The sequence below is a fragment of the Macrotis lagotis genome, chromosome 6 (assembly GCF_037893015.1).
Source record: "Macrotis lagotis isolate mMagLag1 chromosome 6, bilby.v1.9.chrom.fasta, whole genome shotgun sequence".
In the NCBI taxonomy this organism is placed as follows: Eukaryota; Metazoa; Chordata; class Mammalia; order Peramelemorphia; family Peramelidae; genus Macrotis; species Macrotis lagotis.
Genome location: NC_133663.1, coordinates 223,804,894 through 224,381,609, shown reverse-complemented (window position 1 = coordinate 224,381,609; position 576,716 = coordinate 223,804,894). Strand labels below are relative to the sequence as shown.

Genomic DNA, 576,716 nt, shown 5'->3' with positions numbered 1-576,716 from the left:
AAAGGCATGAGTACCAAGCTATGAAACATAAGCATGTAGGAGAAAGAGCCACAATGTCGTCACAACTGTCCAATCAAAATAAACACACATTCATTATCACAGATGAAGAGAGAATTTCCCTTGAGAAGATGAATGTAGAAGTTGAATACAGATGAAGGTATTGGGAGTAGTTAACTAGTCCTTTCCAGAGAAGATGCTTTGCCATTTCCTAGTCTTCCTAGGGAAGATACATTTCAGTTTCCTTAGGAGAAGTTAGGAAGGGATTGGTTGGAAAAGGATATTCCATATTACCTACACAGCTAAAAAGATGTCAAGACTCCTGGTATGCTGCCCCCAACCTAGTTTCTTTGATTAAGTTTTAGTAAATCATTTCAAAGGCAGCTAGTGGATAGTTTGCTGGGATCGAAATCAGAAAGACTCATCCTTCTCAGTTCAATTCTAGCTTCAGACACTTAGTATCTGAGTGACCCTAACTAATCATTTAATCCTGTTTGCCTTAATTTCTTCATCTGCAAAATAAGTTAGAGAAGGAAATGGTAAACTACTCTATTATCTCTGCCAAGAAAACCCCAAATGGGATCACAAAGAACTGGAAATAACTGAAATGGCTCAACAACCACCAAATCATTATCCATACAGAATTTCAGTCACTTGATACTACTACACTGGTAATCAAATCCTTTTTGAAGGAAAGGTTCAGGATCCATCAACCTTCCCCAGAGACAACTGAGAAAGAGCACGTGGAGCAAAGTATGAGGGGAGAGGAATGGCATATAAAGTTTCATAAAAAGACAGTTCCCCTGGCTCATCAAACACAGCACTAGTCTTGGAGTCAAGAAGAACTGATTTCAATTTCAGGCTCGGATACCTACTAGCTGTGTGACCTTGGGTTAGTCACTTAGCCTCAGTTTGTCTGTCTCCTCATCTGTAAAATGAATTGTGATGGTAAAGTGAAATAGTATTTGTAAAATTACTATATAAATGCTAGCTCTTATTTTATTGTAATGCACATTTGCAATAGGTTTTTCCAGTCATGATGTTAACATACTTAGTGAATCAATGACTGTTCTATACAATATTTCCTGAAATTGCTATCTATCTACACGTGAGGGGATAGTTTAGGTTAGCTTCCTTCAACACTGACTGGAGTTGGGGAAGACTGTGCACAAGACTGCATAGAAAAGAAGAAAGATTATTTAAAGTTATAAGACATCGAAATATTTTTCATTAGGCTTGTATAGACAATAAACACTTGTATCCAAATAATTTCATTAATAAGAATCATTAACATTTACAGAGAGTTTTAAGGTTTACAAAGCACTTGACACAAACATTATTCATTTGATCTTCACAACAACCCTGGGAGATTGGTGCTATTATTATCTCTATAGTACAGAAAAGGAAACTGAGGCAGGCATGCTAAATGACTTGCCCAGGTTCATACAGCTAGCAAGTGTCTGAGGCCATATTTGAAATAAAGTCTTCCTAATTCCAGGTACCAATTAAAACCACTAGACATCACTTACACATTAAAAGTCTATGTTAGGGGGCGGCTAGTTGGCACAGTGGATAAAGCACCGGCCCTGGAGTCAAGAGTACCTGGGTTCAAATCCGGTCTCAGATACTTAATAATTACCTAGCTGTGTGGCCTTGGGCAAGCCACTCAACCCCATTTGCCTTGCAGAAACATAAAAAAAAAAAAAAGTCTATGTTAGAGGCAACTAGATGGCGCAGTAGATAGAGTACCAGCACTGGAGTCAGGAGGACCTGAGTTCAAATCCAGACTCAGACACTTGATAATTCCCTAGCTGTGTGACCTTCCACAAGTCACTTAACCCCACTGCCTTGCAAAAAACAAAAAACAAAAAAAAAGTCTATGTTCAGGCAAGGCACCAAAGAAACATAGAAGCAAAGCATATCATGGAAGCCAGTATAAACAAATCCCATACTTGCCTCTATGACACATATTTGGGGTTCTTCCTTGTGACCATCCACTGGAACTTTGGCCTGATTCATCACCCACTCCTGAACAGCATCAGTAATATGAGGAACAACTAGAAAAGATAATAAATGTAAAATTATTCATTACAGCTCCTGAGTGTCTTTTTCAGCTGGCCAAAAAACATAGATGTGAGGGCTTCTTAATAAGTTAAGGTTCTGAAGCTAGTACTTCCTTTTACTAATGAAGGATGAAAAGATGTTTTTCTTATACAAAACAAATTAGATGTTAATTATAGTCACTTTTTAAAACTAATAGTTAAAATTAACATTATAATTGTTCTATTACATATGAATGAAATTAAGATGTGCTCATCATGATTTATTTCCTTCAATGCCTCTTATCTAATAAATATACTCACCAGAGATTCAATTCTAAATATTCAAACTAGTCAAGAAATACCTTTTGATCATTTGAATTCATATTCAGGTTACATTATCTTACGATATCAATACTTTTTTTAAGTAGAAATGACAAAGTTTAATAAGAGGAAAATATAGTGACTATTTCCTATAGGCATGCTATTTTATATAAAAAATGTGTATATATATATATATATATATATATATATATATATATATATATATATATATAAAAGCAAAATCAAAGTCTTCATTTTTAAAAACTGAAACAGTTCTAAAAGATTCATGGGCATACCTTGAACTGTTTTCCCCAAGTAATCACCATGCCTCTCTTTATTGATGACATGCTGATAGATCTTCCCAGTAGTGATATTGTTGTCTTTATAAAGGTTAATGTCCAAGAACCTTTCATAATTTCCCAAGTCTAGATCAACTTCTCCACCATCATTTAAGACAAATACTTCACCTAGGAAAAAAAAGATTAAAATAATGATTGGGGTGTTTTTTTTTTAAGTTTGGGGCAGCTAGATACCAAACCTGGAATTCAAATCTGGCCACAAGCTCTAATTAGCAAGTTACTTCACCCTGCTTGCCTTAGTTTGCTTATCTGTAAAATGAGCTGGAGAAAGAAATGGCAAACCACTCCAGTATTTTTGTCAAGAAAATTTCAAATAATCAGTCACAACTGAAAAAGGATTCAACAACAAAAAATATTTTTAGCATCCTAATAGATATGAAAACTCTTTATCTTACTTCAATAGGAGTAAGAATAAGGATGGGACCTGTGACTTCATTGATATAGGGAACTCTGACAGTCAATCAGTAAATATTTATTAAATGTTTGCTTTTGTGCCAGAAACTATTACAGTCAAAAGATAAACCCTGACTTCAAAAAGCTTATAGTCTAATGGGAGAGATAACAAGAAAACAACTATGTACAAACCAGCTAAAGAGAAAGAGAGATTTAGATATACATATATACATACATACATACACATTCCTATATATGATAAAATGGATATAATTATCAGAGGAAAAGAAAAACCACTAGAGATCAAGAAAAAAATTTGTAGGAGACAAGATTTTCCTTTTTCCAACATAGAGACTAATGAGAAATACTGGCTGTGGTCCACTTGTTTCAGTCCTGTCTGACCCCGTGTGACCTTATTCAGGGTTTTCTTGGCAATGAACTGGAGTGGTTTTGCCATTTCCTTCTCCAGCTCATTTTACTGATGAGAAAACTGAGGCAAACATATTTGTGACTTCCCAGGGTCAGCACAGCTAGTATCTGAGTTTGGAATTGAACTCATGAAGATGAGTGTTCTACACTCCAGGTCTGGTGCTCTATCCATTGCACCACCTAGCTGCTCAATAATGATTGTTTCAACTTAGCCTGGTCATGGGATTGCCGATATTACTAGGATATCTACTATGCAATGAAGCATAAAAGTAGGGTTTTCATGTATATTTATGTACATTTTATTTCGCTATGTACATATGTACATTTTATTTCACTAAAAACAACCTAGAGACAAAAAACATTTTAAAGAATTTCTGTAATTGTCAATTTATTTGACTACAATCTCTAGCAATAATCTCTTATTAGTAAAAAGGGAAATGACTGTTTTTTTCATAGAAGTCAAAAATAGAAATGAAGAGGATATATACCATCTTTGGTGGGACTAGATAAACAAATGACATATGAATTTAATGGAATATAATTGTGCAATAAGAAATGAATTCTTTCTTTTTTATTTTATTTTCCCAATTATACCTAAAAAAACAATTTTAACATTCTTTCTTCAAATTTTGAGTTTCAAATTTTCCCCTCTTCTCATTGAGAAAGCAAGCAAATTGACATAAATTATAAATATGTAGTCATGCAAAACAAGAAATGAACAATTTCAAGAAGAAACCAGAAAGAATTCTAGAAAGTGATTTCAAGTGACAAGTACAGAACTAAAAGAAGAAGGTATAGTATAGAGAGACTTTGGAACATTGATCAATGCCATGATAAAGTACCATCATCAGAAGATTGATGATTGAATATTCAACCCTTGCCAAAAAGTTAAGGGACTTAAAATGTAAAATATATCACACATTTTTTAAACATGACTAGTATGTATGTTTGTTTTCCTGGACTATGAATATATGTTATAAAGGTTTTCTTAGTTCTTTTTTAAAAGTTGTTCAATGTTGGGGGTGGGAAAGTAAAAGATAAATGTAAAATTAATTTTTTTAATAAAATGGAGAAGATAGCTTTTTGGATTTTTTTTTTGTTTTTTAAGGAAAATGCCTTATTATGGTCCTTTTGATGAAACCTATTATTGTCTTCTGAATCTGTTTATGTAAAATTCCTTTTCCTTAGGATTTTACTCTTCCAAACTCGTCACATTTCTTTTTTTTTCTTTTTTTTTTTTTAGGTTTTTGGCAAGGCAAATGGGGTTAAGTGGCTTGCCCAAGGCCACACAGCTAAGTAATTATTAAGTGTCTGAGACCGGATTTGAACCCAGGTACGCCTGACTCCAAGGCCGGTGCTTTACCCACTACGCCACCTAGCCACCCCTAAACTCGTCACATTTCACAGAAGACTTTTAAAGGGTAATAATTTCCTTCAGAGTCCCAGCATCTTCTGCTTTGAAATTGCTAGGACCAAATTTTGAATTAGGCTATCCTGAATAAAGCTTCAATTTTTAGAAAGATAATGGGAAAAAAAATAGAGAAATTTCTTTTAGCACAACTGGAAGCATTCCCATTAATTGAGAAGAAATGTCTCTAGGTCTCCATTATACTTGCTAAACATGGACCATTCTCATTATGGGTGAACTTTAGAAGAATTAAACATCTCACTGACAAACTCAATAAAAAACCTCAACTGTCAGTGCTGGAAATCATAGTGGAAAAATATCCAATTGCATGGAGAATTCAATTCAGACTCCCTCTTATATATCTCACGATAATTCTCATAAGTGTTCTTTCTGTCTGACAGCCATCTCTTATTCTGAAGCTGCAAAAAAAAGGAGAAACATTGAAAGAACTCATGATTATAATTGTCTGTGCTTAACATGCAATTGATTCACTTCCTGCTTAAAAATTCATTTTAATCCATTAACCCAGGATTGCAGAAAGAAGCCAAGAAGCCATCTTGAACACCTCCTTTGGCAGCAATTGTCTTGTGTCTAAGTTCTCAAGCTAGGCCATGTGCCCTAATCCTGTAACATCCCAATGCAACTTCAATTACATTGGGCAGCTAGCTGTTGCAGTGGGTACAGAATCAGCCCCGAAGTCAGGAGGAGCTCAGACATTTACCAGTTGTGTGACCTTGGGCAAATCATTTAATGTGAGTGCCTCACATTCAGAGCCATCTCCAGTCATCCTCATCCAAATCTGGCCACTGGACCCAGATGGCTCCAGAGGAGAAAGTGAGGCAATGTCCCTTATGTCACAGCCTCTACAAGAATGAAGGGCATATGCATGTGGATGAATGTTGAAAAACTTTCATTAACATGTAATTGATTCAAAGTAACCTCAGACAATATAAAATATTTGGGAGTCTATTTGCCAAGACAGACTCAGAATCTTTTTGAAAACAATTATAAAACACTTCTCACACAAATTAAATTAGATTTAAATAACTGGGCAAATATCAACTGCTCATGGATAGGTAGAGCTAATATAATAAAAATGACAATTCTACCAAAACTAAACTGTTTAGTGCCCTACCAATCAAAATTCCAAAAAATTACTTTAACGAGTTAGAAAAAATTGTAAGTAAATTCATATGGAGAAATAAAAAGTCGAGAATTTCTAGGAGCTTAATGAAAAAAAGTGCAAAAGAAGGTGACTTAACCCTACCAGATCTAAAATTATATTATAAAGAAAGCATCAGTCATCAAAACTGTTTGGTATTGGCTAAGAAATAGAGTGGTGGACCAGTGGAATGGACTAGGCGTAAAAGCATGAGATGATTATAGTAATCTGCTGTTTGATAAACCCAAAGAGTTCGGCCATTGGCATAAAAACTCCCTCTTTGATAAAAACTGCTGGGATAGTTGAAATTTAGATTAGACCAACACATCACACCCTTTACCAAGATAAGATCCAAATGGTTACAGGACATAGACATAAAAAACAATACCATAAGCGAATTAGAAAATCAAGAACTAGTCTACCTGTCAGATCTATGGAAAGGGGAAGAGTTTATGACTAAGGAAGAGTTGGAGAACATCACCAAAAACCAATTAGATGATTTCGATTACATTAAATTAAAAAGTTTTTGCACAGATAAAACCAATGTAACCAAGATCTTTACAACTAACGATTCTGACAAAGGACTCATTTCTAAAATATACAGAGAACAGAGTCATATTTTTAAAACAAAAAGCCATTCCCCAATTGACAAATGGTCAAAGGATATGCAAAGGCAATTTACAGATGAGGAGATCAAAGTAATCCATAGCCATGTGAAAAAATGCTCTAAATCATTAATTATTAGAGAAATGCAAATTAAAGCTTCCCTGAGGTACCACCTCACACCTCTCAGATTGGCCAGTATGACCAGGAAGGATAATGATCATTGTTGGAAGGGATGTGGGAAATCTGGACACTATTACACTGTTGGTGGAGCTGTGAACTCAACCAACCCTTCTGGAGAGCTATTTGGAACTATGCCCAAAGGGCAACAAAAATGTGCATACCCTTTGACCCAGCAATACCACTACTGGGGTCTATACCCTGAAGAGATGAGGAAAAAGGGTAAAAACATTACTTGTACAAAAATATTTATAGCAGCCCTGTTTGTGGTGGCAAAGAATTGGAAATCCAGTAAATGTCCTTCAATTGGGGAATGGCTTAGCAAACTGTGGTGTATGTATGTCATGGAACACTACTGTTCTATTAGAAACCAGGAGGGATGGGATTTCAGGGAAACCTGGAGGGATTTGCATGAACTGATGCTGAGTGAGATGAGCAGAACCAAAAAAACACTGTACACCCTAACAGCAACATGGGAGTGATGTTCAAGCTTGAAGGACTTGCTCATTCCATCAGTGCAACAATCGGGAACAATTTTGGACTGTCTGCAAAGGAGAGTACCATCTGTATCCAGATAAGGAACTGTGGAGTTTGAACAAAGTACAAGGACTATTCCCTTTAATTTAGAAAAAAACAGATAGCTTATTGTCTGATCTTGTTATCTCTTAGACTTCTCTTCTCTTTAAGGATATGATTTCTCTTTCATCACACCCAATTTGGATCAAGGTACAACATGGAACAAAGTAAAGACTGACAAGAGTGCATTCTGCGGGGGGGGGAGCAAGATTGGGGGAAAAATGTAAAACTCAAATAATATCTTTAATAAAAAAAAATTTTAAATAAAAAAACATGTAATTGAAAAAAAAATATCAATTAAAAAAAGAATGAAGGACAAACATTATTACTTTGGGAAAACAGTGAAATTAGCAGGTTTTCTTTGAATTCATTTCATTTTGAAAAGTGAATTTTCAGGGGCAGAGAGGTGGTATAGTAGATAAAGCACTATCCTTGGAATCAGGAGGAGCTAAATTCAAATCCAATCTCAGGTACTTCTAGTTGTGTGATTCTGGGCAAGTCACTTAACCCTGAGTGCCTCCAAAAAAAAAAAAAAGTGAATTTTCAAATCACCAAGCATTTCTGGACTTGGTGAAAGTAGTTGTGACATCAAAACTAACTCCAAAAAGTATAAGAACAATTGCTTTTGTGATTAATATTAACATTATTTTAAAAGCATGATAAAAGAAATTTTTTTTAAAACCTATACTAAAATAATCTGTCATCTCTACAGGACTGAGTCTAATATTATTTCCTTTCTCCAAACTTTTCTTGTTCCTTCTTTGCTGACTGCAAACATACCAAAAATCTCTCCAATCCCTAAAAAATACAAAAACAAAAACAAAAACACACAAACTCATGTTAGTCAAATTCTTTGAAAAGACTATCTACTTCAATGCTTCCATTTATCTTCCTCTTCATCTTTTAAGCATTCCAAAATCCTGGCTCCCAGCTTACTGCTGAATTGAAATGCTTTTAGCAATGCTCTCTTAGTTGTTAAATTTAATGGCTTCTTCTCAAACCTCATGTTTCTTGATAGCATTTAACATCATCTTCTCAGTCTCCTTTGCTGGCTCATTCATCATCAACATGGCTAACGGTGGCCTAGAGCCTCTCTTCTTTTTCTTTAACATGGCCCCTTCATGCCCCAGAGGTTAGGTCCATAAATCAATCAGTATGTAAAAGATCACCAGATCTCTATCTGCAGCCCATGACTCTCCCTTGAGCTTCATTTTCACATTCCCAACTACTTATTAGATTTTTTTTCTTGGTTTTTGCAAGGCAGTGGGGTTAAGTGACTTGCCTAAGGTCACACAGCTAGGTAAGTATGTATCTGAGGACAAATTTGAACTCAGTCCTCTTGACTCCAGGGCCAGTACTCAATCCACTGTACCACCTGGCTGCCCCCCATTATTAGATATTTTGAACAGATCTAAAGCAGAACTCATCTTTCTCTCAAAACTCACTACTGGGGGCGGCTAAGTGGTGCAGTGGATAAAGCATCAACCCTGGAGAATCAGGAGTACCTAGGTTCAAATCCAGTCTCAGACACTTAATAATTACCACTTAACCCCATTTGCCTTGCAAAAAAAAAACTCACTCCTTTTCCAAATTTCTCTATTATTAACAAGTGAATCACCAACTCTCAAGAGAATCAAATTCACAATCTTAGTTTCATCACTTACTTCTCACATATCTAATCAACTGCCAAATCTTGTCATTTCTATCTCTATAACATCTCTCACACATCTCCTCTATTCACCTCACTATGGAGTTCAGGTCCTCCTAACTTCTTGCCTAGATTATTGTAATAGACTTTTGGTCTCCTTGCCTCAATTCTCTCCCTATTTCAATCTATCCTCCATATATCTGCCAAAGTGATTTTCCTAAAATATAGGTCCGACCGTGTGTGTGTGCGTGTCTCTCTCTCTCTCTCTCTCTCAAAATAAAATTCAATGGATATATCTCTACGACTAAATATAAACTCTTCTTTGTCATTTATATCAGTTTACAACCTAGCCCCTTTCTAACTTTCCAGACTTTAAATACTTTTCTACTTAATGTGAAGTGGAATTAAGTGATTCAGTGCTAGAACTCTAGGCCAGAAGTCAAGAAGATCTGAGTTCAGATCCAGTCGCAGACACATAAGAGCTGTGTGGCCCTGAGCAAGTCACTTAACCTGTTTCCCTTAATCCAATGGAGAAGGAAATAGAAAACCATTCAAGTATCTTTGCCAAGAAAACTCCATGGACAACATAATCCAAGGGATCACAAAGAGTAAGACGCAACTGAACAACCCTAACATCTCCCATATACTCCAGCAACAATGGCCCACTGGTTGTTCTGAATATATTAATTCAATATTTATCTCCCAACTACCCCAAATTGCCCATTCTCCAGGTTCCCCCTGGAGCTCATCCAACACTGCTCATTTATGATTTTCAATTCTAAATTATTCAAGCAACTTTTCTATGCTAAAAAAATAGTAGGGATAAAGTTACCTGATTTTAGAATAAACTTAGATCTCTCTTAACTGAATCTGAATTGGACTATAAGTAAAATTGGTTTGAATTGGCCTCAGATCTGACAAGTGAACCCAATAAGATGTTTAAAGAAAAACACAAGAGAGTAATTCAAGACTTTTAATTTACAGTTTAAAAGTCTCTTTACAGCCAACTTTAGGCACCAAATTCGGAAATTTTAAATCAAATCAAAAAGCATTTATTAAGTATCTTCTATGTGCTAGGTGATAGAGAAACAAATACAACAAATGAAGGAGGCCCTACTCACAAGGTCAAGGGGATAGAGGATGAACCTTAGAGTCAAGATAATCTGGATTCAAATCTTGCTTTTGATACATACTAGCTGTGTGATCATAGACTCCAACTTCTCATTGTGCCAAGTTTTTTTCAGTTTACAGGGTATTTGCTGACCTTCAAGTGGTTAGAAGGAAGTGTCCCATACTGATAATATCAGAGATCTAATTTTTTTTGACTTCCAAATTAAGAGCCACTTTCTAAGGACAAAGAGTTGCAGGCTACAGGTCAATTCTGTTTTCTTAACTAACTCACTATGGTCACAATATAAGCATAGGAAATTTCTAGAAGCTAGGAAACTGAGCAACCCTGATCCAAAAGAACAGGGAACTGTTCCAGAGAACTGGGCCTAAAATCTGAAAACTGAATCTTCCCAAGTTCAAATCTGGTCTCAGATACTTCCTATCTGTGTGACCCTGGGCAAGTCACTTAACCCTATTTGCCTCTGTTTCCTCATCTATAAAAGGAGCTGGAAAAGGAAGTGGCAAACTTCATCAGTATCTTGGCCAAAGGAAAACTTCAAAAAGGGGTCAGGAAGAATCAGACATTACTAAAAATTACTAAACCACAAGAAAATCAAAAGAAAAGGTGCTAGGCTATCCTAATACAGCTCATTCTCATTCCAATTTTTAATGTTCTTCAGAAAGATACACCAACATTCCTAAAAAAAAAAAAATATGGCAACAAAACCATATTTTCTACCATACCATGCTCATAGGGTGAAAAGGTTCCAGCATCAATGTTAATATAAGGATCGATTTTGATAGCAGTTACTCGAAGACCACATGATTTTAAGATAGTACCGATGCTGCTTGCAATGATCCCTTTTCCAATGCCAGAGATGACCCCACCAGTGACCAGAATATACTTCATTGGAGCCCAATGGCCTGAGGCCAGTTCCCAAATCAGGAATCTGAAAGAAAAAGCAGTTTCACAGCACAGGAAGAATGCCATTTGTCTGTTTATTTTCATTAAAAGGATACTTTGAGTCAAATTTAAAAAATACAGCCTATCCCTGAATTTCAAAAAAACTCACTTCTATCAGAGTTTAAAAAAAAAAACCTCCTAGTTTCCAGGCTCCCTACTAACTGTTGCTTTAACAGCAGAAAATGATAAGTATTCTATACTGGTAAAGATGAGTTATCTATTTTCTTGGAGAAATTCTATTCATCTCTACTCATAATATAACCATGCTTTGATAAGCAAAAAAAAAAAATCAGAAAATTAAAGAACCTGCCCTCTTTTATTCAGGATACTTCATTTAGACCTATCATATTTAGGAAGCCATCCAGAAGATTTGGGGGTATGATAAATATGGGGAAAGTATTATTTTCTCTTCCTGTTCCCCACCCTCACCCCTTTATTTTGGAAAGCTTCTGGGAAGACTTAGCTCTGCCCAATTTCCCATCTGAGATTCTTATTACTAATTATCCAAAACTGGGTATCAACATATCCAATATGTTTCCTTCTTTTGCTTTCCAAGCCAAGTTTTAATTTAAAGATACCTGTCTATTACACCCTCATAAAATATACATGGTGTAGAGGGACAGTAAATGTTTTCTTATTGAAATAGAATTAGAAGTTAGAAGAAATGGGTGCTTTTGAAATTCTGATGTAGTAAGTTCTTTTGAATTTTCTAGTTTGAGTCCAAGGTTTACATACTTTTTTGGGGGAGGGAAGTCATTGTAGAAAGATGATTTTTTTTTAAAGTTTCAACAAAACATTTCATTTTTTAAAAAGTAAGTCACTTAGCTCTCTAAATCTTTTTTGGGGGGAGGGGGTTATCAAATGGATGATAATATTTGTCATCTATTTCCCAATGAGGAAAATGCTTTAGAAAGCATTTTATGAATGTGAGCTTTCATTATGAATGCTGTTTCTAGAGTCTTAAGCTTGGGGTGTGCCCATTATGATGACAGTTTCTTCATCCTGCCCCACTGCCCATTCCACCATGGATCTATTCTCTTGTTGATACTGCTAGTGTCTCTCTCTCTCTCTCTCTCTCACTAATATAAGCCTAAGAGAGAATCGATCCTTTTGTACTTTATAGACCCTGGAATGATTATGACACCAAGCTCTGAATTAATCTCATTCCCAAATCAACCTGTCCCAATAGTTAATAACTAATAAATCAAAACTGATCTTTAAAATATATACTTGAACAAGGATGCCTGTGAAGTGTAAGTCATTTATAGATACAAATACAACTTCTTCCTACTTTTCACAAGTTTCTCTCAGACAAGTATTTTTGAAACATTAAAGCATTTTATGACCGTGAACTTTGTTATCATGGGTAAGGAAATAATTTTGAAATGAAGTCTGGTCCCAAATAAAACTGTGCTTGAAGTTCAGTTGCACACAAACACACACCACAGTTCTGAGAAGTTTTGCCTTAATCAGGTTTTACAACCCTAAAATTTCTCCCATAGTTCTAGTTTAAGAGAGAGTAAGAGTGTCTGAGACTTCATCTATTGGAAAACTTCCTCCAACATAATAATGATGTCAATCATTATTTAAATGATTTTATTACTTTTAGAATTCTAAAACATTCCAAACTAACTAAATGAACCCAAGTCTCATTCCTTATGGGTTCTGTTTAAAAACAACAAACTTTTCTCTGGGCAGAGGGAGGAGGAAGAGCACAACTTAAACCAAGCCAGCCATTCCTTCCATTCCCTGATGCATGGGGGGAGTAGTCCTCAAGAGGGTAGATGGTCTTGGGGCTTTTTTTGGTGGGGGGAGGAAAAGAAGAGGGAGAAAACAAAGGCAAAGGAGGTCACTGACCTTTCTCCTTTGCTTACTGCCGGGAAGCAGGTGCAAGTGGCCAAAGGAGCTGATCAATCTTCCCCCCCAACCCAGCCAGCCCCCCCCCAGGCTGGACCTCTCTACCTGAGTTCATTTCCTATTCCCCACCCCCACCCTCTTTTTAAATTATTTTAAGAGAAGCTTGCAAAACCGGGGTCAGGGATTCCCGGCTCCCAAGGGAGGGAGGAAGGAGGGAGGAGAGCCTTGGAGGACTTAACTCTGGCCGAAAAGCGGGGAGGAGCGGCGCTAGCGGGGCTGGGGGGAGGCCAGGGGGCCGGACAAAGGAGGCCGTCCCGGGGGAGGGTCCCCGGCGCCCAGTCCGGAGTCCGGGCCCCGCGGCCGGGCCCCGCAGCGGCCGGGGACCTGCACCTCCGCTCCTCGTCCTAGCGTCTCCTCTCGGGCGCTGCAGAGGAGGAAGGGGGTGCGGAGCGCTAATGCAAAGGCCCAGGGCTGCGGGGAGGAGGGGGTCCTGCCCGGGCCCCAAGGCATGCATGCGTGCCCAGGAGCCTGGAGCCTGGACGGGGAGCCCGGGGGCCCGCGTGGCTCCGGAGGGGGGCCCCGGGCCACGCGCCTTCCGGAAAAGTATTACCTGAGCCCGGAGTCGCGGAGGTGGAGCGGAGAGGGAGGGGCGGCGGCCGCAAGCCCCGCCCCCGCCGCGCCCCGCCCCCAGGCCGCTTCCGCGCTCACCTGGCAGCGGCGCCGCCGCCGGGCTCTGGCCCCGGGGCCTCGGGGGGCCTCGGGGGGCCTCGGGGGCGCCATCCGGAGCCCGCCCTCCCCGCCTCCCCCCGTCCCGGCTTGCTGACTTTGCTATCACGCCCTCCTTTCCCACCCAACTCGGCTTGCAGATGAACCTTACTTATTGCACAGCCCCAGGACTTCGCAGGACTGTGTCTGGCTTTTAGTAAAGCTTGTGCATGGATTAAAAAAGTAGCGAATCCACGCATGACCTGTGTTGCATTCCTTTATTTGACTGGCCTTAGATAACTGGCTGCAAGGGCTTTGTTGCTACAGTGTTGGAGAAAGGAAGTTAGCAATAATAATGTCCCCTTCCAACTTCCTAGAGGAAAAAATAAAAGGGACCGTCGTAACTTTTTTTTAATTCACCAAAGAGAACAGAAGAAAATTCACTAGGGAGCTCCTCTATGTGGTTCAATTTTGAAAGTAAGGTATGGATTGTATTAGGGGAATGTGTGTGTTTATGTTGGCATTGATATGTATCGATATATCACCACATACATACCATATGTCAATATATAGCTATATAGAATACACATATATTTGTATATTGATATATCCATATGGATACTATGAAGTACAGACATACCTAAATGAAATCTACAATACAGATCTATATGTGTGTGTATATTGATACAGTGTCCATCTTGTATATGAATACATGCACTAGTCTCTAACCTAGGCGTGACAAAGCAAACCAGAGTCAGAGAGCAGGGGTATCAGGTATCATGTGATTAATCACTTTCTTTGTAAGGAACCCATTTGCAAGTCATGGTATAACTTCATTCTAGGAGCTCCTTCTTGCTTTTCTTTTATCTTGAGTGGAAGGGTGTTTCTCAGAACTATCAGATTTGGAACTTGAGGGATCTCCCAGAACAAGTCATTCAGGACAAAATAATGATTTTATCACTTATGGCCATCCAAGGAGGAGTCCTGCAGAAATGATTGGGTTGATTCTATAGTTTTGGGGGTATAATGTATTTTATACCACTTCACTTCACTTAGCACAGTTTAGGCCAGGACCTACTATGATTAAAATGAAATACTTTATTTTCATTGTTTTCTAGACTTATAAAAAATATCTATAGAAACCAAATTATTATTAAATTCATTATACATATATTAATCAATATAAAAATCATAATTTTTTTTTTGGTTTTTGCAAGGTAATGTGTTTAAATGACTTGCCCAAAGTCACACAGTTAGGTAATTATGAAGTGTCTAAGGGCAGATTTGAACTCAGGTCCTCCTGACTCCAGGACCAGTGCTCTATCCACTGCACCTATCTACCCCCTAAGAAAATCATAACTCTTGACAATATGCACTATATATCAAAATAAACATTCATCAGATCATGGGAGAGGGTAAATTAGATACAACACACTTCCAAGGAGGAACAGGGTGAAAGGAGAGAAAGAATAGAATAAATGGGATTGGGGAGGAATAGAATGGAGGGAAATACAGTTAATAGCAAATATAGGAAAAAATATTGAGGCAATTTCTCTGATGGACTTATGGTAAAGAATGCGATCCATCCCAGAGACAGAGCCGATGGTATCTGAACACAGACTGAAGTACCCTTCCTTTTTTTTTTCCTCTCACTTCATTTCTCCTGAGGTTTCTCTATCTTTGGGGGAGGGGGGATTTATGTTTATTTTCACAACAAGATTATTTTAATAATATGAAAATAAATCATTAAAAAATGAAAAAATAAACATTCATCAATATTGTTTGTAGATACCATTGAAAACAACTGAGCAACAACAGATATATCTATATAGATTGACATGAACACCTTGTATATATCTGTATATATTAATAGATTTACACATACTATATATGAATTTATGCAAAATACATACTATATATCAGCATACATACATATGGGTAAATTATATATGCAACATACATTTATTTATATATTTATATATTAGTGCCTATATAACTATATGTTGATATATCAATAAATATATGCTATATAGTAATACATACAATAGTACAATTAAAAAACCACTATCAATATACAACCAAACATATATGTATGTATGTATGTAATACATATAAAAGTTTGTGAAGTTCTAAACTTCACAGCTTAAATTACACTAAACTTAAATAGCTTAAAACTACCTTAAGACTTTTTGGAATATTCTGTATTTTACTAGAAAGAATAGAGTTTAAGAATACCTTCAAGGACCAAATTTCCCCATCAACTAGTAACCTGTTCCTTCTAGTTTCAAAAGCAAACATTATGAAATGGAGGTTCACAATTTCATATAGAATCTTCTTTTTAGGTTCTGCTTGTCTGAGAGTAATTTTTTATTTATAATTCATAATTTTAAGAAATTAATAAATTGAATTGAGAAAGGAGGCCTCCTTTGATGAGGTGGACAGTTGTATAGTTATGGAATGTAGATTCTCCTGTCAGAAGGGGGTCACTGTGCTTATTAATTATGGTGAACTAGTTATTCTTTTAATATTTTATTCTATTTTAAGTCTTGTTACAAGGACAAGTTAGATGAAATGGGGAGGAGGGAAGGATATATTCAGAATCAAATGTGACATAAAAACAGAAGGTACCAATAAAACTAAAAAAATGGCCTTTGTATCTCCTCTCCTTGTTATGTTTCCTATTTTTTTACCTAAAATTCTTCGTAAGAGTAAATTAAGTCATTCATTGGTTTAAAGATTGAGAACTAAAAAAACAAAAACAAAAGAACCTAAAAAAAAATAAAGATTGAGAACTGAAGACCAAATCATATTATTTTCACCTTTTTCCTCATAATTTTCCCCCCTTTAGTTCTAATTCTTCTTTCACAAAACAACTAATTTGAAAATATGTTAAACCTGATTGTACCATGTATAACCTATGTTAGATTGCTTGATGTCATGGGGAGGGGAGACAGAGGTGAAGGAGGTAGAAAAATGTTGAACTCAAAAGTTTACAATAAAGATGAATGCAGGGGTGGCTAGGTGGCGTAGTGGATAAAGCACCGGCCTTGGAGTCAGGAGTACCTGGGTTCAAATCCAGTCTCAGACACTTAACAACTACCTAGCTGTGTGGCCTTGGGCAAGCCACTTAACCCCATTTGCCTTGCAAAAACCTAAAAAGAAAAAATGAATGCAGAAAACTACCTTGGCATATATTGGAAAAATCAAATAACATTCAGGAAAAAAAAAAAAGATTGAGAGCTAAAAGGAACCTCCAAGGTCACCTCTTCTTAAAGATGAGAAATCTAAGCCCCAACTAACTTGCCCCAGGTTCTACAAGTTAAATGGTAAAGCTGTGATATGAACTTAGTCTTCTGAATTGCTCTTTCAAATTAGCACTAAAGATTCAGAAAACTCTATGGCTCCAAATATAAAATTAGTTCTTCTATAAAATAAACATTATAGAATTCTAAATTGGAACTATAAAAAGATCATTAGTCCCATCCACTAATTTTGAAAAATAAGAAACAGAAGTCCAAAGTTTTGAATTTGAAGAGTCACACAGATCCTGTAATTTTTCATTCATTTCATTGGACTTCTGTTGAAGACTGGTGAGTTGGATACTTGTGAAAGTAATTTGAAATTGTCAGATGGAAGGTATTTTGTCTATTCAACAAAAATTTGTTGACTTCCTCCTTTTTTCTGCAAGGTATTAGGATCAGGTGCAGGTACACAGGTGAAAAAACATACAGATCCTATCCCCAAAGTATAATCAATTTGAAGAAATGGTGGAATGATTATTGTTGTTCATCCTACATTCTTGAAGAGGACCTATGATATCTCTTGAATTGGATTTAAGTGAGATAGAGCTATGTAAAGTCATCAGCCTTATTCTCTTCCCCAGAGTCATTGAAGTTCAATGGGCGACCTTGACCATTTGACCTCTAAATTTACATCTTTCCCTGGTCTCTGTCTGAGGCCATATTTATTCAATAATTAGAGGTTAAGAAAGAACTGAGGCAAAAGAACGCCTAGCTCTAGGTATTAATTTGGGAGGGGAAGTAGCTCTGGTGTTTCTAGTCAGAATAGAAACAAGTTCAATTTACATTCAGTCTGAGCCATCAAAACCTAAACAATGAGCCACTGAGGCTTGAGTTTAGGTTTATAGTTATCCATTTTGAATGGAAAGTCCCAGTGATTTGTGTTTAGTCTTAGTCCAATAGAAAATTTGATGGATATGAGGAAAGAAATTCTTTCCCTTTCTTCACCCAACAAAAGTTTACCATAAAGGGGTTATCTATCCTCTTAGTCAATCATAAATTCCTTGGACCCCATTGATAGCTTTAACTTTTTAATGATTAACCGAGAAATTTATTTAGTTTAAGGAGAAACAAAAAATAAACCTCTCTTATATTATCAGGTTTTTAAAGAGTATCAAATTCTGTTGTTTTTTTGTTTTTGTAAAATTCCCCAATTTAGTCAGGGACTTCCCCAATCTACTTTTTTTCTTTTTTTAAGTTTTTGCAAGGCAAATGGGGTTAAGTGGCTTGCCCAAGGCCACACAGCTAGGTAGTTGTTAAGTGTCTGAGACTGGATTTGAACCCAGGTCCTCCTGACTCCAAGGGTGGTGCTTTATCCACTACGCCACCTAGCCGCCCTAAATCTACTTCTTTTTGCAAAAAGAATGGATCCTGGGGGGCAGCTAGGTGGCACAGTGGATAGAGCACTGGCTCTGGAGTCAGGAGGACCTGAGTTCAAATTCATTTTCAGATACTTAATAATTATCTAACTGTGAGACTTGGGCAAGTCATTAAACCCCATTGCCTTGCAAAAAAAAAAAAAGAATGATTTTAGATTTTTACAAAGGTGGATATTTCAAGGAGTCTGAACCTGTACTCCATGAATTTCTAAGGAACCCATGCAATGATTTCAGGATGTCCATAAATTTTGATAGGGGGGAAAGATTACATCCTTTTTTTTGGTGTAATTGGTTTCCTATATATTTATTTTGGGCATTTAAAAACATTATTCCAAAAATAGGGTCCAGGGGTTCCTTAGAATGCCAGAGGATTCTATGACACACAAAAAGATTAAGAACAACCTCATCTCTCATCTTTTCATCCAGGAGGCTAGGTGGCACAGTGGATTGAGCACTGGCCTTGGAGTCAGGAGGAGAGGAGCTCAAATCTGGCCTCAGACATTTGACCCTTATTATCTATGTGACCTTGAGCAAGTCACTTACCCTCTGACTGCCTGGTATTCAGGGCCATTTCCAGTAGTACTGATTCATTCATTCTGGCCACTGGACTCAGATGATTCTGGGGGAAAAAGTGAGGCTGATGATTAGTACAGCTCAATTTTACTCATATTCAATTCATGCGCTTGTCATGGCATAGAATGAAGGACAAAAACATGATCATCCAAAAGGATGATGTTAAGTGTGTTCTGATAGAACATAGGCTATCTGTTGATATTCATTGCTTTTGCTACATAATTGACCTCCTTTTCTACCTTGCTGAAGGAAGTAGGTGGTACAATGGATACAACACTGCCCACTCCTACCCCACCCCGGTCAAGAAGACCCGAGTTCAAATTTAACTGCACCTCACTAGCTATGTGATCCTGGGGAAATCACTCCTATATGCCTTAGTTCCATCATCTGTCAAATGGGGATAATAATAATAATAATAATAATTATTATTATTATTATTATTAATAGCACCTGGTTTGTTGTGAGGATGAAATAAGATAATAAACGTAAAGTGCTTAGACCATAGGAAGGACTACACAAGTGTTAGACTGTGCCTAGTGCATAGTAAGTGCTGTATGATATTAATGTTGTGATCATTATTATCATCCCGGGGAAGAGCCTGTAGAAGCACGTGGCAGCTGCCCCAATTGAGTATTTTTTTTTCTCTAAGGATCTCTACATGTTGTCCCATCTGCCACCAGTTGAGTATTACATTTCTAAAGGGTTAGGTATTTTGGTTTCCTACAGCGCCCGTAGCTGCGCGGTGACTAGAGCGAGGGCGTGGCCAACGACGCGGTTACCAGAGGTCGTCGCTGCGTCCGTGCCTACATGCTAGTATAACGTGCATCGACATCCACCAATCCTCAAATCGACCTAAGGTCAACGCCCACCACGCCGCCCACGCCGGAAGTGACGCAGCAAGCTTTGGCCACGGAGGAGTGAGGCCGGGTAGAGCGGCCGTTCACGTGATCTGCATCTGAGCAGCTTCCGGCGGCTTCCCAGAGACTGCGAGTTGAGCCCGGAGGCATCGAGAACGGCGGTTGGAGCCGGACTCTGGGCACCGGTCTGGCAGGCGGCCGCCCGGGGCCAGGCGGGCGGGATGTTACGAGGTCTGGGCAGCTGGTTTGGCTTGGAACAGACGTCGGCAGGGGCTGATCCTCCGGCCCAGGCTAGCCCCGAAGAGGCGGCGGCAGGGAGTGAGCCGGAGCGGCAGCCGGGGGACCCGCGGGAAGGGGACGAAGAGCCTCTTCTCCATCAGGCCAAAGGCCTCGGCAGTGAGCATCCCCGAGTGGGGCGGGGTGGGGGCTGGGGAAAGGAGGGGAACGGAGCCGTAGGGGCGGCGCCGCTCCCCCTTCCCGGGCCCGGGCCACGGCCTGGACCACGGCCCGGGCCAGAGCGGAAGGGAGGGAGGGAGGGAGGGAAAAAGCCAGCAAAGAAAGCAAGAAGAGAGAGGAGGAGAAAGGCAGGACGAAGATAAGACTTAATTAAAACACCTGCCATGGCCCGGGTGGGCCCCCGGACCCTGGCGGGGACGACCTCTGGTCTGGCTGCCTCCGGGGCCTACTTTGTTTAGAAGATATTTAACGTTGGAGAGTCGTTTGACGCTCCACCTGGAGCAGGCAAGGAATTCACGAACGTCTCTGACATTGTTGAGGGCTAAACGTGGCACTGAGCCTTCGAGAGGTGGCGAGTTGGAAAGGTCAGCGGATGACCCGGAACTGTGCCAGAAAGTGTATGTTTTTCCAAGTGGGGGAAGGGGGACCAACTAAGATGGGGAAACATGACAGGGGAAATCACCCAGGACAGGTGAGAATCTTGTTATTGTTTTTTTTTTTTTAGCAGAAGACCAAGAGGAGATGGATCTGACTTGAACAGAGATTTTTGGGTTGGATAGGTGTAGAAAAGGATATTGGGAAACGTATAGGACAGGTAAAAATACAGTATTATATTTTTGAGGACATCGGGAGGACATGAATCTGACACAATCAGAGAGTTTAGGTTGTGTAGCAGTAGAATATGAAGTTAGATGGGGGAGTAGAACTTTTAAAAGAGTCTTAAAAAACCAGGCAGGCTTTATTCAGTAGGCTGAACAGTCATTAAAAATACTTTGATTGGGGCGGCTAGGTGGCACAGTGGATAAAGCACCGGCCTTGGAGTCAGGAGTACCTGGGTTCAAATCCGGTCTCAGACACTTAATGAGTGGCAAGCCACTTAACCCCATTTGCCTTGCAGAAACCTAAAAAAAAATACCTTGAAATCCACTTCTAAAAACCATCTGCTTAAATGCAGTCTTCTCTTTCAGGCAGGTGTTTATTTCTTTTTCTTTATTTTTTTTTAAGTTTTTGCAAGGCAGTGGGGTTAAAGTGGCTTGCCAAGGCCACACAGCTGGGTAATTATTAAGTGTCTGATGCCGAATTTGAACTCAGGTACTCCTGACTCCAAGGCCGGTGCTCTATCCATTGTGCCACCTAGCCACCCCTAGGTGTTTATTTCTGTAAAATATTAAAAGCCTTCTTTGTTACTGGCAAACGTATGGCCAATGTTTTTATACTTTGGTAATAATTTCCTACATTCTAGATTTTGTTTTATAACAGACCTTTTTATGTTGTAAATGCTGCAAAATAAGAATTGGGTACTGTTGGTGAAATTTAATGGGTTTTTCCATAAAGATATGTTGACAAGAACTTTGTAGAATAGATAGTAGTGTCAGATTCTGGTTATTTATTGATAGCTTTTGCTTCAGTTAATCATATTTTCTCACAATATTTACTTCAGCTAGGAAAAAAAGTTATATCAAGTCTTCTTATCTTTTCCATACCTAAACATTGCTGATGAGACGAAATGATAAAATAATAAGACAGTGGTTTGACTGGACATCAATCTGCTGTTTGTTCCTGACCATCTACCTTATTTTTGGTTATTCTTTTGTCCTAGTTATGCTAAAGTTCATATTTTAAATGACAGAATGACCTTTTTCTTTGTTGATTAAGATGAATAGAACTTGCTGCTGTTGTATGAAGATATAACAGATGAATTAAAGGAACTATTAGTTACAGACTTAACTTTTAAAATTACTAGTTCTAATGGGCTTTATTCCTTTAATATTTCATGTATTATAAAGATTCTTTCAGCAAATACTTCTCAAACACCTTATCCTTAAGTAACCTGGAGACCTGCAAAAGATAACACAAGATATTAATACCCTTGGGGAGCACTTCAAATTTTTTGGAGTAACAAATGATCTGCCAGTCAGATGTTTAATATTAATAATATTTTAAGCAAAATATTTTTATATGAGAAATAAAAATGGGTTCCTCATAAAATGTTTTATACATAATGCTTTAAAAGTCTGTGTATTTTAACATATAGTAGGTTTTGTATCAATTTGTAATTTTATTGGTATACATTTGCCCCTAATTGTTATTTTGTCAGACAATCTCATGAGTAATGCTTAGCACTGGAAAAGGAGTTATCTGCACTCTGCCAATTCAAGTTAACATTTTATCTGCAAATTATAATCTTCTCAGAGCTGTTTTAGAGATTGACTTATCCAGGGCCACAATCAGTGTATGTGGGAGATCCTTATAAGTTAAATAAAAAGTTCTTTACCAGTTTTGTCACCCCATTAGGTATTAACTTTGATTTCTATTTGTAGTATTTGAGAATTTGATTCCATCAGTGTTTAAGCCCTTATTTGTTAGACATTGTGCAAAGAGCTAGGGATACAAAGAAAGGATAAAAAAAAAAGTTACTGCTACCAAGGAGTCAGAATTTAATGGAGAAGACATGTGGATAACTAGATACATCCAAGATCTGTACAGAGTGGAGGAATGAAGGTTGTTTGAGATGGAAAGCACTGGCACTTTGGTGCATGAAGAAAAGCTCCCTGCAGGCCCCTGAGCCGAATTTTGCCAAACTTTCCCTGGGGATAGTGAGTGCAGAAGCAGAAAGGCAGGAGGTAGAGTGTTGTGTTAGAGGAACAAGCAGTCCAGGACAGCTACATCCCAGAATCCAAGGAAGAAAACAGCTTATACTCTAAGAAACATGAAGAGGCCTGAAGGGCTGGATTATTACAAGTTTTAAATGCCACCAGAGCTCCTTGGGCAGAAGGGCAGCACGGTCAGATCTGTGCTTTAGAAAACAGCCTGGCAGCTGAGTAGAAGTTGGGTTGGAAGAGGAGGGGCCTCAGGGCAGGCAAACCAGTGCAAAGGCAATGAGGGCCTGGACCAGAGCTGGTACTCGTCTAAGTAGAGAGAAGGGAAAACATGTATGGGAGTGAAATGCTACACTACAGACTAAAAGTGCTGCGTAGCCTACAAGTCAGGGAAACTTGGGTTCAAGTCTTGCCATTAACCACTTGATGTCTCAGTGCCCTATGCAACTTCCAGTCTATATTAATAATAGGCGAGAGTTTCCTTACTGGGAGCAACTGACTTTCTAGAAGTCCAAGTCTAGCCCCATAATTAGATAGAATGAACACCAACTATAAGTACTAATCTAAAATACACATGATATTAAAAGACTAGAAACCATCAAGGCTAATAAAAAATATATAACAACTTCTTTAATTCATTTTCTATGTATTAACACTATTCAATGAAGAAAATACCATGGATCGTTTTAAGTGGGAATTTAATTAGCCAATTTTGTGAGGTTGGATTGCAAAAAGCGTAAGTGGAGGAATCTCCTATACAGAGTACACAAGGATAATCCCAACAAAAGTAGTTATTCACAAATGTTCACAAATGAATCCTTGATCTGTGTCTACGTGGACACTCCCTCCAATGGTACAGATCAAAGTTTATCCATGCCTTTTTGTCCTATATAATTAATTGTAGTCCAGCCCCCTCAGTCATCTTACAGGGAAACAATTCAGCAACTACTGAGAAGTGACCTGACAATTCCTTCTGTAGATGCTGTAGCCCCCAGGACCCTCTCAGCAACCATTAAGGAACTATAAAGGAAGATTCTTGCCTTCAAAGTGTTTGGTCATAGAAATGGATAAGATTTTATCAGTGCAGTTCACATTAAAGAGGTTACATTACTATCCTACAGATCCTAAGAACTATACCCTAAGGACCATAGAACCTTCCTATCTAACTTGTGACAGAAAGCTTTCTATATAGTCTTCTTTCATTAGATTTCCTGAGATCAGGAACTATGTGCTTTTCTGTTTTGCACCTAGTAAGTATTTGATAAATACTTACTTGCCTTGCCCACACTCACACTTGCTCAAAGCCTGGACCATACTACAGCCCCCAGTGCCTTCTCTTCTATCTTCTCTCCCTCCCCTCTCCCTCATCTCCAATTCTTAGTATTCTTGAAATGATCGGTTTACCTTTTATTTACTAATCTGTGTATCCTCTATAGAATGAAAATTCCTTGAAGAAAGTAATTTTTTGGTCACTTAGATGTTTGTATTGAACTAGATTAAGTGAAGGTTTTGTGAAGAAACAGGGTGCTATCAGAGGAGAGATTGAATATGCTAAAGAGGGGACAATTTGAGGGAGCAAAAAGACATGAGATTAGAGAAGGGACATCACCTCTTGATGAAATGGGAGGTAAAGAAGAGGGGCTAAAAAAGAGAAAATGAAAGAATTCATGCCACATGATAAAGTGAAGGGAATAAGTTATGGATAAGAGTTTAGGAAAGTTTGTAATAGCTGCTGTTAGAAGTTTACTTGGAAATCAAAAGGAAATCTAGTCAGCAGTTGTATTTGTCTGCTATGTGTGCTGTGAAAGCCTGTCTAAAGGCAAACAATTTGTTGGATTTCTTTTAAACCCATCTTGAATTTTTGTTCTTAGGATTGAATGTTTAATGAGGTATGAATTAAGATAATACCTCATGGGGGTGGCTAGGTGGCATAGTGGATAAAGCATCGGCCCTGGAGTCAGGAGTACCTGGGTTCAAATCCGGTCTCAGACACTTAATAATTACCTAGTCTTGTGGTCTTGGGCAAACCACTTAACCCCATTTGCCTTGCAAAAAAAAAAACCTAAAAACCAAAACAAAAATAAAAGATAATACTGCATGGTTACAAGTCATGGAATGCCATGATCCAAATGACAAAGATTTGGAAAGGTCTGTGGTAAGGAAGCTGCATCTACATAGCAAAGCAGCACAGCTTGGTTAAGATTTCAGGACAGCTCTGGTGCTCCTTTGCTGTGGGGTCTATTTTCTTTGGAGGACATGGATAGGAATATGTCAAAGTGAACAGGACTGGATGGTTTGCATTCTACATAGATGGAGAGCGTAAATCTATGAGATCACAAACTAGCAGAATGGAAGTAATGCATGCAGATAAACATATGTGAAAGAGGCACATTTCTCCTCTCCCTCCTCATCTTAGCAAAAAATAACTGAACTGTAGCGAGTTTCTTTGTTCCCTTTTGTTTGATTATGTAGTTTCTGCGTAGTTCTGTGCTCAGCATGTCTTAGTTGGATTTTTTCAGTAGCCTCCTAGTTGGCTTCCCTGCCTACAATCTCTTTACTCTCCATTTCATCCTATACACACCATTGTCAAGTTAATGCTCCTAAAACACAGATGTTACAGCATCACATACACATCCTCAAAAATCTTTAGTGTTCTTTTGCCTTAAGAAAAAAAGATAGAAGTTCCTCCGCCTGACTAAAGCCTATCTTAAAATGCCCTTCCTTCTCCTCTCAGGCTTCAGGAAGTCTTAATCTTGCTTCAGAGCACAACTTAGTTGCCTTCCTAGATAAGACCTATGCTCATGTAGGTATAATGCACTCTCTTTTTCTTGAAATATGTACATTTTTATATATACAGATGTATATAAATATATATATCTGTATATGTATGTTTGTGTGTATATGTGTGCGCGCGTGTGCTTGCATGTATATTAGTTTGTATTTACTTAATTGTGCACAATTTTCCTTACTGGAGAATGTTTCCTGAGGGGAAGGACCTTAATTTTTATCTTCGTGTTCTCAGTAGTTAGTGCAGTGTCTACGTCCCATGAATAATAAAAATATTCTGTTTGTTGACCTTATATGGAAATTTCTTCCCTAATTAGCAATAATGTTTCAGAATTTGAGCTACCTGCAGAGTTGTTTTTTTTTTTTTTTGAAAGGAAAAATCATTAATCTAGTAAGTACTTGAATGAAGGGCAGATTAAAACTTACTTATTTTTTATCATTGGCAGATTATCTATTTAACTTTGCCACTGCTGCTACAAAAAAGATAACTGAATCAGTTGCTGAAACAGCACAAACAATAAAGAAGTCAGTAGAAGAAGGGAAAATAGATGATATCATTGATAAGGTACTATTAAAATATCTATTGGAATGTTGAACCCCATGAAATTAATCAGTATCTGAATTATTCTAACTATATAATTGGGGGGGGGTTAAGTCCAAAATAAAATATATTACGTATTCTGATATTTTTCTTTAATGCTAAGATTCTTGGGGAGGGGGTTGCTTCATTTATGTAAAAGTCTTTAAAATACAAATTAGCCACTTTAATAATTTCAACCATCATTTTACAATGTTCAGATTTTTATAATTTAGTTATTTAATGTTATTTCGGATTCCAAACCATGCTGTCATCCCTTTGCATAATCAAATAACATTTCTTATGTATTTGAAGTCAGAGTCCAATGTAATCAATTCCAAAATGGAAATTTGTTTGCATTGATTTGAAACAAATAGGATATTGTAAGGCTTAGGAATCTTGTTTTATCCTGAGATTTCCCTCCCCCACCCCCTCTAATATTAGATGTGAATCAGTGAGTTGTAGTGGAAATCATAGAATTTGAAATTGGAAGACCTATATTTGAGGTTACTAAGTACATATAGTCACTTTTCTTATTTAGAACTCTAGTTTCAGCATCTGTAAAATGGTAATTGTATAGCCTACCTCAGAAGGATATCATAAGAAAAATGGTTTTTAATTAGGTTGTATAAATAGATGACATTTTAAATAAAAATGAAATACTAAGCTAATTTTATTTATACATAGAGGAAGAAAAATCCTCAAAGTATGATTCTGAAGGTTAAAAAAATACTGTGTACTTTTTAATTCTAATTTTGGGAGGAAAGGACTTATTTTTCCCCCCACTACTTTCTCAATTGAAAAAAAATTGTCATATGTGCTTTTTATCTTTTTAAGTTTAGTTTGACTATTTCAAGGTAATGTGGCTTTATATTTTTTATAGACAATTATAGGAGATTTTCAGAAGGAACAAAAAAAATTTGTGCAAGAACAACATACAAAAAAGTCAGGTATGATATTTCTCATATATGTCTTTTTAGTATATTAACTTTCTGTTTTAAAAAGTATTTTCTAGTTAAAATAAGATTATTTAAAAGTTAATTTAGTTTTCTTTTTTTTTCTCTTAGCATGTATAATTTGAATGCAAAAGATTTTAGACCTATTCCTACCTAAAAGTAACTTTATTTTGGCTAGATTATGATGATATTCCTATATAATCTCATACTATAGTAAATATTGTTTACATTCTTATATTACTTTAAAGTGACTTAGTGCACAATTTTACCACTTGGTGGTGCTATATCAAAACTAGTTTATTTTTGCATCAAGGAAAGATAGCATAAAATAGCGACACTTTATCAGTACCAAAATTTAAAAAAAATCCATTGGTATAGATAATTTTGACCTATGGTTAACATTTTGGGCAACTGCCATTAAGTGGACAACTGCTACGATGAGATTGAAATTAATTAATTAAATTCTACCTCTTCTTGGTTACCCTGAGTGAAGAGATTGTTTATTGCAGGAAATGAGATCATCCTCTAAGAGGTGCATGTTGGGGGAGGTTGGTCATTCATAAGTTGGGTATGCTTGGGATCTTTCTGTATCCTTCACAGGGAGCTGGATCTCTAATACTCTTATAGTCCAGGACAATATATAACCAAAAAAGATACCTTTAATACTTTTTAGCTCAGGGCAGAGTTTTCTCTTTGGCTTTCTCTTTGTTTAGTTGTTGATATTCTCAAATATTAGTTATAGTTATAGTCATAGTTAGTGCTCTTTCAGCTTCTTCACTGCTGTTTTCTGTAAGTCAGGTATAGTCCCTTCTCTTCAGATGCGAATACAGCCAATTTTAAGTTGTTTATTATTAGAACAAAATAAGTAGATTTTTACTGGGTGTATTGAAATTTTCTTATTCTGTATTTTGTGTAATCAATATAATTCATGTAATTCACTTATCATGACCATTTTTATAGGGCTTTTTTTTAACTTACAGAAGCAGCAGTGCCTCCGTGGGTTGACAGTAATGAAGAAGAAACAATTCAGCAACAAATACTGGCCTTATCTGCAGTAAGTTTCTTGTTGAGTCAGACATTACCTGCCATGCCATATGTGTGGTCATATACAGTTTTCACTCAACATTTTCTTCTTCATACATTGAATATTCCATACTATAGACAATAATGTTAGATATATAAGATTTCTCTGAAGTATTATTTGAAGACTGAAACACATCAGTATAATGGATCTGACACTTAGGAGTTGACCCGACTCTGATCCCTAAACAGATCATGTCACCTGTCGGTGCCTTAAGTAATTTTTAAGACAATCATTTGAAGGACAGGTGCAAATTTTCGGTAGTATCAGAAGTTTCTTCACCTGTAAATTTCTGTATCAAAGAAATCATAAGTGTGGTTCCCCTAATTTACCCTTACCCCCACTATTGTATTTTAAATTAAAATGGTGTAGTGGATAAAGCACTGGCCCTGGAGTCAGGAGTACTGGGTTCAAATCCGGTCTCAGACACTTAACAATTACCTAGCTGTGTGGCCTTGGGCAAGCCACTTAACCCCATTTGCCTTGCAAAAACCTAAAAAAAAATGGTTAGAATCCAAGGGGAAGTGAGGTATAAGGTTGCAAGATAGAACTGTAACATGAGTAAGTGTAACAGAACTCCAGGAATACAAAATTACAAAAGAATTCTTTATCTTTCAAGGTACAATATAATATAAAATAAATATCTTAATATAGTTCTCAAATGTAAAACTACATCTTGATTTTACAATTTAATTATTTTCTAACCCTGTTTACCTATTAGACTTTGAGTTGAACATTTTCAGAATATTTTGAACTTCCATCTTATATTTGTTTTTTTAATTGAGCAGTTTACAATAAACATTCTATTACATATTTTGATTTTAGTATTATTTACATAAGTAGATACAGTTGACTCATTAATTCATAAAATCTATTAACTTACCCCAAAGTATAATCCTTAAATGATCAAAATAAATATCAGCTTTTTTAATAATTTTTTTTATTTTTTCCAATTACATGTTAGGAAAGTTTTTCACCATTCATCCACATTCATATTATAAATTACCCATTTTCCTACTACCTTTCCTTCATGCCCCCTCCCCTCAGTGGCAAATAATCTGGTAAAAGTTGTGCAAGTGCATTTGTGTTTAACGTGTTATTTGTGTATGAGGAATGAGGACTAAGGGAAAAGAAAGAAACCATGGGACAGGAAGGAAAAACATTAGAGTAGTTTTTAAAAAAGTGAACATAGAATTCATTCAGATTCTGGGAGTTTGGGGGGGGGGAAGGTCCCTGGATGACTTTGTCTATAATAGTCTCCCAGGATTTTCCTTGCTTTCTGAACTGCTGAGAGGAACTACATCCATCATAGTTGAATATCTGCTTTCTTAAAAAGATGTAAAATGTACTTTTAATAATTTTATCCATTTGTAAGTCAACCTTAATTTTATCAGGGACTGCCCATCTAATTTCATTAGACCTCAGTACTAAATTATCTCTAAATAACAAAATCTTTGTAGATTAGTTGTTTTCAAACTTTTTTGTTCATGTCCCTTCATTGCTTAAACAAATTGAGACTACACGTGTGTGTGTATGTGTGTGTTTGTGTGTGTACATATATGTGTGTGTGTGTGTATATTTGCTTATTTGTAGATTATATACAAATATTACTATACTAATAATTATGGGCTAATAAAGCTATAGACTTTGAAATGATGCAACAATATTTGATTTAAACATCACTTGTGAGCCACTGAAATTTATTGAGTAAAGTAGTACTTCAGGAAAATCACTTTGGCAACTGTATGAGACTAGATCAAAGAAGAGTCTTTAAGAGAGTATCAGGTTCAAATCCGGCCTCAGACACTTAATAATTACCTAGCTGTGTGGCCTTGGGCAAGCCATTTAACCCCACTGCCTTGAAAAATCTAAAAAAGAGAGAGAGAGTATCAGGGTAGAGTTTTGTAATCATGTTCTATCATTGACAATAAATTAAGGCAAAGTAATATGCATTACACAAATCCAGACAGGGCATCCTAGAATAATTTTAAGAGGAAGAAGGCATTCAGCTGGGAGAATTAGGAAATGCTTTACAGAAATGGTCAGTACCTGAGCTGAATCTTGAAGTCAAGAAGGAGATTGGTAGGCCAAGGGAGAGAAGAAAAAGGTACTTTAGTCTTTTGAAATAGTCCATGAAAAGGCTCAGAGGTAAGAGATGTCATAAAAGTTAGTCATCTACTTTACCTGAAATGTAGATTTTGGGAAGTTAAAAAAAAAAACCACCGGCTACATACCAGGATCTGTGCTGAGAGCTTTACAAAAATAGCTCATTTTATCCACACAACAACTCTGGGAGGTAGTTGATAGTATTATTCCCCATCTTGAGGAAACTGAGGCAAACAGAGGATAAGTGACTTGTTAGAGTCACACAAGTAGTAAGTGTCTGGGTCTTACTGATTCAGACTCAGTACTCTTATCTATCTACAGTGACACATAACTACCACAGAGAAAGGAAATCATATGAAAAAATGCTGGAGAGGCAAGTTGGAGCCATGTTGTAGAAGACCTTAAGTATAGATTGAGGAAATTTTATTTTAGTGTGGAGACAGGGAATCATTAAAGGTTTTTGAAAAAGGGGAATTGACAACATCATACCCGTGTTTTAGAACATTTTTTTGGCCACTTTTCTCATCAAGAGAAACAAGTCACAGAAAACCCAACTAAGATAAGGCAGTGATGGCCTATACTAGGGTGTAACCATGTTTCTAGCAGAAAAGAAAAGTTTTTCAAAGTAGAATCAACAGGACTTGACAGCTGATTGGCTATAGGAGGTGAAAGAAGAAAGAGACAAAGATAATTGCAAAGTTACAAATCTGGGTAACTGGGAGAATGGTGGCACTTAACAAAATTAGGGAAGTTTAATGAAGGGAAAGATTTAGGGAGAAAGTTAATGTCTTTAGTTTAGGTACCAGCAAGCTATTCAGGTGAGACATCTAAAAAGACTGGAACTGGACATATAAATTTGGAAGTATCTGCATAAAGAAGTTAATTCAACCCTAGAAAATAATGGGAATGTGAAAAGGGAGAATGCCAAAAGAGGAGTGTCCAGAGCAAAAGCACCTTACTACAGCTGGAAAAGAAGACCTTGAACAAGACTGGTGAGTCAGAGGTTAGATCATTAGGGAAGAGCAGTTTTTGTGGAATGATAAGATCAGAAGAGGGAAAGAAGAGAAAGTAGAGGTACTTATTGCAAATGGTCTTTTCAAGGAGTTTAGTCACAAAAGGCAGAAGAACTCTGGGTCAACAATGGGATAGAAGGAAAAGTGAGGATTTTTAAGGATGAGAGAAATGAGTACATGTAGAGAATGAGGCAGTAGGCAATGGAGAAATTGAAAATAAGTGCTAGAGCAAACAAAACCACTAACCAAGATCAAAAGAAATGTAATAAATTGGGAAACAATTTTTACAACTAGTGTTTCTGACAAATGACTCATTTATAAAATATACAGAGGGGGCGGCTAGGTGGCGCAGTGGGTAAAGCACCGGTACTGGAGTCAGGAGTACCTGGGTTCAAATCCGGTCTCAGACACTTAATAATTACCTAGCTGTGTGGCCTTGGGCAAGCCACTTAACCCCATTGCCTTGCAAAAAAACCTAAAAAAAAATAAAATATACAGAGAACTGAGTCAAATTTATTTTTTAAAAAAAGCCTTCCCCCAATGACAAATGTTCAAAGGAAATGCAAAAGCAATTTCTCTGTTAAGGAAATCAAAACTATAGTTATATGAAAAATTGCTCTAAATCATTATTGATTAGAGAAATGCAAATTAAAATATCTCTGAGGTACCACCTCACACCTTTCAGATTGATCATTATCCTTTCTGGTCATATTGGCCAATGTTGAAGGGGATGTGGGAAATTTGGGACACTAATGCATTGTTGGAGGAGCTGAGAATTGATCCAGCCTTACAGGAGAAAAATTTAGAATTGCGCCCAAAGGGCAGTAAAAATGTGTATACCAGGGGCAGCTAGGTAGGTAGTGAATAGAGCACTGACCCTGGAGTCAGAAGGACCTGAGTTCAAATGTGGCCACAGACACTTAATACCTAGCTGTGTAGACCTGGGCAAGTTACTTAACTCCATTGCCTTGCCAAAAAAACCCTAAAAAATGTGTATACCCTTTGATCCAGCAATACCTGGATCTGTCTCCTGAAGAGATTATGAAAAGGGGTAAAAACCCCGCATATACAAAAATTATTCATAGCAGCTGTTTGTAGTGACAAAGAATTGGAAATTGAGAGGGTGTCATCATTTGGGGGATGACTGAACAAATTGTGGTATATGTATGTGATGGAACACTATTGTTCTGTAAGAAATTAGGGATGGGAATTCAGAAAAGCCTGGGAAAACTTGTATGAATTGATACTGAGTGAAATGAGCAGAACCAGAAGAACACTATAAACCTTAACAATAACATGGGGTGATGATCAACCTTGACAGACTTGCTCACTCCATCAGTGCAATAATCAGAGACAATTTTAGGGACTCTGTAATAGAGAATACCATCTATATCCAAAGAAGGAACTGTGGAGTTCAAATGAGGACTAAAGATTATTATCTTCAAGTTTTTGGCAAGTGTTAAGTGGCTTGCCCAAGGCCACACAGCTAGGTAATTATTAAGTGTCTGAGGCCGCATTTGAACTAAGGTACTCCTGACTCCAGGGCTGGTGCTCTATCCTCTGCACCACCTAGCCACCCCCATCTTCAATTTTTAAAAAGTTGACTTATGAATTGCACAGTTACTATCTCTATTATTTTCTTTCTTACTTATGGATTTTTTTTTTGTCTCAAGACATTCAATTTTGATCTATGCATATCATGGAAACAAATGTAAAGACTATATCAGATTGCCTTCTGTTGGAGGGAGGGGGGGAATTGTAAAATTCAAAACCTTGCAAAAATGAATAGTAGAAGCTACTATTGTATATAATTGGAAAACAAAACATTTATATGATTAAAAAAAGAAAATTAGTGCTAGAGGATGACAGAGGAGGCAGTCTGTTGAAAGATGGAGGAATAAGATATCCTCAGTACGTCAGACAAGGGTGAAAGAAGAAATAGTGGCAAAAGTCATAGGAATGATATGAGAGAAGTGGAAGTTTACAGTTAATCTGTAGTTTTCTATAAAATGAGGCAAGATGGAGGTTTGAGAAGAGAAGAAAGAAAAAGTTTTGAATATTTACTTATTGAGCAATGACTCTTATTCCTACATATTTATTTTTTAAAATTTATTTTTATTAAAGATATCATTTGAGTTTTACAATTTTCCCCCAATCTTGCTCCCCCCCCCCCCCAGAAAGCACTCTGTCAGTCTTTACTTTGTTTCTGTGTTGTACCTTGATCCAAATTGGGTGTGATGAGAGAGAAATCATATCCTTAAAGAGAAGAGAAGTCTAAGAGGTAACAAGATCAGACAATAAGCTATCTTATCTGTTTTTTTTTTTTCTGAATTAAAGGGAATAGTCCTTGCACTTTGTTCAAACTCCACAGCTCCTTATCTGGATACAGATGGTACTCTCCTTTGCAGACAGCCCAAAATTGTTCCCGATTGTTGCACTGATGGAATGAGCAAGTCCTTCAAGGTTGAACATCACTACCATGTTGCTGTTAGGATGTACAGTGTTTTTCTGGTTCTGCTTATCTCACTCAGCATCAGTTCAATTCCTATATATTTATATTAGTTCCTTATATATCTTCTATATCAGACTATCAGAAATTGGCTGCAGACTTCCAAGTTAACTATCATTTTGACTTCATTGATCTTGTTTATTCATGTAAAAGTTTTTCAGTTTTATATAATCAAAATTGTCCAGTTTGCCTGCTGAGATGCTCTCTATCCCATTTTCCAGTCCCTAATTTTGAAGGTAATATTGCCCTCCCTTCTAATTTGTTTATGATAGGACATTTTATATCTAGATCATGTAGTGAATTGAAACTTATTATGGAAATTATATGTGAAATGTCATCATTTCCCCCAGATTGCTTTCAGATTCTCCCAGGGAATGATTTCTAAGCAGTGTGGAGACTTGAAGATTTTTATCAGTAGAACAGAAAGATGGAGAATGACTGGGGAGAGAAGAATACTCAATAGAGAAATTTCCTGGTGGAGACCTGGGATTAAGGGCACAAATAGAGAGAGATAGCACTGATAAAATAGAAGTGCAGCTTTATCCTCTGAGACTACAGGCAAGGACATAAGGACCAGAGGTTTTGAAGTGTGAAAGACCAGAGATAAGGGAGCTTGTGGTAGATAGCTTCAGTTTTCTTGGAAGAGGAGGAGACTATCCTAGCTGCAGACATGAGTGTTAGGGCATTGTTGGGATACTGCTGGAAAGCTTTGAATAAGCTGCTTTAGGAAATGTAATGGAAAGTGGATGGGAATCAAAAGAAAGAGTATAAGCATATAATCACATTTGATTTTCTCAACATCTCTGAGACTTAGATGCCCTTTTTACCTCCATTTTACTTTAATAGCTTGTTTAAAATTACACGAAGATGTTGGGAACACTGTATAGCTAAAGTGAGACAAATAGCTTTAACTTAATCAACTTTAATGCAGTAAAAATGTTTTTAAGACATTCTGAAAGTAAGTGATATAATAGTTTACATGTATAAGTTGTGAAACATGGAAGGATATCATATTTGACAAAAATTTGTTTTCCCTTTTTTATTTTTTAAGATTTCCTCCTTTTACTAAGAATTAATTTTCTAACAGAATTTAGTGCTTTTTATATTAATTTTTTCTTTACACAATTAGCTTAAGCAAAGTCTGATATTCTTATGACTTAAATATTTGAGTTAATTTCTGATTCCATGGCCAGTGCTCTGTCCACTTGGTTGCCTCACAACACACTTTTGAGGAGGGATAAAGTGAAAGAGAGAGAAAATGGAATAGATGGAGGGAAATACAGTTAGCAATAGCAACTGTGGGGAAAAAATATTGAAGCAACTTCTCTGATGGACTTCTCTATCTTTGGGGGGGGTTATGTTTACTTTTATCACAAGTCTATTGTAATGTGTAAATAAATAAAAGTATTTGGGTTAGTTATTTATATTAATTTTATCATATGTATTTCTTTATCTTCCTATTAATTAAAGGACAAAAGAAATTTCTTGCGTGATCCTCCAGTGGGTGTTCAGTTTAATTTTGATTTTGATCAAATGTATCCTGTTGCTATGGTAATGCTTCAAGAAGATGAATTGCTGAACAGAATGAGATTTGACCTTGTTCCTAAACAGTAAGCACTGTGTACTTTATTTTTTTTATCTTTTTTTCACTATGTACTTTAACTAAAATTTCATAACTTGTTTATTTTTTAGGTATCCTTGAAAGCCTCTTGTTTAGTACTATCTGTTATTGGAAAATATGTTTATTTGAATGTGACAAATCAGAATTTTTGTGCTTCAGTGACCTTTAGGGATTATCTAGTTTTAAGATATTATTTTATAAATTTAAAATGGAACTGCTTAAGATTCTGTCGATACTGAGTGGCAAAGGTGAGATTATTTTCCCTTTTTTGTCATGTGTTCAAGCAAACCACTCTTAGTTCCTTGCATTGTTGTTGGTACTCAGTAATGAATATTGAATTGAATTATTAAATGTGCTTCATATATTGTGGTTATCAAGTACTTTCTTCTCTGTACAAGTTTCCCTGGAGACATTTTTGTTTCCTATTATCCCTCTTATAATATGGTGCCAAGAACTGAAGAAAATATCCTTGAAGTGGTCTCCATAAGGACAGGAACCATGTCTAAATTGTTGTCCATATAAGGTATAAGGGACACTGCTAAAGAAATTTACTTTTTTAATGGGGGAGAATACAACAGAGTCTCTGCAGAGGGCAGCTAAGTGGTACAGTGGATGGAACACTAGCCCTGGGTTCGGAACCTGAGTTTAAACTTGACTTCAGACATTTGACATTTACCAGCTTAACTCTGATAGCCTCATACCCAGACCATCTCTAGTCATTCATTCTGGCCACTGTACCCAGATGGCTCTGAAAGAGAAAATGAGGCTAGTGACTTAGCATAGAAACCCCCTTACTCAAATCCAAGTCATGTACTTGTCATGGCATCCACCTCCCTGATGCCATAGTCTTCTTTGAGAACAAAAAGGCAAACATCATGCAAAGTACTTTCAAGAGGAAAAGAGCAGTATCAGCTGTGGGCATTGGGGAGGAATTTGTGTTGGAGTAATCCCTGAAATGCTTTGAAAAGAGCTGGAGGTGAGGAATAAGGAGTATAGTCCAGATACCAGGGGTAAGGGGATGGGGGTGGAGAACCTATGCAAAGGCACGAAAGAAGGGCAGGCAGTTTTGCTTGAGATCAGCTGGTTGGTCAGTTTGTGTGGAACAGACATTATGTAAAGGGAAGTGACAGCAAGTGAGGCTAGAAAGGCAAATGGAAGTTTAGATTGTGAAGGGCTTCATTGTTGACCCAGTGTTTTTCTTGGTTCTTCAGCCATAATAGGTGCTGTATCAGCAGCACCTTTTAAAAGGTTTATGATTTATATAGACACTATATTTCTTCTAATGCATCCTTAAAATAGCATTCACTTTTCTGGCAATCATCTCATTCCATCTCAGAAATCTTAACTCTGATTCCTTATCATGATGTGGAAATGACCCCCAAGTTCTTAAAGGGTGGACCTGCATATTTTTTACCTCTTGTCATGGATGTATAGTATGCACAGTGAAAATGTTTTCCATGCCCTATTGTCAGGTAATCTCTAGCATATGATTGCTATTATCATTTCTCTCTATGTTTTTTCCCCATTTTTAACACCTTGTAACATAAAAATAATGAACTTCAGTTTATTCATATCTAAAGTAGAAATAATAATACCTCTAAGTTCTTGAAGGATTAAGAATCCTACAGTAATATACATAAGCATTTTGCAAAGTTTAGTAAAGACTCTGTCATGAATTCATCTTTGATATCCTATATTGCTCTTCCTGCTTCAAATCTTCACTTTTCAGTCCTTTCCAGTCTACTCCCAACTACTTCAGTGACATATAACTAAATCACAGATCTGCTTCATTCCTCTTCTGATCTACAGACTTCCTCTGTTGGGTATTGAAAGCTCCTCACTGTCTTAACTCCAATTTAACCTCTCCAGATTTATTACTTTTATTCTGGCACTCTTTGGTCCAGCCAGTCTGCCCTCATAAATGATATCTCCTTTACTATCTTTGCACCTTTTCACAGAATCCACCATCCCTGAGCACTTCTAGCTCATATACTTCTCTTGATGTGTAGATCTTCCCTTAAAAGAGGCAAAATCCTTGAGAGCAGACATTGTTCAATTTTTCAGTCAGGAAATATCTACCATATTCTAAGCACTGTGCCAAATGCTAGGGATACAAATACAAGGAATAAAACAATTCATTCTCTCCATTAAAATAATGTATCCAGTAATTACCTATATAAGTATAAATAGAATAAATGTAAAAAGTAGACAAATCTAGATTGGAGGAAAGGTGATACTTGAGCTTTATGTTGAAGAAAGTGAGGTGGGACACAGCCCATTCCAGGTATGAGAGACAGTAAGTATACCAAGATTCAGAGGCAGGAGATGGATTGTAATGCATGAGGAACTGCAATTGCAGAGTGAAGGAAGAGAGTTATATCCAGTGGATCTGGAAAGATAGGGTGGGACCAGGTTCTAAGGAACTTTAAAAGCTAGAGGAGTGACATGATCAGATGGGTACTTAAGGGAAATTACCTCAGTAGTAGTCTGTTGGATAGACTGAGGCAGGAAGATCAATTAATCTGTTGCAATAGCCTAGGGTAAAGGTGATAAAGGGATGAACTAATTTAATTTAGGTCATCTATGAGAAGAGGTAAGGGATCAGATGTGAGAGAGATTGTGGAGGTAAAAACAGTAAAATTTGGCAACTAGTTGGATATCAGATGAAAGAACGTGAGTCCAGTATTAATACATAAGTTATAAAGTTGAAAGACTGGAAGAATTTTTGTGTCTTGGACAAAAATAATGAAGTTTAAAAGAGGGAATGGTGTTGAGAAAAAAGATAATGAGGTAAATATGAGATGTCTCTCACATTTCCTGTTTGAAATATCAAATAGGCGCAATTAGTGATCAGGTGCTGAAACTCAGGAACAAGACTAGGGCTGAATATGTACATTTGTGAATGGTCTGCATAGAGGTGATAGTTAAACTCCTAGAAACTTACATGGTAACCCAAAGAAAGAAGAGAAAAGGACAAGTAAAGAAAGAATCTTGCTATAAACACTCATAGTTACAGGATCTGACATGGATGAAAAGCCAAGATAAGAGATAGAAAAGGAACGGTCAGTTGGATGAGATAAGAAACAGGAAAAAGAATATTGTCATAAAATTCAGGGAAGAGATTGTATTCTGAAGATCAAGGTAATCAGCAGTATCAAATGTATCAACTATGTTGAGAGAGTTGGGGACAGAGAAGAAATTAGGTCTGACAATTAAGAGACCATGGATGGGTTAAAGAGAGCAGTTGAGTGATAAAATTAAAAAATTTAAAGAGTTAAAGAAAAAGAGAAACTGCAAGAAATGAGGCTAAGTTGATTTTTCAAGATTGCAATCAGGATAATGTCCCATTTAGCCCGATCTCATCCCCTTGCTAAACCATGGCCCATGAACAGTAGGGTTTCAATGCTGAATGTTTTTCTACAGCTTGGTGGTAAATAAATAAATAAATATTGACTAAATATTGTATTCCTGGAATGTTTACCTTACTCTAAACAGTACTCTGGAAATTTCTAGGATATATACATATACTTTAATTTATTGACCTCTGGTCTCCATTCAATTCAATAAACATGTATTAAGTTCCTGCTAAATGCCAGGCACTGTGTTTAGTCCCTGGATTACCTGCCCTCAAGGAGCTTATAGTTTTCTTGGTGTTAGGACTTCAGAGATGGAGCTCAGATTATTATTAAATCTCATAACCTACAGGGGTATTCTTTCTCCTATGTTTTCTACTGTAATATTTTTTATTTGCTACCATAGAAAGATCACTGTTCAATTTTTGCTATTTTGTTCCTTTTTTATTCCAAAAAATGAAAAGAATGTCTTTAATATCTTTATTCATGTTTGTCTTCAGTGTAAAAGAGGAAGTGTTTTGGAGGAATTATTTTTATCGTGTCTCCCTGATTAAACAGTCTGCACAGCTGACTGCGCTGGCAGCCCAGCAGCAAGCCGTGGGAAAGGAAGAAAAGAATAGTGGCAGAGAAAGTGACTCACAACTCTCAGGTACTTAACTTCATGAAAATAATTTTTGCTATTTTCTTAAAACAAATAATGTTGAGACTTCTAACATGTTACCTTTATAAAACTCAAATGATAGGATTTTAATTTTTCCTAGAAGTAGAAGTCACTTTTTACCTGCCCTACCCCCTCAGCCCCCATATCTTGCCCATTAACTGTTGATTCTTCAAATTTTTCTCTTTACTCTTCCAGTTTCCCAGTTTCTTCATGCTTAGGACATGTCTCCATTATTCCTCCAAACATCCTGCCCCAGTCTACCTTTTTTCTTCCTATCCTCTTAACTTTTGTTTTATCTTCTTTCTTTTTTTTAAATACTTTTTCTCCTCCACAGTGACTCTTTCTCCTTTCTTTTTTTTTAATTTATTTTTTTATTCTCATTTTGTACAAATTTTTTTTTACATTAATAAAATAAGCTTGTTTACAAGTAAACAAATTACCCCTCCCCCATAAATATAGATAGATTTGCTTGGACGAAAAAAGTAAAGGGGAGAGAGAAAAAATTAAAATTAAAAAAAATAATAGTAATAATTGTAGGTATGGCCAGGTGGCGCAATGGACAAAGCACCAGCCCTGGAGCCACGAGCACCCGAGTCCATATGCAGCCTCATAAACCTAATAATCACCCAGCCATGTGACATGCAAGCTACCCAATCCCCACTGCCCTGCAAAAACCAAAAAGAAGAAAAAAATAACAAAAAAAACGACCCAAAATAAAATAGTAATAATAGTAGGGGTGGCTGGGTGGCAGACAGAATTGGCCCTTGAGCCAGGAGCACCTGGATTTGAATCTGGCCCCAGACACCCAAAGATCACCCTGCTATGTGGCCCCAGGCAGGCCACCCAGCCTCACTTGCCCTGCACCCTTCCCAAAATAGTAATAACAAAAGATGTGCTTCAGTCTTTGTTCCAACACCATCAACTCTGTGGGTGGATCACATTATTTATGATAAGTCCATCACAAAAGTTACTTCCATATTTTTCACCATTGCCATTGCTGATTGCAACTCCCTCCTTTCTTATTTCTCCACTACCTTGTACTATATTTTCTCTCTCCTTTCACTCTGACTCTGCTGTAGGGTCTCTGAGTTGTGCAGCAGACAGATCCCTGGTCCTGGGGCCAAGAAGCCCTGAGCCCCCATACCACCTCTTAGGCCCAGAATCTACCTGGCCCTGTGGTCCTGGGCAGGCCATCAAATCCCAGCCCCTTGCAAGAAGTAAAAAAGAAAATGTGCTATATCTGACCACTCTCCCCCCATGGTCCATCCTCTCCTCCTTTATTCACATCCCCTCCCCTTCCCCCTGCTCCCCCCCTCCTTCTTACTCCAGTTGTCTATACCCCATTGAATATATTTGCTGTTTGCTCTCCTAGCCATCTCTGATGAGAACAAAGGTTCCCTCATTCCCCCTTGCCTTCCCCTCTTCCATATCATTGCAATAGCTCATTGTAATAAAGAAAAAACTTATTATATGAGATATCTTGGCCTATTCCTCCTCTCCTTTTTCTTTCTCACATTACATTTCACTTTTTTTCTATTGACTCCATTTTTACACCATATTTTATCTTCGAATTCAGCTTTCTCCTGTGCTTCAACTATAAAAGCTCCCTCTACCTGCTCTATTAACTGAGATGGTTCATATGAATATTATCATTATCATTTTTCTATACATGCAGTTCATCCTCATTAAGTCCCTCATATTTCCCCCCTCTCCTCCAATCTCCATGCTTCACCTGAGTCCTGTATCTGAAGATCAAACCTTCTGTTCAGCTCTGGCCATTCCAAAAGGAACCTTTGAAATTCCCCTGGTTCATTGAAAGTCCATCTTTTTCCCTGGAAGAGGACATTCAGCCTTGCTGGGTAGTTCATTCTTGGCTGCATTCTAAGCTCTTTTGCCTTCCGGTATATTGTATTCCAAGCCCTACGAGCTTCCAGTGTAGTTGCTGCTAAGTCCTGTGTGATCCTGACTGCAGCTCCACGATATTTGAACTGTGTCCTTCTGGCTGCTTGTAATATTTTCTCTTTGACTTGGGAGTTCTGGAACTTGGCTATAATATTCCTGGGGGTTGGTTTTTTTGGGATCTCTTTCTCTGGGGGATCGGTGGATTCTCTCCATTTCTATTTTGCCCTCTGCTTCTAGAATATCAGGGCAATTTTCCTGTAGTAATTCTTTGAAAATGATGTCAAGGCTCTTCCTGATCATGACTTTCAGGTATTCCAATAATTTTCAAATTATCTTTCCTAAGTCTGTTTTCCATATCAGTTGTTTTTGCAATGAGATATTTCACATTTTCTTCTAATTTTTCATTTTTTTTGGTTTTGAAGTATTGATTCCTGATTTCTGGTAAATTCATCAATCTCCCTGAATTCTATTCTTTGTCTGAAGGATTTGTTCTCCTCAGAGAGTTTTCTTATCTCTTTTTCCATCTGGCCAATTTTTGTTTTTAAAGCATTCTTCTCCTCAATAACTTTTTGAACTGTTTTATCCATTTGACCTAAGCTGGTTTTTAGCATGCTAATTTCTTCAGCATTTTTTTTGGATTTCCTTGACTAAGCTGCTGACTTCATTTTCATGTTTTTCCTGCATCTCTCTCTTTTCTTTTCCCAGTTTTTCTTCCAACTCCTTCATTTGATTTTCAAAGTCTTTTTTGAGCTCTGTCATAGCCTGAGCCCAATTTCTTTTTTTCTTGGAGTCTTTAGATGCAGGAGCTTGTGCTTCCTCATCTTCAGACTGAGTATTTTGATCCTTCTTGGGCTCATTTGCAAAATATTTCTCAATGGTCTTCCTCTTGTTTCTTTGCTTGTTCATTTTCCCAGCCTAAGCATGTTTTTTAGGGTGCTTCCTGAGCTTTTGGGACACTCCCACAAGGATCTCAGTGTGTGAGGTTCTGTCCTCCCTCCTGGTCTGTGAATGACCATAAGTGCCCCCCTCTGCCACAGGGCCGAGGTGGGGGGGACCCTGTTGTTCTATGGGGGGACCTAGATTGCAATTAGGATCTGAATGTGGTCAGAGCCCCAGAGTCCTGTTCCAGGGGCAGAGGACAGAGCTTGGCAGTCTCTCTCTTCACTCCCCTCCCTCAGCTCAATGGGCTCATGCCCTGGGGGCTTCTGTTTCTGGGTCTGGGCTGCTGAAAGACCAAGGTGCTGGCTGTGTGCCCTGAGGGCTGGGCTCCACGTGCTTGCTCTGGCAGAGGTCCCCCGCTGTTCCCTCACTTTGTGCCTGGTGCTCCCCGGGGTGCAGCTCAGGAGACTCCCCCGCTGCTGTGAGCTGCGGCTCCCAGTGCCCTGGGGCTGCCTCCAGGAGGCTGAAGTTCTTTGGATCTGGCCGGCCTCCCCTCCGACCCCCGGGAGCAGAGGCTTTCTGCTCTTTTCCAGGTTACCTTGAGTAGGAGAACTGCCTCACTGGGTCCCCTTGTGGGTTCTGTCTCTGGAAAGTTTAGTTAGAGTCCTTAGTTTATGAGTTTTTATCAGAGAGCTCCTAAGACTAGATCCCTTCATGTCGCCATCTTGGCTCCGCCCCCTTCTCCTTTCTTTATACCTAAGTCCCACAGCAAATTTCTCCAAGTTTGCTAATTGTTATGATCAAAATCTATTCTCTGACACAAATTTTATTTTGATTCAATTCCAATTATTTGTTGTAGTTAGAATAAAATTTAGCAACTTAATCTTTCACTTCATGATATTATTAGTCTTAGTTATTATTAAGAAAAATATCCTCATAAGTGAAATATATATATATATGCTGCATGCATGACTCAGGCATTTTATTTTAACTACAATCACAACTTTATATGTTAACTTTTGAAGTTTAGTGATTTATTATCGATAATGAAAAGATATTTCATTAGGTGATCTCATCAGGTCCCTTGGATTCATTTATCATTTCTATGTAGTTGATTCCCAGATGTCTAGATTCAAACCCACTTCTCTCTTCTGAACCACTGTCCCACATTATTTGTCTACCTTTTGAACATTTTTGAAATGGATATTCAATAAGTCTCTCAAATGCAGTGTATTGGAAAAAATAACTTGTCTTTCTCTCTAAATCTCACCTCAGTCTTCCGCTCTGTTGCTATATTTTGCTGTTGCTACATTCACATGATCTCTTCTATATGTCACTTTATTCCCACACTCATAACCAATATCCTCACCATCTTTCCCCAGAATTAGTGTAGTAACTTCTCATTGGTCCAAACTAATCTACACTCCTTCATTACCCCTTCAGCAAACTCATTTCACCCCATTACCTCCAGGAATCAAATGTCCTTTGTTTGGCATTAAAACTTTTCATTACCTGGTCATTTTCTCCCTCTCCATTCTTCTTATACTTGACTTCTTCCTAGACATAACATGATCCAGTACTTCTTGCTTTTTTGTATCTTCCATGCTATACTCCATCTCCTTTTTTTTTTTTTTTTTAGGTTTTTTTTTGGTAAGGCAAACGGGGTTAAGTGGCTTCCCCAAGGCCACGCAGCTAGGCAATTATTAAGTGTCTGAGACAAGATTTGAACAGAGGTACTCCTGACTCCAGGGCCGGTGCTTTATCCACTACGCCACCTAGCTGCCCCTATCTTCTTTCTTTCTGCTTTTGTGCCGCTTTGTACAGAGTAAGAGTAAGATTGTTTTCCTAATATCAAACATTGGTCTTGGAAACAAACTTTTATTTAATAAGTTGGAAAATAACTTGACTTTACAGATGATGGACAATGAGATTGAATTGTCTTAAGAATCTTTTTAATTATAGTTTGAGAAATAAAATAACATTTATCTTTAAGGAAGAGAATTAACCTGAAATCTAGCTTTTTAAGTAGCATTTTTTATTTATAAGTTGTTTTGGATGAGAGATAAATATAGGAATTAAACTTATTACTTAAAGTTCAAGAAGTTTGTGATGCAACAAACTATTCGTAGAAATTTTAGTTAGAATTGCTTAAAATTAATTCAGCAATTATTATCTTTTTTGCATTCTCACTTTATAGAGGCAGTTCGACCTAAAACACCACCTGTTGCAATTAAATCTCAACTTAAACCTCAAGAGGTAAGGCAATTTTATATTGTATTTAGGAGTTGGAGTATGGAATTAAAGTGAATTTTTGTACTAACTCAGATACTGTTTATAAGATAGTCTTCTATCTCTGTTTAAAATGGAGGAATTCAGTGCTTAAGGAATCAAAGACCTTATAGTTGAAGCACAGGACAGTTTACTACCATTACTAATGCAAGATTTGAGAGAGAGAGGAGAGAAAGAATATGTGTGTGTAACTGATAAAAATTTTGTGCTAGGAAGGATAAACATTATCAATGTCTTTTGCAGTAAGCAGGGTAAAAAAAGTAGAATAAATATATTACAGTGGTAACTGATTAAAGAAAAATCAGAATATTCACAGTTACTTTTGAAAAATTTACAAAAACTCTATAATTGAATATTTCAGGATGAGGAAGAGATATCAACTAGTCCTGGTGTATCTGAATTTGTTAGTGATGCCTTTGATGCTTGTACCTTTAATCAGGAAGATTTAAGAAAGGAAATGAAACAGTTGGTACTTGATAAAAAGGAAGAAGAAATAACTATACTGGAAGGTAAGAATAATTAGTTTGTATAATAAATTGCTATTTGATATTCTTTCATATTGTCAGATGGATTATAAAAATATTTAAAATGAGTTAAAGCCATTTGAAAAAATTTTAAATAACATCAAAGTTATTTTTTCAGCCTGAACTATAAGGTGGATTGTAATTAAGACTTATTAAGTGTTTAGTATATGTCCTAATAAGTTCTCTAGGTTTACAAATATAACCACAAAGGAAGTCTGTACTCTCAAGGAACTTACATCTTAGATGGAAGAAGTGGGGAATGGGGGGGGGTAGGGCATTGAAGGAATTTATATGAGGAATCAGGGGCAAAACCAGGTTTGAGGAGACAGTATGGTTGGTGTAGGTGCTTCCTCAGATGGAGGTTCAACAGAGATACTCCCAAACTGGAACAAGAGGTTGTAGTGGGGGAGATATTGTCAGCTCTTGAAGTAAGAATGGAAAAATTGTCTTGGGAGTCACATTAAACCAAATATAATTGATTTTCTTAGTATCTTTCTCATAAGTCTTGCTGTCATTAGCAAGATAGTTTAACCCTGGTTTATAGTAGGAAATGTGGATAAGAAGACAAGAAAGCACCTTTATAATTTTAGAAGATAAACTTATTAACTTTTCTCTACCCTTGAACCTAAGCTTTTTTTAAAAAAAGAAAATGTACAAAGCTTTTTGTGCCTGTTGAACTAGACATTAAATAATACAGGTAAAGCTCTGAATCAAAAAATGGCAAGTTTTTCTCCTTCTACTTAAAGAAATATAAAAGAGAAAAGAAGATTTATTTCCTACCATGCCAGGAGGAAGTGGCATTGGCAAGTACTGACATCCCTACTTCCTTCGTGAGACTCTCCCATTTCGACAGAAATGTTACTTTGTTTATATTTTGTAGGCATCTTGCTTTCCACTTACATATGCTAATAGTGTGGGGTTTTTTCCCCCAGGAGAATGTAAACTTCCAGGAGGGGCAGAACTAGTTTTATTTTTGTGTTTGTATCCACAATGCCTAGCACATAGTTGGTGCCTAATAAGTATTAGTTAAACAAATATATTGTTATTTAGGAAGCTAAATAATTAGGTTTTTAAAAGCACAATTCAATTGATATTTGAGACAAAAAAGTTTGATTCTGTCAAACAGTAACTTATATAAAACATCTGATTTTTTCTCCAAAATGTTTTTCATAAATTACTTTATTAATTCTATTAAAAGTTAATCATTATACTTTAACAAAATATTGAGAAATATGAAAATAAAAATTCATATTTTTATTTGTTCTGAAATAATTGTTATCTGCTAAAAAAAACTAAATTATCTAAATTCATTTTAGCAAATTTATGTTCACAAACTTGTCGTGCCTCCCCCAGCACACATTTTGACATGTATACTATTACTTTAACTTTTCCCCCATCTCTCCCACACTGCATACAATTAATTTTCTTAGAACTTATCCTCTGAGACTCCAACTGTCTCTTTTTTGTTGATAGTTGTTACCTGCTTGGAAAAGTCAGACCTTCTAATACAGATTTTGCTTGACTATAAATATTTGTTACAAGGTGGGGGGGGGGGGGTTGGGGGGGGGGAAGAAGGAGAAGTTAGTTTTGTTTTCATTTGGAAATTGGGTTGTCAGAGAGAAAGAGCTAGGGAAAGGTAGCCCAAAAAGAAGTGTATTTAAAGCATTTTTTTAAAAACACAGAAAATTAAAAAGTTTTGTTCTCTTCTATGTCTTTTAAAAATAATTTTTTATGTTCTTTTATAAAATGTCTTTCAAGTAACTACCCTTATAACAAATTTCTATAAACACACACACACATGTGTTAAAAGCAACAAATCAATATCTTGGCCATGTCTAAGAATACTTGCCTCATTCTTATACCTTTAGTCTAGCTCCTGTCTTCCAGGATATGAGAAGTTTGTTTTATCATCAGTTTTTTGCTACTTGGTCAGAGTTCTGAGGTCTTTCACAAGTTTTCCTTCACCACTTAGTACACTATAATTTGTTTAAGCATTACTCAATTGATGACACTTACTTTGTTTCTAGTTCTTCACTACCAAAAAAAACTAAAAACATTGTCTTACAACCACTGTTTTTCTTTTTTGTCATCTTTGTTAGGGTTTTTTTTGTTTGTTTGTTTGTTTGTTTGTTTTTTGCAAGGCAGATGGGGTTAGGTGGCTTGCCCAAGGCCACACAGCTAGGTAATTATTAAGTGTCTGAGGCCGGATTTGAACTCAGGTACTTCTGACTCCAGGGCTGGTGCTCTATTCACTGTGCCACCTAGCTGCCCTTCTTTTTGTCATCTTTACCTAGCAATCTGATGGAAATGAAGTGAACATTTAGACTTGTTTTTATTTTCCTTACTATTAATAATTTGAAGCTTTTTGGTTATTGATTGCTCGTATTTCTTCATTTGAAAATTCTCTGCTTCTATATTTTGACCTTTATTTTATTTCTGACAGAAGAACCTGCCGATTGGGAAAAAGAACTACAGCAGGAACTTCAGGAATATGAAGTAGTGACAGAATCAGAGAAAAAGGATGACAATTGGGACAAGGAAATTGAAGAAATGCTTCAGGAAGGAAATTAACTGCTTCTTAAAATACAGTGTGATCTTAAATATTCCACACTCTGACATGAAATTCTGTTAGCAGTCTGGACTCCCCCAAGGAAGGAGAAAATGAAGAGTGTATAATGGTGTGTATCAGTATATAGAAAGCAACCAATATGATTTCTTTGTTTAAAATTGAATATAGTTTATCCCTAATAATCACAAATATATGTTTCAAATAACAATAGCTTATTTGAATATAACTTTAGGAGTTCTATTTGTAGGCAATATTGATGTAAATGTAGAAGAAAATGAAGATTTTAAAGTACCACATTCTCTGAGGTTAAAAGTGGGACATCATTAATTTATTCTTTATGCAGAGTTTTTATAAAATTTCTTCATATTTGTACTTTTATCACTGAAAGTCCTCTGTACATATTCATTAAAATACTTAATTCTCTTTAATTATTATCTCCTAAATGACCAAACATGCCAAAGAACTTAAAACATTGCAGAATTACTATTATGGTGGTAGCTTCTTTTGGTAAGTACTATCTGAAAACCTACCTAGAAGCCATAATATTTACTTCATGTTGATTTTTAATTGTTTAATCTTGGCATTGTTTCTAGTTTGTAATTAGAAAAACATTATTATAGAATGGATTTCTTTTTTTTTTTAATGGGAAGAGGTTCACTTTTTTAACCATATAATTTTAATGATTTTCTTTTTGAATTACATGCACTATCATTTCTGATATTGTGGACTTTCAAGCCTTTTTGTATTAATGATACTCAGAAGATATTTAAATTTGCATTTATTTTTTCTTGTTTAAGTAGAGCTGATGTTTAAATACTTTAGATTCATTCATAATAATTAAACAGTTTTGTATTTATAAAATGTTTTTATGTTCCTCTGGGTAGAAACATACTAGAATATTGCTAACCATTGCTGACTGCATCCTATTGAATAGTACTAGTAAAGACATTTTTTTAAGAGACAGTGTTAATTTCATATAACAGATGACTGCCAGAGCATTTGGTATGCTCTAAAGCCTTTGCATTTCATTGAAGGCCTTTATTTCCCAAGATGGGAGTGGTATTGATGGTCAGCAGTTTTATTTTGTTTTTTAATAAACAAAATTGGACTCAGGGCCAGTAGACATTATTAACAAATATTGGTATTTAAAAAAAAATTCATGGTGGGTTGTCATGTTACCTCTCTTCTGGTATGCAGTATATTACCAGTCAAGACCTCAGGATCTAAATTTTCTAAAGATATGCATGAATTACATGGAAGATAGTTTTTCAAGACCATTTAGCCTATGGTGGGATTCATTTTGAAATTATGAAGGTTCAGAGAAAGGGAATTTCCTCCTGAAGACCTTTCTATTGATGGAAAATTTGGGGGATGGGAGTGAAGACTCAGAAAAGCAAAGAAAGGTAAGAAATGTTTGCCTATTGATAGTACTGTGGAGTTTCTAATGGGAGGGAAAGAGAAACAATGAGTAGGGTGTGAAAAATCATCATAAAAATGTTAAGAATGAACCAGTGTGTTTAGATCAAGAGAAAAGAAAGACCTAAAATAGCAATAAAATCATTTCATGGTTTCAATAAAATATTTTATGCACGACATGGTTGGTTATTGAATTTAAAAACAAACTTGGTTATGTGAATTGTCCTGTAAAGGTCTTTATAAATATAAAAGAAAACAATTGAATTTAAAGAGCAATCTATTAATGCCACAGTGACTCTTTTTTTTTGTTATTGTCAGGAAATGATAGTTTGTGCATGGGTAAATTTGCTTGTTAACTGAATTTTACTACTTAAAGCTTGAGAGGGGGAAATTAATGTTAAAGTTATTGTGGATATAGAAGCCATTATATTCCTGTCCTCAAAAAGCCTTAGGTTTCATTGCTTTTTTTTGTTTACTTTTTTGGTGGTATCTTTCCTTCACTTTGAAAATTTACATTGTTAATTCCAGTCTTCATCAATAGGTTCTTCTCTGCACCTTCTTGACTCATCAATTATAATATAGAAAGAATTGTAGGTTTCCAAAAAAGGAACAGATAATCAATTGTTAAATGAGTAAATTTTATTTTCTGCACAATTCCAAGTCAGTAGGCTTTAAGAATATCAGCATACTTATAGAAATAAAGATGTAGCTATTTTTTCAGTGACATTAAACATTTTTCCTACTTGGTTTCTGGTTGCCACCTATGATCCGATTTGAGATTATCCAAAATCTGACTGCTAAAGTGACTTTTTTCCATTCAATGTGAATACATATGAATAAGGATAAATACCAGCAAAGGGAGCAGCAGCTATTTAATATTTTTAAGATGTATAAAAATTATTTAAGATGGTTTTGGCAAGTATATTCAGTTACTAAAATGTTGATAGTATCTCTTTGTCATCGCAGCATGGAATAAATCTACTTAGGACTGCCACTTTTGGCAAAAAAGAATTTTCTTGTAAGTTAAACTTGGATGTGATGTCATATTTTCTCTCTTAATTCCAAAATGGAAGCTCTTAACTACAATATTTGAATTTTTTTTAACTCTCAGTAATTCTACGATGGAAGTGAAACATTTTTCATTGCAGCCAATATGTTTATATTTAATTTTCTTTTTTTTTTTGATTCTCTCTTGTAAGTGAATATTTTCTTGAACAACAATTCTCAAGTTTAAAGGAGTTTGTAAAAAAAAGTAATGTCATGAGTTCTTATTTGCATAATTGTATATGGAATTAATTTGGCCATTTTTAGTTATAAAATTGGCATAATTTCTCATATTTAGATATGAATTTTCTGACATGAATTTGTACAAGGTGTTTTTTTTAGGTTTTGCTTTTAGTAATAGAAATGTCTTAAAATAATTAAGAAATTATTTATTATAACTAGATATTATAGTTTCTTTTTGGCAGGTTTTTCCATTTAAAATATTAATAAAGTTTAATCACTTCCAGGGTAATTTTAGGATATGGAAGAAGGTAAGTTAAAATAATCTTTAATTTGTTTCCAAGAACAGCATACTGGGCTAAAGTTTGTTTTAAGTTCAACATAATATGACAGCAGCTGAAATATATTTAATTAATGAAAACTTTTAAAACATATTATATTTATTTAAAAATCTGTTACTTTCTCATAAAGCCATTATAAATCATTAATTCTGACTCAGGGATTCATTCAAGTATTGCTATTTGTAATTTTTCTTTTTAAAAAAATACTCAGCATGGAATTCACTCAATACACTTTTTCCTCAATAAATCCTAATTTTAGTGGGAAGAGTTGAGTTGTGGTTTTTTTTATTTCTAAATGCTGTTTTTCAGAAATATTGTCTCAATATTTCAAAGTTGTAAAATGTATATTCACAAAATTGGAAGATTCTGATGATACAAAATGATTTAGATTGAATAGTTAATGAATTGAAGTGTGTCCTTGACATATAATTTATCAAAATGTATATCTTAAGCACCTCCTTGGTGCCAGATACAAATACAAAGAATTAAACAATCCTCTTCTTAATAAGTTACATTTTAACAATATTCATACAGAGATGAAAGTGATCCATTATTAAGACCAAATTCAGTGATTACCATAAAAGTCATTAATTCATTCTCGAACTCTTGACATGATAAAAAAAATACCCATGAGTAGGGAATGAATTTTTTCCATAAAAATTTTTTTCACATTTTACAAGGGTAATATAACTTCTGTATGCGAAACTCTGGCAAGGTTTTTTTGGGAAACTTGAGCTAGACCACCTATGTTTTAAGAGATTCCCTTGCTGCCCTTTGTGCAGAATGGAATCACACAATCATCCTCTGGTTTCGCTGCAAATGTATTTACCTAATTACAACTGATTCCTTCATTTTTTTTAGGTTTTTGCAAGGCAAATGGGGTTAAGTGTCTTGCCCAAGGCCACACAGCTAGGTAATTATTAAGTGTCTGAGGCTGGATTTGAACTCTGACTTCAGGGGACCTGGGTTTAAATTCGACCTCAGACACTTAATAATTACCTAACTGTGAAGGCAAAAAGCCAAAAAAAAAAAAGAAAATATATATCATTCAGTACTTCCCTGTGAGCACACCCACCACCTCTCTGTTATGAGGTGTAAGCATACTTTAATCAGTTTTTTGAAATCACTGTTAGTCAAAGTTATTTTTCTTTGTTTTGATGTTATTGTATAAGTTAATCTCACTTTTCATTGCATCAGTTCACAGAAGTCTTACAAAGTTTTTCTGAGTCTACACTTTAATGATTTCTTAATATTCCATTATATTTTTAATCAGTCTCTAATTTGGCTAATTTTGGCTTCCCTAATTTTACAGTTCCTTGCCTCAACAAAAAGTGCTACTACAAATATTTTGTCCATTATGGTTCTTCTTTGATCTCTTTGGGGATATATACTTAGTAGTATTATCACTAGGTCAAAAGATTATGCACAGGTTAATAACTTTTGCAGTATAATTAAAAATTGTTTTCCAGAATGACTGTACCTTTTACCAACTCAGCTCCACCTGTGTGCCTGTCTTCCTGCAATCCCTTAGACAAAGTAATTTTTTATCTTTTCCAATCTATTGAGCTTAATGTGAAATTTTAGTCATTTTAATTTGCATTTCTTTTACTAACACTTGAAGTATTTTTTTTAATATGGCTATTGATTAGTTGGATTTCTCCCTTAGAGAACATATCTTTTCACAATTTTAACTTTTAGGAAATGACTTCTAATTTGTATCAATTCCTTACATATCTTGACTAGGAGAACAGAAAAACTTGCTGAAAAAAATTTTCCAGTTGATACCCTTTTCATTTTGACTGTATTGGCATTGTGCTAAAATTTTCAACTTTGTCAAAATTTTCCAATTTCTTGTGTGATCCTCTTTCCCCCTTATTTGGTCAGGAGCTCTTCCATTATTCATAGTCACTATTTTTGATTTTCTTGTTCCTTTGTTTATGAGGTACCATGAATACTGCTTTGTAATATAGTTTTAGATCTGGTACTCCTAGGCATCCTTATTTCTCACTTGAAAAAAATTTTTCTACTATATAAAATGTTTTGTTAACAAAATATTTTTAACCATACATTTTGTGAGTGCAAAGATTTGGAAACAAGATGTGCATTGATAGTGGAATGGAAAAGCAAATTATGATACATGCATATAATGGAATATTATCGTGCTTTAAGAAAAGATGAATGTGATGAATACAAGTTAACTTAAGATCTGTGTGAATTGTCAAAAAGTGAAGTCAACAGAAGCAAGAAGACAATATGTACAATGTAAATGGAAAGAACAAACAAAAAAATTCAAAAGAGAATGTTGGAAAATTATAAAGAGCAATCATTACTTGAAAGAATTGAGAAGATGCTTCCACTGCTTTTCAGAGTTGGGAGATCCATGAATGTTGTGCATTACGTATATTTTAGTCTTTAAATATATGTGGTAAGTTATGGTGATTTTTTTTTCTTATTCAGTTTTTTTTTTAGGTTTTTGCAAGGCAAATGAGGTTAAATGACTTGCCCAAGGCCACACAGCTACATAATTATTAAGTGTCTGAGACTGGATTTGAACTCAGGTACTCCTGACTCCAGAGCCAGTGCTCTATCCACTGCGCCACCTAGCCACCCCTCACCCCTCTTATTCAGTTTTTAAAAACTGTAACAACTATAAAATGCTCCAAACCAAACTTTAATGGGGAAGTCTAGAAAAAGTCTTTTGTCCAGCCCAGAGTAGCACAGGGTTGGAACAAGAATACCCAGTGGACCAAGGGAGAGACTGACTGCACAATAGGAGGTCCCAGACCCATACTGGGACATTGCAGTGGAGACAGATGCCAACTGGCATCTTTGTCTCCTACCAACCAGAACTGGATGAAAGATCAGAGAGGAGACCTATGCAACCTTTCTTAGGTTGGGCTGGAGGGGAGACATGGAGAAAGAAATTCAGATGCCATCAGCAGCAGTGGTGTGGTTTAGACTTCAAACTTGGTGCATCTAACCCAGCTTGCAAAGGAATACCAAGGCAGAAAACCCAGATGAAGTTGGAGCCTACAGTTCTGCCACTTTGCACCAATAAAACTTAAGTTGACAGGGCAGAATCTAGCAACATTAAGCCTGTTAGACCCAAACCCAGGTCAAGAGCTTGCAAAGTTCAGACCAGGGAGACAGCAATCCCAGCCCAGACCCCAGACCCCTTTGGGAACACTGGAAGCTTGCAAGTCCTCGGACTATAAACTCCTGCAATAACATAACAGTAATTGTCCTTAAGAGAAAAAAAAGCTAACAGTACTAGTGTAGACCTTCCCTCCAGAAATGTTGCAGGACCCTGCCCTAACATCAAGTTCAGATTCAGGAAGTTGGCTAGAAAAATGGGAAAATGAAAATCTCAGCATACTGAGCAATTGTGTCAGGGATGTTCAAGACACAGATCCAGAAGAGCAAGACTTAAAAAGACATCTATGAGCATAGTCTCGAGTAAAACCCAACTTGGGCATAAACTCAAATAGAATTCCTAGAAGAGATAAAAAATTAAAACAATTTTAAAACATTTTCATAAATGAAATGAAAGTGCTTGAGGAAAAATTGGGGGGGGGGGATGAGTGCTATAACGAAAGTAACTGATCTAGAGAAAAGATTGAGGAGAAAAAATTTAAGAATCCTTGATCTATCTGAATATAATGACCAAAAAAAAGAACTAGATATCCTCTTTCAAGAAATCTTAAAAGTGCCCAGCTCTCTTAGAACCAGAGAGTAAAGTAGACAGAATCCACTGGTCGTCCTTTTTTTTTAAGGTTTTTGCAAGGCAAATGGGGTTAAGTTGCTTGCCCAAGGCCACACAGCTAGGTAATTATTAAGTGTCTGAGACCCCATTTGAACCCAGGTACTCCTGACACCCAAGGCTAGTGCTTTATCCACTACGCCACCTAGCTGCCCCCCACTGGTCATTCTTACAAGAAACTCCAAAATGACAATTTCTGGAAACATCATAGCCAAAATCCAGAAGTTCCAGGTCAACGAAATTATACTGCAAACATCCAGACAGAAAGACAGAATTCAAATACAAGGAGCCAATAGGCAAAATCACAGACAATTTAGCAGCTACTACTATAAAACAGAGAACTTGGAATCAGTATTCCAGAAGACAGAGAATGGGCTTACAGCCAAGAGTTAACACCCAGCAAAAGAGATTAATGCTATAGGAGGAAAAAAATGGATTTTTAATGAAACAGAGGACTTTGAAGCATTCCAGAGCTGTGAAGAAACTTAGAAATTCATATACAAAAGTGAAAAAAGATATAAAGTAAACATTAATAAACAATGATAAGGACTGAACATTCAAATGTGGGGAAATGATATATGTGTTCCCTCTAGACCCTATCATCAGGGATTCAATTAGGTGGTCTGGGGGTAGTTCTGGTATGTCTTGATGGTCTTAAAAGAATGGAAAAAAAGGTAAAGAGGAATCATTTTAAAGGAAGGAAAGATTGAAGAAGATGACCTCACATAGGGTACATACTACAGATACCTAAACAAGAAGGAGAAGGGAGAATTGAAGGGATAGATATGGCCAATGTAGAAATTTGTTTTGACTCACTATACATGTTAATGTTTTTTCCTTGTGTTCTTAGTTGTGAGGGGGAAAGGGTAAGAAAAATACTATTATGTCAGATAATTTTTGGAAGGGGAAGCTGGTGATGTAAAATAAAGCAAAGTGTATTTTAAAAAAAAATTTTTAAATAATGCTTTGTAATTGGATTCTTGTAATTCCTATATGTCTTTGAAGGTGAGTTTTCATACATTCTGTAATTGAGTGTTCTCTTTTTTTGCTGGATTTTGTTGGTAGTATACAAAAACACTAATGAGATGTGAGTTTGGTTTAGACAGAGAACCACTCATTTTTTTTATTGATTTTTAGTTAAATCTATTAGATGTACAAAAAGAAATAATTTCTTTGCTTCAATTAATTTTCTTTGTAATCTAGAACTATTAGCAAACTGTAGCTGAAATAGTGAATATCCTTACTATGGTTTGTTTGTTTTTAAGATTTTTGCTAGGCAAATGGGGTTAAGTGGCTTGCCCAAGGCCCCACAGCTAGGTAATTATTAAGTGTCTGAGGCCGTATTTGAACCCAGGTACTACTGACTCCAGGGCCGGTGCTCTATCCACTGCGCCACCTAGCTGCCCCTATCTATGATTTGTTACAAAAACCTCTGTTTCTCTAGTAGAGTTAGATACTATTTACATTCTAAAAGTTCATTTATATACTCATGTTTTTAATGATTTTAACAGAAATTTTATGTTGTGTTTTATTATTAACACTTTAATTATAGTTATAGTTTCTAAAAATTAAACTGACCTTATATCCCTAGTATGAAATCAATTTGGTCACAATGTATAATCTTTATGATGTCTTCTTATATTCTCTTTGCTATTATTCCATTAATATTTATAAGGGCTATTAACCAATAGTTTTCTTTCTCTACTTAGGTTGTCTTCCTGATTTAGATATCATGACTGTATTTGTTCCATAGAAGTAATTTGATTGGATTCCCTTTTCCCTGTTATTGCAAACTGTTTATTTAGAATTAGAAGTAATTTTTCTTGAAAATAATTGGTATGGGGCTGCTAGGTGGCGCAGTGGATAGAGCACCGGCCCTGGAGTCAGGAATACCTGGGTTCAAATACGGCCTCAGACACTTAATAATTACCTAGCTGTGTGCCATAGGCCTTGCAAAAACCTAAAAATAATAATAATAATAATAATAATTGGTAAAATTGACTTTTAAACTAATGTGGTCCTGGATTTTTTTGTAATTTCATTTGACTTATTTATTTTTACTCTTATATATGATAAGTTTATTATTTTGTTTTCTATTTCTTATTCTGTTCACCTGGATATTTTTATTTTTGTAAATTCACATTTTATTTAATCTAACTGGCATAAAATTTAGTTAGCTTGTCAATTTCCATTATCTTCACTTACTGTAAATTTTTTTCTTTTTTTTTTTTTTGTAAGGCAGTAAGGTTAAGTGACTTGCCTAAGGTCAGACAGCTAGGTGAGTATTATGTGTCTGAGGCCAGATTTAAATTCAGGTCCCCCTGATTCCAGGGCTGGTGTTCTGTTTACTGTGCTACTACCTAGCTACCCGTTTTTTCATTTTTTTACATCAGCAATTTCCTTATCCTCACTTAAAGGAAATCAAGCTACAAAATGTGTCTTACTAGTTTTTAAAAACCAGATCCCAGCTTTATCGATGTGATTTTTTTTAATTCCAGTTTTCTTAATGATTCTTAAATTATCTTTGCTTAAGCTGTTTTCTAAGTTCATTATAATTAGATAACTTTTTTTCAGATACGTTTTTTTCAGGCTTTTTATTTTAATTTTCCTTTTTTCTCCTGGAATCCTGTTTCCCATCCTTAATTCCTAGTTTGGAATTTTGTATAAGGACCACCAGGCTCCACCATTTCCCATGATCTTGGATGAGGTTGTTATACCTTGTTTGGTCCTGACATTTACTTCCCGGGTTCTTGCTGCTGGCTTTCCCTTCTCTTAGTGAATCTTTGGGATTCTGTTGAACTTTAGACTTTCCCTTAATCATTCCAGGTCAGAGTTCTGTGTTCTATAGTCTCCTGGTTTATTAAGAGTTAGAGGAGTGTTGGCTTATGAAACTCCAGTAGATCTTCTATTGGAGAGCTACAAGTTTGATGTTCCCTTGTTAGAGGATTAGCAGACTTCTGCCCTCTTTACCTGTGCTGGTGCCAACTATTTCAAGGCCAGTCATGCCAGATTAACCTTATTTCCTTTTTGACAGGATGTTAAACTAGTAAATAAGGAAAATGCAGTGACTGTAGTTGCCAAAAGATTTTGCAAAGCTTTTTATTATCGCATATTATTCTTGTGGAGAAGATGGGGAGATATAGATTAGATTTAATTAGATTGTATTCATAATTAGTTTGTTGGCCAGAATCAAATTGTAATTAAGAGCAGGAACTTTCTAATGGAGATCTGAGATCTATGTCTAGGTTTATGATGTTTGACATTTTCATCAATGATTTGAATGAGGCATAGGTGGTATGCTTATAAAATATGGGCAGATAATACAAAATTGGAAGAGATAAAGTATTATTGATAGAATCCTCAGTTTCTTCATCTGTAAAATCAGCTGGAAAACTCCAGGATCTTTGCCAAGAAAACCGTAAGTGGGGACACTGAGTCAGACACAAGTGAAATGACAGAACAACACCACCAAGAACCAAATGACAATCTTAAAGGATCTTTACTGGACAGAATATAAAAAGATGCAAAAGTCTTAAGATCCCTGGGTACCAAAAAACCCAAATATTAAAACGATTTAGGCGATCTTAAAAAGAAGTTCTGTAAAAGATCTGTGAATTTATTGAACTATGGGTTTATTATTAATCATTAATTTGCTGTGGCAAACATCTTGCTCTGCATTGAGTGCTTTACCTTACTGAGGGGATAGTTACTCTGTACTGTGATCTTATCAGTCTACATTTGGGGTACACATTATTCAGTTTTAGTGTCATAATTGAGGAACGATATTGACAAGAAGGCACAAAATGGTGAAGGACCTTGAGTCCATGTCATGAGCATCATTTGAAAGAACAAGATGTATTTAGCCTAGAGAAATGAACTCTCAGGATAAATATACTAGTGCAAGAATTTGAAAGTAGATAAAGGATAGGTCTTTATTTTTCAGCTGAGGGTTACAAATTGTAAACTTACAGCATCAGAAAGTGCAAGTTATAAAAAGAATTTCCTAAAAATGTCAGTTGTTGGAATTGTTGAATCTAGAGGCCATAGCTCTCCCCTTCTTGGAGGACTTTATGAATAGGCTAGAGAACTGCTTCTTCAGGATGTTACCGTGGAGATACCATTCACATGAGTTGGACTAGATTTTTGCTGAAGTTCTTTCTGAATCATTTTTTTTTTAATCCATGACCCCCTTGTCAATGTTAGAAGAATTTTGCCTGGCTGATAATTTGAGTCCCTGAGTAGATGAAAGTATTTACTGTAGTCTCTCTTTGCCTCAGTAGATTGAGTGTGAAACATGGAAACAAGAAAAACTTAGTATGATTCCTGTCTTAGACACTTAGCAAGTTGGGTGATTCTGGATAAGACATTTAACATCCTCTAGCCTCAACTTCCTATTCTATAAAATGGGTTATAATAGAACTTATTTTTCAGGTTAGGTATGAGGATAAAATTATAATATATGAAAAGTACTTTATAAACCTTAGATAAAGTGCTGTAAAAATCTGATAGTTTTTATCTGTTTCCCTTTTTTGGATAATTTTGAAAGTATATGTGGAAGAGCTGGGTTCCTATGACTTTTCCCATTGCCATCCATGCTAAAATAGAAATTTTTTTTTTGGCAAGGATGCCCATTTATCAATTTAAAAAAATCAAAAGTTATTTACAATGGCAGTGAATGTCCTGCCACAAAAATATACAAGATGTGCATAAAACTGAACAGAAGGGGTGGAGAAACCACTCCAGAAATCCATCCAGGAAATTGATAACTATTATTATTGGAATTTAAGGAATCTCAAGTCCCTCCCCCTTCAGGCAATCTTCCACTCAGCTGTCAAATTATTTTCCTAAAAGTACAGGTTTGATCGTGATACCATTGCTATTCAGTAACCTTCAGTGACTCCCTATTAACTCTAGGTTCTTTTTGGCTTCTAAAGAATCTTACAAGCCTTTGCTTTATAAGCCATTTTTAATCATTGTTATTCCAATAGTTTCATATCTTCATGATCCCATTTTGGAATTTCCTTGGCAAGGATATTGAGTAGTTTGCTCTCTTCCAACTTATTTTACAGGTGAAGAACTGAGACAAACAGGGCTGGGTGATTTGCCCAGGATCATGCAACTACAGTATGTTCCTAAAGCTGAATTTGAATTCATGAAGATGAGTCTTTGATTACAGACCCATCATTCTATCCTTCCAGGAGTTTATTCCTCTCCACGTACTCCAAAGATAGAACCTCCTTGCTGTTATTTCCATAAGATTTTCACCAGTTGTCCCCCCATGCATGAAACCTTCCCAATTTTTCTACCTCCTGGCTTCAAGTCTCAGTTTCTACAAGGAAACTTTCCCCATTCCCATAAATTCTAGAACTGGGTGTTCTGTTTCAGATGTACAAAACTTTTGCAAAACATCATTATCCCCTAAACATTACCTTCTTCCTAACTTCCCTGTTACTTCTAAGGGTACTCCTAGAGGTAAACAGCTGGTAGTATAATAGATAAGGAGATGAACCTAAAGTCAGGAAGTTCTGAATTCAGATTCAGCCTCAGACAGCAGTTGTATAACCTTGGACAAGTCACTTAACCTCATTTTCCTAAATTTCTTCAACTATAAAGTGAGGATAGTCATAGCACCTGCTGTATATAAATGTTTATTCCCTTCTCGCCTTTCCCCACCACCATCTTCATGGGCTCCCAAACTAGATATCCTCAATTCCTCACTCACCACCTAACCCCTCCACCCTTATTCAATCTGTGGCCAAAGTCTGTCAGTTTTACCTTTGTAACATCTCTCCAACATGCTCCTTTCTCTCTGACACTACCATTACTCAGGTACAGTCTCTCTCATCACTTCACACCTAATCTACTACAGTAGCCTAGTGGTGGTTCTGCCTGCTAAAATTGATCTTCATAATGCACAGATTTGACCATGTCACTCTTTCCTACCCTTATGTCCAGTAAAATCCAGTGACTCCCTATCACCTCTAGATTAAATTTAAATTTCTCTAACATGCAGAGATCTTCATAACTTTCTTTTCCTCCACCTTTTTTCTTATACTATATCCCCTTCCATGTGTTGTACAATCTAGTGACACTGACCTCCTTGCTCTTCCTCCCTCAAGACATGGCAGTTCCTGATTCTGGAATACTTAAGTATCTCCTTTGCCTGACATTCCTCTAGTCATTTTTGCCTCCTGACTTCAAGTTCCAACTAAAATCTCACCTTCTACAGGAAGTTTTTCCAATTTCCCCTTAATTCTAATCCCTTTTCTCTGTTGATTATCTCCATTCATCCTCTGTGTGTGTGTGTGTGTGTGTATGCACATATATATGTATGTGATTTATATATACACATATCTATAATATATTATATATATATATATATATATATATATATATATATATATATATATATATATATATATAAAATGTGTGTGTACCCAGTGGTTTAAGTTTTCTCTCCTATTAGATTGAACTCCTTGCATGTAGAGACTACCTTTTCCTTTGTATCCTCAGTGCTTTAAAAGTTTGTTTGGGTGGAGACAGATATACTGAAATGAGCCAAAATATGCCATTCCCTGAGCAGAGGGCAAAATATCCAAGGTGAAGGACAACAGCAAAAATCTCTTCTTGTGATTTGACAAGGGAGGGAAGGATTGGATTTCTCACTTGGTGGTGCTAACTCTGATGACCTATCCCCAGGCATGGGACATCATACCATTTTCTTTTTTTTTTATTTATTTTTATTAAAGAGATTTGAGTTTTACAATTTCCCCCCATCTTGCTTCCCTCCCCTCACCCCACCCCCACGGAAAGCACTCTTTCAGTCTGTACTTTGTTTCCATGTTGTACCTTGATCCAAATTGGGTGTGATGAGAGAGAAATATCCTTAAAGAAGAGAAGTCTAAGAGGTAACAAGATCAGACAATAAGATATGTTTTTTTCTAAATTAAAGGGAATAGTCCTTGCAGTTCGTTCAAACTCCACAACTGGATCTGGATACAGATGGCACTCTCCTTTGCAGACAGCCCAAAATTGTTCCTGATCGTTGCACTGATGGAACATCATACCATTTTCAACAAAATTGATTGGCATTGGACCCATTGTATTTTGAGCCACCTTTTTTTTTTTTTTTTTTTAGTTTTTGCTAGGCAATGGGGTTAGGTGGCTTGCCCAAGGCCACATGGCTAGGTAATTATTAAGTGTCTGAGGCCGGATTTGAACTCAGATACTCCTGACTCCAGGGCCGGTGCTCTATCCACTGCACCACTTAGCTGCCCTGAGCCACTTCTGAAGAGGGTCTTCATCATTTTTCTTTTCAGCACTAGGAAACTATGTGGTCTAAGGCCACATGGATCTTTTTGAAACCCCTTCCAAGTTCTCCATGGGCTTCTTTCCCCATATTTTCATCCATAAAGTCTTAGTGCTGTTATTAAGAGAGTTATTCCTTTTTATCACAAAGCAGCCATGGCATTAACTGCAGCTTCCAAAATCTTTTATCCATATTTCTGTCAATTGATGGTTAGCAGAAAGGGAAGATGTCCACTTCAACTTTAAACAATTTCAACCATTCATTGAAAAAAGATCGGTAAAAGAATTGTGTGTCTATCAATTTAATTCAGTACAAAATTGTAAAGAATTGTTTCCTATATTTATATATTAATAAAGTTGCAAATTATTTTCAAATTTTTGCATATAGTAGATCAAGAGGCCTATATTATAGTAAATAGAAAACTACTCTGTGTAACTGTTGCTGTTCATCCTTCATTCTTGAAGAGAACCAATGACATCAGGAAGGTGATGTCCTGACTTGCAAGTGAATTCGATTTAAGTGAAGTAAGGTTGTGTGTGGAGACTTTCCTTTTACTCTCTCCTCCAGAGTCATAGGAGTCCAGTGGCAAGAGATATCAAAATCACTGGAAATGGCCCAAGATACAGTGTGAAACCTTAGCCTTTTTAAAGTCAAATCTCAGGTCTCAGTTTGTCTGAAGCAACATCTATTCAATAATTAAATGTTAAATGAGAATTGAGGCAAAAGATGGTCTACTTTGCCTTCATGAAATGATCAGTCTGGGAGGGGAAGATCCTCAGAGTTTCTCTGAGCAAATCACTTAACTTCTCAAGTGACTCAACTCTCTAAGATTCTAAATCCTAGAGAATGTGCACCTCTGCATTTTAAGAGCAAGTTGCTTATCTGGAACCCCTTAAACCAATGAAATTGTGGATCCAATCCAGAAAGAAAAAAAGACAAGTAATTAGATAAAGAGATTTGGGTTCTAATCAAGCTGTGTCATTAGGAAGGATTTTTTTAACTTTTTTTTCTTCAGTTACCTCTTCTATAAAAAAGGAATTGGATTCCTCAAGGACCCATCTTTGCCCAAAGAATGGGAAAGGGGAGCAGAAAACACCAAAGAATTGCTTTTGAATGAACCTGCATTTCCTGCCTTACTTTAACATTTAACATTTACTACTTTTATGGACTTGGTCACCTGACCTGGGATTGAGTTCCTCCTTAATAAAAATTAGGACATTTGGAGTATACTCTCTTTAAATTTCTTCTAGCTCTGAACTTTTTATTGGTTTTTAATAAAAATTGCCAATTCTTTCAGCATTTAGTAAATAGTTCGATAAGTTACCTTAGTGACTTTTTAACCTTCTTAATACGGACATTTATTCAGTTAAAGGATTAAATTATTTTAGAGATCATCTAAAAGAGGGTTTAAGAGGTTATTTACCCAAGCCATACAAATCTACTCTTTCCCACTATACCACACTGCCTCTCAGGTTTGTTGGTTAAATTGATCCGACGCTGTTGATTTTCACAGCTAGAGTTTCTGATAAAGTACTCATTTCTAAACTATATAGTGAACTAAGTCAAAATTTATAAGAATACAAGTCATTCTCCAAGTGATAAATGGTCAAAGGATATGAATGCCTGTTAGAAGAAATTAAAACTATAGTCATGTAAAAAAATGCTCCAGGGGTGGCTAGATGGTGGAGTGGATAAAGCACCAGCCTTGGAGTCAGGAGTACCTGGGTTCAAATCCGGTCTCAGACACTTGATAATTACCTAGCTGTGTGGCCTTGGGTAAGCCACTTAACCCCATTTGCCTTGCAAAAACCTAAAAAAAAAAAATGCTCCAACTCATCGACTAGAGAAATGAAAATTAAAACAACTGTGATGTACCACTTCATACCCATCAGAATGGCTAAGATGATAAAAAAGGAAAATGATCAATGTTGAAGAGGATGTGGGGAAACTGGAACAATAATGCATGGTTAGTGGAGCTGTGAAATGATCCAACCATTCTGGAAAGCAGTTTGGACCTAAGTCCAAAGGGCAATAAAACTGCATACCCTTTGATCGAGCAATACATCTACTAGTTCCTTGTCCCTAACAGATCATTAAAAGGGGGTGGGGAGATATTTAGAGAAGTTCTTTTTGCAGTAGCAGAGTTGGAAATTGAAGGGAAGCCCATCAGTAAAGGAATGGTTAAACAAATTATGGATTAAGAATGTTATAGAGTTCTGTTAGAAATCATGAATGGCCAGATGAGAAAAGCTTGAAGATACTTGTATGAACTGATGATGAATGGGGTGAGCAGAACCAGGATAACATTGTACTCCTGACTCCAGGAGTGGTGCTCTATCCATTGCGCCACCTAGCTGCCCCCAGGAGAACATTGTAAACATTAATGGCAATATTGTAAGATGATCTACTGATAGATGCACCTCCTCTCAAGTCAATTATCAAGGACAATCCCAAAAGACTTGGAGTATGATGTCCACATCAAGAGAAGTTATGTATTCTACATGCAGAGAAAAGTAAACTATGTTCACTTTCAAAAACTTTGTTTATCATGATTTTTTTCCATTTTAGTTCTAATTCTTCACAATGACTAGTATGAAAACACGTTATATGTGATTATATACATACAACCTATATCAGGTTGTTTGCTGCCATGGGGAAGGAAGAAGGGAGAGTGATGGAAAGAAGTGGAGCTCAAGGACTTGCAGGCAACATGGGGGGTAATGATCAACCTTGAGGGATTTGCTCTTTCCATCAGTGCAACAATCAGGGACAATTTGGGGCTGTCTGCAATGGAGAATACCATCTGTATCCAGAGAAAGAACTGTGGAGTTGGAACAAAAACCAAGAACTATTACCTTTAATTTAGGAAAAAACTTATTGCCTGATCTTGCTATCTCTTGTACTTTATGTTTCTTCCTTAAGGATATGATTTCTCTCTCATCACATTCAATTTGGATCAATGTATGCCATGGAAACAATGTAAAGACTGGCAAATTTCCTTCTTTGGGGTGGGGGGAGGGAAGTAAGATTAGGGGAAGAATTATGAAACTCAAAATAAATAAAATCTTTTATAAAAATGTGGTTCCCAAAGTGGATGCTTTGAGGAACTTACTGCTCCAGATGCTTAAGTATCTTTCAGTCTGGTCATCCCTGGGGGGGGGGGGGGGGCAAAATTGCCACAGAAACCTAAGAAATGCCTTGATTTCAAAGGCCAAGGTCATGCAGTTTAATTAAATTAGAAATTTAATGCCAGTCATCTTGATTTTCTCTTGCCTCTAGACTCTGATTGACTCTGGAGCAGAGGTGAGACCCAGGATTATTCACAGCTCTGCCTCACTTAAATGCAATTTATGAGTGTTATAAATGAATGAAAGGAAACACCTGCTAGAAAATGGTACATTTTATTCACGAACCTTGCAAGATGCAGGTACCTCACTCCTAGGAGTCAGGTAATTTATTGTCCTCAGAAACCCCCCTCCCTCTTGGATGTTCATAGAGTTTGAGTTACAATCTAAAAGGTCTTCCCATTCCATGATATGCACCTAATATGAACCCCCCCCACATCATCCAAAGTATGACATGCTAAAGAACCCCAATTGTCACAGGGGGTGTGTGGGTTAATATTCAATTACCTAATTGCACAAACTCAGTAGCATTAGGTCAAGATCTCTAGGTCACTCGACCTTTGGGGTTTGGTATCCCTGGAATGGGATTAGGAAAACTCTTCCAGTCTTGTGATTGGCTGAGCCATTCCCCCTTTGTAATGGATTCCCTAAGGCTCACTTCCACATCCTGTGAAGACCATCACCCTATATTTCTCACAATTTCCCCTTCTGTGATGGATTCCCTAAGGCTCCCCTCCATACCCTGTGAAGACCAACACCCTACATTTCTCACAATGACTATGTCAAGACATCACACTTCACAGAGTGTGATTCTTAAAGAATGAATTATCTTCAGTTCTTATTTTCACTTTCACATTCCTACTATTCCCTTTTTGTCCTTATGTCCATGCTATTTAAAATATTTTCCAGAAACCTACAAAAATCATTAGACCTTTTGTATATTAAGAACAAAACTCAGAAAAAAAAATATAGAAAAACACTTTCCACTCAGTTACTATAGACTAGACATTCTAGAAAGCACTGTGGAACTGCCCTATTAAGCAGTCCTTAGTCATATACTCTAAAGAAATCAAATAGAGGAAAAGGACCTATAGCTACAAAAATTTTTAAAGCAACTCTTTTTATAGTAGTGAAAAACTTGAAACTATGAAAGTGTGTTCCTATTGAGGAAAGACTAATAAAACGGAAAAATTCTGTGAAGTGATCTAGAGTGAAGTGAGCAGAACAAAAGGAACAATTTATACAATGGCAACAGGGTTATGAAGAAAAAGACTTTAGAATTCTGATAAGTGTAATAATGACAATTCACAATTCAAGAGGACCTAAGAAAAAACAAGCTATCTACTTCTTGACAGGTGACAGCCCTAAAATGTTTAATGAGACATATATTTTTGGACGTAGATAATGGGGGAATTTGCTTGATTTTAAAAATATCTGTTATGAGGGTTTTTCCTTTTTTTGATGCTTTTTATTGTGAGAGTTGGGGAGGTAAAGAGAAAGCAGACGATTAATTGGAAAAATAATAAAATAATAGTGAAACCAAAATAATTTTAAATTACAGAAGAATATATAAAAGTGAATACAACTATAAAAAACTTTATAGGAACAAAGGAAGATTTCTGGAAAGGAACCAATTACATATAGCTGTGCTGTAACAATTTAATAAAAATTTTAACACTCCCTAACTTATTTACAGATTCAATGTCATATCAATCATCTATTAAATGATTATTTTATAGAACTAGGGGAAAAAACAAGACTCATTTGAAGAAACAATTTAATAATCTTAAGGAAGGGAGCCTATAATACCAGATCCCAAGTTATACCACAAAGCAGTAATTGTTAAAGAAAAAAAAAAACAAAAAAAAACCCAATTTGATACTAGTTTAAAAGTAAAAAGTAAACTTGATAAAAGGGGCAGATTTGGAACACAAGAACCAGAAGAACTAAACATAGTAGCACAATGTTACACAAATTCAAGGACACCAACTATGATATAAAAATTCACTCATCTGAAAAATGCTGCTGGGAAAATGGGAGTCTAGGAAAACTTATTCTTAGATCAAAATTTCCCAAACTTCAAATGAACACAAGGTTTAGATATAAAAGATCATATTGTAAATAAAGTAAGAAGAGAATAGAAGGAAATAGCTTTCATAACTATTGATAGGGAAGAGACTTCCAGCCAAAATGGCAGAGAAGACAGGCACAGTTCTAAAGTCTCTTGATTAGGGGCGGCTAGGTGGCATAGTGGATAAAGCACTGGCCCTGGAGTCAGGAAAACCTGGGTTCAAATCCGGTCTCAGACAATAATTACCTAGCTGTGTGGCCTTGGGCAAGCCACTTAACCCCATCTGCCTTGCAAAAACCTAAAAAAAATAATAATCTAAGGCAGATGAACTGGAACATTTTGGGGCAGCTAGGTGGCGCAGTGAATAGAGCACCGGCCTTGGAGTCAGTAGTACCTGGGTTCAAATCCAACCTCAGAAGCTTGATAATTACCTAGCCCTGTGGCCTTGGGCAAGACACTTCATCCCATCACCTTGAAAAATCTAAACAAACAAACAAACTAAAGTCTCCTGATCTTTCCCCATCTATCATATGAAAAAAAAACCTCTTAACAGAAATCTCACCCACAAAACCCAGAAAGAAAAACCAGGAGAAAGAACATCTACCTCAGGATTTGTCTCACACAGCAGCATTGGGCAAATTTGGGCGGGTGAGTCTGGGCTCAGAGGACAGTTCAGCCCTGGATCAACCAGATTAGCAGCTGAAGTGGAGCCAGGAGTCTGAGGGCCCAAGAGCCAGACCTGCTGAATCAGCAGTGGGGCTACACGGCAGGGGCTTGAGCCAACTAAGGAGCAGAGGCACTGGTGTTGGTGTTGTCCCTCTGGAGCTTGCTGACAGGTATGGGAGAAGAGTTCCGGTGCAGGAGAACTGGGGACACCATCCCTGGGCTCCTCTGGTCTGAGGAACTCTTGAGTCCTCGCCTCCATTACAGCTGAGGCCTCTTCCCAGAACAAACATTTGCAGACTAATTCTGCCTCAGGCTCATGTGTGTCAGCAGAAGAATCAGCCCAACTGACAATCTCGAGGAATGACTTCAGGCTAGAGTAAAGCCCACCATTGATTGAAGGCAAAAGAATTCAATAGCTCCAACTCCTCCCTTCAAGCAAAGGGAGAAGGCCTCAATCAAGGTCACAAACACTCCAGAGAAAGCAACCAGAACCTCCTACAGGCCAGCCAGAGAAATTGCACTCAGTAAGTAAAGCCTTTAGCAATCCCAAGCCCCTATGAACCAGCCCCTCCCCAACTCAAGGTCTTAGCAAAATAAAGACCAGTTGGCAGAAAGGTGGATCCATAGAAAAATTATTGGAAAGGAAAGACCCTAACTCAGAAAGACCTGGAATATCTGAGGAGAATACGATCTGGTCTTCAGCAGAGAAAGACTTCCTTGAAGAAATAAGGAAGGAGCTTAAAAATCAACTGGAAACTTTAGGAGAAACAATACCTTGCAGCAAGAAAAATCCTTGGAAAATACAATTGGACAAATACAAAAGGAGAATTAATCTCTCTAATCCTCAATTGGACAATTACAAAATGAGAATAAATCTCTCACATCATCAATTGGACAAATGCAAAATGAGAATAATTCTCTCAGATCCTCAATTAGGCAAATGCAAAAAAGAAAATAATTCTCTCAAAACCTCAATTGAGCAAATGGAAAGCACTTTCAAAAGTATAATTGACCAATTGGAAAAGGAGTTGCAAAAGGTTAATGAAGAAAACTCCTCCCTTAAAAAAAGAATGGAGTCCACAGAAACTAATGACTCCATGCGACAGCAAGAGTCAGTTAAGCAAAATCAAAAATTAGAAAAAATAGAAGAAAATGTAAAATACCTCATCAGCAAAACCACTGACCTCGAGAATAGATCGAGGAGGGCAACCTGAGACTTATAGGACTTCCTGAAAACATTGAAGATAAAAAAATCCTGGACTTAATATTACAAGATCTAGTGATGGAAAAATGGCCCTGATATCATGGAACCAGAGGGCAAAGTAGTTACTGAAAAACTGCATTGATCCCCTCCAGAAAAAGATCCTAAAATGAAAACACCAAGGAATGGTGTGGCCAAATTCCAGAACTATCAGATAAAAGAGAAAATACTACAAGCAGCCAGAAAGAAACAATTTAAATATCAAGGAGCCACAGTAAGGATCACACAGGACCTGGCTGCATCAACGTTAAGGGATCGAAGGGCCTGGAACGAGATTTTTCGAAGAGTAAGAGAGCTTGGAATTCAACCAAGAATCCACTATCCCACAAACCTGAGCCTTTTCTTCCAGGGAAAAAGATGGACATTTAATGAAATGGAAGAATTCCAAAAATTCCTAATGAAAAGAACAGAGCTAAATAGAAAATTTGGACATCAAACAGGAGGTTCAAGACACACATGAAAAGGTAAAAAAAAATGGGGAGGGCAGTAAAAGGGGAAAAAAAACTGCTATCCAGTAAGTTGAAACTGGCTATACCCCAGCATGGGGAAAAAGATTCTCATAAATCTTGAGAATTGTAACTCTAACAGACAGAATATACCTATCCAGAAGTGATGGACATTCCTGATCTATCCATGAGACTGCTATCTAATGGGATATAACTGGCTTTAACCCCACTTGGGAGAAAGACTCTAATAACTCTCAAGAATTTTAACTCTATTAGATAGAATATATTTAACTAGAAGTGACAGATACTCAGAATTTTCTATGACTCAGGTAGAATGATCTAGAAAAAACACTACCTCCTTAAAAAGGGGGACAGGAAAGAGAAGGGAGGAGGGAGGGGATTGAATGGGGTAAATCTCATTGCATTAAGAGGTACAAAAAACCTATGGTAATAGAGGGGAAGAAGGGAGCAGATGAGAAACACCTGAATCTTCTCATCAGCTTTGCTTAAAGTCAACCTGCACATACTAAGTTAACTTATAAAACATCTAATCTTTCAAGTATTAAAAGGGGAAAAGGGGAGGGAGGGACGGAGAAAGGGAAGGGGAGTGGGGAAAAAAGGGTAACCAACAAAAGGAAGGGAAGGGAAAGGGGAAAGAAAGGGGAGGGGGTGATATAGGAGGGCAAACACACTGAAGGGGGTGGTATTCAGAAAAAAAAATACTGGGTAATATGGATGGGGGGAAGGGGCAAAAAATACAAACACAGGGAAGATAGCATGGAGGGCAATAAAGAATTAGTAATAACTTTGTGAATGGCATGAACTCTCCCTTAAAATATAAGTGAATAGCAAAGTGGATTAAAAACCAGAATCCTACCATATGCTGCTTTCAAGAAACTCATTTGAAGCAGAGAGATACATATAGAGTAAAGGTAAAAGGTTGGAACAAAATATATTTTGCTTCAGCTGAAGTAAAAAAAAGCAGGGGTAGCATTCCTTATCTCAGACAAAGCAGCCGCAAAAATAGATAGCCTTAAAAGAGATATGGAAGGAAATTTTATCCTCCTAAAAGGTACCATAGACAATAAAGTTATTTCAATATTGAATATATATATGCACCCAGTGGGATAGCATACAAATTCTTAGAGGAGAAGCTGAAAGAACTGCAGGAAGACATAGACCGCAAAACTCTACTAGTGGGAGACCTCAGCCTCCTGCATCCTGATCTATATAAATTGAATCATAAAATAAAAAAGAAAGAAGTTAAGGAGGCAAATAGATTGTTAGAAAAATTAGATATGGTAGACTTATGGAGGAAACTGATAGGGGATAGAAAGGAATATACCATTTTCTCTGCAGTACATGGAACTTATACAAAAACTGACCGTGTACTAGGACATAAAAACCTAATGATCAACTGCAGAAAGGCAGAAATAAAGCGACTCTCAGGGGATATATTATAGCTTTAAATGCTTACATGAATAAATTGGAGAAAGAGGAAATCAATGAACTAAACATGGAACTAAAAAAATTAGAGAAAGAACAAATCAAAAATCCCTAATTAAATACCAAATTAGAAATTCTGAAAATTAATGGAGAAATTAATAAAAGCAAAAATCTATTGAATTACTAAATAAAACCAAAAGTTGGTATTATGAAAAAATCAATAAAATTGATAAACTTCTGCTCAATTTGATTAAAAAAAAGAAAAACCAAATTGCTAGTATCATAAATGAAAAAGGTGAACTCGCCACCAATGAGGAGGAAATTAAAGTAATAATTCAAAATTATTTTGCCCAACTCTATGCCAATAAATTTGATAATCTAAGTGAAATGGATGAATATTTACAAAAATTTAAGTTGCCCAGGTTGAATGAAGAGGAGATTAAATACCTAAACAACCCTATCTCAAAAAAAGAAATTCAACAAGCCATCATTGAACTCCCTAAGAAAAAATCTCCAGGGCCTGATGGATTCACAAGCGAATTCTACCAAACATTTAAGGAACAATTGGTTTCAATTCTATATAAACTCTTTGGGAAAATAGGGAAAGATGGAACTCTGCCTAACTCTTTCTATGAAACCAATATGGTGCTGTTACCTAAGCCAGGAAGAGTTAAAACAGAGAAAGAAAATTATAGACCTATCTCCTTGATGAATATAGATGCAAAATTCTTAAATAAAATCTTAACAAAATGATTACAACAAGTTATCACTAGGATAATATATTATGATCAAGTAGGATTTATTCCAGGAATTCAGGGTTGGTTCAATATTAGGAAAACTGTTAGTATACTCAATTATATCAACAACAAATATATCAGAAATTATATGATCATATCAATAGAGGCTGAAAAAGCTTTTGACAAAATAAAGCATCCATTCCTACTAAAAATACTAGAGAGTGTAGGAATAAATGGACTGTTCCTTAGAATAATTAGCAGTATCTATCTGAAACCATCAACAAGCATTATATTCAATGGGGAGAGGCTAGAGGCATTCCCAATAAGATCAGGGGTGAAACAAGCGTGCCCATTACCACCACTACTATTCAATATTGTATTAGAAATGTTAGCTTCAGGAATTAGAGAAGAAAAAAAATTGAAGGAATTAGAATTGGGAAGGAAGAGACAAAACTCACTCCTTGCAGATGACATGATGGTCTACCTAGAGAATCCTAAGAAATCATCCAAAAAACTACTGGAAACAATTAGCAATTTTTAGCAAAGTTGCAGGTTATAAAATAAACCCTCATAAATCCTCGATTTTTCTATATATGTCTAGCAAGATACAGTAGGAAGAGCTAGAAAGAAAATCCCATTCAAAGTAACCTCAGACAATATAAAATCCTTGGGAGTCTATTTACCCAGACAGACTCAGAATCTTTTTGAAAATAATTATAAAACACTTCACACACAAATTAAATCAGACTTAAATAACTGGGCAAATATCAACTGCTCATGGATGGGTAGAGCTAATATAATAAAAATGACAATTCTACCAAAACTAAACTATCTGTTTAGTGCCCTACCAATCAAAATTCCAAAAAATTACTTTAATGGGGGGCATCTAGGTGGTACAGTGGATAGAGCACCGGCCCTGGAGTCAGGAGTACCTGAGTTCAAATCAGGCTCAGACATATAATAATTACCTAGCTGTGTGGCCTTGGGCAAGCCACTTAACCCCATTGCCTTGCAAAAAAAAAATCCAGAAAAAAAATGAGTTAGAAAAAATTGTAAGTAAATTCATATGGAGAAATAAAAAGTCAAGAATTTCCAGGAGCTTAATGAACATAAGTGCAAAAGAAGGTGACTTAGCCCTACCTGATCTAAAATTATATTATAAAGCATCAGTCATCAAAACTGGTATTGGCTCAGAAATAGAGTGGTGGACCAGTGGAATAGACTAAGTGTAAAAGCAGGAGATGATTATAGTAAGCTGCTGTTTGATAAACCCAAAGCATCCAGCTATTGGGATAAAAAGTCCCTCTTTGATAAAAAACTTCTGGGATAATTGGAAGTTAATATGGAAGAAACTTAGATTAGACCAACACCTAACACCCTTTACGAAGATCAGATCCAAATGGTTACAGGACTTAGACATAAAAAACAATACTATAAGCAAATTAGAAGATCAAGGACTAGTCTACCTGTCAGATCTATGGAAAGGGGAACAGTTTATGACTAAGGAAGAGTTGGAGAACATCACCCAAAACCAATTAGATGATTTCGATTACATTAAATTAAAAAGGTTTTGCACAGATAAAACCACTGTAACCAAGATCAAAAGAAGTGTAGTAACTTGGGAAACAATCTTTACAACTAATGATTCTGACAAAGGACTCATTTCTAAAATACACAGAGAACTGAGTCACATTTTTAAAACAAAAAGCCATTCCCCAATTGACAAATGGTCAAAGGATATGCAAAGGCAATTTACAGATAAGGAGATCAAAGCAATCCATACCCATATGAAAAATTGCTCTAAATCATTAATTATTAGAGAAATGCATATTAAAGCTTCTCTAAGGTACCACCTCACACCTCTCAGATTGGCCAATATGACCAGAAAGGATAATGATCATTGTTGGAAGGGATGTGGGAAATCTGGGACACTATTACATTGTTGGTGGAGCTATGAATTCATCCAACCTTTCTGGAGAGCTATTTGGAACTACGCCCAAAGGGCAACAAAAATGTGCATACCCTTTAACCCAGCAATACCACTACTGGGTCTATATCCTGAAGAGATGATGAAAAAGGGTAAAAACATCATTGGACAAAAATATTTATAGCAGCCCTGTTTGTGGTGGCAAAGAATTGGAAATCAAGTAAATGTCCTTCAATTGGGGAATGGCTTAGCAAACTGTGGTATATGTATGTCATGGAACACTATTTTTCTATTAGAAACCAGGAGGGATGGGATTTCAGGGAAGCCTGGAGGGATTTGCATGAACTGATACTGAGTGAGATGAGAAAAACCAGACAAACACTGTATACCCTAATAGCAACATGGGAGTGATGATCAACCTTGAAGGACTCTCTCATTCCATCAGTGCAACAATCAGGAACAATTTGGGGATGTATGTAAAGGAGAGTGCCATCTGTTTCCAGATAAGGAGATGTGGAGTTTGAACAAAGTTCAAGGACTATTCCCTTTAAGTTAGGAAAAAAAACCAGATATCTTATTGTCTGATCTTGTTACCTCTTAGACTTCTTGTCTCTTCTTGAAGGATATGATTTCTCTCTCATCACACTCAATTTGGATCAAGGTACAACATGGAAACAAAGTAAAGACTGACAGATTGCTTTCCATGGGGGGGGGGGGTTGGGGGAGGGAAGTAAGATTGGGGGAAAATTGTAAAACTAAAAATAAATAAAATCTTTAAAATGAAAAAAAAATTTGATAGGGAAAAAAAGTCCTATATAAGGAATAAGGAGGCTCGAAGGAGAGAAACTGTTTATTTCATAAAATCAAATAGCTTCTGCATAAAATTAATATAATTCAAACGATAAATGGTTAACTGGGGTAATTTTTTTACAGCTATTTTTTCTTTTTTAGGTATATTTTTAGGTTGGTTTTTTTTTTTTTTGCAAAGCAAATGGAGTTAAGTGGCTTGCCCAAGGCCACACAGCTAGATAATTTTTAAGTGTCTGAGGCCAGATTTGAACCCAGGTATTCCTGACTCCAGGGCAGGTGCTTTATCCACTGTGCTACTTATTTGCCCCCAGCTAGCTGATTATAATCTAATATCCAAGGTCAAGAAGGAATTCATATAAAGATATTAAAAAAAAGTCATTCTCTAGTGATAAATGGTTAAATACTCTTGATAGGGTTTTGGGTTTCCTTTTTTTTTCTCCCATGTTTCTGCAAGGCAGTGGGGCTAAGTGGCTTGCCCAAGGCCACACACCTAGGTAACTATTAAGTGTATGAGGTCATATTTGAACTCAAGTATTCCTGATTCCAGGGCTGGTGCTCTATCCAGTGCACCATCTAGCCACCCCCATAGATAGTTCTTAAGTGAAGAAATTCAAGTTTTAAACAACAAGGTGGAAAAAATTGCTTCAAAAATAAGAGAATTATAAATTAAAACAACTTTGAATCTCTTTCTCACATTCTACTATCTGGCAAAAATGACAGGAAAGGAAAATTGTTATTAATATTAGAGTGGATATTGGAGGACATGCAAATTAATATTGGTGGATCAATGAATCAATTCAACAATTCTGAAAAGCAATTTTGAATTATATTCCAAAAATTACTAAACTATATATATATATATACATATATATATATTTATACCCTTTGTTATTATTGGCATATATCTCAAAGGCATTAAACAAAATGAAGAAAAAGGCCCATACTGACAAAAATATTTATAATGGGATGAGAGCTAAGCATTTATTAATTGTACCCTTGGTGCCAGATACTGTGTCAAATGTTTACATATATTACAAACATTATTTCATTTGCTCTTTACTACACCCCAGAGAGATGGGTATAATTTTTATAGTGGCAAAGAAACCAAGTTGATGCCACCACTTCGGGAATGACTGGACAAATTATGTTTTGAGAAAAATGGAATAGGTGACATAAGAAATCATAAGTATGAATTCAGAAAGATATGATATGACATGTGCATTGATGAATAATGAGGTAAGCAGAAGAATTATTGACATTATGATCACATTATAAAGAAAACCAATTTTTAGTCTTAAGAATTCAGAGCAATACAATGATCAACTAGGACTCAAGAAACCTGATGATGAAACATGTCTTCCACCTGTTGGCAGAGAGATGATGGACTGTGGATGCAGAATGGGTAGTATAAAATGTTTTGTTTGATCATACTTGTTTCCTGTAAAGAAAAGGTTTTTTGGGTTTCTTTTTCCTTTGGCTCATTTTTAAAAATTTATTTTGAAATTTACAGTTTTTCCCCCTAATCTTGCTTCCCTCCCCCCCCTCCCCACAGAAAGCACTCTGTTAGTCTTTGCATTGTTTCCATGGTATACATTGATCTAATTTGAATGTGATGAGAGAGAAATCATATTCTTAAGAAAAAAATAAAGTATAAGAGATGGCAAAATTTCATAATAAGATAGCAAAATTTTATAATAAGATAATTATTTTTTTAAAAAAATTAAAGGTAATAGTCTTTGGTCTTTGTTCAAACTCCACAATTCTTCTGGACACAGATGGTAGTCTCCATCACAGATACCCCAAAATTGTGCCTGATGGAATGAGCAAATCTATTGAGACTGATCAAAATCCCCATGTTGTTGTTAGGGAATACAATCAGTTATGCAAATCCCTCCAGGCTTCCCTGAATTCCCATCCCTCCTAGTTTCTAATATAGAACAATAGTGTTCCATCACATACATATACCACAGTTTATTAAGCCATTCTCCAATTGATGGACATTCACTCAATTTCCAATTCTTTGCCACCACAAACAGGGCTGCTGTGAATATTTTTGTACAAGTGATGTTTTATTCTTTTTCACAATCTCTTTACAGAAGAGTTTTTATTTGAAGAAAGGAATAAGAATGGTGAAGAGCACTGATAGTGATACAAAAAATAAAAATAAGAAAAGAATTTCATGTAACTTTCGAAAATACAGACTTTTAGGGCAATGTTGGTAAATATAGACATATATACACGAAGGTACATGTATATATCTGTATATACCCATATATTTATGTAAACCTCATGCAATTAGTAGATTAATATGTCATCTCTTTTATGGTCTTTGTATATGGAAATGTTCATGTTTGTTGATTTTCTTATTCATGTTTTTAAAAAAATTAAAGGAATTCAAATAAATAATCACAAATATTTATCAAGCTCCTATTATCTGCCAAGCTTAGGGTAAGGTAATCAAGATTCAAAAATGAAATTCTCTACTTTCAAGGAACTTGTCTTTTAAGAGGAGAAGGCAACAAATATATATATAGACACAGAATACAAATAATTTTAAAAGTAATTAAATACAAGGAATCTGGGAGGGATAGTTGTCAAGCTGATAAAGGCAACCTAAAGAAAGAAGCAGTGCTTGAGTTTTGACTTGAAGAGGATTCTTCTCTATCTAGTTTATTAGGCAAAATTGAGAAAGAAGTGCATTCCAGGCTCTAGGGATATTCAGTAGGAAGATATATAAAATTGAATGCTGTATGTGAGCTCCAAAAAAAGGTCAATTTCACTAGCTTGTACAGTGTAGGAAGAGCAGCAAAGTCGAATTGAGCTAGAATGATTGGTTGGGTTCAGGTTGGGAAGGGATTTGAAAGCAAAAGAGGAGCTTATATTTGATTCTAAAGACAATTTGAGTCTCTGGAGTTTAGAAAGGGAGCCACCTGGCTAGTTCTGTGCTCCATGCAAAGCATTTTGAGTTGAGGCAAGGAAAGCAACTACAGAGGCTGCTGAAATAATCAGAGGTAATGAAAGTTTGAATTGAGGCTATATATATGAGTAGAAGAGATTAAATATGAAAAATAGTGTGAAGATAGAAATAAGATTTGATAGGTGATTGGACATGTGGGGTGAGGAAAAGTAAGGCTTAAGAATGACACAAGGTTAAGAATTTGAGAACGAGGAAGAATGGCAGTTTTCAACAAACAAGGAAGTTTGGAGGAAAGAATGTTTTCTTTTGAACATATTGAATTTGAGATTACTTTGAATCATCCATTTTGATTTATCTACTAGGGAACTGATTGTTGTTCATCCTTTGTTTTCTAAAAGGACTAAAGACATCAAGAGGGTGAAGTCTTGACATGCTTGTGAATTGTATTTAAGTGAGGCACCAGCTGCATCAGCTTTACTCTCTCCTTCAGAGTCATCAGAGTTCAGAGGCAAAACAAAAGTCAAAATGACTGTCAGTGGCCTGTGACACAGTGGATAATCTTGGCCTTTCTTAGTTAAGAGCTTTTTTTCAGGACTCAGTCTATGAAACCTTTGAGACTGAAGGTTAGGAAGAGACTGGAGTTGGATGTATAGATTTAGGAATTATCTGAATAGGAATGATAGTTAAACTCATTGGAGCTGATGGAGAGTGTGTGAAAATAAAATAAGGTCCAGGACAGAGCCTTAAAAATACTCACAATTACCAATCTAGGTATTGAAGATGAGAGTAGAGCACTGGCCCTGGAATCAGGAGGATCTGAGTTTAAATTCAGTCTCAGATATTTGACACACTGTGTGACCCTGGACAAGTCACTTAACCTCGATTGCCCCCCCCCACATATAAATTTTAAAAAATAAATGACCTTAACAAAATATGAACCAGCAAAAAAGGAGGAGGAAAGCTTAACCAGAAAGGAGAACCAGAAGAGAGTAGTCACAAATACCCTGAGATAATGATAGAATAGAGGAGGGAGTGATCAACAGTGTCAAATGCAGGCTCAGGAAAATATTAGATTTGGCATCTAAGAGATTGATGTTAACTTTAGAGAAAGAAGTTAGGAAGATAATACAAATTGTGAGAGGTGGTGAATTGGAGACAATGAAGATACAGCTTTTCTTTTTGATATTTCATTTTTCTAATTACATACTATGATAGTTTTTCATCATGCATCCATTTGCAAATTTATAAGTTATACATTTTTCTATCACCTTCTCTTCCCTTCCCCCTCCCCTTGGTGATAAAAGATGTACATGTGTATTTGTATTTAACATTAAATATTATTTTGTGTACATTGTATACATTTGGATTCAGTGTTAATTTTACCTCTGGATGTGGATGGCATTGTCCATAACAGGGTTGTCCTAGATCTCTGAATTTCTGAGAGGATCTACCTCCATCATAGTTGATCAATTCACAATATTGGCAATGTGTACAATGTTCTCTTGGTTCTACTATTTTCATTCAGCATCAGTTCATTTAATTCTTTCCACACTTCTCTAAAGTCCAGTCACTCATGGTTTCTTATAGAACAATAGTACTCCATAACATTCATATATACCATAATTTGTTTAGCCATTCCCCAGATGATGGGCATCCCCTCAATTTCCAATTCTTTGTTTCTACAAAAAAGAGATACTACAAATATTTTTAAACATGAGACATTTCCTGTTTTTATTTTTTATATTTATTTATTCTCTTTTTGTACAAATAATTTTTTATACATTAATAAAATATTCTTGTTTAAAAGTAAACAGAATCCCCCCTCCCCCAAAAAATATAGACACGCTTGAGCGATAAAGTAAAGGGGGAGAGAAAAAAAAATTAAAATAAAAAAATAATAGTAATAGTTGTAGGTATGCCCAGGTGGCGCAATGGACGGAGCCTCAGCCCTGGAGCCAGGAGCACCCGAACCCATATCCAGCCCCATGCACCCAACAATCACCCAGCCGTGTGACATGCAAGCCACCCCAACTCCATTGCCCTGCAAAAACCGAAAAAGGAAAACAAAAGACCCAAAATAAAATAAAATAGTAATAATAGTAGGGGTGGCAGGATGGTGGACAGAGCATTGGCCCTTGAGCCAGGAGCACCCGGGTCCAAATCTGGCCTCAGACACTGAAAGATCACCCTGCTATGCGGCTCCAGGCAGGCCACACAGCCCCATTTGCCCTGCACCCCCCCCCCCAATAATAATAATAAAAAATGTGCTTCAGTCTTTGTTCCAACACCAACAACTCTGTTGCAGGTGGATCACATTCTTTATGGTAAGTCCATCACAAAAGTTACTTCCATATTTTTCCACCGTTGTCATTGCTGATTGCAACTCCCTCCTTTCATATTTCTCCACTACCGTGTACTATATATTTTTTCTCTCCTTTCACTCTGACTCTGCTGTAGGGTATCTGAGTGGCACAGTAGACAGATCCCTGGTCCTGGGGCCAAGAGCCCCCGAGCCCCCCACCACCCCTTAGGCCCAGCATCCACCTGGCCCTATGGCCCCGGACAGGCCTTCCAATCCCAGCCTCCTGCAAGAAGTAAAAAGGAAAACGCGTTATATCTGACCACTCTCCCCCCATGGTCCATCCTCTCCTCCTTTATTTACATCCCCTCCCCTTCCCCCTGTCCCCCCCCCTTTTCTTTTTACTCCAGATGCCTATACCCCATTGAGTATATATGCTGTTTCCTCTCCTAGCCACCTCTGATGAGAGCGAAGATTCCCTCATTCCCCCTTGCCTTCCCCTCTTCCATATCATTGCAATGGCTCATTGTAATAAAGAAAAAACTTATTAAATGAGATATCTTGGCCTATTCCTCCTCTCCTTTTTCTTTCTCACATTATATTTCACTTTTTTCTATTGACTCCATTTTTACACCATATTTTATCTTCAAATTCAGCTTTCTCCTGTGCTTCAACTATAAAAGCTTCCTCTACCTGCTCTATTAACTGAGAAGGTTCATATGAGTATTATCAGTGTGATTTTTCTATGCAGGAATACATGCAGTTCATCATCAAGTCTCTCATATTTTCCCCTTCTCCTTCAATTTCCATGCTTCACCTGAGTCCTGTATCTGAAGATCAAACCTTCTGTTCAGCTCTGGCCATTCTAACAGGAACATTTGAACTTCCCCTGGTTCATTGAAAGTCCATCTTTTTCCCTGGAAGAGGACATTCAGCCTTGCTGGGTAGTTGATTCTCGGTTGCATTCTATGCTCTTTTGCCTTCCGGTATATTATATTCCAAGCCCTATGAGCTTCCAATGTAGTTGCTGCTAAGTCCTATGAGATCCTGATTGCAGCTCCACAATATTTGAACTGTGCCCTTCTGGCTGTTTATAATATTTTCTCTTTGCCTTGGGAGTTCCGGAACTTGGCTATAATATTCCTAGGGGTTGGTTGTTTGGGATCTTTTTCTTGGTAGGATCAGTGGATTCTCTCCATTTCTATTTTGCCCTCTGCTTCTAGAATATCAGGGCAATTTTCCTGTAGTAATTCTTTGAAAATGATGTCAAGGCTCTTTTCCTGATCATGACTTTCAGGTATTCCAATAATTTTCAAATTATCTTTCCTAAGTCTGTTTTCCATATCAGTTGTTTTTTCAATGAGATGTTTCACATTTTCTTCTAATTTTTCATTTTTTGGTTTTGAAGTAATGAATCCTGGTTTCTCGTAAATTCATCAATCTCCCTGAGTTCCATTCTTTGTCTGAAGGATTTGTTCTCCTCAGAGAGTTTTCTTATCTTTTTCCATCTGGCCAATTTTGCTTTCTAAAGCATTCTTCTCAATAACTTTTTGAACTGTTTTATGCATTTGACCTAAGCTGGTTTTTAGCATGCTATTTTCTTCAGCATTTTTTTGGATTTGCCTAAGCTGCTGACTTCATTTTATGTTTTTCCTGCATCTCTCTCCTTTCTTTTTCCAGTTTTTCTTCCAGCTCCCTCATTTGATTTTCAAAGTCTTTTTTGAGCTCTGTCATAGCCTGAGCCCAATTTCTGTTTTTCTTGGAGTCTTTAGATGCAGGAGCTTGTGCTTCTTCATCTTTAGACTGAGTATTTTGATCCTTCTTGGGCTCATATGCAAAATATTTCTCAATGGTCTTCCTCTTGTTTCTCTACTTGCTCATTTTCCCAGCCTGAGCCTGTTTTTGGGGTGCTTCCTGAGCTTTTGGGACACTCCCACAAGGATCTCAGTGTGTGAGGCTCTGTCCTCCCTCCTGGTTTGTAAATGACCATATGCGCCCCCCCTTTGCCACGGGGCTGATGTGGGGGGGGGGGTCTGCTGTTCTATGGGGGGGGCCTAGACTGCAATCAGGTTCTAAATTTGTTTAGAACCCCAGAGTCCTGTTCCAGGGGCAGAGGACAGAGCTGGGCAGTCTCTCTTCACTCCCCTCCTTCAGTTCAATGGGCTCATGCCCTGGGGGTTCCTGCTTACTGGCTCTGCCTGCTTCTGTTCCTGGATCTGGGCTGCAAGGCCACTGCTCACTGTGTGCCCTTAGGGCTGGGCTTCACGTGCTTGTGCTTGCTCTGGCAGAGGTCCCCCACTGTTCCCCCAATTTGTGCCCCATGCTCCCCGGGGTGTAGCTCCAGAGACTCCCCCGCTGCTGGGAGCCAGTGGTTCCCAGCGCCCTGGGGCTGCCTCCAAGAGGCTGAAGTTCTTTCCCTCTGTCAGGCCACCACTCCGGCGGGCCGCCCCTCCGACCCTGGGGAGCAGAGCCTTTCTGCTCCTTTCCAGGTTACCTTGAGTAGAACTGCCTCTCTGGGTCCCTCTGTGGGTTCTGTCTTGAAAGTTTAGAGTCCTTAGTATGGAAGTTTTATGAGAGAGCTTCTAAGAGCTGTTGCTCTCTTGTTATCATCTTGGCTCCGCCCCATCTTTTCCTGTTTTTTAAGATTTCTTTTGGAAATAGGTCAAAGAGTATGATCAATTTTATTGCTCTTTGGGCATAGTTCCAGAGATAGACAACTTTTCTAAGCATTTATCTAAAAAAAAGAGAGAAAGATAATAGCTTGAGGGACTGGTAAGAACAAGTAAAGTTTTTTTATTTAAGTTTTACAATTTTCCCCCTAATCTTCTTCCCTCCCTCCCCCCAGTTTTTTTATTTTAAAATTTTTTTAGTGAAGTTTGTTTTTTAAATGGGAGAGAGGACTATGCTTGAAGGCAGTAAGGAACCAATAGAAGGGACAAGGTTGTAGATTGGAAAGCAGGAAGAGGTAAATGAGGTTAAATCTGCTGGAGAAGATGGAATGAGATGAAATTAAAATCATGGATAAAGAGAATTGCCTTGGTAGGTCTCTATCAGAGTTTAGAGAAAAGGAAAAGAAAATGGCAGATAATATAAAGTTTTCAGATGAAGAAACTGTGAAAAGAGGGTGCTTACCACTGAATGATCTTACTTTTCTAAAGAAAACACTCCCATGAAAGAGAAAGAAAAACTGCAAACTAAGAGATTAGGAAAGGTTTGGTATGGCTTCTATTGGAGAAGAGATGGGAGATTAAGGAAGAATAAAAAAATTGCTTTGTAGCAGGGAGAATCTAGTAGAAGTTGGATAAAGTGAATTTGTAATGTAGCAAGGTTGAATGATGTCCTCCAGTTCTGGTGAGTTGTACATGAATAAGAATGGTGGTGAGAGTAATCCAGGGCACCAAATGAGTGCCATGATAAGGTTGAGAGTTCTAAGATAGAGGACAATACAAAATGGAATGTGCTAACTAAAGGGTTGTGATTGGAAAGGGATGAAAGTAAAGTTAGAACAAGACTGGTTGAGGTGAAGGAGTAGGTAGATGGATGGATAGTAAAACTGGTTGGTTAGAGAATTTGCCAACTACAGGGAAACTAGTTCCTACCCTCAAAGAGTTTATATTGTAGTGGGGTAAGACAACACATACAAGGGAGTTAAAATGGTGGTACCATGTGGAGATGACTGGAAAGCCTATCAGAGACTAGCATCCAAAGGCAGAGTTTAGAATTTGAGGTTAGGTGGAAGAAGGTTGATGCCTGGAATGGAGACAGCATGGTATAGATTGAGGAAATGGAAGTTTAGGAAATTTAAGATGGGATATATATATACATATATATATATATATATGTATATATATGTTATATGTATATTATATATGTTATATGTATATAATATATATATATATATAATTTATATGTCATTTAGGCATATAAATGAAATGGGATAGAGTCAAAGGCACAGGTAGAGGATAGTTCCTTTAGAATAAAGGCAGAAGGGGTGGCTAGGTGGACCAGTGGATAGGGTACTGGCCTTGGAGTCAGGAGTACCTGGGTTCAAATCCGGCCTCAGACACTTAATAATAATTACCTAGCTGTGTGGCCTTAGGCAAGTCACTTAACCCCATTGTCTTGCAAAACATAAAAAAAAATAATAGAATAAAGGCAGAAGTTGGATGTAGAGGAAGATGATAGGCTATTGAATTTCCTAATAAAAAAAGAATGACATGGATACCAGTATACAAGAGCTGCCCAAGTTCTGGATTGATTAATTTCAATTGTTTGAACTTCAAATGAAAGGAGGTTGTTTGCTTTGTAAAATGGTGGCAAAGGGAAATACTAGAAGTGAGGAGGAAGAATAATTCCTTCTTTCCTAGGACTTGTCTGTGTGTTGGAGGGGATGGGATTGAATAAAGGTTCAGCCAGTGCCAGAGAGGACGGCCAGGGATACCTTCTAATTAGAGAGGATCAAGGTCTTAGTGGGGCCTAATAGATGGAATATGATAGATCAGAATGTGGGAGGCTTGTTTGTTATGGAAAGGGTTTTCCAAGACATGGTGGGAAGGGTCTATAGCAAAGGAAATAGTATGGAAGATAGGGATGAGAGAACAGGAGATGGGAGCTGTTTTACAGTATCCCTATAAGGCTGAATAAACTTTCTAGCCAATAAGGATAGTTGGATTGGGTAGCTGATTAAGAATTTTCCCAACTGCCTTGACCTCTTAACTATGACTGATACAATCTCCACCTTGGTGTACCTGAGTTTTTTTTTTCTTTAGGTTTTTGCAAGGCAAAGTGTCTGAAGTCCTATTTGAACTCAAGTACTCCTGACTCCAGGGCTGGTGCTCTATACACTGCACCACCTAGCAGCTCCTGTACCTGAGTTTTGATCCCAACTTCCTTTGGTTCTTGGACTTCACCTTTTTTTCAATATTGTTTGACTTGTCTTTATACACTTTGGATTTTATTGACTAGGATTTTGGTATTTGATCACACTTTTTGTTTTTTTTTCAATTTTGGTGTCCTTTGTCAGCTCATCTCTCCTTCACATATCAGTGAGATAGCACCCAAGCTCTTCTTTAAAAGGACCATGGAAGCCTGGCTTTTGCCTTGTTATCCAAATCTTCAAGGGTTTGCATTAATGACCACCAGCCAATAGGGCAGCTGTCAACAAAGGGAGAAATTTACCACCTATATTTTATTGAGTTCAGTGCCTGTTATGACCAATCCCAAAGGATGCAACTGCAACCATGATTCTGCAGTCTCGAATAACCCCGCTTCTTTAATTGGTCCCATAGTAGGGTAAATGATAGGTAGACTGGTGATCCTATCTGAAGCATGTAACAACTCAAAAGCAAAAATTTGACCAAATATAGACAAAATGCCATCCTACAAGGCTAGCCTGGTCAGGTACCCCTTGTGGGTTATAGCTTTTTCTTCCCAGATCCTCCAAGACACTTCTTGGCCATCTCATCTTGATACTACTCTTCTATCATTTCTACCACCATTTGAATTTATTTCAGCCAGAAGGAAGAACCTCCACTTTATCTGCCTAGGGTCCAGACCTCCAGGGCACTTCCTAAATGCTTTCTCAGTTTACCAATACCTGATAATATCTTAAATATCTTAAAAGTGGGCCCTGGTGTCAGGAGTACCAGAGTTCAAATCAGACCTCAGACACTTAATTACCTAGCTGTGTGGCCTTAGGCAAGCCACTTAAACCCATTGCCTTGCAAAAACCTAAAAACAAAACAAAAAAAAAGTGGCTAAGGAAACTAGAGCTGGCTGCTCTCTCAGACCCTTCTGGGAATTCCACAGAGAATTTCAAAGAAGGAATTTTAGCCACAACCTCTGGGTTCCTGAACAATTAAAGTTCACCATATTTTGAGATTCTTAGAGAATCCAATTGTGTTCATCTTCCAGCTAGATAGCCTCTAATTAAATCATCACTAAGGACTGAAAAGTATGTCAATCAATAGAACCCTGCCACTCACTATTTCTCTGACATACCTTGGGGACCACAACAACCCCTTGTCACCACACTTACATGAAAATGTAAGCTTTTGACTATTTTCCCCCTTCTATTTATATACTCAGAATTTAGCATAGTATCTTGGGACATAAGTCCTTAAAAATTTTTTTTTTTAATTCTCTCTTTGGGGCTCTAAAGGTAAGGTGCTTAGATGTATCAGCGAGAGCCCAATGATACTGCTTGGGGGAAAAAAGGCAATTAACAAAAAACATGTAATTCTACCAAGTCAAAGGGAGCAATTCATGGAATATACCAGTAACCTATAGCACCTTAAGTTATTTCTGATGTTAGTAATGAAAACTAAAAAAAAAAAAATTGATCCTGTGATTTCATTGGTATAGGGAATGCCCAAATGAGGAAACTCCCTCTTTTATTAATAATTGGGATCAGGGGAGGCAGGGGAAGCAGAACTTGACATACAAAAAATGTGTTACATGTAATTTCTCTGATTCCATTTATTTTCACAGACAAAAACTGAATTTGTGTATTTTAGCCTCAAGGGTGGCAAGCTGTGCCTCAGATTGCTCTATGCCTCACAAACTGGGCTGTGCACCTATACTAACCTTGTACCTGTTGCTATTTCTCTGTATGTCACCGTTGTATCACACCATTGTATCCTTTACAGACCCTTTTAGTAAATAAGCTCATTTTCCATAGTCTAGATGATGCATTTCACATGTGTATTGTTGATCTTGATTTTAATCCCCTGAAAAACCACTAATCAGCAGTACATCTGTCTCACTGAAGGGAGTGTGCATGTGCCCACATAAGGTTTATGCTTGCTCTGCTGTTATTATTTTTCTACAAAAAGATGGCAAGCCCAAATTAAAGAATCAAGTACACTGCAGCAGCCCTTGCGATCATCACCATGGAGACCAAGAGACTTTTAAAATTAAAGAGAAGAGGAATTCAACAAAATCAAGAGATTTTTGTTCAGAAGGATAGGCGAATGGGCTTTTTTTTACATATCAAGGTAAGACCAAGCAGATGCTGTCGTATATTTTCATCTCTTTGTTCTTCATTAGCCAAAGGCTTTATTGGGTTTGTAAGAAGAATACTGATATAAGATAGGAAACATATGTTGCTAGACCAGTAGTGTACAACCTGCACATAACATATTTATGTATATACATATATATGTTATATAACATACAGTTAATATTTCACACAGTTAATATTGAAATTAAGCTATTAGGCTCATACAGTGAAAATCCTGATTGACACTGCGTCTCCCCAGTTATGGACCCTACCACATGTCGCTGATAATACAAAATGCTTTAAAGTTTGCAAAAATCTTTTTTTCTTCACAACCACCCTGGGAAGTAGGTGCTATTTTGTAGTTGAGCAATTGAAGCTAAGGCAATTAAATGATTTGCAGAGGGACTTATAGCTAGTATCTGAGGCTGAATTTGAATCCAGGTCCTCCAGATGCCAGGCCCAGCCTTCTACTCACTGCCATGTGTAGAGCTGCCTAGTAAAGAGCAGCCTCCTCCCCTGCAATTTATAGTACTAGAGTTGCCTAGAGTAGAGGGATTAAGTGACTTATTCAGAGTCACAAAGTTACAATGCCAGAGGTGGGACATTATTAAATGAAGCACTACTAAACACTTAATACATGCAAATCACTGTGTTAAGTGTTCTGGATAAAAGGAGAGAAGTAAGAAAGTCCCTGCTTTCAAGGAGTGCTCCTTGGCAAGAGTCAAGGTCTTGGCGCCATGTCAAGTAGAAATCGTCTACGGTACTATATTAACAAAGCTGATGTCAATACTCCTCTGTGAATGTCATTTCTGCTGATGAAATCACATAATTTTTGTTGTTGAACCACTTGGCAGACCCAAGGACTTTAAGGGCCTTTTCTGTCTGCAGTGGCTTTGCCTGCAGGATCAGTTGCCAGGCTGCAAGTTCACAGGGAGTCATTTCCCAGGATAGTAGCTAAGGGTGCTGAGCTGGAAGCACTCTATTCTCAAGGATTTTAGGTTCTCCAACAGAATCTGAAGACTGGTGGATGATCCAGATGGTGGTGTTTGCAGAGGTTGACTTTTCTGGCACAAGCTACTTCCCCTGTCTCCCTCAGTAACTTGCTGCTTCAGCTAGGCCAGTCTGACAGGTGTGAGGGCAGAGCTGGAAGCAGGACCAAAGGTCTGGTGGTGGTTCGGTCACTCCCAGGACTCCTGTGCCCTCACCAGGTCTTCCTGCTTTCCAGTCCAGTCCTTTCAATTCACACAGCTGCCCCTCCATAGAGAGCAAAGTTTAATTAAATAATGCAAACAGGTTGTTTGGTAACTTCTCAAAAGCATTTCCATCAGCATTATCTCTCCTGAACTTCATCACCACCTTGTGAGCTCGGCGGATTATGCAAACTCTAGGGTGGAACTCCGGGTGCGGCCTTAGGTAACACGACCTTCACCTGAGAAAACCCCCTGACCTTTAGACACCTAGTGGAAGGCAGGCCCGCCAACCAAGGCCAGCCCAAGAGAATGGGGGAGGGATGATCTCAATTCTAGCACCCCAGTAGCCCTCCAGCAGTACCATGCTTTCCAATCGGCTGACATAAGCTACGCAAAGCATTTTGTAAAAATGATTTAAAAAAAAAAATTTGGTCTGGAGCAACTTTTTTTTTCCAAAATCTTTTTCTAGAGTCAAAGCAAAAGCCCCTAAAATGTACTGGTTGTCATTTCTCTCTGTTCAGCCTCCGCAGCCTCCGGATGGGGTCCCCAACTCCCTCCCCCGGGAAACGGGCAACTTCCTCCTCAGGAATTGGGCATTTATCAGGTGCAGCTCGCAAGCCCAGAACTTCCCAGCATGCCGCGCAGCCGCCCAGCGGCGAGCCCTCGAGGCTGGACTCCCTTGTCATTGGGGGCGGCAGCCGCGCTGCACGCTGGGATTTGTGGTCTCCGCCGCCCTCCAGCGCAGCACTGAGCGCAGACTCCCGGGCCTCGGGCGGCCCTCCGAGTCTTCCGGTTCCTGACAGGGGCTCCACGGGCCGATGCGCAGCTCGCCCTCCCCCATTCCCCTCCGTCCCGACCCAGCCGTCCCAACTCCGCGGCGCTCCCGCCCCGGGAGGGCCCCTCCTCCGGTCACGTGGGGCGCCGCGGGGCGCCGCGATTGGCCGCCGCGGCGCGGGGGCGGGGCGAGCGCCGCTGCGTGGTTCCCGCGGCCCCCCCCTCTCACCGCTTGTTTGGCTGCTGCCGTCACCTCATGGCGACGCGAGTAGAAGGGGTAGCGCGGGGGAGAGGCGGCGGCGAGGAGACCACGGAGCAGCCGGGACGGGGCGGCCGGAGGCGCAGCCCGCGGCAGAAGGTGAGCCCCGAGGCAGGCGCGGCGCTCGGCTGCCCTGCCTGGGCCTCCCGGGCTCCCCGGTCCGCTCCAGCCCCGAGGACCCGCTGCTCTGGCTCGCTTCTGGGGACGGGGCGCCGGAGGCGGAGGCTGGGGGGGCGCCGCCCGGCCGGAGCACGGCCACGACCGCGGGCGGTTGGTGTTTTCGGGGCGCGCGTCAGGGGGAGAGGAGGCGCGCGCGGGAGGGGGTCGAGAGTGGGGTGCGCGAGCCAGACGGGGGGGGGGCGGGAAGCGTGCGCTCGGAGCGCGCAGGTGGGACACGTGGTGCGGCCCCCACCCGGGCGCGCCCCTCGGAGCCCCCTGCCCAGGTCGCGGGCGCCTGTGCGGGCTGTGCCGGCCGCGGCGCCCCGGGCTGTGGCGCAGTAAGATTAGCGGCGGGAGGGAGCCGCCTTGGGCTGGGGGAGCCGCGACTGCGCGCCGGCCGAGGGGCGGGGGGCGGCTGCGGTTGGCGCCCCCCGAGCCGGCCCGCCCGCCGGCGGCGCTCCGCCCTGAGCCCCTCCACGTGCTGGGGCCGCCGGGCTGCGGGGGAGGAGGGGCGGCCCCTCCCCACTGGATCCGGCCTCCCCCACCTGTCTCGTGATTGACGTCGAGGCAGCCCCCACCCCTAAATACCGTAAAGGTAGACCCTATTCATCCACGACACTTTGGTTGCCGAAACTGCCTAAGGAATAGGGAACATGCTGTTTTCGGAGGTGAGAAAGGAAACTTCGAGAAAAGACTCTAAAAACTGGGATAGGGGTTGTCTAATTTCTGCTTATGGACCGTAAGACTTTTTTGGTTTCAGGACGGTATTGATTGGGTCTTCATTGATTTTTCACTTATTAGGGCTGTTTGGTTTTGTTTTTTAATCACGCTTTTAAATGATGTTCGTTAACCCTACATAAAATTGCTGTATTTTTTCTAACGCAATTCTGAGACCTCTGAACCGAAACAATGTTTTCATATATCAGACAAGTTTTAAGGCAAATGGAATTTGAGGGTTTTCCTCTTTAACTCCTTTGTTTCCCCTAATTTTAGTTCTCACACGTCTTTTTATCTTTCAGAAGCTTTTCACAAACATTGTGAAAAAATCCCAAACTCCTGAGGACTGCATGCACTTTAGTAATAGAACTGTGTCCTCACTTTTTCATGGACCACATGGTGGGTAGAGGCAGGAGTTGAGAGGTTGGGGAAAGATGAAACTTCTAGCCAACTTGATTCTGTAGGGAGAGGGAGAAGCACACAGGATATTGGAAGACAGAACAGTTTTATTTTTTGTCGGTTTAATCTGGACCATCATTCTACTATAGAAAATGGGCATTTGAGCTTTTATAAAAATAGTTGAAGGCTGCCTGATAATAATAGTTAGACCTGACTTCAAATTCATTTCAAACATGAAACAGGTATTAATCTTCCCATGCCAAGATAGTGCGTTCTGTAACTCTGTCTCTGTCAGGTGGGACATGTGATACCAGTCCCCTCCATCCCTCATTGCTTTTTTTCCTAGGTTTTTTTTTTGGGGGGGGTTGGGTTTTTTTTGGCTAGGCAATGGGGTTAAGTGACTTGCCCAAGGCCACACAGCTAGGTAATTGTCAGATCCAGATTTGAACCCAGGTTCCTGACTCCAGGGCCGGTGCTCTATTCCTTGCGCCACTTAGCCGCTCCTTTCTCCTCTTTTTTAAAAAAAAATATTTTTGAAATATTTATTTTGAATTTTATAATTTTTCCCCAATCTTGCTTCCCTCCCCCACCCTCACAGAAGGCAGTTTGTTAGACTTTACATTGTTTCCATGGTATACATTGCTTTAAGTTGAATGTGATGAGAGAGAAATCATATCCTTAAGGAAGAAACATAAAATTTGATATGTAGTAGAATTACATAATAAGATAACAATTTTTTAAAAATTAAAGGTAATAGTCTTTGGTCTTTGTTCTCAAACTCCACAGTTCTTAGGTTATAGGTGGCATTCCCCATCTCAGATATCCCCAAATTGTGTCTGATTGTTGCCCTGTTGGTATGAGCAAGTCCATTAAGGTTGATCACCACTCCTGTGTTACTGTTAGGATGTCTTCTGGTTTTGCTTATCTGCTCTCTTTTTTATTCCTTTCCAAATCTCCCCACCCCCAATGGTAATGAAATTATTTTGAAGTAATGGAAATATTTATTCAGGTGAGTATTTTTTGTTTCCATATATAATTAAGTTACCTAATTGTTGGATCTTCATTTTATGCATGTTCCTATAGTGGAGGTCTGTGGTCTCCATAAAAGAGGGTTTGGAGGAGCAGTTTGACAATTTTTGTATCTAATTTTCTTCATGGGGAAATAAGGATAATATTTAAGTCTTAGTTAAAAAACAAACAAAAAACCAAACCAACACTTTAGGTATTTAAAAATATTTAAAGAAATATGCCTTTGTTGTGGGTATTGTATTGTTGTGGGTAGAGATGGACACAACCGGAATTGCTTGTTTCCACAAAAACTAGTCCTGTGATTTCATTGGTTTAAAGGAACTTACTCAACAGGTGTATATCAGTTTTTCTGCAGCTTGGTCTTGGTTGCACTGGAACACTGAGGTTTAGTGATTTGTCCAGGGTTTTCTTAACATGGAGACTGATTGTTAAAGAATACACACAAAACAGTCTTTCCCTTTCAGATTTTTTTGCTATCTATAACTACATGCATAACAACTATCTCATAGATGCCTGGTCATGTTATCTTTTAGAATGAAAAAAAGCTGTTTGCTTCCAAGGGTCTTGTTTTTCAAGGAATTGGCCAGAAGGGGAGGATCTAAAACTTTCTAGGATATCAAATTCATCCTTAATTGTGAGTATTAGAGTGTCTCTGGAACCTTTGAATTGAGTTGACTTTATAAGCAGACTTTTTCATGTATTAATGGCACTTTAAAAGAAATTTATTGTTTTGTTAATTCATTGAATACACTTAGGAACACTTGGAAGGAGTTTTTTGTTATTTGGATTTTGGGCACTATTACAGCTTGAGAAATTTAGTGTCTATACTGTATTTGACAATTTTTGGTAAAGATGTTATGTTGTACTGTAGGTTTTTTTGACTAGTGATGATAAGGATTCAATTTTTTTTTAAGGTTATATGCAGATAACTTTTTTAAAAAACCAGGAAAAAAGATAGAAAACTTCAGAGAAACATCATAGCTGTTTCAGTGTTTGAAGGTATTGTAAAAAATTAAATATGGAAAAAGGAATTAGACTCCCATAGCCCCAGAGGCAGAACAAGGAGGAAGGGGTAGAATTCAGTTCAATAAGCATATTCTGCTCTTTGCTGGGTACAAGGTATGTTTTTAAAGACTCTTATCTTCAGGTATGTTTCACTAGGGGAATATAATATGTAAATAGATAATGACATTCAATATTATTTGAGGAGGGAACTAGCATTAATAAGTAGGTAGGAGAATCAGAGATGTCCACTTAGGAAGTAACTGAATTGAGACTTTAGGAAGGAAGTATGTTTTAGGCATGGGGTGCAATCTGTGCAAAGACATGAGTTGGGATTCCAAGAGTCACAAATGGCAAATAGATTAGTTTACAGGATATATAAAATAAATCTGAAAAGGTAGGCTAGAGCCATTTGGTGAAGGGTTTTAAATACCAAACTTAGAAGTTTGTACTTTTAACTTGTAGGTACTAGCTTTTCCCTGAAGATTCTTGAACAGATAATGACAGTCATTCTGGCTTTAGGATGACAATTTTTGCAGCCATGTGGATAATATGTTGAAGAGAGGGAAGATAAGCAGGGAGAGTAATTAGAGATATTAATGGAATAGTCCAGGTAGGGTGATGAAGGCTTGAAATAGGGTTATGGCATTGTTAGTAGATAAAACAGACAGATTTGAGAGATATTTTGTAAGTAGAATCATCTAATTGGAATAGGGGAAATTTGAGGAAGAAGGAAGATCTGACGATTATGGTTAATCAAAGAATGATGTGCAAAGAAGGATAAATTTTTGAGGGAGGATAATTATTAAAAATTATGCTGAATCTCAAATTTCTACAGGACACCCAGGCAAATAATGATGTGATATACCATATAACAAGAGAATCTAGGCATCCAAAACATGAATGGTAAATAGGTTTTACTGAAAAACACCCTTTTGAAGGTGGTGGTGGTGGGGTGGTAGAGGTTTGGGTCATGATCATGATCTTGAGTCAAGTTATAAGAAAGGACTTAGGATAGGAAAAAAGGCTATTGAACTTCAAGTGGTGATGTGAGGAAAAATAATAATGAAAGTAATTGAGAAGTAAATGGGAAGTTTTATTGAAAGAGTACTACAGACATGGATTTATTTTTCTAGGGCTACTTTGTAAAGGGAGGAGAATGAAAGGACATTACCTGGATTGAGGAGATGTAGATATCTTTCTTGGGAGCATTTTTTTTGTTTTGTTTTTAAGTTTATTTTTATTAAAGATATTATTTGAGTTTTACAATTTTCCCCCCCATCTTGCTTCCCTTCCCCCCCCCCCCCCCACGGAAAGCACTCTGTCAGTCTTTACTTTGTTTCCATGTTGTACCTTGATCCAAATTAGGTGTGATGAGAGAGAAATCATATCTTTAAAGAAGAGAAGTCTAAGAGGTAACAAGATCAGACAATAAGATATTTGTTTTTTTCTAAATTAAAGGGAATAGTTCTTGCACTTTGTTCAAACTCTAAAGCTCCTTATCTGGATACAGATGGCACTCTCCCTTTACATACAGCCCCAAATTGTTCCCGATTGTTGCACTGATGGAATGAGCAAGTCCTTCAAGGTTGAACATCACTCTTGGGAGTATTTTAAGAGCAGAAGGTGAAGACCATAAATGAGAAAGACCCAGATGACAAATGTATCCTAGAAGAGTCAGAGTGACTTCAAGGGGACATATAGAAGAGTGAACCTTGACTAGGAAAAGAGCCATCATGTTATTTGTGGATAAATGGAGGATGATGTAGAGAAGAGGGAACTCATGAGAAAGATACCTTTTTCAGTAAAAGTGGAAGCATATGAGAAAGACTTGAGAAGAAAAAGCTTTTGAACAGCTATTATAGAGAGAATTTGAGTGAGTCATGGAAGAATAAAAAAGACTACAGATGAATGGGAATGTGAATAGGAGCTGAGAAGATGGACAGTGGAGGAATGAACCAGAATTGGATTTTGGCAAAGAAAGCCTATTGCTGGGTGGCTTCCAGAGGCGAAAACTTTGAGGTAGACTACAGTAAATAGTTGAACTAAAGGGTTTAAAGGTGAATTTAGGTAAGGTCAGAGAAGAGTAGGGTAGAATTTGAGGGAAGACCAAGAACAGTATGAGTATGAAGCAGTGAGGAAGAGATGGGAAATTGCAGAATACTTGATCTTGAAGGTAGAATGATTTTGAACTACATTGTGGTCAAGGGGTGTGATTGAGATATAATGAAGTTAGAGGTCATAGTCGTTGATGAGGCAGTTAGAGTAGGGATCAAGAATTTAGAGCTCTGTTGTCCAAACTTTATGTCTCCTAGGAGGCATGTAGAATTCAGTACCCATTATTAAATACAATGCGACCCACACTACTTCAAATTTTAGCACCACTGTTGTAAGTTGGACACCCCTGCTATTGAGGAAGACTGAAGTGAGTATTTTGAATACCCTTAAGAAAAAAGAGAGAATGACCCAGGGGCCCTGTAGGTGACTTTCAAGGATTTAGATGGACCATATTAAGAAATATTAAGCAGGTTGAGTGGCAGTGGCAGGGAGGGGCCTAGAAATGGCAGTGAGGAGTAAGGAGTGTGTCTATTCTTTCTCCTTTTCCAGTACATGTTGGAGGAACAATACATCTAAGAAGATGAATTGAGTTATTAGCCTGCAAGAAGGGAGACTGAGCCAGGATTCCAGAAGTAGAACTATAAAAGGAAGGAGTATTTGTGAAGGTTATGGGATTTAGGAGAGGTGTAGGAGCTGAGGTAGGGAATTTGAAAAGATATAGTTTTGCTCAACATTATGAAACATGCTTAGCAGCAATTAAAAGTGACTGAGAAGTAAGAGTTCCTTCCCCCTCCCATCTGAGACTGGACCAATTATTTGGAGTCTTCTAGAGGACTTATTGCTCAGAGTTTTTCCTTAGTAATTTCTGAGATCCTTTGCAATTGATAATGTATTCTAATTTTTTTCTCTTTTTTAGGTTTTTTCAGGGCAATGGGGTTAAGTGGTTTGCCCAAGACCACACAACTAGGTTACTATTAAGTGGCTGAGGCCAGATTTTAACTCAGGTACTCCTTACTCCAAGGGCCGGTGCTCTATCCACTGCGCTACCTAGCCACCCCCCCCCCCCCATTCTAATGTTTTTAAAATACTTCTTTACCTTGAAATTTTGATCATCTGTTATGGCACAAAGTTTTATTAATACTTTCTTGGGGTGGAGGGTGGGAAGAAGTTAGTCTAAAATGATCTGGCCATCTTCTGATGATCTTCAAATATACTTTGTTGCCATTTTTTAATCAGGTACAAAGTGATGGAAGCTTTGAGAAGAATTGATGTCAGGAAAATTGAATTTATAGTCATGATACCTGGATTTGATTGGTGGTTCTGTTACTTGCTTTCTTTGTGACTGGGCAAGTTATACTCAATCTCTCATTACCACAGTTTACTTAACTGTAAGGCATGAAATCTAATTCTTTGGTTTTTCGGTTAATTGATCTTTGACTTTTTCAGTTAGAGGTTAGTGAAAATTAAAATAATTTTTTTTTCTCCAGGTAAGTTTATAGACCTCCTGAAATCTATCCTTGGACCCCTTTTAGGAATTTGTTTGTTCCTGGTTAAGAACCCTTGGACTTAGTGATCACTAAGTTCACTTCAGAGCTCAATAGATAGTTGTTTTTTTTTTGAGCGAAAGATAGAGTTGAGGCAGGGAACTTTTCAATTCCCTTTTTCTCTCCATTTTTTAATTAATTTCTCTACCCCACCCCCCAGCAGTAGGGTTAAAGTGACTTATCCAAGGTAACAAGTATCTGAGGCTGTATTTAATCTTGGCCTCTTAACTATAGGCCCAGTGCTCTATCTACTCCACGATCTAACTGCCCCTCCTCTCCAATGTGTATCATAGCATATGATATGATATAAATGAAATTCTGTTAGTATCAAGTGTACTACTAAGTTCAGCTCTAGAGCCACATCGACTAGGAGGCCTTTCCTGCTATTTGACCTCTCCCCTGAGACCCTCAATTCTTGCTACATTGCATTAATCCTTCTGCACTTGTGTTTGTTTATACTTTGTGCAGCTTTTGGGGATAGGGGTAGGGTAGAGCTAGCTCTTTGAGGTTAGCTAGAGACAGTTTTTGATTTTGCCTTTGTATCTTGGAAGTGGTACCCAATTTAATTCATTGAACATTTATTGAACATGAGCCAGATACTGCCATGTACTAGAGATAAATGAGGCAAAAAACTGTCAAGAAACTTAGTCTAAAGGAGAAAACATCCAAACAAATGCTTTATATGCAAAACTAGTTATACAGGATAAATAGGCAATATAATTAGAGAGAAGACTCTGGAATTAATAGGATTTAGGGAAGGCTTTCTGTGGGAGTTGGGAATTTTATTTGGGACATGAACCCAAAGGAGATCACTATTTTGGAGTGGAGGAAAGGACATTCCAGGCAGGAATGGAGGACAGAAGAATTCTGGAAACCAAGAGGTACAAAGTGTCTTGTTCCAGGAACAGCCAGGTCAGTGTCAATGGACTGACATAAGGGGGCGTGAAGTGTGAGAGGCTTGGAAAGGTAGGAGAGGGCAGAGTATTTTACTCCTGGAGGCAAGAAAGCACTGGAGTTTATTGAGTAGGTGGGGTGACATGTTTGGACTTGGATTTTAGGAAGATCACTAAGTTAGTGAATAGAAAATGAACTGGAGTATGGAGAGAGTTGAAACAGGTAGGCAGTTCCACCTACTGCTGTAATCAAGGCAAATGACGTTTTAAGGTCCTTATCTGCACTAGAGTGGTGACAATATCAGAGGAGAGAAGGGGGTTATGTTCCAGAGATGTTTGAAAGGTGTTAGCTGTAGATCTTGGCAACATCTTGGGTATGGGTGATAGAAATCCAGAATGAATCCTAGGTTGTGAATCTGAAGGTTGGGGTAGGAGTAGTAGATTTAATAATCAGCATAAAGAATAAAATCCATGGGAGCTAATGAGATGTCTTTTTTTTTTTAAAAAGCTTCAAACTCCCCTCAATCATCATTATTTGAGCTAGAAACATTTTCTTTAATAATAATGTTATTTTCTGCTTTCTCAAGCCATGTTTTTAGAATGTTATTTGCATTGTGTTGCCTGATCTTCTAATGACATGTCTGAGATGTTAGAATCCAGATATACCCGAGATAAATTGGGAATAGTTTGTTTCATAAAAGGATTCATATGGGTTCATATTTATATTCAAATAACAAGTTCTCTTGTACATTGGTACACAGGAACAAATCATTCAATTTATATACTACTTTTCAGCAATGTTTATTGTATAAAGTGATGGATAGTATTTGAATAATCCATCATTTCATTTCTGTGAGTACTTCTAGCAATTCAACTTTGTGACACCTCTGTTTGCCTTGTTTAATACTAAAGTATATAAAGAAAGGAATCCCTAAGTTCTTTACTGGGGAAGTTCTATTTAGGAAGGCCATAGTCCTCAGCAGGGTTGTGGCCTAGGGCAATTTTTGACCTAATAGTGGCTGCCTTTGATTTAGCTGAGTAAGTTCTTGAAAGAGATATTTGGTACTCTACACATCTTAGTTTTTTCAACTTAGTATAGGACCTGCCAGAGTTTGTCCTCTCTTTTAGTCTTTAAGAGGACCAAGTTCACCTCTTTGAGGAGATGGCATAAAAATAGGATGTTAGTGAAAGAGATAATGCCTAAGGAAGACTATTTTTCAGTGTAACTATAGTCATTCATAGGGATGAGGTGATTTGTTCAGTTTAGACTTATGAAAATGAAGTTTCTCCCCCTCAAAGGGGGGAGAATCTTATTCTTAAATGCTTAAGAAATTGAAATTGTAGATATGATAATATTTTGAATTGTACAATATAGATTGTAACAGTCTGTTAATGGTTATAGGAGTGGGGTGGACCTTTTTTCCCTAAATGATATTTCATTTTTTGCACATTGATCAAAGTAAATTAACCTTTAAAAAATCTTTCAACATATTGAAATATTAATGTGTTAAAAACTTAGTGGAAATTATAACTGAATTTTCCTACTTGATGGAGCAGTCTCTTAAACTTTACAAACGTTGATATATTTTTTCTCTTAAAACAGTTTTGTTATGCCATTCATTGTGCTGTCACTAATTAGTTAAAAAATTGAAATTTTATTTTTTCAATTATACATGCAAAGGTGATTTTCAACATCTGCAAATTTATGAGTTCCATATTTTTCTACCCCTTCCCTTTCCTCCCTCTTCCCCATGTTAGTGAATTATCTGGTAAAAGTTGCTCTTGTATAATTGTGTTTAACATATCTATTATATTTTCTTTTTCCTTTCACTCTGTCCCTCTTCAAAAATTTGCTGTGGGGCAGCCAAGTGGTGCAGCTTACAGAACACTGGCCCTGGGGCCAAGGAGCCCCAAGCCTGCAGAGGCCCAGCACCCGCCTGGCCCCATGGTCCTGGGCCACCCAATCGCACCACCTTGCAAAAAGTAAAAAAGAAAATGTTATATTTGATTACTCTCCTCCATGATTCACCCTCTCCTCTATCACACCTACCTTTCCCTTTTCTTCCCATCCCTTCTCTCCTTTTACTTCTAGATTTCTCTCTCTCTCTCTCTCTCTCTCTCTCTTTCTCTCTTTTTTTAGGTTTTTGCAAGGCAAATGGGGTTAAGTGGCTTGCCCAAGGCCACACAGCCAGATAATTTATTAAGTGTCTGAGACCGGATTTGAACCCAGGTACCCCTGACTCCAAGGCCAGTGCTTTATCCACTGTGCCACCTACTTCTAGATTTCTATGCCTTATTAAGTATGTATGTTGTTTCCTTTCTGAGTCATTTCCGATGAGAATGAAGGCTCTCTTATTCCCCCCTCACCTTTCCCCCTTCCATAACATTGCAAAAGCTATTTCTTGACTCTTTTACATGAAATATCTTAGTCTGTTCTGCCTCTCCTTTCCTTCTTTCCCCAGTTTATTTCCTTTTCACCCATTGACTCCATTTTAAAAATATATCATCATCATCATAATAAAAATAATACCATCACATTCAGCTCTCTCCTGTGCCTCATCTATAAGAGTTCCTCCTTAACTGCTCTAATAAATGATAAGGTTCATATGAGTATTATCAGTATCTCTTCCCATGCAGGAATACATGCAGTTCCATCATCATTAAAACCATCATAATTCCTTTCTCCTCCACCCTCTCTATGCTTCACCAGAGTCCTGTACTTGAAGATGAAACTTTCTGTTCAGCTCTGGCTGTTTCATCAGGAACATTTGAAATTCCCCTGTTTCATTGAAAGTCCATCATTTCCCCTGAAAGTGGATGTTCAATTTTGCTGGGTAGTTGATTTCTCAGTTGCATTCCAAGCTCTTTTGCTTTCCGGAATATATTCCAAGCCCTATGAACCCTTAATGTGGATGCTACTAAATCCTGTGTAATCCTGAATGTAGCTCCAAAATATTTGAATTATTTTGTTTTTTAATATTTTCTCTTTGACTTGGGAGTTCTGGAACTTGGCTGTAATATTTCTGGGGATTATTTTTTTTGGATCTCTTTCTGGGGAAGATTGGCGGATTCTCTCCATTTCTGTTTTTCCCTCTGCTTCTGGGATAATAAGGGCAATTTTCCTGTAGAAGTTCTTTAAAAAATGAAGTCAAGGCTCTTTTCCTGATCATGAATTTCAGGTAGCTCAATAACAATTTTTCCCCCAGTCTCGCTCCCCCATCCCCCCACAGAAAGTAGTCTGATAGGCTTTACATTGTTTCCATGCTATACGGTGATCAAAATTGGAAGTGTTGAGAGAAATCATATCCTTAAGGAAAAAATAAAATATAAAAGATAGCAAAATTACATAATAAGATACCCTTTTTAAAAAATTAAGGTATAATTAAGGTCTTTGGTCTTTGTTCAAACTCCGCAATTCCTTCTTCGGATACAGATGGTATTCTCTATCACAGATACCCCCAAATTGTCCCTGGTGTACAGCATTCTTCTGGTCCTGCTCATCTTGTAGCCCAATAATTTTTAGTTTGCCTTGCAAAAAAAAAACAACTAAAAATACAAATGGGGTTAAGTGGCTTGCCCAAGGCCACACAGCTAGGTAATTAATAAGTGTCTGAGACCGGATTTGAACCCAGGTACTCCTGACTCCAAGGCTGGTGCTTTATCCACTATGCCACCTAGCCGCCCCTGCCCAATAATTTTTAGATAGTCTCTCCTGGATCTGTTTTTCAGATGATTTGCTTTTTCAGTGAGGTATTTCACATTTTTCTCCTAGTTTTTCATCTTTTTGGTATTGTGTGATTATTTATTAATTCCTCACAGAGTCATTGGTTTTTTTTTAGCTCCATTCTACATTTGAAGGAGTTGTTTTCTTCAGAGAAATTTATCTCCGTTTCCACCTGGCCAATTATGCTTTTTTAAGGCACTCTTCTCATTAACTTTTTGGACTGCTTTTTCCAATTGACCTAAACTGGTTTTTAACATGTTATTTTCTTTCTTTCTTTTTTCTTTCTTTTTTTTTTTAGGTTTTTTGCAAGGCAAATGGGGTTAAGTGTCTGAGACCAGATTTGAACCCAGGTACTCCTGACTGTAGGGCTGGTGCTTATCCAGTGAGCCACTTAGCTGCCCCATCATGTTATTTATTTTTTTAGGTTTTTGCAAGGTAGGCTTGCCCAAGGCCACACAGCTAGGTAATTAAGTGTCTGAGACTGGATTTGAACCCAGGTACTCCTGACTCCAAGGCCGGTGCTTTATCCACTACGCCACCTAGCTGCCACATGTTATTTTCTTCAGCATTTTTTTTGGATCTCCTTTACCAAACTGCTGACTTGGTCTTTATGTTTTTCCTGTATCTCATTTCTCTTGCCAATTTTTCCTCTACTTCCTTTAATGAATTTTTAAAATATTTTGGGCTCTGTCATAGCCTGAACCCAACTCATAAATTACTTGGAGGATTTGGATACAGAAGCTTGGACTTTGTCATTTTCTGAGTGTTTGATCTCCATGGGAACAAAGTAATTGTCTTTGGTTAGGTTCCTTTTTTTCTGTTTACTCATTTCCTGTGCCCTGGTTTGGGGATGGTTCCTGAGCTTTTGAGTATTATTGGGTCACCCCTGCTAGGATCTCAGTTCCTTCAAGGTCTTATAAGAGGTTCTTATTGCTCTCCTGGCCTGTGCCTTGGCCTGTGGATGACCACAAGCACACCCCTCAGCCCTGGAGCTGTAAGGAGGGTCTCTGCTCTATGGCAATGGTGGGGCCCCTGAGTGCGAACAGGGTCTGAATGTGGACAAAGCAGAGTCCTGCCCCAGGGACAGAGGAAAGACTTTGATAGTCTCCCCCCACTCCCTTACCTTCCATGGGCTGAGCCCTCTGGAAGCAGCTGCTGGATGGTTCCCTGCTGGATGGCTCTGTGGGCCTGCTTCCATTTCCTGGGATCTGGGCTGCATTGATGATTGGCAGCAGAGCTTAGGGTCATGCTGGCTTCCACTCACTCTGGCAGATGTTTCCCTGCTGATTTTCCAAGTTGTGCGTGGTGTTCCCTGGGTTGGCAGGTCAGGAAACTGCTTCTACTGCCAGGAACTGGTGCTCCCAAGGACCCAGGCGCCCCGTGGGGTGTTCCCAGAAGGCTGGAGCTCCTTTGCCCCCAGCAGGATGAGCCTAGCTGCCCTGCTGCCCCACCAAACCCTGTGGAACAGTCTCCTCATGAACTTTCAGGTTACCTTGGGCTGGAGAATTGCCTCACTGGATCTTTCTGTGGGTTCTTTCTCTTGAAAATTTAGAGTCATAAGGTTTTTGAAATATTTTGGAGAGAGCTCCTAGGAAAGTCTGTTCTCATGCCACCATCTTGGCTCCACCCAGTGTTGTAGATATTTTTAACATGAAACTTCTTGTTTTTTATTGTTTCTTTGGGGTATAGACCTAGTATTGATATTGCAGAATCAAAGGGTATTAATAGTTTTATTGCCCTTTGGGCATAGTTACAGATTGTTCTCCATAGTGGCTGGTTCAGTTTACAACTCCACCTGTGTGGTAATGTTTTAATTTTCCCACATCCTCTCAGATAGTGGTAAAATGGTTCTTTCACTTAGCTGTTTTAATTTGCATTTCTCTAATCAATAATGATTTGGAGCATTTTTTTAATGTGATTTGATTATAAATAGCTTCAATTTCTTCATCTGAAAACTACCTATTTGTTTATATCCTTTGACCATTTATCAATTAGGGATTGATTTGTAACCTTGTATACTTGATTTAGTGCTGATTAGTAAAATTACAACATTTTAATATACAACAATATTAAGTTACTATTGTATGCATTTGAATTTTTGAGGTTTTTTAAAATACCCCCAAATGTCTCTTATCAGGCTTTTTTTCTTCTGCTATTTTATATGTCTTCACCAGGTAAAATTAAAATTATGTTCCTTTAATTTTAACTTTAAGTCTTAAGTGGCTTGCCCAAGGCCACACAGCTAGGTAATTATTAAGTGTCTGAGGCAGCATTTGAATTCAGGTACTCCTGACTCCAGTGCTGGTGCTTTATCCACTGCACCACCTAGCTGCCCCTCCTAACTTTCTTTTTAAGGGGATTTAGACAACCTTTCTATGACTCAATTTGTCTTTACAAAAGTTACTCTGCATCTCAAGATAAAAAAAATTAGATGACTTTATGATTATAAGCTAAGATCTTATGGACTTTCTATCTCCCTAACCTTCAGCAGTCAGTTTGTTAACTTTTCAGAGGTAGGTAACTTTGAGGGGATAAAAGGGCCATTAATCTCATTCCAATAGCTATCTTGCCCTGGCAAAAAAAAAAATTTTTTTGACATTTTTTTATTAAAGATCTTGCAATTTTGCCCCCAGTGTTACTTCCCTCACCCCCCTCCCCGAAAGCAATCTGTCGGTCTTTACTTTGTTTCTGTGTTGTACATTGATCCAAATTGAGTGTGATGAGAGAGAAATCTTAAGGAAGAGACAAAAATTTTAGAGATAACAAGATTAGACAATAAGATTTCTGTTTTTATTCCTAAATTAAAGGGAATAGTCCTTGAACTTTGTTCAAACTCCATGGCTCTTTATCTGGTTACAGATGGCACCGATTGTTGCACTGATGGAATGAGCGAGTCCTTCAAGGTTGAACATCACCCCTATGTTGCTGTTAGGGTTTACAGTGTTTTTCTGGTTCTGCTCATCTCACTCAGCATCAGTTCATGCAAATCCCTCCAGTCTTCCCTGAAATCCCATCCCTCCTGGTTTCTAATAGAACAGTAGTGTTCCATGACATACATATACCATAGTTTGCTAAGCCATTCCCCAATTGAAGTACATTTACTTGATTTCCAATTCTTTGCCACCACAAACAGGGCTGCTATAAATATTTTTGTACAAATGATGTTTTTGCCCTTTTTCATCATCTCTTCAGGGTATAGGCCCAGTAGTGGTATTGCTGGGTCAAAGGGTATGCTCATTTTTGTTGCCCTTTGGATGTAGTTAAAAATTTCACTCCAGAAAGGTTCACAGATCCACCAGCTGTGTAATAGTGTCCCAGATTTCCCACAACCCTTCCAACATTGATCATTATCCTTTCTGGTCATATTGCCTGGCCAAAAAAAATTTAAAAACCCAAAACACCTGTGAAAACTTTATTATTATTAAACTTTTATTATGGCTAATTTTAAAATAATTTTAAGATTTAAAAATATGAATTCATACCTATAATGAAAGTATATTCTTGTATACTTATGAGACATGTTTATGACAGAAATGTTATTTGCATTGTAGAAGATTAGACAATGTAGGTAACTGGCCAGCTGCATAAAACTATTTTAAGTTCTTTTTCTTTTTGAGGTTTGAGGGAAGACCTAGAGAGTTAAGGGAAAGGTACAAATTAGCATTTTTTTCTCTCTGTTCTGCAGCTTTAGGAAAGGAACAGAATTGTTTGACAGTAATATATAGAGGTTATACATGACTTGGCTAAGTATGACAGCTCTCTTGGTATCTTAAAATGTTTTCTGTTTTTTTCAGCCTCTACTTCCAAGGAATTTTTTTCTTGTAACAAAAACTAATAAAGAAAAAATCAAATCACTTGATGGTCACATTGGTTCATATCAGTATGCCAAGTGTTCCACTTAATTATCTTTTCTCTGACTGTAACCTCCTGTCATTTTATCTCTACCAGTGCTTCAGTCCTTTAAAACTTTTTACCCTTTTGAAGGCCTCTAAATTCTCCATTCCTCAGTCCTTTTTCAGACCATTAGTCCTGTTCTAACATCACTTTGCTTCCTTTCAAGTCAGAATCCTGTGGTTAGGCAGTTAACTCCATATTATCTTTTTCTGTCAGATGCCTTAACCTCTAGTCTTACTGCTACTTAGCTCTTGCTAAACTTCAGCTCTAGATTACTCTCACTGTCTGACTCTTCCACTCCTATTCATGTGCTGTTGAACAGAGAGAGTTGGAGAAAATCACTGTCTTGCTGACTAGGTTCATTCTAAATGCACACTACCCAGTTTCAAATTAGTTTTCATTGTAGGAAGGCAGCCCTTTAATTTTTTCCCTCTTCTCTCTTCCCATAGAAACTTCTAAACCTTTTCTTCTTCAGCCTTCCCACCCTTTCTCAGCTGAGAATTTTACTAAAAAAATGAACCATTCAGTCACTTCTTACCTGGATTATTGCAATCTCTTGCCTTAAATCTTTCTCCATCTCTCCAGTTAATCCAGTACATTGCTGCCAAAATTATTTTTATCAAGTACTATGATCTGGTGATATGACTCCCCTTCTTTGTTCTAGTGACTCTAGTGACAAATAAAAGAGAAACTCATTTAGCTTTTAAAGTCCCTCCCAACTTTATATCAACTATTATATATTATTGAACGTTAGTTTTTATACTCTGCTGTCCTAAACTAGCTAGACAGTCCTTTTCTCACACTGGATAGTCACTTCATTGCCCAACTCCCAGCTCTAGCACTGTCTGTTCCCCCATGCCTAAAATGTACTGTTCTTCATTTCCACCTCATAAAATCATTCAGTAAATGTTTTAAGTGCTGAAGATGATCCTTGTCCTCAAGGATCCTACTATCTAATGAGGGAGACAACAGGTAAATAAATATATTAAGAATAAGTAAATATATAGAAAGTACAGGCTTTCAGTAGAAGATGAGATTTTAATTGGAACTTAAAGGAAGCCAAGGAGTTTAGTAATATTCTCAACAGAGGGGAGGGGACAGTGTTTCAGGCATGGGGAACAACCAGAAGAAAATTCTGGAGCCAAGAAAGGACTGCTTTGTTTTCTAAACATCCAGGAGTTACTGTCATTGGACTAAAGAATATGTTAGGGAGTGAGAGGTGTGAGAAGACTGGAAAGGAAGATGGGAGCTAGATGACATTAGGCTTTGGATGCCAAGCAGCATTTTGTACTTAGCTTCTTGAGGCAATGGGAAGCCACTGGATTTTGAGTAGATGGGCTGACATGATTGCATTTGCATTTTAAGAAAATCCCTTTAGTTGCTGAATGGAAAATGTACTGAGGGATGGAACTACTATATGAAGCCTTTCACTGTTTCCTTCCTTAATAACTTTTTTCTGTTTATAAGGATTTGTAATTTGTACTCCCCCTCCCCCAAATAGAAAAATTGCATTGAGAAAATATAAAGCAAAACAAAATAAAACCTTTCAGCAAACAAATTCCCACATTAGTCATGTCTGTAAATGTCTTCCTGTGGTCTTAAGTTCAGTTATGGGACCAGTGGTATGATTATCTTCTGTCTTTTGGGTTATCATTGCATTGATAAGAGTTCTAATCTTTCAAAATTATTTTCCTTTGTGTTAATATTATTGTATAAACTGTCCGCTTTTCTCTTCATCAGACTGTATAAAAGATGTCTTTTTATGAAACTTGTTAATTCTTATGATACAAAAATTGCATTTGAGGGATAAAAGAGGGAAGAATTGAAGACGACTCTGGCATCATAACAGAATATAGCATCACTGCAGCCTCCTTAGGCTAGCTACGGCCTTGACTTTGACAATTACCTTTGTACAAATCTGGGATGCCTTATTTTCTTCCCTCCTTGTCACTGTCATACCTCCTCAAAATCAATGCACAATAACAACTGATGATTAAAAAAAACCTTAAAACCTCACAACTCACTTATTCCTGGATGCCTCCATTTCATTCCCTAGTCGCCCCTTTGTCCTGTGTCTTTCAGCATTCATGTGCTGTGATTTCAGGATTGGAAGGTCCTTTTGACTGGAACACTGGGAGGTTATATATGACTTCCCTAAGGTCACTCTATATAACCTAGTGTTATATTCAGAGAATCCTAAAACAAATCATCCTGATTCTGAGGCTGGTTATTTTTGTTTCTTTTTTTGTTTTTGGTGTTTTCCTGAGACTTTATAATGAGTACACATTCTATTTTGTTTTTGCAACAATGTACTACCTACAGCATTCAGTTTATAGTATATATTTACTCTTTTCTTGCTTGTTTTAGTCTCTTAGAAATTCATTTTTACTTATACAATTATTGCAGAATTTTTTTTTGTGTTCTAGTTGTCTATGTGAAGACCCAAGTTAAAATTTTATTGATAATTTTCAGGATTTCTTTAGGAAGTAATGAACAGTCTGGGTGTGATGGTGTAAGTCACTACTGAGAATGACATTTAGGCATTATGGATCACTGTAGCACCATCCACAGTTCTGAGCTTCAGTAGAAGTAAAGCTTATTAGGATTTGCAGTCTTGGACCCAAAGAAGAGTAGGGCCACCAGACCTGTCTTAGAAAGAGTAAGCCAGATCTTCCTTGCCAGTCCACAGTCAAGTTGACTGCTTTACTTCTAGTCTGGAAAATGGACTATATGGAGACCTAGACTCACCCCCCCCAAAAAAAAACCCAATACAGGAAATGCTCATGCATCACATCCACAATTACAACCTTTTCTTCCCACTTATAATCTGCATTAGGGCCAAAAGAAGACAAATCTGTGAGGGGTTTGAGGAGAAAGAACTGAAACCTGGAATTTTTTCCTATCTTTCAACTCCTTCAGTATTCAGGCATGAGGAGCTATGATGTTATTAAGTTGTTTTTCACTTGTTTTTTTATTATTGCAATTTTCCTCAGCTATATATAGCTTTATACTCTTGCTTAAGAAACTTTTGAAGTTGCATGGTTGTTTATCATAAAGCCTAAAAAAATTCCATCATTCCATGATCTGACGTTTACTTTCTTTCTGTTGCCACACCAGTCCTCTATTCTAAAGTGATATACTCCATTGTTTCTGGAATATACAAATGTACATTTACTCTTCCCTACCTTTGTTAATTCTTCACTCTTTGTAATGTCCTTTTCCCATTCTTAGTATGAGTTATTCATAATAACTCATTTCTGTATCATTTTAGGGCTACATAAGATGCATAATCCCATTATACTGATAAGGATATTGAGGTAGAGAAAAGTTCAATGATCTCTTCATGGTCATATAACTAGTTGAAATTTTAAGCCTTTTCTCAGGTATTATTCCCTATTTAATTAAGTCATTCATTGTGCATTTGCTATATAATATTTGCCCCACTCTTGGTTCTTAGTACGTGCTATTGCTTTTTCTGTGCTACTCTAGCTTGCCTACTGGCAAGCCTATGAAGGGCACGAAATATTCTTTATTTCTTATTCTTGTTCTTTAATTCTTAAGTCTTTAGCATATTGTCCAGTTAGTTTAGCAGTTCCTATCGTGGATGCTGTGGATTATCATGATTCTTGATGCCACATGATAAGATTGGGGAGTCACCCACTTGGTAAGTCTCTGAGGACTTCCCAGGAGTCCCAGACCTGTGATAACCCTTGATTGAACTTCTTGCTTCAAATAGCTCCCCTCTCTAATCTGTTTTCTATACAGTTGCAGTAGCATAGGTCTATTGTCATTCCTGCTTAAAAAGGTCAAGTGATTGCCTCTAGTCTCCCTCTTAAATGGTTTTTATTTTTTTGTGTCATGGACCTCTTTGACAATGTGGTAAAGGCTATGGACCCCTTTCCATATTAATGTTTTAAATGCACCAATTACATAGGTTTATAAAGAAAATCCATTTTATTAAAATAAAGTTAAGTTCACACATCCCAGATCAAGAACTCTTGTTTTAGGATAAATTACACACTCTGATATTTAAAGCTCTTCACAATCTGGCTCTATTTCATATTTCCAGGCTTTTATTTTACACTATTCCCCTTAACAGACTTTATATTCTAGCCAAATGAGTCTTACCTACTATGCTTTTTCTTTTTGATTAAACAAATTAAACAAAACAGTCTGCCTTTTCTCTGCCATGGTTTCATCCTCATTAAATAAAAAAGAAAAATAACAAATATAGTAAAGCAAAACAAATTCTCTCAATGGGCATGTTTCCCTCTCCATCCCTTGCTCCACCCCACATACCTTTCCCAATACAAATGTATCTTAGTCATGTACTCTTGAATTTCATTTTTTTTGTCACAAAGTAACCTACATGTTTTATTACCGTATTTCCTTACTGTCTTTGCATACACTGTCCCTCATACTTGGAATGAATTCTTGTCTCTGACTCTTAGAATATATATAAACACTTCACTCATAGTGATCTTTTGAGGAAGTATCTATCCCAATCTCCCTTTTCCTCTTCCTCTTAGTCATTAGCTAATGGCTAAAGAGTATAAGTTCTTTGGTTGTTTTTGTTTCTGTACTCTAAGGACTTAGCTCTTATTTGATGTTTGTTGATGATGAGGACATCATTCTGGAATTTGGGCTGTTCCAATTTGAGTCTTCACTTTGGCTAACTTTTTAAAGTGATTGTAATGTGGTGTAGTCATTCATTATTGGAGATGGGAGGATTGATTTCTAGCATATAAATAATTTTTGGATGAAAAGTGAGACAAGCATTAATTTTTCCTGATTTCTTTTGACATATTAAATAATCATTTAAGGCAGTATTAGGTGAAAAAATGGCTTTTATTAACTCAGGCATACTTTTCCCCTTGATTCCACTTGAAAATTGATTTAATTTTGAGCCTTTGTTATTTTTTAAATGGAAATAGTCATGTGCATTTGTTTTGTTTTTTTGAGGAATTGAAAAATTTGCTGAACTAAAGATAAAATTTAACCAATAAAATGTAGAAATGAGGGATCTCTAGTATATGGCTATCATCTCATTAAACACATTCTAATAAGTAATATTTATAATTGTGACTGCATTATTAACTAAAAACTTAATAAAACTTAGAGTATGAAAAAATTTTCCAATACCAAAATTTACATGCTTCTCTTCTTTTTCATTTTGTTTTGTTTTTTTGCAAGGCAAATGGGGTTAAGTGGCTTGCCCAAGGCCACACAGCTAGGTAATTATTAAGTGTCTGAGGCTGGATTTGAACCCAGGTACTCCTGACTCCAGGGCTGGTGCTTTGTCCACTGCGCCACCTAGCCGCCCCCACCTGCTTCTCTTCTGTAAAAAACAAATGCCTTACCACTTAGCACAAACTGCATGGAGTCACTGGTGAGGCTAGGAAAAGTTTTTATTTAAATTCTTGTAATGTTTGTCCTTCATTTTTTTTTTTTTTTTTGCAAGGTAAGTGGGCTTAAGTGGCTTGCCCAAGGCCACACAGCTAGGGTAATTATTAAGTGTCTGAGGCCAGATCTGAACTCAGGTACTCCTGACTCCAGGACTGGTGCTCTATCCACTGCACCACCTAGCTGCCCCTTGTCCTTCATTTTCAAAGATAACCATGATTCAGGGAGGTGATGCCATGACAGTCACATGAATTGGACCTGAGTGAGGGAATCACCAGACTCACTTTTTTCTCCAGAGCCATCTGGAGTGGCCAGATAAGAATCAGAATGACTGGAGATGGCCCTGGATGTGAGACAATCAACTTGAGTGACTTGTCCGTGGTCACACAGCTAGTTAGAGGCAAGTGTCTGAGGCTGGATTTGAACTCCTGTCCTCTTTAATCTGAGGCCAATGTAGACACATTCTTGAAGCACAAAAGGATTTTTCTTTCTCTGTCCCAGAAGGCAAGTCCCTGGGTGCTACAGAGGTTACAGCCTACCCTAAGTACCTAATCCTCTTATGTGAGTCTTCACTTTTGATTACATCTCCTTAATTTGGCTCAGGCTCTTATTTTCTTTTGCTCTTACTAGCATATATGGACTAATCAGTTCTATGCATAACCTCAGAAGAGGTTGTTGCAGGTTTGTTAACTCATACTGTAATAAACTTTTTTTATTTATGGCTTCCCCATACTCTTTATAAGAAGCAGATTCCAGAAGTGAAAACTAATCCCCTTTTACACATCTTATTTTTGAAAAACAGTGCATGTATACAGTAATGTGTCCTGGCATCATCTCATCTTTCTGTTTAAATGTTTAAGGCAAGACTAATGATTTCAAAATAGTCACTTTGGGAAGAGACCTTTTTCTGACTCTTTTTTCTTCTAATTAATTAATTTTCCAATTACATACAAAGAGTTTTTCAGCAGTCTTTTTTTTTGGTAAGGTTTTGAGTCTCACGTTTTTTTCCCTCCCTCCCTTCCTCCCCCCCCCCCAAAAAAAAGAGCAGTTTAATACTATTATTAGACTGTGTTAAACATATTTCCATGTTCATCATGGCATGAAAGAGAAATCAGAAGAAAAAGGGAGGGGGAAATATGAGAGGGAAAAGAAGGATAAAACAAAACAAATGGTAAAAACTGATAAATCAGGTTAGTAGTAACTATCCCAGAACATATCCCAGTCCATCCAGAAACTTGAGCTTTCAACCCTCCCTGGGGTAGAAAGGACGCTTTGAGACAGTCTGTCTGAAAAGAAGAAATTGACTAATCTGGCTGCCATTTGCTTGGAAGGCTGCAGTTGCCTGGCTAGGTGGAGGAGGCTCAGGCTCTCGATGCTGTGGGAATCCCATTCCCAAAACAGAATGTTACTGTGCTGGGGAGGTGGTATCCATACAGTTGGTGGTAAGACGGTTAATATGCGTTACCACAATCTCTGCTGTTGTGTCATAAAAGAGGTAGTCAAGATTTTTGTACTTTTCAGTCAGAGACTTGGGGAAGAGGTTGACTGGCAATACATACATTCCCTTAAAATCTTCAAGCTACAACTAGAGAGCATTGAAATGAAGTTGTTATTCTTGTTAAATAGGAGTGATATAGTGTAAAAGACTACCAAACTAGACTGAATTCTAGTTTCAGCTCTGCCCCATTACTAGCTGTGTGATCTTGATTAAACAAGGCATTTAACATCCATGAGACTTAATTTTTTCCATCTATTAAATAGGAATAATGACTATTGTGAGGATCAAATGTCCAAGAGCATACCATGCAGAGATGATGTTAGTTTATGCTGCTCTTTAACCTTGAGTATGCTCTTTCTTTAGGATTTGTCCCCTCAGTCTGATTTAAAATCATCCTTGTTAAAGGACCTTTGTGGGACTGTCACAAATATTGTATGAAATAAGTTTAATATGATCTAGCCCCTTAGGAATGGGTAAACTCCAGTGGGTGTCAGTCATAAAGGGAAGAAGGCTTAATTAAGCACATGTTTACATGATGTGGTTAAGAGTGGAGACTATTGGGGGACAGCTAGGTGATGCAGAGCACCAGCCTTGGAGTCAGAACCTGAGTTCAAATGCAGCCTGAGACACTTAATAATTACCTAAACCTTGATAGTTTTGCCTCTAATGTTCATTTTAAAAAATGAATTCTCCATGTAAGGATTCTTTCAATTTATTGGAGACCCTTTAAAAATTTTTCAGTAGTTCCTGAATGCAACATTGTAATGCTTTTTTCCTTTCTGTGGCATCAAAGACTGGAAAAATGACTAGGCTAGTCACTTATAGCCCAACTATCTGTTTCACTACTTTTTGGGACAGTTTTCAGTTTAATTTCACTTATTTTCACTTATTTTGAAGATCACTCTTTTTTTTATGCCTGCCTCCCTTCATCATTAGAATCAATTGTGGCATTGTACTTTTGCTTTTCGGAGCCTCCCATTCCTCTTGATCCAACTTCTCTATTAGAATCTCAAGCTATGTGATTCTGCTTTATCCTATTTCTGAACTCTGAAATAAGTCCATCAGCTCTATATACATCAGATCTAATAATCCTCCTTTTCTCTAAGGAGCTCTAAAATAGATGCCCAGATTTTAGAAAAATTTCCATTTTAAGTATCTTGTCAGTAACTTACCAAAATTTTCCAAGTAATCTTTCCTACTGAGCCTTACATAAATACTTGTCTTTCTGTCCTTTGTGGATTTCCACACAAGTGAATATCGTCTTGATAAACCGTTGCTGTACCTGCTTATCTCTTAGCCTTATCACTTCCTTTGAAACAGCAGGTAACAGAAGTTATATTCCAATACTGTGACATGCCACCAAGTTTCATTGGGAACAGGCAGTCAGAGAGGGTAATTGAAGGGGAAATGAGTGAACTGGGCCCTTTGGAAGATAACTGCAAATTTGAAACTATTAAATGAATCGGGGAGACATTTATAGTCTAGTGAGAAATCTGCTAATATAATCATATCTAAGAGGTCAGCACAGAATTCATACTAGAGCAGGATGGAAAAATAGTCTTGAAATGTGCAGAGATTGACTTGGTTTCATTCAAAACGCACTTAAATTTAGTCGATGAATTATTGTAGCTATTGGTTTATATTTATTGAATAAAACAGACTTGAACATGTCATGTTCATGTCAGTGGTGTTCTTTTAGTTTGATAGTACCAATTGAATGGTCCAGATTGCAATTGGTTATTGGAACTTGAGGAAAGGGGACTTGACTGAATCTGAATTCTTGCCAAATATGTAAAATAACTATATTTAGGGGAATAATGGAGGTGCATGGCTTTGTTTAGTTTAAAATTAGGATCTTAGTTGGTTTGAGAACTCTGGATAGCCTGGTACATTTGTTGTTGCTGACTTCCTTCAACCATTCTGTAGTTAAATTGTTAATGATTCTTCAGAGTTTCCAAATTCCTTCCTTCCTTTTTTCCTGTTGTTTCATAATTATAAATAGCTTGTTGCCTTTTAATCTGTAAAGTATGAGATAGTTTTAATTGTTTGAGGCATTTTTTGAAGTTAAGTATGTTATGCCTCTTTTGCATGTGAGTAATTTAAGTATTTGGATAAGTCATTCTTCTTGTCAGACGAAGTTAGTAGAGAAGGATGTTGGATGTCAGACATGGAACACCTGATTTCCAGGATCATACTTTTGATGACTTTCTGGTGATTCTAGGAGAGTCTTCAAGTTTTTCTTGGTGAGATTTTTTTTTCTTAGTCTTCTATTTTGTTGAATGTTAATGCCTTTGTTGCTACCATTTTCTTAAATAATAGGTTTTTTAAAAAATTATCAGATGACAATATAATCCTGATATTGTTATCCTGCTTGCTAGTGATTTGTTCTGATTTTACTGCCCTTTTATTTTTCTGGGTTGTCAAGATTTAAGGACAATATAGGAATTTTATATTTTCTTGGGAATTTAAGAGAAAATTCCTTTTAATCTGTGATTCTGTTGTATATCTATAGAATTTTGTTATCCAAATGCCAAAAAGAAGAGGAGCTTATTAGTTTACAAGTGTTTATTAAGCACTTGCCATATGCCTTCTCTCATGCCAGATACTGGGATACAAGTATAAGGAATGAACTCTCCTTACAAAGAGCTTACATTCCAAAAGGGAGCAACAAGTTTAAGTATTTTTGCCCAATAAATAAAAAAAACCCTTAAATATGTGGTAGCTTTCAAAGAGAAGTAGCAGTTGAAGGGATCAGGAAAAAATTCAGGGTACAAAATGGTGCTATAACTGGGACTTGAAAGAGTTTAGATGTGGAAGACAATCAACTGTAAAGGTATAGAGATGGGATGGATGGGATGGGGTGTCATGGGTGGCAGATAAGAGTGAAGGTTCATTTTGGGTAAGTTGCAGAACAGACAAGGGGAGTGAGGCTGGAAATAATTAAATTAGGGCTTGGTTAGGAGGGTCTTTAAAAAAGTTAAACAAGAATTTATATTTGATTCTAGAGTAACACGACAGATTTCACTTGATGAAAATGGCTTTAGTTTTGTGGAATATGGATTGAAATGGTGAGTCAGACCAGAAAGCTCTGTCTGATACAAGTCTAGTTAAAAAAGTGATGAAAGCCTGTGGCTTTGTGAGAATAAAGAAACAAGAAACAGTAAGATTTGACGATTGATTGGGCAGTATATACGTAGGGTGATGGACAGGAAGGAATTTGGGAAAAGTTATATATATATTAATATAATTTTGTTAAAAGATTTAAAAAATGATTTGCATCTTGTTTATTTGCTTGAAGGATTAAGATTGGTATTGTTTCATTTTATGCAAATTGTACTTAGTAGAATTCAGACCAGTTTCAAATTATGCAAAGAAAATGACTTAAAAAAATCTAAATATCCATCTACCAAGAGATTCTATGATTAACTACCTAAAAGACAGCAAAGACTGAAAGGTGCCTGTATATATATACATATATATATGCACTGAAATATTTAGTAGTAGCAAAGAACTACAAATTTAAGTGAAGAACATAGAATCTTTGGAACATAGATCTGAGTTGGAAGGGACTTCATTATACTTAGTCCAAATATTCCTTGTTAACTACAGATCCAGGGGAGTTAAATGATTTTTTCCAAGATCATATGAATATAATTTATTTATTTATTGTATGTATTTAAATTGAATATATTTAATTGTAAGAAATGATAAGAATTCAGAGGATGGAAAGATTTAATATGAACTTAATGCAGAATGGAATAAGGAGAAATAGGAAAACCACACACAATAAGGAGAAAATGCATTTCTCCTTCCCTCTTTTTTTTTTGCAGAAATAGAGGACTATGCATGTGGAATATTGAATGTTCTGTGAGACTAGATGTCTAATAGAACTTCTGGTCCCCCCCTTTTCCTTTGTCACTAGAGGCAGTTTCCTAGAAAATGGAAGAAAAAGTGATGGGTATACCTATGGAAATAAAGGTTAGAACACAGATAGTAAAATATAAGAAAATTCAGACTTGCAATGTGTAATATTGTTTCAATGTAGAAATTAGAATTTATTTAATTTTAGTGCCAGTTGCCATGGAATTAGGAACACAGGTTAGAATTTCTCAAACTTTACTGTTTAGACAATATTCTGATAAATGCTTGACTTGCACATAAAATGACTTTTGGGGTGGCTAGGTAGCAAATAATCTGATATAGGTTATATGTGTACAATCATATAAATCAAAATTATTTTATATTGAGATTTAGTTGAATATTATTGAAATATTTTATTTGAAAAATTTTAAAATATGTGCAATGAGTTTGTCATTGGCCTGAATTCCATAGTTATGTATCTACAACTTGATAAGCGCAGATTCCTACTTTTTATAATTGTTATATCTGTAGCCTTGCAAAGTATCTTGTTTAAAACCAGATTTTAATCTAGAATTTAGGGGGGGTGGGGAAGGTTTCCAATTTGTTTGTTTTTTCTCTTCAAGGGTGACTTGCCCAAGGTCACACAGCTAGGTAATTATTAAGTGTCCAAGGCCAAATTTGAACTCAGAGAGCTGTGCTACCTAGCTTACCATTTTTTTTAAGACAGATTTTACAATTTTTTCCTAATCTTGCTTTCCTTCCCCCCACCCCTGCCACAGAATGCATTCTGTCCATTCATTCTGTTTTTAATTGTTAATGTTTTTTTTTCCTGAGTTTTGGGGGGAAATTAAAATTTCTTATTTCTCATTTTATGCTGTTTCTACATTCATTATTTACTCACCTTCCTCTACTCGGAGAAATTCCTTGTAAAGATTTACTGACACTAAGAATTTATTCTGTCCCACAAGAATTAATTTTTTTTTTTAAGACAAATGATAAAGGAAAACCTCGGTTTTTCTTTTAAGGATTTAGGATTATATTTGGGGTCGGAACCAGTTTTACCACTTAGCTCATTGGGTAGTCTGGTAAAATTACTTGTGGAAATTGCCTGCCATCTTGGGAAGGGGGGAAAATGGTTTTTACCAGAAAATAAAATAAGGAGTTGGATTATGTGACCTGAGATTCTTTGCATTTCTAAGAGCTTGCTTACTTATGGAGGTATATGCCATTACTTGTTCTTCATTTTCTAAGATCATGTTACAATCATGAAATCATGCCATGCCATGAAAAGCATATGAATTGGATTTTGAGTGGAGGGGTGCGGGGGGGGTGCGGCTGTACTGTCAACAGCTTCACTTTCTCCTCTAGAGTCTCTTGGGTCTAATGACCAGACATGAATTAAGATGACTGAAGATGGCCCTGGATGAGAGGCAATCAGGCTTAAGCCCAAGGTCACACAGCTAAATGTATGAGACCAGATTTGAACTTGAGTCATCCTCTTGACTTCAGGGCCAGTGATGGATGATAGATGAAGACACCATTTTACTTCTTTAGTGAGATGTGATAATAAGGTTTTTGTATTGAAATAAAATTAGATTTTGTAACTTGATAAATACAATAAATAAATACAATCTTAATACAATTTGTGTCATTTTTGAGTCCCATTCTATTTAATGATCCTAGGAGGCCTTTGCAAAACCTAGTAGTTTTTTAAAGTTCTCCAGGATACGTTGGTTTTTTTTAATTGGGAAAGTAAAGTTTCTCAAATGCATTTATTAATTTGTTTAAATCTTTCTCTCCTTTCTAGTTTATAATTGGCACAATGGAAGAAGCTGGAATTTGTGGCATAGGTGTAAAATCTGATGTGTTAAGCAGTGCTCAGCAAAATGATATTCTACAGCATCAAGACTCTAATTGCCATGGTTCAAATAGCAAAAAATCATTGCAGGAGGTTGAAGAGAGTAACTTTATAACCAAGAATAGAAATTTAGTAAGTACAGCATACTGTACACGAGAATCAAGAGAGGAAACACCTGGTCGAGAAGCTCGGACAGATCCACCGGATGGTCAGCAAGATATAGAGAGTGACAAAAACAAAGAAAAAACTTTAGGTAATGTGCTTGACTTGGGGGGGGGGGTTTCTCCAATGTTTAACTAAACTATTTTCTATGACTTGACTTTCGAATATAACCAGTTTATCTGGGTATCCACTGTCTTTGTCCAGACATATGCCATAAGTTAGCATTTGAGTTTGGAAGAAATTGATGTATTAAATTAGATAGAAACAGATGTGAATTTTTTTTTAGGGTTTTTTTTTTTTGCAAGGTAAATGGGGTTAAGTGGCTTGCCCAAGGCCAGACCTGATTGAACCCAGGCAACCTAGGCAACTTCTTAAAAATATATTAGTTCCAATCTTTTATTAAAGAAATGACTTCTAATTGTTTAAAAAATACTGTTGAAAAGTCCTGGTTTTCCAAAGAGTCAGGTTATGTGGTCTGCCCAGCGTCACACAGCTATATTGTCTTGAGACCAGGTTTGAATTCTGGTTTGATTTGGATTCTTCATTGATTTGGGCATAAGAGTGTTGGAGAGGGGGTTAAAATATTCTTTGACTATGGAGAATACTAACTGAAGTTTGTCTCTTATATAACTATTAAGTTTTAGAAAGATAAATTGATTATTCTTGTATTCCTCAGTTGTGTAGTCTTGCTTTGCAATTTTGGAAGTGCCAAAATAGTTGGAAATATCAGGTGGATAAATTCTGAATTATATGTCCATGATGGTTAATCCTGAATTATGTGTTTGTTTTTAATTCTCCTATTAGGAAAAGAAGTTTTGTTGTTGATGCAAGCCTTAAATACCCTTTCAACTCCAGAAGAAAAATTGGCAGCCCTTTGTAAGAAATATGCTGATCTTGTGAGTAATAATCATCTGGGGGGGGGGAGAACCCATATAAAATGTGCCAAAATGGGTACAGAATTTCCAAAATTTGTTTTTTCAGACAGAACAAATTTCCTAATTGTCAGAATACAATAAATTATTTTTCTATTATCTTTTCTGTTAGCAGGCAACTATACTATCAGACTATTTGGGTAGAATACGCCACAGTAATTAAAACATGCTTAGAAAGATAACATTGAGGAAATTGAACTGGAAAACATAAGGAAAACTGGAAACATGAAAAGCCAGGAATGTTTACTTTGACAGTCAACCTATGTGAAATCTTGTTCAATTTCAGAGTATAAATACATTCTTGCATAAGATTACTTGTTTTAATATCAATATTTTGGGATTCAGAAAATACTTGTACTCAAAGTGGTGAAATTATTATAATGTGGTAATATTTATAAATCTGTCAAATTAGTCAAAGAAGATTTGAACCAGCTTTTCTGATTAAATCCAGTGTTTTTCTGCCACCTCTGACTGCTTTTCTTTATACATCATAGGTTAAAAAGGGGTCTACAAATTCTTTAGAGACGAGTTTGAGAAATTACTGACATACTTTATATTCTTAATAAAATATTAGATGCTTCTTAATTTCAGCTGGAGGAAAGTAGGAATGTTCAGAAGCAGATGAAAATTCTTCAGAAGAAGCAAGCCCAGATTGTAAAAGAAAAAGTCCACCTCCAGAGTGAGCACAGTAAAGCTATTCTAGCCCGAAGTAAATTGGAGTCTCTCTGCCGAGAACTTCAGCGACATAATAAGACACTGAAGGTGAGCTTGTAATCTCACTAGGAAAGCAAGCTGCTTGATGGTTTTTAGTTGGTTTAAAAGATTGTGGCTCTCTCCTGGTTCAATAGGACAAGAAAAAGTGCATCTTCCATTCAGATACTGAAATTCAATAAATTTTTTTGAGAGAACTTAAAAGGGCTTCTTGGATAGGCTCTCAGAGTTTGAGTTACCCATGCCCCTAATTTGACCCCCACCCCACATCAATGAATGGGTCACTCCATGGTCTGGGATTAGGAAAATTCTTCCAGTCTGGATTGGGCCATTAACCCCATTCCCTAAGGGCTCCCTTCCAATGTCCTCCAATGAAGCTTCACCCTATATTTTGGTCTTCCTCAAATTAATTCACAATCCTTGTGACTTTCCCTATCAGTATTCCTTATCATTCCTGGATCATGCATTTCCCAGTTCATCCAAGTGGATGGACTTGTCCAGGTTTGGAATCTTTTAGGCAGCAGCTTGACAAGTCTAGTACCAATCTTATGTTTGTGTGGCTTTGTGCCTCCTCTTTGGACAACTGGATCCTACATATAATTACTGATTTTGTGCCATTGGAACTCCTAAGAATAGCACTTTCCTTGCAAGTCCATACTGACTTTACTGTTAGAATCCTGTGCCACCATGCAGGCCGATTCTCAAACTGTTGTGCAAGTCCCAACGGCCACAGCAAAAGACTGGGCAGAAAATGGTAAATAAGCACCTGTGCCCAGTTTTAGAGATCTTCCTAGGTGCACAAGGAAAGTCTGAGTGTCTGGCTGGCTTTAGATTGAAAAGTGTGCCCAATTCAGGGAAATTGGCAACAGAGAGCTTTGATTTCTACCAGCTAGACTCCTTCCACCCTATCAGAGATTGGACTAACCCTATGCCACCCAATAATCTCCCTCTTTCTTTCTCAATGGACAACATTTTCACCCTTGCCTCCCTTCCTCCTTTCCTGTAAGGAGAAGGGCATAAGTAGGGGTCACAAGTCAAGGGGAAGTTACACGTACATGTGAGAGATGGAGATAACTGGTCCAGTGTCTCTTCTCCCTTGGAGGCATCCAATGCAGCTTCTGAATCTGTTCCAAAAAAGTCCACTCCAGCTCTGGCTCCTTGAGACCTTGTCTTCTGGAAAAATTTCTGAAACTTATTATAATTTACATTTTATATTGCCATATAGACACACTTTTTAACACAAACTGATGATTTAACACAAACCCATTTGTTCTAAAAGTACCCAGCATCTGACTTAAAGCCATTTTAACTTTTTCCCTTTCCTGGTATTCCTAGTCTTCCTACCTAAATATCCTCTCTAATACAAAAACTAAGGAAATTTCATGTAGCTGATAGCAGGTGCTAATTTACCTAAAACTTTCCTTGAATGTCAGTGCCATGGGTATTTTAGGCCACATGTCATTTTGGGGAAATCAAGTCAAAGGGCTCCAACAGCCTCTTTGGCTGCCCATCCCTGTCACTTGACATCCTTGGCTCCATTTACCCAGTAGCATTTCTTTTTGTTGTTGGTATCAGACATAAGAGAAACTTAGAAGTCCCCTGGTCTAAAATGGTTGTTTTAAAACTTCCAGTGAATACATTTCACTAAATTCCAATTATAATCTTAATGTAGCCCCAATTGTGTGTATATATATATATATATAAGCTAGAAACTTTTATATATAAACCTACTAGGCATCCTCAACAATTGTGGTTAAGTCACACAGCTAAGCAATCACTAAGTATCTGAGGGCTGACCCAGGTCTCCATCCACTGAACCACCTAGCAGCCCCCTAAACATCTTAGGTAGCTTTAAAACATGCGTTATTAATTTCATTATAACAGGACAGCAGTAAGAGTAACAGAGTAACACATAAATCCCTCCATTATTACATTATTCATGAACCCACAGATCTATCACAGAAAGGGTCATACTTTTTAATATTTTCCTTATTGCCCTTCAGAGCAATCACACATTAATTTAACAATTGAATAACACTAAATATTGCAAATATAATCTCTTTGCGGCTACAAAAGAATTTCATTAATAAGTTACCTTACAATTGCAGTTTTTCAGAGCCCCCATCAGCTGCAGCTGCCTGCAGTTACCAAGTTGTTGACTTGTTTGACAAACTTTATATACAGAGAATCTAGCATTCACATTCCAAATGTTCTATCCAAACATTAAAACCAATTTGAGCTTTTCCCCAAAAGAAATCAGTATAACCTGATAACCAATACCACTTTTCTTGAACCCAAAATTTAAAATCCCAAACTAATTTAACAACCTAGGTTATTTAATTACTCCATTCTGTACACACTTTGTCAGAATGTTACAACACTAGTATCCCTCTTTTAAAACCCTCAGCAAATTTTCTAAAAATCACATTTAATGAATATTTGCCCTAGTGATGACTTGCTTTGTTTTTAAATGTGATTTCCTTTCAATAAAAGAGTCTTTTAACCCCTTTCTTTCCCAATCACACATGCTACCTGTGGAGGGATCTTTCCCTTTAAGGTTTAAGCACTGAATTCTCCAGTCTATCCCCCCTCCCTCCACGGGTGGGTGGGGCACTTAGGTAGACTCAGTCCAAGGTTCAAGTTTTAACAAGATGGTGGATGGGATTGAGACCACCATGTCTCCAACCCACCAACCCTTCCCCTGACCCAGGGAGAAAGCATAAGGATAGGAAATCTTCCCTCCTCTAACTTCTTAAAGGTTCTTTCAAGGTTCTTTCTTCTCTTGAACTTCTAAACTCTTTCCCCAAAGCACAACTTGCTTTTTTTTTTCTTTAAGAATCCCCCTCCCCTTTAACACCTAGCTGATTTCCATGTTGGGGGCTGGCTGTACAACCACATCCCAACTCCCAGCTTTCTCTTTTAAAATTTGAGCTGGGTCCTCAGACCAAATGCCTAAAAGAGACAGAACAAATACACACATTCCCGCAGGAACATTCAAACTCACTCATACAGCATTGGATCCAATTGGCTTCCTTCATTTAGAAAACACTTTTTTCCTCCTCTCTCCAGACTTTCCCTTTCCTCTTGGGCCAGCCCACTGTTAGCCTCCTCCTCTCTAGGAGAGGATCCCACCTATGCTTTTTTTTAAAATCTTTTTCTAACTTGCTTGGACATAATTTAGCATTCCCAGCATGCTGTATATTCCACCTCCTCTTCATTTAAAGGTACCTTATGGTTCTCTTTACCCTGGATAGCATCCTGGCTGCCTCAGCTAGCTCATTTCCTATACAGAGGTCTCTCCTTGGGTATTGGATGGGGAGGGTCTCTACCTCCCCTTTCTGATGTGCATTTTCCACCCCTGCCTCTCATCTAGTGCTTCCTTTCCAGCAATTGTCTAGAATCAGCCTCAAAAGATAAAAACTGATGTTTCCTTACCTTTCTGGGTCGTTTCCACAATTTTCCATCATTCTCCCAGTCAGTGGCAGGTCGATTCAGAGGGAACCCTGGAAAAGAAATGAGGATCTGGCTTGAAATCAAGCTATGAGCGCTCCTTCCCCTGGTTTCTTCTGGGGCTTCTTTGAGGAGTTCTGAAGATCCTGGCACAAACCCCCAAATTGTTGTAAATGAATGAAAAGAAAAACCTGCTAGAGTGAGAGAAAATAAAATTGTACATTTTATTCACGAACCTTGCAAGATACTTACTCTTACTCCTAGGCAACCTTGCAAGATACATCTTACTCCTAGGGGTGAGGCAGGAATTTTAGTCTTCAAAGTCAGGTCTTCAGAAATGTTTTCACCTCCCTCTTAGATGTTCATAGGCTCTCTGAGTTTGAGTTACAATCTAAGAGGTCCACCCATTCCATGACATACCCCTAATTTTATCCCCCCCCACATCATCAGAAGCATGGTATGCTAATGAACCCCAATTGTCACAAGGGGTGTGTGGGTTAATATTCAATTACCTAATTGTGCAAACTCAGTAGCTTTTAGGTCAAGATCTCTAGGTCACTCTTGACTGGTTTGGGGTTGGTATCCCTGGAATGGGATTAGGAAAACAATCTTGTGATTGCCTGGGCCATTCCCCTTTTGTAATGGATTCCCTAAGGCTCCCCTCCACACCCTGTGAAGACCAGTACCCTACATTTCTCACACTTATCCACCAGCTTAAATGCCATTAATAAAAATTGTTTTGGACTTAAAGGAAGAAAATATGCAGCAAGCACGAGAAGAAGAAGAAAGACGCAAAGAAGCAACTGCACATTTCCAAATTACTTTAAATGAAATTCAAGCTCAGCTGGAACAGCATGATATTCATAATGCTAAACTTCGACAAGAAAACATTGAATTGGGAGAGAAATTGAAAAAACTTATTGAACAGTATGCACTGCGGGAAGAGGTAAATGAACTTTAGTTCATGAAATAATTTCCTTTACTAGAGGAAAACATTTATTGGCACTTAAAATATGATTTAAACCATTGAAATTTTATAAACTTAGTACTTATGTGCCCAAAATGAATAGATAATATACAAAGTCATTTTTTTACACATTAATGAAACATATATGTAATCTGTTATTAGGTGTCCAGGACTTACTTGGAAGAGGGATTTGTAGACTAGGTCCTCAAAAGTGAGATGTAGTTCTCCCAAGTCTCATTTCATCACTTCCTCAACCTTCATATAAAAAATACTTGTTTATGGCATTGTTTGCCCAAATTAAAAGAGTCTTTTAGATGGACTTTATTCCAGTTAGATTTTTCTACCTTATTTTCATTTGACATTTTTTCTCCCCTTTCCCAACATTTTCCAATATTATGAAACCTAAATATCAACAACTGTCTTGTCTAATGTATCCAACCAATTGAAAAAATGAGTTTAAAAAGTATAAGACTTAAGAGTGGCAAATGGCCCTTTGTTAACTTTCTTCTTACTGGCCACCCACATTCTTACCATTCTTAGACAAAAAGTCCAAGAATCAGACAGAGAAACTTGGTAGAGTACTTAACTGAGCTGAAACAGATACTGGTTCTAATAGTGTTTATAATTCTGTTTTTAGAATGCTTCAAGTTTATGGCTTTGTCATTTAGTTGTGTTTTTAAAATTGTATTAAAATAAAATCTGATGATAAATGTAGTCCTTGATTTTTCTATGTGCTTTTTGGACTATTTTACAGTTTTATTAAACTAAGCAAATTCCTAAGGGGTTAAACTGTAAAAATCAAATTCAATGCTTTACTTTGAGCACAACCTCTTGAAATCTGATGCTATTCAAAGCTACTATTGTCTTCTAATTTTACTTAGTTTTTCATTTTATTGATAGAAGAAATGGTATGCTTAATTTGAATGACAGATAAGCAAACTGGAGAAATTGTTATTGTTTTGTATATTATTATTATCAGGGTGTGAACCATTATAATTTGTTTTAGGCATTAATGGTTTATTAAGAAAATTTCTCTTTATTTTGCTGGGGGGGAGGCCATTCAGGGATGGATGGTACTGCCAATTTGTTCCATTGGAATAGTTACTTGAAGGTTATATAAGTAGTTTTCTCTCAAATGTTTTTTTTTTTAGTTATAAAAATCATAGCATTTCTGAGACTTTCATGAGACATTGTACTCACATTTACAAAGCATACTATAAACTATACTGTTAGACGTAATAAACTGTTTTAATATCATAGTGTAGAATGGTTGTTATTAAGATGTTTGGAAAGTTTAGCAGAGAATGAAAAACAACCATACCCTCCCCTAGATATAAGGAATATATTATGAACTTGTTTAGCAATTTGGGCCACTTATTCATTTCTTCTGAGCCCTCCCAGATACAGCCACAGCCTGAGACTAATTTTAATTAAATGTAGTAGCAGCAATCCAAGGACTGACAGTAATCTCCTAATACCTAACACTTTAGGCCTTGAAGTGGGTCCTACATTTTAATTAACTCTTTTGGTATCAAACTATACAATACATTTATTGCATGTAAACAATGAGGCTATTTTCAAAGCAAAGGAAAATTAGTTATTTTGTTTTACTCATGTTTAACTATTAGTAGTGATTAGTCAACATTGTAGGTAGATACCATTTGACATTTGTTAATGTGGGATATACTTTTGAACATGACTAAATTATATTTGAATAAAAATACTTTGAATAAAAGGTGAAAGCTATGATATTTTACTTTTTCTGTAGCACATTGATAAAGTGTTCAAGCATAAGGAACTACAGCAGCAGCTTGTGGATGCCAAACTTCAGCAGACAACACAGCTCATAAAAGAAGCTGAGGAAAAGCATCAACGAGAAAGAGAGTTTGTAAGTTTTGGAGATTGGGGGAGAGGTGGTGTTGGTAAATCTGTTGGTTTCTTTTTGTAATATTTAAATTGTAATTTTGAGTTACTTAGGGATAGCATCTGAGCAATGTTCCTTATTTTTCTCCCTGATTAATTTCTTTCAGATTAATTGTATTGATATGCCACTGCTTAATATGCTATAAGGCAGGTCTTATCCTTGCTTTTATTTAAATATTATGTTATGTGTTAAAACACAATATAAAAGACTGTCAAGGCTGTTTTTATTATATATAAGACTTGAAGTTTTACACATAGATGGTATGCTATAGTACTAATATTTAAATTCTTGTCACATTGTATACATCAAAAGATTTAAATAAAAATTCTCCAATTTTCAAATTATATACTACCTTGATGAATGAGAAAACATTTACCATGTCCTGAGAGAGAGAGAGAACGAGAGAACATGAGAGAGAGCGCGCGCAAGCGCGAGCCAGTGCTGAAGGGCTCTTACTGGTGGCTGTTGCTGCCTAGGTGTCCTGAATAGGGTCTGAAATACTCCTTGAAATGTTAACTGTTCAGATCTCATGGGGTTGAAAGTGAAGGCAGAGCTAACCATAAGTATCCTTTGTAGGGTTTCATTAGGAAGAATTCTTCCCTTTCTAATGTAGTCTGGAGTCTATAGGCACTTAGCATGGACGGTCTTAACAGTTCACTGTTTAGCAAACCTAGTGAATTTAGTTAAGGTGCTTCTTACTCAACAGTTACACAAGAACATTCCAAAGATTTTATAGGAGGCTGTTCCCCTGAACTTGTGTCTTATTTCACACACTCAAAATTACCTTGCAATAAGTCATGGGTGGCTAAGTGGCACCGACCCTGGAAATGGGAGGACCTAAGTTCAAATCTGGCCTCAGATACTTAATAATTTACCTAGCTGTATGACCTTAGGCCAGTCACTTAACCCCATTTCCTTGCAAAAGCACAAAAAAAAGTCACTGGAATAGAATATTAGTGGAGGAATCATGAGCACTTAAATATTAAATGTTCAATGTTGTATTTTCCTCTCCATTTAACAAAGCTTTACTTCTGTGACTATTGGTAGTTTATGTATATTGTTGTGAAGGGGGGCGTCTCCTTGATAAATTAATCAGAAACTTGACTACTGGAAATTGCTAACTAAACTTGTATCATACTGCCCTCTACCTTTCACAGAAGCAAAGTACATTTTAAACATGTCCTTTTTAGGAATTCCTTTTTCTTAATATGCTTTAGTAGAAAAAATCTTATAACAAGCAGACTACAATGAAATTTTTTTCAAGTAACTTAAGTGATTTTATTATACTTTGAAGAAACTTTTTCTGAATAAGCAGTATTTTTTCTCAACAATCTTGGATCTGGAGGGAACATTTCTACTAACCTCCTTATTTTCCACTTTAGGAAATTGAGTCCCACAAAGAAGTTACTTGTTCAGGGTCTATAGCTAATTTTGAATTCAACAAAGTTTTCAGGTTAATTCTTAATTAAAGTGAAAATTCACTTATTGAGAAAAATCTATTACTCAAGTATTAGAGATAATTTCATGAGCAGGGAAGAAGTAGCGTTTTTGAAGTACTATCAACCTCATAGTACTAACCTTCAAGAATATCCAATTGAAAGTAATAGACTATTTAGTAGCTTAAAAGAATTGCAAAATTAGCTCCCAGTGGTTTAATGACCACTAAAACCCAGTCACTGATTAAAAACTGAACTATTTGAGGAAAAAATATGAAGTGAAAGGCAACAATCTGCAGTTGCTAGGTCCCAGAAAGGTCAAAGGAATGATACATAAACTGTGTTAATAGTGGAAACCAAGAACTGAGGATTTCAAATGTTCTATGAATTACAATTTATCACATGAGGATGGTTATTTCTAGGCACCTTGTAGATAAAAGATATGAATAAAAGCAAGTTCTTTGAGATTATAGACTTTAGTGGCAGTTCTAAATAATTCTTGCCTAAAATATTTGGATATGATTTAATTTAAATTTGTATTTCCTAATAATATATGCCATTTTATTCACCTTATTATCAGTATTAGTATTTGCCAGGGTGTGTTTCTATCTTTTCCAGTTGTTAAAAGAAGCCACAGAGTCGAGGCACAAATGTGAACAAATGAAACAGCAGGAAGCACAACTAAAACAGCAGGTAACTTGGAAGAACGCATGAATGGTAGGCTAATTTTTAATACAAAAATATTGAGCAGTAGAGAGGAAGATAAGATGATAAATACCTGGTGTTGTAAATCATTATGAGGTTCATGGCCAACTTTGACCATAATTATGGCATAGGCACAATCTGTCTTCTTGCAAGTGAAGGCAGCTTTTTCTCTCTGTCTTCCCTTCCTGCCTTATCAACCTCACTCCCGTGGTGTCTGTTCTGTTTCTTGTTCTTGTTCTTGATTGACTGTCAGCAAGTTAAATCTCTAGTAAGAGTTAATTAAAATAGGACCTTTCCCCAGTGTCTCATTGCAAAAATTAGTATTTTTATTTTAAAAGTGGACTCATAAAGACTCAGATAACTCATTCTCAGAGGAATGAAGATAGTAGAATTGATACTGTGGGATATAGTCATTTTTTTTTCAGGTTGTGAGAACAGAATACATAATCTGTTTTTTTTTTTCCTCCCTGTTGCTTATTTTTGCCTACTGCTCAGTTCATGAGCATTTACCAGGGTGTCATCAAAAGGTATAGACAGGTCTCTCAATCCCTCAATTCAATGACTTTGAGGACAAGATAATGAGTAGGGGTTGCTAGCAGATGCCAACTCCTCACTTAGTAAGAAGGTAACAAATGAAGATTTGGCACATTACCAGTTCCTAATTTATGCAGTTAAAAGCAGAAAGTGGAACTTTGTGAAATATCTCCTTTGCTCCCCAGTACTTGGTACAGTGCCAGGCATATAGTAGATGGTCAGTAACTAGTGGCTGATTGTTTTGTAAACTCATATCAGTTTTTACAAAGAAATTAACAATGTAAAGACGTCCAATTTCTTCATCTTCTACTCTTATTCAGCTTCTTTCTGGCTTCTGAATTCTTGTTAGGATGACTTTGTCTTCATTCTTAACATGATATAAATTTTGTAAGCATAAAATAACTTTTCTTAGTCAACTAACTTGGGTTTTACTTCTATCAGGTTAAAGTACTTGACAAGTGACAAAAATCATTAAGAAACTTCTGGAAATTTTGAATTGTAAATAATAGGAGGGTCAGTAGTTATTATCATGGCCACAGTATTGAAAACCGAAGTGCTATATGAACAGTTTATAACTATTGTTGTGCTTCATTTGTTGTGTTTTGACTTAATTTATATATACATATATATAAATATGTAATAGCATTTCAATAACTGGTTGCCTAAAAGGGATCTGATTATATGGGTTATATATAATTCATGGAATGTCCAAGGTTTGGGATAAATTTTGCCTCCCTACTTAAGAAGTAGCTATAAAGTCTCATTTTTACCTAATATTTCTTTTAAAATGGAAATAATGTTTAATCTTTATTGCTCAGAAAGCCTTTGTCTAAAGCACTTTTTAATCTGAGACTCAGAATATTTAATATTTTTTTCCCTATAGCTTTCTCTTTATATGGATAAGTTTGAAGAATTCCAGACTACCATGGCAAAAAGCAATGAACTTTTTACAACCTTCAGGCAGGAAATGGAAAAGGTACTAGCAGGATTTTTAGTAGATTCTTAGGATTAACTACCCCCAAAACACAATTTATTTAAGTTAGTGTTATTTTGAGTATGATTATAGCTTGTATGGACATAACCTAATTATGGGAGTCCATTTTTTTTTTACATTGACTTACATACATTATCATTTCAAAGATGTTTTACATTTCTGATTTTCCATTGGCAGTAGCTTTCAACATTTTACTTGACCATAGCCAATACCTCAAATGATTAATTAATGATCTATTAGCACAGTTACAATGCACTTAAGGGAGCTTCTCATGTAAAAGAACACATCAGGGAGTTCCTTAGTTTAATTATGTAATTTAATGTAGACAAACACAGGGTACATTTGTATTTTTTCAGTGGTTAAAATCTTTGGGTAAATGATATGGATCTTTCTAACTCTTATTGGAATGCAGTATAAAAGTATTTCAGTAAATTATTCTTGTTCCTTTTATTATTCCATCAATATAGCATTTTGTTCTCTCCATCTCTGTTGCCCACTCCCCCATGTTTCAGCATTTGCAGGAATGAATTATCCTAAGATAAAAAATCTATTCTTAGAAATATATGACCCAGAATGTCATTCCACAATAATATGTTAAAATTGATAACCATTAGAGTGGGTGAGACTTGCTTCAAAAGTTTTGGTATAGACTGTGGTTGCCTCAGTGTATAAAATATGAATGTCTTTCTAATCCCATTCATTGTCTATCATCATCTCCCCTGTCCTCATCTCTATTTCCCCCTTCCAAATCATGAATGTTTTGTATTGCAAATGACTTAAGAAAATTTGTTTGGACCAGTTTTTACCTTTTGGTTCAGCCAACTGCAGACCAAAGATGAAAATAATTTTAAAATTAACTATTTTGCCCTAGGATCCTTGAAACTTGGGTAGAGAAGCTGAAGGGTTTCCTGTTTCTGTTTCCAGAAATCTGTATAACAGTGGTGATACATGCCATTTTTGGCTGAAGTCAGTTCCATGGTGAAGAGCAGTCACACCAACTAAAATAAAGGCCGAAAATTTGGCTTTACTTCAAACTAGAATAGGATGACTTTGTTCTAAAGAGAGATATAACATTTGTTGGTGTTTAGAAATGTAAATCTTTTAGGAATGGATTAGGATGATAGCTCAATGAAGTTATTTATCCATATTTATTTAGTGAAAATCAGTTAAGTCCCTGAATTTGTAATACTGAAATTTAAGTATTTTAGACAATACTCATGGATCTGTGATCATTGTGTGGAGATTACCTTCAGCGACGTAGATTGCAGTTCATTTGTGTTTGCCAGTCTTATTGTATGACTTGACCGTAAACACGTAAATAATAATAGCCAATAATTATCATCTTCCCAGTAGTCTGCTAAAGAGGCTCCACCCAATATGCTTGGGGGTATTTTCAAATTTCTTTTGACATCACAAGAATACCAATGGAACACACAGATTTGACTTGATCCTTGTCATGTCACTGAACTCCAATCCCACAAATTAGGACTTCTGATTAAGTGTGTCTTAACTGTGTTTTATTTATACCATCAGGAAAGGTAAGTTGTATTGTAACTAAGAAGTCTTGAGGATGTCTAAAGCTAAGGACTGTTCAATTGGAGTATACATTCATTTTTAACTCTCTCTATCCCAAAGGCCTTATTGTGACTGTCCTCACATCTTCCCTCACCTCATTTTCTAAAGAGTATTGACTTCTTATAAATAATACAACAGTCAGTTGCAGAATTTATTGTAATGTAGAACAACACCTGCTTTCATCTTCCCTTCTCCCTGGTATGTGCTTCCCACTGTCATCCTAGTGGGATTTTCACGGAAGGGGAGAAAACAATTAGTAGTTTAAGACACTACTGTGCATGGATACATACATAGACTTGTGCGTGTGTGTGACTGCTATGATGTAGGGTTTTCTCTGAATGCAGGAAAGTATCTTCATATTATTTTTCCAGTGTCATTGAGTGCTGCCCTAATGTGGGTTACTATAGGGCAGCTCCATTTCACAAGCATTGTTTATTGAGCACCTGCTACGTATGCCCCAGGCACTGTGCAAGGCACTGGTTTGCTACATATAGGATACACAGACACTTGTCTCCAGGAACCTAGAGGGTCCGTAAAAAGGAGTAAAGGCGGGGGGGGGGGGGGGGGGGGGTGTTGGGTGAACAAGGTCAGTATGCAATGGGAAGATCAGTCAACCAACAAGCATTTATTGTGCTCTTAAGTGCCTACTGTTTGCTAGGCACTTCTGGGAATACCAGTACAAAGAATGAGACCAACCTCTATTGGAACATGGATTTTATGAATGAAGAAGCATTTATTAAACATTGGCTATGTAGAAAAGCACTGTGCTAAGTATGGGGCTATAGAAAATGAGAATAATGTTCTTAAGAAGCTCATATTCTAATAGAACAGTAGAGTGAGGCAAAACTGGTGGGATAAATTGGAACAGAGGTTGTGGATTATAAAAGTGAAGCGTTCATATTGGATTCACGTGGAAGAGTCACCATAGGCTTTTTGGTAGAGGAGTGACAGGATCACAGCTGTGTATGTTAGGCAATTGTTAGGTTAAATTAGAGACAGGATGGGGGAATCAATTTAGGGTTGGTATAAAAGAAGTGGAGAAAAAGAGGACAGGTTCTAGAAAGATTAATGAAGTAGAATACAGGCTGGCAACTGATTTCAAGATAGATCACTGTGAGATTTCTTGAAGGGAAGGTCAGCAGTTGTAAGGGATAATGTCCAGCAAGTATTTGCAAATAAGGAATTGGAACTTGAAGGGTAAATTGTAAGTGGAGATATGTGAGGAAGAATAGGGAGAAAATATAGAAAATTATTTCTAGAGAAAAGGCCGGGATGATCAGGAGAAGGAAGGAACCAGCAAAATCACAGAACAGAAGTAGTTATAGTTGTACGAAAGTGGGAATTTAGTATCCTTAAGACCAAGAAATGGATATAATAGTTATAGATAATAAATACAACTTAGGAATAAAAAAAACACAAGAAAAGAGTTGACAGGAATGGTTTTAATGAAGGGGACAGAGTATTGAGGTAAGGGCATATATGTGTCTGATAGAAAACTTCCTTTTCACACGGGGTGGTGAAAAAATACATAGGAAGAAATTAGCCAAATTATTAATACTTTATAAAATCTTTCACTTTAAAGAATAAAGGTAATGAAAACTTGTTGTGATCAGTAATTGTGTATTGAACAATTCTCAGATGACCAAGAAAATTAAAAAACTGGAAAAAGAAACAATAGTTTGGCGTACTAAATGGGAAAACAACAATAAGGCACTTCTGCAAATGGCTGAAGAGGTGAGTACAGATTTACCTAACTATTAAACACACACCAATTCTTGTCATTTATACATAGCTACCAAAATCAGAGAATTTCTTCAGTGCCTGTGATCCCTCTCCACAGCCACAGGAAGAATTGGATTGTGATCATGGTTTTCAATGGACATTTAATAACTATGTAAATGTAATTAGACTTTTTTTGTTTGTTTAGTTTTTGCTAGGCAATGGGGTTAAGTGGCTTGCCCTAGGCCACACAGCTAGGTAATTATTAAGTGTCTGAGGCCGGATTTGAACTCGTACTCCTGACTCCAGGGCTGGTGCTCTATCCACTGTGCCACCTAACCGCCCCTAATTATACTTTTTTTAAATTTTGTGTTATAAATTCTCATAACAAGTTCTTACAAAGGATAATTTTGTAGGATAAAAATTACTTCTTAGAAGCAGAAGGTCAACACCTATGTCTTTCTGCCTTTATATACATATATATGTATATGTATATATGTACACACATACATATGGCCTCAAAAAAAGGAAAAGATTGACAAATGATTAAAAGGGAAAAAGCAGTGGAAAATCTTTTGTGCATGTGAATGTAAAATTAGCTTCAGAAGAGTTGATTGAACTATTTCTAATCATATTTTCAAATCTCATTGCTATTATTTGGGAGGTTGAATCTGGACAGTGGATGGTGTAAAGAAGGTTCGTTTCCCTGAGTTCAAATCTAGGCTTAGATGTTTACAAGTTGGGTGACCCTGGACAAGTTAACTTAATCTTCTTTGCTTCAGTTCAGGGATAGGGAATCCTTTTTTCTGCCAAAGGCTGTTAGGATTTTTATGACATCATTTTCAGGTTTTATTTGGTCAAACGTTTAATTCATCTCTAAAAAGCTGCTAGATTTATTGAATTTCAAGTCCCATCTTGCATTTGTGTCACCAGACCAAAATGGCCCATAGGCTAGAAGTTCTTACGCTACTTTAGTTGCTCATCTGTAAAATAAGCTGGAGAAGGAAATGGCAAGAAATCGGGAGTCAGACTCGACTGAAAAATGGGATCAACAACAAAAAGGGGTAGATATGGTTAAAGATATTGAGCTTTTTGCATAAGTGAAGAAAAATTGCCAGAATTGGTATATAAAGTTATTAATAGTTCTTATCTTGGAGTTGAAACTTATGATTATATTTCCTAAAAATCATTAAATTTTGATTGAGAAACATGCTTTTTTAAAAAAACTATTGGGGCGGCTAGTAGGTGGCATAGTGGATAAAGCACCGGCCTTGGAGTCAGGAGTACCTGGGTTCAAATCTGGTCTCAGACACTTAATAATTACCTAGCTGTGTGGCCTTGGGCAAGCCACTTAACCCCATTTGCCTTGGAAAAAAAACTAAAAAAAAAACCCAACTATTGACAGTGTCTGTTAATTTGGCCCTTTAGTTAACTATACAGGTGAGATCTCTACAACTTGGTCTGGACAAAAATCTTCTACAATTTCAGAGGATCATAGCCTCTTTTGCTATTTACCTAAACCCTCTGTATATTGTATTTATAGAAAACCGTTCGAGATAAAGAATACAAGGGCTTGCAAGTCAAACTGGAGCGCTTAGAGAAGCTGTGCAGGGCTCTTCAGACAGAAAGAAATGAGCTCAACGAGAAGGTGGAAGTCCTTAAGGAGCAAGTCTCTGGGAAAGAAGCAGACACAGATCAAACAGTGCCGGTTCTACAGCCCTGCCCTCTTCTTGATTCCCACAAAAAGCTGAAAACTCCCTCTAAAAAAGAAATGGGGCTTCTCCTAGAGGCTGAGCACAGTGCAGCAGATGACGGTGATGGCTTTCAAGAGACTGTATCTATGAGCTCTGGTCCTGACACTGACTCAGTTGACTAAAATGAAGTGTAAACACTGTATTGAGAGATATATTTTGTGTATAATTTTCTCTGTTGGTGGTTACTATTGGTTTTGTGGTGAAAAATTTCTTACTTTTTCTACCATATCTGTATTTTCTTAGAACTACTGGACTTATGTGGTACAGGAAGCTGCCTAGCAGCTTTGAATAGTTTTAATCTATAAATTTTCCACAACTGTGTTGCACATCTGCCTCATTTTTTCCCCTCCTTTCATAAGAATGCATGTGTGTTGCTTTGTCCATCTTTTCTCTGCCCCTTGTACACAAAAATCCATAAGTAAGATTTTTGTTAAGGGATTCATAACAAGCTTATCATTAGCAGGAATCTGTATTGGTAACATCTCCTTATTATGAAGATTCTATATTCCAGTGAATTAATGTCATTTCACTCTCCAAACAAAGGGAAAAAAAAATTTATTAGATACTTTTACCTATTGGCCCCTAAGAATGTCTGTCGCCCATGAAAATGTGAAAGAAGCCTCCAAAATTAGATAGTAGCAGGATTTGCCAGTGGCCTGGCTTGTCAGCTTTGCAAATATTAATTTCATTTGAACAGATTGATGCTGTTGTCATATGCTTCTCAGAGTTGTGGCATAGCATTTCCTCAATCCTGAAAGATATTATAATTTAACTTGGAAAAGAGAAGTATACATAGTGTTTCTGGATGAAAACAGGTTTAATGGGTATTAGTAAAAGTAGTCATTAGGCTTATTTCATATAGTGAGTTGATAACATGGTTAGTCCAGGTGAGGTAAGGAACTGCAGAGAAATAATAGATGGATACTGCAGATAATTTGCTAAATGCACTGTCCTTCAGGTGATGTTGGTATATTGTTAAATATTTGAATCATGTATTTAAATTCCATTCCTTGAATGGAAACTTCTGAAAAAGTTACCAGGCTATTTTAAAAAACACCCTCATGCTACTTCTGCTTACATCAAAGTTGTGACTTTAGAAACGTGCATGTTAAAAGGAGCACAAGTTAAAACTATACTTTAAAAAAAATTATATACACAGTTTTTGGAGGTTCTGCTTCTTAGGATTTAATACCAAATTTTTTTTTTTTAAAGGTTATTTCAAAGAGATAATCCCTGAAGCAGAAAAGCTGGGACCAATATTTTAAATAGCAGAACATCAGGCAGTATGCCTAGGGACCTTACTTATTTTTCCATTTCAGTTGCTTTCATCCTAAAAGAATACAAAAAAAGGTAATATTTTCTGGTACTTAGGTTTTTCTTTGCACTTGAAGAGGAATTTCTAAACCAAGCACATAACTCTTGATTCTCTTTGTCTAAATAATCTCTTTTGTCACAATACATTCTTTGCCTCAATGTTCAGACTGCACTGATAGGTTTTTACTTTTATGTAAAATTTCTTTGTAAAGTTTTAAATGTTAGCTCACACCACTGAAGAAAATTCTTCTTAAACTTCAAACCTTAACTGAGGCCAGCACAAAAGAACTCTGTTTTGTGCAGGTGAGAAATGTTCCTTTGAGTCAATTTTGTTTAGGTTATCTATCACAGTTGAGATTTTAAGCTTATGTGGGAACAAGAAGGTAGACAGATAAAAGCAGAGTTGGCAGCTAGCCTCTAAAAATGCTAATCATGTTAAAAATCAAATGACAAGGCAGGATACAAATAGATTCTCATGTGAAATTATAAAATGGCTTGACCAGCGTGTTATGATGAGGTAATTTTGACTAGTTGGTTTTAAATGGCACTGAGCTAGTAGACTTGTTTTCTGAAGGGTAAGTGCAGATTCATTTATCAGAATAGCCTACCTTTAAATTAGGACAAATTCTTAAATATCTTTACAATGGAAGATGTAGCTCAAACATTTCATAAGCTAATTGTTCTATCTTCCATAAATTTCTAACATGGTGCTTGCTTTGCATGTGGAAGATGTTTTGGATCCCGTTGCACATTTTTAAAGGGCTTTAAAAAGCAAATGGTTAACATAAACAGTACTTTCCTGCTGTTTTCACTTTAACTTTCTGTGTTATCTAGATGTTATAATAAAGGACCAGTAGAGCTATTTTTGAGAACATTGGATTCCCTTTGAATGGGTTTTATTCCTTCTTCAGTCCTATAAAAGAAATAAATAGGCCTGCTTACTTAACTAGTCTCTTCTCTAATATGATTTGGACTTTGCTTTAGTCTTTGCAGTGACTGCCAGGAAGGTCCCCTAGTCCATGTTATTATTCAGTTCATTTAAATTGCATTTCTTGCACTACCATTGAATCAAGGTATGGTATCTATGATAATGGCCTCTAAAACTTGGACCATTTCATCATTAGACCACAGAAGTATGTTTTCTAATTTGAGAGAAGCATTTTTTGTGTGTGTATGCAAACTGTCCTTTTACTACACTTACACCTGGTTGTTGCAGTTCAATTCTCAGGTGTTGCAGAAAATCTACCTCTTTCAGACTGTAGATGGAAATAACTGTGAAAAAAAAAAGTAATGCAGAAATTTAGTTTGTGCTAAACACTGCTTTATTTTTACAACCCATATCTGCTTTCATGAGGAAAAGAATTGATTAATGAACAGGCAGGCTTGTTTTCAAAGACATTTTGTAGAGATTTTTCACTAATGTGAATCTGATTTTATCTACTCAATTCTGTATAGATTAAGTAAATATGTATGCTTAATTTAATAGACTCTTGTGTTTTCTTTATCTTTAGAGCAAAGTATTTGTCAAATCTAAAATTTTAAAGTAAACAACGCAGTACATACACACTCACTGCTCAACAATATTGTAACCTTCAGTCCTTCAGAAGACAATAGTTGTAGGAAGGAATTCTGGAGGAAGCTTTTAAGATTTTTTTTAAAATAAGTTCTAGACAAGGTGTTAGAAATAAGGTAAAGATTAAATCACTGTTGTTGCTCAGCTGCTAGTTCATGGTTGTTTCTAAAAATAAAAATGCTTGTGCCAAGAGTCTTTCTCTTTTCTTTATGGATAGAATTAGAATGGTCCCTAAAATCCACCCTAGATGGGAAACATGAAACTTTTTCTAGTATTCTTCTAGAAAACTACTAATAGCTTTCTAATCTTTAGCAATGTTTTGGTAAAGTTCTTTTGAACTTTGCTCTGTTACTCAGTTGCCTAAGAAGTATATTAAATAGAACTAAACATAACTGAACTATATTATGTAGCAGCTGCTTCACCTTTTTTACATTTCTGTGTTCTTAAAACATGTTTGAAGATGTCTTGGGGAGATGCTAGCTTTAGTGATTTTTTTTCACTCTGGGATCTCAAAGCAAGTGAATTCAAAAACAAGGCATTTGTTTTTGATGGAGTGGTAAATAGTTTAGGGGGTGGGAAAGCTGGGGAGGGCACAACTTTCTATGACCATTTAAGTCTTAATTGAGACTTGTGAACTTGAAATCTCTACTAATCTCAAAACTCTTATCCATCCCTATGAAAGTTAGGTTAAATGTAGTTAAATAAATGTGACATTAGAACCACATTTCAAATCATAAGCCTCAGATGACATCAACTTCAGGAGTGTGTGCAAGAATTTTAAGCTTGTAGTGCCTTTATGGCCATCTGCCATATTGGTATATTCACTCAAAAAATTTCAGTATATAAAGGATTTTTAATTTTTGTGCCAACATTTGGAGAAAAAAATTTTAAATACATAACCATATTGAACTTGTTTCACATTCTGTGTGGTATAAATAATAAAACAAAGCAGTTTTTTCCAAAAGATTTATTTATGCAAAGCCAATCAAATGTTTTGAAAAAAAGTAAAAAGCTGTTTTGCATATGGGAGAAAGGGTATACTGGAAAAAAATGAATAAGTGGGTACCCTGCAACTTAATGTTTCAAACAGACATGCTGCTTTTTAGTAACATTCCTGTTTTCCCAAATAGCAAAATGTTGTACAGTATGTAATAGCTCACTTCAAAAGTGCTGAAATAATCAGGGATAAGGAATGCTTATAATTCAACTATACAAGCTTTTTTTTTGCATTTGAGAAATAAAGCATCCATGTAGCATTACATTCATTAAAAGATATTTTGAATGTATAGTAGTCAAAAACCCCAAAGATAATTTAAATGAATGTTAACCACTTCACAAATATCCAGCAATCTTTATTTCATGTTAGACAAGGTTTTAGGATCCTTGACCTTCCAGTTCTGATGCTGCTATATCTGGTTCTTCATCATTGTAAATATTTTCAGCCTGGGAAATAATAAAATTAAGTTTACACATAGAACTTGGCACAAATCATCTAAAATCAGAATTATATTAGCAGGAATTAAGTGTTATTAACAATGACTTTTCACCAAGAGCATCTAAAATAAAGGATTTTAGAAAATAAATGGTAGAAAATAAATGGTTTAAAAAATACGATTTTTTGGGAAGATATTTTTTTAAGGTTCTTGCAAGGCAAATGCAAACTAGTTTGCCCAAGGCCACACAGCTAGGTAATTAAGTGTCTGAGACCCAGGTACTCCTGACTCCAGGGCCGGTGCTTTATCCACTACGCCACCTAGCTGCCCCGAAATGATCACAAATAAAAGAAATCTGGCCTCAAGTCTCTGAAGGTATATTGTTTTTGAGTCTTGCCCCACAGTTCTTTCAAGGCAAATGTTAGAAGGAATTTTTTTCAGGAGTTCTCCATACTACTGAAATCATCTGTGATATGTATAATTTAAATCTGAATACTTCTTCCTTCCTCCCCCCACTTTTCATGAAGTACTTAAGAAATGAAATACTAAATTTAGAAAAATACCTTCTAAAAATTCTGTGACTTATTCTACTTTTTTCTGAAAAGCATTCTAAACACCAGATAAGTCTCGTGTGAATGGCAGGCAGCTCAGAAGCTATTTATTAGTGATTATATGCCAGTTGTAAGCTGTAACCAGCAATTTGTACAAATGAGGGACCAAAGTGTCAGAAATGAAATGAGAAGTGTTAGAGTATCACAGCAGGCTCAAGATGGGAATGTGATCAGAATTCAAAAGATCACAATCTAGGATTGTAAGGATGAGACTAGAGTCTACAAATATCGTTAAATGGAAATTTCTTAAAAGATATTTGCACTACATAATGAAAACGTTCCAAATCACAAGTAGTAAAAGAAAATGCCCATCACTTTGATCACAGGGACAGGCAAGTAGAGGGAAGAAAGTAGGTAAAGAAAAAACAAAATTTAAGAATTCACATAGACAAAGTTAAAATCAGCTATTTTCTGTTAACAGCATTCACAAATTTTAAAGCACTCACATAAATGTAGCCCCCAAATGGTTTAGGTGACTAATATATTTAAAATCATTATTCTTTTTTGATGCAGTTAAGATTCCCAGATAGAAAATTTTATTTTTATAGCAATACTCACCATTTGCCATATCTGCATGATGTTATCTTCAGAAACAGAACAAATAACCCAAGGCTCATTGGGGTTCCAACTAAAATCTGATATCTTGGCAGTGTGTCCTCCATGAATAAACTGTCAGTTAAAAAAAAGGGTTGATATGACATGAGTTGCTTTCTTGTAGCATGTTGGACGATTTACCCCGAGACATTTACCTCAAGTGATTTTGTTCTAGGTCAAAGTTATCATTCCTCTCCAATTTAAAAACTATCAGGAAATATTGTTTGAAAATCCCAGAGCAATATTACATCAGCTGTGTTATTTAGAGGTTCCTCAAAGATGCAGGCTATTTTCCCCTCAACATTGAGACATTGACATGTGACATATACATAAAGGAAGTGAGAAATATGTTGCAAGGGACTAAAAGATTAACAAATTGCATAGATAATAAATGCTATAACTTTGAAAGGAAAAATCATTGCAGGCTGGCAAGGTCTGGGAATCTTTATTCCTTGAGAACAGAATTGAATTAAGTCTTGAAGGATAGGTAAGATTTAACTAGACTGAAGCAAACTGAGGCTGGGGAGAAATGGCCCAAACTCAAGTACAGATGTATCCTTGGTAAGGGCCTTGCATTAATAAGTGTTTATCTAAGTCTGAGAATGGAGAGGGGCATCCAAGGAAGTTCATTGAAGGATCACCAAATAAAAAGGTTGGAAAACACAAAAATTCAGAATACTGAATTTCAAAGTCAAGTAAGAGAATTTACTTACACTAACCCAGGGTTATTATGAGGATCAAATAAAATATAATTAAGCCTAAAATACTATTTATAACTTCTTTACCAAGTATAATCAGAAATAAAGAGAAACACCACAAAATTTTAAGTGTAAATGATTCCATTACACGTAACTGTCAGGGACAACACAGCTCTTTTATTAAGTGAGGCATCTATCATAACTGCAAATCAATGACTAGGGTAACAAATTGTAACAAACTACAAGGACTTTCCAAATTTTCCTGCCCTGGAATTTAAATGTGATCTATATAAAGATACTAAGTTCATTAAAGCAAGCTAAAGACCTACCAGAAGTTCTGGAGGTCCATCTTCAGCATCTTCAGCTGACTGTTCTTCTCCAATTTTACTGAAAGAAAAGAAATTCTTGTAATCTGAATTAATGCAAAAGGAAAGCTATTAATTGCCACCACAGAACGCATTTTATTAAAAAAATATGGTGGTTTAAAAAACCATCTTTCTATCTTCTAAAGCAATGAACACCATGCCTTGCACCTACAAGCAAGCAAACCGAATTAATTTCCCATAGCTTGTATTAGTACCTGGAAGAAAACCATTCTTACCATTAATAATGGTATAGGGAATGGAGGGAAATGGAGGCGAAAACTCATTTTAAGAAGTCCCAGTGGCATTTTAAAGATGTAAACAGCGTACCTCAAATCCCACAAGAGATATCAAAACCTGTGTATAGTTCTACTCCATTCTATGAATAGTGTGAACAAGAGTGTGACAGCAGTTCAGTGTAAAAGAGAAAGTATTAGATTTTCAGATTTAAACTCTAGTTCTGAATCTCTTCCTCCAAAGTTCTCTGATTTAACTACCTCAACTCAATCATCTCCATGGTGCCTGATCTGCTTTTATAAAGCTACAAAAATATAGGTGAAATTTTTGTAGAAAACTACTGTTTTCCTGTTTATGTGACTTCTAGGAAATCAAATGTCCATGAGGAAGCCATATTCCATGCTACCTTGGTTTCCGCCCACCAAGCCAATGGAAAGCCATACAATTAAGTCTTTCAGTGGTAGTATGAATACAAAGCTCTTAGGGAGGAGGAAGGAACTGGAAGGAAGTTATAATATTTAGATATGAGAAAAAATTAGGCCACAAAGAAAACTAGAAAATTTAATGCTATAATTATGAATAGTCACATAAGCTACTTTGAGGCTCAAATTATATCAATATCCATTTCAAAGCTTTTGTTGTTGATCAGTCGACTTTTAAAAAAGTTTTTTGCAAGGCAAAGGGATTAAGTGACTTGCCCAAGGTCACACAGATAGGTAATTAAGTGACAGAGGCCAAATTTGAACTTAAGTCCTCCAGACTCTAGGGCTGGTGCTCTATCCACTGAGCCACCTACTTTCCCCTGTCAACTCTTTTTTAACCCCATTGGCAAAGATATTTTAAAAGTCGTTTATCATGTCTTCTTGTTCATTTTAAAGATAAGGGAACTAAGATCAACAGGGTTAAATGACTTGCCCAGAGGTTAAGGGCTGAAATTGGGATGGAGGTTATATAATCAGAAATAAGGTGAAAACAAATAACATTAAAAGGTGAATTTAAAAATAAAGTGAATACATTAAAAGATTAGAAAGTTAAATAAAAAGGCAGTAAAACTGAAAAAGCAGAAAAAAAACTACCTGTTTTAAGACAGTTCTCAAATTTTGTCACCAGAATACAAGCTTATTACCTTAAGTCCCATACATTAAGGCGTCGATCGGTACCACTTGAAGCCAAGATTGTTTCATTATGTGGAGACCAGTGAACCTAGCAATAGTTTGAAAAATGAATAGCAATTAAAAAATTTCTAACTAAAGAATATTTATTACATGTTCTATGGAATGCCTAGTTCTCAAATTGAAAAATGAGCTGCATTTAGAAAGTTGCTAAGTCTACTATTTGGATAGACACAATATAGATGAACTTAATATAGTAATAAATCTTTTCTTTTCCTTTTTAGGTTTTTGCAAGGCAATGGGGTTAAGTTTAAGTGGCTTGCCCAAGGCCACACAGCTAGGTAATTATTAAGTTTCTGAGGCCCAATTAGAACTCAGGTCCTTCTGACTCTCCACTGTGCCACTTAGCTGCCCCTAAATATCCTTCTGATTTATCCTGGAGGATTTATTTTTACCTGAGAAGTAATTAGCTAAAAGAAGTTCATTTGGGGAATTTTAGGCATGACAAAAGAGGATATCTGGGGAGATAAAAAACACAGACACACAATGGCTTTCTGTTTTTCTTCCCAAAAACCTGACCCCAGAACAGCTTCCCTAAGCCATTCTTTGTCATTTCTTCCTCTACTTCTTCCCTTGGGACCCTCTTCAAAGTTCCCAATATGCCTCCACTGGTTCCTTAGGTCACATCCGACAGCAGAGAAGGGCAGGATCTATCCTACTCCCAGTCTGTTGCCATATACCTAGTGCTTTTCAGTGCCTGGCAAGCTGTAAGCTCTTAAAAGTTTGCTGTTGAGGATGATTTTGGTCATTTTTCTACATATGCAAGTTACTGACAGCTAATAAGTGCCTATTTATATTTATAAGTGCCATTCATATTTAACTTAAAGGTCAGAAAGACTTTGAAAATAAAATCTCCCCATTTAGAGATTTAAATTATTCTCCAAAATTCCAACACAGCCAAAATCAATAAATTGTCATAAAAAATTCCACTAAGATAAAATTAGTGTAATATGAACAAAACTGAAGAGATTATAAAAAGTTACTGGGTTTATTTTTCTCTTTATTGTAAAATTAATTACAACTAGGGTGGCTAGGTGGCACAGTGGATAAAGCACCGGCCCTGGAGTCAGGAGTACCTGGGTTCAAATCCGGTCTCAGACACTTATTAACTAGCTGTGTGGCCTTGGGCAAGCCACTTAACCTCATTGCCTTGCAAAAAAAAAAAAATTACAACTTAAGACAGAAAACTCTTCCAGTTCTTGAATCACCACCTGAAAATCCTATTACTAGAATTTCTTAATCACCACAAATCACACATTTAATCCATTCTAGTAAAATCTGATCTAAAAATCATATTAAGCAAACTACCGAATATGTGAACCCAGCATCAGAGCCAGTTCCAAGTAAATTCAAGTATTACCAAGAACAGAGAGAAAATTAAAGAATTTTATAAGTTGTTCAATCTAATGTCCATGCAACAGGTTAGGAAAATAGTTAAAGCACATTCATCATGCTTCACACACCTGGAAGATTTCATCTTTATGAGATTCAAAGGAGTGGAGTTTTAATTTTAGATTACGAAGATCCCACAATGCTACAGTCTGAAGAGAAGAAAATGGGAAAATAATTTTAAGTTTTTGGAAAAAATACTAAAATAAAATATTTTAACAATATTTCCATATCCACAAAAAATTTAGAACCTTATCAGCTGAGCCAGTTGCTAAAATGAATTCACTGTATGGATTAAATGATAGACAGTTGACCTCAGCTGTATGGGCATCTACAGAGTGACTTGGCTTGGATGTTGTATTGGACCTGGTATCCCAGCTAGAATAAGAAAAAAAAAGTGAAAGAGTATATATATATAATATAATATATATATATAATACCTACACACACACACACACACACACACACACACACACACACACACACCCCTCAAGAGCATAAATGACATACTTCTACTAGCAAAAATCATTTCCATTTTAACACAGATGATTTTATGCCAGTTCTTGGCAAATATAATCCTAGCTGTCATTATCTTAAATGAAGCCATTCAACACATATCATAGAGTGTATACTTTATCTCTAGGACATAACAATGAAAATTATAAAGAAATATCATAAGACCTATTCCTGACAACTGTAAATTCTACTTTGGTAAGTAAAATGAACTTTTCGGCTTAAGTCTTTTATGATCTCTTTAGTTAGTTGCCCCCCTCTTATAGTTTTGACTTCACTCAAAAGCACATAGGGTCACAGGTTTAGTTAAGCTGGAAGGAAATCTGCTTAGTTTAAAGGATTTAATATTACCTTTTCATTACACACACGGAAATTAAAATTTACAAAAGTTAGAGACTTGGCCAAATTCAAATATATGGCAAGTAGCAGTCTTGGGATTTGAATAGAATTGAGATATTTAGCTACAATCCAAAAGTTCAATATTACTTATCAATTAAAAAAACAAATAAAAAATAAACACTCTTTCCACCTTACATCATAAGTTTCTGGTCATCAGCAACAGATCCAAACAATGATTCATGCAGTAGATGCCATGCCACATCTTCTACAACAGCAGAATGACCAGTAAAGATTGCTTTGGCATCAACAATTTTGCCTTCCTTTGGGCCTGCATTTATATCCCATAAACAGACAGTCTGTAAATAAAAAAATTCATTCACAAGAAATGAGTAAAAATACCCTTGAGGAATAAAACTATTCTAAAAGAAATATTGTACAACTGAGATCTGAAAGGAGAGAAAATTTGAGAGGAAATAAGAGATTGCTTGCCAGGCACAACAACTCTAGGAAGGCCTAGTGGTGAGAAACAGAATGTTGAATTCAAAGCATGCCAAATAGCCCTATTTAACTAACCGAGAAAGGTATATTGAAGCCAGACTGTAGAGAGCTTTAAATGCTGTTATGTATTTTATAGAGGTAAAAGGGAACCATTTAAGATTTCTAGAATGGTTTTTTTTTTTAGGTTTTATTTTTGCAATGCAAATGGGATTAAGTGGCTTGCCCAAGGCCACACAGCTAGATAATTAAGTGTCTGAGACAGTGCTTTATCCACTAGGCCACCTAGCCACCCCAGATTTCTAGAATGTTAAACTCAAGAGAGTTCCTAGTGCAAGACCTGGGATATGTCAATAATCTGGAACAAAGTTACAAAATACTTTTTTAAATGTTACAAAAGTATGGTTATAATGTGTCAATGATATTACAAAGTGACACCAAATCATTTTGTACAATTTACAAATTTATTTGCTCAGAGGTAAAGATACGTCTTTGTGAAAGTAATTAAGGAGAAGGGGAGGAATGAAGAAAAGAGAGTTAAAGGCTTCATTAGATGAAGCAGCATTTGGGCTAACCTCAGAAGGAAGAGTGGGATTGTTAAGGGGAAGATGAATAAAAATACAGAAATCAGAAACTGCAATATCTAAGACCAGCAAGAAGTACAATGTTGCTGAATTATCAGGTATGGTAAGGGGAAGAGTGAATAGGCTTAAAAAAGTAGTCTGGTGCCAAATAACATCAAGGTACTGAAGATCTGACCCTTTTCAATAGGTAATATGAAAACAGTTTTAAAGTGGGAGGATTTGACTGAATCAGAAGATTACTCTGACAGCAGTAGGGACTGAAGTGAGGCTGAGAGACCTAAGATGCAAAGTGGATTTTCTGAGAACATATATATTAAGAATCTTGCAAAAAGATTGAGTTTACTTCTGGAGGCAAAGGTTCTGTTTGAAAAACCAATAAAAAATTTTAATACAAGCTGTTTTGCTTCCATTTATAAACATTACGGGGCAAATGGTACTTGTGAAGATCAAATGAGTTAACACATGCCAAAGCATACTGTTAACCTAGAAGTAGTATATAAACCTAGAAATAGTATATAAATGTTAGCTATTATTATTAAACAAATAACTGTGGATTCTTAACCTGGGGTCCATGGACAGATTTCAGGAGACCTGTAAACCTGGATGGGGGACCAAGTTCAGCTTTATTTCAGTATAATTGTGTAATTTTTATAAATTTTATGCACTTAAATAAATCTGGGAAGAGATAAATAGGATTCATCAGATGGCCAGAAGGTTTAGAAATTCTTTGGCTAGAGGATCCATTGAAAAGAAAATAGTGTTTCAGTATTTTATTTCTTTTTCAAACTTATGTGACAATTCAGCCTGTTATCTCCCAACCCACATTGGAAGGTGGGATATATAGTGTTATTTTAATCCACTGGCTAATTAAGTGGACAAAAGAATAAAAAAAATAATTGTTTTGGGTTATTTTACAGAACTTACATTAGGAATTATTTACTACTACTACTACTACTACTACTACAACTACTGCTAGTGATAACTAACATTTACATAGCATTTAAAGTTTACAAAAGTCTTGTTTTTGTTTTGTTTTGTTTTTTAGGTTTTTTGCAAGGCAAATGGGGTTAAGTGGCTTGCCCAAGGCCACAGAGCTAGGTAATTATTAAGTGTCTGAGACCTGATTTGAACCCAGGTACTCCTAACTCCAAGGCCGGTGCTTTATCCACTACGCCACCTAGCCGCACCAAAAGTTTACAAAAGTCTTAACATGTATTTATTATCTCATTTGATCCTCACAATATCTGAGAGGAGGGTGTTATTATTCTCATTTTACAGATTAGGAAACTGAGTCTGAGAGATTAAGCAATTTGTTTAGGGTCACCCAGCTGGTACACATTTCAGGCAGAATGTGAACTAATAAGGTCTTCTGTACTCCAAAACTTGTATTTTAACCACTTGTTTACTATTTCAAGTCATACATGATACGCTCACAAAAAAAAAAGCTGGAAGGACTTGATAAATAATCTAATGCTTAAAAACTAATTAAAAACCATCATGAATCAACTCAAATATTTTCTTAAAATACTTTGGATCCTCAAGTTCATAATTTAAGTGACTTTAAAAAATAGCCATTTTTCCTGAAGCATCATCAGGAGCAGGAAATCCCCATACACCAAGTACTTTCAGAATCAGGTGACTGGTTGGTTGGTTTTGCCAAACTGCTTTTTTATTCTTGGGTATAAGGAATGGCACACTAGGTAGGGGAATGGGAAAGGAGATTTCAGCATTAACATGATATTTAAAATAAGGTCATCAATGAAAATCTTTAAGAATACATTCCTAAAAAATCATTTATATGTTTCCTATGTTGACTGTAGTATAAAATTATCCATAATACTTAAGGCAATCAATTGAACATTAAGATTATGAAGAACAAATTTCTCACATGGTCATCAGATGCACTTAGGAGATGTCCACTCAAGTTAGAATTCCAGGAAAGACCATAACCTTCCTTTTGATGACCTCTTAACCTAAGATCAGGATTACATTCTCCACTTGGGTCTTAAAAAACAAAAACAAAAATAAAAGTTAAATTGAACTTGTTACATAATTATGTGAGAATAATGACTTTAAATTCAAGATTTCTTACTAGCATAAAAAAAAAGTTGCATCTGGCTTTAATAAGGACCATGTATAATTCTTGTTTTAATACCTAGGGGGAAAACTACTGAATAAGAAAGACACATTCTGAACTGACTTTAATACAGGTTTGTCCTCCTAAAATAAAATTTCTTTGAAATGAAATTAAATGAAAAACCAAACCATCAACAAAAACCAGATAGACAATCAGATTTAAGGGAAAATTATAACTTATACATGGATGTAATATGTTTTGACAGGGTTGATCTCACTCTTCCTCCCACTTAACTCTTAAAAAACTTAATATAAGTTTTGTAGACCTCCCATATGGAATTTTTAGATTTTGGAGATTTTAGAGATTATTTAGTCTGATATTCTTTCCAATTCAAGGGATACCAGATGCAAAATTCTTGTCAAGATGACCTCTACTCTATGCTTGCAGTCAGTGATCAGTAAAGTCATTACTTCACAGAGAAGAATATTCATCTCTGAACAACTCATTGCTAGAAAACTCTTGCTTATGTTAAAAAAAAAAGAAATCTTTCTTTTGTCTGAGCACTAGCCTATTAAAACAAAACTTAAAAAAACTGAAGATCCAGTTTGGACCCTGCCACTAAATTACTGTGTGACTAAAGGAAATTCAGTTCAATTTCCAGGGCAAGTATTCTTATTCTACAAAGGAAGGGGCTGAACAAAATGATCTTTTTTTTTGTCCCTTCTAGACCTAAAATTCTGTGAATTCTGAGTCTGCCCCTTCTGTCCAATCTCCTTGGAGCTAAAAGTCTCCAGTACTTTCAGGCATTCCTTCTACATCCTTTGTGTTCTTTCAACATCTTTGATCATCCACCTCTGGAATTCTGAGTCTGCCCCTTCTGCCCAATCTCCTTGGAGCTAAAAGTCTCCAGTACTTTCAGGCATTCCTTCTACATCCTTTGTGTTCTTTCAACATCTTTGATCATCCACCTCTGGGTCACTCTAGTTTACAGACACAAACCCCCAAGTGCTATTTGGGTGGCACAGAGTAATAAGCTTTTATCTTTTAAAAGTATTATTTCCTATAATTTCATAACTCAATAGTGTTTATTTGAAAAAAAAAAGGTTTGTCCCATTCTCCCTTTTACTCAACTTCTAGAAATGCTATTTTGAATTTTCTTTTAACAGTAAAAAATCCATCATTTAAAGTGAAATAAAAAAAAAAGAAACCCAACAAAGTAGAAACTTAACAATCATTACTTACCTGGCTTTGAGGGGTGTTTTGTATAATCAAAAACCAGTACATCAGAAGATGGTGTTTTGGTAGCAATAATACAAGGGTTCTGTGGCATGTAACGTGCACGATTTACTTCTCCTTCATGATTTATTTTTATTTCAGTTTCAATTTTTCCAGTTACAGATCCAAAGCCCCCAAATTCTAATATAATAGGAAAAATATACTGAGAATTAATAGTTGAAAACTAATTAGACAACCAACAGATTTTAACATGAGTTACTCAACGTGATCACATAAACTAGTACAAACCCAGGACATGTGACTGGCACATTTCAAAAATAAAGCTTTAATTTAGATCTACTTTAAACTTTATCTAGTTTCAGAGCCCAAAATTACTTTAACTGCTTAGCATTAAATATCACTGAAGGATACTTTATTCAAGACTGCTTTAAGTATTTTATTCTCACCACGAAAGAATTGCCTGCTGGGAAGACAGAAGCAAATAACAAATAAGTTTCAAGTCTGTGGGACATTTACATCAATTAGGCTTCTTCCTAGATCCATTCTTAAATCCAGTTAGGATTCAGTTCTGTTCCCTGGAATTATCTGTTTCTGTAATTTGCTCAGAATGTCTAAAGTAAAGGAAAGCAACACATAGTTTAAAAATGCACTAAAAATTTTGTTAAAAAAAATTTTTTTTCATGTATTCTGAGAAACAACTAGTAGGTCCCAGAGACTAACAATTTAGAAAGTTAAGTTGGGAAGTTTTCAAGAATAAAATTTTTGAATGCAGATCAAAGATAATTACTTTTTGTGTTTTTTCTCACATAACTAAAATGAAAATGTTTTACATGACTGACTGAACATGTATAACCTATATCAAAATCACTTACCTTCTCAATGAGGGGAATGGAGGGAGGGAATCTGGAACTCAAAATTTTTTACAAAACAATTTTAAATTGTTTTTACATGTATTTAGAAAAAGAGATTTTATTTTATTTTTTAAAAATCAGAGGAAAATGTTGAATCATTCTTTAAGAACAGTAGCAGGAAAGGCAGCTAGGTGGCAAATCCAGCCTCAGACACTCAATTACCTAGCTGTGCGACCTTGGACAAGTCACTTAACCCCACTGGCCTTGCAAAAACAAACAAAAAGAATAGTAGCAGGAGTGCTACAGCTAAAAATCAGTTGATCTGATGAACAGAGATGAGGGCTAGAACTATATTTTGGGGGTAGATGATGTTAGCACCCAACTGAAGAATAGATTATTTTGTTTTCCCTGACAAAAATTGTAAAGGACAGAATGAAAATAGCTAAAAAAGAGTTGAGGCATTGCAGGAGACTATCTATCTGACCAGCTGCTTTTGAAGAGTTTATATCATCAAATCCAATTAATTACATTCCAGGGTAATAAAAGAACTAACAAATATGCTGGCAGTCATTTTCAAAGGGTTTAGGAGAATACAGAAGAAGTACTGAAGGGCTAGAGAAGGGGAAAAAATGAAGCCTGCAAACTAAAGAATAACAAACATGACTAATTACTGGCATAATTCAACAACGGTTAGTAAACATCTGAAATAAAAAAAGAATGTAATGAAAAACGCTATCCACTTTTAAAGAAAAATTCTGATAAAAGTATGCATACAGATCAAAGTATAATATTTTTCAATTTCCTTATTTTTGTGTTTTATTTTACATCATGACCAATATGCAAATATTTTGCATGATTTGCACATGTAGATACTATTTCAAATTGCCTATTGTATCAGGGAAGGGAGAGAAGGAGGAAAAGAATTTGAAACTCAAAATTTTAAAAACAAATACTAAATTTTGTTTTTACAAACTGGAAAAATTATTTTCTTAAAAATTAAAAAAGAATGTGGTTAACCAAGAAGCAGAACAACTTCAGTAAGAACAGGATGACTTCTGTGTCCTGGTCAGTTAACACTTGGAATATTATGCTGCTCTTGTCCTTTGTTCTCAAAGAAGACCATGACATCAAGTAAATGATGTCATGACTTGCATGAAATTTGGATTAAAGTGAGCAGTACTTTGCAAAGATACAATTCTCACTATTTCTTCTAGAATCACCTGAACCCAGTGGTCTGTTATAGTAGGAACAGAATGACTGGTACTGGTCTAGATAGAAGGTCCAAAGTTTTGACGAGAGGAGGTATAGGAATGACTAGAATGTAGGCAGCATGGTATGGAGATAGTTAGAAAGCAAAGGTCATAAAATTTAGGAAGTCGGATGTAACATTAGTATAGATGAAATCCCCTAATATAAGGATGCGAGTTAAGCAAGAGGAAAACAGGAGCAGTAGTTAAACTCCTTAACAAACAAGTTTCAAGTCTGTGGGACATTTACAACAATTCGGCTTCTGCCTAGATCCATTCTTAAATCCAGTTAGGATTCAGTTCTGTTCCCTGGAATTATAGATGATCTAGTTGCTTATAAGTGCCAAGACTAAAAATAGGAGGCTGTTTCTGTTACTTTACCAGAATGTCTGAGAATGAAAGCATCTTAGCAGTCATCTAGTATTATTTTTTGTATTAGAATACTCTCTTACAAAAGATTTGAGTTTCCACCTAGCCTCTGATTGGACACTTCTTTTTTTAAAATTATTTTTAAGTTTATTTGGTTTTTTTGTGCAAGGCAAATGGGGTTAAGTGGCTTGCCCAAGACCACACAGCTAGGCAATTATTAGTTGTTTAAGGCCGGATTTGAACTCAGGTACTCCTGACTCCAGGGCTGGTGCTCTATCCGCTGCGCCACCTAGCCGCCCCTGACTGGACACTTCTAATGAAATTCCAATTTACTTCTGGATGCTGTTCATGGTCAGGAAGCTTAAATTGGCTGCTCTGCAACATCCACCCATTGCTCCCATTTCTACCCTCTGAAAGACAAGTCTGATCCCTGTTCCATAGGATGAATCTTTAATTATTTGAAGATAGTTTAATGATGACCTTTCTCCCATTTTCATTCCCCAAGTCTGCTGCCCAAGTAAAACACCCTCAACATGACCCCAGGTCTTCATTATCATGGCCACCTATCTCAGAATGCTCTCTAGTTTATCACTGTCCTTCCCAATATACACTGCTCAAATGTGGTCTGAACAGGGAAGAGTAAAATGATACTATCACCTCCTTGGGTCTCTCTTAATTCAACCCACAACTACATTAACTTTTTGGGCCACCAAACCACAAACTTCCAATCTTTTTAGCATCAAATTCTGTCAAGCCATGCCCTCCCCCATCTTCTGTCTGCCAAATTATATAAGTTAAATATGCGTGTACACACACACACACACACACACACACACACACATTAACTTTAAGTCTGCATTTCTCAAAATTTAACCTAATCAAATTCAGCTCAATTTCAATTGCTGTGATATTTTTAGAACTGAGCTCAGTTCCTGGCTCAAATACTTGCTGGGTACAGGATTTCGACAAGTCCTTACTCTTCTCCATTTTGGTTTCTTTAGTTGTAAAAGGGGAATGCTACTTTTGGCTTCTATCCAACAAGGTTGTTTTTGATAAAAGTGCTATTTAAAGTACTATAGAGGTTGTCCCAAAAGTTGTATTACAGCTGTACACTAATTAAAATTTAAATTGCACTACAGCTTTTGGGACATCCTGTACAAATCCAAGCTAAAAACATTATTTACATCTATGTTTTCATCCTTATGCCTCTACTAAAAATCAGTTCTCATCCTCTAGCAAATAAGGTCTTATACAAGGTGTTTCAAACCAGGATCTTATAATCAACCTTATTTCACCTCTACTTTACTTCTTGGATTCAGCCATCCCCAGTTAAACTTCTCTCTGCCCTCACTGATCATTCAGTGTCTCTTTATTAACCCAGACCTTTAGTCATTCTCTGACTATAATGGACTTTCTAACCAATTATGCCATGTTGATTGTTCTCACTACCATTTAGAATCAAGATGTCTTTCTTAATCCCCTCCTTCTCCAAGTTATTATACTTCTCAATCTTTGTGTAAATATTATCTTCCCCCCCAATTATGACATATCTATGAAGATTAATCTATCATTTCCTTGTTCTCTCTACCACAGCACTATTTGATCCCTCTGCTCAAACGTGTAAATTTACCTCTCTCTGAACTCTGGACAGAAAATCTTCACTCTCATGAAAAGATAAAAGTCAGATTTTGGTTTTTCTGATTTTTTTCTCCTGCTCCTTTCTCTAACTTCTCTTTTTATTTCTAATAGTACTGAAAACTCTCAAAGTAATTTGTTTTATGAAAATTACTCTTCCTAATCTGTGCTCACTAACCTTTCTAGTCTCTGAAATCAGAAAATAATTAATTACTTTAACAAATTTTAGCACTTAGGAATGTACTGTCTTGCAACATTCATTACTTATTTCATGCATCAGTTCATTGAAGTCAGGAATCGTTTTTATTTCAAATTGATTAGGATATATAACACTCTTTCCCCAAAACTTATGTTTATATGTATTTAAATAGACAGAAAGAGTGAAAGCAAGAGAGTAAGAAGCTTATGAGGTCACTTAATTTAAAACTAGAGAAAAGATTTAAATTGAATATTTAAAAACTTGCAACGAGCATATTTTTACTATCGTAAAGTATTTTTTTCCAAACAGATCACATATTATTGTCAAAGCTTGGGTTCAAACTAATATACTGCTTCTTTTTCATCCTCTAGAGCATCCTGACATAGTGATACTTGCCTAATTCATTTGCTCTAATACTTGTTGTAATGATAGAGTCCCAAATAGGAAGAGGGATTATTATATGTACAACAGATTCTTCCTCTATGTGTACATATTTTGGGACTCTACAACTTTTGCTGGAAGAGCAAACTTCAACATCTGAAGTATAATTTGGTTTGAAGTCTCTCTTCTTGCAGTACAAACATAGTGGAATCAGGAGATCTTTATAGGGAATATCTATTATTTGAATGGCATCAAAGAAAATACTTGCTATATGCTTAAGGATAATTACAAACTGATACACAGAAACAGCAATATAAAAATATAAAGAATCATTTATTGTAACCATCTTTAACTGGGTCTACTACAAGGTTTTTTTTTTATCTATCCAAAGTACAAAGAACATAATTTACCTCCTTATTTCAATCTATATACCTTCATAATTTTGCCAGGTTGCAATACCTTGCTATTCTCCAAAGCTACTGTGGTTTATAGCTACTGATTTAGTATTGTACACTTGTACTCATTTATGTTTGCTTGGAATTTTGCCATGTCCTTGGAACTATCAGTTTTTTGGTTATAGAACCTGACTAAAGTATCTTCAGAAGAAACAGAAACCAACGTGAGTTGATAAAAAAGATAAAACCAAGAGTGTGATTATAGTGTGTACAGAGATCACCTTCAAATTAGACTTAGGGGGAAAAGTATAGGCCAAATTTGGACCAATAACAGTATGGTAAATTTCTTTTCATTAAGGTGACATACTTCCAAGTTAGGGATCATATTATCTTTCTAATGACCTAGAATATTCTCTATAATTCTAATTTTCCCCTCCAGTAAGAGCTTTTTTCCTTAGCTCACCAAGAACCAGTGGATTTCCAAACGTTTTACCAGCAGAGTTCAGGTCCAATACCTACTAACAAAAACCAGATTCTTAATGTGATCTCAATCTCACACTGCTAAAAGAAAGTGATTAGAAGTTACAGACCAACTAAGGGAAAATCACAAATAATTTCTTTCCTAGTACCTGATTAACTTTAAGAAAATTCACAAAGGTCTCAGTGACAGGGTTGCCATTTCTTGAATAGTTAAATTATTTTTACTAACTTAGTAACAAAATAGATGACTACAAACATAAAATTTAGTACGATTTTACTTGGAAACACAAGAGAACCTGCCCATAATTAATATTATTTTAATTCAGAAGATATAGCTCCCTGAGCATGAAAAGTTGTATTAAATTATCACATCATTATCACATTCAGTTTTATTTTTATCAAACCCAAGAGCAGGTGCTACGGAAGTTTACAATCCCTTTAATACTTCTGATAACAGTTTAGAGGATACATACCTCCCTTCTCACTATCATAATGGGAAGCATCAAACTGTGCATCATCATTAGGAATCTGTACTCGTGCAACCACTAAATGGTTCTGCTCATCAGAAGTGTGAGTCCCCAGCACTAGCCAATGAAGAGCATAATCTTTTCCTTCTGGTCTGTTTAAAAAGAGCAAAGTAAAAAATCACATAAATTCTATAGTAAACATCCACCTGGTGAAATGAAATCTAGCCCTAAAAAAAGGGGGAGATAAAATCCATACAAGTATTTTCAATTTCTTTGTCTAAACCTCAAGAAAGTGTTTTACCTATATCTGCAGGACTTCCTTTCCCTTCCAGAGAACAAGATCATAAAGAAGCCCTCATGATCCATTTAAAGATTAGTAAGAAACCTAAAAAAATCAAAGGAAGCTGACCTAGAGATGAGAAAGTCCTGTAGTGATGTGGATATGAAAATACTGGTCAAAGGTTTTATATTACCTAAAGCATCTTGAAGATACAGCTAAGCACAGGTTTCACTTAAAAGCATTTGCTAATGGTTGAATAAGGTACTAGTACGTAATGGTATCTGTCTTTTATCTTTTACAGATTTTACTTATTTTGAGTTTTACAATTTTCCCCCTAATCTTACTTCTCTTCCCCCACCCCCCACAGAAGGCAATTTGCCTGTCTTTACATTGTTTTCATGGTATACACTGATCCAAATTGAATGTGATGAGAGAAAAATCATATCCTTATGGAAGAAACAAAGTATAAGAGATAGCAATATCAGACAATAAAATATCAATTTTTTTTCGAAATTAAATGTAACAGCCCTTGGCCTTTGTTCAAACTCCACAGTTCTTTCTCTGAATACAGATGATATTATCCATAGCAGACAGCCCCAAATTGTTCCTGATTGTTGCACTGATGGAATGAGCAACTCCATCAAGGTTGATCATCCCCACCCCACCCCCATGTTGCTGTTAGGGTGTACATGCTTTTCTGGTTTTGCTCATCTCACACAGCATCAGTTCTTGCAAATCCCTCCAGGCTTCCCTGAATTCCCATCCCTCCTGGTTTCTAATAGAACAAGAGTGTTCCATGACATATACCACAGTGTGCTAAGCCCTTCCCCAATTGAAGGACATTTACTTGATTTCCAATTCTTTGCCAATGGTATCTTTTTTTAAGAAGAAAATTTCTAACTTTATATATTAGCAATGTTTGTCCAACTGTATTACCTAAAGTGATGCTAAGATTCCAAAGAAAATTAGCTAATCTGCACCTCTTCCTGAAATTGTGCCAGCCTATCAATCACTTATGTTCAGTAAGATACATCAAGTATCCTGATAAGGAAAAAAAATGCAAAGATATATAGTGAGCTCAATTATTTTGTGTTTCAAATCAGACACAGCAACTAGTATCTTCCTAAATGATAACTAAACTAAAAATGATTCATAAGATAATACCTTTGGTCCAACTTTGGGTAAATGAATATATTCCAACCTCCCATGTTTATAAGGTTGAGAGGAAATTAAAAGATAATGACTTCAAAGAGTTAAAGACAATGTGTAAAAAGGTAGTAATTATGAGACATATGCCATTTAGGTAGTTGTTCCTTTACACTACTATACATATGAACTTTCTTGGCCAACTAATATCTAACTTTTCTCAAATATCGAGTCTAACCAAATACAATACAGGCCTGACAAGTAAAAGGAATAATTTTTACTTCCTCAAAGTCATTTCCTCTTGGCTTTTTTGTAACTATTCATTAAGGGAGGTGGTTGAACACTGGGCTTTATAGATTTTTTTTTCAAATGTTGCATAAAATATTGAAATATTCGAAGTTCTGATAAATTTTCTTTTTTTTTTTTAAAGAAGCAATATTGACACTAAAGACATCATAGTTCTTTTACTTAGGAAGTTGTCTGAACATAGGATAGAGATAGAGATAGAGAGATAGATAGAGAGAGAGAGAGAAGAGAGAGAGAGAGAGAGTGAGTTAAAGATTAGCTCTATGATTGAGTTCATTGCTGAAGAAAGCTGCCAGTGAGAAACTTCTAAGTCAGGCAACAGCTTCTTTGCAATTTGTACTCTTAACCACATTATATATTAAAGTTTTACAAAAATTATGTTAGAAAAATGTCTTTGGTACAACAAGCTTAAGCAATCCAAAGTTCTAAAAAAATTGAAGACATATAGAACTATGAAATAGATGATTTAATTTAAAAGTGAATATAAAGAAGCCCTGTAGGACAGCTAACAGAATGCTGGTTTTTCAAATCATAAGTCTTGAGTTCAGATCCTACCTTTCATGATTACCTAGCTATGTGACCTAGAGAAATAGCTTAATTTTTATGTGCTTCTGGCAACTCCCTATGGCTTAGGATATGTGCTTGTGCTAAAAGGAAAAAGGTCCCCACACTAAAAAAACCTCCAGAAGTTATTAACAGTATGTTACTATTATTATTATTATATTTTCAATTATTATTATTATAATAATTATAAACAGGTTAAAGAGTGATGTCAAGAAGAAAAAAGTAAAGTTCCAAAAGTTTACTTCTCAAAACAATCTAGTTTTCCCCCATCCCAAATCCAATGCCTCCATTCAACTGTTAAGAAAAATCTACTAGTGACAGTTCATGAAGCAGGTTTTCTAGAGGATAAAGATAAGCATAAAATTATATTAAAATATAATTGATAACCCATTAAAAGGCATGATAAGAAATAAAAGTATCTATCATTATTCAATGATTTCCAAAAATTGATTTAAAAAGCTGATTCCATTTCCCATTTTAATGGAGAACAGGACAGATAATCTTCAGAATGCATACAGTACTTTCCTGTCTGAATGCAGATCACCCTGATGTTTTGGGAATTTATAAGACTTAAATAAAAAATGAAGATGCCATAAAGGTTCAAACTAGAAGGAATGTGCTCATCATTCACTGATGCACTATTCTTCTCTGCTCCCACCTCCAACTGATACAGCTTACAAAATTAATCAAAAAGCATTTTCCTAAGTGAAGTAAACTTTCTGGCGAATACCTTCCATGAAGAGGGTATTGAGAAACAAGTAACAGTTTTTGTTTTAAAAGATATTTTCTGGTAACTAAGTCAAAATAGGGGTAAAAAGAACTTTTATTTGCTGATAGTGAATAGCATCAAGGAAAGTGAAGATAAAAAAGTAAAAAAAGGTTGAAAATAGCAGCAAATATAAAATTCTCAAAATATATGTATATACATATATATATAATATATAAAAATATTCAATAACAAGAAAAGTCTAAGGGAAAAAAATTAAGGTTTTATATATTTGTGTTAATTATTTTTCTAATTATACCTCCATATACATCAGTATCTGAACCCTGCAAAACTGAAACAGAACATTTCTCAATATTTTATTTAAACAAACCTTGTAACCATGGGGTATTTTTAGAAAATTACAGTTTCCAACCTTACTCAGAAATTAACTTGAAGGGGGCAGAGCCAAGATGGCAACAGGAGAGGTTTGGCTCTTAGGTGCTCTCACTCAAAACTTATAAACTAAGGACTCTAAATTTTCCTGAGACAGAACCCACAAAGGGATGCAGTGAGGTAGTTCTCCAGCCCAAGGTAACCTGGAAGAATGGAAAGGCTCGGCTCCACAGGTCGGAGGGGTGGCCAGGCAGAGTGAAGGAACTTCAGGGCGCTGTGAGCCATGGTTCGTAGCAGCAGGGGAGTTTCCTGACCTACACACTGGGGAACAGCGGGCACAACTTGTTGGGGGTGGACAGTGGACAGACCTCTGCCAGGGCGAGCACATGAAGCCCAGTCCTCAGGGCACACAGCTAGCAGTGTGGCAGCCCCCAGGGTATGAGTGCTGAGCCTAGGGAGGGGAATGGAGAGAGACTGCCGAGCTCTGTCCTCTGTCCCTGGAACAAGACTCTGGGGTTCGGACCACATTCAGATCCTGATCGCAGTCTAAGCCCCCCCCCATCAGCCCCTTGGCAGAGGGGGGCACTTATGGTCATTCACAGACCAGGAGGGAGGACAGAACCTCACACACTGAGACCCTTGTGGGAGTGTCCCAAAAGCTCAAGAAACACCCCAAACCAGGCCCAGGCTGGGAAAATGAGCAAGCAGAGAAACAAAAAGAAGACTATTGAGAAACATTTTGCAAATGAGCCCAAGAAGGACCAAAATACTCAGTCTGAAGATGAGGAAGCACAAGCTCCTGCATCTAAAGACTCCAAGAAAAACAGAAATTGGGCTCAGGCTATGATAGAGCTCAAAAAAGACTTTGAAAATCAAATGAGGGAGTTGGAAGAAAAACTGGGAAAAGAAATGAGAGAGATGCAGGAAAAACATGAAAATGAAGTCAGCAGCTTAGTCAAGGAAATCCAAAAAAATGCTGAAGAAAATAGCATGCTAAAAACCAGCTTAGGTCAAATGGATAGAACAGTTCAAAAAGTTATTGAGAAGAATGCTTTAAAAAGCAAAATTGGCCAGATGGAAAAAGAGATAAGAAAACTCTCTGAGGAGAACAAATCCTTCAGACAAAGAATAGAATTCAGGGAGATTGATGAATTTACCAGAAATCAGGACTCAATACTTCAAAACCAAAAAAATGAAAAATTAGAAGAAAATGTGAAACATCTTATTGAAAAAACAACTGATATGGAAAACAGACTTAGGAAAGATAATTTGAAAATTATTGGAATACCTGAAAGTCATGATCAGGAAAAGAGCCTTGACATCATTTTCAAAGAATTACTACAGGAAAATTGCCCTGATATTCTAGAAGCAGAGGGCAAAATAGAAATGGAGAGAATCCACCGATCCCCCAGAGAAAGAGATCCCAAAAAACCAACCCCTAGGAATATTATAGCCAAGTTCCAGAACTCCCAAGTCAAAGAGAAAATATTATAAGCAGCCAAAAGGACACAATTCAAATATCGTGGAGCTGCAGTCAGAATCACACAGGACTTAGCAGCAACTACATTGGAAGCTCATAGGGTTTGAATACAATATACCGGAAGGCAAAAGAGCTTAGAATACAGCCAAGAATGAATTACTCAGCAAGGCTGAATGTCCTCTTCCAGGGAAAAAGATGGACTTTCAATGAACCTGGGGAATTTCAAATGTTCCTGTTGGAATGGCCAGAGCTGAACAGAAGGTTTGATCTTCAAATACAGGACTCAGGGGAATCATGGAGATGGAAGGAGAAGGGGAAAATATGAGGGACTTAATGATGATGAACTGCCATGTATTCCTGCAGAGAAAAATGACACTGATAATACTCATATGAACCTTCTCAGTTAATAGAGCAGGTAGAAGGAGCTTTTATAGATGAAGCATAGGAGAAAGCTGAATTTGAAGGAATAGGCTAAGATATTTCATATAATAAGATTTTTCTTTATTACAATGAGCTATTGCAATGATATGGAAGGGGGGAAGGCAAGAGGGAATGAGGGAATCTTTGCTCTCATCAGAGGTGGCTAGAAGAGGAAACAGCATATATACTCAATGGGGTACAGACATCTGGAGTAAGAAGGAGAGAAGGGGGACAGGGGGAAGGGATGGAGATTTGAATGATGAAGGAGAGGATGGACAATGGAGGGAGAGTGGTCAGATATGACACATTTTCTTTTTTACTTCTTGCAAGGGGCTGGGATTGGATGGCCTGTCTGGGACCATAGGACCGGATGGATGCTGGGCCTAAGGGGTGGTATTGGGGCTCGGGGCCTCTTGGCCCCAGGGCCAGGGATCTGTCTGCTGTGTCACTCAGATACCCTACAGCAGAGTCAGAGTAAAAGGAGAGAGAGAGAAAATATAGTACATGGTAGTAGAGAAGTATGAATGGAGGGAGTTGTGATCAGCAATGACAATGGTGGAAAAATATGGAAGTAACTTTTGTGATGAACTTATAATGTGATCCACCTGCAACAGAACTGGTGGTGTTGGAACACAGAGTGAAGCACAATTTTATTATTATTTTATGGGGGGGTGGGTGGTCGCAGGGCAAATGGGGCTAGGTAGCCTGCTTGGGGCCACATAGCTGGGTGATTGTTGGGCACCTGAGGCCGGATTTGGACCCGGGTGCTCCTGGCCCAAGGGCCAGTGTTCTGTCTACCACCTGGCCACCTCTACTACTACTACTACTATTATTATTATTATTATTTTATTTTGGGTCTTTTTTCTTTTGGTTTTTGCAGGGCAATGGGGTTGGGGTGGCTTGCATGGGGCCACAGAGCTGGGTGATTGTTGGGTGTCTGGGGCTGGATTTGGGCTCAGGTACACCCAGCTCCAGGGCCGGTGCTCCGTCCACTGTGCCACCTTGGCCATACCTACAATTGTTATTATTATTATTATTACTATTTCTTTTCTTCTAATTTTAATTTTTTTCTTTCCCTTTACTTTATTGCCCATGTGGGTATATATATATTTTTTTGGGGGGGGCTTATGTTTACTCTTAAACAAGAATATTCTAGCAATGTATAAAAAACATTATTTGTAGAAAATAAGAATAAATGAGAAATATGGAAAAAATAAGCATAAAAAAAGAAATTAACTTGAGGTTCTAACCTCTTAGGCATAGGAAAAAAGTTGTGATAATATTAACATTATGAAGCAATATAGGAGGGAGGAGGGCAGGGGGAGAAATACTTCGCACAATTACCTCCCAATCCATCCAGTCATCTCCTTTATTATCTGAAAATTATGGAGAGACTTTATCAACAATAATCTCAATATTCTCTTTGCTACTAGCAAACTGATTTTTGCTGGTTTGTCAATTTTGTCTGTAGAGGAAAACAAGAAAAAATACTAGTGAAACCATTTTCTGTTAGATTCCACATTTCTAAAATAGTACTCCTATCTAACGACACTGGATAAAAGCCTGGAGTCAGGAAGACCTGAATCCAAATCTAGCCTCACTTTCTAGTTTTGTGACCCTGATAAGTCACTTAACATTTTTTTTCTTCCTTTCCTCAAATTAAAAATGGGAGTAATAATAACATTCACCTTCTAGAACAGTATTGAGAATCTAACATCATAACTGTAAATTGCCTAGTACATAGAAAGTACTATTTAAATGTTAGGTATTGTTATTTTCTTAGGGAATGTATATGTAGGGTTCAACTATATTAAGATGTCTTTCATCCAAACACACTGAATTTTTTTTTACCAAAACTGCCCCTTAAGTGTGCACCATTTAAATCTGAAAAATGAAGAAACCATAGGTACTTCCAATCTTATTTCTTTTGCTGTGACCTATTCCAAACCGAGAAATGAGGAAAATAAATTCAAGAGGGAAGAAAAAAAAGCAAATTATTTGCTAAAGAATGTCTTCAACTTCTACCATTTAACAGAAGACAATGAAGGACATCTAGAACTTTTCACATTTGGAATGAACCAACACAGAACATGAAATCAATAATCTACTCATTACAACCAACTTTCAAGATCTAATTCTAAGTACCCAATAATTTTAAATGTTAAAATACCATGTCATTTAGTTGTTCTTTCCTCTAGAATCAACTTAACTTTGTTCGTGTTTGTACAATATATAAAAGTATAAGAGTACTCCACATACTTTCTAAAATAAAACATAGATGGGAAGGGTATAAGGCAAAACAATCTATGAAGAATCTGAACTTTAATGTATTAGTCAATAAATTTAAATTGTCTATAAGTAAAAATTAATCTAATGGCAAGATTACATTATATATTATTAATCTCCTTAGTCTAATGTTTCATTGAGTACCTAAAACTCAGAAACAAAAACATAATCTTATTCTTATGGTATTTCAGTTTACACTAGAACTAGTTCAAAAGAATACTTAAATACTTAAACTAAAAAAATTTAAGTTTAATTTAAAATATTACTTCCAAAAGGTGTTATAAGCAATCTCCCTTCCTTATTTGTATCCTTTAATTTGACCTTCTCTTTCTAATCGTTTTCTTTCTCCAGCAAAAAACCCATAGTTGAGATATTGCCCAAGAAATAATACTTCCTACAAAGGTATCTTTACTCCCACTACCTTTATACTCTAACTTTAAACCTTTGTCTATTTCTTTCAAAAATTACTTTCATCTTGAAATAATGCCCCAAACCTCACATATGACTTATTTTGGCTATTTACAAAATTACTTTATCTATTACAATGCAAAGAAACCATGAATTCATGAAATAATTTTTTCTATGTCTTAACTCCTATTTAAAAAACAAAATATATGCAAAAATTTAGAATCAGACATTTAGAATCAACCAAGCCCCCCCCCCTTCCTCATCCCAATATCTGTCTTGCAAAAGGAATTTGTGAAAGGAATTCTACTGAGCTATTTAAATTTCAATTACCTAGTTACATCAGGAAGCCATTGGACAGTAAGACTGGGCCACTCAAGAGCATGTGTCATAACCAAGTCATACAAAAACGGGGTATTCTTTTTCCAGATTTTATACTCTTCATTAATGACCCGCTCCTCCACTGTATCTTCAAACACTGAAAATGAGAGAACACTAAATTAATATGCTTAACTGGTCTATTTCCTGAGAATAGAGATATATGATCAGCTTCTCAAGGGCAGGAAGGAACCTTGCTTTTTAGCTCTGCATGCGCACAAGAACTCAATTCGAGGACATAGTAGGTACTTAACAAATATTTACTGAATGATATCTTTAGTCAGATCTAACTTAAGGCCACTAGAGAAATGTTTTAAGAATTTTAAAAACTACATCTATCCTATTTTGACCCTTCAAGTTGTGCACAACTATTAAAGATATCTAACCACAAAGACTTTCCTGGCAGTCTTATTATCAAGTAATTTACTTATTTACTGAAATAAGAAAGGGAAGCCAGTATTTTGTAAATACAGTTTAGTCATTACATAATAAATAATTCCAGTCTTAGATTTCAAGTTTAGAGAAAGCTGAAATCTGCCATTTTATCTTTGTGTCTCCAGGACCTAGCAGCAATTGCACGGTAATCTGACAAGATAATGGGAACAGGGATTTTGATGGGCGGCGCCCCAAAATAGAAGTGACACTTCCACGCTCCCAGCACTATCCCAACAGAACAGACGTGCACACAGCTCCCCCTAACCGTGCATGTTTGCTACATAGGTTTTGCTTTTCTTTTTTCCAACGAGGAGTAGGAAAAAAAAGTAAAAACGATGAATTTAAAAAAAATCAAATTAAATTTTTAAAAACTCTGCACCTACTCTGCCAACCTGCAGGACCAAAACGCAAACTACCGCACTGTTAGGAGGCGCGCGGCGGCCGCACCCCGAGTCGGGGAGTCAGCGCGCCCTCGCCTCCGGGCCGGGGATGGCCCTGGCATTGCCGCAGGACCAAGGACACAGAAGCGGGGCGGGGGCGGGCGGGAGGAAGCAGGGGCGCAGCGCTCCAGTCCCCGGCCCCCCGGAAGTGCCTTCCCCGGGCGCCCTCCGCCCGCCGCCTCCTTCGCGCCTTTCTGGGGCGGGCGCCCCCCGCTCCGCTTCCTTCCGCGGCCCGCGCGTGCACGCGTGCGCGGAGCCCTCCGGGAGCAGCCTCTTCCCCCCGTAACCCCTGGGTCCCCGCGTACTCTCTTTATTCGCCATCTTGCGTCGGGCAGGGCGCCCCTCCGGCCGCCAGGCCCCTCGGGCGCCGTGTCGATCTCCCCCGCTCGGGCCCCGCCAGTCACCCGGCTCCCGGAGCCCGCAGCCCTCGCCGCCTCCGCCGCTCGCCTTCCCCCTCAGCCCGCGCCCCACGTCCCCCCCGGAGCCAGGCCTGACTGTGCGCTCCAGCCGCCGCAGCGGAGGTTCGGACCCCAACTGCTTCCCTCCTCTCTTTCCAAACTTGGAACGAGACTTTCAACCCGCGCCTCCTAGCCCGCTCCAGTCGCAAAGGCGCACGCGTAGTACGGACCCTCGGAGGGCGGGGCGGGAGCGGGGGGAGGCGGCCGGGGAGGGTCAGAGAGCAGACGGCGCCTCGGCTGCGTCCAATGACGGGCGGCGCCGAGGCGCGCAGGCGCACTGCGCGGCGCATGAGCCGCGGGGGCGGGGGAGGGAGAGGAGAGACTGGCGGGGACACGGGCGGGCGGCCGGGGCGCGCACCTGGCCGGGGCGCGCACCTGGCCGCGCCTCCCTCCCTGTGCTCCGCCCCCGGTTCCGGAGGAGGCCGCGGCGCGGAGGTCGTAATGGTAACGTGGTCGTGCCGGCTGAAGCAGGCAAACGCCGCCGATCCCAGCCCGTGCTGGCGGCGCGGGAGCCCCGAGGGCAGGGCGCCGGGGGCTGGGCCGAGCGCGCAGGTAGACGAGGCGGTGGGGAGCCCGGCGGACTGAGCTCGGTGCGGTTCCTGCTGAAGCGCGGCCGCGCTCCGGCGAGAGGGAGGGGCCGGGGCCGGGGCCGAGGCAGGCTGTTCCACAGGCGCAGATTGAGGGCGCCCGGGGGCCCCGGGTGAGGACTGGGGGGAGCCCTGTTACTCCCGGTACTGCCGCAGCCCTGCGACAGCGCTTTGGCGGGGGCATAAAATGGACAAAAATGTCACTGCTCTTTGTTTTGTAATTTTAGTCCTTCCAAAATGTGTTCTTCACCTTTTTTTTTCTAGGCATTTTCCCCAAATGGATTTTTTGTTTTTGCTTTGTCTAACTCAAAACCGGGGAGTTCTGAAACTGCTTTGTGCCTGGGACCCCGCTGGCAGTGCGGGAAAGCCTGCGGACTCCTCGGAATGTCTTAAAGACTTAAACCATATAGAATATCAAAGAAACCAGTTCTATCAAAATACACTTTTCTTTTTTTTAAGTTCAGACTCCCAGTTAAGAACCAATAAAAAGACCTAAAATGATACAATGAAAGAAGCAAAGGAACTGGAATCAGAACATTAACTGCTTCTGTGCAGCAATGAATTGTCTTAGTCATCAATAAAATGATAGGGTCTGTTCTGATACCAGCCTGGTCTCTTTGAGCTGTAATTCCACCATTCTGTACTGGAGTTTCTGTTCCTCTTTAAAAAAAAAAAGTCCCTGGTATTATTGTAGGGGCTTTGCATCTTGTGGCCACCTTTTCTTGAACTTCACCTCCCTCTTAGTCAACTTGAGGACACGGGACTGTCTGGGCTATTTCATTCCCTTGACACCTTTGCTGCTCCCAAGAGAGCAGAATCAAGGGTTGATCAAATGGACATTAACCTTTCCCTAGCCTAGGCAAAGCAGACCATGGTGGACTGTATCTGAGTATGGAGGAAGTGGGCACTGCCAGTCTTACATAGAGGAAGTGAAAGACTAAAGATGAAACAACAGACCTGAGAAGGGAAGGACCATATGGGGCTACCTCAATAATGAGAAGGCTAGCTAGAGGTTGAAAACTGTAGGCTCCATTTGCTCTGAGACTTTGAGATGGCAAAAGAAAGCCTGGATATTAACTGAGAATTAGTAGGAAGGTTAAAGACAACTTATTGTATCAGAGAGAGCACTGAACTTGGATTCAAGCTACCCTACATTGTAACTTGGACAAATTAATGAGCCTTTTTGTACCTGTTTCATCATTTATAAAATCAAAGACTACATTATTTCTTAGGTCACTTTTTTTTTTAGGTTTTTGCAAGGCAAATGAGGTTAAGTGGCTTGCCCAAGGCCACACAGCTAGGTAATTATTAAGTTGTCTGAGACTAGATTTGAACCCAGGTCCTGACTCCAGGGCCGGTGCTTTATCCACTGCGCCACCTAGCCACCCCTTCCCAGGGTTATTAGGAAGATCAAATGAGATAATAATTATAAAGTACCTGGCACATGGTAAGAACTGTATAACAATTTGCTGTTATCATCATTATCATAAATTGAAGGTCACTTTCAACCTATAAGATGTGAAAACAAATTTGCCATTTATGAAAACCTAGGTATATTAGTCTTTCTATTATGTAGGGTGTATTATCTTCACTGGCTAGAGAAATATCATCATAACAATTTTGTACCTTAAAGTTTCTAAAATGCTTTGACTTACTAATTCAATTCAATAAGGATTTCATAAAGGACTTCTTTGTGCCAGGCTCTATGCTGGGATAGAAAATGGAAAAAATCAAAATTGTTCTTGTCCTTAAGGAACATTCATTTTACTGGGGGAAGGTTGGGGAGGGGGGTGAAGGAATAACATGTTCACAGACAGATAAACTTAAGATATATTAAAAAATAAATTTGCTGAGAGTTTGCCTAATATTGAACCAGCCCTGAATTATAATGTGTACTTCTGGAGATATATTGCTGTAATCTCCATGCTAGTATTTTACTTAAAATTTTTGCATCAACATTGATTAGAGAAATTGGTCTATAGTATTCTTTCTCTGTTGTAGAGTTTAGATAGAAGGACCATATTTGTTATTAAAAGAATTTGTTAGAACTCCTTTGATATTTTCCCAAATAGTTTATTTAATGTTGGGATTAATTGCTCTTTAAATGTTTGGTAGAATTCACTTGTGAATCCATTTGACCCTAGGAATATTCTCTTAGTGAGTTATTAGGGAGCTTGTTCAATTTGTTTTTCTAAAATGGAATTATTTAAGAATTCTATTTCCTCTTATGTTAATTTGGTCAATTTATATTTTTGTAAATATTCATTTATTTCACCTAGATCAGGGCTATCCAAAAATGCCATGTGCAGTACAGTTTTATGCAACCCACTATGGGTTTACTATATGCCTTAGTAAACAAAACCGAGCTACTGCAGAGATCTCATTAAAATGGCAAATCAAAATATATTGTCTATAATTTCAATAAAAACTTTTGGGGCAGCTAGGTGGTGCAGTGGATAGAGTACCGGCCCTGGAGTCAAGAGTCCCTGCGTTCAAATATGGTCTTAGACACTTAACAATTACCTAGCTGTGTGGCCTTGGGCAAGCCACTTAACCCCATTTGCCTTGCAAAAAAAAAACCACAAAAACTTTTAAAAATAGGATTGTGGACATCCCTGCTTTAGGTTGTCAGATTTATTGGCAAAATAGCTTTTAATTATTGTTTTAATTTCCTCTTCATTGATGGTAATTTTATCCAATCATTTTTGATTGTTAATTAGGTTTTCTTTTTTTTTCAAAATTAAATTAGCCATTATCTATTCTATTGTTTCCCCCCAATAAAGCCAGCTCAGTTTTATTTATTAATTCAATGAGTTTTTTTTACTTTAATTTTATTAATCTCTCCTTTGATTTTCAAACTGTCCAATTTGATATTTAATTGGAGATTTTTTTAATTGCATGCCCAGCTCATTGATTTGCTTTTTCTCTATTTTATAATGTAAGCATTTAGAGATATAAATTTTCCTTAAATACTGCTTTGGCTGTATTACATAAGTTTTGTATATTGTCTCATTATTATCATTTTCTTTGATGAAATTAGAGTGTATCTATGATTTGTTGTTTGACCCACTCATTCTTCAGAGTTTAATTACTTAATTTCCAATTAATTTTTAATCTATATTTTTTGAAATGCAATTTTTCACATATAATAATCTGAAAAGGAAACGTTTAATAATTCTACCATTATGCATTTGATTGCTTTTATGCCCTGACACATGTTCAATTTTTGTTAAAGTGCCATGTAATGCCAAGAAAAATATATATTCCTTTCTGTCTCCATTCAGAATGCATGGTGCTTCATCAGCCAGCACCACACTATCCATATGTGGATCCATTGATTTCAGCAAATGGAGAAGTTTTGAATACTGTGGAAAAGTTCATTTCCCTTGGGAGTGTCCTTTCCAGGGAGGTACATATTGACAATGAAGTTGACACTTGCGTTGGCAGAGCTAGCTTAATATATGAGAGATTGAAAGAAAGTATGGGAGAGAAGATTTAGAGTGAGATTTATCTAGCTCTGAGAGGGGAAAGTTAGGTAGTATGGTTTGACTGTTTATTTCTTTTTTTTTTTTAAGTGTTTTTTTTTTTTGCAAGGCAAGTGGGGTTAAGTGGCCCAAGGCCATACAGCTAGGTAATTATTAAGTATCTGAGGCTGGATTTGAACTCAGGTACTCCTGACTCCAAGGGCTGGTGCTCTATCCACTGTGCCACCTAGCCTCCCCCATACCTCTGGCATTCTAACAACATGTCCAGCCCACTCTAATATTCTCTGTAGCCACATTTGAATGCTTGACAGTTTAGCTCAAGAAAGGACCTCAGTGCCTCATAGTTTATCCTGCCAGGTGATCTTCAGAATCTTCCTAAGACAATTTAAATGGAAGTGATTCAGTTTCCTGACATGTCACTGGTGGGTTGTTTAGGTTTTACAGGCATATAACGATGAGGTCAACACAACAGCTTTGTAGACCTTCACTTTCGGGAGTCAGTCTATTACCTCTTATACACTTTATTTCAGAGTCTCCCAAATACTGAGCTAACACTGGCAATGTGTCATTGTCAATATGTAGCTCCCTGGAAAGGACACTGCCCAGGTAAGTGAACATTTCCACAGTATTCAAAACTCCATTTGCTGAAATCTATGGATGGTGTGATGCTGGCTGATGGAGTACTTGTGTTTTCTTGGTATTAATTGTGAGGCCAAAGTTAGTGCAAATAACAGATTCAATTCAATTATTTTATTGCATCTCAGTTTCAGAGACTGCATTGAATGTATAATCATCTGCGAACAGAGATTCTTGCACCAACACTCCCTCCATTTTGGTTTTGGCTTGTAGCTTTTACAAGTTGAAGAATTTGCCATCAGTGCAGTAGCTGACCATGATGTTGTGTTCATCCTTAGAGAAGGCATTTGTTGATATGGCTGAAAATATCCTGCTAAAAAACATGGGAGCAAGCACCTATCCTTGTTTCACTCCATTGGTGACTGGGGAATCACAAGAGCATCATCCATTATCCAGAACCCAGGCAAGCACACCATCATGAAACTGATGTATAATACTGATGAAACAAATTTTGACATAATTTTCCATAAACTCTCAAGACTGACTATATCAAAGACCTTGGTCAGATCTAGAAACATTGCCTACAGACTTCTGCTCCACTCCTGGCATTTTTCCTAGAGTTGCTGGGCAGCAAATGCCTTTTTGATTATTCTTTGACCTTTTCTGAAGCCACGTTGGCTCTCAGTGGCCATTTTCCAGATGAAGGATCAGTCTATTAAAGACAACTCTAGCAAGAATTTTGCCTGTAATGACTAAAAAAAACAAACAAACCCTGTGATTTTTGCAGGACAATCTATTCCCTTTACCTTTTTTGGAGATGAACAACGTATCCTTGAATTCCTGGAGATTAACCTCTTCGGATCTGGACATCCAAGACTAGAAAATTTCAATCAGCTTTTGTTTGAGCAATGGACCCCTCACTTTGTAAATCTCAGCTAGAATAGAATCAGCACCAGGTGCTTTGCCATTTGAAAGTAGCCTAATGACAGTCAAAACCTCTTCTTCAGTTAGAACTTCATCTAGGAGATGGATTGACTTCAACTTGAGATGAATGATAAATGGCTTCTGCATTGATTGATGACAGTGTGTTAAGAAGATTGTGGAAGTGTTCAGCCTCTCTTTCCAGGATCATGTCCCTATCATTAGCGAATGTGACTCCATTAGGATTGAATAATTCAGATGCATATTTGTCTTTGGCCCATAAATAGCTTTCAGGGTTCCATAAAAGCACTTTGGATTGTTACTGTCTGCATAAAACTGAATTTTTTCTGCCTTCTTATTTGTTTGTTTATTTACTCACCTACTCATTATTTATTTATTTATTTTTCTTTCTTCTTTTTTTTTTTTTGCAAGGCAATGGGGTTAAGTGGCTTGCCCAAGGCCACATATCTAGGTAATTATTAAGTGTCTGAGGCCAGATTTGAACTCAGGTACTCCTGACTCCAGGGCTGGTACCCTATCCACTGTGCCACCTAGCCACCCCAGACTTTACTTTTGATAAAAATTAAATATTGCCTGCTTAGAAATGGATGAACTATCTTGCTGGTACTCCCCTATACAATTCTTGTTTTTCATTTAGCATCATTTTCATCAAACCAGTCTTGATGTTTGTGAGTGTTCTGACCCAAATGAACAAATGTTGTACACCAAATCTTTGAAAGTTGCCCACTCTTTCTTTATTACATTGTTGCCAACTTTGTGTTGACTCAATTTTTCTTCCAGGTTGACAGCAAACTGTGCTCAGAGAATCATTCTATTCTCTTGTTAATTCTTCTAGTAGTCATTTTGCCTTAGAACTGATACTTTGTTTGAATGTGAATATTTAGCTTGGGAATGATGAGTTTGTGATCAGTCCTGCAGTATGAATCATCCATTGCCTTCATCATTCTCACATCAGTTTGTCTCTTCTCCTTATAATCATATAGTGTATTAGATGCCAATGTTTGGGTGAGGGTGCATCCATGAAGTTTTATTGTGTTTAGGTAAATGGAAGACAGTGTTTGTGATGAGAAGTTCCTGAGATGCACAAGTCTTCAGCAATTGTACATACATGTTTAGGATTGATATTACTTCATTGTCTGTGGTACTTTTTAGTAAGGTTAGATCTCTTTTTGCTTTTGCTTTGTCTGAAATCATGATTATTACTCTGCATAATATATTCTGTTTCAGCCTTTTACCTTTTCTCTTTGTGTATATCTGCTTCAACTTGTAAAAAACATTGTTTGGCAGAGCCAAGATGATGAAGGAAAGACAGGAAATCCCAGAAGATCTTCACCAAATAACTCCAAATGCCTTACAATTACAACTCTAACCAAATTCTAGAGTGGCAGAACCCAAAGAAAGACTGAAACAATTTTCCAGGCCAAGACAATTTGAAAGATTTGTGGCAAAGGTCTGTTTCACCAGAGTTGGAAAGACCCACAGCATAGCTACGGCTGTGTAGCACCTGAGAGAACCAGCTCCAGCCATCCAGGAACAGTCTGTGGGGGCACCTTGGTCCTTGGAAGTGCTTGGTTCTATGGCAGCAGAGAGGTTACCAGACCTCTTAGCCATGGAATTGCCAAGGACAACTTAAAAGGTCTGAAAGAAAACTCTACTGCACCAGAGGGAACACAGGCTAGCACAGCCCCACCCCAGAAACCTGTGGAGCCACCCAGCAGCTGCTTCCAGAGCATCCAGCCCATAGATGGTAAGGGGATCAGGAGAGACTGCAGAGATCTCTCTTCTACCCCTGTGTCAGGACTCTGTTACTTTGCCCATAATCAGATCCAGGTTGCAGTCTGGAGCCCCATACTGTCATAGCAGAGCAGGGACCCTCCCCACAGTTCCAGGGTGGAGGGGAGTGCTTCTTATTCACAGACCAGAGCTCAGGTCAGGAGAGTAGTCAGAGCCTCTCATAAGTCCATGAAGGATCTGAGGACCTGGGGTGGGAATGGGGGTATCCTAAAAATTCTCAAAAACTTGGGAAAGTGGGGAAATGATCTAACAACAGAAGATAAAGAATCTGACCATAGACAATCACTTTTTGGTCTATGGTCAGATTCTTTATCTTCTGTTTGGTCCGATGGACCAAAGTACACACTCTGAAAAGGACAAACACAAAGCTTAGTCTTTATCCAAAGCCTCCAAGAAAAAAAGGAATTGTCTCAGGCTATGGAATAGCTCAAAAAATATTTTGAAAATCAAGTAAGGGAGATATAGGAAAAATTGGGAAGAAAAATGGGAGCTATGCAGGAAAATCATGAAAGTCAAGTCAGCAGCCTGGTGAAGGAGATTAAAAAAAACACTGAATAAAGTAATATGTTAAAAACCTGTTTAGGTCAGATGGAAAAAGCAGTCCAAAAGGTCAGTGAGGAGAAAAATAAGACCTTAAAAAGAAGAATTTGCCAGATGGAAAAGGAGATAAAAAAGCTCTCTAAAGAAAATAATTTCTTCAAATGTAGAATGGAGCTAAGGGAAGCTGATGACTTTGTGAGAAATCAAGAAACAATAAAACAAAACCAAAAGAATGACAAAATTAGAAGAAAATGAGAAATAGCTCATTGGAAAAACAACTGACCTGGAAAACAGATTGAGGAGAGATAATTTAAAAATTATTGGGCTACCTGAAGATATGACCAGGAAAAGAGCCTAGACTTCATTTTTCAAGAAATTCTCCAGGAAAATTGCCTGATATCCTTGAAGCAGAGGGTAAAATAGAAATTGAGGGTATGCATTGTTTCTCTTGAAAGAGATCCCAAAATAAAAACTTACAGGAATATTATAGCCAAATTATAGAACTATCAAGTCGAAGAGAAAATATTACAAGCAGCCAGAAGGAAATAACATATTGTAGGATTCTGTAGCCACTCTGCTGTCCACTTCTGTTTTTTTTTTTTTTTAGGTTTTTGCAAGGCAAATGGGGTTAAGTGGCTTGCCCAAGGCCACACAGCTAGATAATTAAGTGTCTGAGACCACATTTGAACCCAGGTACTCCTGACTCCAAGGCTGGTGCTTTATCCACTATGCCACCTAGCCACCCCAGTCCACTTCTGTTTTGAGTGAGTTCATCTGGTTCATATTCACAGTTATGATTACTGAGTATTTGGTGTAGTGGATAGAGCATTGGCCCTGAAGTCAGGAAGATCTGAGTTCCAGCCTGAGACATCTGATACTAACTCTGTGAACTCAAGCAAGTCACTTTTCCCTGATTGCTTCATATCCAGGGTCATCTCCAGTCATCTTGATTCATATTTGGCCAACAAACCCAAATAGCTCTGGAGGAAAAAGTGAGGCTGGTGACTTTATACAGCATGGTCTTAGTCAAATCAATTCACATGCATGTCATAGTACCACCTCTTTGAGAACAAAGGACCAACAACAGCAACATTTTTCCTCCAACCTGTTTCTCATTATTTATGTTTTTCTTTCTCCTTTCATTGTCCCTCCTCACCAATGTTTTGCTTCTGACAACCACTTTCCTCAATCTGCCCTCCCTTTTATTAGTTGTCCCTGCTTTTCTTGTCCCCCTCTCTTCCTAATTCCCTATAGAATAAGATAGATTTATTTTTGTATTTATTTTATGTTATTACAATGATTTTGTTATAAGAGTAAACATAACCCCCCCCCCAAGAAGATGAGAAACCTTAAGAATAGTGAGAGAGAGAGAAAAAAATGTTCTTCAAACTGTGTCTAGATTCCAATGGCTCTATCTCTGGGGTGAGTTGTTTTCTTCATCATAATTCCACCAGAGAAGCTGCTTCAATATTTTTCCCACAGTTGCTATTACTAGCTGTATTTGCCTCCCCACTCTCATTTATTCTATTCTCTTCCTCCTTTCATCCTGGCCCTGTTCAAAAGTGTGTTGTATCTGAGAATCCTCTCCCACAATCTTCCCTCTCTTTTATCTCCTATTCCCCCTTATCCCATCCCTTTCTCATTTTTTTCTAGGATAAAATAGATTTCTATATCCTATTAAGTGTGTATGTTATTTCCTCTCTGAGCCATTTCTGATGAGAATAAAGGTTCACTCATTCCCTCTTGCCTTCCCTCATTCCACTCCATTGAAAAAGCTTTTTCTTGACTCTCATGTGAAATTTCTTAGCTTCTTCTTCATCTCCTTTCTCTTTCTCCCAGTAATTTTCTTTAGCTCCCATTGACTCCATCTTTTTACCATATTATACCATTATATTCCTCTTCTTCCTGTGTGTGCTCTGTCTCTATATGCTCCTTCTAATAGCTCTTATAAATGAAAAAGTTTATATGAGTTATCAGTATCTTCTTCCCATGCAGGAATACAAACAGTTCAATATTATTAAGTTCTTCAATAATTAGTCCTCCTCATTCACCCCCTCTATGGATTAACAGAGTCCTGTATTTGGAGATAACCTTTCTGTTCAGTTTTGGTTGTTTCAGTAGGAAAGTTTGAAAGTCCCCTGTTTCATTGAAAGTCCATCTTTTCCCCTGAAAGAGGATATTCAGCTAGGTAGTTGATTCTCAGCTGTAAACCAAGATCTTTTGCTTTCTGGAAAATCATATTCCAATCCCTATGAGCCCTTAACGTAGATGCTGCCAGATCCTGTGTAATCCTTACTATGGAACCTCTATAGTTGAATTGTTTGTTTCTGGCAGCTTTTATAATTTTCTCTTTGGTTTGGGGAGTTTTGGAATTTGGCTAATAATACTCCTGGAAGTTTTTCTTTTGGGAATCTCTTTCAGGAGGTGACCAGTGAATTCCCTCCATTTCTATTTTACCCTCTGCTTCTAGGATCTCAGGGCAATTTTGCTGTATTATTTCTTGAATAATGAAGTCTAGGCTCTTTTCCTGGACATGACTTTCAGGTAACCGAATACTTTTCAAATTATTTCTTCTGGATCTGTTTTTGAGGTCAGTTGTTTTTCCAATGAGATATTTCACATTTTCTTCTAATTTCTGACTTTTTTTAGAAGAGTTTGGAAGATTTCTTGCAAAGTCATCAGCTTCCTTTAGTTCCATTCTGCATCTGAAGGAGTTATTTTCTTTTTCTTTTTTCTTTTTAACATTTTATTTATTTTCCAGTTATATACAATAATAATATGTATCCATCACTTTTTGCAAGTCTCTGAATTCTATAATTTCTCCACCTTCCCTCCCCCCTCCATAGAAGGTTGTCTGATAGTCTCTACCTTGTTTCCATGTCATACATTAATGTAAATAGAATGTGTTATAAGAGTAAATATAAGAGTAAACATAAACCCCTTCCCCCCAGAAGATGAGAAATCTCAAGAAGAGAGAGAGAGAGAGAAATTATACTTCAGTCTGTGTTCAGATTTCAATGGCTCTGTCGCTGGGGTGAGTTGCTTTCTTTATCATAAATCTACCAGAGAAGTTGTTTCAATATTTTTCCTCACAATTGCTATTACTAGCTGTATTTGCCTCCACTCTATTCCTCCCCACTCTCATTTATTCAATTCTCTCTCTCTCCTTTCATCCTGGCCCTGTCCAAAAGTGTGTTGAATCTGAGAACCCTCTCCCTCAATCTGAAGGAGTTATTTTCTTCAGAGAGCTTTTTAAATCTCCTTTTCCAGCTGGCCAATTCTGCTTTTTAAGGCATTCTCATTTGCCTTTTGCTTTTTCCATTTGACCTAAACTGGGTTTTAACATTTTATTTTCTTCAGCATTTTTTTGTATTTCTTTCACCAAGCTGTTGATTAGGTTTTCCTGATTTCTCTGCATCACTCTCATTTCTCCTCCCAATTTTTCCTCCACCTCCCTTAATAGCTTTTCAAAGTCTTTTTTGAGCTCATCCATAGTCTGAGCCTATTTTCTATTTCTCTTGGAGGTTTTGGATACAGAAACTTTTATTTTGTCATCATCTAAGTGAAGTACAATATCAGTGTTTGTGAAATTTTTGTATGGAAAGGGGTCCCTGACATCTTTCTGGGTCCTGAGAAATTCCTTAGAAATATAACTGGCTGGGCACCTTTGGGTCTGAAAATAGTCTGATAGGACACAAGGGGTCATGGATATACCATAAAATTGTCTAAAGATTTACAAAGCACCCTTGTTAGCCTAATTGTCTTGCTGTATCTGTTAAATTCCAGGACTGCCTCCATCTTCCCCAGATGTGGCTGGAACCGTAAGATAGTAAGTTCCTGACTCCCTCCATCTCAGACAATCATTACACAAAGACCCTGACCCCTTCTCACCCCTATCTATACTGAGCCATATGTTTACATGTTTGTATTAGTATAACAAGATAATATATCTAACTGCTGACTTTGCTTCTGTATCTTGCTTGTTCTCTGTACCCCCCCCCAAGCACTATAAAAATCCTATCCCCTGAATACTCAGATACTGTCTGATTTGGGTACTCAATCCCCAGATAGTCCCCAGGAATAAAGATCTCCAACCTTATCAAACTCTGGTCTCCATCTCGCTCTTTGGGTACAACATAAGTATGTGTTTTGATTTTCCATGGGACTAAAGTAATTCTCTATGGTCAGATTCTTCTTTTTCTGTTGTTCACTCATTTCCTCAGCCCAAGACTAATTTACAGCACTTCCAAGGCTTTGGGGATTTTTTTTGGGGGGGGGACACCCCACTAGGACCTTTATTCCTCCAAGGTCTTATGCTTTTTTGCCTGTGTAGATGTAGATGACCACAGCACTACCCTCTGCCCTGGAGCTGTAAGGAGGAGCCCTGCTGGGCTATCTTAATATGGAAGCCCAAACTGCAAGCTGGATCTGAGTTTGAGCAGACAGCAGAGTTCAGGGAGAGAAGAGATACTTCTACCTTCTCCCCTGACCCCGTACTGTCTGGGCCGTGCTCTGGAGGTGCAGACTGGTTTCTCATGATTCTCACTGCAGGTTCTGTGGCTGGTGCTCTTCACTCCACACTCATTCTGGTCTAGCTGAATTCTCTCCCTGTCCCTTCAAGCTCTTCCCAGGCTGTGCTGGGACTGGGATTTTTCCAACTCTTGGTCCTGGTGAAACAGATCTTTCCCATGGAACTTCAAATTATCTTGGAGTGGGAAAATGTATCACTCAGTCTTTTGGTGGGTTCTGCTCCTCTAAATTTTGGCTTTTGGAGTTCCCTGGGGAAGAAGTTTCTGGGAAATGCTGCCTTCATGCTGCCATCTTGGCTCTGCTCCCCAAATAAGATAGATTTCTAAACCCAATTAAGTATGAATATTATTATTCCCTCTTTGAGTCAAATACAATGAAAGTAAACTTCAAGCAGTGCTTTACCCTTCCTTCTTTCCCTCCACTGTAATAGGTCTTTTGTGTCTCTTCATGTGATATAATTTACTCCATTCTCTCTCATTTTCCTCTTCATTCATTGTGATTCTCTTTTACCCCTTAATTTTTTTGTATCATCCCATCAAAGTCAACTTATACCCACACCCTCTGTCTATGAACTCCTTCTTGCTATCCTAACAAAAATATAGTTCTTCAAAATTATAAGTATCATCTTCCTACATCGGAAGTTTAATCTTATTGAATAACTTTTTTCTCTTCCATTTACCCTTTTATGCTTTTCTTAAGTATTGTATTTGAAAATTGAATTTTCTATTTAGCTCTGGTCTTTTTATCAGGAATGTTTGAAAGTCCCCGATTTCATTGAATGTCAGTTGTTTCCCCTGAAAGATTATGCTTAGTTTTGCTGGATAGTTATTCTTGGTTGTAATCCAAGCTCCTTTGCCCTCTAGAATATCATATTCTCATCCCTCATATCTTTTAATGTAGAAGCTACTAAATCCTGTGTGATCCTGACCGTGACACTTTGACATTTGAATTTTTTTCTTTCTGACTGCTTGCAGTATTTTATCCCTGACTTGAAAGTTCTGGAATTTGGCTATAATATTGTTAGGAGTTTTTGTTTTGGGACTTCTTTCAGGAGGAGATTGCTGAATTCTTCCAATTATTATTTTATGCTCTGGTTCTAGGATATCAAGGCAGTTTTCCTTGATAATTTCTGCCCAGGCTCTCTTTTTTTTGATCTTGACTTTCAGGTAGTTCAGTATTTCTTAAATTATCTCTCATGTATTTATTATCCAGTTCAGTTGTTTTTCCAGTGAAATGTTTCACATTTTCTTCTATTTTTTTATTCTTTTGATTTTCTTTGATTGACTGTTTTTTTAGGTTTTTGCAAGGCAAATGGAGTTAAGTGGCTTGCCCAAGGCCACACAGCTAGGTAATTATTAAGTGTCTGAGGTCAGATTTGAACTCAGGTCCTCTTTACTCCAGAGCTGGTGCTCTATCCACTGTGCCACCTAACTGCTCCCAATTTTACTTTTTTACGGAGTTTTTTTAAGTGAATTTTTGTACCTCTTTTTCCATTTGATCAATTCTGCTTTTTAAGGAATTGCCTTTTTTTCAGTGGAGTTTTATGCCTTTTTTCCTCCCATTTGGGCAATTCTGTTTAAAATTTTTTTTTTATTTATTTGTTTTCCCAACAACATGCAATAATAGTTTTCACCAATCCTTTTTTTTTTGCAAAGTTCTGAGGTTACATTGTTCTCTCTCCCTCCCTTCCCTCCCTCCTTCTCTGACAGAAAGCAATATAATATAGGCTTTACAGGTGTAGAATCAAATCCAAATTGATGGGAAAAAAGCATTAGAGAGGGAAAAAAAGCAATAATACATAAGACAACTTTTAAAAATTGAAGATAGCAATGCCACAGTTCTCTCTCTCGACATGGATGGCATTTTCCATCACAAGTATTTTAGAATCATAGTCTTGCACAACTCTCATTTCTTTTCCAAATTTTTCTTCTACTTCTCTTCTTTGATTTTTTGAAATCTTTTTTGAGGTCTTCCAAGAAGAACTTTTTGTGCCTGAAACAAATTCATATTTCTATTTGAGGTTTGATTTGTAGGCATTTTGACATTGTTGTCCTCTTCTGAGTTTGTTTTCTGATCAGATGATTATGTGCTTTTTGTTTGTTTTTTTTAAACTCATTTTCCAGCCTATTTTGTTATTTTTGTTTGTTTTTTAGTTTTTGCAAGGCAATGGGGTTAAGTGGCTTGCCCAAGGCCACACAGCTAGGTAATTATTAAGTGTCTGAGGGCGTATTTGAACTCAGGTACTCCTGACTCCAGGGCCGGTGCTCTATCCTCTGCGCCACCTAGATGTCCTATTTTGCTATTTTTAAAGTTGAATTCTGCTGTGGGAGTACAGGGGGCACTGTCTCAAACTTCTTGTGCATATGGTAAAGGGGAAGGGGAAGAAGGTTGGAGCAGAGAGTCACTGGATGTCTGTTCCAATCCCTCCTCCCTTCTGAGGGTTGGTGGTTTGAAGCTGTACTGGGGTCACCTAACCTAGTCCAAAGGTCTGCACTGCCTCTGGACCTGCTAGGCCTGACCATTAACCTGCTGCATCACTGACCTGCTGAGCTAACTTTATTGCTGATATGTGCTGGATCTGGGTGCCTTGTGTTGGCTTAGTTGGACCTGGTTTGCCCAATTGAGAAAAATCTTTCCAGCAGGCTTATTATCTTGGACTGGAAAATTGTTTTGCCCCACCCTTTTTTGATTCTGTCACTCCAGAATTTGTTCTGAGGCATGATTTAAAGTTATTTTTAGGAAAATTGGGGGAGAGCCCAGGCAACTTCCTGTCTTTTCTCTCTCATCTTGGCTCTGCCTCCATGAAAAAAGAAATGTGAAATCGTTTCTTGTTTTGTTTTTTTAGTTTTTTTTGCAAGGCATTGGGTAGTGGGGTTAAGTGGCTTGCCCAACCAAGGCCACGCAGCTAGGTAATTATTAAGTGTCTGAGGCCGGATTTGAACCCAGGTCCTCCTGACTTCAGGGTCGTTGCTCTATCCACTGCACCACCTAGCTGCCCCTACTGTGCTAGCTAGCTGCTCTCACTGCACCACCTAGCCACCTGTGAAGCCATTTCGCAGAGACATTAACAACTTGAAAATCAGGGAAAGCCTTTCAGAAGTTATGTTTGAGCTTTGAACAGAAGTTGGGGAGGACTCAGGGAAGATGTCAGAGTATATCAGAAAACTTGTTGCTCTTCAAATTTCCTCCACAGGGAAAAAAGAACATTGTCTCAGAGGGAATATAGAGCAGTGGAAGTGAACAAAAATCAGAGTAAAGCAGTTGCTTTCTTCAGATAACATAAGACAAGGGGCGGCTAAGTGGCGCATTGGATAAAGCACTGCATTAGATAAAGCACCGCATTGGATAAAGCACCGGCCCTGGAGTCAGGAGGACCTGGGTTCAAATCCGGTCTCAGACACTTAATAATTACCTAGCTGTGTGGCCTTGGGCAAGCCACTTAACCCCATTTGCCTTGCAAAAACCTAAAAAAAAAAAAGATAACATAAGACCACCCCAAGAAAGATGTAACCTCCAGGGGTAGAAGTTTGGCTTCAGAGAAGTACAACTACCTCCTGGCTAACTCTGTGAAATCAACAAGCCATAAGCCATGTGGGCAACTGGAGCTGGGAGGCAACCTCAGCCTTAGGAATTTTCATCTTATGGCCATGTGGGGGTGGTCTGACATCTGAGTACAAGAAGATTGAAGGACCTTCCAGGGTTGGAAGGATGCCAGACACAGCTATGCAGAACAGATGCCTAGAGGGCTGGGTTGCCTTTTTCACTCACCTTGTGAGTGAACTTACAAGAGAACAGAGTTCTTGGTTTCTGTACCAAGGCAGAGGACAGCTATAGTTTGAAGCCATGAGAGAAACCACAGGGAGTAAGATCATTTGTGGGATAGTGTATCCTGGGACTGTAGTTGTTGTGACTTAGGAGTGGAGAGAGAGCCCAAAGTTGAATCCCAGGATAGACCACAAAAAATAACAGTAAGAAGGACCTGATCCTTGGGGCATTATTCCTCATGTTTTGGGACTACAACTTGAATATGCTAATAGCTACTAAAACAAAATTAAAAAGAGCAAGCAAACAAGAAAGAATCCAATCATAAATAGCTATGGGGATAGAGAAGATCAGGGTTCAAATTCAGAGGAAGATAATGGAACTAAGAAAGCCAATCATTTTCATTGAGAAAATCAAATGGTCCCAAATACAAAAAGATTTCTTGGAAGAACTTTTTCAAAAAACATTTAAAATCAAATAAGAGAGATGACAAATTAGAAAAAAAAGAACAATCTAAGAAAATCAAGCAAATTATGAAAAGAAAGTCAACCAACTTAAAATAGAGAATAAAAACTTAAAGAAGGAGTGGCTAGGTGGCGTAGTGGATAAAGCACTGGCCTTGGAGTCAGGAGTACCTGGGTTCAAATCCGGTCTCAGACAATAATTACCTGGCTGTGTGGCCTTGGGCAAGCCACTTAACCCCATTTACCTTGCAAAAAAAAACCCTAAAAAAAACTTAAAGAAGAAATAATTCCTTGAAAATTTAGGCAAAGAAAGTTAATGATGTATTAAGAAGAAATAATAAAAATATGAAGAATGAAAAATAGATGAGAATGTGAAACATCTCATCAGAAAAACAACTGATCTGGTCAGAACAGATCTAGGAGAATAAGAATAGTTGGACTGATTGAAAAATATGACTTAAAAAAAGAATCAATACAATATTATAAGAAATGATTGAGAAATATTGCTCTGAAGTTCTAGAATAAGAGGCAAAACAGAAACAAAATTCCACCAATCACTACTAGAAAGAGATCCCAATAAGAGAACTTACAGTAATATCATAGTCAAGTTTCAGAGTTCCCAGGTTAAGAAGAAAATATTGGAAGCAAGAAGAAAAAAACAATTTAAATATGGAGCTACAGTAAGGATCAAAGAAGATCTAGCAACTATTATTTGAAGGACCTTAAGTCTTGGAATACTATATTTCATTGTAAATTTTATTTTTTCACATTACTACAGTTTTCATGTTGTAAAAGTAAACATAATACCCCCCACCCCCAAGAAAGAAAAACCTCAAGAAAAATAATGTAATAGGAAAAAAAGTGTGCTTCAGTCTGAATCCAGATACTATCAGCTCTGTCTTTGGGATGGAAAACATTCTTTATTATAAGTCCATCAAAAATTATTTCAATATTTTTCCCACAGTTGCTATTGTTAGCTATATATCCCTCCATCCTACTCCCAATCTCCATTTATTCTTTTCTCTCCTTTCACCCTGTCTCTCCTCAAAAGTGTGTTATATCTGCCTCAAAAGTGTTATCTGACTATCCACTCCCTTGATCTTCCCTTTCTTCTATCACCTACTCCACCCTCCTCTCCTCCTGTCCCCTTTCTCCCCTTCCTTTCCTCTCCTATTTTCCTCTAGGTAAGATGGATATTTATACCCAATTCAGTGTATATTATTTTCTCTCTGAGTCATTTCTGTTGAGAGTGAAGACTCACTCCCCCTCACCTTCCTCCTCTTCCATTCCATTGCAAAAGCTTTTTCTTGCCTCCTTTATGTAACATAACAGTCTATTCTATCACTCCTTTACCCTTTTCCCTAGTATATTCCTTTCTCACCCATTAACTCCATCTCTATAATATATTAACCTTCAAATTCAACTCCCTTCTGTGCCTTGTCTATATATGTTCCGGAAAACTGCCCTAATAACTGAGAAAGTTCATATGAGTTATTGGTATTATCTTCTTATGTAGGAATACCAGCAATTCAACATTATTAAATCCCTTATAATTTGCTCTTGTTGTCCACCCTTTCTATGCTTCACCTGAGTCCTGTACTTGAAGATCAAGCTTTCTGTTCAGCTCTGGTCATTTCATTAGGCAAGTTTGAAAGTCCCTTGTTTCATTGAATGTCCATTTTTTCCCCCCCTGAAAGAATATGTTCAGTTTTTGCTGGGTAGTTGATTCTCAGTTGTAATCCAAGCTCTTTTGCCTTCCAGAATGTTATGTTCCAAGTCCTATGAGCCCTTAATGTAGATATTGTAAAATCCTGTGTTATTCTGACTGTAGTTCCACAATATTTGAATTGTTTCTTTCTGACTGCTTGTAATATTTTTTCCTTGACTTGGGAATTGTGGAATTTGACTATAATATTCCTGGAAGATTTAATTTTGGGATATCTTTCAGGAGGTGATTGGTGATTCCCTCATTTTCTATTTTGCTCTCTGCTTCTAGAATATCAGGGTAATTTTCCTGGATTACTTCTTGAAAAATGAATAGTGCATAGGCCCTGGAGTCAGGAGTACCTGAGTTCAAATGCGGCCTCAGACACTTAATAATTACCTAGCTGTGTGACCTTGGGTAAGTCACTTAACCCCATTGCCTTAATAAAAAACTGCACTGTATCAGAAATATTACCCAATGTTGTTTTAGACCATCCAAAATATCTAGTCAATATAAAATCCTTGAGTATATACCTACAAAAACAGACCCCCAAAACTATGTGAAATAAACATAAAACACTTTTTATATAAATAAACTCAGAGCTAAATAATTAAAGTAATATTTATAATTCATGGGTAGGTAAAGTCAGTATAATTTTTAAAATGACAATTTTACATACTGGGTAAGGAAAAATATTAAAAAGTTCATTTGGAAGAGCAAAAGATTGGTACAGGGAAAAATGATGTAAAGGCAGTAAAGTCAACAGCATCAGACCTGAAACTAAATTATAAAATGAGAGCTGTGTTGCAATATAAAATAGATAATTTCAATTTTTTAAGCATTCTGTTTTATTTGTACTGCAAATATGGAAAAATATTAATTTTGATTATTTTAAATTAAATTTTCTTGCATAAATTAAACCTTATATAGCTTACAAAGATTTTTTTTTAGAATCATCAATTACCCAATGGGTAATTACCTACACAATCATACTCCACTCAGTCCAAGTCTTTCTTTCAAACTTCTCAATAAAAATGACAACCATAAAAGAATTGATATTTTGACATATAAGAATGTGAAAAATTTTGGGGAAAATCTTTTAGACAATTTCTTAGGTTATGATTAATTTGGAATATTGCTGTGCTATAGGAAAAGATGGTATTAGAAAAACATGGAAAGACAGACAAGGAAGGAAGATGCTACCTTCCTTCAGAGGGCTATCGATGAAAGGAAGAAATAAACATTACAGTCTTACATATACATGTATGAATATATATATGAATATGTATGTTTATAGTTATCCACATGTATGCACAGATAACAAAAGAAAACTAAGGGAGCAAAGCAAAGCTGGGCTGCATTGAAAACAATATAATATTACATGGATTTTTTGAAATGGAAATGTATATTTTATATTGAATTTTCTCTTGTGCTTTGCTCTGTACGTAACATCTTGTATTTAAGTTTAAGATAAAAAAATTACCAAAAGAAGAGAGAAGAAGTAGGGATTCTAAAAAGTGGAAATGAGGAAGAAAATCATTTCAAGCATCAGGGACACCCTTTGCAAATACGAAGTGGTTCCAGATGAAGAGGAACATTGAATTAGGGTTAGAGTGAGTGAGGTTGTGTAAAGTTCAGTGAATCTGGAATGACAAGTTGGAGTCAGATTGTTCAGATCTTTCAATACTATAGATAGGAGTTAGGAAGCCCCTGAAGTTTCTTGAGCAGGAAGAATGATGTGATCACGTGTGTTTTAGGAATAACAGCTAGGCAACTCTGGGAATGTTGGATTGGAAAGAAGAGAGATTGGTTGCCTTTTTATATACTATTGATAATGCACACTTAATTATTACTCAGGGAAATTTTCATTTCCTTTCTAAAAATATCCTTTGGAACCTTAGTATATGATTCTTTTCCAAATCCCAGGTAGAAGAGGAAGTCATCCTTAACAATATGTCATGAGTCTAAGGAAAGGAGGTGAAATTTGAAGGTAAATATGTATGTGTATAGTTATTGTAACACTAAAGAATTTAGGCAAAAATCTGTTTTAAAAACAGGCAATTTTTTTTAGTTTTAAGAATTGTGCCTAAGATATGATGAAAGAATAAATGAAAATTGGGAAGATTTGTGTGAATTTCTGCAGAGTAAAGGGAGCAGAACCAGGAGTACAATTTTATGCAATATTAACATTAAAAGCAAGTCAGCTAGCTGGCACAGTGCCTAACTGGAATTAGAATTAGGAAGACTGGAATTCAGGGCAGGTCACTCTCTACTTTCCTTTCCTAATCTGTAAAATAGACATAATCCTGACTTCTCAGAGTTACTGTGATGAAATGAGATAATATTTGTAAAGTGCTTTGCAAAAATAAAAATACTGTATAAAATTTAGCTAATTAAGATATATTGAATTTGGAGTTAGAAGATGAATTTAGAAAACAAGGTATTATGGAAAATGCAGTGGTAGTATAGTGTACAGAATAAAGGGCCTAGAGTCAGTAAGATTCATCTTCCCAGCTTCAAATATTAGTTCAGACATTTACTAGCTGTGTGACCCTGGGCAAGTTGACCCTATTTCTTTATGTTTCCTCATCTATAAAATGAGTTGGAGAAGGAAATAGCAAACCATTGCAGTGTCTTTGCCAAGAAGACCCCCAAATGGGCTCATGAATAGTCAGGACTGAAAACTGAACAACAATAAATACCTTAGATTTAGATTAAAAAAAAACTGCTATTTTTACTTCTTTGACTTTGGAAAGTAAATAAGCCACTTAACCTTTCTGACTCTCATTTCCATATTTGTAAAATGAAGTCATTGAACAAGATAATCTCTTCAAGCTGCAAATCCTAAGATCTTGAGTTCTGTGCAGAGTATTGACACCCTAACCCAAAATGACTACTTGGAGTCCTCTCAAAGTGGCAGTAAAGAGTTAAAATTTAATTCAGTTCTTGCAAGAAGCATGACAGTTCCTAACTCTCTATAAGAGAGAGCAGGAAAAGCCAAATTACAGAAGCTGAAGCAGGGTTAAAAAAACACAAAAACCACAACTCCTTTCCCCTCCTCTTTCCTGCTGACCCTTACAACAATTGGGCAAACTCAATGGTCCGAAGAGAAGGGTGGGTTTGCCTGTCTTTGTTTATACATTATATGGTTGGGGTGACATAATTTTTTTTTTTAGGTTTTTGCAAGGCAGATGGGGTTAAGTGGCTTGCCCAAGGCCACACAGCTAGGTAATTATATTAAGTGTCTGAGACCGGATTTGAACCCAGGTACTCCTGACTCCAAGGCTGGTGCTTTATTCACTGCACCACCTAGCCATCCCGACACAATTTTTCTAGCCAGAGATTTGGGTTCTTATGCTCACCTGATTCTTGAGAAATAGAAACTGAGGCCTATGTCTTAGACTAATTTAGCTCTGTGTTTCTGAAAAGTCAGCATTTTTGCCCCTCACAGTTCTATATTTATTAGCTTTGAGGTTGATGATTTCACCACCTACATTACAGAATTGTAGAAATTGTTTTGTAACCTCCAAAACTTGAGGGTCTTTTTTTGGAGCAGTAAGATCCATTTTTTAATACAAAAATTTTTCGTGGGACTCACTTTTGCCCCCAAACAGAATAATAATAGTAATTGTACTATATACATGTATTAGGAAAATGTGATAAGAGAAACCATTATAAATTCAGTAAAACTGTTAAATGAGTTTGTATTTTTACTAATAAAAAAATTTATAATATAGCCTCCCTATGGGTTGGGAACTATTTCTAAACTACTACATGAAATTGAACTAATATTTGTAGTTTGACTTGATGATCTAAGATAGTGGTCTCTAAAGTAGGAACCATGAAAAAGGTTTTTGTATAGTTGTACATGTATAACTTTTATTAGTTTGTTCTTTGTCAGGGAGATGGGAAGGGAGAAAAATGTGGAACTCAAAACCTTACAAAAATGATTATTGAAAAGTATCTTTGCATATAGTCAGAAAAATAAATAAATTTAATAAAATAAATTATGGGCCATGAATCCACCCTAACAATTATTTGATCCTTCATTTGGATAGTGGGAAGACAAGTTGAATCTCACTAGGTCATAGGACTTTTCTCCAGCACAGCTACCCCAACAGTCTCTCATTCTACTCCCTTCTTCTACTGTGTAATTTTAAAAGATCATTTATCTTAGCACCTTGGGGCAATTATACCATAAGCATTGGATTAGCATAATAGCAGCACAACTACCATGAGGAAAATTCCCTCCCTGCCTCAGCATCCTTACCCTTACCTTTACTCTTTAGAGCATGTTGAGAATGTAGCAGTTGCTCTCTGGGGGCTAGGCTCTGGCTCCATTGGGAGCAATAACCAGTCTTCTTTTCTTTTCGAGTGAGACACAATGATTTGAACAGCATAAGAAAAACTAGTTAGGGTACAACATGCATCCCAGATCTTTTTACATTAACTTTCCTTCCAAACCTAGCCATCTTCTGATATTCCCTATTTCTGTTGGGACCATTAATATAATTCCAGTCACCCATTTCCAAAACCTTTAAGTCTTATTTTACTCCTCATTTTTCCTAACTACAAATATCCAAATTGTCAAAACTTGTCATTTTTCTCTAATACCTCTTATATATGTTTTGTATCTTCTCTCTGTCTATGCAGCCACCACCCCAATTCTGGCTATCATTATCTTTTGTCCTGGACTATAACTGTTGCCTCTTAATTGGTCTCTCTGCTTTGAATCTTTCCTTTCTCCAAACCAATATTCAAAGTGCTTTTCCTTCAAGTCATTCCCTTATTCAGTAAATGCCATTGGTTCTCAGTTAGCACTCACATCAAATTTACGTAGTGACTACTTTGAAAGTTCTGTCAAGAGTGATGCTATATTATTTCATCTTTATCTCATCTCTTTTAATTAATATTTATTCTCATTTTGTACAAATGTTTTTTATATACATTAATAAAATGTTCTTGTTTAAGAGTAAATGAAATACCCCTTCCCCCATAAATATAGACTCGCTTGAGCGATAAAGGGGAGAGAAAAAAATTAAAATTAAAAAAATAATAGTAATAATTGTAGGTGTGGCCAGGTAGTGCAATGGATGAAGCACCAGCCCTGGAGCCATGAGCACCTGAGCCCCCATCCGGCCCCGTACACCCAACAATCACCTAGCTGTGTGACATGCAAGCCACCTGAACCCCACTGCCCTGCAAAACCCCCCCCAAAAAAGAAAAAAAAAGACCCAAAATAAAATAAAATAGTAATGATAATAGGGGTGGCTGGTTGGCAGACATACCATTGGCCCTTGAGTCAGGATCACCTGGGTCCAAATCCAGCCTCAGACACCCAACAATCACCCTGCTATGCGGCCCCAGGCAGGCTGCCCACCCCCATTTGCCCTGTACCCCCCAAAAAAATAATAATAAAAAATGTGCTTGAGTCTGTTCAAACACCAACAACTCTGTCGTGGGTGGATCACATTCTTTATGATAAATCCATCACAAAAGTTACTTCCATATATTTCCACCGTTGCCATTGCTGATCGTAACTCCCTCCTTTTGTATTTCTCCACTACCATGTACTATAATTTCTCTCTCCTTTCACTCAGACTCTGCTGTAGGGTCACTGAGTGGCACAGCAGAGAGATCCCTGGTCCTGGGGCCAAGAGGCCCTGAGCCCCCATACCACCCCTTAGGCCCAGCATCCACCTGGCCCTATGGTCCCGGACAGGCCTTCCAATCCCAGCCCCTTGCAAGAAGTAAAAAAGAAAATGTCATATCTGACCACTCTCACCCCATGGTCCATCCTCTCCTCCATCACTCACATCACCCCCCTTCTCCCTGTCCCCCCACTCCTTCTTACTCTAGATGCCTAAACCCCATTGAGTATATAAGCTATTTCCTCTCCTAACCACCTATGATGAGAGCAAAGATTCCCTCATTCCCCCTTGCCTTCCCCAATTCCATATCATTGCAATAGCTCATTGTAATAGAGAAAAATCTTATTATATGAAATATCTTGGCCTATTCCCCCTCTCCTTTTTCTTTCTCCCATTACATTTGCCTTTTTTTCTATTGACACCATTTTACACCATATTTTATCTTCAAATTCATCTTTCTCCTGTGCTTCAACTATAAAAGCTCCCTCTACCTGCTCTATTAACTGAGAAGGTTCATATGAGCGTTATCAGTGTCATTTTTCTATGCAGGAATACATGCAGTTCATCATCAAATCCCTCATATTTTCCCCCTCTCCTCCAATCTCCATGCTTCACCTGAGTCCTGTATCTGAAGATCAAACCTTCTGTTCAGCTCTGGCCATTCCAACAGGAACATTTGAAATTCCCCTGGTTCATTGAAAGTCCATCTTTTTCCTTGGAAGAGGACATTCAGCCTTGCTGGGTAGTTGATTCTTGGCTGCATTCTAAGCTCTTTTGCCTTCCGGTATATTATATTCCAAGCAAGCTCCATGAGCTTCCAATGTAGCTGCTGCTAAGTCCTGTGTGATCCTGACTGCAGCTCCATGATATTTGACCTGTGTCCTGGCTGCTTGTAATATTTTCTCTTTGACTTGGGAGCTCTGGAATTTGGCTATAATATTCCTAGGGGTTGGTTTTTTGGGGATCTCTTTCTTGGGGGGATTGGTAGATTCTCTCCATTTCTATTTTGCCCTCTGCTTCTAGAATATCAGGGCAATTTTCCTGTAGTAATTCTTTGAAAATGGTGTCAAGGCTCTTTTCCTGATCATGACTTTCAGGTATTCCAATAATTTTTAAATTATCTTTCCTAAGTCTGTTTTCCATATCAGTTGTTTTTTCAATAAGATGTTTCACATTTTCTTCTAATTTTTCATTTTTTTGGTTTTGAAGTATTGAGTCCTGGTTTCTCGTAAATTCATCAGTCTCCCTGAGTTCTATTCTTTGTCTGAAGGATTTGTTCTCCTCAGAGAGTTTTCTTATCTCTTTTTCCATCTGGCCAATTTTGCTTTTTAAAGCATTCTTCTCCTCAATAAGTTTTTGAACTGTTTTATCCATTTGACCTAAGCTGGTTTTTAGCATGCTATTTTCTTCAGCATTTTTTTGGATTTCCTGACTAGGCTGATGACTTCATTTTCATGTTTTTCCTGCATCTCTCTCCTTTCTTTTTCCAGTTTTTCTTCTAACTCCCTCATTTGATTTTCAAAGTCTTTTTTTGAGCTCTGTCATAGCCTGAGCCCAATTTCTGTTTTTTCTTGGAGTCTTTAGATGCAGGAGCTTGTGCTTCCTCATCTTCAGACTGAGTATTTTGATCCTTCTTGGGCTCATATGCAAAATATTTCTCAATGATGTTCTTCTTGTTTCTCTGCTTGCTCATTTTCCCAGCCTGAGCCTGGTTTTGGGGTGCTTCCTGAGCTTTTGGTATTCTCCCACAAGGGTCTCAGTGTGTGAGGTTCTGTCCTCCCTCCTGGTCTGGGAATGACCATATGCACCCCCACCCCCTGCCACAGGGCTGAGGTGGGGGGACCCTGGTCTTCTGTGTGTGGGGGGGGGCCTAGACTGCGATCAGGATCTAAATGTGTCCAGAGCCCCAGAGTCTTGTTCCAGGGGTAGAGGAAAGAGCTCTTCACTCCCTCTCTTCACTCCCCTCCCTAGGTTCAATGGACTCATGCCCTGGGGGCTCCTGCTTACCGGCTCTACCTGCTTCTGTTTCCTGGAACTCAGCTGTGCTGTGCTGGCCACACTGCTCTCTGTGTGCCTTGAGGGCTGGGCTTCATGTGCTCCCTCTGGCAGAGGTCCCTCGCTGTTCCCCCAATTTATGCCTGGTGCTCCCCAGGGGCGTAGCTAAGGAAACTCCCCCGCTTCTGTGAGCCAGCTCCTAGCGCCCTGGGGCTGCCTCTGGGAAGCTGAAGTTCTTTCGTTCTGGTGGGCTACTGCTCTGGTGGTCCAATCCTCTGGCAGGCCACCCCTACAACCCCAGGGAGCAGAGCCTTTCTGCTCTTTTCCAGGTTACCTTGAGTAGGAGAACTGCCTTACTGGGTTCCTCTGTGGGTTCTGTCTCTCAAAAATTTAGTTAAAGTCCTTAGCTTATGAGTTTTATGAGAGAGCACCTAAGACATGATCCGTTCTTGTCACCATCTTGGCTCCGCCCATCTCTATCTCATCTCTTTTAAATGTCTATTTTTATTTTTTTATTTTTTACTTTTTTAGGTTTTTGCAAGGCAAATGGGGTTAAGTGGCTTGCCCAAGGCCTCACAGTTAGGTAATTATTAAGTGTCTGAGACCGGATTTGAACCCAGGTACTTCTGACTCCAAGTTCGGTGCTTTATACACAATGCCACCTAGCCACCCCTAAATGTCTATTTTTAATAATCACTGGTATGATACTATATGTATATAATTTTAAATAAGTAAATATAGGCTGTTCCAAAAGTTTTAATGCAGTTTAATGTCATTGAACCTACTAAATCTTTTAAGCAAAAGACTTGTAAAATCCTTTATGTGCATATTGAAAGTATATGCTTAAAATCTTTTATTTTTATTTTTTTTTAAAGTCAGAAGAATTTTTATCTAAGCTTCAATCTAAAAGGTTGAGGGGGAAGAGAATGTCTCTGTTTAGTGTATTTGACCTCAATTAGTGCTATGTAAGCATTGATTTTTTTCCTGAAAAAGAGGGAAATGCTTGAAGCTGCTTACTTACTGAAAAGAACTTTATATCATTTTAAAATGAACAGTCATCTTTCTGTCTTTGCCATTTTACAGAATCAAGTAGGATTAGATACATAAATAGGATTTTTTTTAAAAAACTGCACAAACCACCAGGAGATGAGACTCAAGTCACTGCAATAAAGATTTAAGAAACTAGTCTTCATGATTGACTCATCACTTAGTTTCCAGAAAAATCAGCAAAAATGAGAGCAGATCATGATCTTAGAAGAATTCTTATCTATCCGAATCCCATAATTCAGAAGCTCTTTGACAAAATAAACCAATTTTCTGCTCCTCTTAGAGTGATTTCTAACTCTTCAGGGAGTCATTGCTTCTTTCTGACTTATATCTGGTAGTTTTGTTTGGAGAAAAGCATATACGTGGGGCCAGATCATGTTGGTTTCTGTTCCAGAGAGTTTCCAGCACACCTTTTTTTCCGGTAATACTCCAGAACAAGTTTTGTTTGGGCCTCATAAACCTTTAGTCTCTTGGAAACAGTTTCAGGTTTATCATCCTCACGCTGTATAAGGGGCTCTCCAGTAATATCATCAATGCCAATTTTTCGAGGAGGGTTGAATTCAGTGTTGTAAACTCGACCAGAACTTGGATGAATCCACCGAGAAGTGAGACGTTGTTTAATAACATCAAAGGGTACATTTAGATCAATCACTGTATCTATCTGGTAGACTTTGTCCAAGGCTTCAGCTTGTGGGACAGTCCTGGGGAAACCATCCAACAACCAGCTATATTGAGCTAGATTTTTCAGTTCATGCAGGGCCAGTCGGGTCATGACATCATCTGGTATGAGTTTCCCTTGATCAATGAAGTTCTTAGCAAGCACACCAATTTCTGTTCCCTTATTCATGTTGTCCCGGAGCAGGTCCCCGCTGGAGAGGTGCTTCAGGGCGAAGTGCTTGATGATGCACGAGGACACGGTCCCCTTGCCGGAGCCGGGGGCACCATGATCACAGCCCGCAGGACGCGCCCGGTCGCCCCCATCCCTGCCGGACAGCCGGAGCGCCCAGCTCCAGGGTAGAACCCAGGGGGGGACCTGGCTCCGGGCTCTCCGGCCAGCCTGTGCGTGGGCCCGCCTGCCTCAGAGGCGGCTCCGTGCCATCCGGGCGTCCGGGCCGCAAGGCTGCGAACAGAATCTCGGGGGACAGCGGCCTGGCCCCCCTCAAAATCTTTTATTACTAATGGGTTCTGCTATCAAAAAGTTCAGAAATTGCTGACTTAAGAGACAAAACTTAACCTTTTTTTTCATCTCCACATTCCACTATTCTTTTTCTTCTGAATGTCTGCAAAATATTAGTCGTGAAGTTAAGAAGACCTGAGTTCAAATCCTACCTCAGATACTAGCTTTGTGACAATGGGGAAGAAACTTAATCTGTCAGTCTTTTTCCTCACCTGTAAAAAGAAAAAGATGACAACTACCTAATAGGATTGTTGTAAGGATCAAAGAACATAGTGTATATGCAAACCTTAAAATGCTACATAAATACCAAGAAAAATCCCAACTAGGGTCATGAATAATTAGATACGATCAACTTTGAACTAATAAAATTAGGAGCTTGTTTTATGAAAAAAATAATTAAATAAAAAAGCAAAACCAAATTAATACTATCAAAAATTAAAAAGATGATTGTATCACCAATGAAGATGAAATGAAAAGTTTTCAAAATAAACTATTTGAAAAGTAATAGGTAGGGGCAGCTAGGTGGCACAGTGGATAGAGCACTGGCCCTGGAGTCAGGAGTACCTGAGTTCAAATCCGGCCTCAGACACTTAATAATTGCCTAGCTGCGTGGCCTTGGGCAAGCCACTTAACCCCATTTGCCTTGCAAAAAAACCCCAACAAACTTTAAAAAAAAGAAAAGTAATAGGTAAAGAGTCCTAGTCCCACCAAATTCCTTTTATGACATAAATATGAGTTTGATACCTAATCAGAGAAAGCAAAAACAGAGAAAGAAATCCATATATTTTCCTTTTTTATTGATGTTTTATTTTATTTTTCCAATTATATATTATGAAAGTTTTTCAATCTTCATTCACATGCATATGCACATTTCTAGTTACGTAATTTCCTTCCACCCTCCTTTCTACCATCTTCCACTCAGCAGTGAATAGTCAGGTGAATATTGTACATTTGTGTTTAACATGTTTATGGATAAGATGTTATTGGTATGAGGAATTAGGTATAAGGGAAAAGAAAGAAAACCAGGAGATAGGAAAGAAATACAGAAGAGAAATTTTTAAAAAGTGAATGTGGGGGCAGCTAGGTGGCACAGTGGATAGTGCAGCAGCCCTGTAGTTAAGAGGACCTGAGTTCAAATCCTAATCTTACCTAGCTGTGTGACTTTGGGCAAGTCAGTTAATCCCATTGCCTTGCAAAACAAAAAACAAAAACAAAACAAAAATGAATGTAGTGTTCATATTTTGAAGGGTTTTTTGGTTGGGGATAGTATTATCCATAGCCTGTCTCCTAGGATTGTCCCAGTTCTCCTCTCCAACTGCTGAGGCGAGCTACATCCATCAAGGAAGATCAACAAGGTTGTTAATGTGTACAGTGTTCTTTTGGTTCTGCTCCCTTCGCTCTGCATCTGTTCCTGTAATTCATTCCATGCTTCTCTAGAGTCCAACCTTTTTATGGTTTCTTAAAGAATAATAGTATTCCATAACATTCATATACCATAACTTGTTCAGCCATTCCCAAATTTATGGGCATTCCTTCAATTTCCAATTCCTTGCCACTATAAAAGAGCTGCTATCAATATTTTGGAACATGTGGGACTTTCCCCATTTTCTATAATTTCTTCTGTATATAGGCCTAGTATTGGATTTACTGGGTCAAAAAATATGATCATAGACTGATTTTCTTTTGTTAATCTTATTTATTCATTCATTCATTTATTTATTTATTTTTAAGGTTTTTGCAAGGCAAATGGGGTTAAGTGGCTTGCCCAAGGCCACACAGCTAGGTAATTATTAAGTGTCTAAGACTGGATTTGAACCCAGGTACTCCTGACTCCAAGGCCGGTGCTTTAGCCACTACAGCACCTAGCTGCCCCCTTAATCTTATTTATTTAAGGCAGTGGGGTTAAGTGACTTGCCCAAGGTCACATAGCTAGGCAATTATTAAGTGTCTGAGGCTGGATTTGAACTCAGGTCCTCCTGACTCCAGGGCCGGTGCTGTATCCACTGTGCCACCTAGCTGTCCCTAGACTGATTTTCTTAATGAATATTTTAAATATCAGCAATATATCACCAGGATAAAACACTATATAGACCAGGAGTATAGTGCTAGTTCAGTATTAGGAAAACTGTCAGTATAACTGACCATGTCAACAACAAAAACAACAAAAATCATCTGATTATATTAATGAATACAGAAAATACATTTGAGACAATACATCTCTCATTCCAATTAAAAAACAACAGAAAACATTAGAGCCAATGAAACTATAATTTTCTTAATTTTTTCTTAAATTAAGTAAGTAATATCTATCTAAGACCAAGAGCAAGTATTATGTATAATGGGGATTAACTCGAGGTCTTCCTAATAAGATCAGGACAAAAGCAAGGATATCCATTTTCATCACCATTATTTAACATTGTACTAGAAATGCTAGCTCTAGCAATAAGACCAAAAAAAGTTATTGAAGAAATTAGAGTAGTCAGTGAGGAAAAAAATTATCACTCTTTGCAGATGATATAATGGCATATTTAGAGAATGCTAGAGAACCAACTAAAAATCTAGTTGAAATAATCAACATCTTCAGAAGATTGGAAGATATAATATAAACCCACACAAATCAACAGTATTTCTATAGAATACCAACAAAACTCAACAGCAAGAAATAGAAACTCCATTTAAAATTATGACAGACAATATAAAATACTTTGGAGTCTATCTGCCAAGATAGATTGGGATCATGTGAACTCAATTATAAAACACTTTTCATAGTAATAGATCTTAACAATCAGAGAAACAGTAATTGTTCATGGGTAGTCTGATCCAATATAATAAAAACAATTCCTCCTTAAATTAATTTATTTGGCACAATATTTTATAGAACTGGGGAAAAAAACTATAAAATTCAACTGGAAGAACAAAAGATCAAGAAAATCAAGGGAATTAATGAAAAAATTTGATGGATATATGACCTAACAGTGATAATCATAAAAAAGATCTTGTTAAGAAATAGAGTGGATAGATTAGTGGAGTAGATTAGGTATATAATACACAGTAGCAAACAGCCACAATTATCCAGTATTTGATAAACTCAAACATCCAAACTTTTGGGGTTCATAATTTGACAAATATTGCTGGGAAAACTGGAAAGCAGTTTGGCAGAAATTAGGCATAAACCAGCATCTCATACCATGTACCAAGATAAGGCACATTGTAACTATATAAATTTGATGTGAGTGCTAACTGAGAACCAATGGCATTTACTGAATAAGGGAATGACCTGAAGGAAAAGCACTTTCAATATTGGTTTGGAGAATGGAAAAAATCAAAGCAGAGAGACCAATTAAGAGGCAACAGTTATATAGTCCAGAATAAAAGGTAATGATAGCCAGAATTGGGGTGGTGGCTACATAGACAGAGAGAAGATACAAAACATGTAATTGTGAAATACTTAATGAAATGAATAAAATATATTTTTAAAAGAGAAAGGGGCGGAGTGGCTAGGTGGTGTAGTGGATAAGGCACCTGCCCTGGAGTCAGGAGTACCTGGGTTCAAATCCAGCCTCAAACACTTAATAATTACCTAGCTGTGTGGCCTTGGGCAAGCCACTTAATCCCATTTGCCTTGCAAAAAAAAAAAGTTAAAAAAAAAAGAGAAAGGGCCATTATATCTGGCAATTAGTGACATCTTCATAGAAAACAAAGTTACAAGAGTAGAGGGAATGGGAACAGTAGGTAGAGACATTTTTCAAGTAGTTTGTTAAAGGGAGGAAGATAGCTGCTATAAGATGACATTTAATGAGAAGCTGGGACTTGTGAAGTTCTTTTTTTTTTAACATACAGGAGATACTTCAGAGAAATGTGTAAGAAGTAAAGAAGGAAACCATAGGAAGAAAGGGAGTTGATTGAACATAGTGGAAATATCAGATTTGGAAAAGGCAATGACACTTAAGAAGTTAAACTTGGGAACAACATCTGGACATGACCAAAAATATAGTTCAGAATAAAATCTATGCTTTAGGTACAGAATTTTAAGGTACTCTGGAACTTATTTTCAAAATATTTAGATGGATATTTTAATAGAATGCAAAGAAATGATCAAAAAGATGCCACCAAATTTTTAGAAGTACAGTCTAAAGACATTGTGGAAATGGCTAGGCAATTTAGAAAAAGAATATATAGGTTGAATCCATGACCAAAATATGTAGCATTTTTTCACCTTGTAAGCAGAAAAATTATGGTTTTTATATTATGACTTTTCCCATTTAGAAGGCTTGCTCTTCTATAAGGTTAGTTTTAATCTAAAAGTGATTCATACTTCACTCTAGTGCTTTGCCTTAGAGTAGGGTGGTGATGGAGAATTGGTGTTAATTGGTTTCCATTAGTGTTAATTGATATTATTGCAAAAGTACAAAAAATTAGTTAAAAATTTTTCTCTAGGGGTGGCTAGGTGGCTCAATGGATAGAGCACCGGCCCTGGAGTCAGGAGTACCTGAGTTCAAATCTGACCTCAGACACTTAATAATTACTTAGCTGTGTGGCCTTGGGCAAGCCACTTAACCCCATTGTCTTGCAAAAAAAAAACAAACTAAAAAAATTTTTTTTCTCTAAAAACCCACCAAAAACACTTTACTTGTTTTTTTTATTTTTTTATTCTTTTCTTTTATTAAAGATTTTATTTGAGTTTTATAATTTTCCCCCCAATTTTACTCCCCCCCCACACAGAAAGCAATCTGTCAGTCTTTACTTTCTTTCCATGTTGTACCTTGATCCAAATTGAGTGTGATAAGAGAGAAATCATATCCTTAAGGAAGAAACAAAAAGTATAAGAGATAACAAGATCAGACAATAAGATATCCATTCCCCCTCCCCTAAATTAAAGGGAATAGTCCTTGAATTTTGTTCAAAATCCACAGCTTTTTATCTGGATACAGATGGCACTCTCCTTTGCAGAAAACCCCAATTGTACCTGATTGTTGCACTGATGGAATGACCAAGTGCATCAAGGTTGATCATCACCCCCATGTTGCTGTTAGGGTGTACAGTGTTTTTCTGGTTCTGCTCATCTCATTCAGCATCAGTTCATGGAAATCCCTCCAGGCTTCCCTGAATTCCCATCCCTCCTGGTTTCTAATAGAACAATAGTGTTCCATGACATACATATAGCACAGTTTGCTAAGCCATTCCCCAATTGAAGGACATTTACTTGATTTCCAATTCTTCGCCACCACAAACAGGGTTACTATGAATATTTTTGTACAAGTGAGTGTTCTTACCCTTTTTTCATCATCTCTTCAGGGTATAGACCCAGTAGTGGTATTGCTGGATCAAAGGGTATGCTCATTTTTGTTGCCCTTTGGGCATAGTTCCAAATTTCTCTCCAGAAAGGTTGTGGATGAATTCACAGCTCCTCCAACAGTGCAATAGTGTCCCAGATTTCCCACAACCCTTCCAACAATGATCCTTTCTGGTCATATTGGCCAGTCTGAGAGGTGTGAGGTGGTACCTCAGAGAAGCTTTAATTTGCCTTTCTCTAATAATTAATGATTTAGAGCAATTTTTCATATGGCTAACGGATTGCTTTGATCTCCTTATCTGTAAATTGCCTTTGCATATCCTTTGACCATTTGTCAATTGGGAAATGGCTTTTTTTTTTAAAAATATGACTCAGTTCTCTGTATATTTTAGAAATGAGTCCTTTGTCAGAATCATTAGTTGTAAAGATTGTTTCCCAATTTACTATGTTTCTTTTGATCTTGGTTACAGTGGTTTTATCTGTGCAAAAGCTTCTTAATTTAATGTAATTGAAATCATCTAGTTTGTTTTTGGTGATGTTCTCTATCTCTTCCTTAGTCATAAACTGCTCCCCTTTCCATAGATCTGACAGGTAAACTAGTCCGTGATCTAATTTGCTTATAATATTGTTTTTTATGTCTAACTTCTGTATCCATTTTGGATCTTATCTTGGTAAAGGGTGTGAGGTGTTAGTCTAATCTAAATTTTTTCCATACTAATTTCCAATTTTCCCAGCAGTTTTTATCAAAGAGAGAGTTTTTATCCCAATAGCTGGACTCTTTGGGTTTATCAGACAGCAGATTACTATAATCATTTCCTGTTATTGCATCTAGGCTATTCCACTGGTCCACCACTCTGTTTCTTAGCCAATACCAAACAGTTCTGATGACTGATGCTTTATAATTTTAGATCAGGTAGGGCTATGCCCCCTTCTTTTGCACTTTTTTTCATTAAATTCCTGGAAATTCCTGACCTTTTTATTTCTCTATATGAATTTATTTGCAACTTTTTAAAACTTATTAAAGTAATTTTTTGGAATTTTGATTGGTAGGGTACTAAATAGGTAGTTTAGTTTTGGTAAAATTGTCATTTTTATTATATTAGCTTGACCTATCCATGAGCAGTTGATATTTGCCCAGTTATTTAAATCTGATTTAATTTGTGTGAAAAGTGTTTTATAATTGTTTTTAAAAAGTTTCTGAGCCTGTCTTGGCAAATAGACTCCCATGTATTTTATATTGTCTGAGGTTACTTTGAATGGGATTTCTCTTTCTAGCTCTTCCTTCTGTATCTTGGTAGACATATATAGAAAAGTTGTGGGTTTATGAGGTTTTATTTTATATCCTGCAACTTTGCTAAAATTGCTAATTGTTTCCAGTAGTTTTCTGAATAATTTCTTGGGATTCTCTAGGTAGACCATCATGTCATCTGCAAAGAGTGAGAGTTTATCTCCTCCTTTTCAATTCTAATTCCTTCAATTTCTTTTTCTTCCCTAATTGCTGAAGCTAACATTTCTAATACGATATTGAATAGTAGTGGTGATAATGGGCATCCTTGGTTTAACCCTGATCTTATTGGAAAAACACTATACTTATAGCATCATTTTACGGATTTCATTTACTAGGTATGTAATATTGGGAAATTAGGTCAAGACAAAGAGGAAGCCAGGTGGTTCAATGGATGGAACACTGGATTTCAAGTCAGGGAGACAAGTTTAAATCATATCATATACTCACTTTTTGTGTGATCTTGGTCAAATTACTTAATTACTATTAGCCTCAGTTTCCTTTTCTGTGAAATATGAATAATAGTTTCACGGTGTTGTTATGAGACCCAAGTGCTTTGCAAAGCTTAAAATGCTATATAATTGCTAATTATTAAGATAAAAAGGAAAGAAAGGGGAAGGGAGAAAGGGGCTGGGGGAAGGGAGGGGGGAAGTATTGGATAGAGGAGAGGGTAGATCATGGGAGAGGATAGTCAGATATAATACATTTTCTTTTTTACTTTTTGCAAGGTGGTGGTACTGGGTGGCCTGTCCAGGACTATGGGGATGGGTGGGTTCTGGGTCTCTGGGGTGGGATTTAGGCTTGGGGCCTCTTGGCCCCAGGGCCAGTGCTTTGTCCACTATGCCACTCAGCTGTCCCATAGCACACTTTTGATGAGGGACAGAGTAAAAGGGGAAAGAAAATATAATAATTGGGAGTGGGGAGAAATGGATGGAGGGAATTACAATCAACATCAACTGTGGAAGTAACTTCTCTGATGGACTGATGATAAAGAATGCAATTCACCTCAGAGACAGACCTGATGGTATCAGAACACAGACTGAAGCACATTTTTTTTCTCTTTATTTCAGTTTATTTCTCATGAAGTTTTTTACTTTTGTGGGGGGAGGGGACATTATGTTTACTCTTACTACAAGACTATTTTAGTAATGTATAAATAAAAAATATAAATTACAAAAAATAGGGGAAAAATCAGAATTGGCCAGATGGAAAAGGAGATACAAAATCTCTGAAGAAAATAATTCCTTCAAATGTAGAACAAAGCTAAGGGAAGCTGATGACTTTGTGAGAAATCAAGAGAAAAACAAAGCAAAACCAAAAGAGTGAAAAACTAGAAGAAAATTTGAACTACCTCATTGGAAAAACAACTGACCTGGAAAACAGATGCAGGAGAGATAATTTAAAAATTATTGAACCACTTGAAAGTCATGACCAAAAAAGAAAAAAGCCTAGGCTTCATTTTTCAGGTGGATTATTCAATCAGATTGATGCATTTGTAGGACATTTAAATATTGATATTGACTGACTGAAGAACCAACCATTTTCCTTGGTGTTTTTACAAACAAAGGTAAATTCTAAGGAGAGAATTATCTCTTCCAATTATAAGGAACACCAATTATGGAGGAAAGAGGAAATTGCCTTTTTCTCCTTTTTTCCCTTGAGTATTTTTCAGAGTTCAGTTGCCTCCTTTCTTCAATCCTGCCTTGCCAAAGTGATATCTTTTTGTTGTTCAGTCATCTTAGTGACTGACATCTCTTCATGATCCCATTTGGTGTTTTCTTGGCAAAGATACTGGAATGATTTGTCATTTCCTTTTCCAGTTCATTTTTTAGGTAAGGAAACTGAGGCAAAGAAGGGTCAAGTGACTTGCTCAGGGTCACACAACTAGTAAGTGCTTGAGGTTGGATTCAATTCACTAAATAGAAGTCTCTATGCCCAGAAGAGTGAGCCGTGAGAGTACAGCTTCTGTCAGATTTAGTTATGTAAAAGAGCAGACTCAGGGAGCCCAACAGAGTGTCCATATCCCAAAGGGAGGAGTGTGAGAACATTATTAAAAGATAAAATACATCAACACCCTGCAGTATTATAAAGGGGCAATGTCTGCTATGGATTTAGTCAGACATCATGACAGTAGGAACTTGATGAATAGTTAGAAATTCACCCTGCATTCTCTAAACTTAATATAACTTAAAAATTTAGGAATAGAAATACTGGTAGGACCTTGCCACAGATTCTAGATATTTTTTCTCTGCTAAAAAGGTAATGAAAACATCCTTGATATTTAATTGGTCCTTGGACTAAGACATGATTAATTGACATTTCTTTAGACTCTACTGTTTGAGTCAAAACAACTTTCTTACCAATACCTTTTCTATGAGAATCTGGGTATCAAAGAGAGCTGTGTCCAAGTGAACCAATGCTATATTTTAAGTGTATTTGCTCTCAAGCAATACTTAGAAAATTTCTTCTGTTAAATATTATTTAGTTAAAATTATTTTTCATAAGGGATTGCTTTCTGAGAAGGGTGAGAGGAAGGGATGCATTAGGAAATTTCAGGATGCAAAACAGAATATCAATAAAAATTTATTTTAATTTAATTTGGTCAAAGAATATCTCATTCCTCTCTCCCCTCCCATCTTGTGTTGGAATTATTGGACTGATTTGAATTTGGACTGTCTAACAATAGTTGCCTTAAACACAGGCACTCCACATCACTTGGGAAATATCTGAACAAGTTATGGTATATTAATTTTATGGGGTACTATTGTTCAATAAGAAATCATGAGCCAACAGACTTTAGATAAACCTGGAAAGTCTTGCATGAACTGATTCTGAGAAAAATGAGAAGAACCAGGAGAACATTGTACCAGTAGAACAAGAACATTGTAACAACAACATTATGAGATGATTAACTAAGAAGGATACAACCCTTCTCAACAGTTCAGTGATCAAGGACCTTTTTTTTGGTACTTAAAGATTTTATTCATTTTCAGTTTTACAATTTTTCCTCTAATCTTACTTCCCTCCCCCACCCCCCACCCCCCACAGAAGGCAATTTGCTAGCCTTTTCATTGTTTCCATGGTATACATTGATCCAAATTCAATGTGATGAGAGAGAAATTATATCCTTAAGGAAGAAACATAAAATATAAGAGATAGCAAGAGCAGACAATAAGATATCAGTTTTTTTTTCTAAATTAAAGCTAATAGTCCTTGGTCTTTGTTTAAACTCCACAGTTCTTTCTCTGGATACAGGTGATATTCTCCATTGCAAACAGCCCCAAATTGTCCCAAATTGATGTAACAACCAAGTCCATCAAGGTTGATCATTGCCCCCATGTTGCTGTTAGGGTATACAGTATTTTTCTGGTTCTGCTCATCTCACTCAGCATCAATTTATGCAGATCCCTCCAGGCTTCCCTGAACTCCCATCCCTCCTGGTTTCTAATAGAACAATAGTGTTCCATGACATATATATATATATATATATATATATATATATATATATATATATATATATGTACACACACACACACACACACACACACACACACACATATATATGTATATGTATATATAGCACAGTTTGCTAAGCCATTCCTCAATTGAAGGACATTTACTTGATTTCCAATTCTTTGCCACCACAAACAACAGGGCTGCTATGAATATTTTTTTGTGCAAGTGATGTTTTTACCCTTTTTCATCATCTCTTCAGGATATAGACCCAGTAGTGGTATTGTGGATCAAAGGGTATACACATTTTTGTTGCCCTTTGGGTGTAGTTCCAAATTGCTCTCCAGAAAGGTTGGATGAGTTCACAGCTCCACCAATAATGTTATGGTGTCCCAGATTTTCCACAATCCTTCCAACAATGATCATTATCCTTTCTGGTCCTATTGGCCAGTCTGAGAGGTGTGAGATGGTACCTCATTAGAAGCTTTAATTTGCATTTCTCTAATAAGTAATGATTTAGAGCAATTTTTCATCTGACTATTGATTGCTTTGATCTCCTCATCTGTAAATTGCCTTTACATATCCTTTGACCATTTGTTAATTGGGGAATGGCTTTTATAAAAAAATATACCTCAGGTTTATAGGGGGAATGTTTTGTTACCGTTGTTCTTGCCTTGCAATTTTAGTACATGTTTTTGCTTTGAGTTTATTGTTTATCTGATTGATACAGAAGGATGTGGTTGTGTGTATGTGTGTTTGTGTCTTTGAGGAGATGGTAGTGGTGATGATGATGAGTCATCATATTAAAAATCTATGTAGACCCATAGAAACTAGAGGATGCAACTTTCACCTGCTCCAGAGCTTAAGTACTTCCTCAAAAGGAAAAAAAAAACCTTCTACCAAAGCAGATTACCAATTATTCTGCAATTTATAGTTTATTTTTTTTAAAGATTTTATTTTAGTTTTGAGTTTTACAATTTTTCTCCCAATCTACTTCCCCCCCCACCCATGGAAAGCAATCTGTCAGTCTTTATTTTGTTTCCATGTTGTACATTGATCCAAATTGAGTGTGATGAGAGAGAAATCACATCTTTAAGGAAGAAACAAAAAGTATAAGAGATAACAAGATCAGACAATAAGATATCTAGTTTTTTCCCTAAATTAAAGAGAATAGTCCTTGAAATTTTTCCAAACTCCATGGCTCTTTATCTAGACACAGATGGTATTCTTCCTTGCAGACAGGCCAAAATTGTCCCTAGTTGTTGCACTGATGGAACGAACAAGTCCATCAAGGTTGAACATCACCCCCATGTTGCTGATAGGGTGTACAGTGTTTTTCTGGTTCTGCTCATCTCACTCAGCATCAGTTCATGCAAATCCCTCCAGGATTCCCTGAATTCCCATCCCTCTTGGTTTCTAATAGAATAATAGTGTTCCATAACATACTTATAACACAGTTTGCTAAGCCATTCCCCAATTGAAGGACATTTACTTGATTTCCAATTCTTTGCCACCACAAACAGGGCTGCTATGAATATTTTTGTACAAGTGAGTGTTTTTACCCTTTTTCATCATCTCTTCAGGGTATGGACCCAGTAGTGGTATTACTGGATCAAAGGGTATACACATTTTTGTTGCCCTTTGGGCATAGTTCCAAATTGCTCTTCAGAAAGGTTGTGGATGAGTTCACAGCTCCACCAACAGTGTAATAGTGTCCCAGATTTCTCACAACCCTTCCAACAATGATCATTATCCTTTCTGGTCACATTGGCTAGTCTGAGAGGTGTGAGGTGGTACCTCAGAGAAGCTTTAATTTGCCTTTCTCTAATAATTAATGATTTAGAACAATTTTTCATATGGCTATGGATTGCTTTGATCTCTTCATCTGTAAATTGCCTTTGCATATCCTTTGACCATTTGTCAATTGGGGAATGGCTTTTTGTTTTAAAAATATGACTCAGTTCTCTGTATATTTTAGAAATGAGTCCTTTGTCAGAATCATTAGTTGTAAAGATTGTTTCCCAATTTACTATGTTTCTTTTGATCTTGGTTACAGTGGTTTTATCTGTGCAAAAGCTTCTTAATTTAATGTAATTGAAATCATCTAGTTTGTTTTTGGTGATGTTCTCTATCTCTTCTTTAGTCATAAACTGCTTCCCTTTCTATAGATCTGACAGGTAAACTAGTCCTTGATCTTCTAATTTGCTTATAGTATTGTTTTTTATGTCTAAATCCTGTGACCATTTGGATCTTGGTAAAGGGTTTTAGGTATTGATCTAATCTAAATTTCTTCCATACTAACTTCCAATTTTCCCAGCAGTTTTCATAAAAAAGAGAGTTTTTATCCAAGTAGCTGGATTCTTTGTGTTTATCAAACAGCAGATTACAATAATTGCCTCCTGCTTTTGCACCTAGTCTATTCCACTGGTCCACCACTCTATTTCTTAGCCAATACCAAACATTTTTGATGACTGATGCTTTATAATATAATTTTAGATCAGGTATGGCTAAGCCCCCTTCTTTTGCACTTTTTTTCATTAAATTCCTGGAATTTCATGATTTTTTATTTCTCCATATGAATTTACTTACAATTTTTCTAACTCATTAAAGTATTTTTTTGGAATTTTGATTGGTAGGACACTAAATAGGTAGTTTAGTTTTGGTAGAATTGTCATTTTTATTATATTAGCTCTACCTATCCATGAGCAGATGATATTTGCCCAGTTTTTTAAAATCTGATTTAATTTGTGTGAAAAGTGTTTTATAATTGTTTTCAAAAAGTTTCTGAGTCTGTCTTGGCAAATAGACTCCTAGGTATTTTATATTGTCTGAGGTTACTTTGAATGGGATTTCTCTTTCTAGCTCTTACTGCTGTATCTTGGTAGATATATATAGAAAAGTTGAGGATTAATGAGGGATTTTTTTTATAACCTGCAACTTTGCTAAAATCCCTAATTGTTTCCAGTAGTTTTTTTGGATGATTTCTGGGGATTCTCTAGGTAGACCATCATGTCATCTGCAAAGAGTGAGAGTTTTGTCTCTTCCTTCCCAATTCTAATTCCTTCAATTTCTTTTTCTTCCCTAATTGCTGAAGCTAACATTTCTAATACAATATTGAATAGAATAGTAGTGGTGATAATGGGCACCCTTGTTTCACCCTGATTTTATTTGGAATGCCTCTAGCCTATCCCCATTGAATATAATGCTTTTGATGGTTTCAGATAGATACTGCTAATTATTCTAAGGGACTATCCATTTATTGCTGCATTCTCTAGTGTTTTTAGTAGGAATGGATGCTGTATTTTGTCAAAAGCTTTTTCAGCATCTATTGAGATGATCATATAATTTCTGACAGGTTTGTTGTTGATATAATTGAGTATACTAACAGTTTTCCTAATATTGAACCAACCCTGCATTCCTGGAATAAATCCTACTTGATCATAATGTATTATCCCACTGATAACTTGTAATCATTTTGCTAAGATTTTATTTAAAATTTTTGCATCTATATTTATTAAGGAAATAGGTCTATAATTTTCTTTCTCTGTTTTAACTCTTCCTGGTTTAGGTATCAGCACCATATTGGTTTCATAGAAAGAGTTAGGCAGAGTTCCATCTTTCCCTATTTTCCCAAAGAGTTTATATAGAATTGGAACCAATTGTTCCTTAAATGTTTGGTAAAATTCACTTGTGAATCCATCAGGCCCTGGAGATTTTTTCTTAGGGAGTTCAATGATGGCTTGTTGAATTTCTTTTTCTTAGATAGGGTTGTTTAGGTATTTAATCTCCTCTTAAACTGGGCAAGTTATATTTTTGTAAATATTCATCCATTTCACTTAGGTTATCAAATTTATTGGCATAGAGTTGGGCAAAATAATGCCAAATTATTATTTTAATTTCCTCCTCATTGGTGGTGAGTTCACCTTTTTCATTTATGATACTAGCAATTTGGTTTTCTTCTTTTTTTTTAATTGCATTAACCAGAGGTTTATTGATTTTATTGGTTTTTTTCATAAAACCAACTTTTGGTTTTATTTATTAATTCAATAGTTTTTTTGCTTTTGCTTTTATTAATTTCTCCTTTAATTTTTAGAATTTCTAATTCTCTAATTTTTTTAGTTGCTTGTTTAGTTCATTGATTTCCTCTTTCTCTAATTTATTCATGTAAACATTTAAAGGTATAATATATTCCCCTGAGACCCGCTTTGAGTGAATCCCATAGGTTTTGGTATGTTGTTTCATTATTGTCATTATCTAGGATAAAATGGTTAATTCTTTCTATAATTTGTTTTTTGGCCCACTCATTCTTTAAAATGAGGTTATTGTTTCCAATTGGTTCTGGGTCTATATCTCCTTGGCCCAATATTGCATATGACTTTTATTGCATTGTGATCTGAGAAGGATGTATTCACTATTTTTGCTTTTCTGCAGTTGATCATTAGGTTTTTATGTCCTAGTACATGGTCAATTTTTGTATAAGTTCCATGTACTGCAGAGAAAAAGGTATATTTGTTTCTATCCCCATTCAATTTCCTCTATAAGTTTACCATATCTAGTTTTTCTAACAATCTATTTACCTTCTTATCTTCTTTCTTGTTTATTTTATGATTCAATTTATCTAGATCTGAGAGTGGGAGGTTGAGGTCTCCCACTATTAGAGTTTTGCTGTCTATGTCTTCCTGTAGTTCTTTCTGCTTCTCCTCTAAGAATTTGGATGCTATATGATTGGGTGCATATATGCACCCAATCATAGAGCTATATATCTATATCTATATCTATATAGATAGATATTCAGTATTGAAATAGCTTTATTATCTATGGTACCTTTTAAGGAGGATAAGGTTTCCTTCCTTATCTCTTTTAATGCTATCTATTTTTGCAGCTTCTTTGTCTGAGATAAGGATTGCTACCCTTGCTTTTTTCACTTCAGCTGAAGCAAAATATATTTTGCTCCAACCTTTTCCCGTTGCTCTCTATGTATCCCTCTGCTTCAAATGAGTTTCTTTTAAGCAGCATATTGTTGGATTATGGTTTTTAATCCACTCTGCTATTCGCTTACGTTTTAAGGGAGAGTTCATCCCATTCACATTCAAAGTTATGATTAGTAATTCTTTATTGCCCTCCATGCTGTCTTCCCTCTGTTTTTCCCCTCCCCCCAGTATTTATCCATATTCTCCTGTATTTTGTTTCTGAATATCAGCCCCTTCAATATGTTTGCCCTCCTATATCACCCCTCCCCTTTCTTTCCCCTTCCCCTTTTTCCCTTTTCCCTTCCCTTCCTTTTGTTAGTTCCCCTTTTCCCCCTCCCCCTCCCTTTCTCCATCCCCCCCTCCCCTTTTCTCCTTTTAATACTTGAAAGGTTAAATGTTTTTTAAGTTAACTAAGTCTGTGTAAGTTGACTTTAAGCCAAGTCTGATGAGAAGAAGATTCGAGAATTTCCTATCTCCTCCCTTCTTCTGCTCTATCACCATAGGTATTTTGTACCTCTTATTGTAATGAGATTTACCCCTTTCAGTCCCCTCCCTCTTCCTGTCTCCTTCCTGTCCCCCTTTTTAAGGAGGTAGTGTTTTTTAGATCATTCTATCTGAGTCATAGAAGATTCTGGGTATCTGTCACTTCTATCTAAATACATTCTATCTAATAGAGTTAAAATTCTTGAGATTTATTAGAGTCTTTCTCCCCAGTGGGGTTAAAGCCAGTTACATCCCATTGGATAGCAGTCTCATGGATAGATCATGAATGTCCATAACTTCTGGCTAGGTATCTTCTCTCTGTTAGAGTTACACTTCTCAAGATTTATGAGAATCTTTTCCCCATGCTGGGAAATAGCCAGTTTTAACTTACTGGATAGCAGTTATTGTTTCTTTACCCCTCCCCCCCTTTTTTCCCTTTTCATGTGTCTCTTGAACCTCCTGATGATGTTCAAATTTTCAATTTAGCTCTGGTCTTTTCATCAGGAATTTTTGGATTTCTTCCATTTCTTTAAATATCCATCTTTTTTCCCTGGAAGAGAAGGCTCAGCTTTGTGGGATAGTGGATTCTTGGCTGCTTTCCAAGCTCCCTTGCTCTACAAAATATCTCCTTCCAGGCCCTTGGATCCCTTAATGTTGATGCAGCCAGGTTCTACATAATCCTTACTGTGGCTCCTTGATATTTAAATTGTTTCTTTCTTGCTGCTTGCAGGATTTTCTCTTTTATCTGATAGTTCTGGAATTTGGCCATAACATTCCTTGGTGTTTTCATTTTAGGATCTTTTTCTAGAGGGGATCAAAGTATTCTTTCAATAACTACTTTGCCCTCTGGTTCCATGATATCAGGGCAATTTTCCATCACTAGATCCTGTTATACTAAGTTCAGGCTTTTTCCTCTTCAATGTTTTCAGGAAGGCCAATATTTCTCAGGTTGCCCCTCCTTGACCTATTCTTGACGTCAGTGGTTTTGCTGAAGAGGTATTTTACATTTTCTTCTATTTTTTTTTTCCTATTTTTTGATTTTGTTTAACTGGCTCTTGCTGTCTCATGAAGTCATTAGTTCCTGTGGACTCCATTCTATTTTTTAGGGAGGAGTTTTCTTCATTAACCTTTTGCAACTCCTTTTCCAATTGGTCAATTATACTTTTGAAAGAGCTTTCCATTTGACCAATTGAGATTTTGAGAGAATTATTCTCATTTTGTATTTGTCCAATTGAGGATCTGAGAGATTTATTCTCATTTTGTATTTGTCCAATTGCATTTTCTAAGGATTTGTTTTCTTGTTGCTATTGTCTCTCCCAAATTTCCCAGTTGATTTTTGAACTCCTTCCAGGAAGTCTTTCTGTGCTGGAGACCAGATCATAGTCTCCTCAGAGGTTCTAGGTCTCTCTGAGTTAGGGTCTTTTCCTTCCAAGAATTTTTCTGTGGATCCACCTTTCTGCTGACCCTTCTTCATTTTGCTAAGACCTTGAGTTGGGGAGGGGCTGGTTCAAAGGGGTTTGGTGTTGGGATTGCTAGAGGCTTTACTCACTGAGTGCAATTTCTCTGGCTGGCTAGTAGGAAGTGCTGGTTGCTTTCCCTTGTGTTTCTGTGACCTTGATTGAGGCCTTCTCCCTTAGCTTGAAGGGAGGGGTTGAAGCTATTGAGTCCTTTTGCCTTCAATCAATGGTGGGCTTTACCCTGGGGTGAGGTCATTCCTCTCCATATTGTCAGCTGGGCTGGTTCTTCTGCTCACACACCTGTGCCTGAGGCAGAAGTAGCCTGCAATTGTTTGTTCTGGGAAGAGGCCTCAGTCACAATGGAGGGGTGGACTCAGAGTTCCTCAGACCAGAAGAGCCCAGGATGGTTTCCATAGCTCTCCTGTATCAGAACTCTCCCTCAGTCCTGTCAGCAAGCTCCAGAGGGTCAACTCCAACACTAGTGCCTCTGCTCCTTAGTTGACTCAAGTCCCCATGGTCTAGCCCCACTGCTGATCCAGCAGATCCGTCTCTCTGGCCCTCAGACTCCCCAGCTCCAATTCAGCTGCCAATCTGGCTGATCAGGGCTGATCCGCCCTCAGCACCCAGACTCACCTGCCCGAATTCACACAAGGCTGCTGCGGGAAACAAATCCTGAGTTAGATGTTCTTCTGGCTTTTCTTTCTGGGTTTTTTTGGGTCGGATTTCTGTTAAGAGGTTTGTTTCATATGATAGATGGGGAATGATCAGGAGACTTTAGAACTGTGCCTGTCTTCTCTCTGCCATCTTGGCCCTATAGTCTATTTTTTTTAAGAAACTGAGAAAGTAAGTGACTTGCACAGAGTCACACAAACCAGCATGTATTAAAACTAGAACTGGAACTCACATCTTTTTGTTTCTGAAATCAACTTGATATCTTGTGTACCAAGTTGCCCTTCAGACTGAATTTCATAGTTGGATAACTTTATTATGTTTAACTCTCTCACCATTGAATAAAATGTCAAAAGACCATGTCTAATTTAGAAGAGAAGTTGGGGGTCAGGAATTATTTTACAACTAATTTTTCTGAAAACAAAGGAGCTGATATCCAAGTTATATTAGGATCCATGACAAATCTTTAAGATCAAGAGCCATTTCTCTTTAGTTAATGAATAAGGACAAAATTCTGAAGTCAAGATTTGAAAATTATTGACAACAAATTGTTCCAAATTATTAGTAATAAGAGAAATATAAACAAAGCAATTCTTATATTTCATCTCATATGCAGAAAATTGACTAAAATTGGAAAGTCAATGTTTCAGAGATTGAAGAATTTGTAAATTGATATAATTGATACAACCATTATGGAAGACAGTTTGGAATTATGATGAAAGAAAAGTGAAAAAAATGTCTTGATCCAGAGATCAACTTCTAAGCATATACTTCCAAGAAAGTGAAAATCAGAAAGAAATGTCCCATAAATGCCAAAAATTCCTATCAGTACCTTTTGTGGAGTCAAAGAACTAAAAAAACAAACAATTCCTTTTACTCTGTAATGTATAACCAAATTGCTCCACAAATGTTACTTCATCATGAGAAGTGAGAATTATGAAGTATTCAAACAAATAAGAGAAGACTTGTATGAAATGATGAAAAATGAGTAAATAAAATAAGAAAAACAATATAGACAATGAATTGAACAACATAAATAGCAAGAATAGAAGAAAGAAATAAAAATATCGCCCCCATAAAGGAGATGAGCAAATATATCTCTTTTTTTTTTGTAGAAGTGGGGGGTCATTGAGTATGAAATAGTGCAGCTATTGTAAGTTATGATTAAAATGTCAGTTTTGTCAGGCTGCTTTATCTCTCTTACTTTTTTTTATTCTTTGTTATTTGTTTATTCCTTGTTATTTTTTATTCTTTGTTATAAGGGACAACTTGCTTATCAAGGGAGTGAGGAAGGATTTGTTCTTAAATGAATGTGCTGTAAAAGCAAACAATATCAATATATTTTTTTTAAAAAAGTTAACCATAATACTGGGCCACAAAGGAGCAAGATCAGAAATTTACAACTGTAAGGGAGAAATCTTGGAAGCCATCTAGCCCAAACTTTTCATTTCACAGATGAGGAAATTTAATTTAGAATGGCCATATAGATAAATTCAGAAGAAGGAACTGAATTAGCTCCTCAGTGTTCAAATCTACTCATGCAACAGACTCTCAAGTATAGAGTATAGATTGAGGACTATTAGGGCATATAATCATGATCATAATCATAATGATGATAATAATAACAATAATAATAAAAAATAAGTCAGCATTTATATAGCACCAGACTCTTGCCTAACCATTTTATAACTATTATCTCATTTATTTCTTTCAACAGCTTTGAGAGATAGTTACTAATATTATGCACATTTTACAGTTGAGAGTTTTCAGATATAAACAGACATAAAGTGATTTGTCCCGGGTCATACAGCTACTTGTGTGTCAAATATGATCTGAAGTCAAATTTGAACCCAGATATTTCTCATTCCAGGCTTAGCACTCTATCCACTGAGCTACCTGGCTCCCCTGAATTATCTAACTATATAAACCCTGAAACATCTTCCCCATTGCCATGTTTTCTTTAGATATTTATTCAAGTTTGATAGTGATTTTTTTTGTTTTTTGCAAGGCAATGGGGTTAAGTGACTTGCCCAAGGTCACAGAGCTAGGTATTTATTAAGTACCTGAAGTGAGATTTGAACTCAGATCCTCCTGACTCCAGGGTCCATTCTTTAAACACTGTGCCATCTAGCTGCCCCCTTTAATGATTGTTAATGGTGAAACACTTTGAAATAATGAGATTAAGAATAAAAGAAAAAAATTGAAGGAAGAAAAGAAATCTAATTCCCTAATATAATAAGGACTAGTCTTGTGATTTCTTTGGCTGAGGGAACTCCCAGCTGAAGGAACTCTTCTTTTAATAAGTCAGCATCCTCTGTGAAACTTAAATACTGAGAGTTATCTAGACACTGAGTGGTTAAATGAATTTTCTGTGATCATATAGCCTATATGGGAAAGGTAATCTCTAAATTCAGATTTCTCTGATTCCCACATTGCCTTTTGCCCAGGTTAAATGTATTATGAGTATAGTTGAATCTCATGATCCTTTCCTTCTACCCTCCAAGCCCCATACCCTGTCAGTGGATCTATTCAATAAGCAACCAACTGACAATCAGTTCAAAGCAAAAGCATTTACTAATATGACAGTAAGAGTAGTGGTAACAAATACAATAATACTAATTTTTTATTATTTTCATTTTTTCCAGTTATGTGTAAAGAGTTTTCACCATTCATTTTTTGCAAATTTTTGAGTTCTATATTTTCCCTCTCCTTTCATTCCCTCCCCTTTCTCTTGACAGTAATTTGATATAGGTTATACATATAAATGTACAAAGATGTTAAACGTTTTTCCATATTAGTTATATTGTGAAAGAAGATTCACAATAAAAGGGAAAAAGAGCCATGAGAAGTAAAAAAATAAAACAAATTTTAAAAAAGTGAAGATAGTATTCTTTGGTCTACTTTCAGACTCCATAGCTCTTTCTCTGGATGTGAATATTATTTTCAGGGTTTTTTTTTGCAAGGCAAAGGGGGTTAAGTGGCTTGTCCAAGGCCACACAGCTAGGTAATTATTAAGTGTCTGAGACCGGATTTGAACCCAGGTACTCCTGACTCCAAGGCTGGTGTTTTATCCACTATGCCACCTAGCCGCCCCAGTGAATATTATTTTCCACCATGAAACTTTTTTTTAATTTTTAGGGTTTTTTTTTGCAAGGCAATGGGGTTCAGTGGCTTGCCCAAGGCCACACAGCTAGGTAATTATTAAGTGTCTGAGGCTGGATTTGAACAGGTACTCCTGACTCCAGGGCCAGCAATCTATCCATTGTGCCACCTAGTCACCCCATCATCATGAATCTTTTTAGATAATTGTGGTGCTAAGAAGAGCTTAAGTCTATCTAGTTGATCATCTCATAATGTTGCTGTTAAAGTTTACAATGAGTAAGTCTTTCCAAGTTTTTCTCAAATTGGCCAGCTCATGATTTCTTACAGAACAATACACTAAAATATGTAAAAAATTTTATAGTATTTTATTTTCCCAATTATATGTAAAGACAGCTTTAACATTCATTTTTACAAGATTTTGAGTTCCAAATTTTTTCCCCTCTTCCCTCTCCTCTTCCTAAAATGGTAATCAATTTGTTATATATGTGTAATCATGTTAAACATATTTCCATATTAGTCATAATAGTAAAAGAAGAAAAAAACCCAAAGGAAGAAAAAAACCTGAAAAAAGTATATTGAAAATAGTATGCTTTGACCTGTGATCACAGTCTATAGGTCCCTTCTCTGGATATGGATAGCATTTTCTTTCTGGCTGCTTGCAGGATTTTCTCTTTTATCTTATAGTTCTGGAATTTGGTCACAATAGTCCTTTGTGTTTTCATTTTTGGATTCCTTTTGGTAGGGGAACAATGTATTCTTTCAATAACTATTTTTCCCTCTGGTTCCATTATATCAGGGCATTTTCTTTCAATAGATTCTGAAATATGGAGTCAAAGCTTTTTTTTTTTTTTTAATCCACAATGTGTTCAGGAAGCCCAATAATTCTTAAGTTGTTTCTTCTGGATCTATTCTCTAGTCAGTAGTTTTGCTGAAGAGGTATTTTGCATTTTCTTCTATTTTTTTATTTTTTTAATTTGTTTAATAGATTCTTGTTGTCTCATGAAGTCATTAGTTTCCATGGATTCCATTCTTTTTTGAGATTATAATTTTTTTCATTTACTTAGTGTAACTCCTTTTCCAATTGGTCAATTTTATTTTTGAAGGAGTTTTCCATTTTCCCAAATGTATTTTCAAAGGATTTCTTTTCTTGTTTCAAGATATTGATTTTCTATTTCAAGGATAATTTTGTCTTGGGTTTCTTTTCCCAATTGATTTTAAAACTCCTTCATTGAGGAGTCTTTCTGGACTGGAGACCAATTCATATTCTTTTCAGAAGTTCAAGCTCTCTATGAATTAGGGGCTTTGTCTTTGAGGTAGCTTTCAATGGTCCCCATTTCCACCATCCTTTTTTCATTATCCTAGGATCTTGTGTTGTTGTGGAGGGCTGGTTCACAGACCTTTTGAGTTGAAATCTTTAGAGGCTTAGCTCACTGGGCTTGGTAACTCCAAGTGGGCTGGCCAGTAGGGGCTTTCTCTGGAATGTCTGTGACCTTGATTTATGGACCACTCTCTAGCTCTGAGGGGGTGGGGGGAGCAGCAGGGTCTGGATTATCCTGGAACAATGTGTGCTGGGCCCTCAGGCTATAAAGTTAATCTCCTTATTATTCACTTAGTATTGAGAGAGATCTGCTGCTCACACCTGAGCCTGGTGGGGTGGGGACATTGTTACTATGATTGTTCTGGGAAGAGAACCTTTCTCCCATAGATATGGGGGAAGGGGATTCAACTGGAAACATGGGGACTTCACTGAAAATATGGGACTGGTGACCCTGCTTTTCTAGACCAGTGTAGCCAAGTGGATTGATGTTTAGCCATGGAGCTAGAGCTCTTCTTCCAAACTTACTGGAGCTCTTCTGCCCACTCACAGAGCCAAAACTTCCCTGGCTGTTCTCAGGTTAGACCCAGGTCTCACCCCATGCCCTGCTCTGGCTCTCTGCCCTTGGCTTACCTGTTACAGACCTTGTTGGTAGATATTCTCCTCCTTTGCTCTTCTCTAGATTTTGTTGATATGAATTCTGTTAAGAGGTTTGATTCATATTAGTTATGAAGTAAAGCCAGGAGATCTTAGAACAGTGACTGGTTTCTCTCCACCATCTTGACCAGAAGTTTCAAATAGCATTTTCCATCATGAGTCCTTTGGAATTGTCTTGGTTCATTGTATTGTTGAGAAGATCTAAGTCATTCATGGCTGATCATCATACAATGTTGTTAATACTGTGTACAGTGTTTTCCTAGTTCTGGTGCTTGGTTTTTTTGTTTGTTTTTTTGTTTTGTTTTATTTTTTTAGATTTTCCAAGGCAATGGGGTTTGGAAAATTTGGAAAGATTTGTATGAACAGATGCAAAGTAAAACAAGCACCAGGGGGCGGCTAGGTGGCGCAGTGGATAGAGTACTGGCCCTGGAGTCAGGAGTACCTGAGTTCAAATCCGGCCTCAGACACTTAATAATTACCTAGCCATGTGGCCTTGGGCAAGCCAATTAACCCCATTGCTTTGTAAAAACTTAAAAAAAAGTTACCTGAAATTTTCCAGGTTATATGGAATGAAGAGGTTATCCCCTAAGAATTCAAGGATGCCTCCAACATCCATCTCTGTAAAGGTAAAGAGAATAGATTGTCCTGTGACAATCACAGGGGGATTTCTCTTTTAGTCATTGCTGGTAGTATTCTTGCCAAAGTCCTTCTCAATAGGTTGATCCTTCACCTGGAAGATACTCACCTCCCTGAGAGCCCAGTTTGACTTCAGAAAGTATTGAGGAACAATTGATATGGTGCTTATTGCCTGACAACTCCAGGAAAAATGCCAGGAACAGAACAGAGGTCTGTATACATTTGTAGATCTGACCAAGGACTTTGACACCATCAGTCATGAGGGTTTATAGAAAATTATGTCAAAATTTGGTTGCCTGGAGAAATTTTTCAGTATTGTACATCAGTTCTATGATGGCATTCTTACTCAGGTTCTGGATGGTGGTCAATGCTCTTGAGATTTCCCAGTCCGTAGTGGAATGAATCAAAGATTTGTTCTTGCTCCCATATTTTTTAGCATGATGCTTTCAACCATGATATCAAATGCCCTCACTGAGGATGAACATGACCTCAAGGTCAGCTACTGCACTTATGGCAAATTCTTCAACCTGAAAAGGCTACAAGCTAACACCAAAGTAGAGGGAGTGTTGGTGCATGATCTTTTGTTTGCAGATGATTGTGCATTCAATTCAGTCTCCAAAGTTGAGATGCAATGAAGTATGAATCGATTCTCTAGTGCTTATACTAATTTGGTCTAACAATTAACACCAAGAAAACAGGATCCTCTATCAGCCAGCACTACACCATCCATGTGTGGAACAATTTAATCAATTTAGCAAATGGAGAAGTTTTGAGTACCGTAGGCAAGTTCACTTACTTTGGTAGTGTTCTTTCCAGGGAGGTGCACATTGACAACGAGGTTGACACATGCATTACCAGAGCTAGCTCAGAATGTGGGAGGTTCTGAAAGAAAGTGTGGGAGAGAAGTATTAGACTAACTTTCAAATTGAAGGTCTACAGAGCCTTGTGGTAACCTCATTGCTATATGCCTGTGAAACCTGGACAGTCTAACAGCGACATGCCAGGAAACTGAATCTCTTCCATTTAAATTGTCTTAGGAAAGTTCTGAAGATCACCTAGTGGGAGAAGATACCAGACATTGAGGTCCTTTATCGAGCTAAACTGCCTAGCATTCCAACATTACTACTACAGAGAGTGCATGTTGTTAGAATGCTAGAAGTAAACTTGCTAAAAAGACTATTTTATGGAGAATTCATATAGGGAAAACACTCACAAGGGGGTCAGAAGAAATAATATGAGGGGCACCTTGAAGGTCTCTCTTAAGAACTGTGGAATTGATTGTGCAGCATGGGAGACATTGGCACAGGACTGCCCAGCATAACATGCCTTCTTCAGTGAGGGTGCTACACTCTATGAGAAGGGCAGAATTGAAGCAGCTTAAAGGGAACATGACATATGTAAGTTTAGAGTGCCCACCTTAGGTGTTCACATGGACTATTTGTGTCCAGCCTGTGATAGAGTATTTGGAGCTCATATTGGTCTGATCAGTTATAGTAGGACACACAATAAACTAGTGATGTCATTCTGGTCATCTTTGATATAGAAGGACAAGAACAATAGTCATAATATTAAAATTATTTAAAATCTTAATGTAAAAAATACTTCTTTTTGAATGGCAGCTTATATAAATTTAGAGGGAAAACAGTTTATAATTTACAGTACAATAATAGAACAAAGGTCCCTCAGAATCTGAGAGATTTGTTGCTGGACACATACAGCATAATGACTGAGGAAGAGAGTGATACTTCCATCAGTTCCACCCATAGGTTTTTTTCTTTTTTCTCACTTCCTTTCTCCCTTTTATTTGTATGGCATACTAAAGACTGTTTGTGAAAGAGGGAAATGAGAAAAATTACAAATTTCTGAGCTCACAGAAAGAAAAAAATGTCTTTGGGGTTTTTAAAAAAGTTGTTAGGAAAAAGAATTCAGAAGTGGGTACAAGGAAAATCATTAAAGATATTTAAGGTTCATGAAGAGAATATATATAGAGTTAGGAGAAAAAGAGGTGAGAAAGTAGTTTCTAGGGAGGAAAGAATATAGAGGAAAAGAGATTGGTGAATACAAAGACCAAGAACCAATTGAGTTTCTTGTGTGCAAAACTGAAAGGTGAGCTTGGTTAGATTGTAGAGTTGGAGATGGGAGAGGGTATGGGCAGATAAGTACATTTGACCTAATAGCACTTGAATCACCACACATCTATTCTGATAGTAAATACTAGCTTAGTAGATCATTTATAACTTTTTTAATCTATGAGATAGCTCTTAATGATGTTTTATTTTTGCCCATATTAGAATTGATTTTACTCTTAATTTTTCTTCTCCTATAATGTCTTAAATGACTTTGATTTAAAATTTTCCACTTTAGAATAAGAAGTATTATACTTTTCCCTTCTCATCCACCTGTCATATAAGAGGAAATTAAAAGATATATTTAAATTGCCTAGAGATTTACAGATCAAATGTGCAGAAGATGAATAGAAGACATTCTATTTAACTATGTGAAATATATATTAAAATGATATGCCTATTTCAAAATGTAAGAGTAACCAATAAAATAGATTTTATTATAAAGCTATTGAAAATCATGATTATTCCTCTAGGGACTAAATTCTTCATACTTCCTTTTCCACTAAAGAACTTCTCTACTCTGACCCTGATATGTATTTGATTAGACCAAGTTTATGATTCAAAAATCTAACTTGTAACTATTAGACTCTTACCACTTAAAACTCATCAGAATTTAAAGTAGTTTGCAGGACTGCTGATTAAATCTTCTACAATTCAACTCAGCTCTTCACTGTCCAAATAATTCTCAATGCGTATCTACTAGTAAAATAACCAGGTTTGATCATTCGTCATGATGGTCAGGGTCCTCTCCAAGAATTCTAGTTGCCATTCCAATCTAATGGGATCCAGCAATTTTAGGCTTTTCAAACCCACAACGTTGTCTCAATGTTTGAACTTTCTTTCCTAGGATCAAAAAAGATCAGACACAAAAGAGGAACCCAAACCAGATTAGGACTTGTCTGTCTGAGTACGACATATATATATATATATATATTTATATATATATATATTATGTATTTTAATACACCTTTTTTTTTTCTTTTTTGCAAGGCAATGGGGTTAAGTGATTTGTCCAAGGTCACACAGCTAGGTAATTATTAAATGTCTGAGGCCGAATTTGAACTCAGGTCCTCCTGGCTCCAGGATGGGTGCTTACTGCCCTAGGTATGTATTTTAAATGCTGTGTGCTCATGGCCACATGGAAGCTGGGGAAGGAACTAGGACATACGCTGTTTGTTTAAAAGGAAGCTATTCTTTATTCACTGCTTACTTCCTTTCCAATTATGAATTGTCAATATAGTTTTGAGATATTTTCCTGAAGATGATGAGGGGGAATGAAGACTTGTCCTTTTAAACCAATTTAATCTGGCGTACACACACACACACACACACACACACTTGCAAATAGGTACACAGAGAAATATATATATATATATTATTAATATAAAGCTTTTAGGTGGCAAAATGATATACATATATTGTATAGATAGGTATGTGTATGTCTGTCTTTTGCCACTTGAAATCTTTACATATATGTACACATTCATTAAATCTATTCATATATTTTTTCTCTTTGATACCTTTAGCTCTTTTTTGAAGGTTCTTTTTAAAATTTAATTTTAACTTTAATTTTATTTAGCTTAATTTAATTTAATTTATGGAATAAAAGATAAAATTTCATTACATAGTGCAATATAAATATTTCACATGAAATTATAAATTTATTATGTATAACTTGTAATTCCTTTTAAATATAAAATAAAATTGTCATGTAAAATTCTTTTTCCCTTTTTTCCTTCCATCTCCCCACCCTCACCCTAAAGATAGTTACTATTAGAAACAAATAAGTTTATCTTTATAGATGTGAAATTATTTTATGCACATTTCTATATATCAGCACTTTTCTATTGCCATACTTTATTTAAAGAGGTACTTTGTTCCTTTGAAATAAAATAGGAAATACTGGGACTTCAGAAGTATATCTTTAAGGGAGAAATTCTTTCATCCATACAACATTTAATATCTACTTGCTATTTTATGTTATTTTATGTTATTTTATGTTATTTTATTTTATTTTATTTTATTTTATTTTTCAGGTGTTTGAGGTCATGGTCTTTAAGGTATTTTACAACAGTCTTTTGATAGATACTCTCCTTTCAGGGAAACTTAGGCACAGTATACCAAGTTAAACTTCTGACCACAGGAGGGCTCCCAATACATTCATTATTTGACATATTTCCAAAGACAACTTTTGTTTGTTTATGAATCATTGAGGACAAAGTGCTTTAAGCAAATTGTAAAGTTTTTATTTTGAAAGTCCTCAAGTACCTGTTATATAATTACCTTTTCCTATATGCCATCTTACTAAATGATAATAATTTTGATTGCTATTAGTTCTTCATGGTTACAAAACATTTTTAGACATTTTTTATTTGAACTTTTTAATAAATAATCTTATTAGCCCTGATTTATAGGTGAGCATACTGAAGTTGAGAGATATTAGTGATTTACTTAAGGAAACTAGTAAATAATAGTTCAGTGAATTCTTGAATCTAAGTCAGCTAGTTCTGGCATTCTATGAACACTGATTCTAAATTGTAAAGTCTAAAATTCTAGCAGTGTTTTCTGTTACACTATTGCTGTCACTATATTTATTCTTATTTAAACTTCATTTATTTGTGCAAATTTTAAAAAATATTATAAAACTGAAGTAGTCTTTTTTGTCTTTTATATTATCTTCCATTATGTGGCTTATTTATAAATTCATATCCTATAGTGTGAAATATGATCTTCAATTATGGTTTTAGATGGTGTAATTTTTAATATTAATCTCATCTGTCCATTTCTAATTTAATGTAATTTATGATGTAAAATATGTTTCTAAACATATTTTGTGCCAAATTGTTACCTATTATTCTAATAAATGAAGTACTTTTTGTTCTTGGGTTTACCAACATGCTTTACACCAAATGCATTTCCTTTGAAGATTTTTTTATTTATTTTATTCCCCTGTTAACATCTCTATTTTTTTTTCCATGTACCAGGGTCCATAATTACAATTTTATAATTTGAAATCCCATTAGTTTCTACTTTTTTTTTCATTATTCTCTAGGTAGTATTGAGCTTCTATTCTTCCATATGCATTTGTCATTATTATTATTATTACTATTATATAGTCTAATTCTATAAGGAATCACCTTTGAAATTGCCTAGCTATGTGGCCTTGGGCAAGTCACTTAACCCCATTGCCTTGCAAAAACCTAAAAAAAAAAAAGAATTACTCTTCTGGTTCTATTCACTTTGCCAGAAGTTCATATTACCCAGGATTCTCTGATCATCTCTTTCAACATCTTTTACAGAAAATGAACCCTCTGAAATGATAATTGTGTATAACAAGTTATCTGTAAGCTATATGAGTGGAGATATGTAGGAGAGATGTAGTGAAAATAGAAACAAGACTTGGCAACAGACTGGAAATATGGGGCTGGTGCAAGTGAAGAGTTGAGGGTGTCACTGAGTTGTGAGGTGGTACCTTTGACAGCAGTATGGAAGTTGGGAAGAATGAATAACATTAAGTAAAGATAATGAGTTCTACTTTGGATATGTTGAATTTGAGATGACTAATGGACATTCATTTTGAAATAACCAAAAGGTTGTTGGTAATTTGAGACTGAAATTTAGGAAAGATATTGGGGCTAGATAATCAGATCTGGGAATCAGCAGCATAGAAATGATAATTGAACTTATGGGAGCTTATGAGTCACCAAGTTATATGGTATCAAGTTAGATACCTCAGAAATGTATAACAGTTAAGCAAACAGTTAAGAAAACAGTTAAGCAAAATAATCATCATTGTCCATAATATATGCTAGCTAACGTTGCAGTAGTGTGTTGTTTGTTAACAGAAAGGAAGCCTGTGTACTTTAATTTTAATAGATAACTACCAACACTGAAACCATGTTTAGATGTGGAAATTATTACTATGGGAAGCAAAACCCCCCAATTTTATCAATATCCTTTAGAATGGATATCTTTCAACATAATTTTCAGGGCAAAATTTTAATCTCACAAAACTTTTTTCCATGCTAAAAGATTTTCTTGATAATATTTCTACAAAATTTGTTTTTGATTAGTTATATTTTTAATACATTGTGCCCCCATCTGCTCCAAAATATATTCCTAACTGAATCTTCAACAAAATGTAACTCCTGAAAATATTGAGTAAAATATTATATCATTTACTAAACCCAATACAAATGAGAAACCACCAAAAAGTATTTTGGTTGTAATTTATTTTTTTTTTAGATTTTTTTCAAGGCAATGGGGTTAAGTGGCTTGCCCAAGGCCACACGGCTAGGTAATTATTAAGTGTCTGAGGTCAGATTTGAACCCAGGTACTCCTGACTCCAAGGCCAGTGCTCTATTCACTGTGCCACCTAGCCACCCTTTGGTTGTAATTTCTATGCCAACATTAAGGAACCATAGTGGACCTATGGATCAAGGGCACTTTGCCCATTCACTTTCCATAAGATACCTATCTTTTTGGGATCCAGGAATGAGGTTCTTATTAGGTGTAATTTATTCAGGAGATCTTGACTTTCAGTGAGGGGTGAGGATAGCTGTTTTCTCACAATCTTCAGGTTAATTCCTCCAAGTAAAAATTGTTTATGGTCCAGGTCTCTGTTCCCTTGAAGTGGGAAAGGTATTGAATATACACTTATATGTCCCATGACAAGCAATTTCCTATACATAAAAAGCTAAAACACATCAAATACTCATGTTGTGCATGAACAGAACAGAATAAAATAGAATTTTGTCATTTTAATTAACTGCTATTTCATCCTACTGGTAGGCTGGTACTTCAGTCTCATGTAAACATGAAGCCATTTGCAGGACAGCTGGTTGGTTATTTTCTATTTCCTTCAACTTTGCATTATTTTTTCAATGTCCAGGTCTTCTATCCAGTCAAGTGAGGGGGTTGGACTTCTCCTTTTGTTGTTAATTGTTAATTGCATCCTTGAAGGATGCAGATGTTTCCCTTATCACCAGTCAGAGTCTTGCCATTGGACTAAGATTCTCTAGAATTTTCAGACTTGAAAGGTCTCCTATAATCTGGACAAGTCCACCTCATAGTTGGTATATTCTATCACTTACTCAGTAAAGGAAAGCAGAAAAGGTAGCCAGGTTAGTTGAGGCCATATGGCTCATAGAAGTCTCTTCATGAAACTAGTGGTCTCATTCTTTTTTGTTTGTTTTTGCAAGATGATTTACATTGATTGATCTTACAATTTATAAGGACCAAAGTATAGAGAACTTAAATCAATTTATAAGCTATCTAATATTTGCTGTTTTCATGCTATTCATAGGCTAATAGAGTAGAACTGAAATGGACCAATCTAGTTTAACCTTCTGAGTTTTACAGATGAGGAAATAGATTAAGAGAAAGTAAGAGAAAGTAATAGTAAGAGTTGAGATTCGAAACTGTATCATTTGATTCTGGGGCAGCTTAGGTGGTACAGTGGAGATAATGAGTGTTGAGTCTGAAGTCAGGAAGATTAATCATAAGTTAAAATATGATCTCAGATGCTAGCTTTGTGATCTTGGGCAAGCCTTTAATCCTGTTTACCTCAGTTTCCTCATATGTGAAATGATCCGGGGAAGGAAATGACAAACACTCCTATATCTTTGCCAAGAAAACTCCAAGTGGGGGTCAGAAAGAGTCTGACACATCAAAATCCCTATACAATAATAATATTAGATTCCATTGCCAGCATTCTTTGAACAGAATTACATTGTCTCCAAGTTCCCAAGCACCATAAAAACATAAAGGCTGTGATAATTGCCCTGTAATTAAAGGGCAATTATAGAATTTCATAGATAGCTGGTTACTGAAGTTGATAGAGTGCTAGATCTAGAGCCACTTAGCCCCTTTCAGCATTAATTTCTTCATCTTGAAAATAAAGATAATAATGGCACCTATTTTCCAAGATTGTTGGGAAGACCAAATGAGAAAATATTTGTAAAGCATTTTGCAAACTTTGAAGTGTTATATAAATGTTAGCTATTATTATTATTATTATTATTATTATTATTATCAGACAAGCCAGTGAAAAGTTGACAGATTCTAGTATGACTCAGAAACCTACAAACTACAAGATAAAATCAAATAATTTTTCCAAATAGTATGGTATTATTAGTTATGGTGCTATAAAAAGAGAACATGGAGACCAGTTTCAGTTCAGGTTTGAATGGAGAAGATTCTTTCCCTAAAGCTGCTATAATATAAAATGCCTGCTCATTGTTGATTTCCTCTAGAAAGTTAACAAATCCATTTTAATAGGAGATGATATTTCCTGTTAAAGATTTATTAATAAGGAAATGAAGAACTACAATGTTAGTTAATTAATTACTCTCAGAATATAATTTATAATTAATATAATTAATAATAATAATTAATCTCAGAATATAAAATAGAACCAGATGTCAACACTGTTATTCAATTGAAAAATTAGATGAACTTGTGCAAATTTACCTGAGATAAAAAAAGGATGTTCTACCTAAGAAATGAATTTTTTACTAAAAAGTTCTTTTGGACTGCTGATGAAGTTCTATTTGGTTTTTGTTGTTATTGTTGTCAGTCCTTTAACTAGAGATAAAATACCTTTTAAAAGTTTTATTTGTTTTAATCAGCAAAGATCTGCTTTTGCACCCTCTGTACCTCCCCCGCCCATCTAATTGAGAACACAGGAAAATCAAACCCATACCCTTGTATAGTTAATCAAAATAAATTTCCACATTTACCATGTCAAAAAAAAATTGTCTCATTCTTCACTGAGTCTTTTATCTCTCTATCAAGAGATAGGGAGCAGCATCCTTTGGATTTGTGGTTGTTCCACACACTGATAAGAGGTTCAGTCCAATACTCTTCTATCATATTTATGTGCCAAAAATTATTTAATTCATTCCTTAGTTTATGAGTAAACTCTTCAGATTTTTACCACCCTAAAAAGACATAAATATTTTTGTGCATTTGAATTTGTTTTGTTTAAGACTAATCTCTCTCTTAATCTTGTAATTGTTCAGTTCTGTTTGATTCCTCGTGACCCTATGGATCATATACATGGGTTTTTTAAAAAAAATTATCTATTTTCATCCATATGAACATATATATTTTTAAGTTACAAAATTTCCTTTACCCCCCTCCCTTTCCACCACCCTTCCCCAGCAGCAGTCAAGTTAGCATTGTACATACATATTTTTGATAAACATGTTTACAGATTAGTCATTTTTGGTATGAGGAATTAGGATTAAGGGAAAGAGATATATGAGATAATTTTTATAAAGTATTCATCAGATTCTGAATGGTTGGGGTTTTTTTTTGTTTGTTTTGTTTCATTTTGTTTTTCTTCCTCTGGATGGGGATAAAACATTGTCTATAGCTAGTCTAATACAGTTGTCCCAGTTCTCTGAACTGCTGAGAGGAGCTGCTTCCATCAAGGTGGTTCATGTCACAATGTTGTTGTTAATGTGTACATTGTTCTCTTGTTCTACTCCCTTTGCTTAGTGTCAGATCCTGTAACTCATTCCATGCTTCTCTGGAGTCTGACCATTTATGGTTTCTTATAGAACAATAATATTACATAATATTCATGTGCCATGATTTGTTTAGCCATTTCCCAATTGATGGGCATCCCCTCAATTTCCAATCCTTTGCCACTACAAAAAGAACTGCTATGAATATTTTGGAACACGTAGAACTTTTCCCATTTTTTATATTTCTTCTGGAAATAGATCTAGAATTGGAATTGCTAGGTCAAAAAACTGTAGGAACAATTTTATTGCTCTTTAGGCATAGTTCCATATTATTCTCCAGAATAGTGGGATCCATTCACAACTCCACCAGTGTCCCAATCCTTCCACAACCTCTCCAACAGTGATCATTTTCCATTTTTCTCATCTTGGACAATCTGATAGATGTGAGGTGATACTTCATAGTTGTTTTAGTTTGCGTTTCTCTAATCAGTAATGATTTGGAACATTTTTTCATGTGATTATATATAGCTTTAATTACCTAATTGAAAATTGTCTATTCATATCCTATAACCATTTATCAGTTGGGGAATGCTTGTAACCTTATAAATTTGATGCAAGTCTCTATATTTTTTAGAAATGAGACCTTTATCAGAACTCCTGGTTGTGAAGATTGTTTCTAGCTTTCTGCTTTCCTTCTAATTTTGGCAGTATTGATTTTATTAGTGCAAAAATTTTTTAATATAGTCAAAATCATTCATTTTGCAGTATATAATGCACTCTAATTCTTGTTTGGTTATAAATTTATTCCTGTTCTTTAGATCTGATAGAATATTTCTTAGTCTATTAATTTATCTATGGTGATTCCCTTTATGTCTAAATCCTGTGCCCATTTTGACCTTATTTTGGTATAGGGTGTGAGAATGTAGACCTATGCCTAGCTTTTGTCATACTATTCCCCAGTTTTCCCATCATTTTTTTTTTTTTTTGTCAAATAATGAGTTCTCATCCCAGAAACTGATGTCTTTGGCCTTATCAAATGGAGGATTGCGGTAGTCATTTATTGTGATTTCTTTTGAACCTATCCTAATCCACTGATTTACGGGGTTTTCTTGACAAAGATACTGGCATGATTTGCCATTTCCTTTTCCCTCTCTTTTTCTGGATTAACATGGCAAACAAAGGTCACACTCAGGGTCACACAGTTAAATGTCTGAGGTCATCTTCCTGACTTCAACCCCACTGCTTTTGCAATGCAGTCACCTAGTTACCTCAGAGGTTAAGTGACTTACCCAAGGTCACACAGCTAGTACGTGTCTGAGACCAGATATTATTTCAGATTTTCCTGACTCCAGGCCCATTGCTCCATTCCCTAGGCCATTTAGTGCCTCCAATTCCTTAATCTATATTCCCTTTAATTCCCCTTTTCCTCTTTCCCTCCTATTTTCCTATTTACTGAAATGTATTTCTGTCTTCAAATGTGTGCATATAAGTTCTGCCTTCTTTTGTCCAATTCACATGAGAGTGAGATTCAATTATCAATTCTCTCCTCGCTGTTTATATAGATATTTTCTTTTATACCTTAATTATGTGAGACAATTTTCCCTTGTCCTCCTTTCCCTTTCTACCCTGTCCCCACCCTCAAGTATTCCTCTCTTCCCCTCTTTCCTAACTTTTCTTAGATATTAAGATATAATAGAACTATTCCCAGGTCTCCTCTAATTGGACTCTCTCTCTGTGAACCCTGAAGATGATGAATTACCTCTTCATATTCAAATGCAAAGTTTATTCTTGTTTAGTCCATTATCATTTATTTCAGTATCATGATTATATTTCTTTTCACTCATGTGTTTGAATTTCCGAGTTTCTACACAGATCTGGGTATTTCATCAGGAATTCTTGGAATTCCCCCTCCCACCCACCCTTGGGGGGCAGTTATTTGCTTGAGTAAGTTATTTTTCTGGAAGTCTAATATCTTTTGCTTTCTGGAATTATATTCCAGGTTCTTCATTTCTTTATAGCAGTAACTTTTAAGTCATGAGTAATCCTAACTATGGCTCCTGAGTATTTGAATTCTTTCTATATAGCTGTTTATAGTATTATTTTCCTTGACCTGCATTTTGGTTATGATGTTCCTGGAAGTTTTCATTTTGTTATTTCTTTCAGGAGGTGACTGATAGATTCTTTTTATTTCTACTTTGTCTTTTGGTTCTAAAGTGATCTGAGAAGATTTTTAAAAAAAGATTCTTGAAATATGATATCTAGGCACACTTTTTGGTTTGGTATTCAGATAAACCAATGATTATTAATTTTTTTCTTGACTTTTTTCCAGATCAGTTGCTTTTATTATTAAATAGTTTTATCTTTCTTCTATGTTGTCAATCTTTTGCTTTTATTTTAATCTTTCATCTTTCATGGATAAGACTCATGGAGTTATTGCTCCTATTTACTGCTTTCAAATTTTCAAGGAGTTTGTTGTTTCAAGTTCTGCAAGATTTCAGCCCAGGTTTGGGTCTTTGCAAGAGTAGACTGCTACTAGATCCTGCCCATTTCAGTTAACTGGTAAGTTCTATTGGTTCATAGTAGTACAAACTTCCCCTTGGTTTGGGATTCCTGCTTTGCTGATTCCCCTGTTGGCTGGGCTAGACATTGGATGTGTGATGCTGCTCTGAACTTTGAACCATACTACTGTGGCTGCTAGCTTCTGAGCCTCCTACTTTCTTGGTACACCATCCTGGGCTTCCCTATCTGGGAAAAATCTCTTCTGCACAGGTCCCCTTCTCACTTTGCTCTAGATCTACAACCCATAGCTGGTTAGTGGACTACAAAACTTTCAGTTCATCCCTGTGATCCCAGTGCTCTGGTATGGTGCTGGAGGAGACTTTGTTTTGGGATTTCCTCTTTCTCTGTTGCATAGCTTCTCTTAGGTTACTTATGTCTTCTTAGCATGGCATTGTTCTTGACCAGCTCCATCTCCAGGTTCCACAAATCTCCATATCTTCCTATGCTGAACTAGGATAGATGAATGTGCAACTGGATTTTCCCATCAGGGTTCAGTCTGGTGTTTCTAGATCTGTATGGAGGAGCTTGTGGAGTAGAGCTCATGGCACTACTTCTGTCTCTGATCTAATTAATACTTAAGAGTTTACAAAATTTCTAAGTGTTGCAGATTAACATCAAGGTATTGATTAACTTCAGTTTGGAGCAGTGGAAGTACTCTAACTTTTCAGTTATGAATTCCCTTGAATTAAGGTGGTTTAAAATACAATTTCTTCCCCGCCTTTAGTATCTGGATTTGTCCCATGCTCACCTTGGCAATTTGTATATGCCCCACAGAGCAGAAGTGCTGAGGAAATGTACTATCTACTATTCTAAAAGAGCCATAGAGTTTCTACACTTAACCCTTTCTCTGGGACAAGCAGAGTTGTGGATCTGCCCAATTAAGAACCTAAGGGTTGGAGGGGAGGAAAAAATACATTCTAGACATTGGGCCCAAGCATTGAAAATACAGTTAGGAGATGAAATGTTGCATGGGAGGAACAAAAAGTAGTACCATGTAGTTGGATCCTTGAATGCATGGAAGGGGAGTAACATGTAAAAAGAACGGAAGGGTACAAAGTGATTAGGTTATAATGGGTTTTAAAAGTCAGAGGACTTTATCTTTGATTCTGAATCAGTAGTCTACATCATGAAATGCACAGAACCAAAACCAGTCCCTGAATTCTGCTACTTTGATGAGAGGGTTCTAGAAAGGAGGGCCCTTTCTTGCTCAGAGCTTAAATGGTCTGTTAGGATTATTTAGGCAAGATTCTCTAATATTAATTGTGACACAATTATATCATATTACCTATATTAAATATATTTCATTAAAAAATCACAATCCCAGCTTATAATTGATTATCTGTATAGTCAATAAGCTCCTTGAGAATAGGGGTTATTTCATTCTTTGTACTGCTTCCCCAGAGCCTACCTGGCACACATTAAGTACTTAATAAATATTTATTTGCTTGCTTAATCAACCAAGATGTATGAAATACATAGATGACATCCTTTCTAGAGTCATTCTGCCAAATCATTGGCAAATTAGGTCCCCAGAAGGCAATGATTACTACTACTCACATCAGGGTTAGGGGAAAGTAACTTCTAACTGTAGTTTTCATATGTCTACCACTGTGCTCCACATTATCAATCAGCCGTCAGTTGATTTCTATTATCTTTTAGAAAAAAAAGGATTTACTGCAATAATATAGAAGATTTGTCACAAGAACAATTTCTTAAATTATATTTGAATCATTATATTATTGATTAAGAAGGCGACAGTATGGATATTGGCTCCAGAAAAGACTGTGAGAAGAATGTCTTTGTATAACATTCCCCTCACAATATTCAATATAATGTTCAAGTCATGCTATTATTCATTTGATGACATGATATTTTGTAGTCATGAAGGACAATAGCAATCATCATCAGAATGATCAGACCTGAGATTTAGGAAAATTACTTAGGCAATAATTGGTAAATATTAAATGAAATAAATAAAAGCATATCTTAAAAGGAAGAAAATTTAGCTCCAAAACATCCTTGCATTGGCAACAGTGGATAAGAGTGAGAGACCTGGAATCAGGAAGACAAGTTCAAATCTGATCTTAGAAATTAGCTATGTGGTCCTGGGTAAGTCACTTAATCCTGTTTATCCCAGTTTATACATTTGTAAAATGAGCTGGAGAAGAAAATAGTAAATGACAAACCATTCCAGTATCTTTGTCAAAGAGGACACAAAGAGTCAGACATGACTAGAAAATGACTAAACACCACTATGAATCCTTACACTTAATAAATTTGACCTTAGAAGATTAGATCCAATGGTTTATCCAGTTTGACAAGAACCTTTTGATTCCTGATACTGTCACCTACTACTGTACTAGCTATTCTTCTTAGTATAATGCCATCTGCAAAAGTGACAAATGTGTCGTCTTTGTCTTTATCCAAGTCATTACTAAAGATGACAAGCAGTGTTGAGTCAAGTACAAGTAGGTACCTGTGATACTTCACAGGAGGTCCCCTGCCATGTTGACAGTGAACCGCTAATAATTACTATTTAAGTCCAACCATACAACCAGTTCTAAGCCTATCTAAATGTATTATTGTTCAGAATGTATCTTTTCTTATTCTTCACACAAAGATAAAGTGTCCCCAAAGCCTTAGTGATTTAAGTTTTAATCACTTAAAACTCAACTGATTTTTTCTGGAACATCCTGTAGAATGAATTTTCTTTTTATCAAAGGCTTTGATAAAATAGATGTAAGGTACATTAATAGAATTCCTTTCATCTGTCAATTTTGCAACCCTATCAATAAAAGGGAAATAAGGTATCCTTCTAGATTTTGAATGGACTGGTCTGAATCCTTGCAAGTACTCTGCTACCCATTTGACCTAGATTTTTGGTTTATGCCTGCTCTCCTTTTAAATTTGACTCCCTTATCTTTACAGGGGCTTCCCCCCATCTGAAGGTTGGTTCTGCATCTGATTGAATTTGAGATCTACACCTGCTACAAAAGTCATTTAATTTTAAGGATAATTTCATTCATTAACACCATGCTTAGCTTAACATCAAATATTTAGACAAGTTCAGCATCAAAGAGGTCCTAGCATGATTCCAATTATTTCTCCACTACTGAAACTGGCTCATTTCAACTCATTTTTGAAGATTCAATATTAATTATGATACTAGTAAGTAATTTACTATGTGTCAAGATGAATGGGAGCAAGCACAAACAGCATGGGCAGAGGAAGCAATGTAGGAATGATAGAAAGTGGTGTGATATAACTATGAAATTCTGGAAATTAATGGGAAGCAGTCAACAAGTATTTTTGAGTATTTGTTCTGTATTACTGAATGGTGTGCCTTTAAATAATGTCTAGATTGGCTCTGGATTTGAGAGGAGGAACACAACTGAGCTTGTTTTTCATCCATCTCTAAGCTATGGTGCTAAAAGAATGGGCAATATTATAGAAGAGAGTGGCAGGACAGTGGGACTTGTGGAGGAGAGACATTGATTGACTGGGGATTTGCAGTTAGGTGATTGAAGCTTGATAGAGCACCTGATCTAGAATTAGGAAAACCTGAGTTCAAATTCGGTCTTAGCTTCTAGATAAGTCTCATGACTCTGGGAAAGATATTTCACCTGAGTCTCAGGTTCTTCAGCTGTAAAATGAGGATAATAGCAGTATCTATCACTCAGGGATGCTGTGAGGATAAAATTAAATCATATTTGTAATATACCATATAAAACCAATTATTACCATTATTATTATTATTTTTAGATCATTATTATTATCATTATCATTATTGTTAACTGAATAAGTCAACTGGGAAAAAACCCTCATCTACATGCTAATTAACATTACTCTTTTCATGAATCTACTTACCAGTACATGGTGTCATGGGAAAAGCATTGGAAATAAAAACTGTAGATTAGATTTAAAGATATGTATTGAAGTCTATTTGAACTTGGGAAGTCATTTAATCTAACTCAATTTTCTTTTTCATAAAATGGAAATAATAACATTGATACTCTATTTTAGGGGTTTTTTTTGAGAAAATAATTTACAAAACCTTGGTACCATATAAATGTATTATTATAATTTTTGGTGATAGGGATTGTGCATTCATTGGTATATGGAATTTCCTCATGAGAAAACTCCTGTCAATACAAGCCAGGTACCTTCTCTGCTCAAATCTCAGAGTTGCTTAGCACACTGAGAATGTTAAGTGAACTTGCCAAGGCTCATACAACCTGTGTGTGTAGGTGTGATTGGGGAAGGAAGGAGTGGTTACTATGTGACAGACACTGTGATAATTATCCCAGTTGGTCATCATAGCAACCCTATGAGGTAGGAGCTGTATAATCCTCATTTTAGAGTTGAGAAAATTGAGGCCTCTGCCCAGAATTACATAGCTAGTAAGTGTCTGAGGGTAGATTTGAATTCAAATCCTCTTGACTCTAAGGGCAGCTCTCTCTTCACTTTTCCATGTTACTATTGTCACTGTACAGTGCTTTTCAAATTATACAGCTGTATGTACTATTTTTATAATAATAACAATAATAAGGTAAGAAGGAAGATAATAAGGTTGTCTATTGACTGAAAAACATGTAAACACTAGGTTAGCTTGGTGATATATGAGGGATACAGGTAATAGGAACAGATAAAAAATGATTCTTGGATTCTACTTATAGGTCTTGGTATATTGCGAGAATATTATAGCTATTGTGTCCATCTCTATTCCACTGTTCTATTTCCTCCCCTCCCCTTCATATTTATTGGAATTTTATCAGTCAGTCAATAAATGTTATTCTGCATCTTACAACTAGATATTGTGTTAGGATCTGGGGAAACAAATATCAGCATGAAATTCTTCCCAGTTCCCCAAATAAAGAATTCTTACAGCAACCTTGCATCTCTGGTAATATCAAGTTTTTTAGGGAACTTAGTACCAGTTTTTCCTGAACACAGAAAAGATGGGGAATCTATCTTAAGGCAATAATTTTTCTTTTGACCTATTTCTTTTCTCTTTCTCTTTTCCTTCACCTCATATCAAATCTGATTCTTTGACTCATTGATCCCAAATTGGAAGGAATTAAGTTTTTAGAGGGAAGAGGGGAATAGAGATATGGGAAGCATAAAATTTTCATCCCCACAGTCACCAGAACATCAGAGAGCATAGAAGCTTCTCTCCTCTACATTTCAAATGGTGCATTCTTAAGTAGGTATCTGGAGAAGAAAGTGATCAAACCATTCTTTATTTTATTTTTTTTAAAGTTTTTGCAAGGCAATGGGGTTAAATGGCTTGCCCAAGGCCACACAGCTAGGTAATTATTAAGTGTCTGAGGCAGGATTTGAACTCAGGTACTCCTGACTCCAGGGCCGGTGCTCTATCCACTGCGCCACCTAGCCTCCCCCAAACCATTCTTTATTAAGTTTCTTTTTTTATTTCAAACATCTCAATTTGAGTGGAAAAAACCCAAGCAATATTTTAATTTTTTTAATTTTTTATTTTTTTAGTAAAAAAAATTCTTGGAAAAAATAAGGTCAACTAATAAGGCTGACAACACTAAGTTTGGATGATTTATGTCTAAGCTATTCTTTAAAGGGGAAGTATGCATTCTACTGGCAGCTAGGTGGTACAGGTAGAGTAGGTAGACAGGAATAGTTTAAATCTGGTCTCAGACACTTAGTAGCTTACTAGTGACCTAGGCAAATCACTTAATCTATTTTACTTCAGTTTCCTCATCTGAAAAATGAGTTGCAGAAGGAAACCGCTCTGGTATCTTTACCAAGAAACCCCAGATGTGATTATGAAGATTTGGACATAACTGAAATGACTGAATAACAAAAAAAAGTATATTATGTCTAAACTTTATTAGAATTAAAATTACTTAAGTCGTTGTGATTACTTTGTAATTGTGGTTGTCTCCACTTACATAATGCAAGATGACAATCAAGTAAATATCCTAATTAGTCTAATATTAAAAATGATTTAAAAGTTGAAAAGAATCAAGGAATAAGCCACATGTCTTTTGAAAAGTTTGAGTTTCAGAAAACAAGTTATCTGAGTCCAACTATTTCATGTGACCAGTCAGATAATTTAGCTTGCCTCAGATTGGAAAAACATTTAAAGCAAAGGAATAGAAATTAATGATAAAATCTTAAAGTCTACTAGAATACGGATTATATTTATGTCAAAACCAAAGCAAAAAGGACTAATTAACAAATGTTTCAACTCTTTTGTAGGTTGGCAGATGGACTCTAATCAAGTGCTCTGGAAAAAAGGGATCTTGAGCTTAAAATGTAAGAAAAATAATTTTAAAGCACCTCAGGGAGAGTTTAAAAAAAACCCAGTGAGTTCCAAGACAATAACAGTAATAACAATAACACCTTTACTGAATAAACAGATTGTTAAGTTAAAAAAAGAAATTAAATTAAAATGCCCTTATTAACTTTTTTTTTAAATTTTCTGTTTTGTAGGTCAGAGAATCAGAAAATATTAGGAGAATTTATATCTAGTCAGTGCAATTTCATCGGAAAGAAGTATTAGAAAAAGTGATTAATGATGCAAACAAATTTGTTTCCAATAAAGCAAAGGTTTCAGAGAACACAGTTGAAGGTACTGAAGAGGGGAAGGATTGAGTTAATTGGAGACAGAGTATGGAGAAAGATATAAAGGGAAAAGGCTTTGTGTCTTGGATGATGGTTCTGAATGACAGGGATTAGGGTAGTAATAGTTGGGATATAAACTACAAGACATTACTAACACCAGGACAGAGGGAATCCTGAATCAGTCAAGGAAGCTAATAGCTGCAGTGTTCAAATCCAGCCTTAGACTTGTCCAGTTGTCATTTGCAGCGTCATGCTGGACAAGATACCTACCAGGGTTGTTATGAGGATCAAATAAGTTGAGGTATGTGTTTTTAAACCTAAAGCACTACTGATATGCATGTTTTTATTAATTACAATATTAGTTTGATGATTCTTCCTAATCCTTGTTCCCAGATGAGTTCTGCTAACAGGATGGGAGAAAGATAGGTAAATACTTTTTAGCCACAGAGGGACTTTAAAAATGTCTTTTCCACTGTGAATTCTGTTGGCTTATGCAGGCCTTGCTTTTTCAAGTAGTTCCAAGTTGTGGGGCTGGGAGGAAAGAAGAGAAGCTGAGCTGAACAAAACTTTCACTATTGTCTTTAGATCAATGCTGTAAGTTTCCAATGAAAATCTGCTGAATCAACCTATTCTAGCTCTACCAACCATACAATCTATGGCTGTTAAGTCCACATATATCTATTCATGTTTCTATGATACCAGTACCTACTGAATTACCAATATTTCTTGCTTTAAACAAGTTTTCTGGTTGAAAACAGACTTACATAAAAAATAGGGAATGATTTTTTAATTTAAAAGGATACTTTAAAGAATAATCTGTACCACACCCTCATCCTCAAGAACATTTAATAGGATTGATTTTTACAAAGAGTTAATTTAAATATATAATTTCAGGAATATTGTGCAATGTTGTAAAATGTCATATAGTGAAAAGTGGGTCAGTTGGATGACCTAGGAGATAGAATATAGAGCCTGGATTAGGAGAACCTTAGCTCAAATCCAGCCTCAGACACTTACTAGCTGTATGACCCCAGGAAGTCACTTAACCTTATTTGCCTCAATTTTCCCAGCTAAAAATTGAGCTGGAGAAGGAAATGGCTAACCATTCTAGTATCACTGCCAAGAAAATGCAAATAGTGTCAGACACAATTAATTGACCAAAAAATATAAATAGTATCCAGAACTTGAGTCAGTAGACTCTAATTCTATTTCTTCAACAAACTCTCTAGATGGCCTTGAGTAAAACCACTTGATAATTTCTCATCTGTAAAATAAAGGGGTTGGATTGCCTGATCTCTGAGGTCCCTTTTAGTTCTATATTTCTGTGATTCTATGAGGTTATTTAATAATTTGGCTCAGTTCTGTATTCATCTGTATAGGGAGAATTCCTTTACTAATGCAGATGGGAATCTGCTCTGAAGTTTTTTTGTCTTAGAGAACTGGCTAGGGCACAGAGAGTTTAAGTTATTTGCCCAGGGTTACACAGCTGGTATGTGTCAGAAGCAGTACTTGAACCCAAGTTTTTCTGATGCTGAGGATGGTATATCTAGGCTATACCTTTAGGATCCTTTTTCTCTCCCCCTATAAGAGACATTCCACGATTTATAAATGGTCAAGGGACAGATTCAAAGCTACTAATGATCACAAGAAAAATGCCCCAAATCACTATTAGAGAAATTCAAATTCAAATGATTCTGATATAACACCTCACATCTATCAGATTGATTTACATGACAGAAAAGGAAAATGAGAAATTCTGGAGGTTTTGGGGAAAATTCATTTTTGGTAGAGTTGTAAACTGGTTCAACCATTCTGGGAGACAATTTGAACAAAGGGCTATAAAACTGCATATCCTTTGACCCAGCAATGCCACTGCTAGGTCTATATCCCAAAGAGATCAGAGAAAAAGGAAAAAGACCTATATGTACAAAAATATTTACAGATTGTCAGAATGTCAGTAGGCAACAGAAGGCAAAAACCTCTTTTTTTTTTTAAAAGATGAAATAATGTTTCATATTATCTGTAGATGGACCTGTTTTGTATGTATGCCTGCTCATTTCCAGGTCTTTGTAGCCCTTATGGGCTGATTTGGGAATTCTAGAAGCTTTAATAATACCCTTTTTCTAATGAGTTGTGTTTATATTTCATTAGCTATGCTATGTTGCTGCATGGAATGATAATGACTGATGCTTGGAACAGTGCCAGGCACATAGTAGATGCTTAATAAATGTTAATTGATTGTTGATGATGATGATGTCATTGGATACTTCTCCCATTGAGAACCTCTCCCAGCTGTATTCCTGAATCACTAGTCTTCTCTACCAATTTCCAGTAGCCTTCTCATCCTGGAAGATACCTTTGTCCCCGAAGTCACCTCTTCTAACTGGGTTCTGAGTTCTTCCCAGAGCATCTATTTTGAGGAAGCAGCCACTCCTTCATTCTTGTCCTGGTTCCATTTCTGACTATTTAGACTTCTCTCCCAAGGTCACTTCAGTCCACTGCTCCATATCAGGTTTTTGGCTATCTATTTTTGTGTTGTCTTCTCCCATTAAGCTCTCCAAGAACAAGGATTATGCTTTTTGTTTTGCTTGTATTTGGATTTCCAGAATTTAGCAGTCTGGTATACAGTAAAAACCTAATATTTTCTTGTTGACTTGACTAGATGAATTGATTTAAGGGCAGGTAGGTGGCATAATAAATGAAGTTCTGGGCTTGGAGTCACATAGACTTATTATCCTGAATTCAATCTGATTTCAGATATTTAACACTTGTTTGATTCTTGAAATTATTTCACCCTGTTTGCCTCAATTTTATCATCTGTAAAATGGACTGGAGAAGAAAATGGCAAACCACTCTAGTCTTGGCCAAGAAAACCACAAATGGGGTCACAAAGAGTAAGACACCACCACCAAAGAACATTTTATACCAACTATTTGATCCATGCAATAAGCCTGTGAAATGACTATTATTGCCCTCCCTTTAACAGATGAGAGAACTGAAGAAGATAGAGTTTAAATGATTTGAATCTAAGTCCTCCTGACTCTGAATCCAAAACCACCACCTAGCATAGAAGATCAATAGCTAACCTCAGGATCAGGAAAACCTGGGTTCATGGTACATGTTGGTTTTGTGGTGATGAAAAAGTCATTTAAATCCTCAATGGCACAGGCAACTAAGTTGCAGTGCAGCTATAGATGTGCCTTGATATAAGTTTCCTCACTAGGAGTTCCCAGAACAATAAAATATTAGGTTTTGACCTCCTTTTCCTCCCTCTCTCCCCCCAAAAGAAAGTAATATTTAATAATCTGTCTTTGTGATGGCATTTGAACAATGCAGTGAAGTAGCAAAAGAATGGGAGAACTGATAAGGAGTGTTTTACTACTTAGATAAGTACAGGTAACAAGATCTGGCCTTTAAATTCCAAATATGCAATAAAAGTAAATCTATTGTCTTCATGTCTATCAAATTGTTTTCTCCATTTCTTTCATTTACATTTTGTCTAGAACCATGCCCATGGATGATGTTTAACAAATATTTGATTAATTGATATTATCATGTATCTGTGATCTCATCAATAATGATCTTACTTCTAAACATATGACTTGCAATCCAACTCTAACTGTCTATCCTAGTGCAGTGATTGTCTATTACTCTTATACAGAAATCTGTCTAATATGCTAGGGGTTCTCATCAATTTCTCTTTACATTCTAGGGACATTCATATAGCACACAGACTATATGCTTTTTATTCCCAGCTAAAATCATGTATGAGCAGTTAGAGGATGTAGTACATAGAGCCCTGGAGTCAGTAAGACCTGAGTTCAAATACAGTCTCAGACATTTAGTAGCTGAGTGACCCTGGATAAGTCACTTAGTACTGTTTGCCTCAGTTTCTTCATCTGTAAAATGATCTGGAAAAGGAAATGGCAAACCACTCTTGCATTTTTGCCAAGAAATCATCAAATAGGGTAACAAAGTATTGTATGTGGTTGAATGCCTGAACATTACCACATATTCAATTCACCTTTTTCAATCATCTATTTCCTTAATTCTTTTTTCCCATTGGAGCATTTTATTTGTATATAGGTTTTATATCCTTAGAAAAAGAATCATAGGATTTTTTCCTCCTATGTGTTTTTATCTCACTTTCTCATGGTCCGTGATGCCGGTTGAAGTTGTAAGCACAGTGAACACAAACTGATGGAATGGTAGCAGATTATTCTGCCCCTTTTCCAGATCTTTCAATTGAGCATCAAATCTGGGGCTGATTACACCACACTTGTTTAATCTGCCTGTGAGATTCACAACAATTTTTCCTGAACTGTGATCATCAATGATCTCAAATTTGTCAATGTAACCATGCTTAATCATCAGTTAAGAACTGGCATTTTCCTCACTTTCCTGCATTGTTGATGCTTTTGAGAGCATCTGCCAGGACATTCATGCGCACCATGGTGGTGGCACTGCAAGATGGTGGAAAGAGGATGGATTGGGTAAGTGTGGAGAGATATATCTATTTCCTTATAACATGATTGATTGTTTATGTTTAATACATATCAAATCTCTAGCTTTCATAGGGAGATGAGAGGGAAAGGAGGGAGGGAGAAAAAATGTAGAACTCAAAATCTTATAAAAATATTGAAACTACCTTTAAATATAAAGTTTTTATAATTATCTATTTCTGTGGATGAAGTCTTTTATTCTAGTTCCTGTTCACAGATAATAATTTGTTAAATATTGAAGCCTTCTTACATGACAGGTCACCTCTTCATTGCCACTGAATGATAATTTACATTTTTGGAAGGAGATTGTAGTGTTTCATGAGTCATTCATAAGTCTTACAATTGTTTTGGTAGAGTAGCAGCATTAAAAAGAAAAGCTTTCATGTTAGGAGAAAGTTTGCAAGACAAGATTGAGAAAGACTATATTGAAAACTGTGAGTTCAGAGATGGTCCACTTAAATGAATGTAGCTTTTGGAACAAAACAAGCTGAAGTCTTTTTTTTTTTTTTTTAGGTTTTTGCAAGGCAATGGGGTTAAGTGGCTTGCCCAAGGCCACACAGCTAGGTAATTATTAAGTGTCTGAGACCGGATTTGAACCCAGGTACTCCTGACTCCAGGGCCTGTGCTTTATCCACTGCACTACCACCACCTAGCCGCCCCCAAGCTGAAGTCTTAAAAAGCTTATAATTGTCATTTTCTTGAAGATTAATCGTCCACTTTTATTTTCACCTGTCCCTCAGCTTTCATTTGTGACACTAAAAAGCTGTAGTATGTGGAGTAGACACACCCTGGTAAAACCATCTCTGAACCAGGCTAACCCAAGTTGAGGGTAACTGACTGGCTTCCAACCTGTAGTTGAGTTAGGGGATGTCTACTCTAAATATGTGAATATTTCCCCTGGTAGATTGTGTGGATAAGAACAATTTGTTACAATGGCCATTGAAGGTAGTTGAAGTAGTTGCTGAGGAACTCTTAGAGCTTGGTGAGACATTAAATTTGCCAAAATCATCCACTATATCCTAGACAATTCATTTTGATTTTTGTTTTGCCACTGGAATTCAATGACAGACAGTGAGGTTGTTGATTTTGCACAGTTTTGCCTCACTTAAATCATGAACAAGTCAAGACACCATCTGATGATATCATTGATCCTCTTCAAAAACAAGGGACAGACAATAACAACATTTAAACACAATATCTTTTATTGAGTGGATATTCAAGAAATATTTGCTGAATGAGCCTTCTGGGTGCATATTGAACTATTCAGTCACAGTAGGACACACTGTATATGTCATTGGTCCTCTTTGAAAATGAAAGATGAATAGCAACAAGTAGTGAATGAAATGGAATTAAGGAGAAATACAAATCACTCTGTAGCTAACCTAGAGATGAGTATTTCTTCACAGAGCTATTTTTGGTGATAGAATGTGGTCTGCCACTAAGTCCATATTTTATATATCATATATAATTCTTCTGTGTCTATTTTGCATATTGATTAATAGGAGGAATCCCTGTGTATTTGATCACATGGGAAATTTATCCTCTTCAAAATAAGTAGACTCATTTATTTCTCCTGATTAAAAAAAGTAGTAAAAGGTAGCAAAATGTAGGGAGCTTCCTTATGAACATACAGATTAAAAAATAAACAACAAAACCTGCATGTTTGAAGAGATTTTTAAATAGCTTACTACTTTTAAAGAGTCATAGATTGGGGTGGCTAGGTGGCGCAATGGATAGAGTACTGGTCCTGGAGTCAGGACTTGCAAAAAAAAACAAAAAACAAAAAAAAGTCATGGATTAATTTTAAAAACTCATGGATTAATTCCACCTGATGCATTAAAATATTTTGCATTGTCAAACATTCTTAAAGCAACTGCAAACTATTAGTGATTATATGAAAAACGTTCCAAATCAGTAACAGTAAGCAAAGCAAATCAACCCTGAGATTTCACCTCATACTATGCAAATTAAGATGACAAAAGATGGAACTACTCAACATTGGAAGTATTATGGAAAGATAGGTATATACAAATATATAGTTTTTAGGGGTAATTTTTGCTAGGCGATAGGGTTTGGGGACTTGCCCAAGGTCATGCAGCTGGGCAATTATTAAATATCTGAGGTCATATTTGAGCTCAGGTCCTCTTGACTCCAGGGCCAGTGTTATATCCACTGTACCACCTAGTTTCCCCTAATATAGGGCTGATGAAACTATTAGTCTAATGATTCTGGATAGCAATTTGGAATTATTCAGATAAAATAAATAAAATGTCTATACTTTTGACCTAGAAATTCCACTGCTAAGTATTTATCTCAGGGAGGTCAGTAACAAAAAGAAAAGTTCAAAATATAAGTAGCTGCACTTTTTGTAGTAGCAAAGAATTGGAAACAAAGTAGATGCTCAATTGGGGAATGATTAAATGGTTGTAGTACTTGAATATAAATGAAATATTACTATATTATGAGAAATGATGACTATAGGAACATGGGAAAGCTGATACAAACTGATCTAAAATGAAGTAAATAGAATTAGAAAACTATATATATATATATATATATATATATATATATATATATATATTATGAATACAACAATGGTAGGGATGGAGTCAGGAAGATTCATTTTTCTGAATTCTATCTGGTCCCAGGCTCATATTAACTGTTTAACTCTGTACAAGTCACTTAACCCTGTTTGCCTTGGTTTCTTATCAGTAAAATGAACTGGAGATTAGAATTGCCAACCACTCCAGTATCTTTGCCAAGAAAATCTCAAATAGGGTATGAAAAGTTAGAGATGACTAAAATATGACTAAACTTAATGCTATAATGGCCAAGTTTGGACCTAAAAATAGAAAAAGAAATGTTTCTTTGTAGAGGCTGAGTACTAAAATTAAAGAACCCTGTGAATACTGTCAGCCTTAATCAATATGTTGGTTAGTCTTGCTTAACTTTTCCCCATCATCTTTTTAAAATTCTTTGTTATGAGAGATGACTCTTTGGGAGGAGGAGGTAAGACATGTTGGAAAATGTAATTATTTTTAAAAGAAAAATATCAATAAAATTACTTTCAAAAAGCAAAATACCAAAACAAAAGCTATTGTTCAGTATGTCTAATCTGATTATGAAGTATAGGAATTATAATATACATAATATTCATAAGATAGGAACATAGATGAGGTTATAATGCTAGTCAGTTTGTCAAAAAGTATTTATTAAGTATCTGCTATGGGTGAAGAATTGTGTTAAGCTCTGGGGATTTGAGGGAAAGCAAAGGCAGTCCTTGCTCTAAAGGAGCTCAAAATCTAAAGAGTTGAATGAGGGTGGAAATGAGAGGGAGGGGGAGGGGGAGGGAGTCATGTTACCCTCATGCTTTGACTATACCTTATCCATCTCTTCACTTGCAAAATGGAACATTTTAGGGTTATGTTCTATATATAACTTTCACACATGGTACTTCAGATCTGATCTGATGACAACAAAATTCAATAAGGATAGGACTGTTCACCTCCATCATTCTTTTGCTATGAACTCTTTCATTCTAAATCTAAAATATGCTTCCTTCTCATTCACCATAACTTTCCATGTGGGTAGCCACCATCCTCCAACTCTATACATTTTTGGAAACCAAGTTTGGGTCTTTGCATCCATCTGTATAATGTGTCATCTTGTTAGATTTGGCAAATTGTTTCAACTTTAGAAATGAATTTCTTTTTTTTGGGGGGGGAGGAGGGGATGGTTCTTATTTTGTTGGGTGAAGTGTTACCTCTATGTATATTTGCCAAGCTTGAAACACAGAGATTATAACATTTTGAAAGTATGTTGAAAGGAGAAAGGGGGGATATTTTAATTGAAAATGCAAACAGAAAGCTCTGATGATCAGCAGAGTATATTTTCAAATAAGAGGATCTTGGGATACTACTGCTGCATTTCCATCAATTACTCAGAAAATGTTTGTTTCCTTCTGGGTTCTTTGAACAGAAATATCTGTGGAATGAGAATTAACCTTCAAGTGGAAAAAGGTATTCCGATGACTATCCTCCCTCAAGGACACTTAATTTCCTTTTGCCTGGTTCTATATTTAAGATGTGCAATTTGATCTCACATTAGCACAGGACGTTTTTAAAGCAATTTACAGCCATTGTTTTATTTCATCCTCACCACAGCTCTGTGAAGCAAGTTGCTCATTTTGGGGTACTTTTTGTGCAATTTTTGTAATTGATGAAATTGAGATCTAGAGAGGGTATCTCCCATCAACCTTGTATTCATCTTGGATGTACATGGATTTATATTTAGTGCTTCATGTATTAGAATGTAAGCTACTTGAGGGCAAAGGCCATCTGTTTGTCTTTCTTTACACCCCCAATACTTTTTACCATGCCTCATATATAACAAATACTTAATAAATGCTTGTTGACTGAAATAGTTGCTAAGTAATGTGACCAGAATCACATCATATTATTTTCCTTTTTTTGATTGAAAAATGAAGACAAGAGACTTGCCCAAGATCATACAAATAGTAAGAAACTAATGTCAGAGGTAAGGTTTGAACTCAGATCCTCCTGGCTCCAGGGCTGATGCTCTATCCACTGCACCACCTAGCTTCCTCGCTAATCACTGTCCTGGTGGGATTCAAACCCATCAAATTCAGCAACTTAACATGTTCAGTCATTTTCAGTTGCTCAGTTTGACTCCTTGGCAAAGATATTGGAATGGTTTGCCATTTTTCTTCTCCAGCTCATCTTACAGATGAAGAACTGAGGCAAATGGTTAAGTGACTTGCCTAGTAAGTATCTGAGGCTGAATTCAGAAAAATGAGTCTTCCTGAATTCAGTCTTGACCTTCTATCCAAGGCACCACTCAGGTACCTTGCCACTATCATATTACTTCTTAAATTTAATTGACTTCTATTATAGACTATTCCAGCTTACAAATCAGTATTTTGTAAATTGTGAGGCAGATAGCATTCCCAGAAAGTAATATGATCAAGTGCTGGGGCTTGCAGGATGGAGAAGAACCTAATCCAAGAACTCTAAAGGGAAGAAAGCCAAAAACACCAATCTATAATATTCATATTACTTTGACCAGTACTTAATAGCCAGAATTTAGGTAAAGAATTATTTATTTTTTTTAGTTTTTTTTGCAAGGCAATGGGGTTAGTGGCTTGCCCAAGACCACACAGTTAGGTAATCACTAAGTGTCTGAGGCGGGATTTGAATTCGGGTCCTCCTGACTCAAGGGCCGGTGCTCTATCCACTGCACCACCTAGCCACCCTAACAGAGATTTATTTTTAAAGTGTTCTACGTATATTATCTCATTTGATCTTCACAATAACTTTAACACATAGGTGCTATCACTGACCCCATTTTACAGATTAGAAAACTGAGGCTGAGAAAAGTTAAGTGACTTGCCCCTGGTAACAGACCTAGTAAATGTTTGAATCAGAATTTGAGCTCAGGTCCTGCTGAATCTGAATCTAGTACTCTTATCTATAAGTACCATTTATCTGTCCCTGAAGAAGTGCTACTTCAGGGATTTAGAGGATTTATATTATGTGATTGTGAATATTCCCACTAATCAGGATCACAAACCTCTCACATGACCTCTCATTCTGTTTTATTATTGTTCTATAAACTTTTCTTTCTCAGGTTGTTAACAATTGCATTGTTAATATTTAACAATGTTACAAAAAACATTGTTTGGCCATTAGTCCAGAACTTGAGTACTTGGTCAAGAAGCATTTGTTCAGGACCATCAGATATCTCTTCCTTTCACTCCTTTTTTTGGGTCATACACTGACTAGAGGAGTTGTTATTCAAATTCAGCTCCTATGACTTCCAAGGCAGTATTACCTTGTCAAATAGCAAAAAGCAATAGAGGGAGAAATGAGTCTAATTGTTAAGACCCAACTATATGGGTGATACATGAAACACCATGATTTCTGATGAATTAAAATTGTGTATAAGTAAAAAGCTCTAGACTGAAAAAAAATCAGTGATACTTAATGGAGGGCAAAGGAGAGGTTCTTGGTGATGTAGGCAGGTTTTAGTTAAGTATCAAGTACAAAAGGATGAAGAATTGAAGTAAAGGAGATCTCATTTATCTTCCTAAACACAAATAATTTTGATTAATATCCTGCATTTTACCATCATTGAAGACATCTAAATGAATAAAATAGAATAGTAGATGCTTCTATTTGGGGATGATACTTGTGATTGAATAATGTTCCAGAATTTCTACACATAATTTTCTTTGTCCACTCAAAAGTATTTGTCCTTATAAATTCAATTAGGAAAAAGAGTGAGGTACCTATCACCCACATAATGATATCAATTGTATAGTCTAATGGGTTAGTCCATCAATATATACATGTATACACATATACTATATATATGAATATGTAAATATATTTATATATATACATATATATCAGATGGGGACTCATGATTGACAACTAACTGAGCCTAGAAGTGAATAAAAGATAAAAAATTGACTGTATGACTTTTGGAAAGTTGCATAGTAAAAAAGAATGCATTTTTGCTACCAATATATTCTCAGTGATGTTATGAGTCTATTAATGTTAGAACACCAAAATTTTTTTTCATCATTTAGATTACACAGACATCTATGACAGTGACAAGCACTTTTGTCAAGTACATGTCATTCTGTTTCTTACTTCTCTTGTTATTGATAATTAGAGGATTATTAAAAATCCTAGATGATATTAATATATGCTTAGGAGGCACCTTTATGGAGTAGAATTGCTTTTGTAATGCACTTATAAGAGCCACAATGTGGTCTTGTGTTCTCAATACATTTTGGCCAATTAAATAAGAGTGGCAACTAGGTGGAATCCTTAGATATTAGTTTATCATTTAATCTCTGCCTCTGTTTCCATGACTGTAGTTCAGTTGTTTCTCAGTCATGTCTGACTCTGGGTGTCCCCATTTGGGGTTTTCTTGGCAAAGATACAGGAGTGATTTGCCATTTCCTTCTCCAGCTCATTTTTACAGATGAGCAACTAAGGCAAATAGAGTTAAATGACTTGGCCAGGGTCACATAGTTAGAACATATCTGAAGCTGGACTTGAACTCAGGAAGATCAGTCCTTCTGACTCCAAGTAGACTCCATCTACTTTGCCACTTAACTGCCCACTTAATAAATACATGTCCCCTTTTCTTCCCTATGAAGATATGGTCTACAGATCATTCTCCTAAAATATATATGTGTGTGTGTATATATATATATATATATATATATATATATATATATATACGTATATATATATACATATACGTATATATATATGTATATATGTTCTTGAAGGTTAATTTTATAGATCAGAAAACTGATGATAGGGAGCTTAAATGACTTGCTCGGGGTCTACACAGTCAGTAAGTGTCTAAGGAGGTGCTTCCTGACTCCAAGAAAAGTGTTCTTACCTATTTCACTACTTAGCTGTCTTACAGTTAGTTTTGTCTCTCAAGGGTCTTTAGGAAGTTGTGTTACTGTCTATGATAATTTTTTTTCTGATCATTTAGATTCCTCCCTTCTTTCAAAAATCTTGAGATTGGTCCCTTAAGGATTTCAAAAATTATATAGATGGACTTCTGTGTGTTCATGGTCTGGGTGCTCTTTTTGACTTCATTTCAATAATGATTACTATTCTTTTATTTTCCTTATCTGACTTCCATTTTTTTCCACATTAGTCATTTGAAAGAAAACAGATTAAAAAAAGAGCAACAATAACCCATGAAAAAGTGAAAAGTAGTATGCTTTGATGAATCCTTTGTCTTGGATCATTGCATTGCTAAGAAGCTAAGTTATTCACAGTTGATCATTGTACAAGATTGCTGTTAACCATGTACAAGTAACTACTATGTTTATTCTACATTAGGTCTTGTGTGATAGGGTCTCTGACTTTTGAAGAAATGATGACAAATATCCTTTATTTTTTAATTAATATTTTATCATCCATTATAATCAAGATAATCCATCTTACTGATGTCTTACGATAAGGCTTTCTGTATACTCATTCTCCCCCCATTCTCTATTGTTTTGGAAGGCTGGTTGGAAGTTCAAATCTCTTGCTAGCAATGTGACTGCGCACAAATTACTTACAATCTTTGGCTCTTAGTTCTTTCTTTTATAAAGTAAAAGGACTAGACTAAATGACCTTTAAGTTTTCTTCAAATTCTAGATCAAAGATCCTAGGAACATTTTGCAAATTAATTTATAATCTAATTTGGTATTTCTCTTGGCTACCATTTCTTTCCTCTTTTTGAGGAGTTCAAGTATTTGTTGCTGAGGCTTTCAGGGTTCTTTTTCATTCTTTCTTATGGTGACTATTTTCATGTTCATTAACCTTCTATAGGAAAATGTGATTAGTTAGTCAATCAACATACAATCATTAAGTAAATACTTTATATTAAGTACTTTGATAAACATTAGAGATATACATGTTGAACAAGAATGAAATGACTCAATATCAACAGTAAAATACAGAAGTTAAAGCCATTGCTCATATCAAGAAGTTTACCTTAAGAGATGAAAACACATATATTTATATATATATATAATATAAATATGATATAAATAAAATATATTAAAGTAAGCTTAGAGGTGAAGACACCAACAACTAGGAGATCTGAGAAGGGCCTCTTAAGGATAGTTAATCTTGAAGAAAGCCAGAGATTTTTTTTTTTTTTGCTTAAGGTAAAAAATAAATTTAATATATGACAATCATATACTGAGCACTTTTAATATATGAAGAAAAATGGCTTCTCCTGCTTCTCTGCCCATTCTTATCATGATGCTGTATACTTGAGACTTAAGTCCTTTCTTTTTGAACACAAGAAATTGATGTCCTTATACAGGTCTCAAACAGAAAATTACCCGGAAACATTCACAAAAAGGAAAGTGTCTTTGACTCTTTGGAAAGATTCAGATTGGTTTCTTACCCACTTGTTTCCCTCCAACCTACCAGCACAAATGACATTTTCCCCTTAAAAATAAACACAGATACTACTCAGGTGAAAATAATTTTATCCTTCAGTACATATTACATGAATGATAGCATTTTAAAAGTAAGTTGAAAACTTTCATGTTCCATTCTGCTTAGAACATTTCATTTTTATTGGGTAATACTATCAACAGATGTGTTTATTTACTAAAATCTATTTTTTCACTGTTAAGGGAAAAGAGCATTTTCCCTCACTCAATAAACTCTGCTTGAACTTATTTCCTAAACAATATAGGATTAGACAGACATGTAAAAGTTTTTTTACAATGTTTTTATAAGAAATCATTTTTAAAAAATTCAACATGTTTCTGTTCTTCAGTTACAATATTTCAAAGGTGTTTTAAGACAGAAGTATTTGGAACACACCTGATTCTGTTCTCATAGCTTAGATTTCAAAGCTATTGAGTGTGTGCCTTTTTCCAAGCCCTTGGTTTATGATTTTATATGTGTATTATAGCTATATATAAATGTATATGCATTTTAAAATTAGGCCTCATTGAAATTAAAGGTCAGTCTAGAATTGGAGAAAGCTCTGAGCTAACATTGAACTATTAATTAAATTACTTGTGTATTCAAGACTGCCAGCTTAAATGCTTGCTTGTCTATGAAGGTTACCCCAAAAAGGTCAGATTTCCCTTTCTGCCTCCAGCAGGTTCCAGAGCCATCCTATGCTCACAGCTGTTTGACTCTATGATTCAGATGAGAGTGGACCTTCCCTCTTTGCTTTTCAGGTTTAAGTGGCATGAAAAGATGACCAACTAGTGCAATACTCATTTAGCCAAAGATTTTTAGTGCTTCATTGATAACTAAACAATTTGACTGGAAGAAGCAGGGTCGGTGAATGGGACTTTTTGATGGCTCTTTGCAAAAAAGTTCATTTTTACCTTGATTGTACTTGTTACAAGAATCAATTTTGTCTAGGACCTACTTAGCTGTCTTACAGTTAGTTTTGAAGAAAAAACTTATTTCTCAAATAAGCATCCTTCTCATCCTGTTTTATTTTTAGCCAAAGAGAAGCTATGACAATTGCTCTCAACTCTAGCTCTAGATTTAAAAGGCATTGTGCAAATGCTAGGCTGGCTTGAAGGTGTGTCCCTGGAGGTCTATTAGAAGGCAACTCCAGTGAATAAAGATAGAGGCTAATTAATGCAAGATAGAAGAAATTATTAAATACACAGAATCCTAGAGGAGTCTGGACTTCCTTGCAATATGCCAGAAATAAAAAAATCCTGGAGTGAGAAGGCTCCAACATGGAACGGAAATCTGATCTGTTGTTCTCAATAGAAATGGGTCTAAGTTCATAAGATAATGTTAAACTGTGGTAAGAAAAGGATAAACCAAGTAGTCAAAATGACATTTTACTGACACTGTACTTGCGTGACCTCTCAGAAGGTGGACTCAGAAGCCTCCCAAGTGAGTAATGTGAATGAATGAGAAATCAGGGGTGATTGTAAGTGTGTGTTTGTGTGTGTGTGTGTGTGTGTGTGTTTTAGGTTTTTGCAAGGCAAATGGGGTTAAGTGGCTTGCCCAAGGCCACACAGCTAAGTAATTATTAAGTGTCTGAGACCGGATTTGAACCCAGGTACTCCTGACTCCAAGGCTTTATCCACTACGCCACCTAGTTGCCCTGATCGTAAGTTTTTATAAGAAAATAAAAGTTACTAAGGGTAGGTGGAAAAGGTGACAAAGTGGGTAGAAAGTTACCAATTAAAATGCTTTTCTGTGGCAACTATGCCAACAGGATGAATTGTAAAGCATCTGCAGTAAGCCCAAGTGTGGGTGAAAGGATAAAATTATAAAGCTGTTCATTCTAATTTTGCAGGCTAGAAATTAATCTCTTTCAAATATTCAGACAACTCTTATTTCTAATCTCAGGTTAGAGCATAGTATTAAATCTCAAGATTCCTTTAGGGAAAGAGGGGAATTCTCATTAGGGCATTCCTCTGGAAAGCCAGAGATTCTAAGAGGAAGAGGTGAAGGAAAGCAGTCCAGACAAGTGGAATAATTAGTTTTATAAAAAAAGTATAGAGATGGAAGATGGAGAATTATGTGTGATGAACAAGAAATTGGATGGATTACTGGGGTGAGTAGAGAAGAATAAAGAAACCTGGGTGGCACTATGGATAGAACACAGGGCTTGGAATAAGGAAGACTCATCTTTCTGACTTCAGATTTGGCCTCAGACAACTTACTAGTTTTGTGACCTGGGCAAGTTTGCCTCAGTTTTCTTTTCTGTAAAATGAGCAGGAGAAGTAAATGATAAACCATTTTGGTATTTTTGACAAGACAACCCAAAAATAGGTCATTAAGAGTTATAAACAACTAAACAATGACTAGAGAGAAAAATAATTTATAAGAAGACTGAAATGATAGAATGAGATATACTGTGAAGCACTTTAAAAACCAAACAGGTGTTTATTTTTGATTCTCAAGATAAAAGGAGTTTGAGATGTCTCTGGAATATCCAATTTAAAATGTTCAATAAGTTACTTTTTTGAATACAGTAAAGAGACCAGTGCTTGATGATAGATTGGCAAATCATCTGCAGAGATAAAGGGAGCTAGTAAATTCACTATGAGAGAAAATTCAGAAAGAGAGGAGAGAAGGCAGCCCTTGACAGAGCCAAGGGGCACATTTACAATTGGGAGGCATTATAAGAATGATGAGCCAGCTAAAAAAACCAAAAAAATAACCCCCAAACTCTAGAAGTGGTCAGACAGGCAAGAGAAAATCTATTGTATTTGCGCATGATGCCTTCTTAATTTCCTATTTTCATTCTTATTTTGTGTTCATTTTGACCTTTTCTCTGGCTAGTTAATGTTCTAGTTGCACAGAAATAGCTGATTTTGAAATGATTTCCTCATCAGTAACCAGTTGTTTCCTGTTGAGATAATGTGAGTGGGGTGGGTTGATGAATGTGTGTGTGTGTGTGTGTGTGTGTGTGTGTGTGTGTGTGTACACATGTGTGGTTTTATTTGTTGCCTGCCACATCCAGAACTTTCAAATTCTTTTCTTGAAGCCAGCATCTATCACATACAGGCATGTAGCTTCTGATTATAAGTTGATGATTTTGTTAATTTTTCAGTTCCAAGTAATATTTCTTCTAAAATTAAAAAAAACAATTTGGCATGACTTTTTTTTAAAATACCACTTCCTAATGACTCCTGATGCCATATTTTTTGGGAAACTTTTGATCTCTTTTGCTTATGTTCCTTTTCCAAGGTAAGAGAATCACATAATCTATGAAATAGTGTTTCTTTGGGTACTGTATATTTCTTTGGAAACTGACCTTATAAACTTCTTCATTTTCAGAACTGTGAACTGTCTTTCCATGTATCAACAACTTTACTATGTCTTTTGAGGCTTTTTACATTGAGAATGTCAAGTATTTATATGTTACAATACTTTCAATCATTTGTTGTTGTTGAGTCATTTAGGTTGTCTGACTCTTTGTGACCCCTCTTAGGGTTTTATTGGCAAAGAGACTGGAGTGGTTTTCTATTTCCTTTTCCAGGTTATTTTACAAATACTAAAACTGAGGCAAACAGGGTTAGGTCTTTTGCTCAGCATCTCAAAACTAGTAAGTGTCTGAGGCTGAGTTTGAACTCATGAAGATGAATATTCCTAATTCTAAGACCTATGCTCTATCTGCCATGCCACCTAGCTGCCACTTGCTGCTCCAGTCATGCTCATCCATTCAATCACATACTTCATCAATTCATTGATCATTAGACAAGTATCCCATATCTTAAAATATTAGCAATATTCTTAATTAACTGTGTCTTATCTGGCTAAAATAGAATATTAGCTTTTAATGACTGTAAAATATCTAAAGATAATGTATTTCTTAGAACCCTTACAACCCTTGTCCCTATTTTTTTCCCTTTGCCACCATCACTACTGAATTGTAAGCGGGCTTAGGAAACTGACATTCATTTTTCATTTTTCATTTCAAGGGTTGTTATGACTAAAGAAATCATTACTTGGTGGCCTACATACCAAGGATGAGCCACTTTATCCTCAACTAAATTAGTCTTTTTTTTCTAGAGAAAGTCTGTATCTGGGACAATACTTCAAAGCTTTTCAATACAGCAGAACCTACCATAACTTATTCCCTATTTGGCAAAGCATTTAGAAATTTAGTATAGATAATTAAATCAAGAAAATAAAAATAAACAAAAAAATAAAAATGTCAAGAAAACTATTTTTAAAAACCCAGAAGCTACTGTAACAATAAAAAAGAAGGAATAATAGTGGCATTCTTTTGTTATGTTAATGTTCCATGTACCTTATAAAGCATTCTAATACTTTAGTAATGAGAGAAATGATTATTTCTCTCTCTTCTGTTAATAACAGATCATTGGACTAGAATTGAGGTTCTTTCCCTTCCTATTTTTTCATTCAGAAATCAATCTTTGTAGGTTATCTAGCTGAGATATCTTGAAGGTCTCATTGAAGAACTTTAGAATTGATTGTACAGCATGGGAGACACTGGCATAGGGCCACCCAGCATGGTGTGCCCCCATCAGTGATGGTGCCACACTCTTTGAGGAAGACAGAATTGAAGCAGCTCAAAGGAAACATGACATATGTAAGTTTAGAGTACCCTCCTCAGGTGTTCACATGAACTATTTGTGCCCAACCTTTGGTAGAGCATTCCAAGCTCATATTGGTCTGGTCACAGTCAGATACACCATAATTTGTCTCAAACATAGTGATGTTGTTTTGTTCTACTTCAATAACAAAGGACAAGAACTAACCAACTGGCCAGCTTTTGAAGGGCAGAGCTGATAAGATGAAATATTGGGCAAGAACTCACTCAACTGGTAAAACTCATATCTGATCAAAAGATAAATTCTAGTTTACGTGAAATGGTGGATTCCAACCCACTGGGTAAAAATCAGACAAATCTTGGTGGAAGTGGATCTTCTCTTTTGACAAGATAATCTTAGGTGGGGTGGTATAGGTACAGATAAGTCTCTTTGTCCAAGACTGAATGATCAAAGTCATATCCCACAAACCCTCATTAGAGTAAGCCCATTTCTCATTATAATATTAATTCTCTCATTACTTGTTAACCAATCAGAGTTGATTTCTAGCCTTGGGAGGACCCATTATTCTAAGAACATATTAGTGTTGATTGGTCTTTGGTTTACAAGAGATGGCCAAGTGATCCTTTTATTAATTATTCACTAGATGTAATTAATAAAATGATTGCTAATAACTCAGAACTCTTGTCTCTTGAACTTTTTGTACATCACACTATGTGACTGTACACATTGTGGGACTTGTCAGTCAATCATTAACTGATCCAGGCACTAGACTTAACTATTGTAATACCTTTGTCATAATATTGTATAATTTAAATTCCAGCAAAGCAAGTTGCTGGTTTGGTACAGTGAAATAACTTATTTTCAGAAATATCAAGAACTAATATTCCCACATATAATGTTACATATGATCAATATTAACAATAGCCTGAAATGACTGAAGCATTGATTCAAGGTAAGATAATCTTTTTCATCTATTTTTTTCTCCTAATCTAAAACTTCTGTCTGAACATCTAAATATTATAAGATGATAAAAGGCACCATAAAAGTGTAAAGCTAGGTAGATAATTATTGCCATAAACTTTTAGTGGGGAGAATTGAAACTAAGAAAAGCTATTTTCCCAAGACTAGAAGGCAAACTAATGTTAATGGAAGAAATAAAACCTCAGATCTGTTGGCTCATGTATTATATAAGCTAATTATCTGACTCTACTTGTACCAAGTTATACTTTTACCCTTTTAACTGATTGCTTCTTTTCCTAGTAATGCATTGGCAGGATTGCTGGATGCTAGATTTCAGTGGTTATGAAATTTCACAGGAAGTGATTACCTTGTTTATGCTTAAAAGATTGAAATAAGTAGTGTTTCTAAGTATGTGAAATACTTTTGGGAACAAACTATTGGTTGATTGCACCCAACCATTTTAATAATTTTGCAGGCCTCTGACTCATATTTAACTTGTACATCAAGAGAACAGGTGCATATTACTCATCCACATGTTGACACAGGATGTGCTTTTACCATCTTTAAAGAAATGAATTTATAGGAGTCAGGATCTGAAATACCTCAGTGTTTTTTTTAAGTTATTAAAAGGCCTCTCTTATTATAGAACCTAAAATTCTATGAAGAAAATCATCTAAGTAGTTATGTTGGTGAATCACTTTATTCAAAGGGAGTCACTGATCTCACTGATCTGAAAGTTCCCTTCAACAATATAGATCAAAATCCACCCACGTCTGCTCATGCTGTGTGTGTGATTCTTGCTCACAGTACCTCAAATCTGATGTAGGATGTCCACTCACTAGTCTGGAAGTCTTCTTTGATTTTTCTTGACTCCTCAATGGTCTCAGCTGTATTTGCAACATGACTTGATTGTATCTGTCATTCCTTGCCATCACCACATGACTAGTCTATCTTTTCTTCCTGTCAAAACTTTTTCTTGATGACTTCATTTGCTTCTGGTGTTCTTTGAAGTTTCTCATTGACCCTATGTTTTCCATTGTTCTCCATGGAAGTTTAAATTCTTTGGAGACTATTTCATGTCTTGTGATATTCAAAAATAGCAGAATATTGGTAATGGTTCATAATAATAGTTAATTTTTATATAAGATTTGCAAAGGATTATGCATATTATGTATATATAAAATATGCATTTATCATACATATAATCACTATAAAGGTCATAAATAATATTTGTAATATACTTCATTTTTTTTTTTTAGATTTTTCAAGGCAATGGGGTTAAGTGGCTTGCCCAAGGCCACATGGCTAGGTAATTATTAAGTGTCTGAGGTCAGATTTGAACCCAGGTACTCCTGACTCCAAGGCCGGTGCTCTATCCACTGCGCCACCTAGCTGCCCCGTTCATCCTTCATTTTCAGAGGGGTACAATGACATCATGGGGTAACATCTTGATTTTCACATGAATTGGATTTATTTAAGTGAGACAGAGCTGCAAAAAGTTCTGAGCTTCACTCTCTATTCCTGAGTCATTGAGGTCCAGTGGCAATATTTAAATGATTGAATATTTATAATGTATAATATATACAAATAAAACATATACAAATACAATATATAATAATGCAATGAATAGAGTATATTATAGGTTTAATGTATAACATATAGCAATATGGTGAAGCTAGGTGAAGCAGTGGAGAGAGATCTGGTCTGAAGTCAGGAAGATTCAACTTCCTGTATTTAAATCTGCTCTTAGACTTGGACAAGTCACTTAACCCTGTTTACCTTAGTTTCCTCATCTTTAAAATGATTTGGAGAAGGAAATGGTATCCAGTATCTTTGCTAAGGAAATCTCCATGGGGTCATGAAGAGTCAGACATGACTGAAAAATGACTAAACCACAATCCAATATGTATATTTTTTTAAATTTTTTTTTAGGTTTTTGCAAGGCAAACGGGGTTAAGTGGCTTGCCCAAGGCCACACAGCTAGGTAATTAATTAAGTGTCTGAAATCATATTTGAACCCAGATACTCCTGACTCCAGGGCCAGTGCTTTATCCACTATGCTGCCTAGCCACCCCTTGTATATTGTTATAAAAGTTATCTATATATGATTTGTTATATATCTTAGTTTATATACAAATAATGTATCACACAAAAATATTATATATAGATTTGACAAATATTACATTATAAATAATACTATATATATCATAGCATATATATGTACATGAATATATTTATACGTAGTTTTAATAGCTTAAAATGTCACTAAGATTTTTGAATCACCATGAATATATGTATGAGTATAGAATTTGATACTTACAGCAACTTCTAAAGAAAGTCCTAGTATTATCCCTTATTTTACAGATGAGGAAACTAAAGCTAAAAGAGGTTAAGTGCTTGCCCATAGTTAGCAAATGTCTGAGGAAGGATTTATTCTAAAGTCATCTTGATTCTAAGTCCAGAAGTTTATCCACTGTGGCTTGGGACTAAAAAAGATGGGCTTTCATTTCTATGAGGATGATGGCGAATCACTTTACAACAACCTATTATAAGGCTAGCAAGCATTTTTATTCTCACATCACAGGTGAAGAAAATGAATCACAGAGTTGTTCACGTTGCACATTAAATCCACAATAGGTAGGCCTTTGTACTTCAATCTCTGCAGGTGGCCCATGTAACAATACTGTATAGTCCTGGTCATCATGCTTTGCCAACATTCTTTTGTGTGTGTTGGGGTTGTTGGCTGTATTTGGGTTATAAATTTTTTAAAGGGACAGAGTCTTTAATTTCATTTATGGTACAGTGTGTTGATATTTATTTAAGTTTTAAAGAAGCATACCAAAAAGACCTGTGCATCCTTAATAAGTATAATTTCTGCTTTTTCCTTCTAGACATATTTATAATAGTAATAATTACAATATCTCATATCTATCTGGTACTTTAAAGGCTTACAAAGCCCAGCAATCCTTCCTGAAGGTCATTGGTATGAATATGATTATACCCCTTTAATGAATAGGAAACTGATCTTTGGAGAATAGCCTCAAAGATCTCTAGTGTTTCTACCTTCACACACAATTATTTTTGTTCATTTTGAACAAAATTCAAAAGTAATAAACATATATCAAAGACCTAGGTGCCTGAAGATATAAATGAAAACTAATATAGATTTTGCCTTCATGTAACTTATAATTTAATAATGATTGTAAAATGTACAAAAGTTAAATATGTTACAAAAGTTAAATATAGTACAAAATATGGTAATGTGAATGCTGGGTCAACTAGCTATCACAGTTCATAATGTTGCAGCTGGAGCTAGGAAGATCAGAGTTCAAATCCAACCTTAGATACTTATTAGAGGTGTGACCCTGGGCAAGTAACTTAACTTCTGTCTGCTTTAGTTTCCTTCTTTGTAAAATTATAATAATAATAATAATAATAATAATAATAATAATAATAATAATAACATCTATGAGGGTTTTTGTGAGGATTAAATGAGATCACAAAGGACCTGGCACATAGTAAGTTCTATATAAATGCCAGCTTTTATCATATAGAAGTCTGGGCAAAGTGTGTAAAGCTCATGGAGCAGCAGCTCTAGCTTAGTATAATGGTTTCCAATGTTTTTTTCTCTTTGAACCTTTTTCAACACCAACATAAAAATATTGTGAATTCCCAGGTTCACATACTACTCATAATATTCTTTTAGATTTATTATGTATATAAAAGACAATGATAACTTTTGCCTCCAAAAGCTCTAAATTAAACTTTGTATTATATGCAATTATTATGGTAAAATATAATTTTTTATTCTGACTATAATTATGAAAACTTTAAATATTAAATTATAAAACTCCAATTAGAAAATAATTATACATATTTTGTGTGGGACATTCTGTAAGAATTAAAAGAAATGGGGCAGCTAGGTGTCATATTGGATAACAGCCCTAGAGTCAGGAGGATCTAAGTTCAAATTTGGCCTCAGACACTTACTAATTTTGTGACCCTACACAAATCACTTAACCCCAATTGCCTCACTCCCCCCCAAAAGAATTAAAAGAATTAATTTAGCAGGACTTCGTGCATTTATAATTATCTCAATCACTTCATAGTAAATTTCTTTATCATAAATTGTATTGAATGTGAATAAAACTTTAATGAAATAATTATAACTTGGAAGATGTTTAACAATCACATATAAATGTAATTTAAATTAATTAAGTGATTTGAAACTTTTTTAGATTGTTGATTTTTGACTTTTCTTCTTTTGAGAACCCACTATAATCAAGAGAAAATATTTATTAAATATTCACTATATGAGGCATTGTAATAAGTACTAAAGACATAATAAGGCAAATATGATTCCTGTCTTCAAGGAGCTCACATTTTATGAAAAAAATATAATATGCAAACAGCAACATGCATATACAAGAGACATACAGTGTAAATGGAAATTAATCTTAGAGAGAAGGGACTAACATTGAGGAACATTAGGAAAGGCTCTTCCAGATGGTGGGATTTGAACTGAGTATAGAAGGGAAGAAAAGACTGAAGAAAATAATTCCTTAAAAATCAGAATTGAACAAAAGGAAGCTAATGACATTATGAGAAATCAAGAAACAACAAAACAAAATCAGAAGAATGAAAAAACAGAAAGTAATGTGAAATATTTCACTGGAAAATCAACTGATCTGGAAAATAGATCCAGAAGAGATAATTTAAAAATTCTTAAGACTCCTGAAAGCCATGATAAAAAAAAAGAACCTAGGTGTCATCTCTCAAAAAACTATCAGGGAAAAGTGCTCTAATACTCTAGAACCAGAGAGTAAACTAGAAATTGAAAGAAACCACCAATCACTTCCTGAAAGAGATCTTAAAATGAAGACTCCTGGAAATATTATAGCTAAATTCCAAAGCTCCCAGATCAAGGAGAAAATATTGAAGCAGTTAGAAAGAAACAATTCAAGTATTATTGTGGAGTCACAAGATATAGAAGCTTCTACATTGAAGGATCAGAGAGCTTAGAATACAATATTCTGAAAAGTGAAAGAACTTGAATTACAACCAAGGATCAACTACATAGCAAAATTGAGCATAATCTTTTAGGGGAAAAGATGGTCATTTAATGAAATAGGGAATTTTCAAACTTTCCTAATGAAAAAGTCAGAGCTTAAGAGAAAATTTGATCTTCAAATACAAGACTCAAGAGAAGAATAAAGAGGTAAGCAGGAAAGGGAAATCATAAGGAACTTATTAAAGTGAAATTGTTTATATTCTTATCTGGGAAAATGATACTGGTAACTCATAAGCACTTTCTCAATATCAGGAGAGTTAGAAGAAGCATGTAAAAGCAGATTGCACAGGTGTGAGATGAATTTGAAGGGATGATATAAAAAAATAAGGGATGTGAGAGGAATTACTAGGGAAAAGGTAAAGGTAAAGGTAGAATGGAATAAATTATCTTATATAAAAGAAACAAAAATCTTGTGGAGGGAGAGAGGGGGGAGGTGAATGACAGTGAGCAAACCTTATTCTCACGAATTGGCTCAAAAAGGATTAATCTATCTTATCCTACAGGGAATGTGAGGTGGTAAAAGAATCTGGAGGAGAATGGGGAAGAAGGTAGTCAGAAGCAAAACACTTTGAAAAGAGAGAGGGTGAAAGGAGAAAGAGAATACAATAGATGGGGGATTAGGCTGGAGAGAAACACAGTTAGCAATAGAAACTAAAAAAATTTAAAAGCAAGATCTTATTTTTCAGACATATGGAAAACTGAGTCAAATTTATAAAAATAACAGCCATTTCTCAATTGATAAATGACCAAAAGATATGAACAGTTCTCAGATGATGTAATCAAAGCTATCTATAGTCATATAAAAATGCTCTAATCCACTATTGACTGGAGAAAGGCAAATTAAAACAATTCTGAGGTACTACCTCATACCTATTACATTTGCTAACAAGACAGAAAAGGAAAATAACAAATGTTGGAGGGGATTTGAGAAAAATGAGAAATTAATGCACTATTATTGGAGTTGTGAACTGATTCAACTATTATGAAGAGTAATTTGGAACTTTGCTCTAAGGACTATAAAACCATGCATATACCCTTTTGTCTAGTAATACTACTACTAGGTCTGTATTCCAAAAGGGATTTAAAAAACCATGAGTAAAAGAACTTATTTGTATAAAAATATTTATAGTAGCTCTTTTCTGATCCCAAATTATTGGAAATTGAGGGAATGTCCATCAATAGGGGAATGACTGAGCAAATTATGTTATGTTATTATGATGGAATACTATTCTGCTTTAAGAAATGATGAGCAGTATACTCTCAGAAAACTTGGAAAGACTTATATGATATGGTACAAATTGAAATGTACTGAGTACAAAGTAACAATGGTAATGTAAGATGATTAGCTGTGAATGACTTAGCTACTGTCAGCGATACAATGATCTAAGTCAACTATGAAGAACTTCTGATAAAAAATGCTATCCATTCTCAGAGAGAAAGAACTGATGGTGGCTGAATACAGATTGTACATACTTTTTTTTTTTTTTTTAGGTTTTTGCAAGGCAAATGGGGTTAAAGTGGCTTGCCCAAGGCCACACAGCTAGGTAATTATTAAATGTCTGAGACCAGATTTGAACCCAGGTATGAACATACTTTTTAAACTTTTTTTTCTAGAGGATTTTTTTTGTCTAATTTTCTATCACTACTTGACTATTGTGAAAATGTTTTATGTGACTACATATATATACATGTATATATATATATATATATATATATCGAATTGATTGCCTTCTCAATTGTGAGGCGGGGGAAGCACCTGGGGAAGAAGGAAGGGAGAGTATTTGGAATTCTAAATATTAAAAATGAATGTTAAAATTGTTTTTCATGTAACTAGGGAAAATCAAATGCTAAATAAAAAAGAAAGAAAATAATAACTATCATTATTTCTATTAAGTGTTTGGCATTTTATTTATATATATCCCGTGTGATAGGTAGACTTCCAAGTATTTTATATTTTCTTTAATTATTTTGAATAAAATCTCTTTTTATGTCTTTTTGCTTTTTTATATAGATCTTTATCCTTTTATCTTTATCCTATAGATTTTTATCATTTTTGGAATATAGATCAGATCTAGTAGTGGCATTGCTTGGTACTTTGCTACTTTCCTAATGTTATCAATAGTTTCAAATAATTTTAATAGAATTTATAAGGTTCTTTGGTCAGACTGTCATATCTGAAAAAGGAGATTTTTTTTCCTCTTTGCCTTTGCTTAGTCCCTTTTGGATTATGTCAAATCATAGTTGTGATAATGGATATCCTATCTTTACTTCAATTATACTGAAAGATGTATAGCCTTTCTCTATTACATACAATTCTGGCTTTAGTTTAGATAAATATCATGTTATCATATTAAGGAAGGGTCCATTTATCTCTATGATTTTTGATGTTTTTAAACAACAATGGTTGTTACATTGTCAAAAACTTTATGCATTTATTAACAAAAATATGAGATTTTATTTTTTACTATTAATATAGTTTTATTTTGATATTTTCCTAATGTTGAATTGCTGGTATAAATTCAAATGGTAGATAATCTTTTTAACATATTGCTATAGCCTTTTTATTAATATTTTATTCAATATTTTTGCATTTATATTATGTAGGGATATTGATGTTTAGTTTTCTCTCTGTCTGCTTTGTTTCTCCTTGTTTAAGGCATCAAAATCACACATGTATCATAGATATAATTTGATAATATCTCTTCTTTTTCTACTTTTACAAATATGTGTTATTAGAACAAGTTGTTAAAGTCAATGTTTAATGGAATTCACTTGTAAATCCACTTGACCCATGGATTTTTTTTCTTTCAAAATTCATTTATGGCTTATTTGATTTATTTTCTAAGATTGGGGCATTTAAAATTTCTATTTCTTATTCTGCTAATCTTAGTATTTTTGTGGAATAAATATTTGTTAATTTGACTTGTCAATTTTCTAGGTATGTAATTGGACATAAATAATATTTAATATTATCCTTTATTTCTTCTTCATTTCTTATGAATTCTCTTTTTCATTTTTGATATTGATATCTTAGTTTTCCTCAGTCTCCTTTTTAATCAAACTGGGTATTTCTATTATCTTTCTTGCCACCATTTTAACTCAAAGTCAGTGTTATGTAAATTGAAAAGAAATTCTTCTTCTTATCTTGAAAATGCCTTTTTGTCTTGAAAGTTTTAAAGAAAATTGTTCAATTTTATAAATATGTATCATATTTGAAATGCTGTGCAGATCTTTAGAAACAAGGTCATGGAAGAACCTGTCATTGAGTCAGAGGTATCTTTAAGCTCTGTCATTTGCTGGATATGATCCCAGGGAAGTCACAACCTCTCTGAGTCTCAGTTGGCAAAATGGGTGAGACACTCACTGACTAGAGAGCCATTGGGTAAAAAGTTTTTTGAAAATCTCAAATTGTTTTATAAATGTAAGCTATTAGTACTATCCATTATCTTCTGAAGGCTTGCAATCTAATGTGGAAATTGATTTAAACCTGAACAACTATAATAAAAATTGTAATATGATAAAGATAAAGAAAGGTTCAATTTCTTTGATCTTTATTTACTATTGTTATCAACTGACTGATTCTAATGCCTCAATTTTATATTCTCTTTTGCCCAGCTTTTAGGGCCTTTATAATCTGACCCTCCAAATCCTGATAAATGGAGGCTTACTTCTCATATTCATCAAAATATGCCCTTCATTCAGAGTTTTAATCCATTCTCAGATACTTTCTAGATAATTGTAACTTTAACATGGCAATTCACCTCTCTGCCTCAGTTTCCTTAATTGTAAAAATAGAGATTATAATAACATTTGTCTCTTAGATTTGTCACGAGGATAAATGAGACAATAATTATACAAAGCACATAGTACAGTGCCTAATATCTAATAACGTCTTACCCTCCCTTTTATTTGTCCTTAACTCATGAACTTTGACTTTGCTTGTTTCCACCTCTGTGCTTTTGATCAAGTTCTTCCTTTTCTTTGTCTTTCCCTAGGCTTCAAAATCTAGCTTGAATCCTACCTTTTCCAAGAAGTTTTTCCATTTTCCTTCATCACTTTAATTCTCATTGCTCTTTATCTCTTCTGAACTCTCCCAATAGCTGCAGTGTGATACCCACTGAGGCACTTGATACACAGATTTATACTAAAATTTTTGAGGGGTGTTTTAATTATGTCTTTCGTGGGAGATTGTGAATCCTTTGAAGTAAAAGACTGAATTTTATATTTCTGTACTGTGCATAGTCATAACAGTCTTTATCAGAGTAAGTGCTCAATAAATATTTGATGCTGAGTAAATTATTGTTGATTGATTTCCAGAACAGAAAGAAAAAGGGGGAGGGCAGGCGTAATACTTCTCCATCACAGAAAATGTTGCACTTGCCATTGCTGTCAGGAGGGAGTTGAATGTATAATAAACATCTGAGAGTTAATTCAATTTAGATGAACTGAATTTTATTCAATTCATAGCATTTAAAAATTGGAAGAAATCTAGTCTAATCTTTACATAAATGAGAATGTCTTTTACTATATACCTGAGAAGATAGTCTAGCACCTGAGGTTTTTAACCTGATATTTGGGAACTTGTTTTAAAATATATATATATATATATATATATATATATATATATATATATATATATATATATATATATATATATCAATTGTGTGGTGTCATTCTAAAGATTTAGGAAGGAAAGGAAGGTAAGATACTTTTTTTCATCTGAAAGGGAAAAAAAGAAAGTGGACAGGGTAACACATAAAAGGAAGCTACTGGTCACTACAAGTAATATTGTTAAAATGTTTCCTTGGTTTTTCAGATAACTGATAATTAACTTCATGTCCTTTCTTCACTGTATGTATAAAAGACTAAAGAAAGATAAAAGCCAAAAAACCCATATTTTCCTTATGTGCTATGAGACTCGGAGAAAAGTAGAAAATCCAATTCTATTTTTGGAAAGTTTTTTTTCTTTTTCATAATTTTCGACCTCCTTTCCCCTTAAAATTGTATGACCCTATTGGCAGTAGGAAGAAGGACTTCATAGGAAATGAAAAAGCAAATCTGGAATCTAGTAAAATTTTAAGTGAAAAAAAAATGTATTCATGGCAACATGAATATAACTCCTTGCAAGTATTCAACTCAATTCAATTTGACAGACATTCACTTAATTTCTACTATGTGCTAGGGATAAACAGATGAAGAGAAGCATAATTTATATCCTCAAAAACTTTGCCTCTAAAAATATACCAGATACAAAAAAATGAATATGATTTAAATTAATGTAATAGAATTCCAAAGAATGATAAAATAGGACGTTTATATTTAAGGAGTTTATACTCTAGTAAGGTACATAAGAAACACAGCAAGCAATTTTAGTAAAGGTAAAATGTGAAAGAGGAAGAAAGGAGGTATAAAGGAATACTGTGAGAGTTCAGAAAAGGGAGTTAGAGAAGAGAAAGATCAATGTGGATGTCAAGTCATCTCTCATTTATCTTCATAACTTTTTTTTTATGTTTTTGCAAGGCAAATGGGGTTAAGTGGCTTGCCCAAGGCCACACAGCTAGGTAATTATTAAGTGTCTGAGACTGGATTTGAACCCAGGTACTCCTGACTCCAAGGCCAGTGCTTTATCCACAATGCCACCTAGCTGTCCCTTCATAACTTTTGCAAAATTTTTTAAAGTTTTTTTGTTTTGTTTTTCAAGGCAATGGGGTTAAGTGACTTGACCAAGGTCATACAGCTAAGTAATTATTAAGTGCTTGAGTCCAAATTTGAACTCAGGTCCTTCGACAGAAGGGCCAATGCTCTATCCACTGTACTACTTACCTGCCCCTCTTTTCAAACTTTTAAACATAGTAGGGACTAAATAAATCTTTTCTCAATCATTTTTTTTATTGTAATCCATTGCACAGAACACTCTGATTTTAGGATTGTTTTTAATTTCTGGTACAGTACTTGCAACTAGGCACCAGTATTTAGTGCGCCTAACCAGGCAATTTTAGGCAATTTTAAACTAGAACTAAAATATAGTTTATTTCTAACTCTCCATACATGTCTTAAAATGATCTCATGCTATATGTTTCTTCCTTAAAGATATGATCTCTCATCACATTCAACTTAGATCAATGCATACTATGGGAATGATGTAAAGACTAACAAACTGCCTTCTGTAGGGGTGGGGGAGGGAAGCAAGATTGGGGGGAAAACTGTAAAAACTCAAAGTAAATAAAACCTTTCTAAAATTTAAAAAATGATCTCTACCTACTCTACAAATAATTGGATTAGTTAGTTGGTTAAAAATTATTTATTATTGTTGAATTGTATGTAATTCTTCATGACCATATGAACCATAGCATGCAATATTGTCCATGGGGTTTCTTGGCAAAGATACTGAAGCAATTTGCCAATTCCTTCTCCAATGGATTAAGGCAAATAGAGGTTAAGTGACTTGCCAAGGCTTATACAGCTAGTAAGTGTCTGAGGTAGGATTTGAACTCAGATCTTCCTGACTCCAGACCCAGCACTGTATGCACTGAGTAAATTTTTTAAAAAATTTAAAACATTTTTATTTAAAGTTTTGAGTTTCAAATTCTATCCCTCCCTCCCCTGTTCTCCTCTGAGATGGTAAGCAATCTAATGTAGCTTATACATGTGCAAATATGTAAAACATTTCCATATTAATAATTTTGTACAAGAAGACTCATATGAAAGAAAAAATGAAAGTGAAAAATGGTATGTTTCATTCTGTATTCAGTCAGTATCAGTTCTTTATCTAGAGGTGAATATTATGCTTCATCATTTGTCCTTTGAGATTGTCTTGGGTATATGCATGTCGTGGAACACTATTGTTCTATTAGAAATGAGGAGGGATGGAAATTCAGATAAGCCTGGAGGGATTTGCATGAACTGATGCTGAGCGAGATGAGCAGAACCAGAAAAATACTGTACACCCTAACAGCAACAATTTTGAACTGTCTGCAATGGAGAATACTATCTGTATCCAGATAAAGAACCATTGAGATTGAACAAAGTTCAAGGACTATTCCCTTTAGGAAGAAAAGCAGATATCTTATTGTCTGATCTTGTTATCTCTTATATTTTTTGTTTCTTCCTTAAGGATATGATTTCTCTCTCATCACACTCAATTTGGATCAATGTACAACATGGAAACAAAGTAAAGACTGACAGATTGCTTTCTGTGGGGGTGGGGTGGGGGGAGAGAAGTAAGATTGGGGAAAGATTGTAAAACTCAAAAATAAATATAATCTTTAATAATATAAAAAAGATAATATTTCCATTACAAACATATATAACTTGTTTAGCCATTCCCCAATTGATGAGCATTCCTTCAATTTCTCATTCTTAGCAACCACAAAAAGAGATGCTATAAATATTTTTGTACAAATAGGTTCTTTCCTCTTTTTTTTTTTTTTGTATGTCTCTGGGATTTAGACCCAACAATTTACATTGGACCATGGGTATGCATTCTTTTATAACCCTTTGAGCATAGGTCCAAATTATTCTCCAGAATGGTTTGATCAGTTCTTAACTCCACCAACAATGCATTAGTGCCCCAGTTTTTCCATATCCCTTCCAATATTCAATATCTTCATTTTTTTGTCATATTAGCCACTCTGATAGGAGTGAAGTGATACCTCAATATTGTTTTTTTAATTTTTTTTTAGGTTTTTTGCAAGGCAATGGGGTTAAGTGGCTTGCCCAAGGCCATACAGCTAGGTAATTATTATGTGTGTGAGGTCAGATTTGAACTCAGGTACTCCTGACTCCAGGGTAGGTGCTTTATCCACTGCACCACCTGGCTGCCCCTTAAGGTTGTTTTAATTTGCACTTTTCTGATTAATAGTGATTTAGAACATTTTTTATTGACTATAGATAACTTTGATTTCTTTGTCTGAAAACTGGGTGTTCATCTCCTTTGATCATTTATCAATTGGGGAATGTATTTTTATGAAATTGACCCAGTTCTCTATATATTTGAGAAATAAAGCCTTTATCAGAGATACTTGCAACAAAATCCCACCCCTCCCCCTTCCATTTTCTGCTTTCTTTATATCTTTGGTTGCCTTGGTTTTGTTTGTGTAAATGCTTTTAAACTTTATATAATCAAAATTATCTATTTTACATTTTGTAATTCTCTCTCTATATTCTTTGGTCCTAAATTCTTACTTTATCCAAAGATATGACATAAATTAATTCATGCTCTTTTAATTTCTTATGGTATCACCTTTTATGAGTAAATCATGTACACATTTTGATCTTATCTTGTTATATTTAGTTTCTGCCATACTGTTTTCTAGTTTTCTTAGCAGTTTTTTTCAAATAATGAGTTTTTGTTTCAAAAGCTTGGATCTATGAATTTATCAGATTACTATGATCATTTATTTTAATGTAATTTGCATTTAATCTATTCCACTGATCCACCATCCTCTTTCTTAGCCAGTATCAGGCTGTTTTGATTATTACCACTTAATAATACAGCTTGGGATCTTGTATAGCTTGACTGCTTTCTTTTGCATTTTTTATTATATTCCCTAGATATTTTTGATCTTCTGTTTTTCCAGATGAATTTTGATATTAGTTTTTATAGCTCTAGAAAATAATGTTTTGATAGTTTTATTGGTATTTTGCTAAATAATTTTAAATGTTATTTATGTCTTATTGTATATTTATTTGTTTATTTATATTTTTTTTAGCTTTCTTTTTTTGCAAGGAAATGGGATTAAGTGGCTTGCCCAAGGCCACACAGCTAGGTAGTTATTAAAGTGTCTGAGGTCGAATCTGAACTCAGGTACTCCTGACTGTAGGGCTGGTACTTTATCTACTGCGCCATCTAGGTGCCCCTATTTATTTATTTTTAAAAATATTTCATAATTATATTTTTAGAATATTATTTTATTTTTTCCAATTACATGCAAAGAGTTGTCAACATTCATCTTTTTATAAGTTTTGGGGTTTCACATTTATCTACCTCCCTCCCTTCCCTCCCCCTCCCCAATGACAGTGGGGTATAAGTTATGCATGTACAATTATGCTTAGCATATTTCCATTTTGGTCTTGTTGTGAAAGAAGAATTAGAACTAAAAGGAAAAAATCATGAGAAAGAAAGGAAAAAAAAAGTGAACATAGTATGCTTTGCCCTGCATTCAGACTCCATAGCTGCAGGTGACATTTTCTATCACAAGTCTTTTTAGAATTGCCCTTGAACTACTGAGAGGTACTAAATGTATCATAGTTGAACATCACCCAATGCTGCTGTTAATGTGTATAATGTTCTGGTTTTCCTCACTTTCTTTGGCATCAGATAATGTAAGTCTTTTCAGGCTTTATTTCTTACAGAGCAATAGCACTCAACATTCATATTTGTTCCCAATTGATTCCTCAGTTTTCAATTCTTTGCTACTACAAAAAGAACTGCTATAAATATTTTTGTACATGTGGGTATTTTCTCTTTTTTATGATCTCTTTGGGAAACAGAACTAGTAGTGGTATTGCTGGATCAAAGAGTATGCCCAGTTTTATTGCATAATTTCAAATTGCTCTCCAGAAAGGCTGGATCAGTTCACTATTCCACCTCCAGTATACTATAGTGTCTCAGTTTTCCCACATTCTCTCCAACATTGATCATTTTCCTTTTCTGTCATTTTAGCAATCTGATAGTTTGAGGTGGTACATCAGAATTGTTTTACTTTACATTTCTCTAATCAATAATTATTTAGAGCATTTTTTCATATGACTATAGATAGCTTTAATTTCCTCATCTGAAAACTGCTTGTTCGAATCCTTTGATCATTAATCAATTGGGGAATGACTTGTATTCTTATAAATTTGACTCAGTTCTCTATATAGTTTTGAAATGAGTCCTTTATCTGAAACACTAGCTGTGAAAATTGTTTCCCAACTTTCTGTATTACTTTTAATCTTGTTTATATTGATTTTATTTATGCAAAACCTTCAAATTTAATATAGTCAAAATTATCCATTTTGCAATTTATAATGTTTTCTATCTCTTTTTTGTTCATAAACGCCTCCCCTTTCCATAGATTTGACAGATAAACTATTCTTTGTTTTCCTAGTTGGGTTATAGTATCTCCCTTTATGTCTAAATCATGTACCCATTTCAGTCTTATCTTGGTATAGGTTGTGAGATACTGGTCTATCCCTAGTTTCTACCATACTATTTTCCCAGTTTTCCCAGTAGTTTTTGTCAAATGATGAGTTCTTATCCAAGACACTAGAGTCTTTTGAGTTTATCAAACAGTAGATTACTATAGTAATCATTTTTAAAAAGAATTTTTGGGTCAGCTAGGTGGCACAGTGGATAGAGCACTGGCCCTGGAGTCATTAGTACCTGAATTCAAATCCGACCTCAGACACATAATTACCTAGCTGTGTGGCCTCAGGCAAGCCATTTAACTCCATTGCCTTGCAAAAAACCCCCCAAACAACAAACCAAAACAAAACCTAAAAAAGTATTTTTGTAGGAGAAATTTGCTTTTGCTGGTGGGTTAAATTTCCAACATTCTCATGATTTTACCCCAGAGCCCCATTTAGACATCTAACTTGATGGCACTACTCAGAAGACTTTTAATTCTCCCAGGATGGGAATTGTATTTGAGGATGTTAGATAGTAACCAAGCTTCTTTCTATTAGATAGGAACATTAGGTACAAATCAGAAGGTAAAATCCAGGATATCTGTATGAATTAGATTTCCCAGCTTCTCCTTGACTTAAGGGGTCCCACATACTATCCTGTCCTCTGTCCAACTGGCTTGTTACTCACTGCTCAGGAACTTGTTTTAACACTTGCCACTGGCCAATGTTTTATAAGCTTTTATCCTTTTTGTAACAAGTTTTTGAACTTAAAATGGTTCCTTATTTTTTGTTTAGTAATTTAGAAGTTTTAAGGAGTTTCATAAATCTTGAAGTCCTATATATCATTTCTATTATGTATTATACTCTCAAGTGAAAATGCTTTTAAAAGTGTAAAGCTTTTCTTATACACTCTTCTTTGTGAAAGGCTGGATTCCAGAATTCTTTAATTTGATCTTGCTAGTGAGCCAATTCTAAGTATTGCTGCCCATAAATTCTCCATTTTTGAACTAGAAGGCTCCATTCTGGGACCTTGCTGCCCAGGAAATTCCCTTTTCCTTTATCCAAGAAACTAGGATTCAGGAATATTCACTATGGCTCTAGAAATTTCAGACTTTGGAAATCTCATCACTTTGACTATGGTTACTCTTTGTTGAAAACTTCTGAATCACTGACTTTCCAGAACTAAAGGGTCCAGGTCAAAGAGTGGGGTCCAGGAACATAAATCTATCTACTGTCATTTCTGGGACTGAGGGAGGGAGGTGGTGGTTGGTAAGTACCTGGGATTTGGGGGGATATGCACAAAAGAAAAAAAACAAAGATGGAGTGTGTGATAAAGATTTTCTTATATAAGCAGCAGAAAGTGGGAAAAGGGAGGAGGGTGGTGACTTTTCTCACCAGAATCAGTTTATTCCCCATGATTCACAATGAGTTCAGAATGGGTCAAATAGTCTTGTCACCACTCTTCCTTGAGAGATGGTTTCAAAGGTTAACCAATTTATAAGCACAATAACATGTTGATCAGAAATTTTCCTTATTTGTTGTGGGAAATCTGGAACAATATTGATGGAGCTGTAAAACTCAACCAACCTTTCTGGAGAATAGCCTGGAACTATGCCCAAAGGGCAACAAAAATGTGTATACCCTTTGATCCAGCAATACCACTACTGGGTCTATATACCCTGAAGAGATGATGAAAAAGGGTAAAAACATCACTTGTACAAAAATATTCATAGCAGCTCTGTTTGTGGTGGCAAAGAATGGAAATTAAATAAATGTACTTGAGTTGGGGAATGGCTTAGCTAACTGGGTATACGTATGTCATGGAACACTATTGTTCTATTAGAAACCAGGAGGGATGGGAATTCAGGGAAGCCTGCAGGGATTTATATGAACTGATGCTGAATGAGATGAGCAGAACCAGAAAAACACTGTACACCCTAACAGCAACATGGGGGTGATGATCAACCTTGATAGATTTTCTCATTCCATCAGTGCTACAGTCAGGGACAATTTGGGGCTGTCTGCAATGGAGAATACCATCTGTATCCAGAGAAAGAACTATGGAGTTTGAACATAGACCAAGGACTATTACCTTTAATTTAGAAAAAAAATCTGATATTTTATTGTCTGATCTTGCTATCTGTTTTACTTTATGTTTCTTCCTTAAGGATATGATTTCTCTCTCATCACATTCAATTTGGATCAAAGTATACCATGGAAAGAATGTAAAGACTGGCAAATTGCCTTCTGGGGGTGGTGGTGGGAGGGAAGTAAGATTAAGGGAAAACTGTAAAATTCAAAATAAATAAAATCTTTAAAAAAATTCCCTATTCAATTCCCTACGTACTTTGTATATAAAAATTTGACAAAGAAAACCTGGCACCAGTTCCTTCCCTCTTTGTTCTTTAAGCAGCTGTAATAAAGAGACAAGTATTTCAATATCTGGGTGTTTATTTGTTTAATAAATCTTGTAATAAAATTCTAATATGATGTATCATCTTGGCCAGGAGGTCACCAAGATTCTCAAAGTCAGTGTCAGTAGAGAGTAAGCCCTGACTTGCTAGAGAGACTAAGGGTATATATACACATGTGAGAATGTGCTACTGTTCTATAGGAAATAGCTTATAGAAACTGTGTTTAGAATATCTTAGCATCAGGTTGGAACAAAATGATGACTTTCCCCCCCAGTCATGGCATCTATTGAAGTTCATCTACTAAGTGATAGAAAAGTTGAGATTTGGGTTGGTGGTGGGAATGAAATAATAGATCCCTGAAGTATTTACTTATTCCCCTTCTTGAAGTGAGTTGGCAATTGCTTTTTCTTAAAGAAAAGTTTAAATGGGGACAAATGGCTTGTGCATGGTTATTCTTTAACTTTTCATTTTGAGTCAGAGACCTTCCCCTAACTCCCCACTTTGTATAATTTAATTTAATGATTTACTTTCTTTGAGGAATATTTTAAAATTTAAAAACACAGATGGGAAATTACTTAGTCCCTTCAGCCAACCCAGTTTGGATGAATTTATTGAAAATCTTATAAAGAGAAACTAGCTCAATCTGCATGAGGAAGAGGTTAAGATTTGCTATTATCCCATGGGAAAAATAATTCTGATAAGCAGTAGATCCTCCTGCCTAGACCCCCCTTAAGCTTTATCAGTGTGTACTCCACTTATATATCTGTAGTATTAAAGATGTTCTAGCTCAGAATGGATGATGTATAGAGGTGACTAGCTGGAAGTCATTCACATTATGTTAATGTCAGGAGAAACAGAGGAAGGTTTCTATGTTCAACTGTGTTCTGTGTTATACAGTATAGGGACAAACAAGCATCAATGGATAATAACCTCCACTATTGTAATAATGCATTTGGAGTGTTAGGGATCCTACTCACTGTATCATAGATTGAGTTGAGGGGCAGCTAGGTGGCATGATAGAGCACTGGCCCTGGAGTCAGGGGTACCTGAGTTCAAATCCAGCCCCAGACACTTAATAATTACCTAGCTGTGTGGCCTTGGGCAAGCCACTTAATCCCATTTCCTTGCAAAAAAAGAAAAACCCAAAAAAGAGAGTTGAAAGGGACATTAAGGTCATGCAGTCTAACTCCTTCATAGATGTCAGTTCTTCATTATGAGTACCTGGGCATATGATGAAGAAACTGAGGAACATAGAGGTCAAGTTGACTTACCCAAGACCAAACAGCTAGTAAGTGTGTAAGGCCTTCATGTCTCAAGTCTGTCCTCCATCCACAAGTACTTTCCAATGGCCAGTCTTGATAAATCCACCCCCTGCCCCGTTTATATACTAGTTTTTATTTTTAAATAGAAATGGTTCCTTTTCTTTTAAAAAAATAGAATTTACCAAGGTTGTGGTGATGGTTGCATGCTCCCTCCCGAAAATGTTTGGAAAGTATAGTCTTATTTTTCCAGGAAAGGAAGGGAGAATGTACAGTATAATGGAAAGGACACTGGATTGGTGTCCACTGGTTAGTTTTAGGTTTATCATTAAGCTGTCTGTTCAAGGAGGGCAAATCATTTAACACCACTGATTTCAGCCTCCATAAAATCAGGACTTTTAGCTAGATAATTTTTGGTATCTCAGCCAGCTTTATATTTTTATGAGTTGAGTCACTGTAATAATGTACCTCTCAATGTCTAGCCCAATCCTGTAACACACACACACACACACACACACTTCTGTTCTGTCTTTCAGAATGGGACTCTCTAACCTTGACTGCATTCTCCATGTTATGAGGATTCGACCAGGAAAAATTATTTAAAAAGACTATGTCCCCCTCTGGGTACTGGTAAGAAACTATAAAAATGGGAAGATTTAGGATGATTCTCATTAACAATAATCTGTAATGCCATCTGTGGGAAGAAGGACCCAGGGGATACGCATCTGTGTAGAGATCGAGGAAATACGTGAAGGACACCTGCTAAAATTCCTCAAGGTGGGGCGGGCTATGCCTCTCCCGAAGCCTGCAGGGGATGGACTACAGTCCGCAGGTAACTGCATCCTCTACCCTTCCCAGAAAGAGAGGCGGAGAATAAGGGCTCTCCCATTCGGGGTGTGGGGAGGATGAACTTCATGGGAGCGTCTTCATCTCCCCCCATCTCCCCGCTACCTTTCTCGAGGGGTGTCGGCCGGGGTAAAGAGGAGAGAAGGAGCCGCAGGTGGAACCGGGACGGGCGGCAGGGGTGGCGGTGCCCCCGGGGCGCCGGAGTGGGGCAGCGGCTGTGCGCTCCGAGTTCGGCGTGGAGCTGCAGGCGGGAGGAGGGTCCGAGGGTGTGCGTGTGCGGGTGCGGGGCTCTTAGTGGCCGCGGGCCCGGGAGCCCCGGGCTCTGATTGGCTAAAATGGCGCCTCTCTCTGTTTCCATGTGGTAGGAGCTGCGGCGGCGGCGGCACAACATTAAAGGAAGGGAGGGGGAGGGGCTGTGAGGCCGCTGGAGGAGGAGGAGGAGGAGGAGGAGGCGGAGGAGGCAGCGGCGGCGGTCCGGGGCGCGCGGCCGGCCAGTCCGGCCAGCACTGCGGAGGGCTCGGGGAGGCCGTCCCCGGGACCCTCGCCTCCCCGCGCCTTGCCTTCCTTGGCCGAGCTCCTCGGCCCGCTCGCGGGCTGCCCATGGAGCCGGGAGCCGCCGCGGGGCCGGCGGGGGCCGTCGGGGCAGCGGCCAGCGCCCCCGCCCCCGCCCCCGCCCCGGCCGCGGGGGCCGGCTCCTGCGCCGTGACCCTGGCCTTGAGCGAGGGCGAGCAGCAGTGCTACTCGGAGCTCTTCGCGCGCTGCTGCTGCGCCTCCGCCCCCGCCGGACCCCCTCAGGCCGCCCCGGAGGGGGCCAGGGGCGCCCAGCTGCCCGGACCCGCGGCCGCCGCCGGGGCCAGCCAAGTGGCCGACCTGCTCAGGGCGTCGCAGCTGCCGGCCGAGACCCTTCACCAGGTGGGTGCGCGGAGCTGCGGGGAGGCTGCAGGAGACGCCTGTGGGCAGACGTGGGTGCTGGGGGGCGGCGGCGAGAGAGGGGACCCGGCGGAGCCCGGAGGAGGCGCGGATCGGGCGGCACTTGGCAGCGGGAGCCAGCACCCTTCTGCTCCCAGAGGCTGAAGGGCTGCGTTTCGCTTCTCTTGTCCACAAATTCGGGGGAAAAAGTGCTGCTGCCCATCGACTCCTTGGGAAAGATGTTCAGTAACCCTTTTTGCTGCCCCCACACATTTTGGAGGAATTGATTACTCTTTATCTTAGAAACGGAAAGTTGGTTGGGGGTGGTGGTGGGGGTTTTTGTTTTTGTTTGCCTCTGTAGGTTTTCCTGGGACTCGCTCCCTCCCACATTCTACTATCTCTTCTCCGGGTCCCGTCCTCCGGCTCCCTCCTTCCCCCTCCTTTCACCTAATGAACTTGGCAGATGAATTCAGAGTGGGTAACAAGGGGGTGAATGGTAACTGGTTGAGAAGCAGTGGAGGAGAGGGTTGGGAGAATTTGAACTTGAAGAGGAAAGAAGGGGTGTGTGTGTGTCTGTTTCGGTTTGTTCAGCAGTGCACACCAGACTTCCTCTATCTGCTTTCTTGAGGATTGTTACTCTTGAGAGTGCACTAGAAAACCTTTATAGTGACTTTTCGTGAAGGGATTTAGAAATGAACTGGTGTTACAGAATTTTCTAAATTAGACTCATCTTTTTTTTTCTTCTTCCCGTTAAATTATATTAGTTGGAGGGAGATAGGGGATGACCAGGGTGTTGATAGATAGAAAGGCTTATGTTTCTGAGGTCCTGTTCCCTCTTGGACTCTCAAGACTTTAAATGGATTGAAGTCTTCAGGAACATATGTTCCTTCTCCTCCTTTTCTGGTTAGACTTGGTTTTTAAAGGCTTATTGAAAAAACTCAAAGGCTTAATTTAAATAATGAAATAAAAGTCTATCGGGCACCATCTTTTGTTTTTATTTTCTTTTGATTTTCTTGTCCAGATGGAATAATGCTATTTGAGCTCTGTGGACATTTTGCTGCTGCCCACATTTAGTATCATTTTAGCAATCCAGCTGTGAACTTGAGAAGGCTCTCTGACATAAATATTGAATTTCAAAACTTCTAACATTAATTTGACTTTCATGTATTCAGAATACTAAAATGAATGGGTATGTAGATAGACAATTGAATTTGCAACTCTGGCCACAAGATAGATAATATGCAGATAAATCACCTTTCTCTTTTAAAAGTTAGTAGGCATGTTTATTTATGCAACCATAGTTATTCAATTTCATTTAGTCAGTAGACTGGATCCTTTTTTCTCCCTCTGCAGAATTCAGCTTTGTTTTCATCTTTCAAAAATTAATATATTAGTGATATTAGTAGTATTTGACACCTGTGATCTGAGTTCAGATGCAACCTCTGACAATTACTAGCTGTATGACTTTGAACTCTGTCTCAGTTTCCTCATTTTCCCAGTGGAAATAATAATGGCATCTATCTCTCAGGGTGGTTGTGAAGAGGAAATGAAATAATATTTGTAAAATTCTTAGCACAATGCCTAGCATATAGTAAGGGCTATATAAATATTAGCAATGATGATGCTGATGTTGTTTATAAGGCTCTGATTGAGAAGCATTGATATATAGTGAATATCAATGTACTGGATTCCAGGAAGATTTGGGTTCTAGTCTTGCCTTAGAAATTTATTAGTTGTGTGACCCCAGGCAAATAACTTCACCTTTATATGCCTCAGTTTCTTCGTCTGTAAAATGGGGATAATAATAACTCCTACCTCCCAGGATTTTTGTGGGGAACAAAAGAGATAGTCATTGTAAAGTACTTATTATATTGAGGCACTCTATAAATGTAAGCTGTTATTACTACTACTAGTACTACTACTACTACCACCACCACTGCCATCACCACCCCAAAATTAGAAAATTGTGATTCTTATTACAATACTAAGTTAAGAAATATGTACTTTTTAATTTCCTTAGTCAAATCATTTTACAGGTAAGTAAGCTATGTCATCTGAATATGGATTCAAAGAATATCTTTAGAAAGTCATTTTGAGCCCATGGTGGAAGGGCAGGGAAGCCACTCTCTAAACATAGATCTTTATTATTAAATAAGGCTATGGGAATGCTTATCTTATTAAATCAACTTGATAACACTTACAGGAAGCTGAGTGAGAAAATACTCTATCAACTTCTTCATTAACAGGGAAGAAATGACAGGACCAAACAAAGTAGACCACATAGTAAGTCAGCAAAGTTAGTAACATCATGTTGGGGTATCAAAAATTTGTGAATGAGGGAGGGGTAAAGGTGGGAGTGGGGGAGAAAATGTTAAATTTCACTACGTTGTTGGTCTACTTTTTCCTTACTAAGTCACAGGGACTTTAAGGATATGAGTTTCAAAGTTTAGAATCTGACATCTCTGCCAAGGTGTGTGGTTAAAAAGAACCCAGTGCACTTCCTGTATGAGTGGGTAATGTCCAACTTCTTGATGTCTGAAAGAACTCCATTTAGAAGAGATCTCTTGATCTCTCAGATGTTAGTTCATGGGACCATTTTTAAATAGATGTGGGCTTCAACATAGATATTTGTGTTGCATATATCTGTCCATCTCCACCTTTTTTTAAAATGAACATTAAGTGCAGACTTTAAAAAAACCAACAATCCAACAACTGGAAGTTACCTCTATTTCCCCTTTTTGTTCCTTGGTTTGTAGTATGGATTGTTGCCCATGACTTCCTTTACTCTCTACGTGGCTCTTAGGATCCTAGGCAGCCTACTAAGAGAATTTAGACATTCTTAATTCTTAACCTTCCCCCCCCCCTCATTCAAACAGAAATAAAAAAAAAAGGTTAGAATTAAGTGGAGGAACAGGTATGACTACTCAAAGCTGGAAAGCCTTAAACTTCTCAGGCTGTTTCTATGGCAACAGCCATCCCCTCTCTCCCTCCTTTCCCCTCTCCCTCTTGCCCCTCTTAATCAGCATACAATTAAGATTAACATAATGTTCTGGAGTTTTACCTGGAGATAGTATTCATAGTACAAGGCACTCCCTCCCCCCCTTCAAAATTAGTTATCCTATTGAATTTTGTACCTTGAAGTAAAAATAAATCATATGCTTGTTTCTTTATATAACATACACATCCTTAAAAATTATGTTGAAATTAAATTTATAATTCAGTTGTTTTGGGAGAGAGCTCTCATCTCAAAGAGATTTTTTAGGTAATATCTTCTTAAATAAAGTAATACCAAGAAATGAATAATCACTCACTTTGTCTTAAAGGTCAGAGTTCCTTCCTTCCTTCCTTCCTTCCTTCCTTCCTTCCTTCCTTCCTTCCTTCCTTCCTTCCTTCCTTCCTTTCAGCAGACAAATCACAACTAGAACAAAGAAATGTAAAATGACATAATTTTAAACCAGAAAGATAAACTATGAAAACCTGGGAAATATATGTTGGAAGATTTTATTCTGACATTTTAAGATAGCAAAAATACTTGTTAGAATTTTTAACATTGGTTGAGACCTGAAGAGTAGAGAAAGATAGCTGTTTCTTTCTTTTTTTCTTTGAAAGGGAGAGCAAGAGAAAAGAGATTGTAAAGGGAAGAAGCAGGCAGTGTCAGTAGAAATAAAGACTTAGAGAAGAAAAGAAAGGAAGACTGTTCCCAGACTAAGAAGAATCTGGGATATATGGATATCTTGACTCACCTCATTCAGCCCCTGACCAATTCTTTTGTACAAGAGGCCCTATTCCTGCCTTTATATCGTGGACTCTTTTTTTCCTTCCTGTTCCCTGAATGGAACCAGTCCCTGTACCTTATAAAGTGCTGTATTTTAATCTATTTTCCCCTTAACTTGCTTAGAATATAAGGCATTTGTTTGTTTAGAATTATATTTACATATTATACCCCTGATATATTAGGTGCCCACATGTGAACTCTCAAGAAACCTATCCTGGCTCTACCACTGTGTGACCTTGGTCATATCATTTAATTTCAATCAGTTTCTATTTCCTCATTTTGTAAAGTAAGATGAACTTTTCATTATTTACCTCACCTCCATATAAGTAATATCACAAAAATGAAATTGATTGGATTTTGATAGAAAACAGCACATAACTGACATGAGAGTAATTCCTGAATCAGCGAAGTATATACAGTCAGTTCACTAACTTTAGGTCAAGGATCAAAACTGATGTGAAGGTAGAAGAATGGTTAAACATGAAAAATAGATATGACCTTACTTTCTTACTAAGAAAATCGACATGGCAGTCAAAGGCTACAAGATTTAGAATATAAATTCATTTATAAAATCTTAAGTAGAAGAATGATGGGATATTGTGAAGAATATCACTTAGGTTTCTGGTCAGCTGTTGTTTTTTCTTCTTTGTTCTTGAAAAAGACCACGATATCAGGAAAGAGCTACCAAGTGAGCTATGCAAGTGAGTTGGATTTAAGGGAGAGGTGTTGTGCAAAGTCAGAGCCTCACTTTCTCCTCTGCAGTCATCTGACCAGATATGGATCAGGACAATTGGAGATGGTTCTGGATATAGTGGAAGACCTTGTTTTTTAAAGCTAAGTTGTTCCAGTTCAGACTGAGGCAACACCCATTCAGTCATTAAGGTGAATGCCTCTATCTCAGATTAAATGTCCTTAGCTATGCTTTTCTTTAATTCCTGGCCATCTTTTGACTAGCTACTTTGCTATCTTCCATGTATAAGCCATGTACCATTACTTTTCTATCCTCCCCTTTCCCATTCTAGAATCATGATCAAATCAATACCCCCATTAGTCTTGTTTCTTCTAAGAGTCCCATTCATCCCTTTCACTTTTCAAACTATTCCTTCTTGATCCCCCACTTCCCTATTTATATTGTAACTCCTATCCAAAAGGCAGATAGGTAATGAAATGAATAGAGTACTGGGATTGGAATCAGGAAGATTCATCTTTCTGAGTTCTATTCTGGAATCAGACACTTAATACATGTGTGACCCTGGGCACTTAACCCCAAATAGGGCCAATAAAGAAAACAACTGATCAATTAGATAATCCAAAGGGAAATCTTTCATGGAGGGTGTAAGGAGGATGAAACACATTAAATAAGGGGAAGAAGCTATGTATTACCGTGGTATTGGACTCATGTAGAAATGGGATCACTAATCCAAATTAGTGCTGCATATACTCAATTTCAAAATGCAAGTTATTTGTGTTTATTGTATTTTTATTTATTTTGCTAAATATTTTCCAGTTGCATTTTAATCTGGTTCAATCAGTTCAATTTTACTGACTGCATAGGGACTATGGACTGCATGTTTGATGCCTCTGAGGCAAGGGATATTTTCTTTTTTTTGAAAGATTTTATTTATTTTGAATTGTACAATTTTCCCTCTAATCTTGCCCCCCCCAGAAGACAGTTTGTTACTTTATATTGTTTCCATGGTATACATTCTCATATTTTATGTTTTTTCCTTAAGGATATGATTTCTTTCTCATCACGTTCAACTTAGATAAAGGATATTTTCAAAGACATCTATGGTTTTTTTTTTAAAGATGCTGGAGAGAAGAGGGATAACTGATGGAGAACCTCAATTTTCCACATTCTTATAATGTCAGGAGAGCATCAGAAAGGCCTCCTTGTGATGAGCTTTTGAGAGGATCTGGACAAAAATGGGATGGACAGGCAGACATGCTTGCAATATTTTGGAGTGAATGCCCACATCAAAGAAGTATCTTTTTTTTCACAAGGATCATTTTTTTGAAAGAAACTTTTTTTAAGGAAAGTGTTTTGCAAGACTTATTGTGTCACAGAAGTGATTTTTTTTTTATTATTTCTTCTTGGAAAGTAGTGGGAAGAGGAGTACCCTTCTCTTGTTGCTTGTATTCATAATTGATTACTTTAGCTTCCTCTAGGAAACATACTCCTACTTCTCTGTTCTTTATTTCTGTTAATTAGATATGAACTGCCAAGGAGAACGAAGATTTAAAGTTAATTCTGTCAGCCAGAATGAACAGGAGGACGTAGTCTTCTCTAATCTCTCTCCGTAATATCCTTCATATAGTTCTCCTCCTTTCCACACTTTCTAAGGTCACTCTAGTATGGAGATTTCATCATCCCTTGCTAGGGCTATCATCCTATTTAGCCTTTTACTTGGTCTTCCTATCTCTAGTTCATCCTTTATATGACTGCCCTCCTGATTTTTTCTAATATCTTACTGATTTCAACATTCCTCTAGCTAGGAATCTACAATGAATGCCTTATGCCTAACACTCAAGGCTTGGACAATCTAATTTCAACTTAAATTGCACCATTCTCTTTCTTACACTTTATATTTGGGCAACTAGGCTCATCATCTCTCATTTTTATCCTCCTCATTTCTTTGTCTTTGCTTGTGTTGTACCCTTTGTTCCTTCTCTTACCCTAATTTTCTCTCCTTGGAAGACCTAAGGTGCCTTCTTTTTCATGAAACTTTTTCTCCCTTTTCTTATTATTCAGAGTACATTATTTGTACCTCTTCTTTCTGTGTCACATTTTACTTTTAGTTGTAATATTTTTCTTTTTATTAGTTTTTATGCATGTAAGTCTTAGTCTCTTTAATTGGACTGTGATCCCCTTAGGAAGATTTAGCTTATTTCATTACTGTCTCCCCAGCACCATAGAGAGACAAAATGGCATGTTTGTAAGACTTATGTTTCAGGTACCTTATGGGTTTAATAAACCTTTAGAGGCTTACCAGTGATAGCATTTGTTGTTGTTCAGTCATGTCCAAGTCTTCATGACCACATGAGCTAGATCCTTCTATCCTCCTCTAACTCTTAAAGGCTGTTTAAATTCATATTCATTGTTTCTATAACACCATCTACCCATCTTGTCCTCCTTTTCATTTTTGCCTTCAATTTTTCCCATTAGGGACTTTGCTAATGAATCTTGTGTTCTCATTATGTGACCAAAGTATTTAAGCATCAGCTTCAGCTTCAGTATTTGCCATTCCAGGAAATAGACTGAATTAATTTCTTAAACTATTGACTGATTGATCTCCTTATTGCCCAAGGCACTTTCAATTCAAAATCGTTCATTCTGTGTCACTTAGCTTTCCTTAAAGTCCAACCCTCAAAGCCATACATTGCTACTGGGAAAATCATAGCTTTTACTATACACACTTTTGACAGGAAGGTATTATAGCATCACCTCTATGGAGAAAACAGTCCCAGTCCTAGTCCTATCTAAAAATAAATTGCTTGCATAAGTGTGTGCCTGTGTGTGTGTGTGTGTGTGTGTGTGTGTGTGTGTGTGATAGTCTGTATGTTATACAGACTCAACACTTTATAGAGTGCAATATTATTAAAACATAAGTGTTTCATATATTTTCTTTCTTTCTTTTTTCTTTTTTTGCAAGGCAATGGGGTTAAGTGGCTTGCCCAAGGCCACACAGCTAGGTAATTATTAAGTGTCTGAGATCGGATTTGAACCCAGGTACTCCTGACTCCAGGGCCGGTGCTTTATCCACTATGCCACCTAGCTGCCCCTTTCATATATTTTCAAAAATTTATTTTGGAGTATTTTGTTTTAGCCCCTTCAATTCAACAAACATTACAAGTGAGTACTCTGCAAGATGGGAATTTTTATTATGTATATATATATATATATATATATATATATATATAATCAGTAAATAACTCAAGGCTGGTAAGCTTCATCCTGATGTCAGAATATTAATAAGAACAACAAATTAAAATCAGTCACTGGACAAGTTTTTTTTAAGTACCAACTCAGTACTGAGTGTACATCTAGGCACTGGGGATTCAAATACAAAGAAGGAGATAATCACAAACAAAAGGGACAAGAAGTCATTAAGTTAAAGCAGTATTGTTTAGTCATTTTTTAATTTTTATCCAACTCTTTGTGACCCCATTTGGAGTTTCTTGGCAAAATTTTTGGAGTGGTTTGTCTTTCCTTTTCTAACTCATTTCCAGATGAGGAAACTGTGTCTGAGATCACATTAGAATTCAGATCTTCTTGTCTCCAGGCCTGGAACTTTATTCTTCAAATTAAGCTTCAGTAAAAATGGGGTCCATACATAAGGATTCCAGTAGGCCACAGAATTGACTTACTTTCAAAGAGATTGCATTTTTTTTAATGGAAGCAATTTTTTAAACAACAAATTTTAAAACAATTTTAACCAGACCAAACTTAGATTATTGTGCTAGTAGATATGATAAAAATCTGGTACTCCAAGAGACTCATAATATATGACTGTTATAGATAGGCACTACACATTTTCAAAGCTGTCCCTAGCTGGTATAGATAGCAGGCTTGTAGCAAACCTAATATCCATCCAACTAAGGGAAATTCACAGTTGGAGTGTAAAAAAACCTTCCCAAACTGTTTCATACTTATGATTTACCTATTTCCATGATGCAGTAGAATAGGATATGTCTATAGAGAGTACATGATATATTTTTTCTTTTTTTGACTGCTATTTATCCAGGACTACATCATACATCTACTTCTATATATTTGGGAAACAGTTGGTAGAAATGTCTAAAAATATATATTTTTCTAAACATATGGCAATTTTTCTACCATATATAACATTTCTCATATAGTTCTTCATTCTCTTACTACTGAGGTCCCTCTAATTTGGAAATTTCATCATTTCTTGTTTGGGCTGTCATCTTAGTCTTTTTTTTTAGCTAGTAAATTACCTCTTATCTTACCGGGCTTTAACAGACCTTGTGGAGAGTTAGAGCTAGAAACCTGGGAGGGTCCAACTCAGCTTTCCAGTTATTAATCTATTTGTTTTTTAGAGACTTATTTAGGTAGGTTCTTTTGTGATTGGGAGGATCAAGTAGAAAATCAGAAAGCTGTGAAATCCTTCCCAAAACTGATGTGAACAAAAACAAATCTATTATTTACAGATAAATAGTTGGAAAATAGAAAGGGTAGAAACATTGTAGATTAGCAGCACCATAGATCAGTAACTACCGCAGTCATACTTGGGAATTTGTTTTAGGAGAACTGGGAAAGTCAGTGGGAAAATTCAAGAAGTAGGAGATTAACAAAAAGAGTAATGTGCTCACTGTCCTAGTTTCATATTTTCATGGTAATCTACCTTAGGGAATAGTTTGCTTAAATGTTTGCTTTAATAGGTGGCATGCAGCCTCAGGCAATTCTTTGCTTTTACATTTTCAATTCTGGCTCACCCACTTTCACTTATTCTGCCCCCCCCCCCTCTTATCTATTTCTACTCTGTTAAAGGTGAAAGTACCTCCTATTTGGAGTGTAAACTGTGCTGCTTTTTAACTGATAATCTTTGATCATAAAGTTGACAGAAAGGCAGTGCTTCTTAGATAGAATACCAGAATCCTTTAAAAATGAGGAAGGGATTTCATACTTTAATTTGGAGAAGATATTGTTAGGAAAAGCCTGAAAATAAATTCAGATACACTTCAGTACTTCAAGGTTCTGCCCCACTTGGGCTTCAGTTTCCTCAGCTTTCAAATGAGAAGACTGGACTATTAAGACTTAGTCTGGCATCTGAGACCTTTTAAAAACTTTTTTTAAAAAAAATTAGTGATCACTCTTTCCAATAAAATTGGCTTCCTTTTTACTCATGTGTATTATATTTTATTCATTTAAAAATTATTCTGGGAAGTATTTACCCAGACTACTGGAGGGATTGATTTGTGAAATTTGAGAAGCCTGGGACTAGTAAGCAGAGGTCCCTTCTTGGAGTAGGGCAGCTTGGTTGCCCAGTGGATAGAGTACTTGACATGAAATCAGGAAGACCTGAGTTCAAATTCAGTCTCAGACATTTACTAACTATATGACCGTGGGCATGTCATTTAACCCTATTTGCTTCAATTTTCTCATCTACAAAATGAACTGGAGAAGTTACTCTAGTAACTTTGACAAGAAATCTTCAGATGAGGTCACAAAAAGGGTCAAACAGCTAGTTAGTATCTAATTCAGGTCTTTGTTGTGGTTTAGTTGTGTCCAATTCAGCATTACCTGATTTGAATTTTCTTGGAAAAGAATCTAGACTTGGTTTGCTCTTTCTTCTTAAACTCCATTTGCAGATGAAGAAACTGAGGCAAACAGTGACTTGTACAAGGTTGAATAGCTAGTAAGTGTCTAAAGCTGGATTTGAATTCAGGAAAAGGAGTCTTTCAGATTAGGAAACACTAGGCACTCCATCTACTTTGTCACCTAATTGCCCCCCAAAATTCTATTTTCAGGGTTATTTTTTTTTTTTTTACCTTCAATATCTGGCATCATTTCATGAAAATTTCTAAAGTGCTCCTTCTGGTCCAAGAGTCCTGGACTGAGTTCCTCTGATACAGACACTAACTGGTATTACATGACTGTGGGTGTTTTATGTTCTTCCAGTTTAGCTTTTTCAGTCAATCTGGTATTGGTGAATCTGTTAAATCTTGTGTCCGGGGTAAAGTTCCCTATTGCTGCTGCCTTCTTTGGCCCATGTCACATTCCTTCTGTTCAGCCCTTCTGTGCTTACCCACATTCTAGATGGCAGCTTCCGCTAATGTGACACACCTAACATTTCATCTAGTTACAACAGAAAGAATAGTCCCAATAGGACATCTTTATCTGCTACAATAAACCCTGTTCTTCATGCAGTAGTGACTTTATTTTTACTCTGAGGAGTGGAAGTTAGTGGTTTGACTTTTTTTTAAACGTCACTACTAATCTCTTTACCTGAGGGATTTTTGTCACGTTGAAAATTTAGCCTTGAAAGATATATTTCTACAATTTAGAGCTAAGAGTTCTCATTAGTTTTTAGACTAGTTTTTAAAGTAATATCTGATTTTGATGACAAAATATTGATTATAAGTCATTTCAGTTTAAGATAACACAGCATTTATTAATAATCTTTGGGGAAGTGAACTGTTTCAAATTTATTTTTTAACTAGTAGTTGTTTAACTCTCTCTTTTTTTAAATTTTTGTTAAGGCATTGGGGTTAAGTGACCTGCCCAAGGTTGTACATGCTAAGTAAATATTATGGATCTGAGGCTGAGAGATTTGAATTCAGGTCCTCATGACTCCAGGGGTGGTGCTCTATCCACTGTGCCACCTAGCTGCTCCTAGATGTTTCACTTTTTAATGAACCAACACTTTAAAAATTTTAGCCATTTTCAATGGTTTAAAATAAAATATATATTGCCTGACTCCCTTAAATTTTTTAAAAATTAATTTTTATTGACATATTTTGTTTTTATATCACCCAAATTTATCAAAATATCCTTTTTTTTCTGTGTAGAGAAACTTTTTTCATATACTAAGAATAAAATGGAGGAGGGGAAGTTCAGCTAATCTAACATTGAAAAAGTCTGACATGTATGTTGTACTCTAGTTACAGTCTCTTCACTTCTACAGAAACAACATATAACTGCTCTTTGAGTTCATATATATATATATATATATATATATATATATATATATATATACCTTTTTCCTTTGTTCACTGTTAATTATTACTTCCTGCTGTCAGTGAAATCTCCTTTTACTAATTACTGCTAATAGTTTGCTATGAGTTAGGTAATTGATAGGTACATTTGATAAAATTGTGTTTACATTATGGTTTTAATAGTTTTTCTTTTTTTGTCCCTAATTTTTCTTGTTCTCAATTTTACATGTAAGAAAAATTTTAACATTCATTTTTTTAAATTGTGAGTTCCAATTTTTCTCCCTTCCTTTTTTTCCTCCCCCCCATTGAGAAGACAATTTAAAATCATTTACATATGCAAAATTCAAATTCCCTATTAGCCATGCTGCAAAACAAAACTTAGACCAAAACCCTCAGAGGAAAGTAAAAGTTTAAAAAAGTATGCTTTGATCTGGGTTCTAATTCCATCAGCTCTTTTTCTGGAAGTGGATAATATTTTTTATATTAAGTTCTTTGAAAATGTCTTAGATCATTGTAATACTTAGAATAGTTGTCCAGTTAGTCACTGTATAATATTGCTGTTACTATGTACAATATTTTCCTGGTTCCACTCACTACACTTTGCATCAGTTCTTGTAAGATTTTACAAGTATTTTATAAGAGCATCTTGCTTGTCATTTCTTACATAGCACAATAATATTCACAAACATGCCAAAGTTTATTCAGCCAATTGATGAGAATCCTCTCAATTTTAATTCTTTGCTGCAACAAAAGAGCAGCTATAAAATTTTTGTACAGATAGATCCTTTGTCAAGAGTAAATAGATTTTAGGGTCACCTGGAGTAAAGAGGACCTGAATTCAAATCCAGCCTCAGACACTTAATAATTACCTAGCTGTGTGACATTGGGAAAATCACTTAACCCCATTTCCTTATTTTTAAAAAAAGAGTAAATAGGTTTTAAAAGAAGTTTCAAAAAGTTCTGGGGTGGCTAGGTGGCGTAGTGGATAAAGCACCGGCCTTAGACTCAGGAGTACCTGGGTTCAAATGCGGTCTCAGACACTTAATAATTACCTAGCTGTGTGACCTTGGACAAGCCACTTAACCCCATTTGCCTTACAAAAACCCAAAAAGTTGTTTTGCAAGTAAATATCTAAAATTTAGTTCATTGATATATATTTTGGCTGTTCCGAGGTTCCTTTTTGTTTTGGGTCTCTTAGCTGTATTAAATAGTACAAACTGATGAATATTTCCTGCATCCATTCCAACTAATAACCTCCTGATGGGAGCCTTCTCTACCTAATCTATTACAATAGCTTCTTAATATGTTTTCTTACTTCTTTTCTTTTTTTTTTTTTTGTCTTTAGTCTTTCACACTCAGAGCTGTCAGATACCTCTCATTTGCATAGATTTGATCATAGTACTCTAGTTCAAAACTCCTCAGTGACTCTCTATTGTGTACCACATAAAGTTCAAACTCTTTAAATGGCATTCAAAGCCCTCCACAAGTATTTGCTTTCATTACCTTTTAAATGTCTCTCATGCTACTCTTGTCTATATGTTCATGTGTATAAGATTTTGTTCTCATGATTTGTACCCTTGTGTTTGTGTTCCAGTTATAGGGATATCTGCAGTTCTACCCTCCCTTCCATATTTATCTGTAGAATTCTTGTTCTTTAAATTCCAGTTCAAATTCCTCTTCCTCTTGGAAGCATTTCTGAATTTGATCAATTTGTTTGTACCTATCTAGTACACTTAGGAATTATTTTGTATTACATTTATCTATTTATTTGTTTATTTCTAGTAGCCCTCCTATATAAAAGCAAGGACTGAATCCTACATAATGAATGTATCTTCCCCTCAGTTCCTGCAATAATGAACTATACCAGAAGTGTCAAATACCAGAGTTGCTATAAGAATATGCTATAAGAATATATATATAATATACATACAGTGCTATAAGAATCAGATTAAAATATTTAATTCCATTGCTTTATATGTAGTAGATGCTTAATATATATGCATATATATGCATATTCATGCTATACACAAATTTATACATACACATATATAAGCTATATAAACATATATAAAATATATATGTATATGCATATATATTATATATATATATACATAAATGAGTTAACTAAATTAATTTCCAGTTCATAGGTCCTTATTTTGGGAATTAGATCTTGCTATCTTATTCATTGTTAGCCTGGTTTCTGTTATTGTCAGGGGATTTGATCTGATGCGTCTTCATTATTTCTAAAATTATAATATTCTTATTATTTCTGAGATGCCAGTTTATTAAATATGATATATTAAATAAAAGGGAAAATATCTTATACATTTTTGCTCATCCCTCTATATCAAACCTATTTGTGCTGCAGTCTTAAATAAACATTAAAGTTATTGGCTATAAAATTTGTTAACATTGTAACAAATAATAAAGACATAATTATTTGCAATGTATCAACTTTAATAAAGATTAGAACTACAGCAATCTCTAACCATTGCTGCTTTTAGTGATTTATCCTTAGTTTTATCAGCATAGTTTCACCATTCAGCTTTCTTTGGATGCCAATTTAAATCTCTTCTTAACAGCCGTATTCATAATATTTCTTGACAAGATATGGGTTCAAACGATTCTCTCAAATAACTTCTCATAGTTGTACTTTATGTTCTTTAAGTCTCTTTCCAGACATGATGATTAGCTCCACAGTCCTCTCACAAATACTTTATAGATGGAACTATACTTTATGTAACAGTACTTTATAGATGTAACAAATACCTTATAAACTGTAACTTCCCATGATTTCATTTCCACTTAAAAATACAGAGGTATTATTAATGGAGTCTAGAGTCTATTGAAACTAGTCTATACAGAAGTCTCTCACTATTGATTGATTTCAAATCTAGGGCTAGTTTCCCATTTTTCCCCCCCCCCTGAATCTTAGCTGGTTCCAAACTTTTAAAACCAGCAGGATTCTTTTTTGCCTTATAAGTCTACGAAACTTTTAGCATGCTTTTTGCTCATGAAGAATGTTCAGTTTTTAAAAATGGACATGTCAAGGTTCATAGATTGTCTTTGGAGATAGCATATATATATATATATATATATATATACAGATATATGTTTTGTGAATATATCTAATATATTATATGCATGCATATAAGATATGTATGTTACATATTTGGCACAGTGGATAGAAGGCCAGGTTTGGAGTCAGAAAGATTTATCTTCCTGAGTTCAAATCTGACCTCAGATGTGTACTGTGTGACCCTGGACAAGTCACTTAACTGTTTGCCTCAGTTTCCTCATCTCTAAAATGAGCTGAAGAAGGAAATGGCAAACTACTCCAGTATCTTTGTCAAGAAAACCCCCAATAGAATCATGAGTCAGATACAACTGAACCAATAACATATATTATATATACTATATTGCATGCATTTATATTACAAAAAAATCTATACACATGCATTATGGAAACCAAGATAAACAGATGGTGTGTTTTTTTTTAATTAGAATTTTCCTTTGAAACCTCTTTGTGAGGACAATATGGAAAAATAGCCACACTTTTCCTTTTTCATCCCATATGGGTTAATACATATGCAGTATGTTATAATCAATAGAAAACTAAATTTGAATCCAAATATTCCTGATTCCAAGTCCTATCTCTGCCAATTAGGTGGCAGCTAGGTGACTCAATATGGTAGAGCTCTGGACCTGGAGTCAGGAAGACTTTCATTCAAATGTGGTCTCAGATATTAACTACCTCTCTGAATCTGGGCAGGTCACTTAATCTCTGTTTGCCTCCTTTCCTTATCTATAAGTAAGAATGATAGTAACAGCTATCAAATGAGATATTTGAAAAAACATTTAACATAGTGTCTATATAGTAAATATTATATTAATTATTATTATTATTTATTATTTTAATACATACTGACTCTATGCCCCTGAATAACTATTTAACCTTTCAGTGCCCCAGGCAACTCTTTAAGATCATGTTACCAGCAACAGAAGTTGCCAAATTGCATTAGTAAATGAAATTTCCTCCCCTGGTATTTTTATACACTAATGAAATTGTGGGTACTAAATCTGCCTCACAACAGGGTTATTGTCAGTATCAAATGAAATAACATATAAAAGTTCATTGCAAATCTTAAGCAACTATATAAATGCAAGTTATAATTCTTATTATGTCTGGAAAATTGGTTACTGTGGCAACTATGTACTTGACCCTGTAACACATCACATAAAAATAGGCTTTTATGCTTGAGGATGATATTAGTAATATTGCTGTCCATATATGTGAGCATGACAAATTGGTTTGTTAGTTGCTGCTGTTTCCCAGGTTTCCATAGCTTTTCCATGATAATAAAAATAATAGTTGCTTATGTTTATGTAGTAATTGAATTATGGAATTTTATAGCCAGAAAGTACCTTTAGGGAACATTTAGACCAGTTCCCTTATTTTGTAGATGAGGAAATGAAACTCAGTGATGGTGCATACTTGTCTAAGGTCCCAGCTAATAAATGTTAGAGCCAAAACTTAAATCTACTTCATTTTGATACTCATCCCATTATTTGGAGAAAATGATTAAAATATTTATACTTTTTGACCCAACAATTTCACTTTGAAAAACATACCACAGGGATATGGCCCAGTGGATAGAGTACTGACCCTTGGAGTCAGGAGTACCTGAGTTCAAATCCTGCCTCAGACACTTAATAATTACCTAGCTGTGTGGCCTTGGGCAAGCCATTTAACCCCATTGCCTTATAAAAAAAAAGAAAAAAGAAAAACATACTTCAAGGATATCAATGACAAAAGAAAACTCATTTATTCAAAATATTTATAGCAGCAATTTTTTTTGTAGTAGCAAAAAACTAGAAAACAAAGTGTTTACCCAGTGATTGGGGAATGGCTAAACAAGTTGTGGTACATGAATGTGATGGAAGGAATATTATTGCATTGTAGATGAAATAGGATTAATTCTAGAGAACTATGGAAAACCTCACATGAAATAAGGCAGAATGAAGTGAGTAGAGCTAGGGAAACAATATCCACAAAGAGTGCAGCAATGTCAATGACAAAATAAAGAACAATGAATGATGAGAAATTATAATAATTTGGCCCCAAATCTTATACTCTCCTTTGCAGAGGTAAAGATACCTTTGGAACACTGGATATAACATCAGATTTTTTTTTTTGATATGTTGGTTAGTTTGACTGAGTTATTCCATAGCCTTTTTTATTTTTTGTCATAAATGTATGTTTTCTGGGAGGCTGAGGAAGTATACTCTTGGAAATTCAGGTAATGAAAAAACAAAGAATATCAATAAAAGTTATTATCATTTTGGATTTTTGGAAGGCAATAGGGTTAAGTGACTTCCCCAAGGTCACACAGCTAGATAATTGTTAAGTGTCTGAGGTCACATTTGAACTCAGGTCCTCCTGACTCCAGGGTCAGTGCTCTATCTACTGTGCCACTTAGCTGCCCCTAAAAATTATTTTAGTGTGTTACCTTTTATAGATCTTAAAATACCATACTGTAATGATTAAATGAGTGATTATTTTTCCCTACAAAGAAAGATTTGATTACTGAAAGATTTTGATAATAAGTTAGGTTCTTGAACTAGTTTACCTATCTTGCCTTGTGAAAACAAAGTGGGTGCTCAGGTGAGTAATATGAATTCTAAACTGTGAAATGACTATCACTTGCAGTCTTTAAATAAAAGAACAATCAGTTCTCTTGGTAAAGGTCAAGTCTTCCCATTGAATTAATTTTGCCAGTTTATGCTTTTTTGAGAATAGTATTTTGAACCCAAACCAGTTTTTCCTTTGAATCACTCTTTAGATCACTGAAACAAGCAATGCTCACAGCTTTTTTACAGAATCCTTTTGTCTTAAAGTCCATTCTTGATATGTATATACCTATAGATATTAATTAAAAAGCTAACCTTTGTTTTGGATAGATTCATACTTGAGATACTTAAGTTTCTGGCCTGGGAACTGTTTGCTGAATTGGAGTCAAGTATTCTTTGTGATTGGCTTTAATTATTTCATTCCTCAGACTACCTTAGATGATCACCTTGACCAATTTCATCTTAAAACAACTTTGATATCTATGTCAGTTAGGGATTTCATTGTTGTGACTTTTTGTCTTCTCTCCAGTAATTCATTTTCTAGGGGCTCCAATGATTTTAATTACTTTTCTTCTTGGGGCAGTTAAGTGGTGTAGTGGATAGATAGAGCACTGCTGCTGGAGTCAGGAGGACCTGAGTTCAAATGTGACCTCAGACACTTAATAATTACCTAGCTGTGTGATCTTGGGCAGATCACTTAACCCCATTGCCTTGCAAAAACCTGAAATAAAAAAAATTCTTTTCTTCTTTTTCCAGTTTGTCCCAACCTTTCTAAGTAGTGAGATTTTACTGAGTCATCTTATTAGAAATAAGGTCAAATTGGATTTACCTATGCTTTATAGTGACATGAATTCTCTTGGTATTTTAGCATTTCTTCTTTCTGTTTTTCATGGTATCTAAATTCACCAGATAAATCACCTTGGATTTTCTAAGTTTAACCTCATTTCCTATGACACTTCTTGCTTAGCCTAAATTCCTGCGTGCTCTCCTCTTCTCTCCTCTTCTCTTCTCTTCTCTTCTCTTCTCTTCTCTTCTCTTCTCTTCTCTTCTCTTCTCTTCTCTTCTCTTCTCTTCTCTCTCTCTCTCTCTTTCCATATTGCCTTTTTCTCAAATAGGATATTTATAACACTTTCCAACTGAGTGGAAAGATATATTTTATTTATTTCAACAGTTTTTGGACTCTTTACTAGATCCATAATTATAATTCTTATTGCCTTATTTGTTCTATTTCAGACATCATTTGTAGGACTTCAGCCAATGTTAAGTAAGCATCTGACAGATTTATAATTATATCTAAGCAAGTTAGAAACATGTGCTTTAGTTAAAAAACTTTAGTTATATGAATTCTGTATTTGATTGCATTGTTAGTGTTCCTTTGATCAGATAACCTAATTTGACACAAATTAATCAAGGGTGATATAGCTGTCAATCAATACAAGTTTTTTGAAATTGATTATGTAGCATGGGAGACACTGGTACAGGATCACCCAGCATGATGTACCCTCATCAGAGAAGCAGCTGTGCTCTATGAGCAAAGCAAAATTGAAGCAGCTCAAAGGAAATGTGAGATGTGCAAGTTTAGAGAACCCCAGGTGTTCACACGGACTATTTGTGCCCAACCTGTGATAGAGCATTTGGTACCACAATTGGATACACTGTAATTTGTCTCTAACATAGTGATGTTGTTTTGGTCTTTGATAACAAAGGACAATAACCAAACAATATAGATACATATACTAAACATATATACATTCTCATATACACACATGCATATATGCACATGATAATGATATTATATCAGTACTTGAATTTATGTATGATCTTGCTTCCTAATAGCTCAGAGATTTCCTGTAGTTTTTTTAACACAATCTATATTAGTCTGCTAGTGCCTCCCCTCTCCAAAATTATATTTAGTCAATCAAGATGCATGTATTGAGCACCTATTGCATGCCATAAACTGTGCTCTAACTGCAGATACAAAAAAATGCAAAAAATAAATCTTTCCTTCCAAGAACTCACAGACTAATGGGGGAGACCACATGCAAACAACTGTATTCAAACAATCTATATACAGGACAAAGTCAATAGAAGGAAGGCATTAGAATTAAGAAAGATTGAGAAAAACTCATGGAGGAGATGGGATTTTAGGTGAGATTTGGAAACTAGGATAAAGAGGAAGAGTGTTTCTGAAGTGGGGAACAGGCAGGAAATTACATGAAGATAGAGATTGTATGTGACACACTGGGAGAGCAAGAAGACCATTGATACTGGATCACAGACTATGTGGACTATGTATACATACAGACTATGTATACATACACACATGTTTACATGGACTATTTGTGCTTGATCTGTGGTAGAGCGTTCTAAGTCTTGGTCTGATCACCCACAGTCAGATACACTGTAATTTGTCTCTAACATGGTGATGTCATTTTGGGCTTCTTTGATAAAGGACAAGAACCAACTATATACACATATACCTACATGTTATATATGTATCAAAGCATTATTTGTTTTTGTATATGTTTGTTTATTGTGGGGTGGCGCAGTGGACAGAGCACCGGCCCTGGAGTCAGGAGGACTTGAGTTCAAATGCAGCCTCAGACACAATTATCTAGCTTTGTGACCTTGGCACTTAACCCCATTGCCTTGCCAAAAAAAGCCCCCCCAAAACCAACAAGAGATAGAACTTGAACTAGATGGATTTTTAGAGGCATTCTAGAGCCTTACAGTTGAGAAAATAGGTTTAGGTATATATATATATATATATATATATATATATATATATATATATATATATATATATATAACCAAGGATGTGGAGGTACTTAATATAGCAGAGGAGCTAAACCTAAGTTGTTTGCCTCTCTGCTTTATCATGATGCCTTTAGTAGTGAAAAGTGAGGACATTATTCATATTTATCTATGTTTACTCTTAAAAGTTGTGAGGCATACCATAAATAAATATTCTTTAAATTTTAGGCTGGCTTTTAGGGGTTAGGGCTAAATCAAAATGATAATCTCTTTCAGTGCCATAAAGTATGGCCCTCCTCTTCAACCTTCCCTCAATTTACCACTGAATCCAAAAGTTTCTTCTTCCCATATCATTTTTTCCATACCTTTTCCATACTATTAACATCTCTTCTCTATATCTAAACCTAGATTAATGACATACCATACAAAGTTCAAGTGAGAAATCAATTATTTCAGAAGTGCAAATGAAGTAACTAAGAAATTATTATTCTTGTCTCAATTACACACACACACACACACACACACACACACACACACACACACTCTGATTGATTGCTCAATCAATATACAAATACTACTGAGTGTGTACACATACATGGAATATGTGTAGGCTATAAATGCTTTGGACCCTTCTTTGGAGTAAAAATCCTAGAATGAAGAATTCAGTCAAGCTGGTCAAGTAGCATTTATTAAGCATCTATTGTATTTTAAACTCTGTGCCCTAGGGATAAAAAGAAAGACAAAAGACAATCCTCTCCAGAAGCTCACAGTCCAAAGTCCTAATCTGTAGGAAATCTGGATAGCACAGTAGATAGAGTTCCCAGCCTGAACTCAGGAAGTTTAAACCTGACCTCAGACATTTACTAGCTGTGTAACCCTGGACAAGTCACTTAACTGCTTCACTTTCCTCATCTGTAAAATGAGCTGAAATGCCAAACAACTTCAGTATCTTTGCAAAGAAAACTCTAAATGGGGTCACAAACTGAAAAGTGATTGAACAAAAACAATCAATAGAGAAAGATAGTAACTTTAAGGGGGATCAGGAAAAACTCATGTAAGATTAGATTCCAGATGGGACTTGAAGGATGGTAGGGAAGGCAGGTTGTGGAGATGAGAAAGGAGGACAGCTAGTGAAAATGCTTAGTCTGGCGATGGAGAGGCTAGAGAGATGTCTGATATCTTATCAATAAATAGATTTAGAGCTGGAAGGTATTGTAGAAGCTATTTAGATGCTCAGTTGTTTCAGTCATTTCCAACTCTGTGACTTAATTTGAGGTTTTCTTAGCAAAGATACTGGAGTTTGTCATTTCATTCTCCAGGTCATTTTTTCCAGATGAGGAACTGAGACAAACAGCTTACCCAGGGTTACACAGCAACTAAGTGTCAGAGGTCAGACTTGAACTCAGGAAGATGAATCTGACTTCATTTCCCCCAATTTCTAATTAGTTCCCCTCATTTTATGAATGAGGAAACTAACTTATTAAGGACTCATGACTGGCAGAGCCAGGATTTGAACACAGATCTGCTTATTCTAAATCTCTTGCTCTTTTTTCATTCTTCCCATGCTGCTTCAGGAACACTAGATTGTCCATTATAGATTGATATTGACCCATTGGTTGATCTTCAACATCTTCTGTTCCTAAAGGCTGTCAAGTGTCCATAGTCAAGTTAAATTATCAATAAACATTTCTAAGTAGCTAGTGTGTAGTAGCCATTGTGTTAAACATTTGGAATATAAACAAAAGCACAAAGAAAATCAATATCTCTTTCAAGAATTAAGATTCCCCTATGATTTCATGGCAGAAAGAACCTGTGAGTCATTATTTTATATATATATATATATATATATATGTGTGTGTGTGTGTGTGTGTGTGTGTGTGTGTGTGTGTGTGTATATGTATATACATACACACACAAAATAAAGAGTAATCTCTTGATAATCTCAGAGGAAAGGCACTAACATGACTGAGGACTGGGAAAGGCTTCATGCAGAAGGTGGAACTTTAATTGAAAATTGAAGGAAATCAAGGAATGAGGAGGGAAAGAGTTGCAGGTTTGCAGACACATTGTGAAAATTCCCCAAATTGGGATATGTTGTAAGTGAAGAACCAGAAGATATAATGCTTAGCGTATTGGATATGACATTCTCAGTGTGAATCTGGTAGAGTCCTTTAACCTTTCAACCTCAGTTTCCTTATCTGTAAAATGGAGATCATAATAATAATTACCCCTTTGTATTGTTGAGTGAGTCAAATGAAATAATATGTGTAAAGTACTTTGTGAACCTTTCAGTTATGTCTAACTCTTTATGACTCCATTTGGGATTTTCTTGTGAAGATATTGAAATGGCTTGCAATTTCCTTCTCCAACTCATTTTTCAGATGAAGAAACTGAGACAAAGAAGGTTAAGGGATTTGCTCAGGTCACACACAGCTAAGTAAATGTCTGATGTTAGTTTTGAACTTAGAAGCATGAGTATTCCTGGCATCCAACTTCAAGCACCTCAAGCTCTTTTTTTTTTTTTTAACAAAGTAAAACTTGTTTGTATTTATTATTTTTACTCTATCCACTTTACTACCTAGCTGTCCATATAAAAGTTATTTATTATTATTATTACTTCCATAAGAACATGGGCTAGTACAATCAGAATAACTTGAATTTGCCAGCCTTATATTAAAGACTGAAGAATTTTATAGGTAGTATTTATGATTGAAACATTTTTCAAAACTGAAAAGTACAGCAACCTGGAAGAAATCAAATCTAGTATATTTATGTAATTTTTCTTTCTTAACCAATCATCCTGCCATAAAATATTGATCATCATCTGTTTTTATGAGCTGCTCTTGACTGTTTTATTTCCTTTTCAAACATTTGCATAATCACAGAACATTTTTCCCCAATTTTAAAGATTTTATTTATTTTGAATTTTACAATTTTTCCCCTAATCTTACTTCCCTCCCCCCACCCCCCACAGAAGACAATTTGCCAGTCTTTACATTCTTTCCATGCTATACATTGATCCAAATTGAGTGTGATGAGAGAGAAATCATATCCTTAAGGAAGAAACATAAAGTATAAGAGAGAGCAAGATCAGACAATAAGATATCAGTTTTTTTCCCTAAATTTAAGGTAATAGTCTTTGGTCTTTTTTCAAACTTCATAGTTGCTTCTCTGGATACAGATGGTACTCTCCATTGCAGACAACCCCAAATTGTCCCTGATTGTTGCACTGATGGAATGAGTGAGTCCATCAAGGTTGATCATCGCCCCCATGTTGCTGTTAGGGTGTACAGTTCTGGTTCTGCTCATCTCACTCAGCATCAGTTCATGCAAATCCCTCCAGGCTTCCCTGAATTCCCATCCCTCCTGGTTTCTTTTTTTTTTTTTTGCTCTATATCTTTCTTTTTTTTTTAAATTTATTTTTATTAAAGATATTATTTGAGTTTTACAATCCCCCCCCATCTTGCTTCCCTCCCCCCCACTCCCACCCCCCACAGAAAGCAATCTGTCAGTCTTTATTTTGTTTCCATGTTGTACCTTGATCCAAATTGGGTGTGATGAGAGAAATCATGTCCTTAAAGAAGAGAAGTCTAAGAGGTAACAAGATCAGACAATAAGATATCTGTTTTTTTCTAAATTAAAGTGAATAGTCCTTGTACTTTGTTCAAACTCCACAGCTCCTTATCTGGATACAGATGGCACTCTCCTTTGCAGACAGCCCAATATTGTTCCCGATTGTTGCACTGGTGGAATGAGCAAGTCCTTCAAGGTTGAACATCACTCCCATGTTGCTGTTAGGGTGTACAGTGTTTTTCTGGTTCTGCTCATCTCACTCAGCATCAGTTCATGCAAATCCCTCCAAGCTTCCCTGAAATCCTGCCCCTCCTGGTTTCTAATAGAACAGTAGTGCTCCATGACATACATACACCACAGTTTGCTAAGCCATTCCCCAATTGAAGGACATTTACTTGATTTTCCAATTCTTTTGCTACCACAACAGGGCTGCTATGAATATTTTTGTATAAGTGATGTTTTTACCCTTTTTCATCATCTCTCCAGGGTATGGACCCAGTAGTGGTATTGCTGGATCAAAGGGTATGCATAGTTTTTTGCCCTTTGGTTGTAGTTCCAAATTTGTCTCCAGAAAGGTTGGATGAGTTCACAGCTCCACCAACAATGTAATAGTGTTCCAGATTTCCCACAACCCTTCCAACAATGATCATTATCCTTTCTGGTCATTTTGGCCAGTCTGAGAGATGTAAGGTGGTAAATTTGCATTTCTCTAATAAGTAATGGTTTAGAGCAGTTTTTCATTTGACTATGGGTTGCTTTGATCTCATCTGTAAATTGCCTTTGCATATCCTTTGACCATTTGTCAATTGGGGAATGGCTTTTTTTTAAACATGATTCAGTTCTCTGTATATTTTAGAAATGAGTCCTTTGTCAGAAACATTAGTTGTAAAGATTGTTTCCCAGTTTACTACATTTCTTTTGATCTTGGTTACAGTGGTTTTGTCTGAATCACAGAACATTTTAAAACATAAACATAAACTCCTGTATAGTCAGAATTAAATTTTTTTTTTAGGTTTTTGTAAGGCAAAATGGGGTTAAGTGGCTTGCCCAAGGCCACACAGCTAGGTAATTATTAAGTGTCTGAGACCAGATTTGAATCCAGGTACTCCTGACTCCAGGGCTGGTGCTTTATCCACTACGCCACCTAGCTGCCCCCAGAATTAAATTTTCTATAACTTTTAACTCTCCATCAATTTAACCTTTCTCACCTTAAAATTCCTTATCTATAAAAATAGAGATTATTATCATAATAATAATACCTACCCCTCTAGGTTGTTGTGATGGTCATATAAAATAATATGTATAAATTACACAGTAACAACAATATTATTCAATGAAGAATTGTGAATGACTTAGCTATTCTCAGCAATACAGTGATCCAAGACAATCCCAAAGGATCAATGATAAAGCATACTATCTGCCTCCAGAGAAAGAACTGGTGTTATTCTAAAGCATGCTATTTTTCCCTTTTTTTCATTTTTTTATTTAAGTCTTGTACAAAATGACTCCTCATTTTGCACATGCATAACCTATATCTGATTGCTTATCATCTCTGAGAGGGAGGAGAGGAGGAAGGAAGGGATAGAATTTGGAATTCAAAATTTTAAATAAAAATGTTTGAAATTTTTTTAAATGACCTCTAATACTTTTTTCATCTATGACCCTGTGATTCTTGATATCAGTCTTTGCCATGAATAAATGAAATATTCTTTGATTTGTGTGTGTGTGTGTGTGTGTGTGTGTAAACATATATACATGAGCAAAAGGTCCCCACACCATTGATGGTAGAGTTGGAAGACTTTTTATTTGTCTGAAGATGGTTAAATGTTTTTTTAGGCTTTTCTTTTGCAAGGCAATGGGGTTAAGTGGCATGCTTGTCCAAGGCGACACAGCTAGGTAATTAGTAAGTGTCTGAGGGTAGATTTGAACTCAGGTACTCCTGACTCCAGGGCTGGTGCTGTATCCACTGCATCACCTAGCCACCTGATGATTAAATGTTTTTAAAAATTATTTTATTTTTAATTTATGGAATAAAACAAGCACTTCCATAAACATGCTATTATAAAAAATATGTTCTGGAAAAAGTAAGAGAGCATCTTTTGCAAGCCTTTAATTGGGTAAATCCCTCCAGAAAAGGACATTTAGAAGGGGTCGTAAAGAGAGAGGTGAAGTTATTTGTCCAGGGCCAAATAACAGAGATGAGAATAGAATTTAAATGATCTCTTATGGTTTCCATTCTTTCAGCCTCCCAGTTATACTATTTCACTCAGATAGGGTAGACATTTCTATATGGCTTGATGGGAATAAATCAGAATAGGTTCTTGTTAACATAAAGAGACACATGGTACATTAAGACACAATCTCTACTGGATCCTTCTCACTTTTTCATATGTAAAATGAGCATAACAAGATGAACTTCTTTCCCAGGGATGCTGTGAAATAGAATTAATGGAAACTGACTGTAAAAGATACAAAATAGTAAGATATTTTGTGAATATCTAGTAATATCACTAGGTAATAATGTTCCTGAAAGGTTTTTGTTACCTGGATCATTATTGTTCTCTAATGACAAAAGAGATATTTGTGTCTGCTGGGAAAATAAACACTGCTGGGACTAAAATGACTGGGAATAATATGCCCCAGAATAATAGTTCTTTGATCACTGTTTTGAATTCACTTTGTTACCTGGTTGACTCAGGTGAATGAGATCTTTATTCATGTAAGTTGTCACCTTATGAACACATTGTATGAATGAAGTACATTGTAGAATGAAGTACAAATTTTGGAGGGGTGGTTGTGGTTCTACAATGGAAAGCAATCCATTCTGTTTTACTGGAGCAGCTTAGTTGTACAGTGGAGTGAGTGCTGGGCCTGGAGTCAAAAAGACTCATCTTTCTGAGTTCAAATCTTACCTTAGACACTTAATAACTGGCCAGGCAAGTTAAGGTTGAGTAGATAAAATTGAAAACCTCTGATTTTTAAAGGAGAAAGAAGCTTTCTAATAGTTGCTGAAACAATTATTGCTCTGGACTGTACTGCCTATTATGATTTTCATCTGCATTTATATTTTCAGTTTCTAGTTCTCTTCTGTAGATTGCCTGAATATCCTATTATGAAAATACCTCTTTGCCTTGTTCTGTGCCTCACTTCATAGTGAATGATCCAGCATGCCCTTGTCAAAGCACCCCCTTGCCTTGCCCTTCAGCTCTGTAATTGTATATTATAGTTAATTTTTTTAAAAAGTCATATTAGTGACTTTAAGACCATCTTCATTGAAAGTTGCCCTTCTTTCCTTGCCTAGATACAAAATTGGCCCTGAGCCAATGGTGCTTCTTGACAAACTCCAATACAAATTGCCCTCCGAGGGCATCTCAACCAGCCAGTGGAAGAGTGCATATGCCTTTCAGAATACATTTCTTATCAATGGGCACATCTATATATTTTCTAAGAAACTTCTTGTGGTAATGAACCAATTTTTTACCTTCAAATAGATGATATCCTAGTTGATATCCTGAATATATTGGAAGTTGAATTCATAACTATTTCTATTTTATCTTTTTTTTTTTTTTTGACCGGCGAAGTGTGAAGAGAAATGAGATCTTAGGATTTCTCCTTGGTTCATTTGGTGATAAAATTAGATGTTTGATAATCAAGATGTCATACTATTCTTGTGAAAAAATTGGAGAGATATGGACCAAATGAAAATATAATTAGATGGATTTGTGATTAAAAATAGTAGTAATTAATGATTAAATTTCAACTTGGAAGGAGAAATTCAGTGATGTCCTCCAGGGATTTGTGCTTGGTCTAGTACTACCTAATATTTTTATCAGTGACTTAAAGGAAAAGATATCATACATCATACTTATCAAATTTGAAGATGACATCAACCCAGGAGGGATAGCTAATATGCTGGATGACCATAGGGATCCTTGACAGGTTAAAATGCTGGGATGAATTTAATAAGATGAACATTAATAGGAATGAATTTTAAATATTACAATTGCGTTAAAAATGGCAAGATGAGGAGACATAGATGGCAGTTTGTTTGAACAAGACTTGGGGTTTTAGTAGATTGTAAATACTACCCTATTCAATAAACTGCATTCTGACTCTTTGCGACCCCATTTGGGGTTTTTAAAGCAAAGATCATGGAGAAGTTGCCATTTCCCTTCTGCCATAAAACTGAGTCATACTAGGGCAAAGTGGCTTGCTCAGGATCACATAACTACTAAATGTCTGAGGCCACATTTGAATTTAGGAAAATGAGTCACTCATTGTATTGTGTTACCTACCTACTGCCACCACTGCTGACAATGAGGATGATGAGGAGAAGAACACCACCAACAACTCTTAATAAACTCCAATGTTTTCCTGTTGCCTTTAGGATAAAATATAAACTCTTTTCTTTTATTTTTAAACTTTTTTACAGCCTGTCCCCAATTGATCTTTCCATTATTGGAGATTACTCTTCATTTAGCACTTATGAATTAGTTGCACTGACTTTACACTGACGATGCATTTCTATCTCTAGGAATGTATGAATGAGAAAGCATTTATTAAGTGTTTAATATATATCAAGCTGGGGATACAAATACAAGAAAGCAAATAATAGCTGCTCTCAAAGAATTCAAATTATTTTTTCTTTTGCTTTTCTTTTAAAACGTTTTAAAAAGTTTTATTTTTTAATTATTTATCATTTTTAGCATTTGTCAATCATTAGCATTCATTTTTTATAAGATTTTAAGTTTCAAATTTATTTCTTTTCCTCTTCTTTCCTCTTGTTAAAATGGTAGGCAATTTGATTTGTGTTTTATACATACATACTTACATATATGCTCAATTATGTAAAACTTATTTCCATATTAGTCACAGTTGTAAAAGACAAAATAGATCAAAGGAAAAAACCATGAAAAATAAAGTAAGTGAAAAAAAGTATAGTTTGAACTGTATTTAGAGTCCATCTAGATGTGGATAGCATTTTCTATCATGAGTCCTTGATTCTATTTGTTGCTGAGAAGAGCCAAGTCATTCAAAGTTGAACATAACAAAATGTTGCTGATACTGTGTACGATGTTTTCTTGGTTCTGTTTGCTTTACTTTATATCAATTTATACCTGGTATCTACCTGTTCATTGTTTCTTATTGTATGGTAATGTTTCATCACATTCATATACCACATTTTATTCAACCTTTCCCCAAATGATGGGCATCCCCTCAATTTTCCAATATTTTGCCATCATGAAAAAAACAACTTAATTTCAAATGGTGGGGGACAGAATATATAGGGCAGCTAGAAAAGGAGTGAGAGAGAATGGTTTATAAATAGATGAGAATTGATGTGGAAATCTGAGCCTGGGAAAGATAGGATGAAAGCCTAATATCTCAGGGGCTAAGCCTAACTTTTTGGTGGGAGGGAGAAGAGAAGGATGACTGAAAGGTAGGCAGCATAGAAATGGAGAAATAATGGAGAAGTGATGGTCATCCTCCATGTCTGGAATGCACTTACTCTTCACCTCTGCCTTATAGAACTCTTCTTTTTCTTTAGATATTATCCAATTCTACACTCTTTTCTTTTTTTTTTCATGGACTTTCTTTATTCTACCCAGTAGCTAATGACCTTTCTCCCAAACTCCTTTATATTTAATTCCTTTGTATTTATTTAGCTTTTTTGTCTTTATTCTGTATATATTTATACATGTACTTATTGTCTCTTTTGTTACAATCCCTAACAGTGGGGATTGTTTTGTTTTCTGTATTTATATCTCTAGTGCTCAGCACATAGTAGCAGCAGGTGCTTCCTAAATTTTTGTTGATTGATTGACCTGTTCAGCAGTGATAGGGAAACCAGAAAAGCTGGTGCAATCTTTCTTAAAAAATTTATTTACTTTCGAATTTTACAATTTTTCTCCTAATCTCGCATCCCCCCCCCCAGAAGGCAGCCTATTACTCTTTGCATTGTTTCCGTGCTATACACTGATTTAAGTTGAATGTGTTGGGAGAGAAATCATGTCCTTAAGGGAAAAAAATAAAATATAAGAGATAGCAAAATTACATAATAAGTTAATAGTTTTTTTTTTAATTAAAGGTAATAGTCTTTGGTCTTTGATCAAACTCCACAATTCTTTCTCTGGATACAGATGTTATTCTCCAATGCAGATACCTCAAAATTGTCCCTGATTGTTGTACTGATGGAATGAGAAAGTCCTTTAAGATAGATAATCAACCCCATCTGGTTCTGCTCATCTCGAACAGCATCAGTTGATGCAGATCCTTCCAGGCTTCTTTGAATTCCCATCCCTCCTGGTTTCTAATAGAACAGTAGTGTTCCATAATGTACATAGACTACAATTTATTTAGCCATTCCCCAATTGATGGACATTCACTCAATTTCCAATTCTTTGCTACCACAAGCAGAGCTGCTATAAATATTTTTGTACAATGATGTTTCTACCCTTTATCATAATCTCTTCAGGGTATAGACCTAGTAATGCTATTGCTGGATCAAAGGGTATATACATTTTTATTGTTGTTTGGGCATAATTCCAGATTGCTCTCCAGAAAGGTTGGATGAGTTCACAGTTCCACCAACAACGTATTAGTGTTCCAGATTTCCTACATCCCTTCCAACACTGATCATGGTCCTTTCTGGTCATATTGGCCAATCTGAGAGATGTGAGATGGTACCTCAGAGATGCTTTAATTTGCATTTCTCTAATGAGTAATGATTTGGATCATTTTTTCATACAACTATGGATTGCTTTGATTTCTTCTTCTGTAAATTGCCTCCTCATATTCTTTGATCATTTGTTAGTTGGGGAATGGCTTGTTTTTTTTTTTTTATAAATGTCTTGCTAAATAAATAAATACATAAATAAAAATTTCTATATATATTTTAGAAATGAGTCCTTTGTAAGAAATAATGATTGTAAAAATTGTTTCCCAGTTCATTACATTTCTTTTGATCTTGGTTACAGTGAGTTTTGTCTGTGCAAAATCTTTTTAATTTAATGTAATCAAAATTATCTAGTGTGTTTTTAATGATGTTCTCCATCTTTTCCTTGGTCACAAACTGTTTCCCTTTCCATAGATCTGTCAGGTAAACTGTTCCTCCATCTCTTAATTTGTTTATAATATTGTCTTTTATGTCTAAATCCTGTATCCATTTTAATCTTATCTTGTTATAAGGTGCGAATTGTTGGTCTAATCCAAGTTTCTGCCATACTAACTTCCAATTTTCCCAACCATTTTTATCAAAGAGAGAGTTTTTATCCCCAAAGCTGGACTCTTTGGGTTTATGAAACAGCAGATTACTATGATCATTTCCTGCTATTGCAACTAGTCTATTCCACTGATCCACCACTCTGTTTCTTAGCTAGTACCACACAGTTTTGATGACTGATGCTTTATAATACAATTTTAGATCTGGTAGGGCTAAGCCACCTTCTTTTGCACTTTTTTCATTAAATCCCTGGAGAGTCTATACTTTTTATTTCTCCATATGAATTTACAATTTTTTCTAAATCATTCAAGTAATTTTTTGGAATTTTGATTGGTAGGGCACTACCAATTTGGGTAGAATTGTCATTTTTATTATATTAGCTTGGCCTATCCATGAGCAGTTGATATCTGCCCAGTTATTTAAATATGATTTTATTTGTGTGAGAAATGTGTATTTTATATTGTTTGAAGTTACTTTGAATGGGATTTCTCTTTCTAGCTCTTTCTGCTATATCTTGCTAGTCATATATAGAAATGCTGAGGATTTATGAGAGTTTCTTTTATATTCTACAACTTTGCTAAAGTTGCTAAGTTGTTGTTAGATAATTTTGGGGGTATTCTCTAGGTATACCATCATGAAATCTGCAAAGAATCTCTTCCTTTCCAATTCTAATTCCTCCAATTTATTTTTCTACTGTTATTGCTGAAGCTAACATTTCTAATACAATATTGAATAGTAGTGGTGATAATGGGCACCATTGTTTCAGCCCCATCTTACTGGGAATGCCTCTAGCCTATCCCAATTTCATATAATGCTTGTTGATAGATACTACTTATTATTCTTTTAAAAATTTTTATTTATTTTGAGTTTTATAATTTTTTCCCCTAATCTTACAATTTTTCCCTAATCTCCCCCCACCTCCCCTGAAGGCAATTTGCTAGTCTTTACATTGTTTTTGTGGTATACATTGATCTAAATTGAATGTGATGAGAGAGAAATCATATCTTTAAGGAAGAAATATAATGTATAAGAAATAGCAAGATCAGATAATAAGATATAAGTTTTTTTTCTAAATTAAAGGCAATAGTCCTTGGTCTTTGTTCAAACTCCACAGTTCTTTTTCCGGATACAGATGGTATTCTCCATTGCAGATAGCCCCAAATTGTCCCTGATTGTTGCACTGATGGAATGAGCAAGTCCAACATCATCAACCCCATATTGCTGTTAGGATGTATAGTGTTTTTCTGGTTCTGCTCATCTCACTCAGCATCAGTTCATGCAAATCCCTCCATGCTTCCCTGAATTTCCATCCCTCCTGGTTTCTAATAGAACAGTAGTGTTCCATGACATACATATACCACAGTTTGCTAAGCCATTCCCCAATTGAAGGACATTTACTTGATTTCCAATTCTTTGCCACCACAAACAGGGCTGCTGTGAGTATTTTTGTACAAGTGATGCTTTTACCCTTTTTCTCCTGATGCAGTCTTAATCAGCATTGAATGAAGCTTTTCTTAAGTGGATAAAGAGATGATATGCCACTATGGTGGTCTGCCTTGATCTGATCATATTTGGAATATTGTTTCAGTTATGGGCATTACATCTTGGAAAGGTCATTGATAAACTGGAGAGATTCCATGAAAGGATCATACCATATGATGTTGATGGAATTGTGAATGTATCATCTGAAGAAATGAGCCCTGAAAAGAAGGAATGGGGGACATGATAAGAATCTATTAAAGATTTTATTTATTTTGAGTTTTACAATTTTTCCCCAATCTTACTTCCCTCTGCCCACCTCCCACGGAAGGCAGTTTGTCAGTCTTTACATTGTTTCCATGGTATACATTGATCCAAATTGAGTATGATGAGAGAGATATCATATCCTTAAGGAAGAAACATAAAGTATAAGAGATAGCAAGATCAGACAATAAGATATGAATTTTTTTCCCTAAATTTAAGGTAATAGTTCTTGATCTTTGTTCAAACTCCACAGTTGTTTCTCTGGATACAGATGGTATTCTCCATTGCAGGGAGCCCCCAATTGTCCCTGAGAGTCCACATAAGAATCTAAAAATGTTTTTCTTTTTCCCATTTGTAACCTATTCTGTTTGTTTTTCTCACTTCTCTTCCTTTTTTTTTAAGGTTTTTGCAAGGCAAACGGGGTTAAGTGGCTTGCCCAAGGCCACACAGCTAGGTAATTACTAAGTGTCTGAGACCAGATTTGAACCCAGGTACTCCTGACTCCAGGGCCTAGCTGCCCCGTTCTCTTCTTTTTTTTTTTTGACAAGGAAGTACTACCCTTTCTGTAGCTGATTTAGGCTGTTATACCTTATGCCTTGTTAACATTGTATAATGCTTGAGTTAAGATACTTACTTAATACAAAAATATACATTAAGAATGCAGCTGCATAGATTTTAATTATCTTAAAAATGTTTTCCCCATTCAGTTTTGATTTCAGGGTGCCAGAAAGTCTCTTCAAGTATTTGAAGTGCCTTTTTATAGAAAAGGGGATTAAACTTGTTCTGCTTGGTAGCAGAGAGCAAAACAAGGACCATAGATGGATGCTACAAAGATAGATGTTTAGGCTTCATACAATGAAACAATTCCTAAAAACCAGAGCTGTCCCTAAGCAGAACAGGTTGCCCCAGTGGTCATGTCTTCTGCCTCATTGTGTCCTCTTTAAGCAAAGGTTGACTGACCATGTGATGACATGTTGCAATAGGTTCTTTTTCCAAGGATGGGTTGGACTAGATGGTAGATGAAATCCCTGCCAAACCTTTCATCCTATAATTCTTTTATGCTTGAAGAACTCAGCCACCTGGAAGGTAGTATTTACCTCCTAGCATTTTTATTCTGCTAAATAGGTATTTTAAGATTGCCTAATTCTAGCAGTCCTGATTAAGTCCTTAATTGCCTCTTGGATATTTGCTTGAGACTAGGAACCTTATGACCAGTCTGCTAGGCTATGTCCAGTACAAACTGTGCACTACTGCCTCCATCTAGAACTAACTACACAGAAGCAGCAACCTTTTTCCTTGTCAAAAAGCCTTCCTTAATAGCAGAGAGTATTTTGATTTTCTAACTCCAGACTATAGGGTAATTACCTAGCATGTTATAAGGGCTTAAAAATTGCTTGTTCACTGACTGATATTTGATTTCTGGGGATTTGATTTCTAGATTCAAGTTCCCAAGAAATCATTATTGGAGAGCACAGGTAGGAGTCTGCCCTAATCCTACTACCCAAAACCTGAGTTCCTAGCTTTCTAGGATAGTACTCTATGCCCTGAGACTTTTGTTGGTAATCAAACTTGCCTGGATTATTATTGAAAAATAATAAGATCTTTTCACTTAGGAGAGGGATTGATCCAACTTGAAACAGAGAGCAGATTGTTAAATTTTCATTGTGAGCATTTACATTTTGGAAATCAGCAAATAATTCACATTAAGGACTTAAGAAAGTAATGGAGAATTTTAGTAATGTAGGTTAAATTTAAAATTGTATCATGTGGGCATGTTGTTTTCCCCAGTGAACTGTTAAAACATTTCCTAGCATAGTCTTACATTCATCCTAAATTAGATATGAATCTTTTGGGATAACTTTCCCTGGTTCTTTTTAAACCCCTTCTCCAAGTCAAATCCTGAGTGTACAGTCCTTTGTGTGGGATATGAACCCTGGTCATTTGTCTACAACATTTGGTCACTGAAGACTCTAAAATGAAATAACAAAAATAACTAATTTACATAAAGCTATATCTATCTATCTATCTATAGCTTTAAGCTTTATAAAACACTTTAAAATGCATTTTGTTAAAAACTTAACAAGCATTTTAATATACTAAGAATAGAAAAGATGATTTTTTAAATTAAATTGAACTTTTAAAAAAAAGTTCATTTCCTTCCTAATTTTGGATTTCCTTTTGTTTTCTGTGTATTTAAAAAAATGGTTTCATTTTTTTCTTCTTTTTTCTCATTGCATTTTCTCTGCTCAGCTATTCTCCCTTCTAGCCCCACCTTCTTGTAATAGTTAAACAAAGGAAATCTACACATTGACAATGTTTGAAAACTTATGCCTCATTTTGTATTTCTAGTTCATGAGCTAAGAGGGGAAACAAACATCATTGTCCATCTTTTAAAGTAATGAATGGTCATTGCATTGATCAGTTCTTATCAGCTCATTGTGTAGGAATTGAGTAAACTCATTCTGAGTAGTAATTGTTTCATTTTTTTATACTTGGGTCACCACATAATGGCTGGCACATAGTAACCCCTTAATAAATATTTGTCAGGTTTAAGTCTTTGGAAGTTGTTTTCCTTTACATTATTTCATCATGATGTAAGTTGTTCTTCTGATTCTGATCTTTTCACTGAATTCCTGTGTTCAAATCTGGCTTCAGACACTTTCAAGCTGTATATGATCTTGGGCAAGTCATTTAATCCAGTTTACCTCAGTTTCCTCATCTGTAAAATGAACTGAAGAAGGAAATGTTAAATCATTTCAATTTTTTTAAAAGAAAATCCCCAATGGGACAACAAAGAATTGGACACAAATGAACAATAACAAATGAAGCAAAAGACAATCTAATTGGAGAGACAACAAGCAAATAAATATGTCCAAACAAGCTATTGGAAGATAAATAGGAAATAATTAAGAGATGGAAGCTACTAGAATTGAGAGAGGTTTGGGAAAGGTTGCTTGTTGAAGATGAGATTATATTTAGACCTTTTTTTGAGTTTTAGTTATTTTATTTTTAATTTATGGAATAAAACAATCCATAACAATATAATAAAATGGTAATTGCACATGTCCCTGATCATCTATTATATACGGCTTGCTATTCCTTTTAAATGTATAATAAAGTTCTCATGTAATTTTTTCTTTTTTTTTATTTCTCCCCTCACCCTATAGTTATCTACCATTAAATACAGATATATGTATATAGATTTAGATAGAGATAGATTGATAGATATATGTAAAATTATTCTCTACATATGTCAACTTATCAATTCTTTCTTTGGATGCAGATAGTATCTTCCTTCATATATCCTTTGTAGTTAATTTAGGTATTTATAAAAGCCAAAATGAATTATTCATTCAAAGTTGTTCTTAAAGCAATATTGCTGTTTCTGTATACAATGTTCTCTTGGTTCTGTTTATTTTATTCTTCATCATTTAGTGTATGTTTTTCTTAAGATCATCGAGCCCATCATTTCCTATAGTTTTCCATCACAATCCTAATCTATATTTAGGTCTTCAAGGAATCAAGAAAAGCTAGTGGGAAGAGATGAAGAAGAAGAATATTACAGGCATAAGAGAAAGTCAGAGAAAAATTCCCAGAACCGAGAGTTGGAATGTCTTCTCAAATAGAACAGCCAGGAGACCAGTGGTACTCCATCAGAGAGTACAATGAAAGGTAGAAAAGGTCTAGTTTATGAAAGTCTTTCAATGCCAGAGAATTTTGAATTTGATCCTGGAAGCAATCTGGAGCCACTGAACTTTATTGAGTAGGAGAGTGACATGACTGGATCTGTGATTTAGGAAAATCACTTTTGTGACTAATTTGAATGGATTGGTGATAGACTGGATAGAGAGAGAGGCTACTGCAAAGAAATGGAAGTGTTACAGGAGAGAAATGGAACATGATTTAGAGAAGTTAAAAAGTTGAAATCAAACAGGCAACAGATTGGATATGGTGGAGGTGAGAGGAGTCCAGGATGACACTTAGGTTGCAGGTCTGAGGGACTAGGAGAATGGTGTTGTTCTCTACTGTTATAAGGAAGGGAGGAGAAAAAGAGGGATGAGGGAAAGAAATGAAGTCAGTTTTGGACATGTTGAATTTAAGATGTCTATTGGACATTCTGTTCAAGATGTCTTAGAGGCAGATTTGGGAGATTAAGACAGAGGATAAGTAGATTTGAGAATCAACAGCATAATGATAGTGATCAAATTAATAGCAGCTGATGGGGGCGGCTAGGTGGCACAGTGGATAGAGCACAGGCCCAGGAGTCAAGAGTACCTAAATTCAAATCTGTCCTCAGACACTTAATAATTACTTAGCTGCGTGGACTTGGGCAAGACCCTTAACCCCATTGCCATGCAAAAAACAAAAACAAAAACAATAGCATCTGATGAGATCCCCAAGTGAAGTAGGATGGAGGAAGAAGAAAAGTGAGCCTAGAGGGACATCTATGGTTAGAGAGTGCAATCTAGATGAGGATCCAGCAAAGAAGAAGTGGTCAGATACATTGGGAGGAGAATCAGGAATGTGTCATATCTTGAAAACCTAGAGAGCAGAGGGTATCCAGGAGGAGAGAGGGATCAATTGTGTTAAAGGCTTCAGAAACGTCAAGAGCAATGAAGATTGAGAGAAGGTCTTTGGAAATGAAGAAACAATTAGTAACTTTGGAGAAAGGGATTTCCATGAAATGGTGAGACTAGAAGCCAGATTGTAAGGGGATAAGAAGGAGTGTGAGGAGAGAAAGTGGAGATAATCTTTTAAAGGATTTTGACCCCAAGAAGACAGAAGAAGGGACAAATTAATGGGGATGGAAAAATCAAATGATTTTTGAGAATGGGGAGTCATGGGCATGTTTGTGGGCAATAGAGAGTAAGACAGTATTCAGGGAGAAATGAGATATAAATGAAAGAGTAGGGATGATAGAGGAACAACTCTATATTTGCATTGTTCTATTAGGGATTGTTGTGTATGGGAGCACTGTAAATTATCTTCACCTGGTGTCCATGAGCATGTATTACTAAGTGTCACTGGAGTGGAAGTAGATTGGAGACTGGAGAAGTATTTAAGCACTAGTATTTGGTTCAATAAATGGAGACCTTGTTGTAAAGGGAGAACTTGTCATCCTTGTCTTCCGCCCCTCCAACACTCACCTGGGGAAGATTGAGGGAGTCCAGAAGGGGACTCAACAAATGATGTCCGAACTGGGACTCGACATTTTTCCATATATTTTTTGGAAATAAAACCTTTATTAGATAAATTTACTACAAATTATTTCTCCCAATAATTGTCTCCCTTTTAATTCTACTTGCATGCTTTTGTTTGTACTAAAATTTCAACATGATTTGATTGGAATTATCACCTATGATCCTTTCTATCCATTTTTTAATCAAGAATTCTCAATCTGTAGTTGTGAAAAGAATTTCTCAATCAACAATCAGTAAATATTTATTATGCTCTTCCTCAGTTTCAGCTATTGTGGTAAGTGCTAAGAATACAAGTAGATGCAGATAGCAAGTCTCTGCCCTCAGAGACCTAGGAAAAACAAAAAGATATTAAAAGGGAAAAGATTTGTAGGGTACCTGATAGCTGATGTGATAGCTCAGTCGGAGAAAGAGGAATGGCTGGTCTGGATTGTTCCCTAAAATGGAAGGTCCAGAAATACCTCACTTATGAAATGATAGAAAACATTTTTTATAACAGCCTTATGAGGTAGATGGGGTACATCTATTATCATAACTTCATTTTTATATGATATTAGAGCTCATGTGACTTGTTCAGGATTAAAATTCAAACCCAATTTCACCTAACTCCAGGTCCAATTTTACATTGTGGGTATTATGCAATACATTATTTCTTATAGTAGTAATAATATATATATTCTCAGTGCAGAAATATATTGTGACATAACCACAATAGGGAGAAATATGCAAGTTAATTGGCACTTTGTGTTGGTATTTGTTTATGTATCTGTGCCTTATCTCCTTAACTAAACTTAAAGGTTACTGAAGGCAGAAAAAGATTTGTCTGTTTCCTTTTTACATTTTTCCCTAACCTAGTGCCTAGATCCTACCAGGCATTCAATAAATATTTTTAGATTCATTAATGTGTGTCTTGTAGTGCATTTAATACTATTGCCACACTTAAGAGGAAGAATTTGTATGTGATATTAGAGAACAAGAAGTTACATTTGCTTGCTTCTGTTCATATACTCATTTGGTCCATTTTGAAAAGAAATTCTAAAAAAGTTTTTTTCCATATACCTGCATCCCCCCAATTCCTCCCCCACCCCTCCCCCATCCATGGCAACCACTAGAGATAATATACTGGGTGATGAGAAATTTCTCCATTTTTAGGAAATTTTCCCATTTTTTTCCCATTCCCCACTCTAAAAAATAGCTATATATAATCAAACTACAACAACTTTTTTTCATGGTCTGAACTAGTTCTCTAGCCCTCTACCTGGGAAATAAGAAGAGAAAAAACCAAACACCACTATCTTCATCTTGGTCTTGGATATTGCCAAATGTAGTAGGAATATTTGTTGATTCATTCAATGAACACTGATTGACTGATTGCAGGTACACAGGATTGTTTGGAGGTGCTGAAGGAGGGACAAAAGAAATATAAGACATAATCCCTATTCCTTAGGAACTTTCTATTTAGAAAGGAGATAAGATACTCACAAACACATCATTAAGAAAGCACATTTCTTCCAAAATCATTTCACACTCCATGAATTACAGTTACTTAACCTACCTTTGACAGTGTACATGGAATTATTTTTAGAACTTTGTGCTGATTTTTCCCCTAAACTTGAGGAAAAAAAAACCCACCCAAAAGAAAAACAAAACCCAACTCCAAACCAGTTCCAGCAATTCCTCTCTTCTACTCACCAAATCGTAACAATTTAAAACCTTTGAAAACCTTATAATTCAGCTGAGTCAGAAATAAAGGTAGCTGCAAAGTAGGTAGCTGAGAAAAGCACCCTATTATGTTTGTATGGAAACAGTAAGCAAAGACTAGTCCTTCTTCCCTCCCCCGCCCCCGCCCTCCGCCATATAGATAAAGATAGAAAGATTTGTGAACAAGTCCTAGTTTCAGCTCTGCCTCTGATATCATTGAGCACTCTGGGACTCATATTTAAATCATCTTATGTCTGAAATTCTCTTAAGGGTAAAAAGGGGATAATGACATTAACTGTTTAACTGACTAAAATGTTCTGAGTAATTAAAAGGAATAAGCCAACAGCAAAACATATGATAAAGTCTTAAATGCTGAAAAAAAGTAAAGAAGGATTGATGCAGACAGGGAGGGTCAGTAGTTAAGGAATGACACAGGGTAGTAAGAAAGTACTTTAGAATGAACACACAGTTACTAAGGATTTAGAAAATGTATTCATTATTCCTTCCACAGTATCACTTTCCATCATGCTTTTGATATATCTTGAGTCTACATAAGAAGTTAAATAGGAATATTTTGGAAGTTTGTTGAAGTTGCAGACATGTGAAGGCCAGCAGATGACACAGAAAAAATGTTTTTACTTAACATTGACCTACATGATCAAATATTTCATCTAAATTTATAATAAAGTACTGTAAAACTCCTCTCCCCACATTAAAAAAATAAAAAAATCACACTACTTCTTTGGTACAAAAGGAGGGCCAGAATTTTACATGGATTTTTCAGATTGGCCCCTTCCCAACTCCCCTTTCTGCCCTGCCTCCCCACACAATGTGGAAGGGATAACTGTATTAAAAGAAAAAAGAATGAGGGTGCTTAAAGGCATTATTTTAATATGTGGAAACTGAAATTGTTTGCTTATATATTGAATATAAATTTTGCACATTAAAATTTTTTAAAATTGGAATTTGAATATTGATAGAATATTATTAGTTTTTAGTTTACCAAATAACTCACATTAAAGGTTACCAAATGACAGTAGAGTGACCTTGAATGGTGGATATGAGCAGGTAATAATATTAGAGATGAGTGGTATCAGGGAGATCATCAATGAATGAATGTTCCTTGGATTTTCTAAATTGGAAAATCTGGGTTTGAATCCTGTGTGACTTTGGATAAGGGCCTTAAATTAACCTCTCCAGTATCTGTTTCCTTATCTCTACAATGAGAAGATTGAATTAAATGACCTCTAAGTTTTCTTCCAGCTCCAAATCAGTGCTTTCCGAGAGCAGGGGTTCATGAACTCAGATTTATTTATTTAAAAAAATTGGTATCTGCATTTTAATATAATTGTTTTCTTTTGTAATCCTATGTATTTTATTTTTTATGCAGTTAAAAACATTATTCTGAAGAGTCTATAGACTTGATACAGAAGTGAGGGTTAATTAATGGACTTAATTTTATTGTTAACCTTGAAAAGCTAAGAGATCTTTAAAAGAGAGCCCCCAGAATGTTGGACAGACCTCCAATAGAGGATTTATGGGAAGACATGGATAGGTACTGGCAAAGAATGAGAAGATGTGAATGGGTTGCCATCTATACCAGTGAGGAGAGTTCTCCAATTGAGCACCATATTTGTCAGAGAATGGGGTCTCTAGTTTTAACTTGCTGCTAGTTTAATTCCTGGGTTGGAATTTAACTGCTTGACATCTAATAATAAAAACAGAAAGCATTGAGGTAGGGAAGGGACAGCACTTATTTTGTGTGTTGCTGGGATAGCATCAATTTGCATTTTGTTGGCAGGGTGGCTTACAGGTCAGGTGCTTGATAGAACCTCCCTTCATGACACTATTTTGTAAAGACTACCATGGGCCATCTGGAACAATCCACAGGCAAAGATTTACTTAGTGGATGTGTGATGATAATAACAGCTTGAAACATCTTGATAATAAATATATTTGTACAGCTTCTTGGGTCTCATGTTTTTGAAAAACTTTGTGGATTTTGGCTTGCTTCCAGGTTCTTTTTATACTCTTGCATATTTATCTTTTTTTTGTATGAAAAGACCCTACTGACTTCAAAAGAAACCTGCTGGCTTAGCTCTGGAGGAGAAACACCCCTGGGCTAATCAAAATGGCTAGTGAACTTTATGGTTTGCAAAACCTGTACATCTGTTAACTCATTTTGATCCTTACAATCAATTCCTAGGTAGGTGCTGTCATCTGCCTGATTTTACAGATGAAAAAGTGAGACTGAGTAGATGTGAGTACCTGAGTTCAAATGTTGCCTCAATCATTTGACACTTACTAACTGTATGACCTTGAACCTGTTTATTTCATTTCCAGCTGTCCTGATCCATATCTGACTAAAAAAGTAGAGAAAGTTTGATTTTTCTAGTTATAATAATCCTTTCAAATCTTCTTTATTTTTTTAAGGTTTTTTTGCAAGGCAAATGGGGTTAAGTGGCTTGCCCAAGGCCACACAGCTAGGTAATTATTAAGTGTCTGAGACTGGATTTGAACCCAGGTACTCCTGACTCCAAGGCGGTGCTTTATCCATTACGCCACCTAGCCCCCCTCAAATCTTCTTTAAAAAGAAGTAGCCAATTATTTTAACCCCATTTTATATATGAGGTTCTAGGTGATTTTGTTATTTTTCTAAAGGTCAGAGAGAATCAACTTTTGCGTGCTCTCATGGGTTGAACATAGGAAAGGAACAGTTTGAGCACCATTAAGAAGACTGGGGTAACTAGTGGTGTCATAATGCATAGAGTGTTAGATCTGAGAGTCAAGAAGACTTGAATTCAAATGTGACCTCAGCTACATACTAACTGGGTGACCCTGGGAAGTCACTTAATATCTGTTTGCCTCAGTTTCCTCATCTGTAAAATGACCTGGAGAAGGAAATGGCACATCACTCTAGTGGACACAAATGGTATTACAACAGGACTGAAATGACTGAACAACAACAAAGGAAAAAACTGAAGTGAGGAGAGGGAAGAGGGACATTTATTATTGCATTTTTATTATTCTTTGGTATCATTGAAATATTAAAAAAAGGGTAGGTGATCTCACACAAGCTTTTGACTGGGATTGATATTTATTTTGATAGCATCAGATGCAAAGTGGTATGGAGGAGAGTGAAACCAGATGGATCTCAGTTCTGAATTTCCTGTTTTCTATGTCCTAATGAAATAACTCAGAGGTTTGACTGGTTTTTAGAGGGATAGGAGGGAGAAAAATTTGGGTGAGCTCTGCCTAACCCCTTTATAATATGTATATTAACTTACACTGAAAGATATTTTATTGAGGTTGAGTAAAGGGAAAGAATAGAATGACTTTTTATTAAAATACTTTATGTAGTAAAATAATTGAATAGGAATTTCTACTATCTTAAGTAAGGAAATGTTCTCATGGAAAGTAGGAATATAACACATCAGTTGGAGATTTAAATTAAATATTCACTGCCTAATCAATGTATAAAACTTACAGGGGGTAAAGGGAGGCTGTGTTTCTAGGAATGCTGTAAAGTTTTGCTTTCTTTTGCATTTTGTTGGCCAACCTTCCATGGTTAGGGGCTATTTTGAAACAAATTCTAGGCAGCCAGCCAAATCGAATGAGGGAGGATTTATGTCAGACAGTGTCTAGAATAAAAGTGATCATGGTATCTTGTTTTAGAGAACTCTCCAGGTGCAGAGTTGGTTTTATTTGAGTTTTTAAAATTGCTTTTTTTTAAAATAATGTGTGGGGAAAGTCTAAAGGTGTGGGTAGCAAATTAAAAAACACTCTGTTAGTCTGTGTTTCAAAAAAAGTTTTACTTCTCTGGGAAACATAGGCATCTTACCTAATGAAATATCTTAACATGATTATGATCTTAAAATTTCATGTTTTAATTTCATGTATGCATGAAAATAACATGAAAACTGAAAATACTTTGCTGAAGTGTTTTCTAGTTTTACAACTAGTAACTTTTCCTTATTCAAGATTACATATTCCATATGTAACCCTTCAAATGTATATTTATTCTTTGACCTCTTTGTAGCATCAACCACAGGTTTATTTTTTTTGTTTATCTTTCAGTCATTCCTGACTCTTTGTGACTCCTTTTTGATGTTTTCTTGGCAAAGACACTGAGTGGTTTGCTATTTCCTTCTCCAGTTCACTTTACAGATGAGAAAACTGAGACCAACAGAGTTAAGTAACTTGCCTAGAGTTACACAGTAAACTGAGGTCAGATTTGAGTTTGAGTCTTCCTGACTTCATGTCTTCTATCTACTTATACTATCTAGCTGTTCCACAGGTTTACTGTGAGTATCAAATGAAGTACTATATATTCAGGGCTTTGCAAACCTCAGTGCTCCATAAATATGAACTATACATTCTTTATTTTTGAGTTAGACTCAAGAGTAGGAGTTGGGGTGGGGGGAGTTGGACACAAAGAAAAGCAGGGAAAGTGTCAAAGAACAAGAAGGATCAAAGAAAACTGCTTCCTGACCTGAGCTGAGTTCTCCTATTTGCCTTTTTTCCCCAGTTAGGTTTTTGTTTTTTAGGAAAAGACAGTGTTTGTTATTTACAGCTGGCACCACATAGATACTTTCTCAACTACAGGATAGGTAACCAGATTTAAAGTCAGGTGGTGTAACTTTTAAAGCTCCTAAGGTTGGGATTCAGAATGAAGCCAAATCCCTGCTTTGTGTTTAGGATACTAAAGTGCACTCTTCTGTGTGAGGACATTTTATCGGTATGAAACTAGTAGAGCTCCCCCCAAGAAAGAAAGAAAGACAGACAGACAGACAGACAGACAGACAGACAGACAGACAGACAGACAGAAAGAAAGAGTCTAACAGCAAACACTGGACCATTTTATATAGAATGGAATGAGGCTTTGATTTTTTTTCCTTTCTCTGTGCTTTCATGTACTCGTGCTGCTAAAGTCTGCCCTACTTCTCCTCTTTTTCAGTATTATGCAGACAGTTTTTCTTTTTTTCTCTATTTAATTTTTTCATCCATATGCATATGTATATGTATATTTTCAAATTAAAAAATTTCCTTCCACCCTCCCTTCCCACCCCCTCTCCTCAGTGGTGAATGGTCAGGTTAACATTGTACATACACATTTTGATAAATATATTTACAGATTAGTCATTTTAGATATGAGGAAATAAGATTAAGAGAAAGAAATAAATAAGAGATAATTTTTATAAATTTTTTTATAATTTTATAATTATGAAGGGTTGGGTTTTTTGGGGTTTGGTTTTGTTTTTCTTCCTCTGGATGGGGATAATATAGTCCATAGCCAGCCTAATAAGGTTGTACTAACTCTCTGAACTGCTGAGAAGAACTGCTTCCATCAAGGTTATTAATCCTATAATGCTGTTGTTAATGTATACATTTTTCTCTTGATTCTACTCCCTTCACTCAGCATCAGATCCCATAAGTCATTCCATGCTTCTCTAGAATCTGACCATTTATGGTTTCTTATAGAATAATAATATTCCATAGTGTTCATGTATCATAACTTGTTTAGCCATTTCCCAATTGATGGGCATCCCCTCAATTTGCAATTATTTGCCACTACAAAAAGAGTTGCTATGGATATTTTGGAACATGTGGGACTTTTCACATTTTTTATGATTTCTTCTGAATATAGACCTAAAATTGGAATTGTTGGGTCAAAGGCAATGAATATTCTTATTGCTCTTTGGACATAGTTCCATATTGCTCTCCACAACTCCACCAGCAACGCATCAATGTCCCAATCCTCCCAGACAGTTTTTCTTATTGAAGGGGCAGTGATTTTCCTTTTCTCTCTTTTTATTTCAGGAGGCATTCATTCATATGACATTCATTTGCAAAGAATGGGCCAGGTAAAGAAGGAAAAGAAAAGGAACACAGATTTATTAAGCATTTACAATGTTCCAGGCTAGGTGGAACCAGGCCTGGAGTCAGAAAGACTTATCCTCCTGAGTTCAAATCCAACCTCAGATACATCCTATCTGTGTGACTGTGGGCAAGTCACTTAAACTCAGTTTCCTCAACTGTTAAATGATCTGAAGAAGGAAATGGCAAATCACTCAGTTATCTTTGCCAAGAAAGCCCAAAATGGAATTATGAAGAATCAATATGACTGAATAACTACCACTATAATGTGTCAGACTCTAAGTAACCCACTTTATGAATATTATCTCATTAGAGCCTTGCCACAACTCTGGGAGTTAAGTGCTAGTAGATTAAAAAAAATCACCATTTTATAGAAGAGGAAACTGAAGCAAAAGAGAGATTAATTGATTTGCCAAGGGTCACGTAACTAGTAAATATCTGATGAAAGATTTGAACTCAGGTCTTCCAGGCTCCAGGCTGAATTCTCTTTCTACCTATGTGCACCACCCAGATTTCTACTTTTTTTTTTTTTAACATGTACTATTTGGTCTATATATGGATTAGTTTTTTTGCATGTACTTTACGGATTCAAGTGCAGCTTTGTTTTAAAATTTGTGACAGAACTTCTTTCCTTTTTAAATCTCACCTTCAGCATTCTACCAGTTCAACTTTCTATCAATGTTCTACTCCCTCACATTTTAGGCATATTTGGATCTGTATGGATAGAAGTTGTCTGACTATGTATGTCTAGGTGCAGCAATATCAATGGATAACAAAGTGGGCCCAAAACTAAAGAAGAGAAGGAACTCATACTGGACTGTCTTTAGGACATTTCAGGTATCCATTAAACAATCCTAAATTTCTCCTAGAAACCAAGAGGACAAAAATGGAAAATGAGAATTGTTAAAGATGATAGAGTACTGGCACACTAATATACTATTTGTGGAGCAATCATACTAAGAAATCAATTTGAAACTGTACCTGAAAAGTCACTAACTCGTACATACCTTTAACCCTCTGTGTTTGCAATGCCAGTTATAAAATAAAAGGAAGAGGAAAGACATATCTGGAAGTAAATATTGTTTAACAAGCGCTTTTTTTTAATAGCAAAAAGATGGAAATTTGGGGCAGCTGGATGGTGCAGTGGATTGAGTACCAGCCCCCAAGTCAGAAGGACCTGAGTTCAAATTCAGCCTCTGACACATAATAATTACCTAGCTTAACCCCCTACCCCCTCAACCCCCCTCAAAGGATGGAAACTAAAGAGGTATCCATTAATTGCCAAATGACTGAAAAAAACTGTTACATGAATGTAATGAAATATAATTGATTTGTAAGAAAAACAAAAGGTATTACTGTGAAACACAGAAAGACATCTAAATTGGTAAAATGAACAGAACCAAAAGAACAATTTACATAACACCTATAATTTACCCATAACCTACTCGTGGTGTAGCTGGAATGAGATTTTGATCACAAATTGACCTCTGAAGAATGAAAAATGCATTATTTGAACTCAGTTCTCAATTCTAGGCCAGTTGCTTTATCCACTGCACTCATGGAAAACTAAGAGAAGAAAATAAATAAGAGTTCTAAAGAGTGCACAGTAATGGGTGGGTTGCAATCTCTACTGCTGGAAGGCACATCTAGTTTGATGATTTTACAGATATATGTGAGCATTTGATTTGAAATATGCTTTCATATATACACCAGTCATCTTTTTTTTCCTTTACCTTTACAACTTTTAGTAACAAATTGACAATGATATGTGTTTGTGTGTGTGTTTGTGTGTGTGTGTGTGTGTGTGTGTGTGTGTGTGTATGTGTGTGTGTGTGTACAGAGGGAGGAGGGTAGTGTTGGAGGAAACATTCTAGGCACATCTTTGTGTGGTATATAAGGAAACACTCTAGTACTGTAGTATTTTTCTAACTGATCTGGTACAGTAGAAAGAGAACCAGGGTAGCACTCAGGAAGACCTGAGTTCAAATCCAGCCTCAGATACTTCTTAGCTGTGTGACTCTGAACAAGTCCCTTAACCTCCCTCTGTCTCAACTATAAAATGGGAATAGTCATAGAATCCCCCCCCCAAGCTGTTGAGAGGATCAAATGAAATAATATTTGTAAAGTTTTTAGTACAGTGTTTAATGCAAAGTAGATGTTTCTTATTTCCTTCCTTCTGAAAGTTACCTGAGATATTTTGTGTCTTTACAAAATTATTGATTTGCTTAGGGACTTTGACAACACTATTCCCAATCCTTGTTTCTCTTTCTAGCTTACCTACTTTCTCAGTGTTCAAAAAGCTCTTGGAAAAGTGAAAAATAACCTTGCCTCACAGAGGTTGGGAAATTCTAACCTAATGAAAGAGATATTACATATCATAGACTGACAGGATATATCTGTATAATTTATTTTTATAAATTCATAGATTATTGGTTCTGGAAGGAATCTTAGGGGTAAGACAGTATGTCCCCAAAGTCTTTGGGCAATTTAAGCTTTAAGATTTGGGAACAGTCCTGTATAGTTCAACACCTTTCATTAAAGATGGGAAAACTGAGGTTAAAATGAACTTAAATGGACTCTCAGAAGCTTCATAGTAGAGCAATAGTTCTTGAACTTTTTTTGAGTCATGCACCTCTTTGGCAGTCTGGTGAAACCTATTTACTTCTCATATTAATATTTTTAAATGTGCAAAATAAAAACACTGTATTATAAAGGAAACCAATTATATTTAAATGCAATTATCAAAATATTAAAAAATAGTTTAATAGACTCCCAGTTAAGAACTCCTGCAATAAAGTGAATAGTTTTGTTTTTCATTCTTCTATTTTTTTCTGAAAATTAATAGTGAAAAAGTTTTAAAATGATATCCAGTCAAAATAGCATCTTTAAAAAATTAGAATACCAATTTTATTAGACTATGGCAGGAAGTTTCAGGATAGAACTACACAGCCAATCATTTGATTTCTTACTGGAGAAATAGCTGGACACACACACACTAATCCAATTGGAAAGAATAATGTTTGAAAGATCCAGGTCTCATCTTAACTTTAAGTTACTGGGATTTTTGCCTTTGTGATTTAATCTTATAAAGTCTCAAATTTTTATTATGTTAAATAAGAATTATGTATATTCTTTTCTCTTACTTTATTTACCCTGATAATAAAAGGGAGATGAGTTTACTAAAACTTTTGCTCCTCCCTACCATTCACGTAGCTTTTTGCTCTCTGATTGTTGCCCTTTTATGTCATCATAAAAGATTGCTATAATTCACAGGACCCACTGAGAACTTCCACTTCTCAGGGAATCTGCTTCTTGGAAGTAAGCCAGGGGGCCCTTGGATTCCTTCTTAGTGAATTCTAAACTTCCAGTTGTTGGGTAATGTGTTGGTCAGTTGGCCAACTTGAAGCCACTGATTGAAAGACTTGTACACATTCACTCACCACCTGTTTCTCCCTCCCACCCACTTCTGCTGCTTTCCCCCTTCTTATGTAGCTCTGCACAAACACCCACATACTTTTTTGTAGTCTTCTGCTACAAGTGTGTTTTCAAGAGTTTATTCTCAAGTAAAAGAAAATGGTAGATTCAAAAAGAATATTAAAAGGCAAGATAATTAAAAAGAAACTATTCATTTACAGAGCTGGTACCACTCAAAACAATATTTGTAAGCAATATAAAGTTTTCAATTTAGACTTAAAGTATTGCCCTTCTTTCCAGTTCCCTGCATAGTGCTGGAGTATCCTTCTTCTTGATTACTTACAACACCTCATACAGATTGTCTAAATGGACAGAAGCTCATTTATTTGCTAGGTAATCTCTAGCATTCAATGAAGAAGCCTCCTAATTGTTGTTTGAGTTTTGGTATTTCACTTACTTATTGCTATGTAATTGTTTCTAATTCTTAAGGGGAGGAAAGAACAAGAATTAATAAGAGATATCATTACATTTTTTTTAGCAATACATTAAAAAGAAAGAAGTAACATACAGCTTTCTCATCCTTCAGATGTTCTTCCCAAAATATGCCACCCAGGATAGAATTTTCCAGACATGGTCTCCTCATTATCATTCTAGGGTTCATTTTAGGATAACATTTCCATTTAGGTTTTCCTGTTAAGATTATTATTGTAAATATCCTGTTTGTTTTATTATATTGTGAACATGTGAAGACAGGTATTACTTATTCTTTAAATCATTGGAACTACTTAAAAAAGAGTGTCTTATAGATACACCAAAAATATTTATTTAATGAATGTATTAAGTAAACTGAAGAAACTTTGGTTATTATATTTTCTTTTAATTTTTTCTTTTTTTTAAAAAAAAAACTCTGAATTTAATGAATACACATATAAAAACATTTCATCATTTCCTTAGACTAAGTAGAACAGATTAAGGGAATTATATACTTAAAACCATGAATATTTATTGTGTATAACTGTTCTATTTGAGTGTTTTCCTCCTAGTCTCATTCTTTTTCTTTGCTTCAATAACTCTTTTTAAAAGATGCTTCAATGACTCTTTTATTTACATTCCTTTTTTTAATGACATTATCACTAGTTTCCCTTTCCCTCTCAAACTGAAAGGTTAATAAACCAACTCCTTATAATAAATCAGTATAATCAAGCAAAACAAATTCACAAATTTGCCATGTCCAAAAATGTATATTTCATTTTCCAGTTTGTGTCTGTCACTCCTCTGTTAGGAAGTAGGTACCTTGTTTGAACATCATTCTTCTAGATCCGTGATTGCTTATTACAGTGATCAGAGTTAAATCTTTTCAAATTGTTTTTTTCACAATATTATGGTATATTTTGTTTTTCTAATTCCACATATTTCACCTTTTATCAATTCATATACATTTTCTCACATTTTTCTGAAAATCTTTCCTTCAGTCTTATCTTTTTTTGCATTTTTTAACTTAAAGATTTTATTTATTTTGAGTTTTACAATTTTTCCCCTAATCTTACTTCCCTCCCCCACCCCCCACAGAAGGCAATTGCCAGTCTTTACATTGTTTCCATGGTATACATTGATCCAGATTGAATGTGATGAGAGAGAAATCATATCCTTAAGGAAGAAACAAAGTATAAGAGAGAGCAAGATCAGACAATAAGATATCAGTTTTTTTTCTAAATTAAAGGTAATAGTCCTTGGTCTTTGTTCAAACTCCACAGTTCTTTCTGTGGATACAGATGGTATTCTCCATTGCAAATAGCCCCAAATTGTCCCCCATTGTTGCACTGATGGAATGAGCAAGTCCAACATCATCGCCCCCATGTTGCTGTTAGGGTGTACAGTGTTTTTCTGGTTCTGCTCATCTCACTCAGCATCAGTGAAAATGTATGCTAATAGTGATTAAACAATGCATAAGCAATTTTATTATGTTATCACATACATGGTTAAATCAGTTCTTATAACTGAAACTGATTTGGTTAATTTTTTTTGAGTTGTGGACAATTTATCTTCTTTTTGGTATATGCTGACTCTCTAAAATTGTCATGAACTATACAGCAAACTCAAGACTGGTATTCTTGTGAAATCAGAGTATAATAGAAAGTTTATCTCAAAGAAGGTGACATATGAAGGCAGTTTTATGTAACATGATATATAAATAAAGGAAGTTCAGCCAATTTAATGTAATTTCTGAATGTTAATTTTTTTTGAGGGGGGACTAGAGTTCTGTGAAGGGGAAATATCTCCAAAGTCAGGGTTTTTAACCTCAGTCTATGAATTTGTTTTTAAAAAAATTGAAAACTATATTTCAACATAATTGATATCCTTTGAAATCCTATACAATTTATTTTAAGTATTCATTTAAAACCATTATTCTGAGAAGAGATCCATAGGCTTATCTTCTCTAGCCTGCCAGAAAGGTCATGACAAAAAAGATTAAGAACTCCTGCACTAAATAGTCATTTTTTATTTGTTGATTTGAACTTCTTAAAATTAGGGCTTGTTTATTTGTGCCTTTTCCAAGAACTGCAAAAATATGTTTTTTTTAACCACTGTATTTGAGTAGATACTCTGGGAGGTCATCTAGAGGAAGGCCAGGTCATAGAAGATTGTAATATGTGTGTAATATGTGTGTAATATGACCAGCTTGTTTAAACTGTAATTGGAAAACAACTTAACATTTGACAAACTTTTATCTGAAAATATTAAAACTATTATTAAAATTAAATATTAAAATTAAAGCAAGAAGCTTTTTGGAAAACGTATTGCATGAACTTATTGGTCCTTTCAAAACAAAAGTGTTGAAATGTCTTATGTGCATCATATCCTTGCTACTTTTAAATATCTAAAGGTCAAATCTTTAACTAATTTTACATATTCATAAGTTGTAATCTTTTCCTCAGATGGCAAAAGTGGGTAATTTCCATATTGAGAGTGCTGAATTAAGGAACTTTTTTCTCGATTTAAGCACATTAGCATAGTGCTTAAAACGAAATCTTGTAGGAATTCATGATTTAGTTAGAACCACTTTTGCCATGTGAATGTGATGTTTGAATTTTCTTTCTTTTTGTCCTTTCTCTAATAGATCATATAACACAATTTTATTTTGGCAGGGCATTAAATGCAGTTGTAGAGTAAATAATGATTGTTATATTATTGCTCATTCTTATTTCATTAAAACATCCACCCATTTTAAATTTTGGCAAAGTAAATCCATAATTAGAATTAATTAGTATACCAATCAAGTGAAGAAATTCTTAGTTAAGAACATTTTTAACAATGTCATTGCTATTATTCTTGAAAACTAAATAAACCCCTCAAACATGTGAAAAAGGTTTGTTTAAGAAAAAACATTGACAATTCCCTAAAATGTAGAATGGAGCTAAGGGAAGCTGATGACTGTGAGAAATCAAGAAACAATAAAACACAACCAAAAGAATGGAAAACTAGAAGAAAATGTGAAATGTCTCATTGGAAAAACAACTGACCTGGAAAACAGATCCAGAAGAGATAATTAAAAAATTCTTGGACTACCTGAAAATCATAACCAGAAAACAGCCCAGACTTCATTTTTCAAGGAAAAATTCAGGCAAACTTCCCTGATGTCTTAGAAGCAGAGGGAAAAAATAGAAATTGAGGGAATCCACTGATCAACTTGGAAAGAGATCCTAAAATAAAAGCTACCAGAAATATTATAACCAATTTTCAGAACTCCTGAGTCTAGGAGAAAATATTACAAGCAGTCAGAAAGAAATAGTTCAAACATCTTAGAGCTACAGTCAGGATAGCACAAGCTCTAGCAGTGTCTATATTAAGGGCTTGTAGGTCTTAGAACATGATATTCCAAAAGACAAAAGAATTTAGATTAAAAACAAACATCACAATCTAGCAAAACTGAACATACTCTTTCAGGGGAAAAGATAGACATTCAATGAGATGGGGAATTTTCAGACTTTTTTATTGAAACAATCAGAGCTGAACTGAAGGTTTGATCTTCAATCACAGGACTCAGGTAAAGCATAAAGAGGTCGAACAGGAAGAACAAGTCAAGGGGGACTTAATGATGTTGAATTACTTGTGTTCCTGCATGGGAAGATAATAATGATAACTCATATGAACCTTCTAATTTATTAGAGCAATTAGAAGGAGCATATATAGACAATGCATAGAAGGAAGTTGAATTTGAAGGTATGATATATTAAAAAGGAGAAAGGAATATACTGGGAGAATAGCAAGGGAGAGGTAGAGTGGGTTAAGTTATTTTGCATAAAAGGCAAGAAAAAGCTTTTGCAATGGAGTGATAGAGGGGGAAGATGAGGGGAAGTGAGTGAGTCTTTACTCTCATCGAAAGTGACTTGATTTGAGTATAGAAATCTTTCTTAGTCTAGAGGAGAATAGGAGAGGAAAGGAATGAGAGAAAGGGGAGAGAGGAGGGAGGGGTATAGGTGATAGAAGAGAGGGAAGGTTGTGAGAGAGGATAGTCAAATACAATACACTTTATTAAAGATTTTATTTGAGTTTTACAATTCTTCCCCCAATCTTACTTCCCTCCTCCCACCCCACCCCCATGGAAAGCTATCAGTCTTTACTTTGTTTACATGTTGTACATTGATCCAAATTGAGTGTGATGAGAGAGAAATCACATCCTTAAGAAAGAAACAAAAAGCATAAGAGATAACAAGATCAGACAATAAGGTATCTAGTCCCCCCCCCCCCCAAATTAAAGGGAATAGTCCTTGAAATTTGTTCAAACTCCATGGCTCTTTATCTGGATACAGATTGTATTCTCTATTGCAGACAGCCCCAAATTGTCCCTGGTTGTTGCACTGATGGAACGAACAAGTCCATCAAGGTCGAACATCACCCCCATGTTGCTGTTAGGGTGTACAGTGTTTTTCTGGTTCTGCTCATCTCACTCAGCATCAGTTCATGCAAATCCCTCAAGGCTTCCCTGAATTCCCATCCCTCTTGGTTTCTTTTTTTAAATTTATTTTTATTGAAGATATTATTTGAGTTTTACAATTTCCCCCCCAATCTTACTTCCCTTCCCCCCCACAGAAAGCAATCTGTCAGTCTTTGTTTCCATGTTGTACACTGATCCAAATTAAGTGTGATGAGAGAGAAATCATATCCTTAAGGAAGAGATAAGAAGTCTAAGAGGTAACAAGATCAGACAATAAGATATCTGTTTTTTCCTAAATTAAAGGGAATAGTCCTTGAACTTTGTTCAAACTCCATGGCTCTTTATCTGGTTACAGATGGCACCGATTGTTGCACTGATGGAATGAACGAGTCATTCAAGGTTGATCATCACTCCCATGTTGCTGTTAGGGTATACAGTGTTTTTCTGGTTCTGCTCATCTCACTCAGCATCAGTTCATGCAAATTCTTCCAGGCTTCCCTGAAATCCTATCTCTCTTTACCACCAGAAACAGGGCTGCTATGAATATTTTTGTACAAGTGATGTTTTTACCCTTTTTATCATCTCTTCAGGTTATAGACCCAGTAGTGGTATTGCTGGATCAAAGGGTATGCTCATTTTTGTTGCCCTTTGGGAGTAGTTCCAAATTTCTTTCCAGAAAGGTTGGATGAGTTCACAGCTCCACCAACAGTGTAATAGTGTCCCAGATTCCCCACAACCCTTCCAACAATGATCATTTTCCTTTCTGGTCATATAGGCCAGTCTGAGAGTTGTGAGGTGGTACCTCAGAGAAGCTTTGATTTGCATTTCTCTAATAATTAATTATTTAGAGCAATTTTCTTATGGCTATGGATTGCTTTGATCTCTTCATCTCTAAATTGCCTTTCCATATACTTTGACCATTTTTTAATTGGGGAGTGGCTTTTTTAAAAAATATGACTCAATTCTCTGTATATTTTAGAAATGAGTCCTTTGTCAGAATCATTAGTTGTAAAGATTATTTCCCAATTTACTACATTTCTTTTGATCTTGGTTACAGTGGTTTTATCTGTGCAAAAGCCTTTTAATTTAATATAATTGAAATAATCTAGTTCATTTTTGGTGATGTTCTCCATCTCTTCCTTAGTCATAAACTGCTCCCCTTTCCATAGATCTGACAGGTAAACTAGTCCTTGATATAATTTGCTTATAGTATTATTTTTATGTCTAAATCCTGTATCCATTTGGATCTTATCTTGGTAAAGGGTGTGAGGTGTTCGTCTAATCTAAGTTTCTTCCATACTAACTTCCAATTTTCCCAGCAGATTTTTATCAAAGAGAGAGTTTTTATCCCAATAGATGGACTCTTTGAGTTTATCAAACAGCAGATTACTATAATCATTTCCTGCTAATGCACCTAGTCTATTCCACTGGTCCACCACTCTATTTCTTAGCCAATACCAAACAGTTTTTATGACTGATGCTTTACAATATAATTTTAGATCAGGTAGGGCTAAGCCCCCTTGTTTTGTACTTTTTTCATTAAATTCTTGGAAATTCTTGACTTTTTATTTCTCCATATGAATTTACTTACAACTTTTTCTAACTCATTAAAGTAATTTTTTGGAATTTTGATTGGTAGGCCACTAAACAGGTAGTTTAGTTTTGGTAGAATTGTCATGCTTATTATATTAGCTCTACCTATCCATGAGTAGTTGATATTTGCCCAGTTATTTAAATCTGATTTAATTTGTGTAGAAGTGTTTTATAATTTTATAATTGTTTTCAAAAAGTTTCTGAGTCTTTCTTGTCAAATAGACTCCCAGGTATTTTATATTGTCTGAGGTGACTTTGAATGGGATTTCTCTTTCTAGCTCTTCCTGCTGTATCTTGCTAGACATATATATAGAGAGAAGTTGAGGATTTATGAGAGTTTATTTTATATCTTATAACTTTGCTAAAATTGCTAATTGTTTCCACTAGTTTTTTGGATGAGTTTTTGGGATTCTCTAGGTACACCATCATGTTATCTCCAAAGAGTGAGAGTTTTGTCTCTTCCTTCTCAATTCTAATTCCTTCAATTTATTTTTCTTCTCTAACTGCTGAAGCTAACATTTCTAATATGATATTGAATAGTAGTGGTGATATGGGCACCCTTGTTTTACCCCTGATCTTATTGAGAATGCCTCTTCTCCCCATTGAATATAATGCTTGTTGATGGTTTCAGATAGATATTGCTAATTATTTTAAGGAACAGTCCATTCATTCCTACACTTTCTAGTGTTTTTAATAGGAATGGATGCTGTATTTTGTCAAAAGCTTTTTCAGCATCTATTGATATGATCATATGATTTCTGATAGGTTTGTTGTTGATATAATTGAGTATACTAACAGTTTTCCTAATATTGAACCAACCCTGCATTATTGTCATAAATCCTACTTGATCATAATATATTATCCCAGTGATAACTTGTTGTAATTGTTTTGCTAAGATTTTATTTAAGATTTTTTGCATCTGTATTCATTAGGGATATAGGTCTATAATTTTCTTTCTTTGTTTTAACTTTTCCTGGTTTAGGTATCAGCACCATATTGGTTTCATAGAAAGAGTTAGGCAGAGTTCCATCTTTCCCTAATTTTCTGAAGAGTTTATATAGAATTGGAACTGAAAGAGTTCCTAAGAGTTTATATAGAATTGTTCCTTAAATGTTTGGTAGAATTCACTTGTGAATCCATCAGGCCCTGGAGATTTTTTCTTAGGGAGTTCAATAATTGCTTGTTGAATTTCTTTTTTCTGAAATAGGGTTGTTTAGGTATTTAATCTCCTCTTCATTTAACCTGGGCAACTTATATTTTTGTAAATATTTTCTAATGTATCTTTCTCTTATAATAGAGAATAAAAAGGAAGGGAAAAATAAACTAGTTCAGCAAAATTAGCACATATATGTTCTAGATTATTAGATAACCTGTTCTCCCTCAAATATGTTTTTTGCTTTCTCAGCTCTCTGTTATCTGCTCATGTTGTTTTTCTACTGATTCCCCAGATGATTAACTCTCTGTTAGTCTTTGAGTCTTCAGGTTTAATGATGGGAAGAATTGTGCAATTTAATTGTAGAACAGTGTTTGGGCAGTTTAGGTGGATCAGTGAATAGAGTACTAGGCATCAAGTCAGGAAGACCTGAGTCAAATCTGGGCTCAGACATTCTCTGTGTGACCCTGAACAAGTCATTTAACCCTGTTTCCCTCAGTTTCTTCATCTATAAAATGAGTTAGAGTAGGAAATGGCAAACCACTTCACTGTCTTTTCTAAGAAAATTCAAAATGAGATCATGAAGCATTGAACATGAATGAACACAAATGAATTCAAAACCTCCATGCTAGAGGTTCTCACTAATTTTTTGATGAGTTGGAAGAGTCAGTTCAAATGTCATTTATTTTCCCCAATGAGAAATGATCTTTTCCCTTTCCAAATACACCTGTCATTTTTTTGTTCATGGCCACCTTTGATGAAGTTATCAATGCTCTGTTATTGTGCTGAGACCTAAGAGGCTGAGGTATGAATCCCAACTCTCACTCTTACTAAGCTTTGTAAACATGAAAATTACCTTCATTTCTCTGAGTTTGTTTCTTCATCTTACTATACTTACTTCTCAAGGTTGTTGTAAGGGAAAAGCTTTGTAAATCTTAAAACAACATGTATAAATGCATGTGCTGATGTACACATATGAAGGCATATAAAATTCTATTTATATATGATTGTAAACCTTTTGTTGTAGTTATTTGTGTATCCTACCTTCATTAATTAATTGCTGTTTCATTAAGGGCAAGGGCCTTCATTTTTATCTTTATCTTTCCCTGTGGGTCCTTGAATACCTTGATCATAATAGTATTTAATTTATTTGTTGAATATACAGGCAGAATGAAATTGAGAATGTTTTATATAATGAAAATAAACTGATTTACATATATATACACTATACATATATGTCCACATATATGTATGTGTCTCTCTGTATGTATGTGTGTGTGTATATATATATATATATATATATATATATATATATATATATATATATCACTGACTGGGGTCACAAAGAGTTGGATATAACTGAAATGACTGAACAACTCTCTCCCTATATATAGATGTATGTATGCATATGTATATATGTGTTTATCTACCAACTCTCCCAATATCCTTGAAAAATGATTTAAGGTCTGCCTCTGTCTCTATCTCAGTTTTTGTCTCTACCTGTCTGCCTGTCTGTCTCTCTTCTTATTCCTAAGTTTCTACCTTCATTTTACCATGTAGCAGATCTTTTTTTGTATATTCTGTTGGAGCCTATAGACCCTTTATCATAATGTTTTAAAATGCATAAAATGAAAGACATAGCATTTCAAAGGAAACTGCTGATATTGGAATATTATCAAAAGTATTTTTAAATTAAAATAATTTTAAAGCAAGTTCATAAACTCTGTATTAAGAATGCTTAAAGTAGATGCTGGAAATCAGTAGTAGACATGAACCCAAGAGAGGATTAGGGACAAAATGGGGCAGGTATATGGATATTTCTATTCAAAAACTAAATGTAAGCATTTGGAATCATATATTATGGTTTCAGTTTTCTTTGTATCATCTGTGTCTCATTATGACTGTGACTTTTTTAGAGTGGATAGGACCTCTGTGGGAAGAATTGAACTGAGTGAGTGAGTGGCTTCCACTTGACCCTTGAGATTCTGATTTCTCCTAGTGCAGCTTGCTTCTGAAATCCACGAGACAGAGGAGTACTGTAGTTAAAAGCCAGAGTCCCTTTCCCGAGATGGTTCAGTCACAGCTACAGAAGGGCTCTTTCTGTGTTTGGGACTTCTTTCTCAGTGGAGGGATTGTGTTACTGTGGATATGTTTGTGACTGTCTTCACTGTAGAGGTATTTTATTTTATTGTCATGCTAAATGACTTTTAAGATCATAGATGTTCAAAATTTAAAATATATTTATATATAATGCTCAAACAATTAAAAAAGAACACATGATATAAAGATTATCTAAACTCTATATAAAGAATTTCTAATCACATCTTCTGTCCTTTTTTCCTACCAGGCATATTTGTAGTTTTAGAACATCTTTAAACATAAAAATATTTTTAGATAGGTTATGATCTACAATTTACAGACTTATGAGCCAGAGGCAGTTCTAAGTGTTAAGGATACTAAGAGATGAGTAAAAATAACTTGCATTCTATGTGATTCTCTAGTAATTCCTTATGATATATATTACTTTGTGAGAGGAAGGAGTATTCTTATGAAGGTGTAAATTAATTTGTAACTAGGCCACACAAGCTCAGCTTGAGAAACAGACATCAAAAAGTCAATCTTTCTCAATAGTTCTAGTTCCAATATGTAATCAGAGAAACTGGAGATCCCATTTCCTCATTTGCTCACTACAAGCAAACCAAACATTTTCTAGAATATTATTTGTTAAAAGGTTCAGGACAGTATTTGCAAACTTTGGCTCTGAAAACAACAAAGTCATTGAAAGACATTATTTTGTTGGCCTGTTGGCCTTTCACCTTTAGTGCTATGCTAAATCAACCCATGTATAAGTGAACAGGTCTTTTTATGGTCTGGAAAGATTATCAGCTATATTGTCCTGAATGAGTCAACAAGTCTTTATTAAATTCCTCCTATTTGAAAGTACTATGCTAGATCATGGGAGGTTCACAAAGGTAAATATTAACTAGTTCTGCCCTCAAAGAGCTTAAATTCTGTCTAGAGAATTGTTGTGAAAGCAGTTTCCTATAAGCATTTATCCCAGACCTATAGGTTGTACATTCTGTTACCATTCCAACAAGAAGGTTAAGTTCTGAACTTTAAAGTTGTGATATTCATCAAGAGGTTCAGGAATTATCATAATTTTTTAAGGTTCTCAATTCATTTAAAATTAAACTGTATTGTCCTCTACATTTGGTTAGTTGTTGTCCTTTGTTCTCAAAGAGGACCAAAATGACATAACTCTATTGGAGTCAGGGTACAGGGTGTCCTCCTGTGGCCTGATCAGACCAATATGAGTTTGGAAGGCTCTACCACAGGTTTGGCATAAATAGTCCATATGAATATTGGAGATGGAGTTGTCATTAAATTTGCTCATGTTATGTTTCTTTTGAACTACTGCAATTCTACTTTGCTCATAGACTATAATGTCTTCTTTGAGGTGGGCATGCCTTGCTGGCTGGTCCTGTGCCAAGTGTCCATCATATCACTTATTCAATTTCAAAATTCTTCAGAGAGATTTTGAGAATGTCCTTGTATTGCTTCTTCCAACCTTCATGTGAGTGCTTGACTTGTGTGAATTCTCAATAAAATTGTCTTTTAGGGCAAATGTATGCTTCACATTCAAACTCTATGGCTAGCATGTAACCTACATCTAATCAGGCAGTTAAAGGAATATTTATTAAGTTCTCATTGTGTAGTCAGTTATTGTGCTAGTCCAAAATGAAAGTCCTTGTCCTCTAGGAGCTTACCTTCTTCCACCAAGGGAATAAACAAATAAACAATAGAAAGTATAGCAATTAGCAAATAAAATGGTAGATGTCACAACTTAATTTTCAAAATTAAAGATTGAGAATATACTACTTTTTTTAGTTTTATTTTTTGCAAGGAAAATGAAATGGGGTTAAAGTGGCTTGCCCAGGGCTATACAGCTAGGTAATTATTAAGTGTCCAAGGCTGGATTTGAACTCAGGTACTCCTGACTCCAGGGCTGGTGCTCTATCCATTGTGCCACCTAGCCATCCAAGAATATACTACTCTTTTGAGAAAGTAGGAAAAGGAAAAATTGGAATGTACGTGTGTGTGTGTGTGTGTGTGTGTGTGTGTGTGTTAAACCCATCTTCTTTGGCATAACTAACAATGCAGCCCAAGTAACCCCAAATCTGGCAAAATGCCAGTGCTTCTTAAGCCCTTGAGCTTGACTGAATTTTATTTTTTTTCTATTTTATTTTGTACTATGTGGAATAAGTAGTGCTCTGTTAAAGTCTTCTTCCTGGGTCTCATTGTGACACATTGGATTTTCAAAAATCATACAAGCAGACTGAACAAAATACTAAGAAGAATAATAGCAATAATAATAATAATAATAATAATAATAATAATATACTTCATTTATTTAAGTTATGTTTGACTTTTGTGACTCCTTTTGGAGTATTCTTGGAGAAGATACTGGTGATTTTCCATTTTCTTCTCAAGCTCATTTTATAGATGAGGAAATGGAGGCAAACAGGATTAATGAATTGCCCACAGTCACAAAGCAAGTAAGTGTCAGAAGTCAGATATAAACTCAGATTTTCCTGACTCCAGGCCCAACAACCTATTCATGCATCACCTAGCTGCCTAATAATAATAATAATATTAATAATAATAATAAATATTACTCCTATTGTGTGCCAGACATTGTGCTAATAATAACCATTTTTTAGATATTATCATTTGATCCTTTGATCTTGGAAGTTAGATGCTATTATCTCTACTTTACAGATGAGGAAACTGAGGCAAAAAGAAATTAAATGAATTGCCCCAAGTTTGTTCAGCTTAAAAATGTCTGAGGTCAAATTGAACCAAGTCTTCCTGATTCCAAGACTGGTGCTCTATCCATTGTTCCATCTAGCTGCTTAAATAGACTATTCTATCCAGATGCATCAAACTGGGGGGGGGGGGCTTCAGGCACTGAACCATTGTCTGAGGACCATCATTTCAGTGAAATTGGGAGAGACTCTAAAACAGTTATTTTAGGCATTTAGATATCAGGGAGGGAGAGGAAGGGGAATAGTTGTGATTTGCATCAGAAGATTTGCATCAGTGGAACCCATCCAGAGATCCTGTTTCTTTTGAAGATTTATGATGGGAAAGAATCAAAGTGAGGAAAAATCTGAATGTTATCAGACTGGAATCCCTTCTATAATATATCCAACAAATGGTTAGTCAATCCAGACTTTGCTTGGACTTCCCCGAGGGGAAAGTGACAATTTTTCATGTCAATCCATTCCATTTTGAGATGTCATTGTTCCTAAGACAGCTATCCTTATTCAGTTTTTATTCCCTGTGATTTGGATATATATGGAGGGAGTTGTGCTATAGGACACCAAGGCCTGGTTTCAAGTCCTGTGTTATCTTGAAGAAGTTTCTTAACCTCTTTGCAAAATAAATGGGTTAGACAAGATGATTTCCAGGGATCCTTCTTGGATCCTTCTGTGAACATGATAAGTTGTATAGATACTGACATTTCAGGTGAGCCTTTAACTCCTTATTTATGTTTCTCTTGTGTCCTCATTCACAATTTTCTGTTGATAACTAGGATACCTGATTTTCTTCTCTCCTTGCTATGCAGCATTAGCTTGAACATATTTATAAATCCTGATAGTTATGTTTTTGCAGTATATAATGAGAAAGAATGGAAGTAGTTCTTTAAAAAAGAGGTAAATGCAAAGTACAAGTTTGACATTTCATAGTGGAGTTTCTGATTCATTGGTTGATGTGTTATTGACATGTGTGGGTTCAGTGTGGGTGGAACTTCCCTTGATGCAAATTACATCTCTTTCAGAATTTAGTAGATGACTAATTAAATTGTTTTGGACAAAAACCAAACAGACAAACTTACAATCCATTTCTACCTCATCATCAAGCATTTTTATGCACCAGGAATGTTATTTTTCTCATAGGATTATCTTCTAAATATTCCTAACTCTCTTTTTCCCTCTATTCTTGATACAGTTCTATATTATATCTGTCTCCATAATGTCTTAGCTTCAGCCTTCTTTTCCAATAACTAAATAATTGGATACCTGAGCTCATAAGAGAGATTGAAGCAAACTCTTTGAAGAAAAGAAGGATCCATTGTATCTTTTAGAAGGGAATTGAGTGCTTTGGTATAATCTTGGAAAATAATATGTACATAAGTCATGTTTGTCAAATGATAGATTCTTTTTAAAATGTTATTGATATTCTTTTAAAAATACTATTATCATTTTCCAATGTTTACCTTAAAATCTTATTATGATTACTACTATTACTCCTACTTCTCATACACATATAATCTCTCTCCTTAATAAAAAAGTACAATTAAGCAAAAGAAAATAACACATTGACCATGTTGGACAGTGTATGTATCATTCTACACCTATAGTCCATCACCTTTCTGTGGATAGGAGAAAAGCATAATTTACTAATGGTCTTCCAAAATTGCGATTGGTTCCTGCTTTTTTGGGGTTAGTCATGATTAAATTGTTCATCTAGTTCTGCTTACTTTACATCAATTCTTATAATTCTTTTTTTTGAATTTATTTTTTATTCTCATTTTGTACAAATTTTTTTTACATTAATAAAATATTCTTGTTTACAAGTAAACAAAATACCCCTCCCCTCCATGAATATAGATAGACTTGCTTGGGCGAAAAAAGTAAAGGGGAGAGAAAAAAAATTAAAATTAAAAAAAATAATAGTAATAATTGTAGGTATGGCCAGGTGGCACAATGGACGAAGCACCAGCCCTGGAGCCACGAGCACCCGAGTCCATATCCAGCCTCATAAATCCATCAATCACCCAGCCATGTGACATGCAAGCCACCCGATCCCCACTGCCCTGCAAAAACCAAAAAGAAGAAAAAAAAGACCCAAAATAAAATAAAATAGTAATAATAGTAGGGGTGGCTCGGTGGCAGACAGAGCATTGGCCCTTGAGCCAGGAGCACCTGGGTCCAAATCCAGCCCCAGACACCCAAAGATCACCCTGCTATGTGGCCCCAGGCAGGCCACCCAGCCCCACTTGCCCTGCACCCTACCCCAAATAATAATAACAAAAAATGTGCTTCAGTCTTTGTTCCAACACCAACAACTCTGTCACGGGTGGATCGCATTCTTTATGATAAGTCCATCACAAAAGTTACTTCCATATTTTTCCAACATTGCCATTGCTGATTGCAACTCCCTCCTTTCTTATTTCTCCACTACCATGTACTATATTTTCTCTCTCCTTTCACTCTGACTCTGCTGTAGGGTCGCTGAGTGGCACAGCAGACAGATCCCTGGTCCTGGGGCCAAGAAGCCCTGAGCCCCCATACCACCCCTTAGGCCCAGAATCCACCTGGCCCTATGGTCCTGGGCAGGCCTTCCAATCCCAGCCCCTTGCAAGAAGTAAAAAAGAAAATGTGCTATATCTGACCACTCTCCCCCCATGGTCCATCCTCTCCTCCTTTGTTCACATCCCCACCCCTTCCCCCTGCTCCCCCCTCCTTCTTACTCCAGATGTCTATACCCCATTGAGTATATTTGCTGTTTCCTCTCCTAGCCATTTCTGATGAGAGCAAAGGTTCTCTCATTCCCCCTTGCCTCCCACCTTCCATATCATTGCAATAGCTCATTGTAATAAAAAAAAATCTTATGTGAAATATCTTGGACTATTCCCCCTCTCCTTTTTCTTTCTCCCATTCCATTTCCCCTTTTTTCTATTGACTCCATTTTTACACCATATTTTATCTTTGAATTCAGCTTTCTCCTGTGCTTCAACTATAAAAGTTCCCTCTACCTGCTCTATTAACTGAGAAGGTTCATATGAATATTATCAGTATCGTTTTTCTATACATGCAGTTTATCCTCATTAAGTCCCTCATATTTCCCCCCTCTCCTCCGATCTCCATGCTTCACCTGAGTCCTGTATCTGAAGATCAAACCTTCTGTTCAGCTCTGGCCATTCCAAAAGGAACATTTGAAATTCCTCTGGTTCATTGAAAGTCCATCTTTTTCCCTGGAAGAGGACATTCAGCCTTGCTGGGTAAATTCATTCTTGGCTGCATTCTAAGCTCTTTTGCCTTCTGGTATATTGTATTCCAAGCCCTACAAGCTTCCAATGTAGTTGCTGCTAAGTCCTGTGTGATTCTGACTGCAGCTCCACGATATTTGAACTGTGTTCTTCTGGCTGCTTGTAATACTTTCTCTTTGACTTGGGAGTTCTGGACCTTGGCTATAATATTCCTAGGGGTTGGTTTTTTGGGGATCTCTTTCTCAGGGGGATCAGTGGATTCTCTCCATTTCTATTTTGCCCTCTGCTTCTAGAATATCAGGGCAATTTTCCTGTAGTAATTCTTTGAAAATGATGTCAAGGCTCTTTTCCTGATCATGACTTTCAGGTATTCCAGTAATTTTTAAATTATCTTTCCTAAGTCTGTTTTCCATATCAGTTGTTTTTTCAATGAGATATTTTACATTTTCTTCTAATTTTTCATTTTTTTTGGTTTTGAAGTATTGATTCCTGATTTCTGGTAAATTCATCAATTTCCCTGAATTCTATTCTTTGTCTGAAGGATTTGTTCTCCTCAGAGAGTTTTCTTATCTCTTTTTCCATCTGGCCAATTTTGCTTTTTAAAGCATTCTTCTCCTCAATAACTTTTTTGAACTGTTTTATCCATTTGACCTAAGCTGGTTTTTAGCATGCTATTTTCTTCAGCATTTTTTTTTTTTGGATTTCCTTGACTAAGCTGCTGACTTCAATTTCATGTGTTTCCTGCATCTCTCTCCTTTCTTTTCCCAGTTTTTCTTCCAACTCCCTCATTTGATTTTCAAAGTCTTTTTTGAGCTCTATCATAGCCTGAGCCCAATTTCTGTTTTTCTTGGAGTCTTTAGATGCAGGAGCTTGTGCTTCCTCATCTTCAGACTGAGTATTTTGATCCTTCTTGGGCTCATTTGCAAAATATTTCTCAATAGTCTTCCTCTTATTTCTCTGCTTGCTCATTTTCCCAGCCTGGGCCTGGTTTTGGTGTGCTTCCTGAGCTTTTGGCACACTCCCACCAGGGTCTCAGTGTGTGAGGCTCTGTCCTCCCTCCTGGTCTGTGAATGACCGTTTGTGCCCCCCTCTGCCTTGGGGCTGAGGTGGGGGAGCCCTGTTGTTCTATGGGGGGCCTAGACCGGGATCAGGATCTGAATGTGGTCAGAGCCCCAGAGTCCTGTTCCAGGGGCAGAGGACAGAGCTTGGCAGTCTCTCTCTCTTCACTCCCCTCCCTCAGCTCAATGGGCTCATGCCCTGGGGGCTCCTGCTTACTGGCTCCACCTGCTTCTGTTTCTAGGTCTGGGCTGTTCGCTGTGTGCCCTGAGGGCTGGTCTCCACATGCTCACTCTGGCAGAGGTCCCCCGCTGTTCCCCCAGTTTGTGCTGGGTACTCCCCAGGGTGCAGCTCAGGAGACTCCCCCAAGCCATGGCTGGCTCCCAGTGCCCTGGGGCTGCCTCTGGGAGGCTGAAGTTCTTTCGCTCAGGCGGGCCACCCTTGTGGCGGGCCGCCCCTTCGGCCCAGGGAGCAGAGCCTTTCTGCTCTTTTCCAGGTTACCTTGAGTAGGAGAACTGCCTCACTGGGTCCCTTTGTGGGTTCTGTCTCTCGAAAGTTTAGTTAGAGTCCTTAGCTTATGAGTTTTATCAGAGAGCTCCTAAGACTCGATCCCTTCATGTCGCCATCTTGGCCCGGACCCCAATTCTTATAATTCTTAAGAGATTTTTTTAGGTTTTTTTTTGGCAAGGCAGTGGGGTTAAGTGGCTTGCCCAAGGCCACACAGGTAATTATTAAGTGTCTGAGGCTGTATTTGAACCCAGGTATTCCTGACTCCAGGGCCGGTGCTCTATCCATTGTGTCATCTAGCTACCCCAAGAGATTTTTTTTTATTAACCCACTTAAGACTGAATCCTTTTGAATCTAATTTTATATGCACCTCCAAATTAAGAACATTACAAAATAGAATCGTGGAACTACAAAGGATTGTAGAGGTCAACTAGTTCAACCCTGTCATGAAGCTCAGAGAAATATTCAGCATTATAGAGCTAGTAAATGAGAGTTGGGATTCATATTCAAGCTTCTGGATTTCCTTGATAGGAGTGTTCTGTCTCCCACACCACTCTTCTTCTCTCTACCTTCTCATTCAAATTCTTAAGCCAATAATAACTCAGAAGAAATATGCTGATTTTTACTTGGTAACAGGGAAATATAGCTTTTGGCTCTTTTGATAAGCTTCAGCAATGATAGTCTTAATTCATGATTGAAGAACTACAGTTTATCAGTCACTCTGTAAAAGGGAATACAAATGCCAACTCTCTAGCGGAAGGAATTGTTATCATCTGTTCTAAATTTTTATGGATGACATCTTTTAAAGATAGTCAAGGTGCCATTGTAAAATTCTAATTCTTATCCAAGACCATTTGAAAAGGTTTTTTTAAAATGGACATTGTTGTTGTCCCCCCCCGTTCAAATTCTTCACAATGTGACTAATATGGAAATATGTTAAACACAATCAAAAATGTATAATTTATATCACATTGTTCACTACCATGGGGAGGGAGCTGGGAGGGGAGGGTAGTAGAAAAATGTGAAACTCAAAAGCTTGCAAAAAGATGAATGTTGAAAACTATCTATGACTGTATTTAGAAAAAATATAATAAAAGCTTTGTTAAAATGTAATTGGGAAATATTTAACAAATAAATAACAAAATAAAGAAAAATATAGTTCAAAGGCATATTTATTGTCTTTTGCCTTTATATCACAACCATTCCTGAATAAAACACCCCTGCCCTATAATCTGGAATTGATCTCTCACTTGTAACCTCACAGAAAAAGCAAAAAAAAAGAAAAGTAAAAAACAGATTTAGTGGCAATGTCTGACAATATATGCATCATTCTGTCCCTGTAGTCTTTGTGTCTGTTGGAGGAAGGTTAAGTCTCATTTATCTGTTTTATGGAATTAATTTTGGTATTTAAATTTATTCAGAGTTTGGTTTCCTTTTGGTGTTTTCATTTCTTCTCATTTTATTTTGTATCAGTTCAGATTATTCTTGCATTTCTCTCTTTTTTTTTGTCTTTTGTTATTATGTTTTTGCAAGGCAAATGGGGTTAAAGTGGCTTGCCCAAGGCCTCACAGCTAGGTAATTATTAAGTGTCTGAGACCAGATTTGAACCCAGGTACTCCTGACTCCAGGGCTGGTGCTTTATCCACTGAGCCACCTAGCTGCCCCTTGCATTTCTCTTAATCCTTACTTTTGTCATTTCTTACTCCTCAATAATATTGAAGGGATCTTATAAAACTGTATTTCATGTTTGAGGCTGATACAAACATGTATTATTTTTCTTTGGGTTACTAATGAAGTCAAGAAGTTACTTTTAATTTGGGCTTTCCAGTTTTATGTTCCCAACACTGGATCATATGCATGTATTCTCAAGTGTGCATCATGTTAAATCTGAATCTAAATGAAATATTAATCTCTTATAGGCCTAAATTTGAGTCTGATCCTTTCCATAGATTGGATAGCAAATCATTTTTCTCTGCTGTTTCAAGATTTTTTAGGTCAATGCTATTTTGGAAGTTTTCCCAATTCTTCTAGGTAGTCTATTTTTAAGCTGCAGACCAATATCAGTTTGCGTAATCATAAGAGCTGAAAAACGGCAATGCTGTTCTTTCTCTTGATAAAACAGAGGGAAATAAAATGTCCATATGGATTCTTTTAATTAAAATCCACTGGCACACTGCTACAGCAAGCAACTGTGCCAAATCTTTTGTGTATTTTAGGAGGCATTGTTATGGGAACAATCATAAGGGACTCATATAGGTTGGGTGGAGAGGTCTGGCTTCAACAAATCTCTTCTTTAGTAGTTTGGGGGGCGGGGTGTAGGATGAAGAGAGAACTATATTGCTTGTTCTGCTTGTTCTCATTTGCCTATATACCTGTTTTATTTTTGTTTGTTTGGGTGGTCATGATGTAAATTGTTCTTTTGCTTCTGCTCACTTTACATCAGTTCTTATAATTCTTAAGAGATTTTTTTATTAATCTACTTTGGGTCAAATCCATTTTTATATGGTTTCATATAGCTCCAAATTAGGATTATTGAAAAGCAGAATCATAGAACTGCAAGGGATTGCAGTAGTCATTTAGTCCATCCCTTTCATGAAATTCTGAGAAATACTCAGCATCAGAATGCTAGTAAATGGCAGAATACTCAAGCCTCTGGATTTTCCTAAGTAGGTACCCAGCAGAGAAAAATGAACTTTAGACCAGTGAAGATCAATTGAATCAATCCCTTTACTTTGTAAATTAAAGAATGAAGAAACAGAGGACCATATAGATAAATTAGTTTATCCAAAGTCACACAGAGATGGTTCCTCTTTTTTCCTTCTTGTCTTCTTTCAGTTCTTCTTTTAGATTTACAGTCAAGATGATCTGTAGTCCAAAATTTCATACTAGCTGTGTGATGTCTCTGAATCTGAATATATTCATCTCTAAAATGAGGATGGCAATAAGCCAGTACACACACCCATGTACATAAATCCACACAAATATACATATACACATGTAGAACTATATGGAGAGAATTGTTCATCCTTTGTTTTGAAAAAGGACCAATTATATCAAGGGATCATGTCTTGCCTTGCGTGGATATCTATATAACTGTCATTATATCTCTATCTATCTATTTATCTATCATCTATTTAAATCTGTATGTATGTTATAAAACTCAAATAAGAAACTGCCTTACTTTACGGATTTACAAAAAAGAGCTGCAATAAAAATTTCATGTTGTTATTATTTGCTTGTACTGTGTTACCTTTCTTATCTTCCTTAAAGGAAGGAGGAAAGAATGAAGAGATTCAGGTGCCATGTGATTTGAAATTGCTGCTTTCCTTTTAGAGAGGCTTATTGAACACATTTGAAATGCATTTGCTTCCCAGGAATAGATAAGAGAGTTGGATGAATCTTCTTTGAGTAGACTAGGTAAATCGAGGAGGAGAAGACATTAGAGGCTCTATTCTCCTATGTGCCTCACAATTCAACAGGAATTCAAATACCCACAAATGTGTTTAAAAGTATATTGTTTGAGTGGAGGAGATTGGCAAGGAATATAAACAAAACATGACAAATACATGAAAGGTAGGATATAATTAAATGTCCAAGTCGAATAATTTATATTTAATTTAATTTTTTGGTTATATTTTAAGTTTTGTTCTTTCTCCCACCATCCCTCCATCCCCTGCACTAAAGAAGGCCACTATCTGACACAGATTTCTGAAACCATACTATGCTAACTTCTATTTATCATATTTTCCTCTGGAGGTGAAAAGTGTCTCCCTTCATAGGTCCTTAAGCATTTAAAAAGCACTGAAGATACTTGACACAAAAAAGGTCTTTTTAAATTAAGAATCTGGAAAACTCTTGTGCTGCTTTGATGTTCTTTCACATTAGAAGATTTAGAAGAAGAACCTCAGTATGTTGGATGGATTCCCATAGAAGACTCAGGGAACATGATTGGACTGCCCAGAGGCATGAGTTGAATAGGATGAGGTGGTTCAGGAAATTTGTTATCTGTACTGTTGGAAGGATTAATTACTTCAGTGAAATCACATAAAATACAGTAACATAAAATGATTAAATTACACTTGACAAATTACAAAGTGATTTTTTTCACAACAATCTTGGGAAATTGGTAATGAAACATTGCATCAATGGCAGTTGCTCGACCCAGACTCTTGGAGACAACATTCCTGGGCAAATGTAATCTTTGAAATTTGAAATTTGAAAATTAGAAAAGTTGTTTCACAATAATTCATAAAGAGAAGTAATCCCATGATTTTGGAAATGGAGTATCCTCAAAGTCTTGATGGGAAGGAGAAAATGAAGACCATACACTGTTGCTTACCTTAAATTATATGAATCGTTCAGGCTAGGCAGGAAGTGAGCTTTCATCTTTAGCAGCTCCAAGTATATTTGTCTTCTAAGGGAACTTCAAAAAAAAGGTTGGAGTTATATATTTGGAAAGTTTGGAAGATGGGATTCCCCACAAGGGAAATATCCTTGGGTTTGCTTGATAGCTAACACTTTTCCTCACCTTGAACCTATAGAGTGGGCGTATAAATAAAATCTGTCTTTGAAATTATATGTATGGTACTTATTAACAAGTAACACAGTAACAAAATCTTTAATGATGAACTGAGACAGGCAATGAATCTTTACATCTTTGAATGAGGTTTATGACTTCAATAAATATTTGTAGACTTATCCCCGGAAAGAAATTTTGGAAAGTTTAACCATTTATTTTAAACTAGAATCAGGCTATTATTCAGAGGTAAAGAGACATTTAAAAACCCACATACTCAAATCAAATATTTGAGTCTTGCTGTATGGAAACCACTTTGTGGGGGGGGAAAAATGTCCTCATGGAAGTAACAGTCTAAAAGAAGACTTGGTTTTGTTTATTCCCCATGGACACTGCCACATTTTTGAAATAATTTTTCTATTAGAATAGTAACATATTTATTTTTATTTTATTATTTTTAGGGGTTTTTTTTGCAAGGCAAATGGGGTTAAGTGGCTTGCCCAAGGCCACACAGCTCGGTAATTATTAAGTGTCTGAGACTGGATTTGAACCCAGGTACTCCTGACTCCAGGGCTGGTGCTCTATCCACTGCATCACCTAGCTGCCCTAAGAATAGTAACATATTTATTTGTGGCATTTTGTTATTTTTAAAATGTTATAAAATGACTCATTTTAGTATCCTGTATTTTTATAAGGAATATATATATACATACATAGATACATATACATATAAGTAAACATACACATATATACATGTATATATGTATTTATATATTGATATATATGTATATATAATTACCCTCTTAGTTTTTGTCTTTTTTAACTCAAATTTATAATTTCATTGCTCTAGGGAACTCCTAGTATGGAAATTCCCTTCACCACTAGGTGACAACTTGTGGTAGCTTATAGTCTTAGAGAATTGTTTAGGGGCACTAGAGAAAAATAAGCAACTTCATGATCACATGACCAGTAAGTGATCCCATGTTAGCTTTCTAAGAGATCATGCTCCCTCACTTACTTTCTATAATACTATAATGGTGCATGCAGATGTTCCAGTTAAGGCAAGTCAACAAAATTTTTTTAATGGCTTCTATGTATAAGACATCATGCTAAGGGCTAGGGATACAAAGAAAGACAAAAAATAGTTGTTACCTTCAAGGAACTCATAATCTAATTGATAATAAGGGTCTTAGGGATATGGTTGAAATTCTGTTAACTTATTGTAGAGAAGATTATGAAGAGGCTTTTTTCTCTTCATGACTCAGGGAAAGTACTTTGTATTATCTTTCTGAGCTTGAAGAATAAGATTTGGTGATGCTAGGTGATGCAGTGAATAAAGTGCCAGGTCTGTAATCAGGAAGACCTGAGTTCAAATGTGGCCTCAGACATTCTCTAGCTGTATGACCCTGAGGAACTCACTTAATTCCATTTGTCTCAGTTTCCTCATCTGTAAAAATGAGAAGGAAATGGTAAACCACTCCAATACCTTTGCCAAGAAAATCCCAAAGGAGTTATGATGATTCTGTCACCACTGAAATGACTAAACAGCAATGTGACATTTTTTGGAATGTGCCTTATATTCTAAATGAAAACAGATTGTTACATATCTTGCAAGTGAGGAATGCATTGGCATTCACTTTTTTGGGTATATATATATATATATATACATATATATATATAGTTTTTTTTTGCAAGGCTATGGGGTTAAGTGGCTTGCCCAAGGCCACACAGCTAGGTAATTATTAAGTGTCTGAGGCCAGTTTTGAACTCAGGTACTCCTGACTCCAGAGCTGGTGCTCTATCCACTGCACCACCTAGCCGCCCCAGGTATATATTTTTTAAATCATTGTTTTGGTTGTTCTAGCAAGTGTATGTTTTTGAAGTGGGGAATATGGTTTAGAAGGCACATTTGTTTTTTGCAGCCTACTGTTTTTCACCTCCTTCAGAACAAATTCTGGAAAATGAGGATGAGGGGAGGATGTTTTATTTTTTGCAGCTTTCCTTGAGCTGTATCTAGGAATGTCTACAGATCTTTTCTATCTGCTACTTTCTTCCTCCTCTCTCAGAATCAAAGGATTTTAACTGCTTTAGATATTAAAAGGACAGGAATGGTAGTTGCCTATTTACCCTAAGCAGCAGTAGCTACACTCTCTGCATTCCCAAACAACAGCTAATATCATCCATCCTTATAGTGTTGGATTAACATTTATAAACTGATAATTGCTTTGAACAGAATTCTGCTGTGATGACAGGCTTCCCCACCCCCACCCCTCTTTTTTGGCTGAGCAGCATAAAATGCAGGAGGGCAAAGCATGAATAATATCTTCATCTTTTGTAAATGCAAAAGAGCTTCTTTCCATGATTCAATTTTTTAAATCATGTACCACTGCTGAAAGAAAAAGAGGACTTAAAAAAACCTTTCTTCCTCCTTTTATCACCTTATTCTTTTGTAGGAACAAATGTTTTCCCATTTCTCAAAATAAAGGAAAAAAAAATTTAGTGAACAGATTGAAGTTCAGAAGGACAAAAATTAGTGAATGATTTTGGAATTAGACCATTTTCTGGATTCTTCTGCAACAATGCACTTCTGATGTTAAGATACATCTATCTGTATGGATGGATTTGTAATTGCCAGGTGATTTGCAGCTCCTCTGATTCCAGAAGCTTTTTGTATTCATGTTTGAATCCATCTTCTGGGCTCTCCTTCTACCTGGAGGCATCTGGAAAGACATCAACGAAGTTGATTCATATTATCAATTTATTTCCCAGAGCACTAGTGTCTTTCATTGGTTTCTAGTAAGAGAACAGATTTTTTTTTCATCGAAAAATTTTTGTCTTTTCCTGATGGAACAGAGAACCTTGTTTGGCCGGGATTTGCAAGCCATCTTATCCTTCTTTCTTTCCTTGAAAGTTGAATTCATTTAGTTCGCTTTTTTCCTCCCTTGTTTAAGAGTTCTAAAAGAACCTTTATAGTACAATGTAGTTGACAAGTAAGAGTCCTTGGTTTGGCGTTGGGAAACTTAGATTTTTATGTGACTTGTAAGATGCTTAATCTCTCTATTCCTCTATTTCTTCATCTGTAAAAAGAGTTGAATTGCATAATCTTTTAAGGTCCCTTTCCTTTCTATGTTATGTGACTGTACCTATAAAACTAAGCACCACCAAGTGCCAGGTGGTTCAGTGAATAGTGCACTGGACATGTGAGTCAGGAAGAGCTGAGTTTGAATTTAGACTTATATACTTGCTAGCTGTGTGATCCTGGGCAAGTCACTTAACCTCTGATTTAGTTTCCTTTCCTGTAAAATGGAGATAATGACTGCACCTACCTCCCAGGTCATTATGAGGGTCAAATTAAACAAAAGAGATTTGCAAATGTTAAAATGCTAACAAATGCTAGCCATTTAAATAATAATAACAAATATAATTATTTGACACCAGAGTCTCAGTATCTCTATTTCTCTTGTTTTTAGTGCTCATATTGAGTTCAATAAATTTTTACAAAGCACTTACAATGTTCACGGCCCTGTACTTGATAAAGAGACATGTCAAGACAAGAGAACAGAAGCTTAGAGAACAGAAGCTTATATTCTATGTGATGTGATAAAAGCAAACCCAAGGAACATTCTCTATGATAATTTTGTTATTACAGCTCCTTCTTGTTAAATACATAGACTGGTTTGACCAAGCATTGGAGAAAGAATAATGACTTTAGATTCAATTCAAGAAAAAAAATTTTGAGTTCTAGATTCATTAGACATATGTTATAATCTTATTAGAGCCCCAATCAAATGTTTGTATTTTGTATATACTTTTTAATTACTTAATTATGCATATGTTATATCCTACACCCCCCCCCCCCAATAGAGAGTATGCTCCTTGAGAGCTGGGATAGTTTTTTCCTATGTATATAGAAATGTCTATTTTTTTGATATTTGTCAAGTTCAGAATTTTAAAATAAATTCAAGAAAAAAAATTATCCCTGCTCTCAAGGTGTGTTCTCCACTACAACCTACTCGACCAGTAGTCAGTCAGCCTTTGTTGTTAACCAAGGGGGAAACTGGTCTCCCTGAGGCATGAGGCACTTCATTTTTGCATGCTCTCTTATTTAGGAGACTTTTCTTTACATCAGCTCTAAATTTAACTTCTTTGCAGATTGTATTTATTGTTCCTAGTTCTGCCCTCTTGGGACTTAGCAGAGGAAGACTATCATATGGAAAAGGGATTACTTTCTTCCATATGATAGCCCTTCAAGTACTTGAAGACAGTCAAGCCTTCCCTTCCTTAGACCAAACAGTCTCACTTCCTTCAATCAGTTTTAAAGTGCCCAGAGATTGAAGCCCTTAACCAACCTGTTTGTCCTTTTCCAGGCACCCCAAGTTTATCATTATTGTTTCTAAAATGTGTTAATGAGAACTGAATTCAGTATTTCAGATACAGACTAAGTATAATAGGAATATTACTCCATATTCCTGAATGTACTGGTTAGATTATGGATTCAATGACCTACTAAAATACTTGGAGAAAGTACATTTAGTATAGTAAATTTGATATTGTTAGAGTTTAAGACACAGATAGATGACCTCTTCTTTGTATTTTTGCCAGCTGACTCTCTAAATACATATAAATAAAGAATGGCATTGTCTTAGCATGGTGATCTAGAAGAGGAATAAGAGACAGATGGGTTATGAAATAGGTCATGCTCCTGACTGTTAGCTGATTTTGGTTTGAAGTGTAAGGGTAGAGTTAACAAAGAATGCTGAACAGGATAGCCCAAAATGGAACCCAGGGCACAGCTAGGAATTGAGCATAAATGATGATGAGCCAGCATAGGAAACTGAGGAGAGTCAGGTAAAGAAGAGGAACAGAAGAGCAGTGTCCTGAAAACCTTAGGAGAAGGTATCTAGGAGGAGGATGGGATGATCAGCAGACTCAGATACTACAGAATGGTCAAGAAACTTGAAGATGTACTCAAAGCATTGAGCAAATAAATAATGATTGAAAAGTTTGGAGAAGACAGTATTTTTTGAGTGGTAGGTTTAGAAGCCATACCTGGAAGTTAGTTGGAGGTTTGTTTGTGTCCAATCACATGTGGTTTTCTTGGCAATGGTACTAGAGTAATTTGCAATTTCCTTCAGCTCATTTTAAAAATGAGTAAACTGAGGTAAACAGGTTAAGCGACTTGCCCACATAGCTGGTCAGTGAATGAAACTGGATTTGAACTCTTGAAGATGAGGCTTCCTGATTCTATGCCCACTGCTCTATCCACTACACCACCTAGCTGCTTTTTTGGAAATGATAACCCAGTGATCTCAAAAACCTTGAATTGATTTGAAATCAGAGACTAACCCAAGGATCTGTATCCTTAGTTATTCACCAAAAAGTAAAAAAACAAAATTAATTTTTTAATTAAATTTTTTTTTCAGTCAGCAAGAATCTGCCTTCTCTCCCTCTCATTCCTTCCCATCCATTGAGGATGAAAGAAAAACAACAACAACAAAAAAGAAAAACAAGACCCTTGTTATATACATGAGTCATCACAAACAAATATCTGCTTTGGTTATATCTAAAAGAATATATTTTTTGTGTATATGTATTTGTTAACATATAAATATACAGTGAATACATTTATATGTGCTAACCTATGAATCTGAATTCTTAGCTATCCACCAATACATAAGACATTTTTCTTTTATCTTTAAATTCAGTTTTTTTAAATCATCAGAAATCTGTCTCCTACTCCTCTCAAGTGAAGAAGAAACAAAAACAAAATTCCTATTAAAACTTGCATGGTCAAGCAAAACAAATCTGTACATTGACTATATCTAAAGGACTGTGTGTTTGTGTGTGCATGTATGTATGTGTATATACATATGTGAATATATATTCATATTTATAGATTCACATTATATATGCACTTGTTAGTGGAGTTGAGTCCTCATCATTAGTCCTCTGTAAGCATGGTTAATTGTTACCAGAGTTAGAGTTCCTTTGTTTCATAAAGACATTAAAAAAACTATTGGTAATATTTTTTGTCATCCTGTCCATTTTAAAAATTCTTATTTTTAGGGTGTGAACTCCTTGACAAATGTTCACTCTTACTTGAAATGTAGCCTACATGCCTCACCCTTGTCTAGTGAAATTTGTATGAGTTGCAGTTGGAAGAATATATATAGTAAAGTCTGAAGTTTACATTTATACTTTTGTGTACATACATATGGAGAGATATTAGAGTGGGGTGAATGTTTAAGATATTTTTTCTTTCAAAGACTTTTATGCTAATAAACTCTGAATTTTCTGTTAGTAATTTTTGAACTTGACAAATTCTGAACTTGACAAATTTGCTGAATTTGCTGGCAGTACTCTGCCAGGTACTATGCTGGATAATCAGGAAACCCTGACAAAAATTACAGCTAGAATACAACTGGAAAAGAAATTAGTGCCTTTTTTCTGTGATTTGGCATTGGGATGCATTGCAGAGGTGTCTAACTCTTGTTCCAAAACTCCCTAAGGATAGCCTGAACCAAATTAAAATGTCATTGGGAAATCTTTCACAATATAAATAAAAATACCATACTGCAAAAATAACATTAATTTGTGGTTATCTATGTTAATATACCTGCTGAAAAGATCCATTTGTTTGAGTTTGACATCAGTGGTCTAGAGGTCAGCTTTTGGGATGTGGTATCAGAAGGCTTTTCCTTGTTGTTCAGTTGTTACATTCATGTCCTACTCTTTGTGACCCCATTTAGGATTTTATTGGGAAAGAAATTAGATTAGTTTGCCATTTTCTTATCCGTTTCATTTTCCAGATGAGGAAACGGAGGCAAACAGGGTAAAAATGACATGCCTGTTAAGGGTCAGAGGCTGGATTTAAACTCACAAAGGTGAGTTTTCCTGACAGTAAGCCCAGTACTGTGATCATTGTACCACTTAGCTGCTTTATCAGAATACTAAGGTTCCATTTCTGACAGTACTGCTATGATCTTGGACAGGTCACTTAACTTTTAAAAAAAATCTGTCTTCCTTTGACTTTTTTTATTGTCTATAACTCTAATGATTGCAAGGTAGATATTTTCTTTGAGTTTGAAATAGGTATAACCTGCTCTGAGACTCAGTTTACCTATCTGTAAAATGGGATATTAAGAATACTAACCTCACAGAGTAATTGTTAAGGATTGATCAATTAACAAAGAAAGAAGAAAATTAGCCTTTATTAAGTGCCTCTTATGTGTCAGCCACAGTGCTAGGTGCTGGGCAGCCAAATATATATATATATATATATATATATATATATATATGTGTGTGTGTGTGTGTGTGTGTGTGTGTGTGTGTGTGTATGTAGTAATACAATGGGGAAATAACAAGTACATATACATTTATATAACATAAATGTAAAGCAAAAATGACAAAAGAACACAAGGTAGTTAGGAGGATCCCAACAGGAATCAGGAAAGACTTCTTGTTTGTAAAAGATGATGTCTGAGCTGCATCTTGAAGGAGAGATAGTAAGGCAGAGGTAGAGGACCAGGCAATGGGTGACTGGTCAATGTCATGGTACCTCAAGAGGTAGGGAAGAGTGCCATGCATATAGCAAGAACCTCAGTTTGGTTGCAGTATAGGAAGAGGAGTAATGTCCAATGAGGTTAGAAAGACATATTAGGGTCAGGTTACAAGGAAGTTTAAAAACTAAATAGAGGAAATTTATATGTATCTCAGAATCAACTCAAATTTATTGAGAAGGGGAATGATATGTCTAGATGTGTGTTTAAGAAAACGCACTTCACAGATATTTGAAGGATAGAATGGATTGGAGACAGATGTGAGGCTGAGCAATAAAGAAATTTTTGTAATAACCTAAATGAAAGGTGGTCATTATGGGAACAGAGAGAAGGAAACAGATATGGAGGGGGAAAAGGAAAAGATCTGGTGATTGTTTGAATATATGAAACAAGGAAGAGGGGAGAGTTGAGCATAATGCTGAGGTTAAGCCCCATATAAACTGGAAAAATGGTTGTGCCTTCAACAGACATAGAAAAATTGGAAATGGGATGCATTTGAAGGGAACATACTAAGTTCTCTTTTGAATGTGTTGAATTTTGAAATCTTTGGATCATAGAACCACAGTGTGCAGGGACTTCAGAGCTCATCTAGTCCAATTCTTAAGAGAAAACTGAAGGCCAAGGAAGTTTAGTTATTTGCCCAAAGGTCACAAAGACAATAAGTGATAGAATCTGAATTTGAACCCAGGGTCTCTGACTGGTACTGTATCACCTATTTACCTGTCTCTGGAATACCCAATTTAAAATATTCAACCAACAATTGTTGATATCATAGTGAAGCTTGGGGAGAAGCTGGGACTAGATATGGAGATAAGAGTTGTCTTCGTAGATATGATCATTAAAACTATGGACACAAAAAATTATAAAGAAACAGTCAATAGATATTTATTAAGCACTTACTGTGTGCCAGACAATATGTCCTGGGAATACAAAGAAAAGTAAAAGATACTTTGACTAAAAGGAACTCACAATCTAATATGAAAACAGCTATTTATAAAGTAGATATATACAGGATAATTTAGAGACAGTAAAGAGAGAATAGAGTCCATTCCCCAAGGAATTACATGATATATATACGATTTGTAAAGGACTTTGCAAATCTTAAATATAATGTCAGCCATTTACAGTTTTGAGGAAATGAGAGCTTAGTTTACCCATTAGTTTACTGATTGGTTCTTGTGGCTAGCAATATGACTTCAGTGACCAGGAGGCTTTTTCCTGTTAGAGTCTGGTTAATAAGTCATGCCTAAGAGGGGTAGACTTTGGATTAATGAGATTTGTCTAGCAACCCAACCTTTATACCTCTTATGAAACCCTCCAACTGTTCCACCTTTCCTCGAAAGGGGATGGATGAAGAGGAGAGAAGAAGGTAGAGGAAGAGTAGAAGGAAATGGAATTGTCAAGGAGAAAGAAAGATGGAGAGAAAATGAATGAAATAGTAAACCAAGGACCTTATTAAGAAACCAATAAGTAATTATTAAGCACTGATTGAAAATACAATGCTATGCTGATCATTTTTGGATAAAAAAATATAAAACCTTGCCCTTGAAGTCCTTAAGGATCTAGTTATTGGCTCATTATCAACCTGCTTGTGATATGTCTACATTCTAAACTATATTAGGTACTTTTTATTGTTGTTGTATTTTTTAATCCTAACCTAGGTGCTATTTTGGATTTGGATTTTCTTATCTTATTTTTTGGTTGGTTTTTTATTCTCTCTGATATCAATTTGTTTAACTCATAGCTTGATAGAATCTTAGAACTAGAGAGTATGTTAGTGATGACTCATTTTTACAGATGAGGTATTCTGACCTTGATAGTTCTGGGATTGTCTTTATTGCCTACTTTACTCATGCTCATTATGCTGACTTTTGAATCTTGATTTGAAGCTTAATTCTTGATTCCAATATTGATTGGAGCAGCTCCTGTGTAGCCTGAAGTCAGGAAGACCTGAGTTCAAATATGGCCATAGACACTTACTGGATATGTGAACGTATTTGCCTCAGTTTCTTCATATGGAAAATGAGTTGGAGAAGAACATGGAAAACCACTTCAGTATCTTTTCCAATAAAACCCCAAATGGGGTCACAAAGAGTTTGAAATAATTGAGCAACAACCTGTCTTGAAAATTTCCTAAATTTCATGCCTTCACTCTGGGAGCTTGTTTGTGATCCCTGCAAAGTTCATCTATCAGCTAAACCTTGAGAATAATCCAGCTGACCTCTCTCCTCTTTAGATAACTTTAATCTAACATCTAAAACCTTTCCTCAAAGGTAAACAGTCTATAGATTGGTGTGTGTGTGTGGTGTGTGGTTGAATGAATGTTTAGTAACTTGACAACATTTGTATTCTGATATGAACCAGTGATTAATGTCATATGCTAAAAAAGACCACATAGATAATCCTAGCTTCATGGGTATCTCATCAAAAATTTGACTTTTCTTGCCTTTAATTTTAATGTTGTTACAAATTGCCTTATGTAGTTATATTCTTTTTAATATAGGTATATTTCTATTTTATTACCTGTTCAGCCCTGACTAAAATAATTGCTAGCCATTTAACATTTAGCAAGTCAGTGAATAGTTCTGAGCCTCAGTTTTCTAATCTATAAAATGGAGATTAATGTTCAATTATTATAATGAAAATGGGGGCTGAAAAATCACTATAACCCCAGCTTGGTAAATCATATCAATTGGGATTGAACCTATGATTTCCTTGGTAAAGGAGGCTCTCAGGGAGGTAACTCCCTCTTCCAATTCAGGTCTGTACTTTTCCTGCAGCTTCCAGGATTGGAAAAATGCCTAAAGCACACTGTGAGTTCCTTAATAACAGGGACTCTCTTTTGCCTTTCTTTGCATTACTATTACATAGTCTGGTAAACAAGAGGTGCTTAATAAAGGTCTAGGGAAGCTAGGTGGCACAGTGGGAAGTATGATGGGCCTAGAGTCAGAAAGACTTTATTTTCCTGAGTTCAAATTTAGCTTTAGACATTTTCTAGCTGTGTGACTCTGGTCAAGTCATTTAACCCTATTTGTCTCAGTTTCCTCATCTGTGAAATGAGCTGGAGAAGGAAATGGCACACCATTCCAGTATCTTCGACAAGAAAACCCTAAATGGGGTCATGAAGATTAGGACATGACTATAACAACTGAACAATAACAACAATAATCACTGTTTATTGACTATTTGAGGAACTGACTTGTCCAGAGTCACAAAGCAAATATTTATCAGAGGTAGAATTTGAAACTGGGTTTTCCTGGCATGGTAGCAGTTATATCAATTATGAAATTTTCTTTATGTCAATTATGAAATACTACCTTACTCTTACTAAGTGACATTTTTAAGTTGAAGCAAAGTATTTTAGTTTTTCTCTCCTTTTTCTTAAAATGCCTTTGGGAATTTTATGATATATTCCTGTTGTAAATTTATATATGTACCTTACATATGTAATATGTAAGCACTTTCCTACTGTAGTCATTACTATATCATACTGGGTATTAGTATTTGCTAATTCTTTGGTTTTGGTATCCATGACAACTTTAATTTGAATGTTTTAATTTCCAGTATAAAATTTTCTGTGTTACTATAGGCAATAGGAAAAAAGATTTAATTCCTATTCATCTTAGAAACAACTATCAATATTAGCACTGTATAACCTTAAATTTTCTTGCCATTTCTTTTAATTCTACATAAATCTTGACTAATTTGATTTAAAGTCAAGGACTAATAAAGTTATTCTTTTTTTTATGTTTTTGCAGGGCAATGGGGGTTAAGTGATCTGCCCAAGGTCACACAGCTAGGTGATTGTTAAGTGTCTGAGGTCAAATTTGAACTCAGGTCCTCCTGTCTCCAGAGATGATGCTCTAGCCACTTCGCCACCTAGCTGCTCCAAATAAAGTTATTCTGAAGAAGTTCTTAATTTTTTCAAAATACCAATTTCCCTTGTGTGCTTTGATGTGTAGTGAATAGAGTTGAATTGTAGTTTGTAAAATTGATAGCTAGGTGGTGCAGTGGAGAGAGCACTGGCTTTGGAGTCTGGAGGACAGGAGTTCAAATACAGTTTCAGACATTTGACATTAGTTGTGTGATCTTGGGCAAGTCACTTAACCCTGATTGTCTTGCATCTAGGGCCATCTCCAGTCATTCTGATTCATATCTGGCCACTGGATCCAGATGGCTCTAGAGGAGAAAGTGAGGCTGGTGACTTAGCATAGCTCCCCCCCCCCCATCAAATCCATTTCATGTACTTGTCATAGCATCACCTCCCTGATGGCATGATCTTCTTCGAGAATGAAGGACAAAACATTAGTTTTTAAAGTAAATGAAATGAAAACATTTTGCCAGATTATTACTGATTTTGTTGCTATTTTTAAAAATCTTGATTTATCATCTCCCACCCCCTCCCAATTTACTAATCTGTTAAATTTGTTTATAATAGTTCTCATCTTTGGAAATTTCCTATAAAGATTTACAGGGACCATGATTTAAAATAAGACCTAAATATTGAGTGTATTGCATGTGATGGTATTTAGAACAATGAAACAATGAAATATGAACCTCTTAGCTTAGCTTCCAGCTCTAATCCTGGCTATGATGCTCCCCCTTTGCAATCTTCTTCCTTTCTTCCATTAGCTCTGGAAATAATGATCAAATTAATACTACCATTCATGTAAGGAACAAGTCAATTAATTGCCCTACATATTTTCCCTAAAATTTCCTAGATAAAAATAACTTTTTTTATCCATCACTCACCTAAGTGAGTTGTCATTATTTATTAGAATGTTAATTCCCTGAGGGCAGAGACTACCTTGTTTTTTTGAATTTGGAGTCTTAGCACTTAGCCCAGTCTCAGTTCCTTAGGGTGGTTAATAAGTAGTTTTTCATTCATTCATTCATTTATTCATCTTCAGATGACTGTATGCCATTATGGACAGTAGGATTCTTTTGCTTGATTGGAAGTATGAATGAACTAGAATGGATCATCAATAGTATTGGCCTATTTTGTGGTATTGTTATTTAATGAACAATAGTAAATTGTAAAAATGCAAGTAATGTTCTTATATGTTTTTGTATTTGTGTGTGAATGGAATGCAAGGAGAAAGGGACAGAGGGAATATGTTTTTACTTCCTTTGAACTGGCATTTCTGAAAGGCATCTGGCGTGGGGTACATTCAGTTCAATTTGATAAGGGCCTACTCTGTGCTGGAGATGGAAAAGCAAAAAAAATGTTTTTAATTGTATACAATCCAATAGTAACTTTGTAACCCTGTCAGAAAAGGAAATAAGGTCAGTTTGTTCTGATCTCTTCTTTTTAAAGTAATTTTACTGTTTTGTGAACACTACTTCCTTTTCCAGATTCCCACTAATTACCTTTTTTTTAAAGAGTTTTTTTTGCAAGGCAATGGGATTACGTGGCTTGTCCAAGGCCACACAGCTAGGTAATTATTGTCTGAGGCTGGATTTGAACTCAGGCCCTCCTGACTCCAGGGTGGGTGCTCTATCCATTGCACCACCTAGCCATGCCCATTAATTACCCTTTTAATAAAACTTGCTTAAGTTTAGAAAAGCCAGGCTTTGAACTGAATTGTCCTTATTCCCAAGCCATTGTTCTTTCTGCATTATCTTTTGTCAACCTTGTTTTGACTTCAGACCACCTTCTTTCTTGTCTCATCCCTTTGTCCTGGGACAACCCCTGGTTCCAGTTTCTCCTTTACTCAAGTATTATTGTTTGTCCTTCATTTTCAAAGATATCCCAAGGTGATGTCTTTACTTACTTGTGAATTAGATTTCAGGAAGGCAGAGTTGCATAAAGTCATCAGCCTCACTCTCTTTTCTCCTGTTATTATGGTCCTGGGGCAAGACAAGAATCAGGATGAATGGCGATGGCCCAGGATGCAATTGGTGGCCTTGGCGTCTTTGATATCTGGCCAAACTCTAAGTGTTCCACAGCACCTGCTTCAGCTGCTTTCAGGGCCATTGGAACAAATTGTTCTCATCCTCCCATTCTGCCAGGTAAAGTCTTCATATGCTTGGCCACACCCCCTCTAACCAACTGATAGGTGTCAAGTCTGTTTTATCTTCAACCTGTCTGCTCAGACAGTTTTACCTGGGTATGGTTGCTGGGCATATTCCAGCTTTTTTTGAGTCCCAGGTGAGAACTGAGTGCTAGGTGGACACTAAAGGTGAACGAGCAGCCTGAGAAAGACTCAGTTAACCCCTTTCACTGTAGGTGCTAGCTCTCCCTGAACACCCCTTATAGCAGACTCAGGAGAAAAAGAGAAGACCCTGGAGGGCAAATCATGAAAGGGACTGAAGATGGAGGAATAGAACTAGAGGATCTATTCCACTAAAATTTTCTGGAACATGTTCACCAGCTCCCTTGGGGGTAGCCAGCTGGGAACACAAGGAAGTGATGTAGCCCTGCTAGAACAGTGGGGGTATTCTTTTGCATCAGGCAGAAGGCCAGGGAAGAGGGTGGAGGTAGGACTTTCCTCTGTCCCTGGGAAGTCATTTTAATTAGTGCTTTTCTAGTTGCAAAAGAGAAGACTGATGCTAGGAATATAATATGTTTAGAGGTGCTTGGCTTGCTTCTGAAGTTTGCTGTAACATATTTCATAAACGTGCAAACAGAGCTCAGTACAGTGAAAGGATCACAAAGAAACAGTTATTTGAACAACAAAAAAAGAACACATGAAACTTAATGTTAAGTGCTACAGCAGAATTTACCCAGTCTTTCCTACCAAGACCTTTAGATAGAATTTTGTACATTCCTCATCCTAAAAGTTGCACAGTATCTTCATTTTTACAGATGAGAAAACTTGAGTCTCAGAGCTATTCATTGACTCAGCAAAGGTCAAATGGCTAATATTTATTAGTCAAGACTGAACTTGATTCTTGACTACAAATCTGGTACTCTTTCTTCAACTTCAGTCTGCATACAAATGATCTAAAAATAAATTAAAAACCCATTTTTTAAAATAAGGAAATATGGAATGGGTATTTTCATTCTATGACTTGAACAATTCTGTTCACTTAGACTGGAAAAAAAGATTAGGTTTCTGATCGGAAAGGCAGTAGTGTTTCTGGGTGAGGATCAAAAGAGTCTTTAAGTTGATATGTGTTGATATGGTCTGAGTATGGCAGTTCACTCTCCCTAAGGTAGGTGGGAGGAAATCTATTTTGAGTAAACCACACTCTTCACTCTTTGTTACCGTTTCTCCAGTTTCACTGGTCCCTGTCCAGCATTCTGACACCACATCTGTAAGCTCAGTTCGATCCATCTCTTCCTTGGCTTTGGACCCCTGGCTCTCCACCTGAGAAAACAAACTTGGGACCATAGGTTCCAGTGAAGTATTGGAAATTTGCTCAATTTGCAACTTAAGCTGGGGAGTTGGAGAGGTCAGAAGCTCTTGGAGTTTAGATTGGAGAAGAAAATTGAAACATTTTCCACTCCTTGATTTTGTGTTAGAAAAAGCTAGTCAATTTGGACCATCATTAAGGAACAATTACAAAAATACCACCTGCTAAAAGGGTCCATTGTTGGCTTGGGTTGAACAACACATCCTTTAATATCGTGATGTTGGCATTAGAACTTTTCAACCAATGATTTAAGCCAGTTATGGTGCTGTGACTTATTTTAAAAAGAAAGAGAGAAAGGAAGGAAGAAAGTAACAAAGAAAGAAAAAAGGAAAATTCCTTGCAAAATTAGTTGGTTTTTTAGATACTGGAGTTCTGCTATAGCATCAATTGCTTAACCTTTTATTTTGTTTTGTTTTAGAGACAGAAGGGTTAAATGACTTACCCAAGGTCACACAGCTAATAAGTGACTGATGACAGATTTGAATTCAAGTTCTCCTGATTCTAGGACCACTGTTTTATTCATTGTCCCACTTAGGTGCTTAACTTGAATTTGGAGACTGTGTGATTTAGTGGAAAGAACATTGACTTTTGGTCTAAGGATTGGGGCTCAAGTCTGATATTTATTACTTGGATACTCTTTGAATCTCATCTATAAAATGAAGGAGTTAGGTTAGATAATCTCCAGTCTTCTCTTTCTAAATCCCAAGATTCTGTGATTTCTTTTCTTTGGAGACTGGAAACTCTAGAAATGTTAATTCCTTTTTGGTTTTTCTCTCTTGGACTCATCTTCACCTCTTTTATGTGTTTTTATCTATTGTGTTGATTTTTAGAATTTTTTTTATGAATACTAAGTTTCAGTGGTTCTTCTTGTAAACAGAAAGCAACTGAATTTCCTACTTGTAAATTCCATTAAAATATCTGGATAATAAAATGTTTTAAGTTTCTCTGATTTTGTAGTGATTTTTATAATTTTATCCAGTGGAACTCCATAGCTCAATTCAAATACCTAAAGGCCTTTATTAATTTTCTTAGAATGATTTTGATCGAGAGCCTGAATTGGGGCTAGTCTAATTGCTGATATTTCTTAATGTTTAGGAATACTGCAGCATTGTGGTGCCAGTGATCACTGTATTATCTCCAGATGCAGCATGGAATAAGGAATACTGGAACCAGAAGTCATGAATTCAAAACTTGTCTCAGACATTAGCTGTGTGACCTTGGACAAATCATTTAATCTTTCCTAATCTTCAAAATGGAGATAATAACACCTGTAAATCTCTTTCTGATTTATACCAGTTATATGATAAAAGTGTTTTGCTAATTTTAAAGAGGGAAGGAGGGGGAAAATAACATTGTAAAGTGTGAGACATTATGTTAAGTGCTTTCAAAAAACAATAACAAAAAAAAATATCTCTTTTGATCCTCACAACCTCTTGCGAACTGGGTGCTATTCTTTTTATAGTTGAGGAAACTGAGGCAAACAATGGTTAAGTGACTTGCACAGCTAAGAGGTAAATAAAATGGGGTTTCAACTCAGGTTTTCCTGACTCCACATCTAGTACTTTCTCTTATATCACCAGCTGTCTTTAGAGAATTATTTAAGCATCAATAGATGCTGAAAAAAACCTTTGACAAAGTACAACACCCATTCCTACTGAAAACACCAGAGAGCATAGGAATAAAGGAGTTGTTCCTTAGAATAATAAGCAGTATCTATCTGAAACCATCAACAAGCATTATATGCAGTGGGGATAAGCTGAGATAATCATGATTTCTGTTAGGTTTGTTATTGATATAGTTAATTTTACTAACAGTTTTCCTAATATTGAACCAACCCTGCATTCCTGGGATAAATCCTGCTTGGTCTTAGTGTATTTTCCTAGTGTTAACTTGCTGTAGTCATTTTGCTAAGATTTTATTTTATTCTATTTTGTTTAAGATTTTTGCATATATTATATATATATATACATATATATATATAAACACACACACACACATATGTTTATATGTTCATCAGGGAGGTAGGTCTATAATTTTCTGTCTCTGTTTTGACTCTTCCTGGTTTAAGTATCAGCACCATATTAGTGTTATAGAAAGAGTTAGGCAGAGTTCTGTCTTCATCTGTTTTTCCAAAGAGTTTATATAGAATTGGAACCAATTGTTCCTTAAATGTTTGATAGGATTCACTTGTGAATCTACCTGGCCCTAGAGATTTTTACTTAGGGAGTTCAATAACAGCTTGTTGAATTTCTTTTACTGAGTTAGGGTTATTTAAGTATTTAATTTCTTCTTCATTTAACCCGGGCAACTTATATTTTTGCAGATATTCTTCCATTTCACTTAGATTATCAAATTTATTGACATGTGGTTGGGCAAAATAATTCTGAATTATTCTTTAATTTCCTCCTCATTGCTGGTGAGTTCACCTTTTTCATTTATGATACTAACAATTTGGTTTTCTTCTTTTTTTTTAATCAAATTCATCTGAGGTTGTATTTATTCAATAATTTTCTTGTTTTTATTTTATTAATTTCTCCTTTAATTTTTAGAATTTCTAATTTTGTATTTAATTGGGGGTTTTTAATTTGTTCTTTCTCTAATTTTTTAGTTGCCTGTTTAGTTTATTTGTTTCCTCTTTCTCTAATTTATTCATGTAAGCTTTTTTTTTAGGTTTTTTTTTGCAAGGCAATGGGGTTAAGTGGCTTGCCCAAGACCACACAGCTAGGTAATTATTAAGTGTCTGAGGCTGTATTTGAACTCAGGTACTCCTGACTCCAGGGCCAGTGCTCTATCCACTGCACCACCTAGCCGTCCCCATGTAAGCTTTTAAAGATATAATATATCCCCTGACAATTGCCTTGGCTGTATCCCATAAGTTTTGTTATGTTGTCTTGTTACTGTCATTATTCAGGATGAAAACATTCTTTATATAATTTATATAATTCTTTATATAATTTGTTGTTTGGAGTGGATACTCATTCTTTAAAATGAGGTTATTTAGTTTTTCCAGTTAGTTTCCAATTAGTTTTATCTTTCCATGGCCCATTATTGTATGTGATTTGAGAAAGATGTGTTCACTATTTCTGCCTTTCTGCATTTAATTATAAAGTTTTTATGCCCTAGTACATGGTCAATTTTTGTGTAAGTGTCATGTTCAGCAGGATAAAAGGATATTCCTTTCTATCCCCATTCAGTTTTCTCCAAAGGTCTCACATGCCTAGGTTTTCTAACATTCTATTTACCTCCTTAACTTCCTTCTTGTTTATTTTATGGTTAGATTTATCTAAATCTGAGAGCAGGTAGTTGAGGTCTCTCACCAGTAGAGTTTTGCTGTCTTTGTCTTCCTGTAACTCATTCAGCTTCTCCTCTATGAATCTGGATGCTATACCACTTGGTGCATACATGTTTAATATTGAAATTGCTTCATTGTCTGTGCTACCTTTAGGAGGATATAATTAACTGTTAGGAACCATTGTGTGTGGGAGCGTTGTAAATTATCTTTACCTGGTGTCCTTGAACACCAGAGTCTTGTCTTTGCTAAGTGCTATGGGAGTGGAAGTGGATTAGAATATGGGAAGGGTTATTTAAGCACTTGTATTCTAGTAAATAAACAGAGTACTTGGAGCACTTGGAGATCTTGATGCAGTACTTGTCTCCTTTGTCATCCTTGTCTCCCACCCCTCAAATGCTCACTCACCTGGGGAAGATTGAGGGAGTCCAGAAGTGGTGCTCAACATATGACATCCAGTAAAGAGACTGAACTGTAAAGGGACAATAAAGGTAGAGTTATCTGAGTAAAGTCCAGTAAAAGGACATAGCAGATAGAAGCAAGAGAACCAGGTGACATTCCAGAGTGGAGGACTCTGGAGAAAGTAACAGGTTGATTTGCTATTTAGGGAGCTTATTTTAAACAAAGAGGAATGAGTATAAGTGAGAAAACAATTAAGTATTTAACATTGAGGAGTCAGTGGGAAGTAGAGTCTTGGAGGCAGTGCCATAGGGGATGATCCTTCTTGCTCAGCAGGAATCCATACCAGTGCCATGAATGGGACCATGGCTGCTGGTCTGATTGCTCTATGCGTGTTAAGCATGATCCAAACCCCTAAATCTATGGTCAACTTCAGAGAGCTTTCATTGCTGATGCAGACCTTGACACAGACTTTGACACAGACCTGATGTCATTGATGAATTGCATTCCAGAAGCCACAACGAGGTTTCACTTTCCAACCTACAGCCAGCTGCACCTCGGCTGATGCTCCAGTAGCAGAGGGCTGTGAATTGAACACTAGCTGCTGTTCCTGTGTTGAGAGCGAAGGTGTCACAGTTTGTTATGGTGATGGTTACTGTTCACAAAATGCAACAACTCCAAATTGTACTGTCAACATCTTAAGTAATTTCAAATGCTCTCTCTCATTCTCTGCTGCCCTCACCCTCCGCAGAGGGAGAGGGAGGGAGAAGGGAAATCTTTCATTTTTGGAACTTTGAAACTCAAACACATGTCTCAAAAAACTTATTTTAGAAATCAAGGGACTCCCATACCTTCTTTCTGGTTTGGGGAGGAGAGGGGATTGGGCAATGACTACTTTTTCAATAGATTATTGATTGGGAAGCTTCATGGTTTAATTAGTTAAGAAAAAGGGGGAAGAAGATTTTTTTTCTGGGATTGGGATATTTCAATTTTGTCTTTCAAATGTAGCCTATGCTTATGGCTAATATTTTGTGTGTGTGTGTGTGTGTGTGTGTGTGTGTGTGTGTATTTAATCATCAATAGGATGTTTTTACATCTCTCCACTGGCCTGGAGAGATGGGAAAATGTTTCTATATTTTGAGATTTTGGTGCCGGCCAGGGTGCCCAATAATCTCACTTTGATAACTTTGAAATACAAAAGAATTTTTTTGTATTAGTGTCTAAACTCTGAAATAGTTAGGTAAAGTTAAATGTTACTCCTTTTAGTTTGGGTTTTTAATTTGATTGCTTTGAAAGATTTTTTTGTTGACAAAAGAAAAACTTTGTAATCTTTGTATATTGGGGATAAAATGTATCTCAAGGAATGTGGGAATATCGTTTTTGTTAAATTGACATTTGTGTATACTATTTTTGAACTTTTGTTTACAATTTATATGGCATTCATTATGTAATAATTTAGTTTCAAAAACAAGAAGGAGGATATGTTAGGAACCATTGTGTGTGGGAACATTGTAAATTATCTTCACCTGGTGTCCTTGAACATCTTGCTAAGTGTAGTGGGAGTGGATTAAAGATTGGAAAGGTATTTAAGCACTGGTGTTTTAGTAAATAAACAGATTACTTGGAGCACTTGGAGATCTTGATGGAGTACTTGTCTCCTTTGTCATCCTTGTCTCCTGTCCCTCCAGTGCTCACCTGGGGAAGATTGAGGGAGTCTAGAAGTGGGACTCAACATATGACTGGTAAAGGAGCACAACAGTTTCCTTCCTTATCTCTTTTAATGAGATCTATTTTTGCAACTGTTTTGTCTGAAATAAGTATTGCTACCCCTGCCTTTTTCACTTCAGCTGAAGCAAAATATATTTTGCTCTAACCTTTTACCTTTACTCTATATGTAACTCTGCTTAAAATGAGTTTCTTATAAACAGCATATTGTAGGATTCTGGTTTTAATTCACTCTGCTATTCATTTATGTTTATGGGAGAGCTCATCCCATTCACATTCAAAGTAATAATCACTCACCTTTATTGCCCTCCATTCTTTCTTCCCTGTGCTTATTGCCCCCTTTTTTTCACTTTATCCATATTTCCCAGTATTTTGTTTCTGAATACCACCTCCTTCAGCATGTTTGCCTCCTTATATCCAACCCCCTCCCGTTTTTCCCTTTCCCTTTATCCTTTCTTCCTTCCCTTCCATCTGTTAGTTCCTCTTTTCCTTCCCTTCCCCCTTTCCCCTTTTAGTACTTGAAAGGTAAGATAAGTTTCTTAACTTAACTGAGTGTATATTTGTTAACTTTGAGTCAAATCTGATGAGAGTAAGTTTCAGGTGGTTCTTACCTCCTCCCTTCTTCTCTCTTATTACAATAGGTCCTTTGTATCTATTTATGTAATGTGATTCAACCCATTCAGTCTCCTCTTTCTTCCCATCTCTTTACTGTCCCCCTTTTTAAAGGAGATTTTGTTTTTAAATCATTCTATCAGAGTCATGATTAAGTCATGAATGTCCATTATTTCTGGTTAGGTATAGTCTCTCTAATAGTGGTACAATTCTCAAGAGTTATGAGATTCTTTCTCCAAGGTGGGGATATAACCAGTTTCATTTTATTGGATAGCAGTTTTTTCATTTCCCTTTATTTTACCTTTTTCATGTGTCTCTTCAGTCTCCTGTTTGAAATGTTAGATGTCTTCTATTTCATTAAATGTCCATCTTTTCCCCTGGAAGAGAAGGCTCAGTTTTGCAGGATAGTGAATTCTTGGCTGCATTCCAAGCTCCCTTGCTCTTCAGAAAAATCACATTCCAGGATTTGTTTTCTTGTGAGTTGTTAGTTTTTTCTTGCAAAGTGTTAATTTTCTCTTGAGTTTCTTTTCCCAATTTTTCCAATTCACTTCTTTTTTTTTAAGTTTTTTTGCAAGGCAAATGGGGTTAAGTGGCTTGCCCAAGGCCACAAACTAGGTAATTATTAAGTGTCTGAGACCAGATTTGAACCCAGGTATTCCTGACTCCAAGGCCAGTGCTTTATCCACTATGCCACCTAGCCGCCCCCCAATTCACTTCTAAACTCCTTCCTGATTTCTTCTAAGAAGCCTTTCTGGGCTGGAGACCAATTCATATTTTCCTCAAAAGTTCTAGATCTCTCCAAGTTAGGATCTTTGACTTCAAGGTGGTTTTGTATAGAACCACCTTTCTTCTGGCTTTTCTTCATTTTTCTAGGATCTTGTGTTGGGGAGGTGCTGGTTCACAGACCTTTGGTGTTGAGATCCCTAGAGACTTTGCTAACTAGGTTTAGTAACTCCAAGTGGGCTGGCCAGTGGGGGGGGGGTGCTGGTTGCTTTCTCTAGAGTGTCTGTGACTTTGATTTGTGGCCCACTCCCTAGGCCTGGGAACAATGTGGACTAGGACTTAAGGCTAGATAGTTAATCTCCTTATTCTACTTAGAGAGCTCTGCTGCCCACACCTGAGCTTGGGGAGTGTAGGGGGGTTGTTACTCTGTTTGTTCTGGGAAGAAGAAAGTATGGGGCCAATAGCCCTGGTCCTCTAGTCCAGCTAAGCAGAGCAGATTGATATCTAGCTGTGCTCTGCAACTTTCTGTGCTGGAATTCCCCTTCCAGCCCTACTGGAGCTCCCTCATCCTCCACTCACACAGTCAAAGCCTCCACAGCTGGTCTCAGGTTAGTTCCTAGGCTTCACCCTGGCACCCCTGGTATGGCTCTTTGCTCTCTGCCCCTGGTTTACCCACTCTCCCCTGAGAAAGACCTTGTTGGGAGATTTGTTCTCCTAACTTCTTTTTCTGGGTTTTGTTAATTGAAATTCTGTTAAGAGGCTTGATTTATGTTAGTTCTGAGGGATATCCAGCTTCTCTCCATCATCTTGGCCAGAAGTTGATATCTGGTACTTTCTTAAAAATAGATTCTATATTTTGATTCAGATGAAAATGTATGTAATTCATTCAGGGGAAGTTTTATTTCAGGCTTTTTGCAATCTTCCCCCAAACCCACTTCCAGTTCACCGATACCCCAAACTCTTAGCTTTAGAGGAGATTTATCCCTTTTGTTTAAGACTTTCTGCTAAAAAGGAAATATATCTGAAATCAAGAAAACACTTTAAGTTTTAAGGTTTATATGACATATTAGTGTTGTTGAGTTTATCAGTCCCTATCTTGGGACTGAGTTGTGATAAAAGGGTGAAGTGAGAGATTGTGGGTTTTAGACCTGGAACTAGGAGAACCATCAAAGAAGGAGAAAGGGTACAGAAATGGGGAGACCAGAAGCTCATAGGATCTATTTTTAGAGGCCATCCAGTACAGCACCCTCATTTTACAGATGATGAAAATGAGGCCTAAAGAGGTTCAGTGACTAACTTAAGGCCTGATAAGTTAGTATATAGATTTGTACCTGGTCTCTAACTAAAGCCAAAGTTTTTCCCACTATAATACACACTGAAGACATAAAGAGCCAAACCAAGTTACAGTGTTACTTTCTTGGGTCTTTAATAACTATTCTGTGACTTGAACTATTCCCTGGGGAGAATGGGAAGTAAACATCTTTTCCTCTTGTATGGTTACCTTGTAAACCTTTACCTTGTAAAGATGGTTACCTTGTAAACTATCTCCTGTCTAGACACAATAAATAATTTATTTTTATGATATGCCAGGCTGGGGAGTTACATTGAGTTTTTCAAAGAAATTCATGTGATTTGGGAGTTTTTGATTTTTTCAAATGCACCTGAAGTCCTGATTAAAGTCTGTTGGGAGAACTTTACTAACATTTAGTAAATAGGGAAAAGTTAATTTGCAAGTGTCTATACTGATTTCTGGGTTTCAAACTGTGACAGTGGAAGTAACTACTTCATTTCTGTCCCTGCAACTGCAAAAGATTAAAGTCTGTCTTATATATGCCTCTTTTTCTCTTCCTTTCTATTATTTATTGTTGTTCAGTCATGTCCTATTCCTTATGACCTCATTTGGGATTTTCTTGGCAGAGATATTGATGTGATTTGCTGTTTCCTTCTCCAGCTCATTTTTACAGATGGGAAAACTGAGACAAACAGGGTTAAATGACTTACCAAGGATCATATAGCTAAGTAATGTCTGAAGTCATATTTGAACTCAAGAGAACATGGCTTCCTGATTCTGAGTTCAGTCTTCTATCCACTTTGTCATTTAGCTACTCACGTTAATGTCATTCCACCCTTTTTTTCCTGAAGAAATAAAGACATACAATTTTATGATTTGCCTTCTATCTGGAAAGCTTGCTATTAAAGGAGAATTTAAAAAAGTTGTTTAGAGTTTTCAATGTCTATATAATTCACACATAGTAATAATCACCGATTCCTTTATTCCTAATAATTTTTCAGATAATTTGTATTGGAAGATATTACCCCCTGAAGAGCCAACTCTATTCGTCCAGGATGGATAGCAGCCATTTTATGTTGTTTTTATTTTGCTTCTATGTCTTAGGGAGAAAAAGGAAGAATCTCTATTGGATCTTAAAATAGCATGGCTTAATGAGCACACAGAATCTAAAATAATTACCTAATTTAGAGACATACTGTTAATAGGAGAAAAAACAATTTAGTATATATTAATAGATGCTTGTAACTTAAGATTTCTCAAAAACAAGATGGAGGTTTTTTTTTTAAGAAACATGATTCTCAATGTTCTCTATCTATTCATTTTCAGATCACAGAACTGTGTGGTGCAAAACGTGTGGGTTATTTTGGTCCAACACAGTTTTATGTAGCCTTGAAATTAATTGCTGCAGCACAATCTGGTCTTCCTGTACGAGTAGAGAGTATTAAATGTGGTAAGTGTTTCACAGTGTAAATCTCATCACCCAGCAGAGCTTTCTCTCACTTTCTGGGAATTTTTTTTGAAGTTTCTTTTAGGTATGTCTATTCTGTTTATGCTTTTGTTTGCACAACTTTCTCCTTTCTCTTCTTGGCATCTGTCATAGGAAAGAACCTCATAGATAACCAGTCTATCCCTTCCTATTTATCCTTTATAGATATTGCTTTGTATATTTTCATATTCATATTGTTTCCCCCCCCATTAGATTGTGAACTCCTTGCTTCCAAGTCATAGAAAAAAAAAGAGAGGAATCTCTTTTTTGTATCTCCTTTTTGCCTCTTTTTGTATCCCTCCATACTTTTTCAGTAACTGGAACATGATAGATACTTAATAAATGTCCATTTATTGATTATTTGATTGATGGTGTTAAAGAAATAATGTACATATAAAAGTTTAATTTATAATGACTCCTTGAGTCTGAATCAGTGAATACCATTTTATAATTTGGCTATTAAACAGTCCCCTCTTCATTTATTGTGTGTTTTGTACAATATCTGGCAAATATAAGTCCTCAATAAATGCTTGGTGACTGACTAAGATGTAGGAATGATTAGAAAAGCTTGTTGTTCTAGGATCTATAAATTCCACAAAATTGAATATTGGACAGATTTAGGATGAGCAGAAATTTCAATGCTATTTTAAATGACATCTAAGTTTTGCTGTGCAGTGACTTGTAAAATATATCTGCTTTATCAGTGAAATGTATTTTATGTAAGAGAACATTTAAACATCTTGCCATTTTTGCTCATATTTGTTTTAGGCTGAATTAATTGTTTGGATTTGGACTTGAATCTGTAGAGAGAAATAAAATGCAACATCTTTAAATGTATATATGAAGAATTAGCCACAAATCTAAGATTGTTAAAATGTCATTTGTTCCTGTTTAGTATTAAAGTTTAAAGCTGCTTTTGTTTATCTGATCCAGAGTTAAAGTATACCCCAAAATTATTCTGATATAATAATAATAACAATAATAATAATATATGCAGCATTTACAATTATCTCATTTGATTCTCACAACAACCCCGAGAGATAGGTGCTGTTATATTTTAGGCCTAAATGTCACAGGTAAAGATCTCTGAAGAGGAGTTATTTGCATTCAACTTTTACTTCTGTTCTAAAGAGCAGTGAGGGCAAATGTGAACCAGGTCTGAAGCTGCCACTTTGAATCATATGGGTTGTTGACTGTTATTAAGCTATTACCTCAATCTTTGTTCAACAAACACAGATCTTTCCAGTTCAGTAACAAACACCCTGTGGTTGAACTCTCTGTAAAGGGCAATGGAGACTTCAACCACACCTACTCATAGGTATGGATGATTAATGTATTTTATGGGAACTTTTGTGCTTGCTTATGCATGCAAAACCTTCCTATTTACTGAAAGTAATCTGTATTGCAAAAACATTTGGATAATTGAAAAAATTCAGATTTGTTTGATAAACTTTGGGACTATTACATAAATCATCTCCATGAATGTTTTAGCTTTTGCCTAACTCCATTGTGTGGAATTGGTAGTGAAGCTGGGTAAATTATTAGGCAAATTTTGGTTTAGTATAATTGTAACACATATCCTGGAAATATTTTCCAAATTAATACTCACTTGGTCATATTAAGTCCTCAGAAAACAGTTATAAGGATACTCCTTGTCCTTCTCTGGGACCTAGAAATAGGTTGTGGAGGTTGTATAGTCCCAACCAGTGTGCTTTCCACCATAAGTTAATATGAATTAGTGAGGTAGAATTAAGTAGTTATTAGAAAAGGGGTACTTACCAAGGTGATATAGTAAAAACTATTGTTACAAACACCTCGACCCCCCCCCCAAAAAAAAAAATCTTTGCTATACTTTGTCACATATGGAATCCAGGGGAAAATGGGCTCAAGTTTGCTAAAGGATTAACTCACAGCTACTGGGAGTCCTTTTTGCCAGAGTTCTCAGGTGTTCTCCTAGGCTCCTTGTAGAGTGTGTCTTCAGTGTGCCTAGCTTGATTCCAAAGCAGACACTGTGGTAGCTGTTCTGGGGATAGTGTTAGGACTATGAGTCAATGGGAAAACTCAAATCCTGACTTTTTCAAAGTGTATAAGGTTCCCTTCCAGCCAGGGGAAGGAGACTGAGGTAAAGACTAGAGTCTTCCACTACCTTTATCCCCCAAGTGATTCCTGACTGGAATGACTGTTTCTTCTCTTTCTATACAAAACCCAAAGACCAAGTCTTTTTGACTATTTTAAATATGCCTCCTATTCAATATTACTCCATTTCAGTCAGTAACTTACAAGTATCTTGGCCTTATTCACACTTACTTCATGGCAATCCTTTTACACTTGTTTTTATCAATTTATCCTTTCACCCTCTACAAGCAGTTCTTGTAAACCCTTTCATCCCTCTTCAGATCTCATGCTTTTTCAACTGAGAAGTGTGCCTCACATATTTTGGAAAAAAATTGAGTCCATTAGTGATAAACTCCTTTTCCTCCTCTTTCTCATCTCCTGTCATTTAACTTTCTCTATCTTTATGCTTGTTTCTCATGAAGTAATCTTACTCCTTCCCAATGTTAACCCCTCTCATTGTTCATGCAATCTGCTCATCTAACAGCTTTCCCACTCTCTCTCACCTCCACTCTATCCCCTTTATAGTGATTCCTTCCCTATTGCCTAGAAACAAACCCTCCTTGTTACTCTTCTTTGTCTGGGTTTTCAGCACACCACTCTCACCTGGTTGTTGTGAGGATCAAATGAGATAATGCCAAATATAATAAGACAGTCCATGGAGTCAGTTGGAAGGGGAACAAGCAAGGGAAAGGAGCAAGTGCTTATTAAAACTATATGGCAGGTGGCCCAGTGGATAGTCAGGAGGACTTGAGTTCAAATGTGAATTCAGATACTTAATACTTACTTAGCTGTGTGACCTTGGGCAAGTCACTTAACTCCATTGCTGTGTCAAAAAAAAGAAAGAAAACTGTGTGGCAGATGTGCTGAATGTTTTGTGATTCTAAACTGATCCTTACAACAACGAGTAAGTATATGAAGCACATTTGAATTGAGTTCTAGGCCACTAATAGCTTCCAATAAAGTGGGAAATGTTGGTTGGAGTCAGATTCTGAAAAGGTTTAAATGTCAAAGGAATTAGTATTTGATATTATTTAAGGGCTCTGTTGTATAGTGGATAGAGCATTGGTCTGTCCTGAACAGTGTAGACAAGTACAAATCCTGCCTCACCACTAACTAGCTGTGTGACCCTGGGCAAGTTACAACTTCTCTGTACTTTAGTTTTCTTACCTGTATAATGAGAGAATTAGATTCATTAACTTCTGAAGTCCTTTTCAGTCTAAATCTTTGATTCTAGAGATAATAGATAAAAGGAGTTTTTAACCAGGGGAATGACATGGCCAGATATGTGCTTTAGGAATATCTTTGTCAGCTATTTGAAAGATGTACTGGAAAGGGGAAGAATGCCACAGAAAGAGATCAATTAGAAGACTGTTGAAAAAAACAAACAAAAACACAAACGAAAAGACTGTTGCAATAGCACAAATGAAGATTAATGAGAGCCTGAACTATGATGGTAGATGGGGAAAAAGAAAGGAGTTGGATGAAAGTTTGTAGATTATAGAATGAATGAGACTTTTTTTAACTATTTGAGTTTGTAGGGTAGGAGAGAGTGAATCAAGAATGACTCTAAGATTCTGAACTCCTTTACCTGAATCATGATGATCCCTTCAACAAAAATAAGGAGTTCAGAAAAAGGAATGGTTTTTAGAAGAAAAATGATAATCTTTAAAAAAAGTTGCTTTGATTTTGAGATGCCTATAAGCATCCAGGTCAGAATATTCAGTGGACAGTTTATAATGTAGGACTGGATCTCAAGAGAGCTTTTGGTATGGGACATATAGATCTGGCAGTTGTCTGCATAGGCATAATAATTAAGCCCAAGGGAGATGATGAGTTCAAATGTAGAGAGAGAGAAGAGAGTCTAGGACAGAACTTGGGTGAATGCCCACATTAAAGGGGCAGGACATGGATAATGATCTGATAAAAATGACTGAGGAGTGGTAAGACAGATTGGTGGAGAATTAGGAGAGGGCCTTTGTCATGAAAACCTAGAGGAGAATTTATCCAGCAGGATTAGTATCAAAAGCTACAGAGAAAGCTATTCACTGCCAGAGAAAGAATTGATAAATATAAGTATGTATAGCATGGTTTTACATATATAAATATATATTTATATATATATATATATATGTATGAATGTGCATCTGTGTCTATATACCTGTTTCTCTGCCAACTTGTTTGTCTATTGTTTATCTATGTCAAAAAGTGGCCTCTTTAGTGCAGGGAGGGAAAAAGTAAATTAAATTTAAAAAATACAATAAGAAGGATATAGACTGAGAAAAACAGAGATAAAGGGATCACTGGTAAATTTGAAATCAGCAAATAGAGTGATTAATTGAGATTTCAGAGGGTTAAGAAGAGGAAGAGGAGGGAATATGGAGTCAGTTTCTGTAGACATCTTTTTTAAAGGCATTTTTAGAAAGTTTTCAAACTTAGGAGGATTAGCCTAGGTTCAGAGGCATCTCCCTGTGTATCCTGCTGTACTTCTTTATAAATTAAATTGAAGAAGATCCCCTTCTGAAAGCAGAAACCTAGAATTATATTTTATGTGCTGGTCCTTTGAGATATTGGAATTTTTTTAGGCCCTTAATTGTCATGAATTTTTATTTTACTCATTGATAAGGAAACATTTGAAAATGGCTTCTTTTTCTCTATAAAGAAGGTTTGTGTTATTTCAGTTTGGTTATTCTTGTTTGTATCTTATTTAGGATACACATGGGAGTATTTCCTTTGGGTCCTTAGATGATGATTTACACAGGGATTTGTTTGTTGTCTGCTCCCCTGGATCAAGTGAGATTGAGATGCATATCTCCTTTGGGTGTAGTAACTGAAAGAGACCTAATAGGAATGTTAGAAAACTAGGGTTGTTTTTACCCTTGGGCTGCCTGTCTCCTTGTTTTCTATCACTGAGATATTTTCTGGCTTTATCACAGCATCAATCATTGGAGATGCAGCTGCATTTTTGGAAGGGAAAACTGATGGAGGGCAAAAGAACATTTATTTGTCTTGTATTAACAATGGATACAGATGCAAATGATTATGGATATTTTCTAATATTATATTCATTTTATATTTCTTTGTGCCATGTGATTGTTGCACTGATTTGGGAGAGAGTATGCTTCATTCTGCCAAGAACCAAGAGAACATGAGTATTATGAGCTTTTTCAGAGCTATTTTGTACTTTGGAAAGACACGTAGTTATAGCACAACAGTCTCTTGTAGGTTTTATGTAAAAATAATATGAGCTGTAGCCAATGATTTCGACAGTGGAAACTCTATGGACTTTGGATTGAATTATATAGTTCAATATCATTTTCATCCTTGAGTTGCAAGAGCAAGATGGAAAGTGCAGAATAAAGATTCCCTACAGAAGTACACCAGATGAATTTGGAGCCTTGGGGCTTATGGATGATGTTAATAATTGGCATTTGTATAGCTCTTTATCATTTGAAAAGTCTTTTTTTTCCATGCATTATCTCATTCAAAGCTCACACCCATTCTGTGAGGATGTGTACATTATTGTACCCCTATTTTCAGATGAGGAAACTGAGGCTCATTGAGTTTAAATGACATATCCATGGTCCTACAGTCAGTAGAAATCAGGTTAGATTTTGAACTTCAGTCTTCCTGTGGACTTGGTCCATCTTTGTTTGTTTAAATGTTTATTTTTTGTTAATAGTACATTTTTAGAATAAAAAAATTCACATACAGAGAGACAGAATTGCATAGGATTAGAAAATCATTCTTAAGGTGACTGTGTCACCTTAAATGGGCCTTAAATGTAAAAATGGGCCAGTTTTAGATTTGCACCTATGTTGAGCCTAATACTGAACTAAGTAAGGGATAAAGTGGGAAGCAGTTCTGAAAACTGGATTTATTCTATGAAGAAGCAATAGCAATCCTAAAAATTTCACAGAAAATACTCTTCATGTAATCATAACATATTTCTATTATATCCTCATTATAATATTCCTCTTTCTGGAAAAATCATAGGTTTGAATCTATTTTTCAAAGTTTGGAGTTTTTCCTCTAAGGTGATTAAATTTTGAGTCATCAAGTGATCTTTTTTGATGAGTTCTTAACATTGTCTCACTTGAGCTTATCTGATTCTGTTCCTAAAGAATTGCCTCTACCTAGATTTATGGCTCTGAAAAATGACTGTGAAATAAGATATAGCAATCCATCAGAGCTTCATGGAGTGAAGTGTCAGATTCCATATGTAACCATGGACAAGAATTCCTTCAAGAGAGTGGATGATGGGGAGAAACAGGTAAAAAATTCTACTTAAATATACATACATAGTATGTGTGTATATCCATATATCTCCTTATTTATAACATTGTTGTTGAATCATTTTAGTCATGTTTGACTCTTTGTGACCCCACTTGGAATTTTCTTGGTAAAGATATTGGAATGATCTGCCATTTCCTTTTTCAGCTCATTTTCTAGATGAAGAAACAGAGACAAGTAGGGTTAGGTGACTTGCCCAGCATCACACAGCTAGTAAGTGTCTGAGGCCAGATTTGAACTCACAAAGACAATCATACTGACTTTAGAACTAAGTACTCTATCTCATGGTGTACCTAACTGCCTCTATATGTGTGTGTGTGTGTGTGTGTGTGTGTGTGTATTTATACACACATACATACAGAGGCAGAGTTGCATAGGATTAGAAAATCATTTCTATTATCATTATTATATTCTCAATATACTACATATACTCAATATATGTGTGTTAATACACATATATAGTGTGTTAATAATATATACACACTAATTATATGTATTATATATTAATATATACATTTATGGAAAGAGAGGAGGGGGGAGAGAGAGAGAGAGAGAGAGAGAGAGAGAGAGAGAGAGAGATAATGAAAGAGAGAGAGAGAGAATGAATGAGAGGCATCATGATACAGGGGACAGATTAATGATCTTGGAACCAGGATGGTCTGGGTTCAAGCCCTCCTGATGTAGTTCAGTTATATGATCAAGTGGGCAAGACATTTTTTCTGCTAGTGCCCTAGGCCACACTTTCTGAAGATTACATAGAGAGAAGGATGTGACTTGTCCAGGGAGAGAAAGTACAAATTCCCCATACCAAATAATGTACTAGGTCACTCCTTATCTTCAATTAGATCCTATGGCAATGCATTGCTTAGGCACCAGGGAATCTTCTGGATAATTTGGAACTTTTAATTTTACTGAAAGCTTTAAAGTAAATTTTTTTTAAAGATTTTATTTATTTTGAGTTTTACAATTTTTCCCCTAATCTTACTTCCCTCCCCCCACCCCCCACAGAAGGCAATTTGCCAGTTAAAGTAAATTTTTTAAAAATGGCCTCAAGTACTGAGAAGTGTACTAAGTGTAAAACTTTTCTTAACACTTTACTCAAAACCCAATGAGTTCTGTATAAGATAAAGATAAACTGAAATTAACCTTTGGACAGAAGGGAAATAACATACAACTGCTTGGGGGCATTTAGTGGAGAGACAGATATTCTGTCTCTCCTGTACTCTGCTCTTTACAATGTCACAACAAAATTTGATGATCATCATTTACAAAGGTGACTCTGAAACCTCAAGAAAAGAGTAAATTATATTCAATATTCTGACTTCTCTTGTCTTCTGGGATATAGAGTTGTATTTTATGTTCTATAAAATGGTGGGAGACTAGCCCCATTTTGCAGATGAGGGAACTGAGGTTTTGATATGTCACATGAATTGGCTATGGTCACATAACTACTGAGCATAAGAGGGGATTCTAAGGGAGATTATCTCCTGACTCCAGTTCCAGGACACTTTCCATAATGCTACACAGCCTCACTCTGAATGTTCCTTCCTTCCCAATGTCATCATTATTACCATTACCAGAATTGGAGCTGTAAGAAAGCAAGCCTAGCCTCTCCCATTCTTCCTAAGGTATTCCTCCTGAGGTATTATAATAATAATTATTATTATTTTGAACCACTCAAAAGTGTCCATTCTTGGGGCAGTTAGTTGGTGCAGTGGATAGAGCACTGGCCCTGGAGTCAGAAGGACCTGAGTTCAAATCCGGCCTCAGACACTAAATAATTACCTAGCTGTGTGGCCTTGGACAAGCCACTTAACCCCGTTTGCCTTGCAAAAACCTAAAAAAAGTATCCATTTTTGCTTAATTTCTTTCTTACCAGACCAAAGAGGTCTGCTAGTTTGAATGAATGGACACTGCCTCAGTCAAAAGATCAAGGTTTCTCATTGCATCCAGGGCCGTCTCTAGTGGTCCTGTTCCATATCTGGTTACTAGACCTAGATGGCTCTTAAATGAAAGTGAGGCTGGTGACTTAGCATAGCATCTCCCTCACTCAAATCCAGTTCACTTGCATGTCATGGCATCACCTCCCTGATATCATAGTCCTCTTTGAGATCAAAGGACAGACAGCAACCTTTCCATCCACTTGGAAGTCCAACTTTACCCTTGTAATGTAATTGCCCTAGGAGAATTATGAGCAAAAATTCACATAAGTGATAATGATAAGTTTGTTGTTCACTCATTTTTCAGGTGTGTCCAACTCTTCATGACCTTATTTGGGGCAAAAATACTAGTTTGCCATTTCCTTCTCCATTTCATTTTTCAGATCAAGAAATTGAAGTAAACAGGCTTAAGTGACTTGCCCAAGTTGACATAGCTAGTAAGTGTTTGAGGTCAGAAAAATGAGTCTTCCTGACTCCAGGTCAAATACCTTATCCACTGTCACACTTAGCTGTCCTATGGTAGATGTTGGGGGTAAGCAAAGGACACAGACCTATCATTATCAACTCTGTAGGAGGGTGAAGTCAAAGAAAGGAGACTTTATATTGTCTGTCTTTTCACATTGCTTTTATTTTTATTTCTTAAAATTATAATGATGTTTTGTTCTAGATATTACTGATATTTCCTAGTTCCCTATCCCTTCTGAGAAAACAGCTAACAAAAAATCCATTCATAGAAAACTTTGTTAATTTATACAACATGTTTCATTTATAGTCCTCTTTTCCATGTTTACTGAGAGCAGGAAGATTAATTTTGCCATTTTGATAGTTGCAAAGATGATTGGGCTAGATGGCTTCTGAGGATCATTCCAACTCTCTATTTTGCTGTCTGAATGCTCACTCTCAGTATCTATCTGGTGGGAATGTAGAAAAGGAGTATCCTATATTAGTTCTCTCTATCTTCCTGTCCTTCTGTCTCCATTTCTTTCTCTCTCTTTCTCTTTTTCCTCCCTTCCTAACAATAACTCACATTTATAGATTTATGTAAATGCTTTCCTACAAAATGCTTTCCCTCACTCCACATTGCTAAAGTAATTTGTGAATTTCAGGGCAGAAAAAAATGTATAAGTTAATGTCCTATATAGGCAATTAGTATGGACAAAGCTTTTATTAATTTTGTGAGTTGAAGGAGCTTTGTGAATTTGATTCCATGCCTGGAAATATAGAAATTTCTTCCATAAAGTCTTCAGATTAGACTTTGTAGAAATCTTTATCAGTAAGTGAAAATTGAACTTACCAGGAAAAAAATTAAAATTGGGTTCTTTGATTACAATTTCATGTGATTAATGACTTTTCATTTTCCAAAGGAAAATGTCATATGACTAAGAGAATTATGGCCTCATTTGAATAGTATAAATACCTCCTGGCAATCCTTTGCTTTCTGGCAGATGTTTAAAAGAGCATATATTTATATCGAACTAGTTTTCATTTTAAAGACAGTTTCCCATTTGTACTACTAGCAAAATCATTTCATTATTTCTCTGTTACATATTTGGGTTGCAAAGTGAATTGTTCAGTTTTGTCAGTTGTTACTACTAAGTCTTTTTTTTTTTTTTTTTTGCTTCCTTTACAGCAGGAGACATTGTCTCCCACAATGTCACCAATTAATTCTCCTCCTTCTTCTCCATCCAATTACCAAAGGGTACCTTTGACCTATGGCTATGGCAAATTGAGGAGTGGGATGGACCAGATACATGCAGGTAAGGTGACATTTGGAGCACCAATGTCCTGTTGTCTTCCTTAGTTCATGATCCTATCTAAAATGTTTTTAAGAAATCAGTCCTCTAATTTTCTAGACTTAATTACAGTTGTCTTTAGAAATATGACTCAATAATTAAATTGAATTTTATGAGTAGGTTGTTTTTCCATCCAAACATCCAATGCAATATAGCAGTGCTTTCTTATTTCCTGTCCTATAAATTATTGTTTTAATTAGTAAGCAACTGTTTATAGACACTTTTTAAATTTACATATCATCTGGAGTATTGTGTTCAGTCCTGGGAATTACAGTTTAAGAACACTGACAGGTTGGAAGACATCCAGAAAAGGTGGGTCAAGATACTGAGTGTATGAGTGGCCATGATATGTGGGGACTGAGTGAAGGAGCTGGGGAAGCTTAATATGGAGAAGACTTAAGAATAGCTAAAGATATTTATCATTAAGGGTTTTTTTTTTGCAAGACAATGGGGTTAAGTGGCTTGCCCAAGGCCACACAGCTAGGTAATTATTAAGTGTCTGAAGCAGGATTTGAACTCAGGTACTCCTGATTCCAGGGCTGGCGCTCTATCCACTGTGCCACTTAGCTGCCCTCTTCCCTTAAAAACTTAATGATAGTTCCTTTTGGCTTGAGAGCAGAGAACTAGGAAGGATGAATAAAAGTTATAGAGAAACAGATTTCAACTTGTAAGAAAAATTTCTTGATTAGAACTGTCCAAAGTAGACTGTATAGTAGCAGCCAAGAGTCCTGTTTAAATATTTTTCAACATGACCAGATGATTTCTTTCCAACCCTGAGATTCTACAATTTAGTGATATAGATTGTAGAAACACAAAAGAACATTGTTTATGGAATGTTATATTATAGATCAGAATTTTGTTTAAAAATAATTTTTTTTACTTTTGTTGAATGTTAAAATTCAGTTAAATTTGAACCACTATATACAGTGATTATTCACCAAATAACTATATTTTGATTATTTCTGATTTACCCTGTATATTTTTGTTGCTGTTGTTGTTGAGTTTCAGTTGAGGCTGACTCTACATGATTCTATTTGGGTTTTTCTTAGCAAAGATACTAAAACTGTTTGTCATTTCCTTCTGCAGCTCATTTTGCAGATAGGAAACAGAGGCAAACAGGGTTTAGTGATCTATCTAGGATCATATAGGTAGTGTCTGAGGCCAGATTTGAACAGAAGGTGAGTCTTCCTGTCTCTGGGGTTGGCACTTTATATATCTTGTAGATAGTTGTCCATAATTGTTTGCATGTTGTCTTCCTATTAGATGTGAGCTCCTTGAAAGCAGGGACTTTTTTCTTTTTGGTCTTTTTTTTTGTATCCTTGAAATTTAGTACAGTGCATAGTAGGTGTTTAATGTTTGTTTGTTGACTGACTACCAAATTTTATAATTGTTTATATCATTACTATATATATATGTATATATATATATACATACATACATACATACATACATACATATATATTTTTAACCACTGCAGTTTGGGACCAGGAATAATGTTGAGTATACCTCTCTTAATTCTCACTGTCTTCATCCTAATATAGGGTCTCAATGCTACCTATATCCTCGTTATTGGTCACTTGACTTATTGCTGAAGTATCTTAAAACTTTATTTGTCATCCACTTGTCTATCCCTCTAACTACTGCCAATATCTTTTTTTTTCTGCATATGAAACTTTGATGGGTATTGCATTGGGACTGGGTGATGACCAGCAAAATAGTTTTCTCTCTATTTCCTCTCTTATTTCCTTTTTCTCTAGGGAATCTAATCAACTCCAATTTCTTATAAGAATCAGTTCATTCTTTAGCTTAAAGGTAATAATGTAATGATTCCTCATACATAGAACTCCTCATCCTCTACAGCTTTATGGAGTTTATATTTAACAAAAAGTTATTCTTATGATCACAATCTTTCCTAGTCCCCAGTTACCATATTTCTTCAGAAAAAAGGCCCTAGCATGATTTTTTTCAGGATGCTTATAATATAAGCATATATATATATATATATATATATATATATATATATAATATATATGTATAAAATATAACCCCCAAAATAAGCTCCAGTTAAGATTGTTAGTCAGATTGAATGTATTTAGCATGTTTGTTGCAACATATGTCAGACATATTGAATTATAAAATACTAATATTAATATATAATTAAATGTAAATAAGAATATTATTGATATAAATACTTAAAAAGGGTGGATAAATGGCTATATAAATAAATTTATTGCTGAATGACCAATCAGAGTATGGATGGAAAGAAAGCCTCACCTCTTATCATCACTAAGGACAAGAAAGATAAGATTCTTGAGTGCCCTTGAGCATTTACAAGGAAGCAGGTTGATTTAATGCTGCCAATTGGTTTTGGAGGTGACCAAAGAAGTCTGCTAGTTTGGGATTCAGCCAGCATCACCACCCTACAGACATGAAGACTTCCTTGAGGAGAGAAGAACAGATCAAATAACATTTCCTGCAGGAATGACTGCCTATCTCCAGACCCTTGATATTGCAATAAATAAGCCATTCAAAGATGGAAATCAGTGACTTCATTGAAAAGAGAATAGGGAGAAATCAGCATGGAAACTTTGTGAAACCTGCAAGCCTGCAAGAGGTTGTGACTTGGATAAAGAATTCATGGGATAAATCACTGACAGTTGTGTTGCCAATGCATGAGCTGGCTACATGGGTAAGAAGTGCTCATTTAAGGAGGGCTCTATTGTTGGCATGAGAGATGTGAGCCAGTGGTTCTACAGGAAATGGAGTAGTGAGAAATTCAGACTGGAATTCAGAGTTTGGAGAGTTATGATGATGTTACAGAAAAAGATGAAATGACTGTATTTGAATAAATTTAGATTTCTGTACATGAATAAATAAATAAATAAATGTTGATTGTTGTACATGGAAACAGAAATAAGGCATCCCCTGAAAATAAGTCCTAATGCATCTTTTGGAGCAAAAATTAATATAAAACCTGGTCTTATTTTTGGGAAAATATGGTTGGAAAATCCTTATTATTTTTGCCTCTCTGCCTTAATTTTTCTCTTTATTTTTTTAACCATGATAACAACAAAGCATTTGTTTGGTTTGTAGTTTACCTCACTATATAAATGTTCACAATGAAACTGAACAGTCTTATGAATTGGTTTTCAGTTCAGCTAAAATGGACTATTCTTTGCCTTGCGAACACACCTTGTTCTGTGGAATCTTCATGCTTTTGTTCAGATCATTATTTTCCCTAGAATGTTTTCTGTCCTCCTCTTCATTTGTCTAATTCATACACATTCTTTAAAGTCCAATGCAAATGGTGCTTCCTCCATAGTCTTCCCTAATCTTATTATTTTGGAATAACTTCTCCCTTATAACATTATAAATCACTTTGTTTTTCCCTAGAATATTAGTTGTTTATGTCATGCCTCTGTTCCTGCACTTCATTAGACTATATTTTCTACTTTATTATAATGTATAAACTCCATTAGAACAGGTGTAGTATCATATCTGAACTTTGTTATCTTCTCAGCACCAAGTATAATGCTCTGTACACAGGGAATATTTAATAAATCTTTGCTGAATTTCTGGAAAAGCATTTTGCTGACAGAAGCTAGACATTGGCTTAGTTATACTGTCTATTTTAAATTCTGCTGGTCACATTAATGGTAAAATATCAGTTGCTGGTGGGGATGGTGGTATTTTGAACAGCCAGGTTCTGTGTCCTTAACTCTTCACAAATTTTCTTTGGCATCTTTTCCTTTTGAGATTCTGGGTCCCAGTTTAAATGTGACCAATTAAACCAAATTAGAATTGGATATTATTTTAGAATTGGATATATATATATATATATATATGTATATATATATATATATATATGTATATATAAATAAAAATCTGCTTTTCTGCTGAGGCAGGATATGACCCAGTATCTGCAGGTTTTGCTGCACTGAAAAAGGGTGCTGACTTTCAGGGAAAAGGAAAAACATTAAAAATTTATGCAAGGTTATATGAAATAGAACATCCATCACCATAACTTAGCTGTAGGTATCTCTAGGGAAATTCAAGTGGCAATTAAATTTTCTTGCAAACTTTACTGTTTCCTGAGAGATGAAACTGAACATGACCAAAACTCATCCTATTCTTTCAGTCAGTCGCTCTTTCCCATCAATTGTTTCATTATCTATCTAGTCCCTCAGACTTATATGCTTGTAATTTCTTTCTTGTTCTCTTCAATCAATCTGATTACCAAATTCTACTGAGCAATTTTATAATCAATTGATTTATAATTTAAAAAACATTTAGTAAAATATACATCAGGTACTGTGACAGACACTAAGAATACAAGGCCAGAAATTAAAAAAACCCATCTCCCTAGGTGCTTAAAATGTCTCATATTTCCTCCTTTTTCATATTTAAGGCTACCACTCTACTCTGGTCTTTCCCAGTCTATTAGTCATCTGGCTGGCCTCTCTGTTTTTGGTCTTTGCTAATCATGAGAAAATGTGACTCTGTGCTACTCTTGATTATAACCAAAGACCATTAGAGCTAGAGAGGAATGTAGAGATAATGACATTATGGAATCAAAGATCACTGAGGCATCTCAGAATTTCATATAATAAATAATATTTTTTAAAGAAAAAATCAGCAAAAATAGTCAAAACATTGAAAAAAGTCCAAAAATATGAGCAATATGTAACTCAGATGCCTTTTGCCACTCTCTCCTCCTTTACTCCTTCCTCACATATTGAAATGTCTCACTTCTTATCAAGGCTAACTTTTATTTATTCAAGCAAACTTATTCCTTCACATCTCATCTAATAGATTGTTTCCTCTGTCATCCTTACCTTTTCATTCTCCAATTCTTTGGTTGTTGCCTCCCCTCCTTAGACACCCCCTCACTCCCCCACCTCCAGAACATTTCTTCTTTTGCTTCAGTACTGACCATCCCCACTAAGCTACTTAAATTCCTCTAAATTCCCACCTTCCACAGAAAGCCCTTCCTAACCTCTTTTTTTTTTAGGTTTTTGCAAGGCAAACGCTAACGTCTTTTAATTCTAATGTTTTCCCTACATTAATTATCTCCTATTTATTATATATATATATATATATATATATATATGTATATAGCTTGCTTTTTATATATTTGTTTGTATATTGTCTCTCCTGTTAGATTGTAAACTCCTGGATCCAGGGACTTTCTTTTGTCTGTTTTTTGTATCCTTAAGATAAAAATATGTATCCATATACAGTATGTACTTAATAAATATTTATTAATTGATGGATTAATTATAGAGAAGTAAACTGATGCCTTGAGAGATGTCTTATATTGCCTTCAAGAAATATTATTTTCATCTTATACTGTTTTTAACTAGGATTTGAATCTAAGTCCTTTTAATTCCAAAATCCTATGCTTTTCCCCCATGTTGCCTTTATACATATAAGTTCCATCTTAATACTCATTTTAATAGTACAAGTTAACATAGACATCAGGTTTTTGTGATTCTCCACATTTCTACTTTAAAAAATTCAGAGAATGAGGGGCAGCCTTTCAAAATTTTAAGTTTTAGAAGGATATAGTCAAATGTTCTTTGGGAAGATTATTTTGGCTGGAAGATGGCTAGAAGAGGGGACCAACCATAAAGAAAGTTGGATCTCACTATAGCATGCTTAATAAAAGGCGGTGAGAGTTTAGCTGAGTGGAAAGAAAGGAACAGATAAATTTGAGAATTGATGAAGAGGTAAAATATTTGAGATTTGGCAATTGATAGACTATGGTGAGAGGGAAGAATCAGGGATATCTCTGAGGCGATGTATCCTGGTAACTGGGAGAAACCCTCAAGCCTTCCTTGCAAAAGATTAATTGGTTCAGCACTATCTCTTGCTGATTTGTACTTCTGTAACACTGCTTATGAATCCTTGTATCACTGTCCTCCAACAGCAGATTCCAATCTAGTCAAAAGACTGGAGAGGAGTCCCTGATTGTGGCAGACTCCAAATCAGCAATACAACTGAAAACAGTCATGTCACAGTTTGCTGTGAAACTGCATCTGACAACCACTCAACTAGAGTCTTTTTTTCTTCTAGGAAGACAGTTAGCTTCCACCCAAAGGATTTGTTTTCTGTGTTATACCCCAATGTAGAATATTGTGCACTTCTTGCCAATAAATAGCCTTGTTCAATTAACCAAGTGGAAATGATTTCTTCCTTTCCAGGGTTCACAACTGAAATTTGAAGTAAAAGTCTTACTGGGATAAATAATTGAGGCAACATTTTTCTGGTCATTGAGGTTGGGAGAATGATGCTATGTGACTGTGTATGCATAAGGGCTTTTCCTGCCCAACTAACTTTTGGGGTAGAAATTATATTATTTCTTTTGGATCTCATCTCATGAAAGCCCTAAAACAATTCCACTCTCCCCAGAAATTCCAACATCTGTATTCCCACAGTAAGGTAGAATAAGATCATCTTTTGTGAGGTAAAGATCAAGGCAAATTTTAAAAAAATACTCTATGTTGTCTGGCACATTTTCAGAGAACCAAAAGGCCTGGTGATACTTTACTCCCTTCTAGGGAGTAAAAACATTAGATTTGAACGGTCCTATAAGGATATTTCCTGATAACTAGACATTTTTTGAAAATGCATTAAAATCAGTGAAGGAATCAAGAAATTTGATGGATTAGAGCCAGGAAAGTATTGCTTCTTTGGAGAGGGCACATTAATAATTGCAAACAATCTACCCAGAGAGCAGAGGTTTAATGAGGTCATCTCATTATTACCTCATCAACAGGCAGGTCTGAATTAAATTGCAACGATTAGAACAAAAGAGCAAACTAGGCCAAATGATTTAAGGGAAAGCTAAAAGAAAAAAAAAACAACTAAATAAATCTATTTATGTTATTTGTCTTTGTATAAAATCTGTTTCTTGATATCTCTTCCCTACCCAAACAGCTGACTCCTGTAACAAAGATTAAAGAAAAAAAGTTCAGCAAAACTGGACAGTATCAATTGAATATGGAAGTATAAACCATGTTTCATGACCATGGTTTGGGCTTTGCCATCTACTCTTTCTCCATATGTTGAAAACTTCTGAGTCTTTCCATTTGCTCTGGAGTTAAACTCTCTTTTATCTTTCATTGTCTTCTTTAATTAGAATGTGAACTCCTTGGGAGCAGAGACTGTCTTGCTTTTATATTTATTTCCCCAACACTTGGAACAATGTATAGCACAGAGTGAGTTCTAAATAAATATTTCTTTCCTTTCCTCTTCCCTTCCCTCCTCCCTTCCTCCCTCCCTTCCTCCCTCCCTTCCTTCCTTCCTTCCTTCCTTCCTTCCTTCCTTCCTTCCTTCCTTCCTTCCTTCCTTCCTTCCTTCCTTCCTTCCTTCCTTCCTTCCTTCCTTCCTTCTTCCATTTATAGTCTTCTACCTCTGTAAAAGGTTGTGAATTTTTTTATCCTTTCTTAGAAACCAGCTTCTTTATTATACTGACAACTGTGTTTAGATTTTTCTTTTGTTCTTTTAATTCATGTTGTCATATCTATTTTTGGCTTTGCTTACTTTACTTTCCATTGGTTCATATTTGTTTTCCCATATTGCAATATTCTTTATATTTATAATTTCAGTCATCTTGGTAATATTCCATTACATTCATATACTACCATATGTTTACCTGTTCCCCAGTTGAAGGCTATCTACTTTGTTTCTTGTTCTTTGTTTTAGACTAAAGTGATCAACTTACATCTGAATAGCTTGACATGATTATAAAGCTCTTTGTGTATTATCTTGTTTAATCAATACAACAGATCTGGCTTTGTCCAAGTAAAATCAAATCTTTGAGAATCTCTTAATTTTCCTTTGTCATTTTGCTTCCTAGTTCCAAATCATTAGAAGAGGTGTTCCTAGGCTAGAGATCACTGTTCTAAGAAGCTATCACATTATTGAAAAGGGTCTTTATTGTCAGTGGTGCAAGAGTTTGGATAAGAGCAGCCGAGCTAAACAGGGATAGCAGTTAAAACTTTATTACTACTCACAAATGGAAAAGGAGAACAGATGCCTATAGGCAACAGTCTTGGTGGGTGGTCCCCATTGCTTCTGGCTTCACTCTGAGGGCATCACACAGTGAGGTAGCTTCCAAATATGGAACTGTGAAGAGACTTTCAAACTTTGGTCCAAGGCCCAGAACCTGTTAGAACTCAAAGTTGTATAGAGTTTTAGACAAAGAGCTGGCTGGTACCAATAGTGCCAAAATGACTTCTCTGTCATCCACTGGCAAGTGGAGTTGGGAATGAGAATATTTTTCTAAATTGTCATAAATAAGGATTGAAAAAATTATGGATAGGGATGTAGAATTCTTGATTCTAACTATGCTAATGAAGCAAGGGACTAGTAGAAAGAGGAGGATGGGGAGACTAGGTGGCGCAGTGGATAGAGCACCAGCCTTGGAGTCAGGAGTACCTGAGTTCAAATCTGGCCTCAGACACTTAATAATTACCTAGCTGTGTGGCCTTGGGAAAGCCACTGAAAAATCTTAAAAAAAGATGAGGATAATGCCCAATTTCAGACTTTATTAACCTTGTCATACATGCATTCTGGGCATGTGCCAGTAAACCAGTCAAACTGGTTTTTCTGAGTTCACACTAGTTAGTGAATATTAATGCTGCACCTATTGAGAATTCAGCAGAATTTTGGGATGTTAAAAATGATTCCTAATGCTCAGAGTTTGGGAAAAACTGCCAAAGAAGATATCTATGTGAAATTTGAGGAGGAAGGGTGCAGAGAATAGGTCTAAGAAGGCTTTAAAGAGGTGATAACTGAATTAGAGACCCTGAAGAAAGGAAAGGAACTACTTCAGCTGAGGAGGTTACATGTTCATTCCAGATATGGAAAAGAACTTGAACAAGAGCTCTTAGATTAGAGAAAAAAAAGAGTAGTTGAGTTTCATAGTCTGATATAAGACTGGGAAGATGATTAGAATGCACATTGTGAAGGATCTCAAATGTCAACAGAGTTTATTTTTTATACTAGTGCACTGAAGGCTTTCTGAGTAAAGAAGTGATATGACAATAACATTGTATAAGAAAGACTAAAAAACAGGGGCGGGGAAGGGTTTTTATGTTTGGGATCAGGGTACCTTAGTTTCAGCTTGAAACTATATGCTTTAAAGTCTATAAGATCATAAGATCAATGAGGTCAGGGATTGTGTCTTATCTAAATTTTTTCCTTCTTTTAGAACATAGCACAATGCCCTTCCCAATATAAATGTTTAGTAAGTATTCACTGAACAGAATTTAAGAAAATCAATATAGATCATTTTTGTTGTTGTTGCTGTTTGTTGTTCAGGAATGTAGGACTTTTTGTGACCCCAATGGAGGTTTTCTTGGCAAAATTATTGGAGTGGTTTGCCATTTCTTTTTCTAGCTCATTTTATAGATAAGGAGACTGAGGCAAACAGAGTTAAGTGACTTGTCCAGGGTCACATAGCTAGTAAAGTATCAGGTTTGAACTTAGGAAGAGTTCAAAGCCCAGGACTATATCCACTGTACTACCTTATTAAGTGCTTATCATTCATTCATTTATTCGAAGAGGTTCAAGATGAATTGCCTTATGTTGGATTCCACTTCTTAGTGAAAAGCATCATAAATGAGTTCCAATTTGTTCTAGATGTTTTTGGATCTATATTTTCACATCCAGCTGCTGTATTGAAATGAGTGCTTTAGGAGTCATTACTATTCATAAAGAATACACACAGACTGGGTGTTTTAAACTTCTGAGGTTTTATAGATATTTGGATTATGACTGCTCAGTTTGCCTCAGTACCTCCTTCAGTTTTTACCCTATGGAGTTCAGTTAGTGACTTACAAGGGATCAGCTTCAAGTGTTTTTTTTTTTTATGAGGAATTTTGTTAAAAAGGAGGCATCCTTTTCCTGGAGGAAAATAAAAAGTGAACACTATACATGTGGAATAGTTTCAGTGTTTGTATATAGCTCTTGATGTCTTGGTTGAGTTCTTTCTTATTAAAACAAACAACACCGTTAGGGCATGGAGGAAAAAAAACTTTTACCTAGTACTTCTTAACTGTTGGAAGAAATTCCTATCACTTGTTTTATCTCTCAAAAACTTAAAATATTCTTCTAGAAAAACAGAGTCTTTTCAGTTTAGGGAATGATTTTTCTTTTATATGCCAATAGAGTTGAGTATTGTTTCTATTTCTTTTTTGTATGCTCCCTGACTTCCGTGATAGCAAAGATCTTGGTAAGATCATTGTTTATTAGTTGCTGAAGAACTGAGAAAAGTACAAAGTAGCTTTGATGTATTGGAATGTTTTTTCTAAATTGATTAAACAGGACAAAATCAATTTTAAGTGGAAGTTGTTGAGTGAAAAGCAATAATACAACTTCAAATATGTAAAACAAATTTTAATATCCCTTAAGGTAAGACTGAAATAAGAAACTTTTTTTTAATACTTTCTAATATTAAAATTTTATTTTCAATATGTATGAAGAAACATATTACAAACATGTACATATACACATAAATATATTTGTAGAGAATGAGGGAGAGTGAAGAAAGAGGGAAGAAGGAGGAAAAGTGAGGTGGGGGAATAGAAGGGAGAGGGAGAGAAGGGAGAAGGAAGAAGGGAGAGAGAGAAAGGGAATGATGGAGTAGGAGAGAGGCAGAGAGAGGGAGGGAGGGAAGAAGGAGGGAGAGACAGAGAGAGAAGGAGGGAAAGAGGGGGAGAAAGAAGGAGAGAGGGAAAAAGAGGAAAGGAGGGAGACACAAAGAGAGAAAGGAAGGAGGAGGAGGGAAGGAAAGAGAAAGAGGTGGAAGAGAGTGGAGGACAGAGAGGGAGAAAGAGAAGGAGAAAGGAATAGAAAGAGGGAAAGAGTAGGGAGTAAAAAAGAGAGAGAGAGGCAGGGAGGGAGGGAAAGAGGGAGAGGGAAAGAGGGAGATGGAGATAGGAGGGAAAGAGAGAGGAGGGAGAGGGGGGAAGAGGGAGAGTGAATGAATGAGGGAGAGACAGAGGAGAGGGAGAGAGGGAAGGGAATGTTAACCTAAATTTAGCCACTAAGAACTGAATCAACTGATTCAACAGCTTCAGGTTCACTAACTGCAGGGATTACATACAGATGTGTAATTATAACACTTGGTTATTTTTTGTATTTTGTTAGGGGGAAAAAGGAAGAGTTTTGTGGCTTATTTGAAGAGAATTTATTTATTTAATTGTATTTTAGTCCAGGTAAACATTCATTCCTGTATTTTTTTAAAAACACATTTTAGGGGGGGAGGGCACAGGCATTTAGAGTTCATTGCTTGGAATATGAACAATCTCTCTGATCTCTATCCCCATGGCGTACATTTATTTTCCAGTCTGTTGAGCATACTTTTCATGCTAATATGTCACAAATTGTTACGTTTTTAGCTTTTATATTCTGTTAAACTTTGATTCAACATCAATTTTGTCTTAAACATGTAATCTAAGGAATCATGTACTAAAAATTATTTTTGATTAATTAAAATTGTATTTGTATGACTTTTGGAGCATAATATGACTTAGAAGAAAGTGAATTTGTTTATAAATTGCCTCAGTTCATATGTGTCAAAATTAATCATTTTTATTTTGAGTCTTACACCATCTTGGTTTTCCTGCTTCTTTTAGCTCCTTATGATGCTAGACAACTTGCCCTCCAACAGGAGGGAGCCACATCAGGAAGCCATGGACCCAAGCCCACAAGACTACAGACTTCTCTTATTCGGGTAATTATTGTTATATAGTGTGATCATAATCGTCATGATTTTAAAATTAAGCAAAGAAAGACTTCTTTATTCAAAAGAAAATCATTCTGGACAAAACAGAAAACAACTGCCATTTACATTCACTCTGAGTCAATTAAGGCTCAAACAACGACCAAGTGGGGTTTGGCCAGAGACCTGTTGACCTGTTGTTAGCCAATCAGGGAGAACCAGAGTTATTTGGAGCCCCAGGGTATCTAGCTAGGTTTCAACAATCAAAATTTACATTCCTTTGGGCAAAGCACCTGCAGGTAAGGGTGGAAAAAAGAAAGAGAAAAAGGGAGGGAGATTTGTGTTGTCCAGTTGGCCAGTAATTGGGCAACTCCTACTACTCACATAGGTTTTTGTCCTTTCTTCTGGAAGAGGACCATGACATCAGGGAGGTGATGCCATGACATACAAGTGAATTGGATTTAAAAGAGAGAAAACTGTGCAAAGTCACCCACCTTACTTTCTCCTCCAGAGTCTGGGTTCAGTGGCTAAATATGGAGCACAATGACTGGAGATGGCCTTGGATGCAGAACCCACTGCTTATATGCCCTTAGAAGAGTGGGTATTCCTTCAGGTGGTAATCTACTCTGATTGATTAATAATTAATGAGAAGAATGGATGTTATAATGAGAGGTGGCCTTATTCTAATGATGGGCTGGGTGTGTAACTTTGATCACTCAGTCTTGGATAAAGAGACTTCCCTACACTCATGTTACCCCCTCTAGGGTAATCTAGATAAAAGGGGGTCCACCTCTAATCAGACCTGACTGACTACAACTCAGGGCCAAATTTTACTCTACCAGAATCTTTTTGTAAAGTTTTTCTGTTGGATGGAGCAATAACTTCATCCAGATAAAATGACCTAGGTGGGATAAATTTTGGGGCAAAACAAGTGATCTCCCCAATAATTTGTTATTTAATAAAAATTTCTCTCAAGTTACTATCTCTACACTCTCTTTCACACTTAATATCTTGCTTTGTATTGGTACTTAATTGTTTGATGAATATTTCTTATGTTTTCAGTGAGACTTTAAAGTTTCTATAAGGCAGAGGTTCTTAAACTTTAACTTTTTTTTTTAAATTTTTGGAAGGCAATGGGGTTAAGTGGCTTGCCCAAGGCCACACAACTAGGTAATTATTAAGTGTCTGAGGCTGGATTTGAACTCCTAACTCCTACAGGGCTGGTGCTCTATCCACTGTGCCACCTAGCCGCCCCACTTTAACATTTTCTTCATTACTCAGCCCTGTATTATGTAACCCAGTCACTTAATAAATCCTTGTTGACTTGAATTGAAATATGTGTATACTTCAATATCTTGGGCTATGTCACTCTCCTGCTTAAGCATCTTCAGTAGCTCCTTATTGACTCCTTGAATAAAATGCAGCTTGACATGGCAGGCTCCAACCTCCTTTTCCATAGGTTACCACTAGCTTTCAATGATTTAGATTCACTTTCTCTTCAGCTCCTCACTCTCGTTTACCTCATATATTTTCTCAATTGCAAAGTCTTCTTGTTTCTTTCTCCATAAATTATCTTGCATATATTCACTTCTATCTCTTCATAGTCACCATCTCATGCAAATCCTTAGTTTCTCTTGCCTGAAATATTGCAGTGGCTTTCTAATTTGTCTCCTTGCTTCAAATCTCTCCCTCGTCCAGTCCATCCTAGACCCAGCTGCCAAATTGATTTTCCTAAAACACAAATCCTGGTAAAAATTTTAATTTAGGAAGTCCAAGATTATCTACCACATCCCAGTAAATTTCCAGTTGTTATGACTTTTGTCTTATTGCGGGGTTTGGATGACCGTGGAGGAGAACTGATAAACTTTGCTTAGCTCTGCCTCACTTAAATATAATTCACAAGACATCCCCCCTCATGATGTCATTGGTCCTTTACCAGAACAAAGGACAAACAACAGCAACATATTACCTCTCTTCTCATTATATTCTAGTGACCGTTACATCTAGGACAAAAAATAAAATTCTCTGACATTTAAAAGGCTTTACAACATGGCCTGGTAATTCTTTTGCAGTCTTATTGCACATGACCCCCTTCCTTGAACAAGCTCCCTCATTGTGCTTTTTAGAAAATTTTGCTTTCTTCCAGACTCAGTTCAAGCATTTCCTTTTACAAAGATCTTTACTGATCCTTTTAGTTGCTAGTGCCCTATCCTTAAAGTCACTTTGTATTTATTTACTTATGTACACACTATGTCCTCTGGCTAGACTGGAAGCTTGCCAAAGGCAGGGCAGTTTTCACTTTTGTCTTTTTGTCCTCAGCACCTAGCATCATGCTTAAGGCTTAGTATATGTTTAAGAAATAAATGCTTGTTGATTGAGTGTTTCTTATTACTACCCTCTGTGAACACTATATTCAATTCAAACTGACCTATTTGTGCATCCTTGAACTTGGCTTTATATCTCCCAGTTCTGTACTTTCCTGTAGGCTTTCAGTTCCACTCTATGTTTCCTTTCACCTTTTAGAATTCTTAGTTTCTTTTGTGACACAATTTTGCTATTTTTTTTCTAAATTCTATTTTCTTTGCAGGAGCATTCCCTCACTTTCTCCTCTCCCCAACTGAAAAAAACAAGAAAATCAAAACCTTTTAAAAACAAAAATAGTCAAACAAAACAAATTTTGATCAAACTCAAAAACTAAAAAGCCACCATCAGTCCTCTTGAGTTCATCACCTTTCTTATCCTCTTAAAATAGACTAGATCTTTTGCTTTATCATGAGTTCTCTGGAATCGTGATTGGTCATTGTGTTGAATAGAGTTCCCAAGTCTTTCAAAGTTGTTTGTCTTTACAATATTATTATTGTATAAATCATTTTTTTGGTTCTGTTTACTTCACTTTGCGTTAGTTCATACAAGCCTTTCCAGGGTTTTCTGAAACCTTCATCTTTATCATTTCTTTTTCAGTGCAGTAGTATTCCATTGTATCCATGTATGTATGCCCTAACTTGCTTAGCCTTTACCCAACTGATGGGCATCTCCTCCTTCTTTACAGCCACAAAAGAATCCTGCTATAAATATTTATAAACCTATGGATTAGTTTTCTCTTTCTTTGATCTTTGAGATATTAATAATGGTAACAATCTACAAAAGTTCAATAGCTTTTTGGGTATGGTTCCAAATAACTTTCCACAATGGCTGGACTACTTTATAGTTCCAACAGGAGTTGGAACAGCCCCTTCAACATTTTTTAAATTTTCTTTTTATTGTCAACTTTGCCAATCTAGTGGGTGTGAAACAACCTAAGAGTTATTTTAATTTTTATTTCTCTAATTATTAGTAAAATAGAACAGTGTTTTTTCAAATGATTATTAAGAATTCTTCCTTTGAAAATTGCCTATTTATATCCTTTGACCATTTATCAACTGGGGTATGAGACAGTTCCGATGTGACTTTAAAGGAAAAGCAAAGCAAACTGAACACTTTCCTGATTCCTCTAGTTTTACTCCTTAAATTATTTTATATTTACTTACATTTTTACATGGAACATATAATATATCAAAAGTTAAGATCTTTGAGGGCAAGGTCTGGTTTTTAAATTTTTGTCTTGATGCTCTTAATCAGTATTTTGCATATTATAGTACTTAATAATTGCTAATTGAATTGATTAATTCATCATCTCATCAAGTGGGCATGCTTTTCACTAGACCAACCTATCCATGTTTTATGTTGACTGATTCTTATTTGTACTTGAGACATTTTAATAGATCTTTTTATATTTCATATGTATGGTTCATTTTTTTCTGGTAAAGTATCAACTTGATCATTGATTCAATATTTCAAATCTAAATTCCTAACACATGGAGGGACATCTTGGTGTAGTGGAAAGAGAGTTGGTCATGGAAAAGACCTGAATTTAAATCTTGCCTCCGATACCTACCATCTGTTTTACTCTGAGTAAGTCACTTAACCTCACTCCCTTCAGTTTCTTCATATTTAACATGGGGAGAACTCTAGCATGTTCTTCACAGGTCTATGAGAGAAGAAAAAAATCAAGCTAAGATATGTGAAGTATTTTGCAAATTTTAAAGTGCTATATAAATATTAGCTATTAATCCTTGCTGCTGATTGATAGCATGTATGGTAGTCCTTTTTTGCTCCTTTTCTGTCACTCCACCAATTTTAAAGAAGCATCAGGGAGCCACATAGACTGATGGCTTTTGTGTTTTTATCTGATTTTTTTGGTTTGCAATAACCAAAGCAAAAATTTGTCACCCAATGTCCAGACTATGATTAATGAACCTTTCTACACTAGGCTGTTCTCTGACTGAAGTCACAGTTTGTTGTGGGGATGGCATTTGGAGCTTTTCTAATTTAGTAGAACTTGCCAGAACTCTTTTTATCTCATTGGCATAACCAAATCTGTGTACTTTCCACTGTACTGCTTTGTGGTTATTCCCCAGGAGGATAAGATCTTATCTCATCCTGATCCAATTTAAACACAGATTGGAGGGCATGCTAGTTTTTATTTAGGGTGTTTTGGACTTACAGGGATAGTACTGAATATGATACTTTGAGAGAGAGAGAGCGAGAGAGAGAGAGAGAGAGAGAGAGAGAGAGAGAGAGAGAGAAAAGAGAGATAGCTCAATTCTGTTCTTTAAGGAAGTAGTAATCAATCAAATTTGTATCATTTTCCCATGACCTGGGTTTTTGTTTTTTTCTGATATGTGGAGTTTGAGGGCAAGTATAAGAAAGTTGACAAAAGATACCCTTAAGGGAGTTCAAATTTTTAATTTGAAAACTAGAAAAGAAAATATCACACTATATTAGCAGACACAATTATATGCACATCCTGTGAAAAGGGTATTTATATACACATAAATGTGGTTTCCAAAAAAATTTTTAAGGGAGAATTCTTTAAGAATTTATAATATAGGAGAATCAAAGCAAAGGAAAATGTATGGCTGAGATCTATACACATATAAACAAACATATATAGGTAAGTATAGAATGTGTTTGTCAAGTTATATAGTATGTAATATATGACACAATTGCATGATATATGTAAAATAACATACATGTATGTAACATTCAGCATTTACAAAACTATACTATATATTTATATTTGTAGAAATATATACATATATGTATATGTCCATGAATTGAGCTATCTATGAATCTAACCATAAATGCTAAACATGATTTTTTTCCCTCTTTTCTTGTTCAGTTTGAAAAGGAAAGCTCCTTTAAGGAAATGTAATTTAGATTTGAATACAGGAACTGTTACAGGAAAAATTATCTGGTATGCTCTCTGGGTTTTAAAATTTTTTCCTCTAGTTTCAGAGAGAAGGTATTTCAACCTATCCCTAGCATTCTACATTAGCAGACAAGAGATAAGATTGCAACTTGTAAGATGTGAAGTAGTATATAGAGAGTACAATTTTACTTATAGAGGTATTTTTTGACATTAAAGATATTTATACCATAGTGGCTGGAAATCAGGTCAGCCCTGAATATAGACCACATGCCTAAATTAAGGGGAATATATTATATTATTAGTATCTCTTTAAAAGGGGAATATATTATATTAATATGTAAAATATCTATGCATAATTAATATATTATACACAAGTATTTTGATATATATTCATATGTAAACATTTATATATAAACATTCATATTTTTACTTGTCATTTTTGTATACACATAACTATATGCATATATCGATATGAAAAGGAACACTGATTATAGACTGTCTGCAGATTTTATACAACCCATATTTGGGTTTATATTTAGACCAGTAGGCCATTTGAGAGGCAGCTGTGATGCAGGGTAACAAAAAAGTGAAAAACTATTCTAGAATATTATCTGGAGCCTTTCAGTTGGGAACACTGGGATTTCTTCTCATCAGTAAGTTTCAGTTCATGGTTTGTAAAGAAACATAGACAAGTTTGTCTGTCTGTCTATCTATCTATCTATCTATCTATCTATCTATCTATCTATCTATCTATCTATCTATTTTTTTTTTTTTGTAAGGCAATGGGGTTAAGTGGCTTGCCCAAGGCCACACAGCTAGGTAATTATTAAGTGTCTGAGGCTGGATCTGAACACAGGTACTCCTGACTCCAGGGCCAGTGCTCTATCTACTGCGCCACCTAGCTGCCCCAACATGGTGAAGTTTAAATGAGAGGAAGTTGTAATGCTTTAATTTTCACAACTGAAGTGTTCACCTTCTTTAATTTGTGGATTGTCTTTAAAAGCCTGCCAAGTTGACTTGACTAAATTCCATGTCTCAGAAAGGAAAATGCTACCTAATTCAGTCATATAGGTGTTCCTGACTTAAAACCACTAATCTGGGAAAGAAAAATTTATTTGTAAAATGACTGTAAAAAATACACAAGTTTTGTGGCATAATAATAAATAATAATAAACATATAATATTATATATAATATAATAAATAATAATGTTATAATAAATAATATATTCTATAATAAATGATGTTAGCAAGTATAGATGACATGTTAAGCAATTACAGGTAATTTTATTCTCTTGTCATACCAACAAGATATAGGACATGTACTAATGTACCAAGAGGGGTGATACTGCCTCCTTATTTCTCTTAGTATCCCCATGCTTCCAACCTTGCTGCCTGATAAAAGTAGGGATCTCCACCAAAAATGACTGACAGTGCTAGTGATGGTGGTCCCTGGGTGCAGCTTAAGAACTTTGGCATTAGAGGTTGGCATATGAAAGGTTAGAAAACTCCTGGGTCAGTGTCTGTATATAATATATGACCCTGGTCTTTTCATAAATTTGGGCTTTATGGCAGGGATTCTAAACCTGGGGATCCACAGGGTCTATTGGTAGATTTCAGGAGATCTATGAATTTGGATAGGAACCACCCCCCTTCCCCCAATAAATCTTTATTTTCACTAACCTCAAATTGGCATTTATCATTTTCTTGAATTATGAATAGAATAAAATTCTTCTTCATAAGGATGCTAAATTTTTTGAGGGGGGGAATTATTAATTGTTATGAAACATAAAAAAGTTAAGACCACCCCCACCCCTGCTTTAATGCCTTCTGGCAGAAAAACACATACTAAATAGATAACTTTAATATTTTATTTAGGTTTTGGATTGCTTTACATTTTTTTTTCTGTTTAGTTTTTTTTAATGATGGATGGGCATGAAATATGTCCCTTAGGAAACGATATTTGAGAGAGTTTTGAAAAGGATGAGAAAGTCTTCAGCTTCCTTCAACTGTTATGAAAGCCTATTATATTCTCATTACTCCCTATTTATTAGATTTCCCTATTTATTAGATTACCCTATTTGCACAGTGCTCCACTGAGACTGCACAGGTCTGGTTTCTCTGTTTCCCCATGGGTCTGTGATAGGAACCAAGGGCTGATACAGGAGTAGAATAATTAGTTTTCTGAGTCTCATCATTATGTTTTCTCATCAGGAGAACTCTGGCAAAGGGCCCTTGTCTGCAGTGCCACTATGTGTTCCAGAACTTAAATTGCTAAATATAATGCTCCCTGTTCCCTGCTTCCTCTCACCCCCCCCCCCTTTTTGGAATTCTCTTCTCTAGTCAAGAAACCTGAGGCTTAATAATTACCTGAGTTGAGCTGGTGAATTGTTGGCAATTAAATCCTTCATTGCCCTGGAAAAAATGGAAGGGTTATTTTTTTACCTTGTTGATTTTGTTGAAGAAAGCTAGATTTCCTGATCTGTGTATGAATTGAAACATAATCTTATAAGCAGACAACCAAACATGTGATGTTACCACCTAAGTGTTCATTTCCTACACTAATGCTAGAGTAGTGTTGACAGATGGCTCTGCTTGCTTCCATTGAGAAATCTTGTTGAAGAAGAAAAGTTTTTTCCCCCCTTCTCTCCTTTTTTTTCTTCTTCTCATTCACTCTTCCCTCTTTAATTCCCTTATTTTTATTTTTCTTCATATTTTCTTCCTCTTTTAATTTTCTCCCTGCTAGTGCTTTAGACCTCTTAGAGAAACTCTTGAGCTTGGTTTACTTAAAATTAACTAAAGCTATTCATGCCCAAAGAAATAAGTGATGACCCACCAAACCTTTTGCATGCAAAAGGAGATTTAGATTAGATTATTTTATAGAGAAAATCTGGAACTCTGGTGAGGAGAGAAAGTTGAGAAGGTTTATTAGTCTGGAAAAACAAAATAATTAGGGATTTGAGATTATAGCTGGCAAAAGGAGATGGGATTCTCAGAATAGGTTTTTAGGGTTGAGTGCTCTGAAAGACAGTTGGTTCTTGGAGACTGAAAATAAAGCCATCTTTCTGTTTGGTGTGGGTTAGGAGAGAAAACATGGAGACTGGGAGACAATACATGGATTGCATAGAGAAGAGATAAACAGTTACATTTCAAGGGGGAGGAATTATTTATCATAGCATGTCATTTAGACAGTGACTTCTTCATTTTTCTGTCATACTTTCCTGTTGTTTTTTTCTTCAAAGAACTTTTTGATATGCCCCTTGAGTAAGCAGCTGGCTCTTCCCTGCTTTTAAGGCCCATTCTAATAAAGCATTTCTATTTTGTGGAGTAACTCAGTTCATTATTCCACAGTGAGTTCAGTTTAGGGGCTTAGAGGTGCTTTAGTGAAGTCCTGTCCTCAGTTTTGATTCACTGTCCTCTTCCCATTCTGAGATCCTAGTTTTTAATCATTGTGATTATACATTTAAAACCAGAGACCTTTCTGGTCAGCTACTCCAACTCATTCATGTTTTTTTATTTTATTTTTTTATCAGTGAGGAGATTTAGGGCCAGTGAGGTTGTAATTTGTTCAAGGTCACAAAGATAAGCAGGTAACAAAGACAGGAGGCACTCCTGATCTAATTCCAAACCCATTCCTGTCAATACTCAACTAGTTCTTTGGCTTTTTATTAATTTTTAGGTTTTTGCAAGGCAAATGGGGTTAAGTGGCTTGCCCAAGGCCACAAAGCTAGGTTATTATTATTATTATTATTATTATTATTACTATTTTTGCAAGGCAATAGGGTTAAGTGGCTTGCCCAAGGCCACACAGCTAGGTAATTAAGTATCTGAGGCTGGATTTGAACCCAGGTATCCCTGACTCCAGGGCTGGTGCTCTATCCACTGCCCCACCTAGCCACCCCTCAACTAGTTCTTAAGACCCTTTTTTAAAAATTTATAATTGGTTTGCAGAAAGAAACTTGGGAAATATGGTGTTTGGTCTCCTGACGGATTTTAGAAGGAAAAATAAATAAGGGAAGAGAGAGGAGGAAGTAAGGAAAGAAAAGACAAGTAAGGGAAGAGAGAGGAGAAAGAGGATATCCTCACCTTTAATAGCAAAAAGGATTGGAGTTGATTATTTTAAAGAGGTATATTGTCCTTCATGTATATATTTATTTTAAGATATGTTATATTTTACATTCCAAAGAGACAGTTCTTTTAGATTTTGAGATTGAAAGCTTTTAAACATTTTAAACATTTCCTTGTAGAAGTGAAATAAGACACAATTTCTGATGTTTTTTAACATTCTTGTTCATAATCGTGTCTTCTGGAGAATGAGACACTAAAGGTTAAATCTATTGTTACTTGAGTGTTTTCAGGAATAATCCAAGTCTGTTTAAGATGTTCGTGGAGATGAACTGATATCTTTTGAAACCAGGTAGGAAAAAAAAAACAAAAACAAAAGCAAATACTAGCTTTATTACAATTTTTTTTCCTGGCTTTCACCTCTTCTTTAGCAAACTGGGACATCTGGTCACCTTTATTTGAATTGTAAAAGCAGCCAGATTAAGTGACTTAGTGGTTGAAATGCAACTAATAAAGTCCCAATTGTTAGAGGTGGGAAACATTAGCTGAAATGAGGGGAAGACTCCTCAAAAATTGTTTTGGAACCCTAACTTCTTTTCCTCTTACTGAAATAGAAAGGTGTGTGTGTGTGTGTGTGTGTGTGTGTGTGTGTGTGTGTTAATAACAGATTTTACAGACATCTGCATTGTTTCCTGAATCTTGACATCTTGTTTTACTATCCCCTTCCTTGTTTCACTGAAAAGCAAAGTTAGAATTTTAAGCCACTTCTCAAAAGGTCAGAGGTTAGTCAGACCTCACTACTCTGCCCTGCCTATGGTTAGGATTACAGTAAAATTAGCTCCTTATTTTGATGTCTCTAGAGGGACCTCAATCCTGTGGACATCAAACTTCTTCCTGTTTCCCCTGCCTTTCCCATATTTTCTTTTGAGATTTCTGCATCCTTACTTTTGAGAGTAAAGAGATTTTATTTTGATTGAAAGGATAGCCTTCTCTTCCTCACCTACTTAAAAAAAATCAAACCAAAAAGTCTTTTCTCCTTATTCCCTTTTGTGTGATTGTTGATGTATACTAGTTAAGGATTCTTTTGAACCTATAATGCTCTGTACAATAAAGGAAAGAAAGTCATTCTTGGTGAATCTTTGTGCAGGGATCTTATATTTGAAAGACTAAATTGTTTGCATCCTCTTTTCCTAATGCAAGCTTTTCCATGGTAAATTCTTTGAGGCAAGATTTTCACAGATCAACAAACATCAGGCCAGAGATTCATACCCTGAAGTTCACAGTCTCCCAAGTGGTTAACTGATAGATTTTAGGGAGACCACACATTTCTTTTTATTTTGATAATTATATTCCAATGAAATGAATTTCCTTTGTGGTCCTATGTATTTTATTTTATGCATTTTAAGCCATTATTCTGTGTTGGTATTCACAGACCTTATCAGAGTGGCAGAAGGGTCTACATGATAAAAAAGGTGTAAAAGTCTCTGGTCTAAGCCCTTTCCAGAGACAGGGGCAGCTAGATGGCACAGTGGGTAGAGCACAAGTCAGGAAAACCTGAGTTCAAATATGACCTCAGACACTTACTAGCTGTATGACCTTGGATAAGTCACTTAACTCTGATTGACTTGAATCCAGGTCTATGTCAAATTGTCCTGATTCCTATCTGGCCACTGGACCTAGATGGCTCTCGAGGAGACAGTGAGGCTGGTGACTTAGCACAGCACTCCCCTCACTCAAATCTAGTCCATGAGCTTGTTATGACATTACCTCTCTAGTGTCATGGTCTTCTTTGAAAATGAAGGACAAACATTATTCCAGAGACAATCAAGTCATTAGTCTCTTACCTTATGACTTCCTTCTATGCTATACCCTCTGACCTTTCCCTTCTACTGTCAAGCTATTATTATGTTATCTGAGAGATGTGCTTAATCAAACTATAATATTTTAATTAGAATCTGGGAAATGATTTATTTTGTAAGCTTCTAATTTTATTTATTTACCATTAGACACATACATATATACATACATACATATATATGTAAAATCATTCTATATACACTTTTATTTATCAGTTCTTTATGCAGGCAGCATCTTTTTCTTTTCCTTCCTTCCTTCCTCCATTCCTGTCTGGGCAAGAAGTATAATGGCCATTCTTTGGCAAAATGCAAATGTTTAACCTGTTCCATTTTTTTTGCTCTTGAACAGTTTAACCCTTCTGATCTACCCGGTGGACTTTTGCTCCTTTGGATTTACTGTATTAATATATAACTAAGTGATACCTGATAGACGTTAGCCCATCTGCAGCTGAGAACTCACAGACTCAAGTAATCCACAAACCTCAGCCTCCCTTAGTAGTTAGGATTATAAGCCCTGTTAACTTTCATTTCCCAACTTCCTTTTTCAGTAGCTGGAAGATCCTAAACTTCTATGCATCTAATCTCTCTAATTCACTATGTTTAGATGAAAAATAGTGAATCTGTTAGCAAGCATTTATTAGAAGTACCAACTGTTCTGGAGTCTAGAATACAGTGACAAAAATAAAGCTGTAGTTCTTGTCCTCTCTATATACAGAACTTTAGTGTTATATATATATATATATATATATATATATATGTATATATATATATATATATATATATATTTATGCAAGGTAATTTTTGATGGGGATGCATTAGCAGCAGGAGGAAATAGGGAAAGCTGCTTGGGTATGCAATCTTTTTAGCTAAATTAAAAATTATTTTATTTTTAATTCATTGAACAAAATAAAATAAGCATTTCTATGATTCAGTGCAATAAAAAATGTTGTACATGAAACTGTAAGTCTACCAGCCACAACTTGCTATTCCCTCCAAAAATTTAACAAAGTTATCATATAAATTTCTTTTTTTCCTTTTTTCTTCCCTCCTTACCCCTGCCCTGAAGATAACTACCATTACACACAAATATATATATATATATATATATATATATATATATATATATATAATGTATGTATATGTATGTGCATGTGAAATTATTCTATACATATTTCTATTTATTAGTTCTTGCACTGGATGAGTGTCTTTCTTCATATGTACTTTGTAGTAAATTTGTATATATACAATAGTCAAAATGACATAGACATTCAGTCATTCTTAAACCAATGTTGCTGTTACCAGTACAATGTTCTCTTGGTTCTACTCACTTTGCTCTTCATCATTTTATGCAAGTCCTTTGATGCCTTTCTAAGTTCATCATTTCTTATGTAGTATTCTATTACAGTCATATACTACAACATGTTCAGTCCCCCCCCCCTTAAAACTAAATTTTGAAGAAAGTTAAGAATTATTAGAGGCAGAGCTGAAGGAAAGGTTAGTACATTCCAAGCATTTGGAAAAACTGCTACAAAGTCACAGAGAGGGATGGAATGTTGCTTGTGAGGAAAAGGGAAAAAATCCAGTTTTGCTGAATTATATAATTAATGAAGGGGAGAAATGTATAATAAAACAGGATAGTGCCAAATAAAAGTTTGGATTTGACTCTAGTGATAGTAGGGTAGTAGGACCCATTCACTCATGATTCTCTCTCTCTCCCCAGTCCCTATTCTTCTCTACTCATTCCTCCTACTATACTGTTTATGCTTGGATTCTTTCTCTTTCAACCCTTTTTACTTCCTGTCTCAAAGTGAAATCTGGTGGCAACTAGCTTCTACCTATCTAGGAAAAGGGTTGGGCTTAGAGTCTGGAAGACTTGAGTTCAAATAAGCTCAAGGCACTAGATATGTGTCCCTGGTCAAGTCATTTAAATTCTGTATGCCTCAGTTTAATCAATTGTAAGATAGGGAATATAATAACACCTACCTCCTAGGGTTATTGAGAGCATCAAATGAGATAATATTTATAAAGCACTTAGTAGATACATAAAGAAACATATGGGAACTTAATAAATCCATATTTATTTTCTTACTCCCTGACCTCCTTCCTTTTTCCCTCAAAGGGACAAGAAGAAATGTTGAGTGTTCCTTGTTCCCCTGTCCTTTTAAGATATGTGTTCTTTCACCATTTTTAGCAATGTTTCCTTCTTGGAGATTGATGCCATATTCCATTCATATCCTTGTCTCTACAACTCCCAGAACATCCTTCCATTTTCCTTGATGACTTCAGCATCTGGTTAATTTTTTTTTCTCTCCATCCAACATTTTCTAGTATCCTAAAGGCTTTAATATTTGCATTTATAACCCAATGTTATCACTGTAGTATCTCAGTTTATAAACTTCTTCAATTCCCATGATCTCCATTTTGAATTTACCATAGCCAGTGTGATCAAACTTTAGATGTCTTCAAAGCCTGAAACTGGTCCATTCCCAAGATGTGAATTTTCCTTTCTGATGATGGTTTTTTATTCCCCCCCCTTTTTGCTTCATTATTACTAAATCTTGCTTTTCACTGTTGTTGTGATCTCTCTTTTCTTGTTCTCTACTTCCCTTTTGCCTACCACCCCCTTCTTCATTACTCCTAGTTTCTCTTTCTTCCCTTCTCATTCTTGATATTATCCTACAGTCTCAAATAATTAATATTTAGAGACAGGAGTGAGGTAGGTGGAAAGTAAAGAGATAATGGAAGTACATGTTTGTAGGTAGCTTCTGTCCAAAATGCCTATACGTGCATGCATGCATGCGCACGCACACACACACACACACACACACACACACACACACACACAAACACATTAGTAGTTGAACAGCTTAGGTTTTACTGATGAAAGCAAAACAGAGCTTAGTTTGTTTAGGCTGCCAGTCCTTGCCAACTCCTGCACCCAAGTTTTATAGCATATGTGTGTGATTATATAGCAGGCTTAGCATTTTTGATGGCCTACCCTTCAATGGGGACAGCCTCTTTCCCTCTTGTGACTCACTGAACTGAACTTGATTGAAATGGGGTGAATGTGTTTAAATGCCTTAGGCTTGGACTACAAACAGCTAATTGGCCATGTGGTGCCAACCAGCTGTTTGGAGAGCTGGAGGGAGATGAGTTTTAATCTGTGCCTATAATCAAGTCCCTCTAGAGGGTGCTTGACATCAGGCAATGAAGAGTGAAGTATTCCTTCCAGCCAGTTTCATCAACATTTTAGTCTGTATACCCATTCTTCCATCTCTTGCATATTTATGGATAGATGATGCAGTGCCCAGTCTTCATTTTTCCAGAGACTCTCTTCCCTTCAACATCTCTCCTCACTATGACTCTCCCAACCACTTCCATTTCCTACAGTGGAGTGCCTGGGGGGAGGGCAGTAGAGGCATGGGATGGTAGAGATTCTTTCAACAGTGGGAATATTAGGCCTGGCTCAAAGGGTTAGGGCTGAGGTAAATTTAATGGGGTTAGATGAAGAAACAGCAATAGATACATAGTGGTCAGGAGCAGTTTTTAGTTTAGGCTAATAATTTATCATCCTTTCTATTACTTCACTCCCCCCATAAAAATAGAAGTTCAATTAATTTTAAAGATAAACTGACTTTCGGTGCGGCTATGTGGAGCAGTGGATAGAGCATTGTCCCTGGAGTCAGGAATATCTGAGTTCAAATCCAGCCTCAGACACTTAATAATTACCTAGCTATGTGGCCTTGGGCAAGCCACTTAACCCCATTACTTTGCAAAAAAAAAATAATAAATAAATAAATAAAGGTGATTAGTTAACTTTAAATAAGAGATAAATTGACTTTCTGAGAATAACAGACTTTTTATTACTGATGGAAGAGTTTCACTATGATGATTTAATTTTAATTTGCATGTCAAGCAAAACAGAATCTTAAAGATCCACATATGAAACATTTATTGACTTATTTGTTATTTATTTTTATTATTATATTTTTCACATTTATTTATTCTATAAAGGAACTCTAGATGATGTGGAAACACATTGACTATAAATTTATGATGAATGTATCAAGAATATTTACTTTTAAAATCTATATCTCACAATGACCAGGGTTAAAAACATTCTAGTCAGTAGAGAGCCCAAGTATAGTGTAGTTGCATCCCAACAAGATTGACCATAAGTCAAAATAGTTTAATAATAAAACCAGTAGGTAGTTAGTTTTGGATCCCATGTTCTTTCCCTGCTATAGGTATATTTATAGCTTTTTCCAAATCCTAACCAAAATAAAAAAATTAAAATCAATGAATGCTAGTAGATTTGAGGTCTGTGAGCTCCACTTTGGCAAACCTTGTGTTGAATTCTATTCAAGAGATTGCCATGAATTAAAACAAAGGTTCTGAAAAGTGGTTTGGAAATGGGGACCACCACTGGCTCTGTGGCAGTATGGTACTAGATAACCTATACAAAGGAGAGATCTGGAAGAGATTAGTCTTGAGGGAAATGGTACTGGAGGGATTTGTTAAAAGTATAATTTAGAACTACGTAGTGGTCCATTAAGTACAATGCTAACCCACTTTGATTTCTTCCTTCTCCAGCTGCTTTTCTATTTATTTTCCGTAGCATGTAATTCATAACTTATTTTATATTCCCCTATCCTCTGATTATCTGAAGTTTATATATTCATGCATTGTTCTCATTTGCATGCCTATACAGATATCTCTACATATACAGATTGATTTGTTCACTAAGTACTTTCTGGACCTATCTTCTCTCTAATATTACATTTTAAGGGCCTTGTAGACAGGAATTGACCCTTGTATTTACTGTTTTTATATCTTCTATAGCACTTAAATCAGTGACAGGGCAGTGGAGGTAAGTGCTCAATAAATGTTTGATTGATATCAGTAGGAATACTGGGTAATTTTCTTTTTAATAGCACATAATTACTTTCTCAAAGATTTTTTTCCCCCTTTTAGCAGTAGTCACTTATTTTTTATTGATATTTTGGAGTTGGCTCTCTTTTTTTTTTTTAAGAGCAAATGGGTACAGACACTTTGGGAACAGAAAGTGTCACCTTCTTGGTGTGTTAAGGGTCTGATATAGGCATGTTTCAGTTTTTGTAGAAACTTAATTTTCCTAGTTTCTTAGAAAAAAATAGAATTTTGACTAAGGACCTTATACTTAAAAAACATAAAAATTACTTGGGAAGGCTAATTAATAATGATTTTAGAAACTTTGCAACTTTTATTATGAAAATATACAATGGAGATTTTGGTATGAGACCCTAATATTCTTTAGTAACTTAAATTCCTCAAAGGGTCATATTAGAAAGCTATTTTTAAAAAAAATTTATAAAGTAGTCTCATATCATGGATCTGAAGACAGTTTTTTTTACCATAGCTCTAGGGTGGCATCATGAATAAGTAAAAGTGTTACATGATTAAAGAACAATTTAAAAACTTTCCCCAGATTCAAAATGACAGTACTCACTTTATATTTTATATAATTCAGTTGTGCTTAATTCCTTTATTTTTCTATTTGTGTTTGAATTTTTTAGGACAATAGAGACAATAAAGGAAAATAAATCATTTTTTAGGTTTTTTTTTTTTTTTTTGCAAGGCAAACGGGGTTAAGTGGCTTGCCCAAAGCCACACAGGTAGGTAATTATTAAGTGTCTGAGACCGGATTTGAACCCAGGTACTCCTGACTCCAGGGCTAGTGCTTTATCCACTATGCCACCTAGCTGCCCCAAAAATCATTTTTTTAAATAAGTTTTAAAAAATGAATCTCTCTGAAAAATCATCCAATTTACTAAAAGGAAAAACTTGAAGCTTTAAAGATCTGAATTTAACTTAAATGAAAGTATGGGTTTGAATATTTTAAGTGCAAGCATTTTTGATTCTTCTGTATCTGGGAAAAAATGAGTTTATTTATGTATGTGTGTATATACACACACATTGGAACATGCATACATATATGTATATACACACATATATGAACATATATGAGTGTGTCTAAATATATATACACACATATGTAAATGAAGAGAGAGAGAGAGAGAGAGAGAGAGAGAGAGAGAGAGAGAGAGACTGTGACTTAAAGTAATTAGAATGCTTTTTCCTTCCAGATGTTTCTCTCTTTAGAAAAAAAAAATCACTGATAACTCAAAATTGGTGGTAGACTTTGGACATTTCTGTCCAGCCAACATAATCGTAGGAGCTGAGATGGAATTAGAGAGTATTTTAGTTGCAAACAAAAATAAACCTTTTCCAGATCTAGCTTTGATAGGAAGTGGAGAGCACAGTACTAATTTAGAGGCAGATTGTTGTTGCAGTGCATGTAGCTCTTTATCTCTTTGTGGACTCAGGGGCTCTAGGAGAATATGAACCAATCAGCCAGATGATATGGCAAATGAAGATTGTTTGGGGAGCTGTCCCACTACTGGAATCCTCCCATGAGTGCCAGATAACTCACCTTTACTATTTTGGCAATTTCCATCCCTGTGTTTATAACATGTTTCCTACTCAGTAGCCATTTAGGACAATGTGGAAATCCTATTTTTGCCTCTGGTTAGCTCAGGGTGGGGAATGTCCAACCTGCATAAGACTCCTGAAATCATATCTGGTGCTACCAAGGTAACCATAGATAGGACTCAAGATTCAATAAATCCCAGAACTTTTTAGGGTGTGAATTAAATGTTTGACCAAATATATAGTAGGCTAATTTTTAATTTGATAATTTTGTATGGCTAAAGGATGATGTCATAAATATCAAAATGGCCCTTGGCAGAAAAACGGTTCCCCACCCTTGTTAGAGAAACAACATTTGACATTTCCCCTTAAAAGTCAATTAGCTGGGGGTGGCTAGGTGGCATAGTAGATAAAGAACTGGCCCTGGAGTCAGGAGTACCTGGGTTCAAGTCCAGTCTCAGACACTTAATAATTACCTAGCTGTGTGGCCTTGGGCAAGCCACTTAACCCTGTTTGCCTTACAAAAATTAAAACCTAAAAAAAAAGTCAATTAGCAGGCAATTGGATAGACTTCTGACCAAGATGGCAGAGAGAAGGCACTGTTATAAGTGCTTCTGGTTCCCCCTCAAAAGTAACATGAAAGAAACCTCTTAACAGAAATTTGATTGACAAAACCCAGAAAGAGATGCTAGGAAAAGAATACCTACCAACAAGGTCTGTCTCAGGAATGGAGAGCAGAGAGTCAGTGCAGGGACAGTGACGGGGTGGGGGGGAGAGCCAGGCAATCAACCTTAGCCATGGAGGTTTTGGTATGTGGTGGGTCAGTGGACCAACTTCAGCCGAGGAATCTTTGGTCGGGGGAGAGGGGCTCCAGTGAGTCCAGTTGAGTTACAGAGCATGCCTGGAAATCAACTCAGGGCTGGGGGTCTGAGTTTGCTGAGCACTTTTCTTAGACTGAATGGTAAATGCTGCCCCCGACCCCATCCACCCCCTTAGGTTCAGTTGTGGGCAACAGAGTTCACTCAATTGAAAGGGAGATTAACTCCCTTCCCCAGGACCCAGCCCATTGTTCAAGGCCAACTCAGAACCTGCTGCTGAGAAAGCAAGCAGCCCTCCTTGCTGACTGGGGCTCGGAATTACTAAGCCAAGTGAACAAAACCTCTAGGATTTTCAAAAGCAAACCTCTGAGAGACAGCCACTCTCCTCCAACACAAAATCCTAGGAAAATGAAGAAAGGCCATAGGAAAGGGGGGGCCCAATGGAGAAATACTTAGAAGACATAGATTCTAACCCAGAGAAATCTAGCACTTCTGAGGAGAATATGAATTGGTCTCCAGCCCCGAAAGACCTCCTTGAAGAAATCAGGAAGGAGTTTAAAAACCATTTGGAAAAACTGAGAAAAGAAACTCAAGAGAAAATTAACATGTTGAAAGAGAAAATTAACATCTCACAACAAGAAAACAAATGCTTGGAAAATACAATTGGACAAATACAAAATGAGAACAATTCTCTTAGATCCTCAATTGGGCAAATGCAAAAAGAAAATAATTCTCATAAAACTACGCTTGGGCAAATGGAAAACTCCTTCAAAAATAGAATTGACCATTTGGAAAAGGAGTTACAAAAGGTAAATGAAGAAAATTCTTCTCTAAACAAAAGAATGGAATCTGGAAACTAGTGACTTCATGAAACAACAAGAATCTGTTAAACAAAACCAAATGATCAAAAAAATAGAAGAAAATGTAAATACCTTATCAGCAAAACCACTGACCTCAAGAATAGATCAAGAAGGGACAACCTGAGAATTATAAATCTCCCTGAAAGCACTGAAGAGAAAAAAAATCCTGGATATACTATTACAGGATTTAGTGATGGAAAATTGCCCTGATATCATGGAACCAGAGGGCAAAATAGTTATTGAAAGAATGCATTCATCCCCTCCGGAAAGAGATCCTAAAATGAAAACACCAAATTCCAGAACTATCAGATAAAAGAGAAAATCCTGCAAGCAACCAGAAAGAAACAATTTAAATACCAAGGAGCCATGGTAAAGACTACGAAGGACCTGGTTGCATCAGCATTAAGGGATTGAAGGGCCTGGAATGAGATATTTTGAAGAGCAAGGGAGCTCAGAATGCAGTCAAGAATCCACTATCTGGCAAAGCTGAGCCTTATCTTCCAGGGGAAAAGATGGACATTTAATGAAATGGGAGACTTCCAACTTTTCTTGATGAAAGGACCAGAGCTAAATAGAAAATTTGACTTCAAACAGGAGGTTCAAGAGACACATGAAAAAGCAAAAAAAAGGGTAAAGAAAAAAACTGCTATACAATAAGATGAAACTGGCTATATCCCCACCTGGGAGAAAGACTCTAATCACTCTCAAGAATTCTAACTCTATTAGAGAGAATATACTTAACCAGACGTGATGGACACTCATGACTTTTCTTTGACACAGAATGATTTAAAAACAACACCTCCTTAAAAAGGGGGACAGTGAAGAGATGGGAGGATAGAGGAGATTGAATGGGGTAAATCTCATTACATTAAGAGGTACAAAGGACCTATTGCAATAGAGGGGAAGAAGGGAGGAGGTGAGAACCACCTGAATCTTTATCTCATCATCAGACTTGACTTAAAATTAACTTACACACACTTAGTTAAGTTAAGAAACTTATCTTACCTTTCATGTATTAAAAGGGGAAAATGAGGGGGTGGACAGGGAGGGGGAAGAAAAAGTGGAACTAACAGAAGGAAGGGAAACAAGAAGGGGGAAAGGGAAAGGATGAAATAAAGGGAAGTGGGGTTGATAGGAGGGCAAACAACTGAAGGTGGCGGTATTCAAAAACAAAATATTGGGGAATATGGATAAAGGGGAAAAAGGGAAAATACAAACAGAGGGAAGATAGCATGGAGGGCAATAAAGAGCTACTAATTATAACTTTGAATGTGAATGGCATGAACTCTCCCTTAAAATGTAAGTGAATAGCAGAGTGGATTAAAAACCAGAGTCCCACAATATACTGCTTACAAGAAACTTATTTGAAGCAGAGAAATACATATAAAGTACAGGTAAAAGGTTGGAGCAAAATATATTTTGCTTCAGCTGAAGTGAAAAAAGCAGGGGTAGCAATCCTTATCTCAGACAAAGGAGCTGCAAAAATAGAGAATATTAAAAGAGATAAGGAACTCCTAAAAGGTATCATAGACAATAAAGTAATTTCAATACTAAATATGTACACACCTAATGGTATGGCATCCAGTTCTTAGAGGAGAAGTTGAAGGAGTTAGAAGAAGACATAGACAGCAAAACTCTACTAGTGGGATACATCAACCTCCCACTCTCAGACTTAGATAAATCTAATCATAAAATAAACAATAAGAAAGTTAAGGAGGTAAATAGATGGTTATAAAACCTAAATATGATAGACTTATGGAGGAAACTGAATGGGGATAGAAAGGAATATACTTTTTTTCCTGCAGTACATGGCACTTACGCAAAAATTAACCATGTTATTATCGGCATAAAAATCTAATGCTCAATTGCAGAAAGGCAGAAATAGTGAATACATCTTTCTCAGATCATAATGCAATATTAGACAGGGGAGATATGGACCCAGAACTAATTGGAAACTAAATACCTCATTTTAAAGAATGAATGGATCAAGCAAAAAATTAAAGGAAGAATTAATTATTTCATCCTAGATAATGACAATAATGAAACAACATACTAAAACCCATGCAATACACTCAAGGTGGCTGTCGGGATATATTATATCTTTAAATGCTTACATGAATAAATTAGAGAAAGAGGAAATCAATGAACTAAATATGTAACTAAAAAATTATAGAAAGAACAAATTAAAAGCCCCCAATTAAATACCATTCTAAAAATTAATGGAGAAATTATTAAAATTGAAAGCAAGAACACTTTTAAACTAATAAAGAAAGCCAAGAGTTGGTTTTATGAAAAAACCCCCAATAAAATTGATAAATCTCTGGTCAATTTAGTTAAAAAAAAGAAGAAAACCAAATTGCTAGTATTATAAATGAAAAAGGTAAACTCACTCCCAATGAGAAGGAAATTAAAGTAATAATTTGGAATTATTTTGCCCATCTGTATGCCAATAAATTTGACAATCTAAGTGAAATGGATGAATATTTACAAAAATGTAAGTTGCCCAGATTAAATGAAGAGGAAATTAAAAACCTAACTAACCCTATCTCAGAAAAAGAAATTCAATAACCCATTATTGAACTCCCTAAGAAAAAATCTCCAGGGCCAGATGGATTCACAAGTGAATTCTATCAAGCATTTAAGGAACAATTGGTTTCAATTCTATATAAACTCTTTAGAGAAATAGTGGAAGATGGAACTCTGCCTAACTCTTTCTATGACATCAATATGGTGCTAGTATCTAAACCAGGAAGAGTTAAAACAGAGAAATAAAATTATGGACCGTTCTCCCTGATGAATATAGAAGCAAAAATCTTAAATAAAACCTTAGCAAAATAATTACAAGTTATCACTAGAATAGTATGTTGTTATCAAGAAGGATTTATCCCAGGAATGCAGGATTGGTTCAATATTAAGAAAGCTGTTAGTATAATTAATTATATCGGTAACAAACTATCAGAAATCATATGAGTATATCAACAGGTGCTGAAAAAGCTTTTTACAAAATACAGCATCCATTCCTACTAAAAACACTAGAGAGCACAGGAGTAAATGGATTGTTCCTTAGAATAATAAGCAATATCTACCTGAAACCATCAAGAAGCATTATATGCAACGGGGACAGACTAGAGGCATTCTTAGTAAGATATCAGGGGTGAAATAAGGATTCTCATTATCACCACTACTATTCAATATTATTTTAGAAATGCTGGCTTCAGCAATAACAGAAGAAAAATAAATTGAAGGAATTAGAATTGTGAAGGAAGAGGCAAAACTCTCAGTATTTGCAGATGACATGATGGTATACTTAAAGAATCCCAAAAAAATCATCTAAAAACTACTAGAAATTATTAGCAACTTTAGCAAAGTCATAGGATATAAAATAAACCCTCATAAATCCTCAACTTTTCTATATATGACTAGCAAGATACCGCAGGAAGAGCTAGAATTAGAAATCACATTCAAAGTAACCTCAGACAATATAAAATACCTGGGAGTTTACCTGCTAAGGCAGACTTAAAAACTTTTTGAAAACAATCACAAAAAGACTTGTCACACAAATTAGATCAGATTTTAATAACTGGGCAAATATCAACTACTCATGGATAGGTCGAGCTAATATAAAAATGACAATTCTACTAAAACTAAACTACCTGTTTAATGCCCTGCCAATCAAAATTCCAAAAAATTAATGAATTAGAAAAATTGTAAATAAATTCACATGGAGAAATAAAAAGTCAAGACTTTGCAGGAATTCAATGAAAAAAATGCAAAAGAAGGTAACTTAGCCTTACCAGATCTAAAAATTATATTTTAAAGCATCAGTCATCAAAACTGTCTGGTATATTGGCTAAAAAACAGAGTGGTGGATCAGTGGAATAGACTATGTGCAGTAGCAGGAAATGATTATAGTAATCTGCTGTTTGATAAATCCAAAGGGTCCAGCTATTGGGATAAAAACTCTCTCTTCAATAGAAACTGCTGTGAAAATTGGAAGTTAGTTTGGCAGAAACTTGGATTAGACCTCACAACCACTACCATGATAAGATCAAAATGGATACAGGATTTAGACATAAAAAGCAATATTAAAAGCAAACTAGAAGATCAAGGAGTACTATACCTGTCATATCTATGGAAAGGAAAGCAGTTTATGAGCAAGGAAGAGATGGAGAACATTATTAAAAACAAACTGGATAATTTTGTTTACATTAAATTAAAAAGTTTTTGCACAGACAAAACCACTGTAACCAAGATCAAAAGAAATGGAGTAAATTAGGAAACAATTTTTACAGCTAATGTTTCTGACAAAGGACTCATTTCTAAAATATAAAGAGAACTGAGTCAAATTTTCAAAAAGAACAAGTCATTCCCCAATTGACAAATGGTAAAAGGATATGTAAAAGCAATTTACAGATGAGGAAATCGAAGCAATCCTTAGTAAATATGAAAAATTGCTCTAAATCAATACTTATTAAAGAAATACAAATTAAAGCATCTCTGAGGTATCATCTCTCACCTCTCAGACTGGCCAATATGACCAGAAAGGAAAATGATCAATGTTGGAAGGGATGTGGGAAATCTGGTCCACTTATGAATTGTTGGTAGAGCTACGAACTCATGCAACCATTTTGGAGACCAATTTGAATTATGCCCAAAGGGCAACAAAATTTGCATACCCTTTGTTCCAGGAATACCACTACTGAGTCTATACTCTGAAGAAATTTTGAAAAAGGGTAAAAACATCACATGTACAAAAATATTCATAGCAGCCCTATTTGTGGTTGTAAAGAATTGGAAATTAAGTGAATTTCCTTCAACTGGGGAATGACTTTACAAACTGGTATATGTATGTCATGGAACACTATTATTCTGTTTGAAACCAGGAAGGATGGGGATTCAGGGAAGCCTGGAAAGATTTGCATGATCTGATGCTGAGCGAGATGAGCTGAACCCTAAGAACATTGTGATGGACTTGTTCATTCCATCAGTGAAACAATCAGGGACAATTTTGGGCTATATACTGTATCCAGAGAAAGAATTGTGGAGTTTGAACCAAGAGCAAAGGCTATTACCTTCAATTTAGGGAGAAAAAACCCGTTATCTTACTATGTAATTTTGCTATCTCTAATACTTTTTCTTTTTTAAAAAATATGATTTTTCTCTCATCACATTCAACTTAGATCAATGTATACCATGGAAACAATATAAAGACTAACAGACTACCTTCTGTGGGGGGTAGGGGGAGGGAAGCAAGAATAGGGGAAAATTGTAAAACTCTAAATAAAATCTTTCTTAAAAAAGTCAGTTAGCCTCAATTTTCAGTGACTAGCAGATTGTTGTTTCTAGGAAATTTCACCTCTTCACCTAGTTGATCAATTTATGAGTGAATACCTGCAAATAATCATGGGCCTTAACAGATATAGAACTGGAATCCAGGGCCTCTGGCAACATATACAAATTTGTTATAAAGAATATAAGCAAACCTGTACACCAATTGGAATAATTCATTCATTAGAGAAGCTAACTTGTTGAAATAGAAAGAATACTGGATTAGGAGTCAGGAAACCATGATAGCAATTTATGGTGTGACTGGGCAATTTGCTTAACCTTTCAGAAAACTTTGTTTTTCTCACTTGTAAAATGAGGTGGAGTGGGGTTCATTTGATAATCTCTATGATTTCTTTTACTTCTGATATTCAATGATTAAACATTTTGAATTCCTACTTTGTGTTCCAGGACTGTGTTAGGTGTTGTGGAGGAAACCTAGAAGTGTATAGTATTGTCTTTGTCTTCCAGGATCAAATACACATAGAATAATTAGAGAGCAATTAAATGTTAATGTGTTGACCTTGAGAAGGGAGGGTTAATGTGGGTTAGAGTGGACAGAGAATACCTCATGGCAAAGGTAGGCCCTGAGCCAAACTTTGAAGAAAGAATGAAGGTGGGTATTCTGGTCTCAGGGAGCAGCACAAGTTAAAGGTGTGGAGTAGAAATGAATATAGATTTACATATTGGATAGATGATTCACTTGTCTAGAACAGAATGGGTGTAACTGTTGAGACTGAATGAGGGATTTTCTTGTGATTTGGACTGTGTGGCCACTGAGCTTCCTTACGTCATTGTTGAATCCTTTCAGTCATGTCCAACTCTGCATGACCCCATTTGGGGTTTTCTTGACAAATATACTGGAGTGGTTTGCCATTTCCTTCTCCAGATTATTTTATAGATGGGGAAACTGAAGCAAACAGGGTTTGTGTCCAGGGTCATACAGCTAATAAGTATCTGAGGCCAGATTTGAACTCATGAAGATGAATCCAAGATGATTCCAAGCCCAGTATTCTTGTTTACCAGAGATGAAAGATTAAAGAAGGAAGACTCTTATTTTTATTTCCAGATAGGGAGGAAAAAGAAAAATGAGGGCCTAAGTCAAAGTCAACAAGCATAGAAATGAAGAAGCAGCGATTTTGAGTTAATGAATAAAGGAGTGGAGTTTTAGACTAAAGGTGGTATCTCAGCTTGCTCAGAATGTTCATCTGTTAATTTTAATTAATATCTTATAATTTCTTCTAGAGTTACTTGATCGGACCCACATCAAAGTTTACTGATGTTTATTTCTTTCACCTATTGGTATCAGAAGTATTGAATTAGGTCCAGGGTCAAGGTCACTGTGGGTGTCATATATCATAGTCCAGGTAGCCTCCCAATCATTTGGGCAGCATCTGGGACTGGTCCGTGTGATGTTGAACATCTGGAATCTTGGTCATGCATCTGGTTCACTTCAGGCACTCTGCCAGAAAATGCTTTATGAGATTTTGGAGCATATTTAGATACAATATGGTTGTAGGCTTCCATATGTTTAGAAGATTCACTTGGCCTAGGTTCTCATTCTAGAATGTCCCCCATTTGCCACATGCTTTGTTCAGAAAGGTAGGCAGAACATCTGAGTTTCAAATCCTGTCTCAGCCATTTTATAGTTGTGTGACTCCTGGGTAAATCATTCAACCTCACTTAGCCTCAGTTTCCTCAATTCCTCAAAAATATGAATAATAGCACCTATCTCCCAATGTTGGGGATCTAGATGGTGAAGTGCTGGCTGGGCCTGGAGTCAGGAAGATTGATCATTCTGAGTTCAAACTTGACCTCAGCACTTCCTGTGTGACCTTGGGCAAGTCACTTATCATTTCTCAGCCTCTATTTCCCCATCTGCTAAATGAGGATAATAATAATACCATATATCTCATATGATTTCTGTAAGGATTACTTGAAATTACAGATGTAAATCTTTTCAAACCTTAAAGAGCTATATAAATGCTATTATTGTTGTGTTGTTAATTCTCATTTGTAAAAGAAGGTTACTTTATCACTCCCTTTTTCTGAATTATAGCATTGTGGAGTGAGCAGGGTACTATGTTTGGGTTTAGGAGATTTCAGTTTGAATCCTAGTTATGATATGAATTGTGTGACTATTTCTGACTATATTATTTTACTTTTCTGAGTCTCAGTTTCTTCACCAGTAAAATAAGGTTAATAAAACTAAACCCCTACATGGTTATTGAGACTAAAGTACAACATAAAGTTGTTTTTATTATTGCCTCATAAGAATGCTATGAAGCTGAATAGAATAATTCATCATACATATATACTAAACTTTAAGAGTATATGCTATAAAAATAAGAATTTGTTTTTAAAAAATTGTAAAGAATGATTATTTGTTTTAGTCAGATTCACTACATTTTTCCTTTAAAGAGTAAGTTGCTATCTTATATTTATACTTTTCTGATTTCCACAGATTAGGGAACATATCTGTTAACCAGAATGAAGTATGCTTTTATATAAGATGCTCTCAGTTTTTCCTATTCTGCCTGTTATTCAATAGTAGAGGGGAAAGAATACCAACTGGAAAAGAGGATGTGGGTTCAAATGCTGCTTCTTTTGCTTTTTATCTTAGGCAAGTTACTTAACCTTCCTAGACCTCATTTTCTTCAAGTATGAAATGTAAAATGAAGTGGCTGAGATTCATTCCTGCCCTAGATAGACGATCCTCTTTGGGGCTTTTTGGGGAGGGGATGCACCATAAGTCTTGTACTGTACCATGAGGGCTCTGCTTCCTGCTTGACATTCATCGTATGATAGAAGGGTCTACAGGAGATCCAATGCATATAAACTGTTTAAAAAATATTTCCCAATGGAGTCAGGATCTCACTTAACTTTTTTTTTAAGTCTCTCTCAGTAGAACGAGAACCACAGGAGAGCAATAGTAATTATCCAGATGACCCATGGAGAATAACCGAAGAACAGCGAGAGTACTACATCAATCAATTCAAATCCCTTCAACCTGACCCGAGTTCCTTCATTTCAGGTAATAATTTTTATAGAGAAAAGACCAGGAGGTCTCTCTGTTCTTCCTTGTTCTAACAGAAATGAAAAGAAAACTCATTAAGATCTCAAGAAGCAGTTCAAAGGGAGAGCCTTTGGAAAATTCCTATTATTTGTTTCTTGTTTTTTTACCCTCATGTGACTTAATTATTTTACAATTATAAAAGATGAGGAAAAATAGCAGAAATCACATCCAAATGGACAATTCCAGTTTCAGTTTCAAAGGGATTGAGTGGAAACTGGAAAGGACTTGTCTCCTACTCTAAGTACTGATCAAATTCAGCATTGATGTCAACATTCATGATTTCTAGAAGATGTTTAATTGCTTAAGAGTAGCAACAATAGTAATAGTAATTATAGCTTATGCTTTACATTTTCCCAACTCTTCACATCTGTTATCTTTTTTTAAAGTAAAGCACTTTCCCTCCCCTCCACGCCCCCTAAATTATAATATATAAACAATTGTTGCTACAATTTTTGAGAAAAACAGTGTTCATGGGGTCTTCTCAAGCTACATTCCATCAGTATAGCTTGGATCTGCCTCACATTCTTCATTTTTTTCTTTGCACAGATCTTTCTCATGTAATCTTTTTCATTTTTAAATTTTTTTCAATTAACAAACATTTATTTTTTCCCCTTTCCCATTGGAGGGAGTATATGATGTGCATATCACAAATATGCATAGTCAAGAAAAATTCCTATGTTGACCATATTGAAAAATGTCTTTATTCTTTAATATTCCTAAGAGAAAAAAATAGAAAAAAACACAGATACAAAAATAGTCATTAAAAAGACCAATAATTTATATATATATATATATATATATATATATATATATATATATATATATATATATATATAAGTTTGTGCCTGAATTATAGCCTTTCTGGGTTGAATTTAGGATAAGTCATCCTATTGGATGATTTTGAGACTTTGAATCCAGAATGGATATTTTGTATCCATCAATAAGGCTTCTTTTGATAGGGATGTTTTTTGTCCTACATTTTGGAAGAGGAACATGTCATCAGGGAGGTGAAGCCATGACATGCAAATGAATTGGATTTAAATAAAGTGAGGTTATAAAAGACATCAGCTTCACTTTTTCCTCCTATATTCACATATAAGGAGATACTTTTATTTTCCCTCTGCAGGGACATATTTTCCTAGGACAACAAAATCTTCATTGAATAGGATTGAGCACTAGGGAAGTACAATGAGTGCTGTGTTTGTGAAGGATGGTAATTAGGTTGAATTAATTATGGATTGATTGGTGGTGAACAGATACCAACAAGTGCTCATTAAATCTAGTTTTCTGCCTTGAAAAGCGGATTACTTGTGTAGATTGGAGAAGCTTCCTGGTTTAGTGACTCCAGAACTAGTATTGGAGTCAGGCAAATGTAGACTTGAATTCTGCCTTGACATACTAACTGGATGACATAGTTAGTTGGTTTAACTCTCAGGGTTCTAGGCAAATTATAACTTTATAGATGAGTTGCCTTTCTATACTGGTGATGGAAGTTCCTACATAAATGAAATACCTGAACCCTCCTTCTGTCAAAAAAAAGAAAAAGAAAATGAAAAGATGCCACTTTCTCCTTAATCTATACACTTACTTCTCTGATAACTCTTATCTTTGTTTTTCTTGTCACCAAATGAAGCAGGCCTCCAATACTCTGTTGTCAACACCCTCCCCTTCTCTCCCATTCTTCTCTTCCTCCTCCTCTTCCTCCTTCTCTACCTCTTCAGTCATTCTATCTCCTGTCATGACTTCATTTAACACTTCTGTACATTGATAATAAGAATTTTATTTGCAGTCTCTCTGTTGAATTCTAATCCTACACCTCTAGTTGATAGACATCCCTTATTGAATGACCCAGTGACATCAAGTTATCAGTTACCAAACTGAATTTCTCCTTTAAATCTATCTGTCTCTTCCTCCCCCAATTTAATCATTTCTCCTAATGGCATCATCATTTCCCTCAGCATCCATACTCAGAGTTATCATTGAACCTTCCCTCTTCATTCTCTCCACTATATAAAGAGAGAATACTTAGGATATTTAATGCAGGCAGGAAACATGGAAATGAATTTAGCTTAGCTACTTATGTGCATATGGCTTCCTCCTGCCTTCCAGATTCAGTCTGGCCCAGTCTTGGCCCCTCTCTAGGACCAAGTACACTTGTAGCAGGAGAGACAGAGGTAGAAAACTAAGTGGGGCTAGGGAGAAAAAGAGCATAAAGAGAAAGATAGTGGACTAGGGGAGGCTTCCTTATAATTATAAAGTAATTATTTCTTGTGTGGCTCAAATTACTCAAAGAATTTCTTAGGGAAACTCCAAAAGAATATTTCAAAAAAATTATTTTGGGTAGGTTTCTCAAAATAACTAACAAATGACCCTGTGTCCCCTAAAAGATTTCTCAGAACATGTGGTGAAACATACTCAAAGAGACTTTTCTTAATCCCATGACCTTCATCTTTGGAAGTGTTATATCAATGAGATAAGAATTTCAGAGAAATCAGGCAAGGTCTCCTTCAGTAAATCAATTATTCACAATATAAAAGTCTTGAGCAATCACTATTTTGTCCTTTTAAACATAGGCACTTTAAAAAAATATTGTACTTTATAACACTATCATCATTAATTAGTTTGAGTATGGTGTTTGGGGTCATCTTTATTGAAAGTTAGTAAGTCTGTGGTAAGGGCTATAGATAGCTTTCTTTATTAGAGTTTAAATTACATAATTCTGAATTATTTTAGAAACTAAATTTGAATATATAAATAAATACACACACATAATATTTGAATTATACCATATATATGCATGTTTATATGTACATATATTTTGAGAAGTTTAACAGTACAAAGATACTCAAAGTGTTAGGCATAAAGAGATTTTTTGCACTCATAAATTACTGCGGATCCCAAAGAACTTTTGTTTATGTGGGTTATTTCTATTGATATTTATCATCATACAAATTAAAACTGCTAGAATTAAAAAAAAAATTTTATGCATTGAAAACCATAATTCTGAGAAGTGATCTGTGACACAGAACAAGATGAAGATACAGAATATTCTGACATGATCATATTCCTTTAAGCTTAGGAAGTCTTTTGTGTGCCTAATTACTTTCTGTCAAATGGTTAAAGTTCTAGAAAGGCAGAATTCACCTCTGATCATAGGAGTACTTGAATTCAGGATGGAAAGTGCCATGCAAATTGATGCAAACAAAAATTAATGCTGTATCAGACATGTAATTAATTTATTATTTAAAGAGTGTGATTATCTGTAGGCTCCCTGGCAAAGAACTTTTTCACCAAATCCAAGCTGACTATTCCAGAGCTTTCTTACATATGGTAAGTAAAACTGAACCATTAGTCCTTTAAGCTGCTTAATCAGTTCTCCTTTTAAATGCAGATATCTTAATGTGTTTTCTTAATAGACTGAAAGGCTACTATTTTAAAGGAACTTTTAAATTTTATTTAAATACTTATTTTTTAAAATGATTTCAAAAACATTGTTCTCCCATCAAGATCTAACTTATGAGCTGTGTGATCCATGGCAAGTCACTTAATCCCTTTGCATCAGTTTCCTCATCTATGAAATGAGGAAATTGGCTTCTAAGGTCCTTTCTGACATTCCATTAATATTTTCTGATTTTACATTTGATTCTATGATCGAATTTTCCACACTAAGAATTAGAAGATGTGTCAAAAGTTCTTTATGGTTTATTGCCTTCCAAGTATTTCACCTTTCCACCTAAAGAGCTAGTTAAACCCATGTCTGCAGATGATGATGACAATGACTGACATACATACGTAAATCAAGTAATGGCTTACTGTGATAAAGTTTAATTTAAAATATTTTAGCTGTATTTGAGCTCTGCATATTTGACTTTTGTTTTGTCAGATAAGCCCTAATTAATACCTAATATTTAATAAGTACAGCTGTGGAGTTCATTGCCACTGTACTAACAAGCCAGCTGATTTTGCTTTTGATGAGCTTGTTTCAGGAATGGTGCAGATGGCCTAATTTGCATTTATGAGAACCATTTGGTGCTTCTGTAAACCTCTCTTCATTGTGTGGGCCAGTATCTTACTTCAGGCTGGGAAGAGTACCAAAAAACTAATCTAAATGCAAAAAAAACCCCAAACCCAAACGACCTCATTAAATATATGTAAGCATTCTTTTTAATGTTGAAAGTTTTTTTTTGTTTTGTTTTACCTAATTATTGGGTAAAACTGCTTTCCTTCATTGTGAGTACATCTATTTGGTAACCACAGACAATGCTGTTGATGAAATTTGTAACTTCCAAAGTCTCACAAATTCTGAACCTATATATGTATATATTTTTTCAGTCTACTGTCTATTCAGGAGAAAAATTAAGACAATGTTAAAATTCATTCAACAAATATTTGCTCTTAGCAAAATCTTTTCATAATAAGGAATTCTCAAATGGCCAGTAGCAAATATGGGCCTCTATATTTCTATATGTTTAAAAATAATAAGAAATATGGTAATATTTCCCACTGTAACACTATCCATGTTTATTACATATTCACAACACTAACTTAACATTTCCCAACCTGATTGTTCGAAGCCTTCACTCTAATCTGTTTAAATAATTGTTAGATATACTCTATTACCCTATCTGCTCATCATTTTACTGTAGCGGATGCATCACAGTAACAGAGTAGATATTTAACAAATGATTGTTGATTGATTTAGTAATAGGAGGGAGTGTTTAAAGAAATTAAAGCTAGAAAGGACTAAATAACTTGTCTGTCTTTCAATCAGTTCAAGATTGCTGGTCCACTTATTTCTTTCTAGTCTATGTTTAATTGTTCTTGAGGATAGGCTTGGCTTGAATCTTGTATTTGTATAATCTCTTTAAAAGTCATAGAGCATTAAGTACTCTTGGAGTGAAGTGGCTTGCCTAAGCTCACACAGCTAGTAAGTATATGAGTTTGGATTTGAACTCAGGTCCTCCTGACTCTTGGTCTGGTGCTCTATCTATTGTACCACCCAGCTACCTAGATAAGATTTTTTAGATGGAATGTCATTTAAATCCCAGATCTTAAACTTGAGTTTTTCAGTGGGGTTGTAGTGATAATATCAACACCTCCATGCTAAAAGATCTCCCTGAGTTACTTTCTTCCCCCCTCCCCCATCCCAAACATTCACCTGGTGGCCAACCTTTAGTGGTACTAGCATGTACTAGGTACTTCAGGTTGGACTAGGATAGCAAATAGGCCTTCCATCTGCTGGCTTCTATTTGTGGTTGGACCACCCAAAGCTTGCATTCCACCTGGAGAATTTTGCACTACTTTACATGGGGTATTTACATGGAATTTGTCTTGAAAACAAAAGAAAGAAAAAATAAGAAAAAACTGCAACCCACCTTTATTCTTTCTACTTTTAGTATCCTACCAAATTTGGAGTTCATGATATCATTCTTTGAAGTTTGCTTGCTCTAAGGCCTTTCCTCCAAGGCAATTTTTTCCCCTCTTTCATTCTGATCAACCATTAGTAGGTTGAAGAATCATAGATAGTGTGGTGCACTGGTGGGATCCCAGAAGTTGAACTTAGGAACCAGTTTGAGGTTACTAGTAGAGGGCTTCATGCAATGAAACTCCAACCAATGTATATTATCTACAGACTGCCTGTGACTGACTATGCTTAGACTGAGGACCATTCTTCTCTTCTGTAACTTTTTGTTTGAAAATTTAGTGCCTTTTTGATATAAATAACTACATAAACATAAACTATTGTTTCCCCTCTAGTTTAAAAAAATTTGGATTTTTAAAAAAATTAAACATTAAAAAAATTTAAATTATTAAAAGAAATTTCTCTCATAAATATCAAATGTGAACTTTTGCAGCCAGAGTTGTTTGGGGGCTGTCTGAAAGCAGGTAAAGAAGGTTAGAACCTGGTTGTAGGTATAGTGAGCTGAAGATCCCTTTGGGTCTAGGTGTCAGATTGTCATTTATGTTATATTCAGGGAGCTCAGTGATGTGGACTGTGATGGAGCCCTGACCCTGCCTGAATTCTGTGCTGCTTTTCACCTCATCGTGGCCAGGAAGAACGGCTATTCACTACCTGAATCTCTGCCGCAAACCCTGCAGCCAGACTATCTACAAACCGGTGAGGCTCTAAAGGAAATCTTTGAGTTTCCAATTGGATATTTTGAAAGTTGGTCATCCATTTCATAAAATCAGTAAACTTTGTGCTTTTCATGTATACAATCTTTTTTTGTTTTGTATTGTTTTGTTTGTACAAGGCAGTGGGGTTAAGTGATTTGCCTAAGATCACACTAGCACCTAGGCAATTATTAAGCCACATTTGATCTCAGGTCCTCCTGACTCCAGGGCTGGTGCTGTATCTGCTGCGCCACCTAGCTACCCCATGTACATAATCTTTAAAAAAAACTGTTCTTTTTCCTCTCTCTTTAAAAAAAAAGTAGAATTACATATCTGATCAGGATTACCAGTTTGAATGGTCCAGAGGGGCCTGAAGAAACCATTCCTTATTTTCCTGGAAGCTATTCCTTTTTCTCTTCTCAGAAGTCCATGATGTCATCCTGGTTTCTTCCTTGGAGATTCCCTGGATTTTCTTTCATTTGCTTTCTTTGGCCTCTACCTTCTTCACCCTTTTACTTCTAGACTTATATTCTGACTCTTTGGATATTAAACAAACAAAAAAGATCTAGAACTCTGGGCCAACCAGAAATTGTACTCATCAGGGATTGGATAGCATAGAATCATGGGACTAAATAGAAATGGATTCCTGTGAGCTGCTATTGACTTAGAAAGCCACAAGTTAACATTATCTCTATGGTATTACATTTTTATTTTGGCAAATTTTCCTCAATTATATTTTAACCTGCCCTGAGTTTGATACTTTTGATGGAGGATAAACCATTTATTTTATATTGTAGGTAACTGAGGTCCAGGGTAGCTGGGTGGCATAGTGGATAGAGCACTGGGCTTGGTATCAGGTATTCATCTTTATAAGTTCAAATCTATCTCAGATACTTACTAGATGTGTGACTCTAGACAAATCATTTAACCCTGTTTGCCTCAGTTTCCTCATCTGTAAACCTGAAGAAGTAAATAACCAACCACTCCTTTATCTTTGCCAAGAAAATCCCAAATGGGATTGTGAAGTATTGGATATGATTGAAAAGGGACGAACAATCTGAGGTCCAGAGAAGTCCTAGAAGAGCTGAGATGTCAACCCAGTTCCATCTGACTCAAAATCCAGGGCTTTTTTTCTCTATTGCACAATATTGTTCTCTTCTGTTAAAGGACTCTCCAGGACTTGATCCTGGCTTAGAGGAGGCAGAAGAATGTGCAGTTAGTTACCTGTGAGGCTATCCAGTGATCGAGAAGGAATCCAGTGGAAACCTAGCAAAGAGGCTCATCACCTCTAAAGATTTGCCACTTGGATGATTATTTTTAATTTTTTTTATAACAGCAGGCTATTAAAGTGTCTACAAAGGCTTGGATGGGTTGTAATTGCAATAGTTGCAGTCCCCACACCAGGAAAATCCAAACTTTTTGAAGTGTTGAAAAAATAATTTTCCTACCAAATAACTAGTGGATAGAGTACCAGTCTGGAGTCAGGAAGACTTATCTTTGTGAATTCAAATCTGATCTCAGACAGTTACTAGCTATGTGTTCTTAGGCAAGTCACTTAACCCTGTTTGTCTCAGTTTTCTCATTTGTAAAATGAGCTGGAGAAGGAAATGGCAATCTACTACAGTATCTTTGCTAAGAAAATCCCAAATGGAGACATGACTAATAACTTTAATAACAACATATAGATAGTGTTTACTCTGGACAAGGTGCTGTTCCAAGTGTTTTACAGTTATTATTTCATTTTACTCTCACAGCAACACAAAGAGGTAGATGCTATTATTATTATTCCCATTTTACAATAAGGAAACTGAGGTAAACAGTTAAATGAGCACTTCAACCTAGACTTTAGAGTAACAAAGGCAAGACATCTAATAAGATTATGAAATGAAAGTAGGTTCCAGTTACTCATCAAAAAGCATTTATGTTCCTGCTATTCAGTGAGTTCAGGAAAGAATGAAAGGCAAAAACATTGCTCTGTCCTCAAGGTACTTACTTTCTAGTAGAAGGAAAAATGAAAACAAATAATTACATATAGTTATATACAGGCTAAATGAAAGGTAAGAACCTGGAAACAGTAGATAAAGCATTGGATCTAGAGTCAGGAAGTTCAAATCCAGCCTCATATACTTATTAGTAGTTTGACTCTGGCAAATAATTTAACCTATATTTGCCTCTCAGTTCCTCATCTGTAAAATGGGGAACACATTGGGGCAGGAAGTGGCAAGAAAACCAGATGGGGGCAGCTAGGTGGTGCAGTGGCTAGAGTACCAGCCCTGGAGTCAGGAAGACCGGAGTTCAAATATGACCTCAGACACTTAATAATTGCCTAGCTGTGTGACTTCGGTGAGTCACTTAATCCCATTGCCTTAAATAAATAAAATTAAAAAAAGAGAAAACCTTATCATGCACTTTATCTATATTGTCTCATTTAATTCTCATAACAAGCCCAGGAGTTAGGTGTTATTATAATCTTACAGATGATAATTTTACAGATGAGGGATATTTTATTTCTCCAATCCTAGCATAAAATCCATGGGGTCAAATAGAGTTGACTTTGACTAAACAAGTAAACTACAACTATGCATGTATATGTGTGGTGTGTGTGTAAAATAAATAAATAAATAAATAAATAAATAAATATAGATATATATATATAATTACACATGTGTATATATATATATGTATGTAGATTTGCATTTCTCAGTTGTCCTATAGCCCTAGTGCCTTCCACAGAGGAGGAGGATTGTACTCAGGTTACTCTCATAATATTCAGCCCTACAAATTGGCAAGGCATTGATTAAAATAGCATTATTTTGATCAATTGAAAAGGCAGGCTCCTTGTAGATCTGAGTAGTCTCCAAATGCTGCTGAGTCTGTAGACTTAGACCCACCATATGTTTTCTCAAGAGGCTTCATAAACACTCAGACAAACCCAAGACTGAGAATTCTTGTACTGTAGAAATTGACACCCCTAAGCTACTTTGTTGACCTCTTTAGTGAGGATGGAACCACCATAAACTGAACAAATCCATCTATTTCCACTGAAGATTGTAAATAGATGATGCTCTGGGGCAGCTAGGTGGCTCAGTGGATAGAGTGCTAGGGCTGGAGTTCAGAAGACAATTATTAGCTGTGTGAACCTGGGCAAGTCACTTCTGTTTGCCTGTTTCCTCAACTGTAAAATGGTGATAAGAAGAGCACCTACCTCCCAGGGCTGTTCTGAAGGTCACATGAGATAATATTTATAAAGTGCATTGCTTGTAATGATGATGCTGATGATCTTTGTCCTTCATTCTCGAAGATCATGACATCAGAGAGGTGATGTCATGACAAACACCTGAATTAGATTTGAGTGAGGGGGTTGCTGTGTTGAGTCACCAACTCACTATCTCCTCCAGAGCCTTCTGGATCCAGTGGCCAGATAGGAATCAGCACTATAGGGGCGTCTAGGTGGTGCAGTGGATAGAGCACCAGCCCTGGAGTTAGGAGTACCTGAGTTCAAATCCAGCCTCAGACACTTAATAATTACCTAGCTGTGTGGCCTTGGGCAAGCCACTTAACCCCATTGCCTTGCAAAAACCTAAAAAAAAAAGGAATCAGCACTATTACAGATGGCCCTGAATGTGAGGCAGGCAGGGTTAAATGACTTGTGTAAGGTTACACAGCTGGTATCAAGTGTCTGAGTCAGAGGCATTATATAAATACTAGCTATTAAAAGTGAATATAGTGAATAGAGCATTGGGCATGTAGTCAGGAAGACATGAGTTCAAATTTGTTCTGAGATTCTTACCAGAAGTGTGACCCTGGACAAGTCACTTTAATTTGTTCATCTCAGTTTTCTCATCTGTAAAATGGAAAAAATAATAGTTATTATTATCAAATATAATTAATGTTAAGTGTTTAGCATAGTATATATAGCACATAAGTACTATATAAATGTTAGTTATATTATCATATTATATGATATATTTATTTTGTTATATTAATATAGTTTAGTATCATATATCACATCATATTATTATTATGGCAATTCTTGTTCAGAGGCAATCAAGACATCTGAAAGAATACTGATGCAGGGTGGCTGGAGGGAAGCAAGAATGGGGGAAAAATTGTAAAACTCAAAATAAATAAAATCTTTCTTTAAAAAAAAGAATACCGATGCACTACATCCTTTGGAAAATGCAGCTTCTTTCCCCATTAGGGGCTGACATGTTTTAAACATGAATATGATTCTAGATAAAAATTACAGACACTTTAAAAAAAAAGATCTGAACCTTTTTATCTCTCGATTTTACTAATGAAGTAGCTTTCTCTCTCACACATGTCTCCACCGCACCTCAATTTTAGCCATTTTTTCATCCTTCTTGGGGATAAGACCTATTTATCAAGTGCTCAGAAGAATATTTGAGATTCAAAGTGTAATCTTCCTGATGGTAGACTAACATTCTATCCACTTTGCCACATATAATAGCTAGCTTTAATATAATACCTACTATGTACAAGTTATATGATGAACTTTAGGGCAGTTAGGTGGCACAGGGGATAGGGTACTGCCCTTTTACTCAGGAGGATGAGAGTTTGAATCCAGCCTCAGACACTAGCTATATGACCTTGGCCAAGTCACTTAACCTTGATTGCCCCACATCCAGGGCTTTCTTCTATCTTCCTGATTCATATCTGGAAACTGGACCCAGATGGCTCTGGAGGACAACGTGAGACTAGTGACTTAACACAGCACCCCCCCACTCAAATCCAATTCAGGTGCTTATCATGGTCTACTTCAAGAATGAAGGACAAGCATCATCATTATCATGCACTTTATCCATATTGTCTCATTTAATTATCATAACAAGCCCAGGAATTAGGTGTTGTTATAATCTTACAGATAATAATTCTACAGATGAGGGATATTTTATTTCTCCAATCCTAGCACATTGTACCTGCTACATAATGGATGCTTTTAAAAAATGCTTGCTGATTGTTGAATGAATCATCTTATCATATTGAGAGGGATGAAATAATTCCTCATTTAATAATTTCATTGATGTTTCAAAAGATGGAGATGAGATTTTAAAAAAATACTCCAACTGAATTGTGCTGAAACAGTGAATTAGCAAAAGTGCCATGTTATCTCTTTGATTTCTTGATGTGGTATGGTTACTATGAATAGTTTATTTTTCAATAAAGAGGCCTCTGTAAAGAAGAACCTCTAAAGAAGCAACCTCTCTTGACTAATGAAACAGTCTTTTGGAACAATGCTCCTTGTTTCTTTTTTAGCCTTTTCTGGGGGCTGTCAGCAGGAATTATACATAAACATTGAAGAATTCATTACTTACCCTTCAATTAAACAAAAATTACATGGCTTTCTAAGGTAGGCAGGATTAATTGCAAATAATAATTATTATTGTGCTACCAGTGCACATTTAAGACCTAAAATCCTCTTAAACTCAGTGACAGCAGATTTAGGAGATGAGAAAAAGAACAGGTTGAATTTAGTGAAGACAAACTTAAGGATGGGGCATCAGGGAAAGAATACTGTAATGTTCTTCATCCTTCAGAGAAATGCAACTTTCCCCATGCAGGGCTGAGAAATCATCTTAAATGGGGGGGGGGAGAGGGCAAAGAGACACTTCTAGATAATCACAGTCACTTTTCCACAAAATAATTACAAAAACCAAAACCAAAATAAAAGACTAAAAGTTTAGTCATTTGGTAGTCTCAAAGTAAAAACCAGTCCAACTTAGATTAATTCTGCTATTTTAGCCTGACTAGAGAGAGTATGCACAGTCCCAGTTACTGACATTTGAAAGGCTTCACATTTTTACTTTTCTTGGAGTCTCATAATCTGATTCCAACATTTTCTAATTGTTCTATATCCAGTTTTTCTTTAGATTTCATCAGACTTTTGACAGGACTGAGGGAGAACATACCTCTGTCTTGATAACTGCCATGAATTCAAAAGCTTCACAAGTTTCTTTTTGGTAAAATGGAAAGTGCTGGATTTAGCTTTAATTTTAAATAGCTGAAAAGAAAATATTTTTCTCCTTCCTAAAAGCTGAGAAACTAGAATGGCAGGTTGGACTATATTTCAGTTTAACTAAGAACCTTTAGAAATTTTTTGCATGAGAGGATTACAGCATAGGCTGTCTCAATATAGGCTTAACAAATGTTTGGTTTGTTCACAATGAGATGCTTGTCTTTGTTTAATTCCTAGGAACAGATGATCTAATTTATAATGGTTGGAACACTGAGTGATGGTGCTTGAAAGAGAAGTCCTATATTGGCCTGAAAACTACTTGTATTATGTATTCTCAGTGAATAGAAAGGTACACTGAAAGAGGCAACAAGATATCAGAAAAATTGTGGCAGGCAACATGGTGATTTTAATCTTACAGAGGCCAGTCATGATTAGAAATATTATCATGTCCTGAATTTTATGTCCTTTTCTTGTAAAATTCAGATCTGTATTTACAGAAAGTAATACACCTGGTGCCAGAGTATGAAAGTTATATAGAAACAGATTTTAGTTTAATAAAAAAGAATTTCCTAAAAAGTTTTTCAAATACAGAATTGGATGCCTTGATATGTAGAGTTTTGTGTAGAATGTGTTGCATCATTACTTGTTGGACATGCCAGACAGAAGATTAATACTTTGGAAAGAGGATGAACTACTTTATTATTTTTCTTTTAGGTTTTTGCAAGGAAAATGGGGCTAAACGGCTTTGCCCAAGGCCACCCAGCTACGTAATTATTAAGTGTCTGAAGGCAGATTTGAACTCCTGACTCCTGGGCCAGTGCTCTATCCACTGCGCCACCTAGCCACCCCGAACTACTTTATTTTTAAAGCCACTTCTACCTCAGTGAATCAATATATTTGTGCCTTAATACTTCTATGTACTTGGGAAGAAATTATTAGGAAGAATTAACATTCAGTATATGATATGATTATATATGTATAAGTTATTAATATATTATTGTAGCTTGTAAAACGTATTTTCTTTTAAAGAGGACACTACAGTGATTGAACTTCATTTTATAATTATTATATCTTAAATACTTATTGTGGATCAGGTATTTCTCTTTGAAAAACTGAGAAATTATTGAGGCAGCTCCTCCCATACTTCTTCATGATGGAATACTATAACAAGTCTAATAGCACTTTGAGATAAATTTTACAAGAATTTTTATCTCTTTTGTGGATGAAGAAGCTAAGTCAGTCTCGAAGAGGCTAAACAAGCTTGGATATGAACCCAAGAAATTATAGGACTGTTAAAATATCTGTTTAAAAAACTCATGCTCAAAATTTCCCAATTTTAACAGTTAGCAATGAATATAATTTATTGGTTTATTTTGTGTGTATGTGTGTGTGTGTGTGTGTGTGAGAGAGAGAGATAATCTTGAAATATTTTTCTACTTTTCTAATTGGCAAGTAATATAGGTTCTTTTCCCTCATTATCTACTCTGAAAGGGTGAGCATTTCATCAATATCTTTGAAACATCTGTACATTATTAACTCTCTTGGCTGTAAAATCCAGTCTAAGGGAAAAATGCTTGAATAATGCAGTTTCTTACTTTTAGCATGATAGCAAATATGAGCCATCATGATATTCAACTACTCAGCAGTGTTCCAAAAATATGGAAACAGCCTAAATTCACCTTATGTTTGATTACAGGGTTAATACTGGCTGCTCTGAGAGAATTAACTTTTTTTTAAGCATTCAATTCACCAGGGAGAAACAGTGCAAAACAATGGTCAATGTGTATATTATTGTAGTTCTCTTTTGGCTCCCTCTAGCTTTTCTTAAACCCAAACGGGACTGCGCATTATTTGATTCTTATTCTGAGTCAATGACAGTAAACCAACAGCCACGAGACTTGAATTGGAGTGAGGTAAGAAAATCTATTTCTATTAATAAATCAAGTAGTAATATGTGTAGAATGTAAATCTGTAAATAAATGTATATCATTGATCCACTTTTAAATCTGTAAATAAATTTATATCATTGATTCACCTTTACTTGAGGAGCTAAATGTACCAAAAAAATAAACTTCAGGCTCATTTGTTAAACATTTTAATTTTCAAGTACTTAGAAATACTTTTTAGAAAGACAAAGTTGAAGTCATCTGGTATGATCCATATTCACTTTTGTGACATTCCTGTCTCCCTTTCCCTGCAATTCTAAACCTTTATATTTTGATTCCACTTTTTAGGCTGAACTTAGTGCCTAGCATTTGCAAGATATTGTACTAATGAGCTAAGATAGCCCAGCTATTGCTAGCAGGTTGGAAGTGACAGCTGTACCTGCAAGCACTTGTGTAATAACTTGAGCATTCATTCATACAAAAAACATGTTTAGAATCCTAAAGTACATTTGGAGTCATGTTCTTGTGAGTTTTTAGCCCTTGAATCAGTCAGGATAGGCATTAGATGATTTCCCAAAACTGGGCCAGAAAAATTTCCTTTTTATCATGTTTTTAAGGAGAGATTTTAATGTTGATCTTCCCTACAATGTCTACAATTGCCCCTTTTCCTTATCTATGCCCCTCCTTCTGCCCAGGTTATTAGGAAATGAACAGTACTCCCTGTTCTGAGGTAAGTTAGTCTCTGTTAAGGCCATTGCAGTAGTGATAAAAGTTAAATAAAGGATATTGGAAATAGATACTTTGATTTTTTTTTCAAAAAGTTCCTCTTATATATATTCTAGGCAGGCATTTGAGATGTGAAGATAATGGGTGGATGATGCTTTGGTCTTCTTTTTAGTCTCATTTAGACTTTATAGCTTCCTTCTCAATAGCCCTATAAGACAGATTATACAAGAATTATTATTTCTCTTTTGTAGATGATGAGTCTCAGAAAAGTTAAATGATTTGCTCTAAGGTCATACAACAAATAATCAGAGCTGAGACTTGATCCTTTTTATTCCAAGACTGCTATTTTTTTTTCACTTACTCTTCAGGAGAAGGCAGTGGTTCAGTTTAACTGAACACACATTTACTAAGTGACACAAGCACTTACCTGAAGTAGTAGAGAATCTAATGAGAGGAAACAAATATGTGTAACATAAGGTAGAATATTAGAAGAGATAAAGGAGAATCAGAAAAAAAGTCATAAGGGTATTTAATAAGGGAGAGACTAAGGAAAGGCTTTGTGGAGGAGGTGATACTTGTGCTGATTTAGAGGGAGGAGAGAAGTATTTTATCGGGTATAAATATAGGACATGTATATTCCAGGAACTGGACATAGCTTGCAGGCATTCATAGAGGTAGAACAGTGCAGAATGAAATCTAGGAAAAATTCAGTCCAGTTTAGTTGGAATGTAGAGTTTTCATAAAAGGGTACAGTAGGAAATAAAATGGAAACAATTAGATGGAAGGCAAATTGTGAAAACTTTAAATTCCAGGAAAAGGAATTTGAATTTTATTCTCTAGAAAATAAGAAATCACTAAAAGTAGGGGGTTTGCAGGCAATTAGGAACACACACAGAGTAAAGAATTCTAATGCAGCACTCTGCATTAGAAAAATATGTATGAAGGATTTATTGGAAGGATGTACTGTGCTAAATGCTTCACAAATTGATCTTCACAACAACCCCGAGAGGCAGATGCTATTATGAGTCTCATTTTACAGTAACCTGCCCAGGGTCACACAACTAGTAAGTTCCTGAGATCAGATTTGAATTCAGGTCTTCCTGACTCTCTATGACATCTAATTATTTCCTTTTGTAGAATGGTGAGAATGAATGGAGGCAGCCCTATTAGGATGTTCCTATAATACGAAGCACCAGAAATGGGAGTGCTAATATCTGTTGGTAATAGAGAGGTGTGGATAGATGAAAGAGATTGTAGAGATAAGAGCTGTCAGGATATGGTCTGATTATCCAAGATCTGACCTGAGTTTGGGAAGGCTTCAAATAAGAGCAGAATTATGAGACAGCTTTGTAACATCATGAGTGTTTATACTTTCTTATTCAAACTTCTCATTCTGGACATAATGTTTGCATTTGATCTTTGAATTTCTAATGATTGAAAACAATAGCTGCTTCTTGGAGGAAAAAATTTAGTCTCATGTGGTCACTGAAAATTATTACTTAAAATTTTTTTTCAGTACATTCATGTTCAATTTTATATACTTGAATCCATGACTTTGGGTAAAAAAACCCACCCAGTATTATAGGTTATTTATTAGTTTATTCTCTTTTTTTAAAAAATCCCTCATTTTGGGATTCAGGAAAACTGAAAACCAAAGAGGGGAAGAGCCTGTACCACTGTTTTGCAGTTAGTAATTGGTAGAGCCAGGATTCATAAATTAGTGAATTTTAGAGTTGGGAAGGTTCTCAGCACCCATTTACAACAGTAGATGCCCATGCATGAAAAAGAATCTCAGACTCCCATAGCATGCCTAACAAGTGGTCATCTACCCTTTGCTTATAGCTCTCCAATGAGAAGGAACTAATTACTTATTAAGTCATACCATTTCACTTTTGGATAACTCAGAAGATTTTTCTGATATCAAGCTCATTTTTACTCACTTTTGCCCAGTGTTGCTGTTTCTTCCCTATAGGGCTAAAAAGAACAAATTTCCTCCAAGTCATTTCTTTTTCAGGCTGAACTCCAGTTCTTCTACTAATTCTTGATTATGTGGCCATGGTCCTTAACCATTTAACTGCTTTCACTTAGATGTGCTCCAAGTTATCATTGTCCTTTATAAACTGATGTCTCCAACTAAGCAAGTGCATCACATGTTGTTTGATTAGGGCGGAGTATTTATCAGGTTATCTATCACCTGCTTATTATTAAAACCTAAGCCTTTACTAATGCTAATTTAGTTATTTTTTTTAATTTGCTAGGCAGTGGAGTTAAGTGACTTGCCCATGGCCACATAGCTAAGTAAATATTAAGTATCTGAGGTTAGATTTGAACTCAGATCCTCCTGACCAGTGCTCCATCCAATGCACCATCTAGCTACCCCTGCATTTAGTTTTGTGGTGATCTTATCACACTGTTTATTCACATGGCCTTGTAGTTTGCCAATACCTTCAGATCTTTGTCACTGTCTAACCATATCTCCCTCTTTTTTTTGGCCTATCAATGTTCATCACTATTAAATTTTATATTATTTTGATCAGGCTCACCATGCTCTATTTGGGTTCTGAATCCAAATCCAGTCTTAGCTATCCTATGTAGCTTTGTGTCATCTGTAGATTTGATGTTCTTGTTGACTTGTTTAAATCGTGTCCAACCTTCTCTGATCTCCTTTGGTCTTTTTTTGGCAAATATTGGTTTGCCATTTCTTTTTCCAGCTCATTTTATAGGGGAGAAAATAAGACAAACGGGGTGAAATGACTTTCCTAGAGTGGCACAACTAGTATTGCAAGAAGCCAGATTTGAACTGGCCTTCTATCCCTTGTGCCTCCTTTCTGCCCCTCTATGTGTGTATTTTTCCTCTTTATATACATTTTCAAAACAGCTCCTTGCCTCATAGTTTTCTGAAGCTGGATGTGCTCTTAGGTCCTTCTACTCTAGAGTTGGCACTTTATCTACTGTGCCACCTAGTTGCCTTGGTTAATTCAATAAATAGATCCTTCATGCAAGTTATTAATTTAAATGTTAAATGGCACGAGACCAAGCATAGCTACTAATGATTACTTTTTGAGACTGATCATCCAACTTTCAATTGCTACTATATTGTGTAATCTATATCTCTTTTTTTTCCTCAAAAGGCTGTGGTAGGTGGAGTGTGGGATTTAGTATCAGGAAGACCCGAATTTGAATATTGTCTTTGACATTTTGTAGTTGTGTGACCCAGGTTGTGTAACCTTTCTGTACTGCATTCAGTTTCTTCAACTTTGAAATAAAGGCAGTAAATACATTTCCCTTAAAAGATTGTTGTGAGGATCAAATGTGAAAATATTTGTAAATAAAAGGCTTTGCAAACCTTAAAATGTGATTGATACAAATGCTAGCTGTTATTGTCATTCCCAAGAATAACATAAAGTTATTTTCTAAAAAATCTATTTAAAATATCTGTAGTATTCCCTTCATATACAAGTTTAATAAATTGTCAAAAAGTGAAGCAAAGTTAGTTGTGCATGATTGATTCTTTTTCTTAAATATTTTTCTCTGATTACTTATTAAAATAATTTTGTACACTTGTTTTTTTTAAATTTTGATTTTCAAATTCTATTTCTTCCTTCCCTCCTCCCTTCCTGAGACAACAAGCAATCCAATATAAATTATACATGTATGATCACATAAAACATTTTCATTTCAGACATTCTGTACAGGAAGACTCTAATAGCAAAAAAGCAATAAAGAAGGAAAGAACAATAGTGTCATAATTAACTGGTTCTTACTGAAACCATGATGACTTGGTGATTCTTTTTCTAGATATTCATTATCTCTTTAATAATTCATTTTAGTCTTCAAAGTCAAGCTTACTGGTCTTTAGTTTGTAGACTTCACCAAATTTATTTCTTTTTGAAAATTAGAACATCACTTGCTCTTTTTCTATCTTGTGATACCGCTTTTAACTTGCATACCTTTAAGATATCATTGATGGTGGCTCAGCAATTCAGTCCATCAGATCTTTAAGTTCTTGAGGATTTAATTAATTTGGACTAGATGATTTGAATGACCAACTCCTTCTTAGTCATTTTTTAATATCTTCTGGGACAAAAAACCATTCTTGGCTGAGGGGAACAAGCAAAATCAGAATTGAGCAGCTCTGTCTTATTTTTTTGTAGGTTTATTCAAGGCTAATGGAGTTAAGTGGCTTGCCCAAGGCCACATGGCTAGGTAATTATTACCTGTCTGACACCAGATTTGAACCCAGGTACTCCTGACTCCAGGGCCGGTGCTTTATCCACTGCGCCACCTAGCTCCCCTTATGTTTTCTTTTAGTTTGTTTTTATTCCATATGACCTGAGCCTTGGTCCTATCCTTTTTTTGATTTTTCTATTTTGCCTTATATCACATAAAAAAATCTTTTTTTGCTGCATTTCACTATGTCATCCTAGATGTCACAAATTACTTTTAACCCTTTCTAAATCCTTAACAATCTTGGTTCATTCTTAGCTTTAGACTCTTAAAAAGTATTCAGTTCTTTTGTATTCTTCCTTTGTTACCTGCCTATACATTCGGTGTCTGAAATCTCTAGATCTTGGCACAATATCTATTACAGAAAAAGCACTCGAAAAAGTGCTTATTGTGTGAATATATATATATTTTTAAAAAAATCTAAGTTAATTAGTGAGTTTTCTTTGCCTCTTTAGAACTCCATTTTTTGATTGCGGTCCATCCCTTCCGGGCTGACTTCCCCTGAAGAATTTTCATCCATGGGATTCTATTTGTCCTTTCACTGAGTCTTTTGAAGTTTGTCCTCCTAAGATCTAAGAGACATAATGAACTGTGTCCAATTTTATTTTTATTCTTTATTACAAACCATAGTCAGTTTCCCACAGAGTTCTTACCATTTCTACTTGATTCCCATCTCCAATCTACTAGACTTTTTTGCCCATTGTACCCATCAAAGGAATTATGGTAAGAATGCTATCACATTATTTCTGATAGGCAGACCAGACAAATTACTAATATTCTAAGTCACTCACATCTAGGAAAAGTACAGAAGAGGTTCATGTTTGAGCAAAAGTTATTTGGCATGGGGGTGACTAGGTGGGGCAGTGGATAGAGCATCGACTCTGGAGTCAGGAGGACCTGAGTTCATATATGGCCTCAGACACTTAATAATTCCCTAGTTGTGTGGCCTTGGTTAAGCCACTTAACTCCATTGCCTTGCAAAAACCTAAAAAAAGTTATTCAGCAGATACCATATTACACTCTTGAATCAAATTCTATTTTTCATATAATCAGCTAATTGGCCTTTGCATGTTTAATGTAGAAAAAGTATATGGAATCCTTGATTTCAGATTTAGAAAGGGTTAAAAGTAATTTATGTCATCTAGATGGCATAGTGAGAAGAATACTGGAGTTGGAGCCAGGAAGGTCTAAGTTCACATTCCATCTCAGCCACTTAACTAACTGGACAAGCACATAACCAATCTCAGTTTTCTCATCTGTAAAATGGAAATAAAAACAGCACCTACATAGCAGAGCTGTTGTGAGAATCAAATAAGATAATTTATTTAAAGTTTTTTTTAAAGTTTTTTATTATAACATATTTTAAAGTTATTAGCTTAATTGGACATGACTTATTTTTCAATTTTAAATATTAATGTGCTTTTCAAATACCAATATCATAGTATTATTATTATTACTATTATTTTCAGATAGGGGAGCTAGGTGGCTCAATGGATAGACTGTCAAGCCTGGAATCAAAAAGATTCATCTTCCAGAATTCAAATCTGGTCTCAGACATTTAATAACTGTGTGACCCTGGGCCATATCACTTAGTCACAAGCCTTAGTTTTTCCATCTGTAAAATGAGCTGGAAAAGAAAATGAAAAACCATTTCAGCATCTTTGCTAAGAAAACTCCAAATGGGGTCCCAAAGAGTCAGAAATGACTAAAATGTATTTTCATTATTACCTATACAATATATATGTGAATGGATTTCATTTTTAAACGTTTTTATTTATCTTTGCTACTTTTTGTACACGCTAAAATGGTTCTTATTATAATATACTTAAATAATTCATGTACTTCCCTTCTCCAAGAAGACTTCCATTAAAGAGAAGCCTGATCTAACTGCTCCAACCCAGGATGTGAATATTGATGACAAACAAGGTATGAAAAAAGAAAGTTGTTTTCTATTAAGAACTTTTTACTTAATGTTTTCCTACTTGTCTCTGGGAATGACATGATTTTCAAGAATATATGGGTGGATCTATATGAATGGTGGCAGAGCCAGTTTTTCTGAAAAAAAAAATTCAGTGTTTAAAATTGGCATTGCAGAATGGCACCATGAGCAGAAACCCAGAAGTACGAATGGGAAGCTGCATGTGTGTATACACACACACACACACACACACACACACACACACACACACATATATATGTATGTAGAATTCTGGACCTTCAGTTAGGAAGATATGCATTCAAATCTGACCTCAGGCACTAAATGCGATCCTGGGCAAGTCATGTAACCTCTGTCTTCCTCAATTTTCTCATCTGTAAAATAGGAATGATTAGAACACCCACCTCCTAGGGCTGTTGTGAGGATCAAATGAGGTAATATTTATAAAGCACTTGGCATACTTTAAAATACTATATAAATGCTAACTATTATTATTGCTGTTGCTAGCATTTATAATAAATAATAGTATTAAATGATGATTGAATTGAATTATGAAAGGCTAATAACTGTTATCAGATCAGATCTGTTACCAGCTCCATCTGGAGAATAATATCTGATCATGTCAGTTAGAGAAATCACTGTCAAGCCAGGGAAACACAAGATTAACTGACATTCTACTTTGGTGCAGATGAACTCCAGAATATAGACTTTAAATAACATTCTCTCTGCAATTGAGGGAATTTTGTCTTTTTTATCATTTCTGTTCCTGGGTTTACCCTGTTACTGGATCTGTCCATCATATTCTTGACTGCTTTATTGATGTGGTATTTTAGTGTGAAGGCTCAATAAACAGATTGTGCAGGCAGGGAATTAGAGCTCTTAGTAGAGTTATAAAGCACCTGGGTAAATAAAAATGGTAAGCCATATTATGCATGCAATACAACTTCAAGATAAATAGGATTGGGAGTATTTAGGGTAGTGCTTGAAAAGAGTAAAATATATTGACCTGGGTTTATTGATAGAGGTTAGATAAGGATAGATAAAGTATTTATTAAATGTTGAGGATATAAATACAGACAAACAAGACATTCCCTATCCTCAAGGAACTTACATTCTAATGGCCAGAAGCACCACAAAAAGAAGTGCTGGAACCCTGTGTGTTGGGGGGAGTTGGAGAGGAGGAATGGTAAAGTACACTCAATACATTCTTAGGTAACCAACATTTTCTTCACTGTTCACACAGGGTTATTAATAAGTGGGAAGTCATAATTTGAGATCTATGAACTAGGTTTTAAATTGCATTTCAATATATAATCCTATGTATCTTATTTTATGCATTTAAAAACATCATTTTGAGAAGAGGTCCATAGGCTTCATCAGGCTGCAAGAGAGGTCCATGAAATAGACAAAAAAAAGGTGAACCAACCCCTGACATGTGACTCTCCAATCCTGCCTAGGGTCTTGCAGTTAAAACATCCTGAGCTTTTGGGTATCCTTGTCAACCCTTCTCCTGCAGGACTCAATCTAATAAATCCACAAATCTAGATTCAAAGACTTGATTGTTACTGAACAACCATGGAGATGATCAATCACTCAGATGGAGTTTAGGCTTTTAGGCATATCCAAAAATTTGGCAGGGCAGATACTATTTGATACCAGATTTTCCAACAGAAATTTGCTAGCAGTGTCAAAGGTTGACTACTAGTTATCTTATTCATTTTTTATTTAAAAAAACAAAACACTTTACAGGAAATTCTTATCAACTTCTGGCCACATAACATGGTAGGAGGCCTTATGCTCCCTCATGTCATCTACAGAGGACGTATTTGTTCAGCCGTGCTGGGGTTATTCTCTGTCTTAGGGGCAGCTAAGTGGTGCAGTGGCTAGAGCTCCACCCCTGGAGTCAGGAGGACCTGAGTTCAAATCCAACCTCAGACACTAACACAACAGACTTCACATCCAGGGTCATCTCCAAATGTCCCCATCCTTATCTGAACCCTGATAACTCTGAAGGAGAAAGTGAGGCTGGTGACTTAGCAAAGCCCCTCCCCCCAATCTAATTCATTTGCTTGTCATGGTATCACTTCCTTGTTGTTGCTGTCTTCTTTGAGAACAAAGGACAAACATCAACATCATCATTAACATCACCTTCCTGCTTAAACTAAAGGAATTAACCTGCTCAGATCTAATAATGGTCTGATGATAAATACCCATTGCTAAATATTGATATTATTCAGGTGGGATTCTACCCAGAAATCAGGACTTAACTTTCTGCCATGTAGGCTGGTTATAAAAGTTGTGGAAAAGGGCATACATCAAATCCAACAAATCATTTTTTTAAAATCACAATCCTTCTTGTTCTCAATCCATTAATTGAGTATAATGTATCTTTACAGAGCTAAAAATGCAGAGGGGGATAGAATTTTTGTTCTTCTGTAGGGATCATCATTGCATTTATATCCAAAAATCTTTTTATGATTTTTCAATTAGGAGAAAATATTTGCTACTTTTTTCCCCTAAGTTCTCCTCTTTGCATATAGAGGGTCAGAAATTCAGGGCCAATGAGTTGCTGGAAGAGAACAGTTTGAGGAATAGTTTGTCAGACTGAATGTGATAATTGTTCATGTATAGCTTAAATGAGTTTGTTTACCTTCTCAAGGAAGGTAGGGTTGGTGGGAGAAGGAAGGGAGAATTTGAAACGCAAAAGTAAAATAAATCCAACCAAATGTTAAAATTTGTTTTTTATGTAATTGTAGAAAAATAAGATATTATTATTTTAAAAAAGAGATTGAATGTGAGTCATAATATTTCACAATCTTTTCTCTTTGATTGTCGCAGGCAGAAAAAAGCTGCCATTGCCACTGTTGCTGCCCATCCCAGAGATTTCACAAAGAGCCTAATTGAAACATTAAGATATTTTTAGTATAGGATTTATTAACTTTCTTTGTGACATGGACCACTTTAGAAATATGGACCTCTGGACCTTTGATCTATGGAACTCTTTTCAGAGCTCATGTTTTTACAGGTATAAAATAAAATATATAGGATTACCAAGGAAACCAACTATATCAAAACATGGTTACCACACTGAACAAATTTCTGAGATTCCTTTAAATTCACATGTTATAAAGTAGAAAGTGTGTGAATCAGTGAATAATGCTGATTATTGAGTAAAATAACTGGAGATTAATTTGTTTTAATGTAACATGATCTAAAAACAAAAAAAATTACAGTGTTTTCTTTCCTTCTCACACCCTCCTACTTTTAAAATGTAGCTTTGAAAATAAGCTCTGTGGATGAAGCCATGGCAAAGGACTTGTCTGTCGACACAGGTAGGAGAAAGCCATTCTAACAAGTTTCTGATTATTGTAATTTTTTAATTGAACCATATCTAACATAAAGCAAACAAAATATTCTTAATTGTTCAGTAAAAAAATGGAGTAGATGGAAGATGGTTGTTGGTTTAGATTTGCTATAGAAGGGACCTAGACATTCACTTTTGCTCCTGTTATATAGAACATTTCTTTTTGAATCTTTTTGAAGAGGGGTGGCTAGGTGGTGTAGTGGATAAAGCACCAGTCTTGGAGTCAGGAGTACCTGGGTTCAAATCCGGTCTCAGACACTTAATAATTACCTAGCTGTGTGGCCTTGGGCAAGCCACTTAACCCCATTTGCCTTGCAAAAAAAAACAACTGAATCTTTTAGAAGGATATGTTTATGTTTTGACTCTTGATCCCACCTGCCTGTTCTGAGAGGGTAGAATAGTCTAATTATAACAAGTTCAGGTTGCATAAGGAGTGGATTGAAAATTTCAATTTAGAGTGACCTAACCACTGTGTGAGAGATTGAGATAACTTGGAGCAAGGGAAATTTTAGCAAGCCATTTTGCTTTTTTTTTTTAATATGGTATAAATAGATGATGATATTTTTGCTGAATGTCCATTGACAATATTTACCCTCAAATCCTTCCTTCCCAAATTTTTAAATATACTACATTACTTGGAGAGTAGGGTATGCATTCATTAAAGCTGACTCTGAGTAAAGTTATTGTATCAAGCTTAAAACTGAGTTGGCAATAAATTCTGGAAAAGGAATTTGTTGTTACTCTTGGAAGGTTTTTTGTCTGGGGAGTGATGGAGACCCATGCTTGGAACCATGTAGACTCGACTTCTGCTTGATTTAATTCTCAATAAGCCAGTATTGGCTTGTCCAGATCTATCTTGTCCAGATCTATCTTCTTTCTTTTTTATTTTAGTTCTGGCTTTAGCAATACATAGGAACAAGATGGTATTCTCATTTTCATTATCTTTAATCATGTGTGAAACTGTGGCATATATATCTGTTGGAAAAGGTAGATCAAGATCTCAGACTGATACATAGAGCAAATAAAGAAATTATTTTCCTTTGAAGCTTATAATTTGAACAATGACATTAAGAAATAAAAAATTGAGCCTATATTATCAATAAGAGTTTCTCCCAATTAAAGGGATCACCATTCCCATCTCTATCCTCTCATTTAATTATTTTAAATTAGACCATGGCAAGTTTTACCAGTTCATTCACAGTACTGAAAAATTTATATTGGCTTAGGTTAAATGTCTTAAATAGATTTCCTCCCCCCTCCTCGTCTTTGTTAAATTCACATTGTGCCATTATCAAAGACTATTTGATTTGAAGGATAATATGCTATCTTGTTATGGGATTAAGAAAATATCTCCTCCCACCATAATAGATAAGTCTTTTAATAATTTCCTGGCTTTGAGATTTTAGCATGCACAAGCAGCATATGTAGCCAGTTTTACATGGTATGTGAACTTTATGATCAAATTAATTTCAAAAATATCTTTCTCCATGGGTTTTGGTTGGGGAGTAGCATATTAGAGTAAGCATCAATCAAACCCAGTGACCAGAGGTAGTAGTATGACTTAGAGATAAAATTGTATTTGAATTTGTTTTCATCTTAATATGTACATATGTTTTATTTATAGACTTTTTGCTTGTGTTACTAATTTTTTTAATTAATTTTTTATTTTTTCTAATATTTTCTAAAATTTTTCTAATGTTTTTCTTTTATGCTACACACACACACACACACACACACTTTTGTGACCCTGGGAAAGTCTTTTTGATGTTTTAAAGCTGTAAGTTATAGAGAAGGCATTGACCTACATTAGTAAAGGGAATTTCCTTTTCTGGGAATTGTTCACTGTTTCTAAGATTTAAGTTGCTGATCATCAGTTCCAGTTTTTAAATTGATCAAGAAACCTAGAGAGGTCCCTAAATTGAATCTTTGTCCACCTGCAAAGTCTCTGAGTCTACAGTTTTTCAGGAAAGTATCCATAGCTCTATATAGAAAAATGATAATATTTTCCTTTTGCTATCCTGGTGTGTAGTTTGCTTTTGCTGGAACCCTAAAGATAGTGATAGCACCAGTCAGCTTTTCACCATTTCTAAGGCTACTTAGAACTTAAGGCATAATTTTTAATTCAAAAAGGAACTTTGAGAAATCCTTAAATCCACTTCCTTCCTCTTGCAAAATCTATGTGTCTATGGTATTTCAGCAACCCTTTGGCCAATGCAGCACTTTCCTCTCTTCCCACCCCCATCCCTTATAAATATTAAAAACTTTAGCATATCAATTAACTTCTATACCTTTGTCCAGATCCATAGCAGCACTCCCTGTAATCTGTGAATAGCAATCTACTTTGGAATTTTACTACTTCTGCATAAATAAATTGTATAATTCAACCATCTTGGTTCTAGAGGCTGTTATGGAAGTATAATAGGACAGTCCCATATAGTCACTGATTTAGAGTTGGAAGGGAAACAAGTCAGGTAAGACAACATTTATTAATCACCTACCATGTGTCAGACACTGTACTAAATATTTTACAAATTCTATCTTATTTGATCTTCATAATAACTCTGGGAGGTAGGTGCTATTATTATTATCATTTTATGGGTAAGGAAATTGAGCTAGACAGGTTTAAAGACTGTCTTAGGGTCAAATGGTTAGTAAACATTTGAAATCAAATTTGAACACAGATCTACCCAACTCCAGGACTACCACTCTATCCACTTGCTCTGTCCAGTGGCAGCCACCTGCTACTGAGTAATGGTCAAGTCCATGAATCAACAAATCATAGCCACAGGTCAAATTTGTCCCATCATCTGTTTTTGCAAGACTTGTAAGTGAAGGATAGCATTTACTCATGAGCTGTATATAAAAAAAGGATGACTGGACTGGATTTGATCCAAGATCTATAATTTACCAACCTCTGGTTTAAACTACCTTTATTTTATAAATGTAGGAACTGAGTTCCCAAAAAAGTGATTCACATAGTAATAAAGTCAGGATTTGAACCAACGTCTTCTGACTCAAGATTCAGAGTATTTAAACCAGGCTGCTTTAGCATTTCTCAACCTTTTTTTGTCTATAACTTGTTGGAATGTATCAAATATTTTTGATTTTTATTGTATATTTGAGAGGGTAGAGGGCAAAGAAATTATGAGGATGAATTAGCAGAGAAGTACTCATCTTTCTCCTTCCAAAGAAAGAATAATGTCTGATAATAATGTAACACCTCACTTATTCTGTGGCATTGTGGGTAATGAAGTGTTCTACCGAAAGTAATTTTGTGAATAATGGAAATTTACCGTTTTAAGCTTTATGCATTAAAACATTTCTATGGATATCTTTCTAAAATATATTATCTAATTAATTAGACTATGTTAAACATATAGTAATATTTAATTTTGCTTGATGACTCTTAGAACAACAGAATTTCAGAACTGGAAGGTCTCAAAGGACCTCAAAGAAGTTCAAAACTAGTGTAATCTATAGCTGAATAAGAGTCTCCTCTTACAAAAATCCTTCTTGTGGGATCTTACCATCTTTACTTAAGGATTTTCAGGATAAAAAACACATCTGCCCATTCACCCTGCTCATTCTAGTGCTGCTGTCATTGTTAGGAAGCTTCTTTTGACAGTGGGTCAAATATTTGCTTTTATGTGATTTCTCCATATTGTTCCTATTTTTATCTTCTAGGGATAAGCAGAAATAATCCAATTCCTCTTTTACTTGAAATTCTTTCAAACATAACTATAATGATTCTTTTTTCTTTCTCCCCTATCTTTTCCAGGCTAAACTTCCCCAGACAAGCTTAGTATGACTCAGGATCATATTCATATGCATAGTACTTCTTGTTTCAATCACATATGGGTCCAGATTAACCATTGTTGATTCTGGTAGCTCTAGACTCCCTATAAACTGTTTACTTCTCAATGTATTGGGATAGAGCAAACATCTCCCTCTTTTATCCCAACATATTGTCCTAGGAAAACTGAAAGGGAAACCAGATAATTGTTTTTTCCCCCCCCTCCATCTCTATGTTTACATATAAGAAAATCTGTGTCCAGATAGTAAATAGAAAAACTGAGACCAAAGCCCATGTCTCCTTATTTTTAGGCTATTGCCCACTTTCAAATACCTCAACACTTCTCCATAGCTCTATTCTTTAGAGATTTGTGACTTCATTTCTTTAACTCAGAGATTTCTGAGGTTACTATAATATAGTATTATCTTCCATGGGTTTGCCAGATCAATAAGCATTTATGCAGCACCTATGGACCAAATACTGGGGAGATAATGAGAAAACAATCAGTCAGTCTGTAAAAATCTTACATTTTAATGAAGGAGGTGACATATATCCATAAACCAGATCATGAAATAGATGGAATGTGGTGATAGAGAAGGTATTGGCACCTAAGGAGATCAGGACAAGTCTCCTATAAGAGGCAATGCTTGAGCTGAATCTTAAAGGAAGGCAGAGGTAAGGAGGGAGAATAACTTGGTGTTGGGAAGGTACTTCAGGTTGAGTCCAATTAGAAGGCTATTGTAATAGTTTAGGGAGAGATGAGGAAAAATGATAAAATTTGACTGCTGTTTACCTGTTGGATGAGCATAAGAAGTCAAGGATGACACCTAATTTGTAAATCTGGATAATTTAGAGCCTCTATATACTAATAAAGAAAATCAAAAGAACATATTTTGGGGAGAGGGGAAGGGAAGATAATGAATTCTGTTTGGGATGTGTTGAATTTGAGATATCTTTGGCATATCCAGTTAAAATTGCCACTCAGTAGTTAGTGATTCATTCTTATATCTTGAAAGACTGGGAGTAGATATTTGCATATAAATGGTAATTAAACCTATGGGAGCTGATAAGATTATTGAGCAAGGGTATAGAGAGCAAAGAGAAGAGGGTTCAGGACAGAATCTTAGGGGGCACTAATAATTAGTGAGCAAGACATATATCCAACAAGGAACCTGAAAAGAAACCATTGGATAATTGTGAGAAAAAGAGAATGAGAAAAGAAACAGAAACAGAGAGAAATGAGTTATGAAAACCCAGAGAGGAAAAGTTTTGCAAGAGGAGAAAATGATCAATAGTGTCAAATGCTATAAAGAGGTCAGGAAGGATGAGAACTGAGAAAAGTCATTATATTTAGCAACCAGGAGATCATTGGTAACTTTGGAGAGGGCAGTTTCAGTTAAGAGAGATGAAGTCAGAAGCTTGTTTACCAAGGCTTTAAAAGAGAGGGAAAGACATACACAGAGGCACCAAAAGATAGCAGGTCTTTTGAAGGAATTTAGGTGAGAGGGTTGGTTTTTAGATTAATGAGGTTTTAGGTACTGTCTTATATTCTTACAAGGTTCTTTTCCATTTTTTAAATAGTATCCTCACATAGCTTCCTCACTATTCCTTTCAATTCCAAGGTAAGCATTATTCCCCATTTATAAGAAGAAAATGAAAAAAGTTGTGTCTTTTCCAATGCCACACAACTAATTTGAGTAAAGTCTTAGAGTCTAAGTTTCTGTATTATTTATCTGGTGTTCTTTTCACTACACATAACGTGCACACAGCCATAATTCATCACATGCACATACATAGCTACAGACACAATTATACACATACAGAAACATAGATACAGACACATACATATACATACACACACACACACACATTTCCATCCTTCCATTTTTCACCACTAAATTTAACCCAAATTCCACATCCCAATGTTGCCTAAACATTCTAGTAAAACATCAGCAAAAGAGGAATAAAAAAACCCAAGAAAGGTCATACTTTATTGATTAGAAAACTATATTTCTTAGAATATCCTGGATGAAGAGGAAATGTTCTGAATCATTGTGATCTTCAAGAAGAATGCTATCTAAGACAGTGTAGGGAGGAACCAGAGTCTGATCAGGTTAGTTCATCTGAGTTTCATTTACTTCTTCTTGAAGAAAGCCCATCATGTTCTCCTCTCTGCAGCAGTCATATGAACCTTACTTATGGCACTTGGGGTATGATTCTTGTCACCATTATTCTTTCATGACTTGGGGAATGTGCATAGGAGGGATCCAAAGCAAAGCTCTACTTTGATCAGAATGAAAAAGGATATATAGCTAGGAAGGGGAAGCTCATCAAAGACAACTTGTCATTATTCAAAACAAAACAAATTAGTGCATGGACTTTTTTTGGGGGGGTGGGGGGCAGGCCAATGCCTTGGTTTCAGGAACCAAAGAATCATAGGATTATAAGTTTAGAGTGGGAAAGAATCACAGTGGTTATTTAGTACCACCCCTTTAGGGAACTGATTTGCTGAGGGGCTTGTGTGGTTCTTGCATCTCTCTCTCTCTCTCTCTCTCTCTGATTTTCCTTCCCATTAAAATCTAGCCGCAGACACTTTTTTTATGTCCCTGGCCAAGTCACTTAGTCTCTACTTCAGTTTTATCAACTGTAAAATGGGGATAGTGGAACCTTTTTGCAGGGTGTTTGTGACTATCAAATGAAATATTTTTAAGTGCAAAGCACAGTATCTATCACATAAGTGATGTTTAATAAGGCTTCTTTTCTTCCTTTTCTCTTAAAAATGTATCCTCTATGAATGGACAGGAGGTTCTGGAAGCTTGCTTTATGTGATAGGCAGATTGCCCAGTTCTCCATTCTTTTCCGACAGCCTCAAGTAAATTAGATATAGATATAGATATAGATATAGATATAGATATAGATATAGATATAGATATAGATATAGATATGGATATATAGATATAGATACAGATACAGATATAGATATATGCATATATGTATCTAGATATAGATATATGCATACAATTTTTAATGAGCACAATCAATTCAGATCCTTTGAAAGGGGATTTGCATCTTTAAGCAGTGTAAAAGAAGGTAGGATGAAACTATATATCTTTCTTAGGGGTGAATATATGAACTTGATTACAATACATAATGCTTTCCTATGAGTTATTGTTCTTCCATAGAATTTATATTATATAGGGATTCTTAGTCAGCAATTTCATAATTTCTAAAATCTCATTTTGGCCTAGAGTTTTTCTCTTCCAGAAATAGTAGAAACCTAAATTTGGAAATTGCTCATGGCGTTTTGCTTTTAAGCAAAAAGGCTGGTGAGGTGGAAATTAACTCTCACATGAAGATGAGTGAGTTGGTTCTATGGAAATTTGTTGCTATGTTCTTAGTTTATGATTTTGTGTCTTTCCTGTAGAAGTGTTGTTTTTAAATTGGATGACAGTGTATTTTAATTAGTCATTTCATTAAGCCTGTCTAGATCTCAGTCATACAGTGTCAACTTTTCCTAAGAAAAATTTGTCTCATTTGTCTTTTATATATGAGTCAACTTTAATTTCTTGTAAATAACAAGTCCTCTATCCCTTCCCACAATATAATATCATTGTATTTGAAGCAGTAGACAAAACAAATGACTGGAGAAACTGTTTTTCACATCCCCGAGGGTAAGTTCAGAAAATTTTCTCCAAGGTTAATATAAAGTCTTGGTCAAAAATCCCCTCAGTCACAATGCTAATTGTTTTTCCTATGAAGGTCACCTGTTAAACCAAAAATTTCTTTATTATCTGACTTAATTTTGAAAATTACTTATAAGGGTCTGAAATGATAAGAGGAAAAACATGTTGAAACTTTTCCTTTCAATTCTGGCTTCTGATTTTAGAAACAGGATTTCAGTTATTTATGAAAATAAGGAAGCCATCAAAATCACTCTGTGTTGGAACCTCCCTCTTAACCTTTGGTGTATTCTTGCTAGCTCTTCAGATAAGTCTCTGGGTTTGTAATGGCATAAGTGGAACCCAAGCAAATAGCAATAATCTCTGTTTCAGCTACTCCTAAGGACTTGAACACTCTCAGAGCAAGACCAAGATCCAGGTAGTGTTTCTTTGATTTCTGTTTTAATGCCTTGATTTCTGCCTCATCTCTCTCTGGGGGAAAATTAAACAAAATATATCACCCTCATATTTTGCTTGTATGTCTCTATATCTCTATATGCACACACACATATGTATATAGAGATAAAATTTCAAGTTACAATTATGTACATATACATGTATGTTGCCTATATATGTATATAGATATATAAATAAGCATACATGTAATTTCATTAGTGATGAATGGCATGCTGAATACAGGTAGTGATCCTGAGTAGACTATGGAGCCTTTTCTGTGTCAGCATTAAAAATCAATAGTTTTTTCATAAACTCTTTTGAGATGAGGTTGTATGTAATATGTTTATCTGTGGGCACAGATTGGAGAAGTGGGGAAAACAAATTTGAATGAAAGGAAATAAAAATTAAAATTAACACTAAAATTTGATATTATAAACCAAAATGAATTCCTTAATGTTAAAGAGAAGGTGGTGGTGATGGTGGTGGTAGTGATGGCAGTAGTAGTACTAGTAGTAGTGGGACTCCATCTAAGACCATTGCCATCTTTTTTCCAGAGCCTATCAAGTAAGCTATATAAAAATCCAATATTGCCTTTAGAGAATTCCTTGCATTTTTTTATTTATATTACAAGTGGTAGGAAAAAAATGCAGCAACATTAGAGTAGGAGAAAAATTAGATTTGTCTGTGTATTTGGTTGAAACAAAAATGAATCTTTAAAAAAATATAAAAGCAGATGTTAAAGTAGATGATAGACTGATCCTCTACCTATAAGAACCAAATTTTCAAATTATGTTTGTGTTTTCTGATTTGATTCTGCTCTTTGAAAAGTGTCTAAACTCCTTATGAAATTACTTGTATGCAAAAGGCACATTTCTGAAAAATGTCTAAATCAAATCCTATTGTAAACCTACCAGGAAGATATCTTGTCATTTTTTCTAAGGTGGTCCCCTAAGAGTCATCCCCCTTCCTCCAATTTAGATTATGATTAAATGTAAACTTTTTCATATTTATTTCATATTGTTAAAGTAAAACAATCCCACATGTATATGTAATCCTATGTTCTATATATGTATAATCTATATATTATATGTGTTAATGTTAATCTGGTTATCAGAAATTGAAAAACATTTAATATAGCCTTTTTCAAGCTTCATGATCAGCAAATAAATTGTAGAAGATCTTTTAGATGAATGAATACAAAATCCTTCTGGTATATCTACTTTTCTTAAAAGAGAAAAGTGTGTTGTTCAGTCTCTGGCTACCTCTGATGTAGATCACTGCAATTTCAGAATAGTATAGTCCATCATTAGGGAAGGAGAAAGCATGGGGAAGGGAACAAGCAGCCATAAAACATCTGCACTGTCATAAGACCTTTCTTTACAAATACTGTCTCACTTGATGAATGGAAATCCTCAAGCTTGTTAAATAGATAATTGACCAAAGTGTGAATGTCAGGGCTTTTCTTCTTTCTCTTGGTCCTAAAGAACCAGTCAGACTCACTTTTACAATTTCTTTTCACCAAGACTTTAGATGAATGTTTACACATTAGGATTCTCTTTTTTAATACCCTTCACCCAAAACCTGAGTTTAGCTGGAACAAAGTAGATAATATTGCATATATGCTTTTTTCTTTTTGTGCTTGGAAATAAAATGAAAGCAATACTTTTTTGTTAAAGGGAGGATGTATAAATGCTTTTTTTGAAATGAGGAATGTCATTAAGAATCCATTTGTCATGAATTGTTCTATTAACTTCTAGAGAGCATCTTCAATTCTGAAAGTAACTTAAAATTGACTCCCTTTCATCTTAGTTTCCCCTGTCTTTGGTTTAAAAAACCACAAAAAAAACCAAAAGACCAGAACACTCATGTTCTATTTTGATTCTAGTACCAGCTTTAATTCTGGTACATGTTATGCCTAATGTGTTACTGCAAGTGTAACACCTCCAGTTGTTAGTGCTGACTTTAGTCAAGATTGCAAACTTGCAAGAAAGCAAAAAGAAATGAAACAAAAAACCCTTGCAGTAAAATAATTCTGAAAAACTCATTCAGCAAAAGCAAACTTATTATAATAATAATTCCTTTGCCTAGAACAGGAAGGGTTTCATTGTGTTTAATAAAATTTGAATTGTAAGTAAGACTTCCAGCCAATATACCCAAAGAAACTTACCTATATTTTTGTCTTATAAAAGTCTTCCAAGTAAAATGCTTTATTCCTCTCCCTTACATTCAACCCCTACTTTAAACCAGAGAGGCAATTTAAGACCCAATTGGTAGTTTAGGTACCTGATCAAGGTCATTCAAGGATTAAGTGGAAAAACCTGGAATTGTCCTATTTCCTAATTTCCAATTCTATTATCTCACCCTAAAGAATATGATTTCATGGCAATGGGCTCTTAGATTGGGGCAGAAGAGGAGTATATTACTGTCCAAAATGATGGATTTCAATTGATGTAACCATAGTAGAAATAATTTCTTACTTGCATCATAATGGTTTGAGTTACATAAACCAGACTTTAGAGGTCTTATATGGAAATACATTATAGCTTAAAAACAATGTATTAACTAATGTTACTTAAAATAAAAAGTATCCTGGTTTCTGTGTACTTGGAGTGTATTTAGTATGCTTTTTTTTGCTACTCTGAAACCTACCTCATGCTTTTACTAGTCACAATGTGGTGCATGCTCTGGGGGAAAGGAGAAAAGAATTGTGTAATACCATGTGATCCTTATGGTAAAATGAGGATGCATTACCAATGAAGATTTGGCAAGCTTATATCTATTTTTAATGTCATGCATAGTTGTAGTAACACTTTGAATTTACATACCATTTTCCTCCCCCCACTCTTCAATCTCAAAGGATGAACATTTAGATTTAAAGATGTAACTGGCCAGTGACTTCCTTTTATAGTTGTATCTGACAGATCATTGTCCTGTCCATGCTAATTGCTTTTCAAGTCACTTGGCTAAGCCTTTGGGATATTATATTTCCTCTCTCAGTTCCAACTCCAGAGAGTGAAACTTTTGCTATCTTCCTTTTGATATTCCCTTATTTTGCTGCAGATCTTACTCTAACACATCTCTAGAAGAGGCCATGAAAAGGGTTGAGGAACCTCCCACTCCCCCACCGAGACCACAGAAATCCCATTCCAGAGCCTCCTCCTTGGATCTGAATAAAGTCTTCCAGCCAAATGCTCCAGGTGAAGTTGCCCTTTTCTTCCCCCTAGCACATTTCCTTTGGTTTCATACTTGAAAAACGTGCTTTTGATAGTGGAAGTCAAGAGATGAACAGAGTAATTTTGTCCTACCACCATGTTCTGTTAGGATGGTACTGTTGTGTTCACTTAGGGGAAAATAGTCCTAGACCTTAAGGTTTCAGATGTGTCTTGGAAGGGTGTCCCGAAGGAGCTGAGTCAAGAAATGTGAGATTCCTAAATCTCAAGATTTGAATATTCTTTGAGATTGGGCAGATGACAAAATGGATGGGTGCTACTTGACTTCTAATTCTTTTGGTTTTTCCCCTCATTGTCATTGTTAAGAGTTGGATGTAGTTTAGTCTTGAGTTCAGGATACCCTAGATACCTTCTTTGGCAAAAACATTTAATTTTTCCTTTGGTTTGTATTCTGGGTGAGAAGTCCATTTTCCTGTTCCTATTCATATCCACATGATTTTTTCTTTTCTTTTTTCTTTTTTTCCCTTCACCTCTTCCCCCTTCCCTGTCCCCTCCCCAGATTGGTAAGGCGAAGGGAGAGAATGGACTGCTGAGAAGACTCTGTAGTTATTGCCAAGGAGCAGAAAATGTTAAGGACCAATATTAATCCCAATCTTTGTTCTCTGTTGTGGCTTCAGGGATTGTCTCTTCCCTCCCCCCAATTTACTCACTCCCCAACTCAGGGTACAGAGTGTAAAAGAGAAGTGTGTGGGAGAGGGTGTGTGTGTGTGTGTCGGGGGTATTATCCTTCTTGGATACCACTCTTTGTGGTTGCAGGATTGAAGTAGAGCCCTTTACTTGAAGTCAGAAAAACCTGAATTCAAATATTGCCTCAGACATTTATTGGTGTGTGTAACCCTAGACAATTCACTTTATCTCCAGTTTCCTCACTTGTACAATAAGAATAATAATAGTAACTACTTCATAGGTAGGTACTATACCTTTTATGAAGATCAAATGAGATAACTTGTAAAGCACTATATAATTGTTAGCTATTGCTATTATTGTGCTTATTATTCTAGATGCAATGGGAGACTTCTAGGTTTGCCTGAGATCACTGTAGAGGGAATACTATACCTTTTCTGAAGTAAAAATTATAAACTTAAGGTTTATTGAAGTTATAATTGCTATTTGGATTTAAAACAATGCTTTCTTCCAATTAATAGAAGAGAACAGCAATAAGAATTCTTTCTTGGAACTCTGTATAAGCCTGTGCTGGTTTAACCATAACCAGCCCTAATCAGGCACCTATAATTTTCATATTGTTGATTTTTTCCCCCAGTTAGAAAATATTCTCCTGGGCTTATCAATCAGTCCTGATCTTTATGATTAGGCAAGAACCCAACTTGCTTTACTTGTATTAAACATGGGTCATCCTCACTGTGAGAATAGAACTTAAAAAAAAAAGCTGTTATTGAGCAGAGCTAATTTTTTTTGAGTGAAATTTAATTCTGGGTTGTATGAGATCATTAGATAACAATTTGATTTGCTATTTAAGACTTTTTCTTTCTCCCTAAGGAAAATATCCTGGAAAAAAATCTAAGAATCTAACTGCTTTGGGAGCCATTGCAGATGATTTTAAAGATGTGATGAAACTAGTCCTTCTGAGGATGATAATTCATAGATGTTTAAATCTTTATATTTTGAAGGAATTTTTCAAGAACTTTCCTCTAAAGGAGATATCTGACAATTGTGAGATATTCAAGAGGGACTTCTTGCATACATATGATTCCAGGATTTCTGCCCTAAGAAAAATAAGATCCAAAGAGGTTCATATAGCCAAGGTAGCTTGTATCATAAAGAATTTGACACAAGACTTGGAAAAAGGAAATGGTTGGATAGATGAATTCTTAGATTCTTTGATCCTTATTAGTCAAAAATTCATCCAAATACGTGGATATAGATTTCATTCCAACAATCTGGCATGATCATAATAGAAATTCCTTAACTTTCCTGGATTAAATTCTCCATAACCTGAAGGTCAGATTTCATAACAGCAAATTCCAGAGAATAGCCTAATTGTTTGGTTTTAATGAATTAGTTCTTCACCAAATATAGCTTAAAATAAGTGGATCTTTACCAAGCATAGCTTAAAATAAGTGAATATTATTCTTAGGTCATACTAGCAAACAAACTGCCCCTAAATCTTGGTAGTAAGCTCAGCTAAACCATAAGCATAAATAAGAATAACCTATAAAGTAGAACTAAATCTAGATTATTAAGGAAAAATAAATATTAAAAATGCTGTCAGTTTAGAGAACAGAACAATATGTTAAAAGGGCAATAGGAACTTGTAGTAATTCTTTAAAAATAAGTTTTTATTTTACTTTTTCTTAATATCAAAATTTCCCTTCATATTCTTCCTTTCTCCTAGTGAACCATTCCATATAATGAATAAAAGAGAAAGAAGTTGGCAAAACTGATCAATATGTCATAAATGAAGATTTAAAAAATATAAATGTATTGATCAGAAGACTGATAGAAGTTTCCTGATTAATTCGCAGCAGTGTTATGTACACATAACTTTGGCATTAACAGGATTAAGACAGTTTATATAATATTTATACACATGCATGTATAAATGTATGTAATCTCATTTAATCCATCAAATGACCTGTGAGGTGGGTAGTGCCAATAATATACTTATTTTAATGATGAATAATTGGAGTGCCCAAGTTAGATTTTTATATTGCCAGGTCAATTAGTGGGAGATCTGAAATTTCAACCCTGGGAATCTTTTATTACTCCATGCTCCATTTTCTGGCTGTTACTCCATTACTTTAAGTTATCTGTCACTCCTTTCTTTTTAAAAAAAAAATTTCAATTCGACAAATGCAAATTTATTGAGGGTAGAGACTTTTTAAAAATTTTCATTTTGTTATCTTTAACATCTAATACAGAGTAGACACTTAACAGTAGAGTTGAATTGAATTGAATATTTATTAAATATTTATTATTATATACAAGGTGAAATATTTAGGTATTATAGAATACAAATCAGTCCCTGCCATCATAAAACTTAGATAAATATAAATACTTTTTTACTTTGATTAATTTATATACTCGTCAGTATAGTTATTCTCTGTAGTGATTCAATCTGTATACAATCTATCCATCCATAGGCCAACTTTTGTGACCCTTGTCCATGGCCTCTTCTATCATGGTGGTTCTGTTTAACCTTCTGAAAGAGTTCCTTTAGTTCTCTCAACATTACATTGGAGGTTGTAAGCTGTACATCAATTACCCCTCATCTTTTTTTAGTGGATCATCTAGGTGTCAGCCATATTTCACAGTTATGAAAAATAAGATCCCTATTTTAAGAGACTCCTTACTCTGTTTACTTGGCAGTCTACCATGCTTTCTGGTTATAACATCATTTTCTGTCTTCTGATATGACTAGCTCACTCACTGGTATCCTCTATAGAGTGAAATAAGCTATTTTTACTCCTTTTGATATTTGTTGTTTTGGTCAAACTATAGCCCCTTTGTACTCATTCTATAGTTTCCGTGATATTTAAGTTTTTCAGGCAATTTACCTTTGCCAGAAATACCATTACTAAGGAGTTTACTTATGAAAAAGATTAATTAGCTAACAATATTCTGTTACTAGAAGATAAATCAATTAACAAATGTTGCTGTGGATAGAGCACTGGAGTTGGAATAAGGAAGGCTCATCTTCCTGAGTTCAAATCTGACCTCAAACACTTACAAGCTCTGTGACCCTAGTTGCCTCAGTTCCTCATCTATAAGATGATTTGGAGAAGGAAATAGCAAACCACTCTAGTGTCTTTGTCAAGAAAACCCCAAATAGCATAACAAAGAACTGAACAAGATTTAAAAAAAATGTATAAAGTACTATGCTAGCTACTCTGAGAGTCATATACAAGTGTTAGAATAAAATCTTTTCCCTGAAGGCAATTATTTACCAATTTGGAACATAAGGTAAAATTATATAATGACTTTTATTATTAAAATGCCATTATGATTATGTCCTTCCCTTAGTCAGTAAACTTCAGTGGTTCCCCGTTGCCTCTAGGATAAAAGAAAATTCTTTATTTGTCATTTAAAACATTTCACAATCTGGTCTCAATCTACTTTTCCAGGCTTCTTCCACATTACTCCCCTCCATACTTTCTGTAATTCAGACATGGTGACTTATGGTTGTTCTGTGAACTTACTGTTCCTGAGCCTTTTTTCTGTGAATTTGCTTTGGCTCTTCTCAGTACCTGAATGCACTTCTACCTCACTTTCAACTCAAACACAATCTTTTTACATAAAACCTTTCCCTGAAAATGCTAGTGTCTTCCCCTAAAATTCCTTTGTATTTATTTTATTTACTTTTACACTCATATAGTCTATTTACTTATATGTGTGTAATTGTTGTCTTTCCCCTTCTCCCCAATAGAATGTAAAAGCTAATACTTTATTTTCTCATTTACATGTAAAAACAGTTTTAAGATTCATTTAAAAAACTTTTGAGTTCCATATTCCTTCCCTCTCTCCCTCCTTCTTGCTCTTCTCCCTGAGATAGTAAGTAATTTGATACAGGTTATACACATTTGCAATCATGCAAAACATATTTCCATATTAATCATGTTGTGAAAGAAAACATAGATCAAAGAAAACTCACACAAAAAATAAAGTGAAAAAATTTAGCTTTCATCTGTTTAGAATATAAAGTCTTGTGGAAGGTGTCTTTTAAAAAGACTTGATATTTAAGTGCCTGACATATAATGGATGCTTAATAAATGTTTTTTGGTTACTCGACTGAGTGTCTTGTGAGTGATGCTGACAGAAAATGATGTAAGAGTTCAGAGGAGGGAAAGAAATCATTTCAAGCCAGAATAACCAGGGAAAAGTTTGAATTGGACCTTTTAGAAAAGGCAGGATTAGTTAAGTAAAGAAAATCAGAAGATATATTTGGGAGGTTGTAAGCAGATCATTTGGCTGTTATGTGTTTGGAGGTGAATCCAGTAGGTGAATCTTTAGAAATTGGGGCAAGATTCTACATCCACAAGTGGTCTAGAATGTTGATCCAAGGCACTTAACTTATCATATATATATATATGCAAATGAAAAGCAACACAATGACAATTTCTCTCTCTCTCTCTCTCTCGTTTTTTGCAAAGCAGTGGGGTTAAGTGACTTGTCCAAGGTCACACAACTAGGCAATTATGACTCCACATTTGAACTCAGGTCCTCCTGACTCCAGGGCTGGTGCTCTATATCCACTGTGCTACCTAGTTGCCCCATGATGACAGACAGTTTCAAGAAGATTTTTCTGAGAATGATACATTATTACAGGTAGATGTCTTGATCAGAGTTGTCAAACTCAAATACAGTTGAGGGTTACCAAAGCCCTATGGGCTGCATATTAACTTAATTTTAAAACAGTATCATCTGTATTTTATTGGTTTTTTTTTATCTATTTTGTTAAATGCTTTTCCACACTTGAGAGTGCTGTGGCCCCATGTGTTATGCATTTGAAACTTGCCTTGATAATTGGTGGTTGGATAAAGATGATTTCTGACATTGTCTTCCAGCTTTGAGTCTCTGAAACTATTCCCTACTCTTTTTTTAAGGTTTTTGCAAGGCAGTGGGGTTAAGTGGCTTGCCCAAGGCCACACAGCTAGGTAATCATTAAGTGTCTGAGGCTGGATTTGAACTCAGGTACTCCTGACTTCAGGGCCGGTGCTCTATCCACTGTGGCATCTAGTCGCCTCCTATTCCCTACTGTTAATAAGGTATTCCATATCCCAGTTGGTGGTAGAAGAACAAAACATGCCTGTTCACCTAGAAATCAAAGAACTCTCTGTGTCTATGCATGTCTTATGCACATGTATCTTATCTGTGCACCTACATTACTTACTCTCATTTATCATATACAAAGAAAATGGTGATAGACTTTCAATTCTGTATTTTGTTCAGTGTTAGGGACTCAGGGAAACCTCATGTTTTGCATTATCTGTACTTTTACCTATTTTTTAATGGAGGGATGAAAAGGAAGGGATATATTGGGAAGGAGTAATACAAAATGCAGGTATAATTAAAAAGTGAACAAGAAAAAAAGGGAGTAACTATCAGCTTACTTAGAAATAGAATGTAAAGAATGAGTTATGCAGAATTTTCTATATTGAAGCAACTTTATGTGAACACCATTAAATGAAAACTAGAAAGAAAATTACTTAGAAATCTTTTATAAAGATAGAACTTCAGGGGTGGCTAGGTGGCGTAGTGGATAAAACACAGGCCCTGAAGTCAGGAGTACCTGAGTTCAAATCTGCTCTCAGACACTTAATGATTACCTAGCTGTGTGGCCTTGGGCAAGCCACTTAACCCCGTTTGCCTTGCAAAAAAACCCTAAAAAAACAACAAAAAAAGATAGAACTTCGTAAAATGCATAATTTTTAAATTTGTGATACTTGAAAGTTTAAAAAATTTGACACTATTTGCTAAAAGAAATGGGTAAGGAGAAATGGAAAAACCAGAAGAAAATTATGAAGAAAATGTTGGAAATGGAGAACATAATGAGAAGAAAAAAGCATGGGAAAAAAAAGGGAAAAAGCAAGAGAGTTTAGGAAAAGGATAGAATGTGATTGATAAATTTTGAGGAAAGAAAAAAATAAACACACTACTCAATTTTAGGTTATGTAAGGACCTGACTAAATATTGTGGCATCATTTTTAAAAATTCTCTATATAGAGAGAGATAAAGAAACTCAGAAAAGTATCAAATTTAGTGATATTTTTTAAAAAGAACAACTTGGAAAATCATAGGATAATTGGTTTAATCCTTGGTATCTGTTACCATAACATTGGAATTAAGTCATTTGGAATATGGGATATCTTTGGGTTCTGGGTAATAGCTGGCATTGCATGGCAAAGAGAAAATCAAAGGCAAGTGACCTGTCTCTCTATCCAATGAGATAATATATGTAAAGCATGTTATAAACTTTAAAGTATTTTATAATTTAATACATTTATATTTACATGGGTGTTGTTTTATCAGTCATGTCTGACTTTTTGGGACCATGTTCAAGATTTTCTTGGCACAGGTACTGGAGTTGTTTGTCATTTCTTTCTCCTGCACATTTTATAGATAAGAGACAAATGGGCTTAAGTGACTTGCCCAGGGTCACACTGTTACTAAGTACTTAAGATCAGTTTGAACTAAGGTCACAACACTATTCGCTGTAGCCACTTGGTTACATATAAAAAACACACATATATGTACAAATATATATATAGTATTTATATTTACAAAAGTAAGTTATTTCTGTTTTTATGATGAAATTCTAAATAACAGCAAGTAATAATTGCAGTTTTTTAGTTTAGCAGGATTTTAACTTCTGACCCATTACATATACTCAAAAAATTTAAAAATTAGCTTTGTTTCTCAGTGATCAGATTGAGGTTATCTAAGGATTCTAGTGATACTCTTCCTTGCTAAGGCTACTTCTTTTAGACCCATATTTGCATTATGGGACTGAGACTCCATTATAAGCCTAAATTTTTTAATAATATGGAGGTTATATAAATATTTAGGAGTTAATCATTCCTATAGAAGAAAACACCAAACATGTTGCCTAGGCAGATTTAAAAGATTAATCCACCTGATCTTGAAACTTGAAAATTGCTGGTCCTTACTTATCCATCTTACTACCCACCAGAGGTTTGAACTTTTATAGTAACTAATGTACATTAAGTTATCCCAAAATAAATACCTACATACATGTGACATTTTTATTCCAGTGATTTAGGGGTCTTGTCAGTGTAGGTAGCATCTCTAGTGATGCAGATCTCAACTCCTCCATGACTGCTCATCTGGTGAAACTCTTCTCATTTTCTTCTTCTGTAGTCATTACAATGGATCCCCTTACTATTCTGGAGGACCTCCTCAAAATCTTATGACATTGGAAGGATGCCATTGGATCCTGCAAACTGTTCATCTTTAACTTTTCTTTAATAACATTCTTTACACTGTTCCTCTAGCATTATTCCTTTTTTGCAATATAACCTGGGCTGCTCATGCCCATCATGGAGTTTCCATGGTTGTATGAGTGTCATTTGTTTGGATGCAGTAGTATTCTATTACTCTCAGTCTTGTTGGAATTAAAAAAATGGGTCTTTGTTTCAAGGAACAGGTGTGGATCATTAAAATAAAGTTATAATTTCCCAAAGGCAATTCAACCTGCTCTTCTTCTTTTGCTCAAATCTTTAAATCTGAACTCATTTCACTTCCATTTACTGAACCTGCTGAAGTCACATACTGATGAAGGAGCTGTCCAGGCTGTCTGTCCAACAATAAGTGTTCTTCATTCATTTGTATTTTTCCAAACACTTGGAAAGTGGGAAATTTAGTCATAAAAAGATGTATGTCTATAAGCATCTCCACCCCCCCCCCCTGCCCCCTGTCTAGGCTCCTTTGTTTTGGAACATAATCAATGTCTTGTGTTGCCTCTTTCTTCTCTGTTTCCAGAGCCTAGAAATGGACATTTTATAATTTTATCTGTTGCCTGAAATTTTTTAGTATCTGAGGAAAATTCTTTGTCTTTTGGTCATAGCCTTCACTGGGGAGTGCATAGTGGATATTGTTTAGGACCCCATGGATTTGTCCATGAAGTTTTCTTGGCAAAGATACTGGAGTGGTTTGCCATTTCCTTCTCCAGTGTGTCTCATTTTATAGATGAGAAATTGTAACAAGTAAGGAATAAATGACTTATCTACTCATTCCCAGAGCTACTGTGGGAGGTAGAGTGTTTTATAAGACTCTCTCTTGGATTTGGTGCTATCAAATATTTCTAGTCATGATTTAGATCAGGAGTTGTCAAACTATGAGCCCCCCCATCTTTTTTTGTATGACACATGAACTAAGAAGGATTTTTACAGTTTTACATACAATAAAACTTTATTTTAAAATGTAAAATTCCCCTCCTTTTAACTCAAAGTCATACAAAAAACAGCAGGCTATGGCAAATTCCTGACTTAAAATGACAGAATAGAAAACTTCTTATCATTTAGTTAATTCTTTTCCCTATTACTGCTTAGCTCTCCAAAAATGGGGAACTATATTCTTTCTGCACTTTGAAAAACATTGAAGGAATCCTTTCCATTGGAAGCTCAAAGCTTGAAATACAATTAAGGGATATTCGTCTTCCTCTTCTTTTCTCTAGCATCCTATGGGATATAATTCTTCTCATTCATATAAGCAAGGCAGCAAAGGATCCTGGGTCTGAAGTCAAGGGACCTGGGTTTGAATCCCTTCTCAGACTCTTGGAAGATCATTCAGCCTTTGAGAACTATACTTAATTTCTTAATCTATAAAATGGAAATAATTCCTCCTATCTTTTACTACTGTAGTAAGAAAAATGCTTTGAAAAGTTTGGAGTGTCTCATGTATGCTAGCTATTATTATTTTGGTCCATACTCATTGGGTGAAGGAAATTGGTCAACTGCTTACATGTTGATCTTCCATGACTGCCTCTGATATGCTGGTCTAGCAGTCTTCTACAGGTTATCAGAGAGTAAACACTGGAAATTCATTCTACAGAAGGAATTAGACTATTATTTCTTTAGCATTCATTAACAATCCTGGACTTTTTCATTCCAAACTTAGGAGCAGTACACTTAGTCTTCATCAAGAAGTTCTTACATTGGCTCTTAATCTTTCTTGAACCTTCCAACTTGGCAAATAACTGAGTAGTAAATAATGAATAAAAGTTATGGCCAGAGTATTCTTATCTCACATGCATCATATTGGCAGTTTGGAAATTTCATGCAAATATGAGAGGATGTAGCAGAGTTATTAGAATATCTGGATAGAATAAACATGAATCTTTCATTATCAGGGATTTCTGTATGAATAGGAAGGATTTTTTTGCAAAGTTTGTCCTCTTTCTTTTTACGCTTTCTGTGTTTGGTCAGTCTGTTTGAGTTTATCCTGCCCTCCTAAGTGTCTTACTTCATGTCTATAGAATATAGGCCTTGATGAAGGTTTGTAAAGTTCAAGCACCAATAACTCTTTCTTAGAGTAAAAGTAGTCTTCCTTTAAGTTCTCCTTTTGATGGATGCTCTCCTTATTCCACATTTCTTCCAACTTGGACTGAATTTATAGTAGTAGTTATTGTTGGTGAGTTTCAGTCATGTCCAGTTTTTTGTGACCTCATTTGGGGATTTCTTGGCAAAGATACTGAAGTAGTTTGCCATTTCTATCTACAGATAATTTTCCAGATAGGGAACCTGAGGCAAATGGGGATAAGTAACTTGTCCAGTTGTCACACAGCAAGTAAGTAGATTTTTCTGACTTCTGGTCCAGGTCTGTTTTCACTGTGACACCTAGCACCCCTAGTTGTTACAGGTATGTTATAGGCAACAATGCCAGAGGGTGACTGGTAATTTAACTGAGAGGATATAGCAAGAGATATAGGTGAGAAAATAGAGAAAAGGTTTCTAGATGAGAATCACCTAGAATCTAGATGGGAATAAACTAGGCCAGTGGTTAAGTCCATTATAATTTTATTGGTGCCATTGGAAATGAAAAATTAGTAATGATAAGAAAGAATCTAAAATCACTTTGTGCTCAATTAGATATGAGGGACAAGAAAAAAGGAGGAATCAGAGATGAATAGAAATACCAGGTAAAAAGGATTAACAAAAACAGGGAAGTCAGGAATAGATGATTTGGGGAAAGATGATTTTGATTATAGTCATGTTGTATTTGAGATCTTGGCAGGAGATGCCAAGCAAATGATGTGTGGCCGAGAGTTGAAAATAATGAGTCTGCAATTTGTCAAAGATGGAACCAGAGATTTGGAAAGTGACATTAGAAGAATATCTGGAGAGGTGGCTAGGTGGTGTGGTGGATAGAGCACCGGCCCTGTAAGCAGGAGGACCTGAGTTCAAATCCAGCCTCGGACACTTTATAATTGCCTAGCTGTGTGATCTGGGGCAAGTCACTTAAGCCCATTGCCTTAAATAAATAAAATTTTTTCTCCTGGCACATACTAAGCATTTCATAAATGTTGACTGACACAAACTAAGGGTCCTTATCATTATAATCATCATCATCATCATCATCATCATTATAATTAATATCTATGTAATGCCTACTGAATTCCAGGTACTCTTACAACTTTATGAATACTATCTCATTTGATCCTCATAACAACCCTAAGAATTAGCTGATATTATAATCTTCATTTTATTGTTGAGAAAATTGAGGCAAACAGAAGTTAAATGGCTTGTCCAGGGCACACAACTAGTTAGTATATGTAGTTGGATGTAACCTTAGCTCTTTCTGATGCTAGGTCCAGCATTTGATCCACTTCATCATCTAGCTGCTCTAAATCATAAAGTTAGGTAATAGAACTCTCATTTCACTGTACTAATGGAAGTCTGTACCTAACTCTGCAACATATAATCGTATGGAATTTCACAGAGCTTAGAAAAGCTAAGATTGATCAAGGATGGGTCAAAGTCAGAAAGACTCAAGTCAGCCCTCTAATCAATACACCATGCTGCCTCTTATCACTTTTACTGAAAAAATAGTGTGACAAATGCCAATGAAACAAGAGTCACAAACTAGACAAGTAAGTGAGTGGGTTATAAATCAGAAGGAAAATAATATAAGGGAGTATATTTCCCAAATTAGTCAAGGATAGATAAATAATTTATTTTTTTAAAAGTGAAACTACCAAGGAAGAGAGTGTTGGGGTAGAAGGCAAGAAAACCAAATACAAAACAAATTTAAAGGACAAAAAGTATTGAAGGTTGGACCAGGGGAGATAACGACTGACTACTTCAGTTCTATTATAAAACTTGCTTTGTAAATATGAATTTGTTCTAGCAAGATTGATATATTAGGGAACAATTTGAGTGTAATGTGAATTTCACATTTCTTTATGTGAGATTTCATCCCTGAGAAGGCAGAAGATTGTATTACTTTGGGATAACTCACAAGCTGCAACTATTTTGATACCCACTTCCATAAGTAAACGTCAGCTTTTGCAGAGCAAAGTGTCATATTTATTATTGTATATCTTTGGTGGGGCAGCTAGGTGGTGCAGTGGATAGAGCACCGACCCTGGAGTCAGGAGTACCTGAGTTCAAATCTGGCTTCAGACACTTAATAATTACCTTGCTGTGTGGCCTTGGGCAAGCCACTTAACCCCATTTGCCTTGAAAAACCTACAAAAGAAACAAAACATATCTTTGGTATGATTTTGTTTTTACTGAGTTACAAAGTCCCAAGGTTTGCCCTATCTTCTATACTTCTTGACTTTCCCAACCCAGGCCCCATGAAAACCTGGTAGAGGCTGAATAGCAACACAAAGTCATGGATGCCACTACTATTTGTTATAGGATTTATCTGTTTTACAATCATTTAAGATATATAAAACTGTGCTTCTGTTTTATTACTTTCCTTTTTAATGTGTCACTGATGAAGTTTTTTAGTGTTGGATACTTAATCCCATTTTTCCCTATAAACCTTGAGGTTTTTATCATGCCATTTCATATACTGGGGTGATTTTTAGGAGCTCTTGTTATATTATAGAAGACCTGACTTTATTAGTATAATAATAATAATAATAATAATAATAATAATAATAATAAATATTTATAGCACTTAAAGTTTTCTGTATATATGTTATTTCATTAGGTCTCTCACCCTCTCAAGGTAGGTGTAATTATTATTATCATTTTACAAATAAGGAAACTGAAAAGTAAAGTGACTTCTAAATGTAGTAAATATCTGAGATCAGAATAAGTATATGAGGCAGAATTTGAACCTAAGTTTTTCTGATTCCAAGTCCAACATTCTCTTCTCAATGCATACTTAGAGGCAGAAGGAGAACTAGGAAACTGAGTGTAATATCACAGAAGAGCCACACATAAAGTGAGCTCATGTTTATTTCATGGGTTATGCTTTGTATAATACCTTCATGAGGTTATTATCCTCATTTCACTGAAGAACAAAGTTTTTACTTTTAAAGAAGTCAAGTGATTTTGCCTAAGGTCACAGAATTGTCAGGAATCAAATCCAGGACTTTTCATTCCAAGCCCAAGGAGAATGAAAGCAGTGAAGAGTCTTTAGATTTGACAACCAGGTAACTTTTGAAAAAGTCATTCCATGAGGATAGTGGAACAACTGTCAGAATCAAAAGGTTAGAGAGAGAATGGGTAGGAAAGAAAAGAAGCACCCAATGAAAATTGTGTTCTTGATAAATTTGATGGTTGAAAGAACTCTATAGGTCTTTATATAACTTGAAGGGATTAACTCTTGGTATCCCTAGATAAAATTTTAATCTAGTGTTTCAAGTTTAAGTTATACATCAGGTGTCTCCGATGAACTTGTATAAAGAATATCGAATGTCAATGTTCAGTTCTAAAAGTCAACTGCAAAACTGGGGTTAATAAGGGGGCACTTCTTTGCTGGGGTTGTTGTGAGGAAGAACTGAGGTAATATTTGTAAAATTGCTTAGCACAGTGTCTGGCACATGGAATATACATTATAAATTCTGGTTTTCTCCCTCCCTTCCTGCCTCCCTTTCATTGAGAATTTGCTGTCCTTTCCTCAGTTTAATATCATTGTACCTTTAAACCCATGTTTTCTCCCTTCCCTCCTCCACTGCATTATTTATTTACTATTGTGAAAATCAATTCCAATGAAATTCTTAAGAGCATAAGAAGATAGCACTATTTTCATTGACAGCCAGCTATAGTGGGGGAAAAATATTTTTTATAGGTGAAAGGTTAATTAGCAAACACACGAACCATAGAATTTTAGAATTGAAAGGGACCTTAAAGATCATTTATTCCAACTTCTAACTCCATTTCTGCCATTTTACATGGAAGAAAACTAAGTCTTTGAGTAATTTTATCTTTCTTACCATCAAAGAGCTTTCATGGTGAAAGAGCTGTATAAATATGATGATTTTTCCTAGTTTCTAATAAATATTAGATTACTATAATAGCTATACTGTAAGAAAAAACATTTACTTTTACAGTGTTTTACTTAATGTTTTGACATTGGAGAATGAGGATTAATAGGTATCAGTGGAAAGTATAATATGCCAAAGAATAAAAAGAATTCTTTCTACATTTAAGAAATCTTTTTTCCTTTTTTTCCTTTATTCTTAATCATTCTAATCAGTTCCAAATGTTTAGTGGATTTCCCTGGGATTCTTCAGGGAGGTAGGAAAGTCAGCCTTGATTTTTTAAACAACTGAAAATATGATAATATTCCCATTCTTCTTTGCTTATTCCTGATTTTTTTAAATTTATAGTTCAGAGAACAACCTTATTAAGTTAAACTGATTATAGCAATTTTGATAACCATGCACTGATATGAAGTCTTTTATATATATTGGAATATAATTTGTGTGAAACTGTCCTGGCAAATATATAATATGTCATGAATATGTAAGAAATATATGATTTCCTCAGTGTGTGAGAACTCCTTTTCATCCAATACTGATCACAACCTGTCTAACCAAATTGATATGTCCTATGAAATTGTTTGCAGTACAAGTGATTTTCACATAGCTAGTTTATAGGTAGAATTTGAACACAGGCTTTCTTGATGCCTAACCCCACACTCCATCTACTCTATTAGACCACTGTAATAGCCTTGTGAAGAATATTTCTACTGGAAGAGTTATGTAGTAAGCTTTATGTACCCAGTTCATTCAATTAATTACTATCTTAATGATGTTTTTATATCAAGATTTTATAAAAATAGAAGGTACTCTATCCACTAATCCAGATCAGACTTCTAACTCTAGTACTACTATTACTTTAACTTTGTGACCCTGTGACCACACTGGGCATGACTTTCTCCAAAGCTCCCCAGATGAAATATAGTCTATTTTCTGTTTTGTGCTAGAGATTTGGCATGAACTTTCAATACACTGGCATCTCATTTGAAAATTTAGGGTCCCCACTATGCCATGATGAGGCACCAAGATCAACCAATCAACACACCTTTATTTCATGTTTACTATGTACTAAGCATTGTGCTGGCACTGGGAATCTAAAGAAAACAATGAAAAGAATTCACATTCTTATGAGGGAAGACAATGTGCTCATAGCATAAATATATAAAAGATTTAAGCAAAATGTATATAAAATTATGGTAGAAGGGAGAAAAGCTTGAGATCAGAAAAGTTTTCCTTCAGAAGGTATTGAATCTTGAAAGATGCTGATGAGGGGGGAAAACATTCTACATAATGGGAGTTGACCAATATAAAAGACTGGATACAGAACTGGAACATCAAATGTGTGTGTGTGTGTGTGTGTGTGTGTGTGTGTGAATAATATGTAAGATGACTAGAAGTAATGGAAAATCAATAGAACTTATTTAGCAGATTTAGCAGGGAGATATTATCATCAGATTTGTCCTTTAGATAAGTCACTTTGGCATCTGTATAAATTAGAGGATGAAATGGAGTAAAGAGGGGGACCAGATGGGAGGCTATTGTAATATTCCAGGGAAGAAATAATAAGTGTTGTGGTGGCTGTCAAAGTAGAGAGATAGGGATATATGAGAGTTGTGGAGATGGAAGTGACAGGATTTGACCACTGTTTGGATGTGTGGGATAAGGGAGAATGAGTAGTTGAGGAGGACAACTAACATTTATTAATAAGCCAGTTTGAGTGATTAAAAAGATGGTGGTGCTTTTGGAGGTTCAGTAAAGGGGATGGATTTGGAAGAATTATGTTTTTACACATACTGACTGCATTAGAACTTTCCAATGAACAGTTCTTCATATTGAAGCTAAAGAGAGTTTAGGGCTGAATATCTAGAATCAGGAATTATCTGCAAGGAATTGATTGAATCCATTGAAACTGATGAGATGACAAAGTGAAAAAGTAAAAAGAGAAAAGGTCACCATAATTAATGTGTATAATATGGATAATTAATAAGCAAAGGAAATCAAAAAGAAGTTATACTAGGTGAGAGAATAGGCAGGAGAGAGCAAGTCATAAAATCTTCAAAAGGACAGAGTATTTAGGAAGAGCTATTCAGTATCAAAGGATACAAAGATCAAGAAGGATGAGGAATGAAGAGATCACTGCTTACTTTGGAGAGAACTGTTGCAGTTGAATGATGAAACTAAAAGTCAGATTTGAAGATTGAGGGAGATAAGAGGAAATGGATGCACTAAATAAAGATGACTTTTTCAAGGAGTCTAGATGGAAAGTGGACTACAGGATCCAATAAGAGATTTTTTTTAAGATTTAATTTGATTATTTAAAAGATTTTTAAAAAAGATTTTGGCATATTGTTGACAGAAAGGAAAGAATAGATTTTTTTTATTTTCATAGGTTTTTGCTTTTTATTTTATTTTTCCAATTACAGGGAAAGATAGTTTTCAGCATTTAACCTTTTTCAAGTTTTTGAGTTCCACATTTTTCTACCACTCTCCCTTCCCTTCTCCACTCCCATGGCAGTGAGCAATTTGATATAAATTGTATAAACTTGATTAACATGTTCCTATATTAGTCATGTTGTAAAAGAAGAATTAGAACTAAGGGGAAAAATCCATGACAAAGAAAGAAATGCATGAAATTTTAAAAAGTGAGCATAATTGGCTTTGTTATGGATTGAGATTTCAGTTTTTTCCCTTTGCTTTTGGAAGGCATTTTCCATAATAGGTCTTTCAGGATTGTCCTTGTAAAAAGACATTTAAGATAATAGGTAAGACAGGTAGCTAGATGGTGCATTGGATAGTGCACCAGCCCTGGAGTCAGTAGAACCTGAGTTCCAATTTGGCTCAGACATTTAATAAATACATAGCTGTGTGACTTTGAGCAAATCACTTAATCCCATTGCCTTGCAAAAACCAACAAAACAAAACAAAACAAAACAAAACAAAGATAGTAGGTAGAGGTATGTGTAATAGTGGTGGTTTTCTGGAGAAGACTGGAAGGAAGCAAGATCAAGGGGATTGACCTTGGCAAAGAGAAGACTCAATTCTTCACCAGAGACTAGAGCAATGAAAGAGATAGTAGGGGATGACATCAGGGAGATGTGAGCTAAGGAGAGGGCAAAAGAGGAAATTTTAAGTGAATAATTTTGAGTTTTTTGTTAGAAGTAAAGTACTCATCTGAGAGGGTGGGGGAAAGGGTTCCATAGGTTCTTGATGAGAGAAGAGATTAAACACAATCTTTATTATTCTCTTTATACTTTTTCACTTAGTCATTTCATCACTTTCCATATATTCAACCATCAGTTACATGCACATGACTCCTGATTCTAGATATTCATCCCTAAACTCTCTTCGCTTTCAATCCCATGATTTCATAATTTTTTTCTGACTCTGTTCAATAGCATGTAAGAAGTGATGGAGATAGATGATGGAAATAATCCAGAGTTGCTGTTTGGCATGCTATGAATGGTGACTGGACAATGGAATAAGGTATTGAGAGTAGAAAAGATGTTATGGGGGTTGAAACTGGAGAGGAGAGTATATCCAGAGAGGAGACTGAAAGACACAGTGAGAATGAAGAATGGGTATATAAGAAAAAAGACATAGGGAGTGATGGAATGCTAAAAGATTATAATCATATACCTGAATTTCAGATTTCTTAAACATAGAGTGTAGATGATGGCAACATTAAGGTGTCATGGATAATAAAAAATATCATCCTTTGTGTGGCTAAAGTAGGGTGAAGGAATAGGTTATAAAAGTTGAGTAGATTGAGGAACTGGGAAGTTGGGGTGATTAAGCAAGAATCCTTAATTATGAATATGAGAGTTGGAGTGGAGAGAAAGAATTTGTGTCAAGGCTGACACGTTACAGATAATGAGTTACAAGGGCTCAGATTGTGTGAGAAATTTGGAAAAATATAAATCTTAAAGTGGGGAGAGGTTGTTTAGTGAGCATATAATAAGGGAGTGTCTAGCAGTGACAGTAAAGAATAAGACTGGAGAGAGTGGAACCAGAACTGGAAAGGATGACCTGGGAGCTACCATTCTCCATAGAGAGCCAGGTCTCAATGAGTGACAGAAGATGGAAGGAGAATTGGGAAAGAAGTAAAAAATGAAAGAAAATACTGTTATTATAGATTAGGAATTCTGGTGGGCATGGTTGAAGGGTTGGTTAAATTTGGATTGAGACATTGTGAGGGTAGAGTTGAAATGGATGAGGACAAGGTTTGGGAAAGTTGTTGGAAGATGTCCATGAGACTCAGGTACCTAAAAATTTTGCTAGAATAACAAAATACTAGTCAATGGGTCAATAAATGTTGCATTTAATTTTCTTTTAAGTGATTCTTGGTCTTTGAATATAGGTGTTGATGATCATTTGTGCAAAAAGAGCCATTAGGGTTATTATTATTGAATATGTTCGAGATCGTGAGCTTATTTGTAGTCATCAGGGAGTAAAATCTTTTATTGTAGAAAGAACCATATTAGGAATCTAGTAGAGTTCAAATGTGTGTTGTTCAGTTGTTTAGGTCATGTCTGACTCTTTGTAATCCCATTTGGTCTTTTCTTCACAAAGATACAGAAATCATTTGCCATTTCCTTCTCTGGCTCATTTTACATATGAGGAAACTGAGATAAAAATGTTTAAATGGTGTACCCAAAGTTACACAGCTAGTATCTGAGGCTGGATTTGAAATCAGGTCTTCCTAATTCCATATCCAGCACTCTATCCACTGTGCAAGCACACACACACACACACACACACACGTATTTAATATGCCTGCTCACATACTACAGCCATTTTTTTATTTTCTAAAATAAGACCCATGTTATCATTGGATAGGAGAAAAAGAGATAACTGATGATTTGTATTGCAAGTGAATTTCTTAGATTAGCTTGCTAAGACAACTAATGGACATTAAGGTTACAGACTACCAAGAATACTTGAAAGTTTACATATGATTTACCTGCCACTTGATACTTGGCACTAGACACTAGTGATATGTTGAATATTAATTTCATTCCTTAAAATATTCTCTTTCCAAGCCAATACCTGATTTTTTTTAAATGATGGGTTACAGTTGGTTTTTATTTAAGTTAGCAAGGTGAGGTTTTATAAAAAACATGAAAAAAATTAGTATGATATTTTCTATTAACATATTTATATCTATAACATAGTTATATTAATGTATATCTAATGTTATCATTAATTAACATCAATGAAAAGTATTTGCTATTTGGGCTAGAGAATTCCTAGTTCAGTGAGGCAAGTGGATAGAAATATTAGAGTTTCAGATTAAAATTATAAGAAGAGAAGGAGATTTTAGGAGCTTGCTATATAGTTTGTTACCTTAAACTCTTTAGTAACTGACAAATCTGAGAATAGAGAAGATTTGGTTAACTTGGATAGCTGTTTCAAACAGTGGGAAATATCATAAGGACTTTTTGAATGTATGGGTTGAATGCTGGAATTTGCACAGAAACTTTGATCTGGGTTTCAGGGTTTTGAGTGTTTTCCTTTTCCAGTTGAATATCCTAATTGTCTTTATGAATAGTTATGTTTTGAAAAAGCCATGCCAAAATATGACTCTGCTATGCTAATTGTTATATCTCAAGAAAAGAGTCAATTGATGATCCCTGCATTCCAAATATGGTTGCTTATATCAAATTTCTTGCCTTCTCAATGAGGGGGAAGAAAGGGGTCAAAATTTTTAAAAATGAATGTTAAAATTGTTTTTACAAGTAGTTGGAAAAATAAGATATTCAAAATAAAACAAATAGGACTGCTTTTTTAAAATGAATGTTTTCAAAGCATGAGTGTCCTGCCACCTCTCATTCTCTCCATGTACTGTCCTCCCCCAAACCCAAGAAAGCAACATTTTGCATTAATATTATATTACCATATACATAGTAAGCACAACAAAGCTTCCCAGAAACCACAGATTATATTTGGTAACAATATTTTTCAGCATTTGCTTAGATTGCATAGTGATCAATCATTAATTTTGTTTTGCTGGATAAAAGAAAATGTAGAAAACAACCTTAGATAAAGGAGGTTTCTAGAGGTTTCTCTGTAGAGGATTATGAATGTTATTAAGTTTGATATGAAGTTTCTGGTTTAGAGAATACCATCCTATGTTAAATTATTGACTAGAATTCATTTTTCTTTGCTTTAGTCAAAATTTTTCCATTGGTTCCTGTTAGGGGAAAATTCTTAATAGTATTGTTTTTCAGAGTAGTAAGTACTTTTGATATGCTGTTCATGGAATAACAATGTTATATAATGCTCAGTATTTTTATCCATTTTGGTCCTATGGATATTCTACTTTGAGACATTTGATAAGTATGATGTAAATATGATCCCTCTCCTTCCCTCCTAAAGTTTGCTGAAGATGCAGTAAAACTGAATTTGACTAAATAAATACTAAAAAATAGTCTGATATATGATTTTTACCTTAAATCAATGTTTGAATTTTTGTCACATAAAATACAGGAGAATGAAATTAATGCTATTCACTTAAACCTTTTATGAACAACTTGAAATAACTTGTGACTTTATATTTTATGTGAATATGAGTATGTGTATATGCCCACAGGTATTTATAGGAAACCTGTGATGTTCATTGTCACATGGCAGATTTGAGCTTTTAAGACTAACACTATTTACTAATTAAGTCATGATGCAATGAAATGAAAAGTGATACCTCAGTTATGGTATTGGGGATCAAACTGACTCCCCCCAAACCACTTGATAAATGAAAGAAAGAAAGAAATATTGTCTCCACTCAATTCTGTTTTTCAGAAACATTCCAAATTCGAACTTCATTTTTGGTTAAGAACAGCTAATATTCAGGGGGCAGCTGGGTGGCACAGTGGACAGAGCACTGGCCCTAGAGTCAGGAGGACCTGAGTTCAAATGTGACCTCAGACCCTTAATAATTACCTAGCTGTGTGGCCTTGGGCAAGCCACTTAACCTCTATTTGCCTTGCAAAAACCTAAAAAAAATACATAATAAGAACATTAATTTTAAAAATAATAAATTCTCAAATACAGTTTGGTATGGGTCCTTAATTATTTTCCATGTTTTAAGTCCAATCTCTTTTTCCTCATAGATTTCAATGAAGTGTTCTCTTACCTTGAACCATTTGTCTTGAAGTAGAAATCCGCATTGGGAATATATACTTGGCTTTAGGCCATAGTTTCACTGACTCATAAAATATTTGAGCTGGAAATCACTTGAGGGATCATCTAACTTAATCCTTCACTTTTAAGATGAAACAGCTGAAGCCCAGAAATGTTAAATGACTTGATCATGTCACATAGGTCCAAGTAGAGTGAAGACTAAATCCTAGTCCCTTGGCTACCATCGTGGGATCTGACACATAGTGGGTGCTTAGATAAAAAATAGTTCCCTGATTTTCCCATTACAACATATATTATATTTAGAGGTGTGCTGGTAAATGTTTCACAACTGGATGTCTAGAAAAAAGCACACAAGAAACATTTTTAAAGTTTAATCTGTATTATTAACATTTTCTCCATCTCATCAAGTGTAGACAATCAACAAAACAATAAGTCAAGTCCTGATTTGTAGCAGTTGCTGATTTTTGAATTGTAAATGCTCATGCTGAAAACTTAATAATTGGATCTTGAGCCTTTTCAAGATGACTCCAGCATATCATTACTTATTTTAAAATATTGTCCAAATAAAAGAAGTTACCCTTTTCCTTCCCCAGAGTGATAAGAGTGTTAAAGTATATTGTATAAAACAAATGAGAATTTGGTTCTAAGTCATAGTAGCACAGCATTACTATTTCTGAGTGGGCATTTTTCTATAGTCTTGTAGAGTAAATATAATCTCCCCTCCCCCCATTAAGATAGAGAAACCTCAAGAAAAATAAAGTGAGAGAGGGTAAAAAGTGTATTTCAGAGTGTGTTCAGATACCATCAGCTCTGTTTCTGGGATGGATTGCATTTTTTTTTTGCAAGGCAAATGGGGTTAAGTGGCTTGCCCAAGGCCACACAGCTAGGTAATTATTAAGTGTCTGAGACCGGATTTGAACCCAGGTACTCTTGACTCCAAGGCCTGTGCTTTATCCACTACGCCACCTAGCTGCCCGATGGATTGCATTCTTTATCATAAGTCCATCAGAGAATATTATCACTATTATTTCCCACAGTTGCCTATTGCTAGCTGTATTTCCCTCCATCCTATTCCTCCCCATTCCCATTTATTCTATTCTTTCTTTCCTTTTACCTTGTCCCTCCTCAAAAGTGTGTTATATCTGACTACCCTCTTCATGATCATCCCTCTCTTTTATTACCTATACTCCCCCACAAAATAAATTTTAGAAACAACTTTAAATAGAACTTAAGACTAAGATGTAAAATAACTTCATCATGATGCTTATTAGGATAGTTGGGGTATCCTAGCCACAGTCAACAGTTGCCAAAATCTATAGACTCTTTTATTTTAAAGTGCTTAAAATTGAAAGATCATGGAGGGAGTTAGGGTTTTGAACATCTGAGTTCATGTTTTGTATGAACCTTAAGCTGAATCAGATGGCCAACACCCTCTAAATTAGGAATGAACTAGTTCAGATCGGGTACAATCTTTCAATACTCCTCCAAATGAATGTGAATCTTTCCTTTTTCCCTAAACCAGTCTTGGTCATTATTTAAGATGACTTGGAGATGAACTTCACTGTAGGATTAGGGACAAGGTAACATCTATTCAGAGGCCTATTCTAGAATGAACTAAAATAGGACAAATACAAAGAAGCAAGGAATTTTGAGATTTGAATTGCTATTTATAACTTTTTATTTTACAACTTTGCCCAGGTTCCTTAAGGATTAGAAATTTGTTTTGTACATCTTTTCATCCCCCACAACATTTAGAACAATGTCTTAGAGCAAAAGAGTAAATATTGATTGAAAATTTTGAATGAATTTTGGTGACCTACAGAAGAAAGTCTGGGTTCTGACATGCTGATGATACTTCTGAAGGCCTCTACTTGCCCATACAACTTTATCCTTATATACAGGGAATACTTCACTAAAGCCTAATTGAATTCTTCATTCCATCAACAAATATTTATTAAATGACAAGTATTAAATGTCATAGGTAAATAATAAATTAAGAAGAACATTTGGGCTGAACTACAAGGAGCAGAAAGGGGAAGTAATGTATAATGAGACTGGAAAGTTGGGTTTGGGACCAGTTTGTGAAGGGCTTTAAATAATGAATAGAGGAATTTGGACTTTATTTGACCTTGGTCTAATGGATCTACTCACGTCGCCTAAATCTACCTTTCACTTTCCAACTTTGTCTCACACTCTTCCTCTTGCCTAGAAAAACCTGTACTTCTTTTCACCAATATAAATCTTATTTGATCATCAAAGTCAAACCTAAATTTTACTTCACCATTTCCAGGCCTTGAACACTCCAAACTAAGATTATCTTTAGCACTAATTTATTACTACTTTTATTTGACCTTCATCATCTAGTACAATGCCTGGGACTTCTGTGTTTAATAAGTGTTTCTTCAATGCATTTGAACCATATCCTGCCCTGTTATCTTACATTGACTTTACCTTTAGCTTTCCTTTTCATATATATATATATATATATATATATATATATATATATATATATATATGTGTGTGTGTGTGTGTGTGTGTGTGTGTGTGTGTGTGTTTGTGTATAGTAGTCCTGATTATTAACTCCTGAAAGATGAGGATCAATTAGCATAGTTCTTGGTTTAAGAAGTAATCATATACCATGGGTCTGTGAGAGGAGAAAAAATAAGCATTTTAAATACTAAATACTGTTCTAAGCAATTTACAAATATTATCTCATTTGATCTTTACAATAACTTTGAGAAATAGATGCTATTATTATCCTTATTTCACAGTTGAGGAAACTGAGGCAGAGGTTAAGTGACTTGTTCAGGGTCATACAGTTTGTTTGTGAAGATAGATTTAAACTCACATCTTCATGATTCCAGGACCCATGTTTTATCCTCTGTAACATCTATCTGTCTCTGAGGGCACGTGTCTATCCCATGTGCCTATCTGATTCCTTTGCCAATAGTGAATGGTCAGCCAACTATTATTTATTAAGCCCTATATGATGTACCAAACACTGTTGTAAGCCCTGGAAGTACAAAGAAAAGTACTTAATAAAGACTTGTTGGTTGAAAGTAAACCAGGATCTTTGTGTTGAAAGAGACTGAGAAAGTACCACTCAGAATATCTGAACAAGAAAGTTTTTTACAGAATCCCCAGCAAATGGCTATTTATTCTTGATTTGAATATTTTCCTTACATCAAACCCAAATCTGTAGTTTTCCCCTTACATTAAGCCCCTCTGTAGTTTCTATCCATTGTTCCTAGTTGGACCCAAGCAGAACTTGTTCATTTCTTCTTCTATTTAATAACCACCCAAATCCTTGAAGATGGACCCTTTTGCAGACTAGTCAGAGTTGCTTCAACCAATATTTTTGTGGCAACATCCTGAGGTCTTTCAGAATCCTAGTTGCCTTGCACCAGGTTTTTATTGATTTATCATTATTTTTTCTAAAAATAATGATAAAGTATAAACTTAGAGCATTCAACTAGGGCAGAAAACAGTGAACTTTAATAATAATCAGGCAATATGTATTTAATGACCATTTTGTGTCAGATACAATGTTAGATTCTATAAGATAAAGGCACAAAACAGTTCATTTCCCACAAGGACCCTACATTCTCAATTTTAATGCTCCTGACCCTTTTTTTCCTTGCTAGGCTAGGTAATTACTAAGTGTCTGAGGTTGGATTTGAACTTAGGTCCTTTATCTACTGTGCTACCTAGGTACCCTCCTGATACTGTTCTTACAGGCTCTTTCTATGCTTTTATATTTGTTCTTCCTTACTATGACAAAAGTTCTATATGCATCTTTCAAAAATCTGAATTAGTGATTTCCCCATACATCCCCATAGGCCTATTTAGAGAGCTCTCCACTTTTTTTTCCTCATAGAATTGTTTCTCCTTGTGATTTCAGAATTTCAGTCTTTAGAATAGAATGTATTCCCTAATTGAATTTTAGTTCATAGATACTATTCTCTAAAGCCTTTGAACTATATAATCTTTAAAAATAAAGGGTGCACATTAAGCTATGTCCAGCTTTTCTCCTCTTGATCACAAATTCTAAGTTAGAGTGGGTTTAGAGTTAGTTTGTCACTACAAAGTCCCATTCCTTTTATTTGAGCAATTAATTTCCTATTGGTGAGAATCACTTTTAGAAGAGTTTTCCTCAAGGCATCCAACTTTGAAGACTCATCATTAAGGCAAGCTAATATTGAGAGGCAGACAGACAGGGAGCTATGCAAAAGGACAGAGACAGAGAGAGACAGAGAATGGGAAAGACAGAGAGCAAGGGGATGAGAATAATAGACTACATAGAATAATAGGATCATATATCTAGAACCAGAAGTGCCTTAAAGATATTTGAATACAAAGCATCATCTTACAGGCAAAGAAACTGAGGTCCAGAGAATTTAAATGATTTGTCCAAGTTAACACAGGAAGTGAATGTCAAAGACAGAATTCCAAGCTATGACTCCAATTTCAAATTTGTCACATTTTCAACTGTCTAATACTATTACTAAATACTAATAAATGTTCAAATAATTAAAGTTTCCCATAATTATTATGTCATGCCTTCATTCCATGCCAGACTTAAAATTGATTTCTGGGACTCTATTTCTTCCATCTGTCTGGATGGTTTGTAACATTCTGAGGAATTTTGTCTCTAAGAACTCATTTGAAATAGTGTTAATGATATTGTTGAAGATAACTAGGAGGTGCAACCATTCAGCAAGTGATAATAAAGAATATCTTCTCAAGTAAAGATTCTGAGATAGCAACATATTTAATATTGTAAAGCTGAAACAGCAACAGAAATTACATTTATCTATTTCAATATACTTATATAGCATAGTAGCTATGACGATCATCAATGCTGTTTTCAAATATTAAATATAACAGTGATTTAAAATTTAAAATGTTCAAGACGAATGTATTCTTTTGATCCAGATCTTGTGTAGGAATTCATATATTTGAAAAAGTTTTGTCAATGGTTTAGGCAACAAGGCCAGGAAAAAAATGACCAATTTCCTGTCTAATGCTGACTGAAACATAGCAAGAACTTCATATGATATGAAGAAATACTATACCAGGGCTGTGTATTCTGTGCCTGGTTCATGAAAGTTTATATTTCCCTCAACTGATTTCAAGTGTAGTATATAACAGTACCTTTGAGAACCTCAATATTCAGTCCTATGTTAACTTAAGTAAGTTTGAAATTGTTCCTGTGCAACTCATCTTTGGAGAAGTTTTAAGAAAAGCACAGTAATCTGTTTATAGTTTTGTTGATTTTCACATAGGACTGAGGCCAAATGCTGGTGAATGATAGGACAAAATTGAATGCAATTCGCTATACTAATTTCTCTAGAGATCAACAAGTAAATAAAACAAACAAACCTTCAAGTCCACTGAGAGGGATAAGCCTCTAAAATTTATACTGCATTTTGGAGAGGGGCAGAATAGATAGGTTTAGCCCTTTCAAGTTACAGGCAATTCAAGTAGTTTGATCTTTCTATTTTTCTCAGTCAGTAAGCATTTATTAAAGGGGTAGCTAGGTGATACTGTGGATGGAGCACTGGATTTAGAATCAGGAAACTCATCTTTCTGATCTTAAATCAAGCCTCAGCTCTGTGACTCTGGGTAAATTTACTCTGGGTAAAAATCATTTAACCTTTTGTTTGTGTTAGAAAAATGAGTTGGAGAAGGAAATGGCAAACCACTCTAGTGTCTTTGCCAAGAAAACCTCAAAATAGGGTCATAAAAAATTAGACATAAGTAGACAAGAAAAAATCATTTATTAAACTTCTGCCATCATTGAACTAAGTGTTAGGGGATGCAAAAAAAGCAAAAGATAGTTCCTGCTTTCAAGAAGCTTATACAGTCTAATGAGGGCTACACTAGGCAAATAGCAATGTTCAGACAAACCATATACAGGATAAATTTGGAAATAATCAGCAGAGAGAGAAAGAGAGAGAGAGAGAGCATTAACATTAAAGGGGATCAGGAAAAGCTTCTTATACAAAGTGGAATTTTGATTGGAATTTGAAAGAAGGTAGGAGGTAGACATCTGGAGGGAAAGCGTTCCACTTATGAAATACAGCTAGTCAGAATGCTCAGTTAGGAAATAGAGTGCTGTATGTAAAGAACAGCAAAGAGGCAAGTCCCATAATTACCATGGATATGGGAGAATGAAGAAAGTGTAAGATGGCTGGGAAAAAATAAGAAGGGACCAGGTTGTAAAGAGTTGTCAGTGCCAGAGGATTTTATATTTGACCCTAGAGGAGTTCTGGACCCTCTGGTGTTTGCTGAATGGGGCGGTGACATGATCAGAACTACACTTTTGGAAGAACACTGACAACTAAGTGAGGAATGACCTAGATTGGAGGAAATCCGAGGCAGGAAGACTCACCAGCAAGCTTCTAGAATAATTCAGGTGTGAGATGATGAGGACTTGTATGGTGGGTGGGAAAGAGAGCACAAATGAGAGTTATGACAAAAGTCCCTCTGGAATGATGTTCTATTTTATTGGTAATCTAAAAAGCCATGATTTTTTTCATTTTGTCTATTAGATTTTCAAAGCAGTGTTTAATTACTTTTAGATGTACTAAATATTTTAACTATCATAAAAATATTTGCTCTTTTTTATAGTAGAAACTTAGCTCTTGACGGGTATGTTTTTTGGTTTAGGAAGTAGATTTTAAACAACAAAGACACACAGTCTTTGTTGAGACTAGATGTCTTTACCACTGGAATGATTATAATGTTATATTTTTTTTAAAGATTGATAATTATAGAGAAAATGGAAAATATGTGGATAATATTTTTGCTTGTTTAGCATTTTTTGTGATAAGGATTTTGCTTTAATATTTAAATTACTCAAGTATAATTGTTTGGACTTTTCCAAAGGACAAGCATTGATTTGGGACATGTTCAACATTCTTGATTTAAAGACTGGAACTTCAGAAGTCTGTATTTGATAGGGGCCTTTAGAGGGTAACTCCAAGTGACTTCCATCAACCCCACCTGATATATACTTCTAAATTTAGGATTCCTGTACAGATTACAGATGCCTGTGCAGAGCCTCAATACCCCTGCAGCTTGACCTTGTGAAGTGTTTCATGGATTTAATGAGAGACAGATTGAGAGAAATAATGGATGGGCCACATGTTTGTTACTATCTCAGTTCACTGGCTTGGAATGAAAGACTGCATTACATTATTCTGAGTTACATTAAGAAAGATCCCCCAGGCCCCTAGTCTGCAAACTCCCTTGAGCTGTTCTGACTCAGTTTAGAGAAATATTCACAAAAACTTAGGAAAATGGTATTAATTTCTATTAAGACACTGGTGATGATGTTACCAAATATTTTTGTGAATTTCCCACACCTGAATATCCTCTATTTTTCAAGTAAGATGATTTACCTTGGTCAATACGAAAATAGACTTTTTGTAACACAAATTAATTTTTTTATTATTCCACTGTTTTCATGTATCAGATTTATCTAGTAGATATTTTTTCTCAATTATTTAGTGACAAGTCAGATATCACTCTTGACATAGCCGAATTTTATCTAAGCATGTCACACATATTTAAAAAATAAGCCCTGTTAATGACTCAATTTTTTCTTCTAAAGAGTAGCTTTTATTTGGAATCAGATTATATGCAGGTGCATGTGTGAGCATTTAATATAGCACTTCAAGAACATAATCCATACTGATAGAATCAGAATCAGGGCTAACAGAAAATGGAAATCTTTAAGTAACCCACTAAATACAGTGATGATGATGATGATGATGATGATGATGATAGCAGACATTTATATGTATCACTTTAAGCAAATTTGCTTAAAATCTATGTATATTTTATTTGATCCTTACAACAACCTTGTGACTTAAATACTATTATCTTCATTTAATGGTGAAGAAACCAAAACAGGAGTGACCTGTCCAGGATCACACAGGCTAAGGGGTCAGAGGCAGGATTCAAACTCAGGTCCTCTTGCCTCTAAGTTCAATGCTCTATTTACTACATTAAGCTTTCTCATAAAATATCATTTTAGCAATTAATCTTAATTCTTCTTTCTATACCCTCAGATCTGTTCTAATCTTTTTTATATTAGGGGTTTTAATATAATATGGCAATTAAGTGACACAGTGGGTCTGTCCTCAGACAATGTCTATTTGTGTGACCCTAGACGAGTCACTTAACCCTGTTTGCTTTAGTTCCTCATTTATAAAATGAGCTGTGGAAAGAAATGGCAAAACCATTCCAGCGTCTTAACCAGGAAAATCCCAAATGAGGTCAGAAAGAGTCAGACAAAATTGACATATTCAGGAATAAAAAAGTTGACTTGTTTGAGTCCTATGTTTATTACAATTCAATAATCACAAAGCAAGAGGACAGAAAAGTGAGAGAGCTGTATTATTCCAAAGTAAGTGATATACCTTGAATATTATCTGACTTCCTGAAATATTTTGTTTTAGTCTTTTAGCCTATGTGATGCCATTCCTCTCCTGTTTCTACTAAGCCTTTAAAAATAATTGCTTCAATAAAATCTTGAATTTGGATGTCTGGAAAAAAGTGGGGGATATAGTTTGAAATGATATATACTACTATTCATTTATTATTATACATTGAAAAATTTTCAAATATTCCTGTTTATTATAGACATGAGTTCTTTACCCTTTAATAGAAATTATAAAAATATATTGTGCCTTTTTTTTAGCTGCTAAACCAGGACTGTTACCTCCACCACCAGCTCTTCCCCCCAGACCTTTTGTGTCACAGGTAGGAATCAAATTTGATCCCAGTTATTTTGACATGAATATTTTATACTACTGACAGCCCTATGCACACTGTTGTTTGATTTATACAAATGAATCAGGCAGATTTTCATGTGGATGAAAAAATCATATAGTCTGCAAAAGAATTAGACTTTTATTATTCTTTGTTTTGGACAAATTTGTGACTATGCAAGTTTGTTTTCCCTCAAAATCACTACAGTTTATAGTCCAAAGGGATGGAGGTGGGGTCAGGACTGGAATGTGTGATGTACCTGTACGGACTGGACTCATAATAATGTCCTTCATTCTTGAAGAAGACCACAATACAGGGTGGTGATACCATGACAAGCACATGAAATGGATTTGAGGGTGGGGTTACTATGCTAAGTCACCAACCTCACTTTCTCCTACAGAGCCATCTGGGTCCACTGGCCAGAAATGAGTCAGGACAACTAGAGATAACCCTGGATGTGAGGCAGTCAGGGTTAAGTGACTTGCCCAAGGTCACACAGTAGTTAGGGTTAGTTGTCAGAGGCCAGATTCAAACAACTTCTGTCGTCCTGACTCCAAGTCCAGTGCTCTATCCACTGTGCTACCTTTCTTCCAGGTTATTCCCTTAAAGCATACATAGACATTGAAGAATTATATGTTGTTTCAGATTGTCCTGAAATCTTTCTACTTATGGCTAAGAAGCAGGGATGAAGCTGGTTGACTGAAATCAAGTGGTCATCAGTATGACTATAACTTGGTATTATATAGCCCCAGTTTCACCTTAGGGTCCTAAGAACAAAATACCAAGGTAGCAGAGAAGGGAAAGGTGTTTTGTATGTGAATTGAGTCTACCTTATTGATATGCATTACTGTGCTTGCTCATCAAATCACCATTCCTGTGTTGATTAGAAATAAGAGAGCAATAAATTCAGAGACTAGACTCCTGATGAAAGATGTTCACAAGGCAATTTTTATAATTATTTTATACCATATTAACTAGTACCTTCTGCAAGAATGTCCTTCTTTATGTCTTATTTTCACTTCTGTCACTGAAAATATTCCAATTTTCATCTCTCTGGGAGTATTTTGTGGCAAATGTTAAGGAATCTTTCATCAGGAATAGTCCAAGTTTCTGCCTTATGATATTCCATAGTTCTAAGGTCTACTTGGGACAAATAGTTGACTTCAGATTAAGGTGAACAAGTTCAGATGAGTTACCCAATGCTAACTCATTTCCCCCATCAAAAGTTGAAATATTTGTTTCAAATTGGATAATAATAAGACTAGTTGGAAGGGTTATCTTCCCTCACTCAAGGACAAGTTGGAAATCCTTTTAATTATTATCTCAACACACCCAAATAATGACTTTCACAGGTCTTCACCAATCCAAGACACTCAAGTTGAGTGTTTACTATGTATCTAAGTGCTATACTTATCTTCTAGGTCAGTGGTGTCAAATTCAAATAGAAATGAAATCCCATAGGCTTCATGTTGACTTAGAAAATTATAAATTCACAGTATTTATGTTTTATTGTATTTTAATTTATTTTGTGAAATGTTTTGCAATTATATTTTAATATTGGTGTGAGTAGCCCTTGAGTTTGACAACTCTGTTCTAGACTCACTTTCTACTCCCATTAGGACTGCCCTAGAACTACCTTTTCACCTCTGCCATTGATGCTAAAATCTTTCTTCCTTTGTAATTTTTGGTTTAGATAAAAATATTTATGTATATAAGAGTAGCTCAAGCTGCTCAGGTTACAAGGAAAGGACAGCACAACCCCAAAGATTTAAAAGCTTTACCATCACTATCAGTTAACAGTCTAGACTACTAAGTGGAAATTAAAGAGGGGCAACATGGTATATTAGATGGATAGAGAATGGCAGTTGTAGTCAGGAAGAACAGATATCAAATCTGACTTTATCAGTTTGTCCCTGGGAAAGTCACTTAACCTTTCTTGACCTCAGTTTCTTCCTTTGTAAAACGAGGAGGATTGGACTTAATGGTCTCTTAGGACTTATTCAGCTCTAAACCTTTCATCCTCAGCTCTTAATTTTAGGGTTATCTTGGTAAGAAAATGGATTGTGCCAGAGCTATTCTCATATACCATTTTAAGTGACTGCTCTCCAGAATCCAAAGTAGCTAATATGCTCTACCAGAATGAAGGAACACAGAAAAAACTGGTCTCTTAAAAAAACATTCATAATGATGCTCATTTTTCTATGCTCTTTCCCCTGCACTGACATCTGCTGCTGCTTTCTGAATTTTTTCATCACTTGACTTGAACTGTCCACCAATGTATTGAGGTATGATTTGTCACTTTTATTTGTGTGACCAGAAGGAAAGATCTTCATGAGTTTTCTTTTTTGTCTAGCAGGTTTTACACCATAACACAAGCAATGACTCCATCAGCCAGTCCAAAGCTCCAGGCCAGCTGCCAGGCTATGATTTCAGACTAACAGAGCAGGTAGGTGACAAACATTTCCTAGGTGGTTTTCCTTTGCCTTTTCTTTTTAAAAAATTGTTTTCAATTAACAACAATTTATTTTTTCTCTTCCTCCTTTTCCCTCCCCAGATGAAAATAAAAAACAAAAATCCTTTTAACAAATATATAAGATAAAGTAAATCAAAGCAAATTCCCATATTTTATCTCTCTCTCTCTCTCTCTCTCTCTCTCTCTCTCTCTCTCTCTCTCTCTCTCTCTCTCATCTGCACTCTAAGTCCATCATATCCTTTGTAGAAGGTGGTGGGCAGCTTTGAACTTTGGAATCAATTGTATGACTTAGGAGATGCTGACAAGGGACCCAGCATGATGTGCCTCATCAAAGAAAGCGCTTTGCTCTATGAATGAATAGTTCAGAAAAAACGCCAGATGTGCAAATTTTGAGATATCTCCATTCCAAATGTTCATATGGACCAGGTTGTGCACAACCTGTGGTAGAACTCCTGAGCTCTCATTGGTCTTATCAGTCATTGTAATACACACCAAAACTTGACTACAATGTACTGATGTCATTTTGGTCCTCTTTGAAAATAAGGAAGAACAGCTTAACCTAACTTTTAGAAGGTGGGTAATTATTTCATCATTAGTCCTTTTCAATCCTGCCTTACCATTGCACTGATAAGAGTTATGATTCTCTTGAAGTTGTTTTGTCTTTACAAGGGTATTGTTGTTGAATACATTGTTTCCCCATTTCTATTCACTTCACTCTGAATCTGTATCAGTTCATACAGATACTTTTGTTATTTCTTATGGCACAAAAGTATTCTAATATATTCATTTATCATAACTTGTTCAGCCATTACTCAGTTAACGAGTACCTCTTATCTTCTTGTTCTTCGCCTCCACAAAAAAAGCTGCTTTAAATATTTTTGTACATAGGGATCCTTTCCCTCTGGTATATTTTGGGTATACAGGACTGGTGGTGGTATGCCTAAGTCAAAGAGTTCTCTAGTGCTTTCCTGCTCCACAAGTTCCTTGAGGAGGCAATTACTATGTTATATATTATGTAATCTAGTACTATGCACTGTGTAAATCTATCATTGTAAAATCTAGTTTTTGCATTATAGTCATTTGTGTGTAGAAAAAGATGATGTCATTTTATAACATTACCTTTTGGAAGAAATCCTCTGTTTGTGTACAACCTCCCTAGAGGGTGGTTCATTTCTACATTATTCTTAAAGATATTAGGAATAATAAGTGCAGCCCTTAGACTGCATTCTATAAATGTAAGCTAATATAATTTTTAAAATATTATATAAATGTAATCTGTTGACCTGATTTTGTTAATATTGTAATTTACTTAAATTTGTTTACTTTAAATTGTTTACTTCTAAATTGTTTGTTCCAACAGTGTGTCAATAATTACTCATTAATGCAGGAACTGTGCTAAGTTCTGGAGAAGCAAAGAAAGGCAAAAATATTCCCCAACCTCCAAGAAGTGAGGAGTGGCAAAAGTGTTCTCCACCATAATGGAGGAGATAAGATGTAAATAATTTGTATGTGTACGTACCAGATATATACAATGTAAACAGAAGGTCATATCAGAGAGAAAGGACTGGCAAAGTCATTTAAACCTAGTCATTGCCCCAGAGCAGTTACAAATGAAAAAGAAAGTTTAGTTACAAGATATTTTTGAACTTTCCATTGGAACCTACTTCTTGGGGGCAGATTATCCATTTGGTGGATCATCTAAACCCTCTCATTTTCCTTTCTTCTGAGTTGCCACTTTGGGACCTTTCACTATTTTACAGTTCAGTCTCATTGTAAAGAAATCCAGGGCATTATTTTTGTGTTGCTCTGGACGTTTTTCACAAGAAGTGCTCCTTGACATAAGTGGCCAATCAATCAAGTTTTAGACATTTTTCTTTCCTTTTTTTCTCTTTATTTGTTTTATATTATTACAATAATCTTGTTGTGAGAGTAACCATAAACCCAACTCCCCCCCCCCAAAAAAAAGATGAGAAAACACAAGAACAGTGAGAGAGGGGAAAAAATGTGTTACTTTAGTCTGTGTTCAGATTCCAAAGACTCTGTCTCTGGGATGAGTTACCTTCCCCATCATGGGTACCAGAGAAGTTGCTTCAATATTTTCCCCACAGTTGCTATTATTAGCTGTATTTCCCCCCACTCTATTCCTCCCCACTCTCATTTATTCCATTCTCTTTCTCCTTTCATCCTATCCCTGTTCAGAAGTGTGTTGTATCTGAGTACCCTCTTCCACAATCTTCCCTCTCTTCTATCACCTACTCCCCCATTTCCTCTCCCCATTCCACCCCCCCATCCATTTCTTCTGATTTTTCACTAAGGTAAGATAGATTTCTGTAATCTATTAAGTGTGTATGTTATTTCTTCTCTGAGTGATTTTTGATGAAAATGAAGGCTCACTCATTTTCCCTTGCCTTCCCCTGATCCACTCCATTGTAAAAGCTTTTTCTTGACTCTCATGTGAAATATCTTAGCCCCTTCTTCCTCTCCTTTCTCTTACTCCAAGTACTTTTCTTTATCACCCATTGATTACATCTTTTTACTATATTATACCATTATATTCTGCTCCTTCCTGTGCCTTGTCTATATGCTCCTCTAACTACTCTTATAAATGAGAAAGTTCATAGGAGTTATCAGTATCTTCTTCCCATGCAGGAATACAAGCAGTTCAACACCATTAAGTTCCTCATATAAGTCCTTCTTGTTCACTCCCTCTATGGTTCCCCCGAGTCCTGTGCTTGGAGATCAAACTTTCTGTTCAGCTCTGGTTGTTTTAATAGGAAAGTTTGAAAGTTCCCTGTTTCATAAAATCCATCTTTTCCTTTGAAAGAGCATGCTCTGTTTTGCTAGGTAGTTGATTCTCGGTCATAAACCAAGATCTTTTGTCTTCTGGAGCATCATATTCCAAGTTCTATGAGCCTTTAATGTTGATGCTGTCAGATCCTGCATAAGCCTGACTATATAGCCACGGTAGTTAAATTGCTTGTTTCTGGCAGCTTTTAGTATTTTCTCTTTGACTTGGGAGTTTTGGAGTTTGGGTATAATATTCCTGGAAGTTTTTCTTTTGGGATCTCTTTCAGGAAGTGATTGGTAATTTAGTTAAATTTTGTGTCTTGATCTATTTTATCCTCTGCTCCTAGGATCTCAGGGCAATTTTGCTGTGTTATTTCTTGAAAAATGAAGTCTAGGCCCTTTTCTTGGTAGTGACTTTCAAGTAGCCCAATAATTTTTATTTTTTTTAATTTTTAAAATTATTTTTAGGTTTTTTTTGCAAGTCAGTGGGGTTAAGTGGCTTGCCACAAAGCACACAGCTAGGTAATTATTACGTGTCTGAGGCTGGCTTTGAACTCAGGTATTTCTGACCCTAGGACTGGTGCTCTATCCACTGTGCCACCTAGCCACTCCCCAATAATTTTTAAATTATCTCTCTGAATCTGTTTTCAAGGTCAATTGTTTTTCTAATGAGATATTTCACATTGTCTTCTAATTTTTGGTTATTTTGGTATAGTTTTATTTTTTTCCTGAGTTCTTACAAAGTCATCAGCTTCATTTAGTTCCATTCTGCATTTAAAGGAATTATTTTCTTCACAGAGCCTTTTTAATCTCCTTTTCCATCTGGCCAGTTCTGCTTTTTATGGCATTCTTCTCATTTTTCTTTTGTGTTGCTTTGTTTCCATTTGGCCTAAACTGGTTTTTAATGTTATTTTCTTCAGTATTTTTTTGTATTTCTTTCACCAAGTTGCTGACTTGGTGTTCATGATTTATCTGCATTACTCTCATTTCTCCTTCCAATTTTTCCTCTACCTCCCTTAATTGCTTTTCAAAGTCTTTTTTGAGCTCATCTATAGCCTGAGCCTATTTTCTATTTCTCTTGAAGGTTTTGTATATAGAAGCTTCAGTTTTGTCATCATCTGAGTATGTATTTTGATCTTCCATGGGACCAAAGTAATTTTCTATGGTCATATTCTTCTTTTTCTGTTGTTTGCTCATTTCCTCAGTCGATGCCTGATTTACTGCACTTCCAAGACTTTGGGGGTTTTGGGGACAATCCACAGGGACCTTAATTGCTCCAAGGTCTCATGAGAGGCTCTGACTGCTCTCTTATCTGTGTTCATGCCCTCTCCTCTGCCCTGGAGCTGTGAGAATGATCCCTGCCCAGCTATGGTGATGTTGTGGGGGGCCCAGGCTGCAACCTGGATCTGAGTGTGGGCAAACAGCTGAGTCCTGCCCCAAGGAGAGCAGTTTAGGCCAGTTTAGGCCTCTACAGTCTTCCTCGACCCCCTTACTGTGTGTGTATATATCTCTATCTCTGTCTCTGTCTCTGTCTCTATCTCTATATCTATATATAATCTATATTTGTATATCTATATATCTATATATATCTATATATATCTATATATCTATATCTATCTATCTATATCTATATCTATATCTATATCTATATCCATATCTATATCTATATCTATATATCTATATCTATATCTATATATATATATTTATACTGGGAGCTCTGGATGTGCTGGGTGAGTCTGCTGACTCCCATTGCAGGTTCTCACCATTGGGCTGCTTTGAGGCAGGAGTTCTGTTGCACATTCATTCTGGTATGGCAGAGTTCTCTCACCACCCCTTTAGACTGTCCCTAGTGATCCCTGGGCCTGGAAACTGTCCCCCTCTGCCACAGACTCATGAGCCTGGCCTGGCTGTGCTGTGCTGTGCCTATGGCTGCACTGAGGCTTTTTCCAACCCCCTGGTACTGGTGGAACAGACCTTTTCTGTTTGGACTGGGAAATTGTATTACCACTTTCTGTGGGTTCTGTCCTTCTGTATTTTGGCTAGAGTCATAATTTGATGACTTTTAGAGTTTTGGGGGGAACGAGTTTCTGGGAATTCGTGCCTTCTTGCTACCATCTTGACTCCCTCCCCCCTTTTTTTGAAGAAAAATTAACATGGAGCTATTTGTTATAGAATATGAATATGAACTGTTATACCTACATTAGAAAGTAGAACTTATTAGAAAAAAAAGAAAACCAGGTGAAATTAAATCCATCAGATTTTTTTAACCCATTGTCTTTTAGCAACTCAGAAAAGGTTTAGGAGGGGGGGGGAAAGAAGTTGTGACATCAATGATGGAAAACGTCAGTTTTCAGATCAACTATGGATTTTATTTTCTCGGTTCTCAGTCTCCAGTATTATGATGGATGACCACAATTTGGATGTTCTAAGTTAAGAGAATGCATCACTTATAAAATCTAGTCCTTTAAAGTTTTGGTCAAGCAACAAATAAACATCCAGAGATTTATGCATGCATGATACAGAATGTTTTCAGATATACATATATACACATGTATATATATTCATATTTATATACCCATATAGGATTGGTTGGTTCTTGTTCTTTGTTATTAAAGAAGATCAAAATGACATCATTATGTTAGGGATAGATTATAGTGTGTCTGACTGTGACTGATCAGACTAAAATGAACTTGGAATGCTGTACCATAAGTCGGTAAAGCAAATAGTCCATGTGAACACCTGGGTTGTTTATTCTAAACTTATGTATATTACATTTCCTTTGAGTTGCTTCAATTCTGCCTTGCTCATAGACTGCAGCAACCTCTCTGATAAGGGTTCTTCATGTTGGGTGGTCCTATGCCAGTGTCTCTGGCTGCATTATCAATTCTAAATTTCTTAATAGAAACCTTCAGGGTGTCCCAGTATCTCTTCTTCTGCTCTTCTGTGAGTACTTGCCCTGTGTGAGTTCGCCATAAAATAGTCTTTTTGGCAAGCATATGTTTCGAATTCTATATACCCTAAAGAATATGATGTGTGTGTGTGTGTGTGTGTGTGTGTGTGTGTGTGTGTGTGTATAAAGTACTGCAAATCTTGTGTTATATAAATGCTAGTTGTTATTATTATTATTATATACAAAGTAAAAATGAAGTAGTGAGATAAGATGTATTGATTTTCAGTATAAAATAGAATTTAACTGAATCTTAAATATACAGGCATATCTGTAGTCAACATCTGGATTAAATTACCCAAGTGGGAGCCCTTGATTTAAAAAAGCATGAATAAATTCAGTAGAAGCTTTCAAATTGGATAAAGGAAGAACTAAAATGAAAAACGTAGACATTATGTGCTTAACATTACTTTCCTGGAAAACTTTATATAGTCTTCCTTACAGGGTTATCTAATAATAATGATAGGGTTAGCTAGGGTGACACAGTGGATAGAGCACCGGCCCTGGAGTTGGGAGGACCTGAGTTCAAATCTGGCCTCAGACAGTTACTATTTACCTAGCTGTGTGATCTTGTGCAAGTCACTTAACCCCATTGCCTTGCAAAAAAAAAAAACCCCAAAATAAATAATGATGGCTAGAATTTACATAGCACTTTAAGGTTTACAAAGTAGTTTACTCATCTTATCTCATTTGATCTTCACAAAAACCTTAAGAAATAGGTGCTATTATTCCATGTTAGTTGAAAAAATTGAGGCAAATTCAGGTTAAGTGACTTTCCCAAAGAGATCCAGTCAAATGTCCGAGACTAGATTTGAACTTGAGTTTTCCTGATTCCAAGTCCTTCACTAGAAAGTAAATCAGTGAGCTTCAGTCTTTTAGGTGAGTGGTTAGGACAATTGCTAATTAATATGTTTGAATTTCACAAGAGTAGGAAACATACAGTAATAAGAGACAAATAGTCTCTAAGAACTTAGAAAAGGAGAAATAGTGATTATAAGGAGTCAGTATGAGTTATTTAAGAACAAGTTTTGGGGCAGCTAGATGGCCCAGTGGATAGAGCACTGGCCCTGGAATCAGGAGGACCTGAGTTCAAATCCGGCCTCAGGCACTTAATAATTACCTAGCTGTGTGGCCTTGGGCAAGCCTTTTAACTCCATTTGCCTTGCAAAATCCTTAAAAGAAAGTTTTGACGGGATGGTGACTTGTGCTTATAACTCCTGCTACTGGGGAGATTGATTTCTGACAAATCCATTGTCTGCACCACTATGTTACAGAGCATAGGTTTCTCAGCCTTCTTCAGATTGAGTGAACTGGCTTATACTAGGAGTGGGGCAGGTCAAAGTTGTCTTATAGAATACCAGTGAATCATGAAAGGCAGCTGCACTTTTAGCCTAGGCAAGACAACAAGACACTGTCTCAAAAGGAAAAAAAAAAAAGAGAGCCAAAAGAAACTAAAGTGAAGATTTTACTGAATTATACCAATCCGCCCATCTAAACAAAGCTTTAAAAAGTGCCTCATACTGAATGCTAAATGAGACAAATAACAAAAAGTCATAGTGAGACATTTTTCTAATCCAGGGTAGTTTAGAAGAATAAAAAAGAGGTTTGCATGTGTGCTTGGATGGGAGTTAGTCTGGAGTAAAACCTAGCAGAAATGCTATATGCTGTGGGCATCTTGACAATAGCATTAGTGGTGGTAGTGGCAACACTGGCAGCACCTAGGAGTCTGAATTGGTAAGGAGATTGAATATCTGGTCAGAAAGAGATTCTAGGGAACCTCTTGAATTAGCACTAGATATAGGATTGAATGTCCCTTGATAGCACCATTGGCCAGTACCCAGTTTTAGGGTGAAGAGGAAAGGTTGAGGTCTCAAGGGAGAGGGGACCTGACCTAGGTAAGGATCAGAGTACAGACTAGGAAGACAGGGAACAGACTGAATCCAAAATCATATCACTCTGGAAACTTTGAAAACCTAACTGGATAAACAGCAAGATGTTAAAGTCTAAAGTTCAAAGCAATTGCCTCTCCCGCCCCCCCCCCCCCCAAGGGTGAGCAGGGCCCAAATTAAGAAATAGGTTAGGAAAATGAACAAATAATAATAATAAAAAGTAGCCGAGAATAAAAACTTCTGTGATTACGGGGAAGCTAAATATACAACTCACAATAAGACAACAATATGACAACAATATGAACAGTTACAAAGTCTCAAAGAAAAATGTAGTTTCAGCACAAGCCCAACAAGAATTTCTAAAAGTTCTAAACAGATAGATTCAAGAGAGCAAAAAAAGAGAAAATTGTAAAAATAAAACAAAAGTCTTAGAGGAAACACTGGAAAAAGAAATGAGAGTGATACAAGACAATTATGAGAAAAGAATTGTCAAAAAGTACTGAGAAAATAGTTCCTTAAAAATCAGAATTGTCCATATGGTAAGTGGCACAAAATCTCACTGAATAAAATAGTTCCTTTAAAGATTAGAATTTTGCAGAATAGAAGCTAATAACTTCATGAGACATCAAGAAAGAATAAAATAAAGTAAAAAAGATTGAAAAAAAATTAAAGAAAATGTGAGATATCTCATTAGAAAAACATCTGACCTGAAATATACATCAAAGAATTATTTAAAATTATTGAAATCCCTTAAGAGCAAAAAAGAAAACAAATCTTGTCAGGTTAACCTTATTCCCCTCCCCCCCCCCCCATTTTTAAAAACTTTATTAACCGGGTACATTGGGGAAATGCTATGAAGTTACTGTATCTTTTCTGAATTTCAACAAAATATTTAACATCTTTTTTTTTTGCAAGACAATGGGGTTAAGTGGCTTGCCCAAGGCACACAGCTAGGTTATTATTAAGTGTCTCTGAGGTCAGATTTGAACTCAGCTACTCCTGACTCCAGGGCTGGTGCTCTATCCCCTGCACTGCCAATTTGGTATCTTTTTAAAGTATCCTTTTGGATAAGACCTAGAAATATAGGCTGGATGACAGATAAATTTGTAACTGGTTGAATAACTAGAACTACTCCTCCTTACCGCCCCCCCCAAACTGATTAATACATTGAAATTAATTTGGAAGGAGCTCTCTTGAATTTAGTGACTTGGGTGAAGACATAGGTCATATTTGAAAATGAAATATACCTGGGAAGGATTGTTAATCCATTGAGATGATGAATTCAAAATCCAAACAGAATTTTGAAAGTCTGGAAACTGGGGGAAATCTAACAAGCTAAAATTGATTAAGTGTAAATTTTGCTTAGGTTAAAGATATCAGTAGCTCAGTAAGAGGACTAAATAGATACAGCTAGACAAAAATTCATGTTACAAAGATCTGAAGTCTTTTCATTAACTGCAACTCCATATGAACCAGCAGAGTGATGTGATAATCTGTATTGGCAGAAGTTTGGACCCAGGAAAGCTACATTTCAGGCAAGGTTTGAAAATATTTGTATAGTAATGGTTGTCAAACATTTTCAACCTTTTCTATGCTATTACAGAAATTAAAAATATGTACACTTGTAAAAAGTAACATTAAAAGGTATATTATGCTTATCCTAGTCTGTTGCTAGGGAAATAAATATGTCATCATCACTATTATCATCATCATTGATATTTACCATAGCACTTTAAAGTTCTTAAAATACTTTGTATATATTATCTGATTTGATTTTCACAATAATCCCTATGAGGTGGGTGCTATTATTATTTCCATTTTTACAGATGAAGATACTGAGACAAAGTAAAACTTGCCCAGGGTCAGTCAGCTAATACCTATATCAGGCAGGCAGGCTTTGAACCTGGATCTTCTTGACTCCAAGTCCTGTCCTCCAGCCACAATGTCACCTAGCTGCCTTGAGTCCTGGCCCAGAAAAGAGTCATAGCCTCGTTGTATTCTTTGCTAGTCAAACCACATGTAGAGTCCTGAGTTCATTTTGAGGTGATACATTTTAGGGGAGCATTGACAAACTGAAGGTAAAACTTCATAAAAAGTAAAATTGTTATGGAGGAGAATGTATTTGAGTTGAACTTTGAACAATGGGTAGGAACTTAATAAGCAAAGAAAAGGAGAAACGATACATAGCAGATATTGAGAAGAGTAAGGAAAGAAAAAAATCCTGTTTGAATAGCAGAACATGATCCACTGTGGCTGGAAACTCAAGTGAGTAAAATATGGCATATATGAAAGTACTGGAAACTTGAAGTACTATTTTTTTTTTTTTTGGTGAGGCAAATGAGGTCTAGTGACTTGCCCAGGGTCACAGCTAGCATCCAGTATCTGAGACTGGATTTGAACTCAGCTCCTCCTAAGTCCAAAGCCAGTGCTCTGTCTGCTGCCCTACCTGGCTGCCCCAAGGAGTATTACTTTTTAAAATGAATGCCAGGAAAAGAAGTTTAAATTAAATTTGGTATCTGTCAGTGGGGTGTCCCTGAAGATTTTTAAGCAGAAGAGGGACATTCTTCTATATAAGAAATATTTTTTGGGCAGTGGTTTAAAGGGTGACATAGAAGTGAATGAAAGTAGAGGTGCTCACTTAATAGAAATTATTATAATACTGTAGATACTAGTGGTATCAGCAGAAATAGAAAGGTAAAGAAGTGATGATGTGAGAAGTAAGATTCATATAATATTAATAATACTTTAAGGATTACAAAGCATTTTATATATGTTATCTTGTGGGATAGAACAGAATGTTATAGGAATTCAGGAGAAAGAAAAATTAAATCTGATTGAGGTGATCAAGGTAAGGGTTCCTGAAGAAGAAAGATGCATTTGGATGGATTTTAACATGTAGAGATGATGGAGGAAGGGAATTTTAGGTCTAGATATGTACAAACAAAAAGAAAAATGGGAAGGGTTAATTCAGAAGATGGAATGGACATGGGAATTGAGATAATGACAAATAAAATTAGAAACCTGGTCTGAGGCATTATAAGAAAGGCATCTAATGATATGCTTTCCTCAGTAGCTGGTGTGGAGCCATTGAAAATTTTCTTGTTCTTTGGAAAGATTCAAGGTGGTATGGTAGAATGAATTAAAGTGAGAAGAGGCTGATCAAGAAACTAATTAAAGGTAATGTGAAATAATACTAGGAAAGTTAGGACAAAATCAGATTTTGGAGAGACTTGAGAGTCAAGCAGATAGACTTAAGCTTTCCTTGGTAGGTAGTAAACAGTCACTGATGATTTCTGAGCAGAGATATTAATCATTCAATCAATCAACAAACATTTATGTAAATTACCACTCTGGGTCAGGGACTGTTCTAATAAATACAAATAATGTACAAATTTATACTGGATTTCATTGGGATTGTGTAGAGATACAAATAAAAAGAATGAGGAAATTCTACTTTCAAAAAGTTTATTTTCTATTAGGGGAGGCAAGTGTATATTTCTGTATAGATATCTGTATCTATCTCTCTATATATATACACAAATAATAAATATTTATAGAATAAATGCAAGGTAGTTATAGACAGAGTAGGTATAAAGAAGAGGCCCTGTGGTTGGGGAAAATCAGGAGAGATTTTTGTGTGGAAGATGATCTGTGAACCAAATCCTAAAGGGGACAAGGTATTCCGTGAGGTAGAAGTTAGGAAGGTACTTTCTTGACATGGGGGATAGCCCTACAAAGATATAGAGATGGGAGAATAGAAAAATGACCAATTCAGCTGAATCATAGAGTTTAGGGAAAAAATGGACCATATGATTATTCTGAAAAGATAGGTTGGGACAAGTTGTGAAGGGGGCTTTAAAGGCCAAACAATGGAGTATATATTTTATCTGAGAGATAATACAAAGCACCTGGAATTTATTCAGTAGGCCAGTGACATGTTCATCTTTGCACTTAAAGAAAATCACTTTGGCAACTTCCATGAGGAAGGATGATTATTTTGGCAGATATGGTATTAACTAGAGTGGTAGCAGTAGGAATGGAAAGGTATTAGCAAATCTAAGAGATATTGCTAAGGCAAAATCAGTTGGGCTTATAGAGTGATTGGATGGGGGAATCCGTGAGCAGGACTTAAAGATAGTTCTAAGATTTTGAAATTGACTCATTGGAAAAATCAATAGTACCTAGGAAATAAGGAGCATAAAGTAGTTTTTTGGAGAAAATGGTGGGTTTGAATGATTTGATTTTTGTTTAAGTAGAAATAGCCAGAAAGCTGTTGAAACTAAAGACTCACAAGAAAGCTCAGGGATGGATATTAAGATGCAGGAAGCATCCATATAGATGTGATCATTAAAATCAGAGGAGTGAATGGCATTGCTTCAAAAATGAGTGTAAGAGAAGAGAATCAAGTGTAGATTTTTGGGAAGCACCTACATTTTGAATGCCAAGCAAGAGAGGAGTGAGCATAGAAATAGAAAAATAGAAAAGGTACTTTCATTCAATCAATCAATAAACACTTATTAAGAACTTACTAGGTGAATTTGGCCTGAAGTCAGGAAGATCTGAATTCAAATTTGACCTCAGATACTTATTAGCTATGTATCCTTAGACAGTTCCTTAACCCATATTTGTCTCAGTTCCTCATCTGTTAAAATGGGGACACACTGGAGAAGGAAATGACAAACCACTCCAATATCTTTACCAAGAAAATTCCATGGACAAAGTCTTTGTAGTCATCAAAAGTCAGACACAACTGAACAACAACAACAACAACAACAAATGTGGCAGGTACTACAGTACTACTAAGCTCTGGGCACAAAAAGAGGCAAAAGACAGTTCCTGCCTTCAAGAAGCTTACAATCTAAAGAACAGTTAGAAGGAAAAAGAAAGTCTTTTTGTCTTATTTTCTTTCTTTTCCTGAAGTGCCAAAGAAAACCCAGAAGTATCTTTTGTTCAGTATTTTGGAAGGGAACTATAAACATAAGCAAATTGAGATTTACCTTAGGTATACAAAATGAAACATACTTTTATCAATTAAAAAGTTTCCAAGTGTTTACTGATAATTGCTTAAACTAATAGCTAGAATTTCAGTGGCATTTTAAGGCTTGCAAAGTATTTTACAAATATTATCTCCTTTTACCATGCCTTGGGAGAGAGCTCTCATCCTCTCATTTAGTTAAAGTTGTCTTTTGTCTTCTGGTTTCATTTTTAGCAAAATAGTCAATACTGATATGAAAAATTTCTTCCAGTAGTATACTGTTTTTTTAAGTTGTTGGACAAGGATCTTATGTATTGGATAACCTAGAGTTAAATCATTATTTATAAACAGTCTAAGCTTTGTACTTTTGTACTTTGTACTCTTCCATTTTTTTGCCTCTCTGCTACCATCTACTGTAAAAAGTAGAAGGAAACTGCTTAAGAATAAGGGCCATTTTGTGTTTTTCTTTATTTCATGAGACATGATGGCCAAATGTTCATCACTTATACATAGTTTTTCATTGGGACAATATCAGAGTCTTTTCTTCATGATAGAACTTGACAGATCTAAGCAAAAACTTATAGAACTGAGTATCTCCTCTAAAACTTTAGAGGAGGACTTTTGTGGTGGTAAGAATCTAATTCTTAATCATCCAAATATAAATCCAACTTTTCTACCCCAAAAAATTTCTTTCTTATTTATGTGCACATATTTTTGATAAAAATGAGAATTTAATTTCTTTAAAGAAAGGTTTGCTATTCTGTTGTACTGTAATTAGTTTGTTCAATGCCTTCTAGTTTTGAAAAAAGGGGAAGGAGGTTATTAATTAGATTAAAGAATTTTTTCTTTTCACTATGGAAGATTGTCTTGTTTTGTCTTAAATTTTTCTTTGGGACCCCCATTTGAAGTTTTCTTGGCAAAGATATTGGGATGTTTTGCCATTTCTTTCTCCAACTCATTTGATAGATGAGGAAATTTAGGCAAACAGGGTCAAATTACTTGTTCAGGTTTGCAAGGCTAGTAAGTATCTGAGGCAAGTTTTCAATTCATGATAATGAATCTTCCTAACTCCAGGCCCAGCACGCTATCTACTCTGCCATCTCCCTGTCCCCAAGGATAAACTCATATAGCAGGAAAATAAATGTTTGTGATCTTTTCTGACATTTTAAGTGACTTGTTATTAATTCTTGTCTAAAGATATTTCTTTACATATAAAGAAAACAAAAGTTTCAATAAAATATTTTGTGAGGTTTACATTGCCCAATGTCCAAAACAAAATACTTTACTTTAAATGAAAATCAGATGCTTGTAAACCCAGTGCATACTCCCTTGTAGGTTATATCAATTTGATTATGTTTTAAGTAGAGCATTACAATAGACTATTAAGGCTCCTGTGTAGTTTATGGTCATTTTTAAAATGAGCATTTTTGACATTATGCACAAATTTTATTGCCATTTACTCATTTATCATGAGTTCTCAGATTACTTAAATAGCTTATCAGAGTACCAGGTCTGCATAGTGCTAAGAAATGCAAAGTTTCTGATGCTTTTACTTTCATCTTTATTACTTTCAGTTATTATAGACAGCAGTAAAATGAGCCAGTGGATAATTGTGCTTTAAGCTAATCTGTTTGAACTTCAGAGTTCTATGAGGTATCTCTTGAGGATTTCTTAAAAGTAGGTACTAGTCATGTTACTACTTAGACAAATTGAATTTGGTTATAAATGACAGATCCTGCTCCATTGTTAAAGTATGAGGTTAATTTTTGAGGCTTAAAAACAAAACAAATATGTTGTACAGTTTCAAAATTTGACAATTACTACATAGACTGGCAAAAAGATCAAGAACAAAAGAGTAGGTAAAATGAGGAATGTTCATAGTTTATGAAATGAGGGAATAAAGGTGGGGGAGGGGAAGTGAAGGTACAGTAGAAAAGGAGGAAAAGTATGTTTTAATGATGTCTAAAAGACTAATATCATAAAATCACTATTCTGATAATAATGTTAACTATGAATTCAGTGTAATAGGTACTTAAGTGCTAATCCACTGGAGAAGGAAATGGCAAACTACTGCTTATCTTTGCCAAGTTAATCCCGTGGATAGTATAGTCCACAAAGAGTTGGATATGCCTGAATGGCAAAATAACAATAGCACAGCAGCAAAGTGCTTCATACATCTACTGGCATTCATTTTGAAATGATTTTAGAATGAAGAATTCCATCCATAATCAACCTCTAAATATCAATTTAATCATCCGTAAAATGAATGATTTATTTTTAACATTACCTCTTTGCTACTTCTGTTTCCTGATAATTGCAACTGACAGGAAGCCAAGAATTTATCAGCATATATATACTCTCTGACCTAGCAATACCAAGATCAATCTATATCCCCAAAAGACAAATGAAAGAAGAAATGTATCCATAATTAAAGTATTTATAATAGCTCTTTTTGTGGTGACAATGATTTAGAAACTCAGGGATTGTCCATTATTTGAAGGACTGAACAAGTTTTGGAATATGAATGTAATGTAATGTAATATTGTTGTTCTGTAAGAAATGATGATTCTGTAAAAAAAAAAAAGAATAAATGTCTACTTTCATAGCTCCAGAAAGTTCTGTTTTCCAAAATGGGATAATCCAGGGTGAGGTTTGTTTACTATCCCCCTTGGTCTCAGTTCTACAAGTTCCTGGCCCAAGTTGAGGTCTGTTATCTTGTTTCTGGTTGGAGTTTTAGTAGAGTTCTTTTTGACTCAGCTACTATTGGTTTGTATGTTCAGAACATCTGAACTACTATTGGCTCCTCTTTGGGGAACCTTACTCTAGCAACCAAAACCATACAGCCACTGTTTGCTTCCTAGAAGTTGTTCCTATGGCAGAGGCTCGCATGGGTGACTATTCCTTTCTGCCCTAGATCTGTGACCCAGCACTGGGTGCTGGGTAATGGAGATGCCAGATGACCTCCCCTTCCTGGACACAGTGTTTGCTCAGGGATCCCCTGGAATCTCTTTCTGATGTCCTGTCTCTGGCCCTGGGTGCTGAAATGCTTTCTGACTGGCCAGGGACTTTATTTTCTCATTGGGGATGGCAGGAAGATAAAGAAGGAGTTGGAAAAGGAGGAAGGAAGATTTTCATTACTGGAAAAAAATTTAACTTAAAAAAGGGACTTAGCAGTATGGGGGTTATGACAAAAGTTTTGGACTTGAAATCAAGAGAGAGCCGGTGTTCCATTTTTTCCTCAACATCTCAATCAATTATATATTCCAAGTATTAACTGCTAGGAATATAAAAAGAAGCAAAGGATGGTCCTTGCGTTCAAGGAATTTACAATCTATTCCGACATCTACCAGCTATATGACCAAGATAAAGTTACTTAACCTTTCTGAGTCTGTTTTCCCCAATGTAAAATGGGGTCAGTTCCTTCTTCATTGGGTTGTTACATGGATCAAATGAGATAATTTTTTAAAGTGTTAACTATGGGTATATTGGGAAGCTAGATGATACAGTGGCTAGAGTGCCAGACCTGGAGTCAGGAAGACCTGAGTTCAAATGTGATACCTAGTAGCTGTGTGACCCCAGAACAAATCCTTTAACTCTATTTTCCTCTTCTATAAAATGAGCTGGAGAAGGAAATGGCCACATTAGTGACCATTCCAGTATCTTTGCCAAGAAGAAACCCAGAATTGGACATGACTGAAATTACTGAACAAGAAAAATAAATGGTCATGCTATAGTTGGTAATTGGTTTATTAGTCATATCTAGACATTTTCTTTTCTCTTTTCCTCTCCAATTTTAAAATAAAATAAATGCTTACTAACTGGCAGACAACATATTAAGGGCCTGAGAGATACTGCTTTGCAATTTCTATGAATTAAAATAATGCTGGTTCAGGATTATCTTATTTAGGACCAGGATGATTCTCTTACTCTTTACTTAGGAACTTGAGAAAGGGTGATTCTTGAGAGCAGGGACCCCTGAGGACTGTATGATGAAGCCTCAGAATAATATTTTTAAATGAATTAAACAATGCATAGAAATACAAATGAGCCCAATTATATTGAAAATAGAGTTATCATAATATTTAAAAAATCTCAGGTTAAGAACTCCTGCTTTTTTAGAGAATTTTCAGTGTTGCTTTTTCTGAACCTGGAGACAGTTCTGAAAGCAATAAAAAGTTGTTAAGAATGTTAACAGCTTTCATTTGTTGTCCAACCTTGTTTCAAGTTCCTTGAAACTTCATTAAAGTCCAGCCACTCCCTGCATCCTTTTCCTTTACATTCCTGCCTCTTTTATAGAAAAAGAAGAAACAAATTCCACTCCTTAAGTTTCTGGATTTCATATGTTTTTATGTAAATGGTCTTTAGTTTATCACATACTTTAAGCTTCTCCTTTCATTTCTAATTCATTCTGAATTTTTTTTCTGGATTGAGAGAGAAGAAGCCAACCTTTCTCATTGACCTTGTGAACAACCATCTCAATTCTGTTCAGGACATTGTGAATTGTAAGGGGGTAACTCTCTTGAAGACTTGAACTCTTACTTCCAGAACCTCTGATCAAAATCCTCTTGGGTCTCTTATACTTGGGTGGTGAGACCTCAAGTACCAAAGCCTTTTGCCAACTGGCAGCTGTAGCAGCCCAGCGTGGGTGGGCCTTGCTAACTCTCTGTGTCTCGAGCATAATCAGAAGAAATCAGACTATGGCCTCTGGTGAATTCCAAGATAAATCCTGAGGCCTCACGACAGCAGTCTAGCCTGAAGGTGAAGAAATGGAGACAGCTCTTCTAGAGAGAATAACAGAGAGCATTTTCTTCCTCCTAGATCCCTCCTAACTGGGTCCTTCTGCTCTATATCACCATCCCAAGTAGTAAAACTGTTATATGGGACCTAGTTCACTCTCTTCCTTTTTCTAGTCTAAACAAACTCATCAAGAGCTATTTATTTCCAGTGAGTATGTAAAGAGTATGGTACTCTCAAGTAAATAAATTCAAGGTCACTCTGGAGATGACCTGGGATCATGGAAAAAATCATGATTTGGAATCAAGAGATTTGGGTTCTAGTCCCATATATGCCACTAACTAGTGTTGGTAAGGGATTTCTATTCTCTGGACCTGTTTTTTTTCCATCTTTCAAAGGAGGATGAATTTTAATTAGGATGCTTAGTTTATTTCTTAATTCAGAATGAAATGAAAATTTTAAAAGGAGGTTATATTTAATGATCTCTAAGGCCCCTTCTGGTTCTGAAAGAAAGATAGTCTAAGCTGACTTTGTATTAACCTGCCATCCCAAGCCCAATTTGTAGGGTTTGAAATGGGGATATATTTTGAAGTTTACAAAAAGCTTCTCTCTCTCGGATTTAATTCAGTTTATTCCACTAGGTGGCACTTTAAGGACATTACAGGAAAGTAGCTGGCTAGTATTTATTTCTCAGGAAGCCCTTGAACCTGAAATGGCTTTATTTATTTATTTTTACAGTTGACCTCTCTAAACAGGTGTTCCAATTTTTATAGTCCATATTTCCTTAATGAACATGATCTTTCAGGCAGGAAGAGCTGAGCAAACCTGAAGAGTGACATTTACCACAATCCAGATGTCATTTATAAGGAAATGTTGTTATCCTGTCTCTTATCACCTATAGTAACAGGGAAGGAAAATAGAGTGGAGGAGAGGAAAAGAATTTTTTAAAAGATCACTAAGACAAAATACTCTGTAGTGAGAACTTATTTTTAAACACAAAAAGACAGAGATAAATATAATTTTCATGCATTATAATCAAGAATCACTGTGATAATCAGACTGCTAGGGCCTTAGACCAGGCTCACATGAAGATTTTAAAAGACGTATGGCCACATGCCTTTGAGGACATGGATTTAGGTCAGAGGATGGTAAAAGTAATAATTGCGTGTGACTCTGAAAATTGTGCAAAAGCACAATGGGCAGTCCCCCATTCTGCCTTGGATTTTCAGATAAAAATTGCCAGCTATTTATATCTAGCATGGAATTGGGGGTCGTCTCAGTTGGTTCTGCTGGAGGACTTTCATTTCCATGGAGATGGTGGTTCTTAGAATACCATGGAAACACAGGACCTTTCAGAGTAACCCCAGTTGGCTCTGAGGACTCTATTTAATTCAATTTAAGAAACAATGAGAACCGACAGCAAACGAGGTAGCCAATACTGAGTTTATAAAGGCAAAACCATACAGTCCCTGCCTGCAAGAAACTTATACTTTACTATGAAGGAAATAAAACAGACTCAAAGCTAAAATCAATGTAAAGACTTTTGAGGAGGGGGTTTCTTATAGTTCTATTTGCTGCCACATGTTTCTTGGTGAGTTCACTTTTGACCCATTGTCTAACCTATATGTTTTTTCTCACCAAGATGATATGCTTCTTGAAAGCAGGGATTGATCATGTCCTCTACCTCTGAGAATAGTTTGTCAGTACGCCAAGGACTTGTTATGCCAAGGACAAGCAGATCACAGCCTGTCTATAATTTATATAGTCTTAGAACCCAAATCTGCCTCCAACTTGAAATCTGATGCTCTTTCCATTATACAATTTACCTAGGAGAATTGTTTGATCCATCTTCCTTCTTGAGGTTCATTTCCTTGGTTTATCTTGATTTTACCACCAATTACTGGTCCAGTGCTGTACTTATCCTTAGTTTAACCTATCTCTATAGCCCCTTTCTTACATATATCATATATACATACATATATATGTATATACATATATACATATATATATATATATATGTATATATGTATATATATATGCATGTACCAACTTGGTGTGGATAAATTTATGGGTGGGTAGGTATAGCTTCAAGAAGCTAATAGAGCATTCTATGTCAAATGTAGTTTAAGCAGGAGGGGGAAAATAGGCAGAATACATGAGAGCAATTATCTAACCTATTTATGCATATATTTAAGTCCTTTAAATTGTCCGATTTCAAGGTTTTTACTGGGGCATGGTGGCACTCACCTATAATCCTTTCTCCTGGAGAGACTGAGATTGAGAGAGGGGAGGGGAGGAAAACTCATCTTGTAGCAACTGTGCAGTTAAAAAAATAAATCTACACAGTGGTCATGTCCCAAAATTCTATGTCTCTGCACCTTGAATCTATTACCTCTGTCAGGAAGTGAGAGACATTCAGTCTTTTACTTTATGTTAAAAATGAGCTGCTGGTCTAGGTTCTTCCTTGATTTGAGTTCTTTTATCCTATAATTATCCTTGTCATCTCACTCCTTGGTCAGGATACTCATTTTCAAGGTATCCCATTTCACTTGAGTGAGCTCTGAATGTTAGATTTTCCCCATAGGGTTCTGAAAGTTGCTTTCAAACCCTGAATTTTATTTCTGTCTTCTGCAAATAAACAGAACAAATCTTAACCTTTTTATAAGTGATAGATAGGTTGAACTATTTTAAAAAAAATTTTATTACAAACTAAAAAATGTCATGAGCAAATACAAATACTTCCATACAAAAGACCAGGAAAAAGATGATTTTATATGAAATCAATAATAAATTACAGACATATATATATATATATATATATATATATATATATATACACACACACACACAGACATATATATATACATATATATATATATACATACATGGAGAGAGATATCTAAAATCATTAGTACAGTTAAAACTAACTGTATTGTCTATGAAATTTAATGTGGTAGTACCAACATTACCCTGTGTGTCTTCCTTTCTGAGTTTTCTTCTGCTGTCATCTATGTAATTAAAAAATTATTTCATTGCATGATTTCAGCGGATGGAGATGATTAAAGACAGACTTAAATCTTCTCTTCTTCTGGCTAAACTTTATCCAATTTTTCTAGCACATCCTGAGATGACTTAGAGTTGGAGCTCCCCATACCATCCTAGTCACTATAGTTTGGACACTCTCCAGGTTTCAACTAATCTTTACCTAATCCTGAGTTTCCGTGAAGCCTTGGCTTAAACCCCATCTCCTGCAGATGTCCTGGTCTCCTTGTTGCTAGTGCCTTCTTTTGTAATGCTGCCTTCCACTTACTTTGTGTTTAGCTTATATGTACTGATTTTTCTATAGGCTGACATCATCCCTTGTTGTTTGGTTGTGTTTGACTCTTCATGACCCTACTTGGGGTTTGCTTGGCAAAGATACTTGAGTGGCTTGCAATTTTCTTTTACAGTTCAGTTTACAGATGAGACAACTGAGGCAAACAGGGTCAAGTGATTTGTCCAGTGTCACAGAGCTGGGCAGTGTTTGAGGCTAGATTTGACTCAGGAAAATGAGTCTTCCAAATGAACTTCCAAATCCGTTGCTTTGACCATGTCATCCAGCTGCCCTAGCACATTTCTACATTCTGCTTAATAGCAAAATACTTCATCTGAAAAAAAAGACGACTAAAGAATGAATAGTAATATATCCTAAAGCAATAAGGGGTCCAAACTTGAAGCTACAAAAAAACTATTTTCCTAAAACCTAATTCATAGAAGTCTTTTATAGAAAGATTTGTTGACCTTCTCTGTGATCCAAGTGTATTGATTCTTCCTTCCCACAATTACCCTTCCCCACTGACCCCTTCCCCCTCTACTTCACTGTTCCTCAAGGGTGTTACCATTTCACTTCCACCTTTAAGAATCAAATTCCCCCTTCTGTAGGAATCTTTTCTTCTATATCATATTAAATATCAAGTTCATGGTCTGATTTTTCTTTGTATTGCCATCACCTATATCACAGTGTAAGCACAATGGTTGTTGATCAATTAGTTCTTCATATCTTTTCAATAAGGTAGCACCTAGAATTGGAAACAACACAAGTGTGATTTAACCAGGGCAGAGTATATTGGGAGCATAAAATCCCTTGTTTTGTTAACTGTATTTCTATTAGAGCAACCTAGTATCACATTAGCTTTGGGTGGGGCGCTGCCTTGAACACTGGTAACTTATTGATCCACTCCATCTTTTTCATATGAAGTGCTGTTTAATCTCCCTACCCCTACCCCTACCCCCCCCCACACACACACTGTGCTGTATTTGAGCAGTTGATTATTTTTAATGCAAAGTTCAGGACTTTCCACTTACTGTTATTAAATTTCATCTTATTAGATTTAGCCTGTTAGTTCAGTCTATTGAGAATTTTTGGGAGTCAGATCCTGTCATCCAATATATTAACAGTCCTTTCCAGATTTGTCATTCAGACATTTTCATAAGCATGTCATCTCTGTCTTTATCCAAATCAACATTAAAAATGAACCGAATGATGAAGTGGCATTCCACTAGGGGCCTCTCTCCAGGGAGATTCTTAAATCTGGTCCATCTTAATTCATTCTAACCCAATAAACATTTATTAAGTACCTACTATGTTTCAGAGACTGTACTAAATGCTGGGAACACAATTAATAAAAAGTTCCTTCTCTCAAAGAGCTATAGTCTAAAAAGGAAGACTACACAAAAGAAAGGGCAGTTAAGTGGTACAGTGGATAGAATGCTGGGCTTGGATTCAGAAAGACTCTTCTTCCTGAGTTCAGATATGACCTCATCACTGTGTACCTATGTGACCCTGGACAAGTCATTTAACCCTGTTTGCCTCAGTTGCCTCATCTGTAAAATGAGCTAGAGAAGGAAATGGTACTTCAGTATCTGTCAAGAAAACCCCAATGGGGGTCATGAAGATTTAGATGGGATTAAATAACACACAAAAGGAGATAGAAAAAGGCAAAGATATCAAGAGGTACCAATTTCTGTTCTCTATAAAGGAAGACATTGGGAGAAGTTTGATACTCTGCCCTCCAATCAGAGGGGAGAGGAGATTGTGAGAGAAGGTATCAATCAGTGTTGAAGTGATGAATTTATTCTAGGAGAATCATCTTGTTCTGTGGTGTTGAAATCAGACTAGGCAATGGATGCAATGTGGAGTGAGTAAAATATTTAAAAGTATGTCATCAAGTCCTCATTCCTCTTTCTTGTCCCAGAGGTAGCATAATAACAGATACATACCTGGTGTTTTAATGTTTATTATCGCTTTGTATATTTTATCTCATTTCCCCCTTCTTCTCAGCAAACCATCTGCCTCATAAAAGACTGTCCGAGGCTTAACTGAAGTATAGATATATATTGTGGATTTCATTTTTTCTTACCTACCATAAAAGTTGTTGTGTTGTTCAGTCATTCCAATCATGTCCAAGTCTTCTTGACCTCATTTAGGGTTTCCATGGCAAAGATACTGGAAAGGTTTGCCATTTTTTTTTCTTCTAGTTCATTTCACAGATGAGAAAACTGAGGTAGACAGGGTTAAATGATTTGCATTGTGTCATATAACTAGTAAGTGTCTGAGGCCAGATTTGAACTCAAGGAAATGAATCTTCCTGACTCTAGACCTGGCACTCTTATCCACTGTGCCACCTAGCTGTCCCAAGATAACTATCTTAGTAATCTTAGCAAGGTGAGAAATCAAATCATTCTGGTTCAGTTTGCTTTTAATTAACATATTCTAGCTCTTAATGGTTAGTCCTTCACTCTCTGAGATCATAAACCTTCCCTTAAATAGCTTACTCTAATATTTAGATTGCTATTAAAGTCAATCCATATCTTTCTTCCCTTTGAAAATCAGGACTATGTTTGTCTGAAACCAGGAGGACTGTGGATAGAATCAGAAAGACATGAGTTGTCTTATAGGCTATGTGACCCTGGGAAAGTCACTTAAAGTACATCTGCCTTACTTTTCTCATTGGTAAAATGAGGGTAATAACAGTACCCATCTCTCAAGATTATTGTGAACATTAAACGAGATGAGATTTGCATAGTGCTTAGTACAGAGTAGGAGCTATATATTTGTGCTAATTATTATTATTGTTATTGTTATTATTAGTTATTAAGGTCAGATAGGTGGTGTAGTGGATAAAGCATGGACTTTGAAGTCAGGAGGATGGGAGTTTGAATCTGATCTCAGACACTTGACTCTCACTAGCTGTGTGACATTGGATAAGTCACTTAACCCTAATTGCCTCATGTCCAGGACCATCTCAATTGTCCTGATTCATTCCTGGTCACTGGATCTAGATGGCTCTGGAGAGAGCAAGTGAGACTGATGACTTAACACAACACCCCCTCACACAAATCCAATTCCTGTACTTGTCATAGTATCACCTCCCTGATGTCATGGTCTTCTTAGAGAATGAAGGACAAACATCATTATTGTTATTATTAATTTAACCCTGTGACACCTCTCCTGTTCTTTATGATTCTTTTAAGGGCAGCTCAGTGGCGCCATAGGGCATGGAACACCAGGCCTGGTGTTCCAGTCTGGCCTCAGATGCTTACTAGCTGTGTGACCCTGGGCAAGTCTCTTAACCCTGTTTGCCTCTGTTTCCTCATCTATAAAATGGGTTGGATGAAGGAATGGCAAAACCACTCCAGTATCTTTGCCAAAAAACTCCAAAGAGATCCCAAAGAGTTGGACTTGGCAGAAAAACGATTGAACACTAACAATAGTGAATGCTTGCTTGCTTGCTACCTCTAAAAAAGATATTTTTAAAAATTACACATACATAGAGGCTATCTAAGTCCTTTTATATTGGGCTTTGCACTTAATATATTGAATTAATTTGGCCCTCTTAGGGGATTTTCATTTTTTTAACAAGATGTTATTTTTTAAAGTTTTTTATTGATGCCTTTTCCTGTCAATCATTTCTTAATAACTCCCCTACATACACATATAGACTTATACATTGACACAAACATGCACACACATGCACACACACACACACCCTCCCCACATACATGTACTTTGGCCCCTCTTGTATCACCATTATATTTTCCTTTTTAACAAGGAAAAACAATGCTATGAAAGCATCCTACACAGTTGAAAGGATTTATTTAGCCTCCTTTATCTTTAAGACCCCACTTCTCCAGGGACATGAGGGAAGCATGTTTTATCACCTGTTCTCTTGGATTGTCTTCAGTTGTGACAATCCATCAGAATTCAACTTCTTTCAGTGTTACTGTTGTTTTGCCATTGTAATCATCATGTGTGTTAATAATAATAATAATACCATTTATTTAGCATCCTTTATCTCTCAGGCTGTCTGCTAATTGCTTTAGAATTATCCTATTTGATCCTCACAACAACTCTGAAAGGAAGGTGCAATGATTACTCCCTCATTTTATCAATGAGAAAACTGAGGTAAACAGAGGTTAAATTACTCAGGGTTGTACAGTTCACAAATGCCCAAGCCTCATGTTTTCCCTGACCAGGCCTAGCCTTCTATCCACTGTACCACCAGGTTCTGTTTACTTCACCCTAAATCACCAGTCTCCTCAGGTTTCTTGGAAATCTTTCTATTTATTACTTCTCTCATCACAATAGTATTCTGCTACTTTTAAATATTCCAATTTTAAATGCTCCAATACTTTGGTGATAGGCACTCATTTTATTTCCAGTATTTTGCTGTTACCCAAAGTAGTAAAATATAGATATTTTGACTTCCTAAAATTCTTTTTTTTTTTTTAGGTTTTTGCAAGGCAAATGGGGTTAAGTAGCTTGCCCAAGGCCACACAGCTAGGTAATTATTAAGTGTCTGAGACCAGATTTGAACCCAGGTACTCCTGACTCCAGGGCTGGTGCTTTATCCACTGCACCACCTAGCTGCCCCTGAAATTCTTGCTCAGGAGTTAGATCACTAGATTAAAGGGTATGATGAACAGGTCAGAACTAGGAGAACCTAGAAGCAGGGAGAAGAGTTAGAAGGAGGAGTTTTTTTTTTTTTTTTTTTTTTTTTTTTTTTTTTTTTTGCACAGGGGCAATGTAAGGAGGGGGGAAATAAGGTGGGGGAAATAAGAGGAAGAGAAGATGGATTTTCATTGATTAAAAAAAATTAATTAAAAACAAAATAGAAAAATAATCCTATAAGGCAACTGAGATGGTCCTGGATGTGAGGCAATGGATTCTCCCTCATCTAGCAGTCTGTTAATTAACATTTATTAAGTATGACAGATACTATGCTAAGGTAAGCACTGGGAATATAAAGAAAGGGAAAAAAGCAAACAGTTCTCAAATAACTCACAATCTAAAGGGGAAAAGTCAACATGTATACAATTATGTGAAAATAAAATACATACAGGGTAAATTGTGGGCAGTGGCTAGATGACTTTAAATTAAGGTACTCCAATTCCAAATTCATTATTTTTAAAAAATTTAAAAAGTTTTCCCTTATATAAATATTTTATTTGTTTTTAATTATATACAATAACAGTTTCTACTTGTCAGTTTTGTAAGGTTTTGAATTTTACAATTTTTCCTCTCCCCTCCCTCCTCCCCCTCCAGAAGGCAATCTGATAATTTTTACATTGTTTCCATGCTATGCATTGATCAAAATTTAATGTATTGTGAGCTAAAACATATCCTTGAGGAAGAAATAAAATATTTGAGATAGCAAAATTATGTAGTTCATAAGGCAATTTTTTTTAAAAAAAATTGAAGATAATTATCTTTGATCTTTGTTTAAACTCTGCAGTTTCTTCTCTGGATACAGATGATATTCTCCATCATAGATATGCTAAAAATGTCCCTGATCTTTGTACTGATGAAATGAGCAAGTCCATTAAGGTTGATCATCACCCCATGTTGCTATTTGGGTGTACAATATTCTGGTTCTGCTCATCTCACTCAGCATCAGTTTATGCAAGTCTTTCCAGGCTTCTCTGAATTCCCATCCCTCCTGATTTCTAATAGAACAATAGTATTCCAAAATGTACATATACCATTTTGTTTAACCTTTCCCCAATTGATGGACATCCCCTCGATTTCCAATACTTTGCCACTACAAAACATGCTGCTATGAATATTTTTGTACATATGTAGTTTTTACCTTTTTTTCATGATCTCTTCAGGGTATAGACCCAGTAGAGGTATTGCTGGAACAAAGGGTATGCACATTTTTATTGTTCTTTGGGCATAATTCCAAATTGTTCTCCAAAATGTTGGATTTGTTCACAGCTCCACCAACAATGCATTAGTGTCCCAGATTTCCCACATATCTTCCAACAATGATCATTGCCCTTTCTGGTCATACTAGCCAATCTGAGAGGTGCAAGGTGGTACCTCAGAGATGCTTTAATTTGCATTCTCTAATCAGTAATGATTTAGAGCAATTTTTCATATGACTATGGGTAACTTTGATTTTGTCATCTGCAAATTGCCTTTGCATATCCTTTCACCATTTGTCAATTGGGGAATGGCTGTTTTAAAATAAATTTGACTCATTTCTCTATATATTTTAGAAATGAGTTCTTTATCAGAAACACTAGTTTAAAAATTGTTTCCCAACTTACTACATTTCTTTTGATCTTGGTCATAGTGATTTTGTTTGTGCAAAAGTTTTTTAATTTAATGTAATCAAAATTATCCAGTTTGTTTTTAATGATATTCTCCAACTCTTTCTTGGTCAGAAACTGTTTCCCTTTCTATAGATCTGACAGGTAAACTATTCCTTGTTCTCCTAGCCAAATCCAGGATTTCCCCCCTCTATCACATTGCCCCCCATCACTCAGTGGCTTCCCTTTCAATTCAACCTTTTCCCTGGGTGATGAGTCCAGTGCTCAGCTTGGGGCTGCCCTTCCACTGATGCTCATGAAGAGAAGTGGCTTAAGGAAGCATACTCAGCAAACAGGTTGCCATTCTGCCATCTCTAGGAGTTAGCTAAGCTCCTTTGTCCTTAACTTGTATTTCTTCACCACAGATAGTGCTGCATTTCTTGCCAATATTGAGAACTTATAATTGATGCAAGTTTTTTTGTTGTATTGTTGGAAGGAAAAATAATTCAAGGCATGGAAGAGGGGAGAGTGTGTGACATTTTACAATTTGTTTAATTTTTTAAATGAAAACTCACCTTCAATTATGAGTTTTTTCTAAAAGTATGTTTTCTTAGCATGCCAAAAATTGGCAGGCACATTTTGTCTTGAATAAAGCTTGTGGGAAGGTGCTGTTGCATATTAATAATAATTCTAATATTTGGTTGTCTCATACAAATTCAAACATTTAACGTTAATAAAGATATAAGTTTTTTTTTTCAGAAGGGAAATCCTGTCTGTCATGGCATTGTTTTTTCCATTAATTACTATGGGGGGGTGTTTTTATTGGGACTTGTGAATTTTAGTAATGATGGGAACCTCAGTTATGGAAATTCCCCCATCAATATAGATATTCAACTCTTTTGCTATATTTAATCTTAATAAATTTCTTTGTGGACTGCCAGTTGTGATACAACTGATACACACACTCACACACACACACACACACACACACACAAATTTATTTATTTGTTTATTTATTTATGAGAATCAGGTTCTGAACTGAGCTTTCTGACTTTAAAGGAGTTACTTCATGTTGTTTGACTTACTCTTCCCTGTATGTATTAATGAAAATTCAGGCTAAAAATATGAGAACTTTCCTAAGTAAACTTCTTTTTAGTTGGTTGCCTTCTTCCCAAAAAGTTCCACTGTAGAGTTTATACTATTAATAAATATGAAGGAAGGTGTGACAAAAAAGTTGATAGGCACTCTGTCAATCACAAATCATTTTAGAGACAGAGAAAACCTGCTGTTTATCACACTCAGAAGGCCTCACTGAACAAAAAATTGGGGATCCCAGATATCAGTTTCGTCATCCTAATATAGATTTGCTTATACAAGTAGGATGGGTATAGTAAAATTTCAAAGAGCAAATAAAGAAAAATAATGGCTTACAAACCAAAGAACAGATGACAGATGAAAAAGATACACACACACACACATACATACTTATCTGGTAAAACAGAAAATTACCTGATTGATATCAGACCTATAGCTTATAAATGTAGTTTTGCAGACTCTATGTGACCTGTTCATCTTAAATAAATGGCAGCAGAAAATTCAATTAAAAGCAGAATGAATTGCCTTGGGAGATGATGGCCTTGCCCTAACTAGACGTTTTCAAGATTTTTATTTTATTTTATTTTTTACTAGAATTATGATTTCATTGTTATGGTAAATTCTTAGTGAGGCAAGTCTTATCAGCGTACTCTGCAAAGGCTCTATTATAAGTCATGATGATGATGGTAGCTAGCATTTATATTTTACTTTAAGGTTTGCAAAGTGCTTTCTTATCTTATTTTCATAACTCTGGGAGGTAGGTATTATTATCCCCATTTTACAGATGACAAAACTGAGGTTAGGTGACTTTTTCAGGATCACACAGCTATTAGGTGTCTAAAGCAAGATTCAAACTTGTCTTCCTGACTCTCATCTGATGGCATCTGTTATGCCACGTGGGATACTGAATGGTAAAAAGACTTGTTCAGGGTTAAACAAATTATGTGTGTGTGTGTGTGTGTGTGTGTGTGTGTGTGTGTGTGTGTGTAAGAGAGGGAGGAGATGGAGGAGTAATGGTAATAGTGGTGGTGGTAGTAGTAATGGTGTAATAGTGGTGGTTGTAATCGTAGTGCTGCTGGTGGTAGTAGTAATGGTAGTGGTGGTGGTAGTAGTAATAGTGGGGGTAGGGGGTCTTCCTTCATTCTGGGTCTTCCTAATTCTGAAGATGCATTTCTGTATCCCTGATAATCCATAGATCATCAATTTCTTGAATGCATTTGTACCATGTTAGGAGGGGTTTTAAAGTAAATTTTATTAGCAAGTTCTAAGTGAAATAAGCTTCCATCAGTCTCTCCATAAAATGTGACATGTTAGTACTTCTACAGGAACATTCTTTTATAAGGGCAGAAAGGAAGTACCGCCTTTCTTTTGCAGAGTCAAGGTCTGCAATCCCAACAGTTTAGATCTTAGAGGAGCCAGCAGGGAGCGCACTGAATGCTCTGAGGTCTCTTTGAGGATTCACTGATATTTTACTCACTAAGCTTGAATACTTAGAATGTGTAAGGGGAATGGATATATATATATATATATATATACATATATATATATATATGTATATATCCTCACTATTACTACTACCATCACAACTTTGGAGGATATATTGTTTCTTTAAAGGAAATGAAGCTGCATTTTTCCCTAAACACTTTTCAGGAATCTTTTTTAAGTTTCTCTGAAGGAAAAAAGAACCATATATATCTTCCATCTTCTATGATCCTTGTTATGTTCAGATATTTTTTGTTCATTTGTTTTCAATTTGATTATGTTTGTGTAATTTAAGGGAATCAAAACTGTAGATAGGAAATGAAGTATCTCAGAAGTTGAAAGCAAATCTTTTGATATTTGATGTAGGTATAACACTAGGTTTTGTAGATTTCTGACAATATTTAATCATTCTAAGCTCGTTTGCTTTTTAGCATCATAATAGAAAGATGAGAAGCAGCTTCTTGTACTGGATGAAATAGTCATGTAGAGACAAGAAGACTTTGGTCTGACTCTGACATTTACTGGCTGTGTGACTTTGAACAGGCTGATTAATAACCTCTCAGTGTCTAGGAAACTTTATAGGTCTTTAATATAGAGAATGGGTGCCAATTTTCATTGGTGACAGACACTAGCACTTTAGAAGTTCCCTGCACTAATGAAATCATGATTCCAGAACAAAAATAAGAGGAGAAAAAAAAGTTGATTAAGAAATCCATGAAGGGGAAGGAGTCCTTCTTTTGCCCATGATTTTCCTTACTTTTTGTCTTTTGGGAAGTTGCTCTACCTCTTATATCAGTTTCCTCACCTATTTATATATGCATATATAAGTAGATATGCACAGGCATATGCATATATATTTATATATACACACATGTCTATATATCATATACAGATTATATGTTACATGTATTATATATATGTGATTATATATTTTATATCTATCTCTAAATGTGGGTATTTACATGTGAATATATTTATTAGCAATAGAAAACCATAACCTAAGGAAACTTACATGGAAACTCTATGTGGAACCCAAAGAGTTCATAGTCCATATAGAAGTTTGCATTTTTATAATAGCAGGACAAAGGAAGAAGGTGGTACCAGAAATTTCCACCTAAGTGGGGTATGGCATGGAAGCGGGAAAGGTGCTATCAAGGTGGGAAGCATACAAAGCCCCTCCTGCAAGGCAATGGCAAAAGACACATTCTTTTCTCTTGGGAACCACTAGACTGAAGATAGGACCCTCGCTGCACAGTTTCTCAGCCTAGTGTAGATTGACTGGTACCTGTCTTGACTCCCAAGGACACAAAAGGGGTCCAGGTTGGAATTGCTGCAAACAGCACCTTAAGTGTCATCTTTGACACATTGAGGATCTCCTGCATTCTTTAAGTCCAGTGTTTCAAGAAAATATGGCAACTCAAAAAGGCAAATTCAAGGGACCTTTTAACATTCCTTAACACTACGTATTTGTGTGTGTGTGTGTATGTGATTTCAAAACTTCTTTTCAGTTCATGTATAATTTCTAAACTCTTTTTTTCAGCTCTTGGTTTTTGAGAATCTTTGGGAGAGGTGTATAAATTCATTTTTCCCCTTTGTAACCAAAGTTTAAGGACTTTTTGTTACTTTGTGCTTTTTTTATGCACGTTACAATGTCTGATTTATTCTTATAGGCAGACCAAGTAACGGAGATTGAATTATGTCCTCAATTGACCAGAACTCCTTCCCAGACAGAGGAGAGCGGAAGTCCTGTGAAGAAGGTAATGCTAAAATACTTAATATTTTTGTTGTGAGATACTCTTCTGTACCTTCTTGCTTCTTATAACACACTGAGGTGGTATCATGTTCTAGAGTCATGGAAATCCTGGTTGGAGAAGCAGAGTCTTAGCAACAACCCAGGCATAGACCTCTGCTGTAGAGTGACTATTGGTTACCTTGCTAGTGATCCTTCCATTCCAAGACTCAGAAGACAGCCTGGTAAATGACTTTGAGAAGATTCAGAGGCTTTTGCTTTCTTGTGGCTAGAAAGGTGTACCTCTCTAAAAAGAGCAAATTGCCTGGAAACCTCTGCAAAGACTCCGACTGGATATTTTTGTTCTGTTTGTTTTCTTGATCCTACTCAACATTATAGTGACTTCTGCTTCAATTAGATCATTGAATCAATATTTGATTGGCCTATAAGTTACTGTTATTATTCTCCCCCTTTTTTATCCCAAATTAGTTAATTGTCTGTTCATCGTAGTACTGAGAGGGTTTTAAGCCTTCTGTGATAAGTTTATAACTGGGCAGCTTGGTGGATTCATCTTTCTGAGTTCAAATTTAACCTGTCTGCCCCTGGGCAAGTCAGTTAACTTGTTCACCTTAGTGTCCTCATGGCAAACCACTCCAGTATCTTTGCCAAGAAAAGTCCAGATGGAATCATGAAGACTCAGACATTACTGAAAATAACTGAACAGCTTTACAACTTCCAAAGCAAAAACAGAAAAACAAAAACCAGCACATGGGGCAGAGATCAAGTATTCTGTGAACTCAATATAATCCCAATAGCTCATGCATTGAGTAAATGTTGGTGAAATTTAATAAGTTGTCTTAAACAGGGACAACATCATTGAAACAGTCCTAAACTTTGAGTTAGAAGAGACTTTAGTAATCCTAGAATCCAAGTCTCTCATTTTATACATGAGAAGTCTGAGACATAGACAGCTAAGTGGCTTGTCCAGGATCACATAGCCAGTCTGTGTCTGAGGCAGATCTTGAGCCCAAGTTTTTGTTACTCTACAAAGGCCAGCCCTAAATCATCCCAACATACCAACCCTCAACTTTTTGTTATGACCCTTGCAAAAATCCTCTCAAATGAGGAAGAATTGTTTGTGGTGGGATGTGAATCTGAGTCTTCTTTATTTTCTATCCTACACTCTATCCATTATACCATGCTTGGTCTGGAGCCAAGTTTCCAGTAATCACTCTAATTTTCATAGCTGCCTTTAATTATCACATTGCCAACCTGGTTGGTATGGGAATGTGAATGGCTTTGTTTATGTAGACATTTATGGGAGGCTGGAAATTGAGAAGTATTGGCATGGTGGTGATCATTGTATTTGTTCTCCTCAGGACCTGCCATATACACAACCACCATCAAAACCTATTCGACGAAAATTCCGACCTGAAAATCAAGTAATGGAAAACCAAGAACCTTCTTCTGTGAGTGGGACATCTTCCGTGCCAACTGTGAAGCCACATGCACCAGTCCAAAAGTAAATAGAACAAATAACTAAAAGAAATGATAGTTTTATAAATTCTTAAGGCTGCTCCTTTCTTTCTCTCTCTCTTATCCTTTCTTCTCCTCCTAACTCATCAAATTAAATGGCCTGGCCACTAATCCTAGACCTGTAAGTTAATGAATGTAAGTGAGAAAATTCCTTTTATCAATACAGATTATTATCTTCTCTACAACAGTCAATAGAATTAGAGACATGCCTGTGGGGTGCTGATATGTTGAGTGACTCAAAAGTTCAAGGTCACTCACATAGTATATATCAGAGGTGGTACTTAAACCCAGGACATCAATATGCCACTGGGTATTTCTTGTACATGGTAAAAATAAAACGAGTTGACATTCTTCACCATTTGCCTGGGTTATATCCTGTTTTGGCTAGGACAGGTAGCTATTTTCATGAATGTCAAACCCACTTCAGTTGGAGTAGGAATTTTTTTTTTCTCAGAAGCATTTTCTCTTTCAAACTGAATTGTTAAAATAAGGTTTGCAAAGTGCTTTACCTATCTTGTGTCATTTGTTCCTTACCACAATGTTGGGAGGTTTTTCTATTATTATCTCCATTATCCTCATGAAGAAACTGCAGTCTAGAAAGGTTAAGTAACTTGTCCAAAGTCACATAGTAAGTGGCAGATCTGTAAGTTGAACTTAGGTCCTCTGACTTTACAAGCTGCATTCTTTCCCATGAACCATTGGATTGTACTGTAGGTCTCCCTTTCACTCCTGAATGTGTGTGTAGGGAAAATTATTGACATCCCTAAGGAAAACTTTTTATTTGAAGATAAAGAAAAATGAACAAGTACAGTTTCAGCAATCAGAAATGGTGGTCTGATTTTTACTTAGGGAAGTGAAAGAGGGACAAGGGAATAGGCTGAGATTTCTATGGTGCCACACATAATATAGATGGTGAACTTTTTGGTATCCCTTAGTATATGGTGCTGATGATGATATAATTGAATACTTCAAATGACTGTTTTTCTCTGCCCCTGCTTCTCTCTCCTAATGTTTTTCAGATCAGACTAGTCTTGGTCCAACTCAGGGTCATGAATTAGAACTAGAAACTGCCTCATTGAATTTACTCTTGTCAGAACCAGATCTGGGAGATCCAGCCTGAATGCTATCCATAGTTTGAAAGTCTTGGGAAAGCTCTGGGCTGAGAAGACTGTAGAAATTTAGGATTTAGAAAAGGAAGAGTCCTGAGAGATCTCATCTATATCTATGCTGTGGAAGATCTAGGCATTTGAATAATAGTCTGAGTCACAAGATAAAATCTAATAAATCTCTAGATTTCTAAGCTTCATTCTATCCTATTGGACTATTCTTCTTTAAGTCCACATCTCATGTTGTCACTCACATTCAGTGCTCTGACAATCAATTAATCAATCAGTCAGTCAGTCGGTCACCACATTGCAATCTCATTTGGTAATTGTTGGGACCCAGTAGAATATAATGTAGCATCTAGCTATGACCTAGACTTTTTTTTAAGTGTATGCTTTATCTTCCTCTACTGGATCTCCATGTCATCAAGTTCTGAATCCACTGGGATTATATCTCCCCTGACATCCAGTTCAGTGGGTAGCATACTGTACATGCTTTGAAAAACAGTCAGTTTTAAGAATTAGACTATTTTTCACAAAATGAATTGAGTTGTCACTGCCTATTGCAGTTGGGGGAGACCCGCTATCTCGAAATTATGTCCTTGAGATTAGATTTCTGGATGATCATCTACAGGAAAACCAACTCTGTGATTTGCATGACTCTTCCTATTCTGACAGTCAGGTCTGTTACTTAGGAATGATCTAAGTTAGGGCTAAGGAAACATGTGGGTGGCGGGGCAAGCTTCTTATTTCTGGATTTATAATGTCCTTGGCTGCTATATTAGAGAAGCTTTGCATACATTCTAAAGCCCCACAGATAGTGTAGGCACACACACACACACACACACACACTCTCTCTCTACCATTTTCATGCTGTTGGCTCTGGTAATGAAGAAAGAAAGCAACATAATGCAGGCTGCTCTGTGTATTATAGAATTACTTCTTCATTGAGCATGCTTTTCTATTCTTAAGACTTGCCCAAAGGGCATGAGTAGCTCTTTAAATGCCATTGATGCTTATACACAAGAAGCATTTCAGTTAAAATAATTTGTCTGAAAGACATTTTTTTACTAAAATGTCACATGGAAGGTCAAGTAATTGAATAAGTGCACATCATAGCTATTCTTTAGGTCATGAAATATGAAATCTAAATATGTTTATATTCTATAAGTGTAAAAGGAATTATATTTCTTCCAGAGGTTATTGGCTCAGTATTCTTTCCTTCCCTCCTTTCTTTCTCTTTCTTTCTTCTTCCCTCCTTCTCTCCTTTCTTTATTTCTTCATTCCTCTTCCTCCCTCCCTCCCTTTCTTTGTTTCTTCATTTCCTTCCTTCCTTCCTTCCTTCCTTCCTTCCTTCCTTCCTTCCTTCCTTCCTTCCTTCCTTCCCTTTTTTTCTTATTAACAAGCATGGGCTCCTTTATCAATTGAAGCTCTCCTCCATCTTCAAAGTCTGGGTCCTTTTTTAAAAAAAATTATTTTTTGCTTCACTTCTTTGCAGACAGTCTTCTAAGCAGAAGAAGGCAATCCAGACGGCTATTCGGAAAAACAAGGAGGCCAATGCAGTGCTAGCAAGGTTGAACAGTGAGCTTCAACAGCAACTAAAGGTGAGAAAATGCACTGAATTTAGACTTGGAGTATCCAGTTATTTTTTACCAATGTCCACAGAACTGATCCCTCTCTTATGAATGAGACTGACTGCTTTGTTTCTGAACTCACAATGTCAAAGAATATTAGAGTTGGAGAAGAGACTTTTGCAACCGACCACCTTATCCAAGGCATATCAGAAAAGGAAATCCTTACCACAGTTCATCTAGTAAATGAACTTCCAACTTTTACTTGAAACTTCTTATTGTGGGTGAAGGAGATTCCAAAATTGCTGAAATAGCCCATTGCACTTTTGGGCAATTCTGATTGTTAGAAAGTGTTTCCTGATCCGAAGGCTAATTTGAATCTTTACAACTCTCTACTCCTTTGCATCCTGGGCTCTTTGAATGAAAAAAAGAGGGAGGGAGGGGATATACCTTGCCTGAAAAGAGTAAGTACTTATTAAATGATTATTGATTTTACTTGACTCCCAAAATCAAGTTCATTCCCAAATATTTGGGAGAGATAGTTAAGTAATGTCTTAATAATATGTTCTAAAAATAATGTTCTAATGTCTAATATTCTTCAGACTTAATGTTTGGGGACTAGAAGAATAGCAAAATAAAATATATTGCTATTAGAGCAGGGTTGTCTGAATCACCTACATGTGAATCTTAAAAGATTCCAACCCCTTCTTAACTAGATACAAATGTTTCCTGAGGTCTAACTAGTCAGGCCACCTAGCCCTGCTTGCATGCTTTGTGTGTGTGTGTGTGTGTGTGTGTGTGTGTGTGTGTGTGTGTGTGTATGTAGACACACATACTCATGTACACAATGTATAAATGAACATGAAGACATATATGCATTTATGTGTATATATGTAATATATATGCATATATTCAAGATATAAATGTGTTATATAGCTATATATCTATAGCATCTGCACACATATATATTAAACCCTTATATGTTGCAGATATGCATGCATATTATAGGGGTGTATGTGATCATTTATATAGTGTATGTATATGTATGTATACATTTTATATACATTTATATATGCACAAATATAACACAAATGGTTAGATATAGACCCAAACACCATGCACACATGTGTTGTATGTGCACATGCAGATAGGGCTCATAATAGGTTATGTTTCCCCACATCAAGTCACACGATACATTTGCATGCATGTGCATACAAATATGTATGTGCATACACACATGTATTTTTCAGAACTCCAGGTTAAGAACACCTTGACTAGATGACCTCAAGACTTCCTTTTAGTTCAGGTTAAGCATGATACCCCCCATTCATGAATGTCTTTTCTTTCCTTTTCCTCCTCCTTTCTGAGTTCTAACCATCCTTCAAAGTTCAGTTCCAACTTTAGATTCAACTCACTAGTATATAAAAGGTAACGTAATGTGTCAGTCAATACTCAAATCAGGCACTAGTGGCAAAAACATTGAATCTAGAGGTAATTCCAGCTCTAATGCTTATTAACTATGATTTCAGGCAAATCATGTCACTTGTGTGTATATGTGTACCTATTGACTGATCTGGACCTTGAAACAAAATATCTAAAAATACATTAGTTAGGAAATTATTAAACTTTTGAATTGGCAGATTTAGTCTTTTTTTCATAAACACACACTTGCATATATATGTAATATGTAATATAATATTTAAATATAAATATTATATCAAATATAGTATATACTGTTATATAACTATATAATTTATTAAAATATACAACTTAACTAGGAATAATGATTAATTCCTCAAACATTTATTAAATATCTCTTTATGTACAAGGTACCAAACTGGGGCTGCCAAGGAATAAAACAAAACAAAACAAAACAAAAATGAAAAGCCATCCCTGACCTCAAGAAACTTACAATCTATATTCTGCAATTTTAGCTAGCAAATCTATTAGCTCAGAGGTTTAAAAGGTAGCTTATGTGCATTATCTCAATTTTTTAAGAAAACTGTGAGAGATGAATTATTGTTATCCATGTATCAACTTCTCCCAGCCATTTCCCCAACTACTAAATGTGCCGTTCACAAATAAGACCTCTTAAAGAAGCTTCAGCTAAAGGGGCATTGTGAAGAGGGCATTGGACTTGGGGTCAGGATGACTTGGATTCAGATGTTGCCTCAGATGTCTATAATAGTTGTATGATCTTGGACAAGTCACAATCTCTCTGTGCCTAAGTTTCCTTAGTTCTCAAAAAAAATAAAAAAAAACAAGGAATTGGACTTTATGGTTTCTAAATCTGGGATTCTATGATCCTTTCTTCACTTTATCTTTGAATATATATGACCAGTGAGTCTATCACTGAGTACAAGTAAAGATCCTTCTTGTTTCTGGGAGGAGGGAAGGCAACAAACATTCATTAGACACCAGTTATGTTAAACACTTTACAATTATTATCTCATTTGATTTTCATAACAACCCTGGGAGAGAGGTGCTATTATTAACCCCATTTTATAGATGAAGAAATTGAGGCAGACAGAGGTTAAAGTGACTGGCCCAAGGACACATAGCTAGTAATTATGTGAGGCTGAATTTGAACTCAGAACTTTCTGATTTCAGGCCCAACACTTTATCCATTGAATCACAGAATCACAATTAGCAATTTAATATTAAATAATAAAAATAATTACTATTTACTCAAAGATCTGTAATTATTTTATTTGTTGATCCTCTCAGTGATTTTGAGAGATTGTGGGTATTATAATCCTCATTTTACTAAGAAACATAGCTGATATGTATATGAGGCAGGATTTGAACATGGGTCTTTCTTATTGCAAGTCCAGAGTTCTGGCTACTATCCCACCTACTTCTAATCATTCCTCTTAGGAATGAGTCATTTTCATTTGCCTTTCAATTTCCCGCCTCTGAAACTCCTGGTCAAGATGAACTCTTAACTCAAGGATCCAGACCCAGGAAATGGGGCTGAAAATTAAAAGGGAATGATAACAGGTATATCTGGAAAGAGTTGAGAATTTCATTGAATTTATCTCACTAAATACCATGAACTATTTTTGTATAATTTTGCACTGACCTTCATTCACATTGTGATAATATTTAATTCTGAACTTGAACCTTCTTTGGAGGATTGTTCTTGTCATGGCATCTCCTCCTCTGATGCCATGACCTTCTTCAAGAATGAAGGAAAACATTATTAGAAACTATGGAGGAAGTATCTACTGCTGAAAAAGCCAAAGAAGGGAGAAAGAAATTTAGGCATGGACTTAATTTTGTCCTTGAGTGGTGGCAGCAAAAATTTAACTGAATCTTGGTTTAAATTCAACTGATATTTTTAAGTGCTGATTATGGACAATGTATTGTACTAGATGCTAGAGGAAATATGAAATATTGGATTAGCCATAATCCCTTTCCTTCTGAAACTTAGTCTAGTTGGAAATATAGGATCATAGATTTAGAGCTGGAAGGGACTTTAGAGGCCATTAAGTCCAGACTTCTCAATTTATAGTTGGGGAAAATGAGACTCAGAGAACTTATACCTAGAGTCACAGTTAGCAGGTATCTGAGGCAGTATTCACACTCAAGTCATCTTGACTCCACTATAGTTCTTTATCCATTATGCCACTGAATTACCTCATGAATTGAACCCAAAGAATTATGGTACAAAGCAATACATATATTATATATATAATATGTATATTACATATTATTATATACATAAAAACATATGTATATAATATAAATTCATAAAAACATGAAATATTAAAAGACTTGTTTGGAAAATGCCATCCATTTCCAGAGAAAGAACTGTGGAGTTTAAATGAAGACCAAAGCTTATTTTCAATTTTTAAAAGTTGTCTTGTGTTTTATGTCATCTTTTTCTCTCTAATGTTTTCTTTCTTCATTTGGATCTGATTCTTTCACAACATGTTCAATATGAATCTATGTTTAGCATGGTCACACATGTAAAGCCTATTTCATAGTTTTCTGCTAGGGGAAGGGTGAAGGGAAGGGAGAGGAGGAGAAAAATTGTATAACTCAAAACTTTGAAAAAAATGATTGGTTAAAAACAACCATTGCATGTAGTTGGAAAAAACAAATAAATAAAATACTTACTTTTTAGAGAAGACATGAAAACAGTGCTGTGTGAAGTCTCAAGGGGAGGAAAGAGCTATGTTATATTCAACTATGATTCCCATTTAGTAATGAGGCTGAGGTAATAAGATCTGATAAACATCCTTACATAGTTCTTAGGAAGGTGCAAAGGGATTGTCACTAGCAATATCTTTTTTAAAAAATATATTTGGGGGTGTATATTCTTATTTATGTATTTCTTGTCTCCTCCAGTATCATCCTGACAACAACCTCAGGACGTTGCTGTAGATGACATTATATCCTCATTTTATAGTTGAGGAAACTGAGCCAGATAATAGTTGAGACGTGGTCCAGATTAGCTATTAAGTGTCTGAGCATAGATTTTGGAGAGAAATTTATTCTTTTTATTTCTGGTTTGTAGCAGCAAAGAATTGAACCTATTTTAATTCAGCTAACATTTATTAAGTACCTATTGTGTGCAGTGCATTGTTCTAGACTCTAGAGATGATACAAAAAACTGGTTTAGCCACAGCCCCTTCTCTCATGAAATTTAGTCTGGTAGAGAATATAGGATCATATTAGATCATAGAGGGCAGGGAATATTTTTTCCTTCCTTCCTTCCTTCCTTCCTTCCTTCCTTCCTTCCTTCCTTCCTTCCTTCCTTCCTTCCTTCCTTCCTTCCTTCCTTATATCCCCAGGACCTAACACACTGATTGGCATAGAGTAAGTAATTAGCTAAATTATTCATAGAGCACTCCAAATCCAGCCTTCTATCTACTCTGACCCCTACCTTCCTAATAAATATTTGGTGATAGATGGGTTTCTTCACCTGTACTGACTCTATTGCTTCCTAATCCACAATCTGAATTAAGTATAAAGTATTCATAGAAATATTTCCTAGAAATATTTCCTTTTCATACCAGACAAAGGAATAGGGATGAACTCTTAGCTATCCTCATTATCACTTTTGTTCATTTCTTTTTATTTTGGATGATTTAGGAAGTTCATCAAGAACGGATTGCATTGGAAAACCAATTGGAACAACTTCGCCCAGTCACAGTCTTGTGACCTTTGGTAAGGAGTGAGAACAACTGACCTCCATTCCAAGGTCTTCCCTTTTCACTTATGGAGCACATCTTCTGAGAAAAGATATCAACCTGAGTAGCAGAGAAAAGTGGAATGCAATCTGTATCCTGTTCCTCCCCCATCCTCTTGCCTCACTTGTCATCCCTTATGTTTCTAACTCCAGGTGGAAAAGTCCTTCAACCCATGGTCAAACTTGAGATTGTGGCTAAGAGTAGAATTTGTCTCATAGCACTCCATTCTTAAATACTTCTTCAGGGTCTTCAAAGATGGAATTCATCACCAAAAACTAATCCAGTTCCCTAGTCCTTCAATAAATTTAGTGCATTATTTATTGAAAGAACTCTTGATTTGTATGGAATCTTATAACTTGTTATCAGGATGCTTGTTTTATATTTGCATTTATAATTCATATGTACTAGTTTTGGTATTCTGGGTATATGATTCCAATAGGCTTGTCTTAGGATATAATATTATATGACTAAGTAAATAAATCTAAGAGTAGCAACAAATTTAGATTGAAGCTGTGCCCACCACTCTCATTTGCCAATAAACCTATGATATAGTGAGTGCCATTTATATTTCATATCTATTTATAAATATATAATCCTTATTTTACATTTAATCTCAGATGTTCTCCTTGATTACATAGCACAATATGAAATAGAGCTTTGAAATGTTATCTGGTTCATTTCATCATGATAGATAATCAAACTAGATGGATTTTTTAATGATCTAATCTGACATAATTAAACAAAGAGTTGTCAAATAATCATTATTGTTCCATACTGATGCAGCATATATACATATACAAATTTGAAAACCAAAAGGAAAACCCAAGAGATGGTATGGGATGACAAATTTCTCTTTACAGTTCTTTGCTTAATATACAGTCCATCCTCTAGAAAGAAAGGTAGAAATGATCAATACCAATACAATATGATCATTTCTGGAACAGAGTTGCTGTTTTCTTTGTATCTCTGTTTTTGTTAACCTGGACTACATGACTGGGTTACATTGAATGGTTAGAAGGAATGGATGAAGATCAAAGGTTACACCAAGCACATCAATACACATATTAATAGTAAAATGTGGGGACCTTAGAATATAATCCAATTCAGTTTGGCCAGAACAAGATCGATTGCATTAGACACAATATTTGTTGTTCAGTTGTTTCATTTGTGCCTGTCTCTTCATGACTCTATTTGGGATTTTCTTGGCAAAGATACTAGAGAGATTTTCTTCTCCAACTCTTTTTGGATGAGGAACTAAGGCAAACAGGGTTAAGTGATTTGTCCAGAGTCACATAGCTAGGAAGTGTCTGAGGGCCAGATAACTCACCAAGGTGAGTCTTCCTGACGCCAGGTCTGTGCACCACCTAGCTGCCCCAAGTTGATATAAAATAATAAATTCCCTTGCAGAATTTTAGCCCCATAGAAGTTCAGATAGGCGTCTTCTCCCCCGGATGTTGGCATCAGAGTTCTTTTTCTTTGCTTCAAACAGGAACCTTTGTCCCTACACATAAAGTTTAAAAGCACATAGAAAAGTGAACTAACTGGTACCTTTCTTAGATAGCTATTTTGCTTCAAAATAGGTCTAGCTGAAGGCCTCATTGATGCAAATAGTATGAACCTCTCTTTTCCTCTTAATGCTTAATGCACCCATCTTGGTTATCCCTAAGAAGGATTGGGTATATGTGTATATGTGTGTATGTTAGTGTGTTGTGAGGGAATTCTAGAATTCCATTGGAAATTGATTGTGGCATTTGGAAATATAAATACAGTGAAGCACTTTGGGCAGAAGCTAATTTTTTTAAGATTCTTTAGAGCAGTCACAGCCATGAGTTTACCAATCATTGTCTTTGTGAAGGAATCTTTCTCCCCCACTCAAATGAAATCATGTAGTATTTGAGGAATTTTATTATGTGTTGCAAATTTTCATTTTTATTTGCTTTGAAAATGTTTGGAAAGGGGGCAGCTAGGTGGCAGCTTGGTAGTTCTGAGCTGCAGTAGTACAAAGTTGTCCTTGATGACCATGCCAAATCAAATATCAATGTGAAGATCCCCTGGGAGTGGGGAGCCACCAACTTAGGCTGCCTAAGGAGGGATGAGTGGCCCACAATGAGGAAAATGGAGCAGTTAAAATTTCCCCACTAATTATTAATGAGGAGGAGCTGTAGTCACAGCTACATACCTTTACACACATTTACACATACACATGTATGCTTACATAAATGAAAAATGAAAGAAAATCCCTAGAACTCTTTCTACTTCACTTCTTTTCCTTCTCAATTTCTCACTCCTCTTTAATCTCCAACCTCCTTCTCCCCCTCCCCCTCCTCCCTACTCCACTTTCTTCTACAGACACGCACACTCAAAAAAGTAGACTGTCCCTTCTGACATTGAGTTTTTCCAGGTTATATTTTATGTAATCTGCCTTTTAAAAGTTTCCTTTAGCAGCAACAAATTTTAGGAATAATGGTTTTTGTCTGAACCTTTTAGATCTTGCTTGGCTTGTGCTGCATATAAAAGAGTCATGCAATTTTCTAACATTTTGGATAGCATTTCATATTTCACTGCTTATTCTATAAACAAATATATATTTGAAAGTCTACATATTTTAAAAGCTGAAATGATTTCTCCTCATAATATAGGACCATTTCATAATCCAATGCCAGGAATATATAACCTGGACAAGTTTCCTTTCTTTTTTTTTATTTTTTATTTTTTGCTTTTTAGATTTTTTTTCTTTTTCACATTGGACAATCATAACATCTGAAATATCATCAGTGTTTGACATTATATCATAGAGTAAGTCATATTGCCCTGGATTGTCTTGGCTTTACTTATTTATAATCCTAATGAATTAAATGTCTAAGGTTGATTTAAAATTTTTTTTATTTAGAAAGCTTTTATTAATTTTGAGTTTTACAATTTTCCCCCATTCTTGCTGATTATTTAAAAAAAAGAGCTATTATGTTTGTGGACTTGGCACTAGTCAGTGTACCTTTTTGTCCAAGGACACACCTCACTAAATTCAGAAAGGCTTGTCTCCAGAATATTGGTCATCTTATGTGACATTATTTTGGCCATTGTAGTTTGCAAGGATGATCTACCAAGTCTTGGAAAGATTGGGATCTGCATAGATAAGGGGTATATTCACACTAAGAAATAATGTATCTTTAAAGTAAGATTAAATGTCCTATTATCCAGTGTTGCCTAGCCGGTTGCCATCTCTCTCTGTCTGCATATAAATATGGACATACACTTAATATATTAAAAACCTGTATTTTAAGTGTGCATGTACCAATAAGATATGTATATGTATATTTGTGTACAACTTTATTTTAGGATGCCTACCCATCCATTTTTATTTGGTTTATAGTGAGAAATGAGACTAGGCATTACTGTAGCTACCAACATTCTATTAACATTCTATCATTATCAGTGTATTAACATTGAGATTTGACCATAACATTTCTAGGGAGTAGAACTGAAAGCAGGTCCATATTGTATCCCATCCAAAGAGTGAGTAAAAATGATAATGGAATTTTGAATTTAGTAGTAGATTTGAGTTTTTTGAGGGGTGGGTTGTAAGTAGAGAACTCCTACTGAGGAACTTACTCTTTTTTTGGTACATGAAAATAACCTTGTTTTCTTTTTAATTAAAGATTTTATTTGAGTTTTTGAGTTTTACAATTTTCCCCCCAATCTTACTTCCTTCCCCCCACAGAAAGCAATCTGGCAGTCTTTACTTTGTTTCCTTGTTGATCCAAATTGAGTGTGATGAGAGAGAAATCATATCCTTAAGGAAGAAACAAAAAGTCTTAGAGATAACAAGATCAGACAATAAGATATCTGGTTTTTTTTCCCCTAAATTAAAGGGAATAGTCGTTGAACTTTGTTCAAACTCCACAGCTCTTTATCTGGATACAGATGGTATTCTCCATTGCAGACAGCCCAGAAGTGTCCCTGATTGTTGCACTGATGCAATGAGCGAGTGCATCAAGGTTGATCATCACCCCCATGTTGCTGTTAGGGTGTACAGTGTTTTTCTGGTTCTGCTCATCTCACTCAGCATCAGTTCATGCAAATCTGAGGAACTTACTCTAATACAGATAGGAATATTCTCAGTAATTTAGAATCTTAAAGATTTTCCTTGTGGGAGGAGAAGTTGGATCAATCATCCAGAAGACATCAGAGGGAAAACTTGAACCTAGATCTTTCTGGCATCAAAGAAAAATCTCTTCTGTTATACCACACTACCTGTCATGCTTCATATCGTTTAGAAGTCATAAAAATGGCAGTTTGATTTTTCTTTTCTTTGGTAAGTTAAATAATGGGTTTATAATAATATTTAATAAAAAATTAAATATAAAAGAAATGGTGTTCTAAGAAAGGTAAGACCCAGGGTAAGATCAATATTGAAGAAAAAAATAAAATTTCAAGATGAGGAATGTTACAGAACTAGATATTCTTCTAAAAATCCCTTTAATTTTTGAGTAGCAAATAATTTTTGAGAAGCAATAATTGTACAACATAGCTGTTGCTCAATATAGACTCTTCATTATTTATGAGATTAAAGAATTCTTTAAAGTTCTGGAGATTCTATTATGGTAAGAATTCTATTCGGTAATTTGTGATTTATTGGATCTAAAATATAAAGTCTTAGTATTATTTTAAAATGAGTAATCAAAAATTTTCTATTGATAATGATTTTCTTATAGCTGCAATCTCTGAAAAATCTATTGAATGGGTTTATATGCTTGTGCTTATTTATAAATGGCCTTGGCCTTTCCTCCACATTTTCTTCTCTCAAGGTAGTGAGTTCCTATCAAGGAAACTCAGATGTAAGAATCTGGAAATAACATTTTTTTTCATAATTTGCCTCTCACCAAGTTAATACTTTTATGGCATCTTTTTCAGCAAACAAAACAGTCTTGACAAGTGAATGTATATCCTGCCCACTATGGGTACAAATTAGATACTCAACAAAATTTTATTTGGTAGGTGTCTATGTGCCCCCATGCACGCGCGCATGTGTGTGTGTGTGTGTGTGTGTGTGTGTGTGTGTGTGTGTGTGTGTTTTGGATGATCTTGGCCTTTGGTTTCATTGATGTTGGGAACACACACCCTCCACCAATGCAGAATGACATTTACGGTGCAATTTAGAATCTTTGAGAGTTTTCTGAGACACTGAACAGTTAATTTACCAAGGGTCACATAGTTAGCATATCAGAGAAAAGAACTTGAACTCAGGTCTTTTTGAGTGTAAATTCCTATCCTTGTTTTATGTTTCTCTACAAATACATGCAATATATCTGTATATATCAAACATATCACTTATATCTGATGTTTGTATGAATGTACATACATTCAAACATATACATGTGATTTCCTAAAAGCTATTAAAGCTTAAAATATCTCTGTTTTGAGATATACACATATATAAATACATACATGTATTTATACACATATTTGTATATGCACATGTATAAATATGTGAAAGAGTTGACCCTAGAAAGTTATAGTCTAGTCAGAAAGGACTTGGAATACCTTCAATCCTTAGAAGAGTTTTGCTATTTTATGCTTTGAAAATTCACCTGCAACTTTTTTGAGCTGATTTCATTATTGTAGATATTTTGGGAAAGATTGGGAATGTAAATTTTTAACTTTAAGGACCAGATTACATTTGAGTTGAGAAATTCAGAAAAAGGAATTATTGGACTACAGTGAGGAAACTTTTAGGTTCCTCAATCACACTGCTGTATGATATAACCATATCACAAAAACAATGACTTTTCACTACTCTGCCTCACTTAAATCAAGTCAAACATCACCAATGATGTCTTTAATCCTCTTTGAAAATGGAGGACAAGCAACAACAACAATATTCTACTACTTAGTTTAGGCTGTATTCAGGAGATATTAAGAGTAACAAATATCCCATTGCAGAGATATAGGTCATCTGAGTTTCAGAAGAGCAGTTGATAAAAGCCTCCATTGCATCCGGTTTAGGTAATAAACATTAAAAAAATAGTACTCTTAGCACAATTCAGGCACATTAAATGGATCAAAGTCAAGAAGATCCTTCTTTCTTCTTCATAGCTACTGGGTCAAGTACAAGATATAAGAATTAAATGTTCTATTTTAACCTCTAAAATAAATGTCTATTTTTTCAAAAGTCATACTTTAGTAATAATAGTTCAAAAGTATATAGCGCTTTAATAGTCTATCAAAGCACTTTTCAAAGAACCCCCATGAGATCAAAGTATTATTCTTATTTCACAGATGAAGAGTCTGAGACTCAGAGAGGTTGTAACTTAAGATCACATACAGCTAGTGAGCAAGAGAATCAGGACTGCAGTCCTGGTCTTCTGATTTGAAATCTAGTGCTCATTCTCCTATATCACAGCTGCTTCTGTAAATATGATATTTTTCTTCCATTATCTTTTTTTGGACAATGAGCTAAGAAGTTGGCTTAACATTTTACTTAACCTTACTCTCAATCATTTGGCATCACAATATTATTGGGAATATTCTTGTCACTGACCCTTAAGATTAAATCTCTGTAGTTACTGTATATTTGTATTTTTACTTGTACATAGGACTCACAGATTAATTTACTGCCTCTTTTCACATTGGTCAAAATGTTTGTTTAGTATGTAGTTTATGCTATTCACATACAATTTGGAAAATGTACAATACATTAAACTGGGGTGCTATGTTGAAATAAAAATGTACGTTAACTTCAAAATGTGTGCCCTTCCTTTTTGTGTACTGTGTTTTATATTTAATCTAAAGAGACTTTAATGCAAGTAATATGAAAAAGGAATCTCTACTAGACTGTAAGCTCTATGAGGGTAGGGACTCTGAGCTTTTGATTTCTTCCAGTGTCTTGTCTTGTCCTCTGCACACAGTAAAAAAATGTTTGGGAAATTGCTTTTCTTGGTTGAAGATCTGGGAATTGAGAAGGAAGGAATGGTTTAGAATAGAAAGATTTTTAATACTTACCTAATTAATATTTTAATAAGTAGAATTACAATAAATTAATATAATGATATATATGAAATTATGATAACATAGTGTTATGATAAAACACATATTGGGCCTGTGAAAATTGAGCAAATGTGTTATAGTGTTTGGTTTATCTAGGACTTATTTGTAAGTCATGAAGAGCTCACTGTGAAACTTGCCATGTTTATTTGGGACCTTATCACTGATCTTGTTCAGAGATTGGACTGCTTATGATATCAGTAGATGAGTAACATCAGGATAGAGAAAGAGACACATACCCTTTCTACTCTGCATATTGTTATTTGACCTGCAGAAGTAACATCTATAGGATTTATTGATGGCCATTTTTGCTTCTATTTCTTTTTCCTTGGAGGTTGATTGTTACTTAATTCTAATTGAATAAACCTGTTTCAGGTTTCTGCTTACCAGGTTAGTTTACCTAATGCTATGACCTTGTGGTCATCCACATCATTTACATTTGTGTTGTGAATGAATTCTGTATCCTTACAAAGATTCATTTCTTCCTATTTGACTTGACATTAGCCTCTTTCAACTCAATGGGCAGCAGATGTTTCAAATCCATCAATAAATATTTATCAAAACCCTACTATATAGGTCCAAAACTTTAGAGCATGGGCTAGAAGTAGGGAGGGACTAAATAAAAGATTAATATAAGGGCCCCTGTCTTCAAAGATTACAATCTAGTCTGTAAGAAAAAATCTTCACTATGCAATTCATTGTACAATCATAGAGCCATCAAATTGATTTCCCAGCACTGTAGAACTCAAGTAGAAATTGAATGACTACTATTCAAGAACGTTGTAGCTGGAATTCTTGTCTAAGTGATTTGAATGGCATGGTTTCCAAGTTCTTTGCTGACTGAAATATTCTGTGGAGCGCTACCTTTAAGCTTCTGGTCAAGTTGTAGAACATACACCTACAGTTCCATATACTTCTAAATTAAAATCATCAGACTTTGGAGAGAATTTAAATCGAAAATTGGAGTTTTAGAATTAGGAGGTACCATAGAGCTAGTACTTTACTCCAACTCTTCTGCTTTTTTTTTCTGAATAAGTAAATTGAGATATAATGACCTTAAAATGACTTGTGCAGATCTGAGACTAGAACTCCTTTCTTCATTTCCAAGACAACTCTTATTTTTACTATCTCACTGGAGAACTATTGATTGCTAGGCATATGAAATATCCTTACTATACCTGTTATGTCTTCATTTAGCATTTCTATACTTTTATTCTCTCATTAATAAAATAAGGGAGCTGGTTTAGATGTCGAAAATTTTCCTCTGGGTCTTGGACTTTGTGATTCCATGACTGCATAAAATAGAGCATTGTATCTCCCTTACCCCCCAGAACTAAAAAGGAAATGTGCTATTGGGGTCTGGAAATTAAATGAGTTTTGTTTTGGGTTTTTTTTTTGTTTGAAAACATGACTACTTGTTTTATTGATCATATCATACATTCTTTTTTTTTTTTAGATTTTACAAGGCAATGGGGTTAAGTGGCTTGCCCAAGGCCACACAGCTAGGTAATTATTAGGTGTCTGAGGCCAGATTTGAACTCAGATACTCCTGACTCCAAGGCCAGTGCATACATTCTTTGATATGATATTTTAAGAAAGAAGGTCACAACCCAGACCACAAGGGAATTAACCTAAACATAATAGACCAAATTGGGGAAGAAGAGGGAGGGAGAAAAGGTTTTAGGGATGACAGAATAGACTTTTTCCATCTAATTTTTATGGTTCTTGGATTGGTGTCCATATTATACTAAATATTTTTTAGAATTTGGCCAAGACTGAATGATGTGGATACTATTTTCTTTAAAGCATTTGGATATCATTTTCCCTTAGGAATAAATTGAAGTTCAGTTTGGAGCTAGAATGGAACTGAAGGACTATCTAATTTTAATTTAATTTTACAAGTGGGAAAAAATGAGACCCAGAAAAGTTAAGTAATTTGTTCAAGATCAAATAAGTGAGAAGGATTAGAAGCCATATTTGAATACAGATCTTCTGTCTCTAGACTTAGATTAATCTGAAATTTCTAAGTCATTTGTTGAATAACACTCAAAACATCTTAAAACCAACGGAGGTAGGAAATGGTGTCCTCTAGGGAAACTTTAAATGCCCTAAATGAAGCATTGACATCACTTGGGACTCCATCAGGGTAGTCAGACAGATTTGTGAAACTAACCTCATGTAGTAAACTCTGAAATTTTCTTCTCTGACTATACCCTTCTTATCTGTGCTTTTTTACTCTTCTACTCACTCCTTCTGAACCTATTTATCTCTTACTAGAAGCATCAGTTCCTTGATCCTTCCCTGTTCCCCTTGTCTCTCATCTTGGTTGTAGCTTCACTCTCTTCCTTTCCTTTTTGACTGCTATTTCAGGAAAGGGCCTACACCAAAGACTCTACACATCCATCTTAAAACCTGAATTGCAAGAACTCAGAGTTGAGAAATAAATACATCCTTAATGTTTGATGTATGTCAAAAGTGCCCTTTCATCTTGGGATGAGCTGGTGCCATTTATAAGTTCATTCTGGTTCAGTAGGTATTTACTGACCCAAATATCCAGTCAATATGCTTTGTTTCCTATACTCACAACTTGAATGCATCCCTAGTGCTTGAGGTGACAAACCACAGGAGCCACCACCTTCCACAACACTTTTCAGTCATCACAGGACCCATATATTAACTGATTTCTCCCCACATTAAGACAAAATTATTTTTTTCCTTTTATAATTCCTCTCCATTTTAGCCCTATCCCTCAAAAAAGCCATAGCCATTCTCCTTTGCCCAACATGCCTCCTGGAATTTTCACCCTATTGTTAAATTTCCCTTCATACTTAATTTCATCTCATATTATTTCTACTTTCTGGCAATCATAGAAACTTGACTCTCCAGAAAATACTTCATGGCTGGCCACACTCTCATCTGCTATTTGAGCCTTCTTTTATATCCTCTGACACTTTACATGGAAAGAAGGAATCAGCCTACTGCTAGATTCCTATGATCACTTCCTAAACCTCCCTCTGCCAACATCACTGTTCAACTTACTTCCTATGAGGTTTGGGTCATCCATCTATGTCAACCATTCAGATTCTGGCTATGAAATACTAAACCTAAGGTTCATTTATCCTTCCCCCTTCCCTTTTTTCCCAGGACTAGTTAGATTGGAAGCTCTTATGGACCCACCCAACTGTTGATTAGCAGAGAAATTTTTGAGCTGTTCTATTTCCAGCCTGGGCTGGTTTACCATCTTATCAACTTCAATCCTACTATAGTGCAAACCTCTCAAACTCAAACAATCCACCAACATCAGCTTCTCCTGGAATTAGAAATTATAAGAATATGCCACCATGTCTGTTTTATTCTCCCGCATTTTTTTTTAGGTTTTTGCTAGGCCATGGGGTTAAGTGGCTTGCCCAAGGCCACACAGCTAGGTAATTATTAAGTGTCTGAGACCGGATTTGAACCCAGGTACTCCTGACTCCAGGGCTAGTGCTCTATCCACTGCACCATCTAGTTGCCCTGTTCTCCCTCATTTTAAAAAGAATTCAGAACCTGGCTCATGGTTCTTTTCAATTCTATGAGTGCCCTCATGATTGGAGACTTTATCATATATATGTTGATATTACCTTGGCTAACATGACCTACAAATTCATCAATATCTCTAATGACTTACATCTTTAACTGTTTTATTGTTTTTATTGTTTTTATTGTTTTATCATTTTATTGTTTTATTGTCATGTTTTAGATTTCTGTACTATTCATGACTACACCAATGGTATCTCAAACTAAATTTTCCTTTTTGATTATCCTTAGATCCTTTGATCTATCCTTAGAGTAGTAAAGGTCCTTGCTTCCTTTGGATTGACATGATTTCATGAATGGATACTTCTTCTAAAGAAAGCAGAGCCTCCAACTGGCCTCCAATTTCTAATTTCTAGTATTCAATTTTCAGTGAGTTTTCTAATTTTCTGAGGTCATTCCTAAAGGATTAATATTTATTCCTTACCTCATTAGGAAATATCATAAAAGCATTCTTTCTTGGCAAAGAAAGAAATGGAGCGCTGGCAGAATTAGTTTGGAGAGAGATTTTTGAAGTGGGGCACAGGTCTGAGTCACTGGAGGAACCTAAGACCTTAAATGCCTTTGCTTCCCACACTTGGGACTGCAGAGTTAAATATGTATACAATCATAAGTGCATTAATCCTGCAGAACAATTTGAAGCATGGATGGGTTCTCTTGATCTTTAATAGGTACAGTAGCTGTGGGTCCAATTCAAAATAATTGCAGGGCACCTACTTTATATATGACTTTGCCTTAGGTGATCTGTCATTTTTTTAGTTTACAAACAGATTGTAGAAAATTTCAGCCTCAGAAACAATCCCTTCTCTCTTCTTGGATCTTCTTTTCTTCTCATTTTGCAGATGAAGACACAGAATCAAAGAAGCCGGGAATTCTGGATGAAGAGCAGGGGTTGTTAACATGAGGTCCAAAAATTTGTTTAAAAAAATTTATATATAACCATATCTCAAATATAATTTTATTTCTATTTTCTATATTTAATTTATATATATATATTTATAAATGTGTTTATATTTATTTAATTTACTATTTTTTATGTTTTTATTTGGAAATTTATTCTAAATATAATAAAACCAAATATAATTGGTTTCATATATAATTCTATATATTTTGTGCATTTAAAAACATTACTCAGAGACAATATTTGTAGGCTTTACCTGACTGTCAAAGGATACATGTGACACATAAATTGACCTCTGCTGCCTAGCTTTTCCATCTGTAAAATGAGACCTTGGAATCAAATTTGACTTCACACACTCACTAATTTATGTGAACTTTGTGCAAGTCACTTTACTTCTCTCAGTTTTAGTTTTCTCATCTGTTAAAATGGGAATAATAATAGTCCTTACATTCCAGATTGTTGTATGAATAAAATAATATTTTAAAGTGCTTTGGAAAATTTAAAGGTATTTTATAAATACTATCTATTTATTATCAGGTTCAAAGCTCTCATTTTATAGATAAGGAAGCAGAGGACCACAAAAGGTAGATAGCTTGACCAATATCACACAGGCAATAAGTATCAGGGGTGAGATTTGAACCAGTATCTAGAGAACAAATCAGTGTTCTTTCAAGTAAGACAATCCTATTCTGAGGTTCAGGGAGGAATGAAGAACTGCCTCCCTACTTCTCTTTCACATCCTCAGGAAACTGTTTGGGGATGGAGAAAGGTAGGAGGTGTTTGTTTGAAGGTAGATGGATGAGGATCATGTAAGAAGGTACTTATTTGGGGTGGTTAGGTGGCTCAGTGGAGCACCTGCCCTAGAGTCAGGAGTACTACCTCAGTTCAAATCCAGCCTCAGACACTTAATAATTACCTAGTTGTGTGGCCTTGGGCAAGCCACTTAACCCCATTTTTCCTTGCAAAAAACCATAAAAAAAGATACTTATTTGTCACTTTGTAATTTCTACGTGGGAAAGACCTTAGTTTAAAAAGGCCAAAATCTCTGGGGTTATCTCCAGTTGACTTGTATTATGTCTTGTCACTGGACCCAGATGGCCCAGAGAAGAGAGTGAGGCTATTGACTTTGCATAGTCCTGTCTCAGTTATATCCAATTCACTTGCAAATCATTACATCACTCTCCCAATGAAAGAACAAACAACAATAAGAATAACATAGGTTCATTTCTGTAGAAACTTGTGAGATATGAAGAAGAATGATGAATTTTAAATCAATTGGAATGAGTCCTGGACTAAAAATTTTGAGATTTATTCCTCTGAAGAACATGTCCTGGGCTATGAAATATCCAGGATATTAGTGGACTATTTCCAGAACATCATATAAATGCTTGGTTTATACAAAATGTACCTAAATTGTTGACATCACTGACTTGGCCTTTAGTTAAGGGATATAGCATATTAAGATTAGGTTTAGTTCTTGGGAGCCTGAATTTACTTATTTTTAAAGAAGTCAAGAAAGGCCAAAAGGCTAATTATCCCAGGTTTCTAATGAACAGTTTTTAAGGAAGCTATAGTGTTTTAAAATTATTGTTGGGATTATTTAGAACTCTTACTCAAAATTTCAGGAAACCTGAGGTCCTCTGGGAAATAAGGGTGCATTTAAAGAGAAATGAATAGTGGAGAAAAAAGGTTTACCATCCTTAGCATCAGGAAGACTTGGATTGAAGTCTGACTTACACTGACTCTGATCTTTTGGGCAACTCACAGACTCATCTTCTGACAAATCATCAGCTACCATGACGGTTAGGTGATATAACTAACTCTTTTTTTTAGGTTTGTTTTGCAAGGCAGTGGGGTTAAGGGACTTGCCCAAGGTCACACAGCTAGGTAATTAAGCTAGGTAAGTGTCTGAGGCTGAATTTAAACTCAGGACCTCCTGACTTCAGGGCTGATTTACTGCGCCACCTAGCTGCCCCATAACCAACTCTTTAACAGGTCATCTCCACACCAGTCACCTAGCTTTGAATCTGTCCCTTTTGGATTTGGTTAACATTGACTTAGAAGTTCCTCTTTTGTTCTTATATTTCTTTGTGAAAACTTGATTTCTTATGGTAGTCTCTTTGATGTTCTTAGCTCTTGACTGAAAAAAAAGCCACAGCTCACTGTGACCATTTTTTTCTTCCAATGTATATGACCTAGAGTAGAAGGAGCGATTGATCAAGTCAGGACTTGGTTAAATACCTGTGCTTTGTGTGTTTTATATTTTAAAATGGGATTTCCTACATTTCCATTCCTTTTAATTTGGTTTATTATAGCCACATCACCTTCCATTTAAGACTGATTTGGTTCTTGGATATGCAATGCTTTTTATTTATTTTTTTATTTTTCTATGCTTTTGATTTTTAAAGGATTAATTTTATTACACTGGAATGGATTCCATTTCGTATTTCAACTATAAAAACATTTCTCAGTTTAGTTCAAAAAGTGTAAGACTTCATGGAGATTGGTGTCAGAGGAGGATTGCCTGGTCCACTGCTGAGAGGCATAATGGATAGAAGATTGGAGTGAGAGTGAGAGGCAGAAAAGATTCAGATTTTAATACTTATTCTGATATGCAATAAGTTTCTCTGCAACCTTGGACTTAATCCCTTTGAGCCTCAGTTTTTTCTTTGTCAAATAGGAAAAATAATCATTTTAATATTAGCACAAAAAGTGCTGTAAGGAAAGATGACTTGTATATTTACCATTGATCTCCAGCCTCTAATGAAGCTTCTGTTATACCCTTGTGTCATTCTTCAAAGACCATTATTTATTCCGTAGACTATTGGGCAGCACCATGAAAGCATTTTTTCTTGCAAAGAAAAGAGTCTTCAGTTTTTTGCCACCACAAAAAGAACTACTGTAGATATTTTTGAACATATAGGACCTTTTCCTCGTTCTTTGATCTCTTTGGGATTTGAGCCTAGAAGGGATATATAACTGAGTCAAAGTTCATACACTGAACTTTTGGGCACAATTCTAATTACTCTCTAAGCTGGTTGTATTCTTCACAGTTCTACTAACAAATATATCAATGTTCCTGTTTTCCCATATCCCCTCTAACATTTGCTATTTTCTTCTTTTGTCATATTTGCCAATTTTATGAGTGTGCCAATTCACATTTTTTTCTAATTATTAGTGATTTGGTTCATTTTTTCCATATGATTATACATTTTAGATTTCTGGAAACAATACTCAGTATTGGGATATGACTGAATGAATTAGGATTTATGAATATAATGGAATACTATTATATTGAAAGAAAGAAGTAAATAATTTCTTAGAGTTATGGGAAGTCAAAGAATTGATGTACAATGAAATGAGCAAAACTAGAGCAACTTATATTCTAATATCAATATTATAAAAGCAAATAGTATTAGAGGGAGGGAGAAAAATCTGGAATTCAAAATCTTACAAAAGTGAAGGTTGAAAACACTTTACATATAATTACAAAAATACAATTAACTGAAAAAATAAAATAAAATGAAAGTTTAAAAAGTAAATTCATGTGAATGTTGCCGGTGTAGAACCTCTTTGATTCTATTCTTAGATGTTAGTCATTTTGTAAGATATGTCTACAGATGAAGCAATTTCAGTTGTATTCTACTAATCAAATGGAAATTATCTGTATTCAATGTTTTTTATTACTTTGTGAAAGTAAACTGTTCCAAACTCTTAAAAAAGCAAATAATTATGAAGACATATGCACTGATGAAAAATGAAATAAACAGAACTAGAACAACTTATACAATAACAGCAGCATTGTTTAAAAAATTTTTAAGTTGCAAGAATGCTGATCAGTACAATGACTGTCCATGATCACAGTGGATCAATGACTAAGCATGCTATCCACCTGCTGACAAGTGATAGACTTAATGTACAAAGATAACATTTTATGGATATGGTAAATGACAGAATTTACTTGACCATGAAAATTGTTACAAAAACTTTGTTTTTCTTTCTTTTTTTTAAATGGGTGGGTGAGTATGGGACAGAGAGAAAATAGATTAGCTAATTTAAAAAATAAAATTTAAAAAAGAAATTTGAAGTGTATAGAAACATGAATTATTATCCTACCAATTTAGGTGTGGATGTAAAAGTGAATCTAACCCTTTTCTGACTTTCAGTAGTTTCTAGCATCAAGGGATGTTTGACAGAGTTGAAGTAGGATCTTAAAAAAGAGTCATTTGTTCCTTTGGACTTATTTAACATAGTATCCTTAAAGAAGGAGTTAAGTATGACTCTACCGTTCCATTGGAAAGTGTTCAGTGAGGACTCAAGGGTGTCTCACATACCAAATAAAACTATCTTGCCACTAATGATCTTGGAGGCAAGGTAAAACTCCAAATGAAGAAGTCCTGCTCTTTGTACATCAACCCTAATCACCCTGCCATCTCATATAGACTGTCTGTCTACACAGCACCAAAATAGCTGGATAAAAAAGGAAGATGAATGTGACCCCAAAAGATTTTATCTTTATGACACTAAACGTTGAGTTATTTGTAAATATCCACATGATTACTTTATATCTATATAGAAAGGAGGGCCTTATTTCCACAGAATAGGAGAATTATTTTTGGATCATGGACACTTTTGAAAATCTGGTGAAGCCTATGGATCCCTTCCTAAAATAATGTTTTTAAATGCATATGGTAAAAAGAGAGAAGAAAGGAACAAGCATTCCTTAAGTACCTACTATGTGCTACTTAACAATAAAGTGCTGATCACCTTTACAGATATTATTCCATTCGTTTCTCACCACAACCTGGGGAGGTTTCCCAGTTAGGTGCATGAAGCTAGGTCTTTCTGACTCTGGTCTCATGGTACTAAATAAAATTCACACTAAAATTACAAAAGAAACAATAAAGTTATTAACATATTTTTAAAAGTCCATGAACACTGGGGCAGCCAGGTGGTGCAGTGAATAGAGCACTGGCTCTGGAGTCAGGAGGACCTGAGTTCAAATTTAGACTCAGGCACATTATAATTACCTAGCTGTGTGTCTTGGGGCAAGTCACTTAACCTCATGGCCTTGCAAAAAAAATCCCTGAATCTTAAGTTCATATGCTTTGGCCTAGGATATGCTACACCTCATGATCTCCATTTCCTCTGGGGTTGGAAATGTAGTTTGGCAGGCGTTATTTCTAGAGATAATTTCTTGTAGTTCCAATTAACCACCTCAGGAAACTTTTCTTTAACAACTCTTAATTCCAATACTTTTCCTCTCTTAATTATTTCCTATTTAACCTGTTGATAACTTACTTTGGATATATTTGTATGTTGTCATCCCCATTAGACTGCAAGCTCCTTGTAGGCAGGGCCTGTATTTTATCTCTTTTTGTATCCCCAACACTTAGCACAATGCCTGACTTTTGGTGAGTCCTTAATTAATATTTATGGATTGAATTGAATAGCCATCTTTATTTATGTCTAGGCTGTTGTGTTACCACAAATTGTACACTCTCATTGTTTTCAAGCTGTGGGCTCAGCAATCCCTCATTAGGATTAAATAATTGCCCAACTAGCTACAGCTTTGTGTAAATGAGTTCTTCTTCCCTATTTCTTCTCTGAATCTCAGATATTATATGAAGAAAATGAGAAATAGCCAAAACAAAACCTCCTGGGAGTGAAGGGTTTCTGAACAGCTAGCTCTATTAATATTCACTTGATTCAGCCTGAGAGGGGTCTGAGTTAAGTGGCTAACTGATCATTGATTAAACCACAAGGGAATTTCTACATGATCTACCTCAGGAGAAGTAGAAGCCACTCTAAAATCCCATCCAAACCAAATATGGGGGTGGAGAAGTCAGGGAAGTATGTTTTGTCTTAATGAGCTATAGTATGTCAAGGTGGAAGAGACCTTAAAGGTCCATCCCCCACCCCCATTTTGATTTTGAGATGTATATGGTATGGAAGAAAGAATATAGAATGCAGTCTAGACACTTGAAAGAGTCAGCACCACTACCTATTTCTTATGTAGTAATTCAGTCTCCATGTCTGTAAAATGTAATTTTTTTTCATTCCCTACCCAGCAGGGCTATAGCGATTTTCAAATTATTTTAAATGAACACACATATATTTATATATTTCTTTAGATGTATATATATATATATATACACACACACACATGCATGTATTGTATAGATAGTATTGTTTTATCACATTTAGCTATGTTATTTTTAACTTATGGAATAAAACAAACATTCCATGACATAATATAATAAAACAATGATTGCACATGAAACTGCAAGTTATTATGTATAACTTGCTATTTCTTTGAAAAATGTAATAAAGTTGTCATGTAAATTTTTTGCCTTTTCTCCTACCCTTGCCCTAGAGATAGCTACCATTATACACAAATGGGCATATATATATATGTATGTGTGTGTGTGCATATATGCATGTGTGTTTAAAATTATTCTAGGGGTGGCTAGGTGGCACAATGGATAGAGCACCAGCCCTGGAGTCAGGAGTACCTGAGTTCAGATCTGACCTCAGACACTTAATAATTACCTAGCTGTGTGGCCTTGAGCAAGCCACTTAACCCCATTTGCCTGGCAAAAACCTAAAAAAAAATTAAATAAAATTAAAATTATTCTATACAAACTTCTATTTATCAGTTCTTTCTCTGGATTTGGACAGTCTTTTATAGTTAATTTGGAAATTTATAATAGCCAATGATCAATGTCATTCTTAAAAATGATATTGCTGTAACTGTATATGATGTTATTTTGTGTTTGCTTATTTCATTATTTCATGCAAGTATTATTATTATATAGTTTTGTTATATATAGTATATGTACGTATAGCATATGTATTATCTAGATAGTTCCTTATAATTACATAGCACCATATAAATTTACTATTATTAGATGCAAAGTTTTACTTTAATTAGTTCTGTTTTTCAAAGGCAAAATCTCTATAAAATAATGTATGCCTGCTATAAAATGAATGGTTGAGCTTACCATTATCCCCCCTTACCATGTATAAATTCAAGGCTGGGAGAGAAATTAAAAGTCAGAATCAGATTTGCTTTGTTAGGTGGTCAAGATTATCCTCACCCCGTGTGTGATTTGTTTTTGTTTTTGTTTTTTTTATCAAGTTTAGGTAGAGAAAGACACTGTGACCACTGGGCTTCTTCATTTTCTCCAAGCAGCTGCAGACACCTGCTACACCCGCTTCTAACTGCCACATTCTTCCTTCCATGCTTCTAGAAAAGAACTGACTTCCCTGGAATTCCATTCCTGTGGTTTCATATAACTATGTCTGGGGACACTGACACTTTTTGATGGTGCAAGGCTGTCCTGGGCTCTAATTTCCTCACCACTCTTGATGCTGATTGTGCTAGGTAGTGCAAATGGCAAATCATCGTGGTGGGGACCAGACCAAAGCAAGACCAAAAGATGCTGAGAATCCCTAAGTCATGGTGTGACTTAGCAGAAGACCCCCATGCCAAATATGCCATTTTCTGCTGCTGTCCCTAAGGCTTTGCTAAACTGATCTCAGTGAGTTCCAAGAAAATCCATAGTCACCTTACTCTTTCCCTCATATATAACAGCTAGGAAGCAGAGTGTGAGTGGGAAAGTCCATCAGGCAAAGTTATTTTAAATCGTCCTTTCATTGGTAACTATAAAACTATATATAGCAAAGCATAGCAAGCGAGCAATCAAACAACTGGAATTGTAGGTAGGAAGAGTCAGACTGTCAAGTTTCATAAATGCTAAATAGAGGAGTTTATGTTTTAAAGGCAGCTAGATGGCCCAGTAGATAGATGCTTGAGTCTTGAGTTGAGAAATTGTTGTTTAGTCATTTCAGTTGTGTCTGACTCTTTGTGATCCCTTTTTGGAATCTTAGCAGAGATACTGGAGTGTTTGCTATTTCCTTCTCTAGTTCATTTTAAAGTGAGGAAAATGAGGCAAACAAGGTTAGATGACTTCCCCAAAGTCACTTGACTAGTGTCTGAGGCCAGATTTGATCTTGGATCTTCTTGACTCCAGGCCCTGCTCTCTATCCTCTGTCTCAGCTAGCTGGCCCCTAGGATTCAGGAAGACTTGAGTTCTTCCTATGTGACTGTGCGACTGTGTGACTTAGATCATATCACTTCATCTCTGATTGTTAGTGTGAGTATCAAATGAGAAAATAATTGTAAAACTTCTGGCATATGGTATGTACCTAATAAATCCTTGTTTCCCTCCTTTTATCTTATAGGTGATCAGAAGTTTCTGTAACAGGGAAGTAATATGGTCAGTTCTGTACTTTGGAATTATTAATTTGGCATTTGGATAGAGAATGATTAATTTTTGCAGGTGTGTATACCAATTGGGAGGCTATTGGGAGAGTCCCTCCCCTAATTATTCTAACATAGTGAGGCAGTGGCAAAGAATTGGAAATTCAGGGAATGCCTATAACTGGGGCATGACTGATCAAACTGTGGTGTATGAATATAGTATTATTGTTCTGTAAGAAATCATGAATAGGCAGACTTCAGAAAAGTCTGGAAGGACTAGAATGAATTGACATTGAGTGAAGTGAGTAGAACCAGAAGAACAATGTGTACATTAATGGAGACATTGTGATGAACATCTATGACAAATTTTCAGCAGTACAATGATCAAAAACAATGTATAAAAGACTTGTTTTAGAAAATACCATCCACAGAGAGTCTAAATGCAAGTCTAAATGCGAATCAAAGCATATTGTTTTCACTTTTTAAAATTCATTTTTTCTTTCTCATGTTTTTTCTTTTTGTTCTAATTCTTTCACATGACTAATATGAAAATACCTTTAACATGATTATATATGAATAATCTGTATCAAGTTACTTGCTGTTATGGAGAGGGGGAAAGGAAGAGAGGGAGGAGAAAAAATGTGAAACTCAAAATCTTACAAAAATATGTTGAAAACTATATATATATATATATATATGTAATTAGAAAAAAAATGAAATTTTTTTAAAGAAAAAAATGATACTAATTAAGGATAAGAAATAAAAATCTTGGCTGATTTGATTCAGGCTGAATGAGAAAATTAAGTAATTCCCTGAGAAATTAAATAGATATGACTTTTGAGAAGACAAGCTCTGCTCCTTGAGGTCAGGCATCTTTTTGAATCCCAGGCACTTTGCACAGTTCAGGTAATGCTTATTGAATTACATTGACTCCTTCTGGCCCAACAGAAAAGAGGAATAGGATAGATTATTATAGATTGGAGTTTCAGGGTGGCAGATTTTATCTCATTAGGAAAAAAAATTCTGTTACTGAAGACTTTTGAGTTTAAATGTGAGCATCACTCATAACCGCTACTGTAGAACAAAGAGGGAATTTCTACCTCCAGTAGGGATTAAACTAGATGACCTCTAGGGTTCCTTTTAATACTATGACTCTTTGCCTCTATGATTATAGGAATTTATTTAGCTGTCTCTCTCATTGGAAAAGTTGGTTTTGATAACCCACTGCTAGTGAACATGTGGTCAGCAGGCAGTTTTAACTCAATCCAGGTGTCAGATAACCATTTTTCATAAGGAAAGAAGAAAGCAAACACAGGTCCTGTGAGGTAAGGGAATCTGAGCCAGGAAAAAGCCAACTCAAACAGGCACAATTCTGTTTATATTAGGAGCTGAGCTAACAATTGCTCTTCAAGGGGAATGGATGGTGAGACAGTAGGGAAAATCCTCAAAGTTCTATGAATATGTCTCTCTCTCCTGTGAGTAATTTTGGCTTTACAGAGCAGATTAGTTAAACAGCTTCTGTTTGAGAAAGTTGAGAATGATGGGAGGGGCAGGGTGGAGAAGGGCAAGACCAGTGGTGAGAGATTACCCCCTTCTGAGTGAGGTAAAGTAAAAGGGACTTGAGTAAAGTAAAAGAGCATTTGAGAAGATTGAAAAATTGGGAAATTCTGGTGTTTAAGAGAAACAACAAAGATGTTGAATACCCCTAGTCTAATGATGGCAATCAAGCGAGAAAAGGAATTCAGTCAGCCAGATTCTGGTTGTTGTTCAGTCATATCTGATTCTTTATGACTCCATTTTGGGGTTTTCTTGGGAAAGATACTGGAGTAGTTTGCTATTTCCGTCTCCAGCTTATTTTACTGAGGAGCAACCTTGAGACAAACAGCTAAGTGACTTGACCAATTCACACAGTTAGTGAGTATCTGTGGTCATATTTGAATTCAGAAAAATGAAACTTACAATGCTTTATACATTAGTCAGTTAACTGCCCTATTAAGCTAGATACTGAATTCCTTAAGAAAAAAAGAGAATGACTTGAGGACTAGTAAACAGCCATCAGGAATGTGTTATAGATCTTAATTAGAGTAAGCTTCAAATTGGGAGAGTTTTTTGAGCAATAGTGGCAAAGAGCTTCTAGAGGGAAAAGAAGATGTTAATGTGGCACCACAGTTGGAGAAACATCAGTATGAAAGCTAAAGTCATGTAACCTATTTGTGCTTGTCTATCCTGTGTGACTTTTTATCATTGTCCTCCCATAAACTCATTATAAAAGATCAATCCAAAGTTCTGGAGGTCTTTTCCTATAAGAGGCATAAAATTTACTCTCTGCTTTCATAGCTTATTGGAAGATATAAGACAAAAAAAGAGATTTATAATGATACAATAACTATAATGAACGGCATACAGAAGTGCTCTTTGATTATGGACATGACCAGAGTAATAATGAAAGGCTATCACAGACCAGAATGATTTAAAGAAAATAGTAGTGTCATTGTTGTATAATGGAGTTAGAAAATCAGGGTTCTAATCCAGACTAACCAATTAACAAGCACTAAATTATAGGCATTGTCTTAGATACTGGGAAGTATAAATGTCCTTTATGAGTGGACACAATGTGTACAAAGATAAGTACATACAAAGTGCTAAATCAGAAAATGTTTGAAGAAGGTAGTACTTGGAAACCAGGGCTTCAAGGAGGCAAGTGTGAACTAGAAGCTCATTCTTTCTTTTTTTATTTTATGGAATAAAACAAGCATTTCCATAATATAGTACAATAAGAAGATGATTGCATATGGAGCTGCAGATCTACTATGCACAACTTGCTATTCTTTTCAAATATATAACAAAATTATCATACAGATTTCCTTTTTGTCACCATAGAGATAACTATATGTATCTATTTGCATATGCACATACACATATATGCTTATAAATGTACAGTATTCTATACATACTTCTATTTATCAGTTCTTTCTCTGAATGCAAATACCATTTTTCTTCATATGGCCTTTCGAGTTAATTTCGTTATTTATAGACGAAACACATTCTTACAAGGGAACAGCTAATTCAAAGGTACTTTCTCTTTCTAGAGCAAGGGTGGGGAACGAAGTTCATAGTATAAGACCTGTGAAATCATTTGGTCTGGCCCCACCAAGGTTTACTATGGGCCTCAAAATTCAATAAATCTAGGAACATTTTAGGGGTGAATCAATTTAATATTTAACCATTTATAGCGGGCTAATTTATAAATTTTGGCCCTTGAGAGAAAGACCTAACTCTAGAGGATCAGGTTCCTCAATTCTCAAATGTGAGGCTTCTTAAAAGGTAAATTCCAAAACTAATGCTGTCTGAGAAAGCTACCTTCTCTAGCCAGAATACTAGATTTTGGGATTACATAGTTGAGAAAACTATGGTGTAACACATGTCATTTCCATGGGTTTCTGGATGCTGGGCACAAGGATATAAGGAGGGATAGAGGAGACTATATGCATCCATAGACTCTCCCTTCTGTCTATTCCAGAACTCAGGGTCTTTCTGAGAAAAGACAAAAAGAGGGAGGATGATGAGCTAGCTGCTCTCTTCTACATCAGCTAAAATAATGGCTCCTCTGATAACCCATTTTATCAAGGATCTTGGTCAAGCACAATCCAGATAACTGATACTCACCCAGGGGATTCCCTAAGTTGTCTTTTGATAGCCTCAGGTTTTGAAACCTAGGTTGGCATGAGGAAGAGTGTGATTGTCCTTGTGGCATCATATTGGATGTAATTGCTTTGCTGACTTCATTGGTGACAGTGTTATCTCAAGTCAAGATCTTTTTTTCAACCAGTTGGTCACCTCAAAGAAGCCAGGCTTTTTTTTTAAGGAACTCGTTAGATATGAAATAGGATTCTGAATGCTTGGGTATTCTATCATCTCACTTAGGCTCACACTTAGTCTAGCAGACAACCTCAGCCATTCAATGAGTCAGATGGTGAGAGAGACACCCTTGGCAATGACTTTTAAAAACAAACTCCACACTCATCTAAGTTGGAAATGGACAAACCAGTTTAGATAAAAGAAGGAATAAGCCAATTGCCACCAACAAATTTAGGGTAGGCCTTGCCTCTAGGGTTTGAACTGAGCTCAGCCCTGAAGTGCTTGCTTATTTTCTTTTTAGAAAATGAATTTGATATCTTTCAGGAAGTTCCATTCTCTCAGAACGAGTTTTCAGCATGTTTATTTCCTTTAGTGTTTCAGAGTATTCTGATTCCACATTAGTCCATCTCTAGTCTAATGTGTTGAAGAAAATTGAACACTGCCCAGAATTGCCCCAAATAGTAGATTTATGAGTTGACTCTGAATTTCATTGGGAATTTGCCTTTATGAAGATTTAGAAATAAATGTAAAAATGGAAGGATGCTTCCCATAAAGGAGAGAGAGAGAGAGAGAGACAGAGTAGGAAGGAAAGTTTCAAACTGAAGAGAGGGGCTACAAGTATTAGGACTAGAACAGAACTTTGAACCTTAGAAATCAAGGCCAATCCTGAATTTTTTAAAAAGAAATTGAGATCAGAGAGATGGAATCTTCTCCCACTTGACTGCACCACCTAACTATCCACTTTTTGGGCTAGGCTAATCTTAATCTTGATATTTTTCCTTAATGAGAAGGACCTGTTGTTTTTTGTCCTAACATTTCTGGAATGACACTTCAGTAAGGTTACATATAGTTCATATCAACAGTACAATAAAAACCACCAGTCATAGAGAATGACAAATACATCGTACAACACTTATCATTATAACATTGGGTAATTTCATGACGAAGTGCTCTCTGTCTCTCTGTCTCTGTCTCTGTCTCTCTCTCTCTCTCTGTCTCTCTCTCTTTCTCTCTGTGCTATGTGTGTGTTCCTTTGAATCTCTGTCCCTTTTTGTCTCTATTTCTTTCTTTCTCTCTTTCTCTTTTTTCCTCTCTCTCTTCCATATCTGCTTCTTCCAATAGTCCTATGTTTTGATAGTTATTTAGATTCATGTCTTCCAAGAAGACTTGCCTGGTGAACTTTATCTTACACTGATGATTCTTTACCCCCAAAGTCCTGTAATATTTATATACTTTGTATCTTCTGATTAAAAACCAGACTAAAAGGCATTGTGTGTTGTCTTTCTCTATTAGAATGTAAGCTCCTTGAGGGGAGGGACTGTCTTTGTAATTATTTCTCTAGTATTTAGCACAATGCTTAGCACATAGTTCTTATCTACCTACCTACATACCTGTGCTAGGTATATTATAGGCACTTATAAGTGTTTGTTGAATGAATAAATGTAAATTTTTTGAATTCTTTGTCTAAACTGCATTTTCCAAAATAATTAAAAAGTATTCAATAAGTACTTGTTATATTGTCACTGAATAATGAGTGAATGTTACCTTATGAGTATTCGAATCCAATTTAGGCAAAAAAAATGTAGCTTATTTCACACAACTAGTAAGTATCTGAATCCATATTCAAGCTCAGGATGTATTAATATCAAATCTAATAGTCTATCTGCCAAGTTATAGAGTGGCTTCACACATGGAATGTGTGGCCTTGGACAATTCTTGTAACCCCTTAGAGTTAAGGAAGTTCTGAGAGACTTTTAAGTTGTAGAAGTGTTATTGATACAAATTAGTAGAAGGGGTTTTCTTAATGGAAGTTCCATATAAGAAAGAAATAATGGGTCTACTTCTTTCCCAATTGTTATAATTATTATTTCTACTTATATTATATTTTGAAGACAGAGGGAATAAACACTGAGCTAAGTGTCTTACAGATGTTATCTCATTAGATTCTCATAATAACCCTATTAGGTAGGTGCTATTATTATTCCCATTTTACAGAGGAGGACACTGAGCCAAAGAGTGGTTATGTGATTTGTCCAAGGTCACACAGCTAGGAAGGGTCTGAGGCCATATTTGAAATAAGAGCTTCCTGGTTTTAGAGTAGGAATAAGTCTGTAGCAAATATATTTCCAAATTTATTTCTTGCAAATGAGTGATCAAATTATTAAGAGCATTTGAGTCTCACTTGGGGGGAAAGATAAAAATGATTCTTAAATGCTGCTTGCCATAAGACTATAATTGCTTGCCAAGCACTCACAAAATCCTTGGATAAAACCACACTACACAAAGACAAAATATTAAGTTAGGAAACCTGGATTCTTGTCCTAGTTTTGTCACTAACTTATATGACCTTAGATAAATAACTTACCCAATTTCCTCAACTAAAGAGGAAATATATAATATCTGCCCTTTCTTTCTCAGGATAATCGCTCAAATAAGGTATTTGAAAATATTTTCAATTTCTTCGGTTATAAAGGAGTTATAATCTCTCTCTTCTCTTTCTCATAGGATATTTGATCAAATAGGGTCTTTGAAAGTATTTTCTTTGAAAATATTTGGAATATTATCTAAATTTGAATAATGTATATGTAATATTAATTAAGAATATTGGAATATCTTCATAATAAACCTATAAGGAGGTAGTATGCCTATTATTCCCATTTTATAGCTAAGGCATCTCTCCAAAGCTACCAAGTCCATAAAAGTCCAGGGTTGAACTCAAACCTTTTGAATGAAATTGCCTTTCTGTTGCATTGTCACATTAAATGACAATTTTCTTAGCTAATTATTGTAACTGAATATTTATCATTGCTTTATGCATATGCATTTTACATGCAATATTTTATTTGATCCTTTCAATAAATCTCTGAGGATTTATCTCTAAAACCCAGTTTATAGATGAAAAGACTGAGACTCTAAGAATTTAAGGGACTTTATCAATAAATAAACATATATTAAATGCCTTCTATGTGCTAGGTACTGTATCAGAATATTTTACTGGATTCTACTAAAGCTCTGCATCAACTTGTAGGTGGACTAAAGTCCACTGCCAGCTCTGAGACACACCCCAAAACATTCTGTAAACTTCCAATAGTAGGAACCATTTCTGAACTACATGGATTCCCTTGCAAGGGGGAGAATAATAACCCTTTATAATAGCCCTTTAAAGTTTATAAAACTCTTTACAAATATTGTCTCATTTTATCCTCATGCAACCCCATTTTATAGATGAAGAAATTGAGTCCGGTGGAGGTTAAATGACTTACCTAGTCTTGATTTCAGTGCTAGGTCTCTATTCATTTTGTCACTTAACTGGGTTATAGTAGTAGTAGCAGTAGTAGCAGTAGTAGTAGTAGTGCTAGTAGTAATAATAATAGTAGTAGTAGTAGTAGTAGTAGTGGGACAGCTAGATGGCACAGTGGATAGAGCACTGACCTTGGAGTCAGAAGGACCTGAGTTCAACTCTTGCCTTGCAAAAAAAAAAGTAGTATTAATGTTAGTAGTAGTAGTAGTAGCAGCAGCAGCAGCAGCAGCAGAAGTAGTAGTAGTAATAGTACTAATAGCAACAGACATAGTGGTAGTGGTAGTAGTAGTAGAGGGATGTGGGCAGTGAAGTGGACAGAAGGGAAGCTTTCTTTACCTCTTCTATTCTTCCTTCATCAGAAACTATCTGATTCTATCTGTAATCACCCAGAGAAGGTGTGGCATGTTGGAGACTTAATATTCCATGGCACTCTGAAGATACACACATTAGTTTTTTCCTAACTCATGGTAACTAGCAGCTTGCTGCAACTGGGTAAGAGGACAAATGAGAACTGACCTCGTACTGGGTTTCTGCACATTGTCTAAAACTGCTGCTGTATTATTCCCCTAAGATTTTTACAGTCACAAACATCTGCTAGAAGAGGCTTGCAACATATGCAGGCAATGTAGTCATTTTCTGTAAAGGACCATAAAATTCTTAGAAAAACAAATCCACCCAGGGCCAGATGAGACCAGAAAACACTACCTTGCTGGCTGGGAATTTTGTTATTCAACATTGGGGGATGGAAAACAAAAAACTGACCAATTATATTTAGGAACATGTGGAGAAAATGAATTGAGATATATTTTTCTCCTCCTGTTCTCTTTCCATCTCTCTCCTCATCCTCTTCTTCCTTGTTCTTCCTTCTTTTTTTTTTAAAGATTTTATTTATTGTGTTATGCAAGGAGAGAAGGTTAGCACTCCCCTTGATAAGGATGGAAGAGGTTCTAGTGGCCTTTACAACACATATACAGTTAAGGCATTGCCACCTACTCTGTGGCATCTAACCATGTTTATTTTATTGCTCAAGCAAGTCTATGTTTTTTGGGGGAAGGGGGTATTTTGTTTACTCTTAAACAAGAATATTTTATTAATGTATAAAATATTATTTGTACAAAATGAGAATAAATAAATATTAAATATATATAAAAAGATTTTATTTATTTTGAGTTTTATGATTTTTTCCCTAATCTTACTTCCTTCCCCCCACCCCACCCCCACAGAAGGCAATTTGTCAGTCTTTACATTGTTTCCATGTTGTACATTGATCCAAATTGAATGTGATGAGAGAGAAATCATATCCTTAAGGAAAAAACATAAAGTATAAAAGATAGAAAGATCAGATAATAAGATATCAGTTTTTTTTCCTAAATTTAAGGTAATAGTCCTTGGTCTTTGTTCAAACTCTACAATTCTTTGTCTGGATACAGATGGTATTCTCCATTGCAGAGAGCCCCAAATTGTCCCTGATTGTTGCACTAATGGAATGAGCAAGTCCATCAAGGTTAATCATTGCCCCATGTTGTTGTTAGTGTGTACAGTGTTTTTCTGGTTCTGTTCATCTCACTCAGCATCAGTTCATGCAAATTCCTCCAGGCTTCCCTGAAAACCAGTCCCTCCTGGTTTCTAATAGAACAATAGTGTTCCATGACATACATATACCACAGTTTGCTAAGCCATTCCCCAGTTAAAGGACAATTTACTTGATTTCCAATTCTTTGCCACCACAAACAGTGCTGCTATGAATATTTTTGTACAAGTGATGCTTTTACCCTTTTTCATCATCTCTTCAGGGTATAGACCCAGTAGTGGTATTGCTGGATAAAAGGGTATGCACATTTTTGTTGCCCTTTGGGCGTAGTTCCAAATTGCTCTCCAGAAAGGTTGGGTGAGTTCACAGCTCCACCAACAATGTTATAATGTCCCAGATTTTCCACAATCCTTCCAACAATGATCATTATCCTTCCTGTCATATTGGCCAGTCTTGGAGTTCGAGGTGGTACCTCAGAGAAGCTTTAATTTGCATTTCTCTAATAAGTAATAAGTAATGATTTAGAGCATATGACTATGAATTGCTTTGATCTCCTCATCTGTAAATTGCCTTTGCATATCCTTTGACCATTTGTCAACTGGGGAATGGCTTTTTTTAAAAATTTGACTCAGTTCTCTCTTCCTTCTCTCTCTCTCTCTCTCTCTCTCTCTTACTTCCACCCTTCTTCCTTTCCTCCTCTCTTCCTTACCTTCATCCTTTCCTCTTCTCCCTACTTCCTTCCTTTCTTCCCTCCGACCCTTTTAACTTTCTCCTTTTTTCTTCCTTTTCCTCTTTCCAAGTCATTAAATCTTTTTTTCTTTATTTTTATAACAGTATGTATGTATATGTGTATATAGTCATATATAATTTCTAAAATATATATGAGAAGAGGAAAAACTAATTAGTTGACCCTTGGAGTTAGGGTGCAAAATAATCCTGAAGTTTCTTTTTGTATAGGAACAAATGAACAACATTTTATTTCTAAATTAATTCTAGAGCACGTATTATGCTATTTCCCTCCCCTGCCATTTTGAAAATCATGTTTACATCTTCAGGTTTAAAACTCTCACAACATACATCCTGAAGAATTCTTTGGTCAACAGTGGACCATTGTATTGTTGGTTAATTTCAGAAAGATAAGGTCATTCTATATCTGCTTCTTCTATCACTCCCAGGTAAGCTTGCCTGATCAATATTATCTCTCACTGATAAAATTCTTACTCCAAGGTTTCTTAGCACTTAAGCTAACAGGCAAACTTTCTTGAAATGAATGAATAAATTTAAGCTCTTTAAAAATTAGGATGATTTTTTAGTTAACTTTTTTGTCCTCCTTGTGAAGATAGGGTTCTGTACATTGAAGATATTTAATAAATATTTCTTACATTGACAAATGAATGAGTGAATGAATGAATGTGACTTCAGGAGTCTTTAAGTCTAACTTGGGAGAAAAAAATACCTATTTTAATAAAAACTACTACCAAGTGCAAAAAAAGGGATTATGTGGTATATAAAGTTATGTAAAGTCATAGTCCCAGCCATTAAGATGTTTGTAGTCTCATAGGAGACATAAGACACATGCTCAAATATTTATAAGACAAGATAATATGTAATAAGAATTGGTAAAAGATTGGTATAAGCTAAGGGTTTAATCATATTGCTTTTCCCAGGCTTAGTTCAAATCTGACCTTCTCCATTTCTTTCCTGATCCCACCTATCCAGAAATGATTTCCTCTACAATAACACACACACATATACACAGATATACATATATACACATGTGTGTATATATATATAATATATACATATATATATATATAGTTGCATCTGTTTTCCAAGGCTCAGCTCAAATATGTGTATATATATATATATATATATATATATATATATATATATATATATATATATAGAGAGAGAGAGAGAGTATGCTTTGTTCTTTTATCATTTCCAAATATAGTCTTTCCTAATGACCCTTGTACAAAAGTTTTAAAAAGAAAGAAAAGAAAAACCAACTCCACAAAATCAACCAACTAAGAAGGCAGGAAGTTACATTCTCAGCTCTTCTCCTTGGTCATTTAAATATACAGTGTTCAGTTTAGGGTTTTTGTTCTGTTCATATTTTTGTTACTGTGCATATTGTTTTCCTGGTTCTGCTTACTTTGCTCTGTATCAGTTTGTAAAAGTCTTTCCACAACACTGAAATTTTCATAGTCCTCATTTCTTGTGGAAGAGTAACCTTCCATTATGTTCATTTACTGAATTTTGTTTAGCCCCACTCAATGGACAACTTACATTACTTGCAATTCTTTGTTCTTTTTTAAATGCTTTTATGTTGGCATGTAGGTAATCTTTCTTTTTATTTTTGACTTCTTTGGGGTACCATGTAAAGCAGTGAAATCTCTGGATGAAAGGATATCAAATAACCTTCTAGTCATTTTTTAAAAATGTAATTACAAACTGTTTTCTTTGTAGTTGGACCAAGTCACAACTCCATCAGTAACACATTTACAGTACCATTTTTCCATAGTTCTTCCAACACTGATTATTTCCACTTTTTTGTCATACTTGTCATTTTTTTATTATCTTAGTTCAATTGCTAGAAGGAGTTGTTTTGATTTTAATTTTTCTCAGTGATCTGAAGCAATTTTTCATGTATTTGTGAATAGTTTTAAATTCTTCTTTTGAATTTTTTTCATTTTCTAATGAATTGTGGCATACCTTGTATTCATTTAACCTGCCTCTGAATATGTCAGAGCATTCTGTGAATTCTCCATGTCAGGGGCACTTTTTTGTTTGTTTGTTTGTTAGTTTTGCAAAGCAATGGGGTTAAGTAACTTGTCCAAGGTCACACAAGTAAGTATTAAGTGTCTGAGGTCAAATTTGAACTCAGGTCCTCTTGACTCCAGGGTCAGTGCTCTATCCATTGAACCACCTAGCAACCCCTCAGCTGCCCAAATACATCCTGGAGGTTCCAAGATTGTTTACAGAGAAAATATTGACTATACTTGTTCTCCTGGGGTGGGTATTTTATATTTGTGCTAATTATATTGTTGTTGTTTAATTGTTTCATTATGTCTAACTCTCCAAGATCCCATTTTGGGTTGTCTTGGCAAAGATACTGAAGTGGTTTATCATTTACAACTCTAGTTCATTTTACAGATGAGGAAACTGAGGCAAACAACATTAAATATGTTGCTCAGGGTCACATAACTAGTAAGTGTCTGAGGTCAGATTTGAAATCAGGAAGATGAGTCTTCCTGACTCCAGGTCCAACACTATCTACTGTGCCACTTAGCTTGCCAGGTACAGGGGCTTAATTTAGAAAGTCCTGCTTTGGAGTCCCATGTCTCAGGTTTGGTGTGTACAGTATTTGGTCCTGGTAAGGAACAGCAAGTCAGTAATGGCAGTCAGATGATAAGATGGCTAGATGAATGGGAAAAGGAAGGTGAGCAAACTAGCTCCCTATTAGGAGAGGAGATCATTTTAATTATAGGAAGTGGCACCACCAATAGTGAAGCCATAAGAGCATCTTTATTGTTAAGATGTAGTTGAAGTGTGTGCTCCCTGTGCCTCAGTTTTCCCATTTGTATAATGAGAATAATAATCCTCTTGCTAGCTACCTCACTGAGATATTATGAGGAAAGTCCTTCCTTCCTCCCTCCTTCCTTCCTTCATTCCTTTTTCTCCCTATTACTCCTCCTTTCTTTCCTTTCTTCCTTTGTTCTTTTCTTTCTCTTTCACTCTTTCCTTCTTGGTAGGTCCTTAGAGAAGAGAAGCATTACACAGATATAAGTTGTATTTATAATTGTGGAAAAGTTCCTTGGGGTCTCCTTCAAACTTTCTCTGGGTTGGATCTTTGGTGCGAAAGTCATGAATGTGAAGAACTCTGGTATGTTTATCCCCACCCCCAATTGTCTTATCTGTCAGTGCAAGAAAAATTAAGGACAATGTTGCATATTGGCACAACTTATTATCAAAATGGGAGGCTCTCAACAATATGAGGTTTTCTGTTGCAAACAAAATAGGAAACATCAAAATCAGTGCCCTTACTGAAGACAAATTAGTACTAGAATGCAACAGTATTACTTCTGTTTTTTGTTCTAAAAAAGAACATCCAAAATATAAGAACTTGAGTTGTTGTGCAAGGAGCTTCATGACACCTTGGAAAAATTGCCTAGGATACAGGTGAAAATGGAAAAGTTAACAACAACCCGCTAAAGGAATTTGTAATGTAGAAAATTACTATCATGGAAAGGGAAATTAGCAAACACTCCTTTCCATACATGGCCCATAGTTTGCTTCTATGAAGTTTCCTATAAGGTTTCAGAAGTTTATAAGAGGGAAATACTCCTCAAACACATCATTGTTGAAAAGCTTGCCCATGCTATGAATCAGGATCTCAGATTAAGCTACATATGTGATTGTACTAACCCTATGTTGAGAACAGCAGGCTTGATGTGGAAAGATGCTATTGAGCATTATAATTTTTCAAAACCATTTCATTTTTGATCCTAAACTCCCAATAACAGAATGATCCATTCATTTTCTTCTAGGGTCATAGCTCTACTTTTCTCACTTGCTGAATGAATGCAGAATGATTCTATCTTATGAATCTCTTATCACCACTATTAGGAAAACTTATATGTTTGCAAAAGTGTTTAGTTCAGTAAATATTTCCACATAAGTACAAATGGATTTTCAACCTCCTGTTAAAAAATAGCACCCACATAATGGGCTTAGATCAGAATGAAAGGAGGTGCTTTTTACAATTATAAGTAGAGAATTCTAAACCAAAGATAGAGGTATTTTTAAAAAAAGGCAGCAGAATAGATCTTAAATTACATAAAATTAAAATGCATTTCCACAAAGCCAAAAGAAACTAGATTGGGAAAAATAGTTAAGTCAGATAACTGAGAAAAAAATCTGCTATGGTAAATTGATAGAAAAAATGAGACTAAGAACTATTTCCTAGCTAAGTGTTCAAAAGAAATGAACAAATGACATTGGGAGTAAAGAAATGCAATTAACAAAAAAAAGTCACAATAAATCACTAAGAGAAATGAACATTATAACATTATTGGTTTTACCATACATTAAATTGGCAAATATGATAACTCCCCACAAACCAGCAATGCTGAATGAGTTGTAGAAGACAGTAACTCAATACATTCTGGTGGAAGAACTTCTCATTGGCCTAACCATTCCTCAAATTTGGAATTTTTCAAGAAAAGTCACTAAATTATTTGAACCATTTCTATTTCAAGAAATATAACAAAATGAGATCAAAGAGGAATTGAGGCAAGTAAGAGAGCCCCATGCTACTAATAACATTTTTTTTTGTAGAAGAAGCAACAAATTTGAATTATTCAGAGAAACTAGTAAAGATTTGTATAATCTTATGTAAAAAAAGCAGAATCAAGAAACATGTTTCATGGAAAGAAAAATACTAAAAATTCAAGTTAACATACATAATATTAATCAGAAGACTGATGAAGCATCTTTTTCTCTCAGCAGGTTGATGGGGTTTTGTGGGTGTGAAATGGTGGGTCAACAGAGTGTCAGTTTCACTTAACTGTTTTTGTTACAAAGCAAGTGGGGATAGGTAAATAAGTATATACTGTTTTATGAAAAGCAAAAATTTAAAAAAAACAAAAAAGAAAAAACTTGTGTCTTCTCACTTGTGTGGCCTCATGTTTTGGTTTCTGGAAGGTCTGCTGGTTCTGAACAAACTTATCTGTATAATCTGTATATAAAAAGTGATTGCAAGAATATGGCTTGTATTTATAACTGTACCCATGTCTGTGTCTGTGGTTATGACAATGACTTGTGAGGCCTTGACACTCTTCTAATCTGCCCAAATATAATCTGGAGGTTCCATGATTTTTCACAGAGAAAGATTCTCTGACATCTGGCTTAATTCAAAGCATAACTAATCAATTTATTGCAACTTTTGGAAAAAACCTCCCACCTATCTGAATAGGTTCCTGGAGAATTAGCCTCAAAAAGTAACTTCCAACATTTGATGGCTCTATTATTCCTCTAAACCAGTGGCCTCCAAACATTTTTATTATTTACTTCATCATTAAAAAAATACTTGAATATATGCTCTCAATTTCTAATGTTGATTTTTAATTAAAGCATATACATGTATCACTATGGTAATAGTTATGCATATTATATTTCAAAAAGATGAGGATGCCACTGTTTCATTAGATAGGACATTTAAGGAAGCAAATTTGATTGCTCTCTGCTGTTGGGATGTATTTTTGCTGGGGTCAGACTGGATTAAAAATTCCATTTTTTAGATCCTTCATTCAGTAAGCATTTATTAAATGTCAGCTTTGAATAAGACCCTATGGTAGGCACTGGGGATATAATGACAAAAAAATTTGATCCTTATCCTTACAGAGCATGCACTCTATTGTGTAGGGGAAGTAAAACAAAATACAGGATATAATAAATAAATATGGGGCAGCTGGTGGCACAGTGGATAGAGCACCGGCCCCTGGAGTCAGGAGTACTTGAGTTCAAATCTGACCTCAACACTCAATAATTACCTAGCTGTGTGGCCTTGGCAAGCCATGTAACCCATTGCCTTGTAAATAATAATAATAATAATAATAATAATAACAATAATAATGATAATAATAAATATAAAGTGATTTCCAAGGAAGAGGCCACCACCAATTGAGGGGAGATGCCAGGTATATGGAACTAGCAAAGAAGTAAATTTGGCTGAAATGTAAAGTGAATAATACGTAAATGGCCTAGAAAAATCTACTAAAGTCAGATTTTGAAGGGTTTGAAATGTCAAACAGAGGAATTAATTTTTTTTCTTCCAGAAGCAGGATGGTTTCTAAATGTCATTCTGTAGCGGTCTCTATTGAATTGTTGTTTTCCTGGTAGAAATTAGTCCCCATGTCAGTACTGATAGCTCCAGCTATATCATCAATCACAGAAGCATGTTGCAACCATCACTTTGGCAGTAGCCACTTGGCATGGTAAACATTCTGATGGTATCTCCTGTGCTATTAGCCTGCTTGATATCTTCTCATTTGGGGATAGAGATAGATTTCTCTGGCCAGTCAAAGTCATCAAGAAATTACTCTTGTTGACCAATGGTGTGGAAACTCAGGTCAAAATTACCAGTATTACAGAAGCCCTTAGGTTGTTTCCCATCTTTCCTCCAAACCTGATAAATTGCAATGGCCTTATCTGTCAATAAGTCAAGTTTTTTGGTGGTTTTTAATCATTTCAAATATTAACCTTCATTTAACATTAAAATTTATACAACACTATTACTTGGAAGATATTTAAAATTTTAAAAATATATTATTTAAACAATTATTAAGTTATATTCCTACAACACAACTTTTACACTAAAATGGATTTTTAAGCCTTAGATATATAGCAGTGCAATGAAAATTTATCATAAGGCATATATTATAAATGGTAATTTCAAACTAACAGTTTATATTTCAGGATTTCAATATGAACATTGTAGATGAACTTCTTTCTTTTGGAATATAACTTTGCTGTTTAGACTTTGGGGGATAATTCTAGGATAATAAGTAAAAGATAAAAGAATAATCAAACTAATCTTTACTCACAAGTATATCAATTTTTTGCTGCCTGATGCTGAATGTTTGCTTCTATCTGATGAAGACTAACATATTCAAATTTCAAACATAAAATAAATTTTTCAAGCATTTTTATGTGCTGAATCCTGAGGATAGACAGTTATTCCTTCTATATCACAGGGCTTAGGAAATGGAAGATCCACATAAATATTTTGGCCCTTTCTTCATACCAGAGAAGAAGACTGATTTTTTTCTTTTTCTTATATATATAGTGTTTACAGTACCTTACTGTAAAATTTAGGTTAAGTATTTGGTCATAGGCTCTATGTCGTCTCTTGGTTGTTCTCCAGAATTCCTATTTAATATCTTATGCTGACCCATAATATATCAAAGTAAAAGTCACAGTGTAAATGGGCTAACTGTAAAGAATAAGGTAGAAGATTGTCCCTACTGTCAGAGAATTTGAGGTCTAATGGTTACACCTTGTCAAGGTTGAATATCCCATAATATTTTGGGAACACCTAGTTCATGGTGTTGTAGAGAAAGTCATTTAGAAGACTCCTGGATGAGCTGTTGTCTGCAAAAGAAAGCATTAATGTCTTGATGATGGTAGGTGCACTTGAGAACCAATCTCAGTAGCAATCTGTGGAATGAGAGGTGAGTGAAGGGTAAGACTGAAATTGTCTCCTAGACAAAGTTGCAAAGTGCATGAGCATTCTTTCCTTGTTTTGAGTCTCCTTTCATCTCCCCACCCTACCCTATCCAAGAATGACTATTCCTTTCCTTCTTCCCAGTATCACCCCTGCCCCCAACACACACTTTTGAAGCCTTTCTGCATCCATTCTTGTTTCACATCACTGTCAACTGATCTTGGCTTCAGGGTTGCCCCAGTAGTCAGGGTTTAAAGTAATGTGGTTCATCATCCAACCTTTTTGGAGAGTAGTTTGGAACAGCACCCAAACGGCAACGAAAATGTGCATACCCTGTGATCTAGCAATACTACTCCTGGGCCTATACCCTGAAGAGATGATGAAAAAGGGTAAAAACATCACTTGTGCAAAAATATTCATAGCAGCCCTGTTTGTGGTGGCAAAGAATTGGAAATCAAGTAAATGTCCTTCAATTGGGGAATGGCTTAGCAAACTGTGGTATATGTATGTCATGGAAAACTATTGCTCTATTAGAAACCAGGAGGGATGGGAATTCAGGGAAGCCTGGAGGAATTTGCATGAACTGATGCTGAATGAGATTAGCAGAACCAGAAAAACACTGTACACCCTACCAGCAACATGGGGGTGATGATCAACCTTGATTGACTTGCTCATTCCATCAGTGTAACAATCAGGGATAATTTGGGGCTGTCTGAGATGGAGAATACCATCTGTATCCAGAGAAAGAATTGTGGAGTTTGAACCAAGACTAAGGACTATTACCTTTAATTTAGGGAAAAAAAACCCTGATATCTTATTGCCTGATCTTGCTATCTCTTTTACTTTATTTTTTTTCCTTAAGGATGTGATTTCTCCTCTCTCATCACATTCAATTTGGATCAGTGTATACCATAGAACAATGTAAAGACTGGCAAATTGCCTTCTGTGGGGGGTGGGGGGAGGGAAGTAAGATTGGGGGAAAAATTGTAAAACTCAAAATAAAATCTTTTAAAAAAATAAATTAATGTGGTTCAGAGTAATGCTAACTCAATGTGAGCTAATGATTCTGTTAAGTATATTTATGGTGCCAAGTTCACTCATTAGATTGAAAAATACCAAAGTGGTTGGAAAGAAAGAATTTATTTTCACCTTCTGTGTTCCAGGAATTATGCAAAGTACCTTATAAATATCATCTAATTTGATCCTCACAATGACTTTAAGAAATAGGTGTTATTATTATCCTTATTTTACTGATGAGGAAACTGAAGTAGACATTGGTTAAGAGATTTACCTAGGGTTACATAGCAAGTAGCTGAGGCTAGATTTTAATTCAGATGAGGAGTCACTCACTTGGAGTCAGTGAGATTCATCTGTGTTCAAATCCAGTCTTAGATACTTTCTAGCTATGTGATCCTGAGTTATTTAACCTTGTTTGCCTCCATTTCCTTATCTATGAAATGGACTGAAGAAGGAAATGGCAAATCACTCCAGGATCTTTGCCAAGAAAATCTCAAATGGAATCACGAAGAGTTAGATGTAACTGAACAACTTCCTGACCCACTTCAGAATCCACTGTGTAATCTGTGGGCCTTGAGTGGGGTTGGATCTATGGATTTTGTGCCTGGAGTCAGGAAGATCTAAGTTGAAATCTGATCTCAGATACTTACTAGCTATGTGATCTTGGACAAGTCACTTATTACCTTAGTTCCTCTTATGTAAAAATGGGGACACTAGAGAAGGAAATGACAAACCACTCTAGTGTCTTTGCCAAGAAAACTCCATACGGAGTCATGAAGAATTATAGATGACCAAACAACAAACACCTCTCAAGGAAGCTAAATATTATTAGAGTAGAAAGAGTATAGGACTTACACCCAGGGATATCTGAGCTCCAACCCTACCTCAGGGACTGATAAGATTGTGAGCAAATAACTTAAACCTCTCCATGTCTCAGTGTCCTCATCTTTAAAATGGGGATAACAAGAGCAATAGTGAGAGGCAGGTTGTTATGAGGATCAGTTAACATATGTAAAAGTACTTTGAAAACCTTAAAGCATAACTTATTCTTCCTCTTATCTTTATCCTCCTACTTCTCCTTCTCTTCTTCTTTCTTTTCCTTCTCCTTCCCCTCCTCCTCTTCCTTCCACTCCTCCTCCCCTTTCTTCTCTTCTTCCTCTTCTGCTTCTTCCTCCTCCTCCTTCTAGCTTCTTCTTCTTCTTCTTCTTCTTGTTCTTCTTGTTCTTGTTCTTTTTCTTGTTCTTGTTCTTCGTGTTCTTCTTGTTCTTCTCCTGCTGCTTCTGCTTCTGCTTCTTTGCTTCTTCTCTTCTATTACTCCTTTTCATCCACACTATACTCTAGGCAAACTGGATTCAATATCCATAGACATGTTCTATGATTTCCTTTCTCTCTACTTTTACTCTTACATCTTTTACCTGGAATGACCTTTCCTCTACTTTACTTGTAAAAACCTACCTATCTCTTAAGACTTTGCTTGAATGCCATTTTTTTTCCTGTGAAGTATTCCTAAATTTCTTCTCTCTCCTTTCCCCTGTATGTGATTTCCCATACTCTTATACTTCTCTTGTGGTACTTATTACAGCCCTCACTGTATTCTAATTATTGAAACTCAGGTGTCATTTTTCGACATGGTATTATAAATTTTTTAATTTGGTCTTAGAGCAGAGATGTATCACAAACTTCCTTGGGTGCAGAGACCCTGCCTTATTAATCTTGTATACCCGAGAGTACCAACAATAGTGACTGACACAGTGTAGTTTTCAGTAAATATTTATTGAATAAATAAATGCAAGATTACTGAAACAAAAATCTTGCAAATGAAACATCTTAATCCTAATTCTTTTCAGCATGAGAAAAGTGATTGGGAGTTCAGCTCTGATACTTAGTTTATTAGTTTTTAATCTAGGCTCATACTTTTAGAAAACAAGAAAAACATCCTTCATTTCTTAAATAACACTGACAGTTTTTAAAATAAGAAATTGGCAATTTTCCCTGTGATATGTAGACCTCTTCTCTATGATATTTAGACCTCTCAGAGTAAGACCTACCCTTTATTTAGGAGGCCTGAGGAACCAATAGAAGGGATTGATTATCAGTGCAACCCTGTGATATCAGCCCTGATTAATGAGGAGTAGGCTAAAATTCTTCAGCATTTCCTATTGAGAAAGTTACTTGATCATGAGCAATCTGAATAAAGAAATCTGTCTTTACCCAAACCACTCTGAGTGGTTTTCTCTTTCATAAACTGGTCACCCTAAATTCTAATGGTGTATTCCAAGGACAGGGGTTCATTTCCTAGGGGCTAGAATTCAGTTAGATTAGATTCTGTTTGTAAGGACTTCTAATTGGGTGGGGTCTCATCTAGGATGCCAGAGATCCCAGGAGAAATTGGTCAATCTCATCTATCAGCAATGTCCTTCTGAGACAACAAAGGGTGGAAATGAATGAGGAAAGAGAGAGAGAGGAAAAAGCTCAATCCTAATTTAGTAATTGGTTATTAATATGATAGAAAAGAGTTGGTATCTTGGTGCTGAGTTTAGAAGTGATAAACTTAATCTGAAAAGGACATCTTGTTGATGGAACTGGTTGAAACCAGACAGGATGGTTTCAAAGTCCAGTCAAACTTAATCAGAAAGGATCATAACTGTCCCTATATAGATAGGGAAGTAGAGAGAGTACTGGACTTGGAGTCAGTGAGATTCATCTGAGTTCAAATGCAGTCTTAGATACTTTTTGTGGGATCCTGAGTTATTTATCCTTGTTTGCCTCAGTTTCCTCATCTGTGAAATGGAATGGAGAAGGAAATGGCAAACTGGTTGTAGATCTAGAAAACAACAAATTCACAGTATCTATGTTGAATTATATTTTTATTTTGTTAAACATTTCATAATTACATTTTAATCAGTTTTTGGCTGCACTGTGAGTTTTGACTGGCTAGGACTTGAGTTTGACACCTTTGACAGAGTCTAGCATAGCTCTTTTTAAGATTGAGATGCTGAGAGTTAAAAAGATAAAATTATTAGTAAATCCTAGAGTTAGGATTTGAAACTAAATTCTTAAATGGAACCATGTGAAAAATTTAATCTACAGATGATTCTTAAATCTCATTTCTAGCACCCTTAGTTTCTATTACCACTGAAATTTTGATTAGAATTGTTAAATAAGATGCATCTCCTTCCCCACACTTTTCATCTCCTTTGTCCAGTCCTTGATGGTGATATAAAGAACAATGAAGCATTAAAAAAACACACCAGCATTTATAAATGGGAAGGAGAAAGAAAGGAATCTACTTTTGTTGTTTAGTCATTACAGTCATGTCCAACTCTTTGTGACCCCTTTTTGGGATTTTCTTGGCAAAGGTACTAAAGTGATTTGCCAATTTCCTCTCCAGATCATTATGCAGATGAGGAAACTGAGGCAAACAGGGTTGAGTGATTTGCAGTAGGTCACCATGATCATGAATAAATGGATTTATAATAGGTTTACAAATTTCTGGGAGGTGGTAAGTAATTCAGTCTTTCATCAAACACAAGCATTTACATGGAAGTAATGAAATAGAAGACTTTATATAAAACTATTCGTCTCTATTATGTACAGTTTTCATTAAAAATGATATAATGAATTTGACAGAATTTAAAAGCTTTATATTTTCTTCTGAACCATAATTTGCTCTCGTTTGTGTTTTAAAAAATGGTCCTCTTTTCTTTCTTTTTTTTTTCCTCTTATTTTTTGAGGGAGCGTTTCTATTGTTATATACTTTCCAAATTCTTCCCTCATCCTCATGTGGAGACAAAAACCCTCCTTTGTATCAAATAAACAAAATTAAGAAAAGTAAATTCACAACTGGACTATGTGTTAAAATATCCATTTCAACCTGTTCCTTGAATCTCCTACCTCTCTGTCAGACAATAAGTATTATGCAACAGTGTGCTAATATAAGTTTAACAACTGGAATTCAAGGAGGAAATGTGTAGTTTGATATACTTTTAAGTTTAATCTGCATTATTAATATTTTTCTTTCGCTTTATTAAGTCTTGGAAAGCAATAAAACAACAAAATCAAGCCCTGATTTGCCCATTTCTGAGGTATAAACACTTATGCTAAAAATTTGATAACTCTTGAGCTGGTACAACTTAGGTCCCACATGCCCTGGACTAAGATACTTATTCATAGGTCTTGTGGAAGAGTGGTTGGTCATTGCCATGATCAAGATTGTTAAGTCTTCCATAGTTCTTTTTCTTTACTCTGCTGTAGCAATGGTAGAGTTGTTCTCCTGGTTCTTATCACTTTACTCTGCATGAGTTTTTACAAGACTTCTCAGGTTTTTTCCTAAATTAAGTCAAGAGAATTTTAGTAGTACTCAAGACAGCTAGTCACATCAACTTAGTAGAGTCTGCAAGACTGAGATGGGATATCAGATATAGCCCTGGTGCTATTTAATTACTTCCTGTTCAATGTGCAAAATTTCATTTTGAGCCATCAATTTTAGCACCTGTTGTTTGCTGATCAGTTCTTTTTGCCTGATAGAGAGCATCCCCTTTTGCCATCAGTTCTTTGATGCATGTCTTAGTTTCTCTCATAACCTCTATAAAATTGCAACTACATCCATCTTGTAATTTGTAACTGAACTCCTTAAGAGTTTCCTGAAAAGTTATTGGGATTCTTGTTTTTTGCATATCATGGGACTGTGCTCTGAATATATAATTCCTGCTTGTTGATAAGTATGATTGGTAGCAAGTCTGATTTAAGAAAATCATAGAATATCAAAATGGAAGTAATCTCTAAAGTAATCTAGTCCCAGTTGTATCTGAATAAGAATTCCATTTGATTTTATAATTTTCTACCATATACATAAGGCAATTACAGTGTAGAGTGTCAGACCTGGAGTCAGGAATACTCATCTTCCTGAATTCAAATCTGACCTCAGACACTTACTAGCAGTGTGATGCTGGTCAAGTCACTTAATCTTGTTTAGCTCTCTTCATCATCTGTAAAATGAAGTGAAGAAGGAAATGGCAAACCAATACCCCAGCTAAGAAGACTCCAAATGGTGTGAGATATGACTGAATAGAGTGAGATATGAGTGAACAACAATATATATTTCTTTATGGACACAGCATATTTTTTTCTTCTATTTTCTTCCCTTCTCAAAGCAATATAATCACTAGTCTTGAAACCAGGAATCTAAAGTACCTGTCTCCCAGGATTCTCTTTCCTCTCTGTCTTGCCAAACTCTTGGCCCTTTTAGGCCAAAAGTCAAAAAGCAAATCTTCTTTTATATCTCTTAGGACCTCCAATCCATTGTCATTTTCAGTTTTTTGGACGGATTTACCTCTTTTTCAACTCTTTCTCTCAGAGAACTGTAATTTGATCACTATTGCTACTATGGAATGAGTACATTAATGGACAGATCTAATGTTTCACATGACATCTTTGTGACTCTCCAGACCATAACTCCCTTCACTGGACACTCCACCCTGTATATTTTGTCTTCTCCAGTTAGAATGTAATCTTCTTGAGGACAGGGACTGCATTGATTTTGTATTTGTGTCTCTAGAATTTATCACAGTTATCTATTGCATAGTACCTATCACTTAATGGGCTTCATTCATTCTAGCCCTCCCATTTCCTGAGAACTAGAAGTTCTATTTAGCTTATTTTCACTCTATCCTCATAAATTCATCTGAAATAAATGCCTCTAGCTAAACTAATGATGATTGGTTTTGCCCATAGGCATGAAATTGCCTCTTCTGCCTAATACCTTAGCTCTTTCTGTGAGGGAGCATGTTATGTTGAAAAATACACATTTTGTGCAAGTTTTATGTTATTTAGTTGTTTTAGTTTCATTTATAGGGTAGTTAGGAAGAAATTAACATAAACTGCAACTATAACGGATCCCTTGTGAAATTGGCCCAAAATATTCAGATCTGGGATGAAAGGAAAAAAACAAACCAACTTTTTTCGGCACTGAAAGAGATTGGCTCCAGGTTATAGAGCCCAGAACCATGAGGTTCCTTAATCTTGGCAACTTTATATTGTTCCTCAAATAAAATCTTTTTGCAGATTAATAGTTTTCCCTACTTAATCAGAATTGCATTGTCAAAAACATTCTAGAAATACTAGCTGTTATTTATTCATATTTATTCATTTGTTTTTTTGTCTCTAGAAAAAAAGATTTTTCTATTGAGAGAATCAAAAGCAACTTTCTTCTGCATTTTACATTGTGTTAAATAAAACTGGCTTTATATCTGATTATTAATTAATCTTATTATTTTAAGAGTATTGAAAGATAGTGATATGAATCAAACTGATATTCCTAAAGACAACCTTGGTATGAATCATAAAGATTATTTTTGAGAGAGGCCACCAAGATGAATCCAGCTCATCTGACTAACATTGGTTTTCCATAAGATACTGTGACTTGTAAATTTTACTCTCTTTAGATCCTTTCTGTTGCTTTCCCTGGTAAACATTATAGTAAATCCCTTAAAAATGCTCCAGGAGGAATTATTATATTTTCAGGAAGCAGGGTAAGTGGCAGAGAAAATGAAACAAAAAATTTGAGACAGGGTTATAGCAAAGTTAATTCAGAGAGAAGAGGGAGTAGCAGTGAGAAAATTAGAGAAGGTCAAGTGCAGGCAGTGGGAGTGGGGAATGGTGGGTGCCAGGGTTGGGGAAGGGTTTGAGGGAAATGAGCTTGGGGATTATTTGTAAATTAGAAAAGATCAGATTACCATCAAACAACGGAAGGTATTGAGAATAGTTGTTTCTCCTCACTCTACACTGCTCAAGCTCAGATGATGCCTTTTAGGCAAGCAGAATATTAGAAGCAACTTTATCTAGTTTATCTAGTTCAAGTATGGGGCAGCTAGGAGGTACCATAGTTCATGGAATGCTAAGTCTGGAGTCAGGAAGACTTTTTTTTTCCTGAGTTCAAATCTGGTCTCAGACTCTTACTAACTGTATGACCCTGGACAAATCATTTAACCTTGTTTGCCTCAGCTTCCTCATCTGTAAAATGAGCTGGAGAAGACAATGGCAAAAGACTCCAGTATCTTTGCCAAGAAAAATTCCAAATGGGGTCACTCATTGAGTTAGTAGAGACCAAGGGATTATTGAAAGATAGACTGCTAGAACCAGAAAAACACTGTATACCCTAACAGCAACATGGGAGTGATGTTCAACCTTGAAGGACTTGCTCATTCCATCAGTGCAACAACCAGGACCAATTTGGGGCTGTCTGCAAAGGAGAGTGCCATCTGTATCCAGATAAGGAGCTGTGGAGTTTGAACAAAGTGCAAGGACTATTCCCTTTAATTTAGGAAAAAAAACAGATATCTTATTGTCTGATCTTGTTACCTCTTAGACTTCTCTTCTTTAAGGATAAGATTTCTCTCTCATCACACCCAATTTGGATCAAGGTACAACATGGAAACAAAGCAAAGACTGACAGAGTGCTTTCTGTGGGGGTGGGGTGGGGGGAGGGAAGCAAGATTGGGGGGGAATTGTAAAACTCAAATAATATCTTTAATAAAAATACATTAAAAAAGAAAGATAGACTGCTAAACAGAACTAGGAGAACAATTTATATTCTAACAATAATAATGTAAAAATGAATAAATTCAAGACTCACATACTATGATCACTATAGCCAGGTGATATTGGAGAGAGAACTGGCCCTGGAGATAAGAACTGATCTGTCCTCAGACACTTATTAGCAGTGGGACACTGGGCAAGTCACTTAGGTTTTGTCTGCCTCAGTTTCCTTAACAGTAAAATGAGAATGATGATACCACCTACTTCTCAGGGTTGTGAGGATCAAATGAGATAATATTTGTAAAACGCTTAGCAAATAGTAGGGGCTTATCAAGCATTTATTTCATTCCTTCCTTCTGATAATGAAGAAAACTATCTATAACCTGACAGAGAGAGAGAGGGAAAGAACTTCAGAAGAAGAAGGTTGAACCTATTTTTGGACATGAATCATATAGCAATTGGCTTGACTATGTATATTTGTTGTATGATTTTTTTAAATAGGGGGAGGAATAGAGCTTGGGGAGAGAAAAAATTTTTGTTAACTGAAAAAGTTAAGTTCAATAAAAAAAGCTAAGTACACATGTATGTACTACAAAGTTCATCAAATTTAGAAAGATGACTTTCTAGTCAGATAAATGGACAGAGAATGCTTATTAAACTTACTATGGACTAGACGTTGTGTTAAGTATTGAGGATACAAATGATGATGATGATGATATCTGTCCTTCATTCTGGTGGAAGACCAGGACATCAGGGAGGCGATGTCATGACAAGGATGTGAATTAGTTTTGAGTGAGAAGGGCTGCACAAAGTCACCAGCCTTACTTTCTCCTCCAGAACCATCTGGATCCAAGGGCCAGATTTTAACCAGGTCCACTGAAGATGGCCTGGATGTGAAGGAACCAGGGCTAAGTGACTTGCCCAAGGTCACACAGTTAGTAAGGGTCAAGTATCTGAGGCTGGATTTGAACTCAGATCCTTCTGATTCCAAGGATGGTTCTCTATCCACTGCATCACAAATATGTGAAAATTAGATAGTCATATCCTTAAAATGTATTCTATTCTTAGGTCAGAAAAGAAAGGGTGGGGGGGTCAAAACTACAGATGAAGAAGAATTGCTAAAGTCCCAAGAATGAAAGTTGAGAATCACCAATCAAGAGAAATATACCATTGTTAATTAATATTATCATTGTGCCTCTACTGTCATTGTTGCTGTTTACCTAAATTACATACAGCAAGTCAATAGAAAACAAGTCAAAAGAAAACTTTGATAAATTGAGTGTTCCTTATTTATGCCCATTTGTGTCTCATAGTAGCTATCTGTGAAGAAGGGGCTAGGGATGAAAATAAAAAAGAGAAAAAAGAAATGTACATTATAATTTTGTTGTATATTATAAAGGAATAGAAAGTTGTTCATAGTATATTTGCAGTGTCACTTACAATTGTCTTTTTATTATACTTTATTATGGCAATGTTTATTTTCTTCCATAAATTAAAAATAAAATAAATTAAAGTTAAAAAAAGAGAGAAATTGAACCTCATTTGTATGAGATACTTTCAATTGAGATTCATGCAAAGGCTATCAAATTAGAGTGGCATGACGGAGAGAGCACTGGCCTTGAAGACAGGAGGACAGAGTTCAAATCCAATCTCAGATACTTGTTTTACTAGCTGTATATGACCCTGGGCAAGTCACTTAATCCTGATTGCCTCACATCTAGTGCCATTTCCAGTCATCCTGATTCAGATCTGATCATTTTACTCAGATGTCTCTGGAGGAGAAAGTGAGGCTAGTGACTTAGCCCAGCATCACTCACTCAAATCCAATTCATGTGCTTGTCATGGCATCACCTCCCTGATGCTGTGTTCTTCAAAAATGAAGGACAGGAGGCGGAGCCAAGATGGTGGTGTGAAGGCAGCATTTCCTGGGAACTCCTTCTCCCCAAAACTCCAAAAGGCAACAAATTATGGCTTTAGCAAAAATTTAGAGGGGCAAACCCTACAGAAAGACTGAGTGATTCATTTTCCTAGTCCAAGATAACTTAGAACTTCCCTGGAAAATGTGTTTCACCAGGACTAGGAGCTGGAAAAAGCCCCAGTCCCAGCACAGCCTGGGAACAACTTGAAGGGGTGGGGAGAGAATTCTGCTACACCAGAATGAGTATGATGTGAGGTAGCACCAGTCACAGAACCTGCAGTGAGAACCTGGAGAAAGTAGCCTACACCCCCAGAGCAAAGCCCACAGATGGTAAGGGGAAGACTGCAGAAATTTCTCTGCTCTCCCTTGGGATAGGACTCTGCTGTTTTCCTACACTCAGATCCAGGTTGCAGTTTGGGCTTCCATACTAAAATAGCCAAGCAGGACTCCTCCTTACAGCTCCAGGGCAGAGGGAAGTACAGGGGCCATCTACATATCAAAGCACAGGCTAGAGAGCATAAGACCTTGGAGGAATAAAGATCCCAGTGGGTTGTCTCCCCTCCCCCCCAAAAAACTCCAAAGCCTTGGAAGTGCTGTAAATTAGTCCTGGGCTGAGGAAATGAGTAAACAACAGAAAAAGAAGAATCTGACCATAGAGAATTACTTTAGTTCCATGGAAGATCAAAATACATACTCAGATGAAGACAAAATCGAAGCTTCTGTATTCAAAACCTCCAAGAGAAATAGAAAATGGGCTCAGACTATGGATGAGCTCAAAAAAGACTTTGAAAAGCAATTAAGGGAGATAGAGGAAAAATTGGGAGGAGAAATGAGAGTGATGCAGAAAGATCAAATCAACAACTTGGGGAAAGAAATACAAAAAAAATACTGAAGAAAATAATATGTTAAAAACCAGTTTAGTCCTAATGTAAAAAGCAAACCAAAAAGGCAAATGAGGAGAAGAATGCTTTAAAAAGCAGAATTGGCCAGCTGGAAAAGGAGGTAAAAATAATCTCTGAAGAAAAGAACTCCTTCAAATATAGAATGGAACTAAAGGAAGTTGATGATTTTTCAAGAAATCAGAAAGAAATAAAATTATACCAAAAGAAACAGAAATTAGAAGAAAATGTGAAATATCTCATTGGAAAAACAACTGACCTTGAAAATAGATCCACAAGAAATGATTTAAAAATTATTAGGCTATCTGAAAGCCATGATCAGGAAAAGAGCCTAGACTTCATTTTTCAATAAATAATAATACAACAAAATTCACCAGTTACCTCCTGAAAGAGATCTCAAAAGAAAAACTTCCAGGAATATTATAGCCAAATTCCAAAACTCCCAAATCAAAGAGAAAATTCTAAAAGCTTCCAGAAACAAACAATTCAACTACTGAGGCTCCATAGTCAGGATTACACTGGATCTGGCAGCATCTACATTAAGGATTCAAAGGGATTACAATATGATACAACCGAGAATCAACTGCCCAGCAAAAATGAACATCTTTCAGGGGGAAAGATGAACTTTCAATGACACAGGGGACTTTCAAACTTTCCTATTGAAACAACCAGAGCTGAACAGAAAGTTTGATCTCCAAGTACAAGACTCTAGTGAACCATAGAGGGGGTGGAAAAGGACTAACTATGAGGAATTTAATGATATTGAACTGTTTGTATTCCTGCATGGGAAGAAGATATTGATAACTCATATGATTATAAGAGCTGTTAGAAGGAGCATATATAGACAGGACACAGGAAGGAGCTGAATATAATGCTATAATATAGTGAAAATATGGAGTCAATGGGTGATAAAAGGAAGTATAGGGAGGAAGGGAAAGGAGATGAAGAAGAAGCTAAGAAATTTCACATAAGAGTCAAGAAAACGTTTTTTCATTCTCATCAGAAATGGCTCAGAGAGGAAATAACATGCACACTTAATAGGGTGAGGAAATATGTCTTACCCTAGAGAAAAATGAGAAGAAAGGGATGGGATAAGGGGGAATGGGGGGAGGGAAGTGGGTAATAGATGATAGAGGGAAGATTGAGGAAGAGTGTACTCAGATACAACACACTTTTGGACAGGACCAGGATGAAAGGAGAGAGAGAATAAAATAAATGAGAATGGGGAGAAATAGAGTGGAGGTACAACTAGTAATAGAAACTGTGGGAAAAATATTGAAGCAACTTCTCTGGTGGATTTATGATAAAGAAAGTAACTCACCCCAGAGACAGAACCATTGGAATCTAAACACAGACTGAAGTACATTTTTTTAATCTCTCTCTTTCATTATTCTTGAGGTTTCTCATCTTCTTGGGGGGGGGGAGGGAGGTTTATGTTTACTCTTATAACAAAATTATTGTAATAATAAATTAAAGTTCACTTGCAAAAAATAATTAAAAAGTTAAAAAAACTGTTACAAAAATGAAAGGACAAACATTAATTGAGTGGTGTGTGAAATTACTAATTACTAAGATTTTTTCCCCTTAATGTCTAGTCTTAATAAAGTGATGGAGAAAATGTTAATTTGAATTAAACTTAAAAGTGGGTCAAAATGTGCATTTCATACCCCATTTCCAACTGGGTGTGCCCACACCCCTTGCTTATGATATTCCTGGAGGAGATCCAGAGCTCCTAGACTTGGCCAAGTCCAAGTCTGAAACCTATCTAATTCTGAGTGGATGCAAAGAGCAGAGAAAGCACTCTGGCTATCAGCCAAGAAGGAAAAGAAGAATTAAGCAGCTCTATCTTTCAGCAGAGGCTTGGCCTCAGCTCTGCTAGCTCTGGGCTCTTTAATGAGGATTAGAACACTTTCCACAGAATTACAAGGGGTTAGATGCCAAGTCAGGAGAATAAATTGTTCATTGGAGACAAATTTTCAGCAACTAAGATA

At 35.9% G+C, this 576,716-nt stretch overlaps 5 protein-coding genes, 3 long non-coding RNA genes, 1 other non-coding gene and 3 pseudogenes across 27 annotated transcripts in view; 6 read left to right on the top strand and 6 right to left on the bottom strand.

The window, feature by feature from the left end:
* The window catches only part of CTPS2 (CTP synthase 2), a 122,438-nt gene extending 108,479 nt beyond the window's left edge, over positions 1–13,959 (bottom strand). Inside the window, exons 1-4 of one of the 3 annotated variants that reach the window (XM_074192368.1) lie at positions 13,927–13,959; positions 10,973–11,178; positions 2,657–2,827; positions 1,954–2,054 (exon numbers count right to left, since the gene is read on the bottom strand). In XM_074192368.1, the coding sequence (XP_074048469.1) occupies positions 1,954–2,054; positions 2,657–2,827; positions 10,973–11,138 (438 nt within the window). In that variant the 5' untranslated portion in view covers positions 11,139–11,178; positions 13,927–13,959. Of the gene's footprint in view, positions 1–1,953; positions 2,055–2,656; positions 2,828–10,972; positions 11,179–13,049; positions 13,089–13,659; positions 13,711–13,926 lie in introns of those variants that run through there. The other 2 variants (XM_074192366.1, XM_074192367.1) reach the window with 2 other exon arrangements.
* A 5,962-nt stretch (positions 13,960–19,921) lies between these two features.
* On the top strand, positions 19,922–48,173 carry SYAP1 (synapse associated protein 1). The gene is made up of 9 exons (XM_074192364.1): positions 19,922–20,258; positions 26,152–26,270; positions 27,166–27,232; positions 28,219–28,292; positions 35,418–35,557; positions 39,422–39,570; positions 44,561–44,619; positions 45,014–45,161; positions 47,620–48,173. Exons 1-9 carry the CDS (start codon positions 20,084–20,086, stop codon positions 47,745–47,747), a joined length of 1,059 nt encoding a protein of 352 aa, XP_074048465.1. The 5' UTR covers positions 19,922–20,083; the 3' UTR covers positions 47,748–48,173.
* Positions 48,174–88,560: 40,387 nt separating this feature from the next.
* On the top strand, positions 88,561–133,951 carry TXLNG (taxilin gamma). Of its 2 annotated transcripts, none has more exons than XM_074192360.1 (10): positions 88,561–88,822; positions 116,712–117,015; positions 117,729–117,820; positions 118,448–118,618; positions 122,769–122,963; positions 124,753–124,872; positions 126,963–127,037; positions 128,467–128,559; positions 131,791–131,886; positions 133,415–133,951. In XM_074192360.1, exons 1-10 carry the CDS (start codon positions 88,721–88,723, stop codon positions 133,745–133,747), a joined length of 1,581 nt encoding a protein of 526 aa, XP_074048461.1. In that variant the 5' UTR covers positions 88,561–88,720; the 3' UTR covers positions 133,748–133,951. The 2 variants fall into 2 exon arrangements, with proteins under 2 accessions (XP_074048461.1, XP_074048462.1); XM_074192361.1 differs by lacking the exon at positions 88,561–88,822 and adding an exon at positions 89,361–89,550.
* Positions 116,221–122,118, bottom strand: LOC141491431 (uncharacterized). The gene is made up of 3 exons (XR_012469604.1): positions 122,003–122,118; positions 119,623–119,740; positions 116,221–118,735 (listed from the first exon to the last, which is right to left on the bottom strand). It is a non-coding gene; the product is annotated as an uncharacterized LOC141491431 (long non-coding RNA).
* A 3,892-nt stretch (positions 133,952–137,843) lies between the features above and the next one.
* Positions 137,844–273,216, bottom strand: RBBP7 (RB binding protein 7, chromatin remodeling factor). 2 transcript variants are annotated; one of them, XM_074192362.1, is made up of 13 exons: positions 273,144–273,216; positions 216,345–216,430; positions 162,596–162,740; positions 154,283–154,428; positions 148,259–148,432; positions 146,828–146,943; positions 144,056–144,216; positions 143,260–143,386; positions 143,083–143,160; positions 141,574–141,650; positions 140,178–140,235; positions 139,115–139,225; positions 137,844–137,955 (listed from the first exon to the last, which is right to left on the bottom strand). In XM_074192362.1, exons 2-13 carry the CDS (start codon positions 216,394–216,396, stop codon positions 137,887–137,889), a joined length of 1,314 nt encoding a protein of 437 aa, XP_074048463.1. In that variant the 5' UTR covers positions 216,397–216,430; positions 273,144–273,216; the 3' UTR covers positions 137,844–137,886. The 2 variants fall into 2 exon arrangements, with proteins under 2 accessions (XP_074048463.1, XP_074048464.1); XM_074192363.1 differs by lacking the exons at positions 216,345–216,430; positions 273,144–273,216 and adding an exon at positions 163,821–163,954.
* LOC141491429 (uncharacterized) lies at positions 164,247–176,286 on the top strand. Its single transcript, XR_012469600.1, has 3 exons — positions 164,247–164,525; positions 168,810–171,310; positions 175,684–176,286. It is a non-coding gene; the product is annotated as an uncharacterized LOC141491429 (long non-coding RNA).
* LOC141492046 (GTP:AMP phosphotransferase AK3, mitochondrial pseudogene) lies at positions 191,336–192,032 on the bottom strand (annotated as a pseudogene).
* Positions 238,393–240,781, bottom strand: LOC141492358 (small ribosomal subunit protein uS8-like; annotated as a pseudogene).
* On the top strand, positions 272,749–533,619 carry REPS2 (RALBP1 associated Eps domain containing 2). Of its 14 annotated transcripts, none has more exons than XM_074192356.1 (19): positions 272,749–273,024; positions 368,619–368,742; positions 375,015–375,163; positions 378,754–378,880; positions 390,562–390,659; positions 418,184–418,322; positions 421,631–421,694; positions 424,340–424,482; positions 432,274–432,368; positions 439,151–439,220; positions 442,506–442,562; positions 450,440–450,485; positions 453,563–453,699; positions 483,495–483,556; positions 485,919–486,011; positions 517,191–517,277; positions 518,629–518,771; positions 521,387–521,492; positions 526,560–533,617. In XM_074192356.1, exons 1-19 carry the CDS (start codon positions 273,007–273,009, stop codon positions 526,626–526,628), a joined length of 1,827 nt encoding a protein of 608 aa, XP_074048457.1. In that variant the 5' UTR covers positions 272,749–273,006; the 3' UTR covers positions 526,629–533,617. The 14 variants fall into 14 exon arrangements, with proteins under 14 accessions (XP_074048457.1, XP_074048458.1, XP_074048449.1 ...); XM_074192357.1 differs by having other exon boundaries at positions 272,750–273,024; positions 378,757–378,880; positions 485,922–486,011; XM_074192348.1 differs by lacking the exon at positions 272,749–273,024 and adding an exon at positions 273,575–273,950 and having other exon boundaries at positions 378,757–378,880; positions 526,560–533,619.
* Positions 346,621–393,254, bottom strand: LOC141491430 (uncharacterized). 2 transcript variants are annotated; one of them, XR_012469602.1, is made up of 5 exons: positions 393,076–393,254; positions 392,168–392,378; positions 368,003–368,137; positions 362,951–363,014; positions 346,621–347,055 (listed from the first exon to the last, which is right to left on the bottom strand). It is a non-coding gene; the product is annotated as an uncharacterized LOC141491430 (long non-coding RNA). The 2 variants fall into 2 exon arrangements; XR_012469603.1 differs by lacking the exon at positions 392,168–392,378.
* Positions 533,620–554,488: 20,869 nt separating the features above from the next.
* Positions 554,489–554,616, top strand: LOC141492414 (U6atac minor spliceosomal RNA). The gene has a single exon (XR_012469892.1). It is a non-coding gene; the product is annotated as a U6atac minor spliceosomal RNA (small nuclear RNA).
* A 4,379-nt stretch (positions 554,617–558,995) lies between these two features.
* On the top strand, positions 558,996–559,600 carry LOC141492357 (cyclin-dependent kinase 2-interacting protein-like; annotated as a pseudogene).
* The last annotated feature ends 17,116 nt before the right edge of the window (positions 559,601–576,716 follow it).

Excerpts from the sequence above, each read along its gene's own strand:
- SYAP1 (XM_074192364.1), top strand. The coding sequence starts at position 20,084 with ATGTTACGAGGTCTGGGCAGCTGGTTTGGCTTGGAACAGACGTCGGCA. Across the intron at positions 27,233-28,218 it reads ACAACATACAAAAAAGTCAG|AAGCAGCAGTGCCTCCGTGG; the intron begins GTATGATATTTC and ends TTTAACTTACAG. Across the intron at positions 35,558-39,421 it reads TTTGACCTTGTTCCTAAACA|TGTAAAAGAGGAAGTGTTTT; the intron begins GTAAGCACTGTG and ends GTTTGTCTTCAG.
- TXLNG (XM_074192360.1), top strand. The coding sequence starts at position 88,721 with ATGGCGACGCGAGTAGAAGGGGTAGCGCGGGGGAGAGGCGGCGGCGAG. Across the intron at positions 117,821-118,447 it reads GTAAGAAATATGCTGATCTT|CTGGAGGAAAGTAGGAATGT; the intron begins GTGAGTAATAAT and ends TCTTAATTTCAG. Across the intron at positions 124,873-126,962 it reads ATCAACGAGAAAGAGAGTTT|TTGTTAAAAGAAGCCACAGA; the intron begins GTAAGTTTTGGA and ends TATCTTTTCCAG.
- RBBP7 (XM_074192362.1), bottom strand. The coding sequence starts at position 216,396 with ATGTGTCAACCTCGTTGTCAATGTGCACCTCCCTGGAAAGAACACTAC. Across the intron at positions 143,387-144,055 it reads GATGACCAGAAACTTATGAT|CTGGGATACCAGGTCCAATA; the intron begins GTAAGGTGGAAA and ends TTCTTATTCTAG. Across the intron at positions 143,161-143,259 it reads CAACTGGCTCAGCTGATAAG|ACTGTAGCATTGTGGGATCT; the intron begins GTTCTAAATTTT and ends TCTTCTCTTCAG.
- REPS2 (XM_074192345.1), top strand. The coding sequence starts at position 273,639 with ATGGAGCCGGGAGCCGCCGCGGGGCCGGCGGGGGCCGTCGGGGCAGCG. Across the intron at positions 418,323-421,630 it reads CCCGAGTTCCTTCATTTCAG|GCTCCCTGGCAAAGAACTTT; the intron begins GTAATAATTTTT and ends GATTATCTGTAG. Across the intron at positions 483,557-485,918 it reads CCAGACCTTTTGTGTCACAG|CAGGTTTTACACCATAACAC; the intron begins GTAGGAATCAAA and ends TTTTTTGTCTAG.